Consider the following 539,348-nt stretch of genomic DNA (forward strand, 5'->3'; position numbering starts at 1 on the left):
GAACAAAAGTGCGGGGAGGCGGAAGCCTTTAAAAGCGCGGTGTTGCTGCTTGTGTCACTGATGTGTGGTTAAGATGTTAATTAGATAACAATTGTTTGTGAATCTTGGATGCTGGATACACTGGAGGGCGTTTGGGAGGCATCCCTCTGATTCGACGCCTTAATACAAACACTCTCTAGCGTCCTAGAAAAGTAGAACTATGTATGCGTAGCCATTAGCACGCTCGGCTGCGGAACGGAAAGATGGTGGTTCGAACCCCATCGTGAGAAAGATTTCTTTTCTGGTCTGACTAGAAGAGTGACACCTCTGCTGACAACCTTCTGTCGACAACCTTCTGCCCGCAACGATGAGGCATTAAATGCTTTCGCCTTAAAATGCGGACGACGCTGTGGGCTAAGCTAAGTTAAAGGACAGCTGATACGTCACTGAGCTCTTTAAATACCGTGCTCAATAGTGACGTGTAGCTACTGCGCCATTGCAGACGTAGGACGTCGATTAGCTGCAGTCCGCAGGCTAGATTGGCGCGCTCGTCAGAGCGAGCGGAAACGTCCGTAACGAGGAAATTCAGCGGCACTTCAGGCGTAACGCTCCGCCGACAGATCGAACATAGTTGCCAGGTGAACGCCGCATATGCCCGAGATTAGCGCAAGCGTACGAGGGAAGTATCCAGACTAGCTGCCTCCATGGCTATGCTGGGACCGTTGAGGGAGCCTGCCTTACGTGTGCTGACAGATCAATAACATGCTCGCAAAGTAGAACAGTAGCGAAAATGTCGCCGCTGGAACACCTTTTCTAATAATTATCCGTGTTAAGAAGTAGCATAGCCGTTGAAGCCTTTTAAATATGTTCGATGCTTTATCGTCAACTGCTTTAAATCAACTGGAGTGAGCCTACTGGAAGGCGAAACGAAAGCTTTCCAACAGTCAGTGACATTGAGCTTTCAATTTATCTCTCTTTTTCTACTTTTTCTTTGCTTGGTTTGGTTTATTGGTTTATTAGGGTTTTTACGTCACAAAGGACTCAGTCTATGAGGGGTGCTGTAGTCAAGGGTTCCGTAAATTTCGACCACCTGGGGTTCTTTAACGTGCACTGACATCGCACATTACACGAGCGCCTTTTGCATTTCGCCTCCACCGAAATGCGACCGCCGCGGCCGGGATCGAACCCGCGTCTTTCGGGCCAGCAGCCGAGCGCCGTAACCACTGAGCCACCGCGACGGGTTTTTTTTTTTCTGTGCAATCATTCAGTTGCCCAAGTCGATCTAAACGATTATGTTTCCACAGTGTGACACACCTCATTTCGCACGGAATGAACCTGTCGATTGCAAGGTGCGGGCGCTCTCTTTCTCTGCCTGCTGAGCAATCTCCGCGTGAAAAACGGGTGTCCCGTTATTGATTTAACCAGAAAGAGGCCAGCAAGCGCACAAACTTCTATGCCCTTCTCTCTATATTCTGCCTATACAGAAGCAGGACTTCTTCCACAGGGCGGCTTGGAACCAATGTGCGGGAAAGAATTTACCCAGTCTGGAAGCGAAAAATGTTGCTTCTTTCGCGGCCAGAGAATCGTCACAAAAAAAACAAATAGATACGTATGTTTTCCTGCTTTCATTTGGAGAAAAGCTAGATCACAGAGAATTCTATGAGTGAAGAAGTGCATTAAGAATGCGCCGCCCAAGGAAACGTTGGGAGAAAATTTCTTAAAGCGCTGAGAAAGAGTCTGAGGTAGGAACCTGAAAGTGACTCGAGGTGATATTGTTGCCTGTCTTCTGCAGTCGGCACAGAAATGGAATGCAGGAATCGATACTGAAGGCGCACGGGAAAATCGAGGATGCCACACGCGCGCGCGCACACACACACACACACACACACACGCACACACACGCACACGCACACGCACACGCACACGCACACACACGCACACGCGCGCACATACGCACACACACTTAAATGAAGTCGAGGTAAAAAAAAAGACGGCTCTAGAACATTATTTTGTATATTCCTTACATGCGTCTCTCTAGGCACACATATAGACACCAGGATGCAAGTTGATTGCGGTTTATCTTAAAACCAGCCAAAGGACGCAACACGGGAGTACAGTAAAATACGAGACGCATGTGCGCGCGCGTCTCCGAACGAGTCTTCTTTTGGTTGTGTCCCTCAATAAAATTTCAGTTGATAGCCCAGCGTTGCCTTCTCTTCTCTTCTCCGGTGTTGTTTCTTTTGGCTGCTTTTAAGATGGATCAGTACTAGGTCGCCCAGTCGGATCCTTGTTGATAGCGGTCTTACCTCTGCGGTGTAAGGCCGCTGACACTCCAGAGTGGGAGGCTCCAGGCTGAGTGCAACCACCTCGACTGGTTAACGCGCGCCGAAACCTTAGCACAGGTCTGGCACGTATGCAGAATTTTGGAGGGAGGCTACAAGGTAATTCCTCGCATCAAGCGGCAGGGGGAGTCGCATTGTGCATAGTGGCGCACGCCCAGTAAGACCACAGCTAAGATAAACGCGGTTCGTGGAGAGCGGAGTAATGCGCTTGATTTTTTTTTTTTTTGATGGATGTTCGGGGGGGTCTGGCTTTCTTGAGCCCACTGTTGGATATATGGTCAGCACAGGGGGGGCTTGTGTGTTTCGCCTCCATCAAAACTAGACTGACGCGGCCAAGACCGAACCCCTGCACAGATTTACGCTCAGCAGCCGTTAACTGCAGTAATAGCTGAGGCGCCATAGCATGTTACCTGCGTACAATTAGGGACACCTTCCGGCAAAGCGGTCTTCTGTGCCAGCGTCAATCGTGCGTTAATCGTGCGACATATGTCTCCCCGACCCGTGGAGCAGAGTCGCAGCCAGGGCAGCTTAGGACGAAAAAGTCAGAGACAGAAACAACTTTGTTTGCCACTTGAGGGTTGGGAGTTAGGGCGTGTGGCCCGTGTGTGGCCCCCCAGGTGGGGGCGAAGTCTTGAGCCGAGGAGACGGGTACCAGCAGTGTCTTCTTGTCTGGCCTTGCGAGAAGTTGGTTGCGAGAAGTTGCGCCCTGTCTGTGTGTGTCGTTTCTGCGTCCAGTATTGTTCGTTCGCTTGAGTGGCGCACTAATGAAGTCAGATATGAACCAACTAGGCACATTTGCAGCTTCACTCTGTACCAGCCCTACTTGCGGGAAGCTGGCAGTAATGTTTGTGGGGACAAGTTACCCTTGCATCCCCAGGGGATGTGCGCCTGAGTGGCGAACAGCCCATGGTAGCAGTTAAGACAGACGGGTCGTATTCCCCGGCAGTGATAAAGCATAGTCTAAAATGATTGAGAATAGCATTGGTCTGCAGCCTACGAAGAATGGTGGCTTGCGCACGGTCGAGGTCGGGGTGGGGAGGCGGGTACACGGTTCTGAGTGGCTCTAAACAAGCCATTCAAAATTTCTCGAAAAACTCAATTTGTATTCTCGCCGTACACATCCTCCGCAGCTGCACTAACAGCACTGTGAGCTTAGTGTGCACGTTCACCCACGGGGCGAACTCTGGGAACGTAGGGGCCGATCGTTTTGCCCGAGGCCTAACCAACCTTGCCGCTGGCCCCTCGAACCTGGATGCCGTCGCCGAGGCCCCCCAGTACAATGCAGAAGTCATCAAATTCTACAAGAAGACAAGTCAAAGGCTGAGCCCGTTCATAATCAGCCCGACTACGCCCACTGCAAGGCAAAGGACTCTCCCATATCCCAGCAAAGTTCTTAATATCATTCGTCCATCCAACTTTCTGCCACCCCCTGCTACGCTTGCCTTCTCTTGAAATCCACAGCGTTACCCTTATGTACCAGCAGTTATCTTGCCTTCGCGTTACATGCCCCGCCCAAGCCCATTTCTTCCTCTTGATACTAGGATGTCATTAACCCCTGTTTATTCCCTCACCCACCTGCCCTTTCCCGGTCTCTTAACGTTGCACCTATCATTTTCCTTTTCGTAGCTCGATCTGTTGTCCTTAACTTAAGCTGAACTCTTTTCGTTAGCCTCCATGTTTCTGCCACATAGGTGAGCCCCGGCAAGATACAGATGCTGTATACTTTTCTCTTGAGGGATATTGGTAAACTGCCATTCATGATGTGAGAGAACCTGCCATAAGCACTCCACCCATTCTTCTTCTTCTAGTTATTTCTTTCTCATGATCGGATCAGCGATCCCTACTTACCGTAAGTAGACGTATTCTTTTACCACCTCCAGTACCTCGCTGCCAGTTGTGAACTTCTGTTCCTTTACGAGATGTTGAACCTTCGTTTGGTTTTCTACATGTGAGTTTTTGGACCAACCGTTCTGCTTTGCCTTTCTAACTCATTGATCATGCTTTCCAGTTCATCTCCACAGTGACTCAGCAAGAAAATGTTATCTGCGAATCGCAGATTACTAAGGTATTCTCCATTCGCTGTTATCTCCAACTGTTCAAGCCTATGAACACCTCCTGTAAACAGGCGATGAAGAGCATTGGCGAGATTCTGTTTCCTACCTGACACCCTTCCTTATTGAAATTTTATTGTTGACTTTACTGAGGACTATGGTATCTGTAGATATCTTCCAATGTTTTCACAAAAGACTCTTCTAGGATGCCTGCGCTGCTGCAATTCCGCAATGCCTGCTGGGGTTTCCACTGAGTCAAATGCTTTCTGGTTTGTTTGCCCTTTATTTACCTGGCGCAAGGAAAGGCACTCGGCGGAAGAAGGTTCTATCCGATACAATAGTGGGTGGTCGAGAGGCTTACAGAGTCGTCGGCGTCGAATGACAGTCGTATCGGGTCTGGCCGGAAGAGTAACTTCTCGAGAACGTCCGAGCACGTCACAGCCGACAGAGAGCTTTCCAACCGCGAGCGCTTGTTTTTCTTCCTTCCGATATTGCACAATGAGGAGCAATTGGCTGCACTTTGAATGTACTGTTTACTTCAGAGTAGCCAACGCACTGCCGTGACGTCACGGTGATGTCTACGCAGCGGCGGATATGCGAGAGTGCCTACCTCATCCGCTTCTTAGTGGCAGGCGCATTTCGATGGAGGCGAAACGCAAAAGGTGTCCAGGTGGGCGAAATTGTCCCGTAGCCCCCTCTTTCTACTCCACCACCCTCCTCTCTTCTCTCACGGTGTGGTTGAGGTGTCTATGGACAAGTGAGACTGCTACTGCGCCTTTCATTCCATAAAAGCAATTTTCTTGACATCGGCGCCCTCACACTGGTTGGGGGAGGAGGCACGGTATGCGTGTGTCCAACACTGTACCGGATTTATCAGAATGTATTGCCAGCCGCAGGTCTTAACTAGAATGTGTAGGCGTATTATAGAACTCGAATACTAAAACCCTGTAATTTGAGTGCATGTAAAGGAGAGCAGTGTGGTCTATTTATCGAAAGATTCGGAGCGAGCCTTCACTTACGTTAACGATTATGGAATGGGAGACACAGAGGCAGAATTCACCACGCACATCAACACTCCTAGCCTCTATACACTTGAGCAAGGTGTGTTGCTGGGCGAGTTGGTTGAGGTACATCTTGAGAAAAAAAGCGCTTGCAGACAAAAGACCACAACGAGGAAACACAACTGCGCTGGAGCGCAGTTATGTGTCCTTCTCGTTCGGGTACAACAAGAGCAACAATAATCCCTATAGTTTTAGTCGGGCCATAGGGTGAAGAAGTGAAAACAGCAATGGCATCCAACTCACTACATCCCGCAAGGATTCTGGCCCATGCGGCCATAACCCATGCGGGATGTAGCGTGGTGGATGCCTTTTCTGTTGTCACTTCCTCACCCTATGGCAGGAACAAAAGTATAGGAGTTATTTTGTTCATGTACTGCTTCTGCCTTAGGGAAATCACTCTTTTTTCACACACCCCTATGGCGCAGACAACGGCACAGGTCTGCATTTTCGCATTCACTTCGTGTCGCACGATCGTCAAAATACAGGAATGACTGCACGGAGGCACAGGGAGTTGCGCGTTTGCCGTAACGCTTAATTTGGGGCTTTACGCGAATGGCAGCCGTGGCGGGCTTCCGTGCCGAACAGCAAACACGGCGCCGGGCGTCTTGACACCTCTTCTTTCTGTTCATTCACTCCCATGCACAAAGCTGCACGCCGTGCCCAGGAATCGACGGCGTAGCAAACGCATCCAGCTGAGCAGCTTGCGCCCGCGCCCGGCGAAAGCAAGATTGATGAAGGTCGTTAGAGGAAATTCAGGCAGCCGCGGCTCAAGAGCACTGGCGAACGCTAAGGGTTTGCTACGGCCTGCTAGTACCCTTGCATGCCACATCGACAGCGTTGAGCCTTGACGCGAGCCGCAGCTCAGATTGTATGGGGAGCCACCTATTTGCCCGTCCATGTTACTTTTGCGCGTGGGCGCCATTATATGGGGCTTTGCGCCCCAGCCGACGGTCCCCAACCTGCGGTGGATTTCTTTTCTCTTTTTTTTATGGCGAAAGCTTTTAATGCCTCATACTGTCGTGACCAAGACGTGTTAGCAAATGTGTCCGCGTTTCGGCGTCAGTACTTTAAAAAAAAAAAACTCTGCCGAGGCTGGAAATCGAACCAGGGCCTCTGGCATTCGAAGTGGAGACGCTAACACTCCGCCACGAAGGCACAGGGTTTGGGCCTGAATAAAGGCGCATCTAGTGAATGTATGGGTTTCATAAATAGAATAAAAAATAAAAATAAAGAAAACATACAAAAATAAATAAAGTAAAAGAAATAAAATATGACAAATAAAAAATAAAAAACAGTGCGCCAGGAAACACTTTCGCCTTGCAGCACTTGCCCCCTTGCCCTTGCCAAAGTGCCCCCTGAATTTTCTCGTACGCTCCCATGGGAGACCTTCAAGATCGAATGGAATTAATGAAAACTCTTAGGCGATCCTCGGCGGATCGCCTGAATGCGCCCGCATTTTCTGTTGCTGCTGATGCTGGTGTAGCTAATATCACCACCCTTATAATGACACAGCTATCCATTTCGCGCTTTTTTCTAACGAAGAGCGATCCCGTGTCCGAAACATCAATTCAGCTTTCTCTTCTCAAGTCTTAACCATTGTTCTTGTGTGTATGGCTAACCGAGCCCAAGCGAGGCTTTTCTATATATATCTATGACGCTTACGAAGGCGAAACCCTGGGCGAAACGCAGTTTGCGGCCCGGCACGCAGGTGTGTCGGCGGTAAACTGCGCCTCCCTGCCCTCTCTCGTTCCCCGTTTAGTGATGTCCGAATCACACCTTACACGTCGATGCATCACATATACACAGGCAACAAACAGTTCAAGCTCAATGAGACATCTCAGAAATCGAATTCATCTGGTTAGCATAACCACATTTAACTATGCACGCATCTGTACATATCCTTACATATCCTTGAGACACCGTAGCAAGCCAAAGACCACAACGCATTCACGAGGTCCACCTCTATCCCGCTTGAGCCCACGAGTGTTTGTAGCCTATGGGTAGCGCACCCGTCGTCACACAAAGCTGACCTAACCTCGCGGTACACGCACATAACCCTTTTCGGGTCTTTGTTTTCGGCAGCTATCGTTGTCAGCGTGGTTGTCAAGCGTAATGCTTTATTGCAGCTGCCTGCACAGCATCGGAAGAATCACGACCACGGGACTGTGGTGTTGAGAGGGGGCTAACATTGCTGCCCAGCCGTTTTGTGACCTCGCATGAACTGAACAGTTTCATTCAATTCAAGAAAGGGCTTTGTTCACTCGAACTTTGCGTTGCACAGCCGCCCGACACATTTTGCTAGCAACTTGAGCATTGAGCCACGAGGCCTTTGCGGACGCGGTTTTCTCTCTCGCGACCTAATTAAAGGCAATCGTACAGATCCAGTGAAGCCACTCCGGCTTGCTGTCCTGTGCATGATGTGCACAGGACAGCAAGCCGTCCTGTCAGCAAGCAAGTTAGACAGCAAGCAAGTTAATAAATAAGCGCAAGGTAGCCGACACAAGAAAGTTTAACATGGAGAAAATCGAGCATGCTATAAGGAACGGAGGTAGTCTAAAATCAGTGAGGAGAAAACTGGGCATAGGTAAAAAACAGACGTATGCGCTAAAAGACAAACAGGGCAATGTTATCAGCAATATGGATAAGATAGTTGAATTATCCGAAGAGTTCTACACAAACCTATGCAGTAGCGAATGTAATCATAAAGTTACTGAGGGAGGCAGTCGAGCACAGCAATGGGACATCCCGCCATTAACGAAGGAGGAAGTAAAGAAAGCCTTGGGAGCAATGCAAAGAGGGAAAGCAGCTGGTGAGGATCAGGTAACAGCAGATTTGTTGAAGGACGGAGGAGAGATTGTGCTACAAAAACTAGCCACCCTGTATACGCAATGCCTTGTGACCTCGAGAGTATCAGAAGCTTGGAAGAACGCTAACATTACCTTAATTCATAAGAAAGGAGACGTCAAGGACTTGAACAATTACAGACCAATCAGCTTATTGTCCGTTGCCTACAAGGCATTTACTAAGGTAATCGCTAATAGAGTCAGGACAACCTTGGACTTTAGTCAACTAAATGATCAGGCAGGCTTTCGTAAATAATACTCGACAATAGACCACATTCACACTATCAATCAGGTGATAGAGAAATGCGCAGAATATAACCACCGCCTATATATAGCATTCATTGATTAGGAGAAAGCATTTGACTCAGTGGAAACCTCAGCTGTCATGCAGGCATTGCGGAATCAGCGTGTGCAAGAGTGTTATGTGAAAATATTGGAAGATATTTATAACGATTGCACAGCTACTATAGTTCTCCATAAAGTCAGCAATAAAATTACAATACGGAAAGGTGTCAGGCTGGGAGACACGATCTCGCCAATGCTCTTCACTGCCTGCTTACAGGAGGTATTCCGGGGACTGGAATGGGAACAGTTGGGGATAAGAGTTAATGGAGAATACATGAGTAATTTGCGATTCGCTGATGATATTGCCTTGCTAAGCCACTCAGAACAAGAACTGCAAAGCATGATCAATCAGTTCGACAGGCAGAGCAGAACGGTGGGGCTAAGAATTAACATGCATAAAACCAAAGTAATGTTCAACAGCGTAGCAAGGGAACAGCAGTTCGCAACTGGCAGCGAGGTGCTGGAAGTAGTAAGAGAATATGTCTACTTAGGGCAGGTAGTGACCGCAGATCCGGATCATGAGAGGGAAATAACTAGAAGAATACGAATGGGGTGGAGCGCATATGGCAGGTTCTCTCAGATCATGAATGGCAGTTTACGATTATCCCTCAAGAGAAAAGTATACAACAGCTGTATCTTACCAGTACTCACTTATGGGGCAGAAACGTGCAGGATAACAAAGAGGGTTCGGGTTAAGTTAAGGACAACGCAGCGAGCTCTGGAAAGGGAAATGATAGGTGTAACGTTAAGAGATCGGAAGAGGGCGGAGTGGGTGAGGGAACAAACGCGTGTTAATGACATCTTAGTTGAAATCAAGAGGAAGAAATGGGCTTGGGCAGGACATGTAATGCGTAGGCAAGATAACCTCTGGTCCTTAAGGGTAACGGAGGGGATTCCAGGAGAAAGCAAACGTAGCAGGGGTCGGCAGAAAGTTAGATGGGCGGGTGAGATTAAGAAGTTTGCGGGGATACGGTGGCTGCAGCTCGCAACGGACAGTATTAATTGGAGAGACGTGGGAGAGGCCTTTGCCCTGAAGTGGCTGCAGTCAGGCTGATGATGATGATGATGATGATGATGATGATGATGCCCATCGTCTCGCTGTCGCCTGCTGCGACGGAGCGGCCTGTATCCTGTTCGCCGCATCCATCCGGGGCAGCCGTGGCAAGACCAGACACCAGCCACCTCCGGCTGCTGTTACCCTGGCGACTACCGCAGGATCCTGGCCTGTAGTTTCAATCGGCCTTCTCTTTGCAGGCCAGCGGACCAGTCCACGGGCCATGCGAGACCTTCACGCTGCCTTCGGAATACCGCGGAAGACTGCGTGTACGCCGCCGGCGTGCAGGCTGCAAGACCTGCCTCAAGTTCATGAGGACCAGGAGACGCCTCCATAGCATGTACCTGCGTTCTGCGTTCCTGTGCATTGTTCCGAACGGCGGCACTTGTTTTACAGCAATAATGGAAAAATTATAAATTGTGCATTATGAAGTTTAACGCACCGAAGAGTCCCATGGGCTAAGACGGACGCCCTAGTGGAAGCTACGTATCAGTTTAGACCACCTGGTGTTCTTGGACGTGCGCAGGCATATGAGAATATAGGCATGACGGTCCTGTTTAGTTTGCTCCACTCATGCTTACAAGTCAGTCTTTCATTACTGACTTTAAAAACTGTTTACGTTCCGTCTATTTGTGGCCGTTCTTTGTCGTCCCAGCTTGGTTTGTGCAACGCAAAAAAGCATTCCTTTCTTCTAGTTTTGAGAAGTGTCTTTTCATGGCTCCACTGAGGTGACGCACACACGTCCAGCTTTTCAGACTGCCAGTTTTTCGCCCAAGCGGGAACTATGCTTCGTGTGTACAAGCCTAAACTAGTTTGTCATGGACGAGAAATCGTGAGTTGTTTGCAGCACCTGCTGTGACGAACATAAAACAAGGGCAAGTTCAGAAGAGCAAGGCTCATGATGTTTTCGAGTGTGCGCCTCATTCTTTCTTTCTTTTTTTCTACCTGCTTCCTTCTGCGTTGAAAAGCGGGCCTGCTAATCAAGGCCCGTCACCTTGATTTACTATTTTTGTGACTTAACAGCCAAGTGAAAACATTACGGCTCTCAGCAGTCCGCCAGCCGAAGAAAAGTAGCTCCCTCTAAATAAAAAATGGTACAACTCCAGCAAGAAAAATCCGATCTGATGAGATCCACCCTTGTATTTTGTTTATCCTCCTTCGATACTACTGTTCATTAAACAACCTGAACTGGCTTGTTTGGATTTCTTGAACGCATTGGACAAATAAGGACGCAGCAGTGTTCATTAGTGAAGCGCTTGCAGGCGTCCTGAACGCGGACGCAATGCAACAAATAGCGTTGCTGCAAAAACCACAGCTTGTAATCTTCTCTCGACGTCTCGAAAAGGGAACGGGGCTTGGCGGCCAGGTAGGGTGCTCAGATCGAGAACTTCGTGTTTGCTTAAAACGTGAAATTTCTATTTCGTTGCTCTTTGTAAAAAGGTGGTTTGTTTTCCTTGCAGACCTAAAAAGCAAGAGAATCTTCCCATCCCTGCATTTCCAAGACAACGTTTTGAAGTTGTTCAAAAGCACAGACGTGAGTGAAGTACAATAAATTCTCCAATTTCAATTACAATTTCTCCGTTTTTTCTCAATATAACTGGTTTATGCCTAGGCCAAAAACCTCCTCTTGGTAACAGCCTGCATCAGGCTTGGTACCGCTAGCGCCATCACACTTTACAAAGACGTTTTGTAACTGTTCCTAAATGAATGGCATAGCAGCTTCCTTTTACAACTAGTTACCGTCGTCATCCTGTATATGGCAATGCGTTCCCTTCAAACTGGTTCTAGGTGCCTTCACGTGGTTCGAGAACTTTCTATGTTCCTGCTTACCTCTTCTTCGAACATCTGCCATCCACCTCTCTGTTGTAGCCTTTGTCTTTTCTTGGTCCATATTTGGGGCATGGTTCTTTTGTTTTCCGTATTCGTCCCATTTATCTCGAATTTTGGGCAAGGTCTCTTTTCTGGTATTGCTTTCCCGTGTGTCCTGGAAGCGTTTTGGCGGCTTGGTATAGCAGCTTTAATTTCCACGTCCCACCAGCATTCGGGACTCTCGCCTCTCCAACGGTTTTTATTAAGTACCAAAACTTTCTTTCTCTGGATTACCTTTAGGACTTCATCATACATGCTTCCATGATCTATTGGAGTCTTTTCAAATACACTTTTCTACCATTTGCGACATGGTCATCAAATGACAGTCATTCATACTGCCGCAAATCTTACTAGTGTTTGTTTCTTCTTCAAAGCTGCTGGCACGCCACTTTTCGCTTTGTTTGTCATGCAAGACGCGGTCCGATTTATCTCGATTAATCGCATCCAGACGGAGCCAATTCTACGTTGCTCCAGAATGTTCTAGTAACTTTGCAAGTTTTATCTCGAAAGTTGGCGATCAGCTTTAAATTGAGCACGGCCAAGAGCAGCGGGCATTCTCTTCAACGACCGCCGAGCACACTTGTTGCTACTCCACCGCCGAGTCATTCAATTCTTTGCGGACGTAAGTAACCCCGGACTGCAGTCACCACTAAGTGAAAAAAAAATCTGTTTCTCCCGTAACCGAGAGTAGAGTAAGCATGAAATGTTTACGGGCGTAATGTCATCTCGGTGGACACCCGAACCGCACCGTACAGGAAGGGAGGAGCGCCACCACCCATTCAGCGCGATGCCTTGCCATTTGAACGCAAGGTTTTTTGAGGAAAGGAAATGGCGCAGTAATTCTCTGCCATCTCGGTGGACACCCGAACCACACCGCAATGGAAGGGAGGAACGCCACCCCCCGTTCGGCGCGATGCCTTGCCCTTTGAACGCAGCGCTTCTCCCCCGGGCCCCTGTGCGCCTGCGCGGCTTTGCTTTGATGCGCGAAGCCTTTAAGAGATCACGTATGACAACGAAGTGTATCGTGGCATTTATGTGCTTTTTGCAGGCGTTATTAGAAATCGGAAATTATAATTCCGTGCATTATCAAACGCACAGCGCGACTGATATCTTGATAAACATTGAGAAGGACTGGCAGCAGTTATTTTTTGTGACTCCTTTGGAGACCAACCGGCGCTTGCATGCCGGTCGCGTAGGAGGGCTTAGAGAGTCTCGTTAAATCTCGTTGTCTCGTACGGTGCCCGGATGTTATCGTTTCAGAGCCCGGATGAGTGGATTTCAGTGCCCGGATGATGGCTCTCGGTCTCGGCGTGACGTCACCACACTGCCGACAACGGGGGCTAAAAGCATTTCATGCTTAATACACAGGATTCCGTGCTGCATGTTATGTTTTCACGGACCGGCTTCATCCTTTCCTCTATACGCGATCATTACGATTAGTCTCTTATGGTCGCTCCAAATACTTGTTTTTCCTTCCGCGTCTAGTTTGATTACATACAACCTTTTATATAAATCTCCCGTCACTACGCAGTAGTCAATGCTGGAGTTGGAAGCGCCCGATTCCCAAGTGATTATTTCATCACATTTCACTTCCCTATTTACTATAATTAGGTAACACTGCTCACACATCGTCAACATCATTTTTCCGGTACAGTCTACGCATCCATCCAGTTCTATGTGAGCTGTCATATCTCTATAATAACCTCTCCGTTTCGTTACTTAATTATCTTCTGATATACATTTGATCAAAGCTTTGTTACTCGTCTTGCGGTTGCATCCCGTTCGCAAGTACACTTTCTTAATAGCATTTCTTTGCCTGCGATACTACATTTAACCCATACATGCTCCTCGCATTGTTTATTTGCTCTTTGCCAAGCGAGTCCATGCCTGAGGAACATTCCTACTCCTCCCCCTTTTCGTTTTCTAGCGTGCACTTTTACAAGCTTCCAACTATATCCTCTACTAGGCGGAACTTCCTCACGCTCTCTAGGTGCGTATCCAGGAACCCAAAAATTGCTATACTCTCTGCTTCTATGTCTTTTTTTTTTATTTCAAACAACTTCGTTGGCGCTCTTCCTCTCTGCATATTTATGTAAGCAATACTGTTGACCTTATCGTTCTTCTTCTTCCTCTGTTTTTTTTTTATGCTTTTGTACATATTCCCTTCCATGTTCTGCCTCATTGCTGGTCTCTGGGTCTTCCAGCCCCCTTTTGTGCTCAGCACAGAGGCGTCCACTGCGTGCTATCGGTTTAGTCCCCGAAAGCTGTCCGTCTTCCATTACTCCTTGTAAGGGAGTGAGCTCTTTCTGAGCGCCTTTAGACCTCCTAAAAAAGCTACTGCTCTACTTACCTCTCGCCATCATACTGTTCCGCACATGTCTAAGTAAAAATGGATGCCATTCCGTTGGAAACCTTTCTTGCATCTCCCTACTAGCAGTTCCTTGATTTACATCAGCTCAAAATGCATTTCATGTAGCAGCTTCCTGATATCTCGGTTTTCAGCCGACAGTGCATCTTCCGCACGGATGCCCTGGTAGCTCCCTTCTGGAAGTGCGCACAACGCAATCCGCACATGCGGCATCATTCATCGCAGGTCTTCCATTGTCTTTGCTATAAGCTTTGCCAACGGACCTTCTTTTCCCTTAAGAACGCCGTTCAAGCCTCCAGCCATTGCGACAAGATTTCGCCCTTCCTTCCTTCTCCTGCACCTGATGCTTTGCATGTTCAACGACCGACTCCACGGTCCCTCCTGACAATGCCGCGACTAAGCTAAGAAAAAAAAAACAAAGAGAACTCATTCATTTGGTGCTGCGATGTTGCTCTCGGCATTCCGTGTCAGCGTTGAAAACGGAAAAACTTCAGGTCTCCGATAGCCGCTCCCGAAAACGTTCGCAGAGCACGAAAGCCAACTGCCATCTACTTAGCGCCCTCTAACTTTTAAATATTCCCAATCATATTAAAGGGCAAACGCACCACTTTTTGAGTATTCCGCGCTGTCCAAGTGTTCAACTCTCGCGGTGGCTCAGTGGTTATGGTGCTCGACTGCTGACCCAAAAGACGCGGGTTCGATACCCGGCCGCGGCGGCTAGAATTTCTTTGGAGGAGAAATTCTAGAGGCCCGTGTATACTGTGCGATGTCAGCGCACGTTGAAGAACCCCAGGCGGTCGAAATTTCCGGAGCCCTCCACTACGGCGTCTCTCATAGCCTTAGTGGCTTTGGGACGTTAAACCCCAATAAACCAACCAACCAACCTGTATAGACTTTTAGTAGAGCATGTCAAGTGTCTTTGCGCTAGCATTTAAAATAGTAACGTAATCAAAAATTAAATTTCAGGCTTCACCTCACAGCAACAGAGGAGTGCGAAGAAGCTTGTTGTGACGCCACGGAAGGTAAGATTTCACATTTCTGCAGCCGTCAACCACACCCTGCTGTGCCTCGTTGGAGGAGAGGGAAAGTAATTTAATGAAAAGTAGAGGTGAAGAGGTCAGCCCAGGGTAAGATGACCCACCTCCGGCCGACCTCCCCACCTTTCCGACTGCCACACAACGCTCGGGGGTTTTAGCCTTCGGCGGCGCTGGTTTGTTTCCTTGAAAGCAAGCATTAATGCGTTGTAAATGTACCATTACCTTCGATATCGTCATGATGATTCCCCCACTTGGAGCTGTATGCTGTGGACAAGCTTGAAGGCCGTCCTGATTTTAATCGGCGATTTCCTAACCGTTTCAAATGCTAGCCGGAAAGGACTTCGCGTGCTTTGCCTGTAAGTTTCACACATTCGACCACTTTAAGATCACCGATTTCAAAGCCCTATGCAGGTGCCCTTTAATGGATATTAAGCTGGCATTATCCATCACATGTCCCCTGCTACTTGATTCGAGGCTGACGAAGTCGTCCTTTCCTAAACACACGAAAAATATTGCGAAGTTGGACTTTGGAGCGAGAAAGCAGTAGAAAAGGCGCTTAATCCTTCGCGTCACATTTCTCTGGTCTGTGGAGCTCAACACATCAAGCGCCAAAGATTAACTTAATTTTTTATTTTTACAATATTTCATTAGTTTTGTCTCATGCAGGGTTTAAAACTGCAGCACACGTTCCTACAAGGGAATTATTTTTGGAGCAAGCTACACGTGAGCCAAACGCGGCAGTAATTTGCTTTTTGAAACACTAAGTACAATCAATATTTTATTGGTTTCCCCAAATGTTTGTCCTTGATATATGAATCTCTACGACGGCCTGAACATGCAAAAGGAAAACATTTATCGCCTAGCAGCGCGATGAAGATACGAAGACAGCATTAAAGTGCACCGAGCACCAATTAGTGCAGGTGCCATCAGACTTCTTGGTCTTTCTAAAGACGCCCACCACAGAAAAGTAAGCGATTTTAGAATCTTTGTTTAAAATCTAATCGATGCACTGTTTACCGCGAATAAGGACGACTGCTTGTGCAGTGATACTTATATTGGAGCAAGTTCTATTCGGTCAGACTTAGGGTCACCTTTAAAGCTCAGGTTAAGGCGCTGCGAACTGAATGAAATCGCGTGTCCGTTTGAGGGAGGAGGAGGAGCAGCAGCAGCAGCAGCAGTGGCGGCGGCCTGACTACGCCGTTTCAGGGGGATGAGGCGAAACGGTAACTACCGTGATATCGAAGCTGAAAAAGCTGCGAATAAGGCCGGAAATTTAAGAGTATTGCATAGCCATGCTACACACAAAGCTTGCAATGCGTAGACTGAAGCGAGATGTGCAAAATGGTGCAAAGTTCTGTCACTGTCTGTCATGCCAATGAGCCCAGAATAACTGCGATACCCATGGTTCCAAGTCCGGGCGCATACATTACAAGACTACGGAGTGTCTTTTTTCGAAAGGTTGCGCATTTTAGAAGGACATGCAATTTTTCCCCGTGCCCTTCCTTCTTTTTCCCAAAATAAGGGATCAAAATGCTATATTAAAAACTTTTCAGTACATTTTTAAGTTTTTCCGCTTAAGCACGGCGTTTCATATCTATGAGATGAATTTCAGGATGGTACCAAGTAATTGTGTTATATTTATTAATTAATATTTTATTTATTTACTAAAATACCCTAAAGATCCAAGCGGGCATTACGTAGCTGGAGGGGTTTAGAGGACAACAGAAAAAAAAAATTTAACCAACACAAAACTGCGTTATATACAAGGATCGTAGCTGTAGACACCTATTGTAAAGCAAGCACATAAAATACTCAAAAATATAAACCAGCCAGCTTTCATGTTCGTTAGAGCGCATCATTTCCACAGCAAACAGAGAAAAATGGAAGGATCATGTTCAGTACCCGAGGAAACGTTTCACACAGACTACAAATTTATCGTGATTGTTGGCAGATGCAATAGTACCAGGGAGCTGATTCCGTTGACAAATTGTGAGTAGGAGATGCGAGTGAAGAAAGAGATTCCTTCTAGCAAACGCGGGTTGGACTTTCAGTTGGTGATCATTGCGGAAAAAAGCGTGACGTACCGGTCTGATATGGCAAATAGAAAAGGAGTAATAGTTATGGCGTTTATAATGCGCACCAATAATTAAAAGCAGGTGATGATTTGCAAAACTATAGTGGGTTTTGCTCAACTTTTCCCTACCTCTCAATTTAAACTTCAATATAACTGAAGAAGCGTGCTACTTTCCACACGCCACCAGACACTGTTCACTTCAAATGAATTTCCCGTGGCAAAGCAAAAACAAAGAGCTGCAAAATCGCGCAAGCTAGGCCGGAAGCCATAACTTCGAGATGAAATGACTTCAAGCCTGCAGTGAGGGAGCAGCGCACGGATGCGCGAATGAATAGTAATTGCGACGCCCGACTCCGCGACAAAGTGCGTCGACAAACTGCGCACAGCCCAGAACGCGAGGAAATATTGAACAGGTACTCGCAGCGCACACCTGACCGAGGAAGCCCCGGTGGATCTTCAGAGACAGCGCAGTTCCCTACATGTCAGACTTGGCAAGTGCCTGCTTACGCATTCCGACGCGTAAATTATTCCCAGCGGCGTTAATCCCCCTTCGGGTGCCTCGTCTCTCATTAGCTGCGTGCAGTGTGTGTGAAGCCAGCAGCTAAGCTTGGGCTTCCATCACGAACTTGGAGCAACTCTAGGAGCTGTGGTATCAGTGCGCCCGTGGTTAAAGGTAGCGTTTGAGCATGCGTGGTGAGGTGTATGAGTATGCGTTCTCAAGAAGAAAAAACCATTGGTTTGATTTGGTTTGGTTTGGTTTGGTTTATAGGGCTTAACGCCCCAAAGCAACTCAGGCTATGAGGGACGCCGTAGTGACGGGCTCCGGACAATTTCCACCACCTGGGGTTCTTACGCGCACTGACATCGCAAAGTACACGGGCCTCTAGAATTTCGCCTCCATCGAAATTCGGCCGCCGCGGCCGGGATCGAGCCCGCGTCTTTCGGGTAAAAAAAAAACTGTTGTTAGTGCGCTTATATGTGTCTTTGTGTCTCTTCATTGTGGTTCGTCCCGTGTTTGCGCAACCTTCACCTTCCCAGCAAACATGTACCAACTAGGCCCAACCGAAGTTTTATTGAAACACCCCTGCCAGGCTTCTTGCTTCTGACTGTAGCCGCATTCGTTCGTCTAGTGCGACCAGAATAGCGTTTTATGCGAAGCATACTACTTTAGCTACCACTTCAGCCCTTCACCGTGGTTATGCGCCTCCAAATCACGTGATACATGACGTCACACAATGTGACACGATGACGTCACGACAGTGGAGAAACGGGGGCCCACCTCGCGCCGTCGCTGTATTTGTGCGCCTCCAAATCACGTGATACATGACGTCACACCACGTGACACGATGACGTCACGACAGTGGAGAAACGGGGGCCCACCTCGCGCCGTCGCTGTGGTTGTGCGCCTCCAAATCACGTGACACGATGATGCCACACCACGTGACACGATGACGTCACGGCAGTGGAGAAACGGGGGCCCACCTCGCGCCGTCGCTGTGGTTGTGCGCCTCCAAATTACGCGACACGATGATTCTTCGCATTCTCCAGGCTTAACCAAGTTAAGCCTCAGCCATTTTTTGAACACCGACCAGAGTAGCACATTGTTAGAGCATCAACCAGGATAACACATCTTCTGAACATCATTGCCCTTGTAGTCTCTAAGCTGAAAACGAATCACCAGCGTACATGGATAAGGAGTCGAGACTCAAGGTGTAGCCGACTTGTCCGTGGTGCGGTCAGTGGCGTACGAAATAAACATTTTCCTCTTCACTCGAGGTCACGCTTCAAGAGCCAACCATATATGTCAGAATACTGCTGAACCCATCTTCCTCTTCCGTCCTTGTTCCTCTGCTGCGTACAACCCGTATAAAAATGGTCTATAGACAGGCTATAGACTTCTTATTGACTTTATTTACTTCCTATAGATATTGCTTTCTGCCTATTCATAGTCTATAGACTTTCTATAGACAAAAGTATATTAAAAGTATAAGGCCATAAGTCTATAGATTGTCTATAGACTGTCTAAGGCATTTGTATTCTCTTTAGACTGTTCCCTAGAATCTGTCTATAGACAGTCTACAGACTTTATAGACAGAAGTCTATAGACACTCTATAGACTGCCTAAAACTTTTGGTAAGGGAATGCTTTCGAATTCGTAATACTGGCCTGCGCACAGGAGCTAAAGGTGCGCGTCTCCAAGCGTTCCCCTTCAGTAGTGGTGCACTGAATTAGGTAGCCCGAGTGTACACAACTGTCGCCGGTCCTTGGTTGCCGAAGCGAGTCTCGTCTCGACCGAGAAGAGGGGTTCTTTGCGGCCTATTCACACAGGCGAAGTTGCTGTCGGTACAGAATGCGCGCTCTTTCTCCCGACTTTCCGGATTCGGCAGAGGAGGCCTTAAAAACCGCCGAGCAAGGATTCGCGCCCTCCAGCGTGGGTAAATTAATTAGGCGAACTCGTGTCCGCCAGCGCACCACCCTTCTTTTCACCGAACTGCGTGCACAAGTGCTTGCACCGGTGTGTGAAGGCAGTGAAAGGCTCGCCTTTGTTCGCACCAAAGCACACCTTGTGCCGAGAATCGCTGCCGGCGAAACGTTAAACGCGTTGTCACGGGGGCTCTTGTGCGTTCCGGTATACTTGCGCATGAGTTGTCCACGACTTTTCCTGCATAGCAAATCTCATCGCTTGTACCCGTGCTTATTCGAAGGGAGTGGTATACGAAAGCAACGTATTTGCGTTTGTGCCAGCCGGTAAGTTTGACAAAGAACTTGAGTGCTATTGAAGTCTATTGAGCGAAATAAAGGTTTAGTAAGAGAAGAGGAGAGGGTCTTTGCGTCAGGGTATAGCATGGTGTGCTACGCTATGGTATAGTACGTTATTGTGTGTATGGTGCAGTGTGGTTTCGTGTGGTACGGTATGTTTGTTTGTTCGTTTATTGGGGTTTAGCGTCCCAAAGCAACGCAGGCTATGGGGACGCCGTAGTGAGAGGGTCCGGAAATTTCGACCGCCTGGGGTTCTTTGACGTGCCCTGACATCGCACTTCACACGGGCCTCCAGAATTTCGCCTTCATCGAAATTCGGTATCCGTGGCCGGGATCGAACCCGCTTCTTTCGGGTTAGCAGCCGAGCGCCATAACCACTGAGCCACCGCGGCGGTGCTGGTATGGTGTATGGTATGGTATGGTATGGTATGGTATATGGTATATGGTATATGGTATTGTATGGTATGGTATGGTATGGTATGGTATGGTATGGTATGGTATGGTATGGTATGGTATGGTCATGTACGGTGTAGTATGGTATACGAGGTTTCATGGCCCGACGCTCCCCATCGGCAATGAGACGGTGTAGTGGAGGGCTCCGGGTTAATTTAGATCATCTGGGTCGTGTAACGTACGCTGACATTACGCAACACATTGGGCTCTCGCATATCGCTTCAATAGAAATGCAGCACCGCGACTGGGATTCGATCCTGCATCCTTGTGTTCAGCAGCTGGGCATCGCCTGGTTAGCCTCCCTGCCTTTCCGTCCTTCTGTTTCCCTCTCTAATGCTGCAACCGCTAGACTAACGCGGCAAGTAAAAATGTAGAAATGGCGCAGCTCCTCAGGGATTTCTAAATAAAACCGCATTGTACTAAACATGCAAGTTGAATATTACCACCACTATTTTTATCGCTCCAATTAAAATAGTGTCCATACACAACCAATATTAGTATATCACACATTTCTTTAGTTTGTCAGGTTCATATTCTATTGCCGGTCGAGTGTTTACGGGCTTAAAATGCTTTTCTGCGGTACTCGATATCAATTAACACACCTTTGTTTCTTACTTGTCCGTAATTTATTCTTCTGTATGTTGTCGTTTTTTTGTTGTTTTTTTTCTGCTATGCATTCAGACAGTATTCTTCCCCGTCTTCTCACAGTCTCAAATTCCTGTAAGCCTCATCTCATGGCCTGCGTGTATTATTGAAACAAGGTCTGCAAAGTTCACTTATTCCTACAGCTATTTTGCAGATTCGCCAAGGTAGACTATTGCAGCTGCATGGCGGCATGGCAACGTATTTCTTGATGTGAATGGCATGTATGCACTGGGAAATAAAAACTGAATTGAATTATTCAGTATAAATATAAATTCAGGCGAGAAGAACGAAGAAGCGGGAACCCCGAGCGTGGTTGTGCCAGCAACATTTAGAGAAATGCAGCCTTCGCATCATCAAATCTGTGTTCCTATTATAACTTGTTAAATCTCAATTGGCAAAAGGGCCCTTTTACATGACGTTTTTGTATTTGTGTTTCCTTGCTATTTTTACATATCCACAATTAGCAGTGTATCAGTTGTGTTCGCTGTATGGCCATGTACAGGGGGGCTTGGGTGTCACTCAAGCAAGATAGTTCGCTTTTTGTCGGAGCCTGCCCACACTTTTATGGTGTAAATAAAATGAAATGAAAATGATATTCACAGACATGCCATCTATTCACTGTGCAAAATTCAAGCGCTAATGAACAAAGATCCAAGAAAGGGTGTGTGTAGGGGGGGGGGGGGGTGATATAGCGCTTTCTCGTAGCTAAAGATTTTTTATTAAGACTTCAATGTATACATAAGTACCAACAACAGCCCATAGTAACCACACGCTACGTGCTGAACTTTATGCGGGAAAACATTAACACGCAGGTCTCAATCGCCCCTCTAAAAAATTTGTCTACCTTCCAGATAGAATAACCGACGGATCACTTACGCACGAATGTCCGGTTTCCGCTATATGAAAAGCTCCCACCATCTCCCCCGTCCCCGCGTCCCGATGTTGAAATAAAACACGCGTTTTCGAGAAAGCGGAGAACACCCGTTCTTGCATTTTCTGCGGCTAAGACACTGAAGCAACAAATTGCTCAAAGTATAGCCGTTACAGATGCAGTTCGTATGCTCCATCAACCGCACATTCAAACAGCGTCCACTCTGGCCAACTTACACGGTACCACATGTCAAGGGTTCTTCGTGCACTATGCCGACCTTGCAAGCAACGAACGACGATACGTGCCTAACACCACAACCCCCCTCCTTTTTTTTTTTTTTGTTTGCCACGCTCTGACTTCCTTTCAAGGGGCATAACCTCGGCAGTTTTTCGGGGCTGAAAATATGACTCAAACGCCATATCTGCCAGCAACTTCCTTAATCCCGTCCGATAGTCGATGAACGCATATTCACGACGGGACTGCAGCGTTCGTCTGTCTTCCCGCTTTTGTCTTGGCACATAACCCACCGAACCTTCTCGTTTGCTCTGCTGATCCCGTGACATGGGTATCCGCTTTGCTTCAGTCGTTCCACCTGATACTAAACGCTTACTCTGATGTGATGGTGGCAAGACTTTGATACAGCAGACTTGAAGCGCGACACAGCGATACCATCCTGGATGTCTTTCGAGCGCGCTGACGCAAAATTAAATAACCTGTCGGAGACGAAAAGGGGGACAAGATGCGGCGCCATTCGACTCACGATTTCCTCGGTCAAGGACCCTTGCACATGTGTGTGCGCGCCTGTGTGTGCGTGTGTGAGTGTGTGCGCGCGAGCCGACCAGGCGGCAGGCGCCCGAAAGGGGGTCCAGTGGCCGTCCCCCCGCGACCGTCCCTGAACCGGGCGGCAGGCTTTGAGGTCGGGCAGCGCGGTTGCCCGTCGCCGTTTTCCGGGAACTCTTAAGAGAGTTTTAGCTGAGCGGGTTTGCGCGCTCGCTCCGCTCAGCGAGCTAGCGGGAGCGGTACTGCGCATGCGCGAAGCGCTCAGGCGGGAGCGCGCGAGCGGAACGGCTCCTCTGCCCCGCTCCCGAGCGAGCCAAGCGGAGTCCGGAGCGGCCCGACGAGCGGGCCTTGCGCAAAGCCTTCTGGGCTCGCGCTAGCCGAACAAAACGTAAACATTCAACATGGCGGCCGCCAGCGCGGGTCTTGCCGGATACTTTTTGGCATGGCGAACAGATTGCAGGCAGTGTCGGATAACTTGCGAACGTAACTCGATCACGATCGACGCTCGCACGCGTAGAGGATGAATGCACACGCTTGACAACGCTACAAATGCGTACACGCGCACGCTGCGAGGGGTGACTAGCGTGGTCTTGGCTTGGCTCTCGCAGTGGCAGACATTTACATTTTTTTTTTTGTAATACGAAAGCTTCACTGCTAAAACCAAATCACTGTTGTTACCAGAAAGCATACAGAAAACGGAAACAGCTATTATTTAATCACGCATATATCAGAGAGGCTTACTTATAACCATTTTCTGGCAAGTCGTTACCACCACTAGGAGGCGCAACGGGTCGCCTCGCTTGAGCGGACGAGGAAGACGCTGCGCTAAAATTCTACTTTTGCGCGACGCTGCGCTGTGGCACCGCTGGGAACTGCGAGCGGAGCGGACAGTAAACCCGCTCAGCTAAAACTCTCTAACTGTCCAAGGTCCGAGAGGCGGGAGTGGCGGCAGAAGAGGGAGAAAGGAGGACTCGGCCCCGGCATCGAAGGGACAGTGCTTTGTGAGACGCTGGACGGAAAGGCTGTGCTTCCAATCTCTCTGTAAAGTTTTCTTGTTTTACCATTCGGCCAATTAAACCAGTTGTTAAGTTTTACCGCAATTCCTTCATTGTGAACGAAACTAACGAACGCGTACGTAGAGGACGTACAGTCTCTCGTACAATACAAACATAACCCTTTTGCCGATCATGGACGGTAAACACAAAGAACATGGTCTGGGTTCTTTATCAACCTTGCATCCAAAAACCAATTCGCCTTCGTTTGAAACGTCTTGCGTGAACTTCAAGTCCAGTCCGCTATCCTTGAACGTACCATGTCAAGGAAGAACAGCGACTTCTGGTCGCCCAGGCGGTCGACATGCTCGGCCTGTAAATTATGGCCGAATGAAGGTCTTCTTTTTCTTTCTCCTCTCCTTTCTCTCTTTCTTTCTCTTTTTCTTCTTCTTTCTCTTCTTCTTTTTCTTCTTCTTTCTCTTCTTCTTTTTCTCCTTCTTTTTCTTCTTCTTTTTCTTCTTCTTTTTCTACTACTACTACTACTACTACTACCACCACCACCACCATGTCAATCACCCTATGTACAAAACTTTCAGACTTTGACAATGATTAAGGAGACAGGCCATCTCCTTTTACACTGAAATGATTGATTTGCTTTATGGGGGTTGTGGGGTTAAAATCGGGAAGATATAAACGTTCTCCCCGTTTAAGCGCGGCTGACAGTTCAAAACCGCGCGGACCCCACCCCGTGGTCGCGTACGCTACTGAGCGCAAGCCGACCACGGCGGGCCTTGCTCTGAGGGAACAAAGGAACGACACACGGGCTGACACAAACAAGGCATTTATTGCTATAACAACAATAACGCCAGCTAGCAACAAAATACACTGAGGAATCTAGGATGTCCGACTCACCAGCACGGCTACGAGCGAACGTCCGCCCACGGTAGGGCAAAGGGATAAACTCCGAGGTCGAGCGGGACGGGCTCGGCGGGAGTAAGTTCCGACCAAGAGGCGCCCGTCGACGAAGAGCGAAGCTGCGAGCGAAACGTCTGCTCGCTTCCCGATCCCAGAGAGAAGAGACCTAGCCTTCCCCCGCGCGCGAGCGGCCAAACACGCCATCCGTGGCGCTGCTGTCGCTGCGACGCGAGCGCCCTCCCCTGTTAGCTAGAGTAACCAAACTAAAGGGAGTGCTTTTCGGGGGCAGCTAACAACAGTGGGGTGCAGTGCGGGAAAGTGCACGCAGGGGACGAAGGCGTCGCCACATCCCCCCAACCTTAAATAGACCCACGCGCCTGCAAGTTACATGCTATGGAGGAGTCTCCTGGTCTTCATGCACTTGAGGCAGGTCGTGCAGCGGAGGTCACGCCGACAGAGTGCACACAGTCTTCCGCGGTATTCCGAAGGCGGCGTGAAGGTCTCCGCTGGGACGACTCGCATGGCCCGCGAAGAGGAGGGCCGGTTGACCACTGCAGGCCAAGATTCCGCAGTAGTCGCCAGCGGAACAGCAGCCAGAGGTGGCTGCTGTCTGGTCTCGCCACGGCTGCCCCGGATGGATGCGGCGAACAGGATACAAGCCGCTCCGTCGCAGCAGGCGGCAGCGAGACGATGTGCACGGGACAGCAAGCCGGAGTGGCTCCACTGGATCTGAAAGATTGTCAAAACACACTCCGCATGCCTTTAACGTAGGTCACGGGAGGGGAAACGGCGTACACAAGAGCCTCGTGGCTCAATGCTCAACTCGCTAGCAAAACGTGTCGGGCGGCTGTGCAACGCAAAGTTCGAGTGAACAAAGCCCTTTCTTGAGTTGAACGAGAATGCTCGGTTCATGCGAGGTTAAAAAAAACGGGTGGGCCAGCAAAGTGCGCCCCCTCTCAACACCACGGTCCGGTGGTCGTGTCACTTTTGACAAGGTGCAGGCAGCTATGAATAGCCTTAGGCCTTACTACCATAGTGGCGGTCGATGACCCCCAACAAAAGAAAGACCCGAAACGGGTTTCGTGCGCGCAGCCGCGAGGAGACATCAGCGTTGTGGGGTGGTCCTCCCCGCTCACTGCACGAAGCAGCTGCTGAGTGATCGGCGCCCACCATATCGGACGGTGTCGGAACGCCCGGTGCCGAGCCGCAATACCAGCGAGCTCGTAACGGCACCCGTGGGTTCAGGCCACCCGGCTCCCGGAGCCGCGACTCCCAGAGTCGAAAAAGAGACAGCGAGAAAATATATACAGAAAACTCGGACCACCCACGCGGCTTCCGTACTCACTCGCTTCGGGCTCGGCAACTACGCGGGCGCTAGGCCTCGCGCTCCCTCGATGCGGACCAAGTGGTTCTTGAAGAAACTCCAGGAAGAAAACTTCACAAAAAAACATGCTGCGCATGTCGAAAAGTTCAAACATGCTGCAGCGCAATACACCTCGCACTCAAGAAAGCATGCCGCAGGTCCTAGCGATCAACTTTCACACGAGGCCTACCACTTGTCAAGTCCGGACAAAGAGCGTTCCTCGAACCGAACCGACAGTCGTCCAATGTTCCAAGAGCAGGCCCCACGTTGGGCTGCCAGATGTGGGGTTAAAATCGGGGAGATATAAACGTTCTCCCCGTTTAAGCGCGGCTGACACAGTTCAAAACCGCGCGGACCCCACCCCGTGGTCGCGTACGCTACTGAGCGCAAGCCGACCACGGCGGGCCTTGCTCTGTGGGAACAAAGGAACGACACACTGGCTGACACAAACAAGGCATTTATTGCTATAACAACAATAACGCCAGCTAGCAACAAAATACACTGAGGAATCTAGGATGTCCGACTCACCAGCACGGCTACGAGCGAACGTCCGCCCACGGTAGGGCAAAGGGATAAACTCCGAGGTCGAGCGGGACGGGTTCGGCGGGAGTAAGTTCCGACCAAGAGGCGCCCGTCGACGAAGCGCGAAGCTGCGAGCGAAACGTCTGCTCGCTTCCCGATCCCAGAGAGAAGAGACCTAGCCTTCCCCCGCGCGCGAGCGGCCAAACACGCCATCCGTGGCGCTGCTGTCGCTGCGACGCGAGCGCCCTCCCCTGTTAGCTAGAGTAACCAAACTAAAGGGAGTGCTTTTCGGGGGCAGCTAACAACAGTGGGGTGCAGTGCGGGAAAGTGAACGCAGGGGACGAAGGCGTCCCCACAGGGTTCAATGTCCCAAAGCGACTCAGACTATCAGGGACGCCGTAGTGGAGGGCTCCAGAAATTTCGTCCAACTGGGGTTCATTAAAGTGCACTAACATCGCACAATACACGGGGCTCTAGAATTTCACCTCCATCGAAATTCGGCCGGTGCAGCCGGGATCGAACCCGCGTCTTTCGGGTCAGCAGCCGAGCGCCATAACCACTGAGCCACCACAACGACTACAGTGAAATGAAAGAATAGCAGACTGCATTACTGACTGATTAGTTGACTGCTTGATTGAAAGATTGATTAATTCATTTTACTCCTTTATTTCTTTAAACATTTGTTTATTCGTTTATTTCTGTTTTATTTATTTATTGGTCGATTCATTAATTTAGTCATCCGTTCATACGTTTAAAATTGTTCTCCAGTTTCTCGATATTTTAATTCAGTTATGGAAGTGATGTTATTATACCTGTTATCAGCTCTTCCCGTTAATTTGGCAACATGAAAAAATGAAGGTCAGTAGTATGCCGCAGAAATAGTCCTACTACGAAATGCACACAAGCATAAAAGCAACCTCATAAAGGCCGTTGTACGATCGTTTTTGGGCGGATCCGCCAGCGAGCGAACCGCTCGCGTTCGGCCTTCGCTCGGGCGTGGGGCGGAATGGGTGTTGTACGATCATTTTGGAGCTGGCGGACGAGGCGGGTGGTTTAAAGCGTTCCGATTGGCGCGCCCGGGATTGCCGTCTGTCCAATAGCATGCTCCTGTTGGCAACCTAGACGGCGCGAAAACGTGGTCTTTTTTTGCTCCTCGGCGACCGGCACCTAGGCTGAACTTCGGCATAGCCATGGCGTGCCGAAGTTCAGCCGGCAACAGGACGAAGAACTTTGCACACGCAAAGGTGACGCCACGCGGCGAACCACGGAGATGCGAACCGGTTTCAAAGTGAATCGTCTCGTGGGTTGATGCCTTGATTCCCCGCTGTGCCCGCGCATTGAGCCGCTGCGAAAGAGCTTCCGTACTACTGGGGCACGAGATGGAGGGCGAAGAAACGGGCGCATGTACAGTATGGTAGCACTATTAAGGCAGGCTGTGACCTGTACATATCCGCGTGAGCGAATTCGGAAGCACATATTTGCGGAATCTGTAACGCGTACCAATCCCACGGATGCCGGGATGGATGCGCGCAATGTGAAGACCGCATACTAGGGGTATTTAAAATGAAGGATGTCAAATTTTCAGAAAGGAATGCTGCGACGGTCATACAATGACAAAGGATAACAATTTAACTGACAAAAGAGATTATGAAGTCTGCATTTATTGGGAGAAGCCCAAAAAACAACTAAGACAGGTGGAAAATGACATTATGGAGGAACATGTACCAGTGAACAGCCTCAAGAGGGAACAGTTATTGATGGATGAACTGAGGGGGCCAATTAGAAGCACTGTCCCCATAATGGGACAGAGGTGTGAAAAGGCCCAGGGAAAGTACCTGAAGGCATTCCTGAGGTTATAATTGAAAAGCAGGATTAATGATAGCCATCATGGGTGAACTGCTGACACTTACTGGGAATTCTTGTATGCAGTGCTGTACAGTTGGATACTAATTACCGCACATGCATTTGAGCATTGATCTTGCATAGTGATGGAAATGGGGCAATAGCTGCTGGGTGGTAACTGGCAAAGGCCAGCATTCTGAAGTAAGAAACAGTACGTGCAGCATGCACTCCATACATGCGTATACACAGTGGTTCCTGCACTCTGTCGTTTGTTGCCACAAAATTGTTGCATAGGGTTCTCTGTGCTGCTGAATGATAGCAGTGATGTCGGGTGAATATGACTGTTATTATTTTCAACTGGTACCCGTCTGTGCAATCAAACACATGCTTTTAGTGAGTTTCCATTGTTTGCAGAAGAAAACCGACATCCTGAGTGGAGTACCTTAACACAGACGTTGGCTACCTACCTACAACATAACTGCAAGTAAAAAAATAATGGTGCATTTCATGACAATGGTTTGCTGGATTTGAGGATGGTGACCTTGTGGAAAACACATCAAACATCTGAGCAAGATGAAATTGCTGTGACTGAAATTTTATGATTCTGGTTCACATACCGCGTACCTCATGTATAGTAGGATAAAACTTAAAAGAAACAGCAGTTGTTAGCACTCGGTCATGGCCCGAGGCATCCTGTATTACTCCACTAACCAATAACAGTAAACAAAATTAGTTGTTCGATGCTTGACTTTATTAATCTATCCAGGTATCAGAATTCTAGAGCTCATCATTTTTTCTTGTAATAAGCTTCTTATGGTAGTATACAATAAAAGTTTTAACAGCGGACGACTTTTTTTGGCGCGGAAGAATTCTGTGCGGCGGTCCAGATGGCAGAGCTTCACTGCAGACTTAAATTGTATCTGACTATAGTGTTCGGTGATAACATGTTCTGACAGCCAAAAACCAAAACTGAACATTGGTTGTTGACTGAGCTTAGATGCCAATTCAATGCAAACAAAAATATTTGTTGTAGGAATAGATACGCATAGTTAACATGTAACAAAAAGAGACAACCCGCAACAAACACCTCACTGATACTGCCAACTGTCCAAAGCGATATCACGAACAGTGTATGCTGGACTGTACTACACAAGAGGTGACGTAGAGCAGATGCCTCTGTGTGCTCTTAGATAAAAGGGAATAGTACCGAGGCTTAGTCCATGCTACTGCTTCTGACGTCAAGGTGACCTTGACAAGATTGGTTGTTGCATTTGTAGAGAGGGCATCTGGTGCTGATGTGGACTGCTTGTTCACAGCCTTTAACAATGCTCTGTCATAGCACGTTAAAGAACCCCAGGTGGTCGAAATTTCCGGAGCCCTCCACTACGGCGTCTCTCATAGCCTTAGTCGCTTTGGGACGTTAAACCCCATAAACCAAACCAAACCAGATCATTTTTGCCCAGCTTGGTTCTTCAGCTGTGGGAAATCCAGCATCACCTGTATATCATTCTTCTTGTGTCCCTGTTCACTCCCGCCGCACTTCAACTCTATCCACATCATAGTATGTGTGGTCAAATGACATCAAACACGCCACTGTCTCTCATTAAAGAAAAGGTGTATGTGTATGTGTGTATTATGCATGCATGAAAAAATCAGCATATTTTAGCATGTTACCATCAGATATGAATGCATCTATACATGAGGAAATTACAATGTTCCCAACCTTTACTAATATGGAAGATCAGTGTTAACTGCAGGTGTTTACAATATCACAGAAAAATGACGACGCAATAATACTGATTTCTTTTCTGATTTTTTTTCGTCATGTTTTTCACACCATTACGAAAATCGAAATAGAAATACCGCTCAGTGGCTTCAAAGCGGATATGGTGCGCATCACTGTACTAAAGTGCACGCTTTTGTTCTGCAGTGACAGTGGGCAGGCCGCTTCCTTTTACCAGTGCTTCCTGAGGTGACATTGCAGTGAACATTGTGCAAACCAGTATGCAGCATAGTAAACAAGTGTGGAAAGTTCTGTTGAGAGCCAATCAATGTTGACATGCACAGAAACAAGGTGGCGTATTGTGCGTACGACCACAAAGCATTCATAACTGTCCCATGAATTTAAAACAAAGTGGTTGCTTCGTATTTCAGAAAAGTATACATGTGCCATCCTCATTAATCCATACATAATTAGATAAGGGAGTAAGTACACTGGCCTAGAGGTTAAGGAAATGCAAGAACCGATTTGGAAAGTTTACATAGCAAATATTGGCGGAGACTAGGATAGAATGCTTTGTATAGTCAAGGGAACGGGAACTGCTTCATATTTTGCAGTTACCTCAAACAAACACAATAAGAGCTATGATGTCTCAGGACAGAATGGATTGAAAAATAAGCCATTGAAGTATGTGTGGGCCATAGATGCTGAAGTTCTCCAGTAAAGCTCTACAGCAATCTTGAAGGTACGTCCTTTCTGATCAGTAAAAAATAATATGAGAAATTTTAAGGGCAACTCTGATTCCCAAAGCAGCAAGCAAAAGAGAGAATCTGTATTTGTTAATCGATATCCGCACCACTTGATATATATAGAATGATGTCGTACTAGTTACTAATTACCAATTTCTTAGCAAAATATCCTTATTCCACTGCCAGTCTGGGTTGCAAGGAAACGAATTAACTGAGCCATCAGTAGTCATAAGGAAGTTGGAAAAAAACCAAGTTGAAGTCAGGCCGAAGGATGACGAAGAAAAACAGAAAGGCAGTGATGACTTTTGTCTTTTATTGCTATCTCTTTGCTGCAATCTGATGATGAGAGCTTTTAAGCTGAACCAATTGCCCAGTTAATACTATCCTTAGTACATGTGACTATATACAAGTTACATGCATAAGCATACAGATGTAGAATTCTCACTGAGCCACATCATGAAGTCAGTGTGTTGCTCAGCTGAGCAGAACAGACAAGCACAAAGAGAAGCCTGGTCAACAACAGGTGGGTGCACTAATGCATGTTTAGCTTTGCAGTGAGCGAATGTAGGTAGCTAGAGCTAGCTTGCGCAAAGTTAGCCCAAATGCTACTATTGTGTAAATCTGCCCCGATATAGTTTGAGATAAATTATGAACAAAGTTCTCAATGAACACGTTATGCATAAGAGAGCATTGTACTGGTTTGCCGAGGTGACCGAGTGACTGAGCACTATATCAGATCTATTTGTTTTCATATTTATCACACCTCAATGGTCCTAAATGACGTTACTTTAGTAGCGAGCTTAAAAATGGTGTGCCAGGTAGGAGCTCAGTGAGTTCGTAATTTATAGCATGATTTCTGTAGTAACCACTTCGCAGGACAGTAAGATACACAGCCTTGTGGGATGCAAGACCGTTACAGCCTTCTGTGGCACGAACAAAAACGAATCTTAAAATTCAGTGGCATATGAGCTAAACGAGGCACAAGAGTGTTAGTGCACCTAGTGCACGAGAGACTACAAGTTGGGACTGATTAGTTGGGGACGTGTTGGTAAGGAGCAAAAAAAACCTGCATAAGATGAAGACATTCAAATATGCACTTTTGGTGCTGTCACACTGGACCTTCAAAAATGGCCTGAGAAAATAAAACAAGCGGCTCAGGACTGAACTAATACAAGGATTGTAGTTAAGTTAGATTTGTGCCATGTGCCATTAGAATACCCAAGTTGATGACACACAGGGGAATTGAATGCAAGTAACTTGGAAGACGGTGATACTAACAACACGTCATGGTGTAAATATCCTAGGTTGTGGGTGGGTGTATGAGGATTATTAGGTATTTGAACCAGTATACAGTGAATATACCTTTATCGGAAGGCCTTATAAGTTGGCAAAATGTAATGCTGACAATAAAAAACAATATTACTGCATTCTTAGTAACATTAGCAAACAGGACAATCCAGGGCATGCTAATTGTTGTTTTGAACAACTGAAATGCTGGTATTGATTGCAATATGGCACACACCATATGGCTGTCAGTGAAGGCATATGACAAAACACTGAAGGGACGGTAATAATGCAAGTAATGAAAAGCTGAGGCCCAAAGGAGTGCCTTGGCGGATGTCCGAGATTGCAGGAAAAGGCAAGATACATAAGAATTGGCAAGGGAAATCTGCCGAAGGCTGGCTGTTTAAGCTTGGATCCAGTTTAGAGCTATTGGATGCAAGTTAAAGCACGAGAAAACCAGCCTCACATAAATAGGGGAAATGCATGCTTTTTCAAAGCAAAGAACAAAAGCATCATAGGGGGATGTTGCAGTCACGGTGCATGTCGTGAAGAACAAGAAAAAGTTGGCTATTGCAGAAATGTCTTCTAAAAGCTTGCCGATTTGAATCAAACAACTTAATGGGCCAAAACAATCTAGCAGGGTCAAGAGTATGAAATGTGTTTGGTGATTTGCAGCACATGCCAATAACACAAATAGGGCCATAGGTGCTGGGTGATGAAGGATTATAAACAGAGGGGCCAGGCTATAATAAGGCAGGAAGCTATCTGTACAGCATCCACTAGATATGCCTATACAACCTACTTCCTCTCCCGTTGTTGCTTTCTGTAAATTTCACAGAACTTGATCATAGCGTACTGTGGGGTGCACCGGTGGCAAGTTGGCATGTCGAAACTGTGCTAAGGGACGACGACAGAGCAAGAATTGCTACCCTGTGCAGTGATGTTGTTACCATCGTCTTTGTTCCTAGCGTAGCTTTACCAGCTCCACAGGGCTTATTTTGCAGTCTGCAAGTAGTCATGTCTGTAGCAAGCAGTCACAGGCAAATGAAGGTGGTAGCAGACAGACATATGCAAGTGTATCGACGAGATCTTCTCAAAGCTTTGAGAATGGCTTGTTAAACAAAGTGCTGCGGCTGACCCAGGAAGCACCGCTGAACAACCACTTAACACCAATAAGGCCGATTTCGCAAGCAGCTCTGCAACAATAGCATTGCGAACACATCCAGTTTCGTACCACTGATCCCCGGATCGAAAAGGACCATGAGCAAAATCAACAACAGACACTGTCATTGCCTATGAGGTGCTTCAAGACCACTGTATTTTTCTGATTGCAGTGGAAACCAACATCCCACTTGAACTGAATACTGCCAAGCATTTGTCAATATTGACTTAACACTGCTATGCAAAAAGAGAAAAAAAGCAATGGCAAAGGTTTTCTCAATATTTTTTCTTTTTCATCAAGACTCGTTATGCTCAACTTGCTCTGTGGTCAGGTTTGATTGCATAAGCTGCTGCCACACTTTTTTTCTTCTGCGCTACATCAATTGAAATGCTCATGAAAAACAGACTTATGAGTTGGCACATATTAGAGATTTGTACACTGTCAATCAGTCGTGATTCAAAAGCGGCAATGATTCTTGTTTCCATGTTACAACCTAAACCGAAATGGCTAGCGGAAGTGTTCAGTCACCCATTGATCACGCCGATATGTTTATTGCAGGCAAATGTGCGCACAGCCGGCAGGAAATAAAAAGAAATGACGCTCCCGAAGATACATTTGCACTGCACCGATGTTTTAACACAGGTTACACAGTTTCTCCGGCGAGTCGTAACCCGAGCACCCATCATCACAAAACGTACTGAATGGAGCACCAAAGCGCAGAGGATGGCGACATCGCTGTTGTCACCGCAAAACAGTCCTACGGCCGTGCAGCCAAGCTCGCGTCGCGTCACGTCGCACACACGGCAATTCTCAAGCACAGTGCCAACACGAATCGCGAACAAAATGGTAACGAATGGGTAGCCAGCAACAACGTCGTGTGCACGCTTCGGTCGCGATCACTGCAACCATCGCAACGAATGCGACTAGCTGCACAACGCCACGTTCATTTCAGCATTCGGAAAGCACGGCGTGCGTAGTGAGCTCTCGAAGGTGCACATTTCACTGCCTTGACGTAAAAGCACTCGCTTCGATCGCAATCACTTTCACTACGCGGACACTAGTCACTGTGCTAGGCAGCTCATGCACGCACAGAAGTTCACCGTGAGCAGCTTTTGCTCGCCGCTGTGCGTGATGATCCTCGCAGGAATCAGGAACGCTTGCAGCAACCACAAACAGCTCCATATAAACACTTCGTGACAGCGCCAACACGTAGGTCTTGCGTCTGTTTGAAGAGGCGCTCTGTCAACTACATCAGCGTCGATTTCAACTCGGGAAACTGTCGCTGCTCGCCGCTGCTGCACGCGGAGAAGTTCGCAGTCGCTCTGAACACTCGTAATATCAACATGTGGTCAATATAGTATGCCTCGCGGCATAGGTGCCATCTCTACAGCCACGACCTATGCCTCGCTCCCCAGTTCAGTCGACGGACGGCCATCTTGCCCCGGCAGGAGCGGATGCCTACGTCACGTAAAAAGCAGCCAATCGCTGCAATTCGGTCGCCGGGCGGTTCGCTCGTCCGCCCCAAAGTTGAAATTCACCAACTTTCCTTTCGCCTGCCGAACGGGGCGAATGCCTATTGTCTGGTCGTTCGGTCCGCCAGTCCGCCTGCCTGGCGGATCCGCTTAAAAGCGATCGTACAACGGCCTTAACGCGTGCACAAATATGGGCTCCGAATGATTACTCCCGCAAGGTTTAGCCCGTTATTTATTATTTTTTTCTCTCCTTTTTCGTGCGGATAGATTCGAGAACTGCAAAAGCGCTGCATCTCCCGCTGCCCGCAGAGACCCACGCTTTTTTAATCGTTCTTTTCGCGCAAACTCCACTCCAAAGAAAGATCGATCTCCGTGCGCACCCTGATTAATAGGCTTGTCGCGGCTTTTGTGCGCGCCATCTCAAACAATCCCCAAAAAGAGCGTACTACAAACCGCAGCATGAACGCAGGAGCTCTCGCGAAGCACCCAACTCCAAAAGCGTCCGTCCACGCCAAGAACAATGCGTGCTCTGTCGTGCTGGATCTCTCCCGCCGCGGAACAGCGCTATTAATATGAAGCGTTATGACTGAACATTATGGGACGCGCCTGACACGCCGGACAGGTTAGAAGATGATGGACTGCGGCGCCTTGAATTATTGAAAGCCGCGCGGGGTCTCTACTGGCGCATTTTGTAAGAGAGGGAGAGAGTGAATATAAAGTAGAGTAATAGCGAATGAATAATAGAGCGCCTGAGCGGGACCGGCGGAAGCAATGTATTCGGGTCACCTCATACAAAATGCAGCAGTGACAACGATCGCGCCATCGTCTGCGTCGTCCCCGTCGTCTGCGCGGCAGACGACGTTTTCCTGCTAAGCCGTCGCGTTGCCGGCTTACGCGTAATACAGAAGACTGCACAGTAACTTTGTGAACGAGCCTGTAACGGTCTGCGTTTAGCTGCCGCCTCTGCGTCCCGTACTGTACCAGAGTCCGCTGGTATTTGTTCGCGTCCAGGAAGCCGGTGCCGGCTCAACGTGCATAAACGACTAACTAGACCAACCACTCCTGTTGTAGTCAAGAGTTCGACGAAACATCGTCTCGTCAGCTGGAGGCATAAACAAAAATATGGGGTCACTGACCAAGTCAAAGTTTGATTAAACGTACTTTTAGTACGTTTACTTTAAAAGTACATTTACTTTTACTTTAAACAAACTTTTAGTACGTTTAATTAAACTTTGACTTGGTCAGTGACCCCATATTTTTCTTTAGCACTCCTGTTGTGTCGTATCCGTCCTGAGAGTCTTCCTGCGCGCTATTTTTCTACGTACAATCTGGGACCAACTAGTCAGACATTATGCTGTCGGTTAATACCTAACCTTACCTGTGTACTTCGCATCGCAATTTGTTCGATCTTAAATAGTGGCTGCAGCTGCAATCCGCTCACCGGGGTCCTAATTCTCAAAGAACTTCGGCCGTTTGAACAGTGCGTGGATTATCTGCTTTTTCGTATCGAGCACTGGCCTACAACGATTTTCCGCTGGGACGGGCATTGAACCAACGTATGTACTGCCGTTCTTATGTGAAAGCTGCATTAATTGCCCGTGATTCGCTGAAGTGGCTTGAGTTTATTGATCAAAAACTGGTAGACGGAGCATGCAGCCACAAAAGGACCGAAAGCTCGGGAAGTTCATGTGCAGTCACGCCATTATAACTATTATTATTAAAATTTTACAACTTTAACAGAAGACATGTTCACCGTGCCGTCTAAAAAGAACCTGAAAGTACGGCGCACAATATGTAGCTTATTAATGCGAAAGCATTATAGCTCATAGGCGGAAATTCCGGCGTTGTCGTGGTTGTCCACGCACGACGGTCCGAAAACCCACGTGACCTCATGACATCATCGACAGTGCCTCCAGCATCGGGAAAGAAAGAAAAAGGAAATTTATCCCGAAGTAGGGTTCGAACCCAGGCCGGTGCGAACAGATCAGCTTCGCTGGCTGCTTCATTAAAACACTGCACCTCAATTTTTTTTTTCAAGGTAGTATTTATTGCAGTGATGTTATGTTTTATGAGGATGAACTATATGTACAGACATTAGGAAAACAGTGACAAATCAACACAATGCATAATACTGCACACCTAAGCAACCAAGCACGAGAAAACAGGCAATGCAGTGCACATAACTAAAGCACCATAATAAAACACACCTAAGCAACAAAGCACCAGAAAAAAAAAAGCAGTGAAGACCACAGCCCTAAGGGTGAGCGCCCCTAACCCAACGCCACGCGCGGTAAAGTGCCTGTCTCTCCTGTGGGTTTGGGTATTGTCGTCTTCATCAACTCTCATTCCTGCGGCGCGAAAAGATCATCCTCGCTGGCCACTGCTGGTTTGGTTGGCTTGGTTTATTGCGGTTTAACGTCCCAAAGCGACTCAGGCTATGAGGGACGCCGTAGTGGGGGGCTCCGGAAATTTCGACCACCTGGGGTTCTTTAACGTTCACTGACATAGCACAGTACACAGGCCTCTAGAATTTCGCCTCCATCAAAATTCGGCCGCCGCGGCCGGGATCGAACGTGCTGTTGTAACTCAAGGTAGCAGAATCCCACCGCTGCCACCAGTTATCGTGTCTCGGGTAGCGTGGCCAGTTGTTGCAACACCAAGGGGGCTCGTCCGGGATGAGGAACAGGTCTGAACTTCGAAGATTGGGGATATCAAAAACAAGCAGGTTTAATGGCAAGAAACTAAGACACTTATTTACACAAATTTACAAAAAGAAGAGCAAGGAATCAAAAATTAAGAGTTCATGACGTCGTGCGACTGGATGAGCCTTTTACCCAGGGCCCAGAGCGGTCTGGATGAACCTATTACCCAAGGTTCAGAGCGTTCGTGCTCACTTTGGTCGCAGGTTAAATAGCCCGAGGCTCCGTCCTTTCACCAGGCGGCAATTCATCGCGACACAAAAGATCGGCACTACACAGCACAGCCAACGAAGACACCTGTGGTAGAGCCCACCCGTGGGAACTGGCGAGGAGGAAGCGTAAGTTCGCATCCCTGTCGCACTGTGTTGGCAGCTCGCGTCCATCGAACACAGGTGTGGCATGCTGACGTCGCAGCCGCAGCTGCGCTGGCTTCCTCTGATTCGTTCCGGGTTTTTTTTTAGACGAGGGGCACCCTTTTTTCCCCGGTCGTCGGTCCTTCTAGAAGGTCGTTGGCACCGAGCCGTGGGGTCATCTTGGGGGTCAAACGACCCGTCGAAATTCCCGCTACTGTTGAATCCACCACCGTTTCATCGCGGGTCTCAAGATGGGTCGTAACAGTGCGTCTTTCGGGTCAGCAGCCGAGCACCATAACCACTGAGCCACCGCGGCGGACTCTCCATTAGAGTAGTACGCCACCGCCGCAGCCGAACACCCCACATGCATGCTTTCGCATTCACAGCACCTAAGTAGTCCTAATTAAATGCCCTGCGTAAATTTGTTTCACTCCTTTATAATATGTCCTGCTTGTTCTTTTTACCTCGTCAACTTTTGAGAATTTATGTCCTTTTCAATTCAGTGCTGCTAAACGTTTCTTCATGGCACACCTCTTATCTATTTGCAGCGACAAAGGAGGATGTCTGCATAAGGGTGCTGGCGGCCGTCCCCTCTCGACGGGGTGCCGGTGGAGCTCTATCCCAAAACGACATAAAGCCATAACCAAGACTAAAACAACGATCAATGGCCTTTGACGGATTGTACAGGGGAAATTCAGCGATCATGGCACCAACATGTCCATGCCTTGACATGCATCGTTGACGAGTGCTGTTTAAACAAAGAATGTTTTTGCGCCAGATTGAATACGCACTCTGTCAATGCGCTTTAATAGAGGGGTGTCAAAGCCTCAGGTAAGGCTTCCGGTGAAACAGTACAGGGAACAGGAATCCTGTCACTACCTGAGTCATCTGTCTCCTGTGGAGATTGCACAGGTAATCTAAAAAGTGCCCAGCAACATGCTGCGAATGACATGGTGTGATTAGGTGAGCCAAATGAGCACTAAAACGCCTACTCGGAGCAGCTACTGCGAAAACGTGGCTTCCAGATTTGAAGAACGTACAACGCGAAACAAGTTGATGTACGAACAAGTGAACGAGGCCTACTCCACCGGACTCTAAAGAAGAAACCAGTTGTCAGGACGCATAGGTCCTCATCTAGAGCGGCACAAGAAAACTGCGAATATTCTATTCAGCGCCTGCATTTTATTCGGTAACAATGCATAGCTTATAAGGTGTAGGCAGGTTTTGCAACGAAGACATTGTGTGCTCGAGCGAATATTGAGAGTTCCCGAACCATTTAAGCCTGTGTTTGTCACTACAGAGGCAAGTCTTGTGAACCCTAAGAGACCGCCCATTCCCAGCTTCTGCCATCCAAATAGCTCGGCTCTCTGCCAAAGTGGCTCAAATAAAATCCTTCGGATTTATCTTCATTGCGGGCCACGCCTGATGCCTCGAAAATCTGACGAAGTAGAACGTTTATCCGGGCTAGTTGGTTCATTGCAGTAAAGAGTAGTATTGCACGAATGGGACAGGACAGGAGAACGAGGAACACAGACGACAACACAGGCGCAGACTTCCAACTGTTTATTCGAGACCGAAAAGCAAACGCTATATATGGGGTGAACCTATGCGCATAAGCATCACTCTCATTTAAACAAGACCTGAAATAAATCTAGAGCACATTGATCAAAATTTGCGCTGCAGAAAGGCCGATAAACCAGAGAGTATGCAGTCAGCGTGTCCACAGAAACTCCGTGTCAAGAAAATGATTAAAAACTAGTAACGAACCTAACAATCAGCCTGAGTAAAGAGAATGAAAAATACTCGAAGTGACAATGCAGTTGTCTCTGCAGACAACAAGAGTAAAAAAGTATGAAAACGCGATAAAAAACATCGTGTGACATATGGAAAAACCGTCATGAGAGCATGGAAACAACAAACAACAAGAATAAAGGTGAAAATTAAAACCAGGTAAAACAATGGAGTATGGAAAAACAACCGTGACATGGAAGGCAACGCAGAACAAATGTAAAGGTGAACATTAAACCAGATAAAACTACATTTTCGGGCTTGAAGTACATCTTAGGGACACCAGTGAAACAATTATAGGTGGCCTTCTAAAAACGTGATTTCACTCAGTGAAAGCGAAATAGACGGAGTGCTGACAAATTTTTCACTATTCTTTACGATGTGAAAAGCTTCGATGACCTCCCTTTCCGTCATATCTCTTGACCTAAACTAAAAAGTAGTGTTGCGTAAAACTGGGGTGCAAGGCACTTTTTTCTTGCCCTTACCCTTCCCTTCACAGTTCTTACAATGACTAATGACAGTACTAATCTGACAGTACAATGACAGCACTAATCTTTTCTGCTCGAAAATTTGTTTAGCGAAATGTAAAGCTTCAGTACACCTCAACTGAGAAACCAAGGAAGAAAGCAAAAATAACTAGGGCGTCAATAATACTCAGGCGAAGGGGCGTAAAACTGAAGGTTAACAACACAAGCGATAATGGACATCCTTCGCGAGCCGATGATTTTAATGGTACAGGTTTTGTAACAGCTTCGTTAACGATCAGCCTTGTGTAGGGCTACTTGTAACTTATAAGTCATAACGCAGCATTATGCCCTTGTCTAAGACATCACCATTGTTTGCATGTTGCCCGTGCCTTTTTTTTTAATTGTGCGCCTGTCAAGCAGTCACGCAGTCAAAATCCTTAGTGTTACATTAGCGAGATATTTAATGGTGCCACACAAAATTATAACATCGTAAAATCAGTTTGATTGCACCACCTAATAGATGAACTTAAAACGTATTACACGCGCCGATCCCTCTTTGATTGTGAATCGGCGCAGAAGCCAACCTGGTAGAAATACAACGCAAAGGTGTTAGTTAAAGGGAGAAGGCTGTAACTTTGTATTGTATTCTACCTGCTCAGTGATTGATGTTTCGATAGTGGTGTCTTGTACTGCATCTTTCTAATTGTTTTGTAACTGTACAGTCATTGCTGCCTCATTATTATTTTTTGTTCTTGGCGCGACCGGCCACTTCTCTGTCCTGATGCAATATTCCGGAGACGAGGCCTCGTCAGGCGTGCATTAAAGCCCATTTGCCTCGTCAATTTTGGCAGTGTTTTATATCCATGTGTGATATTCAGTCCTGTATTGTACACCCATTTATGTCAAAATAAACTGAACAAACAAAAACAACGCAAAGGCGTTCGGTGGAGGGAGGAAGCTGTAACTTTTCAGCGGAAATACTCGACGAGCATGCGCAGGGCGTCGGCATTCCGCGGTGCCGATCAGTGCGCTGCAGGCGGATCGTATATATGCGGACTCTTCAACCGGGGGGCGTCTCAGCGCACGAAATGATCCTCGGCTGCTGCGCCGTCAGCTGCGGATCAAACGACGGCCAAGTAAAGCGGAATAAAGCCCGCAGGATGACGTGACGGGAACGCAGCCGAAACTAGCAGCCGGCAACAAAAACTTGCAGGCAGTGCTGCGAACGCGCTGCAAGCCGTGAACGAAAAAGGGGAAAAAGAGGAAAAGGGCACCGGCGCAGTGCAGGCAATGCACGCAACGCGCGAGCAAGGCTGCTCCCGGTGCCTCGCCGACAGACCCATCGGGAGCAGGTCACGTAATCCCATGGCCCTGAATCCAATTTCGCGCTATCGCGAGATGTGCCAGACACTTTCTCTCGGCCCGGACAGAGGGAGAGCTCTGGGGTCTGTACGCGGCTACGGGCCGATGATAACCCCCTCCCGGACCCAGTGGCGAAGCAGCGGTGGGAGTATGGGGATAAAAGGAAGGGGATAAAAATGCGCAGATTCTGTTTAAGAGACGGCAACGATATATCTTGGGGAGGCGAGAGGTTGCCCGAATGGAGCGGTCCTGTGAAGTGCGAACTGCGCTCAAAAGCGAAGTGGTGGAGTTATATATTGACGAGGCTAGAATGGGCACATAGGGAAGTGAGGTGCAGGCCTTCCGTCCCGCAGCTGCATCATCGAGCTCTATAGGTGTGCGGGAAGCGCCGAGCGAAACTTTCATGAATGTCGTGGAGCGCGGCTATGTTTGTTTCAGAGCGTACAAATCTGTTTCCTTCATTTCTTTTTATTTTAATTTCCGTGGCACCGGGGCCTCATACGCCGCATTTACAGCCGAACATTAAACTACCGAAGTGACACAAAGGAGCGCTATTCAAGGGAGACAGAATCCATGTGCGCTCTATTTTTGAATCTTCGACCCAAAGCCAGCGAGTAAGACGCAGCAAAACGACACTAAACCAGAATACTAGTGAAGTCTTATAGGAATCACTAGTTTTCCTGCGTGAAAACTTGTCGACGAGCGTTTGTGAAAACCGAGGAGGAAAGTCACGATGTCTTTCCTCATTTACACTCCTCCGCAGCGAGGGCGATCCAAGGAGAATTGTTTGAAACTGAAATCATCGAGCGGCAGACGAATTAGAAACAAAGAACAACCAAAATGAAACCGCTTGGCTGGCCTATCTGAGAATCCTTGTTTTGTAATATTTATCAACAGATTGGGCCACTTTACTGTTCACCATAAAATACCCCCCTGCCAACAGCAGTTTTTTGAGGCTCCACACTGAAAGAAGAGCCACAAACATCGTAAAAGTAGGCAAAAAAGTAGCCCACCTCTAGCCGTGATTGCAAAAGTAGCCAATAGCGGCACAAAGGCATCACAAAAACGTGACCAGAGGGGGAACTTTGGCCAAAAATTTGTAATTGCTGTAAGACGTAAGGTAACAGCGCCTGTAAGTAACTTGGAAGTGCAAGAGCATCACTGATGAGATACGAAGCTGTGAAGCGCACGAGGTATTTATGAAAGAGTTCAAACTTAACCAGAACAATTTATTTTGCCTTCCTAAGACATGGTCATAGTAATTTTAATTTCGACATGCAAAACGGATCGGGAAAGTAAAGATTTACTTCGCGGAAAATTCATGGAAAATTTTTACTTCGTGCACTTTAACTCACAAGTAATCACTTCACATTTGTTCATTTCGCCCATATTTTCCACTATTATACGAACAATTTTTTAGCTAGAGGATCAGCTTTTTGATGACGTGTTCGTAGAACTCTCTCATCTACCGTGTTCACTACGCCATGATGCTTGTGAATTCATTATCGGCGAATGGCTTTCTAGCGCCTGTTTTCTGTGCTTAATGTGAGCGCCAGAGGTATCATAAGCAAGAGAGATGAATTTGAGTTTTCTTCACACGCACAATCCAGACATTTCTGTCACCACTGATATTTGGCGTCAAGAAAGCATTCCTGATGACGTTATACTAAATTAGCATGAAATTATTCACCTTGACCGCTGTTCAATAGGAGGCGGTGTTGCAGTCGGAATAAAAAAAGGTTTAGACTTTTTTTATTGGGACTACTCTGCATTCGTCTACTAAACTAAAGATGCGGTCGTGTGTTCTGATATATTCCTGTTCTAAGGTTATTCAGCCAAATGAATTTTGGTAGTACAATACAGCCATAAAATATTTTGAAGCCATAGGTTGCTGGTAAAGAAGCATCTCGTTTCTGTGCTTCTACAGCACGTCGTAAACGCTGAGGCAATGTTTTTGCGGACACAAAATCGTCGACACAGCCAAGCAATGCTTTCGTATTAATAATCATCTTGGGCAATTTTTACTTTCCGGACGTCGACTGGGCTGCCATGCATCTGACAACAACGGTTTCAGAGGCACTCCTTGACCTAATGTTGAACTTCAGCGCTCACAAAAAAAAGGTTCATGCCCAACGCGTGTGCAAGGATTAATAAAAAACATCCTCGACCTGAAACTTCAAAGGGACAATTTTTCATTACACCAGGCTACTCTCGATGTCACTGACGGAATTTTTGACCACAGCAGACACGTATGCATGTGCTACTGCTCGACATTATACATCGACAAACTGAGCCTTCCAAACGACTAAGACTTATTTTAATAAAGCTGATGATAGTAGTACATTTTACTCAGCTGGAACACGAGTTCGAAGCACTCTCAGAAATAGTGGCCGATGCCGACATGGACGTCAATTCGCTTCCACTTAAGTGCAAGGAATTTTTTTGCATATTGTATAGCTAGATATGTCCCATTTAGAAACAAGAAACCGGAGACCAATAGTCCATGGACTACGTGAGAAGTAATTCATTGAAAACTTAAACAGGCTACGGCGTTCCACTAGGTCCAAAGGTGAAAATCGTAGTAGGAAAGCGCAATTAGCATGCGCCATCGCCAGTTTTAAGCGATCGCGTAAGAATAGGTTTAGGTTTTTTCTGGTTTATCTTCCCAAACCGACTCGGGCTATCTGGACGCCGTAGTGAAGGGCTCCGCAAATTTCGACCATCTGGGATTCATTAACGTTCACTCACATCGCACAGTACGCGCGCCTCCAGTATTTTGCCTCCGTCGAAATTTGACCGCCGCGGCCGGGATCGAACCCGCGTCATTCGGATCCTTAGCTGAGAGCCACTGCGCCACCGCGGCGGCAATTACGTGAGAATAGTCAATTTTACAACGAAAAGCTGTTATTCTCAGACAATCCACACTTCACAGGGCGCGGCGAAGTCTGGCCACAAAGGCCAAGAAGGCGTATCAATGCGCCAGTGTTAATATGGTAGTTGTTTTTGCCCTCCTATTCTGCAGAAAATCCGATGTCATCTTCACCGTCATCAGCGTTGTGAGCGAAAAATCCCCGGCGAAGCAACCTACGTGGGACACCTAGGTCACCTGACTTTGCAGCGTCACAACCTGTCCCCCTGATTGCGAGCAAACTAACCACCGCGGCAAACTAACTAACCACCGCGCAGAAGTTAAACTAATGACTGCTCACGAGAGATTGCTCGCCGAGAGCAAACTGGTTCGCACTAGTCCCATCGGTGGCGGGGAAGTGGTGCATAGTTTAATCGCTGAACCACTCCGGCAAGAGTCACAGGTGGAATCCCTGAGATCTCTCAATATAAAGTCGGGAACGAGTACTTCCTACTATACAGGCATTAACGCATTAACGGTATCCCATGATATCCTTAAGGCGGAGCCTAGGTGTCCTCTTCAGTTTTTTTTTTTTTGAAGGTTGCTTCCTTAGCTCGTTCCCTAATAATGTATTGATGCTACTGGCTTGGGGCGAAATTTAGCGGTATTTTGAGGCGAAAGCTTTATATGACCCAACGAAAACGAAGCACAGCGTCCAAGCCGGCGTCCAGAAAGCCCTGTTATGACGTCAGCAGCGAAGAAAAAATTTCTTCTGAAGGCGCGGGGAATTAAATTCTCACCGTCGGGGCACAAACGTGGAGGCTAAGGAAAAGGGTTAAGCTTAAGTTACGGACAGCGCAGCGAGCTATGTAAAGGAAAATGATAGGTGTCATATTGAGACACAGCGGTAGAGTGGGTGAGGGAACAAACGCGGGTTAATGACATCCTAGTAGAAATCAAGAGGAAGAAGTGGGCTTGGGCAGGGCACGTAAGGTTAACGGAGTGGATTCCACGAGAAGGCAAGCGTATCAGGGGACGGCAGAAAGTTAGGTGGGGGGATGAGATCAAGAAGTTTGCGGGGAAACAGTGGCCGCAACTGGCAAAGGGCAGTGTTAATTGGAGGGAGACATGGGAGAGGCATTTGCCCTGCCGTGGGCGTAGTCAGGCTGATGATGATGATGAAAGATTGAGAGGATAGCATCTAACCTATAGGCCGGAAAACCGCGTTCCTTCTTCAGGATTAAAGTGAACCTAGTGCATGGGTCGGCTTACGACTGCATGTTTCTGAGTAGATGTGTCATTAGAAAGGAAGGAAAGAATATAAATTAAAGAATGAATGCTTCCACCTTCCAAACACGCATGTTTTCCTAAGTGCCCTCCGTAATTTTCTGGAAACTGATTGCGTTTTTTGGCAGTGAGCCCTTAATTATGCTCTAGGATCATTGTAGGAAGTGAGAGCGAAGTGGTGGCGTTCTCGGCATGACAGATCCCCTCGAGATCGCGGTCTGACTGACGAATGTTTGCACGCAGTGAACTGCAGAGGAACAGAGATGCTCGAGTGCCTAAAGTGTCTCCGACGGAACGAGCCTCGTTAGCACCGTGTTCATTCCTTACAGCACGCACGGACCAATTTTGTCATCAATCAACGTGAAGGCAAAGGCGCGGCGCTCGATGGATGTGCCTCCGGTCGTCGAGCTTTCTTATGTGTCGTGTTTATTGCCGATAACTTTTCGTTAGTAATTAGCAGTAAACAAGTTTTCGAGTCGGAGGCTTGTTAAGTTCTCAGCCGAAAATACTCGACTACATGCAGCGAGAAGTGACAGCAAAATAAATCAGTATGAAAATGTGTGCATCGCATTTACGCAAAAATAATTACGTTTTCAGGGAGCTTCTTCCTTGTCCATGGATAGAGTGTTTTATTCACAGAGCGATTCCGCCGAAGTGCACTCAGGAAAAATTTTTGCGGGGTCGATCCTGTCAGTTGCCTCGCTCAGTGTCGTGAGTTAGCGCATCGTAACGCTAACGGCAAAGGGGGCACCCTTGAAAGGAAAGCTGAAAAAGCGTAGGTCAAACTGTCTGTACCGTGTGCATGTGTGCGTGCTTGATAACGCCAGCGTAATAGGTGATACTTGCCAAGAGTCCGCTTGCTGCTTTACCTCTTTTTGTATTTGTGTGCATCACACTTATAATCATTATCATCGCCCTGACTACACCCACTGGAGGGCAAAGGCCTCTTCTATATTTCTGAATTAACCCTTTCCTATGCCAGACGCGGCCAACTTAACAATTTCATCTCGCCAGGAAACTTTCTGCCGCCCCCTGCTACACTTGCCTTGTCTTGGTGTCCAACCCGTTGCCCTTAACGACCAGCGGTTACCTTGCCTTCGCATTGCAATTCCTTGCCCAAGCCAAGTTTTTGCTTCTTGATTTCGACTAGGATGTCGTTAACCTGTGTTTGTTCCCTCACCCACTCTGCCTTCTTCCTGTCTTTTACTGCATTAAACTGCGACTTTTGGTCAAATCGCCGAAACTTAATTGAGAATGTGTTATTATCTAAAGCTTTAGTCTTTATTTCATGGAGTCTTGCGTGGATGGTGTTATTTTGTAGGTTTCGTGCACGCGCGCTAGTTCCCGCCCGCACAGACGGGAGGCGTGCGTGACGTCACACGTCTCGGTGCGGCCTGCTCTCGTCGCACTGCTATGGCATCGGTGCAGCTGTCGCGCCTGGCAGCTCAGAGTTGGCGGTATGGAAACATGAAACAGATCGACACTTACAGCCTAGAAAGTGGCAGTAACCATTACCTCAATCATAGAGGGGAATGGCCTTGGGCTAGAGACACGGGTACGACCCGCCGCCTCATAAAGCGACGACGAGTAAAATAAGCCTGGCAGATGACATACCGCACAGGCGCGCGCCCCACAGTGGTAGCTGCGCATATTATAATCCAGTTTGATATGACCTAGACAAGTTTTCCTCAACTAGGTATTAAAAGATTTCCTTTGCGGAATAAAATCAAGGCATCACCTTCATTCACTGCTCCAGTCGCGCAGAAAGAGCAGCCACGGCGCTGGAAGGGGCGGTGAGGTGAGGGAGAGAGAGAGAGATTGGAAATAGGACTTATAGGACTCAAGCAGTGCGCCCCACGGAGTCAGTGCTCAACATATAAAAGCAGCCAAATTGATTGGAGTCTGTATCTGTTCTCGCTTCGGCGAGCGCGGCTTCGAGGCTTTTCAACTAGTGGAACGCCGCTCCCGCAAGCGGGACGCCGCCTCCAAGAAAGCGGACGCCACGTCGGCAGGCCGCTCAACACGACACGACGCTGCTGCGCGTGCTGCAGCGCTTCACGGAGGGGCCCAGTCTAAGACGGGACCCTCTTAGAAACCAAAGCCACTGCCGCGTCTTCATCCAGAAGACATCGTCATCATCCTGAAGCCCCGGGTGACCGTCGCTCTGAGGGATGTCTACCAACATGGCGAGCTGGGAGCAGCGTTCGCGGCCTACCTGGGCGCCAAGGCCGCAGCATCCCTCAGCCTGCTCCCCACATGGGAGCAAAACCTGATCGTCGCAGGCACCAGAGAGCCGCACGTCGCGGACAAGCTTCTGCGGGATTTTCAACTAACATCACCGAAGGGCCAGCTCTCCATGTACGGCCAGTTGAAACTCACTGGAGACGTGTGCCGCGGCGTCATCACCGTGGCCAAGCACGAGACCAGTGAGTCCCTCCAAAACAAGATCCAGTGGCGTGCTGGAGAGCTTGCCGATATCCGCAAGCTTGGCAAATCCGACGTCGCGTCGCTCACCTTCGTGGGAAAAGTGGTGCCGCGATATGTGCATTATAACTCTGAGGTGACCCTTGTGCGTGCGTACAAGAGAACCATTCCGGCCTGCGTGCGGTGCGGCACTGTGGGCCACCGAGCAGACACCTGCCCCTGCCCGGATGAAAAGTGCGGCCTGTTTGGCCAAACGGCGCCGACCGTCGACGGAGTCAAGGCGCCGCATGAATGTACTCTGTCCTGTGCAGTCTGTGGTCAAGCACACGCTACCAACTCCCGCGACTTCAACTCCCGCGACTACCAACTCCCGCGCCCTTCAAAATTCAACCGTTTGATTATTGATTCGGACAATGAGGGCAGCTGCCCCGTTCCTTCCGTCATCACCCCCTTGATGGCGCAAGCAGCTGGCTCTGAGGCAGCCAATCCGTCCTCCTCAGCTGTGCATGCCTTTGCGGTCCGCCTGTGTCCACAGTTGCAGTTACAGTTATAGTAACAATTCATAACTTGAAATATGTGCTCCATAAATGATAAAGCGTAGGCATCTGGGTAGTAAGCGGAGCGCATCCGTTCGGCATCGGGCTCGCCGCTACCGCTACCATGCAGCACTGACTACTTTTACTCGGATGATGTGGGTATTTTGGCTCACTTACACACCAGCCGGATTCTCACTTCAGAAACACTACAAAACACCACGCTGCCGGGCAGTGTTCACGAGCACAGCGTAGTAGCCGCGCTGCACCAACACCGTCCGCACAGCCCAAGATGGCGCCGAGAAGCGCCGGCGCTGGACTTTAGGCTTAGATGGGAAGTAAGGTGGTCGCGTCCAGGCATCGAAACTAAAATCGTGTATAAACTGTGGACGCGTAGCAAGGTGATTGCCCCTGAACGAATCTGCCTTTAATAGGAATTCCGGAGAAGCCTCGTGGAGCTTCCTTTTGAACGTTCAAAAATAGCGCGCTGACATCACCTGTGACGTAATAAAGGAAGAAAATGAGTGAGTGGCTTAGCGTCAAACGTAGTAGGCCCGCTAGACATAGCGGCACTGGCAGCGCGCTGTCACGAAGTCCTGCTAATGTTGCAGGTTCACGGGATGTTAAGGCCAGAAGCAGTGAAGTTAGTATGCGAGCAGTGCTCCTAGCGGTTAATGAGGAGATTATGAAGGAACTGAATAGAAAAATGTGCTTTCTTTTGTGCCCTTCACTTGTAATTTGTTTGTGGCATAAGTGCGGGCGTGTGACTGCCATTGTGAAGGGAGGCCAATAGGTGGATGCTTGTTTAGTCGTCGCCGATTGCCACAGCATATTCATCGGACCTTCCGAAACGCATTCCGGGTGTCTTGCTCAGCGCAGAGGAGCGACCTCCCCGTCCTCTGTTTTAAGGCGGAAGCCTTTAATGCCTCATCGTTGTAAGCAGGAGTTGTCGACAGAAATGTCACGCTTTTCAAATGGTCGTGACGTCCCAGTGCGCGAACTTCAAACGGGGCAAATTGTACTTTGGCTAGTAACCATAAAACCAATTAAAGGGATCATATAGTGCTGCTCCAATTGGGAATGAGCTTTGTTAATTGCTTAATTCATCAATTAGCCTAAATAAACTTTTTAGTGAGACCAGATAAATAAATAAAATCGAGTATGGAATTGATCGAGATAGGGAATCGAACCAGGGTCTCCGGAGTGCGAGAGGAGCACGCTAACCACTCCGCCATGCCATCTCGGTGGTTTGGAATGAACAAAGGCGCGTCTAGTGAGTACGGTCTTTTCGTTCACTCCCATCTTCCTCCCTTCCCGTTACGGCGAGATTCAGGCGTCCACCGAGGTATGAGAGACAGACACATTTGCTTTCCTCAAAAACCAATTTACCGACGAGCAAGGCGTAGAGCCGAACGGGCGATGGCGTTCTGTGGACTCCCTGGCAGCGTTGCAAGACCCTGTGGCGTTCCACTCTTAGAGGTGAAGCTTAACGTCTTTACCACACATCAGTGGCACAAGCACCAACACCGCGCTAAGGGCTTTTCGCCTCACCGCTCTTTAGGTCAACAAAGGGCCCCCCTGAATTTTCGGAAACTACCCAATCCATACGTGGTCAGGGTGATCACTGTAGGGAGTTTCGTGAGCTTTTTTGAGTTCAGCTCCAAAGAGGTCCTGCTCTCCCATGGGACAGAGGTTGCTGAGCTGCGGCCGCGACGGCATGAATCCAGTTCTCTTGAACGAAACTTTTAATGCAGAGGCGATTGTTTAACATTATAAAATACTTTTATGAAGATATTGATGGAAATGGTCTAATCTTCCGATGCGCAGCTTAATCATTGTTTTAAGGTTTATTCGGCGCCCGCGCCGCGTACTTAAGACTTCCATACAAATCTATTAGGGTGCACTTTTTACAATAAAAAGCAGTAAACTAATACCGTGCCGCGGAGGGATCTAAGGATATATTGATTGCTACGGCGCAATCTTAGAACATGCGAAAAGCGTTTATAAACAACATCACGCTGAAAAAAACGCATTTGTCGAAAATGTCTTGTTTGTCTCTTCGTAGTGATTGTTGGGGAAAGGCTTTAGTGTGTTGCTACCCGCGAGACCGCGGGTCAGAGTCTGCGTGCGACTACATAAGAGACGTCACGCGTTCTTGAAGCTTCAGTTTTAGTTGATTTTAGGTGCAGTCACGTACTTTTATGCACACTATACTCGGCAAAGCACGTGTAAGACCACAATGCGGATTGCGTTCCTACTTTATAACAGATATAAAACAAAACCACTGCATCCATAATGATATACAACGAATAAACGGGTTTTTCCATCAGGGCCGACAGATCAAGCGGCTCAATTTCCTCTTTATCCTTCGCATCTCCACATTCTCCAGGACGCCAAAGACTTTCCGAATAGGGGTGACATGCAAATGAGCTGTCGCACGTCACTCCCGTGCTTCCTACTTCCGGGACGCCACTTCCTGTTTCTGCCGCCAAGCGTTCTCAAGCTAGTGTGAGGTGCGCTGCGCCTCCTGATGATTTCCCTGAGTGGTGCTTCCGATGCGGAAATTAACGCAAGAACCTTTTGTCTTGAAAGTCTGTTCAGAAGCTAGAGGATGACGTTATTTGTCGGGTTTCTTCTTTCATTCCATGGAGATTTTTTTTTTTTCCCCTCCTATGTAGTCTCTGTTTTTCCCCTTCAGTTCCTCGCCCTCAGACAATACATTGATGGAATCTTTATAGTGCTCTATAGACCAGAATCCAGAGCCGCTCCCCGGCAGCATTTTCTGCCGACTGGCGCGCCGCGGAGCGGGCGTTTCTTTGGTGACTGCGTGGCTGCGGCTGCATAGAGCCGCGCTTCGGGCGCTAAAAAACATTGCCGAGCATACTTTCGCAGCGTGGCTGTGTTGCAGGACGTATTTACGTTATCAAAGGGAGAACACTGATGCGTTGTAATGACGTTAGCTTGACATTCACGTTAATTGTACCGGCGCTTAGCTCGCGCTCGTGCTTACATCGCTCCACCGCAAAGAGAACTTTTTGTTCAATATCAAGCATTAGGTGTGCGGCTAGCATGCAGTTCCAATTCCCAAGCACTCTTAATCCTTTCTGCCGGCCATAAAGCACACCTCACAAACCGGGCTTTCTTGTCTCGGGCGTGGTGCGCTAGTTTATCAACAAATTACCGCTGTGAGCTCAACTTAGTCGCAGCGCCAACAGAAAACAAATTTTGTCACGGTTTATGCAACCTGGTTCATAAAAACGTGCTTTCGCTTAACCACCAGCTTTCACGAATTCTGAGGTCCGAAGTCGCTTTTATTTCATTCGGGAGCTCTCGCCGCGCGTGAAAGCGTTGCGTAGCCGTTTGGCTAAGTGTCACAGAATGTAATAAAATCATGTATATTTTCCTATGCTTAAGGTAGATACAAACAGCAGAAAGATACTAGGATAAATCTTTTGCCCCCCGGTCCCTCTGACATACGTGGAAAAGAGCGACTGAAATTGGTAGCGGTCGTGCTTACAATCCTGTGCATGAAATGTGTTTAATAGGAACAAGAGCAAGCTCTGCTCTAGGATGCCGAAAACGTTCTGGTGATCGAAAACACGCGCTTCATATACCGACAACCTTCAGTCTGCAGCTCGCCTATCCAGTCACTACTCCACTGAATCAAATCAATAAATCCACATTCTTATGCATGAAATTATCATAGATGATAGCGCACGTAAAATACTTCAACAAACGACACGCCAGCGTAGAAATCTACTTATAAGTACCGGTTTCCAGTCCGTACCGTACCTAGCTGGTCGACTACCCTCGGATGTCACTTTAACGAGCAACTGCGCGCAAGATAACCGCAAAACTGCCTGGTAGAGGGAAAATGTGAGTAGTGAAGTAGAGAAGAGCAAGTTGCTGGGCGAGTTGGTACTGTTGCATCGTGGTGGAGCAGTTGCAGGCAGAATAAAGGAAAAATATTTGCCCACCCGGAAGGAGGATCACCGCAGAAATGTTGTAGTTGTGCCCTACCTGCACAATGTTAGCCACGGTCTAAAGAAAGTTGGGAAACGCGCAGTCGTCGACGTGGTTTTTTCTGCGCCCAACAAGCTCGCCTCTCTCAGCAGGAGAGTTAACAACCAGCAAGTTCGCCGTGGTTGTGGGCAAACGCACACTAATCCCCATGTTCCTTGTGCCTCCGGTGTTGTGTACTCTGTGCCCTTATCCTGCGGGAAGGAATACATTGGTCAAACGGGAAGATGCATCAATGTCAGACTTCAAGAACATAATAAGAATGTAGGTAATATAGCCATCACTGGAAATCTGGCCAAGCACTGTAAAAAATGTGAAAACAAAACTTGCGCCCCAATTTTTAACCAATGTGCAATCATTGGGAAAGGACGAGATCGTACGTCGAGAGAAAGAATTCAGCAAGAGTTCAGCGCTATATCGTCTTGCCTTTCTTTGTCCGTGTCTTAGGAGTGCGCTGTGTTTTTCCCCAAGAAAGAATTGAGGCTTGCAACATCCGTCGTGCGAAAGACCACTGTGTCAGTACACCATCCATTAGTTTATCACAGAAAGAATTGGATTTTCTGAGAACAGCAGGGCATGCGTTGTGACTCTGTGCGTTGTTTGATTTTATCCCATCCTGTTTTTATTGTTCATTCCGGGTTTGTGGTGTTTTAATTGTGACATAGGGTTAGCTTTTATTCGTCGCAGGCCTTTCCTCCTCCTTTTAGTTGTTTCGTGCTTTTAGCCTGCTTTTTTTTTTAGCCTCTTTAAAAATTCATCTTCTGTGAGGCCTTAATGTTTTTGTTTGCCTGCCCTTAACATCTCGCAGCCTACCAGTTATCAATGATTTTAAAGTGTTTTTTAATTATTCTTAACGAATTTATATGTTTTTAATGCCATCATTTCCGTTATTGATTGTCTATAGCTTTTAGCCCCTTTTGGGCGACCTCATCTTTCTTTACCGATCATCCGCCACTACATTTCCCAATATGTTTTATCTACTGACGAGACTGTCTTCTGGATTCCGGTGACCAAGAAGCCCTTTTATCTATGTTGAACCCCCTTATGATTGCTATATATTCTCTGTATTTCGAAATAAAAATTTCAGTTGATAGTCAGCGCCTGTGTACGTCCTTCCTTGTTTCCTGTGTCCCGTCCTTTGCGCTGCTCCACCACGATGCAATAGTGAAGTACAACACACACTCTCATACGTTAGGTAACCGAGCAAAACAGCTACCGAAGCGAACCCGTTAACACGCGTTCTACGCGCGGCGCCGGCGCGACCCGCAGTCCATCGGGCCGCGCGAGCCGATAGGTGGCGACTGGCGTCGAGAGTAGGAGCGCGCCTGCAGTCTGCGTGCGAGGGTAAAAGAATCTGGTCTATAGTGATAACCGCGATGATTTCTTTTTTTCTTTTACTCGTGATATAAGAGCTATGCCTAAAGAAACAAACACGGGCATCGTTAGGAGCATTTCTTTCTTTATTTCTGCTCATATGCTCTCACATGCTTTATTCTTTGTGAAAGAGATTAACGATGTTATGCTCGACCTGTAATATACGGATTCTGTTCCAAATTTATTCTTTACGAGCTCAAGATTACACGTTGTCTTACTTCGTTAAGTCAAAAATCCTTCGTTTAGAAGACATGATTTAATTTCGAATTTCCCTGCTTGTATAAACCTCTCCATGCATTATGACGATTCTGTTTTGAATTAATAAGGCAAGCGTAGCATAAGGCGGCATAGAGATGAGCGGAGGAGATGAAGTTTGTGGGGATACGGTGGCCGCCGCTGACAACGGACAGAGTTAATTGGAGAGACATGGGAGAGGTGTTTGTCCTACAGTGGACGTAGTAAGGCTAAAGTTGTTGTTGATGATGATGCCAGTGTCCATGTGAACGCAGTGCGCTTTGATTTGGTGGTGATCTGTTCTGAGCCTGCGTGTTGCCTCGCTGGTGGCGGACCCTCGCGCTGTAGGCACAAAACGGCTGTACGCCCTCTTCTTGCGAATCTTTCGCGTCCAAATATGCTGTACCCATCGATGTGTTATAGGGTGCAGCCGAGCCTTCAGAAATTCTCTAGGAAGCATATTTTACGGGTTTCTAACGCGACAGCAGGAGAAGACACAGGAGACTGTTGGATTCTACTCGTTCGTCGTCAGAAGGAATTTTGCGATCTATTGCAGCGAAAGCTCCACTCTCCTACCTGCAACTTTCAAGTCATGGACATTGCCGTTTAACCTTGAGCCAGGCTTCACCCGTGTGACGTCAAATCACGTGACTAGCAACAGCTGGAGCCCAGCTGCGCCGCAGCCGCGGCGAACCTCCGCCGAATGACGTACAGTTAGAAGAGCTCTTTTTTCGGCATAGCATTGTCAGCTGTCTAGTGCACCACATTACAGCTAAGACATGCTGACTCGCAGGCTGGTTAACTAATATTCAATAGTTGTGTTGGTCATTGTTGTGCTGGTCATATTCAACTGCGTTGGTCAAATGTTTAGGGGAATCCCCCAAAGTGGGGTAGATTAGTAATAAGGGAGTAATTACTCATTGACGTCCACCCAAGCGCAGCCGTATACAGCTGGAAAGGAAAGATATACAGCTTTCTCAGAAACTTCATAGTTAAAGAAAATTTATTCTGGTTTCTTTAACTGCGAAGTTTCTGAGAAAGCTGTTCAGCTTTCCTTTGTAGCCGTGTGTCTGCGCTCGGGTGGATGTCAATGAATCATTACTCCCTTTTTAGATTTTAACTATACCTGTTAAGCTCTTAATTACTGAGAAATGAGTAGCCCGCCTTAAGTGATATTTGTATGAGTTTTTCGAATTTCGAATACACGGTTACCCTCGGCGCTGTGGCCCAACAAATTTTGCCCATTTCGACGAGTAACGTGCACTGGAGCGGTTGCTTTGTGTCCAAGCTTCTCGAAAGCACGATGTAGCCAGAATTTGTGGGGCCGTAGAGCCAAGGGGAGCCGCGTTTTCGAAATTCGAAAAACTGATATAGACGGCTTGGTGCACGGATTGGTTTATTGGGGTTTAACGTCCCAAAGCGACTCAGGCTATGAGGGGCGCCGTAGTGGAGGGCTCCGGAAATTTCGACCGCCTGGGGTTCTTTAACGTGCACTGACACCGCGCAGTACACGGGCCTCTAGAATTTCGCCTCCATCGAAATTCCACCGCCACGGCCGGGATCGAACCCGCGTCTTTCGGGTCAGCAGCCGAGCACCATAACCACTGAGCCACCGCGGCGGCTGATGATATAGACGTTCATTACGGTGGGCTACACGCCTGTCAATAATGAATGAGCCTAACAGTAATAGTTAAAAAGTTAACGACTCATTATTAGTTACCCATCCTGCTAGTTAGCACGCCTTAGCTATATTTGGATGCGCTACATCGCTCACATTGGTATGCCGAAAGAGAGCTCTTCTAACCCAAAAAGCCTATGGCTAAATATTGTGTAAAATCCTAGGTAAAACATCCTGTGCACCCTTTGCTAAATTCCGAAAGCCGGCTTCCTCGCATAGCGAAAGAGCAGTTGGCACAGCTGCCCTTCACCTTGTCGTCACGGCCTTGCGCGGGTTACTCATTTTACAAGACATTTTACAAGACGGCAAGACTGTGCACGAGAGACACCAAGCATTATTCCGACTCCAGGTAGCTTCAGTGCTGCAACCGTGATTTCCGCCTCCAAAGGAAGAGGTTAAGCTGCCACGGTGGAGGAATTTTCTTCTGCGCAGGAAAAGAGGACTAACCTTCAAAGCACAGCTTGAGCACATCGGTTTGAGCCCCGAACACTAAACACCACGAGAATAATAGTGCAACTTGCGAACTCAGCCAAATTTGCCTCTCGGAAGATATGACGGTCTTCTCAATTTTTCGTGAGATGCGAGCTTTTTCTCTTCAGAAAGTCGAATTAACTGCTCTGTGCCCGGTGATACAAGTTTTTTTCAATGGAGTAAAACCTATACAAATGCGACGCAACATGGGAGGTAAACACGAACCAGCTAAACATTTCTCAAAGCCATTGGTTTACGCCGGCTTGCAGAATTTTTGTAGTACCGCAAGAAATTGGAAATGTATATCTATGAATTTTTTCAGATTTGTGTTTGGCCGGTTTAGGGAAGCTTGCAACTGTGCTCGTTGATGGCAAGAGCGGTGTCATGGGCTAGTGCGACACCTGCAATACCGCTGCTGTTTTCACCATTTAAGTGCGTCCAGAGGGACAGCCGAGCATATATATTATGAAAATAAGGTGTGAACGCCTTTGAAATGTTTTTACTGCCGTTTACTTGTGTTTGTGCTTCTTCGCTGCCGGTATGAATCAAGAATGTTGCCAACTTGCCCAAAAACTTGTTTTACTCATGTCTACTCATTGCCTTCGATGGCAAACATAGCGATACACCTGTCAAACACAGCAGTCCAATCGCTTGATATGGCCTCTTTTACGTCGTTATACGATCAATAAGAAAATTATAGTGATTTAACTCCGTTACACTGATATTCGAGCGATAGATTTTTATTCTTCTTTTACAATGATTTACTGTTTATTATCTCGCCTTGACTTGTTGTTTGCGGCTGCTATAGCACTCGGATAAACTACTCAGTTGCAAGTTTTAACAACTTAATCATCGTGTTGTCTATACTCAAATTCGCCTAGATATGGATTTTGGTCCAAATCCGAGAAGGTAAAATTGCCGGGGTGAGGGGTGGGCCAAATTCAGAAATGGTCAAGGCCAAATTTGGAGGTCAGCATCGTATTCGCTATAATCAAATTAGCCTAGACATCGATTTTCGTCCAAATTCGAGTAGGTAAAATTTCGGGTGGGGCGGACCAAATTTCGAGGTCATCATCGTATTCGCCATAGCAAAATTAGCCTGTATATACGATTTTAGTCCAAATTGATGGAGGTCAAATTTCAGGTGTTGGGTGGTCAGATTTTGGGAGTGGGATGGGCCAGTGCTAGTAGCGACCATGGCCAAACTCCGCAGCCAAAGATTCTTCGGCATCAGACTGAAGAAGAAGTTGAATGCCTACTTAATGTCATAGTAGAAAGCACTTGACTTCGTACATTTCTTGCTTTTTGAGTGCCAGTTTCTTACCTTTGCATCACGTTTTGTATCGCTGCATGTTTTTTTTCCGTTTTTTTCACGTATAATTCAGTGCCTGCAACCGTTTTCATGTCCACATTTTCCTTTTTTTTTTCCTTCACCGTATGCTGACGTACTGTGTGTATTGAGAGGCTGACACTCGTCAGGCATCCGTGCCTTTTTGTCAGCCTCTTAGACAGACCTGTACATTTGTATCACGTCTGCCTGAAATAAACTTTCAACTTTCAAGGCTGTTGCTATAAAACCGCTAAGTCTGAAGGTCATTTCAATGTCAGATGAACTAGCGAACTGAAGCTCGAGATTCGCAGTTAGTAGAGCTATCACTTAAAATTTTCGTGTCTGTGGTAATGTTTCATTAACCAGTGAAACCTTCCTTCACGAAGGGCACCAGACGTGAAATTCGGACGTCGTGGGTTACGATCCAACCGGCTGCATCTGGTAGTTTTTTCTTGTCCTTTGTTATCCATTAGCTTTAAGCCGTAAAATATCTACACTACCAATTTCTAGATATTCATCGGCCGAAATTTAAAGAAAACATGCGGTATGCTCCTTAGTTTCGGTGACTGTTGGCTTCCGTCATAGCAGGAGGCGTTGTTCGTACCCATAAATACCAAATACCTATCCCCTAGTACAAACCCTTCGCGGAGGGAATTCGCTATGACGAGTCCTTCACACGCCCTGCACGCTAAATGATTTTCATATCCTCGGAAGCTTACTCACTACATAAACGCTATTTTTTAGATCAAAGGCGCATTCGCGTCATTTTTTGTTGGTCAAGCAAGGAAATTAAAATTTTCTTTTCGACTCAGTTCGACCACAAACAGGCCGGACTACATACAGCCCAAGGGGTTGCTTCTACGCTATTTAGCCGCGCTTTCTAGAACATCTCGCAGTCGAAAGCGCGGGAAAATGTAGGACTCGGAACCATTCCTCTTTCGAGAGATTATGGTCGCTCAAGATGCATAACGAGGCACGCTGCAGGCCCCATAAACAAACCCAATGGACTATATACTTTTGGTGGCGGGTGTACGTTGTCTACAGTAAAATGTAACTCAAAGTCGTTCATTTCGTTCTTTTTTTCAGATTGAAGATAAATTATTTGTTTTCACTACGTGCCTTTCTTTTTCTTTTTCACACTACCGTGTATCACTTCGCTGTCAGTTTCATCGCTCGCAGCTTTGCCCCAAAGCCCCTCTGCCGGCCTTTGCCGGGCGCGTGTTTCCATCCCAACGGCGCTTCCCGAAGTAGAGCCAGCAGCTTCGACCTGCGTGCAGAGAATCCTCCTACGCCAACCACCAAACTCACGCCCAATGAATGGAGAGCACTGGACTGCGCCGAGCAGTGGGGGAAGTGGCGCGGGGAAGGAAGGGCGAGAGCATGTACTCCTATCTCGCTCTTGTCAGCGGTTAATTAGCCAGGCGCGCGGATTCGTTAGGCTAATTAATGAAGACGAGCCGAGAGCCGCGAACGCCGGCGGAGAGAGGCCGGGCCCAGACAATGGGGCCTCAGCGCACAACAGCCTTCCCTTGCGAGAACAACAACACGAAGCCGGCGGAGGGTATGGGAGCTGCTCTCTGAAAAGGAGTGAGTCCTAAACACGGCGGCGACGACGTGCGAGTCTCCTTTTGTCTCCCAGGTGGCCCGATGAGCCTCGGAGAGAATGGAGGTAGTTTTCTCGGGCCTCTTATCTGCTGGACCAGCGCTGAAGCAGTTGCGCCGAGACCCGGTTTATATCGCCCCCTGTCAGCGAGGGTGCGCGATAGGCATTCTTCGGTGAACGCCGAGAAAAAGCTGCCAGGCAAGAATAAAACCTGTTTAGAGGAAATGTAAAGTGGAGAAGATTGAAGGAACGATACAATGTATACTCCCTGACAGGCGTTCAGGATTTATGCGTTTTCGCTGGCCGATGTTGTCTAAACAGCCGAAAGCGACTGCGGGGAAGTTTTGTTTCATACGGCGCGCGCAAGTTGAAAACGGAAGCAAGCACTGAAAGTTCGAAGAGTGACATGGCAAGAACTCTTTTGCTTCATTTAGTCTCAATACCCGTTTTGGTGGCGCGATGCTGCTAACAGCAAGATAAGTTATTCTGCCATTACTCGTTTCTGTAGCTTTCAAGATTCTGATTTCGCACACATGCTATCGTTTAAACCAAAATGCCTTGCTTCACACTTCGTATGCTTGAGCAACAAACTGATGTTGACACCTAGAACACATGTGAGATCTGTTTCACGACAGAGTAGCCGCGAAAAAACTCTTAATAACGATTACAAGAACCAAGACGGCGTCCATTCACCTACTCACTCGTTCGGCCGTCCACCCACCATCCCTCCGCGCATCCTCTTGGCTGCGCCAGAGTGGCAGGGAACACGAAGACAATATGATCTGCTCCAACCTTAGTGTTTTCTCTTATAGGCGCCTACTGCCGGTAGGGCACAACATCCACTTACGTTTGCAACGCTGTCCAGAACAGGGTTCGGCATTTTGAGGTGGTGGCGAGATATGCGCCAGGAACTGCTTGTGCGTCATGGAAAATAAGCGGGCGCTGCTTTCGAAGGAAGTGAAGCGCGGCTCGCATGGAGCGCTTTTTCACGCGAAACCTCGCCTCTAATGATAGGCATGTAGCCGTGCCGCCGAACTTGCACCGTCACGCGCAGAAGAAGCGGTCGCTCTAGCGCCCATGCAAGAGTTGCTGGCGTTTATCTCCCAACCATCGCAAAACGCCGAACCCCGTTCGGGACAGCGTTGCAAAGATAAACGAATGTCGTTGCTTGACCTGTCGTCTGGGGAGCGATTACGAGTCGCTCGAAATCGTCTCAATCGGAAAGTGTCTCAAAAAGTGTCTCATTTGCCCCGTTCCTATTGGTCGGTCGTGACCAGCGGCCATATTGTTTTTTTTTTTTGAGTCACCGGCAGACGTCATAAAACGGGCAGAAGTGTTGACGTTGCTTACCTAATTATGCGAGCCGATTGAGACGATATTTTGCGACAGGAACGAGTGGTCTCAAACCGCTTGAGACAGAAAATGGCGGTTGTTTACATGGCCGGTGGCCGCGCGAGCAACGGTGTAAGAGGGTGAATGAAGACGGTTTTGACGTGCCGGACGAGTTGTTTCGACGGTTTGACATAGGAAGGAGCACAATGGCTGTGCAACGAACTCGCCGTTGAACTTGGAGGTGTGCGGGTGAGTGCGCGGTCAGTGGAGCGGCAAGTGCTGTGCGCGCCTTCGCCGCCGGTGGGTTTCAAGACACCGTCGGAAATGAAGTAAACGTCGGCGTAGCCCAACCGACTGTGAGCAAGTGTTTGCGGTGAGTTGCGGAGACCACTGTCAAAGTTAAGTCGCAGAAGGTGCGCGCTTTCCGGCGAGACCCCCAAGACAAGGCGGCGGCGAAGGAGGACTTCCTTCGCATAAACATTCGCCACCACAGTATCCTCGGCGGCGTCATCCGAGCATCATCGGAACGGAACGGCAACAACACCAACACGAATGTCAAGTGCTTAACCCGAAGCGGGCGGCATGAGTTGCTTACGAGGCGTCGTGAGTGATTGTTGGCGCAGTGACCGGGCGCGTGCCGGCTCTTAATTCCCGCAGTGAGATTGCAAGCTCCCAGCAGCTGCACCGGTCTGCTCCCGTGTGTCGGCAGTTGCTGCAGTGTGATTATTCATGGTCGCCTGGTATTTTCTGAACAAAAATAAATAGAACCACGCATCGCCCTTTGAGCACATTTGCCGTCGATAGCAGGCTAGGTGAGTTCACACTGGCGAGTCGCGGAGGTCGCGCGACAGGCTTAAATCGATTTATTACGCTCCCTCCCCGCTTTCCATGTACTTCGGAAACCGTAACTAATTGACCGAAATCGGTCGCCTAGAATACTAGCGCGACGTTTGCAACTCGCCAGTGTGAACTTGCCTTGAAGCTGCCTTCACCGGTTTTCGAGCCAAGCGCTCCTTGAAAATTGATCTCGGCAGGCTCGTAGCAATCACTGCCTTTAAACAGATTTTTCCGCGCACTTAAGACGTCTGCGCAGTACTTTGATTCTACGTAATGTGTAAAAAAAGAGGACAGCCGTCGAATCAGCTGATTTTTTTTCTGGCTGCCATGTTTACGATGGGTGAATATGTGGGTGGAGGGATAAGGCTGAATGTAGCTGAATCCTTTGAATCAGGCGGCAGCTCACGCCACCTAGCCGACGCTTTTCCAGCGTCAGTGCACCCTCGCGGCAGCAAGAGTGACTGAAGAGCAAACTTAATTGCAGAACTGAGGACGCTTCTTGTTTCGCTTAATGTTGTTAGGTTTGAAACATAGTTTGTTGGGAAAATAAAACATTGTTCATTTTGTTAACGGCTTGTTTACAGCAAAACGTTTGCATACGGTCCCCTATTGCGCAACTAAATGCTTCCTGGGTGGAGCCCTGCTACTAGCCGCTAAAGCCCCTAGCTAGGTACTTCACTGGCCACCGCTGATTGGTTGTCTTCGCGTTCGCATCTCGCGGTGTCGTCATTTTGACGTCAGAGTCTCAAAATTGGGACGAAAACTCGTAATCGCGCCCCTGGGAGCGCTGAAACTGCTTCCCTATCACGTAATTCTTTTTGTATTTCGCGGGCTCTTTTTTCAGGCAAATGAAACAACCTGTATCAGTGGTACTTGGTTGCAAACACGGCAACCGGTTATTTTTCTACGGGATCTACAACTCCTGCATTGACACTTTTTTCCTGAAGACAAGAGTAACAAAGTTAGCTAATTAGTCTCTGCTAATTAGTCACTTTGGCATAATAAAAATATTCCAGACTAAGACACGCGATTGGCAACAACCCTCAGTTTGCCTCGAATAACAAAGTTAGGTAATTAGTCTCTGCTAATTAGTTACCTTGGCATAATAAAAAAAAAATTACCGACGATTACGTTACTTCCTAATGCGAAATTTGAGCGCAGCAAATAAGCTGTTTCACCTTTTCGATAGTGAGTCAACCCCAGCTGCGGAGTTGGTTTCAGGGACAACGCCGCCGATGCCGACACAAACAATATGATACCCTCGCTTCCGCAGCGCTAAGAACCAGGTCTAGCCGTGGAAAGGTGGTCACGTATTCGTCGACGTGCCGGGGCCTACGTGAAATAACCGGCGCGTCGGCAACTGAAGAGCACCCTATCCGCCACACAAGAACAGGGGGGGGGGGGACCCTTTCCTCCTCTTTCTGCATGGCGGCGACGGTGTTCTATGCAGTCACGTTATCTTGACTCTCTAGCGGCGTCAGCGGCATCCAGCGGTATCAGTCGGTCGCTGCTAGCGCTGGGGGGATGAAAGGGGGGCGGAGCTGGTTACGAGGCCGACGACAACGCCGACGACGACGCTAAACCCAGGAACGGACGCCAAAAAGCTGCGCTCTAAAAATGGCTGAGGCTTATCTAAGGTTAAGCCTAGTCAGATTCGAAGCATATTGATGGCTAGGCTTGGTAATACATGGCTTTCCTTGGTTGAATACTTGGTCATTTTAATACAACCACTAGAAGTGTAGCAAGGATTGCTGTGGCAGCTATATACGGGATCATCGGTGAATTCAATGCAGAGTGTACAACCGCTGCCCCAGCACCGGCTACAACAGCTTCCGCTTCTCGTTCAAATCAGCCCTGCTTCTAGGCGGCATCCCAACACCTGGCCGCCTCGTAAGTGCCCGGAGAGCGAGGCAAGCTCAGCTTTATACCGCTGCTGTAGCGTCACGTGGTCAGCTGCAGCGCCTCTGATGTGGAGCCTCCACCGCCGCGGCCGACCGCGCGAGCCGGCAGCCCATCTCTCCTCTGCTGTGACGTCATGTTGTCACGTGGTCAGCCGCCGCGCCTCTGATGTGGAGCCATGGAGGAAGAAAAAACTAGGAGGGAGCATGACGTCACAGTCTTGAAGCCTAGTCATAAAAAATATAATGGAAAGAATCATGGGAAATAGGCCCTCACGTGACAAGGCAGCGGTAGCTCTTAGCCGGATTTCGGTTTCGGTTTCGCTCTCTCGCTCTACCAGCAACTGCGCGACCATCTGCTTGTGTTCACTGACGGCTCCGTGGTGAGCGCAAACTGCTCGCTCGCCGCAGCGGTCACCACCCCCGAGCGACGCGTGCGATGACTGCGACGCAGTGGAGACCACATGCTCCTTCGCTGTGCCGCTTCTGCAGTGCCGCGTCGCGAGATGCTCGCGGCCTACAGGGCGCTGGGAATCATACCGGACAGTCTCGAAGCGCTCCTGTGGCCGCACGTCAGTGCGCGCACCCATGACAGAACAATGGTGAGCCTCTATGCGTTCATCGAGCAGGCGGGCTTGACTTCCCGCTTGCTCTTCGCCAGGTAGTGCACGCGTGACACGAACGCTCCGTGGGTGCTACCTCGGACGGTATACGCGGCCGGGCGCCCCACCCCGGCCGCTAGTGCAGTGTACCGCGCGCGCGATTAGTCGAGACAGGACACTACATGCGCGCGGCTATGTAGTACAGTCTTTGTCAAAAGTTTAGAGCCCAGGGGGTTCACTTCTTAGCCTTGCAGTGGGACTCCTGAAGCATTCTGGGAAGTCCTACCCATTGAAGGAGGCAGAACCAGAAATCTTCTTACCCAGAGGAAATTTGGAGCGCTGGAGATGCATCACGAACCACACAGTGAGGCTCAGAAGCAAACCCCCTGGGCTCCAAACTTTTGACAAAGGCTGTACATACAGTTTACTTCTTTTTGTAAGTGATTGTGCGCAGTGGCCGGGAGACCCCGCGCAGGGGCAGACGTAAAGCCACCGGCACTCTCTCTCGACAGCGAGAGAGAGAAATGCTTCACTGCTGCATTTCACATCAAAACCGCGTATGTGCGCGAGCGTATTCGGCGCGACTTGTGCCTCGAGAACAGCGGAGAACGGCGGGCCCATGGGCGGGCCGAAGTCCGCCTGCCCGAGGAACAGAATCTTGCGCATCGCGCCGGAACGCTCGTTAAACACGTCCGTCCGCCGCGAGCGCTCTGGAAGCCATTGCGCCCTTTTTTAGAGGCTCGTTTTCTTCGCCTACTCTCGAGTTCTCCGCTTATAGCATGCGCTGAAATAAACGCTCCGTATGTGTGTATAACGACGAACGGAATTCCTCTCCATTCTCTTTATGAACCACAGTTGAACAGTGACGATCGAGGTCGCGGCCGCACCCTTTCATGAAAAGTTTACCTGCAGTTTTCTACAGTGCACCCAAAAACTCGAGTGTAATCAACAGAAGTGTTGAGACGCGGAGCCTTCAGACAGCCTCGAGCTCGGTACGCATTCCGCCACAGCTGCAACACAGGCGCTGCGCTCCTGCGCTACATCGGATCACGGACGTTCACTAAAGAACGCCGCTGGTTGGCAGTCTGGTAACTGTGGAGGGCCTATTTCCCAAGAGCCAGTGCGCAAAAGGGCCCTCGGCAGCGGCGTCAGAGGAGGATGGCTTGCAGAGGCTGAGCGCACTCTCTCCTAGTTTTTTTTTCCTCCATGTGTGGAGCCTCCACCGCCGCGGCCGACCGCGCGAGCCGGCAGCCCATCTCTCCTCTGCTGTGACGTCATGTTGTCACGTGGTGTCACGTGGTCACGCTAAAGGTCAATGGTAGCTCCACCGCCGCGCTCGACGGGCTGTAGTGTAGCTCTGGTAATATGCTTCGCATAAAAATATTCCGGACTAAGACACGCGATTGGCAACAACCCTCAGTTTGCCTCCCAAGAGAATTTTATTGGATCCCATTGTTACACGATAAGGGACCACAGTACCTCAAAAAATACAAGATTACAGTTCGCGACTAGTGTCGCTCGATTACGGAAAAGCGATCACTCAAGACACGACGGCGACTCCTGTCGCCCTGCAAACAAAAGTCATTCACTGCACGTAATAATGTACACAGTGTCCATAGTGTCCGGATGCCGCGGGGGAAGCACGCTCCCTAACTAAATAAGAAACGCGCAACAACACCGCGCACTGCACACACTCAATAAGGCAGGAGCCGTACGGTCACGCGGCCCATGTCGACGGCGATGAAGCGAGTGCTCCAACGCCGAAGGAACTCCTCCTCGGGGAGCATCACTCGGTCCAGGCACGCCTGTTGGAAGAGGCGCGCCCGAACCCGCTGGAGCAGGGGGAACATGGCTCGCTGCGGTCGGCCCTGTAGAGACGCGACGCCACGCTGGCGCCACAACACAAAAGCGCCCACACAAAGGAGCAGGCGCACAAAAAAGTCGCGCGGCCTAGTGCGCGCGTCGAGAGTTTGCCTCATTGGTCTAGGAAACTTCTTTTTTAAAACCTTGGTTACATTTAGCTGTTGTTGTTGTTGTTGTTGTGACTGAGAGAAGGATGAAGAGGAAATTGCACGGGCCTGCTACTGGCTCGAGCCAAGCCACCACCGCTGCCACGTGCAGATAGAGGAGAGTTAAAAGATCAGAGAAAAGAAGTAAAGGAGAGAAAAGACGCGCGTCGCAGCAACAACTGCGTCCGCCGGAGCGGTCGCTGCTCAAAAAGAAGCGGCCGAAGCCGCGCTCGCCGAAGCGAGAACAGATACTCCATCTCACATTTAGCTGGGAAACCCTGCATGCACGCCATCCGGGGCGAGTGGCGAGATTGGCACCACTTAATGTCGCCATTGGTGACCAAACTGTGGCCCACATGTTTGACGCATAGGGTTCGGAGTGGCAGCAAACGAGTCGGTACAATATGGCGCACAAAATTCCTAGCCGATTTGAAGCCTAGTTTGTATGAGGGAGTCGCACCGAAGACCTTTGGTCCTCGAAACCGTAATGGGGGTGACCTCCGGTGGGCCGTGGCGGGCGAACCAGTGGTCGCAGAGGGATGCGGGTGGTGTCAAGAGAGAGAGAGAAAAAAAACTTTATTGTACAAGGAATTCGGGGCACGTCCCAGGGTCCCCGCACGGCCCTACTGCACTCAAGTCTTTATGTTCCTAAGGTCCATAGCACTGGCAGCCCGGCCGGTGGCGATGGTCTGCACGGCCGGGTCCTCCGAGCGTAGCAGGGCCTCCCAGTCCTCCCAGGTCTTGAGGTTCTCTATGTTCCGCGGGGGAGGGTCCGCCGGGCAGAGGGAAAGGATGTGGAGGGAAGAGGCGAAGGGTTCTGGGCATAGAGTGCATGCCGGAGTGGGGAAGGAGGGATGATAGTGGGCTAGGGCAAGGGGTGAGGGGTGAGGGAAGAGAGTGTGTCTGTAGTCTGCGCCAGAGCGTTGCTTGTTTGTTATCTAGGGAGGGGTGAGGCGGGGGTAGAGCTGTCGTGAGGCTCTGTAGGCCTGCGTCAGCTCGCTGAATGAGTGCATGCGCTCCTTCGTGAATCCCCGATCCGAGGGCACCTGAGCCCGGTTTAAAGAATCTCAAACGAATCGTTGTTTCGTGATGTGCACATTGGTCCATTCCAATGGACCAATGAATTGATCCAACGGATTGGAATCCAATGGTCCAAATTTGGATCCATTGCTACCGCTCTTCAGTAGAACACCTGCAAAGGTGGTGAACTAATTTTTGAACACACTTGAGCCGCTCACAGCGGCACTACACTGAACCATTATGGTTCTACTAACAGAATACTTCTCTCTGACGCAACAGCAGCGTGGATGTGTTATCGTGCAGTGGAAATCCAAAGGCCTGTAAGGCCGTTTCTGTGATTTTCGACGGAGGATTCGTGTCGGCTGTGATAGATACGCAGGCCGAACACAACTGCCTCATTCTCAGCCTCAGAGTGGTCCCTACACACGGATGAAACCAGCAAACTCTTACAGAGCATACACCGTGACATTCACCCGTTCTCCGAGAGGTAGGACACAAGACTTACTACTACATTTGCCTGACGCTAAAGCTCAGAGGACGAGTGTCACTCGTCAGCGCCGGCTACATTCACTGCGAAAGGCACTGATCCCACCATTTGTCTCAGTGGTCATTTGCTCGAGACCTCTCATCGTTTTTAGCGATTTCAAGGTCAGTCACACTCACCGGTGATGTACTGCGATGACCAAACTAGAAAGTACCTGGAAGACACCGTTCACAGTCACAATCAACGCTTGATCTACTTATCTCCATGGCACAACCTGCAGCAGATGTTTCGGTCTGCCATTAATTTCTAGAAAACTCCTGTACTCTGTTAGCTGTTGCTATAATGTGGAGAGCTTGGAAGTGACCGCATTCCAACATGTGTGCGTGTCAGGTGGCTCGTCCCCTCCGTTTCGTCTCGTGTGGACTGGCTCCTCCTTAAGGCGTCCGTAGAGCAATCCTGTGCAGCCGTCACCGCCCCATCTAAGCCACAGGATGCGAGCACTTCCCCTGTACGCGACCACACGAGGTTTGTAAGTTTGCCTATACTGGGAGCTACAAGTACCAGTGCGTAGGGTTCGAGTGGCACCGGGCAGTTCAACGGCGTCTTAAAAGGAAGTACAAACAAAAGGAGTCTATCTCACGGCATCGCACTTTGTCGCGGGCGCGGTGTCAACGTGGAGAAAAACGACGATTGAAGAGCCACCTCGAGAAGTTATGAAGTCAGGGCTGAAGAAGGTTCTGTTCTTGTTTGCGTCCTCTAAAAAAGCTGACAAGTGTCACGAAGCCTGCGTTATACCTTGAATCAACCTATCGTCGACCGCCAGGAACTCCACAGAGACTGGACGGCGCCTTGAGAGCGATGTTGTCATTGCTTTTCAGCCCGAAGGGGTAGCGGAGAAATTAGATGCGCAACAGTTTTCTTGCGGTTGCAGCTAAATCTGCACTGTTAACAAAAAAACGCCCAAATTGGAGTAAACGGCTTGTCGTCTAGCACACACACAAAATGAGGTTTTATTTACTCCCTTATGCAAGGGAGGTATTTAGGCGTGCAAGGCAGTAATTTTTTTACTACACTGTTAAAAAGATATCGCTCAAATGGGAGTAAATGGCTTGTCCTCTAGCGCACACCCAAATGGAGGTTTTTGTTTACTCCATACGCGTGGTGTTTTTTATTTACTCCCTTATATAAAGGAGTTATTTCGGAGTATAAGGGAGTAAAACTTTTAATACCCACAGAAATGGAGCCCAAAAATGGCGCCATGTTTATATATCCTCATTCAGTCTCATTCTTACGGCAGTGCTGGCGGCGGAAGCAGACAGGTAGCTGCGGGGACCGCCGGCAACACAACTTGGGAAACTGCGCTGCCGTAAGGTGACCACGCGTCGCGTGTTCTTTTTGCCGTCTGCAAGCCCAGCGGCGGTATCGTTTGCTTGTCGTCTACTTTTGCTGTACGAGCTCGTTGGGCTGGCTATGTTCGTACAGAGAGAGAGAGACTCTTTAATGAAGAGCAGAAAATTTAGCCTGCGTTTAAAAATCGCTGGCATGCTGCTCTGCGTAGGGAGGGGAATTTGGGAGATGAAGACAGAGGGAGAGCAGTGTGGAAGAGGTAAAAAAAAAATGAAGATAAAATGCGGCCATGAAATGGGTACTAAGGATGCAATGGCGAGTACTGATGTGACCTATGGAATGATGGAATGCATAGTCCGACAAATGGGCTGACGAAGTTCACTGCATGAAGAATGCATGAAGGTAACGTGCAAGTGAATTTAAAGCTTATCGGGATGTCCAATGTCTTTTAAATATGTGAATAGAAAGTTCATTGCAAGGTAATGCACCACACTATATTTGACTAAAAACCAGAGCAGAATAAGTTGGAATTGAAAGCCCCTTTCGAGGTAGTTCTGTATGGAAGTGTTTCCTTTCATATTCACTTCTTTAAAGCTTGGCTTTTCAATAGGACTGAGGAGAAATCTACCCTTATCAGCTCAATTAAGAGCTCCGCGTTGAAACTACGCTCTATCAGAGTTCTGAAAGGACAGAAGTGAACCGTTCCAGGGACGATGGTAACCAAGAGGTCGTCACTCACCGTTATTATTAGACGACATTGCTTTTTTTTTACTCCATTGGGGACTTGGGGCCCATTGTGACGAAGAAACTCGATGTAAAAATGGGAGTTATAAAGAAGGCAATCCTCCTTTAATAGGTGATTTAGTAGATTTTCACAGCATATTGATCGAGCAAATGTTTCTGCATATCCAGTTTAAATTGTGATGCCAACCATTCAAACTCTCATTTGGGTTGATTGTTGTTTAGAGTTTAGACGGTGTCGGCTTGACCCACCCCTGCCCCCAAATGCATGACGTTTCGGTGACGTGAACGCAACTTTCCGCTTCAGAGGGGCGGAATTCTCCCTTATGTAAATGAGGCTTCCCGGCTGCGCAGAGCAGCGCTTGTTCCGTAGTGACGCTGTCTCTTCTTCTCTGCACTCTTTCTATGTTGTTCGAGTTCTCGACGAGCATACTGCGTCCGACAGATTTAGCGGGAGAAAATCGGACAGCTGGTTTAAAGGCACGACTCACTCGAGAATTTGCCGCCGATGTAAAACGCCATGCGGTTGTCAGAGAATCTGTGGCCCATGAATCAACCGCACATGGAGAGGATAGGATAAACTTTATTTGCTCTATTTGACAAGTTATTACGGTCGACAGAGGTCGGCGCCCCTATTCCAGGGCACCGCTGAGCTCGGCTGCTCGCTGGGCATGGATGACCAGTTCTCTCTGGAGAACCGGGTTGCCGCTGGAGAGCAAACTCTCCCACTGTTCCGCACTCGGATTTTGTATTCTATGGAAAGCCTCGTTTCTTTTGCGTTCCCACGTGATATGATATAGGGTGGGTTTGGCCCCGCACCATGGGCATATGTCCCTGTACTGATCCGGGTACATTTTGCTTAGTATATGTAAGTTCGCAAAGGTTCCCGTTTGCAGTTGCCGCCAGTATACTGCTTCTTGTTGATTTAAAAGTTCTTGGGGGGGGGGGGGGGGGGGGGATAATTTGCCCTCATTCCTCTGTAACAATTCAATATCTCCGAATTTTCCGGGACTACCCGCGAGAACTCCTCAGGGGCCGCGTGTTGAAGCGCTCGGTTCGTGTGCTCGCGAGCTACTTCGTCGGGCGTCTGGTTGCCCTCGATTCCAGTGTGTCCCGGTATCCAGAAAATGGTGTGTCTGACTGGTTCTTTGGGAAAGTCTGCGCGAAGGAGAATGCGAAGTGCTTTCCGACTGATTCTGCCGTTCATATAGTTACGGCATGCCTCTTTGGAGTCTGTGATGATTACGAGGGGTCAGTTTGCGCGATATCCCTCCACGGCATATGGAACTCTGCCTGCTGTTACTTTAGTACAGCTGAACACAAGAATGCATTAAAATCACCGCGCTGTGTCGGTAGTCACGCATCCATCCCGCTGGACTGCGGCACTGCGGCGAGGATAAAGCGATAAGGGAAAAAAAAAGATTCAAACCAATGTTCGTTTTCTTAAGTACACAAATAGTTTTTTTTTTCGCTTTTATTTATTCACTTTTCTCGACTCATAAATCAATTCCATCGTAACATTCGAGAGGAAAACAAAATGAAAAAATTACACACCGCTGAGAACAACAATACACCTCACACCGCGTAACAAGAGATACGGACAAGTACACACAGGCATGCAAGCGCGCACACATAACCACAATGAACGCAGGCGACGTCCCCAGCTCTGCGCGAAAACAGTTGATCACAAGCAATTTCTTGCTTTTTTTGTCCAAAAAAAGAAAAAGGGGTGCACGCCAAAGCACTAACGTGTCGGTGACGTCAATGTTCAGAAAGTCGGGAAAAATTTTTTCGAGAAATAAAATAGAACAAGCGCTCATATATAGATGAGGCATCACATAACATAGCTTAGCAATCAGCCCCGTGTAACCACGCAGAAGGAACAATTTCCAGAGAGGAGACTGAATGAGATTAGAAATGCGAAGCTTTCTAAAAACAAGGGGATCGCTTCAAGATAGTTTTAGAACATTTAAAATTTAAGTTGCTGCACAGCTAAGTCTTAGTTTAAGGTTTGAAATCCCGCAGGATTCTCGTCTATTGCAAGATGCAAATAATTAACGTTGAGAAAAGAATAACAGAGATGACAACAATGCCAACGAGTTCTCTCGTCTCTTCAAATTTCAAATTTCTTCTGTTTGGTTGCACGGAAAAACTGCTTTATTAACACTCGGCGAAACCAACGATGGAGCGCATGCGCCAATCTTGCCAAAGCAATAAAAGAAAAAAGGCTTAAGTAAGCCCAAGGGGCGTTGTCTTTGTCAGGCATAGAAAATCTACGGCCGATGACGCCCTGTACATACGGCAGTGCCCATATATACGCAAGGTCAGCATTCATGGCACATCATTCGAAACGCTGTCTATCTTCATTTGGTTGTACCCGACAAGAAAGAAAAATTCGGTTCGTAAACACTGCGGCAGTGTGAAGGCTTTCCCTGCCTAAGATAAGCGAGCAGCAGTCCCGAGCGTGACCTGGTAAACATTTAAGTCCGATGGCAGCTGAGGTTGTGTTCGTCCAACTTAAGTAGTGTTCTGTTGTGCTGAAGTAGTTTGCGGATAAGTATTTTTTTAGCTTAAACAAATGTCGTATGGACAAACTTAATGGAAACCTGATTTGAATAAATAGCACAAAACGGGTTGTTTTCACGCGCGATTTTTGAGATGGTTTTGAGGATTAAAAAACTTTATTACAATCGTAAAAGCCTTAAATGTTAACGCGATAAATTAACAAAGAACAATGGTCTTTTTCCAGCGGCTGTGAAGCTCGCACTCATATACAGCCACATATTTTTTTCAAACCTACCTCAGCAAGTGCAAAGTGTTCAGGCTATAAAAAAAAGCCAGAACATTCAAAACACGCCATCATAGAGACGTTCCAAAAGCTTAACTGCCAAGATGTTTATATGTTCGCATGAGGAGAACAAAATATTTGTGACATCGGACTACGTAGCCTGGTTACAGCTGCGGAAAAACTCACCATGTGAGTTTGCACAAAACTATGATTAACAGACGTCCTTGTAAAACCGTTGTCACTTTCAGCGAACCCTGAATGAGAGATTCATAGTCAGAGAGTGGCGGTGAAAGTAAGAAAAAAAATTGAAGTACGCGAGTATTCAGTACAGCGCATACAGGGCAGCTCTGACTCGTACATTCAAAATGTTCCCGGGTGGCGAAGAACACGTATAGACAAGGATTCATCGGAACCCAAAATGACTCGTCCGACGAATAAGCTCCTTGAAGGTGACGCCTCAACACTGTCTGCAAAGGTTGCGCGTTCTGCGCTTTCAGAATATTGGAGAATTAATCACGTAACCTATTTTCGCGTTTTAAAACTGAGTACATACATTTGACTAGCGACTGCGAGCGGAGCGTCGGTATTACCGTACAGGGACGCGGCGTAGACGGTGTTATCGGCATGAGCATTGCTTTCTGCGGTGCGTGATTTGGCTTCCACCCTCACAAAAAATTTTTAGACAGTCTATAGAGTGTCTATAGAGTTCTGTCCATAAAGTCTATAGACTGTCTATAGACAAGTTCTTGAGAACAGTCTATAGGCAATACAAATGCCATAGACAGTCTATTAAGCAAACAAGAAAAGGGGAATGAGGGGCTCGTTCTCTCATAGACAGTCTATAGACAATCAACAATTTATGGCCATACACTTTTAGTAGACTTTTGTCCATAGACAGTCTATAGACTATGAACAGAAAAAGCAATATCTATAGGAAGTCAATAGAGACAATAAGAAGTCTATAGACTGTCTATAGACCATTTCTATAAGGGCATGAACTAAAATTTTGTCCGCCCCCACCGGCCGATGAGCTAACTACAGCGCATGATGTTGCCTCATATCTCGAATGCCACTCTGCACTTTCCAGTTAGCCCTTGACTCAAGTTACAGAGTGAAGTAGGCGACGACACGAAAAAAATTGAGCAAGTGTTGTCAGAGCGCTACAATACAGCTCAATATCTTCTTTCCCTCCAGTTTGAATGCGATTTTAGATCAAGCATAACCTCAGTTTCATCGGACGAATAACTGTACTTAACCTGATACGGTTAACTCCACAATGGCCGCTAGGCAAGACCAATTGTACAGAGGGTAAAACGCTTGTCTAGAACAGGTTCTGTGCGTGCTTCGGGCTGAACACGCGATATCTATAGAAAACATTTGGATAAAAATGGTCTGGATGTAAGCATGTGCAGTTAAAACTTATAGGATTTCATTAACATTTTTTGACTTCCTGGTCGCAGCGGCTTTGGGAGCTGCGGAACAGAAAGTTCGCTTGTTATAGACATGCATTTTGCCCACTGTACATGTCTCATCTACAATGTCATTCGTTCTTCTAAGTGCTTAAAACATTATAGGTCCATATCAGCAATGACGACGCCGAAATTAGCCGCACGATAATTCTCACAGCCATCACGCCCATCTCATAGCCATCCGCCCAAAATGCCAGTGCGCGAGATTATTCCTTAAGCATGAAAAAAAAACGAGCGAAAATTCACGAGAATCCATTTACAGAAACTACACCACACACACTGCGAGTTAATCTCCTCTGCGTTCTTTGAACACACGTGGGCACGCACAAGAAGCTCGCGTAACCACTCTGTCTCTCGTATCCTGTCTGGCGCTACACCCAGCAGAACAGCTTACAGCTAGTATTTAATACCAGTACATTTACAAAAATGGAAATCGTTTTGCGCGTCAGCCAAGCGCTTGTCATCTTCACTGTGGTGACGACGAGAACACGGTAATGAGCTCTACTTGCCCTTTGCAAGTGGGGAGAAAGGAGGGACCCAGTGAACAGTAGTAAATATCGGCTTGACAGTTTTGATATGGTATATTACAACACCTCAGAGGACAGTACGTCGGCAACACCACTTGGGTAACGCAAGAAATGTGCGTCTTCTGCAATACTGTGTCTAGGAAAACTTCTCAAGCGTGCTTCATCGCTTTTATCCATGACACTTTTAGCTTGAACATTATCAATGTAGTCCAACGCATGCTGCAAAGCTTAGATTATATACACTATTAACGACTTTTCGTTCTCCGGAGAGCTAATGATGGTGGAAATAATGGCTCTGGTCAGCCAAGCCCTCAAAATTTGGTGGGCCAAAATGCTGTGCTTTGAACACAGTCTGTTCTTTCCCTCTCCATTCAGGGTATTGCGTCCGACACCAAATCATGCCAATCTTATCACTGACTGTGCAGATAAATGCCCACTGCTTGTGTTGCCCATGTGGTGCTAGATAAGCTCATTTTTCCAGATGCGTCGAGAATCCTGGTAATAAGTGAAGAACTGCAAGACAAATAATTGGGCAGCAGACCCCACATGACAATATCTCCATGACAACGTAAGCTCCTGACATCATGAAATAGATGGCTCTGCTGTTTCAGTAACGCTCGACGCATGAGGAAAACCAGTCCCAACCCGCAAGAAAAGCGTGTCAGGGTAGAGGTGACAAGCACTAGTATTCACGCACAAATCACTTGAAAACAGTTTGTCACTACAGCGCACACCAAAAGGGTAGCATTGTCTTTGATATGCAGGTGCATGCTGACCGCAGTGTTCAGCGGAACGCAACCTTTTCTCCGTGTTCACCGCCCCATCTAACAAGTCTGCAAGAAACACAGGATCCACAACAACACAAGCACAAGTCCATTTCTGTGTCCTCGGATTTTTCTGTCACGCCGTAGTGGTTCCGTGCACAAGCGCACAAAGTCAAAGGATGTGAATGACTCGCGTCGCCTGCCTCAGTTTTCTTCAATAAATATTTGCACACACATCAATGTCCTTTCCAAGATCAACAAGAGGATTGCCGCACACACACACGCACACACCAACATTTGGTCCACTGACAACGTTTTCGACAACGCAAACGACACTTCGCCGGTGATGGTGGTGACAAAACGCAGGTGGTATTCGAGGCCATTGGGAGCCTTTAAGCACATGCAGACCGCAACACCGCCACGTCAACGAATGGCCGCGCTACCGAACGAAGTCGTGACGGACTGCTTTCACAGTGCCTGCAGCGAAGTTCTTCGACAATTCCGAGTCAGCGGTCATGACGACTTCGTGGCCACGGCTGTCGCAGAATCGCAGGCAGCGAGAAGCGAAACGGTCGCCGGAAAGCGTCGCTCGGATCTAGACCAACGTCAAAGTTCAGTTTCAGTTATTTAAAAGTGTTCTACTCCCTCGCGCACAAACGCGTCCGAACCGTGCTGCGACGTTTCGGAGGACCAGACGCCCCGACCCCTGTCTTCTAACGCCAGGGTGGCTGAAGACTCCGTCCTCTCTTCGTCCATCAGCGAACTAGAAGACCTCTCCGAGTCCGACGGACTTTTGATGCCGGAGTAGGCGACCTGCTGCCTGAGGCACGAGTCCCCGATGATTGGCAGGTGACGAGCCCTAGGCGACGAAGTGAGGGCCGCCGTTAGAGACCCCAGGATGGTCCGGTCCGGAGCCGGAGCCACGACGTTGTTCAGCATGGCTGCTCGACCCAGGGACCGGTAGCTGCCCTGCTTGGAACCGTGGCGCCCCACTTGGTGCGGTTGCGTGCGCCAACCGTCACCCGACTGGGGATGGTTGTGCTGTTGGGCGGACGGCAGGGCCGCGGCGTCTTCGTCGATGGTCTCGTACACGTGGTCGTTGCGGGCGTAGGGGTCCGGGGGCTTCCAGGCCCCGTCGTCGCTGGCGTTGCTCCGAGCGTTGTAGTGGTTGGGGGGCCACTGGGCGGCCGTGTAAGGTAGGCAGTCCGGTGGGGGCCCCTGGCTCGCAGCCGGCGGGGGCCAGGCATTGCAGATCCAGCTTCGCAGAGGGTGCTCTTCACAGGGATAGTTGCTCGTCACCGTGGTTATAGATGGGAGACCTGTGCGGACAGAAAAATGGCGAAGAGGGTGAAGTGAGCTGATGGCAGCCTACTGTGAGGGATCGAAGACAGCTGTACAAATCGTGCCGAAACCAGCATCTGTAGAAGACACTGTTGAAGGTACCTCACCGCTATGGCAGTGTACCATAGACATTAAGGTGGCAGCTTGGGCTTGTTGGTAACACATGTCAACAAAAATAGCACAGGAACAAGGACAAGCAAGGACACAGTCGTGTGTGTCCTTGCTTGTCCTTGCCCTTGTTCCTGCGCTATTTTTGTTGACCATAGACATGACTAAAGAAAGTAGAAGCTAGTCTTAAAGAAGCCTTGGGGCCGAGCACCACCACTTAATGCGAAGGATTTTGTGCAATAATAAGCTAAAGAACAGACAGAGTCACCTGTCAAAGGAAAAATTACCCATGAACGGAAAGAATTAAGGACCGCATCCGAAATTACATTTGGCTACAGTGGTAAATCCTCTGAGCATCATTTTCGATGGCGCAGCATAATTTCGTGTCTAAATCCAAGTGACTGGAAGCCTGCACACTTGTGAGCAGCAGAACAGGACCGATAAAACGCAGTTCAAGCTGCACTTCTACTCACTCCACAATGATGTAGGCGCCATTAACTATTTAGATCGTAAGATACTTCGCAAGCGACATCTTGAACAATAAATGCCGCAACCAGCGATGTCAGGTGCAGCGTAGGTGAAAACAATAGAACACGGAGTGGAATCCAGTGCCCCTGTTGACGTGCGTTACGTGTGCACAAATGACGGTTCTCGAAGCGAAGATTGCAGAACGCTCACCTTGTGTGGCATGGTTCCTTGTGTCTTGTGTGACCTCGGAGGAATCGTGCTCCTTGAGATTCAGGGAGTTCCACGATTGCGGGGTAGACTGCACAGGGACGAGGGAAGGGGGGAGGAAGAAGAACAGAACCAGGAGCCGCGTTGAGTCAGAACCGTCTATGGATTAGGCACGTTCACTAAAAGCGCGAATGAAAAGTGAGTAGTAACCAGCACAGAAACTTCGAGAGTCGCCGAAGGACGCGAGCTTCAAATGCAAGCGCACATACTGACCCTACAACCGCAGTGCTGGCATTTAAATAGTACAAAGACTTGGAAATACTTTGCAGCATAGCAGAAAACACAAGCGAGCAAAAGCTGTCCGCAGTATTTGCTCAGCACAGAATATTGCTACACAGGGTATGTCACGTAACTTGAACCAAGGATTTAAACAAAAAAAAATTACCGACGATTACGTTACTTCCTAATGCGAAATTTGAGCGCAGCAAAAAGCTGTTTCACCTTTTCGATAGATTGAGGCAAAGAAATCGAGCAACACATGTATGCGCTATCACAGAGTTTTTTTTTATTTTTCACACGTATTCCTTTAACAAAGATTCCACTAACAGTTCTTGACAGTCATGAAGGAAGCTTTGTGGTCGGAGAAATAGACTGATATATGTTCGACTTGGTACACCAATGCTTGATTCTCAAAGACGAGATCTATACAAGTGCCTCGCGAGGTTGTCACAGCCGTGGGACGCGTTACGAGCGAGAGGAACGGGATGTTCTCCCGCATAAGTGTTAGGAAATTGCTGTTTGTCTTTATGTCAACATTAAAGTCCCCCACTACTAACATCGGTGTGGATCGATGGACGGTTAATGCGAGTTGCAGGAAGTGCACGACGTCTTTCGTGAGTGCGGTAGGGGCGAAGTAGGCAGCTACTACCAGCAAGCCGTTGGGCAACTTTGCGGCGCACAGTTCGCCAAGTTCATGTGACGTGCCAAACATTTCGACTGATATTGCAGAGAGACCTGTGCGCAAGTAGATAGCGACTCCCGCCGCTGTGTTGTGGTCTCTGCGAGCACCACAGCAGTATAGGAAATCTATGATTTCGAGAGGCTCTTCGGGATCCATCCAGGTTTCAGCAAAGCAAAGTACAGAGGAATGGCTCAGAATGTGATCGTGGTGTACGTCCTTGGCATGTGCGGCAAGGGAGCGTACGTTAAGAATGTGGTTGTGAATGATGAATCAAGTGCTGCCAGCGAATGACGCGTCCATTGGCTGTCTGCGTGTGTTACTGATGTGTGGTTAACATGTTAAGCTTCGCCTGTAAGAGTGGAACGCGACAGCGTCTTGCAACACTGCCAGGGAGTCCACAGAACGCCATCGCCAATTCGGCTGTACGCCTTGCTGGACGGTAAATTTACTTTTTGAGGAAAGGAAATGTATCGCTCTCGCATATCTGGGTGGACACCTGCACCTCGCCGTAAGGGGAAGGGGGAAGATGGGAGTGAACGAAGACGCCGTATTAGCTAGACGCGCCTTTGTTCATTCCAAACCATTCAGCTGGCATTACGGAGTGGCTAGCGTGCTCGTATCGCACTTCGGAGACCCTGGTTCGATTCCCCAACTCGACCAATTTCGTTCTCGGTTTTATAGATTTATGCGGTCTAACTAGAAAGGTTAATTAGGCTATTTCATATTTACATTATTGCATTTCTATCCATCGTGTTCTGTCATTAACCTGTCAATTGTTGGAACTGTCTAGGATGTCCGACACAATGTATATGAAACGAGCAACGTCTTACTGAGTGGGGAAGTGCGTGGTGGTGGAGGGAACGCGGCTTCGTACTTATCTGTTTTTTTTTTCAGCAGCGTCTCCTTCCGCGGACGCTGTTGTCGCTGCGGCGCGCGTCTTTCTTTTCTTTTCTTCTGACCTCTTCATTCTGCTCTATATTAATTAGGCTAATTGATTAATTAAGCAATTAACTAAACTCAGTCCAACTTAGTTGCAGCATCACTATACGATCCCTTTGATTGGTTGCATGGTTACTAGCCAAAGTACAATTGGCCCCATTTGAAATTCGCGCACTGTGACGTCACGAGCATTTCGACCAATTGAAAAGCATGACATTGGGGGCGGAGCTGGTTACGAGGCCGACGCCGACGCCGACGCCGACGCGAAACCCAGGAACGGACGCCAAAGAGCTGCGCTCTAAAACGGTAGACCGCAGCCCGCTGAAACCAACGATACATTGTTTGTTATCATGTGGCGCTCGTCAGAATATTTTTTATTGAGCTTAGTTAGTTCATTAACTAAGATTAGTATGCAAATTTTTAAATATTCATTTCAGTGTTAAGACCGGTACGTTAGGTTGTAGAGCAGGTTTATAAACAACCGAACCAGTTTATTGTAGCATCGTACGTCCTACGGGGTCCTTGTCTCCGCGGAAGAAAGCCCGCGAAATATGAAAAAAATGCCACGTGACTGCGCTCATGCGCCACCAAATTGCAGCGCTCTCAACGGTGTTTCGAGCAAACGGAGCGTGCCCGCTGACCGTGGCGAAGTGAGCGGCCGCCGAGCCGCTGTGGAAAGGGCTGACGCACTGTCTTAGCCGCTGCTGAGAGAGGCGGCAGTTCACTTGGCGAACAATGTATCGTTGGTTTTAGCGGGCTGCGGTTTACCGCTTTTTTTTAAATCCTTGGTTCAAGTTCCGTGAAACACCCTGTATAGGCCGTCTAGGTATGTCGTATAACGGGTTCGGCGCAGTGAAAGCGTAAACGGGACACAGAGAGACAGGCACTTGGCGCTCATCGACGTCAGCTTAATTGGGCGCCGCTCACTTGAATGCGGCCCAACAGTCCGCATGAACGCAGAGATTCCGCGACCCTTCTAAACGCTGTTGCACGCCGCGGCTTCAAATGGAGTGGACGTATGCGTGTGCCTCACATCCATCCCTGTTTACACGTTGGTTTACAAGGCTGAACCAGCGGTGGGCCTTGTGTGGCCCAGGTTACTCTTCCTGAACCACCACTCATTAATTTAACTGCCACCTCGCAAAGCGGGCAGCTTGCTCACTATCCTGTGGGGAGGTTGTGATGACGCCAAAAGGTCACGTGACCCATCTAGCTAGGTGGCCCATCTGCCTCCTAGGCTGCTCTCTGGGCACCACCTACCAGAGTCATACTCGTGATTGTTCGCTTACAACATTCCTGGCTCCCTACCGTTGCTACTGTAGCGTCAGTCCTGTCCGCGCCCATTCTTGGTGCCACTGTTTCTGACGTTCAAGTATGTCTGATCAATTGTACCTAAAGAAAACTTTCGTCACAATCATCATCGTCGTCAGCCCGACTAAGCCCACTGCAGGGCAAAGGCCTCTCCCGTGTCTCTCCAGTTAACCCTGTTCTTCGTCAGTTGCGGCCACCGTATCCCCACAAACTTGTTAATTTCATCTGCTCACCTAACTTTCTGCCGTCCCCTGCTACGCTTCCCTTCTCTTGGAATCCACTCTATTACCCTTAAGGACCAGCGGTTATCTTGCCTTCGCATTACATGCCCTGCTCAAGCCCATTTCTTTCTCTTCATTGCGTCTAGGATGTCATTAACCCGCGTTTGTTCCCTCACCCACTCTGCCCTCTTCCGATCTCTTAACGTTACCCCTATCATTTTTCTTTCCACGGCTCGCTGAGTTGTCCTTAACTTAAGCTGAACCCTCTTTGTTAGCCTCCACGTTCCTGCCACATAGGTCAGCACCGGTAAGATACAGCTGTTGTACACTTTTCTCTTGGGGGATATTGGTAGACTGCCATTCATGATCTGAGAGAGCCTGCCATATGCGCTCCACCCCATTCTTATCCTTCTAGTCATTACGCTCTCATGATCCGGATCATCTGTCAATATCTGCCCTAAATAGACATATTCTCTTACTACTTCCAGCACCTGGCTACCAACTGCGACGTCCCCTTGCTAGACGTATATTCTCTCATCTCACAGCCCTCTTCGAAACCGACCCCGCGCCAGCGCGCCAACGTCTGGCACCGTTGAGCGACGCGAGTGTCGGCCGACCGTCGACCCAGAGCCCGACGCAAGGCAGCTGAAAAGGCAGAAACAGCTTTGGAGCGGCCCGTCCAAGAGCCTCGAGTCGGGGCCCGTTTCGAAAGCGGCGTCCGAGTCCGTTTCGTCACGGCTACAAAAGGGCGCACGCGACTCACGTCTCCGTATACGAGGTGCGCATGTCGCAAGCGTAATCCAATTTTCGGACAAAGGCCGGCTCTCGGCGGGGTCTCCGCGGGGACGTACTACGGCCCTCCTCTATTTAGCTCAGACCGCACCCCCCCCCCCCCCCTTTCCCCAGCTTCCTTCACATAGGAGTTTCAGGCTTTCTGGACCGCAAGACCTCCCTGCACGAAAGTCGATCGGTGTCTCTGATGAGTTGCTTTGTTTCGTGCGTCGCAATTCGCATCTGCCTTTCTTCGTTTGCTATTTTCAGCCGGCGTCGCTCCCTACGCTGCCTCGCTCTGTCTTCAAAATGGGACAGATTCTCGAACACGAAGAACGGCTGGCCAACAATGGTGCTTGCGAAAGGGCCTCCTCATTCGAAGCCCAACATAAATCCCGACATGACCGCAACATCGGACCTGTCGATCCGGCGTGCTTTTGCAATGCCGGGGCCCAACAAGCGACGTGGAGACGCGCTGTACGGCGGAAAAGTTTTCCGAACAAAACCTCTGCTCGCATAAATGCGGTCTTAGCAGAGGAGGGCAAATTTCCCGCGACCTGCCCACAAAGAATGCAGCCGACGGGCTGAAACCTTGCGCAGCATCTCGTCGTAACAACGAGGTTCCTGAAACTCGAGGTTACTTTTTCACAGGACCGTTAAAGAAGTTTTTCACTCAGCACGTGCGCCTCCTCGGTAAACGCCAAGCGTCCGGAATGTTTCACGAGTAATCATTCTTGGGTACGCGGGAGATTAACGCGACAGTCATTTCTCAGCGACAACTACTGTATAAGGGATTTATTGCAAAAAACAAATGGTTTAAGCAGATCATTTACGACCTGGTTGAACCGAAAAGAGCTATTTTGTTGTGTTTTTAAGCATTTGCAACTAACAATGCCACGTTGTGGCTGTACTTTGCAGCTAGCGGCTGAGCTCTTGGTTTGAAGCAAAACAGGAAAGAGATTAGAACTGATTCACAGTGACCAGGAAACCGAATAGCGTAAGGCGTCCCCAAAAACTCCCTCGAAAAATGCTGCCTTCCAGTGGCCCTATCGAATACAGAAATGGTGTCATTACTAGCAAAGTGCCACTCGAACCTGCCTGAAATCTCAGCAGTATAAGATATTAAACAATACTGTTTATGAAAATATTGCGAAAAGGTAAAATGCCTCAAAAGCGAAAAAAGAAAGCGAATAACTGCAAGGTAGAATTAACCAGCTCGATCACTCGAGCGCCATTTTGGCTCAGAAAGTAAGAGCGGTTTTGACAAAAGTTAAAATAAACCATCTAGGGCAATGTTACAAAATAAAATGACGCCGTTAACACCACCCGATAGGCTGGCAAAATACACATACTACGGGGCAAACTAGTCGCCACGTGATGAAACAAACGCTACTCATAGAAGGTAGAGCCATTCTCCCCCATTTTCCCAACAAACAAAATGACAGCGCAACATCGCGAACTAAACAAATATCATCGGCTCCACTTTTACAGCATCGCCCACGCTTCTCCTCTCCCTTCCCTTCCACCCCCTCCCCCCTTTCTGTCTCCCCCACCCCCCTTGCATTTTGGGCCACCGCTGAATCTTGCAAATCGTATCGCCGCCATATGCAATGTCTCCCCTGCCGCCCGGGCTCGTAGTGAGTTCGCAATTTCGCAAGATAGCATGGGTAAAGAGGGGGGGAACACATCAGGAAGGAAAATATGGCGTGAAGCGAACTCGCTAACGCAATAGACCCGACTCTTCGCCGCGCAGTTATACGGTTTGAGTTCGGAGTTAAGGCCCAGAGAGGAGGGGGAAAAGAGGAGACCTCCTTAGAATCGCAGTTTTTATTTTTTTTTCTCGCTCGCTCTGCCTTATTTTACCCAGCGCCGGCAAGGAGCGGACGTCCTGAGAGCCATTTTCTCGCCCAAAGCCATTCCGCGGGAGAGCAGACGCTCCATATTTTACAGACGACCCTCGCGTGGCTCGCCGCCGGGCCCGAACGGTCGGCGCGTCGCCCGCAATCCGGGGTCCCGATTGGTCCCCGGGGGGCGCGGCCGGCGGTGAGAGCCCTTCTCCAAAGGCACAAAGGGCGTTCATTGGCGCAACCGGCGTTCGCAGCACCGCCTCTCGTGTGCGCGGTGCAAACCAAGTTATAGCAGACGCCACGGCGAAGCGGCGGCAGACGGAACATCTTGCACCCGGTGTAACTGCGCCACATTTCCGAGCCAGACTATTTCGTTCTGTTTTGTTGAGGCGAAATAACACTGCGGGTGTTTCGTATTGCCGGCTAGCGCTTGTTTCAGCGGGCGTGAAGTCCGCCGCCCGTCCGGACACGTCTGCTCGGAAGGAAGTGCGCTCACTCTCTGGCGGCTCTAATTGTTCTAGAGTCGGAGCCCGGACTCCGGCACAAGGCTGCTTGTGTGGCGCTGAAACTTTGAGCTCTAAAACTTTTGGCAACGCTCTGAAGCTCCAAGTTAGAACGATCGGCCCAAAACAGCTCCATTGGTTAACAGGAAAGCAACAAAACGTGTCCACAAGCGTCCCGACAACGCTGAACTTGAACTCGCCGTGTAGGTGTTGCTTATTGCCAATCTTTAGTGTTCGCCCGATGCAAGCATGGAATTCCTTGCACGAAAAGCGTGTACAAGTAAAACTCTAGTTTGGGCGAGTTGGTTGATATTGAGAGAAAAAACTGGTAATTATGCCAGAAATGAGATCACGGAAGGCACACAAAAGTCCTGTCCGGGCGTCAGTCCTGGCGTCAGCCCTGTTTTTTGTGTGCCTCCCGTTTCCTCGTTTCTTGTGCCATTACCAGTTTTTTTTTCTTTCAGGAAAGGCGTGCCCTAATCTACGACGGCTGGTAGATACTGATAACCACACAGGAGCCTAGGGGAGCTCCGCTTATCAGCCCCTTATCTTTTCTTCGCTTTTCTTCACAAGCAACAGCGCGCCTGGCTTTCTTTGCCGCTTTTTTAGTGTGGCGAAACGCACCACAACCGCTCTCTATGTGCCGAAAAAGAGGGGACGATGCGAGCGTGGGGAGATTCGCCGCGGCCGTACGCCGCTGTATCTCCTCCGCCGACCACCACTTCGAAGAACTCGTCACTGGCCGTGCTGGTTAATCCCACTGGCTACGCTAAACCGCCATTCACATTAGACCGGTGGCGACCCACACTTTTCACTAAGGACGTGCCGGGTTTGAACCCACTGGCGGAAACATTTTTGAAGGCCATTTTTTCCGCGACAAATGCATCTTTTGTTGCCCCACAAACGTCGACACGCTCAGAAAGGGCCAAAGAATCAATTTTAACTGAGGACAATAATTGAACGCAGATGTCTTATAACTTCGAAATTCCAAGGAATAAATGTCTCTTTTCATCATCATCATCAGCCTGATTACACCCACTTCAGGGCAAAGGCCTCTCGCATGTCCCCCCAATTAACCCTGTTCTTCGCCAGTTGCGGCCACCGTATTCCCGCAATTGTCTTAATCTCATCCGCCCACCTAACTTTCTGCCGTCCCCTGCTACGCTTGCCTTCCCTTGGAATGGACTCCGTTAACCTTAGGACCAGCGGTTATCTTGCCTTCGCATGTCTCTTTTTTCTGCCGCACAAACGCCAAAAGAGCGAAAAAGGGCCAAAATATGGACTTTACTACAGCAAACTCTCGTTCATTCCACCCTCGCTGATTCCGGAATCTGGTTAACTTGGACACCCCGCCCGGAAACGTCCATTGAATGCGCTATTTTATGGCTCGGAACTTTCGTTAATGCCGAGAAATTTCGCCACGCTTCGATTAATTCGGGGAGACCGTGGAGCTCTCATGCGGCCAGAACGAAGTAGATGGGGTGGTGTTAAGTGAGTGACTCACAAGTCTGGAATGAGTGGCGCTGGTATCTAACCGAAATGTAAGAGCTCCGTACTCCTCGCTGTTTTCATTAGTGGAGAAGGTATACAATGGGATGTTTTTTTTTTTTTTTATGCTGCGCTCCGCCATTTTGTTCTTTGCTTTCGTTGATTGGGCATAGCAGAGCGAGTCGTAAGCGTTGATTCCTGTAATTCAGGAGCTTGTAAGCATTTTAGATTGCGTCGTGCGTGTATACGCACACGGTGTGCTGTTTTTTTTTTTTTTTGCGGGTTATGCGTGTGCTGGCGGGAAGGCTGTTAATTCCCCGAGTGTCCTAGAGGACATACGTTCCGCTTCAAACGACAGTGTCCATGCATTGCGCAATCTCCTAAGCGAGAAAAAGTTATTTCCACGGAATTTTCTCGCACAAAGCAATGAACGCTTAAAGATATAAAGGCAGGCTGATGAGTGACTCATTGTTATTTTTTCTCATCGGTGCCTTCGACAATTCGGCTAAATCGGGCAATGTATCACCGATGCTTACAAATCTGAATTAAGGGGGTGTTACTACACACTGAGCTAAAACGCCAACACCCAGGCAAAAAGAGCGACACCAACTTGACGTCCTGCGATTGCAACCGAGTACTGCACACCCGGCCAAACCTTTAACTGGCGCGGCTGTTGCATCGCTAAATGCGCACCTACACCGCTGGCAGGTTCATGCTATAATGTGACGCGTGAGATGGCATTTCGCGGTTCCTTTTTGATCATACAATGTTTGAGTGGAGTACTTGCTTGTTTAGGTGGAAGTTGGCAGAAATATTCATCGCCTGCCACTACGAAGAGCCGAAACAAGCGGCATACGCAGCAATGGTTCTGGTCCATATGGCCTCCTCCTCTGGGTAAACTACCACTGCTTTCATGGTGGACAAGTCGTTTACCCAGAGTAAGCGCAAATGCGCCACCAGAACCATTGCTGCGTATTCCGCTTGTTTCGGCTATTCGTAGGGGCAGACGATGACTATTTCTCATAACTTTGATCTAAACACGCAAGTACTTCACTCAAACATTATATGAACAAAAAGGAGCCGCGAAATGCCATCTCACGCGTCAAATTCCAGCATGAATATCCAGCGGTGTAGCCGAAAAGAACCTTTTTACAAGGCGCATTTAGCAATGCAACACCCCAGCCAGTTAAAGATTTGGTCGGGTGTACACCGCCTCTCTTAATCTTCCCATCGACTCCCTCTCCCTTCTTCTGATTTCTTCCGGTGCAGCAGTAATATCAGATGGAGGCGCGACGAAGACCGGAAGTGATCAGAAGAGGGTCCCGACCGGAAACGGGAAACTAAGATGAGCAAGCGGACCTCTGGAATTGCCAGAAGGGCCACTATCTCTAACGACCTTTTTTCTTTCCGGCTCGCTTGCAAGCGCCAGTAATGAGAACAGCTGCCCAATTGTCAATATATATCCCCTTCGCCCAGCTCGACAGTAACAAGCGCGTCACACGTCGCCAATTGGAACGGGAAATTCGAAATAAAGCAAAAAAGCCACAGAAAAGCCGCTTGTCGTCTGGGCACCAACGAAATTTATACGCTCGTTTTCTTCCCATCGATACGCTCATTTTGTTCCCAGAGTAAAATGTATCGATTTCTCTAAAAAATAAATAAATAAACAGGGGGCACTAAAAGACGTTGCAGGCAATCATCCGACTTTTCTTTAGGAAGCTATGGGTAAATTGCGAACCCCAGGCTGTGATACATGTGCTCTGTCATATGGTTTCTGAAGGGTTTATGTTTCAAATTAAAGAATTATACAGCCGCCGCAGTGGCTCAGTGGTTATGGTGCTCGGCTGCTGACCCGAGAGACGCGGGTTCGATCCCGGCCACAGCAGTTGAGTTTCTATGGAGGCGAATTGCTAGAGGCCCGTGTACTGTGCGATGTCAGTGCACGGTAAAGGACCCCCAGGTGGTCGAAATCACCGGAGTCCTCCACTACGGCATCCCCATAACTTTAGTCGTTTTGAGACGTTAAACCCCATAAACAAAAAAAATTATATGTGCAACGCCCCTTTTCAGGACGCTCTTATCTTGCAGCATGATGGAGAGCTTTCCATCCAAAGGGGCTGTATCTTCAAGTTTTGCCTTAATGATGCTGGCAATAGTCAGCATATCTGGTTGTCCTGAACAGTTTGCAATTGCAACGTAATTGTAATAAATATTATTTTAAAATGCTCGTAAGTCCTCGCACCTCCTGGTCGCGCCATACTTATGCAGACGCGGTAATATGGTCGTATTTCCGTCATACAGTCGTTCCTACTTACGTCAGTATACCCAACAGCATTAATAACGATAATATGACTGCTAGCACACAGTTCCGCGGAAAATGCATAAATCCGCGATTTTTCATTCCTCTACCAATGGCAGTGCAACACTGTTGCATAATATCTCATGAAATAAAAAATTCTATTCAGAAACAGCAAGGTGCAAAAATCACAAAGTAAAGGACTAGCTAAATTGAATGCACAGATGTTTGCAACATTGTGAAACTACACTTTCCGCACTTAGGTTTCACCTCAAAGTGATGTTTTATCTCCTCTTGAGCAAAACTGTTAACAAATTTAAAACTAATACATCTCAGTAGAACTAGAATACAAATATCTTGTGCCAACTAGTAGACAAATACCATTGCATTTCATCTCCTATGAATAAGCACTTGTAATGATTACTGCAGATGTTTAAAGCAGTTGCAAAGGCCTGCAGTGCTGTAGAACTGAATACAGTAGATTGTGGCATACAGGCCATGGGCTTTACATGTTCAAAAGCTGAAACTTTGGCTCTTGGGGACTATCAAAAAATGTGGACTGTACAATACCAATAGCATGAAATGGCCAGCATGTTTGTAGGTACCGAATGCCGACAATTCTTTCAACAAAAAACAAACAAGCAAGTCAAACCAAGTTGATTCAGCACTCTAAAAAGCAGCAATCAGCAGCAACACAGCAGTAACATTGAGCCACAAAACAAAGAATGCACACAAAAAGCAATTAAAAAGAGAGTGAAGAGAAAGCAAAAGACAAGAAGCAAGGACAGGGGTGGTCAACATTTAGTGCTCACAGATAAATGCTAGCATATTCCTATAACATTTTCAATTTGAATGTAAGACACACGCATTATGTGTCCAACAAAAAACTGCATATTGATTTAGTTTGCTTAGATTTTTACTGTTACAAACAGCAAACAACTCAACAAGTTTCTTGCCAAGCAGGCTGCCCATCTGAAAGCTTTATAGGTGTGTTCAAGCAAATCTGTGCCCCCAGCTAACTAATTAGTAGTTGGGATGCTGTGCCAAAGACACAATCAAAATCCATCACCCACCAGTCATTGACTATACTTCAGTGCCATATACCTATCTGGCTGTGCAATACAATGAACTACTATTTGGATGCATATAACTTGAATGAACCATTGAGTTTCATGAACTTCTGTAAACTATCCCTCCAAAACCTGTTTGTGGTGCATGAAAAGTATTTCAGCAAAATTAATTTGAGCATTGTGCTACTTGCTGTTTAATAAACACTCTGGGAAGCAATAATGTTCTGCTGCTATGTTAACACTCACTGCAAACGTGCATGAATTTTCCTTCAGGACACGTCGGACATGGCAGTTCTGAAGCTGTAAAGTCAAACTTCACAGCACCATATTTTAACTTGCAAAACCTTGAGATTCTATATCTGCTTTAATTTGGTATGGCTGTGCAGCTGGCTTTCAGCTTAAAAGTAATGAAACATATTGGCTAATGTAATTGCCTTCCTTTGTCTTAGGAAGACATCAAAGAGAAAATTTTTTTCATGAGTGTCCAATAAACATTTCAGCAAGAATGCACTAATACACTGTAGAAGTTAAAAACATTCGCCGAGCGTCACTTTGCAATAAAAAAAGTGTATAAAGCACAGAATACTTTCACAGGTTGGAGTATAGGCAATGGTGAGCACAGAATTCAGGCTAACATTGGCGCATTTTATTAAAAGTGCGGGTATACTTGTGTGAAGTTTTCAGGAAAGTATTGTGAAATAAATGCATTTAGGAACCTTCAGACTGCTTAAAAATGCTTCGCTTCAATAAAAATAAAGCTTAGTTAAGTTCACCAAACTTACTGTTAAGTACTATAATAAGCCTCTTGTAAGGGTTGTCTGCAGCTAATTCAAGTCGTATTTTAATATAACTGGATCCATATATAACCAAGCCATCAGAATACATTTGACCATTGTACGGTAGAGGTGATTACTAAAACAAGGACACAAGCTCTCCAGTGAACGCAAGACTGGTTATGTCATACATCGATAAAGCTCTACCAATCAGGATGTGATGTAGGTTCTGGCCAAACGCTGTAGTGCAATTCAACATATGTGAGCTGAACATTCTCAAAACTGACAAACACGAAAGTTGCTAAAAAAAGCTTCTTGATAATAATTCCGAAATAAATGGCTTATGCTACATTGGAGCTTAGCAGGTTCACTTATTTCTACTGTTGTTTCTCAATTAAGCAGCCCCCTGCCACTAAACAATGAAGAGAATTCATCATTTTGCTCACCAACTCGCCCAAATTTCCGCCTTGCTGAATGAAGAGAAAACTGCTAGCTGCCTCATCTGCACCATCGCCATCTCAGTACCTTTCGGTTAAACAAGTTAGCATAGCTCTGTACCTTATGCATTTCAAAAATAACTACGCAATGTTTACTCTGGGCTGCCTAAATCACTAAGCTGAGCAAATGAAAAAACAGAGTGCACCTGGTATTGAAAATTCCTTATATCCATGTTATGGTGTCACCACTATGTCATTTCTTCACTGCTTCTCAATGGTAGAGAGTATGTATGGTTTAATGTCCCAAAGTGACACATGGGCTATGAAGGGAGGTGCGACAGTGGAGGTCTGCGGCTTAATCTGCACCACGTGCGGTTCCTAACGTGCGCTCGTTAATCGGCGCCCAGGTCTTATCTTTTAACATTTCGCTTCCGCCGAAATGGAGCCGGAATTCGATACCGCGACTTTCGGCTCAGCAGCAGAACGCCAAACCCAGTGAGCCATCGAAGCGGCACAGCGTACCGCGTTCCCGTTACCGGAGTACTGAAGCAAGCGCGCCGCCAGCGCGCATGCGCAGATCGCCCTGAGGCCGCCACGTGACGCCCGGCACCCGGTAACTGCGCGCGCGCCTGCCGCATCCGGACCAATCAGCACGTGCGCACTGGCGGTGGGCGGGCTCCCGGTACTCCGGCAGCGGTAATGCAACACGGTATGCTAAAGGTGTTTAATGGCTCCCGTAGCGTACGCGTCGTCCGTACACGCATGCATGCAAGCTAGTTCACGCCCCCCTTTAGAAGTTTAGAGGTCACTGTGTGGTGTAGTAACCAGTGACTGCACCACTGACACACAAGGCGCCAGGCACTCTTCGAACAATCGCCAACCCCTGACCGGCCGACACCTCCGCAAAAGAAGCGCTTCACTTCATCGCCTGTGCTAACCTAGTCCTCGCCCCGTCGATTTGGCTCCATCGGCACCCGCACTCCGACCCTCGCACTTCGCTCCCCACAGTGGCGGCGCCAAGAGCTTGACTCAGCAGCGCAGTTCGTGTTAGGCAAACGAGACAGCGCCGGCTGCGACACCTGGCTTCTCTGCGGAGTGCCTGCCGCAATGACCTTTCGCTCTAAAAACAAAAATTGATAAAAACTCATCGGACGATTACCACTGTGTAATCAGAGATTCAATGACAGCGGTTCAGTCACAACCTTTCCTCGGGCGGCGCATGTCGCAGCAGCTGCCGTAGCTGGACCATGCCACGTTCATTCCTCCATTCCCCTTCCGCGTTAACCACTCCGCGGACGGTTCTCATGACAGCCACCCTCACGTTGTACAGCCGCCCACAGACTTAACACGAATGACGGAATGCGTGGCCTGGACTGCAGTCAGCGCCATGAAGCGATAGTCATCGGGTGCGAGATAACGCTCTCGGAATGTTTGCGGTGTCTGACGATAGAAGGTGCGAATCGCGGCAGCTTAGCGGGCGCTTCCTGGCTGCCGCGATAAGAAAACTGCAAAGAGCGTTGCCGGGGCCGTGGAGGACGAAAAGGCGAGCAAAAAAATTGGCAGCGGCTTAGCTCTGGTTAAGCCTGGATATACAAGCGAAAAGCTGCAGTTATGCTTTGTTTGACGTCATGGCTGTCGCAGTTCGCGCACAATGCACTGGGAGCACCCCGATAGCGGTGTAGATTTTGAGCCAACTCCCTCGCTACCACTTCTGGGTCTTCTTTTCTTCCTCCCATGGCGAAAGTCTGCGCCTCTTTTACGGCCGCCGCCGCCACTCAAGCGTGCGTTCTCGCAACGCCTTGCGAAAGAACCTTCTCTTGGGACGGAGACCGCCGTCCCAACCGTCCCAAGCGGTTAACCGATGGCGAGGAGGAGAAGTAACAACGGAGCGCCGCGGCGCGCGGCCTCTTTTATGTCCGCCGCCGCCGCTCGGGCGTTATCGCAACGCCTTGCAATAACGCGATAAGAACGCGATAAGAACCGCTAGCAGCGGCGAAGGGTAAACAGGTGGCGAGGAGGAGAAGGGAGCGGGTGGCGAGGAGAAGGGCGCGCCGCGGTGGCGCCAAGGTGTGGCTCACGCGAAGCGCGGTGTTGACGAGCCTAGTGAAGCTGTTCGCTTCAAAAGCTCTGAACGCCCCCTTGACGAGCGCGCTGTCCACGCGGCGATCAGGCACAAGCGGAAACGCGGTGAAAGCGCGCACCAGCTATCGTGAGCCACCGCAAACATACCGAGAGCATTGTCTCGCACCAATGAATATCGCTTCGTGGCTCTGACGGCAGTCCAGGCCACGCTTTCCGTCATTCGTGTTAAGTCTGTGGGCGGCTGTACATTCCCCGCTCTAGCCCTACCCTCCTCCGTCCACGTAACCACACTACAGGCAGTCCCCGTGACCACCTCTCTCAGATCGCATATTCCTCCAATCTCACCATACCCTCCTCCCACGGTAACCATCCTCCCGACGGTTCCGGCGATAGCTACTACCCTTCAGACGGTCCTGGTGGTAATCACCATCCGATTGAGCATTCCTCCGCTCTCGTTAAACCCTCCTCTATCCGCGGTAACCCTCCTTTTTGGTCCAGAGTAACCGCCCTCCGAGCGGCTCCCGCGGCAACCACCCTCTGGCAATGCACTGCTACGCCTACTACTACCGAAACAACGACGCGACATCCAGGGAACGGGTTTTTAACAGCTGTCGCTGTAAAACTGAGTGATGGGGCATGATGGCCAAGCAAAGCATCCCCACTATCGAAGCTAACACTAAGACATCGCAGATACCAATCTTGTAGCTTTCTCCTCCTCATTTCGTGGTGGGCACAGGGGAGAAGTAGAAACAGGAGAGGGTAAATGAAAAGAAAAAGGCGGCCAGCAACTGAGGAGGCAGTGTAACAACCAAGGAACAAGCGTAATACCTTGCGACAAAGAAGTAGGAGTGGGGGAGTGGTTACGCACACTATAGGGCATCAGCATGCCGTTGGCGTGCATGCAGAGACCCGGGTGGGGCCCCCCCGCCGCGGCCGGGTCCTGGCCGCCCGGGCCGGGGCCTGCCCCGGCCGGGCCGGCCCCGCCCAGCCGAGAGCCCGGCAGCCGGCACCACGGCACCCGCCGGCCTAGGGCACGCTTCACCTGCGGACCCAGAAGAGAGGGGAAGAGGGAAACGGGGGAGCTATGAAACACTGGGGAGAGTGCAGTCACTGAACAAGCAGCCAGTAATAAAGGAGTAATTACTCACTTTGAGTACTTTGAGTAATTACTTCCTTACTACAAATCTACTCCACCTTGGAGGATCCCCCTAAACATTTGACCAACACTGTTCCCACTTCGAGTTATTGATCAATTCGCTCCTGCCCTACGATAAGCTTGCCGTCCCGGTTAGCTCAGTTGGTGGAGCGACTGCTCCGGTGAAGCGGTGGTCCCGGGTTCGAACCCCCGACCAGGACGAATTTTTCTTTAACTGCGAAGTTTCTAAGAAAGCTGTTTAGCTTTCCTTTGTAGCCGTATGGCTTCGCTTGGGTGGACGCCTTTGAGTAATTACTCCCTTATTACAAATCTACCCCACCTTGGGGGATTCCCCTAAACATTTCACCAACAAGCAGCCAGTGACATAATATTTGGTATTAACTTAATTCGATCTCAGAGGAAGTATATACTTTGACCAAGAATCACTGCACATGTATGTGGCTTGTACCAACATCACAGCAACGGCCACATTACTGGTCCTAGAACCGTTGTGAAAACTGTGCCCGTGTTTTATCTACTTATCATCACTTGCTAACATGAGCACTGGGGAAGCTACAGTGGCCCACCATAACAGCGGCCTTTATACTACACGCAACCAATCTATATGCAAAAATACGCCCCAGAGGTGCACAAAATGACGAGACTGTAAAGAAGACACTCCACAAGCCTGCGAACCTCAATGGCTAAAGCATCTAAAGACATTAGACACACATAAACGTAGGCCTTTCTGTACTCGAGCCTGGAAGTGATTAACATATGTAATGTCAGCTAAAAAAAGTTGCGTGAACACGTTGGCAAGTAAAATGTTGAGAGGCGAGAGCCGAGGACACTATGCCGTGACGACTTCCGGTGGATCTGACGTCACACCGTTCCCGTGGCTATATCGACGTCCGCGCTATTTCGACGCAATTTCGACATATTTGCCTACAATTAATAAATTAATTAATCTACAGTCATCAAACTTGGCTTCTAGGTTCATTTTTTTCCGCCTCTATCTGAAGCAATTATTGGTTTTCTTCTATCTTTTTTATTTCCGGAGTTAAACGCGTGTGACGCGCTTTGTTAACAGACGACAGTATGAGCCATTAAAGGCTTCCGCCTTAATAATCGACACAGTAATCTGGGCCGCATGTAGCTGTGCTCAGAGCCACTGAGAGATAGTGCAGCCGGAGAGCAACGCACCTTGTCGTTCCTGAGGCAGCAGAAGACGAGCACGGTGAGGCCCAGGAGGATGTTGAGGACGGAGAAGAGGCTTGTGTGCACCAGCGAGCCTCGCGACACGTGCAGCTGGGCGAACGAGCTGGCCAGGCACAGGGACACCAGCACGAGCAACGAGTGCGCGCTCAGGGACCTGCACAGAGGGACGCCACGAGCGCATGAAGTAGGGTTTTCATTGGCTGAAATTAAATTAAATTGCTTTTTTTTTTTTTAAAGAAATGGCGCAGTAGCTGTCTCACATATCTCAGCGGACAGCTCAACCGCGCCGTAAGGGAAGGGAGGAAGGTGGGAGTGAGAGAAGAAAGAGAGAAAGATGTGCTGTAGTGGAGAGCTCCGGAATCATTTCGACCCCCTGGGAATCCTTAACGTGCACTGAGATCGCACAGCTGCCCACTAGCGGCGCCTGTGGTAACTGATGACAAAGTCGACCATGTGACCAAAGTGTGGCCACTACAATAGCAGGACACTTCGAGAGAGCATCAGTGGAAAGCAGGCTCCTCTAGGAAAAGGAACAGAACCTCAAAATAACGACTGGCATTTTGTAGGGGTGTTATGGAATGCCCTATTAGCACCAAGCCTGAGGAGACCTGTCTAGTCGCAGAAGACTAAGAGTACTACTTGTGAAGACTAGGAAGGTATTTATGTCTATTTGGCACGGCGAACAGGAGAAATAATATGAACACATAATAAGGATCGGGATGATGCACAAGTTAAAAAGGCTTGCAAAAGGCTCGTTGAGAACAATAGGCAAAATACCGTATTTACTAGAACGTAATGCGTTTTTTTTTTTTTTTTTGCCGGGAATAGAAGTGAAAACGCCCCCTCGAGTTCCACTCACTATACGCGCTAAAATCGAATATTACGCGGAGACAAAAGAACCCCAGCCTCGGGAAACGAAGAAAAAAGAAGGCGGATTGCTGCAATGTTCGGCTAACGTAAACTCCGAGCCATAAATACCGAGCAGCGCTCGAGTAGTCAGAAACTCCTCGACGGAGACGGCGCACTCGCTTTGCTGATCCAAACATACCTCCTGTCCCTTCTAAATAAATGTTTTCTCCACCACCACTGAGAGCATCCGACGCACCGTCCCGAGGAAATGCGATTGAATACGCGCGAATTGAAGGCCTCGTAAAGGCCTTCGTTCTATTCGATAAAAATTCGGCAGGCTCCCTCGGCGTTCTCAGCGCCGCCGATGCCGCACTCTAATGGCAGTAATCCGCTTCGTGTGAACGGAAAGCTTGGAGTCGCAGCTGCACGCGAAAAGGCTCTCCCGCTGTTTGCCTCGTTATCGTTACCTGAAGCACTTTTCAGCGACATCGAGCCCGCAAAATTTTCCGACGGCCCCTCGCAAGACGACGAATCGTTTGAATGTTGCCGACAAGGATCACCGACGTTCGGGAGGCTTGACTCGCCGCTCCGTATAGCGACTGAGAACAAAGTTTCGGTTTTACGGCGAGGCGCGCGGTGGAAGCGGTGACCGAGCGGCGGGACTGCGTACTTCGTATCGGCCCTAACTGGTAACCGTACAACTCTCAGATAAAGTTCTTACGAATTGCGCATTCTATAAATGAACACCGCATGACTTATCTCCAGCATCGATAAAGTTGTCGCCGCGCGCTCTCGCTTTCTCCTCATACGCCGCTCGCCTCCTCACGACCGGCCACCTTAAAGTCCGTGCTTCCTCTCTCGCTAACTTGAGAAGTGATGACATGTCTTGCGCTGCAACACCAACTTCGATCCGCAGCCGCTGTATGCCTACAAGCTACCTCTAGTAAAGCTCCACAAAAGTTTCCATAAGTCCTTATATTTCCTTCTCAGATACTACACGATGCTGGGAAGAAAGCATAACGGCCAAACAATAGACTCAAAGTCGACTCACTACCATGTGACACACGTTAAGTCCAAAAACGAAACGAGCTGTGTTGCTTCGTCGCCATCGATGCTAAAGAGACCAAGATTTTGAAGCGAAAAGCTTCACTAGGCTTGTCAACACCACGCTTCGCCGGGGCCACCTCTGGGCACCGCCGCGGCGCGCCGTTCCTCCTCCTCGCCACCCCCTCCCTTCTCCTTCTCGCCACCTGTTTACCCTTCACCGCTGCTAGCAATTCTTATCGCGTTCTTATCGCGTTATCGCAAGGCGTTGCGATAACGCCCGAGCGGCGGCGGCGGACATAAAAGAGGCCGCGCGCCGCGGCGCGCGCACCATCGCCACTTCTCCTCCTCGCCACCGGTTTACCCCTTGCCGCTGCTGCGCGGTCTACGCCGCCGTCCCAATAGAAGGCTCTTTCGCAAAGCGTTGCGAGAACGCACGCGTGAGCGGCGGCCGTAGAAGAGACGCAGACATTCGCCATGGAAGGAAGAAAAGAAGACCCAGAAGTGGTAGCGAGGGAGTTGGCTCAAAATCTACACCGCTACCGTGGTGCTCCCAGTGCCTTGTGCGCGAACTGCGACAGCCATGACGTCAAACAAAGCATAAATGCAGCTTTTCGCTTGTATATCCAGGCTTAACCAGATCTAAACCACTGCCAATTTTTTGAAGCGAACCGCTTCACTAGGCTAGTCAACACCGGATCTAGCGTATGCTTCGTGATCAGAATTAGCCACAGCTGCGCGTGCGCAGCACCGAGTAACGTCAACGAAGAGGCGCAGGTGGTCGGACAACCGCCGCCGCGACTCCGCCGCCTGACCTTTCGGCTCAGCATGTGCGCCGCCTCCTCACCAGCGCTTCTACTGCGCGCTCGCCTCCTCGCCACCCTTGAACTTTTCGTTGCAGCCGCGTGTTTACCACAGTTACTACGCATGCGGAAGGAGGGCTGTATAACGCGCTTGCCTCCGCCGTTATCGTGGTGCTCCCAGCGCATTGTGCGCGAACTGCGACAGCCATGACGTCAAACAAAGCACAACTGCAGCTTTTCGCTTGTATATCCAGGCTTAACCAGAGCTAAGCCACTGCCAATTTTTTCAAGTCGTAAAGAAGCGGCTTTTCTTCTTGGCGGAAGAAAGAAAGAGAGGAAGAAAGAAAGAGAGAAAGAAAGAAAGAAAGAAAGAAAGAAAGAAAGAAAGAAAGAAAGAAAGAAAGAAAGAAAGAAAGAAAGAAAGAAAGAAACCACGCACCTCGTGTTGGCTATCCTCTCCTGCTCCTTGCTTTTGAGGGTTGCGTGAAGCTCGACGTGCCGGTGGGCCTTGCAGAACACCATCGCCAAGAAGATCAGGCACAGCTGCGGAGAAGGGGAATTGAGGTAAAGTCAATGCGTGCCTTCTGCTCTGTGGACACCCAGTCCCTCTTGCAAACTCCACACTGCACAGGACCGCAAAGCTCACTTGGAAACAGCGGTGGCACTACGATGAGCAAAATCCGTTCTCCATTTATGCAAAAGTTTGCTTAAGAAAACGTTGCAGACGACAAGACGCAGACACTCGACCGTGACAACGCATTGCCGGATGTCGTAGCTGCTCAACCAACGAGTATACAAACGTGCTCAAGAGATGGCGCGTAGTGCCTTTTTTTATTTGTTCCATCTATAATGGGGCGACAAGTGGCGCCAAAGCGCACGTGCGGTCGGCCGACGTACCAGCGCGCAGAAGGCGGCGGGGCCGACGAAAGTCCACAGCTGGTGTCCCTCCATGTCGATCCAGCACGCTTTGCGCGACAGCAGCGCCGCCGCGGAAGACGCTGCAGGAGCCAGCGGCGGCAGGGCCCCGTAGCTGGACGGGCTTATGCCGGCCGACACGCAGACGATCACCGCGGGCGCGCCATACGCCAGCAGGTAGTACCTGAAATGACAGAGTCAGACGACAGCATTAGCGCAAGTCGGCCCCTTCTCTCTGCGTTGCTGCATTTGTAGCGAATCACAGTGGTCTTTTAGTACACCAGGTTCTGCCCACGAGCTTTAAATACAACTCCGCGAGTAGACTGCAGTGGTAGGCTTCAGCAATAACCAAGAAAAAATAAGGAAGGGAAAAGGAGTCAAAGCAATGCTAAGGAAACGAAACTGACAATATTTGAGTTTATCACCATGCGGGTGCACAGACTGAATTTTATCAGCTATCATAGGCGCAATTCACCGTTCTACGTCAAATAAAGACGAAATAATGAAACAAAAAAGACAATGCTAGCAAGCCAGCGCCGCGCTTGAGTTGCAGGGCCACTGGCCAGTTGGTTAAACGGCCTCCTCATGAGAGGAATGTAAGTTCATTAGACACTGCAAAAGCAAGCCATGCGCATCATAACCAATACCCCTCGAATGTCACCCTCCCGCGTTTTGTTCATAGATTTAAACGTTCTACCTATCTCGGCCCTTTATTTTTACAACCTTGGTATCCTATTCTTTAAGATTCTTCATCATTATCTCCCGCTAAGCATATTTTCTCCCGGCACGATCATGAGCAACACCGTCACTCGTTTTGCGCTGCGTAATAACTTTTTACTACCTAAGGTCAGAACTAACTACGGGAAACAATGCCTTCATTTTTCATCCGTATCATTTTGGAATTCTTTGAACATAGACATCAAACAAACTAATACGCTTTCTTTATTCAAAGTCAAACTAAAGCTTTTCCTTCTTTATTTGTGATTTTTTTGTTATGTTATTGATTCTATGTATCGCGGCATCTGTGAGTGTTTTATTTTACATTATCGTGCATTACATTGTTTGTATTTAAATATTTCAGTAACTAATATTACACTATGTGCCTATATTTATTCTGTTTCGTCGCTAATTAATGTGTTGTGTATTTTATATTATGTTGCTTATTGAAATTTATTTTCATGGGAGGTCCCGCCCGCGGTCTTGTACCATGGGACCTCTCGCTGTATAGAATTGTAAATTTTATTGTATTACTCAATAAACTTTCAACTTCAACTTCAACAGCACTGATCGATTAACGGGCGATCGGTGGATGGATGAAATGCACTGGCATCCCCTTCGAATCAGGGCGATTGTGAGCGCCACCTAACCGCGTAGTTAAGTGGCGATCTTATTTATTTCGTAAGCTTTCAAACTTTCAGTCCTACGGTGTTTTCCCGTTCGAATCTGCTTTCTATGTTCTAAGGTAACTTATTCTGATTTCTCTGATGTCTCTATCAGCTTCTCTATTCCGCATTCACGCCACAAGGATTCTAGTCTTCCCCTACCCGCCTTCGTACAACCCGTATCTATAGGTTCGTACGGTCGAGCATAATCCGCGCCACCTGGCGACGAGCACTGACCATCGTAGCCTGGAGGACGGCGGCTCGGTGCCCAGCACGTCGAGCAGCACGGTGTACAGCTGGAAGCCCTCGAGCAGCGTCCAGAAGTAGGCGGCCAGCCAGAAGTAGTGCAGGAAGCCCGCCAGCACGCCGCACACGACGCGCTGCGGGTGGCCGCCCAGTCCGCTGGCCAGCAGCGCCTCGGTCAGCAGCAGGCACAGGCAGAGGTTCTTGTGGATGGTCACCCTCTCACCTTTCAGGGACCTGCACAGGGAAGAAGGGGAGCCTCAGACACGCCTTCCCTGCCTCGCACAGACGGAGCGGGCAAGTAGTTGTAGTAAAAACATTTATTTTTGCAAAAGGAAGAGTTAGGGAGTAGGGGGTTGGGGATAGATAGATGTGGAGCTTCAGTGGTCGGTCTTCCCTATTCCAGGATCCCGCTGGCCTCCGCCGCCGCTGCCTTGGCCCTCGTCACCAGCATAAGCTGTGTGCTCGGGTCGGAGTCAGTCAGGAGGGCCTCCCACTGCTCTAGGCTAGGGCTATTTATCTTTGGTAATAAAGGGCTTTTTTCACAGCCCCAGGTGGCGCAGTATGTTGAGGCGTAGCCCCCACACAACACGCACTCTTTCGCGGGCAAACGACTCTGCCCCGCCCCACTACCAGACATGTACAGGCAACTTCAACATGAAAGGGAACGCATTATCCTCACTTGACCAATCTTTAACCCGTACGTATCAGTCGAAAGAACACTTTATTCTTTTGTTTTAGGTAGTTTCCTTCATCATAGATAATGCCCATAATGCGTTTTATATTTCGCTGCAGAAGTAACAACAGCTGTCCTGTCTGCACTGAGCGTCCCCGTTCCTACTGGGGCTCCCTGTAAACGCACAAAATGGAAGACTGCTGGGAAGTTGGTGCATGTTCTAAACGTGCCTTTCACATCCAGAATGTCCGCATTCTTTAAGCAATGCACGAAAGTAAGAAACTATGGGGGCACTTTGGCAGCCTAAAGTGCGCTAGGCGAAAGCCTTTGCCGCGCTACTTCGACTGCCAATGACTGCCTATGTTTGTTACGGCTGCACCGCTTGGGAGCCATCCTCCTCCACTAGCTCCTGCACACCGAGTGACGACGCCGCCGCGCCGACAGCTCCACCTGTCGACGAAGATGACGTCACCTTTTGGCAGCTGCGCTCATCGATGAGTCACCCCAGGTGCTGGATGTAACGCCGGACGGACGGACGGGAAAATGAGCCATTAGGGGCTTTCGCCTTAATAGAGGCGCTACAAATCCGAAGAGTACGCTCAGAGCACTAACCTGAAGGCCTGCAGAGTGAGGCCGGCGGCGATGAGGAGGATCATGCAGGTTGCGAAGGAGGCGTAGACGAACAGCTGCAGCTTTTGCTCCGTGGATGTCAGCTGCAGGAAGATAAAAAAAAAAGAAAGGTCATGCAGTACCTCACGGCAGACCAACCGCATGTGCCGCCACCCCGCTTAATGCTAAGGCAGAGCTAGTGCAAGGGACAGCCTCGAGCGAGGCTGGGTAGGGAAAATACGTACTAGCGGAACACTTCGCCTTTAATTAGTCCGAGTTTCCACTCTGGAAGGGATGCCGGACTGAAATAGTCTCGCGAGCGGGGTCCCGTTGCTTTATGCAATCTGCGACGTGGCCAGCACCTTAGGCCCGCGTTCCAGCACGGTTCCCTCGCGATTACCTCTGGGGGAAAACTTTAGGCAGTTACATATCGTTGCTGTGGAGTCTTGAAAATGACGACAGTTGGAATGCTAAGATATTCCGTAGGAATATTCCGCTGCAGTTGCCGAGAACGAATTTGCGACATTCCCGTGCGATACGTGTTAGTATACACGCGTTCTATTCTACGTGCGTTATTACTGCAGTGATATAAACAGAACAGGATGATAATAAAAATTGGAGGAGGCACTTAGGCTCCGCCTTAAAGGGGCTCTGAAAGGGGCACTAATAATTTTGCGATATGCCTGCGATGTTAAACGATGCCGCTTCTCCGAATATCCTCGAGCAAAAATTTTTTTGGATGCGCTTTGTAGAAGCAAAGTTATGCGCGGTTAAAGTCTGAATTTCGACGTTTCCTCCCCTCTCCCTATCTAGTCACTTTTTGCACGCTGGAAAGTCGGCGCTCTTCCGCCGGCCCAACTTCCGGGGGCGGAGCTTCCTGACTCGCCGGAGCTAAGCCGCTTATTGGATGCGGCCATGGTAGCTGCCTGACGTCTGAAAGAACCTAACCAATAGCCACCTCTGAATTGGTATACGCAGGAGCGGCGCGACAGAGGAGGGTGCGAGCATGAAAAAGTCGCCGGGAACGGCTCGCCAACTTTCGCGCGTGATTGTGGGTTCTCTGCAGCGTAGAGGATAGCGGAGGGCTCCGCAATAATTTCGACCACCTGAGGGATCTTAAACGAGCACTGACATCGCACAGCACACGGGCGCCTCTTGCGTTTCGCCTCCACCGAAACGCGGCCCGTATCTGATCCGGAATCATCGCGCTCAATAGGCCAACGCCGTAACCATCGAGGCGGCTTACCGGGATAATGCAATCTCATTGCTTCAGCATTACGAAGAGCCCTGCCTAACTAACTAGCGACAGTTACTAAAGCAGTAACGGCTTAAAGCGAGGACGGACGGCGTGCAGATAGCTCAGACTGAGAGATAGTAGAAGCTCCGTGCTTTCGAACGCGTTGCCACGGGGCACCGACAACAAGCATGGCGCGAGTGCGCTCACCTCGGGCGCCCTGCGGTCCATGGCGAGCGCGAAGTTGGTGAGGTGGTTGCAGGCGCAGACGCTGTGCGTGTCGTTGGTCTCCTTGAGCCAGCAGCCCTCGGTGAGCCAGTCCCTGCGACAGAGGCAGCGAGACAGTCAGCCACGTCGGCTACGAAGAAAAGCACGAGCAGACAGACGCGCAAAGGTAGGGGCACTCACTCGTCGTCGAAGCTCCAGAACACGCATCTCGGGTTGGTGACGTTCTCCACCTGCGACACAAGTGGGGAGGAAACGATGTACGAGACCATATATGCGTTGCGTGGCCACCTGGCACGCAGAGTGCTTGGTTCGAACCCCAGTGCCAGCGAATTTCTTTTTTCGAGTGAGGTCACGTGAGAGGTACCACTTCCTGAGGACAAAATTTGCGGACACAGCTTGCGGATGGCTTCTGGTGACGGGGTGTCCTTCGCATGAGGCATATAATGCTTTCTCATTGAAACATTAATTTCCCGAAACTGGCCGAGCCGCGCTTCCTTCCAGACGCTATGCGCTGCTACCTCGTACTACCTATAACGACTGCCCAACTGCATTGCCTACACCAACTAAGCTCTGGAATGATCTTCCTGACCACATAATCTCTTTCACTGATCCTGGAGAGTTTAAAAACATCTATGTATACATTGATCGCCCTACTATTGTTCGAAATGTACTACAGTTTCTTTTGCTCTTAACGTTTTCTGATGTACCACTGCTTCTGTAACCCCTGGTTACCACTCTTTTTCTCATATTCATGTTTCGCTCTTTTTTATTTTCTATTTTCGCGTTTACTGTTAACTCCGTTTTGTATCATCTTCGTATTCCTTTCCTGTAGTTCCCTTGTACCGCGTTCGTTGAACCGTTCCTATGGTTTATTATTTCTTCATATTCCTTTTTTGATATGCCTCCCTCACCAAATGCTCTTCGGGACCTGTGAGGTACAAATAAATAAATAAACCCCTGCCGGCCTGACAGATGCTCTGCCCAATAGACTGGATAACAATGCAGCTCCCTTAATTGTCAAGAGCGAAGGCCAGGTTGAGACACCCACCTCTCGGTGCTGGAAGGTGATGAGCACCGGCTGGTGCAGCTTCATCAGGTGCCGGCTGTTCACCGAGGCGGCGATGACGCGCGAGTTGATGAGCCGCTCCGAGGAGGCCTCGCCGGACGCCGCCAGCTCGGGCCCCAGGAAGTCCTCGATGTTGCGGTACGCCATGAACACCAGCTTCACCACGCCTGCGAATGCACGGGGTGCCGTTCAGCGAACGAAGCAGTAGAAGCATGAAACATGCTGCGAGCAACACGTATTATGCGCGAGAGGTCGAATTAGATACACCCGGCCGAGTCTTTAACTGGTATGATTTTTGCATCCCTAATTGCACCTTGACAGAGGCTTCTCTCGGCTAAATCGTTGGCATATTCACGCCGTAATTTGATGCGTGTGGTGACATTTGGTGGTCCTTTTTTTTTTTCAAATTATGTTTGAGTGGACTACTTGCCTCATTGGATCAAAATTATCAGAAATCCGCATCGTCTGCGACTACGAAGAGCCAAACCAAGCGGCACACGAAGCAGTGGTCCTGGTTCCTGTCGCTTCCTCCTCTGGGTAAACTACCTCTCCGCGCATGTTAGACAAATAGTTTACCCAGAGTAACAGCGATTGCGACGCCAGGACCATTCCTACATATCCGCCCCCCCCCCCCCCCCTCCCGCCTACACCTTGTTTTGGTTCTTCGTAGCCGCAGACGATGAAGATTACTGACAATCTTGATTTAATCAGGCAATTACTCCACTCAAGCGTAATATGAAAAAAAAATGGGCCACCAAATGACTCCACACACGCCAAATCACGGCATGAGCATGTCAATGGTTAAGCCGAGAGAAGCCTTTTACGACGTGCAATTACGGATGCAAAAATCACGCCGGTTTAGAAGATTTGACCGCGTGTAGAATTCCAAGTAAAGCTATTTATTTGCGATCAGCAGCGGTTGTGGTAGTCGCTGCTGTTGACAGTACAGTAACAGGGAGGCGTACTAACCGTTTCGGGCGCTTCCAAGCAGCGCCTGGGGCGGGAACACGAGCGTGTCCTGCATGCGCATCCAGACCGTGCCGTGCACGTCCTCGTGCACGGGGAAGCGGATCTCGGAGGCCGCCCACGTCTCCACCAGGCGCACGGAAACCACTGCGCACGGGGTAAGGGAGAAGAACCCCGCCGTGAGCCAGAGACCCCCTCTTTAACCCGAGCTTGGGCTCACTAAGCTGATAGTCATTGGTGAGCGAAATGAAAAATATGCACACAGGATTCGCGCAGATAATCGCATATTGTATAGGTTGAGGCTTATGGAGAAGACCTCACTGCGAAGATAGAGCCTAGCGGAACTGACATTCGAGCGAGTTGGTACAGCATGTTTGGGAGCATGCTTTTCGGGAGTAACACCCATAGCAATCGCTGAACAATAAATCACCATGAAAGCATCGAGGGAGGGAGAGTGTATGTTTACAGTGTGGTGATGAGGATTTCGACGCAGGAATGGATGAGCCGGTAAAAAGTGGCGAACGTAAGATTAGCAGGGCTTCGGCAACAAGAGCACCGCGCATCATTAGCAGAGGACTCCTTAACGGAGCAGTGTAATTAGACTCCAAACAGATAATGAGTAAAAAGTGAGTAAAGTTGTCCTCTAGCACACTCCTTTTAAAGAAGGGGTGTGCGCTAGAGGACAACTTTACTGCCTTTTTACTCCCATATAGGTGCATTTGTGTTCAGAGTGCAGGGGACTGAATGGCAAGGCAACGTTGCGGGCTCCGAGGCTCCTTATAGCTTTTACGTGCCTAACTTAAAACGATTCCCGTCGCCATGGGCCTCAATGCGAGAGCCGATGCCAAAATAGCGATAGGGATCAGGGAAATGCTTATTTACATTACAGCACGGGAAAGACACAAGCGCATGAAGAAGGACGCAAACGAAATGAACAGAACTCTTCCACGGTCATCCCTATACCGCGTGATCGGTGTAAGACAGGCGCATACATTACGTCCATCGTAACGTTACGCAATGACCCAATCCCTTTAGCTTCTTCGCCAGAAGGAAGACGCGCTTCGAATGACACCAAACGAGCAGGGCCGATTCAACAGCACGAAGAGAGGTGTCAGACGCCTCTCTCGTGAGGGACGGGTGAGGGGGGGGGGGGGGGGGGGGTGAGGGCTCATTCCCGGCGGGCATTGAGGAACAAGCACACAAAAAGGGGGAGCCGCGGGAAAGGTTAGGGGCCTCATCCAGTGCCCAAATTACATCCGGGCACACGTTCACGGTCGGCAGTACGCGTTTGAACTTCGCAAGTTGGCCAGGAGGACGAGACAGCAACGCAGCAAAGGAAGAAGAAGAACAAGATGAGTGTGTTAGGGCAGAGGGAACGCAAAGCAAATGATGATGAAAGGAAAGGGGAAGAAAAAGAGGGAAACGAGCGGTGGTGCTGCCATGAGTACACCTACAGAGAAGACAGCGAAATAATCAGGAAAGAGTGAATCCGAGGCGGGGGTGGGGGGGGGGGGGGGTTGGGAAGGTGAGACGCGAAGGCCGAGATAGGACGACTGCCCCTCTTCCCCACACTTCCCTTTCCGGCCAGAAACGGGAGGATGCCCCCGAACCCTTTCCTGTCCGGAGGCCAAGCCGTAGTGCGAGGCGGCAGCGGACGCAGGGGATCCAATTTACGGAGAGCCGGAATTTTCATTAGCGCCCGGTAAGGGAGAGCCCATATAGCGGTCGGACGAGCCATACTTCCAACGTAAAGGTACTCCTTCTCTCTCTCTCTCATCTTCCGCTTTCCTTTTATTTCCTCATTTTGTAGATCTTTCATTTTTTTTGTTGTCCTTCCCCACCACCCTTCCAACCTTCTGCCTCGGAGGCCGTGTAGAGCCAGCGCAGTGCACTCACACTTGGACGCAGCGCAGGCAACGAAGAGTTGCGAGAAAACACGAGAATAGCAAACACGCGACGCCGTTGCATTTTAGGGAGGTATTTCCCATGTAAAGTACGCAACGTGCGCCGAGGTCAGCGTCCTTTCGCGAAGACGCCAGTGAAGATGCCCAGCGCTTGCACGGCCCTCGGGCTGAGAACGAGGTGAGACTGGTCGGTTCGCCGGTAGCTGGACGCACTGCCTCTCATACTTACTAGAGACTTTAAGAATAGGGGGATACTATCCTTTAAGGGAACAGGGGATGAGCGAGCCAAAAATGTGCAGGCGCAGGACAATAACGCGCCTTGGGTTATAATTCTACGCATGCGCAATGAGGCCTCACAGTTCCCCTCTCCCCCTAACCGATAAGGTCTCCCTATTCTAAGAGTCAGTACTGCCACAGAAGTGAATAACGCTGAAGCTCACGCTTGCGAATGGACGCTGTTCGCGCGTTCTGACGGTCCGTGAAAGGCCGGAGCGTTGGTCATCGCACACCGGGCTATCAGGACGAACCAAAGCGACGGGAGCCGGATCGGGCCGGTTTGTACAGGTAGTATAAGAAATACGGAAGGGAACTCCGACACAAGCCCAAGAACCAGAATCGATTTTACTTCAGCATCAGCCTTTACAAAGCCTCATGGGCAAAATGCATTGAAGGGGAAACCGGATAGAGGAAAGCAAATGGCATGCTCCTCACTCAAATAGGGGAAATGTTGACTCCGAGCAAATAAGCAGCTTCCTTTCATGTTTGTTGTGCCTGAATGTTCGAGGGGCTCCAAGGATTCTGCCATGAGTGTACTAACGCCAGCTGTAACGAATTCTGAATTAAAGTGTTGTTTCATCAGTAGAAGTCAGCAAAACAGCCCGAGCCATAGAGAACGCAATGGTGCTCTTATGATACGAATGGCAGTTTTAAGATGTGCTGGAAATGGCGTTAGGTGAGCTTCTGGTAAACACAACGAAGACATCAAAAGACAAAAGGCCGGATTCATCAGCGATGAAAGTAAGGCGCAGCTTTTCGCACGCGACACTGAGAGAGAGAGAGAGAGAGAGAGAGAGAGAGAAGTGTTTTCGAAAAGGTTTACAATGCGCACGAAACGAAGCGAGGAAGCGGAAAGGTGCGAGAAGCACTGAGCCATCGGCAAACAAACACGAGTGCAGGACACTGTTTCGCCCGCTCTTGCCTTCCGTCCTGTAAAAAAAAACACACGGTAACTGTCGAGAGCGCAGAATGGCGTCCAGAAACAAAAAAAAAATAAACCGCGAAGCAAGAGAAGAGCTCCCGGGAGAAAAAAAAGATAAGCAATACAAGCGCTCCGCCGGGTAAACTGTAGATGCGGCTGCAACGGAAAAGGGCACGAAAAGAAGACCCCAAAAGAAAGCCGCGCCAAAGGTAGCCAGCGGAAGCAAACAAAGCTAGCGACCCAACAGGCCAATCCGACGCTTCGTTTTTCCGACCGCGCTTCCGCCACCCACATCAAACAAAAAAAAAAAAAAAAGATGGCAGGAGAGACCATAACGCGAAGATGCGGAAACCAAGCCCCAGACGCGTCTTCAATTCCGGACCCTTTCATCTCCGATGGGCCGAAACACATCCAGCCGAAAAAATATTAAGAAAATACTACCCTGGGAGCGGAAGAAAACGCGAAAGCAGCAGCGACGGCAGCGAGGCCCGAGCGACGGAATTCTACCAAAGAGTGAAATGGCGAAGAACGGAAAATAACGTTTGCGCTCGCTCCGTGCGGAGGCGTCTCGAGCAAACACAAACGGCACGCTGAACAGGCGACCACCGCGGCGTCCTTAGGCGAATGCGCCAGAAGGTCTCGGCTCGCTCTGGCAGAGAGTTGTACGGCAGCTGGGCACGCGACCGCACGAACGCCTGTCTCAGCAAAACCGCTCATTGCAGTAAAAAAGAAAGGGCATTTAAAGGTTCGATCTCAAATGCAGTGGCAATGGTCCCGCTGATAAATAATTTGGTGAGCTTCAACCGCTCTAAACCTAGATATACAGAGGGAAAGCAACGCCGGTTAAGGCGGGGACACATGTGCGAAAAGTGCGTGCGATTCGCTGCGGCGCGTCGTTGCGACCGTCGTCGCAACGACCGAACGCAGCTCGTCGCATGCGTCCAACCTGCTGGATGCCAACGACGAGCCGCATGCGACAAACGCAACGACGGGAAGCAGGAGCCAATGCGAGCGCAGAGAGCGGCAGCGTCATGATGACGTAGAGCGCGATGCTCAGGGCGCTCGGGGCCGAGCCATCCCGTCTGCCGGTGTCATAAAAACGAGCTAAAGTGTGTTCTTGACTTAAATAATAAACCCTGGGATGAGAAATGTGAAAGAATATGTCATTTTTGAGGATCGCTGACCAATACTGAGCTGCTGCTAAAGGTAACGACTGCGATACAAGCAAACTTCTTTCCACAACCGCTTCGCAGCTGCCGCTGGCCGGCTCGCCTGGCGCCCGCTCGCTTCGCTGCCGAAGGCGTCGCGGAAATTGACCATATTATTACTTTATTGTGAGATCATGCTGTTGACAGTGGAGCGATGTGTGGAGTAGGCCTTTTATTATAGCTCAGGCGACTTCCGAAGCGCCGGTCGCTGCGGCTTCGATACGAAAGAGGCTATAGGCCTAGCGACGACCACGGCAGCCAGGCAGTAGCAGAGCTCGTCGCCCAGAGCGCCCGCGAGCGGTGCCGTTGCCGAAAGCTCGCAACATAAGCAGGCATGCTTTGTCGCTGCTCGAGCAGACTTTCTGATAACAAGGCAATCTTGTATTTTCTTGGGATATTTGTACACGATCACAAGCAGCGCTGAGGCACCGCTGCACGGCGGCGAAGTGTGAGGCGGGGACACATGTGCGAAAAGTGCGTGCGATTCGCTGCGGCGCGTCGTTGCGACCGTCGTCGCAACGACCGAACGCAGCTCGTCGCATGCGTCCAACCTGCTGGATGCGAACGACGAGCCGCATGCGACAAACGCAACGACGGGAAGCAGGAGCCAATGCGAGCGCAGAGAGCGGCAGCGTCATGATGACGTAGAGCGCGATGCTCAGGGCGCTCGGGGCCGAGCCATCCCGTCTGCCGGTGTCATAAAAACGAGCTAAAGTGTGTTCTTGACTTAAATAATAAACCCTGGGATGAGAAATGTGAAAGAATATGTCATTTTTGAGGATCGCTGACCAATACTGAGCTGCTGCTAAAGGTAACGACTGCGATACAAGCAAACTTCTTTCCTCAACCGCTTCGCAGCTGCCGCTGGCCGGCTCGCCTGGCGCCCGCTCGCTTCGCTGCCGAAGGCGTCGCGGAAATTGACCATATTATTACTTTATTGTGAGATCATGCTGTTGACAGTAGAGCGATGTCTGGAGTAGGCCTTTTATTATAGCTCAGGCGACTTCCGAAGCGCCGGCCGCTACGGCTTCGATACGAAAGAGGCTATAGGCCTAGCGACGACCACGGCAGCCAGGCAGTAGCAGAGCTCGTCGCCCAGAGCGCCCGCGAGCGGTGCCGTTGCCGAAAGCTCGCAACATAAGCAGGCATGCTTTGTCGCTGCTCGAGCAGACTTTCTGATAACAAGGCAATCTTGTATTTTCTTGGGATATTTGTACACGATCACAAGCAGCGCTGAGGCACCGCTGCACGGCGGCGGAGTGTGACAGCGGTTGTGGGCGGAGCTTGGGTAGAGCGGCGCAGCGATGCTCACCGCTCCGTGTGTCCCTGCTTGCAGTGGGATGGCAGATCGCACGCGACAATCGGTGCGGCGCGTCGGCGAAGTTGTCGCACATGTGTTCCCTGCTTGACAGCGGTTGAGGGCGGAGCTTGGGTAGAGCGGCGCAGCGATGCTCACCGCTCCGTGTGTCCCTGCTTGCAGTGGGATGGCAGATCGCACGCGACGATCGGTGCGGCGCGTCGGCGAAGTTGTCGCACATGTGTTCCCTGCTTTAGACTGAGATTTCGATGTCTCAGTCTCACGAACAGACGAAGCCGTCGTTGAAGACACAGCAGCGGCAGCGACATGTGCGAAAAGTGCGTGCGATTCGCTGCGGCGCGTCGTTGCGACCGTCGTCGCAACGACCGAACGCAGCTCGTCGCATGCGTCCAACCTGCTGGATGCCAACGACGAGCCGCATGCGACAAACGCAACGACGGGAAGCAGGAGCCAATGCGAGCGCAGAGAGCGGCAGCGTCATGATGACGTAGAGCGCGATGCTCAGGGCGCTCGGGGCCGAGCCATCCCGTCTGCCGGTGTCATAAAAACGAGCTAAAGTGTGTTCTTGACTTAAATAATAAACCCTGGGATGAGAAATGTGAAAGAATATGTCATTTTTGAGGATCGCTGACCAATACTGAGCTGCTGCTAAAGGTAACGACTGCGATACAAGCAAACTTCTTTCCACAACCGCTTCGCAGCTGCCGCTGGCCGGCTCGCCTGGCGCCCGCTCGCTTCGCTGCCGAAGGCGTCGCGGAAATTGACCATATTATTACTTTATTGTGAGATCATGCTGTTGACAGTGGAGCGATGTGTGGAGTAGGCCTTTTATTATAGCTCAGGCGACATCCGAAGCGCCGGCCGCTGCGGCTTCGATACGAAAGAGGCTATAGGCCTAGCGACGACCACGGCAGTCAGGCAGTAGCAGAGCTCGTCGCCCAGAGCGCCCGCGAGCGGTGCCGTTGCCGAAAGCTCGCAACATAAGCAGGCATGCTTTGTCGCTGCTCGAGCAGACTTTCTGATAACAAGGCAATCTTGTATTTTCTTGGGATATTTGTACACGATCACAAGCAGCGCTGAGGCACCGCTGCACGGCGGCGAAGTGTGACAGCGGTTGTGGGCGGAGCTTGGGTAGAGCGGCGCAGCGATGCTCACCGCTCCGTGTGTCCCTGCTTGCAGTGGGATGGCAGATCGCACGCGACGATCGGTGCGGCGCGTCGGCGAAGTAGTCGCACATGTGTTCCCCGCAGGTCTAGCCTCTGTTGCTCCTCCGTTTAGCTCGCATCCTGTGTAGTACCCGCTCCGTCGTCGCCACGGTGCGGCTCCTGCCGTATTGAGTGTGTGGTGCGCGTTCATCGTATTTAGTGAGCGTGCTTCCCCCCACGATGCTTGGACATTATGGACCCTTTGAACATTCTGTGCTGCGAATGGTTTTGTGTGAACGGCGACAGCAGTCGCCGTCGTGTACTTGTTTCATAGCTTGTTTGCACCGAGCGACACTAGTCGCTGCCTTGTTGTTTTTGTCTTTGTGAGGGACTGTGGTCTCTTTGTATGAATTATGGGTCCAATAAACTTCTCTTCAACACCTTCTCGGCAAGCTATACCGACAGGATGATCGGAAGCGGCTTGACGGTGCCGCCGGAGAGTTTACACATTCGGTCCGGCGAACGCCGGCGAAACTAGAGGAGGAACCAACGACGTAGCAGCCGTTACACCCTCTTCTGGTCACGTGGTACCACAACGGCGAACACAACGACGTGTGTGTGTGTGTGTGTGTGTGTGTGTGTGTGTGTGTGTGTGTGTGTGTGTGTGTGTGCGTGCGTGTGTGTGTGTGTGTGTGTGTGTGTGCGCGCGCGTGCGTGTGCGTGCGTGCGTGCGTGCGTGCGGTCATTCTCGTGGTCGGTGTGTGTTGTTCGCGCTTAAACTCCCTACAAGATCGATATGCACCAACTCGCCCAGAAATTAGTCCTAATGTTTCGACTCGTTTTCAGCTCCCCATCGCGTCCGCAGTTCCAGGCACTCAGGAGTCGGTCCTGCTGCTCCGCCTTTTCCCCAGCCTTCTTCCCCACTCAACGCGGTTACTGGGAACTGCGCAACCACCTAGAGCGCCCAGTACTGCGTCCCAGCCCGGACTTCCCCCCACTCGGCCACGAAACGCGTTCGTCTTCCCGCTGCTCCTACAGGAGGGCCCGGCGTTCCCTGGGGGACCCTGGCGGCCCTTATCGTTGGCGCCACGTCCCGGCTTCCCGCCGACAGGATGTTTGACCTGTCCACCGCACTGTTCCCCCCCCCCCCAGTCGGGCAAACTTCGAGGTACTCCTCCCTGTCCGCCCTGCGCCCGCAGAGCCCCACGACGCAGCGACCGGAACGCCTCGGGGCAGCGACTGGCGGGCGCCAAGCTTGACCCACGGGCAAACGATGCTCGCAGTCATCTCGGGGCAGGAACGGTGCGCGAGCAGCGGTCAGTTGTTTGCTGTGCCTCCCTCCGAGGGCTTCCGTTGCGTGCACTTACATTCCTTCAAGCTCTTGGCTATCCGTTGCTTTTTGCAACGGATAAAACTCATCTCATTGCCTCTCTTTTTCCTTTTTCCCCCTTTGTTCCCTTCCCCAAGTGTAGGGTAGCCAACTGGTCATCGCCTGGTTAACCTCCCTGCCTTTCCGTCCTTTTCTCTCTCTCTCTGTCTCTCTCTATTGCACAGCATGACGTACTGCGGTGAACACGTCGGAGGCGGAGCAGCACGCCGCAGCGTCAGCAATGAACATGCGCTGCTTTCCTCGTTCGATCACTGATATATTAATTTTCTGCACAACTGTGGGTGCGCTAGGGCCGTGTTTAAAACAGCCAATCGACAAACTTCATGGCGCCAATACAAACCGAAAAGGCATGTCTTAAGACTCTGACGCATTTCTATCGAGTGCGTGAGGGACAGTCTGTTGCGCGAGGCGCAGAGACATTGGAGAGTTTTAGCACGGCGCATATTGCCAGCGCTACTACTGCCTACTGTGAGCCGCCAACGGGGATACGCAGATGGCCCCAAGGCGCCAGGCGCAGACCAAACTAGGGAAGCATTTGACGCCTCGACATCTGAGCACACTCAATGCACCCCTTACAAATTTTTTAGACAGTCTATAGACTGCCCATAGACTTCTGTCTATCAAGTATATAGACTCTCTATAGATAAATTCAAGAGAACAGTCTATAGGTAATACAAATGTAATAGACAGTCTATGGATTTATGGGCATACACTTTTAGGCGACTTTTGTACTGTGCGATGTCAGTGCACGTCAAAGAACCCCAGGTGGTCGAAATTTCCGGAGCCCTCCACTACGGCGTCTCTCATAGCCTTAGTCGCTTTGGGACGTTAAACCCCTATAAAGGAATAAACCGATTTTAGCAGACTTTTGTCTACAAACTATAAACAGACAAAAAGAAATATCTACAGGGAGGCAATAGAGTCTATATGAAGTCTATAGGAAGTCTATAGAATGTCTATAGACCATTTTTATGAGGGTGGCGGCTCGCTGTACGCCCTCGCAAGCCGTTGCGATGCCGATATACGCCATGCTAAATCTCTCTAACTGAGGGCAAAGGGTGGATCCGATGCTGGGACTTGACAACTATCTTTTTCCGCTTCCCAATTAGCGAGTCATCATCTGAGCCACCATTCGTAAGAGGAGGAGGAGGTAGAAGAGGAAAAGCAAAGGGTTTAACTTGAAGAATAATCGGTTTGCTACCCTACAAGGGGCGAAAGGGGGCGAGGGTATAAAAAAAATGAAATAGAAAAGGAGAGTAGCAGAAAATTGAAGTCACGTGGAAAGTTAGTGTTCGTTAAGTCACAGTCTATCTTCGGAGAAATAGCGCAAACAGGACAAGGAACAAGAACGAGTAGACACACACAGCGTTATTGTGTCTGTGTGTGTCTACTCGTCCTTGGTCCCTTGTCCTGTTTGCCCTATTGCTCCGAAGTATGAACCAACAAGCCCGAATTTCAACGTTGTCACAGTCTATCATGCCGTCCAGAAGTTCGCAAGAAGCGGAGCAGTGCCTTGGAGGCCTTCACCGCCGACGATCGCCGTGGCCAGTGGCCGAGAAACTTCATCTCAGCCGCCATTCGCAAGCGTACAACAAGAGAAAGAAGAAGGCAGGGGTACTCACGGACGTTCCCGTGCGCCCTGGAGAAGCGGAAGGCGGCGTTCCTGGTGTCGGCCAGCAGCCAGGTGGAGTTGTCCAGCGCCTGGAGCAGGGCTCCGGCCACGTGACGCCGTTCTCCGGGGGGAAGCTCCAGCCACGAGTCGCGCTGGTAGTCCTCCAGCAGGTTGCTGCTGATCTCCACCGTGGACTGCGCAGAGAACAACGCGGATGCCCCACCCTGTTAGAGAACTATATTCTGCTTCGCGGCAACAGGCACGGCACGCCGAGAACACAGGAGGTGTAGGAATAAAGCATCTGTTGAGCCATTCGTGTGCTCTTAGACTGTTTTCCGCTGATGGTAGCGCCAGCGGATAAGATGGTAACGCCATTCAGGCTTCCCGCACACTGACGTATGTACAGCCATGGACAAAACCACCACGCGTTCACAGGAAGGAGCAGACAGGACAACGCTGTAATCACAACTGCAAAATAACACAACTTGATCGGGACGTAGTTTGTCACGTGCAAGATATCAGCACCTGAACTATCATTTTTTTCTTTCTAGGCGTTGTCGCTCCTTAAGCGCATGTGCGCACAAGAAAATTTTCATCAAGTAAGTTTAGTTGTTTTTTCAGCGTCGTCCTATGTACTTCTTGTGAACGCATCCTTCTCTCCTGGTTTCTTCAGTAACCGCGCGCCAAGTGGCCCAACAAGCTACGCTACTTCAATATCATCAACAAAAATTTGCGGGATGCGAATTTGCAGGGAATAAAATTATTTATGCGTTGCATGGTTGGCAGGTACGCTAAAATCGGTCCAGCGGACCGTGAAAGCATGCAAAATCGTTTTCTAGGTTTTTCAATCAATGACCTGCTTTATCCGATCACGCAGTAGCAGTTTTTTTTTTCTTCCGCCAACCCACATTCCGCAAAGTTTTGTCCATGACTGTATACGAACACCAACGCACCACCACATTTCGCCATCAGTCGCGACACAAAATTTGAAGACGATAAGGTTTCGGCATCGCCTGCCCCATGGGCCTCGTCGGTTGATACCAAGCTGCATGGCAAATGTTCCCGAAATCACGAGACTATTGAGTATGAGATTATAAGCTCAGAAGATTACAGGAGCTAGAAACCTGGGTGTAATTAAAGGACGGCAATATGCGGCATAGCCGCCTATAACAGCGATGAGCAAAGCGGCAATTAAGTAATGCCCCTCTGTAGCAAACATAATGCGCCTACAAAGCAAAAGGGCCTTTATGGAAACTTTCCTAGAGTCAAGTTCCTCGATGGACCTTCATATCATATATCAGCATGTGTTGTGCTTTGTACCGCAAAGGTACAAAGAGCTGAGGACTGAACTGAGGCCACCGATCTCACCGATCAGCACTAGACCCTGGAAACATCATCATCAGCAACCTGACTGCGCCTTCTGCAGGAGAAAGTCCTTCCCAATATCTCTCCAATTAACCCTGTCCTGTGCTAGCTGCAGTCACCTTCCTATCCCCGCAAACTTCCTAATCTCATCCGTCCACCTAACTTTCTGCCGTCCCCTGCTACGCTTGCGCTCTCTTGAAATTCAGTCCGTTGCCCTAAATGACCACCGAGCTTGCCTTCGCATTAAATGACTCGCCCAAGCCCACTTCTTTCTCTTGATTTCGACTAGTATGTCATTAACCTAAGTTTGTCCCTTACCCAGTCTCGAGATCAACGTGAGGCAGCAACAAGCGGGAGCCCTGGAGACGCGGCTTCGAATTAAACAAGCAGCAAACACTCGCGCAGAAAAAGGCACCTCGAAAAAGGGACAAAAAGGGAGGCAGAACTTAACCGATGTGCGAGAAAACCGTGAAGAGCGACAGCCGAGGCAGACTCATGCAAAAAGCTTTGTTTACACAGCGACCGCCGACACCGCCTCTCCTTCCGCGGGCGGGAGGGCGACGCCGCTTGTTAGGGAGGCAACGCCGAGCGCGCGAACGTGCGGGGGAAACAATTTGGAACTCGTCGCCGCTTCCCTACCGAGTCAACTGAACTCGCTCCTCGCACCTCTCTTCATTCCCCGGAGCGAGTTAGACCCCGTTTCCTCCGAGCGCCAACTTGGCGCACTCCCCAGGCAGCCGCCGGCGCCGCAGACGAAACGTTCCTCCATTGTCCTTCAACGGCCTAGAACTCCTAAGTGCGACCAGTGCGGAGTTCCGTGCAGCACTACCGAAGCTGACGGCATGCGCAGTGCTGAGGCGGAGCGCCAAGGTGGCCGGCCGCAGGGGTTTGTTTTGAGCATAGAGCAGCTCGCAAAGGTGACGCGGTGGTGGATTTGAAGAGTATCTCCCCCCTGCACCTCCACTCAGTTCTCTAAAACGATAAATCTGCTACGAAGAAAAACAAAAACAAAACACGCGAAACAACCATTTTTCGACGCAGAAAGTTCCGCGAATACATAGCGCAAATAGGTCCGCAACCCACTTCAAGAGTCATTTATATACCCTCCCCTTTCGGGACGCGTTCAATCCCTCGAACAACAGATGTATTAGTCGCATATTTATGGCTTTGATCTGCAGTGCACCCCGCTGTGAGATGACAGCGAGCCGTCTGCCAGGAAGGAAAGAGCGAAGAAGAAGAAAAAGAAGCGCCAGGTGAACTTTCCCCCGCTGCACGAATCTGCGAACGCACTGTCCAACTTTCGCTGCAAACAGTGGGTGGAAGTGGAAGGCAGGGGAGAGGCCCCGGTTCTCCCGCGAGGATGTCAATCTGCCCCGGAGGCGCTGGCACGTCTGGCCAGCCCCCTCCTCCGCTCGAAGAACGCTTCCCTGCGGGGCTCGCGCGGCAGAGCCCGAGACCCGACCTCGGGGCCACCGAGATCTGATTTGCGAAGCACCAGGCCCCTCGGCTCACAGCGCCGCCGCCGCCTTGTGTGCGCTCCTCCACAAGTAACCGCTTATTGGAACACGTCTGCGGGGCCCAGACGTGTGCGTTCGCTTTGCGTAGGCGGGAGGCTCTGGAGGCTTCGGAAATGTGCCCGCTTAGCAGTGCGGAGCCGCGTTCAATTCGTTCCTTCATGCATTTATTCATTCGCACCTTCATTCCGCTGCGCCTGAGCTCGATGGTTTATTTATTTCCCCCCAACCAAGCAGTCGTTCGTGCATTACTTCGGCCAGTGGTTCATTCGCTGACTGGCCTGGTCCCCTTCTCGACGGCTTATTAAATCACCCGCGCCTGCTTTAACCGTTCCTGCGTGCAGTCACCAACACCACACTTCGATCGGCCGCTTACTGACTCATCGACCGGGTTAGTTCATTCATTCATTCATTCATTCATTCATTCATTCATTCATTCATTCATTCATTCGTTCGTTCGTTCGTTCGTTCGTTCGTTCGTTCGTTCGTTCGTTCGTTCATTCATTCGCTGATTCACTGCAGTGTTATTGCTTTTTTTTTTGTTCAACGTGTCTCCTTGACTTAATAGCAGAACAATTATAGCTGCAATAGCATACAGAGATAACCTATGACGAGATCGATGACCAAACCATGACAGCCGCTCTATGGCGACAGCACACCTCATGCGCATACTTGAACACGTACAACATACATGAACAAACATTTCGAATAGTAGGAAACTGTAAGGTACTGATATGGAAATATTGAAGATAATGGTCCATTCTAGCGATATGTAGCAAATGTTTTTTATAGTCTCTCCATCGCTCGCATCACACAGTTAAGGCTTTAGCGATAGTAAAAACTTTCATAGCAAAGAAATTCAAGTCTGCCGACGGGACATCTCCGGATATATTGATTATTAAAATGAAATCTTACGATGCTTGCAAAAATTGCGTTCATAAGCTCTTGCTTAAGTGGGCCAAACGGGGCGGTGCGTTAATGACATCACGGCTGAGCACGCACGATCGCTAACAAATATATGGGGTGCACATCTTTCGCAGCACTGTGCACAATGCTTCACGTGTAATCGTGCGGCAAAACATGGGCCGGGGGTAAAAAAGATGCCAGCAATGCAAGAAGTGTGAGCCACTGCTTCGGGAGATAAAGATTCTGGGCAGGAGTGGAGATACGAAGGCGCGGAAGCTTTTGGAAGCCTTCCACATTAGGAAGAGGGGATTAGATTGCGTGAGTGATACCTCGGTCCGCCTTTTCAAGACTGAGATATCATATCTTGAACGGTTTTGTCGATGCCTTGTTGTACCGGTTTTTTGCGCATGCTTTGAATTTTCTCTATATTTGCTGGCTTTGCAGTGAATAAAATCAGATGGAGTTAGCGCATGTCCTGTGTCAGTCTTTCTTGTGAACGTCTTGCTGTAGCGCTATTACCATTTCTCTCTCAAATAAGCTCTTTGCTGTTCAAAAATACTTGTGTCCAGAATAGTTGGGTACGGATGAGGGAAGTTTGAAGCACAAGATTCAAAGCCCAAATCATCGCATGCACTACAAGACAACAGCGGTATCGCAATACAGCATACAAGCGAGCAACGATTCACTGCTCAGATTACTCCCTCAGTATTCTGTTCGTTAGTTGCTGGTGGTTCGGAGGACCAGTGGCCACAGCTCGTTCGCTTATTTAAACATAACGTCCTCCACTACGTTACTCCTCATTTGAATCGCTCCCCGATGCGCTCGCTTCGTTCCGCAGCCGCTGACTCACTTCATTCGCGTCTTTAGCCGCGCAGAACAGCATTCAGAATGGCTTCCAGCAACCTACTTGATACATATTCGCAACGTCCGTCCGCAGCCTCGATCGTGTTTCTCTGGCTTTAGAGAACGTGATGTCAGCGGAGTTTTCTTTTCCTACCAGTAAGCAAAGTGAGAATGAAAGAAAACTGGCGGCTGGGCAAGTCTGGAGCGGACATCAACCTTTTTTCCGAGAATCACAGGGGGTCCCGGAGCAACACGCGTACTCTGCAGCTGCTTTGCAGATGCTCGCTAAAATAATTTATTTATTTATTTATTTATTTATTTATTTATTTATTTATTTATTTATTTCAAGATACACCTAAAGGCCCTCTTCACGAGGGTATTACATAGGGGGTGGTAAAATTCGAACATGAATATACAAGAAGGAACATCTAAAATGAATAATAGAGGGAAAAAAACAACAAGAAAAGAGCAGTAACTGGTAGTCAGCAAGTATCCAAGTGCGGCGGAACAACAAAACAGCAAAATGAAAAAAATGAAAAAAAAAACAAAGAAAAACAAAGATAAAACAACGTAATAAACAGAACGAGAAAACAAACCTCAAACATATTACGGTGAGCAGAACAGAACTGGAACAAAACTACACATCGCTTTGATTTTTTAAAAGTTCATGAAATGATATCGCATTCGTTTCAGCTGCCATTGTGGAAGGCAGCCGATTCCAATCAATAATGACCCGCTGTGAAAAGCTGAGAAACCGAATCGAATAGCTGGGAGTTGAGAATGGCGACTTCCCATCTCTGACATTGCATGGACAAGCGGAAAGAGACTGAAAATTCATCAGGACAGAGCCGCCCCGGGTGGCTCAGTGGTTATGGCGCTCGGCTGCCGACCCGAAAGACGCGGGTGCGATCCCGGCAGAGGCGGCCGAATTTCCATGGAGGCGAAATTCTAGGGACCCGTGTACTGTGCGATGTCAGTGCGCGTTAAATGTCCTCAGATGGCTGAAGTTATCCGGAGCCCTTCACTACGGCGTCCCTCATAGCCTGAGTCACTTTGGGACGTTAAAACACCTGTAAACTTATAAACCAAGCCATCAGGAGGGAACGAGCTCTACAGAAAGGAACTAACTTACGTTAGATTTCAAGTAAACATAACGATGTAATAGATTCAGAAGTGCTTACAATAAAAATACGGGGTAACGTAACATTAATATTCAAATTTCCCACGCCAACACTCACCGCGTAATAGCGTACGCATGCGCAGTTTGTCAACAAATGTTAATGTCGCGAGTTTCAGTAATCGAAATTTAGCAGGAAACGAGCGTTTGGAAGATGACGACGGCCGAAGCGAGCCGATCGGCGCGCGAAAATCCGAGAAAAAGTGTTTCGCCGGTCAATTTTCACGGCAGGCGATGCGAACAGTTTTGGGCACGCTTCATCGAAGCCGGGCCGCGTCATCATCCGGGGCACAGCCAACCGCGGCGTCGACTCCTCCCGTAATGGGGCCCGCGGGCTACCTCTGCAGGCTCCATCAGAGAGAAGAGCAGTCGGGCCTAGTCCAGACTCTTCCGAGTGAGGGCCGAGAGCGGAACTACATGTGCACGCGCGAAGGACTCTAACCGCGTGTCGCGCGCCCTGGTGGAGAAAAAAGTAAATATGATACGGGAGTGTGGGAAGAAAAGGAAGGAGAAGCGTAACGCTCGAGCGGCCGCCGGGTCGCGGTACACTCGTGGAGAATTGCAAATGAGAACTGGGTTCACTGACTCGCGAGGTCAAAGTTGCGAGTGGCGCAGGGACGAGTTTGGCGCAGGTAAAGATCGATCTCGAGATTGGAGCTACACGGCGAGTGCTTTGCATAAGAAGGTGTGCACACGGCTCCTCGCAATGAGATGCAAAGTGCGTGGCAACGCGTTCAGTCGCGCCTTTCGTTCGGTGCGGAAAACATCTCGCTACGCGAGGAGAAAACTAGAGCGCGATGACACGCTAGAGGGCAGCACGCGGACGCGCTTCAGCGGCGTACCTTCGCTACTCTCAACTTCATTACTCTCCACGAGGATGCGTCTGTACTTGAACGTGACAGCGGCAGAGAGCCCCTCACAGACGGACGCGGGAAAACATAGCTGCGCTAAGGCGTGCAGGCCTGTTGCGAAAACACGAATCACGGTGCCTTCGGACCGACTGTTAGGGTTCGTCGGGAAGAGTACGAAGATGCATGGATAAAAACTGGAGAAAACATTTAAGCTCCGCCTTAAGGGCATACCGCGATAGCCTAGTAGATTAGGTCTTCCATTTTGAAAAGTTTTACATCTCAGAACGCGTTTTCATGTTTTTATATAGTTTCAATAAATTAATTGGTCACTTACGCACTCTAAATTTTCGGAACTAGCATCATCAAGCACAGGCTTTTCATTCTGAGCATTTTGACACCTCTGAACCCCCTTTTCCATTTTTTTTCCATATTTTTCATTTCTTTAATTAATGAATAAATTACAGTGATTTCACTAACATGCCATGAGCGAGGAACGACGGGTTCACAGGCGATTTTTAAGTTGGCAACATTGTAGTTGTGCACGACTTCTCAGGGTAGATCACTCCACAGTTTCGGTGTCTGTGCAAAAACGTCTGCCAACTTCACCGCTCGCCAAATGCGGTCGTCTACACGGAAACAAAGCGATGCTGGCACCGAGGGGCGGAGAGTGCGCGTCGGGCTCGAGAGTGAAAACACATGCGCAGTACTCAATTAAAATATTAAGCGATTAAGCACGTGCACTGCCACGCAAATAAACTCGTAACCCGGACTTGCTATAAACTGTTTATTAGGGTTTCACGTCCCAAAGCGACTCAGGCTATGATGGACACCGTAGCGAAGTGCTCCCTATAACTTCGACCGAGTTCTTGAATGTACACTGAGATCGCGCAGTACAGGGGCCTCTAGCATTTCGCCTCCACCGAAATGCGACCGCCGCGGCCGGGATCGAAACCGCGTCTTTCGCGTCAGCAGTCGAGCGGCATAACCCCTGAGCCACCGCGTGAAAGCTTGAAAGCGTGAACAGCTTAAAAGTCCTCCTCCAGCACATTTCTAGCCGAATGACGCAATACTGATTTTTTTTTTTTTACTCACATGCATTTACACTCGGTTTTAATGCGCACACTTTACCTGTCTCTATTACAACGTAAATATTTAAACGCGCCCAAAAACGCACCCGCACAAGAGAAGACAAAGGGCCAGAACACCCCCCCCCCCCCCCCCCCTCCGTCCCGTTTTCGCTCTGGGCGACAGAGGGCACTCTGCCTCGCTGGCTTCGCTTGTGTGGGTGTGTTTTTGGGCGCCTTTAAATATTTACAGTGAACAGCTACGAACTCGCGGGATAAGAAGTTCTCCCATAGATACTCCTCCCTAGTTGAAAGCGCCGTTGCTGTTCTCCTGACGCCTCATTTCCCTCGAGAGAAAAAAGGTTGCAACACAGCATCTGGCCTAGCGGTCTCCAACGCGCTGCGCGCGGGCCGCATGCAGGCCGTGCGGCTTTGGCGTGCAGCTCGCTGAGCCATTAAAGGCCAAAGCCTGTAATGGCTCATATTCGCGGCCATGACTCTATGAGTCCGTCCATTACATCTGATGTGAAAGTCATAACTAGTCATTACTAGTAACAAGTCATGACTAGTTAGTCATAGGTCCTGACTAATTAGCCATGACTAGCCAATCCAAGTCACAGTAGCAGCCAAAGTTGCGTGGAAAGGCCTTCGCCTCCCGCACTTTAGATCATCAAAGTGCCCCCTGAAATTTTTTACCTTTCATCAGGACGCAACGTGTGTCAGTCAGCGAAAGGTGTTTTTTTTTTTTTCTCATTCGTATCGCATCTCTTTGTTGCTGTTCAAGGTTCTACACCAACAAGCAGCGGCGCCGTGTTTCGCCTGTAAGTCAGCGCAGAGGCAATCCTGATTAGAACACGGCGTTATGTCTAGTACTAATCTCGCAGTTTACCTCCACTTCCGGCTGGTTCACCGCTGGAGCCTCCCCCCTTTCCCTTTATCATCTTTGCGGCTATGGTCCTAAGGAGACGGAACCTTATCAGCGCGGCCAGCCTGACGATATCAGTCCTGATCTAGGCTAAACAGGATTTAAGGAGCGCATTTTGAACTTGTGATTTGTGATAAACCTTGCACTCCCTCTATATTCACTTGGATTCACCGCGCGGCTGTGCACAGGACAATCTTTTGCTACACAACGTTCTCAACTTTACCTCTATTAGACTGACTTACAATAGCCGAGACGTATACCGGTTTACCGGGCGCCTCCTACACGCGCGCAGTGAGAAGGGCGGGCTAGGGGAGGCTACTGCGCATGCCCAACCAGCATCTCCGCTACACTAAATCACTCTATTAAAGGGCAGCTGCAGCACTTTTTTGAAAATCTCGCGATATTCAAGGATTCAAATCTATATAGGATGTAGGTAAAGCATGCCAAGTGTTTTTGCACTAGCATTTAAAATAGTGACGTAATCGACGATTGAAATTTGCGCTTCTCCTCAATGCCCCGGAAGACTGCAGAAAAACTCAGCGTGACGTCACGGAAGGTATGATTTCAAATTACCGCTGTCATCAGCCACACCCTGCCCTGACGCGTTAGACGCTGCCAAACAACTCTCGGCAGGGTTCGCCTTCTGTGGCGTTGGTTTTTTTCCTTCAAAGCAGCCGTTTCTGCGTTGGAAATGTACCGATACCTTCGATGACGTCATCATGCGCCCCCCACGTGCGTTGTGCACTGCGGAGAAGCTTGAAGGGCGTCCGGATTTTAATCGGCGATTACTTCACTATTTCAAGTGCTAGCCCAAAAAGACTTCGCATGCTTTACCTCCAAGTTTCACACATTCGACCCTCTTAAGCTCGTTGATTTCTAAAACCTATGCAGTTTCCCTTTAAGGTCACACTCACGTCTCGATTCATAAGCTTCCCAAGGATATCAATATGCAACTTCCCTTAGCAAGTACAGGTATACTTATGCAGCTATATTTAGCCATTATATGTCGTTGCGCCATGAAACCGCACACTTACAAAAATTCCAAAGGACAGTTTAGAGAATCCTGAAGGAATTGCTATCCGCTTTATTTATTTTGATTATTTACACTATAATAGTGTTTACGCTTTAAAATCTAGAGCCAACAAACCCAGCCTTGAAACGCGACGTAAAATTTCTCGATTGTGCCTCTTTCACATCTTTCATCATTCATCTTTAGCACAATCAGTCATATCACCTGCTTATCGCCCCTCAAGCCGGATTAATCACCATAAGGCCGCCTACGCCCCGACCGCGAGAACTACCGCTCATTCTCGATCTTTTTTCGGCACGTCATCCCGGGACTGGAATGGTCTACCACAGGACGCCGTGCATCACATCAACGCCATCCATTTTAATAACGCTATCAAGACCATTGTTGGTTAACTGCAATGCCCATCCCACATGTAATGCCCCATACCAGGAGCCTTTGAGGTATCAGATAAAATAAACTTTCTATAGACTCTCTATGGACTGCCCGTGGCCTGTATATATGGAGAAACTTTGTGGACGGGGTAACATCCAACGTCCCGGATAAGTAAGGTCATTCTCGGCGCCATACAGACGCGAAGAGAAGAACAGGCAGTCAGTCGGGAGCCTGGAATTTGGAGGAACAGCGGGTCTCCAGGTGGCGCAATACGAGACGGAAATGGTAGCGGCAGAAATACGACGAACGGCCGCCCACCTCGCGGCCAGCAGACGGCGCAGTCATCGTCAAATAAGAAAGCTAAGCGCAGCTCAATTAACGAAATGTGCCGGAAGAAGGGGAAAAAAAAGAGGGGAGGGGGTGGAGAGCGGGCAAGGTGACGGACCTCACCGGCGCGCAATTTCGGGCGGAATGAAATGGCGAATGGAAGTTTAAAAATAGAAAAGAATAACACAGTTACGCGCAAGCCCCTCTGGGCTGCGCAAGTCGACATGACGGATGACTGGAGCGCTAAATGGGAAGACCCCCTCCTTCCGTTCCGGCATGGATGTCGCGACGAAATTAGAGGCCCAGGAGCAACTGAATTAAACAAGTAACGGCCACGAGGCAGCAATCGCAGAAAGGTTCGAAATGAAGCCCCACCGACCAGTCTGCGCGGGGGGGGGGGATGATTACTTGGCCCCGAGAATGTGCAAAGATGAAAAGTCGCAGCTCCAAACAGCAAAATCAGCAAAATCGAGCAAAATCAGTAAGCTATACGCGAGCTCGTTTTTTTCTCGCTCTGTCTTTGCGACTGGCGACGAGTAATTTTCAGTTTCCGACTTGTATTACGAGAAGTTAATTGCTACTCGCATGAGCGGTGCAAAGAAAAGCCGGGAACCCGACTCACTGTCGCGCCGGCATGTTGTCGCGTTTTAAACGAGTCCGGAAACAATCAGGAACACCGTGGACTCCCGGTGCGAGCGTTGCGAGCAACGGCTGAAGATGAAGGACTTCATTCGCCTCTCAAAACCTTAACGGTCGCGAAAAGAAAGTCACGAAACCGGGCATGCGAGATTAGCGCACACAGTAAGTGCTATAAGGGCGAGTTAAGAGTATCCCTTGAAAACTTCGTTCCGATGACAAGTCATTAAGAGAGCTACGCACTGTTGCTGTTATACTAAACTGTCTTCTGCAATGGCCCCGAACCTCTGCCAAGTTACAAATGTCAACTTTTATTCCAGCGGACCGGACCATTAGCAATTTTGTGCTGTATTTACTCTGAAAAACAATATGATTGTAAAATTGTAAAACTTTTCATGTGATTTGATTTGATTTCATTTGATTTGATTAATTTTCCCCAGCAAAATCCATACTTGTCATCTGGTGCGCAACTATAGTCGGATATATGCCAAGAAAAAAGGCGACTTTTTCCCTTCAAAGGATCCCATTACAGCCAATGGCATCGGCCGACTCTCGCGAACCTGCTAGCCTCAGTAGCGTGACAATGTAAGCAAGGGACTCTCCCTTTTCATCGAGCAGGTTCATGGGAAATGCCGACGCCATCAGCTGGAAGGGGAAAAGCCGTTTTTTTCTTTACTTGAATCCGACTACAGTATGCCTGACGGCAGTATCAATGACTTCGCGTCGGCTGGACGAATAAGGAAAAAAGAAATAGATAAACGTGGAACATAAATGAAAGAGAGGTTTGGTTTATGGGGTTTAATGTCCCAAAGCGACTAAAGGCTATGAGAGACGCCGTAGTGGAGGGCTCCGGAAATTTCGACAACCTGGGGTTCTTTAACGTGCACTGACATCGCACAGTACACGGGCCTCTAGAATTTCTCCTCCAAAGAAATTCAACTGCCGCAGCCGGGATCGAACCCGCGTCTTTCGGGTCAGCAGTCGAGCACCATAACCACTAAGCCACCGCGGTGGCCAGATATTGAAAGAGAGCACTCCGTCATTATTCCGCCTTGCGGCACTGTGACTCCCGCCTGAGCTTGAGTCATAAAAAACAGCCTAGGACAGGACGAACAGTCTATATGATCAGGCGACGGCAAAATCTCTACATCCTGATCGACGGCAGTGGTTACGTTACATTTTTCTAAAGAATTGTAGCACTGCTGAAGTAATGTAGAAGAACTTCTTGCTGGGCGAGTTGGTGCATAGCTTTCTTGGGATGGCGTTGCGCACACGAACAAACATACACAGGAAAGAGCAGAAGACAGATCTGTCTTCTGCTCTTTCCTGTGTATGTTTTTTTTTTTTTCGTGTGCTTAACGCCATCCCAAGAAAACACTGCTGAAGTTGGTACCAGCGAATCGGAAGTCCCCAGGTAATCGGAAGTCGGAGTTCCGCAAGAAAGGCTCGTGATTGGCGGACGCCAGCGAGATGGCCAATCAAAGCCACCAAAACCTGGACAGCCGAGGCACCGACGGTCAATCACAGACCGCTGCAGCAAGCGCGGAGCGCTCCGCGAGTTCGCACCCTGATTGGCTGCTGATCGGCTCCAACTTTCGCAGTGCCGTAAGGTTTCAGGGAGACGCAGCGGAGCAACCCTCTTCCAAGCTACCCAGTTCAAGTAGTCTTCCGTGAGGGATACGAGCGAGCGGCAGATAGCGCGATACGCGATCAAATAAACATCGCGCCTGCTCGTGAAACGGCCAATCGCCTGACCGCCATCACCGCACGCGCATACCGCGACAAAACCGGCGCGCGTTTCGAAGGGAAGCACGGTTCAGCACCGACGGCCTGTTGTATATCATACGGAAGGTGCGCGCGCATTAATCATGTTTTACGGCGTCGGCAGCTTTTACAGCCGCCACATCGACAAAAGAACTCGTTCGAGACGAGATATACGCGCATATACCGCCACACGCACCTTCCTCCCCCCCCCCCCCCCCCCCCCCTACCTCCCCCCTCAAGCGGCGTGTATCTCGATTTGGACAGATGAAAACGAATAACAGGACGTTGGTGTTGCTGCGGTCGTCCCGTTTTCGAACACCTTCGAGAAGGAAGCAGAGATCTGAACTCCGCGCAGCGTTTCGAGAGAAGCGAGGGAGCCAATGCGATGGCGACGACATATACGGCACGGCGCACAAAAGACGAGTAGGGAAACTGTCGCCCCTCCCAGCGAAAGAAGTCTTTACCGCGTCAGGCCATCTCGCGCAACGATCGCAGTCACATAGATCCCTATATGATAACGGCGATTTTGTGGGCAGTAATCTGTTTCGACGCCCAGTGTCTTCTTCCATAAGAGCGGGTGTGAGGCAGGATAACGTAGATTCAAATCTGCGGAAAATCGCACTGACATGTTTTCTTATCTTTTTGCTTTCCTCTCCCTGCAAAGGGCATCACAGATTGAAACAAATTTGATCGCTCACTGAAGAACCACTTCTCCCGAAGTCGCGAACGCATTTTTCTTGTTTGGAATGAGTCGCCTACACACCGACGTGCCTAAGTGAATGAATATTTGCGGCACTTCAGAAGTGTGTTCTGAAAGCTCCGACGTGCATATAGCCGCCATTGGGTTCAAGAAAAGCGGCCCGTAGACTTTACTTTTTCGGTCCATTCTTTCTTCGACATTAGGTAAAATCCCATTGTGGCCAGACCGACGTCGCTGTCCTGGATTGCGGTCAATGCACGCTGGCAGGTCGACGCGAGAGGCATATGAAGGCGCTGGTCAACTAAAGCCGCCTTTCGCTCAGCTTGCACGCGGCTGATAATTCGGTTGTCGTTTGCGGCATATATACGGCTTTTATTTATGTTTCAATGAAGTGAACTGATGTTGAAATGAATCTCGCAAAGACGCTGGGAGACACCTGCAAAGAAAGGACGACAGCTGCGTATTAGTGCAGCGCAATGCGTTTCAAGACCAGAAGCATTTCCGCATAACTCTCGACTACTGAATGCAAAGGCATGGCTGAAAATTCCAAACCTGACACAAAATTCCGAACCTTCCTATTTCCGTGATCCGAAATTCCGAACCTGGCTGAAAATTCCGAACCTGGCTGAAAATTCCGAACCTTCCTATTTCCGTGATCCGATCGAAAACGAAATGACAGAAAAGAGCGACTTCTAGCACAAGCCTAACAATCAATACATTACAGCGCATGAAGATGAGGGCTCGCTACATGAGTACAAACACAATGTCGGGCCCTTTGTGACCGCGGAGCCCACGGGACCATTAAGCTGTTTTGGGAGTATGTCCGCATAAACAAAAAAAAAAGCAAATTCAGAACGAAACAAAAATGCGCAGGCAGCTATACAGTGTGGTGCGACAAATCTGCATAAGCAGAAATAATATTACATTTATTTCGCACAGATCGCCTTCAGACTGCGTGTTTGAATTCGACTTCCCCCAGGGCTTTTGGTGGCTGGAGGTTCTGGAGAGAGCAAGCCTTGAAAGCAGGAGATGCATTTTTACCGGTAGACGCTTATAAAACCGCTCTACAGACCGTCTATATCCTTCTTACAGACTCTATATTGCCTTCCTGAGCGCATTTTCCCGTAGTATCCAGCTGCAGTGTATACTTCGATACAGAAAGTCGGCGGTGGCTGCCGCTAGATGGGATGAGGTCCCCATTGGCGGCACACACTTCAACGAAGCAACAGCCCGTATGTACAAGAAGCGATGCCGTCCTTTCGTAAATGCTGTGTACTGCGCGTTTCCTGCTATTGCTCGTGGTAGCCTTCGTTCACCTAATAGCGTGTGCCCTGATTCACACAGTTGGGAAGAGTAGTGACCACTTACGCGCTCAACTATTTACTTCAACGACTTCCTCAAAGCATTGCCTTCGTTACACGTAGCTCATTTTCCTTCGCAGGTTTACGACTTGTCGTGAAGAAACCTCACAAACTTGCTGACTTCATTGTGTCCCCGATCCCGATTACGAGCCCCACAGCAACCACAGCACCGCAGTCGCTATGAGCTCTCATCGCTTTCAGAGCGACGACTGCTATGTTTCTTCATCCACAACGCATGCAGAACGAAGGAATGCAAAAGATGCGAGCGCAGTGCAGAAACGGAGCATCTCTCCTCCCCGCCAGGAAAACCGTCTCGCGGTGCAACCACAGTGGTACAGTGATCGCGGGGGAACAAACGTTGCTCCACAGCGGGCTGTTCCCGACGAAAACGTTTGCGCTCGGCGACGCTCATTAGAGCCTCCCCCCACCCTCCCCCCCCCTGGAGGGGAGGGGGGAGCGAGTCCTAACCGGCGGCCCCCAACGCGAGCGCGCAGTCATCAGCCGACAATATCTCACTCCCGCGAGGGAGGCCAGAATAGAAGCGGCGTCGAGGAGCGGCAGAGAGTTAAGTAGCCTGCCAGGCCCAATCCATCTAATGCGGAGACCAACGAGAGCACACGGGAGAGGAGGAAGGGGGACACATCGTTCATCTGGCCGGCGCAGTGGTGTACAGTTGCGATGGAGCGAGCGCGCGCACACGGGACGAGAACCATAAACGTCACCTCCCCCCCTCTTCCTTTCTTCTCCAAAGCTGCCGGCCGCCGCGTTGAGTGAGACGTCGCGGTGCGTCGTGCGTCTTGCGCGAAGCAAAGACGCCGCGCGTCGCTCGTCGACCCGACTGGATGCGAGCTCAACACTCGGCTCTTTCGCGAACAGAAGCGGCGGTGCGCCCCAGGCCACCTCCCAAGAGGTTTCGCGACGTTCAGTCACCCGTTTTTTTTTTTTTTTTTTACATGTGCGTCTGATCATTTTTCCAGTCGTGAGCTGTCACGGTGACCGTTAGTCAGCACATTTTAACTCGTTGTGAGAGCTCTAACTCATGCGTGAGTCTCGGAAGCTTCCCCTGACCGGCTTGTACGCTGATTGAGCGGGCGTCGATTGCGCTAATATACCACGCGGAAGATCCGCAGTGGGCGAAGTGCCCGATCAGAAACGGGATCCGGAGCATGTGTTGCGCCACGGTTTATTCGTTTAGTATGCGGACAGAAAGCAGTAGCTGAAAAAATGAGTTTAATAGCTGCGCACCCGACCAAAGAAGTTTCTCAGTTAGCCATAACAGCAGCAGCAGAATCAGTCAAACGGGTCGACATGCGCTGTCGCTGAGGGAAGGAGGGAAAAGTCAATAAGTGCGCTAAGTCATCGCTGGAAGAATTACGTGGAAGAATTACGGTGGAAGAACTGACATCTCAAAGCGGAGGAAAAATTAAGTAGTGCAGTATTCTTTGTGTAGTCGCACCAGACCGCATGTCACAAAAGCGGAGGAGGAGGAGGATTGTTTTCTTTTTGATCACTGACCCGCACTAACGATTGATTTGCATATCTCTTATAGTCGGATACGAGTCAAGCACGAAGGGACAAATGCCTCTCAAAGCAGCCCTTTCAGCCAATGGCATCGACAAATCATGACGCCGCGGTTAATCCGATTAAGCCGTGGTCATTCCCCTTTCATCTGCCATCCCCCACGATTTCACGCTAGCGGGTCCAAGGGGATTGGTTAGGGGGGAGGATAGGTCGACGCCATTGGCTGGAGGAGCTCCTTTGAGACACACCTGCCGCTTACTTCTTGATTTGTATGTGACTATAGCACGCATATCCCTTTTAACCGCCCCCGTTACCTGCTTTTGTGCATTGTTGTGTTAGACCTCTGACAAGTCTCTAGCCATGGGCCCAAAGAGCACCATAAAATTAGCGCAGCAGAATACGATAATACATGCGTAACAAGAGACAAGTCTGCATGCCTGGAGAGCAGGTAAACGTCGCCCGTAAAGCCCCCCTGAAACTTCTTCAGCCGCCCGCACACATTCATCCGATGGCCAAGATAAACCTCGAAGCACCCCCCCCCCCCCCCCCTCCACCCTTTCCCCGGTTCCAGGAAGTGCCCAGGAACACATAAGACGCCGCCGCCGCTCCGGCTCCGTCTCGGCTGCCGGCGCACTTTTGGAATGGAGCGCACTTGCAGCGCGCGCGACGGAGTCACGGGAGCGCCCGCGTCGAGCGAGTTTATAATTGGAGCCTCGACCCGCTCTCTCCCTCGTCGTCGCTGTCAAGAGACCCTGGGAGCTGACAGAGCGGGGCAGCGGGTTAGAGCCGTCGGCTGCTTCCTCGAGACGAGGACCCCGCGGGACGCCAACTCGTAGCCGCCGGAGCCGAGCGTGTTCGGCCGTAAATAAGAAGAACCCCGGCGCCGCAACTAGACGGCACCGATGCGACGCCTGCGGGTAACGACTCGGCTTGGACATCGAAACAGCCTGCCACACCGTATCTCTAGCCCCCCCCCCCCTCTTCTTCCCACCTCCCCACTCGTTCTCCCTTTGTCCCCCGCACCGTCACCATCTCTCCGCTCCTGCTCTGCGGTGCACGCGTGTGTTTCCAGAGAACGGCTGACGGGCCGACGAGGCAGGCGGAGATGATTAATCACCCGGCCCAAAAAAGCGGGGCACCCAGTATGTTCAGGCGCGGAACCTTTCGGATGGCTTCCCTCTTTCCCTGTCTGCATGCGGCAACGGTGCATTCTAGTCGAGTATTTACCTGGCGGGGAGCGCACTTCCCGACTCTCCGCGCCAGAGATAAAGGCTGAACCGCCTCGGCGCCGCAAGACCAGCAGGTACTGCGGGTCTAAGTTTAGATGGCGAGGAGGGTTCGTTTGGGTGGATCGCAGTGTATTCATTAAAGGGCCACTGACCAGGGTCCGGACATTTTTGAAAAACAAGCCCACTGCATAGATGAGGCATCGAAGATAACCTCTGCAAAATACTAGAGCCATGCGCGCCCCGAAAAGCTGCGAAAATTCAAATCAAAGCCCGCTCGTTCTTTCCTTCCTTCAAAAACGGGCCCGGCCCACTACTCTGCACCCCGCTGACGTCAAGGGGGGGCTACTTTCGCTAAAGGCACTCCATTGGTGCATCGTTCTGACTGACGGGAGAAGGTTGGGCGTAGCCTTGGCGTCGCGTCGTCTGCACAACGCTTTCCGCAGCGCCTTCTGTTCTGGCTCATGCCTACAAACCGGCATGAAGGAACAACAAAAAAAAAAAACTGCGGAGGGAGCGTGCGGCGACAGCCTTGAACCCTAGCCATAAAAAGTAAAAAAACAGTAAAACTGAGGGAGTTGGCTCGCCCCCCCCCCCTCCTCCCCCCCCCCCCCCGCCGTGATCCCGTCACGAGACGCTCTGCGTGCGCGCTCCCTTCTCAGTTTCTTTTCTTCTATGCGAGCCCCCCAAAACAAGGTTTTAATTAGTAGTGCAGCAGAGCCTTTCCCTCGCTCGCCCACTTTACCGCTCCGCACACATACCGCTTATCTTTCGTGCATCTTGCGTACGCCTTGACTCCAATGAATGACATATGCTTTGGAGCGGAGAAAAGACACAAACACACAGAACACAAACACGCATGGAGAAAAGCAAACGGGCGGTTGCCGTGTCCGCGCTTCGCCGTGTGTTTCGAACACAACCGACTTCCGCCCCTCCGCTCGTGAAACGGTGGGGAGGCCTAAAAGAAAATGAAAAGGTGGCTCGTTAACTGGGAATGACAAACAGATGTATGAAAGGATGCGCTCGCTAACAAGTCTAGGTGGTCGAGCCGATCGCGCCTCTCGATCGTTCAGTGTGCGGAGAAAATGCAAAAACCAAGAAAAGAATTCTATTGAAGGCGGGGCCATGACGTCGCCCTGTGACGCACTCCACAGACACCACGCCTCCGGCTTACACCGGAGAAGGAAGGGGTGATTTTGCCTTGCCGAGCCTACTCGACGAGGAGCGGGAGAGAAAAATTTCGAGGAGGGAATGGAAGGAGAGGAGGCTCGCTCAAAGTGAGGTAGAGAGTGTCTGCTGGCCGCGGGTGGGCAGGGGGTCTACTGCGAAATCAGCAGGTTTTTAAAGCACACCTTAAGTACACCTCGAAGGCGTACAGATACCTAACTTTTGGGTGCGTGTTCTCTACTTTGTAATGACGCGTAAGGCATTATTATACATGGATAACCACCTGGTATTGTCCCACGACCGCGAAATAATCTACAATCACATTTCTTTCTTTTGTTGTTCCCTTCCACCGTAACGCCTTCGGCGCATTCTAATGTGAATAAACGTGGTTTCAATCAATCTTGTGTTGTTTCGGTTTCGATTTCACCAGCCGAATGATGACTGTGACATCAAAGAGAGGCAATAGGTCACTTGAGGCATGAAAAAACTGGGATATATTCGCTGTGTCGCAGTTTTAATTCACTGAAATGCTAACGCCAGCCTGCCTCATGAGCCGGAATGACAACGAGTGCAGAAGCAGCGATTATAGTGCAGTTTTTTCATGCTGTGATATAAGATCACTTTGATGTCATAGTCATCGTCTGGCTGTTGAAACCGAAGCCGGAACAGCATGACAGAAAAATGTGGTTAGAAATTAATTCGCAATCGTAGGCAAATACCACGTTGTGATCTATGCAAAAAAAGTTGGTTGGTTGGTTTATGGGGTTTAACGTACCAAAGCGACTGAGGCTATGAGAGACGCCGTAGTGGAGGGCTCCGGAAATTTCGACCACCTGGGGTTCTTTAACGTGCACTGACATCGCACAGTACACGGGCCTCGAATTTCTCCTCCAAAGAAATTCAACCGCCGCGGCCGGGATCGAACCCGCGTCTTTCGGGCCAGCAGCCGAGCACCATAGCCACTGAGCCACCGCGGCGGCTATGCAAAAAAAGTGTATTTCGCATCATTGTAGAGAAGAAAAAATGGCACCAAAATTAGGCCTCTATAGACCTTTAAGCCAGCGCTGTTCGCAACACGACACGGGTGCAAATCTGTTGCCACCTCACACAAGTTCCTAATACCCAGCGGCCATTGGCGTGCTCGCCTTTCGAATAAAAGTGAAGTTAAGGCTGCGTTACTTCGCAGTGCAAATTTGTAGCAATTTATCAAGGACATGGAGCATCATACGTTTAAAATGTGTACTATGTATTTGCAAACAGAAATGAATTTAGGTTTCAACAATACTTTTCGCATGCCGTTTTGCGCAGTTCTACCGCAACCGACAAACTGAAAATTCCGTCTGCGTCTAATGGAACTCGTGCCATTCATCCGTGGTCTCGGTGTGATTCAGGATATAGGCAGTGCTTCACGCCGACATCGCTGAACAACAGCGATACATTCATCTCTACAACAGTTACGGGGCCAAGAGACTCCGAGAGACAGTGCCACGACATTTTACTTCCACCGAAGGGCAAGAGGGGACGCAAATATGCGTTAGTTAATGCCCAAGTTCTCGCACGTTGCGTTTGGAGACACTGAGGCGATTATGTAAACATCGCATGGCAGGCGGCTTTTTCGACGAAGTCTTTAGTGCTCCAAGGGTTTGTGCACACTGGGCCTTGGTTTCCCCTCACGGCCTCTCCGCCATCGCAACGCAGCCGTCGAAGTTTTGTCCGGCGCTTTCGTCCCCTCGTTCTCCACTGAGTCTTGCCTTTCTTTCTTTTTTTCTGTCCCTCTTTCCACACCGGGTCCGCGTTTTAAAATTCCGCACGACGCGACGTGCGGGTCAGCGCGGGATTCCTCCTTTTTTCTTTTTTTTCCCCCGTCTTTCCGCGCGGCGCAAGGGTTAGTGGGAACCACGTCCTGTTTGCCGAGCGCTCGAGTCAGCGAAAAATAAAAGAAGGCCAGAGCCGATGCGCTCCGAGCTAACAGTCTCGCCGAAGCAGCTCGCCAGGGTCGGACGAGCGTGGACACGGAAAGACGGATGACTTCTTGCTTTTATACTTCGCAAGCGCCGTACTTTTTTAATGCCGCTCACTCACCCTTCTCTTTCTCGAAGGCGCCCTTTTTTTTTTTTTTGTCTTTGCCTGCTTCCGGTGGAAGACAAATAGTGAGAACTTGGGCATTAGAAGGTATGTCGTGAAAGACAAAGCGAAGAAAAAAAAGGTAAACGCAGGAGCAGCGGTGGTCGTAAGCGCTAAAGCCCATAGGTGGGGGCTTAGAAAACGCCGTCGCAGCAACGAGCCCGCACGTGAATGGCCTGCAGCGCGGATACAGCCTGTCCTGCACTTCGCTCCCGAACAGCACACACGGAGAGGAGGCCTGTACGGCCCAGGAGCCTTTGGTCACTTGACGAAAGCCCAGAGTGTGCCCCTTGTTCCTCGCTTCACGTTTTTCTTTTGTTTGTTTTTTTACACTTTCTTTAAGGACCGGGTTTCGCGCTGACGTCGGGTTTTCGCGATTCCCCGCAAGCCTTTTTTACACGAAAGATGCGCTGCTCTCCAGTTTTGAAAGCCGCGCGAGCGGTGCTGTTTCCCGCAAGGCTTAGCGGTCGCTCACGAACGCCTGATCTCCAGGAAATAAAGTGGGGCTGTTTTTTTCCCCTTTCTGCGATTCCTTTCTTGCACTGATGCGAACACTGGTTTCTCGCATCGAATGAAAACCGATTCGTTGTACGGAAACGTCCATTTCTCATCCGCGGCTGCCGGAGTTTTGGGGACATATATTTACACCTCTGAAGTACACAAGAACCCAGTTTGATTAACTGGGTGCGGAGCAAGCAATCTTGAAATCCTTTTCTCATTCACTCTATTCTGTGCAATGAAAAATTTCTAAGGACGATTACGATACTCCTTGACGCAAAATTTAAGTGCAGCTCTGTATGTGTCCCAGGCTCGGTAGGCTGATTGTTATGCTTTTCTGGGTCGCGGGCTTCTCTGATAACGATATTGCCACGTATCATTGCAGTGTTTGTTCGTTCACGCTCAAGACAGCAGGAAAGGGTCGTTATCACTTTTGTTCGTGGCGCGAGAAGCGACCAGACTAATCTCAATTGTTCGCAGCCTTGAAAGGCTGCATCTAGGTTTTTCCAGATTACCGTAGATGATCTTGACCTGTTATCTGGAAGTTTCCTTGCCGGCTTTAAATTGAGCGATGCCGCGAGCGGCGGACATTCGTAGTTCGACGATTGACGAGCACGCTTGTTGCTTACGCCGCCACCGAGTGAGTCAGTTCTTTTGCGGGCGCAAGTCAGCCCAAATAAAGAGCTTCGTTTGCAAGTATTTCTGGTGTCTTCCTGACCGCTGGACTGCCGTCACTACAACGTGACATTTGGTGGAGGTGCTGGGTAGCCTTTCATGTTCCGGACACCCCCTACAAGCCGTGACGCCAGCCCTCTGAGTCATCAACCGCAGGACCTGAGTCCAGTCCACCGCGCTAGCCGACGCCTGCAAGGGGACGCACCAGAGTTCGGGAATCTGCCGGACCCTACCCGGAAGCGAAAGCCAGCAGCAACGACCACCATGAGCTTGCCCCAGACGACGACTCCAATCATTCTGCAGCAGCCCCGGGTGCCACCAACCTTCGACGCTTCGCCTGGCGCCGACCCCGAAGAATGGCTGGAGCAGTTCGACCGAGTGGCTGTCTTTAACAACTGGGACGATGCCATGAAATTTAGGTACGTCTTCTTTGCCCTGGAGGGACCAGCAAGAGTCTGGTTTGAGAATGAGGAAGCCAGCCTCGCGAATTGGGCAACCTTCAAAGAGCAGCTTCTCAAGACTTTCACAAACGTCGTGAGAAAGGAGAGAGCCCAGCAGCTGCTACAGTCTCGCATACAACACCCAAACAAGACCGTTGCAGTGTACACTGAGGAGATGAAGCGTCTCTTCCGGCGTGCCGACTCGAACATGAAGGAAGAAGAAAAGGTCAAGCTGCTTATGCGAGGAGTTAAAGAACAACTCTTTGCCGGCCTCGTACGGAACCCACCGAAAACCGTGGCGGAATTCATAGAAGAGGCCTCCACGATGGAAAAAACACTTGACGCCCGGGCCCGCCAATATGAGCGCCAGCAGCGCGTTTTTTCAGCAAACTGCCTGGACGCCGCTAACAACGATAACCTGCGGGAGGTTATACGCCAAGTAGTACGAGAAGAGCTCCGACGATTGCTGCCAAATGGAACGCAGCCGCAGGTTTCACCACTTACTGACGTAATCCGGGACGAAGTTCAACAGGCCTTGGGTGTGACGCCGACACCCACGCAGCCTCTGCAGCCCCCAGCCATGACTTACGCCGCAGCTGTGCGCCGTCCTGCACCTCGACGACGGGACCCAAGCCCCTATCGCCCTCAGCCAGCTGCGTTGGACCGCCGCCCACTCGCCCCAACCCGCCCATCCTACGAGCGACGCGCGCAGCCGAGGAAATGTGACGAGTGGAGAACTCCCGACCAGCGCCGCCCACTATGCTTCCACTGCGGCGAAGCCGGTCACGTCCTCCGGCACTGCCCATACAGGAGACTGGGCATCCGAGGGTTCTCTTACGACGCTCCACGACCCCGACCCGGCCAGCGACCAGCCGAAATCGAGGAGTTTTTGCGTCGGGAAGAATACTCATCGCCGAGCCGCCTATCACGTTCCCCGTCGCCATCGTCCCCGCGCTTTGTTTCTCCTAGCCGAGGCTACGCCGTGCGTGGACGCTCCCCCAGCCCCCGAAGGTTAAACTAAATAAAGCAGCCTCTGGAGGTGAGGTTGCTTCTAAGCGCAATGACAAAGATCCTCCATCGACGAGTACTCAAGACCATGCCGCCACTACGACGACAACACCAACGACGACAACACCGACGACGACGACACCGACGACGACGCGGCCAGACTTGAAGCTTTTACCGCTGCCCAGTGAAGTAACGTCGCAGTACGCCCACCGCAGCCTCACTACTCGACGAAGCCGAGATCGGACACCGAAGACAACGTACAATACCAGAACGCGAACAAGTGACCTTGAAGTTACGGTCGACGGTCACGCGGTTACTGCCTTGGTGGACACGGGAGCTGACTACTCGGTCATGAGTGGCCCACTCGCTGTCCGACTCAGGAAAGTAACAACAACCTGGGATGGCCCTTTGATCCGCACCGCAGGTGGCAACCTGATTACGCCGTCAGGACGCTGCACCGCAAGAGTTACTGTAAATGGGAGAACCTATGCGACAACCTTCCTGATCCTACAGCAATGCTCGAGAGATGTGCTTTTGGGAATGGACTTCCTGAACGAACATCGCGCGATCATCGACCTTCGATCTAAGTCGATCAAGCTTTCCACGGAAAAAGCCATACCTGCTGCGACGAGCGCGACTCATCACGTTGCCTTAAACGTCCTCGATGAAGCATTGAGCGTGCCGCCCCGATCAAGTGTTCTCGTCGGCATAGGTACTGGAGACATCGAAAATGCCGAAGGCGTTATCGAGGGGAACACCCAGTTACTCCTGGATCGAGGATTGGGCGTCGCGAGGGGAGTCGCCGAAATCCGAAATGGCCAAGCCCAGGTGTTGCTAACCAACTTCACGGAAGAATACCGGCATCTAAACAAAGGTACGACGATCGCTTTCCTCGACGAGCTGGCAGACATCAGAGGCGTATTTGCCCTACCCGACCAACCCGCAGAACCATCTCACCAAGGCCATCAACCCACGTTCGACATCAACCCGGCATTACCCCGAAGCAGACAAGACCAAATACGCAGTCTTCTTCAAAGGTACACCGATTGCTTCTCATCAGCATCGAATGTGCGACGAACCCGGCTTGCCAAGCACCGCATTGTCACAGACGAACACGCACGACCACTGCGACAGAGCCCTTACCGCGTATCGCCGCTAGAACGCCAAGCTATCCGCAAGCAAGTTGAGGAAATGCTTCGTGACGACGTCATACAGCCATCGAGGAGCCCCTGGGCAGCACCGGTCGTTCTAGTGAAAAAGAAAGACGGCACCCTTCGCTTTTGCGTCGATTACCGCCGCCTGAACAACATTACGAAGAAGGATGTCTACCCCCTCCCCCGCATCGACGATACACTGGACCGGCTGTGCCACGCTAAGTACTTCTCATCGATGGACCTGAAGAGCGGCTACTGGCAAATTGAAGTCGACGAAAGAGATCGCGAGAAGACTGCGTTCATCACGCCAGACGGACTCTTCGAGTTCAAGGTGATGCCATTCGGCCTCTGCTCTGCCCCAGCGACGTTCCAGCGAGTAATGGATACGGTGCTCGCAGGCTTGAAGTGGCAGATTTGCCTAGTCTACTTAGATGACGTTGTTGTCTTCTCCTCAAGCTTTGAAGACCACCTCAGAAGGCTTCGGATAGTGCTGGAAACTATCAAGTCTTCAGGCCTGACACTGAAACCAGAGAAGTGCCACTTCGCCTACGAGGAACTGCTGTTCCTTGGTCACGTCGTAAGCAAGGATGGAGTTCGCCCAGACCCCCAGAAGACGGCTGCGATCGCAGAGTTTCCACAGCCTAATGACAAGAAGGCTATACGCAGATTCCTTGGATTGTGCGCTTACTACCGACGATTCGTCAAGAACTTTTCGCGCATCGCTGAACCTTTGACTCAACTTACCAAGGCTGACGGGTCTTTTAAATGGGAAAGGCCACAAGAGGAAGCTTTCAACGAGCTGAAGCGCCGCTTACAGTCCCCTCCTGTGCTCGGGCACTTTGATGAAAACGCCGAAACCGAAGTTCATACCGATGCAAGCGGGGTGGGCTTAGGAGCGGTCCTCGTTCAGAAAAATGGCAGACAGGAGAAAGTTATCGCGTACGCTAGCCGTTCACTGTCGAGAGCCGAAGCCAACTATTCGACGACAGAGAAAGAATGTCTCGCCATTATTTGGGCCACGTCCAAATTTCGCCCCTACCTATACGGACGACCATTCAAGGTTGTGAGCGATCACCATGCTCTGTGCTGGCTGGCGAATTTGAAAGATCCCTCCGGCCGCCTTGCTCGTTGGAGCCTGCGTCTTCAAGAATTCGACATAACTGTAGTCTACAAATCTGGCCGCAAGCATTCCGATGCAGACTGCTTGTCACGAGCTCCTGTCGACGCAGCACCCGAAGAGGAAGACGACGACGCTTTCTTAGGACCGGTAAGCGCCAGCAGTTTCGCGCAGCAGCAGCACTCGGATCCTGACTTGCAAAGCCTAGTTGATTATCTGAAAGGCAAGACCGCATCGCCTCCCCGAGGGTTCAAGCGGCAACTGTCGTCCTTCGCCCTTCACAATAATGTCCTCCTGAAGAAGAACTTCGCGCCGAACAGGACAGTGCACCTTCTTGTCGTGCCCAAAAATCTCAGGCAAGAAATTATGCAGGCATGCCATGATGAGCCGACTGCAGGACATCTCGGGATTGCTCGCACGTTGCACCGCATCCAGGAGAAGTACTATTGGCCACGGCTAGCTACCGACGTTTCCCATTACGTGAAAACGTGCCGTGAGTGTCAGCGACGCAAAACGCCTCCGACTAGACCAGCCGGACTCCTGAACCCCATACCACCGCCAACTAAGCCCTTTCAGCAAATAGGGATGGACCTCCTCGGCCCCTTTCCGACCTCTTCATCAGGAAACAAGTGGATCATCGTGGCCACCGACTACATGACCCGCTACGCAGAAGCAAAAGCGTTGCCTAGTGGTACCGCAAGAGAAGTCGCAAAATTTTTTGTCGAACAAATTCTCCTGCGACACGGCGCCCCGGAAGTGCTCATCACAGAGAGAGGAACGGCGTTTACAGCGGAGCTGATGCAAGCCATTTTAAACTACAGCCAGACAAGCCATCGGAGAACCACTGCCTATCATCCACAAACCAACGGACTCACAGAGCGTCTGAACAAGACCATCGCAGACATGCTCTCCATGTACATCGACGCCGAACACAAGACGTGGGACTCCATTCTGCCCTACGTGATCTTCGCTTATAATACTGCCGTCCAGGAGACAACCAGGTTTACCCCATTCCAGCTGGTATACGGCAGGAAGCCCACGACAACACTCGACGCAATGCTCCCGCACGTTTCAGACGAAGACAACCTCGACGTCGCCGCCTACCTTCATCGCGCCGAGGAAGCCCGAAGACTTGCGCGGCTTCGCATTCAAGACCAGCAGCACACCGACGCCCGACGCTACAATCTGCGCCGACGAGACACGCATTACAAGCCAGGTGATCGGGTTTGGATATGGACGCCAGTTCGCCGCCGCGGATTGAGCGAAAAGTTGCTGCGACGCTACTTTGGCCCGTACAGGGTTCTCCGTCGCATCGGTGACCTCGACTATGAAGTCATCCCCGACGGCACGACAGCATCTTAGCGACGCCGCCCACGCCCGGAAGTCGTACATGTCGTACGCCTGAAGCCATATTATGAACGCTGAAGGACTCGAAGTTTCATTCTCCGTGTTTATTTTCATTTTAAAGCATCGAGACGATGCTTCTTTGGAAGGGGGGTAATGCCACGTATCATTGCAGTGTTTGTTCGTTCACGCTCAAGACAGCAGGAAAGGGTCGTTATCACTTTTGTTCGTGGCGCGAGAAGCGACCAGACTAATCTCAATTGTTCGCAGCCTTGAAAGGCTGCATCTAGGTTTTTCCAGATTACCGTAGATGATCTTGACCTGTTATCTGGAAGTTTCCTTGCCGGCTTTAAATTGAGCGATGCCGCGAGCGGCGGACATTCGTAGTTCGACGATTGACGAGCACGCTTGTTGCTTACGCCGCCACCGAGTGAGTCAGTTCTTTTGCGGGCGCAAGTCAGCCCAAATAAAGAGCTTCGTTTGCAAGTATTTCTGGTGTCTTCCTGACCGCTGGACTGCCGTCACTACAACGTGACAATATTAGTTGGATAGTAGTATTAGCTGATGAACACGACGATGTGCAATGCACAGCGCGCCGCGAATGCGTATATTAGTCCGATAGTACCATTAGTCGAAGAAGACGACGATCTGCAATGCACAGCGCGGCTTCATAAGTACGACTGCCTTGCTAAACCTTACAGTATTTTCTTTTCTATGCTTTACTATATTTCAAAATTAATCTCTTTTTTTCTCTTACTCTCTTTCTCTCCAATCCAAACTCATACGTTTTCCCACTGCCTGCCCTCCTTGTGGTAGACTCCCCGGTGTTGGTCTCAGGTGTGCTTTTTCTTTTGCCTTTGGTATGTACAGGTCAATAGCAACCTTTGCCTCCCGATTCTTGGCCGATCCCCCAGTGTGGGCATGTGCCGTTATTTCAAAGGCTAACAACATGTCGGGGGGACTGTGACAAGATGATTGCGTTTGTATCTGCGAGGGCAAGAGGAACTGCTCACGGGTTCCATTAACGCTGTTGCATCATACCCTCATAGGCGAAGCTTAAGAGTCCCCCAATTTTTTTTTTTTTTTTCAGTTGCTATGAATTCAAAGAACAGAAACACGTCGGGCAAACACGAAACTTCTGATTCCCGAGAAAGCGACTACGCCCGCTCGCCAGCGCCCGTCCCAAACATTCGAAGCGCTTCGCATGCTCCCAAGAGTGATGAAACGAAGGAACCAAAGAGACGTGCGCCCGCCCCGTCACCGGGATGAAGAGCTGGGAACAAGACTGGAGCGATGCCCAGAGCCCAACATGCAACACGCAGCGGAAACCGCGGGGCAGAAACTGACTCCCCCGCCTGTCGCCGCGCTTTCCGCGAAACAACTCCCGTTCGCGGCCGTGGAAAACCGACAGGACGCGTTTCTGCAGAGAGAGATCTAAATTTATAACCGCCGCTCGCAGCCTGCGCTGAAAGTTTCTCCGCGACGCACCGCGGCTCGCACGAGACTCTGAGCGGCGGCGTGAGTATCCCCGCACGCTTCCTCTTTCTAGCAGTCCCCGCCTCCGCAGGACGCGTGAGAACTGTTCGCTGGGCGCTCGCTTGCTAGGTGGGAGCGCAGCAGTAGACAAAGCAGGCCGCCCGCCTGAGCCCTAAGCACGCGTCCCTTGCCTTGCGTCTTCACGGCGTTGCTACTTACTGGCTGAGAACGCGCCCTCTCACGCGACCGTTATCCGATACGAGAGGAAGAGGTGCCGTAGTGGAGGACTCCGGAGTAATTTCCGCCTCCTGGGCATCTTTAACGAGCACTGACATCGCACACTACACGGGCGCCTTTTGCGTTCCGCCTCCATCGAAATGCGACCGCCGCGGGCGGGATCGAACCCGCGCATTTCGGGTAAGCAGCCGAGCACCATAATCGCTGAACCATCACGTCCTAGACAGGAAGCTGCGCATTGCGCACACTGCGTACAAATGATGATGCGTTGCCGAGGGAGGGAACCCTGCCTGTGCCGCCTGTTGCTTCTAGTGTTCTAGTGCCAGCCTCCGTGGTGGCTCAGTGTTTACGGCGCTCGTCTACTGAGCCGGAATACCCGCGTGCCGTGTTTTGATGGAGTCGAAACGCAGAAGGCGGCCGTGTGCCGTGCGATGCCAGTGCACGTTAAAGATCCCCCACGTGGTCGAACTTATCCCAGAGACCTCCATTACGGCACCTCTTTGTCTCTTTCATCTTTCACTACCACCTCCCTCCCTTCCCTTACGGCGCGGTTCTGGTGTCCATCGAGATATGTGGTACTGATGCTGCGTCATTTCCTGTCCTTAAAAACCGCTAATAACAGTCAGTGTACCGCTTCCGGTGCCCATGAACGCAGAATCTTTCCTATGTAGGTTTGCATCGTCATCACCTTAACTCTCTTCCAACGGTACTCTGTGCTGCCACAAAAGCGACAGACTGCTAGGTAATCGAGGGAATCAGGTCGATGTGGGTCAAGTGTTTCTATTCTTTGGGCTCGCTTCACGCACCGGTTATTCTCACAAGCCGAACTAGTTAGAGCACGCAGTCATAGTCATCTACCTCTGAGCGGTTGCTCCTCGTTCCTTCCCTCACAGGGACTCGAAACACGGCGCACGGGAGAAAGCCGCGAGCATGGTTCCCCTATGAGTCACGCGTTTCCCGATCAAGCGCACTCGGATCACACGCCATGCGAACCAAGAGCTCGCAAGGACGCTCGACAGCGCGCTAACTGTTTACTCGCTGCGTCGCCGTTCGGACTGCATAGGACAGCTCAGTTATCCCCGTGCTTTAGTAAGACAAAAAAAAAATCAAATGTGAAACGCGCTCGTGGGTAGAAAATCTAATTTAAGCCTATCCGAAAGTGGAGACTTCCCACGGGGGAAATGCAGGCCTTGGCGCAAGTCCCATCCCGGATGCATCGGGAGCTGCTGTTCGATCCGATACGCGGCAGTAGCAGGGCAAGAATCGATGCGGGTCAAAAGCAATCGCTCATTTTTTTTTTCGATATCAGAGATGAAAGCTGGCGCTCGATTTCAAAGAATTTCCTACGGACAAGCTGGGTTCTTAGAAGTCGTGCAGACAAGGAACGTGCACGGAGTGTCCAACACACGCAGCGCTGTGGCACCTATAGAACGGAGGCATTTGCGCTGACCAACAGAACAAACTTACCATCAGCAACATCACATGTCCAGTGCCGCAGCTACTAGTTCTGATAAATCCCAACTGTCACGCTCTCATTCATTGTCAGGCTATAGAGCGAGAGCGAGCGAGTACTTCGTTCTGTTTCTTGGAGGTAGACATCCATGCTTGCACTAAGGGAGTATTTGGCATCCACAAAAGCGCGACACGGCAACAAACGAAAGTTATAAACCTTTCAAAGAAGCTTCCCTTCTTCCGCTCTTTATTCATTGCTTTCCATTTAGATATAACGGATGATGACGATATAAAAGCTGCTAAAACGCAGCTTGAGGAGTTCTTGTCATGCTTTATGGGCAACAGCACGGGTAAGCATTGCACATAAAAGGCATCTGAATAGTTCCAAGTTGAAAGAAAATTTCCAGGTGGGATACCCTTACACATTGGACCAACAGCCATGCTCGTTTGAAGAGTCCAACCAAGACCAACGTGCTCAAGACAATGGCTGGGTTTGGAAGGTTCTTTTCCCGTTGCATTATTTTGCCCGCTTGCCTTTAGATGCAACTGCTGCTCACTGTACCGCTAGTTGGCAGCTAGAAAGCAATACGCTACGCCAGCTCTTCCGTCGAAGACGCCTGCTGAAATGCTGCTAAAATGCTAACTTGCGGTCCTGGTAAAATGCTGCTCAGTAGCAAACAGCAAGAAAAGTGCATAGAACAGATTAAGACAGAATATTGCCAGTGGTTTAATTCTGTCATACCTAGCGAGATGAGCGAAAGGCTAGGCGAGCAATGTCGCCCGGGTGGTCGGACGCAGCGTGGTTTCTGTGCTGAACCGTCCTCTTACTAGGCCTGGCCTCTACGGCGCAGCGGTGCGCGCCGGAGTGAGTACTGGAAGCGAGCGCATCTGCCGCGCTTGTATATTGCACGTCACGTGGTTAGGAGGGGACGAGCCCCGTGATCAGGCGATCGGCGCGACCCAGCGCGGCGGCGTTGCTGTGGCGAATCACGTGGCATGACGTCAGGCTACTCCTCCGGTTTAGAGGTCACGGCGCAACGTTCACGTCCTTCAAAGCTGCGGCTCGGAGAGCCAGAGCTTTCGCTCCTAAAACGCAGCAGAGCCGATAAGAAGGGGACGAAGGGAGGACGCACCTGCAGCAGCTCCTTGACCACCTGGAAGCGTCGGCGCTCGTCCGGGAAGTCGTCCAGGCGCCGCGTCATCCTCCCCAGCAGCCTCTGGATGACGGCCGCCGTCTGGGCGATGTCTCCGCCCAGCAGCGTCTTGGTGCGCGTGATCACCTCCAGCTCCACGGCCAGGCTCACCACCGAGTCGTCGTCCTCGGCCTGCGACCAGTCGGGGCGCCACTACCTCACTTTTTGCTCGCCTCGACACTCGCTTTGTTTGGAAGACGCGGGTAGTGCCGAACAAGCATTCATGCAGAGCGCAATCTCTACTAAGGCTTTAAGTCGGACACAACTTAAGTCTGCAGTGACGCTCCGCCCATATTCGGGACCGCAGCACAAAATTCCTCCGCGAACAAAAAATAGTCCGTTGTTAAAGCTTTTCTCTTTACTTAAACAAGAACTTAATCAAAAGGAAATCAAATTATAAGCTCTAGAATTTTGATACCTGGCTTGTTTAATAAAGTCACACGTGAAAAAACTGATTTCGTTTACTGTTGTGGTTGGGCAGCGGACTAATACAGGACGCCGCGGACCAAGGCCCAGTGTTAAAAACTGCTGTTTTTTTTAAGTTGTATCCTACTTTAGTTGCTTCCATTCAATGCTCGCGCAGATACAGCGGTGCCGAGCTCGCCACTGCGCCCGGTCGAAGACGCGGGCAGTGCACAACAAGCATTCATGCAGATCATGCAGACGGCAATCTCGACTAAGGCTGTATTAGCTGCTTTTATTCAGGGCTCGCGTAGATACAGCGGCGCTTGGCACAGGGACACATACTTGGCAACTAAAGTAGGTTGGCCGGTTCGCCGTAGATTCGATTAAATGACAGCCAAAGTAACAACGGCAGTGACTGCGCAGTGAACAAGTAGTTGTCAATTAATGCCTGCGTTGTGTGGTTGCTGTCCCTGTTCTTAAGCGCAGTATCCTAGCAACACCATGATCGAACTTCCGAAACCTGCTGCCTACTGCATTCGGTACAGGTTCTAGCACACATCTGCATGTCCCCGGCTAAAAAGCATTTAGAAAACGCACATAATCTTCAACTACTCTTTGCAGGTCTCTGTCAGAGCTGCAAGTCAAGCTAGGCTGAGTCGCGACGCGACGACTTAAGACGTCGACGGTGCCCCGAGCTTCGTTTCTCACACGAGCAGCTAAATGTCGCTCGGAGAGTGCCGGAAACGGTCCTATGGCAAGCGGCGGAGTGTTCGCCAACGACGAATTCGTCAAGGTGCGAAGTCATCTCCACGCACTCACCCTCGACTTGAGGTTCTCCATCCAGGCCGAGTAGCAGGCGCTCAGGTTGGGCGTGTCGTGCTCCCAGTACGGCGGATTGCCCGCCAGGCAGCGCCACCTGGCATGACCTGGAACATACGGTTCGTCCCTTGTTCACAACTGATGAAGAGACTCGTGTGCACGCATTAATCGCAACTGGGGCTGAACTAGGGGCAACTCCGACCACAGATGGATGCTTGGGCCAAATTTGGAATGTATACGTTAGCAAGAGCGCAAAAGAAGAGGACGTCTAGAAAGGCACGGAGGTAGGACGAAAAGCCACTATCCCATGTCTGTTTTGTGTATACCCCCCCAAGTGCATATTGGGAAATATGTGACAGCTGGAAAAAAAGGGCAAATAGAAGTCTACAGAGACTGCATTTGGTCACAAGTTGGCGAGAAGCGCTTCGAACGTCCCCATGTTTTCAACGAAGCCACAGACACCCTCGTAGGGTGGCTTCGCCGTGTTTCAGCACTGTTTCAAGAGTTTTGCACGCCTGCAGCAAAAGGTACGGCAAAACAACGCTGACGGACGGGACGGAAGAAGAAGAGACAGACATATGCGCGTCTTCTTCCGCCCCGTCCGTCAGCGCTGTTTTGGCGTACCTTTCAACATGAACCAACCAGCCCGACTCAGCCCTCGCCTGCCGTAAAAACTTCGCCACATAACTTAATTGCCTTCTGAGAGGTTTGCTTCACTGCTGTGCACTGGTGTAGTTAGGTGAACCAGTACGCCTGACTCACAACCACCGACACCACTACATGCTACATTTTAAGGTCTACACGACCCGGCAACCGAAAACTGCCCGTTCGCCAGCTGACCGACGTCCACGAGTAGTGAGGTCATGCCCGCTACAGGTGGTTATCGGAGTGGCTGTTCTTGCGGAGGGGATACGATACAGGAGTAGCCGCAACCTCGCCACGGGGGGATGACAAAAGTGCCACAGCTTCTTCTTTTCCGGTTTCTGAGCTGCCGTCAAAACGTCGACCCCGTGCGAGCGACAGACGAAGCGCTCCATCCAGCAAACAGAGGAAGCTCCTTCGACCAGAGGACGGGGCAGGTGTCCGCATGCAACTCGGGGCTTCCGTTCGCCATCGCGTGGAGCTCGAGCGCTGATGGTCAGATAGGGGCGGCAGGCGCAGGTGCGCAGACGATTCCCAATCGGGACGCATTAAGACAACGCCGGGAGCCGCCGTGTAAGTTTAGCGAAGCGTGAGGTAATTGGCCTCGGAGAACAGGAGTCCAGCGTCTCGAACGCCGACGAAAAAACAGACGATAAAGAGAAAGAGAGAGAGCGAGAGGTGGAGAAAGGGAAGCTGAGAGGCTGGAAGCCGCGCGGCGGCGCTTTAGGTGACAACAGAGATAAGCCGGACGGAATCTGGGCCACTAATTCCGCTCCTAAAGTGACGAAAACGGCGGCCCCGTATCGGGCGCCGCTCCCGTCAAATAGGCAGAGGTAGACGGCAAGCTTCGCAGTTCGGAGCCTTTAAGCTGCAGAACATAAGTAGAATGAAAACGCGAGAAAGAATGTACGAAGGAAACAGAGCAACCGCCGCGATGGGGCAGGGTATCAGACAGGGGGAGGGCAGTGCGCGGAGGAAAACCGACGAATAAGCGATAGCCAGGAGCCGAAGACGAAGCCAAGCCAGGCCGTAATGAGCGGAGCAGACGATGAAGAAACAAAAGACGCGAATCAGTTGGAAGGTAAAGACAGACATCTACACGCGCTGAGACCCCAAAGTATGATGCTGTTATCAGGGCGGATGAAAAGGTATAAGCTTCAAAGAAAACGTTCAGCTAAAGAAGACGAGTATGAAAGAAGGACGAACGAAACCGCGGCACTCAGGCGTACGAAAAGCCCCGGGCAGCCGCGCAGACGACGCAAAAGTAAAAGCAGCGGCCATTTTAAGACGGCGTTGAGGTCATCCGGACGCGACAGGTCAGTGCCGCGACGCGTAATCTGCGGCGCTTAGAGGAGCGTCGCGCTCTAATCTGGCGAGGACGTGACCTGCGGAGGCGCAGCCGTTTATCGGCGCTCCTCTTTTAAAAGCGGTCGCGTTATCTTAAAAGCTAATAAGCGGCCCGAATGAAGCGAACGAAGGGAAAAGCAGATCAGTTCTTCCACACGAGCGCCCCGTCCGATCGGATCGGCAGGTTCACCCGAAGAGCAGATCGTCTTTCCTGGGGTGCCTTCAATAACTGCCCCGACGTTTTATCTTGGATCACGGCGCGCTAATTACTGGCAGTATTTTCTTCTTTTGGAGCGAAATATTCCGAACTGTGACGACAGAGGCGCCCCCAACGCTTGGCGCTTAGCTGCTCGGGAGACGCTCAGAAGTTGTGTCGTTTATATTTTTTCCCCCTTAAAGATGGCGATTATGCAACGCAATAAGCGTGATTCGATGTTGTGATCCTCTCTCCTTCCTCTAACTGGAGCGTACAGAAGCTACAGGTTATCAAAGATCAGTCTTAACCACGCCCGTTCATACGTGCAAAATGAAACGCGAACGCAGATCCACGAAATGAAAACTAAAGGACGAGAAGCACAAGTGCGGTTTGTTGTGACTTTTGAACAGCGGTCGCTGCACTTTAGAAAGAATAATTAAGCCCCAAAGAATTTCCCTCTAAAACTAACTCTCCCATCTCGCTTTCTCGCTTTTACTTAATCGATCCAGCTTTAGAAAAGAAAGAACGATGGGACCCACGCACGCAACGCTTGTTCGGCACGGATAGCATAGCGCTGGCCCAAACATAAAACAACCCTCATTTGCATTCCTGCTGCAGTCACGGATTTTCGTCGTCTGTACAAATGAAAACGTACTGATAATCAGGGTCTAAGGGGAGAATCGTCATGTCATCGGCTAACGCAGCTGGCTTTTCCCTCTCTCTCTCTCTCAAACACACGCACACCTAAAACAGAACAAATGTAATAAAAGCGTGTGAGCTCTAGAAGGGTAGAAGGGGATGCTCGCGGTAAGCCGAGCCTGCGCGGACTTCTGCGTGTATCCAGAATGCTTTTTCGAGCTTTGGAGCAGCTGCTCTTCACTCGTCTTGCTGTCTTGTGTTCTGGTTTTCCCTTGTGCGGAAATTCGTTCGGTTAAAGTATGAATGACTGCAAGGGGTCTTTCAGCAAGCCCAGTATACGACAAGGAGAAAAAAAAAGAACAAAACAAGACTCGCGACCACAATAAACATGCACTCGTAATCCGACGAAGCTCTCACCTATGGCTCCACCGGGGCACCTCTGCACGGCCGTGTCTCCGGCCCTGGTCCAGTTCCAGAAGCTGCTCCTGGACTGCATGGGCGGGCAGAACCCCCGGTGCAGGTAGGACGGCACAACGGCGCCACCCGACGGCCTGTCCGGGTCCTGGAACCTCCCTGTTGAAAAAAAAAAAAAAACAGAATACCGGTGACCACCATCTCCGACACATTGCCGGCGAACCAGGAGCAAGACGTCCCCAACGGTCATCCGCGCTGCACGGCACAAGGCATATATGGGCTTCTGGTAGCAGTAGGAGCTTGAAGGACGATTTTAGTCGGACAGAACTCAAGAACGAAGCGGCAAGTGCCCCTCCAGCCAATGGCGTCGGCCGATTCTCCCCCCTGACCGATTAACCCCCTCTTTTCCTCGACCGATCCCTTTGGTCCCGCTAGCATGCAATCGCAGGCGGTGGCACCTGAAAGGGGAATACCGTCGGTTTGATCGGATTAACCGAGTTGTCATGAAAATCGGTCGACGCCATTGGCTGGAGAGCGTCCTTAGAGGGGCATCCGCCGCTTCAATCTTGAGTTCTATCCGACTATAGAGGTAGATTATATTCGCACCACTCATGCACCGGTTGACTCAGTCGTGAGTGAGGAGCAGTTCAGCGAAGCGCTTTCCTGTGTAGTCATATATCTACCCATGCTTAATCCACACAATTACAGGTTTGCTACCCCACATAAAAGTCGCGAGAAATGCCGTGCTGGCATTTTTCTCTGTAGGATGTGTAACAACATGGCAGAAACGAAGCTTCGAATGAGACTACGGAGGAAAGCGCTTCGCTGAATTGCTCCTCATTCCTGACCAGGCAGCGATAAAACAAGAATGTAACTGAGGTAGTATTCTATATCGTGTCCCGCTCACTGTAACAAGCAACGGAAGGTGCCACGCGCTTAGCTCTAGACAAATGCCACCGCGAAAAGCAAGGAATGCGAATGAACAGTGTTAATGGACACAGCTTTGCAACCGTATGCATGCCGTAGGCAATAGAGGAATCGGATGCACTTGTTCAAAGGCTGGCGCAGGGATTACCGCAATTACAGCATGCAACAAAGGCGTTCGACAGGTTCTTTCTCTAAAGGCGTTTCAGGGCCCCCCACTCGAGCACGCCACGACGCCACCTCGCGATACAAGTTGGCCGCGCCGGCCGGGTCCACTGTTCCTCTGCGAGGCAAAGCGCAGAGCGTGAGGCTGCAGCAGGGGTCAAGCAGCGGTGGAGATTTGTGCCTTCGCTTACTGGTTGACGCCCTCTCGCGGCGTAATTGCCGGCTCGGCAGCGACAATGCCCGGGGGAGATGCGAGGGCAATGGCGATACGGCCACTGTCGCCGGTCGGCGGGCTCATTTTCCTCGGAGCGCAATGGACGGGAACAGCGCGACCTCGTCGGCCATCTGCCCTTCCAGAAGCACCCTTTACTGCGCTGGGGGACGCCTGGGACACCCCTCTGGGAAAAGGCGCGCTTAGGTGACGGGACCGGTGAGCATGCGCACTTGGCCCTTGAGACTGAGCTGTCGGATAACACTCCGCAACAGCCTTGCCGAACAACACGCCCGCTCAGCATCACTGAGCTGGCTATCGCAACGATAAAGCACGTGATTCCACGAGTCACTGTCAACGGTCGCGCCTTTAGGGAAGACTCATCATCACCAACAGCCTGACTACGTCCACTGCGGGGCAAAGGCCCCTCCCATATCTCTCCAATTAACCCTGTCCTTTGCCAGTTGCGGGCACCGTATCCCCGCAAACTTCTTAATCTCATCCGCCCACCTAACTTTCTGCCGCCCCCTGCTACGCTTGCCTTTTCTTGCAATCCACTCCGTTACCCTTAGGGACCAGCGGTTATCTTGCCTTCGCATTACATGCCCTGCCCAAGCCTATTTCTTCCTCTTGATTTCAACAAGGATGTCATTAACACGTGTTTGTTATCTCACCCAATCCACCCGCTTCCGATCTCTTAATGTTATTCCTATCATTTTTCTTTCCATAGCTCGCTGCGTTATCCCTACCTAAAGCTGAACCCTCTTTGTTAGACTAGCCTCCACGTTTCTCCCTCAGAGGAAAACTATCCGCTTCTGGAGTCCAGTAAGTAGCTATTATGACCCCCTAAGATTACCAATCTACGAAAACTGAATACTCATTTTATAGAAGATAAAATGAAAAGTCTATAGTAGGATACACCTTTCAAAAACCAGCGTGCGGTAACAATGGACCATGATCCACAGCACCCTGTGTTACTCCGCCTAACCTGATTCCTACTGTGTCCGTACCCGGACGTATGAGTTGAGGAAAATATTTTATTTTTCAGGCCGTACTTAGTGGTACCGACAGTCAGAAGGAACATGCGACACACAACCTCCACTGCAACGCAGACAGCATGCGGCCATCGTAGCAGTTTTGTTGAAATGACGCAGAAACACTAAAGGAAACAGGAGACCTGCAACCGGACGGCTGACTCGGGCAAAGCGTGTGCACAAAGTGCCAGGGACAACTGCAAATCTCAACGAACCGGTCGTTTCCCCAGCCATAACAGCAGGTTCGCGACGCCCAAAACCCGCCTTCGGCGACGCTTTCTTTCGCTCGAGCGAGCGCGTCGCCCCGCGCGATAACGAGCCGCCCATATATTTACATTAAAGAATTATATACGAGCAATCGCGCATGCATTATAAGGGGAGGTCCGCGGAGAATAGTGCGTGCTGCATGATGTCTCGCGCGGGAATCACAACGTCCTCCCCCACCCACCCTACGAGCCTGAGCGTACGCATAAAGGTGGGAGGGGAGACCTTGCTCGCAGGTTAATAAACGACACGAGTCACGCGACCCGCGCGCTCAACTGCGCGCCACAGACGTCAACAACAGCCGCCCCCCCCCCGAAGTCCCGGGCGCACACCGCAAAGCGGCCGTTGTGAGGACGGCGTCGTTTATTTGCCTCCTCTTTTTTTGTTTTCGTTTTTTTACTTGCGTGCGCGGCTGCCGCTTCGTTTGGGCAGTGCGCGGGCGCGGCTCCGACGCCAGCTCGGCCGGGGATCACGCCACTGGGGCTCACAGCAGCTTGCGGGCAGTGGAAGCGGCGGCGACACACGCGGAGGGGCCGTTTGCGCGCGCGCACACAGATGACGCGCGGCGCGCTCTAATCGCCCGTCGTCGAGTGGACGACGGCGGTGGTCCAAGCTCATCAGCGCTGATCGCCAATTAAAGCCAATTACGAGGGGAAGGAGGCCTTTCCGGCGATGGGTGCCGGCGCGAGGAGGATACGGGGGGGGGGGGGAGAGAGAAGGGCGCCCGCGGAAACTGCGTTCGCGGGAGGCGCCTCTAGGGTGGATGCGGAGGAGGAGGGCACCCGTAGTCGCCAAACGCGGCCAAGCACGCAGCTGAACCGAGAGCGAAGGAGGGAGAGACATTCGTTAGTAAGGCAACCGGGCGGCCGGTGTACGTTCGCGTAAGCTGGAAGGGGAAGAGGGAATGACAGAGCGCACGCAACGGCTGAGGAGGCGAGGTCCAACTGGGGAAGAGTGTCGCCGGGGTTGGGGGCAGCGCTTTCGCTCGCGTCTCTGCCTTCGAGCGGCGCAAAAACAATGTGGGGAGAGGAGGGCAGCTCAGCGTGCCGATGGAATTTCGCGGCGGCGCCTACTGGCAGCGGCGGCAGCTGCTACGCTCTATTCGCCACGCGCTCGTATACGCGTTTTGGCTGCGCCTACGGCGGCGCGACCATTACGGGGAGAGGAAGTAGGGGAGGGGCGTCAGCAACGAGGCTTCGATAATGGTTTCATGGGAGACTCTTGGGAGAGGGAGAGGGCGACCGGAGAATGGCTGCCTAGGAGGACGGTGGAGAGGGACGCCATGGGTGCTGCGAGGAAAACAGCCCCGGGCGACGATGGAGCGGCCGGCCTGAGGGGCTCAGGTTCCAGGAGCATGGCAGTGACGAAACAGAAAGAAAACAAAGGGCATTAGAAGAGGGGGAGAGGGGGGAGGCGGTCGCCTCGAAGAGACGGCGAGCAGACGGCGAGGCAGTCGGGCGAGTCGGTGGCCAGCTGCGTCCTTATGGAAATGATCTCTCCCTGCCCCGCTGCCTGAATTATCGCGTTCGCCGCTACTGCGCTGTCCAGCTTCACCGCCCCCCCCCCCCCCCCCCCCCACCCTCCTCTCCTTCTCCTCCTCTCCCTGTGGAAGTATGCCCATCCCCCGCGCGGGAATATGTGCAAACTACGACGGAACTGCGAAGACGGCCGCCCGTCGTATTGCCAAATGAAATGCCGGAGGAGAAGCAGTATAAATGCCCTCGCGCAGTTCGTGGTATCCTTCCCTGGTCATCACGCGAATTACGCACACTTCGATGGGCTCAGTGAAAAGGGAACAACAAATAAATGTTAGCGAAACCGACGAGTGGAGAACTTATGCAAACCCATGACTCTTCACTCATTAAAACTGAAAATGTAGCAAGTAGAAAACGAAGGTTACGTCTGCTTATTTTAGCATGCGCGAATAGGGGAGGAAGCGTCGCTTCGGATGGTTTTTTTTTTTAATTCTTATACTGTGTATCTTGCTCGACAGGATGTGACAACGCGGACGACTGACAACGAAAAGGTGAAGCGGGAAAAAAAGAAAAAAAAAATCAAGCGGCGTGCGCCCTAGGGCACGGTCGCTGGGACAAGAATAAACAGCCATCAAGAGGGGAAAGGTGCGATACAGGAAGACGAAGACGGAATGGAACCTACAGAGAAGTAAGCACAGCTTCCGAAAACGCACAACTTCTCCCGCGCCTCGAAGTCAGAAAAAAGTTGACAAAACAAGACGTCGAAGGATGAGGGGGGAGAGCAGGCGAGTGTTTCAGACGGAGGTGTTTCTGAAAACGCCTACGGGAGCGTTACGGAGGAAAAAAAAAAAAGAACAATAAAAGAAGCCAACAAAAAAAAGGATCGGTAACGCATCCACGAATAACTGCTATGCCAGACCGTTGCGGACTTTGTACACGCAGATGCCTCAAAGAGGACGTCCATGAAGAAACAACCAGAGCGCAGGAAACGAAACAGACAGCTCGTTAACACTCGGCAGGACGCTTTTTTTTCCTTCTTTCATTCTTTCTTTTAGCGCAGGGGAGGTGCGACGCATGCGGAAAAAAAAAAGGCGGGCGTGGGAATGAAGGGATGCACACGCGACGCTGTCGCACTTCTCGCGTTACCCACCGCGTTGGGTGGGAGACCACACGCGCAACTTCTATACATCACATCCCGGAGACCTCTGATAGATGAGACACCCAAAGAAAAGCATCCGCAGGAGTCGTACCCGGAAGGTTGGAGATCTTTTTTGTTTGTTTTTATTTTTCGGAGTTTACCCCTTGCTGGCTCGCGATGCCGCTGCCGCTTCGTCTAATCTTAGCGTGTTTTGTTGCTTGCGATTGGTCACTGCAACCTACACGGCTGAGATAAATGACTCCTCGGTGTAAGAGCTGTGATAACGTTCGGCGAAAGTAATCCCGACCGTCCCACCGTTGTCGCCGCCTTCGAACGAGCTTCGACAAGCGGCTTGCGCCTGTGACACACTGTTTACGCTAGATGCACGTCATATGGCACCGCCCACAACTTCCTTCCCACAAGATTTGGTTACGACATATATCTCACTTGGCTTTCAAAGTGTTGATAGCTTTGCTTTAGATCAGTTCATCTCGGGGCAGGGGAGCAGCAAGATACACTGAACCAAATCGAGGCTCAGCTAGTTTGTACTGCATTAAACAAAACAGCTGGCACGGGCTGAAGCAAGGGCGACCTTTCCTTGATGTACACGACCGTTACAGCTATTGGCGACAGAGACATCGTCATCATCACCCCTCACGTTGATGCCCAATCCTCCACGTCCAGCGCTAACCCCAGCAGCCTTATCCCAGCCAAGTTCATAATCTCTCCTGTCCAGATGATTGAACATCAACGACGATCATAATCAGTGGCTCCCGTTTATTGTCTTCCTCAAGTACATACGACTTTCTGTCACTTCAGCTGCGTTGCCATTCCACTGGAATCCACATGGTGCTTCACTTACCAGTGTTCCGCACTGCATAGGCTGCTCTAGCCCATTTTCACCTCTTGGCCTCAGCAAGAGGATATCATTACTTGGTTTTCTTTCTCTCTCTAATCGACGAGGCTCTGTTTCCCCCGTCACTCTACTTTCCATGCATGTGGCAGGCTGCTCTGGACCTTGTATACGGGAACAGCAGCGCCATTTTCACCGAATACTCTCGCTAGCAGCGACCGGGAGAAAAATGAGGCGGCGCATATATACGCACTCTCGCATATATACTCGCATAGATACGCACCTCTGCCCAGGTGTGGAGAGTCGTAGGCGAAGCTCCGCTCGGTCGACGAACCCCAGCTGCCTCCCCAGATGTCGTAGCCCTCGGTGGGCCTCGGCGAAGGGGGCGCCCGGTGCAGCGTCCATTGAGTGGTCGTCGAGCGCGGCCCGCCGCTGCTGGTCGCACCTTCACCGCCGCCTGGGACCAGCAGGAGGAGGAACGTTGTTCCACACGCACACACACACTTCAGCGGCACAGCACCGAGGCTTCACTCGAAATGGGGGTGAATCGGAAGTCGGGAACCGTTGTTGTAAGCTTTACAGACAGTTTAGAGCACGAAAGACGGGCTCGGAGGATAATTTCTGCGCGCACCTTCCGACTTAAAGGGCAACTGCATAGGTTTTAGAAATCGACGAGCCTAAAATGGTCGAATGTTTGAAACTTGCAGGTAAAGCATGCGAAGTCTATTTGGGCTATAGCACTTGAAATAGTGACGCAATCATCGATTAAAATCGCGGCACCCTTCAAGCTTCTCTGCACTGCACAATGCCAAGTGGGGGCGCATGCATGATGCCGTCATCGAAGGTATCGGTACATTGCCAAAGCATAAACGCCAGCTTTGAAGGACAAAAACCAACGCCACCGAAGGCGAACCCTGCCGAGAGATGTTTGGCAGCGTCCAATGAGGCGCAGCAAGGTGTGGCTGACGGCAGCGGTAATTTGAAATCATAACTTCCGTGACGTGACACTGAAGTTCCCCGCACTCCTCTGGTGCACTGAGGAGGAGCGAGAAAGTCAATAGTCGATTGCGTTACTGTTTTAAATGTTAGTGCAAAAATACTTGGCGTGCTTTACCAACAGCCTATATAGATTTGAATCCTCGAATATCGCAAAATTCTCAAAAAGTGGTGCAGTTGCCCTTTAAGGATGCACACCACTAAACTCTCCTTAGGTCTGCAGACCTCGTAAGTTGTCATTTAGGAGGGGCTGATGTGGCTGGATGATGATAAGATCGAAACCGAAAACCATTCCTCGCATTGGGGCTACGTTACTAAGGTGGACTGGTGAGCTAGTTGGTTAATGATCGTATAACTGGGCACCAGAAAGGAAACAAGGGCGTCGAAGAAACATACAGACGAAGACGATGCTGCTACGTAGAAGCGATGGAGCTATACGTAACAGGCCTTCCCCATAGCCCGAGAAAATGCCCTCAACGTGCTTCACTCAACAGAAAAAGAACACTCAAGAACGTACCAGGAGCTCCCGGTCTTGCCGAAGGCCTTGCCCCGTTGGCCGCGTCCACTTCGCTCGGCGTTTCCGGCGTCGCAGACGAGGGGCGCAGGGGCGGCGCATTCGTCGACGAGGTTGCTGGCCTATGGTTGAAGGGCTCGGGCGTTGACGCCGGGTTCGGAACCGGTGGCGGCGGGTGTGACGCCGGCGTGGGCAGCAGCGGAGGCGGCGGAGGCCTCTGGAACTGCGTCGCCGGGATGATGATCAGCGGCCGAGGCGTCGTCGTGGTCGTCGAGGTCGTCGATGGAGTCGTGCTCGAGGGCGTCGTGGGGGATTCTGGGGGAGGAGCGCCGGTGGGTGTGTACGGTTGACGTGGTATCGCGGCGCCAGCCGGCGATGGAGGAAATAGAAAGGGGGAAGGGGAGGGGATTTGAGAAGAAGAATTTAGAGACATTCGAAGCATGGAACTCGTATTTCACAAAAAAGCATCCCGAACATGCACGCCCGTTTGGCTACAAACAGTAAGTAATCCGATTGTTCCGTGCAACTGGAGACTTAAAGGCGATATCAGGATCAAGGTAACATGCGTTCTACTGAAAAGTAAACACAACTTCTAGATTTTTTATTATTTCAGGAATCATGTTATTATGATTATAATGATTATAATTATACTATATCATTTCAAAATCTTTATTACTGGCGGTAGCTATTGTGTCCGCTACACCACATAAATGCTGAACAACGCTGAGATGCAAACCGCGAACGAAGTCGCACTTTGAACTATTCAAACAGTAGACTCTTCCTCATCCTAACGGCCTCCTACGTTACGCTGTCTCCAGTGTTTACGCAGAGCATTTGGAACTACTGATCAATAGTAGGCATGCGCAGCAAAAAAACAACACTTGAATAAAATGCGATGATGATGAGGATGAAGGTGTGTATGAAAGATAGAGCCATGCCGAAGAGGTGTTCATGCACGGGCTTGCCACAGCACTCAGTGCCACATCAAAACATGCTCATTCCTTTGGTTGATAAAAAAGGGATAAAAATGCGAAGACAGCGATCTTCACAGCCGGAACAAGATAAGCGCGTGTTTACCAGCGCCACATCGCATGCATCCGAGCATCAACATATGCGTCCGGCACCACGTCAACAAGCACACAAGGCCCAAGGAAGCCGAAATCATTCAACAGTGCACATTCTTCCTTCCGCAGAGAAAAAAAAAATGCTGCTAAAAAATCGCTCTTCCGCGAACTTCGAGTGGTTAGGATCCTGCTAAGCTGTCTATGTTCCACGCAGAAAACTGCTGAGCGCTTCGATTGACCCCGAGGATTCAGTGCTAGCGATGATCATTTCACATTTCGCACAGCAAAATGCATAACGTGCAGTAACTAAGGGCGGCTATATCGGATTTATAACACCAAAAACTCTAACTGACGGTGCAAAACGCAGTATGGAAAGTTCTAGCTCCGAAGATCTGCCTCTATGCTTCCTACCATCAAGCAAGCATGGCGCCCAAAGCAAACATAAGGGCGCAGTTTTCTCTCAAGACCTGAACAGCATCGAGCTGAATAAAGGGAAAGAGATCTACATTGAAACAAATAAACATTCACCCGCAGAGCGACCACGCATAAATCCTTCAGGCAGTATAGCAGCAGAGCAGAGTATGCCCCGAGAACTGAGCTTAGACGGATTCATAGAGCGTCTATCTCATTGCCTTCCACATGTGATATACTTACGCCACTCGAGCAATCATGTACCGCAGTTACTGTAAGATCACTTGCGATTAATTGAAATGTGTTTTTTTTTTCGTCTTAAATGAGACAAGGCTATGAGGAGAGATCGGCTACCGTTAATTGTCGCTGGCCGGATTTCCGGGGGTACCTCCATAACATACACACGCTTTGAAGCGACCTCAAATGCGCATGAATAAGTATTAGCGAGGGTCGAAAGAGCACGACGCTCCCAGGCTACCTCGTTTTGACCAGGCAGGCATTCACAGCCAAACGAGTGTCAATCTCGTGCACAAGAAAGAAAATCGAAGAAATAAACAAAGAACGCTTCGAGATTTGCAACAATGTCTCAAAAAAGGGGAAACCGAGTTTCATGCGCCAAGGTGCAGGGAAGTATTATGCAGGTCAAACCGGGGGGAGTGCCGCTGTATGCATACTGAATAATATGACAACAAGCCTTGCAGCCAACCAGTGACGTGAAAAAAGTTCCCAGACGTTGTGTCTCTTCCAGAAATAATCACTACCACACAAGATGCAGACGTCAACGTGCGACAGACAGGCAGAGTAGAATTCAAAGACGCAGTTTCGTCGCCCAGAAAAGTCCAAAGTCGAGCACCCATCGATCAGAGAAGCCTGCATTCCAACTGAACCAGAAAAAGCACAGCGTCGCCACAAACCGGATTTCATGGTTGTCAGCGAAGCAGTGATGGATTTTCTTCGATACGGGCCGAAATGAGAAGCCAAGTTGCATATTCCCCTTGCAGTTAGTCAGCTACTTCTATCTACTCTGTATGAAGAAAGTACCCTTGGTGCCTCTATCTCAGATAAGCGTTGAACTGATTGCATCTTATCACTTTTTTTTTCTTGAGTAATTAATGGCAAAGTCGTAGCCAGATTCTCGTAGGCCATAGTCAATTACAATTTCTTGCGCAACTCTGGGGGCTATATACGCTTGATAAAACCACTTTCAGCCCAAACAGAGATTGCAGACTATGCCTTTTCTCTCGCTCGTTTTCGTGTTTCAGCTCTGAAAGCTAACATCATCATCATTATAAGCCCGACTACGCCCACTGTAGGGAAGAGGCTTCTCCCACGTCTATCTAATTAACCCTGTCCTTGGCCAGTTGCGGCCACCGTATCCCCGCAAACTTCTTAATCTCATCCGCCCACCCAAGTTTCTGCGGCCTCCCGCTAGGCTTGCTTTTATCTTGCCTTCGCATTGCATGCCATGCCCAAGCATATTTCCCCTTCTGATTTCGACTAGAGCGGAAAGCTACAGTCGGAATGCAACTCAAGAACCAAGGGCCCGATGCCCCTGAAACGAGGCCCTCCTGCCGCAGACTGATTTTCATGACACTGCGGTCAATCCGATTAAGGCGTGATTAATACCATTTCATTATGCTACTGCGCCCTGCGATGTCACTATAGCAGGTCCAAGGTGATTGGTTAGCCACGCCGTAGTGAGTCTAGGTTGACGCCACTGGCTGGAAGGCTTCCTTGGAAGCTCATTTGCCTTCGTGCCTGAGACGTACCCAACTATAGTAAACGAGCCCTTTTTATTACCCACTGTCTTTGCATCTTTACTTTCTTTATATCGAGATCAGAGCCTGCTTCTCTCTCGCTTCCATTTGTCACGTGGCGTTTATGTCCAGCTTAGCCGTGCCCGTACCGTGCCCGCCAGCAATTCTTTCGAACGATGGAACTGGTTCAGTAGCATGGCTTTTTGGGCATGTTGGTACATAGTTCCAATACACTGTAGCGCAGCAAAAGACGAAAGTACCAGAGACGAGAGACGTGGTGTTCGTCTCTCGTCTCTGGTGCTTTCGTCTTTGGCTGAGCTATACAGTGTATTGGAACTGGTTCAGTCAGGAATGCAGACCGCTGTGAGTCGGAGTGAGAAGGAATTGTTGTTGGTAGAAGAAGGGGAAAGGTGGGCAAAGCGAGGGGTTTCCAAGTTGCACTGCAATCAATGGCAATCCCGGTAGTCGGGTCCTTTCATCCCCGATCTGCGCAGTAGTACCTGCGATGCACTGGTAGTGCGCTTCGAGGTACTTGAAGGTACCGGGGCAGGGGTCACCGAAGAGCTCGGTCGAAGCTGGAAGGCTGCACTTCCTCCTCATACCGCAGCTTGAGCCATCGACAGGGAAAGAGAGGAGAAAGAGGGAGAAGGAGGGAAACAACGTTCAAGCAACGCACACCCGCTTCCGATTTTTTCAATTTGTTTCAAACATTACCCGCGGCAACTGACACGACTTATGCCTAGGACAAGTGGCGAGGGGGTAACCGCCTACCAGACGCTTTTTTTCAACTACGCAAGAAGACGTGGCCCACTGTCCCCTTCGCATCAGCAAGTACTTCAAGTTAAGGAGCAAGTACTTAGCGGCCAAAGCACCACTGTTCTGCGAAGAAGAGCTGCACACAGGAAAGCGATGCGCCATGTTCTCCACTGGGACCAGTCATAAGGCTGTTTAACATTTGTCTCTGTACCGCTACCTACGCATGTTAATAGGGAGTTGTAGCACAGCGAGATTCGCTACCGCGAACAGTTTCCGCGAGGCGCCACTGCGCATGCGCGGAACGCCATGGGGGTCGCCAGATGGCGCCACGTTCCCGTCAGCTGCGTGCGCGCCTACCGCATGGGGACTAGTAGGTACCAATCAGCGCGTACACAGTGGTACCCAGCGGAAGCGGATCACGGTAGCGGATCGCGGATCATGCTATGTTATAAGTCTCTTATACCTCTTACAAATACAATGTTCGGAAAAGCCACTCGGTTGCGAATAAGTTTGCTGCTTTGATTCTGAAACGCATTTAGCGAGCAGCTCTCCCGCGTTTATCTTTAAGATCCCCTGGAAGTTTTACAGCCATAGTTTTTATTACAACTACCATGCAACCACCAACTTTTGAAAGCCATCTTCAGTCTTACCCCATCTTTAGCGCTTCAGGATCCCAAGTGGCTGGATCAGGCAACGTTCAACGTGGAATAAGAATGTGAAATATGGGGCTTTGTTTCTGCATACTTCATTACAGCCAGAAGTGCGTTTGTGTACTTAATGCGTCAAGAGGTAAATCAAATGGCAGCGGCAGTACGTTCGAGTGCCTCTCCTGGCTAAACCACGCTTGGAAAAAAACGACTCATCAGCTGTATATCCAAGCCGCCGGCGCCACCATTGTTCTATCTGAAAACAAAGGCCGCTTATGGACTTACAAAACGTATAAAGGAAGCGAGGAGCACTTCCTACTGCGTCGGCATTCATAGCGTAACTGCCAAGCCCTTTCTTAAAACTAGGCGACGAAGGCGCCATACGAGCTGTACAGTCATTGTCAAAAGTAACCAGGCTGTGTGTTTTGCTTCTAGCACGCACAGTGGAGCCCTTACAGCTTCCCTGAAGCTGAAATGGTCGTTAAAGGTAAGGACTGGGGGTTTTCTTCCAACACCTTTTGATCTTTAGGAAAGCCGTAAGGTCTCCACTATACAAGCTAGAAGCAAAACATGCAGCCTGGTAACTTTTGACAAAGACGGTGCCTCGCGTTTCTACTGCCTGCGGCCGACGAACACCAACAATGCCTGCTTCCCAACACCCGCCGCCAATTACGCAGCCTCTGTGCTACACGAGTGACTACAGAGGCGGAGATGGAGAGAAATAAACAGCACGCAGTTCGCGCACAGCTGCATGCCGCCCAGTTTGCGGCCTCTCTGGCGGAGTTAAGAACAAGAAGAAGAAGCGGGAGGACGACGCGAAAGAGCTCCACTTCGCAAAAAAGGGGAGAAGACCACCACCTCAAAGCCCGAGAAAACTCTACGGAATCCCACCACAAGAGGCCTCGTAGACAAAGGGGTGACGGCGGCGGGCACAAATCTAACGCGGCTTTAGGTGCACAAGACCACCAAAATCCCCCGCAAACCCTCAACTCTATCCCTCCGATCCAGTGCTTCAGCCCAACTGCACTCTCGGAATGCCTGAGTTCCGCCCACTTCCACTCAGACGGGCTTCCCCGCCTCAAGATCGGAGCCCCTTCCGGGTTCCCGAAATCCCCTCGGTTTTCCCGGCGCTCGCGCACGGCGGTTTCGCGGTGGGCCTCTCTCACAAGAGCGTACCGCGGGCGAGAGCACTGCACGGGACAATCCCGGGGCTCGCCAGCTCGCACGTTCCACCGCGCGTAAACACGCATAACACGCCTGGCCCCGAACAAACCGCACCGCTATCTGCGCTGGCGGAGCACGCCTGCGCGCGGGGAGACGCATTTCGCGGGGATCGCGGCTTCCACTAAATTAGTCCCGCGCCCGATCGGCGCCGAGGCAAATTAGCTTCCTCGGCACGTTCTCCCCGAACTCCTTCGGTCGGCCGCCGCTGCGCGACACTTCTCCGCCACTGATCTCTTATAGTCAGGCCAGTTTGGTGCAGCGGGACGAGGAAATCACGACTGATGACGCGGGAAGGGAGGCTGCGCTGGTGGCGTGGCATTTGGGAGGCCCAACGCGTTGCTGACTAGAGGAACTGCCACGCCCTCGGTGGAAGTTCGGTGATAGGAAGACGTGCTACGGCCGTCGCTCCTTGATGGGTTTAACCTCAACTGCACCTTCTTAACCGCAACGTGGAAACACGTCCCTTATCGACGCGCCTGCTTTTGTGGCCGCGGTGTTGAGAGTGTAAGCACGCTAAGGTGCGACGCAGCTACCTCCGACGTGCGCGGGGAAGAACTGGGAGGTACCTTCGAAACCACGTGGCGTAGTAGGAAGACTTCCTGTTGCTCATCTCTTAGAAAAATGGTCTATAGACAGTCTATAGATTTCTTATAGTACACTCCATTGTCTTCCTATGGGTATTTATTTTTGTCTACTCATCGTCTATAAATTGCCTATAGATAAAAGTCTACTAAAAGTGTATGGGCACAAACCTATAGATTGTCTGTAGACTGCATGATGGATTTGCATTGCCTATAGACTATTGTCTAGGATATGTCTATGGACAGTCTATAGACTGTCTAAAGAAATTTTTGTAAGGGATCCGCCCAATTCAAGCATCGTGCTTCGCTTTGAACCTCGTCACGTCAGTTACTACCTGCAAAAGCGTCTACGAGACGTAAAACTTACTCCAGTCTTGCAAGATAAAGCCATAGACAAACGTTGTAAACGCTTCCGTCGCACGGTGGGTTACTGCGCATCTTCAGAAGTCGCATTCACGTGGTGAAGCACTGTGACTCGCTGAACGCACCCAACGCTTCTACTTTCCCTGGGCACAGCGCTCACATAACCACCCACTCAGCTGGCGGTCTCAAGCATGACTCCTCAGCGAGAAGACCACATAAAATCATCGCTGCTTCCCCAGTCTCCTCGCGTCTCGCGCTTTGCAACGCTGCGGCCATTCGTGAGCGCCACTCAGCGAGCAATCCGAAGAATACACTCACTGCCACAGCTCACGCCTAGCACGCTGTACGATCGGCAGTCGTAAAAAGTCCAGCACTCTCGGTCCGCCTTTTCGCCGTTCGGCTGCAGCGCCTCCCAGACCCCTATAGCTCCCGTTTCCCTCTCCGCGTCCCTATATGCTCCCGCCCCTTCCCAGACATCCCGACGGCGCCTTCTCCCCTTTAACGGCTCATCGGCTCGCTAATCATGCTTCGCGCGGGAGCCAGCGGGATTCCGCCATCGGCGCGGGCCACGCTTTTCCCCAATTACCCGCCGGCGCCGCTCGCAATGGGCTTCGTTAGCAAGCGCCGCGCCCGATCCGGCGGCGCTGCAACGACTCGCCTCCCTATTATGGCCTGGTTAGCGGGATTAGGGAGACGCAGAACGCGATTAAAGGGAACGGCTGCGGGAGGTCGGGTTTAACTGTGCAGCGCAAGCTGCAAAATCCCGAAACACGAACGCGCACTGCGCGCTTCGGCTCCGAACGTATATTTATACTAGGGTACGTAAAGGGGGCGCTGATTGAAAATTAGGGATTCCTGGCGCCGCCGGGCTTCCTGGCTGCTGATCGCGACAGAGGCTGCGTTAATCTCGACGAACGCCCGAGGCATGTAATGTATGCGCTGTTCGTACTCGGCACCCAATCCTTTATCACGTGTTGGCCTGAACCTTTGAGCCCTGCCCTCATCAGCGATTAACTCGACGCGTGGGTCTCCTACCTGCAAGCATAGGTGAGAGTGCGGAAAAGACGAACGAGGCGAACTAATCTGCTCTGCAGGGGATCGCTAATCCAGCTACGCCATCTGGCGGAGAGGAAATTAGCGGAGGCGAACAGCGTTTCGCAGCCTGTCTACTCCAGTTTTGCTTTCGCGAAATGCCAGGTTAGTCTCTAGTTTTGAGACGGCTTCGAACACGCGCGGAAACTTGCACACCGACCGCGCTACAGGGAGAGATTAGGAAGCAGGAATCAGACCCGGGGCGGCGAGTGAGCCGCGCTGCGCGGGATTTAATGGACGCCTTTCCGAGGGGAAGCTGAACGAGCCGACAGAGATTCTGAACGGCTGGAAGTTTGCCCGAGGTACCAGATGGTGCGTTAAGCGTAGCGGGGCGCTTAGCACGCGGACTGCGCGTAGAGTCCAAGAGCCAGGAGCGAAAAGGACTGAGGCATCACCGATATAGACGCTACGCGAAGAGCCAAGATGGGGATTACGTTAAAGCTTGTGGCCAACTCGAGGGAATCCAGTACCTGCGTGCGTTGTGGTGGTGTATTGTACTGTATTGTATTGTATTTCCCCGTTTACCGTGAAGCTTTTTCACGGAAGTGAATGCGTAGCGCTGCACAGTTTTATGCTGTTGCAGGTAAGCGGTCGCTGCATATATTCCTCTGAGTCAACGCCACCTATGAGCACGCTACGGAGCAGGATGGTGAAAGCTGCATTCAGGTACATTTCTGTCTTTCTGCAATCTCAGGAATAACTCATTACACTGCATTCGCACAACACTCGCAAATATTGCAAAACTATACCGAAGCAAATGCCGAGCTTGACTATTAAACGCGTCGTGGTTTCAGTGGTAGTGCTCTGAATGTTCCCCAGTGCAGAAGAATGACGGTCACTAGAGAAAGAAGTACCACTGTCCCCGGTGGTAACTCGTTCTACTTGCTACACTGCACGAATATGGTCCTGAAGCTTCGAAAAAAATGGCAGTGGTTTAGCTCTGGATAAACCTGGTTGTGTCGCGAAAGCAATGGCTGCCTGGCTACGCTTAGGTAGGGATTCTCTCGTGGTTAGGCGTTTAGGCTAAGCTTTATTGTTGATACACGAACAGGACACACTGAGGCAAACCGTATATATACCCTCGAAACGACCCTCCCCCTCTACCCTCCCCCTCTACTACGCACAACTGGTGAAGCGAGCGCCGGCGACGGCGGCGCCATCTGGCGAAGCGCGGCGGCGGCAGCTGCTGCGGTTGCTAGGCGACGGCTCAAGGTCACTCGTGGAGTCGCCGCCACGTCGAAAGTGCGGCCACGCTGAAGAGGCGAAACAGTGGGTGTAGTGTTGCTTTCGCAACAAAAGAAGTTCCTTGCGTTTCTGGCTGACGAACTATTATAACATCGGCGCATGTGGTCGGCGCGTGAAAGAAAACGGTCGTGTTTCAAACCAATAGCATTAGGTTTTCGGACGCGCCGGCTGAAAATGTAGGATGCCGTAGTAGCATTCAGTAGTAGTCACGAGGAAGACTCGGAGCAGTAGTCAACCCGAGGCCAGATCGAATGACTGACGGCGTGAAAGTGGTTAGTATCCTTGCAGGACTGTGGCACCGAGGAGTAGTTAGGGTTAGTGCGAGATCGCCGTGTCCTGTCCACGAAACCCGGCAACGGCGTTCGGAGGCTGTCTGTGCACAGATGATGGCGATGATGGCGCGGCTGCAGAGTGGGTGAAGGGAACCAACCTCTTAGGCAGCGGTACTGCACTTCTAAGTACTTATAGGTGTCGGGACAGGGGTCACCGAAGGTCACGCTGTCTACTAGAACGTGGCAGCTGTTGTTCAGGTGACATCTGTGGAGCCAGAGGTCAGAGGTGTGACTCAGTATTGCGGTGCAACAAGTGGGAAACTACGACTCTGCGGCTCGTACGTCTAACTTAGCGACATTCACCATCCCCAGGAATGACGCTCCCTCGACGGTCCATTTCGAACGCCCCAGTTAACATCCGCGAACATCTCGCACAAAGAAAAAATCAAATGTGCTTTCAAGCTGATCACAGAATAATTACTAAGCAGTCCATCTCACATAACCCTGCTTAACTAGGCTAGTCCGTTTTTGCATTGAATTGTTCTTACAGGGCACCGAGACATAGACTGACGGGAAAAAACCAGTCTTTCGTCATCATCATCAGCCTGACTACGCCCACTGCAGGGCAAAAGGCCTCTCCCATGTCTCTCCAATTAACCCTGTCCTTCTCCAGTTGCGGCCACCGTATCCGCGCAAAGCAGCCTTTATAAGCGCTGTATTCGCCTCCGACTCCTCCGTCAGTCCATGCCTTGTTGCGCTGCAGGAAGTGTAATATTCAAACGAAAAGCTGTAAAGAAACACATCACATCATGCAGCGGCATATACTGCCTCTACTGTGTTTGCTACGCAGTCTATCGATTAACGACAGCTCAGCTCTTCGACTTGCGTCTGATACGATATCCGTATAGATAACGCCAGCTACAGTACTACCCCGGTGAATTGGCTAGGGAACTATGAAAATTCTCCACCGTCCAGGCGCCAATTGTTCTGCCCTGAGACTACGGACAAATGTGAGACACAAATCGCAGAAGCGATGAATAAGAAAACCTGAAACGACAAAAACAGAACATGAACAAATCGGGCAAGGACACAATCATAAACTCACCAGTCCGACAACACACACAGAAAATGCCAAAAAAAAAAAAAAACGTCCGCGGTTCGGACGCAGTTTCAGGTGCACGCCGCTAGCGGCAGCACCGTGGCTTCAGGATTTGCCTTTGCTGCCTGAAAAAGCCAACGGGGCGGGTGGCTGGCTGTCTTCATAAGCATTGGCGCTACATATTAATATCGCTCGTACATTGCTGCTGCTCCTTAAAGTGAGTGCGCAGTCAAGGTTCTACCACCTTGGACTGCAGGGTAACACTCCTAGACGGGCCCAATTTTCGCTGTTTCTTTCAAATGCCGACTGAAATCTCAGTAACTGCTAGAACTTCACATGTTTTGAAAAGGGAATTTGTTTCCCTAGACAACCACAACATTTACGCAGTTTTAGGAATGGAAATCTGCTCCTATTGTTTGGTAGAACACTCTGCCCCTAAAAGAAAGAGCGCTAGAGGAGAGCTTGCTCACTTTTTACTCAAAAGTTGGCTGATTCATCCTTAGAGTGTAACTACTTCTTTTCTTACCGAGTTCTACATCTGGAAACAATTTGTGCTCAACTACGGCATCCATACAAAACTCTCAGTCACAGAAAACTCGGTGCCGCATTTGGACGAGCTAAAACTGAACGCAGCGGCTGATGCGATTTCGATGCGGCGGAACTCGGGAGCCCAGGAGCCCCTGTCGGGCCTTGTTTTCGCTTTAGTCTTTGTTCGCGGGAAAGGAGAAAACCTTGACTCCGATCATCAAGTAATTAACTCTGGGAAGTCATTACGCCGCGGGATTCTGGTCCCTCATTAACGCGCCCGTTCATTAAGAAACAGTCCGCCGGAGAGTCATAAAGAGACAATCAATCACGTCTTGCGCAAGGGTGTGCACACCTGTTTTGTTCGTGACGTCACTCGGCGGCCTCGTTCCACAGCGCACGCTGCGTTGTTCCCAGCTCGTTATTCGGCGAGCTTAACGAGTTCGCCGTTACGGCAGGCGGACAACCACAGACAAATCCGAACATGATTAAAGCCGCTGATGCTCCGTGCTAGTTCCGAAGCACGCAAAACGACTCTTTGGTAATACAAAGAGACGCATTTTCCTTTCTCTGTGCTGCAATAATCTGCCGTCAATTCCGAAAGTAACCAGGCTTCCCTTAACTACTCTCTTGCTATCACGACGCTCGATAATCGATAATTCAGCGAAGGATAGCGGTGGCGCACGTTCCTGTCATGCATGTTATCATCGAAGCCAACGTCAGCATCAAATTCGCTGACGCGACTCGCTCACTCGCTCACTCACTCACTCACTCACTCACTCACTCACTCACTCACTCACTCGCTTGCTGTCTTGCTCAATTCATTCATTCATTCATTCATTCATTCATTCATTCATTCATTCATTCATTCATTCATTCATTCCTTTGTTCGTTCATTCTTTCATTTATGCGTCCATTCGTTCGAAGTTACGCGCCTGCAACGGATAGCACAGATGCGGTTTCCGGCATTGGAGGCCATTCACAACTTTCGGGCAAGCGACACAGGCGCTCTGCCTCTAACGCAATGCGTCTAATCGGCGCCTATGCTGCTCTGCTTTATACGAGCTCCGATCCTCGTCGGTGTTGCCTCTGTGAAGTCCACAAAATATTCCATGATCTGTTCAACCCACTCCGACATTCTTGATATAGCCGTATCACTTTCATCAACAGACTGCGATAAACGGGACCCACTGCAAAAAGTTGGACTGCAGGAACTGTTTGAACAAAAGTGGCGCAAGATGTCAACCACCTCGTTTCTTCGTGAATCCGACCTGCAGGTGCTACGCGACGCGCTCACTAACGAGTTTCCAGCTTTGGATATAGCATATCTTTTCCCTCAACCCGCAAGAAGCACGCGACACTATCACACTAGCATGATAGCACCTTTCTTTGTACACACAAATCTTTTCAAGTTATCTTTTTTTTACCCGCACAGTAGCGGACTGCAAGTCTCTGTCCCCCACGGACCAACACTGACTTGTTTGACACGAACCACGCTTTGTAACTGAATGCATTTGTGTTTTTTTCTCTGTTTTTGTGGACTGCAAGTTGCCTTGTGATTTTTCTGACTTACTCTTTCTGTACAGCACCCGTCCTGCTTAGACCTAACCATGGTCTGCAGTATGTACATAAATAAAATACATAAAATAAAAAAAATACGTGCGCTAGTCTCCATGGCTGTCCTTAAATAATGCATGCCGTGCAGAGACACGAAACACTTCACGTCTATAGGAAAAAGGAGGAGGAGGATAAGGAGGAGGAGGAGGAGGAGGTAGGAGAGGAAAGGCAGGGAGGTTAACCGGAAGAATAATCGGCTTGCTACCCTACACGGGGTACAATACAGACGATACAGGGCAGAAGAAGGAATAATTTCGCCTCCAGAACAGAGCAGACGATCGCACAAACGTAAAGAGCTGTCCGGATGTGTTGAGCAAATATTAGCGCAGAATTTGTTCTCGACGACCACTGCGTCGAAAGCGAGATGCGAGCCGCGCGTTTTGAAATCGCACCGTCCGGGGGCCGAGCGCTCCGTTTCCTCTGTCAGCAACATAAGGCTATCGAGCGGAGGTTTGCTGAAAACGGCAAGGAGAGAAAATAAATTTGGTTGGCAGGACTCGAAGCTCTAAAGTGGAAACAATACGGCGTGTCCACGACGAGTTTGCAGGAGCACAAACAGCGGGATTTTTTCTGATGTGGGGACAGAACCGGAGAACAAATAGAGGAAAACCAGTAGAACGTAGATTTCGTCCAGGCAAGGAAGACACGCGACAGACCCACGTCTTTACACACATACTATAAGGAGAAGCAAACCGAGCCAAATGGACGAAGACACGGAAGCAATCGCGTCTGTGTTTCCGCCCTCGTCACCTCTGTCGAGATGTGTCACTCGTCCAATAGAACCGGACAACAACGCACGCCGTTAGAAGGGGGAGGGGGGGGGGGGGTAGAGAAATTCGAAGCGTAACAGACGAGCTACCGATGTGCAGCGGCTCCAAACGGGACGGGCCGGAAATTTTTCTCCAGCGCGCCGCCCATCGAGGAGCGAGCGGCGGTTTGGCGGAAATTGAAGGGAATGTGTTCCGGAAATGGCGGCTGCGACCGAGACAGAATTGGCGGTGAAACAGAATGGCGCAGTTTTGCTCTCCATCCTCGCGCTGACAGTCGAGAACGGACGCTGTAGCGTTTCTTGGATGTATACTCTCATTCGAATCCGGATGGAGCTTCGCAGTGCTTTTTAAGCACTGCGCTGTAGGGAATAGCTGTATAGCGCTTTTTATGCTTTTAGTATAAAAAGCGCTATACAGCGATTCCCTTTTCATTTAATGTTGTTGGTCACACGTGGGCGCTTCGTATCCACCGTTATTTAGAGGAGTGATTGAAGCACGAGACAAATATAGCGTGTTGCGCGACTCTATCTGAGGAACGACCCTCAGTCAATGCTCAGTTTTGTACTGAGCCCCTCCCCTCACAGTACTATGAGCACCAACTTGAACGTGAGCAACTGTGGTACTTCGAGCTCCTGCAATAAGCCGCAACAAGAAACATGGCCACGATAACGGAGCGTCCGTCTAACAGGTGAGCCAGACTAGAGCAAAAATTGCGAGGACACTTTGGCAACTAAAGTGTTGAGAGGAGAAAGCCGAGGACACTATGCCGTGACGACTTCCGGTGGATGTGACGTCACACCGTTCCCGTGGCTACATCGATACCCAAACTATACTTCCTTCGGAGATCTTTGTTAATTACGCTTAATTACACGTTTTTCCATCTAATTTGACACAAATCCCAAGTTTTTCCGACCATTCTGCGATAATTGTCACTATGCCGTCATGACTTTCGGTGGATGTGACGTCACACCATTCTCGTGACTATATCGACGTCCGCGTTATTTCGACGCAATTACGACATTTTTGCCTATAACTAATTAACTAATTAATCAAACTTGCCTTCTAGGTTCATTTTTTCCTCCTCTATCTGAAGCAATTGTTCTTTTTCTCCGATATTTTTTAGTTCCCGAGTAAGCACGAGTTAAACGCTGCCAAAGGTATGACACCCTCTGCTAACGAACGACAGTATGACCCATTGAAGGCTTTCCCCTTAATAAGCCGCGACAAGAAAATAAATATGGCCACGACACCAGAGTATCTGTCTAACAACCAGACCAGACTACAGCAAAAAGAAAGGATTACGTCTCCGCCCGTAACTTCAGGCAGGCAGAAAGGGTATCCACGGCGTGTACTTCGACCTGAGAGCAGCCCTTTCGGCCCTACCGGCATCAGCATACGAGCGGAGCAAAGGCGGACTCGCGCAACTCCACCGCTCAGAGAAGCCGGCTGCCGAGCGCGACAGGCATTCCCTCCTGCGGGCCACCGCCCACGAGATCCAGGCGGACAGGCGAGGAGCTTCGGAGGCGGCGATCTGTTTGCCCAAGATTCTTATCGCCGGCGGCGCCCAGGTTGGAGGTGTGCGCGCCTTTTGAAAAATGGATCCCGTGCAAGCGGGTGTCAGTCGACCGGACCTACCGTCGTCCCCGCTCGACGGAGGGGGGGAGGGGCCCGGCACTATCTCTCGCCAGCTGCCGACTTCCGGAAGCCGAGACAAGGAGCAGACGAGCTTGGTTCCGAGTGTTCCGTAACGAAGGCCTCCGCTTTGGGACAAGCGTGAGGCAGCGCGCTCTATCGCCGACTTTTCAGCGAGCAAGCAGGATGCACTGATTCCGTAAACGAGTCTTCATTCTAATAAGAGCGGTATCTGGGAGACGCGGGTGCGTGACGCTGTACAAAGACCGTGGGTATGCTCTCACACGGCGCCTGACAAGGCATCGTCTGCGCAAGACGTTTTGAGCAACGAGAAGTACGATATATCATCCAGCTGCCTGCCCTTTTCCCAAACCAGAAGAAGAAGGGAAAAGATGTTGGCACTCGAAGGAGATTCCGTAAAAGGGAGGTCTCTTCCAATGGAGGACACTGTGCTTTTATCAGTGATTGATCATTTTAGGCCGGCAATGAGCTCCCCGTGGAATGCACTTGCGGAAACGCTGATTTAGTAAATTAATTTTTGTCACAGCGAAGAGGAGCGCTAGACGCAGATAAAGACGGAAAAACGAAGCCCCGCGGCTACGAGGTGACACCCGGTTTGGAAGCGTCCGATGAAGACGCGTGGGGAGGGAAGCAGACGACAGCCGCGCCGCCTACGTCGCGATTGAAAAATCGTCTCCCTCCCGACCGCAGGCGATTTTTCAAAACTGACACCGGTCCTTGAGAAGAAGAAGACTCCTGCAATTCGTTATGAAAGCACGAAACCAGAGGCACGGTGGGGAGAGAAGCGGCGGTGAAGCGGCGTAGCGCCCACTCTTCGCTCCTTACTACACGAGCCGTTCATTCGTGGAAAGAAAGGAAGACGGCGATTTCGTCCTCGTGTGCGAAGGATGAAATGCGAATGAACCAGATAGTGGCTTCTTCAGTCTCCATGTACGGGCTAAACCAGACCACGATGCTCAAACCTGTGGCTAAGAAATTCTAGAGGCCCGTGTACTGTGCGATATCAGTGCACGTTAAAGAACCCCAGGTGGTCGAAATTTCCGGAGCCCTCCACTACGGCCTCCCTCATAGCCTGAGTTGCTTCGGGACGTTAAAACCCCAATAAACCACCACCTAAGCGGCCAAAGACTCCCGGGAAAAGGTCAGAGAAAAAGTTGGCCTTTCTAGCGTTCGTCTGCAATGAAACTACGCGCATATTCATGACCATCATACTAAGATCCGCGATCCGCGACCCGCTTGCGCGAGGCGTGATTACGCATGCGTAGATCGCCGCCAGATGGCGCCACGTGCCCGGCCAGCTGAGCGTACACGTGCAGTGTCGAGACCAATCAGATCAGAGTGTGCTATAACTCTCTAATGTGTTCTTCCGCAATGAAGGAATAGTCCGTTGTCCTATAGCTTTCTCTTCTTACCTGAACGACAAACTAACCACGAGAGGAAGGTTTAGGCGCAAGTATTTTTATGCCTCTGATTTGCTTAATAGCGTGCAACCACATAATATTGATTTCGCTTACTTCTGTGAATGGGCTGCGGAAAACCCCGACGGCCACGGGTTGTTGCCAACTGAAGTTTCTTTTGCCTTTTTTTCCTTTTCTCTCTGCTCGGCTGCTGACCTGAAAGACGCGGGTTCGATCCTGGCGGGGGGGCTTAATTTCGATGAAGGCGAAATTCTATAGACCCGTGTACTGTGCGATGTCAGTGCACGTTAAAGAACCCCAAGTGGTCGAAGTTATTCCGGAGCCCTTCACTGCGGCGTCCCGCATAGCCTGAGTTGCTTTGGGACGTTAAACCCCTATAAACTAAACTAAACTAAACCTACTATAAGTCTAAGACACAGCGTTTGACATAGCGGAGGTTTTGCGACTTTGTCGATAGAATACGGAAGGCCACACGCACAGAGAAAGCAAGGAAAAAAGGTGGAAGGGGGGGGGGGGGGGGGACGCCATAACAGCCGGGACTGCACACACAGGAGGGTGCGCTTTCGCGCCCAGCGGAGACCACCGGGGCAGCGACAGAAACGAGCCACTCGCACGAAGCGCTTCTCCCTGTCCTGTTAGCGCCGCCAGAGATAAGCGAGGCAGTCTTCAGATACTCTCAAGACCAAGCCTCACAACGAAGCTCGAGACCACTCTTCGACCCCAATGCACGCACAAGGCTTTTACAAACAGTCGCGACTGTTCCCGCCGCACGTGCCAGGACTAAACTTTTGACTGGCCCCGCTAAATGCCTACAGGGGGCGCCACCTTCCGAGAGTGACGTCAGGCTGATCCAGTTCCTCTCCAAAGCGCGGTGAGCGTTAAAACGCGCGCGCTATCTGGCGGTAGTTTGAGAGAAAATGGATCCTCGCAATCTTTATGCGGCAGCGCAGCTGCTGAATCTCTCGCTTTTGGCGCCCGCAAAGTCACATAGGCCGAGGGGTTATCTGCCTCAGTCGCCACCGAGCGAAGTGGGGAGAAAAATTCCCCAGATGGCGAGGCGTCCGGGGCTCTGGTTTCAGCAGCAAATGCCAGCGTACTGGGGTGCGTTTCTTTCTCTAATCTTCCTTCTCTCATTTTCCTTTTTTTTACGTCCGCTTTTTTTGTCTCCTGTATGGTGGCGCGAAAAAAAGCGCTTTCCATAAATAATAATAAAAAAGAAATGGTCTCGGGATGTTGGAGAATATGCGCTGCAGATAGTAATAATTATAATAATAATAAATAGGAAGCGACTACGTAATTTCGAAGCAACATCTTGCCAGCAAGAAGCAAGCACAGAACTTAAACAGCCTACAGTCTAAAAACGAGGAATAAAGATAAGCGGTATTCGGCCGCGTAAAAAAAAAAAGATTTTTTACCGTTTTCATGCCGTCGGCATATATGGCGCCGTAGTACATTGTAAATATCGAATGTCGAATCGACAAATATGCTGCATGTCAGCCAATTCATTTGCTAGTAGTTAAACGCGTTTCTTTCTTTTTCTTTTTTTCTGTGCACAAGCTCGCTGCGGGCACAAGACAGTTGCGGGTTACGAATTTACTGCACTCCTCGTTCGTGACACAAGAATTTCCATCGCTTCATTCGTCCCACGATTTCTAGCCGACTTTTCGGCCAGTGCTTTTAAAGCAAATGCTTTACTCGCCTAGACAAGTCAAGCGAGTCGGTCGGAGGCGCCTACGTCGTCGGGACGATTTCGCTACACCACGCTTAGCTGAGCTAAAAACTGCGACCATTTTTTAGGCAGACCCCGATTCGCAATTTTCGAAGAAAAATCACCTCACGTGGCTGCCTGAAACAATATTGATGAAATGAGATTACGCCACGGAGTACAACCAATAGCATTTTGCTCGCTCGGTTCTTTTTTGTGTGAAATAGAGAATGAAAAAACAGGCATGCTTGAAGTCGCCGTAAAGGGAAAGGGACAGGGGAGGAAGGGGAGGGTGGTTTCTTATACACTGCGCAGCATCGATCCGTCGTCCTCAGGACGCGTATGAGGGCAATTTGAGACGCGACACCGCCTCCTCCCTCAAGTATAGGAGCTCCCCCTTCGGGAAGGGCTCGGTCCGAAACGATATACGTCAGACCAGGCTTTCAATTGGCTTTGAAAACGGAAAATAAAAAGGGGAAGGGGGAAACCGTTCCTCTCATTTCGTTACCCTGCTGAGACGGCAGAAAGATGAAATATAAAGGAGATCACAGGAGAGGGTAGACGCTGTACTGCTAACCCTGGAATTTCAATGACGTATACGATATTCCGAACGCCATCATATGCGGAGACCGAAGTAGAGCGAAAAATTATGAGCGATGCCCAGCGTGCCTCACGAGCAGCTAGAAATTGCGCGACACAGCGAAGTCTGTCAAGGCCCCGCAGTTCCCGCTATATAACAATGTTGCATTATACGAGGTTTCGTGCTACGTCCGAAACACCGGCTGCCTACATAGGGTATACCCTAAGCGCTACCGTTTACTGAACGTAAATCACTGCTAAGGCACGATGACAACCACCGGTAGTTGGAAGACTTTCGACATCAGAGTGGTTAGGGTAATAACGGTTTCGATCGCATGCACGCCTTGCTTGCCTCTACTCGACGCGCTCTAATACGGTTTACCTCATTTTATTTTTATTGCCGCCATAGTACGCTTGGATGTCACACTACGGCAAGGAAGGAGCGGCAACCAGTGATATTTGCTCCCTCTCTCTCTCTCTCTCTCTCTCTCTCTCTCACACACACACACACACACTCTCTCTCTCTCACACTCTCTCTCTCTCTCTCTCTCTCACTCTCTCTCTCTCTCTCTCTCTCTCTCCGAAAGGAAGTCGCAGTTCTGACGGCTCAATTTTGTGTGAAATATGTGTATCGCTGGCGTGGAATTTCAAAATGAAAACGCGGTCCGAGTGGTCCTCCGAGGGACACACTAACGGAGAGCGCCCGGCAGGCCAGACCGCAATTTTTCCGTTTCGCTGCCAGAGTCACCCAGGCTGCGCGCAGACGACTTGTTGCCGCTTGCAATGGAGAAGAAATAAAAATGATAGGCTATATATAATAATAAAATGTCCCGTGAGCGCACAAGATTGATTCCGGTAGTTTGTCCAACCGCTACCGGCCTCTTTATAAGAAAGTTCGGAGAGGATCGTCCGGTCTAGACCGACTATAAACTGGATTCGGAAGGTCTCTACACAAGCATCGAGCGGAGTTATCACCAGACATAAAGCCGCTTTTCCAGCGCCTAGAGATAACAAAGTGCCCGCGATAAAGTCTCCAAATTATGGGTCCAATGGCCGCGCTCTGCTGTCATTCGTTAATGCACTCTTTATTTAATCAACCACTTCATCATACGGTGTCTTAACGTTGACTAAATGGCTTTTTATTAGTCTATCCGCTCTTTTTCTGTTTCCCTAGCATGTTCAACCCTTCGCGAGCGCGTTAATTCGCACATTCGTTAATTCCTTTATATATTAATGCAACCACTTGCTCATTCCTTGGTTTCAAAAATTGTAACCAAGATCTTATTCATTCATTGGCTTCCTCGCTCGCTCGCTCGCTCACTCACTAACACTCTCACTCACTCACTCACTCACTCACTCACTCACTCACTCACTCACTCACTCACTCACTCACTCACTCACTCACTCACTCACTCACTCACTCACTCACTCACTCACTCACTCACAGAGCCCCAGGTGGTCGAAATTTCCGGAGCCCTTCACTACGGCATCCCTCATAGCCTGAGTCGCTTTGGGGCGTTAAACCCCATAAACCAAACCAAATCACTCACACACTCACTCGCCATCACTCACTCACTGTCACTCACTCACTCACTCACTCACTCACTCACTCACTCACTCACTCACTCACTCACTCACTCACTCACTCACTCACTCACTCACTCACTCACTCACTCACTCACTCAGTTAAAACCAACAAAAAGCGCTACTGCCCACTGCCGGTGAGCAGTGCTTTAGCAGCACTCACACCCTTATACGCGCTTGCGTCTCGGCTAAGTGGGCCGCCTCCAAATACAGAGCCTGCGTCTCCTATCTGCCAGGACTTCCCTCGTCCATGTTTGCCCACACTAGAACAGCCTGTTGTTCCGCAAGCTGATCAGCCCTCATCAATCAACTCTGTCAGCAACCACGGCGCCTTTGTTAACGTATAGGTGGTTCGTAGCCTCCTTCCGACATGCAGAAGTGCCGCATCATCCGGCACTCACTCGCGCTCACGCCCTGACGTGCCGCCTCCTCCTCCGCCTACCTCCGTAAACCTCCGCCTACTACGCGTTAATACGTTCCCTGGTTGTTCACTCTGTGAAGTGGTCTACGCGTCCGCCAGCAGGGCCCAATGCCTCGCCGCAGCATCACCGCCTCGTGGTACTCTTCTACCACCAGACCATGCTCCCCTTCCAGTGTTGTTTTATTGGTACTGTTATAAACTTTTTCACTACGTGGCCACCATTACTGCTACCGCCACGGCTCTAGTTTGAAGACAACTACCCGCATTTGTACGTGCTATCAGTCCGGGCAGCCGTCCGCAAAGATATCGATTCTAAAAGCCAATGCGGTAAGTGTGCACACCTCTGCTGCTTAAACATACATGCTGGCGCATGGCTACTCCCTACTCCCATATATTAGTCCATTGTTCATTTCGCAGCGCGACTTCTGGAATACAAACTAACTTGGCACATTAAAAATGAGAAGCGAAAGTTTCCTCAGAAACCAATTTTCTCTTCTGAAGGGACGCCATGACATCTTTTACTTTTATGGAGCAGAAAACAGAGCTACCTAATAAGGCATACGAAGCAAAGGCAACAATCAGTGCGTCTTGGCCAAGCAGGACAAAAAAAAAAAAATGAGGAGGGAGATTTATGTCATGTGGCCGACCTCCGCAAGCGAAGCCCTCTTAAAGCCATTCCCTTACCGCTTTCTATCTCCTAACTCGTCGAAGTCGGCCCCACGTGAGGGCCAAGACTCGGCCCTGGCCATGCCACGTCTGGGCAAAAATTCCGCGTTACATGTTTTTACGACCAGCGGCCAATACTGTCACGTGACGCTCCCTCTTCAGTTTTTCTTCCTGTTCCCAGGGCAACAACTCACTGCCGCAAACCGTGGTTCCGCAGACGACGAGTGCGCATGCGCATTAGCTACAAGGATGAGATGGGGAGGAGTACGTCACCTCTCTCTGATGACGTTGTAGGAGCGGTTGGACTTGCAGTCGACGCTCCAGTCGAGCGTGCCGTGCTCGTTGCAGATTGAGATGGAGAAGCGGCCGTAGTTTGCCCGGATGAGCGAGATGAGCTGGCCCTCGGGGCAGGAGAAGCCCAGCTGGCTGCCCTCGCAGGCGTACGCCGTCTTGTACAGGGGACCGCCGCCTGCGTGGCAGGGAGGGAACAACGTCAAGTGCGGTTTCGAGCAGTGTGAACTAACCTTCTCCTAACCGTAAACCGTGATCAAGACACCCAAACATGGCAGAAGTCAACAGTTACCAAAACCAAGGAGCATACGGGACGCTTTATTTTATTTGTGTTGTTGATTACATGGAAATGATAACAACAAAGAACATAACTAGCACATATGGGCTAGTTGGTATACATCAGACATAACTTCACTAGCCAAAGTACGAGACACCAGGAAAAGAAGAACACAGGACAACGCTGGACTAACAACGGACTAACGCTGGACTGTTAGTCCAGCGTTGTCCTTTGCTCTGCTTTTCCTGGTGTCTCGTACTTTCGCTGGTGAAGTTATGTCTAACAAAGAACATCCCCTATGCTCCTTGGCTTCGATGAATGTTGGCTTCAGTTATGAGTCATAAAAAAAAAATAACGAACATGTCTTTTCCCTTGCCATGTTTGTTCACTTTGTGATTGTTAAGAACCATCTGCCTGCCGTCTCGCTACAATGGACTCTAATCTTCTATTAGAACACTGTAAGGTCAGAGCGCTTGAAACAGGGATTAAACTGCTCCAGGAAAACGCAGCCATCAACAAAGATTCACCTCACGTGCCAGACCACCGAACCGTGGTCGAACTGCACTCTTTAATCAACAATGCAGTCAGTTGGTCGCCACGTATCAACCAGTGATAAACAAACAAGCTCAATGAGTAATTACTCCTTTATTAATAAAAAAACAAGCTCTGTGGAATAACAATGTTAGCGTGCATCGAGGCGCCATTTAGAAGTTTTCATGTAGTTTTCCGCCGTGCTTCCCGTAAAACATGCACAAAGCGTCGAAAAATTCTCGGCCCGAAGAAAACGCATCGAAAAGAGAAAGCTATCTCTTATTATACGAGAGAAAAGTATTTCTGCTTTATATTTTAAGGTCACAACCGAGCAGCGGCCGAAGTTATACGCAGCATCTGTCACAAGCCTTGTCCCGTCCTTCTCTGTTGCAACGGTCGGACGGGGCAGCCTGGCAGCGATACTGCAGCTGCATTTTCGCTGGGAAAGCGGAGATGACTAGTGGTTACTAAAGGACCCGTGGAACACACGCTTGCCAAGAGAAGGCAAGTATAGCAGGGGGCGGCAGAAAGTTAGGTGGGCGGATGAGATTAAGAAGTTTGCGGGGATACGGTGGCTGCAACTGGCAAAGGAGAGGGTTAATTGGAGAGAGACATGGGAGAAGCCCAGCTGTGGGCGTAGTCATGATGATGATGGAACAGACATTATCGTAACTGACCGTCCACTCTTCCTCCAGAACAAAACACCCAAAGTGTTATAATCACGGAAGGCAAATAGCACCGCGGTCTTGCCCTTCAAGGCGTGAATCAGCTAGTATGGCTTTTGCCAAACCTTCGCTATGCCCTTCCGTTGCTGTTTGTAGGCAAGTGCAGCCTACATGATACGCATACAAAGCCGGGCAACTACGCATGAGCCGCGAGGTTTGGGTTCGCGTCGAAGTGCATAATCTTGTCGGGAGCTGGCGTGCCGATGCATGAGCGTGGTGATGCATAGTCAACGGCTTTCATCTCACGCACATCCCTCTGCCCCCTTCCCAACTAGCCTTCGAAGAAAAAAAAGAAAACATATATTCACAGAAAGTAAATGTTAGAGTGGTTCCTACTGCGCAAACGACAACGCAACTTTCTCGCTGTAATAACGGTTAATGCGCATCAACTTTTGCGGAGCGCATTTCCAGCACGCGGTTTTGAAAAGCAAAAAAAAAAAAGAACACGTCGCCCTTCCCACAAGGCGCCCACTCCTGTTACCGTCGTATACCAATACTTCCTTCACACGTAGCTCGTCAACCGCGAGAAGAGCAAACTCGCGCGTGCTGACGAGATGCGCGCGCCAACGGCTGAAAAACATTCGCGAAGTTTCTGCCAGACTTTACACGGGTTTGCTCTCACGGCTCTCACGACGACACACCAACAAGGACGGCGAAATGCAAGCTTCATCGGTACAGAGCCGAGCTCCGCCGACGTTAGCCCGAACATGCTTCCGTGCGGTAGATGCGGCGAACCGCGAATCAAAGCGGAAATGCACTGCAGACTTTCCCCTACAGCCACTTTTTTTTTTTTTCGAAAACGTGGAGAAACATCGCACTTCTGCCATATAGCGCTGACGACGAAACCGACGAACCAATCGGTAATAGCGGTGCCGACAAACTGAACCACGCCAGGACGATAGCACAAATGTTCTTCTGCTAGACAGATACGAAGTTTCGAACTTAAGTCAGGGTAAAGCTAAGCTAAACTTCATGTTGTCTCGTAGCGTTCTTCACAGCCCAGAGCGTTGCTTTTTGCCCGTAGATACCCGTTCACCCATCAACGATGAAGTTGATGAACCCCGATCATGCGCGCACGCCACGCATCACTACTTTCCTGCTACTACTACTACTACTACTACTACTACTACTACTACTACTACTACTACTACTACTACTTTTCCTTTTCCGTATTTTTGTTTTGTACAAATTCTAGCTACACGTCTCTAAATTATCAAAATACTCCTTTCCTTGTAGATGAGTGCGTTTGTATCTGCTACGCACCCTGGCCAATCCCCCGCCGTGGGTATGTGCCATTAAGCCTGAGGACATCATCATCATCACCACGCATCATATCAATCGGCGAACTCGGCGAACAGACGAGACTGTTAAACACGTTCAGTAAAAAAGAAGGCCTCTTTATGGAGCCGAGCTGGATTCTTACTTTTATTACCACTCCTCTGTTGTTTGCTTCCCTCGATTCATCGCCACACACAGGCTGCCAAGCACACATGAAACACAACAGTGACTTGGGTGACATCCCCGAAGGGATTGAAAGGGAAGTGGGGGGGGATGCCGGGGGAGGAGGAGGGGGCAGGCAGGTGTCTGGCAGAGATAACAAAAGACGGCCGAGCCCGGATGCGACGCAATCCCCGGCCAGCCCCGCTCACATAACCGCCACTCGATTATTCCCCTGCATCCCGATCCCCCCCCTCCCTCCGATGCAAGGCGGGCAATCATTCGAAGGGGTTGCATCCCGCGAATCTCCGCCCGTGAGGCCCCGGCGAAGACAGCCCTGCCTCCACTGGAGGTTCGATCCGAAGGGAGTGTGAGCGCAGGCCAGCGATAAAGCGCCACTGGGTCTCTGTCTGGCTTCGCGATATTCATTTCTAGCCCGGCACACCTCGCAGAGAAGTGGCCCCCACCAACGTCTCCTTTCCCCCTCCCCAGCCCGGTCTGATGTGGAAGGCCAAATAAAGGCATCAGACAGTCAGTCATTCCTGGCCTGTGCACCAATCACGTTCGCAACGCAGGCTACAGAGCCTGGGAAGTGTTCTGGGCAATGTCTTGCGTCATGCCCTCGACGTGGCAGTGGTACACGTGGACCACGGTTGATGTTTACCTAGCCGTCGCTGTGGGGGCTCTCACAAGTGAGGAAGGGGGCTACTACAACTGGCATCCATTCGAAGCAAACTGCTAATTTGTCGTCACAACTGTGTACAGAAAGACATGCTGCATAACAGCCCCAACCCCGAACCGACCTCTGAGATCGCATCAAAGAGTCAGCCGTAACATAAAGGGTGATGAGTTTGCCAGCAAAGCGTTTCCAATATTTTTATATTTTTTTTCTCACATTCCTCGCGGTATAGAAGACGCTCAGGACGAACTGGCGGGCTAGTTGGTTACACATCTCAAAAATTTCCGAGCGCACGAGAATGAAACGAGGACTGATGACGGACGGCGCTTTGTGGTGTGTGTCCTTTCTATCAGTCCTCGTTTCATTCTCGTGCGCTCGGAATTTTTTTAGATTTATGTAAGACGCGGTGTAGTTGTTTTAAGTCTTCATGCGCATCTAATAACGCCACGACGGTATGAACAAAACTAAAAGGAAAGAAGAAAGCAATAAAAGAGGCAATACGAGTCCAACCACGAAGACATTTTATTTTCAAATTGCTGAGTTAGAACTGCCCACTTCACTTTGAGGCTCGGTTTCTACGCTGCCGCTCTCGCCAGAAAGATACCCAAAGTTAGACGCGTGACATTAGCATTGGCGCTCGCGGAGCTGCAGCTTCTTAAGCTATTACAGGTTATTACAAAAGGCATGATCGTTCTTCAACTACCAGTTACCAAACTTGGCAGGGACCTCAGGGAACTACACAGACCTCGTAGCATTGCACTTTGCCGGTGCAGAAAAGAAAATAAGATATGACAGAGACAGAAGCCGCCTACGGCGTAATTCAGCGGCGCCAAACGAAGCCGCATCATCGCCGGGCAGCTCGGAAGCGACCAGAGGCCAACAAGAAGAGAAGAGCTGGATTAGAGCCAATCCAGAAGCCATTCCGGGCCGGAAAAGGCAGCTCATCGGCTTTTCCTCCCGTGCGATGAGTCGGTGCCGTTTCCATCGTTCTGTGTTTCTTTTTTCTTCTTCCTTCTGCCGCTGCTCTTCGCTGGCTCATAGATGACTCCAAGACGCGCCGAGCAGAACGCATCCTTCCGCCGCAAACACACGCACGCACCGGCGGAGGCGTCCGGCAGTAGCGGCGAACAAACGAGGTAACGAGCGGGGGGGATCATGAGACGAGAGGCGCCGATGGGCGGAAGTAACTTCCGCTTCTCGGCATCCGGATGTGGTCGCGGAGCTCATCCGGCGGCGAAATGAAGGAAAGAGCAATGAAGGAGGAGCGGAAAGTGCGGGCGCAAGGAAGGCGCGGAGCGATTCGCGATCGCACCTCCATGATGAAGGGCCCTGGGTCGCGGACACGCGCTGGGCTGCGGTCGACGCTGCATGCGGATTGCGATGAAGATTAATTGTGAGCCGCTGAGTACCACAACTGGGAACAAGTGAAACCGGTTAAAACGACCGAGTACGAAACGTGGACGAACTTGGCACAAAACTCGAGCAGCTGAAGTTTAAGGAAGATGAAGACTGTCAAGCACATTTACGATGCGCACACACCACTATCGACATGTACAGTGGACACCATGCCTCGTTTATTCCCTTGCTTGGTCAAATATTCAGGGGAATCCCCCAAGGTGGAGTAGATTTGTAATAAGGGAGTAATTATTCACTGACATCCAACCAAGCGCCACCATTCGGCTACAAAGGAAAGTTATACAGCTTTCTCGGAAACTTCGTAGTTAAAGAAATATTCGTCCTGGTCCGGGGCTCGAACCCGAGACCACCGCTTCACCGGAGCAGTCGCTCTAGCAATTGAGCTAACCGGGACGGCAAGCTTATGGTAGGGCGAGAACGAATTGATCAATAACACGAAGTGGGAACTGAGCGACTGCTCCGGTGAAGCGGTGGTTCCGGGTTCGAACCCCGGACCAGGACGAATTTTTCTTTAACTACGAAGCTTCTGAGAAAGCTGTATTGCTTTCCTTTGTAGCCGTATGGCTGCGCTCGGGTGGATGTCAATGAGTAATTACTCCCTTATTATTCCCTTGCTTGCGTAGGTTTTACGCCCGGTGGAAACTGTAGCACGTTCGTTCACACAACATAACTTGACCTTGTAACGTCGATTTCGTCCAGCCAGGGAACAACGAGAGAGAAAAAAAGAAACGGATCAAGAAGCTGAACAGACGCGTGCCTCGGACACGCCGCGCTCTGCTCTCGACGTGGTCCGGAGAGGGCCCAGAAGTCTTCCAATGACAAATAAACGAAAACGCAAAAAGGGAGTCCAACGGAAACCGAGCAAATCAGGGCCGACAGGAGTGCCCACGAAGAGAGGGGAACTCAACCAAGGAGTCTGGCGAGGAACGTTCGAGAGGAGGAGGAGGATGACGAAGCAAAAAGTAAACCCAACTGCCGGACAGGCAACTCTCCTTGATCCATCAGGGGGAGAGCCAAGCCAAAGAGGCGGGAAAGCGAAGGACGCCCGCTGCAAAGCACAACAACGTCGAAAAGAAAGAGGGAGGAAAAAGCGGACCACGAGTAGAAGGCGGCAACGCCGACTTCCGCAGCAGCGCCCCAGCAAAGGGAGCAAGAAAACTCGCAACTGCGACGCGAGAAACAACAAGCCAGAAATGGACGACGAAACGGGAATAGAGAGGAAAGGAAAGAAAAAATACAAATACGAGCAGTGGGTGCCACAAAGGCAAAGAAGAAGAAAAAAACAGCGGCCGAGGCAAACAGCGGCAGCTCCCCAGTTCCGACCCTCGGAACCATTTGGATTTCGCGAGGAAGCGACCGTAATTTCTCACGCGCCAAACCATCCATGGTTCCCCGCCAGGGTCCACTAGCTGCCGCCCGCCCACAGGTCCAGTGGGGAGGGGGGGGGGGGGGGGAGGAGGAGAGAGGCGCAAACCGAAGGCACTTTCCCTCCTTGAAGAATACTCTCGGACAAGGGCCGAGAAAGCCCGGGCGAAGGAGATTGAACAAGACCGACGCTCCCCGAGCACTGGTCCTCCGAGTGACGCCCGGCAAAAGAAGCAAAAGACGAAGGCAATCGCAGACGGCGGCAGCAGACGACGACGCGGACAACGCCAGGCGAGGCGGACTGCCTCCCCCTAAAGACTCAAACTAACGGGCGCCGTTGGGGAAGAAGACTTCCCGCCATTGTCTTCCGGCCCCCCGGTTGTTGCTTGCTTTGAAGCCTTTTATTAGCTCACCCCCACAGAGTCCTACTTTTCTCGGCGCGAAGTTTTTGGCCAGGGACAAAGAGAAAAGTAGCGCCCTCAATCTCCGCTTAACTGGCCCCCATTCTCCGGCGCCTGCACCTTATTTACTTCCCCGAGTACGCGCATCCTTTTAGATGCGGCCGTGCAGGCCTCCCAGACGAGCCGTTTGTGCTTGCAGAGCTTCGTGCTGTCTCGGACTGCGAAAGTGGGCGTTCTTTTCGCGCTGGAGGGATTTACAGGCCGCGGAATACGTGAACGGGTTCAGCAAGCACAGCATGGCAACGACTCGGCTTGGATGTTTCGCCACCAATGACTTCTAGCTCAGAACAAACATACCTTGACAGCGGGTCAGTTGTTCACCACATAGCCGAGAGTGATTGAGGAAAAAAAAAAAGAGAAAGGAAAAGCGAAAGACGACTGCGAGTTCTCGTTAGCGACTCCGACTAAGCGTGCATCTAAAGAGCATAATCTAAACAGCATAATGATCATGCGCCCAGAGCAGGCTTCTCAGATACCTCTCCCATCCCTAATTTCCCAATTCTGGTGAGAAAAGCTAAGATTACCTAAGATCAGCGCCAGCAAAGCGACACGACTGGGAGGCTGGGATCATGCTACCAGATGCTCCCAGGAGAAACACGGTCACCGTCATGGCCTCCGGCAGAAGGCGTTCAGAAGCGTTCATGCTGAAGGCATATAAGATCCCGACAACTACTACGTTTCAAGGGGATTGACGACGAGGTTTCACAAACGAGGTATGTGAGCGCACGCCTGTTTAGTCCGCGGAATCCCGGAGGCCGGGGGAAAAGATGCGAATAAGTTACGCTGAGCAGGACGAGAAAATTATGGGTTACGGTCAGCACACGAGGGCGACAGACGAGGTCGGAAGAGAGGCCAGACACACGCAATGGAGACCACGTGCAGCCGAGAAAGCGTAACGCCAGGCACACGGTGTAACCGGGACAGCGTGTCATTTCAAAGCCAGCCACTTCCACAGTCGGACAAAGGGCAGCGGAGTAGGAGAGATTTCGAAGGAAAATGGTGGGGTACCCACAGCGTTACGCGTGCCTGCGCCTGTGGACGAACTGTAGGTTGGCAGAACCCGCTCGCCAGCTACTGCATGGTATGCAGTATGCAGTATGCTGGGGCAACTAACAAAAAAAGAGGAAAAAGAGCCGACCTAGAAAGCGCAGCATAGAGCAGATTGAGTTAGCTAGCAGGTATGATGAGAAGGCGCGCTCCACTAATGGACACACTGGCTCACGTTCCCTTCTCTGTCTCCCCCCCTTCCCAGCCTCGCCCCAGTCCGCGCATGCGCGTTGAATGGGTGCCCTTGTGTACACCTCGCGTGGGATCGCGGACGCAGTGGCGCGACGGTTGCCGGAGCAGCTAGCAGACGACGCACGGCGCAGTTAGCAGACGACGCACGCACGAAGAACCCGCGAGAAAGGAACGGAGAAGAGGCAGCAGACGAAAATGAGTGCGACGCGCGCAAGGGATCTGTCCCGCACAGGCTATTTCCTGTTCCTTATGACCGGAGACACGCGATGGTCCCACACACCGGACCGTTTCCCGGGAAGACGTGCGAGCGAGGGGCCAAGCAAAAGGAAGAAGGGAAGAAGCCAAGGAGAATCGAGAGCGAAAAGCAAAAGAGCGGAAGCAAAGAAAACGATCGCCCCTGCCAGGACAACCCTTGGAATGGCGACGGATGCGCGCCTGCGAGAACGACCGCATTCTCTGGGATCCGCAATGGATGTCGGCTGGCGTTCTCCGTGCCGGCCGTTCCAGCGGCGCTGCTCGTCCAGAAACTAGCATAAACTTGCGACAAGAATGCCGACTCGATGGCTACCGCAAAAGCAAGGACACAGCCCTAGCCACATTCCTTCCTGTTTTTCCTTCGCTGGTTTCGGGCCAGCGTACCAGTGTTCGTACACTTTTTCTGCTGCGTATTACTACGCGCTTTTTTTACTCCGGCGAAAACCTTCGTCTGTTCGTCTGCTCCGCGACCTGGAAGAGCTGGTGGCAGGTGGGCCACCTAGGTAACGTGACCAGGTGACGTCATCACGAGCTGCCCACCAGATTGTGAGCAAACTGCCCGCCGTGGCAGGTGCCAGTTAAATGAACGATTGCTCGCGAGAAGCCTCTCGAGATTGAGCAACGTGGGGTCTTAAGAGGCCGACTGCACCTGCCACCGCAGGACAGAGGCGTATCGCTTAAACGCTGCACCACTCCGCCAGGAGTGGTTTGAGCACTTCCAAGATTAAATGAATGTAGAGAATGACCATTCTTACCGTAGGACAAGTCGAAAATGATGCGATATCACGCAAACTTACAGCATATAATATATCAACCAAGGTAAACCCGTTCAAATCATGCAAAAACATAGCAAATCAAGACAAACCATTCAAAACTAGGGCTAAACATATTAGCGTACGATAATTCGTGATTAGCCCAAAGCTCAACTACAAATGATTTTTTTTTTTTCCAGTTCTCTGAAGCCAATGTACCTTTATATCCTGAATTCTACTTTGTATTCTCCCTTTCCAAGGCCGACAAACTGTGCTGCCCGTACTACATGATTCGCCCCTTCGCTGTATGTAACGCTCGAAGGGCCTCTGAGAGCATTCCAAGTAATGATAGCGAGGCACCAAAAAAAAAAAAAAATGACCTTGCTTTGGGACCATACCCCATCCCGGATATAAACGTCGAGCGGACACAAACAGTTTGGAAGACAGTCGAAATGCGATAGAAACGGGTTAACTCATTCGGGGTTACTAACTACAGATTCCGCATTAAAGTGAGGCTACTCTCCGCACGCACGGCTCATTCCAGACGCACTGAGAGACAGAGAGAGGACGAAAGGCGGGAATGTGAATAGAGAGACAGTGCCGGAGTGGGACTCAGCGCTAGGGGAACAGGGATGCGCGTTATATAAAGTGGAAGGAGAAAATTATTTTTATTTATTTATGAAAACTGTCAACCCTCATTCGAGGGTCATTACAGGGCGGAAAATGAAGAAAAGAATGCATATATAAACAAGAATGAACACGCCTCTTCGAGCATACAATACAAGAGAGCGTAAAAAACGGAACACAATTCACACCACTGCAGAGCCACCTGCTATACAAAATTATTTAGTGAGCTCCGTTACACTACTCCATACACCTATATAGACGGAATTCCCCACAGCCGATACAAACTGTTAAACTGTTCCTGCCGTTGACTGCATGAGATGCGACATCGAACGACAGCTGAGTGCTACGCTTCCACGACCACTCTCGTCATGCTCGGTCAGTAGGAACCGGAGCTTGAACTGTTCGCAAGCAGCCGGCCATCAGAAAGTCGCTGGCACGCCACCGACGCCGTACAGCGCCGAAAGAACAAAAACAGAGCATCTACTTCGTGCTATTTCCGAACCGGAGACACCGCGGGCAAAACAAAAAGAAGAGAAGACGCAATTGCGCGGGCGATAGTGTAAACCCTAAAAGCGCAACGTATAGGGCTCACCCGAGCACCTGCACGCACGCGACCACCGCCACCCAAGCGGCCCGAATCCCTCTTCGTCCCTCCTGCAATAAAAATGAAGGCACACCCAGTCCACCGCTCTTTTGCGAACTCGTTTGTGCTCCCGTTTGACTCCCACTGTTAATGACTGAGACACCCAACGCCACCGAGGCGAGCGAGCAGACGACCGGTGAGGTCCGTGTCGTCGTCTGCGTTCGCGCCATTGTTCGCGGTGTCGTCTGCCCCGCGGCCGAGGCGTAAGCGCTCCGTCACGCCTCGCTTTCTTTTTTTGTTTTGCATACGTTGTTCTCGCCGAGCCTCGTTTCGCTGTACAGCCTCGCGTGAGCGACGCTATTACGCAGTAATGAAAGCTCGCGCGCAGAGCGCATAGAACAAGAGAGCCGCAGGATAAGAGACTCGGAAAGAGAAACAAAAACCGGAGGAGAGGAAGCGTGCGTATAGCCATTCTATTAAGTCCTCCCACTGACAGATGCGAGTAGCTGATAGAAGACAAGCGGGTGGGGGGAGGGGGGGGGGGGAGGAGACCTGAAGACGGACGCCGCGAGACGGGCCGCGCGTTTCGGGATCCGAATCTCGGCGGGATCTGTCGAGAAATAAATGGTTGCGGAAACAGCGATAGCGAAACAGATACGGGTGCTGGGCTCATCCTCTTTTGCGTGAGGCCTCGCCCGTCTCCACGTTCTCCCCGCGAGCAGGTTTTCATCTCTTCTTCGTTTCGATCTTTCCGCGAGCCTGATTCATCCGGTGGCTGAGCGTTTTTCTTTACTAGAAAATGCTTATTAAACCGAGGCACCCTCTTGACCAAAAGTAACCGGGCACAAGTGGTTTGTATCCTAGCCGTGTAGCGAAGCACTTATCGCAGCCATTAAGCTCTGAATCAGTGTAGAGTAAGGTGAACTATTGTCCTTGCACCATTCGGACTTCAAGGGTGCCGTAAAGGCTCCATTAAACGGTTGAGAAGCAAGAACTTGTTGCTAGGGTTACTTTTGGTAAAGAGAGTACATGACCTGTTACAGATTTCATCATGTGCGCTAAGCATTTCTTATTCGCGAAATGCAGCTCCGGCCTCTGTATACCGCGCCTAATCGATTAGGACTGGAAAACCTTTACTGAGGCGGCATTTCATATCGGAGTGGCGAAAATGGTAGCTGCGCAGGCAGCAGCATTTCACCTCGTTCCTTACCATAGGCGAATAATGAATGGGCCTACATGGTTGCAGACTACACACGTTCCAACTTCGCCGAAGCGTCACATACGAGCGCCACCCCAAATTGTATACAACTACAAACCTTGTTCCTAAACGACCTGTTTTCAGCTGACATATACTGAAAAGATCTCCTATTTGATCGGCCACAGTGAGTTATTTTCGAAGAAAGCTATTAAAAGCTATTATTTTCGACCCAATGGCGCCACTGAAATGAGAAGCCTTGAAGATAAACTTGCAGCGGGAAAAACATTTTCGTCTGCAAGAGGAGTAAAAACCGACCGCTTCAGCAAAGTAGCATTAAAAATTCGACAGTTAAAGGCGACCCCTGTTTATTCATGTCGAACAATTTTGGACAAAAGTTTTGAGTACTGGAATATTGTAGGGTACTATTATGGAAACATGCAAGATAATGGTCACATATTTCGATGCGAAACAAAATATCTTTTAAAGTGTTTCCATCGCACCCATCGAGCCGTTAAGACTACCACAGAAAACCAATACGGGGAACGCTAATGACGATAGCAAACACTTTAACAGCAAAAAGGTGTAAGCCTGCTCACGGGAGATCTGAAGATATATTCATTGTTATTGCGAACTCTCACAATGTATGAAAACCTGCGCTCAACAACTTTTTCCCATTCAAAAATGCTTTCGTACAGAATTGTTGGGTAAGACCCGAGCAATCGACAACCTCCAGTCCTCGAAGCGAAAATTCTACCATAAGAGCGCGAATATTAGTTGCCAGGTGGGAAAGAGAAATTGCAAAAGATTATGATAACCGCCGGCAAGCACATCTGCAGTGTTTATTTTTTTAAAGAGAAAACTAATTGTTGGCCCTTTATCACTTCTCTAAACAACGCAAGTGCTTTAGGAGCTGCTGCACGATGTTAAGCGCAGGGTATTGCATAGGTGTTATTAACGGCACTCAGAGCAGACACGACGCGGCTCGACAGCAGTAAAGGCGGTTGAGCAATACCGAAACTGCCGCATAATAAATTCACTGCCGGGGACGACTAGCCGAGGGCAGTAATAAGCGGCCCCCGGTGCTAAATGACAAAAAATACACCGGTCTTTGCTTGATGAGAGGGTCTGCATTCTCCAGGTTATATGTGTAAGTGTGACGTAAGGCTGGCGCGACGGACTTGACATACGCCCCTTAGCGCAATCTTGGTCGCCATGAAATATACGCCAGTGAGGATGAAAATGGCCGCTACAGAGGAGAGCAAACTGGGTGGAATACGCAGTGCAGGTAGGGTGAAAGGTGCCCCAGGGCGCGTTGAGCCAGTGAGATTGGGGCGGATAGGAGGGGAAGAGGGGACGATAAGAAGGAAAGAAAGAAAGAAGGAAAAAAGAAAGAATGAAAGAGAGAGAGAGAGAAAGGAAGAAAAGGGAAAAGAAAAACAAAGAAAAGGAAAAGGAAAAAGAAAGAAAGAAAGAAAGAAAGAAAGAAAGAAAGAAAGAAAGAAAGAAAGAATGAATGAAGGAAGGAAGGAAGGAAGGAAGGAAGGAAGGAAGGGACGAAAGGAAGAAAGAAGGCAAGAAAGAGAGGAAGAAAGAAAGATAAAGAAATGAAGAAAAAGGGAACAGAAAAGGAAAAAGAAAGTAGGAAAGAAAAGAAAAAGAAAGAAAGAGAACGAGAGAGAAAGAGAAAAGGAAGAAAGAAAAGGAGAAAGAAAGAAGGAAGGAAGGAAGGAGAGAAGGAAGAAAGGAAGGAAAGAAGGAAGGAAGGAAGGAAGGAAAGAAACGGTGAACGAGGGAAGCAAATCAGAAGCAAGAGGATGGACTCTGGCTCTGAAAGCCAGAAATTCTGGACGACAGAATTTTTAAACGGGAAATAGTTTATGAACGCGATTTTTTCGAGCATCATAAGATTTCACTGTAACAGCGAACATATCCGCAGATCTTGCCTAGGCAGGCTTGCGTCGTTGTTGTTTTCTTTTTTGCTATTAACAGTTTTGTTGTCGTCAAAAGCGTTCCCAACTGGTTTTCTATCGCAGTCTGAACTGCTGGATGCGAGCGACGGAAAAACTTCAAAAGAAAGATTTTGCTACACGTCGCAAGGATGGACCATTTCCTTGAATATTGCCATAACAGTGTCTTACAATATTCCAATGTTCAAATTATTTGTCCAAAAATGCTGGACATGTCACAGATAAACGTATTGGTTTCAAGGCGAGAAGAAAATTAGGCAGCGGCTTAGCTCTGGTTAAGCCTGGATATACAAGCGAAAAGGTTCAGTTGTGCTTGGTTCGACGCCATGGCTGTCGCAGTTCCCACACAATGCACTGGGAGCACCACGATAACGGTTGAGCCGTTCGGCCGTCCACACAATGGCTGTGCGGAGGCGGAGGAGGAGACGGAAATCGGCGCGGTTAAAATTCAAGGGGCACTTTGGCTCTGTTAAAGGTGCACTGAAGAGGAATCTGAACTTGTCTTTTTGCCGCGGGAACTCGATCTACACGTTCCTAGCATTCTTAGAAACTGCGACTTATTGCCCTGTGTGGCCAATTTCCCTAAATAAATCGAATTAACGTCCGGCTCCCGCCCTTTTTTTTGAATTCTGCCTCGTACGGTGGGCGGAGTCGACCAACGCGTGGAGTGTCTTTCACCCAGTCCCGTGGCGGCTTGCCGCTCTGCCATCGGCGGAGTAATACGTAGTAGTCCGTAGTAGCAAATAGTCCGCGCGTATTTTTATTTCTGCGGGCTTATTTTGCGGCTATATTATCTGCGAATGAAACTATTTATTCATGGAAACCTAAAAAACAAAATAAAGCGAAAGCAAAGCCTCCACGGAGCTGGCTGAAAGGAACTTCACGCGTTGGTCGACTCCGCCCATCGTACGAGGCAGAATTCAAAAAAAAGGGCGGGAGCCGGACGTTAATTCGATTTAATTAGGGAAATCGGCCATACAGGGCAATAAGTTGCAGTTTCTAAGAATGCTAGGAACGTGTAGATCGAGTTCCCGCGGCAAAAAGACAAGTTCAGAATCCTCTTCAGTGCACCTTTAAGTGCTGCAAGGCGGAAGCGTTTCCTGGCGTATTTTTTTATATTTTTCATATTTTATTTCGCGCAGGATAAATGCGCGATGATCCCCGACTGTTTATCCTATTTTATACCCGGTTGTGCAATACCGTTTTCTAAATGTACATTTTTTGATAAATACGCACCCTTCGAACATTTTCACGACAACCGAAGCTCCAAACTATCACTGTTCAAAGGCCCCGATGTACGGGATCTGCGCGATATTTACGGAACGTGCGTTCCCATTGGTTCACGTTTGAAAAAAAGCAGCTGCAATGGACTGAATGCGCGTGCGTGCTCTCCATTTCACTGGAGCCGGTCGGAAAAGGAACGGTGCGAAAATTCCACGACAGGTGGCGGCACAGTCGGTTCCATCTGTCAAGCCCGGAGGGCCTCATGCTTAATCAGAACACGGTACGTCGCAGGCAGCAGTCGGCACGGCGCAGCATTTCTCTTCTCCTGCCCAAGCGAGGCCCGGAGGCTCCCTTCAACGCCGACGACCACCGGTGGTCGTCGGTACGAGTCGCTGCTAATGGATGACTCATGAGCTTTTCGACGGACAGGGGGGGGGGGGGGAACCAAATGAAGCGGCGGCGACGCGAGACGGGAGCGGGGAGAGTCCTCGCCAGCGCCCCGCGCAAGGGACGATACCGGCCGCCAGAAATGATCGTCACTGCGATGAATCCATCTGCAGAGAAAAAGCGAGACAGTAGTATAGAGGAGACGGATCAGCGATGAGGCGCGAAGCGGGTCCCGCAGCGACGCGCTCGAATCAGCTGAACGTTTGCCTTCTCGGAGAACTAATCGCACAGCACTCCCAACCTCGCTTATGTGAGCATTCTTCAGTAATAGGTGCCGCTCATCGTCGCAACTTTTCACCGACATGTCGCGGCCTATGAAATTCAGTCCGAAGATCGTCTCTTATAAAAATGTTCTATAGAGAGTCTATAGACTTCTTATTGACTCTATTGACTTCCTATAGATATTGCTTCTTGTCTATTCATAGTCTATAGACTGTCTATAGGCAAAAGTCTACTAAAATTGTATGGCTATAAATCTGTAGATTGTGTATAGACTGTATATGGCATTTGTATTGCCTATAGACCATTGTCTAGGAGTAGTCTATAGACAGGATATAGACTTTATAGACAGAAGTCTATAGACGCTCTATAGACTGTCTAAAAGTTTCCTATCGCGTGCCGTATTCTGTATCACATCTCCTAAGGTAGGTGCCACCATCAACAGCCGCGCATGCAACGTAGAAGCCGCCACACTCAACCAGCGCATCGACGTTTGTTGGTCGAGCTTTGTTATCTGTATCCTCAAAAAGCGCCTGTCTAAATCTACAGTTCTAAACTGTTCTTAGGTTCAGGCTCAAGTTTTGCAGCGCTGCATCATGGAAAGGCCCCCCTCCCCCCAAACACATTCCATATCGGGTGCACCTTTGTACAGTGTCGGTCGGCAGTATATGACGTCTGCCGTCGCGACCCTGACGTTGTTTTTGCTCGCCACTGCTTTGGTGCTGTCTTTGCACATCGCTTTTGTTGTGTTCTTGACGCCTACGTGACGCTATCCCGAAAATAAAGGACGGCTTCATCAGCTTTTGTTTACTTTCTACAAAGAGCTGCTTTGGAAATTCCTGTTGGTAAATTAAATCAATTTCTCCACGGCCTACCTGGCTCCATTTTGCTGATTTAATAAAGACGCCCATGCACAAAATTACCGTGATCACTGTCAAGTATTCTCAAGTACTTGATTTTTCTGTCTGTTAATTACAATGGCAGTATACCGAGCGCGCACTTCGAAAACTCTATTAAAGAAGGAATGCTAGCAGGATAAGGCTGGAAAAACAAGAAATATAAAATGGCGAGATTGGCGAAGAGAACAACGCAGACAAATTGAGAGCTAAATCCGTCTTTGAGGCAATTGATATAAACACAGGATACACCTACAATCATTTCCCTAGCAGGCTATCAGACACCTTTGACGGCGAAAGACACAAGCCCGACATTATCCTGAATTCTGTGTCGAAGGGTAATGGTTCGAACTAGTTCACAAAGTTTCTTCGCTGCCAGCTGAAGAACAAGAAAACTTGCGTCATCTGACGTATCGCTCATTTTTCTCTGACGTCACATAAATCCAAAAAGCACGGCGACATCAAACACGAGCACGATCTCCAGTGCGAGCCCACTTTCGCAAAATCGCATTTATCCGCGCGTTTCGGAAGAAATAGGGCGTACACTTTGCCACTCACTCGCCTAATACATAGGCCCAAATAAACCGCACCAAGGGGTCTAACCACGGCATTCCCATTTCCCGTACCTAATTCAGGATGAAAGCTACGCCGGCTCCGTGATTCGCTTTGCTTTTCTTTTTCCCTCTCTCCTCTGCCTCCGTCCCCTGAGAAATGTGAAAGCTCGCATCATTAATCACGGGGAGAACTGAAACCAAGACCGGACTGAGCAGTGTTTCGGGAATTCCGTATCGCTTTCGGAGATGGATTCCTCCAACTCTTTTCTTTCTTTCTTTGTTTTTTCTTCCTCTTCGCCTTTCTCTCCATCGGGGCTGCAAGCAGACGACAATCTGGCGCAAGAAAGGTAGTCGTCTGCGCTGCCCGCCTCACATACAGCGGCTGCTCGAGAACAACGTCGTCTGCTCGAACGCATTACAAATGAACTCTGTTCCGCGGCCGCTGATTTATTGCGTTGCGCCGGCGGCCAGAGCTAAAAAATGATGCCTCCGCCGCGGCCGAGCCGCTGGAATTCCTGCGTGACCTGTTAAGAGTGTGCCAAAAGGGCGTTGCCGTCCCTTTCTTTCGACTGAAGGTCACTCCGCTTCGTTAGCCTGCCTGTTCAGTATTCGTGAGGCGGCGCGCGACCTAGGCTACAAATTTAAAACCTCGCTTCCGAAATAAGGCGAAGAGACGCCGGCAACACGCTCATGCTTAGCGGCAGAATTTTCTTTGAAATTTAACGCAGCTGCGCTAAGCCTGTGCGCGAAAAGTACAGCCGACGGCGGACGTACTTTTCGTGTGGAGCAATCCGTGTGGGAAGGATATAAGTAGGCTCTGCACGCTCGGTCGAAGCACCGAAAATTAAAAACTAAGTCACTTCCTGCTCAGTCTAGGTTTGTTCACACTGTACCTTAAAAAAGGCACTCAGACAGCGTCGAGACATTGCAGCCAAAGAGGCAACCATGCGCTTACACAGAGGAGATAAATCGCATTAAGAAAACCATATCACACTAGTTAGTGGGCAAGCTGGAGAAGTTGACGTATGTGGCACTATACACTGCCGTTGCACTCACTATAATAAGCGATGTTAAGCGAATTTCGGATCGAGCAAATACTTAAAAAAAATAAGTTCGTATGATATTTTTTTTATACCACGTAGTCCCCATGCATATTCATCAAATAGGATTACTGTCAGGATAAGGAAGCGAACAGCTCGTAAAGGGAGGGGGGGGGGGGGGGGGGGGGGGCTATTCTGTTCAGCCGTACTAGGTGCGTGTTGCCCAGTGCGCGAAAGTACTTCTTCGTTATGTCTTCGGAATCTGCCACGAATTCTGCAGGCGTCTTGAGGTTGCCAATGTATTTAACGGAATCTCGGAAGGTCGAGTAAACTTGTTAAACAGGACGGACTGCTCACTAGCTTCCAGCCAAGTCCAATATCCCTTCGAATTGTTGATCACTTCGCTTCACCCTGCCAACTACTAGCCACCCTGGTTAGCTTATGGAGTATTCCCATCGGCGATCTTGTTGCCTTGTTCCGCGAACCGAAGACACTGCTTCAATGGGACGACTTGATTCAAATCCTGCGTTCTTATTGGGCGAGTCGGATTTGGAACTTCCTCGCGGATTCAGGGTTTTGCTCCGGATCGCCGACTGGAAGACGCCGGCAGTTGGAGCTAATACTGCCCCGAACAGACAGCGGCCCCGCGCGGGCGCTCCGCGCACCAAGGCCATCTTTTCTTCAAAAGCAAGGTTTCTTCGAAAGCCGTACAGCTATCCTTTGCATCCGTACGTCGGTGCTTGGGTGATGCTAACCAGTAATTATTTTATCATCACAAGTTCTGTGGCCCAGCAACCTGTCCAGTGAAACGTGCCACCGCAGAGGACTGAAAGCAAAGAGATTCGACTTCGAGATGGCAATCTACTGTATCTATTGATGCTCCCGCAGCAAGCAAGGTCTCCCATTATATTCCAAGTGCTGTGGGAAAGCCGCTTCTCGCGTGGCAGGAGCCACAGTGAATGCAGCTCGGAGGCACCCCTCCTCCTCCTGCTGGTGGCTATACAACACCCTCTCAGTCGGATAACGAAGTAGATTGGGCTCAAGATGGGAGCGGCCGACCCCTTCCGACTCATACGTTTGGAATGAGGTGAAATGAATTGGAACATTTGACGTCAGCGGGATCATGTGATCGACGCTCCGCGAATAGTGTAACGAGCGGCGCGGAGAAAACAGTCGCAAACTCTGCTCCCTGCTGAAGCTTATACAGGAACAGCAACTCGGCTGCACAGTCACCCGACAGCTCGCGCAGACTAGTAGTGGTTACACGAATGCGACAGAAGTCGACTGCAGCCCACTTTTTGAGGGAAAGGGCAAAAAGGTCGAGGAAGAGGGTAGAAGACCAGTCACGCCTTTCCTTCTCAAAACCTGCTCTTTCCCTCAAAAGGGGGACTAGGCTTGCGATAAGGCCATGCGAAAGCTCTGGTTATTGCGACGAAAACTTCATGATGCCACTGTGGGAGGTGAAACCAATAGCTGACAAGACCACAGTTCTTCCAGTGCTGACTTAGGCTAGTCACGTTTGGGAGCCGTGCACTCGACAAAACATTTCAAAATGTGAACGGATACAAAACAAAGCTCTAAGATTTATCTTCAACTCGTACTCCAGAACCCAACCAGTGTCTGAACTTAGAAACGGGACCGTGTTAACAGCTGTGATATAGAAAATGCAGTTAAACAGGCTCATGTTCTTTTTTAATTGCTGAGTGGTGACTATGAGGTCAATCTAGACCGATACATCGAACCACTGAATACCTCTGGCATTCGTGTAAACGCGGATACTGAAGCATTCCACGGCAATAACGAGCTGGTGAGCGGCGTCGGGCTGTTGTCTTCTGTGCCTGCTTCCTGGGTTTTCAGGTATCTCTCTCTCTCTCTCTCCTTTTTTCAGAGAGTAGCAGCAACGCCAACGCACGGCGACTTCCCGGAAGAACCCCGCCTCTAAGAAATGCACCCGGTGTGCGTCCGTCCGACAGAGCGCATGCACGCGCCAGGTCCCACCAGACACAGGCACAGGCGGTGGATTTGGCGCGGCCATAAATCGGCGTCGCGGACGCAGCGGGTCGCCACCGCAATTACCATGCCGGCCATGAATCTCGGCCGACGCGCAACTCCGTTTGTCCCCCTTTCCCCCTCTGCCACGGAGTGGAGGGAACGGCAGTCGGCGCTGAGCTCGACTTTCGCAGAAGAAGGCTGCGACGTGCATTATTGCTGCCTGACTGTCCGTGCTTTGTTCTCAGCAAAAGAGAAAAATAGAGCATAGCCAGAAAGCCTCACATGCGAAACTTTTAAGGCGAAAGCTTCGAATGCCTCATTGTTGTCGACAGAAGGTTGTCAGCAGAGGTGTCACGCTTTTCGGTTGGTCGAAATGGTTATGACGCCAGAGTGCGCGGATTCGGAGTAATGAGGTCACCCACGGATGCCTGACGCCCCCTTTTGGAGCAGACGACAAATAATAAAATAGTTGTCGTCCGCTCCGACAGGAGGCGTAAGGCGTCCGTGGGTGACCACATTACATACCTCATTAGTGCGAACAGAGCCATGGATACAACCGAACTCATCGAAGCAGAGAGAGAGTCGTGCTAACGAAGCAGTCAAAGGGTGTAGTTGTAATGTGTAGTCAAAGTGTGTAGTGAAACAAAGCACTAGTACAGCGCAAACAGTGTCGCAGTCAATGCCAAACAGTGCGCCAGGAAAGGCTTTCGCCTTGCAACACTTTAGGGAGCCAAAGTACCTCCTGAATTTTTTTCGTTACGCTTATGTTTGTCCAGCAGCAGAACACGTATGTATCGTTGAGGAAATTGAATTTATAAACTTAATATTTTATCCATGCTAAATAATTTACAATGGTGATGCCAACGATGTCATGGACTCCGTGATCACATGTTAGATGTGAACGGCACTGCAGCCTTAGCCTCAGTGATCCGCTCCCAGAAGAAAGTCTAGGCATCGTCATCACCCCCAGCCTGTCTGCGCCCACTGCAGGGCAAAGGCCTCTCCCATGTCTTTCCAATTAACCCAGTCCTTCGCCAGCTGCGGCCACCGAATCCCCGCAAACTACTTAATCTCATCTGGCCCCCCAACTTTCTGCCGCCCCCTGCTATACTTGCCTGCTCTTGCGATGTCAGTGCATGCTAAAGAACTCCGCATGATCCGAAATTTTCCGGAGCCCTACGCTGCGGTGTCCCACACAGCCCGAGTCCCTTTGCAACGTTGAACCGCATAACCCATCTTATTAAGGTACGAAATACCTTCCCTTCAAACTTCCACCTTATGCACAGTCAAGTGCAGAGTAGTCTCTCAACGTTGGTAGTGTTTCGTTCATGCTGACTTTTTATAAACTTGCTGCAACGTATTCTCGCATGTCAAGCGCGCAGCCATGATGACAGGCGCTCAGCACAATAAGCAGAAGAAAGAAAAATAGAAACTGCGCGCAGTGTTTTTTATGCGTTCGGGAAGAGGAAACAAACATGCTTGCAGCTGCTCGGTCGCACAAAATAGGATGCTACGAAGCGTAAGTAACAGGGAGGTTCTGAAGCGTGAAGAAAGAAGGGGGGGGGGGGGGGGGGGGGGAAGGAAAGAGAGGGTCGCGAAGAAGTTCCAAGAAGAAAGAAGTAAAGGAACGTGGAAGGCAGTCTGATCGCGACGGGCAAAGACAAAGCTTAATAGCCAAGAAACAAAAGCAGTTATTCACGCTCCACGAGTGATGTTTCCGGTACTCGACCGGAAGTCAAACTGTTTTTCAGTGTTCTCGCGGTCAAACTTTTTCGGGGAGTAGGAGTCTGGCCGAGAAAAGTTCTTTCTGCACTGGCTTACGCAAGCGCATCCTTGACAGCTCAGAGTACTCAAGAAGCGAGTTATTCAGGCCGTTATGGCGGTACTGTAGGAGCGAGCGAGTCTAACAGACGACCCAGCAAGGTCTTGCAGACGGCTTCGAGGAACTCGCTGAAGGAAGGGGGTGCAGAGGCAATAAAAGAGCGGCTGCTATGTGAAAGTTCGCGAGAAAGCTGGGAACGCGCATCACAGGAACAGCCAGATATCTCGGTTCAAAAACAAGACTTGGCGTGCGTCGAAAACAAACAAAAATAAGAATAAAAAAAATGAAAAAGCAAAACCTCTCGCAGGATGCCACTTTCAAAAACGCATGCACGGCCGCGCGAGAGCCCGTCAAGCAGAACTGATTTCAAGCCCAAAGAATGCGCAAGCACAAAAGGCACGCAGTCGGGCCACCGAAACAACTCTCCCCGGAGAGTGGCGAAAAACATGGCGGCACAACGAAGAGGAATAAGCGGAAGTGTCAGCAGTGAGAAGCAGAAAAGTAAGAACAGGCGGGTGGAAAGGAAAACAAAGAGACAAAAGCCCAAAGCCTCGCGCGAAGGGGAGGTCTGGGAGAAAAGCAGACGAAAGAGCGGCGCTAGCGCGCGCGTATCGTCTGCTGCGGAGTGGAAAGCCAGTCGACGCTCTTCCCGCCAGCCTGCAGCAGACGACGGCGGCGGCTCGAAACAAGTTTTCACGGCCCCGGCTTTTGGCAATCTAGCCAAGCCGGCAGAGCAGTGATGCGCCACTGAATTATGAGTCGCGTAAAGGACACCAGCAGCCGCTGCGCTCCGCCATTAACCCCGCAGAGTCGCCCCCCCCCCCCCCCCCTTCCCCCCCCCCCGGCGCACGGCAGCAGCAGCAGCCGACGCCGCGTTCTTTTCACGCCTGGAATTTCGGCCGACGTGCCTTTGTCACCGAGATCGACTTCCCCCGCTCACCATGCGTCCGGCGCGCGCATTGTTTTGCATACGAGACGAGGGACTAGAGCGCATGCGCGGACGCGTGAGGGAGCCGGGGCGATGGTTCAGAACTGGCTGGAGATAAAAAGCGCAGTCCGCGTGACGACGATGCAGGCCGGCGTCCGGAAAGCAGTCGGCTAGAAAGAAACAGGCTCGCAGCAGAGATGGAGTTCGGCACGAACTGAGGCTGAACCAAGAAACTTAACCGGGCTGAAGGCTGCACTGGGGATCCATCGTACGATCTTTAAAATCAACGTTGAGATGATGCCCAGCTGGGGAAGTTGCATTGTTTTAGCGACGCCGTGCAATGCTCACGCGCTCTTTGGAATCGTCTGATTGATGGTTAACAACTGAATTCAAAAGACGGTTTTCGATGCTAATAAGAGATATACTTACTAACATTGTAAATACGCCTAACACATTAAGAGAGGAATATACGAACACTGCTTTTAAAATTCAACTAAAAAATACAGATCGAAACAAAGCAGGGTATGAATACTGGGCATGCACTGCTCTGTTCCCACGTCTGGGATCATAATCTCTGTGCCGTTGGCTGACTGCATGCCACCATGCTCCCTTGAGAGGTCACAAGTTCGTCCGTGCGTACAAGGTAGGTCCCGGCAGCGTGCACGATGTTCTAGCATAACACCCCCCTCCCCCCCCCCCCCCCCCCCCCTTCCAAGGAAAAAGACACTTGTCATTTCCTTTCTTTTTGTTCCGATTTATACCTCGCCGTCAAATAAACCTTAGACTTCCGCGTACGAGCACTATGAAAAGTAGCCCCGACATACTGAACCCGGATATTTCGAATTATTGGCTATACCGAACACAAAGATTATCATCTAGGAAATATTTTATTAAACTATAAGAAAATCGCTGTGTATATCGGACTACAATTTCTCAGGTCGTTCGATATAATGAGCTGCGCGCAGCGCCCCTGCAAATGGCGCTTCTCCCAACGGCATCTTCGACCACTTTCTACGTGCGGCGACGGGTTGTCTGATCGCCTCTGCGTAGCTGCTGGCAGCGTTAGCACTGTGAAACCACTGACTATAAGTGAAGAAGGGGTGCGTTCGAGGGTAGCCTTCGGTCTCGCGTGATCATTTTGTACGCCGCACGGCTGTCATGCGGTGAAGCCAACCCCGCCATTTAAAAATTGGTTTCTTGGTAAACTGGTTTCTGAGGAAAGGAAATTGCGCAGTATCTGTCTCACATATCTCGGCGGACACCTGAACTGTGCCTTAAGGGAAGGGAGGAAGGTGGGACTGAGAGAAGAAAGGAAGAAAGAGGTGTCGTAGTGGAGGTCTCCGGAGTAATTTCGACCACCTGGGGTTCTTTAACGTGCACTGACATCGCACAGTACACGGGCCTCTAGAATTTCGCCTCCATCGAAATTCGGCCGCCGCGGCCGCGATCGGCCCCGCGTCTTTCGGGTCAGCAGCCGAGCAGCCACAACCACTGAGCCACCGCAGCGGCTCAGGAAGTTGGTGCGTGGGAATTTATGAAAAAGGAGGCGAATTGAAATCAAGACTTATAAAAGGTGGCAGAAAAGTTGTCAGCGGCTCCGGACCTGGCATCGGCCGGACAGGAGCCACCACTAATCAAAAGCGGCATCCACGATAAGCGGGCATAGCGGCAGGGAGTCGGCGGAATCTCGGGTTTCCTCCCGGGCAACGACACCCAAGCAGCGCTAACCTAATTGCCTTTCATTTAGCCGCGGCCTGGAGGGCATCGTCTGAGGGACGCAATTAAGCGGACACTCTGCTCATGCACAGGAGGGGGAGAGGAGGAGGAGGGCCAGAAGGGAGAGAGGAAAGGAAACGGCACATGAGCGACACAAAGGCAGGAAGGGAAAAAGAAAAAAAAGAAAGAAAAAAAGCATCCGAGGAAAACGAGAGCCTAAGCGTCGTCGCCAGGTTTTCTCGTGCACGACCATCAATTCCTGCTGGAAGCGAGCGCGGAAACGAAGCAAACGCGAACCAAGTGCCGAGCAGGATATTAACGAAAGGTAGGTAATAAACGCCGAGTGAGATATAAAGTAAATATATAGAAAAACGTGGCGAAACCCGCGCATTTCAGTTGGGGATGAGTTCGAGCAAAAAAAAAAAAACAAGAGAAGGCGAATAAAAAGAATAAAGATACAACGCTCAGAAGAGGCCACTTAATAGTAGCCTGTGCAAGCTTGCGTACGTAGCGCCTGCGTTAGCAGGTAAAAAAAAAAAAAGAACAGCCTATGACCCACAGGAAGCTGCAAGTCTAAATAAGGGCATACAAAAGGCTGAGCAATCAACTAGCGCTATAAGTAAGTTTCGAAAGGCACAATATCTGGTGCTTGCAGGCAGATGACTTCTTCTCGAAGAACGGGGGAAAAAGAAAAGAAAAACGCTGAGTGAAAAAGTGAAAAAGATAAATTTCCGGCAAACATGCAACGCAGCATAGAACTTATACAAAATTACGAGAAGGCTGTGCCAAAGGTGAATCCTTTTCTCCATTTTTTTTAGTATTTTTTTTTTCTTATTATACTATTATTGCTCCTCTGTCATTAAAGAAGCTACCCGCTCCGGCACGTACGTAATTAAGAACGACAGGAAAAAGAAAAAAGAAGAAAGAGGGGGCCCCGATGTAATGAACGAATAGGCGGCCATAAAAAATGAAGCAAGTGGGGAGCAGATAAAAGAAAGGGTCGGCGCCCAAGCCCCAGTCGGCGAGGCGCGGCGACGTATCTTAATTCATCCGGACGGCGTCCCTCCCCGCGCCGTGGAGGTGCGAGGGACTAAAGACCAGTGGAGCGAGGAAGTCCGATTAGAACGAAACGAAATGAGGGCTGCCGGCAAGAAGGCTAGGGCTGCGATGGGCAGCGCGGGCGAGCCGCGGTGATGTTTTACACACATTCGCACAGACGCGGTGGCAGCTCATGGGTCGGAAATAATCCGGTTCGCGTTTCAGTGATCAGTTCACTGAGGACGCCGTACGTTCCCGATAAACCTGCACCGGAATTAACACCTTAAAAGACACTTTATTTTTGTTTTGTTTTTTTTTCAGAAAATGGTACCAATATTGTCATTTATTTCCCGTCCTGCCGGTTTGTTTGCAAACAGAAAAAAAAATTACTTTGGACGAGCCCTACTCACCCGCCGCGGTGGCTCAGTGGTTAAGGCGCTCGGCTACCAAGCCGGAGTTCCCGGGTTCGAACCTGACCGCGGCGGCCGCGTTTCGATGGAGCCGAAACGCAAAAAGGCACCCGTGTGCTGTGCGATGTCAGAGCACGTTAAAGATCCCCAGGTGGTCGAAATTATTCCGGAGGCCTCCACTACGGCACCTCTTTCTGTCTTTCTTCTTTCACTCCCACCTTCCTCCCTTCCCTCACGGCGCGGTTCAGGTGTCCGCCGATATATGTGAGATAGATACTGCGCCATTTCCTTCCCCTAAAAACCCAATTTTCCAATTATCCCCACTGACCTTAAAGAGGACACAGAAGACGCGCGAAACGCTGTAATCGTCATGACCAAGAAATGACAGTCTGCTTATGACGAGCGTACAAGAGGAGAACCCGAACGTACGACACAAAGCGCTGTGTTAAGCTGCGCTGTTATTTCTAATTCAAAGATCGGACAACTTGCTCAGGTCTCTGCCTCTGAAGTCACTTACTCTGGGAAGAGCTTTCGCAGCGTATACATAAAGATAAACGGGGAACTGCGATGCATCAACATTTTGCCGTACTGGTGACCAGTTTCACTCCAACGGATTTCCTAAGCTAATTTTACGAAGGAGTACAGAAGACGGTAGCTCGGAGTTTGGCATTCGTGAACGCTACAGGCCACAACTGATTTGCGGAAAACGCAGCCGTGATAAATCTTTCACAGTCCTGCGTTCCCATTCCCATGCTGCCCGACGTAACCAGGAAAGTTTGGCTTAGTTTATTGGGGTTTTAACGTCCCAAAGCGACTCGGGCTATGAGGGACGCCGTAGTGGAGGGCTCCGGAAATTTCGACCACCTGGGGTTCTTTGACGTGCACTGACATCGCACAGTACACGGGCCTCTAGAATGTAACCAGGAAAGTGTCGATAGGTGAAACATCGACGCATTACGACTTCCAACTGGTTTCGCAGGCTCAACCTCCTCGTATAAAAGAGCGACAGGCTAAATACGACGATACATGCAACAGATTCCAATAAATAAACGGTGAAGGAATACTTGAAGGGGTGAGAAGGTGATTTAGTGGTGGTTTACATTCAAACTTAGCCGCATTAAAAGGGACAAGAAGCTCTTCCGTCTCGCGTTATTCTTTCTAGTAACGCCGCTTTCGTGAGCTCAACAGTTTCAAGATGCAATCCAACCAACTCGCCCGGCATTGAATTTTGTCTACTAATTTATTGGAGTCGACGTTTATCGGAGTGCCTGAAACCACTTAAGGGGCGATATCATCGTCCTCTTAGATTCAACTGCGCCGAAGATGTGAATGTCTCGTTGGTTTCGTCAGAACTGGACACTATAGTGGGTACGTTTACTGCAGCCACTTCGGAACTTGCGAAACCACTCGTAAAGATCAGGCCAGCTATATACGAACAGTCTTTGGAAAAAGATCAAACGCTGGTTCAACGCGCACAATCGGCAAGTTTGCCGGTTCAGTGATCTGGTTAGCTCCAAAAGAATGCAAAAAAAAAAAAAAATCAAGGCCTGGTCGACGACTGCGCTTACTCGGTGACCATTGTTACTTCGTAGCAATTCGATTTTTCGCCTGATTTCTTCGTTTTGCATGAGCTCTCTCTACAAGAGGCCTTAAGAGGGGCAGGAAACTAAGTAACGAATAGCAAGGCGCACTTCTCGACAAGTTTTTCGGCGATGCCCCGCTGAAAGAAACAAAAATTCCGGAGAAAAAGAAAAAATCGCGAACCACGGAAGAAAAAAAATTACCTGCAGGTTCTCCATCAAGATTCGGCGTTATCTATCTAAACACCCGACTCTCTACGAGGCGACACCGCCGCCATTAAAGAAAAAAAGTGATACGTTAAAAAGTCAAACGGAGGGGGGGGGGGGGGGGGGGGGGTAGGTAAGGAGCAAGACAGCGGTGCTGCTGGTCTGTACTGAGTGAAGAGGAAAAAAACTCAAGCACAGGTGTAGAGGGGGAAAAAAGAAAGAAACGCCAGCAGACGAAACCTTGACAAAAACAGACGACAAGAACGGATGGACGCTGCCACAAGACTTCACGGAACATCAAAAGCGAAAAAAAAAAAAACGAAATACGCGCCGAGTCCAGCCCCGCAGCTCCCGTCGCCATCGGAGGAGGCGACGGTCATCCCCGTCTGGAGAAAACGAATTCTCGCCGATTGGGGCGCCGATAGCGCGCGGTCCCAGAAGTGGATCGACGCAGAAGCGGGGGACGCTGCCGAAAGCTGGAGGCAAATAAAGGACGGTCCCCCGTAGCGCAGCAGCCATGGCGGGAGGGACGGTGGCAGTCGCCGGACGCGGAATCTCGATCGCTCCCCTCCGTCACCTTCCCGCCATGCGGTGTCGCTGAAAGGTGCAGCCACCTTATAAATATTCGGCTCTCTCTCTCTCTCTCTCTCTCTCTCTCTCTCTCTCTCTCTCTCTCTTCCCCCCCCCCCCTTTTTCTACCCGCGGACGCGTTGAGACGCAAGAGCAACAACAACAAAAAAAAAAATGCTATCGACGGAGGCGTGAGCAGCGGTGTCTCCGAGGTGGCCGAAAGCGCGCGCGCGAAAGGCGACCCCAGAAGGCGAGATTGAAGCGGAGTAGCAGACGACGCCCCCTTTAAAGTGGCCCCAAATGGTTTCCACGATGGCAGCGTCCGGACAGTCGCTGAAATCTCTACTGCAGCGAACGTCGCCGGCGGCGCGACCCGAAGGAGCCCGCGAAGATCCGGACCAAAGATGAACGAGAATGACGCCACCTTTCCCGAGACGCGCTCGGCTCTTAGCGGGTTCTTAATCCTCCGCGTCGCTTTGGCCACGGAGAGAGGGTTGGAGTGCTCCTCGACGAACTTCCCCCATCTCTTTCCTCGCCCTGTGACCTTTGTAATGCAAAGATGTGGCCCCGCGTCGCCGACGTGCCCGCCTCGCAAAGTGCGCGCACGCTCTATCCATACCTGCTCTGCACGTGGCTTGCGCGGACACGCGCGTATGCAACGTCTGCTGTTCGCGGGCTGTTTTGATATGAGAAGTTATGGAGATGGAGCAGCGCGGGAGCGAGTCCCAACTTTCTTCCGCTGCTCGGAGGTGGCGCAAGAAAGTTGGGAAGGCGTCCTGCGACAGCCACCACGGACGGCGCGGGAAAATTGCGAAATGTTGACACGCCGAGAAGAAAAACGATCCCTCGGCCGCGGTCTTTCTCGCTCGGTTCAGTCGGCTCCTAGCGAATGTTTGCACCTCCTCAGGGGACCATAACTCCCCGTCCGCCGAGACTAGAGCTTGTAGCGCACATTGCACCCGGGAAGGTGGTGGCCGTTCGTAGACGCATTCGAAAAATGTCACCACACCAAGCTTTCTTCAAAGTGCGCGAAAAAGACTGCCCGCACTGTGCAAGAGTTCGTCAAGTCAGCTCAAACTTCTTAAAAACCTAACAGCGGCGTTCCAGTCTCAATGGGACAGCGGGGAAAGCAGTGCGTGGGGAACTTTGTTTTTCCTACAGCCGCCGGGAGGCGGCGTGACAGTCGCCGTAACGAGCCATGAATGACATGCAGAAAAAGCGTTATACCTCGTGACTCCCATAATGAAGGCCTCTGCGTGTCGCCTGACGTGCACTCCGCGCCTAGTTAAAAGAATCAAACAAGCCTAACGAAGCACAACACGAGCGCACTGCAACAGGCCAAAGGAAAACACAAGTGAAAGGTTTGATACGCCCGCGCCACTTAATGTCATGTACCTTTCAAAGTAATAAATACTGTCTCGCTCTATATATTGATTTATTTTATTTTTAGTGGTGCTTAGACGGAATATCCAGCTGCATTCAAGCGGCCGGTACAAAGAGAAGAGAATAAAGCACACGATAGAGACACGACTCTCATGACTGTGCCAATGAGCCGTGTAAATCGAAGCCGGCCCGAGATCACGACGACTTCATATCCGACTCTGACAGCATTAATCGAGGAACCCGACAGCGATGAGCACGGTACACGCACGCAGCGACGGGACCGACAAACAGGCTCACGAGAACTTTCGCCGTCTCTGCATTTTTAAACGATCGAAGGCCGGCACAAGCTGGCTCGGGTAAAGCACGACCCCCCAATACACGCACGGAGTGACTCGTGACATTCGACTGACAGCGGACACGACGCGACGCGACAGAAGAGAGCACTGAAGAGAAATCTCTCCACTGCTACCGGTAGGGTGCGCGAGGACTGCTCTGCCGTCTGCTACTGGCGCCGTCGTCTGCTTCTGCGCGGATCGTCTGCTAGCGAGACGATATATATGAAAGACGCCGCGCTTCTTCGCCTGACGCCGCCGTGCCGTGTCTCACTCCGAGGTCCGCCAGTACAGCAAGCATTGAGCCCTTTCGCCACGACGAAATTGACACGCGGAGATGTTTTCGAAGCGAGGCGGAAAGTTTTACGAGCCGACGGTCTAGAGCGAGCGCCACCGTGACGCGCTCCAGCCCGCGCAAGGGGAGCGTGTATAGTCTGTCGGTGTCCTCGTCGTCAGTTCGGGTCGTCGCGTATTATTTGAAGCGTCACCTCTGGAGACGGAACACGCACATTTTGAACAACACCCGTTCCGTGAATGCATCCGTCTGAGGAAGTTGCAGAAAAGCCTCTCGCGCAAAACTGGACGCGCAAGGGATGTCAAATGCAGCGGGAGCCGGAGCAACAGAAAACTGCGTTGCAACGCCATCTACAGGCGGCGTCTGGGATCGAGACGGCCAATGCGTGAACTTTATTATCAGCAGGCATGTTGCTTGGCTCGTTGCAATGTTTCGTGCTTTAGCTTGCCAAAATGCCGCAGTTTTCTGTTGCTCCGGCTCCCGCCGCGTGGAGTATATCACTTTTGTCCCCTATAGTAACTACTGCGCCTGTAGAGAACGCGTGTTCAGGGAGCACTGGATTATCAAACTGGCCCAGTAACTAATATCAGCGGAAACGGGCTCAAACAATTATATCGGCTAACAGCCAAACGCGATAATTACCAATAAAGTTCTTAGCGGGTTCTTACATACGATAACTTGGCGCATTCTGCAGTGTTTTCTTGTGTTCCTTTTTTCAATCCAACTCTGGCACAGACGGCTTCACGGAAAACTATCTTGCATGAAAAAAAAAAAAGTGCAATGGCATGGTTCTGCAGAACATGGCTTCATTTCGGCTGCTCGAAGTCGAAAAGAAGAAAAAGGGAGAGAGAGAGAAAGCAATTTTTGGTTTATTGGTCTATTGGGGTTTAACGTCCCAAACTGACTCGGGCTATGAGAGACGCCGTAGTGAAGGGCTCCGGAAATTTCGACCACCTCGGGTTCTTTTACGTGCACTGACATCGCGCAGTACACCGGCCTCTAGAATTTCGCCTCCATCGAAATTCGACTGCCGCGGCCGGCATCGAACCCGCGTCTTTCGGGTCAGTAGCCGAGCCCTATAACCACTCAGCTACCGCGGTGGCATAGAAAGTAACTTAATGAGAGAAAAGGTGAAGAGGCGAAAAAAAAACTACATTTGACGCGTGACATGATTCTGGCAGGGCGAAACGCATTCAGAAAGATATTCCCAGTTGAAATTTACTTCCCTGGGATGACGTGCAGGTGCCAGAGAGAGGCTCGGCAGGTATTCCTAGCCGCCCTACATACACGGAACACGTCTCGACTGTCCCACAAATCTGTTTCTCACCGAGACTTCGCGAAGAAATTATGTTACGTCACAGCGTGAACGCCGCAAAAGCGAACTCGGGAGCTCTTTTAAAACAAAAATTGAAAGAAAAGCAAACGCCGAACTCTGCAATGTTTATGGCAGAGGGCGTCGTATTTCTTTCTTCCGACGAGACGGGAGAGCGCGCGACGTTTTTAAAGACGCGGGGGCCCGGGAGAAAATAAAAACACCAACATCGCAACTGGCATCGACGCAGCGGTAGCACACACGGCGCGACGATCCCCGGCAGCGGCTAAATAAAAAAAAAAAATAAACGTCCCGAAGAAAACACGAGGTAAATACCGAAACAATGAAGGCTAGACGACCTCTCAGCTTTCAGGGCCTGGTCGACAGATGGCAGGTATAAGACCGAACCAGCTCGGCAAAAAATATATGGCGGACCTCGCGCGCGCCTGCCAGCGCTGAGGTGACGCTGGGAAGTCTACGACGCCGCACTGGAGGAGGGGGGGGGGGGGGGGTTGGGGGGGGGGGGGGGGGGGCAGTAGCGAAAAGCAACCAGAAACACACCTGGCACGCCGAACGCGACAGAGATTAACGGAGGGCCAACAATAGGAGCGGCCGTGTCGAAGCGCGTAGCTCCCAAGAACAACCGACTGCTGCGAAATAAGGCAGCGCGCTAACGGCCCCCGGTTGCAAAGGAGACCGTGATTGAATTCGAGCCCGGGCGTGTGCTTGAGCATGTAAAGGCAGGTGCTAGCGAACAAGGCGTTCCGGGACAGAACAAGGAGGCGTGCGGAAATGATACGCTGAGCTTTCTTGGTCGCGTGCAACTGTATGCCTCGCACCTGCTTCGCGGCGGAATATATTTGCTGGCCGTCGGCTGAGATCGGTGGTGGACGTCCTTACTTTGGCCAAAGAAAGAAAGAAAGAAAGAAAGAAAGAAAGGAAGAAAGAAAGGAAGGAAGAAAGAAAGGAAGAAAGAAGGAAAGGAAGAAAGAAAGGAAGGAAGAAAGAAAGGAAGGAAGGAAGAAAGAGGGAAAGAAAGAAAGAAGGAACGAAGGAAAGGAAGAAAGAAAGAAAGGAAGAAAGAAAGAAAGAAAGAAGGAAAGAAACAAAGAAAGAAAGAAAGAAAGAAAGGAAGAAGGAACGAAGGAAAGAAAGAAAGAAAGGAAGGAAGAAAGAAGGAAAGGAAGAAAGAAAGGAAGGAAGTAAGAAAGAGAGGAAGGAAGGAAGAAAGAGGGAAAGAAAGAAAGAAAGAAAGAAAGAAAGAAAGAAAGAAAGAAAGGAAGAAAGAAAGAAAGAAAGAAAGAAAGAAAGAAAGAAAGAAAGAAAGAAAGAAAGAAAGAAAGAAAGAAAGAAAGAAAGGAAGAAAGAGTCGTATCGCGTTTCGCGCGCACAATGCCAAGAGGCGTCGACGCTGTATGCGTGACTCCCTTGCTTGCATTTATCGCTACGCGCAGCTATACGCGCTGCCACACGCAACAGCGCAAGCGAAGAAACGTAGACGCGATTTGCTCGAAATAACGGGCTTTGCTGACATCCGGCGGACGAAAACAAAAACGCGCGACCGTTACGCACCGGGAGTGACTAATACTACGGTGTGATTAGAAAAAAATAGAGTAAATTAAAGGGTCCCGGCCAGTGTCACTGAGTTCACTCTCTCAAACTTGCGGCCTTCAATGCAGAAAGAGTGAGGCTAAGATAGCAGTATCGAGCCTCCCCTGCGGCCAACGAGGCATGCTCAGGGCGTTTCCCTTTGTTTCAGGTATGGCGGCGCGGAACGATTAAGTGCTGCAAGCAACAGAGCCGACCGTTCCCGCCTCCCTCTACGCCGACGGCCCCCGTAAATGCCAGCATGAAAGGATAATGAAATGCTTTTCCATATGCTACCGTCAAAAAGGCACGTGCATATCTTCTTCTTTTCCTATGGTCATTATACCAACGTGGATCGGAATGCACGTTAATCAGCTATAGCTGCTCACCGGCGCGCCGCACCGCGGTCACATTAGCGACTAAAAGTCGCTAGAGTAAGCTCGTTCGTTAGTCTGATGCAGTCAGCGACGAGACGTACACACATGATCACGGCCGTAAAAAGGGAGAAACGAGCATGTTTCGCCCAAGTCCAGCCGATCCTTGCGCAGGCCGCATAAAAGCCACTCATTCTCCCCGATCGACGTCCTGGGCCGAAAAGCCATCGCCACTAAAGCGTACCGTGAGCTATCACACTAATGCACCGGCGGAGGGAAGCTACACGCTCCATCACTATATAGTATACCACTTGCTGCATTTCAGAGATGAACACGGGCCGGAAAGAAAAGGCCGCCAACGCGCACATAACTGGAAGGCGTGAGGGCGCCACGGTCCACTACGAAGAAAGAGAGGAAGGGAGGCGCGATGCGCCGAATCAAAGGCTATAAAAGGGCCCAGTCCGGCACTGAGTCGTGATCGCATTAGTGGCACTAATACGGGAGACCTCCCCTTCTCCCTGGAAGACGAAGGGGAGGAGGGTGGATGGGATAGGCAACGGCGTCCATCTCGACTATGCGGGTGGGATAAGCAGTAACAGAGCGGTGGTATATCGGTTTCAACATCCACGACACGCGGCGCGATGACTCGACGAAACGATGAGGCTATAAAAATCGAGGCCCGCGCAGTTGCGCCATTGTTGAAAGTTCCGTCTGCAACGAGCAGATAGTATGACTTGTTATACTAGCTAAAGTAGGCTTAACAAAGGCTGTTAATCGCGGGAGTGTCCTTGCCCAAAACCAAGTGTGTGTGACAAACTGCCTCTTCTTTAGTGCACGAGAGCAGATCACGTTCAGAACGCCACTCCGTGCGAGGACGCTTCCAAACGAAGCTTTCTATGGTTTGTGTGCTTCTCGTTTCACGTAGTTGGCTGGCAGTTTACGAGGGGCTTGGGGATGACTGGCTGGCCACAAGTGCTACGAAAGGATGATACATGCGAAGATAAGAGGCAATAACACCAAAGCGTAGACTACAAGAAATTAGATTCGGCGTCGACCTGCAAAGCAAGCAGGAACACAAGCCACCGCGCTCCGGCATTTCCTCTAGGGACATCCGATAGCTATACCTTTACGGACTCAAAAGTTTTCCTCAGATCATGTAAGAGAGGACGCTTCTAAAAGGAGCTTTCTATGGTTAGTGTGTTTCCCGTTTCACGTAGTTGACTGTCAGTTTACCAGGAGCTTGGAGATGACTGGGTGGCTACAAGTGTTACCAGAGGATGATACAGGCGAAGGTTAGAGGCAATGACACGAAAGCGTAGGCTATAGGAGATTAGATTCGACGCTGACAAGCAAAGCAAGCAGGAACACAAGCCACCGCGCTCTGGCATTTCCTCTAGGACAGCTATATTTACGGACTCCCAGTTTTCCTCAGTTCATGTAAGAGTTCGTGGCGTGGGAAAAAAGGCTGCCCGCTCCGTTGGCGGTGCACACGATGCGTGCTGCGACGCCGCATCCGAAAGCGACGAAAGGGGCGACAGAGAGAGATAGAGGGGAAAGAGGGAGGGAAAGAGACAGGAGGAGGGCGGGGGCCGTGAGCAATGCGGGGGCAGAGCGATCGCATTATTTTCTGTTTTCGCCGCCGCCGCAACGCAACTGGCCCCAGGTTTCCCCCGGAAAAGATGAGCCGCCGAGAGGCAAACGCCGCGTTTGTGCGCGTGTGCCGGAGCCAGTGCGGCGCCGTAATCGCGTTTGCAGCTTCATCGCCCGCCATTTTCGCCGAAGTGCTTTCCGGGAGCTCGGACCGTAGCCGCCGCTCAGCCGTGCCGAGTGCAGCTTGCCGGGCAATCGAGTTAGCGCGCTGCTCTTCCTGTCTTCTTTCTCTTCGGCCCGTCGGGAGCTCCTAGGGCCGACGCTCCCGGGAGGGCGTTACACCGGAGCGTAGCTGAGTGTATACACTGGCTGGCCATCCCGCAGTCGCGCGCCATGCGCTCAGTGGCCGCTAAGGCCCATCGTGTGAGTGGCGGAGCTGAGGCACGCGGTGGGCGCTTGCTTTGGAGTTATCGTTTTGCCGCAAATCGAAACTGCGCCAATCGCCGGGCGAGAAGATCAATTCGCGCTCGAATAGGCGCCGGTGTGCGCAAACAAGTAGGGTCTCGCCCCTTTTACAGCTTTTACCGCGTGAACTGCAAAAACCTCGTAGTGCTAAGACTGCGTCGTTCTGACGCAATGACGTCATCGTCGCGTGGACAGCGGCGGATCCCTCGAACTTGCTGCACCTTTGACGGTCACGCGAACAACTGGTCACATATGGTGTTCACGTGAATCGCTCTCAAATCCACTCTCCGACACACTAGTGGTCTTGCGATATTCCCTCTGCGACGACCCCCTAGCGTATATAAAGATTACGTCTAAACTCTCGCCACATCACGTCAACACTGGCCAACGCACTTCAGTTTACCTTACAGCAACAGCTATAGCCGCTTCATCATACACTTTTTAGTGGTAAAACAAATTTTAATCATTCACTGAAGCGTAAGACCAAAGCGCGCTAGTGCGTTGCAGCTTCGCTAACGAAGAACATGGGAGCAGACGTCGCAGAAGCGTATGTGAGAAATGAAAGACCGAGATACCACACTAAATAGCAGAGCGCGCAGACGCAAAACGACGGAAATCACAAAAATCCGAGCGCGTAACATCGCTCTCCTAATCGATCAATCGAGGGAGGCCTCAGGGTCCATCAGGTACACGCGTAGTAGCCTGGCCAGAGGCCGAGAAAGGCTGCCCATTGTCGGCGGACCGTTTGCTCGTCGCTGTCCATTGAGGCGCCGCCAAATCACTGAGGGCCGCACTCTACGTATACGCAGTGACCCGTTCCAACAGCGCCCCCCGCCGTCTGTTTCGGGCGGCTGCATCAGGCGGCACATATGGTGTGCTTTCAGCGGCGACCTCTATTGTGCGAGTCGAGAAGCCCGATGACGCTTCTGTCCTAAGTGGCCTCCGGGGGTGTGCGCGCGTGCAGGGCCGGAGCGCGCATTTGTGTGCGCCCGGAATGAGTGCGAAAAATACCCAGCGCACTACTGGCGCGCGGCAACGCACAGAAGGCGAAGCGGCGAGGTGAAAAAGAAAATATTAATGAAAGACGCTTCGCCGCCTGAGCGGAACTGATGGACGGTGGCTGCTGAGCGCAGCAGCAGCGCTCTCGTCTGCTGCCCCGCTCGACCAATAATGGAGTTTGCGCGCTCGCTGGGTATGGCGGGATTTGCGGCCCTAGCGTGCGTGATTGCGAAGCTTCAAAATTGATGGAATTCGGCGCCCACTTTTTTAATGCCTCGTCAGTGCATGCGCGCGATAATGGCTGTAAGAAGAATAAAAACAGCCGAGGGAAAAGTGAACATGGCAACTCACCTTCGATATTTTAAGAGAAAAGCGTTCATGGAGAGGAAAGAAAAAAAAAAACTTAAGCCCTTTAGACGACCATACTTGACTGCCATCTGCGCTCACGTTAAAATGTAAATTAGTTTGACGCTTGCCTAGTTATTATGGGTGTCCAAAAGAAAATTTAAGTGCTGGTCATAGATTGCAGTGTGGCTGAAATGCATAATTTAGCGCCCTAGGGAGACAGGTGTGCATGCGCCAATTAAGTTAGGGAAACGGACTAAATACCCGCAGCAGCGGTTTGATAGCCAGCGCTGAGATAAGCGAGACATCTAAGATTAGCACAAGCGCCGCAAACAGAAACGATATAATCAACTCTCCTGCGCATTCTGCGACGCCACCCAGATTGCGAAGCCGAACTGAACCGCGGTGGATGGGACCATTTTAATGATGATTTTAAAAGGATAATTTTTACAACGTACAAATGAAATTATCCAAGAAATTGAGTAATGAAAGGACTACGGCACGGTGCTAATGAGCACACAAGACTTGGCAGGCCTCATATCAGGCAGGCTAGACAAGTGTTCAGTTTACAATCCAACAGCGCAAAGACAAACACGGACAGGTAAGGAAACATCACAAAGCGCGGACTTCAACAAAACATTATTACTGCGCTGAGCGTATACACGTACCGTATCACGCGCATGCGCAGCAACGAACGGAAAATAGGGAAGATGTGGCAAGCTTTATCCGCCACCGGCATCACATTGCACCAGCTAGACCCACTCTCCCACGAACAGGCAAGCAAAGCAAGTTAAGCCGGTTAAGCAAGTGCAAAGCAAGTGTTCAGTACCGGTTAGGAAACTCTGCAGTAAATTTAAATGCAACTTTACGAGGTACTATACGACCAGTGAGAGCTACAGGTAGCCCACGATTGAAATTTGTTCGGACGACAGACTTCAGAGTCAAACGAGCAACAATGCATGCAGTTCTCCCTTTTATAAAAAAAGAGTGCGCTATAGAGGACAGCTCACTCCCCTTCTTACTCCCACATAGGCGCATAAGTGTTAAAGGGAAACTGCATGGATATTAGAAATCAACGAGCTTAAGATGGTCGAATGCGTGAAACATGCAGGTAAAGCATGCGAAGTCTTTTTGGGCTAGCACTTGAAATGGTGATGTAATCGCCGAATAAAATCCGGACGCCCTTCAAGCTTCTCCGCAGCGCACAATGCCAAGTAGGGGAGCATGATAACGTCATCGAAGGTATCGGTACATTTCCAACGCGCAGACGCCTGCTTTGAAGGGAAAAAAACCAGCGCCACCGAAGGCAAACCCTGCCGAGAGTTGTTTGGCAGCGTCTAACGAGTCAGGGCCGGGTGTGGCTGAAGACAGCGGTAATTTTAAATCATACCTTCGGTGACGTCACACTGAATTTTCCTGCGCTCCTCCGGTGCATTGAGGAGAAGCGCAAATTTCAATCGTCCATTACGTCCCTAGTTTAAATGCTAGTGCAAAACCACTTGGCATGCTTCACCTACATTCTATATAGATTTGAATCCTTGAATATCGCGAAATTCTAAAGAAAGTGCTGCAGTTGCCCTTTAAGAACGTAATAAACGTGCACGAACACTCTCAGAACGCCCGTAAAACTGCAAAACGGGCTCGAAAGAGCAGAGTATGAAATGGTGCCGTTCTTAATTCGGACCTCCACCGAAAATCAAGATAGTAAGAACGGAACTGAAATCACGTCTTGTTATGTGGACAGACGCGCAGCAGAATGGATTCAGCCAGGACAAGGAATGAAAGGGACAGCAACGCGCACGCTCTGATGCGGTGGAAGTTGATTGATTAAAATCTCGCGCGCGGCGAGAGAACGCGCATAAAAAAGAGAGAGAAATAAAATCGCAAAACTCTGTTCGTATATAGGTGCAGCAACCCTCGGCCATCCTCAGCTCGTATAGATCGAAACTTTCTTGCGATCATTTTAAGCGCGCACGCCAGCCAGCGCTCTGAACCTCGGCGCAATAATAGCGAAACGAGTTCGTTCGGGAACGCGGGGCATTATAATAAGCCCGAGATTTCCTTCCTTTTTTTATTCCTTTCCCGGGAATAAGAAAAAAAATCAGCGTCCGTATACCGCGCTCGCACCGTTCCATCCAGTGGCAACAAAGTCTTTCTATTTTTAACATTTTATACATCTTTATACTTGTTCGCTATGGAAATGAATATAAATGACCTCTTTATTAAAAACTGTGACGTCGGGAAAAAAGGAGCGGGGGGAAAGGGGAACGTAAGTGGGGCTATGCGCTTTCGGGAACGAAGCTCCCATTTTTGCGTGCACGCTCGAGGGAGGCACGAAAGACGGAATAAAGAAAAAAAGGGGGGGGGGGAGGGGGGGGGAGGGGGGGGGGGCGTCCTTGCACACGTTGCAGAGAAGCCGAAGCGGCACAAGTGGCGGGATAAGGGGAGATAAACGTTGCGGGAATTGGAGGCATGTCCGAATATGAAATTCTTGGGAGCCAGGCGCAAAACGGACGGCCGGGAATTTGAGGTACACGCGCGGGCGTTCCAGGAGCTACGGGGATTACCGCTCGACGGGCTCTCGGGAAAGCTTGAGGAAGAGCGGTGAATTGTCTCAGAAAAATGGGGACAAGAAAGGAATAAGAAAACAGGCACTGCGCACTGATGGCGGAATAGGATTTAAGACTCGTGAGTTTTTGATCTTTTATTGTGCCGAGTAGAGACATTAAACCCTGCCTTGTGCATCTCATCGGCTAAAACACTACTCCGGCGGAGAGACTAAAAAGATTAGCTTTGCGCAAGGAAAAGCAGTCTTAGTCTGGCAGTTCCCGCTTTGCTGTTGTTGAAACGACTTGCTGTTTTGGGATCGTGGTCTCATCTAATTGCGATCAGCTGCAAAACAAACACACATGCACACGCACACGCGCGCGCACGCACACACACACACACACACACACACACACACACACACACACACACACACACACACACAAACGCGCGCGCGCGCGCGCACGCATGCGCGCACAAAGTTCGCGTTTAGCGCGTGTTTCAGGATTCATCCTCCGAGCTGAGTAAGTAAAATTGCGCATATGACCGGTTGACCCGTTTTCAGCTCGGCATTGTCCTCAAAACGGCAAGGTCTCACACCGGCCACACTCACAGCGACGCGGTATTTGAAGCTACGAGGAATGTGAAGACCGGCTAGGAACATTCATAAGCCATCAGGCAGCCTTGATGACGTCGCAGACCCTCCCATTTTCGAGAGAGAGAGAAAAAAAGAAATAATAGTTACAGGGCATGTCAAAAGTCCCCAGGCCATCAGGTCTGCTTCCCAGCAGTGCAGTGACGCACTTGCGACGTCCGCCACACAATCTTTGTGGGAGGTAGGAAACAAAGAATATTCTCGCCTCTGAGAACTTAGGTATAGTTTCATAGGCGCTTTAAGTACCATAATATAGCGCTGAAAAGCCGACCCTGTGGCCAGGATAATTATGACACACCCTGTACATAAAAAGTAGACTTCCCTACACGACGTCAGTGCTACGAGTAGGCGGCATGGCCGTAGCCGCCTCAGTGGCTGGCTTCACTAAGCCCTGGGCTCAAGTGACCGGACAAAACACGCACCAACACTTCATCGCAGTGTCACACACCGGTTAAGAAGCGGTCGCCCATGGCGTATTCTACCGTTGACCAGTTAAAGCGCTTTAACGAGCGTGTTATATCTGACCGACTAGTAGTACAGACTTTGAGCTCCAGGCTCAGTTTACCCCGCCCCTCCAGCGAATGCACGTTATCGCAAATACGTATAGCGAACAAAATGCGCGCCCTGCAAGCCAGTGGCAGGGGGGGGGCTATATAGCAGAGCGAATCAGGGGCAGGGCGGTCTGAAAAATAGCCGCTTTCCACTGGGCTATTGAACGAATTTATATCGCCTGTCACCTCCTCCTCTTTTTATACGGCCGGTTATTTCTTCTCTTTTTCTGTTTCCCTTCGAAACAAGTGCTCTCGCCTCGTCTACCGTTATGTACGGGGTGCGGCGGGGAGCGCTCGGGCGGGGAGACCCGAGATACTGCGGTGAGAAGGCCATTTGCAATCGACCAATTCATTTGGCCCAGCCGCGAGCTTCCTATTTGTATCGATTTGGCGATGGGAGGGGAGAGACTTCGATTCCGAAGAACCTGCTCTTCTTTCTTTTTTATTTTTTTTTGTTTCGCTTTGTGCCACAAAAGATGGCGAGAGGAATATAACGCACTCGACAGTATAGAGTATGTTATATTTGCATGCATTTTACTTCACTTGGGGCCAATGAAAAAGCACCGACTTTCAATACAATGTCTACCAATAAACAAAATAAAAAGCTCCCATTTCCAGACAAGAGCCAATCAATAGGTTCCAACTATACCTTCGAATATACCACGTTACAGAAAACCCACTTGCATACGTAGACAACGAAGAAGGCACCGATATCCCGCCCAGCGTATTACTGTGTGTTCTCTCTGAATGAGGAACTCCTTGTGAACGCGAACGTTCCGCGACGTCATTGTGAGCGTTTGTCACTAAAAAAGTGTGACGAAAAAACTAACGCTAGGGAATGCATAGATACCGAGACTAGGAGTAGGTTTCGAGCGTGCTTCGAGCTGTACCTGCAGGAACATATAAGAAATTTTGCCTACTAATCTCCACTTGATACTGAGAGGACTGATATCAGATGATATGCACTGTCACAGGTAAGAAAAGAGATAAATCAAAGCAATGAATCAATACGGGATATTTAAAATTCCGCAAGTGCGCTTTCCCGCATAACATGTTACCCAAAACAAGATGGCTGACCATGCGTTTCCAGCTGAAACAAAGCAAGAAAGACTAGTTTTTTGTTTGATTCTTCCAGAATACGTTTCTTACATTCTATCCACACCTTTACCGCCTGCCCTGTAGCCCACGTAGTTTCTTTATACAGCGAAGTCGGCCATCTTTTTTTTGGCAACATAGTTATGTGGGAAAGCGCACTTGCGGAATTTTGAATATCCCCTATTGGCGGTATACTCTCGCGCCGTGAGTGAGTGAAGAAACTTTATTTCCGCCAGAAGAAGACCCGTGCCCCTCCGGGTCCGCACGCAGGCGTCCGGGGAGGGGCAGCGTCGCAGCTGGAAGACTAGCACGGTGCGAGTTCTCGCGCCGTGCGTTTTGCTCGGTTTATAGATGATGACGAAGAGACAGACGTGAGTGTCATTACAAAGAGGATGAAGAAGAAGAAGTTGATGAAGGTATTCGGTGGCAGCGACGAACGAGCAAAGACTCCTCCGTTACTCTGCGCTCCCCCTTCGTCAGCCACGCATGCGCAGTGTGGACGGAGGACGAGTTCAAGGGAGGCAATGCAGGGAAGACCCTCCGCCCACGCCTACGACGGCTGCTCAGACGCGTTTGTAAATGACGCACTCAGATGCTCACCGCGAGGCGATCGAGAACCACCGACTCTCTACACTCCCACGTCTGCCCGGCAGGCGAGGAGCTAGGGTCTAGCGGGCCTTTTCCCTGCCGGCCGTAATTGCAAAGACATACATTTCGCGTGGGTGCAGCGGCCAGGGGCCCCCTGTGCGCCGGCGGCGACCCCCCGCCGGTGAAGACAGAGCCGGGTATACACGAACGGCGAGCCATGCATATACGCGGGGCTCTCCAGACACGTGTAATTGGTTAGGCATCGAGTTGGAACTGCGGGAGGTTGCGAGGGGGGCAATGAAACGTCGAGCAGCGCATGCTTACAACGCGCGGGCCGATTCCAAGTTTACGGGGTCATTTGTCGACCGTGTAGCGCCCGCTTCTCTGTTCCGGTCTCCGACGAAGCCGCACGCGCGGCGCGGCGCTGCCGAAGAGAGCCCATTTATATCGGCCAGTCATCCGCTGGGCGAGTTAGAAGGAACTCAGCAGCGGAGGATCGAGCGCACGGTGGTACCCCACGCCCCGAGGTACCCAACGCAAGGAGGTACCCAACGCGCTGAGGCACCCAACGCATGAAGCGGCAACAGACTGAGCCTCGCCGCCGCATCTCGAGCTAACGGAGCCGACACCGCTTACAGCGGGGCCCGAACTGGAAGTGATGCACGAGGGAGCGGGCACAGTCTGCGCCACGCACGGGCGCCATCAACGGGTCGCCCGAGAAAGACCCCTGGCTGCGTTGCGGGGTGATCTGTATGCAGCCGCAAAAACCCCGGTCGTTAATATCGCCGGGATCACAATCGGCGTCTCGCCGCGAATTCGCGGAGTCTATGCGGAGCAGGTGTTGCAGACAAATGTCTCTGGAGAATCGCTTCCGACACGTAGCGCTTGGGCATTGAGAATAGGGTCGAATTGAATTAGAGAAGAGTATACGGATGCAACGAGTATACGGAAAGACCACACCGTGCCCAGGTTCCAGGCGCACTTGGACGGAATTATTTAAGGCGCGCTACAACAGACGCAGGCACACGGCTGCCCACTTGCGATTCCGAAACATTGAGCTGGAGCTAAAAAAATTCAGGGGGCACTTTGCTCTTCTAAAGTGCTGCTAGGCGAAAGCCTTTCCTTGCGCACTGTTTGTCATTGCCTGCGAGACTGTTTGTGCTGTACTAATGCTTTATTTGACTACACATTACAACTACACACTTTGACTGCCGACTGTGACTGCTTCTTTAGCAGGACTCTCCCTCTGCTTCGATGAGTTCTGTTGTATCCATGGCTCTGCTCGCAGTGATGAGGTATGTAATGTGGTCACCCACGGACGCCTTACGCCCCCTGCCGGAGCGGACGACAGCTATTTTTATTAGTTGTCGTCTGCCCCAAAAGGGGGCGTCAGGCATCCGTGGGCGGCCTCATTATTGCGAATCCGCGCACTCTGACGTCATAACCATTTCGACCACCCAAAAGCGTGGCACCTCTGCTGAGAAACCTTTGTCGACAGCTATGAGGGCATTAAAGACTTTCTTCTTAAAAATGAGAGCTCCGATTAATAAATTATAAAATGAGTACTATTCACAAGTCCTTAACTGGCCCGCATCATCCGCGCTTCTTGCAGACGACGGCGTGAAGGCGTGGCTTCGTGGCAGGCGGCAGACCAACGGTCTCGCGTTCGTCGCACCGTCTGCCGGAAGCTCCCGTCTTTAAAGAACCGTTGGCGGACCACTTCAAAGAGGTCAGTCACTGGGTGGTGAACGGAACGCTCGCAAATAAAAAACGCCTTTGAGAGTGACGGACGGAGATAAAGTCGCTCATTTCGGAACACGGTGGGAAGGGTCAAGCCCGCGGGCATTATAAAGAAGAGCGTGGGGCGATGGGGTCAAGGCGCTTCCGCACAATCGAGCGCGCTTTCTTTCGGAAGAATCCCCGCGGCACCACGCGTTCTGTTGGGGCATTCAAGAGACCACTACGCGGATCCGACTTGGCGCAGCCTCCTTCCTTCTCCCTCAGCGGCACTTTTTCTTCTTCTTTCTTTCATCCTGTCCGCCCTCTGAACTGTCTTGCGCATTTCGGCATTCACCGATGCCGGCCGGATCCTGGCTGAGCAGACTAAACGCTCAGACGTCATCTGTCACGCGTCCAACTGGCCCGGCCAGAGGTCTCAATCAGGGACGCCTGCTTCTGTACTGGAAGTTCAGGATAGAAAGAAGGGAGCCTTGCTGGGTCTCCACCGCCGTACGCGATGTGTCGGCCACCATCTTTTGTCGGTCAGGCAGCGGACGTTCCTTTCCCCTGCCTTCCTTCTCTGCCCAACTGGCTTCCAGTTCGCCCTCGGTACCCAGCCTCTTCTTCCATGCCTATCTGCGCGTATGTTTTTACTTTATTGCGGACTCCCCAGCCCCAACCCACAGAAGCGGGCACCGAATACACGCTCCGAGAACGGCGTTCCTTTCGAGCACGCCTGAAGCAACAGGAAAAACGAAACACAAACACTGCGCTGGGCGCCGGATTCAATAGCGCATGAGGGACGGGCCGCGCCAGACAGACCGAAACCACCAAAGCGGACCGCCTCTCACTCTGCTTCGCCCCCCCCCCCCCCCCCCCCCCCCCCCTGACCCCCGCTTTCCCGTCGAGCCCCGAGGACTTTTGAGTCTCCCCACCTCTCCTTTGTCCAGACTGAGCCGCACCGTTTTGTGCCTGTCACGCCGGGCTATGGACCGCTCTTTCCGGAGCAGGCGGCGGCCAAGAGCTATCTTGATTTTCCAGCCACCAACATATTTCTGTGCGGCGCTCTGCCGTGTCCAGAGCAGCGCGCCGCGGACGCGGCTTTGGATGTGTCACCCACTGTCACCGGTCTTCGGTCGCCTGCAACGCCCCCAGTCAGCGGAGGCTGTAGCGTCAGCACCGCTTGCAGCCCGAGGGCGCACGACCTGGCGACGAGGTGGCAGACGCCGAAGAACGACGCGCGCTTTTCAAAAAGGGGTCGCGAGCGAGGCGGAGGGCGACAAGGGCTTCGACGTCGGGTGCAGTTTGTTCCCTCGGCCGCTGGAGGCGCCTAAGCCGCGGCGGATTAGGGAGTCTCAAGGTGGGAACGGTGAAAGGCCTCTGCGGTCGACGAGGGTGTTACCTGAGGCGCTCCTCGGGAGTCGCGACAAAGGCGGGATTTCACGCAGCGAAATCGACTCGTAATAAGCGCTTTGCTCGGCTGCTGCTTTGTAAGAAAGGATCAGCGGGCGGTCCTAATCCACGTGGTAAAATCTGAAGCGGCTGCGGGGAAAGCCTCTTTAAGGCAGGATCCCGGGAAGAAAGTCGGAAAGTCGCTCTCATCACGGAAGTCCGCGCCGGCGGAGTTCTGAAAAGGTTCTTGCGCCAGATATCTACCAGTTCACTTAGCTTTCAATACGGGTATGAAGCAGCGCATTACGGTGCTTAAATTCTATCACGTAGAAGCGTGAGCCTTTACTTTTCAATCCGCGATTTCTTTTCAGTCCGTCGGTTCGGCTACAGGCATTTCCTTCGTCATTCAGTGAACTGGAACCGACAAGAAGCAGTTCAGTGGTTATGCCTCTCGGCTACTGAGCGCTGGAACGCGGAATGAAATGCAGGCCACGGTGGCCGCATATCGATGGAGGCGAAACAGAAAAAGCAAAAGAGCGTCCATGTGCTGCGCGATATCAGTGCTCGTTAAAGGGCAAAGTCGAGAAACACACAGACACAGCACTGTGCTGTGTCTGTGTCTGTGTGTTTCTCGCCTTTGTCCTGTCCCTGCGCACTGTTTTAAGTAGATACCATACCATACCATGCCATACGACACAATACCTGAAATACGATAAGAATACCTAAATATAGTACGATACAACTCACGAACGAAGCAGATTTTCCCCGACAAGGGACCCCCTTACAACGAATGGCATCGCCTGATTGTCTTGAACCTGCTAGCGTGGGTGGCATGACTATGCAGGGGGTGGCGTGACAGTGCAGAAGGAACTGCCCCAGACAATGCAGGGAGGGGAATAACCCCTTTCGTCTGCCACACTCTGCATCGTCACGTAAGCATGCTTACTCCATGCTTATAGTGATTCTTAATACATTGTTGCTAGAATCGAATTTTGTCTCCTGCATTGTGGTCCATGTGTGCGTGTGTTCTCAAGCCTTTCTTTTACCCAGTTACTTCCCCTGTTTATTGGAGCACGTTTTTTTATGCTTTTCAGATTTCAAATTTCACTTTGTTACGTACTATAATGACTTTATGCGTTTTTCAACCCCCCTATGCAATGCCCGTAAAGGGCCTTTAATGTACAGTCTTTGTCAAAAGTAACCAGGCTGCACGTTTTTCTTCTCAGTCATATATTAAAGCTATTATGCCAGCCTTCGAGCTCTAAATCCCTGTATGGTAAGAAGAACCCCTGTTCTCACCTTCAAAGAACTTATTGATCTTTAAGGAAGCCGTGAGGACTCTGTTATACGAATGAGAAGCACACCATGTAGCCTGGTTACTTTTGACAAAGGCTGTACATGAATAAAAAGCACGTTCATGAGAATCGACTGACGCCACTGGCGGGAAGGGGGTCCTTTGACGAAGAAGAGCCGCTCTTTTCTTTACCTGCATCCGACTATGCACCATTCCACTTCAGTGGACGTTGTGCCAGCGATAAGAAGAGCTCGAGGGAGCCCTCCTCACGAAAGCCCTTTGAAAGGCCTCGAAGAGCACTACACGACGAGTATAGGTAAGATCCATTATTTATATATTTTTCTTTCGCGCTGTCTCGATTTTTTTTTTCGGTTTCCAAAAATCCCAGCTCACTTTACTCGCGCCTCCTTATTAAGCGGAATGAAATACTCCTCGCCCTAAAATACTCCCGAGGGCCGCCAAGTCCGGCAGGGCAATCCTGCGCGCAGCAGTCATGTACGCACAGAATTTCCCGAAAACGGCTCGGGGACTCGCGCGCTGCATCGAAATAACCGAAATATGCAAATCGCGCACGGATCCAACGGCCTCCCCCTTTCCCGAGCGACCGTTGAGAAGCAAAAACAAAGCCCGGTGACGCGCCCGATCGCGCGTTAAGGAAAAAGGAGTATCACGGTAGCCGCGGCGGCGGCAGCAACAGCGGCGACGTGCCCGAACTTACGCCCGAGAATTCTCCGCGGCTGCAGAGAATCAGAAGCACGCACAAGTTCGAGAGAGAGAGAGAAAGAGAAACTCGAGAATGTTTCCCGCGTATTTTAATTCCTGCACTGGGCCTCGTCCCTGCTCCATTTCTTTGGGCCATATCGAATCTGCTCACGTACCGCTCTCCCTTATGCAAAGGACACCCCCTCCCCGAATTCCCTATTCGTAGTCCACTCCTAGGGACTCCCTTTCCTTTTCTGGGGCCCCGTCTTCCCTTCGGTTGGGCCACACAATAACACTCGGCGAGAGGAGGTGCCCGGGGTTGTCTTTTCCTTTTTACGACCCTCGCGCGTCGAGCGCGCTCCGCTCCATCCAGCGCCAACTCGATGAAGAAGGCGCGATGTCGACCCGCGCACCCCCTTTTTTTGCTCCCCATATTCGAGCCGCGCCGGCCCCCGGGATCCTGCTTTCGTATGAGAAGGCGGCGACGGTTCAATTTCGAGCACATTCGCGCCGATGCACCTTATTTTAGTCCCGTTTCAAAAAAAGGGAGAGCCATTCCGCCATTAGTTTTTTTTTTTTATTCTCGTTTCTTCTGTCTTCCTTCCCTACAGCTCCATGCATGTGTTCCACACGAGCAAGAGATGGCGTGACTGTGCACACACGAAAGAGTGTAACGCGAAGACGCGCTGCCAGTTTTGTCGCTGCTTATCGAGGCTGTCCCATGCGCCTCTGTTATCCCGGGAGTTTTCGCTGCGCTCACTTTTGCGTCTTGCCCCGGAAATCAGTGTACGGCTCTTGTTACTCGCGCCATCTACGAACAGGCTTTGATATTAGTGAAATGACTGTGACATGCGAGCGCATCCTGCACCGAGCTGAGGCGTTTCTCTGGAGTAGTACAGCCTTTGTCAAAAGTTTAGAGCCCAGGGGGTTTGCTTCTAAACACTATTGTGGCGCTCCTGCAGCACTTGTGGAAGTCCTACGCATCTGAGGGAGCAGTACCAAAAATCTTCTTACCTTCAGGAGATTTGGGATACTGAGCTCGCATTACAGGCAAAGCAATGCCGCCAAGAAGCAAACCCCCTGGGCTCTAAACTTTTGACAAAGACTGTACATGTAATTCCCGTGTCGCGAGGTTGCGCTACAGCTTCCTGCCGTTCCTCTTTTTTTTTTCTTTACCCTGTCTTTTAATTCGGCTGTGCCATATATGTCCGAGTTGCTGCGTGACAGCCTTTTTGTTTGTTTGTTTGTTTGCGGAAACCCCCCTTCGCCCTTGGAGCCCGGCAGTTGTGCGCCGGGGTCACTGAGCCACCGTGGCCGCTAGGGAAGGAACCGGAGGAAGCTGTTTTGTTTGGACTGCGCAGTATTAAGGTACCCAAGATGTAACAAAAGCAAGCCTTCCTAAGGCAACCACTAAGGATGACGGGTAATAGGGAATTCCTCTGCCCTGTGGCTTCCTCAATTAAAATGTGGTACCTTGTAGCTAAGCAAGCAGGCAGTTATTAATGAAAAGAAGCCCATTCAATATGTTTGTCACATGCAATGAGTTTCGTTTGCGGCCCCAGTCACACTGCAACCGTATTCGCCAAATGTTCCTGTTATTGAGAATTAGGAATGACAAAACCCATGCAGGTGCAGTGAGTGAAATAAACACCAGTGTTTTGGGCAGCCTAACAGGGATTCATAAAAACATAAAAACAAACTGGAACAGAACGGAGGAAAGGCAGCCTTGACAGAGCGGGAATGAAACAGCGCGCTAGCTCGACGGACGGTGTTATGCTGCTAAGCTTGAGGTCGCCGGTTCGTGTCCTGCAGCCACTCAGGTTACATTTCACACAGGAGACAAGCCCTGCGCACTTCAAACAGTGCCAGGTTGCAAGCATTCATCCGCAGCTCTTCAACAACGCGCGGCACACCTCGCGGCTTACAGTGCCGTGTTAATTGGCAAATAAGAAAAAAAAAATACATCGTTTAAAAACAGTGGGGTGCAGACGGATCAAGTCCGCATTATATAACGCTCTCATCGTCGGAGAGGCCTCACTATATATACACTGCACAAATCACGGAGGGTCGCGAACTGAGAACTTCCCGTCGTCACAAATGGCACGCTCGCCATGGAAGAAAGCCGCACCGCGATAAGCGGCTGCAGTGATCGATTATACAGGAAGAGCATCGAAAGTTTTACGAGCTCCGCGTAATCGGACAGAGTGCGCGAAAGAGGGGAACAGTGCCGGGAACGGGGAGCCAGCCAGGGAATCAAATAAATACCCGATAAGATAGCGCGGGTGCATTAAAGCACGCGCGTAAACGAAGTGTGGACTGCGAACGGGAGATGGGAGCGAAGCCCTGCTCTACTCTTTCACGCCGGTGGAGGCGTCCTTCTCTCGTTCCGCCGAAGCTCTTCAAGTACGTGAAGTAGAAATCAGCGCTGAAGAACGTCCCGCTCTATAAATGAAGCGAAATTAAACGAATGTAATCCGCGGCGAGAACGGCGCTCCCAAGTAAGAATGCAAAATATGACCCCGGACTGAAACGCTCCGCGCAGAATGCAGCTTTGAGAGAGAAAAGCGGCTGTTATCTTTTCCAGCCCCCCCCCCCCCCCCCCCCCTCCCATTTTACCTCCTCGTTCCTGCATTTTCTGTTGGGCTGGCAGGGCGTTATCGCTGCAGCTTTTGCTTCTCTAAGTGGGGCCGCCGAGCGCCCGGTTTGTTTTCGGCGTCCCTATCAGCTGTTGACGCCATTCATTCAATCACTGATTGCGGCGGGCAGAGCGGGCTCATTTTTGTGTGTGTGTGTTTTAACGCACGCTGCGAGCGCATTCCTTTCTCCCCTTTCGGCCAGTTTAGCTGATTCCTTCACGAGCTGCGTGACTGAGATGCCAAGCAGGAGACGAGAGGACCGCGGCCCCAGAGCAAGCCGAACCTGAAGGACCTCGCCACCGGACGTCGTCGCAGAACCGGAGCATTTGCAGAAAACGCAAAGAGCGATTTGCAGTTCGTTTCTTTTTTTTAACCACGATACAACCCAATGATACGTAACGTTTTTTCTGGTCCGGTTTCAGCTCCTTTAGCAGCAATCAGAGAAGTTCTTTTAGAGCTCTCGGAGAGCTCCACTCCTCGAGGTACAACTTCTGATTTTGATCGGGATGCGACGATGACCTTGAATGCCTTACAAGGTCAAACCTAACTTAAATGCGTGTTATGGTATGGCCAAAGATATATGGTAGTATGTTTTTATTTCATTTCGTTCTTGTATGATGTAGTATATAACTACTCCTATCCAGGCGCTATTTGGGCTGATAGGACCAATAAATAAATAAAATAAATTAATGACCACGTGATCATATGACTATGACCAATGAATACCTGGCCTCTACATCTGGTTCGAGACAGTGGAGAACATGCTTAACAGAGCTTTCGCGTTGCATAACTAGGTACGAGCCACGTTCAAACCCAGCCATTTTATTAATGAGCGGTTTGACAGAAACAGTGAAATAGATTCCATGACCTCTTAACTTGAGTCAACAACAAAAGAAGAGCAAGCACACAAAGCAGCCGCTGGTAATCGACGTGCGTCTTGTGTCACAAAGCAAGGACTGCTCAACACAGGTAAGTTACCACCTCGCCAGCGATGAATCAAGGACACAACGTACACGTGGAGCGTACTGAAATAGTACAGCGACGTTTTCTCATTGGACACCATTGAGTAGGGGGGGGGGGGGGGGGGGGGGTTATCTCGAGCTAAGCCCTCTAGTCGTTTGATCCTTTCAATAATGCTACACATTAGCGGCGAATATGCGAATATATGGAACGAAGTATTATAATAGCCTTTCTTTTTCACGCCTTCAATGTATGGTCTCCTGCTTACTTTATACCAGCCGACCTCTCCTCTCAGCCCATCCCCTTGCTGTAATGTCTGTCTGTCCGCCATGCAAGTGTATATATATATACGTATATGGGTTTAAAACAAAGATCTGGGAACCAGGTGACTCACTGTTCCGAATGAGTATCCTGCTTCTAAAATATGACGCCTGCATAGCGCAATTTTCAGCGCTGGAGCGACGACACGAGGGCAGTGGAGTGGCCCAGCATTTTTCGTGCCTTATCGCTTTGCACACCCTACCAATTCCACCACTGGTGACACTTGCTACTTCTTTTTTCTCCCTGTTCCTAATTCATATTTACTTTCGGGGGACACCCAGACCGTGACCCACAGGGTAGCAGCCCACTTCTTTCTTCGTTCATGTCTCCTTTAGAAATTACCCAAGCTTCTGTTTATCTACTTGCCCCCGAAAACGTACGTCGGACAAATCCACACTTCCCGAGCCCGCCCGTGTGTCCGTCCCCAGCCACACCGCGAAGGCATGTCGCCCCGCTTTCTTGTCTCCTCGATCGCTTTCTGCGCAGAGGCGTCGCAGACTTCCCCTCACAACGCACGTGCGCCTCCTCTCTTCTTTCTAGGCGTGCTTTATTTATCTCAGCCCCCAATGCCGGGCTGCGTGCCCGGCGAACCTCTTATCATACGTCGGCCCGCTCCCTTCCCTCCATTTGTCGCTTCTCTATAATCCGCCCCCACGCGCCCTCCGTATCCCCCCCTCCACCCCCCCCCCCCCTTCCTCCACCGGCATTCCAATCGCTGACCAACGCTCCCACCTCCCCACCGCCTGGAAGGCGCTTTCATTACGGCCTCGCTCAGCTGGGGCCGCGCTATTATTGTTATTAGCGCGCAGGCGGCGTCCCCGACTCATTCCAAGTGGGCGCCTCCCTATTCTCTCCCCGAGTCCTTGCGGCGGCTGAGCGTTAAAGCAAACTCGGTTAAAGTGGTTCCTCAGCCAAGGCGAGGCGGTATACGAAAGGGGGAGGGAGAACTATAAGGGAAGAGGGGAAGGGGGTGCTCAGGTGGGGAGCTCCTCAGGAAGGAGGCCGCGGGAGAGGGAGAGACAATGCGGGAAATGGGGAAGCCCCGAGTTTGGAATCGCCCGAGAAGGGGAGCAGACACCGGCGGATCAATCTATGGAAGGACGCGCGCACCTTAATTCGGAGCGGGAACGACGTTGCCACTGCAGCTGCGGCCGCTCACTGCTCGGGGCTCGGTTCAGAGAGCTGTCAATGCGACAGCGCTCTCCCGAATTGCTTTCTATTGCTCGGGCATCACCCCTCGCATCTTCGTCGACAATGCTACGCGCTCAGATTTCAATGGTCGCTCAGCGTCGCCTGTCTCTTTGTGGCATTTACAGCGTCGTCATGACAGCACGGGAGCCTCACATCGGCAGACGGAACACAATACACAATAACTTAAAAAGGGCCGAGTGGACACGTTGCTTAGAGGAAATGAGACGAGTTAGACACCGCAGCAAGTCTTTCGTTTGAGATAGTTGGTTGTAGTATGGCATAATTTGCGCAAAAGAAGCGAACCAGCGCGAAAAGACGGAGACAAGTCCCATCTTATGTGTGTTTGTCTGTGTCTTTTCGCGCAAGTATACTTCTTTTGCGCAAATAATGTACTATCAGCAAGAAATGAAAGGCGAACATGACACTCGAGCCACGAACAGCAAAATAGGAAGCTGTCAGCCAGAGAAGCTCAATACTAGCGGAGGGTAATTTAACTTTGAAAGCGCGAAGACTCTTTTTCAGAAGCGTTAATCATCCTCACTTGTATTTACTCTTTAGGAGCCAATATGCTGGTGTTTTTATGTTGCCCCTTCAGTTTTCTTCGCGTTTCATTATTTGCTGATAGCAAACAGCGCACTGTCCAGTGCGCGAGATCTACGACACCCCCGCTGTCTTTAGTTAGCCTACGACACAATGAGTGATTGCAGTTCAAATCTCGCTCCCCGCGCAGGCGACGGCTGCACTCCGGGCGTCGCGGGTGATCGGAGTTGTGCGGGACGCTGGTGCAGATGTTGCAACCGCCGCGGTGGCTCAGTGGGTTTGGCGTTCGGCTATTGAGCACAAGGTCCGGTGATCGTAGTCCGGCCGCGGGGGCCGCGTTTATATGGATGTGAAATGCAGAAGCTCCCGTGTGCTCGGCGAAGTCGGCGCAATTAAGGAACATAGGAGGCGGTTGCAATAAGACCGGATTCGCCCACTACGGCGATCCTCACAGCCTATGTGGCGCGTTCGGGGCGTTAAACCCGACATACTATAGACGTACGTGGGTTGGACTGACACACAGTGTCGTGAAAGTAACGAATCTTCGTTGTAACGCGTCAAGTTCACAAACAACAGCTCTCGAAATGCCATCTGTCTTCTTGTCTGCCAGCCTGAATAAGCCGCAGTAAATATCGTCTTGCGAGAGGAGGCACGGTAAGTTTGACATTCTGCACCGAGAGAAAAACTTACAAGACCGTACTCAACATGCATCACCAGAAGTCAAAGCAGTACACATGCAACTAAACAATACTCACACAGTGTGGCCTATTGACGTGGCTATAGAGAGCTCTACTTTTTGAATCTTCAATCACGAAAATAAACGGAAAGAAATCGAAGATAGGAAAAAAAAATGATCTCTTAGTAATCGCATCCCTGTCTTTATGCTTTTCAAACCTGTGTGGACTGTAACTAAGAAGCAAAATATCCATCCGGTATAGTTGCACTTCCTCGCTTTGCAATAACCTTTGCAACAACCCCATCTCTTTCCCTCTTTGGTCTCCGAAAGCTCGACGGCTGCAGGTGATGACGACTCTCGGGGCCGCCCAAATGCGAATTCAGCCCTCGCGTCCTTCCCGCAAAACCTCCGCTCTGATCATCTCGGCAGGACCCGACAACGCTCACCGCTGCCATTTCGTGTGCCTCATCGGAGGCTAGCCGCCCGTTCCAGCCAGTGCGGGTGTCGGGAGTGAGGCCAAATCACTACTGTCCTCCAGGGAAGACGCATCCCGCTCTCCCGCAGCATGTCTCGTATGCGGGGCACGGATGCTCGGCCAAGATGGCACCCAGCATCCATCGCGGCCCGGCGCGCCGCCACGTTGCGCTGATGAGCGCCTACGCTGCACACTGCACCCCGTAATGACGCAGCGCCTCACGAGGGAGGGAAGAGCGTTGCAGACGACGAAGAACGAAAGAAGGTGCCGACGACGCAGCACACGAGGGCCCGGTGCAGACGACGAGGGAAACGGGCCTAGCAGGAAAAGGAAGCAGACGACAAAAGAGCTCCCAAACAAACTCTGCAAAGGCCCGCAGACGCGCCGGGCAAGATGAAGGACCCTCTAGTTTGCGCAACAACTCGAGGACGTGATAGCCAGCCAGGATGGCCGTGTAGTCAGGTCGCCTGCCCCCGCGCTTGTACCCGCTTTAGTGCTACCAGTCGGCGCGTGCTTCCAGAATCCGAACGCCAGTCGTCTGCGTCTGCACATAAGACGCCGCAATATCCGAGATCCGGCCGCGGAGCACTCTCATCTCGGGCCTCCTCGATTCCTGGCCGCCTTTGGCTCAACCAGCGGCCCCCGTGCGTCATGTTACGCAAGCCGGTGGCCGTGAGCTATGTTCTCCGACGCTCATCTCGGAGGCCGAGGAAGCGAAAGCACGTGCGCTATGCACCGACAAGACGGCGTACACGCGTTCAGGCGCGCGTCAGCGCTACGTGACGCAATGCAAAGCCAGACGGTAACAGCAGCACCGGCGAACGAGCGACCTCTGCACGTGGGGCAGCATCGCGAAAACTGCACCGAGATTAGGCGCGCTTTTTGGAGCTTGCTTGCTTTCTTTCGATCGCCGCTTTCCAGCAGCTTCGAGCGTATATACCACTCCACTCGGGACGTGTTGCAACGATCGGCTGTCATAATGCGTTACCCGAAGCTTCCAACGTTCCCAATTTCTTTTTCTCGCCATCTGCTGAACGTGTGCGGGAACTGCAAATCACTTCAGCCCGTCCCAATCAATGAAGAGAGGTATGCATAAAACGCGAGATGCGATGCGACGCAACATACGTAGCTCCCCATACATGTCCGCGAGAGGGCGAGAGAACCCGCGAGGGAGCGCCGGTTACGAAACCAAAAAAGATCGAACGGCTGCGATGAGGCTAGAAGCAGTCCCGCGTGCGTGCAGCGGCACATTGCGTGCATATGCCCATCTCGAACCGCAGGAATGCATTCCAACCGCAGATCACCCGATCGTAGAATGTCGCCGATCAAACGATCAAACGCTTTGCGGGCTTTCCGTTACGTAATAAACCATCTTCCATGATGGCCGCTGTCCTCCGTGGCACGTGCCCGAAGAATGCCTCTCTCGTTCCAGCCCAAATCCGCTTCACTTACTAGGTCTGGGTGCAGTACGGTGGGCGCACGTTGGGCCTACGTTGGACCAATGTTCGGCACATTCGTGTAACGTCGTACACCTTTCGATCAGCTTCGCAGACATAACACTAAACCTGAAATGCCGGTACCGTGACAGCATGTAAAGAGACGGCGACTAAGGCAGGCAGCGTCACATGTAAGTCAGTAATGCTGACTCCCATGATGAAGAGTCAAGTATTTATTTGGCTTCGATGACTAATTTGGTCGGGTTTATTGGGGTTTAACGTCCCAAAGCGACTCAGGCTATGAGAGACGCCGTAGTGGAGGTCTTGGGAATAATTTCGACCACCTGGGGTTCTTTAACGGGCACTGACATCGCGCAGTATACGGGCCTCTAGAATTTCGCCTTCACCTAAATTCAGCCGCCGCAGCCGGGATCGAACCGGCGTCTTTCGGGCCAGCAGCCGAGCGCCGTAACCACTGAGCCACCGCGGCGGGGCTCGACGACTAATTACTCGGCAATACACGCTACGCAGACTGCGCGAAACTCCGTCAGGAAGTGTCGGTTCTCCTACTTGCCTCATCTAATCCTCTAAAATAAAGACGAGATACGTACACGCACCCTTTTCGTAAAGCGCAAAAAAACACGTAATTCATCGCCTGACGTCACAGCAGCGCTTGGACTCGCCGTCGCTACCCAAACAACTCGAGAAGTCGGCACGCGCAGGCCGCGCTCCAAAGGGGATCTAATGCCTCATCAAATCTCGTTCGCCTCTCTCGCAAAGCGACGCCGTCGTCGGATCGGCGGCGATCGTGCATCCGAAAAGGGCAGAGAGATCCTTCTTCGCTGTTATCCGCACAGCGGTGGCGCTAACAAGCACGCTCCCACACCAGCGCGCCTTTCATCCCCGGGGACGCCAAGTGCCCGACGTCGACAGGGGCTGGCTCGCTCGGATAAGCCTCCAATTTATTCGCCCAGGCGCCCTAAGGTATCGCTCTTCCAGCTCGCGCGGGCGTGCCACTTTTGATCGCGTCGTGAGCGTGTTTGCGACGTTCTTCGGTGCAACCTTTCCCGTGCTCGGAGAGATATCGCGCCGCCTCTCGCAACTATAGAGGCACGTATATACTCGTACACCTGCTTAAAGGCGTTGAAGCGAAGTAATAAAAATTGCTCCGAATGTGGACCCAAAGAAACCAAGAAAGAACTGACGCGATAGCGTGATATGGCTCGCGTTGCGCAGAAAATACGACGCCATCGGCGCCGTCGACGTTGTGAGAGCAAAGTAGGGTGGTGTAGGGTGGCTCACCCTCTAAACACGAATACACCTATATTGTTACGAAGACCAAGAAGAGGGCAGTGGCGCGGGACGGAGATCTCGCGCTAGGCCTGCAACCATTAAATCATATTGTCATCTGTCATCATGTCGTCCTTTTCCTAGGCTTGCCACCTCGTAAGAATATAGGGGTAAAAAATGAGTACGCTGTCCTCTAGCGCGCACACTTTTTTAAAGGGTGTGCTCTAGAGGACTGTACTCCCTTTTTACTCCTTTCTGTTTAAAGCGCAGGTAGTCCCCCCCCCCCTCCCCCCTAAACACCCAGGGAGGGGGAGAAGGGGGGGGGGGGGCACCTAGCTCACGTGACCATGTGGCATACTGACAATCTGTCCACCGGAAAGTGAGCAAACTGATCACCGTGGCGGATGGGAGTTAATTTAATCATTGATCGCGCGAGGTTGCTCGGGAAGAGCAACATGGATCTCACAAGCCACACCCGTGACAGCATCTTCCATCTCAGGGCAATGGAGCATCAATTAAAGGGCAGCCGCAGCACTTGTTTTAGGAATTACGCGATATTCAAGGATTCAAATCTATGTAGGCCGTAGGTAAAGCATGCCAAGTGTTCTTGCACTAGCATTTAAAATAATCCCGTAATCGACGGTCAAATTTGGCGCTTCCCCCCCAATGCACTGGAGGAGTGCAGGAAAAGCCAGCATGACGTCACGGAAGGTATGATTTCAAACTGCCGCTGTCGTCAGTTACACCCTGCCCTGACGCGTTAGACGCTGCCAAACAACTCTCATCAGGGTTCGCCTTTGGTGGCGTTGTTTTTTTTTTTTTGCCTTCAAAGCAGGCGTTTGTGCGTTGGAAATGTACCGATACCTCCGATGACGTCATCATGCGCCCCCACTTGGTGTTGTGCGCTGCGGAGAAGCTTGAAGGGCGTCCGGATTTTAATCGGCGATTACTTCACTGTTTCAAGTGCTAGCCCAAAAAGACTTCGCACGCTTTACCTCCAAGTTTCACACATTCGACCCTCTTAAGCTCGTTGATTTCTAAAACCTATGCAGTTTCCCTTTAACCACTCATCCCACGTTGCGCTCAGTGGTCGGTCACTTCAAGAGGTGCCGGCCGTGTGCTGACGTGTCAGCGTCGCGCACTACGCCGAAGTGCTCAAACATGCTCAAACAGCCCAGCTGTCGCGTGGCGATCGTTCGCGTCTACGCGCAGTCATTAAAGCTCTTCTTCTAAGCCGAAACCTTGTTAATGGGTCTCGTAGTCTCTTGTTAACCTCAGAAGAGCTATACGCGTCGGGTCACGGCTGTAATTAACAGTGTATACAATCTTTCTCTCACGCTGCAGCACTACCGCGAAGAACACAACGACCTCGTTAGTGAGACCTCATTAACAACGCGTTCCTAACCCTGTTCCACACCGAGGCTCAAACGACAGCAAACAAAGGCCGAGCGGCCGAAAAGGCGCCTCGGCTGCGAGAAATTACACGACGCCGACATGATACTGTTCTTCTCGCCCAAGATTCAATTCGGCGGCGCGGAGTTCGCGCCGATCGATTCCCGCTAAACGCAGTGCGCGTCGCCCGCGATCGCGCGGACGGCCTTGTCGCCGAGACAAAGGACATACGCATTCCCCGCTCGAGCCCATGCCCCCCCCCCCCCCCCCCCCTCCTTTCCGACGTGGTCGAAACGAGCAGGACGGCGCAGGAATCGCTTCTAGTCGACAGCAACCCTGAAGAAAGGGGGATTGTCTAAGTCCGGACGGTCATTAATAAGCGCGCCGCGCGCGCACAAAGGACTATAGCGCGGCCAGTGTGGAGAGGAGGAAAAAGGGGAAAGGGCGGCGTTACTGAGTGACGCGGAGCGCATTCTGCCGTCTTGAACGAAAGTCTGGCGCGGCGACGCTGAAAAGAACATGACGGCGGTGCCTGAAATGACTCCGGGTCATTGTGTGAGCACCGCGCAAAGGCGTCCTCGCCTTTCTCTCTTAGCGCCGCCTCGCATGGCTTCGACTTTGCTTCGCCGCGCTCTTTCCGCTAACGGGGCGTTTGATGAACTCGGCCGAATGCGCGCGCCCAGTAATGAGCAGCGCGAGATAATGAACCATACGCGTGAGAATCAAATTGGGTCGAGCGCCCCCCAACAAAAGGAGGCAGAAGCGGAGACGCCGCAGGGTCGAACCGCTGAAACGGGGCTTTTTTTTTTATTTCTTTGCTAGACGCGATGTTAGCGATGTTTGAGCGATGTTAGCGCGCGTTAAAGATCCCAAGGTGGTCGAAATTATTCCGGAGAGGTCCACTATACGGATCTCCTTTCTCTCTTCATTCATTCGCTCATTTTTTTTTTTTTCCTTTACGTGACGACGTGGTCGGTATATGTCTACTGTGAGGGAGGCAGTTAATGCGCATTTGCTTTCCTCGAAACCAATTATCTTATTTTATATATTCGTATGCTGCATTTACAGGAGATAAGCGTGGTGAAGCGTATACAACCACAAGAACAACAACCCTTGATAAATCAAAATAAGGTGCAAACTTTTCCGTCAGTGTCGTCCGAAACGTCGTTTTCGGCCAAGCAGGATCAAGCTTTCCCGCTGCTTTGTTACGGCTGCCTGGCATCTAAGTATCAAAAGCAAGCCCAAACTTCTCATAGCAGGGAGAAACTGAAGCGAAATCGCTCAAATGTGCAAAAGTTGCCTACAGAATATGTCTCTTATCCTCCGTCATAGTGGGGCCGCCCATCAGTCACACCGTCGAGCGGAAGTCCTCAGCACTCGGGGGCAACAATCGCGGGACCAGCAACACCGACAATTCGCGTACATCACGAAATTTTATCGTTCCCCGGAAGCGAGCAGACATGGTGGGCCACACTGGCATATGCTGTGCAGGCGATTAACTACGGCGCATATAGGAACAAGATGCCTTACGGGAAACAGCGTAGCAGACGAGCTGACAGCGTAACAGCGTCGTCTGTTACACTGTGAGCAGACGGTGTAATAGGATGACGGTGTAGCAGGTCGTCTGCTGTACGTAAGCAGAAGACTCTCTCGTCTGCTTCGCTCATCGTCGTCTGCGTTATTTCTCCTGCGGCAAGCGTGTCGAGCTGCATTCTCAGCGGACGAAAGCAAGAAATAAAAAGCGAAAGCGAACAGGCGGCTGAGAAATAACCGGCGTGAACGCTCGTAGCCTCGTACCGGGGCTGTTCCTCCAGAAGATACGCGTACAAAGAAACGATCCGACAAAAAAAAAATAGAAAAGCAGGAACGGCGTCTCGTTGTCAGCAGGTCCCTGCATTAGCTGCCGCGGCCGTAACGCAGCGAAGATCGTCCGCTCTGCAGATGACAGCGGCGCCCACAGCGCGAGAGGGTGGGCGGGGGGGACCCTAGCGGACGACACTAAAAACCAGCTAGGCCTCCTCGCTTTACCGATACGCGCACCGCGCCCGTAACAGCTTTGGAGCCGTAGCGTGGTGCGCCGGCGATGAATAATGGTCGTGAGAGCAGACAGAACAGGGCAACACTGATGCATCATCCGCAGCCAAAAAAAAAAAAAAGAAAAGTTCCCTTCTACCTGCCAGTTTAGCACCCCACTCACTTGGAGCGTTTCTGTGCCTCGCAAGAAAGCCTCCTGTAGTGAAGTTGGAAGGAAGGAAATAACTTGGCTGCAGTTAGTGTATCTTTTTCCCGGGAACTTGCTCGAAGAGCCGATCCCCCTCAGCCGATATCTGGTTTATGGACCTGTCTTTCTTGCTCTGTTCTCCTTTCATAGCAGCTGAATCGGAGGAATCGCTCAAATGCTGTCTGCAACACTCAACGCAGCTTCTATACTTCGCCTCGTTCACGTTCCAATACGAGTGTGAATTGCGTTGTCAGAAATTGTTTCTACCGCGTTTTCCTAGCGCCCAAATGAATACAGAAACTATCCCGGCGCGACGGGGCCGCGCATTAGACTGAAAAATTAAAGAATTCCGAGCCCAAAATGGACGCTGTCTAGAGCACCGAAGCCATTGAAATGCGCTGCGTCATCCTGTGCTCCTGCACCCCGCATGTTCCACAGTAAAAAAAACTCTTACTCAAAGAACGCTATACCACGCCCAACCTTTCGTAACAGGCAGCATCTTCAGTGCTAAACTCTAAATAGAAATGAAGCAAAAAGGCAGTACGCTAGAGGGCAACTTGTTCCCTTTTTACTCTTTTATGTTTAGAGTGTACGGAGCAGGTTTTCTTTTGCGTCAGCCTCTACACACTTAATTGCACTAGCGACGTTCAGCACGTATTATAGACATGCCGTTAACTCGCCTGTTCATCTCTTTTTTTATGGTTTATTTATTTACTTATTGGTACCTCAAAGGCCCACTAGGGGCATTACATGAGGCATTACACTGTATATCTCCTGACATAAGCTTGTTCAGGCTCGCTGCATATTTACATTTTGGAATGGCTTTGCCGCCAACTCGTACTCTGTAAAGCGCCTCTTATTCCTCCCCTGTTTCCGACCCCAAAAGCGATACGCCGCTGTCCAAAGAGTCCAGAACACGCTATTGGGACGTAAACTCGAACACGTTGGATTAGCGTCCCGATTGCTAACACGTATACGTAACCAGCTGCTCGAGGTGACTGCTCCCCCACGCCCAAACGCGAATCAAGCCGGTTGATCGCATGACTGAATGCACGAAAACGCAAGACGGGGCGTGTTTTGGTCCACACACGAATTTTTCGCGCGTCGCTCGGTGCTTGCAGTACGCTATGCCCGCCGCCAACGCAAGCACCAAAAGACACCGACGCAAAGAGCTGTGGTAGAGGAATTAGTCCGCTCAGCTGTGTAAGCTCGAGACAGGGCGCGGGGGTGTGGTGCATATGCGGTGAGCAGTCAGTTCGATTCAGGGATTCCCTGCAACGGAGCCGACTCAGCGAACGAAATGACAAAAAAATCAGAATGAGAGACCGGAACAGCAGGTACGCACTGTTGAGCACGCCACCTATAGGTTCCTAGGAATATGCGTCCTCTATACACCCCTTATACGAGCGGCAAACCGCAACTACACGGTTTCGTTCGAAGCGAAGCCCCTCCAACGCAGTTCACGGCGAAGGGCGCTCGGCTTATTGATTTAATTTGCTCCGCGCCCACTCTATGTCAGGCATAACAACGCGAGAGACGACGGCGAAGCCAGGGAGAAACAGACGAAGCACAGTGGGGCTGTCGAAGCGTTTTACACAACCAATTAAAGGCGAACGCGGACCACGGGAGATGAATCGGCCGGCACGTATAAACGTATGCGCGCAACCCGGCCTCAGAGCGGAAACGGCAAAACCGTGAGCGCCGGTAAGAAGGGAATAACGACTTTCCAACAGCGGCCGAAGACGGATTGGCCACGCTACGTGTACAGGCTTCGAGAAACGAAAACAAAAACCGAAGCCGCGCGTTGGTGCAGACGACGGACGCGTCTGTTTGCGCGGTCGCAGACGATCCTTTTCCTTTTCGTGCCGTCTGCGCGCGTGTGCATGAGATGCCCGCTGTGCGGCGCGCGCGCTTTCTTCCCAAAGCAGACGACACCGGGGCCGAAACGAAGATCATGGCGCGAGCAGAGCGAGGGTCATTCTTTAAACACTGCCACTCCTCTAATCTCCGGCGCTGCCTTTGCCACGGACATGCTTCTTCTATTCTATTTGTTCCCAGCGAACTAACGCTGGAGAAGCGAGGTTGTTCCGTTTTCCGCGCGGTCGACTCGTTTACCTTCCCGTGTCGTTGCGTAGTCGCCGGCATGAAAAAACTCGGCGGCCCGGGAAATACAGCGAGCGTTCCGTCTTCGGGTTTCTTCTTGCTTCTCGGCCGGTTGCCATTACGGGCGAGCGGATCGGCTCCCAAGATGAGAGATGGGCGAATGCGGAAAAGTTAATGAACTGTGGATAAGTGGCCTGTTCTCTGCATTTTCCCTTGCCTGATATTTTTTTTTTTTCGGCCCGGCTTTTTTGAAAACGAATACCACGAGAGGGTGCTTGCGAGATTACGCGCTGTTTGCACGGATCGTTAATATGCGCCAGCTATCCTCACTATACTCGCACGAGTGCGGTGAGAAGATAAACGCTGGCGCAAAACGGATCCCAATACTTTTTTTTTTTCCCCGTCAAATGCGGAACCCGGCGCTGAACCTTTAGAGAGCGAGTTCGTTGCACCGGGTCGGCTTCGCATTTTGTGGACGGCTCGGATCATCGGATAAATGCTTCGCCTAGAAAGTAAGAGCCGCAACGATAATGCGCAGCGCGTGTTAGGAATGGTAATCAAATTCCCCTGACGCATAGGCAGCCGTGAATTACGCAGACAGGGAAAGTTTGCAATGCATGTTTTACTATTAGTTACTCTACTGCTTTTCTCGTTTTTTTCTTTGCCTGCAGTCAATTTTCTCTTGTTCCTTCTGGCCTTTGAAGTGAACAGCACTTATCTGGGCACTGATTGTAAGGGAGTGATTTCGTAATGGAAAGTACAATAACCAGAAGGGCATTACTGTTCCGCGCATGCGCAACGCAACCTCCCTACTCCCCTCTCCTCCTAAGAGAAAGGGTCTCCCTATTCCAAAACTCTGTGCCATGTCAGTGCACGTTAAAGAACCCCAAGTGGTCTAAATTTCCGGACACCTTCACTACGGCGTCCCTCATAGCTTGAGTTGCTTTGGGACGTTAAACCCCAATAAACCAACCAATGCCTACTCTGGCACGAGAACCGCGAGCCGTTTCTCGAGATTCTCGACATCGCAGGCAGATTACAATGATTACGGAGTCCGCGCATTTAAACTTAATTTCCTCGCCAACCAATGAGCACACTTCATTGCCGAAGAAGTCTCAGCATAGTCAGAAGAGCTACTTAGTGGAATTTTACTAAGGTGCTCCTTCGATTTCAAATTCCGCGTTCCAGCAGGACAGGATGCAAGCGCTATACGGGCGATAAATACGCGAGGCCGCACTCTCGGCCGGAATGCTCGCTGCTCGGCCGGCTAAGAAAAAGGGCGAGTTGAAAAACGAACAGAGGAGGCGAGACAAAACGCTAAACGAAAGCGACGCCCGATGTGGCAAGGCAGACGTTCGCACGGCGGGACAGGGCTGGGGAGGTGCAGCGTCTTCTGCCTGTGTACTTCTCTTAATCCTTTTTGTTTTGTTTTTTTTTTAAGGAAGGGGGGGGGGGGGGGCGGTGTAGTGGTGTTTCGCAGCCAGTCGGCGCTGGCTTTGGCGCGGCGCCGGAAAACCACCCGCTGACACAGACTGGTCCGCCGGACCGATCCGAGGGGGCCGCGAACAACGACCAGCGAGCCTTCGTGCGTATACCTTGCTGGCGCGCAAGGCGGTACACGCGCGATAAGCTACTCGCCAGGCCCGCGTGTCCAGAAAGCGGCAAAAACGCTGGCCCATTTTTGCCGAGGTAACCGACTCGACGATGGTGCTTGAGAACCATGGAGAACCATGTTTATTTATTCAGTTACCCTTTAAAAGGCCCGTGTGGGCATTACATAGGGGGCGGGGGGGGGGGGGGGTACAATAAAAGTTTAGAATGCGGAGAAAGTACACAAACAGGCGAGTGCACACAAAATTCGAAGATGAAGCAAATACGTCATTGCAGGTAGATATATGCGGCTCATACAACATTCACAGCCGCAGGAAGCACTTCAGACTGTCGACAAATGTGACGTGGTCAGTGATGGACGCCACGTTTTCCGGGAGCTGATTCCAGTTGCGAATGGCAACAAGAAGCGGTGATTGAAAAAACAGTTTGTGCGGGCGAAAATGGGCTGTACTTTGTGTTGGTGATCCAGTCGCGGAAATACTTGGTTAGCTGGTACTACGTGTAGCGCAGAAAAGGGTGAATGACTATGGTAAAGTTTGTGAAAGAAGGACATGAGCTGAAGCAACCTGCGTTTTTCGAGCAGAGATAAGTTAAGAGACATTTTTATTTCAAATACGCTTTCTGTGCGTGAGTAGTTCTTGATGGAGATGGTGCTTGGGAGTTCGGAGACGCAGGAGAGTGATCGAGCGTAATCACCACACCTTGCAGCCTGGTATACGAAAGGGCAATGCTGCGGTATACCTGAAGCAGAGTTTTGCTACTGGAAAGGAGATGCCTGCGACGGCTCACAGACATACTGAGATCGTTTCAGACCGACACATGAAATACACAGAAATGTATAGACACATACAGCCCAAGCGATTTGCTAAACATATATGCTGCAAGAGCAGAGTGGCCCAGAATGGAAAGACCAATTACTCAGAATAATTAATAATTTCTCACCCCTGTACTAAAGGAATGGACCGTTACGAAGGTTAATGCGACACGGTTCACCAAACAGAGTAATAGGCGCCAGCGCAATGAGGCAGAAGGTGTTAAACAGCAATCACACCGCGCAAGCTTTCCTAGCCACTATAACCGGACTCGCGTAGCTGACAAAACCCTTCGACGGAACAAAGATCACGGGTTTTCCCAGCCTTAAAGGTGCCCTAAAGAGGAATCTGAACTCGTCTTTTTGCCGCGGGAGCTCAATCTACACGTTCTGAGCATTCTTAGAAACTTCGATTTATTGACCTGTGTGGCCGATTTCCCTAATTAAATCGAATTAATGTCAGGCTCCCGCCTTTTTTTTTTAATTCTCCCGCGTACGGTGGGCGGACGCGAACAGTCCAGAGACGCTGAGCGCTGTCTCACCGACGAGATAACGCACCAAAAAGTGGAACATTCGGTTCACGCAACACAGGTTCAGAGCAACAAGACTTCACGGCAAGGTATGCGTACTATTGCTGGTACCAAGCAGTAGCAGTAATTTGGGGTTTTGCGGTACACTAGACGCCAATATTTCATGCACGAGCCTAACTACTACAGCAGCCTAAGCCCGTATTAAGTAGGTAACGTATTGAAAAGAAGAAGAAGAAGAAGTGGGGTCTGAACTGAACGATGGTAAGGCAGAAATGAACTAGAACTCTAGGCTCAGCATGCTGCCCCGGCGTTGGGAGAGCGATTAGAGCGCCCCCATCCTTGATCCTCGACGGCGAAGCGAAACCGAGGGTTAAGTGAAATGCTTAAGGGCCGAGTAAGTAAGAGACAAAAGCGGAGCAATTAACGAAGGCCAGGGCGGGGTTCAGAGACCCCGGTGGCGGGGAGGAGAAGGAGAGAGGAGACAAGAAAGGCTGCGTCACGAGCAGCACGCAACGTGCCTTTTTATTTTATTTTTTTGTAAGGGTGAGACATTGAAAAATGGAACTCAAGCGAATCTTAAAGCGGCATTATAAAGGGGAAAAAGCGCCTTCGGTGCCGCAAAGCCTTATCAGTGGGTCACATACACACACACACACACACACACACACGCGGCGCACGCACGCACGCACGCACGCACTCCAAGAAAGAAAGAAACAAGCAAGGAAAGAGCAGTTCTGAGCTCTGACGAAGTGGCGAAGGAAGCCCAGTGCAATTCGCTGCAGCCACAACTCAGCGTAACGAGACGCCGGTCGACCCCGGTATTAAAACGAGCGCGCCTGTACACGACGGCATCGAATTGTGGCAGCCTCGAAATAGCCTCCCGACACGCCACTTGGAGAGGGGGGGGGGGGGGGGGGGGAGAGAATAAAAGGGAAACCCTTAAGCTTTCTCGCGATAGCGCCGTCACGGAGGTGGATGAAACAGATCCGACCGAGAAGCATCGAAATGGGCGAGACCAGAATGTGAAACGGCCGGCGGAGAGACACTGCGCACGCTAGCTTGGCGCGCGTATATGATATCGCAGCGGGGGCTTGGCCGAGGCGATCGCCCCGTGCCGGCAGGGGGTCGAACGCGGGACCACGTCGCCAGTCAGCTGCCAAGCTGAGCGGCAGCTGCGCCGGGGCGGACAGCGAGACTTCGTGGAAACGGTTCCGCGACGGGGCATCGAGCTGAAGAGCGGAGCTATAGCCAAGCTGCGGGCAGCGATGACTCGAACCCGGCTGCGAATGGCCACAACAGGGAGGGCTCCTTTGACTGGCGGCCGAAAGGCGGGAGAATCGGTGCAAGGGACTGTTGCGCGAATGCTCCGTCGGGAGTATACAGGCGGAGAACTTCATGGAGATTTAAAGTGTGACCTCAATATCAGCTGCGACCGAATAATAGACCCCTAGACTTGTGTATGAAGAGAAAAAATCAGGGGGCACTTTGACGATCTTAAGTGCACGAGGCGAAAGCCTTGCCACGCACCTTTGGCTGCTAACGAGACAACGGCCGTACGCACACACGAGGCAGTTATGGGGCGATTTGGATTGGCTAGTCATGCCTAATTAGCCATGACCCATGACTAACTAGTCCTGACTAACCAGTCATGACTGACTTACGACTAATTAGTTCATGACTGGTTGGAGTAGTTAGTCATGACTTGTGACTAGTAATGACTAGTTATGGCTTTCACTTCAGATGTAAGGGACGGACGGACAGAGAGTCATGGCCGCGAGTATGGGCCATTCTGAGGTTTATGAGGAAAATTGGTTTATGAGGAAAGGAAATGACGCACTAACTGTCTCACATACCTCGGTGGCCTCGGTCACCTAATAGCAATTCCATTGTAAAGCCTTCATGGGACGAGTTGCCTTTGCATTTGAATACTTTCCAGGTGTGCTGGTACATATAAAAGAAGAAATTTAGGAGGTCCGGTTAAACACGGTGTACTTCTTGCCTGTGGCGAATACACTGCTTGCCGACAGGCAGCTGACATCACAGGTTCAGGGACGTCACTGACATCAACGCTCTTCTTAGCACCGTGCCATGTGAGACACGACTGAAGAGCGAAGCACTAAAAGGAGCTGCACCATGTTATGCTACACACTTCATGAAGTTGCGCACACTAATATACTTGCGCATTACAATCCGATGACGCCGGTCCAGGCCAAACAAAGTACTAGTCGCTGAACACAACATGCACTGGTTCTTCCAGGAAGAACAGTGGGAAACATTCCCGCAATGAGCGCCCCGAATGTCGAGAGCCCAGTCGCCAGTGAAAAACGATAACGCGAGCGCGTAGCTTTTCGATTATTCTGCACCGCGGTGAAGCCTACGTGTTTCGGAAAACGTTTAAACACAACCAACCATGACTCACACCTCCGCAGGTGTTCTGCGAACAATGCAGGAACGCATACTGTTTGCAAAAGAGAAGAGCATGACGCAAGACGAGGACGTACTCAAGGTGTGAACAGGAAGGCTGCTCGCTACCTTTGTGTTCATAGCCAGCGGGTTATGCACTGACGTCCTAGGCTCAGTGCTTCACCGACAGCTTGAGAGCTTTTTTGACCGAGAAGCACCATCGTCATGTGTCACGAGCCGCTACATGCACCTCAGACCGCGAGCTCCGAGCACTGCGTCTCCGTATTTGCCGGACGTGCAGCCACCGAGAGCGAGCCGACAAAGAGAACGTCGGTGGCACCAGTTCTCCGAGAGCGCAACAATTCGGACACCTGAGTTGAGCTGCTGTAAGCTACAGGTGGGGTTAGCTTTGCGTTTCCTGCCAGCAATTGCTCCACCGTAGCGACACCTACAATCACGTAATCTTGCTTCGAAGTCCCAAACACAAATAGTTACTCCTGCTGTCACCATGTGGAGACTAGGTCCGTGTCCAGTAAGTATACTTTAAAAGAAGACGTGAAGCCTCGTTTCTAAAGAATTGGTTCCCGCGCGGGAAAGCACTTCTCCAACGTAGGGAGCGATGTGTCCGAGCCTGTTGGCTCCGTCAGCCTCGTCCAAAAATCTGAGCAGTCGGTGACGCGCACGGGCGTAATGAATAGATTCCCCCCAAGGTCAAAGAGGCCCGCTGACCGCGACCAGCGCGCATATCGGAGAAACGAGTAAGCAGAAATTACTGCGTGCCAGCTCCGAGAAGCGTTCCGAGAAAAGGGAGAGGAGGTGCGGGGTAACAGCGTGCACGCACGCAAACTCAGCGGCCCAGGGGCGCCGAGAAGGGACGGGGGCCGCAAGAAACAAAGAAGCCGCCTCCTCCCAACGTGTTTTCTTTTGTTGTTGTTGTTTTTCGGTTCTCGAAGAGCTTCGTTGAGCCGTCGGGCAGGGGGGAAGAGGAGATGTCGTCGGGGCGGAGGCAGTTCCGCGGCTAGGCGGTGTCGGACGCACAGAAATGAACGGTGGGAGGCGGGGAGAGAACGCGACACCACCATACCGCTCGGAACCAACCGAACCAATGTGCCGAGCCAGCATGCTCGTCGTGAATAACTCCGCCTTGCCAGCCGTCGAGCGCCGAAGGGCAGGGCTTGACGTCACCATCTATTAATGCGACGACGCATCGACGGTATAGCGAAGAAGAAAAAACGAGGTAGCAACACGACAGGTAAAAAAAAAATGCATTAATTGCGACACACGGCCCAGCGTTCGATCAAGCTTATTGCGAACCGGGACAGGTGTTGCAGCGAGGAGCTGACGGGAAGGAACGGAAGGCAGGTGACTAATGACTTCGCAGGAAGGCCCGTGGCATGCTTTGGCTCCGCTAGAATCTCAGATAAAGGAAAAAAAAAAACGAACCAAGAAGTATACGCCGCGTACGTTCGGCTGTGAACATCAGCGCACTCTGAGCCGCCAATGTCAAGAGCCAACTCACGTCAACGCAAATACAAAACGCCACACAAATCCACGTTTTCACTAGGCTGTTGTTGCAAATCGTTGCGCCAGTAAGCCTTCTGAAGTGCAGACCCTTATTGAACATGTTGCGGAGAGACGTGGTATCATTTGGAGTGGAAACATCTAGGCGCCGAAACTAAGCACAAAAAAGTGAAGGGGACACTTAAGGTCCGCCTTAATTAAAGGTATGACGCGATGCTGTAATTAATTCCCATAAATGCAGAAGGTCATTCGCTACTTTACATTCATAGATATCTGGGAGTCATCATGCCCCTCCTTGAGCGGTGGTGCAACGTTTAAGCGATGCGCCATTGTTTTCCCATGGCGGGTGCTCCTAGCGTTGGGCCTTGTGCGGCCCCGGTTGTGCTTCCCGAGCGACCAATCATTAATTGAACTGCCACCTGCCACAGTGGGCAGTTTGCCCACCATCCAATGGGGAGGTTGTGATGACGCTGCAAGGTCACGTGACCTATGTGGCCCACCTGCCTGCTAGGTTGCCCTCTGGTGACCACATGCCAGAGCCATGCTAGTGCTTTGTCACTCACAACACCGACGCCGACACCCACAACGCCGACAGCGGATTTTCCCGACACCGAAGCCTTTAACGCTGTGGTGTTAATGCGGATTTCATTTAAAGGTACCAAGAGGCAGAGTTGGGGCACCTACGGGGCAAATTCCTCTTTTCTAAACCGTTCCTTTTTCTAAACCGTTCCTCTTCCAGGCTGCTCCCAGCCGGGTGCACAAATGACGTGCCAGAGCCTGGCGCACTGTCGCGAGCACTCCAGCATATTCGGGCTACGGCGTCCGCACAAAGGTACCAATTCGGAGGAACGCCAAGGGCTGAGCTGCTCACAAAGGCGCGGCGTCGACGAGGGCCACAGCCAGGAGCGAGCGAGCATGAAACCACGGGCGGAGCACGAGAGATGCATTTCAACACGGACCCCGGGCCAGGCAGCTCCGACGCGATAACGGCCAGGACACGTGCACTTTGCAAAGAAATTGAAATCGGCACGTGGCACGTCACGAACTTCACCGGGGAATCCCCGCCGCCGTCTCCTCCATCCCAGCCCCGCCCGCCCGCTTCGGGACACGTGGCCCGGGGAAGGGAGGGAGGCGGGCTGGCGGACGAGAATTACGAGAGGACTCCATCTAGTGTATGACGTCACTGAGCGTCGGAAGCTGCGCGTGCGTACAGCACGCGCTGCGGGGCCAAATCCCGCGGCAGGCGATCGGCGCCTCATCCGAAACGCAGCATTAATATTGCTCCGCGACATTTATCTTGCTTTAGGAGCCGTCCGGCAACGAATGCTTTCGAACGGGGAGGAAGACGGCAGTGAACGTTACAATAGGGTGTAAAAGTCGCTTATCCGGCTTGTCTGGGATAGATGCGGCGATAATGCGATGCGACAGCCTGTTCCCTGACACCTTACAGCGAAAGCAGCACCGTTGTGCCCAGACGACGAATCAGTTATCGTCAACAGTCGGTCAGAACTGGCACCGGCTGAGCCGACGTAGAGGTGAGTAAAATTGCACCCGATGGAGAGTACCCTGTATGACTCGAAGGCACCAGGAACGCGCTATTCGCGTAACTTTGAGTCGCTCCCGTTCAAGTATAGAGTGGATAACGAGAAAATTGAAGGCGATTTAATAGAATGATCATCTCCAAACGGAATATTTATACGGAATTCGAGGGAAAATCTGCTCACAGTTACTTGACTATGTCGTTAAAGCAAGGCTAAGGGTAGCAGCTCCAGGCAGGGCACTGATTCAGGATGAGCACGCGCAACATACACACATACAAAAAAACACACTTAAATGGCTTAAACTTTAGCCAGCAAACAGAAATGCTGAGACAGCTTAGCCCAAAGCCGCGCGATGGCTTTTTTTTCGTTACCTATATCTGTAAGGAACCTGTTCGACTCCTGCATGTTCTCAGATGCCAAGTTGGACGCCTTGTTACATCAGGATTACCGATATGAAGGAAATGACGATTTTAGGGCAATCGTGAAAGAACGAAGATGAGCAACTTCCAGGCAACAACCAACTGCGACAAATGACGTCACATCCTGCAATGACGTCGTCTTACCGCGAAACGATGCGCCCAGACAGAAGGGCCATAAAAACTAAACGCGGGAGCGTTAACTTCCCAAGCACCCATTCCTTCAAAGCCAAGAAGAAGGTGATGAGAAACCCCACTCCGCGGGTGCCGACGCCGCCGGAAATCACAGCGCGCAAAGGTGCGCTTCGGCGAGCGCTCCCAGGCGCCGCCGTGGCACGCGCACCCTTCGCTCGAAGCGGCGGCGGCTTCTTTTTTCCCCGTAGTACCACCGGCGATGATCTTCGTGTGTGGTATGCCTAATCGGCGCCCTTAAACGCCGCTGTTTACAAAGGGGGTGTCACGCTAATTGGCATCCTAACGACGACTTCGTCCTTGGTGGGCCGCCGACACCCCGTGATCAGGGCGCGCGATTCGCCGAACAGCTAGACCATCATGGCCGCCGGAAAACGCGAAGGGGGAAAGAGTTGACCGCTGGCGCGCGCGCCCGCTCTCCGTCTGTTCTCCGCCGGCCGCGCCAGGTTCCCCGCTGTCTTCGTCGGCGCTGCGTTGGCGTGACTCACGGAACCGCCTTCGCTAAGTGATTACACCGCGCGTACTACACAACGCGAACCGGTGAGGAGCGCACATAACACCGGACGCGCGGCGCACGGCCTCCTCCCATCTCCTCGGGGGAAGACTGCTGTCATCTCTCTCCCTCGCCGCCTCCTTTCGCGAATATCGCAGTTCGCGCGCCAAAAAAACACGCAGCCTCTGAGCCGGCTTTTTTTCGCCCTCGCGCCGCGACGCCTTCCCGCACATTTCGTTGCCCCCAGACAGCCACGGTTCCTCCCTCTCCACCTCAGCAGCAGACGATATTCGCGCGCTGTCTCAGATGCACCCCGCTGCGAGCCTTGATGGCCCCGGGATAAATGGGCAAGGTTCGCGATTCGCCGTAGTGCGTACGTAGTACTGTGAGCGCCGAGCGATGGGTGCTGCGATGGGTGCCGCCGCAGCGGGTAGTTGTTCCTCGCATCCCCCATCCCCCCTCCCCCGGCGTCCTTGGGCCGCCGGACGGCCGAATGTCGACGCGGGAAAAGGCGCTAATAGCGGCTGCTGGATTCACGGTCGGCACGCCGTTGCATATCGATGCGTCCGCGGGCGATCGATGCTTCTTGTTGTGCCCTGCACGCGCCATGGATGGAGCCAGCGGGAGGTCCCGGTTAATGCCGCGTAACCATCGCCGCTTTTCGCTCACCGCCAGCGCCACCCGAGGCTACTCCCGTGGAGGCCGACGTTTTCATCTCGTAGCACACCTCGCGAGTTTTCCTATTACAGCATCGGACTCCCAAGGTGCGCCGCGAACTGGCTCGCAGGTGGTGCCGACGGTTGCGAAAGTGCCAAAGCGGGCGTCGGAGTGGAAACGTGTGAAGTATGGAGCGTTTGTTGCGAAACGGCGGCCGTAAAAATCAGACCTGCGCTGAATACAGCCGAGCGGGAGTGCTACGCGCCAAGCGGGAAACGAAACGGAGCCATTAAGAAAGCAGAAGTGTGATCAAAAACATTTATTTTATTGATGCAGCTGGAGTAGCTCATATTGCGGCAGTAGCTCGTATTACAGGCACGCTAGATCGCCGTTTTCTCTCACGCCAGATTTCTCTACTCCATTATAAACAAAGTTTAAAAAGAGCTTCTTTTTCGCTGAGAACTCTTTCTTTGTAATAAAAATGCAGTAATCCACATATGCAGGCCTACTGCAATATGATGATGATGACGATGATGATGATGAATTTTTATGGGGCAAGGGCATCTGTGGCCAAAGAGCGCCATGGTACATGTTTTTTTTTTTTCTTCTACTCAAGGTGTAGTCAAAGACCTATTTCCCGCACCCAGGCAGGGGAGAGCTTGTACCCACCTAATGCAATGTGTCCTCCGTTTCCTTTAAATTCGTCCTCTGGTTCCTTGTCGCGATCCGCAGCCTGCAACACACTGCCAACAGGCAGCCAGACACAGTAGTATTCTGCGCTGTTACCGAGCGTGAACTGCTCGCATATCCCACACGGCCGCCCGCTAGTGTAAGCACGGCCACTAGTGTCGCGAACGGCTTTCCCGCGGGTACAGCAGCGCCGTAGAGGCGTTAGTCACGGCAGAGCCTACACGACTGCGCTGCTGAGCATCACGTGATCACGTGCAACCCACGCCGGGCAGCTAATTAGATTCCGAACGCGACGTGGCTGCGACCCGGCCCTGCAGAGATACGCGCCGAGGAAAGAGTTACGGCCGGCAACAGAGCGGGAGAGAAAGTAATCCCGCCAAGCTCCGGTTACACGCCGACCAGGGTGTCACACCAACGATAAAACCGGACCAAAAGAAAAACAGCGAAAAACACGCAGCAGTAAAACCCGAGAACGACTGCAAAACGCTTTTAGAGATATACTCTCCAGCAGTCTCCGAACCGCGGTCACCACACGATACAAGCGCAGCGTGTACGCTGTTGGGCACAGCGCTACAGTTTTGGCAACACTGATGCTACGGGCGGATTCAAATCTCCGAATAAGCTAGGACACTATGATTCATCATACACCGCAAGAGCGCGCTAGTGTTTCAGAGCTGGAAGCCTGTAGACGACGCGAGGGAATAAAAAGTTAGGGACGCACGTTCAATGGCCCAGACGGACCCAAGCAAGCTTTAGTAACGTCGACACAGTCCCCACCTCGCCTGCCCTACTCCTACTGCCGGTTGGCTGCGCTTAAAGACCTCGGAACGAGCAAAAATACAGCGTACGCGCACCGAGCGTTCAAAAACCCAACAGGCGTTGAATCACCGCGCGACAGGCTTTTCCCTGTCCCCTGCAGCGGCGGCAGTGATATCGGCGTACGTCAGTTGCGGACGAATGACTGCCGTGACCGCGCCGGAAAATTTGGGCGGCGGGTGGGTAGCGCGTGTCCCGCACGGAGGTACGGCATTATACACCGCCTGTGGGTCTCGGCGGGTGGGTAGCCCGTCCACATGCGGACGGCGTGGGACGGCTCGGGAGGGCCAACGACATCTTTCCGTGCCATTACACGATTAGGGACGACGGAAGGCGGCCCGCGGAGCGCTCGGGGCGCCGTTGGCGCGTCGAGCGACCGCAGAAGCCGCGAGGAGGCGCCGCGGTCGACCTCACTAGCAAGGACCGCGTGAGCGTGTGAACGCGAGCGCGCCCATGCGGCGCTCGAGGGAACGTCTGGGTAGTGGTTGCGTGTTCGCAGAAGATATCGCGTCCTCCTCATGCGCTCTTGCGTACGTTGGCGCTCCTGTTGCGCTTACGACGCTGCAACGGTGGGTTCTGGTGGGCGCATTTAGCTATTACGATTACCCTCTCTTGTTTCTCTTGCTTTGTGCGTTTTCGTTCGACGCCATATAGAGGTTAAATATGAAGCACTACACTGTTAACCACTCGTTCTGTATTTCGATTGAGTGTGAGTTTTAAGCAATGAATGTCTTGTGCTCAACGATGGGTGCAAGAATGGTACAGACTCTTCGTCAGGCGTTTATCTGTCTTTTGATCTGCCCCTTAGACAACTGTAACTGCGTTGTCTAAATAAAACACTTTAACGCGCAACAATGTCGAACAGGCCGCGACGCATGCGGGCAACAGTTTTATTGTTTTCGCCAGGCATAGAAAAGAACAGGCGGAAGCAGAAAGATCGAAAAGATGCAGCGACGTCTGCACCGCGGGAGGAGCTGACTTCTTACCGGGTTACGTATATATTTCACTTCCCACGTTCACTGAACTGATTCATTTCATTGATTCCCAGCACGCTCCATGCTGGAGCCTGTGCTGATAACTTATGTGGGATCGAGCACTGCGGCTGTCAAATTTCACGCTCCGCTGAATCTACGTCAGCCGGTTTCATTCATGCTGTTCTCATTTGGCCGTTACGCCCTCCCACATGCTTGTCAGAGCAACCAGATGCCTTTATAATAGGGACACGGAAGTAGCAAAGTTGTGTGGTATCAAGGTGGGGGCACGTAGAGATTTTGCGTACGGGTTCAACTCCTTTAGGGGAAGGTCGCTCGTGCAGATCCAGGCGCAGGCCTCCGTCCCCCAAGGCCTCCAGAGCCACGGACGGAGCGCTCCGCGTCCGGTGACCTCCACGCCGATGGAGGCGTCTAGTGGCCGCGCCCTGGCCTTACGTGAGGCTGCGCGTACAGCATACCCGGCATAGTGAAACGTGCGATATGCACAGTCTGCCTCCACTGCGAACGGAGTTTTTCTCGAACGCTTGCTGAAAGGGAGTATCGTTGTCCAGAAATCCACCGTTCTTATAAAAATAAAAAAGTGCGAGTAAGGAATGAAACCCATTTGCGATAACTCCTTCCTGCAGCGTGGCATTTTGCTCGTGTGACTTACTTGATTCATTCTGTGAGCTCCAAGCGACAATATTTCGAACTGCAGGGCGGTGACATTACAGGACTGATCAAGGTAGGAGCATATACAAGCTGACATGTACAAGCGGCGTGTCTCTTACTGTCAGCCCGCACGGAGCAGGAAGTCGAACATAAAAAGTTCCAGGGGTGCACTCAGGTCTGCTTAGGTGCAGTACTACGAAAGCATTTCTCTTACTGCTGCCGATTATGCTCCCACATGTTCGCTTCTTTATGCCTTTGCAGTTTCTAGGTCGCGTTTCCGCTCTTAACTTCGGCTCTACCGTATCCGAAGACGTGGTTCCCGTTGCTCAAGCGTCTAGTGAGGGCACCAAAGTAATAAGTAATTAATTTAATTGATTATTTCTTCAATTCTATTATATTACCGAATAATTTTTGAGTTTTCATCGCGGCGCCGCTAACGCCAACACTGGCGCCGTCGAGCCGTCGCCTTTCGTTTCGCTTTCTGCTAAACGTTCCCAAGAACCGAGCCAGAGGCGGTCGCCGTTCGTCAACCCCGCATAGCGCGGACGCGAGATGCGAAGCAACGCCGTCGTACTCAGGGCCAGCACCGTCCCACAGCTAGACAACGCATCGACGCAAGGGCGAGTCGCAGCCACGCGACCGGGACACACGTCCGCAACGCTGCGCGGAACGGCAGAAGCGGCTTGGACACTGCCGAGCGCAGTGGCTCTTGTAATCGCTGACGCCGCAGCCTGGACAAAGACCTACGCTTTCACCCCGGCACCAATACAGAGGAAGCAAGGGCGGCCGACAATCTGCCCGAAGCAGGCGTAGCCTTCGGCATCCCCCCTCCCCTCCAGCCCGGCACCGTCCCCGCATCCCTCCGCTCCTCCCCATCGGCCTGTCCATCAGGACAGCTTTCCCCAATCGATGATGACCGGCGCACGTGCCACAACAGCGGTGCCAATGGGGGAGGAGATGCTGTGCGGCCGCAGACCGAATCCATTTGCACGCGGGAGACACGGCTTTCCTCCGCTGCCTCGTCATCCCAGTCGTTCTTCGGGAGGAAATTTTCCCCCGTCGCTCCTCTTTGTCTCTGCATCCCCGCAAAATGCTTTCCGCAGTCCCAAAGCACTTTTTATTCTGTGTTCCCTTCTAGAAATGGTCTAAAGACAGTCTATAGACCTCTTATAGACTCTATTGCCTTCCTATAGATATTTCCTTTTCTCTATTGACAGTGTTTAGAGTGTCTATAGACAAACGTCTACTTAGTGTTTGGCCATAAATCTATAGATTGTCTATAAACTGTCTACGGCATTTGTATCGCCTGTAGACTGCTCCCTAGGATTTGTCTATAGACTAACACTTTATAGACAGAAGACTATGGACTATAGAGTGTCTAAAACTTTTTTTGTAAGGATTGCTAAAATTTTTGGTACCTTTCAGGCACAATCGCGCAATGCATCGTCCCCCTGCAAAGCTTCCAGTCGTTACGTCCAAGGAGAGGATCCCCGTTTGGCTGATAAGGATACGGTTATTTATAGTTCGTCTGCGACTTGGCTATAGTCCTCACTGCAGACGCCAGTGGGAAAAGGGCTTGCGGCTCTCTAAACCATATGCGACCCAGCAGTCGCGGCTAGGTTTACAAAATTTCGTTTGCGACAGCAACCTCGCGAATCATTTCAGCACAAAAGTGTATAGGATTGATCTTTCGGGATGCCCAACAGCAAAAACCGGAAAGGCGCACTGAACAGTGCATAAAGAGAAACAAATAGGAGAGAAAGAAAGCAGCCGATACTGTCGCCGATTACGAACTGTTCGTCTTATCGCAGCACTGCAAATACGCACCACAAAAGAGGAAACACGACGCAAAGGGGAGCATACGGTTGAGAAAAATCGGAGAAAATACCAATGAAAGGAAGAACAACCATCGCAGAAAGGAAAGAAACCACGAAGGAGGGGTTTTGACGGAAAAAAAAAAAATCGCTCGATATGCAGTTAGGTGTTGCCGACACAGCCAGAATGGGCCGAATTATAGTGCATTACAGGAAGCAGTGACACCATGAGACTGAGTGACACAACTTAAATTCAAAACACCTTCAGTCCGAGATGCCGTCAAAACATGCCAGGCTGGACCATTCAAAAGAGATAACTCAAACTGCTAGGAGCTGCAATAGCGTTAATTGCTGCGTGAACTACTTGTTGCACGCGCGCTAATTTGGCTTGCGTCTACCAAATGAGGTCTCGGAGGACCCGGCCATGGAGACCATCGCCACCCGCCGGGCTACCAGCGTTACGTACCTTAGGAACTTAAACACTTGAGTGCAGTGAGGTCGTGCGGGGACCCAGGTCCGTGCCCCGAACTCCTAATAATAAAGTTTGTCTTTCACTCTATCAACTGAGGCCTTATCTTACAAGCAAAATCCTCAGCAACGCAGACATCCAGATGGTGGTACCGTTAGGGTCTTCCATACGCTCAGCCTAAATGTACGAGTGAAGACTCGCGTTAGGACGGGCAAGCGCGCGCGCGAGCGCCAAAAGCGCATAAACCTCACAGCACTACTTCGTTCCTTTCTGCGTACTTCATCACCGGTCCGCCCCCAAAATTTCTACGCGGCCTCCTTGCTATTTCGGCGCTCTAATTTTCTCTCGTTCCCACTTACCGCTCCCCGCGCAGTTATTCAGAGTGGAAATGCCGAAAATAACTTACCGAGAAAAAGCGACGAAAAACGAAACAAGACGAAGCTTTGGCCCGCACGTGCGCGCAACACCATCGAGAAATATGTCATTTGTGCTTTTTTCGTCCTTTTCTCTTAGGCAATCCTGGCGTACCTTCGCGTCTCCCATCTACTATACAGCGCCCACAGAACACCTCACCCTGCCGCACGTGCCTGCATACGCGGACAGCGAGCTCAATATCGCGGAACCGAGGCTCGTCATTTATGTTTTGTTTTTCTGCCGCTCTCCAACATTTTTTTTTTGTTTTCATTTCGTTCGCTACTAGCCCGGACCGCGCGCTCCCCTGCACACGTGTCCTTCCTCTCGCTGAGTCACGTGATTTAGAGGCGGCGAGGGAGCCCGGGACGCGAACCCCGCGTGGCGAGAGCCACGCCGGCTCATTGTTGCTCAACGACTCCCCACAGGTTCTGGCCTCCTCGGGCCGGGCTCGCCCCGACCAGCTGGGACCCGACCGGATTAGCGAAGGCGCAGGCATTCCGCGGAAGCCACACGACTAACGAACGCACGCCTGCGGTATCCGCCAACGGAGGGAAGCCGAACCCTTTCACGGCTGCACGGACAAAGCTGGCACGCTGGTTGAGAGCCAGCAGGCCCTAGAGCACGTAAATAGCGAGTAAACAGGGAGGAGCCGGTCCGCAACCGACGCTCGGTATCGCTGATCGAGCAATGGACAGCGGATGGGTACGCCACGGCTTACGAGCCCCACGTGGTCCCTAAGCGTCAGACTGACACCACTCATCGAAAAGTTGGAAGTTAGTGCCAGAGCCCCGTGGGAACCCACAAGTACCAGAGGTGGTCAAAGAGGCCTAGTCGGCCCACTGTCTCAACGAGGGAATGAGTCAGCAGCCAACGAGCGAGTCAGCCAGCAATTCGATCAGTGGGTAAGCGATCCCTGTGAGAAAGGCGGCTATTACCAAGGCGGCTGAAAAGCACTAACGCGAAGAACATAGCTGGCTGATAAAGGATGTTCTTGGAACACGCACCAGGCTTAAACTGATTCTGCAGTTATGATGTCATACTTAAGGGAATGCGCGCTAAAAGACCGTTGCGTCTGTGCCTTTCTCGCGTCTTTAACGGTTTGCGCTATAGACCTTTCCATCGGGCAAGGGAAATGCCGAAACGATTCTTTTTGGGATGTAGCAAACAGTTTCCGCCGCCGCTTCCAATGTGCTGACCAGGAAGCCCTTACTGGAAAAATCTATACAACCCGTTCGCCAGTAAGTAGAACTTACTGGCCCCAAGAATTTGCTTTGTTAGCCCATCGGTTTTGTAGCCTGAAACAAACACTTCAACAAACACTTCACGACAACTGAAGTCCGTGCCCGCCATCCCGATGCCTCCACCGACGAACAAGAACAGCTCCGTTCTCACAAGCTGCAGGGGAGCGTAATGCGTCCACCGAACGTTAGGCGAAGGCCCCCAAATGGCTGCATCGGGCCGAGACAAACTACGAGGTTGGCCGCGGAAACAAAGTGTCCGCGCTCCCGTCAGGCGCCGGCCATGAAGAAGGGACCTTTCAGATCGGTCTGTTCCCGGCGGACACGTTTTCAATCGACCCCTCACCACTTCGCAACAGCCGGCCTGTTAGGCCCGAAATGGGAAGCCCGGTTACCTCGCACTGACGTGGGGCGGCGCTGTGATCGAGGAGCTGCTGATGGCGATGGCGATCGGTTCGCGGGGCTGCACCGGGGGCGGCGTCAGCGCGGGGGGAGAGCCTCGGGATGAGACAATCGGGCTCGCAGCGCGCACTGCTGGGGTTTCGTCCAAAGCGGGAGCGGCGGGGACGTTCGAGGAATTGATACCGAAGCCCTGCCGAGACACGCGGCAATTCTGCCCGCAGGGCCGCGGGATTTATCTCGGCCGCTGCAAGAGCGAGCGGGATGGGTGTGATGTAAGTGATTCAGACGGCGCGCTCCTGCTGCCGCCAGAGTCGCCCGTTTGGTTTGGGTTTCCAAGTTAAATGGAGCGGTGTCTGGGGATCCCAGCCTGTGCCAGCAGATGGCCGTTGAATGGACGCTGTGATCTTCGCTCTCACCGAAGGTTTTGTGCGACTATTGATGGTTTTGCTTGTTCTCTGTTCCCAGTGTGGCGTCTCGTTTGCTGTCGTTGTGTCCCGTCGTGTTTGTTGATATCTGGCCGAGGAGAAATTGGTGCGGGTGGCGAGAACAGGCCATCGGGGAACCCTTACCGAGGCTTCGGGCGGCATCAATTACGCTTCGTTGTACTGTGATATCCAGTGCGCATGTGTTCGCCGATCGAAGCTTCGGGGAATCCCCGGCATCGTGCGACGCGCCCGCCGGTGAAAGAGCAACTATGAGAACACGCGCGACGCTTGGACACATTCGCTGACACTGAAACAAGGTCTCAGCGGGCCTCGTAAAGGGAGCGGCGATTCCGGTGGGGCGCAAGTTGCCCCGCTTTCAGTTTTTGTTTTTTATTTTCGTTCCCGAGAGGCAGCTTCTATCGGTGGCAGAAACAGCTCTGGAGGTGCAAGGCTTGCCGCTGAGAGATTCTGCAAGTACAGGTGCCGTCAGAAGCAAATGGAAGGCAATGTTAACGAAAAAATTTAATCATTGCCCCCCCGCCATTCATGCGTCCTTGAATACAAATGTGCAGCCTAATTGTCATTTTGCGAATTGCACTGAGCACAAACAAACATGGACCATTAGTAGTAGTAGTAGAAGACCTTTATTCGGCCATAATTTACAGGGCGATCATGTCGACCGCCTGGGCGACCAGAAGTCGCTGTTCTTCCTCCCCTTCAGCGCCTACTTTAGATTTAAAGAAATGAAATTTTTTTGACAAAGTCGCCTTCCATTTACTTTTAACGGCGAGTGTACATATCGAAACGTTTATCAGACTGCTCGGCAGGCTAAGAAAACCTTACTGTTTGCGTTTTTTTTTTTGCCTGTGTACTTATGTCTGATAACTGCCAGAAAAGCAGGACATACTTTCAGTATTCAAGAGAGAGAGAAAAAAAGAGGAAAACGAGAAAGTAGAGAATTATCGAAGCTTTTTCTGACACCAGATTCTCCTGTCACTACAGTTCCTTCCCGGGGCAACAAGTGATAAAACCTATCCAGTGTAGGAGAGAAACGCTCCCTTAAGAGTTTCTTTTCTGAACAGCGTCATTCATTGTAGCGCCTATCGCACTCTTAACATTCGAATAGCGGGAATAAGAAAAAAGGGGCCCCGCACCTACGCGCCCCCCCCCCCCCCCCCCCCCTTCCACTCAACCCATCATTTTGCTCGGTCGCCTCAATCGCGAAACGCAACACAGCGCCAGCAGTGCTCCCAGCACAGTGTCCGCCGTGTGTGTGTTTTGAGAGCGACAGAAAGGGAGAGAGAGAGAGATGAAAGAACGTTCTTTAAACACGTGTCAACGTCGCTCAGAGAGGAGCCGTCAAAACATTTTGCTTTCCCGCTCGCCCTTCTCTCTATTTTTTCCCCCCTTGGTTTCTCTTCTTCCAAGTTCCGAATGCGTCCGCCCCCTTCCGACACCCAAGAATGCGTCTCTGTTCCAACGACCCGCATCCCCCGTATCGCGTCTGCAGCTGTTTTTTCTTTCTCCCACCTTCCTATATATAGGCAGGAGGAGTGGAGATGGAGTGCAAGCCTCGGGTTCTCTGTCGAATCTCCGCCCAATTTTTTTTTCTCCTCTCTTCATTCTCTCGGCAGTGGGGAGAAGAGCATTGCGAAATCAGATTCCAGTTGATCGCTCCTTTTCCCCGCGACAGTCGGAGCGTACGTACTGTGTGCTTTGCGTCGCTTTGCCCCCCCCCCCCCCCCCCCCCCCCCCCGCGCGGCAGCGCCCTCTGCGGGAGAAGATGGAGACTCCCCGCCGCAGCCACGGCCGGTCTCGAGAGGGGCGCAGCATTTCTTCGCCGACATCGCGCGGGTCTCCAACTCGCGTCCTGCCTCGCATCTCGATGCGGACCGCATGTGGTCGGCGAGCTGGGAATACTCCCAAGATACCAAGCGCGCGCTCTTCAGGTTTCTCAGAAAGCGGTATAGATTGCTGGGGCGAAGTGCCGGTCTATTCCTAGGCTCGAACTTGAATGCGCTGTGAGCGAGGCGGTGGGATGAAATCGGGGCAACTGAGTGTGGGATCTGCGCCCTGGGTTCCCTGAGACGAATGGCGAGATCCACTTAGCTGGGCATGAATTCACTGAACCATGCGCAGAGATGTAGTGTGCCCCGCAGATTACAAGAATAAAACGCGAGCCATTCCAATCAAACCGTCTCCCCACCACTTCAAGAAGTGTAGCGAACATATCACGGGAGCGAATTCTGACCAACTTCGTCCGAGCACAGTATAACGCGATTTGGAGGTGATCACTTGAGGCTTAACTACTCGGATTAAATGTTCTAACAGTGTTTCCGCCATAACGTTGCGACGAATACGTGAGCTCGGCCAGCCGGAGGATTCCACTATCCTGTACCGTCGTGTGTTTGCGGACCAAGTGACCGTCACACCAGGAAAATATTCTTGGCCCGCTTTAGCCGGAATGAACGTGGTAGCCTTCAAATCGCGCTAGACTGTAGAAGGTAAATTCGGGACAGTTTGTTCGAAGGACGCTTGAGATATGCGTGAAATATGGTTATTTGAAAACGAACGGCATATAAACGGGCCCTCAATGACGCTGAACACGGCTCGAGACAGAAAACGCACCTATGTGACAATACGGGTGTTTCTTCAACGCTGCGAAGCAAACAGCTAAAATTACAAGAAGGCAAAAGGAAGCGCCCTTACGAATGTACACCGAACATCCAGTATACTGCAGATGCTTCGCTTTATTAATCTATCCTCGCAGAAGAGCCTGAGCAGACGAATATTTGCAGTACATGAACGCCATAACTGACATAGCGGATGCGATAACCGCTTATATTATTAGCTAGAAGGTGGCTGAGATTTCGCATTAATAACGCTGATAATATGTCTTTGTACTACTGCTATTTCTCAGAACGCCGGGCACATGTTGAGCGAGACAACGTCGTGAGGAGAGTAAAACAAAAGAAAAAACGACTAATAATAACGGTTAAGATGTTACTTAAGTGCACAATTGTTTGTGAATCTTAAATGCTGGAAACACTGGAGGGCGTTTGGGAGGTATATCCGTCTCTTTCGACGCTTTTCTGCAAACACTCTCCAGCGTCCTAGACGAGGAGAACTGCATATGCGTTGCAGAAAGTAGCGTGACCATTAGCCCCCTCAGTTGCGGAAGGGAACGATGGTGGTTCGAATCCCATCATGCACAGATTCTTTTTTACTGGTATAACTACAGAAAGCGTGACACCTCCGCTGACAACCGTCTGTCGACAACGATGAGGCATTACAGGCTTTCGCCTTAAAAACGATTAAGGCCCCGTTTATTTTGAGGCAGAGGACTACTGTCTACACGTACGCAGGCTACAGGCTCGCGACCCGCATCCTTGCTACGTTAGTAACCCCACGTCGACGCGGCACATTCGGCAGCGATACAGATGGCCGAAGTGTAAGATAAGAGCTCAGTGCATGCCATGGTTTGTTAAGTTATAGTTTCGAAATAACAATAGCCCAAGCGGACAACCGGGAGTGCGGGACGTCCAAAGAACCACGCCGGTCACGGCGCACACCTCCCACGGGGAAAAATCACGCGCGCAGCTTATTCACCGGGCCCCGCCCCGCTGTCAGCGTTCATTTGGGCCGCAACAATGGCGGCGGCGCCGTTCGCATAGGCACAGAAAAAGAAGGTGCCGCGGGGTCCGCGCGCGGCAGTCCCGCCATTGTGCGGCTCGGCCCTCCGGCGTTCATGAAGACGTCACACGTGAACTGCGCGCCAGTTCGTGTACGGCGCGCACGCATCGGACGCGTGAATGCATCGCCCTTCGATGCGGGGCCTTCCTACCGCACTTTATATTCGTTGCTCCCTATACCCGCGCTCCGGGGTCCTTTTGACAGGTGCGCACGCCGGCCCGAACACTGGGCCTATGCGCTCCTAGTGCCACCGCTGAGAAAGATGGGAGGAAAGTAAAATATGACAGCACGACTGTAGGCGAAGCTGCTCCCGTCTTTTTCAGGCGCAAAACTGCAGCTCAATCGAGTGGGTGAAGTGGATGCCGTCCCTCTTGACAGAGTGCCCAGACACGCCATAAGAATCGAGTCTCTAAACACTGCTTCCGTGGGCTGACGATAAAGGTACAGTCAAGACAACCACATCTAGTTTCTATTCCAGCTATAAAATTCGAGTGTTGGAAGTTTCCTATGGCTGACGAAGTTTGTTCGGTAGCCCGGCGCAATATGCTCAGTAAAAATCGTGACGTCGCCAATGACGTCGACTGTGAACGAGAGTGCATCACGAGACAGCACGAGGCGATCGGTGCGATCAGCCGGACGTGGGGTTAATTCATTTTTCGGCGTTTAGTCGGTCCTCATTTCGAACTGTTAGCGCCATCAACGTGCCCTGGCGGATGCGACATAAAACTTGCCCTGACATTCAGGCTCGGAATTCTTCCTTTTGTTCTTCACGACACTCTATGAGCCATTGCGTTCAAAATCAACCCTGAAGTCACAACACTTTAGGCGCATCAACAGCCTCTGGTGGCGATATCAGTTTTCGGTTTGCCGGTATTCGCTACCTTACAAAGAGCTCAGTTTCTACAAAAAACAAAAAAAAACAAAAAAATGTTTCCGATTCTTTCGGAATGCAGTTCCTAACTCGCTCCAAATGCCTAAGGGAGCGCCTCAGCGCGTGAACGAGGTCTATATTTCAGGGAAAATCTAAAAAAAAAAAAACGATTCACGAATTCATTGGCTTCCAAAAAGATCCGTTTTCAGTGAAAGTTGTGGCTTTTTGAATCTGTGGTAATGCCCTTTCCAATGAGCAACTTCAAATGCAGGCTTAATTCAACCTTGCCCGCAGCGTGTCTAAGATTGCGCCTCAGCCCGTAATCAAGGTTTCTAATTCATAAAAGCCAAAACCGCGCAAGTCGGAATTAAATCGCGGCAGGACAGCGCGGTGGCAAAACTGAACATATTTTCAAGTTGCCCGCGAGGACGTTACCTTAGACGGTAATAGCTACAGCTGCGGCCGCCGAGTCCTCGTAGGAAGCACTCACAACTGCGGCGACCCGAGATTGCAATCCGTCGTTTTTTTCGAGAACCCAGCGTAAACACGGCTCGCTCAGCGGCATCCCGACATAGCGACGCCGATGAGCCGTCGGCGCTAATAAGCAGCGGTGGTTGCCAAGAAAGCGGTAGGCATGCGAAGTGCACCCGACAAGGCCGCCGCCGCACACAATACCCCCCGCCGCGACTGCCGCCGCAGTCCCAACAGCGACGTCTCGAGCCATAAATTGCGTCCAAACGACCCAAAGAAAACCCGCGGCTCGGTATACCACTTGGAAATCGCAGCGGGAACGCGGTATACACCGCCCGTCTATACGCGAGCGTGCGGTGGAAAAATAATCGGGACGCAGCGGGGAGGCATCCAACCGCCCACTCGGTTCATCTCGCGCCGCGCAATACTCGCGGGTTTCGTAACTAAAGCAGCGAGTTCGCTCGGTCCCAGCCCAGTGAATAGTTACGTAGTTATATACAGGCGGCTTCTGCGACCACCAAAACGTGTGCACCGTGTACGCTTTCTCGTCGTATATCGCGGCGAGAACGACTGAAAAGCGCGCGTTTGGAAACAGCGCGCCATCGCTCCGCGGGCGGCCGCAAGTGCAAATTAAGGCCCATTTTCAAAGGCGACCAGCGCGCCGCTCTCACGGGAAGGAGATTCAATCAGGGCGAAGCATCGCCGTATATTCGTCGTCGTCCAACTGCCCGGCGGAGTGAAATAAAGAAATTCGAGCGAGCGTCGCGGTGCATTCTCTGCAAGTAGTTATCCCCGTGACACTGGCTGGACAGCTATGTAGGGCTCGCCATCTAGCTTCTTCATCTGGCCTTCTGTCGCCGTCCGAGTAATTGGATAAGCACCGTGCGGTCCAAGTTAAACAACACCTGCCAGGGTGCGCCCAAACAACCACAGGCACGGAAGTTGCCTTCGCGATATGGATAGAGTGCCATAAAATCGCGATTGTGGACACGTGAGTAGCCAAGGCACTGACCACTCCAGATATCGTCCTGCACAAGAAGCACTTTGTGAACGCGGCCTCTGATTTCACCCGGGCGCCGGTGGACTACCATCATTTACCATTAGGAGCTACGAAACGGTGTTTTCTCAAGGGCTTTACGTTATCAGGAGAGCGAACGTACAGGTAGCGGAAACATAAAAGGGAACAGGGGAGCGCGTGGCCTCCGCGCGTCGCGAACCGTTCCGCCGTTGTGTGCCGGCGTGAATCGGACACAAAGGCAGGCGGTTGCTTTTTCCGCGCATGCGCATCGTGCCGTCCGTTCCCGTCGGCTCTCGGCTACAGCGCTTGACTATTGCATTTCTAGGGACTACAGTTTCGCCACGAAAAAAATTTCGATTCTTAAAAATTCCCTTTTTGCCAAATTTTACTCCCAAAATTCCCCGTAAAGGGAAGAGAAATCCCTGAATGGAATACCACAGGGGGAGCTACGCTCGATCGGCACCTCAAGGTGCCGCATAAACAGCTCTCCCTGTGAGCAAGTAAACGCTGGCCCACGGATGCAATATGCTTTTCGTGCATGACGTCACACCGTGAGTCCAAACTGCGCCCGATCTGACCGAACACCGCACGGAGAAAACGCCTTACAAGAAATTCTGGCAACGACTAAATGCTGTACACTTTGCCACTTCTGAAATGGATGCATCAGGTATGTTGCCCTTCTTTTTTTCTCTCTCTCTTTCTCTACAATTACCGTCATCGCTCCCGTTATGCAGAAGGAGGAAGGCGTCTTGCGTAGAGAGACCCGCCCGGAATCCCAGCATCGATGGGTGGAAAAGGTTGTTTTCTTCTAAGTAGTTTTGGAGTCTTGTTTGCACTACTCGTTCGTACAGCTTGCCGAGGCACGATGTAAGCGAGATGGGTCGGAGGGCTTCAATTGTAGGTTGTTTCCCCGGTTTGGGGATTACGATCACCTCCGCATGTTTCCATTCATCCGGGATGACGTTCTTCTCCCAGAGCGAATCATTGATGTATTTTGTCAGGTCTCGAATTCTAGCGTTGCTGAGGTTCCGGATCATTGCGTTGTTGATCCGGTCCGCTCCCGCCGCTGTATTCCGAGTGCACGAACGGGCCGCAGCGTAGACTTCCGCCGTTGTGATGGGAGCGTCTAGGGCCGAATTGGGATTTCCTCGGTACTCGACCGTGCTCGGTGGTGTCGGCGTTGCGCCGACGTATCTGTTTTCCAAAGCTCGGAGCAGCGCTGCATCGTCTCCCGGAAACAGATGAGCAATGCGCTTTAACGTGCGAGTTGATTCAGTCTTGGACTTCGTGGGATCGATTAGGTTACGCAAAATCGTCCAAGTACGCGACGTTCCCAGCGTGCCTCTCAGCGACTCGCAGAACTGTTGCCAATTCCTTTGAGATAGCTGTAGGGCATACGTTTGGGCCTCCTCCGTGAGGGTTGCGATGCGTTTCTTTAGGGGACGATTCAGGCGTTGGCGCTTCCACCGTCGCACTAGTTTGGTTCGTTGCTGCCATAGCTTGAGCAGGTGCCGATCGATTTCCGGCGATTCCGGCGTACGCTGTACTATCTCGGTGGCGGAAGCGTGCGCCTGTCTTATGGCATCGCACCAATCCGAGAGCGACTCGATGGCGCCTTCTGAAATTTGTGACTCTCTGAATTTAGTCCAGTCGGTTAGCCGTGCCGGGCCAAGGTTTCTGCGAATTTTCGTCGATGTGAGCGAGGTGCTGAGGATGCAGTGATCACTTCCTAGTGTTTCTCCGAGATTCGTCCACGTAGCATGGGTGACATTTTTGACGAGGGTCAGGTCCGGACAAGTGTCTCTCGTGACGCTGTTTCCCTCTCTCGTCGGATAGTCTGGGTCGGTGAGGAGTTCGAGGCCGAGTATTGTTATCGCCCTAGCCACCGAGGCTCCTCTTGCCGAGTTGATGCGGTATCCCCAGTCTCTGTGCGGGGCGTTAAAATCGCCGACTACGACAAGTTGGTTGTTTTGCGCCTTTTGCACTGCCGCCGTTAAGAAATCTGTGAAGTCAGCTCTCGCTGGGGTCGGTGCTTTGTACATATTTACGACGAATGTGCTTTTTCGGCCACGCTTATTTGGCACGATTTCGACCGCTAAGTGCTCTACATCCGGCACAGATAACGTGTGTTCGACAACGGTCACATCCTTTGCAACCAGCGTTGCAACCGTCGGCATGAGGGGGTGAACGACCGTGTAGTATCCCGGCACGGAGGGGGCTCTGTCAGCCTTGACCTCTTGCAGGCATATCAAATCGGGTCTGATAGGAGCTTTAGCAATGAATTGCTTGAGGAGACCTAACTTTCGTCGGAACCCCCTGCAGTTCCATTGCCAAATTTCGATGTGTTCGGTGGGTGGCTGTCTAGGGTGTGGGGCCATATTGGTGGACCTGCGGGGCAATGAAAACGCCCGCCTCACTGCTGGTCGATTGTGCACGACTCCGATTTCGGGTGGGGCCCGAGTCGCTCGAGGCGGTACGCTTTCGCTGCGTAGACCGGAGGGACTGCATATCTACCGCGTTTTGCGTTTGTATCCTGAGAATGTGTTCAATCTGCGCTTCTATACGAGCAAGGCGCGGTTCGATTTTGGTCTCAAGGAGGTGCGTTAGCTGTGAGGTTACCTCGGTTTGAATTGTTTGGTCAAGACGCTCCGCAAATTGGGAGAGCTGCTCCTGTGTGACGTACGTCGGATTAGGGGCTGGGGATTCTTTCCGCGCAAGGAGGCGATCTAGTTTCGCGTTGATATCCATTATAAGTTTTTCATGTGTTGCTAGGCGGGTTTCCTGGGTCGCGATTTGGGCCTATAGTTTAGCAGTTCGGGAGTCAGTGAACGAGGGAGGAGGGGAGGCCGTAACCTTCTCTGCCCAGCTCACCTGTTTCGTCGTCGGCGGCGGTGACGGCTTCTTTTTCCTCGGCGCCGGCTTCGGTGGGGCCAGGGGCGGCACCGGGGTCTTTGATCGGGAACGGCTCCCAGACTGGCTCGCCCGCCTGCTGCCGTGGCTGGTCATGCTCTCGTCGTCTCAGGAGAACCAGCGGCCTTTGTGGATTCCCGGCACCCCGTCCTTGCGGGACTTCCGGCCCTGGCCTTGCGTGTCGACATGGGTGTCGACACGAGGTCCTTGTCGGCATCCCGAGAGAATCCGAACACGTCGTCATGGCTCTCGATCTCAAGGGAGCTTTCGACAACGTCTCGCATGACGCTATCCTGAACGAACTGAATAACCTCCACTGTGGTGAACGGGTATTCCAATACATTAAGAATTTCCTCTCGAACCGCACGGCCACCATTGGCATAGGCGAAACGCGCTCCGACATCAAGAGCATGCCCAACAAGGGCACGCCTCAGGGATCCATCATCTCCCCTCTCCTATTTAACATCGCCATGATTGGAGTGGCAAAGGCCCTGCAAGAAGTTCCCGACATTGGATTCACTCTGTACGCGGACGATATCACCATCTGGACCACCAAAGGCTCTTTGGCGGACAAGGAACAAGCGCTACAAGTGGCGGCGACATGCGTCGAAAGAGAAGCGATATGCCGCGGCCTGCGATGTGCCCCTGAAAAATCAGAAATAATCAGAGTCAAGGGGTTTGCGTACAAATCCCAAGACACCCTGATCAACGTCCTACTTCATGGTACCCAGGTTAAGGAAACTTCTCTAATCCGCATACTCGGTCTCTGGATACAAAGCGACCGCAAAGCCACACACACCTTCAAGCTACTGTCCCACGCCACCCAGCAAATCGCCCGAATGATACGCCGGGTGGCCAGGAACAGAAAAGGCATGCGAGAAGAAGACACAATAAGACTGGCGCAGGCGCTTGTCCTCAGCCGCATCTCTTACGGTCTTCCGTATCACGCTCTTCTCAGACAAGACTTCAAGAAGGCGGACGCGCTGATCCGCACGGCATACAAACACGCCCTCGGACTACCCCCGTATACGACCAACACCAAACTCGAAGCACTGGGACTTCACAACACCTTCGACGAAATCAGAGACTCTCTCCTCCTCGCACAGCGAGAGCGACTCCTTCGCACGGAAACCGGCAGGCAGATACTCATTAGAATCGGCTTCCCGGCCGATCTCCAAGTCATCGAGTCGACGGAAAACCTTTCACCCAGGTACCGCAATAGAGTCCACGTCAATCCACTACCCAAGAACATGTCACGCTCGCACAACGAGGGCCGACGCAACGCTCGGATCGACTACTTAAAGCGCACAGTCGCCCGCAGCTTCAATACTCTATACGTAGAAGCCGCCCTACACAGAGACGCCACGCGCGCCACGGCAGTGGTGGTGGACTCCACATTTCAAGAAGTGGCCAGCGTTTCCCTGAGGCACTGCACGGTCACCGAAGCTGAAACGGCCGCGATAGCGCTCGCCGTCCAGTACGGAGATACTCACGGCAAAGAAGTGAAGATTGTGTCGGACTCCCAGGCGGCATGTCGACTTCTTCTCGCAGGAAGAATCCCCAAAAAGTTGACCATATTTGCAACGACTTCCCCTGTACACAATTCCGAACTCCAACACGAAATCACATGGGCTCCGGGGCACTCGGGGCTCGAGGGAAACGAGGCCGCGGACCTGGCAGCTCGAGGGCACACCAACCGAGCGACAGACACCCCCGACCAGGACACCACCACCCCCGAAATCCCCACTGCCTACAGTGCACGGCTCCAATACTTCAGAACGCTTCGCCAGCAATACCCCCCACCGCATAAAAGGCTAAATGCTCAGGAGGCGCGCGAATGGAGGCAACTCCAGACCGACACCTTTCCTAATCCATATAAGTACCACATTATTTTCCCGGGCCGTTACGAAGGCTCCTGCCCGTGGTGCGAAGAACATCCCACAACATACCACATTACAAGTGGGTGCGTTGGGCCAAAACCATTGGAGCTAAAATTCCCTAGAACAATGGAGCAGTGGGAGGCCACTCTGCTCAGCTCGGACCTTGCCATTCAGCAACAGCTGATCAAACAAGCCCGGGCGGCAGCGATAGCCACTGGGGTCCTGAAATGAGGACACCACCCGTTCTGTAACCTTTCATTTTCTTACTTTCTTTTACTTTTCTCAATAAATGTTTTCAACAACAACAACGTCATCGCTCCCCAGTGCCTTCGTATCATAAGTTCGCCTTCTGCAGTGTAGCTCAATACGCAGCGACGCTGATATCGACGGTCACGCATCTCGCCGGACAATTAGAGCAAACTTGAGCACTCATAGCCGCGCTGCCGATGAATTCCTCGCCGATTAAGTTCGCCGCTCACTAATTGACTCCGCCTCGCTCGCAACTTACTCGCTCGGGAGGGGTGAGAAAAAAAGTAAAAACGACTGAAGGGGAAAAAACGGCCCGAGCACGTCTCCACTCCCCCTCAGTTCTACAATCGATGCCCCCCTCCCCGTCAGCGGAGGCCCGGAATCAACGAGCCATGGCACCTCACCCCTCCTTCGCGGTGGGCGAACGTAAAGTACGCCGGCACGCTGTGGGACAACTGCTTTCAAAACCGAGCGACTGGCGCAGCGAGATAGACGGCCCGATCGACAGAAAAGAAACGAAGAAGGCGAGAAAAGAAAAGAAAGCAACGGACGAGCGCTGCCCGGACAGAGAGTAAAAAGGAACTTGATGAAGCTTTCTTTACTCCCTCGATGCCGCCTGCACATGCCCGCTGCTCCCTTCCCATGCCGCTTCTATTCGTCCGCCATCTTGGCTTTCAAGCAACAACTCATTCTGACGGCACACCTCCATTACATGGGGCGCCTTTCATTTTTTTAGTTATCGGGGAGTTCGGGCGGCTTTGAACCTGTATTCCCCTGTCCCCGCCTGTGTATAACCGCCCACATACGCACGCACGTATGCATGTATGCATCTATGTGCTGAGGAGACCGCTTCCAACGGAAGTGAAAAAAGTGGATAGAAGTGCGTTCGAGTGTCCCTTTAGTCAGCTTCCGTGCTTCAACAAAAACGTAGAATTAGATATGAGTACCACTTCATGTGCGCGAAGCTGTTGAAAAACACCCAAGCAAGTTGGCATGAAAAACAAAAAAAAAGCCCAAAGCGCCGAAACTGCCATACTTTCGACTGTTTCTGGAAGTGACGTGGACTTGATTGCATCAGACGAGGCACCATGTCCTTCCCATCTGTGCCCAAAACGAGGACGCCGTGATGTGAAACACACGAGAGACATTACCAACGCCCCTGTGATGGAACTTCAAAGCAGTGGGCGAAATTGTCGCGACCTTCCTCCCTTATTTCCTGCCGAAAGCAGCCTCCCAGAGATATCCCTCAGCCGAAGAAACCCGCAGACGGAGTTCCGCGACAGTAGGAATGTTTTCCAGCTGAACACTCAATCTTTTCGCGACGTGCACACTACACAGTTCGCTCGCCCGCTTTCGACGACCGCCGCTCCCTCTGTCGGCAGTTTCTGCGGCGCGGGGCGAAGAACGTACGGTACACACTTTTTTCCCAAAGGCTGTCTCCACTCTAGCGTCTCGTGCCCGTCCACACACGCACACACACGCTCGGAAGCGGCGCCAGCGACCGAGTTTTCACCGCTCGTGAAAGGACGCGCCAGGGAAGGAAGCCATGCGCGCCGCCAGGCTTCGGATGTGGATACGTCTTCCTCTTGGCCCGCTTTCCTCGGCCGCCCGCTTATTCTCTTCTGCAGCGCGTATATATCGTCTGCTTCTCTCCCGTAGCCCCGAAATCGTTTTTCGTCTGCTCCCTCCCTGCCGTCTGCTTCTCCGGTGGCGGCGCCCAAACCCCGCGGAGCGGCCTTAAAGCAAGAAAGAAAAACGCTCCTCCAGAAAAGGAGAGGTGGGGGCCGAAACTCGTCTATCACGAGATTGAAAGGACGCCGCCGACACCCTTTTTGAAGACTTACTTTCGAGGGGACCACAAAAGCGACAGGCACTTTCAGGGAGGCGAAGGAATCAGAGGAGAAGGAAGAAAAGAGAACAGCTTGCTTTCCCTGCATGCGCCCGCCGAAGAAAACACCTGGCGCGAAGAGCGATGTAAGTGCCGGTCCGCGAGAACGCGTTTTCTCGACGGTTTTTCGGTCGGGAGGACGGGAGCAACTCTTTTGGTTCGCCCGCGCAGGAGACCCCGAACGTATCAGACAGCTGCCGTTTGATCTTCAGTGCTCAGCGCCTTCCTCGCCTGCCCTCCCACTCCGCGCTCTCTCCCTCTTTCAATTTGCTCGAGAGCTGTGCGCGCCCGTTTCGTAACATGAACGTTGCTCGAAGCGTTTTCGTCGCCACCCACCTCGCGTCCGATGCAGGCAGATTTCGGAGACGAGCTAGACCGTGGGTTTTTTGGGGATGCACAACCACCAGCATCTCTCAACAGCACTTGTACGGAAATACATTGACACGTGCTCTAACCTACTCACCTCAAGCGTCAAATGAAACACGAACAAAACAACTGCGACGCGACCACAAACAATAAAAAAAATGTAGTTTTAAAAAAGGGTGGTTTCAGAATAGGGGGACCCTATCTGTTAGAGCGATAGGGGAAAAACACGTCGTCAGTGCGCATGTACAGTCTTTGTCAAAAGTAACAAGGCTGCATGGTTTTGCTTCTCAGTTCTATATTTAAACTATTATGCCAGCCCTCAAGCTCTAAATATCTGTATGGTAAGGAGAGCCCCTGTCCTCACCTTCAAATAACTTTTCGCCCTTAGGGAAAGTCGTAAAGGCTCTATTATACAAATGAGAAGCAAACCACGCAGCCTGGTTACTTTTGACAAAGACTGTACATAATAGAGGGGCCCTAACCCGTAGTGTCGCCCTATTCTAAAGGTCTCTAATAACCCAGGGGAATAGCGGTGTGCCATTGCGCATGCTCAGAACAATAATGCTCCTCGGGTTATTGTTCTGTGCATGCGAACTGTCGCCTAGGTATTCCCCTATCCCCCTACCCAATCGACAGGGTTCCCCTTTTATATAACTCCCTAATATACACTCTACACAGGAAGGAGTAAAAAGGAGCAGGCTGTCCTTTAGCGTATTCCCTTTGATAAAATGGTGTGCACTAGAGGAGAGCTTATTCCCTTTTTACTCCCATATAGGGACACTTGTGTTTAGAGTGCATAAAGATCAACGTTGAGGAATCACCTCTTATAAAAATGGTCTATAGAAAGTCTATAGACTTCTTATAGACGTTTGCCTTCGTGTAGATATTTATTTTTGTCTATTCGTAGTCTATAGAGTGTCTATAGACAAAAGTCTATTAAAAGTGTACAGCCAGTAATATATAGATTGTCTATAGACTGTCTATGGCAGTTGTATTGCCTATAGACTGTTCTCTAGGATTTGTCTATAGAGAGTCTACAGAAGTCTATGAACAGTCTACAGACTGTTTAAAAATTTTTTGTAAGGGATAGCTATAAGAGGCAGCCATAACATGCTCGGCTCACTCCCACACCGTCATTTCCAGGAAATTGAATTAAAAAAAACAACAGTGGAAAGAAAATGGGGTGGGGACGTTGCACCGTGAGCCAGATATATAGAATGATGTTGAAATCGAGAATGAACGTGGCCCTCGAGCGGGGCGCGAGACTTCCTAATTCGCGCTTTGTCCACCGCTTCTCGCCTTTGCTCTCGTGGCTTTCTTTCTCGTCTCGTTCTCAGTGAGAAAGCGGACGGCGCGGTGGTGGAGAGACAATCGAGGGCTGTTAACGTGAAAGTGGCAGGAGCGGGCCGGAAACGAGTGAGACGGCATAAAAAGAGAGAAAGAAATTAAGCGCGCCACTCGGTAACAAGGCGAGCAGTCGCGGGGACTCTGTGATAAGAGGAAATCGAAATTGGGAGTCCACGTTTCGCGCTGCGCGCCGGTGTAGAGAGTGCCGGGCAAATAATATTGCGAGGACGACTGGAGAGAGGAGGCCGGAGAGGGAAAACTAACGCTGCGAGAAGAAAAGAGCGACGAGTGGTGAGGGGGCTTCATCAACGACCGAGCTATATGATGAAGGGAACAAGGGGAACGTGGGACTGATATTTAGTAATAATATTAATAAATTTTTATTTCCTCTTTCCAGTACAAATGCGGGCCTGTCAAAGCCTCAGAAGGCTTGAGTGGCAGTGCCCGGCAGCAGACGGCATATAAGTCATGCACCGAGCAGACAAGTTGCAAAAAAAAAAAAAAAAAAAGATGTAAGAAAAGACGGATTCGAAAAGAGCGAGCGCAATAATACACTTTCTTGGACTTTCAAGAAATGGACTTACTTGGGCTTAAAACTGCCTTCAGTTGAATGTAAGCACACACTGGAAGCTAGAATTCCGAAGAGAAACATGGAAAGAGGAAGATCAGATATTACACTTGGTCTCTTGCCCGCTTTTAAAGGCACGTTGAGGACAAATTGAACTATTGAATCGATAGACTGCCGAGGCGCGGATATGAGGGGTTCTATTTTAGATACAATTTTGACAGCATGAAGTTGTAAGATACTGCTTACGGAAATATTGAAGGTAATGGTCCATTCTTCTGGTATGTAGCAAAATCTTTCTTTCAAAGTGTTTCCATAGATCGCATTGAACAGTTCAGACTGCCATGTAAAACCAATGGGGAACGCTTTTGACGATAGCGAAAAGGTTAATTGAAAAAAATTGAAGACTTACGTCGGGTGTTCTACGGATATATTGATTGTTATAGCGAAATCTTGCATTAATATGAAAAAAATTGCGTTCACACAAGGTTTCCCGCTCAAAAATGCTTTTGTCCAGAATTGTTGGGTACGGTCAGTTAAAATTCCGTTGACTGATGAGTTTACGTTCTTGTACCCTAAATTCTGTACATAGTTGCGTATTGCGTCAATATCATTATTCTTTCCTTACTTTGTGAATGACTGACTGGTTCTCGTTCTTGTATTGACCTCCATTTATGTGCTATGTTATTTGTATCACCCCCCTCACCACCACCACTGTAATGCCAAATGGCGCTGTGGGTAGAAGATAAATAAATAAATAAATAAATAAATAAATAAATAAATAAATAAATAAATAAATAAGCGCGACTTCCACGCCACCTCAGCGCTGCTGGTTTGAGCAACAGAAAAAAGAAAGGCAGAACAGCCAACGGCACGAACACATAGCGCGAATGGGAATGCCGAGAAAGGAGCCGCACGAGAGGAATCAATCGCTCCGAAGGAACGCCAGGCGCGGGCGAGGCGGCGAAGGAGCGACCAGACAGATTAAACGCCGAGGCGACCAAGAGGAGACGTCGGTAGTCCGAACACCGGCGCCCGCCGTGTCGGGCGGGAATTAAAAGCGCTCGCGCGGGCACACAGGCAGCAGGAACATTCCCGGGAACGAGATCGAGCACATTGTTCGCTGTCACTCGATTCGTATAATCCCTGCTCCTGCGCTTATTCCGCTGAGCGGCCCCTTTCCCTTTCCGTACCCCGAGTTCGCTTTGCTCCTGGAACTCTCCACGTCTCCCCCTCCATTCGGCCTGTATTTGCAGAACAATAGACGAGGCTCGGATTCGCGGAATCGAAGAAGTAAGAAACAGCGCAGCGACGACGGACAAGACAGAAGAAAGGACAAGCGCTGGTCCTTCTTCTCTCCTTGATTCGCGGAATCAAGGAAAGAAGCATAGGCTCGAACGCGCACTTGAGCATTTTAACCGAGGAACATTTTTCACTACCTGGAACTTCCTCCACACGATTTCTTCCACACACAGTAAATTCAGCGATGCTGCCACCCCCTTTCCATCGGGCATCGTGATCCAATATCTACCGGTCAAGCCCCTTTTCTTGCTTTTTCCTATTTTCATGTGCACCCGATAGAGGGCATTCTCTGAAGCTCACACGTCATCAGGCGAAGGACTGCGTTCTCCGCGAAGCAAGCTGTAACGAAAGCGTAGACTTCAAATTCCAAGGGCCTATAATTTCCCACTTCTCACACCGCACATATGGCGGCAGGGACCGCATGAGCCACACAGGTGCTCATCACCGGGGCACATTCCTACAGAAGTGTACTAAACAATAAGTGCGTGGAACCAAAGGCAGTAGTAATAGTTAGTTGTACAATTCCTTGTGTACCACGTTTTGTTTTGTCGTCTCTTTTGTCGTGTACCGCATTTATTCCGTCAAAACAAGAACGTAACTAGAAGACAAATCCCTGAACCTAACATGTGTCACCCGTCCCTTCACTCTAGCTCCACCAACGTCCTTCTGGATGTCTTCAAGCACGTATATATGTAGTGCCGGAGGAGACTGGATGGTTTCGACAGTTGGCCGAAGGAAGGTGTGCGAAAATGAAGGCAACGGCAAGAGAAAAAAGAAATATGAGATCCGCGAGTACCTCTGCAATGGTGCGCTCTTTAAATTGCTCTATCCTGTTGAGCGAATATTCCTAGCCAATGAAACAGCCATTCTCGCTTTTAGAAGGACGCCATTAAGTGTCTGATGTCATTCGGCAAACATTCCAGAACAGGAAAAGAAATGACAACAGTGCTCGCCTCTGCGTCGCGACGCAGCAAAAGGCCAGTGTCGTAAATAGTTCACCAAACCTGTCGCGTCCCTTCCTCATATGCGTCATCGGTTTCTCGTCGACCCGCTACACAGCAGCGTTTGGCGCAGCCGCCGAAGGTCGAGCAGCGACACCTCCACGCAGGCACAAAGCGGCCAAAGAAGAGGGCCCGTGCAGAGTTTATGCAAATCAGCCGACGGTGTAAATACGGGCATCGGCCGCCCCCCTCCATCGCGCCCCACCGCGAACCACTTAACCCCCTTGGCGCCGCGCCAGTGCCCGTGGCATGTATCGGGCACGCGCACCACAAAGCCAAGTGGGCCCTCTCGCGGAGTGATTACCAACTTCGCCACCAGCAAAGACGGCCGGATGCGCCTCTCAAGGGCTCTCTCGGATCCTGAGTGCTGTACGAAGACACCACTCACAGAATGGTGACCTCTCGCGAACCAACGCCACACTGCAGGCCTCTCCGTCGACGTTGTTGTTTTCCGTTCGGTTTGGTGTGCCTGCTAACGGGGCTTTTATAGCCGCCATATCGGGACGCGGGACGACTCGATAGGAAAGAAACTGTCGCTGGGGCCCGCCATCGGAAAAGGAGATGCCGAAAGCGGCTTAACAAGAAGATTCTTGGTAGCTCATATCGCATTCACAGGTTTATTATTAGTTTATTATGGTTTAACGTCCCAAAGCGAATGAGGGACGCCGTAGTAATGGGCTCCGGAAATTTCCACCACCTGGGGTTCGTTAACGTGCACTGATATCGCAGAGTACGCGGGCCTCAAGAATTTCGCCTCCATCGAAATTCGACCGCCGCGGCCGGGATCGAACCCGCGTCTTTCCGGCCAGCACCGCGGCGGGCCTATATCGCGCTCAGTGCGTGCTTCAGAACTGATCCGTTTATCCAACTAAATGAGTTTTGGATTTCGTCTCCGATTGCCATTACCTGGAGATTAAGCAAATTACATGCTAAGACTACGCCCTCACACGTAGCTGACGAGATTTCTAGCACTAATGAGGAGAAAAATACTACTCCTTAGCGGTGATGGCATTAACGGCGCTAAGGCGACCAGACACGGTCGGGTTCGAATCCGGGAACTCCGGCTCAGTAGCCGAGCGTCCTAACCACTGAGCCACTGCGACGGTTCCGCCAGAGATGCGCAGGCCACGAGCTCCTCACAAAGTGTACAAAGTGCCACGAATCCTGGGCAAACATGCTGACTTATTCACGGCTGCAATACCTGCGGCGCGTATACAAGTGAACGCTAGACCGCTCAAAATTGCTGGCTGCTTGCTCTGGGTACACGGCAATCGCCATTTCTCGATAATCGGTCACCCCGTAATATTTTACCGCCGAGCGCACTTTCGCTTTGTCCGTGGCGAGGTGGGGGCCTCCGGCTTCGCCCGCTGAGTAGAGCAAAAAGATCGCGGACGCCCTCTAAAATGCGCGCCGACACGGTGCTGAGTCACGCGTCCCGCTCCCACAAAACCGGACGGCCGATACCTGGAACGCATAGCCGAAAACAGGTAGGCGGCGCTTCGTTGCCCGTGCCTTCTGGATATCGTTTTTTGCCGCGAAAGTCCGAGAACCACCGGCCTTCCCAGCTGCAACGAGTTGTCACGAGGCGTACAGAGGGCAAAGCGCTTCTCTAGAACACGTTCAGGGCGTGTTTTACGATAAGCACGCGACATCCAGCAGTAACATTTGGTTCAATGCGGTCTGGATGAAAGCATTTGCAGTTAAGCTCATAGGTTTTCATCGTCCCTTTTTTGACTTCCTGGTCATAGCGGCTTTAGGAGGTATGAAACAGACATTTCATTTCAGTCGTTCTAGGCATGTGTTTTGCCCTCTGTACGTACAGTCTTTGTCAAAAGTAACCAGGCTGCATGGTTTGCTTCTCATTCATATAACAGTGCCTTCAGGGCTTCCCTAAAGATCAAAAAGTTCTTTGAAGGTGAGAACAGGGGTTCTCCTTACGATACAGAGATTTAGAGCTTCAGGGCTGTCATAATAGCGTTAATATACGACGGAGAAGAAAAACGTGCAGCCTGATTACTTTTGACAAAGACTGTACGTGCTGTGGTTCCAGTCCAGTAAAGAAGCGCGTCCTTCCAACTTCCGTTTGCCACAACGGTGCCCCGTGACAACGGTCCGATTTCCGATTTTCCACGTCGCGCTTGTTGCAACGGACAGAGCCGGACTTCACGACTGTCCCCCCCCCCCCCCCCCCCCGTCCGAGAGGGACCCGGGACCGAATGAAGCCTCTCTCGAGAGAGACGCATTGAGCGGAACGCGGCCCCGACCGCAGCAGCGGTGGACGCTTCACTCGGCGCGAATGCATCTCGGGGCACCCGGCCGGGTGCGGGGCCCAGACGAAGCGTGTACAAATTAACATCTGGCTCGGCGGCCGAAGTTCGTCGAACTCCCCATCGGAGGCGGCGCATACCGTACTACTACACCGTGGCTGGATCAAATGCTCCGCCGATCGAACGACGGAGGAGAAAGAAAAAAAGCGAGGCAGACGTACGGAGAGAAAAGAAGCAGCCGTCCAGTCACGATCTGCCGATCGGGTCACCGGGAGAGGCAGGTGCAATATGCCTCGCACTACCGTTCTCCAGAGCTCGTCCCTCTGCGAGATTTTTCGCAGTGGGTAGCGCTTTGACGAAATGACTTGGGACGGGGACAGTGAGACCATCGTATTAAAAGCCAGCGCTTACGAACACAGACAGAGGAACGAGATGAGACAAACTCTGTCTATGTTCATAAGCGCTGATTTTTCATACGATGGATCAACGCCAACTAGCCCAATCCTCAGTCCTTCGACAGAGAGACGACGAGGAGAACGAGTGCTAAACTTTCAACAGCTTTATTATTCTGACGGGATAGACTTTAAAAGGAAAGGGGGATGGGTTTGTCACAAACAGCCATAATTGTTTTGATATCTGATAAGCGTATTCTTTTCTGGCGACTGTGTGTGACTGTGACAGCCTTTCATGACTGTCAGTGACAACCCCTCCTCTATTTCCTTTTAAAGCCTATCCCGTCTGAATATTAAAACGGTTGAAAGGTTAGCGCTCGTTCTGTTCGTCCTCTCCCTGTTCATGTTCAAAGTTGTTTCGTCTAAGTTAGCGCTACACACTGCAATAAATGTTATACGAACTAGCCCCAATCGTCGGTTTATACTGTCTCCTGCGAGCGTAGGCAACAGTAGGAAAAGCGTCCCCTAGTTAGATACGCGGACATCGCCGTCAGCTTCGGTTGGCTTAAGTCTATTCCACATGATGCGGCGCGTACGAAAAAAAAAACAAAAAAAAGTCCAGACGCATTGTCGTTTCGACGGCAGTCGCAGTCGCTATTTCACTTGCTAACAATTTCAGTCGGAGCGGCGTGAGCGGCTTTTCGTAGGCAAGAAAGGATTTCGCAAATGTAAATGTTAAACACCTTATTATGCGTTTATTTTGTAACCCTGACTAATTTTATTGAGCTGCCGTGCATACTCATGTTCGATAAACCATTTTAGCATTTTTTTTTTTTTTTGCGCTCGTCAGCAGACACGCAACTATGGGCAGCCTTCCTCCCTTGAAATCCTATTCGTTGACGGCTGGGCCGTTCGCAACGATCGTTCTGTCGCAAAACGACGGAAAAAGCGCAGGACTGCGGCTACAATCGCATCATGTGAAACTGACTTCAGACTTGTGCGTACCACTCGAGTCCAAGCAGCGTGGACCGCATGCTGCAGCTGCCGAATGATTTATTACGAGGAGCACTTTGCAGAATTCTGCACCAACGAAATAAACGTAGCATGCAAGCTGTGAGCCTGCTAGGCAGGTTCCGGAGCCAAATAACGGAGAGTGAAATAACGGACCAGGTGGCGCCGCCATGCGGCGGACGACGACTTTTGACAGCCCCGAGTGCTACCCGACGAACATCCTTACACCGAAGCTCGTCGAAAGTGTCGATTGCAAAGCAATAGCGCCTATCTGCGAGATGCAATTAATGAGAACATGTCCAACATTCTCGAACACTCGAACAAAATATTTTGAAAATTGGAGAATAGTAAGATATTGTTATGAAAATATTGAAGCTAATGGTCCATTCTTCTGATATCTACCAAAATATTTATTTCACAGTGTTTCCATCTATCGCATCGAAGTTAAGGCTGCCATAAAAAGCCAATGGGGAACGCTTTTGACGATAGCAAAAACGTTAACAGAAGAATAAATACAAGACTGCCGTCGGGTGATGTGCGGTTATATTGATTGCTATACAGAAATCTTACATTATATGAAAAAAAAAAAATGCACGAAAACCTCTTTCCCATTCAAAAATGCTTTGGTTCAGAATTGTTGGGTGTGAAAAGTGACGCCGAGAAAGCGTAACCAGGACAGTTCGCGAGGATTCATGAAAACAACGAAAACCGTTTCAACAGTCGGGATACAATTTTTGAATTTTGGAGGAGTCCGAGGGCTAAAATTTGGAGAAAACGTTTTTTGCAAAGTTTCAGGCAATTTTGAGAACCGAAATCACATCTCTCTTTTTTTTTTAAATTGACGGAGTTGTCCATCTCTTTATATAAAAAAATATGCCCGGAAAAAAGAATGTTTCGGTCTAATTGAGATAATTTTCGATTACGGTCTGAAACATATCACAGACGCTGGCGAGTACAGGGGACGCAGTATCGGCGCATTCTGACCGACGCTGCGCAGATTTCCGGCCCTGCACAACGTAGCCGATGTGTCTCCCGATAAAACAAGTCCTCCCCGCGGTCGCATTGTGGGCTTCCGCAAGCAGCCGACGCCGTGAAACACGCGGGTTCCCCTTCGCATTCTATACAGCCACAGAGGAGTGCACGAAAGCCCGCGCTGATATATCTATTCATGAAATCAGCCGGGAGCGTGTTAAGGAAGGGCTTCGACATCTCTGATTTCCGCGAGCAGATATACGTTATATCACCCAAAGCAGCAGCAGATTGCGTGAGTTACTTCTCCCATACGTTCAGCTGGCGCGATCGTGACACGATAACAGCCCTCGAATGGTAGACACATATTTTTCCTTTCTGTTTGCCACTCTTTCAGCCTGTTCCTGATTCACTTGACATGTCTTCCGTTGGCAGCGCCCGAGAGTGAATGTAAAGCAATTTTTATTGTTTTGTTTTACTGCTGGCCGCTCATCAATGCCCCATACACAATCAGAAAAAAAAAAGAAAAAATGAACCTAGGGGGACCCTGTCTCCGAGGTGAAAGGCAAGCAGATTTTGCTTTCCAGCGATTTTGACGAGATCAGAGGTCCCCGTAACGGTTTTGGCTCATACTTGTGGCATACCTGCTGGACGATAAACATCGCCCCCCCCCCCCCCCTGCCCCCTCTTTTATATTTCTATTTCTTTTATAGGCGCCACCAACATCTGTCACCCGCTGCGAGCGGAGGGGTGGAGAGGAGGCGGGGCTCCACATTTCACACAACGCTCTTGTTGTTGCGATACTCTCGAAACAGGCAAGCCGCTGAACTTAAAAATAAATAAAACAACTGCCAATCGTCGTCGGTATAAACGTCGCCCGCGCGGTGCGTTAATAAAGTTCGAACTCTGAAAAGTGAAGGAAACGCAAGGTTCGGCACCAGAGGGCAGAGTATATATGATGACTCCAAAGAACTCGGTTTTACCGAGCGGCGGTGGCTGCGTGACCTAATTTCACTCCCCCCACTGGTCGACGAATGTTCACCGAGGCGTCCGGCGGTTTGAGGTTTTATGGCGAAACGCGAAATCGAATTAAGCCGGGCGGCCCACATAATAATTCACTTATTCCTCGTCGGCCGCACGTCCGCGCTTGAATGTTTAACGAGCCGACCGGCACGTGCTGTATTAGCATGCGGGCCAACTCTAATGGAATAAAGAAAACAGCCTCCAATATGGAGCCCTACGCACGGACAGAGCCGTGAGGGGCGAAACCTGTTGGAGATAATAATTCGCTTAAAGGGCAGATGTGCTACATGTATCCGTTCCTCTCTCGGTCTTTTTATAGACGGCGGCTTGTGTATAACGTTGTAAGGCGCACAGCGCGCTACACTCTGGGCAGTTATGCGTGCACAAGTTTTTCGGAAAATTGCAGTATATACATAGCCCCAGCTACAAAAAAGATCGACACTACTCTTTATTTAAGACATTGTTAAACTACTAAACAAAGAAAAAACGCGTTACTAGTAAAAAGCATTCAGATACCGCAAAATGAATAATATAGGATCGGAAGGTGAGTTTCACCCTAGCATATGTGCGTGAGAACGTGTGAGAAAATATGCGCATACGGCTATGTTTTAGCCGAAAAATGTCCGTTGAGGGCAGAACAAGGCTGCAAATCGAGACAACCCACCGGCTGAGATATTTATGATTTCTCTCTGTCAAACTAGCAAAGTATAAGCGCTGATGCCACAGTTTTGATACTCCATAGTGAGAATGCTACAGATCACCCTTCAGCGTTACAATTCAACCCAAAGAGCGCCTGCTTAACGCAAGATTCCGGGTAAGACTAGCAGAACCTAGTTTCGCGGTGCAAGGGAAAACTTTCACGTGGCAAGAGTCGCACGGTTGATTTGATTTGATTCATGGGGGTTTAAGGTCCCAAAGCGACTCAGGCTATGAGGGACGCCGTAGTGAAGGGCTCCGGAAATTTCGACTACCTGGGGTTCTTTAACGTGCACTGACATCGCACAGTACACGGGCCTCTGGAATTTCGCCTTCATTGAAATTCAGCCGCCGCGGCTGGGATCCAACCCGCGTCTTTCGGGCCAGCAGTCGCACGATACGATTCGCAGCGGTCACTGATACCGAAGAAGCAAAGGTACTGTCCATTCCGCTCCAACGGAAAAATGCCACGTCTGCGAATGAAAAGAAAAAGTGAGAGACGAGAGAGAAAGGTGTGGAGAGGACGTTGTGTGCACAGTTTCGCTCTTCAAAATCAAAACTAAGAGACAGGCACGCGAAAATACACACAAAAAAGGGGCGGCTCGCGGAGTTTGCCTAAGAGGGTGAGTGCGTGCCAGTAGCGCGAGGGAGAAAGTTTTAGGGGAGGAGGGGAAGCGAGGAGAAAAAGGGCGAACCCGGAGCAAAAACAGAGCCGGATTATCAGGGAACCAATTAAGGCCCCGCCGAGTCCAACGGGGACAGCAATCTCGGATCCTCTCCATGGGACGCCGGGCAGCAGCTGAACGCACGCGTCGACAGCCAGCGACACGAACGGAGTTGGAGAAAGAGAGAAGGGAAAAGAACAAAAAATGGACGGCGAGAGAAAATTTCTCAAAACAGCGTGGCAGCACAGCGGGCTTAAACTGCTCGGGAAGGGAGCGGAGGCAAAAAGAAGAGTAATTAACCCGCGACACGAGGAATTACGCGAACAAAAAAAAAAAAGAAAGAAGGTAGGAAAGAAGGAAAAGGTCGCCCTGAGCGACCAATGACTCCACACGAAGCAGGGATCAAGAAGATAAAAGGCAAGTGCGATCACAGAGTGCACACAAACGGGGAAAAAAGTGAAGAGCGGCAACGGCTGGTCGAAGTTTCAAAGAAGGGGTTAAGGAACCCCGCGGGGCTGCCCGGACACCTCGGCACGTCAGGCTCCTAGGCCGGACTTAGGACGGTCGCCGGTGCGATCCGACACATAGCACAGGGGGTCTGTTGTGCCACCTAGTTGGGGGTCTGTTGTGCCAGGTAGCTAGGAGGTCTGTTGTGCCGGGGCGGTGACGTCAACGGGACGACGCGGGGGGACATGCAAAACATTTGCTCTACTGATACATGCCGACACCGACAAGTATTAGTTCTCTCTTCCTCTAAATCCACAAGCTGCAACCATTTGTACGTAAAGCTCTTCCTCTGTCCCCGCAACTTCACGCCTCCGTTTCCTCGGGCACGACACCAATACGAAGACGCCGACGTCGTCACTAACCCCGTCGCAATAGGCACAAGAGGCGACGATCAATTTTTGTTTGTATTTCGCAAGATATGCAATGAATAAATAAATAAATAATGAATGAATGAATGAATGAATGAATGAATGAATGAATGAATGAATGAATGAATGAATGAATGAATGAATGAATGAATGAATGAATGAATGAACTTGCACAAATAGCAGGGCTATAGTGCCGAGACGGCGCTGTCTATAGTGCCGCATGACATTTATGTTGTTGGCCACTGGAGGAATGGCACATATCCACAGTGGGGATTAGCCAGGGTGCATTGCACATTCAAACATTAGGAGCAATTAAGATTGACGGAGGCGAAATTTTGTTGTGATGGAAGAAAATTCAAATAATTAAAACAGACAAACGAATCTCCGAGACGCAATGATGTAATTATGAAGATAGTCGCACACTGGATTTAGGACATACCCCCTTGCGCCAAATGAGAGAAGAACCGAAATAGAAAGTGAAGCCCAAATCAAGCGAGGGGAACCTCCAGATGAACCCTACGTGAAGAAGCAAACCGCCGACAGGAGGGGACAAAGTGATGAACAACTATGTTGTTCTAATGCCCTCGGTCGACAGGTGCGTGCTATCATCCTCCCCTTTCTCGATCTCCATTCCTCACAGTAACAGTAAACAGGTCTGGCCGCAACTTGTAACCGCCTTATTGTAGACCGGCAAGAATTCATGAAGGCTTGAATGCACATGCATAGCGGACCACTGCAATGTCCATCACGCAGCAACCGCGCGGTATTACCGTCCAAAGTTCACTTTGGAACCTCAAGCACCCCAGGAAAAGGCGATCGATGTGCATTGTGATTCAGGAGATAATGGCGCCTTGCAGGTCAGCCCGACTCAGTCCTAGGAAGGAGATATCTGGCTAAATTGATTTGTAACCTTCCAATGCATTGGGGGTGCGACGGCACCGAGCTGCATAGTTTGAAAGGACCATTTGCGGGTTAAACAGCGGCAGTTACGAGCGCAACTGAAATGGCTGCTTATGAGACATCAGTGCAAGGTCAAGTGCAAGTGCAGTGAAGGGTGGAAATCTCAGTACTTGCCAAGCCCAACAAAGTATACACCTTTGTATGAGTGGTAGAACTCGGGGAAAGAGACTCGGATTTCGGAAGACGCACATCGCACATCTTTGAAGCAAAGGTGTTCAGTGGAAAATGAGTAGGCTTAGGAGCTGAGAGTTTCATTTTGAGCGAGTTTAAAAAAGAAAAACAAAACGACGGAGAGTACACTTGGCCTCGAGCTCCACGTCAGAGCAAACAGCGCGAGTTCATCGTGATTGAATCCCCAACTTTTTTTTTTTTTCTTTTACTTCACCAAACTTCGCTCGACCGTAGGTTCCCGCGACGCCCGCAGGCGGGGGAACAACGTCCCCAGCGGGCACTGACAGGCCATTTGTTTACGCGCGCTGTCTCCCGAGGGTTACCCGCACGACGCCCCTCTTTCTGGCGCTGTTGTTTGTTTTCGGCCGCGCTCGACGTGTTCGGTGCCCACCTTAAGCCCGCTGATTGTCTGCAGCCCAGGCGGCGCTGCGCACAGCCGCCGCAGGTTAACGACACCACCGGTGGTCACCGGGGGGCCCTGCGAGCGACGTGCAACAGCGGCTGGCACGCAAGTTTATTGCGGCCACGCAGCACCTCCAAAGGCTGCCCTCACCTGTCTCCCCTGGCCGCTTCATTCTTTGTCTCTTTTCTTTTTGTTCTTTTTAATCGCGCCAGACCACACTACAGGCAGGGTTGCACGGCTACATGAGCACGCACGGCGGGTCCCGCCGAAAGCTGTTGCAGACCAGGGTGCGCGACGTCAAGGCAGCTTCACCGAGCGCAGCCGCCGCTTGTGAATTTACAGTGCTACCTCGCTCGGGGAAAAGCGAAGTAACGAAAAATTGCGAGGACTCTTTAGCAACTAAAGTGTTGAGAGGCCAAAGCCGAGGACACTACGCAGTGATGACTTCACGTGGATGTGACGTCACACCGTTCCCGTGGCTACATCGATACCCAAGTTATACATCTTTCGGGGATCTTAAGTGTCAACTAAGCTTAATTACAGATTTTTCCTTGTAATTTGACACAACTCCGACGTTTTCCCGACCATTCTGCGACAATTTTCACTATGCAGCGACGACTTCCGATGGATGTGACGTCACGCTTCCAGTGGCTATAACAACGTCCGCGCTATTTCGACGAAATTTCGAGATTTTTGCCCATAACTAATTAACAAATTGCTCTACCGTCATCAAACCTGGCTTCTAGGTTCATTTTTTCTCCTCTATCTGCAGCAACCATTGATTTTCTTCTAACGTTTTTAGTTCCCGAGTTAAACTCGTGTGACACGTTTTGTTAACGGGCGGACGACAATATGAGCCATGAAAGGCTTTCCTTTCGCCTCAAAAGAAAAGGAGCGCCGAGAAATTTCGCTGCCACGACCGTCGAGCGGTGTCGCTGCTGTAGCAGGCGACGAGAGCGGCAAGCGTGAGGCATGTCTGCAGGCGACGAAAAGATGCCGCTGTAGGACTAACGACACTAAACAAAAAAAAAATCAAGAACAAAAAGCATGTAGGAGAGGACCAAATCCTGCGACGTGTGCAGATAAAAACAACTATTAAGTTGCGTCAGCGGATCGTGACATATATATGGCGCGCGGTGGAACCCGACGCAACAAAAACCAAAGAAGGTTGCGAATTTCAGGGAACTCTTGAACATTTAGAGAGTGAAAGTCAAAGCAGACAGCGCCCGCCGTTCCGGCATACTGGTGTCCCACCACGACAGGGACAGGGAAGCGTTGAACGTGGAAAGCAGACGATTAAACGGATAGTCTCAAGAAAGATGGCAGCCGGGTTAATGGCAAGCAGAAGGCGCCGAAAGCTCAGCAGACGGAAAGACCAAGCAGCCATACCGTCGAAAGCTGTGTCACACGGAGAAAGAAGACCCAAGGGAACAAACCGAGTTCTGTTCTAGTCCACATGGGTTCAGCTGCTTCGCATACAGCGCCTTCAGAAGTATCAAAATGGCAACCTGACGGGAATATATAAATCAACGTTGAAACTGCATGCGAGGAAAAAATGCAACCCACTCAAGCACGAAGGCCGGCGAAGGATATATACTTGAGAAAGAACAAAAGACTGATAAACTGATGTTATGGGCGGTTAATGACAAACGAAATGCCGCAGAGAAGAGCAGACGTAGCAGAAAGGGCAGCTCGCGTAACTAGCAAGCAGACGACACACAACGAGTAGAGGCCTCTTCCAACCAAACGTGATGCTACAAAAACTGTGGAGCTAAATAAATACGCAAGACCGGAATGTAAAACAATAACCTGTCCTGGTCTTTCCTTTCTTTTTTTTTTTTTTGGCGCCGGCTGTGTTCATTGTCTCGCGGGACGTGTGCCGAGCAGGCTATACGCAGGCGCTCGAGGCGCCGTGAGTCGTTCCAGGCTACGACTTTATAACGGAAACGCATGACCGAGCACAGAAACAGCGCGTTTAATGGCGTCGTTATGGCAACGAGGCACTGACCCCCTCCCTCCCAGCGGCTTCACTCTTTCCCTCGTCCTCTCTCACCCACTGCTCGCCGGGAGCTTCGAATGCTCGCCGCTGTGCACTGGAGGCAGCATCACTGAGGGCATGAGATTAGTATACGGGGGTTCGCAACAGAAACAGTGCGCGACCGATGTTTGTGCCGTTAATACACTTCTCGATCAGTTGCGTGTCATTTGCCACTTGTGAGAGGAAACGAACGACGAGAGGGGCTCCCCGATTAAGTGCAGTTAATCGACCGTGCAGCAAGCTGAACCCTGGCCACGTGACTGGTCACGAGACTGCCGAGATTGCTAGTGGAACAGGCAGACAATCCGCACCAATCAGGGCGGTAAAACAGAAGCTGTGTTCCCACACCTGGCCCCGCCATTACGTTTTGTTTCTCCCAGTAACTTAAGTGCGGTGTGTACATAGAGCCTACTACTCGATCTCTGATGCCAAGTTCAGAGCAACCCAAGCCAGCTATGCGCAACCGAACTTGTTATACCTCGTTAACCCAACAGACAAATTAGAGGCTAATTGAGCTGGCAGTTCGGCGTAGGCCATGACAGCCAGCATAGTACGGAGTACGGAGTTGACTATTGACTGTCACAGGTGATTGTTTGGTTTGGTTTGGTTTATGGTGGTTTAACGTCCCAAAGCGACTAAGGCTATGAGGGACGCCGCAGTGGAGGGCTCCGGAAATTTCGACCACCTGGGGTTCCTTAACGTGCACTGACATCGCACAGTACACGGGCCTCTAGATTCATAGGGGATTGCGTTTAGAGCATATGCAGATCAGTCAGGTCTCGGGTAGGTATCTGATTTGTGGACATTGATTAGCATTTAAGTGTCGCTAGGGTGGAGCAATTGCCGGAAGAATCCGCAAGGCTAACCCGACCAGTACTTGCAACAACCTCAAGCTTAAGTATACTTAGGATGGAATGCCGGTCGCGGAAAATTGCGTTAAAGACCCACTGAAGAGGCTTTACAATTCGACAAGCTTAAAGAGATCGAATGCGTGAAACCTGCTCGTATGTCAAGCCTTTTTGCCCTATGTCATGCGAGATGGTGACGTATTCGCCGAATAAAGACAAGACGGCTTTCATGCTTCTGCACAGCCCGTAGCGACATGTGGGAATCGCGTAATGCCGTTATCTATGGTGTCGGTACGTTTACAGCGGAGGAATGCTTGCTTTCGATGGAATAAAAGCAATGAAACCGAAAGCAAAGCCCGAGGATCGTTGCTTGGGGTCAGCCGACAAAAATGTCACCGTCCATGACGTCATCAGCAAGCTTCTCTGCACATCATCAACGCTGTGAGGTGAAGCATGAACTTTAATTGGCGATTACGTCGGCATTTCGAGTACTAGCGCTAAAAAAAGAAAACGTGGCATGGTTCACCCACAGGCTTCCAAACCTTGAATCTCCTGGAATGCTCTTTAGAAACCGGTTCGGCTTTCCTTTAAAACTGGAGTCACTCAATCGTAAGACTGGTGGTACGCAGAAAAAATATTCCACGTAACTGATTACCACAGGGAACGTAGTTACGATAGCATCGATTCAGACATATTAAAGCTATACGGTTCAAGAGAGCCCGCTTGGTCGCAGCGAGGCATATAATTCTGGCCTACACGGACGCTACGCCTTCCCTGCTCTGTTGATGTACTGTTTTGTTAAAGGGACTCTGAACACAGTTCCACCCAATTTTTCTCGTTAATAAAAATCGACTACGTGCATTCCTTCTAGCTACGCTGATGCTTGCCCGGCAGGAAAAGACGCTCATTTAGGGCTGACAACACTGTTGTTAAAAATAGAACCCCCCCCCCCCCCCCGTCACTCAGTTAACGCAACGTAAAGACTCCGTGTTCATGTACGGATTGGAAGTAAGTACATGACCGTGTAGCCTGTCCTCAGGGATCCATGACGGAAACTTTTTTGGTGCCGTCGCAGTTTGCCTGCCTGCGAACACTGCCTTCGAAGACCGCCGGCGGCGGCAACAGCTGCATTTCTTTTGTTTTTAATGCGAAACCGTTATTTGTCCCTTAAAAACAGAAAAGCCGCTGTCCGGTGTCTATGGCACGAAATTCGGAGGACTTCAGAACGCCGGTGCACGATGTCCCAACACACGTAAGCGAACATGTATTTTCACGAATGACAAGACGTAACGCGCTATCATCTGTGAAAGTCGTCACCGGTAGTCCCAATCATCACTCATAGTCATTCTGCAACGTATCATGACTCGGCACTTCATTGCTTTCGCGTTCTCACACGTAAGCGGTGTTAGTGTCTCTGCCGAACCATTCTTTTGCGTTTTCTATAACTAACAGAATCCCAGTTTTGAGTGCGTCTTTTAGTCGTTACAACGCAGTAATCTATCGATGCAAGCCAGCTTCATTATACCCTCGATATGCCCTTTTCGGGCAGCGCAAATTTAGCTCAGAGGCACGCCTCCAGCCCTCGCTCCGTTACTGCCCAAGCCTCCCCCTACAAAAAAAAAAAGTTTTAGACAGTCTATAGAGTGTCTACAGACTTCTGTCTATAAAGTCTATAGACTGTCTATAGACAAATCCAAGAGAACAGTCTATAGACAATACAAATGCCATAGACAGTCTATAGACAATATATAGATATATGGCCATACACTTTTAGTAGACTTTTTACTATAGACAGTCTGTCAGTCTGTATAGGCAGACTGTCTATAGACCATTTTTATAAGGGATCCACCGGGGCAGCGTACCCCTCTATTCGCGCCCTCAAAGGCCTCGTAGAAGACTGCTGGCTGTTAAGTGTCGCTCGCATGGCTGAGAACAATGCAGCCAACGGAGGAATAAGAGGCGTCACAAGTTCCCGCGGTGCTGCCTACCGGGGACTCGGCCCGAGGACGATTCTCAGCTCTCTCGTACACACTCCCGAACCTGAGAGGCCTGTTTCTCGAGACTAACCGCGAGCGTTATTATTGCGCGACTCGACAACGCCACCACCAAACAACCACAGGTCCCGAAAAGCGGGACGACAGTTTCTCCGCAATTTTCGCGCGCTTCCAGAGCGCGCAGGGCACCCCGAACTCGGGAGCGCGCGGCTGTCCCAGATTCCCGCTTCCCGGAGCCGCGGTCAACTATACGGGGCGCACCGCGCGGTCGCTACACAATCTCGGGAGTTATCATCAGCGCGAATAAAAATCTCGCGGGGGGGCACCCAGGCGGCTTCCTCCTTAATTATGATTGTTCTCCGCGGCCACCATTATCGCAAGGTTGCCGCGGCGCTACGGCACACAATGGCGGCGGCTGCGTTTTTCTCCGCGATACTTTGTCGGCGTCCTCCGCTGTGTACAGACGCGCGTAATGTAGGGGCGCTCGCGTCGCTTTCTGCGGCCAAAGCGTGTGATTTTCGCCGGCCGTTTATTTCCTCGCTGCCCCCCTACCGCCCCGCGCGGCTGGGCGGCACGGTTATTACTTAGCGTGCCGTAATGGCACGGTTTGATGCACAACTGGTTGTAATGCCCACCGCCGGAGAAGGGGTCGCGAGTCGTAACGGTCGATGCGGTCACGACGCAATCAGCCGGCGACCAAATTGCGCGCGGGGAAACACAAAACAGAGCTCTCTCGGACGCAGATTATACGACGCGCTGCGCGCCGCGCCATCTTTCCTCGACCCGAAGCATTAACCTCGGACGCGCTGCCGAGGATTTCCTTTTTGCCCGCTTTTGGAGCTCGAGCGCTGATCGGGATGTAGGCTGATTTATGCCAGCTCCCGTATCCATCATTTGGAGCGGCCGTTGCACTGAGTCGACGCCCGCTTCGAAAGGTATAGAGAGCCGCAGCTACCAAGTAGACGTAAATCGGTGGCTGGGAATATTCAATGACGGTGCTGTAACGACATCAAGTAGCGAGGAATAGCCTCGATCCGGCGCCAACCCCAACCTAACGCATGTAATCGCGAACCTAGCGTTTAGAGACATCACGTACAGGCGATTCCCAGGGGTGGAATGGCATCGTGCCCGATAATTCTTGGCTGTAAAGCTTTCGATTAGCAGAGAGAAACTACCTGCACGAAACAAATACACTAACCGCATGTTAGCTGCAACTTATAGCGTTGTCACACGGACAATCTCAGTGCCCAGTGAATAAATGACAATCGAAATTTTCGAGGGCCATCCAGATGCGCCGCTGCAACAAGGCGAACTTTCGATGATCATTGAGTAGTGAGCATGCAATCCGAGAGATGGAGCAAGGGGTAGCAAAAGTATTAAAAAAAAAAAGGCAGAATAAAACGAGCTTAGTGCTGGAGTGAGTGCTATTTTTAATTGACACGTAATTCGGAAAAAGCTATTCGAATGCTTCGCAGTTCGGCACAATCTAGAGAGAGCGTAAGCGGAATTACGATGGGCAACGATGAACAATGCGCAGTTCGTTTCAGAAGCATTCACTACTGGCCGGTGAAGTTGCCACAGTTCAATGGCCGTCTTTGTCGTGTCCACCGCCACTACCGTTGCAGCGTTTGTAGAGAACTTCTTGGTCTCAGTTGTCGCAAACCGCGCTGACAGGGAGATGCCGCAAAGGAACGGCGACGGTTTGTTTACTTCTGACCATACATCTGACCACCGGACATTCTGCGGAGCTGTCACTCTGGCTACCGAATAAGAAACAGTTTATGAACTGGCTAATGCGTCTAAAATTGTTTCATTACGTCAAACAGATGTTTATTGTTTATTATGTGTTTTTTATGTGCAATGTTCTCAACCTGTGGTGATTGCCAGGTTGTTCTCAATTGGGGCCTTGAGATTCTAATGGCCATTCGCGAAAACCTCCATTGAGTCGATGCCGATCGAGTTCAATGTTCATCGAAAACCACCGTACGGCACTGGCCAATCCCCATTGAAATTGGCCGTGTGACCGGAGCATTACATCCGCCTCACTTTTATTGAAGATCCTGGGGCGGACGCCTTCCGATATGCACATTAGCCTTCCTTCTTGCACATTCCTGACTCACTAGCTTTATAGTCACTACATTGAACCTCAACAGACAGAATTTACTGCCTACCAATCACAACTTCCCTCAACGGTGGTAGCAGTGAAATTTCAGCGCAAACCACTTAGTGCGCGGAGGTCGACAGATCACATACGTGAGAGTGACGTCACACACGCCACCAGACCGTCATTGGCTAATGCACGAGTCAAGGAGAGAACAAGACTAAACCCGTCAGCCTGGACAGCAATGTTTATTCCCAACGAAGGACGAAGAGAAAAAGCTCAGTAGTTATGGCACTCGGCTGCTGACCCGAAAGTCGCGGGTTCGATCCCGGCCGCGGCGGCTGAATTTCTTTGGAGGCGAAATCCTAGAGGCTGTGCGGTGTCAGTGCACGTTAAAGAACCCCAGGTGGTCGAAATTTTCGGAGCCCTTCACTGCGGTGGTCCCTCGTAGCCTTAGTTGCTTTGAGACGTTAAACCCCAAAAACCAAACAAAAAATACCGCTGACACCTACAACGAACTCAAGTATGGCACTGAGTCCAAGCATGAACTGTGTGAACACTATCAAAGCGCAACTTAGGTGGGCAAATACTGCTGCACGAAACGTGCGCTATGAAGCGGTTCTCCTACTTTAGTAACCACAGGTGACCAATCACAAACCGAACTCAGGTTTCATAACAGGGCTCGCAAGCGCCTGTCACGATTTTCGTTCGGATGGCAGGCTACCTCATGGTCACAACTGGTCACACATTACGATTTCTTGCCGCGGTAACTATTATAGGCGCGATCTGTTCAGTGCACCGCTGGCTCCTCCAGTGGTTCCCCTAGCGCCTTTCCACATACCCGCACCACGAAACCAGCATGCGCTCCCAAATCCAAGACTACACCCTGAACAACGCCGTTCTCCCATGCCTGGCGAACTTGGCGATTCTCACGCTTTCCGCGACGCTTCACGTACGCTCTCGTTCCGCGCAAGCACGGAAGGTGGGCGAGAGAGAGATAAAAAGAGAGAGAGACTGGCTCTCCCCGCAGGGAGGCGAGGGTGGCTAAGTGCTCGTATTTTTCTTTTCCTTCTTCCCTAAAAAAAGACGCCCAGGCGAAGGCGGTGAGGGTGCGTTTCCGTCATCATTACGCCCCGCTAGAGCGAATCGGTTAACGACGTCCTAATGACGACGCCTCCCCCCTCTCCACCAGGCCTCATCCGGCAGGCGGCGCCGCCTAGCGGTCACCGCAGCAGCAGGCGGCGGAGTAACGGTCGACAGCCGTCAACAATGCGGGTTCGCGAGCGGCTGCCGCGCACGGGTTTCGGGGCCGCCTCGGTGTACATAGTATGCGGGCACGGCCTAATTAAGAGCCGGCGGCCCCTCTTTTGGAAACCCCTTCAGCGACCGAGACGGACTGACGAGTGAAGGGGAGCCGGTTGCCTGAAAGCGTTACGCCCTTTGACGTCCTCTACGGCCTGTTGAGAGAAAGATGGAGGCCGGCGACAAACGGGCGGGGATAATACGCCGGTTCTGTTCCACGGTGATTCCTTTGTCAGCGGCTCGCGCCGTGGCAAGCTCCCGCTATTTCTGAGACGCGCCGGTAGCTAAGCCGTTCTATGAGGAGCACGAAGAGAACCGCTATATATATATATTACGCAGGCCCTGAAAACTATACAGATGACGGCAGAATGTTGTCTGAAGCTTAATTGATACGGTGCGAATTAATCTTAAGCACGTCGGCTTAATTAATGCGCCCGTATGAAACGGTTCTAGTCCAGTTTATCTTCTCAAGAACATCTAAGACTGCGTAGCTGACCTGTTGTTTTCTCGTATCGTGGCATTCACTACAGAGCAAGCGACCGTCGCATAAATAATAATTAATTCGAGCAGGGCAATACCTTTTGTACATAGTGTATATTGCCGCCCTGCCCCTATCTTTTCTTACTATCGCTTCCCCCTTTCTTTCTCTCTCCCTGTCCTTTTATTCCCGCTACCCGCACTCCGCAGCGCCTCCATGGGAGTCACTCAAGTGTACGTATGCAACCGCACTCACACGATCAGAAGAGGCCAAGGCTTACTAACATCCAAAGCGGGGAGGATGCGAAGAGCTCTTCACCGATCGAGTTGACATCAGAATAATCCTACGGCATAACAACCAGTAATGAACGAAGCAATGAGTAGGACAACTTAAACTCTGGCCTCGAGTGCACATTATGCTTGACTTATGACGCTCTCTACGTTGCACTCAAATCGGTCTGCGCACCTGATTTCTTTTTGTTTTCAGTCGCATTGTGACTTACAATGAGGTGCCTAGTAACACGGTCACAAGTGGAGCCGCAGACCTGCCTTCCAACTGAAGGTCGGCTGCACAACCTTTCCTCCAAAGCTGACCAGTAGCTCAAAGATAAAATGCGCAAATATAAGAGGAATCAGGAGTGAAAGTTCCGGAGAATAAAACAAAAATAGAAAGGAGGGTCAAGGAAAGATTAAAAAAAGTGCCCTGGAACTTTCAACATGCGTGCCCCGGGGCGGAAACAAACTTGCAGGCGCCGAAGAGTCGTCGCCTCGGTGTCACACCTCGACGCACGCGCTGGCCCCGAGACAGACAGGGTGAGAGAGAGAGAGATAGCAAGACCCTACCTACATATACCTATATAGGTACGTGTACCTTCTCCGCGTCGCCTCCTCCCCGGCATCCACACCCACACACGCGCCAAGTTGGGAACACCCGAAGCAAGCGGTCGCTGAAAAGCAAGGCCCGCGGGGGGAAGGCCGTGATTCAATAAGGACGCCCGCGGCGGCGTCGGAGAAGAAAACGAAAAAAATCTTCCAGCGGTGCTCCTCGATTCGAGAGATCAGCGGAGCTGCTCCTTTCCGCACAGCCGAGGAGAGAGAGAGGGGACCTAACAAACTTCCCAAAGTTCCCAGAACTCGAAAGGAGTTCAACCGGCAAGCAGGGAAGCGCAGAGAATAGGGAGGCGGAGCACTCCATATATGCACGATACGAAGAAGTTACGACCGGGCGCACACCTCTGCACGTGCGCGGCGCCTCTGCTATTCAAAGCTGCTGCTCGCGCTCTCCCTCGAGGGCGGCTTTGTTTCATTCCCAACGGCGGCAGCAAAAAAAAAAACAAAAAAAAGCGCGGGCTCGATCGCGCTGCAGCTGGCAAAGCTTTTTGCTCTTTTTTCCGATCTTCGTTTTTGTCGCTTTCCCGTCTCCACGTTTTTACCCCTTTCGCTGACTGGTATACAGCGGAGGAGCGATGCTGCAGTTGGCTTTCTTTCTTTCTTTCTTTCTTTCTTTCTTTCTTTCTTTCTTTCTTCCTTTCTTTCCGTCTTTCTTTCTTCCTTTCCTTCTTTCTTTCTTTTCTTCCTTTCTTTCTTTCTCCTTCTTTGCTTCCTTCCTTCCTTTCTTTGTTTCTTCCCTTCCTTTGTTTCTTTCTTCCTTCCGCTCTTTGTTTCTTTCTTTCTTGCTTGCTTGCTTCCTTCCTTCCTTCCTTCCTTCCTTTCTTTCTTTCTTTCTCGTTCTTTCCTTCCTTTCTATCTTTCTTACTTCCATCCTTCCTTCTTTACTTCCTTTCTCTTTCTTTCCTTCCTTCCTTCTCTCTGTTTCTCCCTTCTTTCTTCCTACCTTTATTTTCTTTTAATTATTTCTTTTTTGTTCTGTCGCCTGTCTTTTTTTCCCGTTCGCTGCCGAAGGTGTACGTCAGTGAGAAGGACGACCTTCTACTTCCGGCCGTCGTTCCCCACTTCCAGTTGCGAGCTTCAATCTCTGCCCGTTTCCTTTTTTCGCAGCCCGACACACAGGGTCGGGAAGAAACGCGTTGTTCTAGTCGACATCCCGCTCCCGTGTGCAGACTCGTTTCTTTGTCTCGCGCGCCCTCTTCTCTTTCCTTCTTTTCTCGTGAGGGCTCTCTTCAAGTAACATCCGCTCCTCTGCCTCGCTTCTATTCGTCTCCACTTCGTTTATTTTTCTCTCAGCCGCGCGCACTCTTCGCAACAGATATCGCCCAAGAAGATTTCGATATTGGATTTTGTCCAACTCGAGAGAGGGCGAGGGTTCCTTAGTAAAGGTATCCGTGCGGATCGTCTTCGAGCCCGGGAGAGGGAAAACAAGCGAAGAGAAAATGCAGCCAGACAGGCTTTTTTTCCCGGGGAACCCGCATAGTTTCGGGAACTGTAAATTGAAGCGGGTTGGCCCGGCCCTACACTTCCTTTTCTTACTCCCTCCTTTCTGTCACCAACTATATTCTTTCCTGCACGTATGCACACGATCGGTGCATAAAAAAAAAAGACAAGACGATCTTCTTTCTTGCCGTCTTGTCGAAGGAGCATAGGAAGCTGCAATCCCTGCCTTATATGCATACACTAAAACGAATGTAGCCTGTAGAGCACGCGTGTCTGTGTTTCGACGTTGAAACAAAACGACTTTTCCTTCTTGTTTGTTATGTGCCTTGTCAAACGCCTTTCCTCCTCAGCTTCGTGGCTGCTGCCTCGGATGAAGGTGAGGTTGCCTCAGCGCTTCTCAATGTTTACCAATGTCTTTATCGGCTCCAGTTCGATATGCGCTGGTCCCCACTATTTCGCGTTTCGTTATATCGCATTGTTCATTTTCCTTCATCTCAGAGGTTTACTGATTGGGCGTTTGAGCTGTCCGACTAGAAGTGCGACAATTACAGCGCCATTTCCATAACGAAAAAAAAAAAAATATCAAACATTGTTTCCGCACTCTCGCCAGGCTTGCACCTCAGCGGAGTTTCTCCTTCTCTCTCTCTCTTCCACGTTTCTCAAAACGACCGTTAATCCAGGCTTTTTCGTTCATCATCATCATCAGCCTGACTACGCCCACTGCAGGGCAAAGGCCTCTCCCATGTCTCTCCAATCAACCCTGTTCCTTGCCAATTGCGGCCACCGTATCCCCGCAAACTTCCTAATCTCATCCGCCCACCTAACTTTCTGCCGTCCCCTGCTACGTTTGCCTTCTCCTGGAGTCCACTCCGTTACCCTTGAGGACCAGCAGTTATCTTGCCTTCGCATTACATGCCCTGCCCAAGCCCGCACGTCTCCTGTTTGAGTGGCTTGCACGAGCGACTACGTGTCACGTGCTCATCTCTACGAGTTGGCCTTTGTCAGAACGTAAACGACTCTCGATCAGAACTGTCACTGCACCTGTGGAATCCAAAACGCGGCAAAAAATATACTTACTGCCTGTTGCTCATTATCTTTTACATTCAGCGGTATGCTTCGTCAAAGGATACACGTTCCGAACCTAATCTCTCAATGTCTGCTTGTTTCTTTCGTTCTTTTTTTTTTTTTTTTTGCGCGGAGGAATGCCAGTTCGAGCAACGATCACGTCTGCGTATGGAACGCAGGCGTCAGCAAATGCCCTTCCCTGAGCGACATGCTCATACAGCGCCTGTCTCGGCTGCTCTAAAGCCGCCCTAACGCTGTTTTCATAAACCCAAACCTGCCCTGAGTGACACTCGAGCGGATTCGGAACTCTGTTAGGCCACATCTGCACGCGCGTGATGCTAGTTTTTCAACTCCTCCTCGCTTATTTATTTTTTTCTCTGCGTCGAAACGCCACTGCACATAAGCGTGATGTACGTTCTATCCTTGCTTTGACGTCGCACCGTTGCTCACATCTGCCGGCCTCCCCATTATTATCGGTGGTTATGTTCACAACTTCTATACACAGCCGCGTCCCACACTATTTCAAACATGGTTGCTGTTTCTTTTACCTTCGCAAATTCGTTCTCGCAAAGACATCGCTAACAAAATGACATGCGGAGCGCTAAATCCAGTCGAAACCATCGCTTCGACTGACACGTACTTCACCAGCGAGTGGCATGCAGACAGCAGTACGACTATTGGGAGAAGCGGAGACGCATTAACCGTCGCGGAAGCCGGCTTGCCGGAAGCAGTCTATTTAAATTCCGCTCCCATTCTCTCTCTTTTTTCCATCGGGGGGCCGTTCCCGAAATTACGGCGAGAGCCAGTGACAGGTGCAGCGGCGGCGGCGGCAAATAGCGCGTCCGAGATAATGACGGCACCCAGAGCAGCACGGGGCGGCGGCGCTGTGATTGACGTCCGTGCCGCTCTTGACCGGCGCGCCGCACGGGAGCTCTGGAGCGACGTGTCAGAACCCGTTTGCTACACGCCCCGCCTCGTGTCTACCCTGTTTCGGCCGTGGCGCGCGCTTTTGCGAACCGACGTCTCGCGGGTTGCGGTAAGAGAATTGCGCGTCAGACCCCCGTGCATTAAGATGATTGCGGACGCCGCCGCTGCCCGCAAACCGGCTGCCGACCGCCGCCACCGTAGGCGAAGCGCGCGCACAACCAGTATATGGTCCCGCCGCGGTGGCTCAGTGGTTATGGTGTTCGGCTGCTGACCCGAAAGACGCGGGTTCGATCCCGGCCGCGGCGGCCGAATTTCGATGGAGGCGAAATTCTAGAGGCGCGTGTGCTGTGCGATGTCAGTGCACGTTAAAGAACCCAAGGTGGTCGAAGTTATTCCGGAGCCCTCCACTACGGCGTCCCTCACAGCCTCAGTCAATCCGGGACTTTAAACCCTCCAAAACCCAACCAAACCTAACTCCTCTCCTTACGGCTTTCTAATTAATCAATCAAATCAATCAACTGAGCAAGGGAAGCCTTACACACGCCATATGCATTTCACTGTCGTAGCAACGATACCGTGGTAGCGGACAACCGACACTATCGGACGTCACCGTGCTGATATAGCCGGCAGTTCACACCTTTCCCGGTTCGTTCTTATTCTTAAGCATGCCCCTGGCGTGTCTGGATGCTTCCGCGTCGCAACAGTAATCACGCGTGTCCCACGGGCGTTCCCGCGCTCAACAACCCGGGTGTTCGCGAGCTGCGATCGCTGCGCCCCCTATAACAGAGGGGGCACTCTCCAGCATTCCAGCAGCCGACTCGCGCATCTAAAACAAAAGGCAGGGCACGAACAGGCAAGCCCCCGGATGCGTGGACCCAACAGCGCCGCCCGTCTCGTCTACTTTTCACGGCGACAGTCGTCACGCGAGACGGTTTTCGAACGGCGAGGAAGTTGAGAGGGCAAAATAAAAGCGCACAAATAATAATAACAAAAAAAGTCCCGCCAAGAGTTCACATGAAGGCGCAGCTGCGCGTCGTCCGATTGGCCATGACGGCCGCGCGACGTCCCCGACAGCGAAACCTGATCGCGATGATCGACGTCGGCTTCGGCGGCGGGAAGCGGATCCCACGCTGTGGCCGATGCACGTCTCCCTCCCTCCTCCTCCTCCCCCTCTTCACTTCGGGGCTTCTGGTCTTGGCTTTCGTCGCTGCGCGGGTTTCGATGCGTCGCTGCGCCGCTTATCAAGCGCTTGTCTCGACTACAGCAACCAGCGACAACTGAACCATACCCTCGGTGCCCTGAACCGTTTTATATGTTGCCTGCCTCGTACTGCGTTGTCGTTGTGACTGATACTTATCAGCATAGCAATTAAAGCCCCATTCAATGCGGGCGTTCATCCCACTGCTGTGAAGGTGGGCTTCAGCTCTTCCTGCCATCCCAGCTAGTAAATTCACTTTTCAGTGACGCGAGGGAAAATTTTCAGAACAACCAACGAAGTTTTATATGCCATGACTACAGCGCAACGAACGGGACAAGGAGAAGGAAACAGGCAGAGACACAACACAGCGTTGACTTACAACTGAAATCTTTATTATCTGCCAGCCGGAATAAGTACCTAGCAGGCGGTGAAAAATGAAAAGTAATAGACACAAGTCATGCAGCGGAAACAAAAAATTCAAAAAATAAAAACAGAATAAAGCACACGCGTGTCAACATTCACATTCGCTTTTCGCTTTATTTCATCGGGCACAGTGGGTAGGTACAAGTGTTGCGCGGTGAAGGCCTCTTGACGCAAGCGACACAATCGCGGCCACAAACGCTGAACACACACGTGTTGAGCACAGCAGCAGTGCACGCTGAGTGGAGGCGAGAACACAGTTCCACTCTTTCGGTCAGCACACTCGGCTCAGATTCCACCGGAAACGGGGATAAAACTATACTATATAGGCGAATAATGACGAGCGCAACGCTTCGCCCTAGCCGAAGGCACCTCTCACAGAGGAATTCCACGTTGCCCCCCACCGAGAGCTGTCCCTGGAAAATATACGCATCGCGCAATAGAAACGTTTAGTTTTCCGAACCAGACGTCGACGTGCGCTGCTGCGCGCTGAACGTAAGGGTGGCCAGAGCAGGAAACGCACAAAGATTATTCGTGCGCTTCAACGCTACAGCGCGGCCACGCACAGAGCGACCGTGAACGGAACTGCGGGCCCGGTGCTCCAATCACGGCCCCTTTCAGCGCGGGCGACGGGCGCGTCCAAGCGTCCGCGCCAACGCTCGCCCCACTGCGATGCACTGATTGTTTTTGCGCACAGCGCCCGCGCGCACGGCTCAGTTTTCCCACGGCAACGCAGGCGCGAAAAAAACCCCAGAAAAGCCGCGCACTCGATGCCAAGATCTGTGGCGTTCACGACCAGAAACGGGAGAGGAGTAACCAAAAAAATAAAAAGACAAGAAACGCGAAAACGCAAGGTGGAAAAAAGAAGCGTCACGGCTTGGACCGCGGCTCCCCTCAGCGGTCGGTCCTCGGCCACCGTGTGTCCCACCGAAGCGGGAAGCGAAGGGAACCGAGATCTCGGGTTACGCGATCAAACGGCCCGGCTGCGTGGTCCACGGACTGACAGCCCGTCAAACAGCCCGCCAGAGTACCGCATCCCCTTCCCTTCCCCTCCTCTCCCGCCTGTCGCTCTTCCCGGTCAGCCCCGATATCCTCGCGCTCTGCACCCAGAACGCGGTAACTCGGGACGACGGCTCCCGACTCCAGGGAATAGGGTTACAATTGCGTTCGGCGTGGAACACCAGAACCAACGCCACACGGCGGGATGTGCTTTCACGGTCCTTTTCCGCTACCTTTCCTTTCCTCCCTCTCCCCCCCCCCCCACCCCCCCCCCCCTCCGCGTTCGCTCCACCTCTTCTGACGTGTTAGGGCCGTTTCACATGCATGCGATTCTCGCCTGCGACGCTGCGAATTCTGTCGGTCTGCGACTGGGGAAGGCTGTCGGTCTAGCCGCAGACGGCCTGCGACCAAGTTCCGTCCGGTTGGAATCCAGTCGCAGCGTCGGTGTGTTCGCTCTGCGACTGACCAATGGGCAGCGCCGGGACGGCACGTGATGTGACGTCACGCGGGAGCAGCTGCCGCGGCCACGACCGGTCGCCAGGCGCGCGAGCGAGAGCGCACGTGCGTCGAGACCAGTCGAGACCTGCCGCGGCAACAACTCGCATGTGACGTGACGTCACGCGCCGTCTCGGCGTGGGGTCACGTGGGAGCTGTTCCCGCGGCGTAAGCAAAACTGTTTATTCTAATCAAAACATACGAAATATTGCCTTGCATCTAAAAACACGCTGGTCATAACATCGTCAACACATTCCGTGCAGCGTTTCTGTCGCGTTTAATCGTGGGTTGCCTATGCGAACATCGAGCAACCTTGCGTGTCCCTCCGACCGAATTCGCTGGGTACGCGCTGCATGTGAAAGCACTGTGCGAAAATCGCACTGCGGCGTCACCGACTAGGCCGACTATTTTCGTTCTAGTCGCAGCATGTGAAACGGCCCTCAGCTGTCTGACCTTCGCGGCGAAGCGGACCGCCGGAGAAAAGAATCGGCAGTGCAGCACAAACTGCATCATTGAGAGTTAGGCTCACACAGCTCCGCAGCGCAACAGAATTCGTGGTATTCGCGCCTTTAAAAAAAGATAAAAAGCTTTATGACACATTGAGGACAATGTTGTCGAATTTTATTCTATGACAAAACTGGCTTTTTCATTGTTTATAGCTATTTAACGTTAATGGCTAATTGCTTGCCGAGAAATTATGAAACATTTTTCACTTCTGCCACACGATTGAAACTTTTTGGCACAAGACTCCGCACAAGGGCGGTAAAGCCTAGCGTCCGGAATCCGTGAAAAAAGGAAAAGAAAACATTGACGTCACCACAGTTTGCTTTCGAATACGGCTGAAGGAGTCGATGCCTGCATTTCATTTTTTTTTTGTCTTTTGATTTGATTTCATTTACTTCTAGAAACGCGGCTACACAAGGTTGTGGGGAAAAATTGGGAAAAAAGGTGATCAAAGGCAGTCTGACTGACCCCAAGTTCCGATAATGGCGAATTTTTACGGCGCAGGGCGTCCCTGGTCAAAGAGCACCATGGCGAAAGGTGTCTTCATCTACACAAGATCGAGTCAGAGACCCGTTTCCCAAGCACTTCAACACAAACACCCCAACCACCAGGCCAGGGGACAGGTTGCAGCCATTTGATCACCAGCGGGTACCCAACAGTCGTAAGGTCCGAACCCCGCAACTTCCGGATGCGAGGCGGATGCCCAGACCACCAGGAATATTGATCTATTGTGGAAGCTGCGTTTTCAGAAAACTAATCTCTTTTGCATTAGAACACGGTAATATGACGATATAGTCCAACTTCAATGTGCCCTGAATGTCCAGTTAAAGAGTATTCGTCAAATAAAGGCATTGCACAGAAAAGAGCACGGATTCAGATTCGTTCCACGGTCCATGGCGATTTCCACTTGTGCGAAAAAGAATGCGCGATCGCATAGCGCCGCATCCCGCCCGCACAGAGACGTTGCCTTGCGACGACATCTATATGGCGACGCACTCGGAGTCCGAGATTAGGGATGCAGCCGGCAAAAGGAACACATTTACCCCATTAAAGGGAAACTGCATAGGTTTTAGAAATCAACGAGGTTAAGAGGGTTTAATGTCTGAAGCTTGCAGGCAAAGCATGCGAAGTCTTTTTGGGCTAGCACTTGAAATAGTGATGCAATCGCCGATTAAAATCTGGACGCCTTTCAAGCTTCTCCGCAGCGCACAACGCCAAGTGGGGAGGGGGGGGGGAGGCATGATGACGTCATCGAAGGTATCGGTACATTTTCGACGCACAAACGCCTGTTTTGAAGGAAAAAAACCAACGCCACCGAAGGCAAACCCTGCCGAGAGTTGTTTGGCAGCGTCTAACGAGCCAGGGCAGCGTGTGGCTGACGATAGCGGTAATTTGAAATCATACCTTCCGTGACGTCACGCTGAGTTTCCCTGCACACCTCCCGTGCATTGAGGAGAAGCGCAAAATTCAATCGTCGATTACGTCACTATTTTAAATGCTAGTGCAAAAACACTTGGCATGCTTTACCTACGGCCTATATAGATTTAAATCCTTGAATATCGCGAAATTTTGAAAAACTGATGCAGTTGCCTTCTAAGGAGAGGTCCCGCTATGGTCTGCGTAGTTTAGCAGTGCCGCGAGTAAGAACGGACGGCACTGACTCACCCCCTCGTCTTGCGAAGGTCGGCGTCGAGAGGAGGAGGATGCAACCGAGGATGAGGGCCACCCTTCGCGGATGGTAGTCCGTCTTCGTCGCACTGTGACTGGGCACCGCCATGGCGCCTGCATGGAGAGGGAGAAAAAGCACAGCAGCTATGGTAAGACAACGCACAACGCAGTGCAGATAGCGAGAATAAAAACTCTTCAAAGTGTCACATTGTCGGGCGGATACTTTAGCGCTTTATTAATGAATCATTTTACTCTATGACGTAACCAGCAACTTATTTTAGAGGGGACTGTCATAGACGGTTCGCCTGGAAAATGAACTTGTCACTGACCGATCAGTTCAGTCAGGTTGCTGATCGGTGAATGACCTTGGCAAGTCTTTAGAAAAGTTATCCGGTCACGAACCTATCAAAACGTGATTTCATCATTCGCAAACACTGTACTAATTCACACAGGCAACCGTAATGAGCGGTGCGCGCGCAGCAATGGCGTCGGCACGAACAACTTTGTTCAATAATGTGTACGAGCCAAAACCAGACACGTTGAGGTTGTTTGTCGGCATACCCGACATGGAGCGAATCAAAGACGCGTTGGGTGGTGGTAGTCTCTGAGGAAAAGAAAGGCGCAGTAACTGTTTCACTCTCGATGCACAACAGCACCGCAGCGAGAACGAAAGGGGAGAACGGAGAAAAAAGAGAAGAAATAGTTGCAGCGCAGCCCTGAAGACTATCACTTCGACCACCTACGATAATCAGTGCATGCGCTATCACAGTGGGTCCGTCAAGGTAGTCCTTCTTCTCTGAACGAGTAGTCATACTTTCGAAAACCACATGGATGCTGGCAGCGGTTCTTTCGGCTCACAAGTGCTGCGGCGTTTGCACGTATCGCAGTTGACCCAAACAAGATGTTTGGCCACGCGCACCCAGTAATCACAACGCAAGAATGCACGGTATTTTGCGCTTGGTCGTTCCAAAATGTTTTCCATTCATAGCTTCGGTGTTCGTCCTGTACACTTCACAGCTGTTCTATAGAGACAGCTCCGCCATCTCGGTAAGGTGAGCAGCATAAAGCGCACTAGAATAAGGTTCCTTACAGGCTAAGCTTTCGGGCTAAAAAAAAAAAACAACAACACCATTTCAAGAACGCGAGGCAGCTTGGTGTGAACGCCTTATGAGTATTCGCAGCCAACAGTCAGATTTGTGAGCAGCCCATAAGCGGCCGCATTAATACGCAGCTGCCGTTCTCCAGCCAGTGTTCCCAGCCAGTGCTCGCACCCTTCCCCTCGAGGCTGATTGTGTTTAAAGCGAAAGCTCTACTCCCCCAATACAAATCATCAAGGCCATGTGGCTCCGAAGAATGACCTTCAAGCGGTGCAGCGGGGAGGTGTGGCTGTGACGTCATTCCATGTGACTCGCCGAGCCTCGGCGCAGCTGCGGTGAGCGGAGCCGGCGGCGTTCACTCGCCGTCGCAACTGCGTTGAACACTGTGATTCAACGTTAACCTCGCAGTTGCGCTAAACCACGTGACTCGCCGTTCATCTGATAAGATAATAAAAAGTACGAAGCGTTGTTTGACGTTCGCAGGTAGCCATGATAGAGTCACGCGCTGGAACCAGTGCTTCGGCTGTGTATCGTTAACGGCTGATTGAATCGGGTGATTCTTATGACCAAGAACGTCGAAAGGGTGCGTTGGCGAAGGATAGAGCGAGGAAACGTGCTGAGATTGAAGCAGGAACGGAAGAAGAACGAGAGGCTCATCTCGCTTCCGCTGTGTAAACCACGTTCAAGCCGGCTTGAACCCCAGCCAATTTTTTTCTCCGCTGAGTATGCCCTACCCACACTCAGCGCTTGCACACTGCCGAATACACCGTGTAAACAGTTCCTCTACACACGTATACAAAAAAAAATAAGACAAACCGCGATCCGAACGTGGCTGTCCCATAAATCGCTGCCATCCGGAGCCACAAGAGGGGTTCTTCTCGCGTACGGCGGAGAAGGGGAGAAAGAGAGAGAGAGGGGAGTTACGAAAGGTCACGTGAGGTCGGAGAAGGAATCCAGCTCGCATCCCCGGTGATAAATTGAAAAACAAGCCGGGCCGTTCATCATGCCGCTCGCAATGGCATACGTTATGCGCAGCGTGTATGCTGCCAGGGATGCCTGTGGGCGGAGTCCCGACAACCGCACGTGCTTACATGCGAAGCGGGAAAGAGAGGGACTGGGTATAAATTTGAGAATTCGCCTCTGGCGAAGTATTTACTTCTTTGCCCTGAAGATATTCGGGGAACATGTTGCTGTAGGCATAGGTTATGGGGAGCGGACAGGCTCGTCTCGGAGAGCGCTACGGGGCTTCCAGGAAACAGGGCGACGAGGAATGGGTGCACATATCCCAGTCTGCGCGAGCGTATGCTTGAGGCTGCTTTGTTTAAGTATAAACACTTGGCGTGCACCACGCTTTCAGCGCGACTTCCGAACATGCTGTCCAGTAGGAAACGTCACTCAGCGCGCGTGCCGAGGAACCCAGCCTTCGGGTAATGGGACGCCTTGTTTACAGCGAGCGAGCGATTGAGTGAGAGGGAAGGAGGGAGGGTAAATAACTCTCTGCTTTCAAGAGAGTGCAGTTCTTAGTCCAGTCTTCGTTGTGTGCATTCCATTTCTTGTCCTCCGTATTTTTCTTTACTACATGTCCAAAGTTCTTGGACAAAAATTTTGAATTTTGGAAAATCGTAAGGTACTGTTATGGAAATATTGAAGGATGTGGTCCGTTCTTCCGACGTGCAGCAAAATATTTCTTTTAAATTTTATCCATCACTCGCATGGAGCAGTTAAATCTGCCGTAGAAAACCAATAAGGAATGGTGTTGACAATCGCAAAAATAATAATAGCAAAAAAACAATGAAAAATACGAACATGTTGACGGCAGATCAGCGGATATATTGGCTGCTACAGCGAAATGATACACTATATAAAAAAATGGCGCTCATAGAATCTTTCCAGTTCAAAAATGCTTTTGCCCACAATTGTTGGGTATGTTCCACAAAAATATAAACCAATTGACCCAAATTTCTATTCTCCTACACTGAGTGAGGTTGAGTGAGTAATTAAGTGTGAGTGAGGGAGGTTGTAGATTATTGAATGGACACATGGGCGGGCGAATGTTAGGAGCGGATTTATTAAGGGCGGGGACAAGAGATTTCAGTTTGGGAAACCGTGAACCTCATCTTTACGACAGAACAAATTCGAGAAGCCTAAATCTGCCCCTGGCGACTGAGTGCACAAGGCGGCGCACGAATCAGTGGGGGAGTGAATTGACACGGTTATAGATGAACGAATGACGGGCTTAAAGGGCAACTGCATCACTTTTTGAGACTTTCGCAATATTCAAGGATTCAAGTCTATATAGGCTGTAAGTGAAGCATGCCAAGCGTTTTCGCCCTAGCATTTAGAATAGTGACGTAATCGACGATTGAATTTTGCGCTTCTCCTCGAAGCACCCGACGAGTGCGGGGAAGTTCAGCGTGACGTCACGGACGGTATGATTTCAAGCTGCCGCTGCCATCAGCCACACCTTGCCGAGCCTTGTTAGATGCTGCCAAACAACACTCGGCGGGCTTTGCCTCCTGTGGCGTTGGTTTTTTCCTTCAAAGCAGGCGTTTACGCTTTGGAAAGGTATCGATACATTCGATGACGTCATCATGCGAGCCCCTACTTGGCGTTGTGCGTCGCGGAGAAACTTGAAGGCCCTCGCGATTTTAATCGGCGATTTCGTCACCATTTCAAATGCTAGCCCAAAAAGAATTCGCATGCTTTACCAGCTTTACCAGGTGAGCTAAAAATTATCGAACGTGTGAGATTCGACATTTCATAGCTCATCGATTTCTAAAACTTATGCAGTTGCCTTAAAGAAGAAGAAAAAACTTCAGAAGAAAAAAATACTAAGACAGCGCACGGACGTGCTCAGTCAGGCGACATTACTTCTATATACCGCATACTTGGCAATTCATAAACTTTGGGAGCGCTGAGCCTTTCTGCCTTTGCGTCTAACCAGAAGCGGCGAGCGTTCTCCTATAGCCAAGCAATAGGCTTCAAATAGCCTCAGTCAGGTTGTTCTTTTTTGTTCCCCTCTTCGGGCGGAATAACGTTTTCATCGCTTCGGTTTCCTCCAGCTCTTGATCTACACCCGGACTGTCGCTTCATTCTGGGCGGGCCGGGGCCGAGCCTCGGGCGACCGCCGGGCGGCGACAGCGGAACGTGAGAGAGCGCAGCTGCGAAAACATGATCGGCCGAACGCGATCCTTGCTCCGGGGTCCCCGCGCTGTGGGCACCGAAAAAGAGGAGTGAGCCCGTGTGTTGCCATTTGTTTATATAGGGCACACCGAGCCACAACACTAAGAAGCAAAATTCCAATTCGACGTCTGGGACCACTGTCCATTTCTTCTTTATCCGATAGCGTTAGATTTGTCGTCATACGTAAACCCCACCGATGTACGAGACCAAATTCTCTTATTGGTCGAGACTGTGAAGACGTTACCGATGTCACGTGACCACCACGAACCAATCACAGCACTCCCCTCAATATGAAATTAAGCCGCGGCGGTGGTTGAATGGATATGGTGCTCGGCTGCTGACCCGAAATACGCGGGTTCGATCCCGGCCGCGCCGGTCGAATTTCGATGGAGGCGAAATTCTAGAGGCCCGTGTACTGTGCGATGTCAGTGCACGTTAAAAAACCCCAAGTGGTCGAAATTATTACGGAGCCCTTCACTGCGGCGTCCTGAGTCGCTTTGGAATGTTAAACTCCATAACCAAACCAAATTTCAAAATTAGCCATCAGCCGGGGGAGCTGGCAGTCTGTGACAGCTAGCATGGACATCGCTACAAGAGAGGCCAAGCGTAGCAGGGGGGCGTCATAGTGTCAGGTCGGCGGATGACGTAATTAATAAATAAATAAACCAGGTTACGGCAACAAGCGGGATTCGAACCCGCGGCGGCGCGAACAGATCAGCTTCGCTGGTTACTGTTTCAGATCACAGCGCCATCACCACATTTTTCTTCTTTATAGCCTGTTTCGACAGAGTACGACAGCCCAACATCCGTCGTACTTAACTGCCAGTCTCTCGCGCTGTGCTCCGCATCAGCTTCCTCATCATCTTTCTCATCAGCTTTCCCATCATCTTCCTCATCAGCTTCCTCATCATCTTTCTCATCAGCTTCCTCATCATCTTCCTCATCAGCTTTCCCATCAGCTTCCTCATCATCTTCCCCATCAGCTTCCCCATCAGCTTCCTCATCAGCTTCCTCATCAGCTTCCTCACCAGCTTCCATCCGTGCGCAAATCAGTCCAAAACCAAGAGCACGCGGGTGCCTGCACGAGCAATCCCAAATTCGAACGGGTGGCCTATCTGAACGGTACAGTAGCGAAGGGAAAATCAAGGCGTGCCGGCCTCCTTGTTACAGTCACTGGAAAAATTCGTCCAGAGGCTCTACCCCGCGTCAGATGGCAGCTGCTCCCCGTTGAGTGTGGACGGGCGTCCATAACGTCTCCTTCAGACCTCTACAAACAACTTCAACCTGAAGCAGAGGGTTGCAGGTCGCGTCAAGCGACAGGAATGCGGTATGAGCTAGCTCACACGTCTCGCTTCGCACTGCATATACACTAGGAAGTTCACGCTGAGCGGATGCACGTCGCGTGCCTTAATTAGACTACGTGCTACACTGCTGTGCCGGTTCCACCGAAAGCGACATCGCGACGCAGTGCCCCCCCGTCCTGATAAAGCTATATCAAGCAGCCTCACGGCCTGCCTGAAACAGACTGTAGCGCCACCTGTTTACGGGCGTCTGATTAAATCGCTGATGCTTCTGGATCGATTTACAGCTTGACAACGGTACCCTTGTGAGCGCAGAGGAATAAAACGGAATTCAGTGCCTTTCTACCTGTCCACAAATCAGCGCGACTAATAAACATGCCAGTCATACATCGAGACATCCGAAAATAAGCGCCAAGTTGAAAATCCACCGCATATTCTGCACATGTTACATGAACGAGAGGCCCCGATTTATACTTATCCGTGCAGCAGAAAGGCGTCCAGTGGATTCACTATTTCTTCTCCCAGATATAAAATAGAAGTCACGCATGTGAAACACGCCGAAGTTCATTAAAAGCAACAAAAAACTTGTCAGCTCACAGGCAGAAAAAATAAAAAAGAAAGAAAAATAGATGCTAAGTGCCGCTGTTATACTGGCCTCATTTGACGCTGGCTAATGGGCGCCTCCTGGCAAGATGCTTAGCCGAGAGCGGGAGACACGAAACACACTCCAGCCGTGGCCTCGACAAAGACGGCTACGTCGCCGGGATCAGCGGCGGCAAATCCGACGTAATCCCCGAGCCGCTCACCGGCTCCATTAGGCCGGATCAAGTGCGCAGCTGCGATGCCTCGACACCCACCCACCAGAGCTAGTCCCCAAACAGAACATACTTCACAAAACGAAACGGAGCCGAGCACACGCGACGCGCGGAAGTCACGCGGCCGAAAAACAAGCCCCCCAAATTAGGCTCCCCAACGCCGCCGCGCTTCCCTTAGCGGAACCATTCGCGAAGAAGTTCGACTTCGAGTGTCTGGAAGCCTCCAGAATGCGCCAATCGAGAATAAACATAACACGAGGTGGCTAATATGGCGGGCGAACGCGCGTTTTAGAGAAATTTGGTCAGGTTAGGCGAGCGAGAGTAACGTATGCCACAGCTACTGGAACCATCGCTGTTCCCGGTTGCCCCCAAGAGCTTCACAAAGTCGCCGTTACAACGCAATACTTCTGTGAACAGCGAAAATAAAAAAAGAAAGGCAGTGGTTTAGCTCTGTTTAAACCTGGAGGGTTGCGAAAGCAACGAGGAGAGAGAGAGAGAGAGGCGATTGAGAGCGCGCGGCAGCGGCGGCGGCCCCGGCACGCTAGCTATGCGCCGCTACTGCGCATGCACGACTGGCAGAGCGCGGCGGCGGCACCTCTGAGTCACCCGCGCAGCGAGGGCGGCGGCGCGCCAAATGTGCGCCGTGTGACGTCACTGCTCCTCGCGCATGCGCAGTATGTCCTCGCCTCAGCTCCGCGAAATGGCTCGGCGATTCGCGTAGTGTTGCTTTCGCAACAAAAAATTAAGAATGATGAAAATAAATACAAAGCCGCCACGAGTTGACACCCATAATTCCCAGCACGCGGGTCGCGAAACAAGTTGTGGTCTCGAACAAGAGGTAGGATGTAATCGCGGTGCATTAACCACAACTTGCAACAGAAACAAGGGCACCCCTTTCCCGGTAACCGCGGACCTGAGCGCCTTGTATCGTCTATGCAACGCCAAATGCAGGAATTACGAAGAAAAGCACAAACGAGAGAAAAAAAAAGAAGCAAAGAACAAGAAACGCAGGTCCATCTAGTCGTCTTGCGACTTGACAAGGCATCTAACGCGGGCCGAGGAACGACATGAAAACAACGCCCTTTTAGGCCGGTTCTGTGCACACGAGAGCTGGGCCCATTAGGCGGGGCGGTTGGCCGCAGGGAAGAAGGGGGCTCGATTTCTGCCCACCGAGCTGATCACGAGAGGCCGAACAAATGGAAAGCTATCATGCCGACAGAGGCGGACGTTGATACGAGCTGCTCGATTAACCTCGCTGCTGTGCAGAGGCTGGAAGGGAAATAAAAAGAAAGAAAAAAGCTGCGCGCCCAGACACGGGGTTTCCGCGTTTAATTTTGCCGTGCGCACTCACGCACTCCATCGCGTACTTCGGTCGTCGGAAGGACGCCCAAGAATAATCGATGTTGTATCCGGGGCAGAAGTGGGACGCACACGCACTGTTCTGTAAGCACCGCTGCGCCGAAAAAAAAAAAGCTCATGAAATGCGCGGTGTTGTTCGAAGTCATGACGCAATCTTAGTCAGCGACGTGGGGGACGCGTTAGCCAGCGAGCGAGTGCTGAACTTAAAAACGAAAGCAAATTCCGGAATGACATGATTGGTTTATTCTGGTTTAACGTCCCAAAGCGACTCAGGCTATGAGGGACGCCGTAGTGAAGAGCTCCGGAAATTTCCACCACCTGGGGTTCTTTAACCTGCACCGACATCGCACAGCACACGGGCCTCGAGAATTTCGCCTCCATCAATATGCAACCGCCACGGCCGGGATCGAACCCGCGTCTTTCGAGTCAGCAGCCGAGCACCGTAACTACTGAGCCACTGCGGCGGGGCAATCAAGACGTAACAACGAAAGCCGAATTCCGGAATGACATGAAGTGACAACTCTAACCACTTTTGTTCGCGAACACGATGACGCCAGGCAACAACTGTGCATGCGCTATGAGCATGCGCAACGATTGCACGTAACACTCCTCTGAGTAAACTACTGAATGAAAAACCAGCAGCTCATTTAGTTATAGCTGTTACTTCGACACATGTGGCTCGGAATGGTATGTGGCGTTTAACATCTTGAAAGTGCAGGTCGACTACGAGGGATCCCAGAGCCGATGGGGATTAACATTAGATTAACAACCGGATTAACGTTCGGATTCACATCCCCACCTGTAGCTCTTTGACGCACACTGAGGCTGCAGAGCACAAGGGAGTTTTGGCATTTGAAAACTGAAAACTGAAAATTGGCTTTCTGGGAAAGGAAATGGCGCAGTATCTGTCTCACATATATCGGCGGACACCTGAACTGCGCCGTAAGGGAAGGGACGAAGGTAGGAGTGAAAGAAGAAAGGAAGGAAGAGTTGCCGTAGTGGAGGGCTCCGGAATAATTTCAAACACCTGAAATTTGGCCTTCACCGAAATACGGTAGCCGGTGCCGGAGTCGAGGCCGCGACTAGCCGGGCAGTGTGACACCGCCATGGCCACAGCCATAGCCAATCAAGACTGGTCTATTCGTTGCGTTCATTATATCGTGTGAGGGCGTTTCGTTCCGCACGGAACGGGGAAGCAGTGCCTCTGTCACACCCCCGCCGCACTGACAATAGCCGCAGTGCGCCGAGAAAAGCCGAACCTGAGAGGAATTGTTCATTTACTCGGGCTTTCCCACCGCTGCCTCGCCCCTGCAGAACCGCTTCAACCGCGCCCAGCAGCAAGACGGCAGAAAAAGCGAGGCGGCGGCGTTGTCTTTCCGCTGATCAGGTCGGCCAGACACAAAGCCGAGAGCGATCGAGCGCCCCCCTTCCTTCTCAGCATTCGCGGCGGCCGAAATGAATCGGACACGCGCGGCCGCGAGGAACTCACGAAGGACATTCCGAAGCGGCAGCACCGCGTCCCCCTCCCTCCCTCAGGACCTGGAACACTTCGCGCCTCGTCCGGGCACCGCCTATGCAACCTGCCTTCCTCCGAGGTGCTCCTCGGAGGCTCAGCGAGCTCCTGGCTGAAGCTGAGCCCCCCGCGCCTTCGGGTGCAGCTCCTGACGACGTAACGCCTCCCAAAGTACAGCGCGACAGCGAAGACTTGGTCCAGGAAATGGTTTTTGGAACAATGCACCCAAGGGCAGCCACTTAATGAAAACTGTGCACCACTCGCTGAATACATGACTTTGTAAAGCAGACAAGGGAAGGAAAAGCGGGGGGGGGGGGGGGGGGGGGGGGGGGGGCTCATTATGGCACACATTCGAAGTTCGAAGGAAGCCAACAGCCAAGGTGCAGAGAGAAATTTTAAGGCGGAAGCCTTTAATGCCTCGTCGTTGTAAGCAGGAGTTGTCGACAGAAAATGTCACGCTTTTCAATTGGTCGAAATGCTCGTGACGTCACAGTGCGCGAATTTCAAATGGGGCCAATTGTACTTTGGCTAGTAACCATGCAACCAATCAAAGGGATCGTATAGTGATGCTCCAAGTAAGTGGGACTGAGTTTAGTTAATTGCTTAATTAATCAAGTAGCCTAATTAAGATAGAGGAGAATGAAGAGGTCAGAAGAAAGAGGAAAAGAAAAGAAGGACGCGCATCGCAGCGACAACAGCGTCCGCGGAAGGAGACGCTGCTGAAAAAACAGATAAGTACGAAGCCGCGTTCGCTCGACCACCACGCACTTCCCCACTCAGTTCGACGTTGCTCGTTTCATATACGTTGTGTCGAACATCCTAGACAGTTCCAACATTTGACAGGTGAATGACAGAACAAGATGGACAGAAATACAATAACATAAATATGAAATAGCCTAATTAACCTTTCTAGTTAGACCGCATAAATCAATAAAACCGAGAACGAAATTGGTCGAGTTGGGGAATCGAACCAGGGTCTCCGGAGTGCGATACGAGCACGCTAGCCACTCCGTAATGCCAGCTGAATGGTTTTGGAATGAACAAAGGCGCGTCTAGCTAATACGGCGTCTTCGTTCACTCCCATCTTCCCCCTTTCCCTTACGGCGAGGTGCAGGTGTCCACCCAGATATGCGAGAGACATTTCCTTTCCTCAAAAAATAAATTTACCGTCCAGCAAGGCGTTATGTGGACTCCCTGGCAGCGTTGCAAGACGCTGTCGCGTTCCACTCTTACAGGCGAAGCTTAACATGTTAACCACACATCAGTAACACACGCAGACAGCCAATGGACGCGTCATTCGCTGGCAGCACTTGAATCATCATTCACAACCACATTCGTGGCAGAATGCTGTACTCAGGCTTTCGCCTTGCACCACTTTAGTCGCCAAAGTGACTCCTAATTTTTTCATTACCATCACCACTTTGATAAATGGGAAATAATAGTGGAGTTATTTGTATAATCTTATAGTCAGCCGAAGTAACTGCGGCAAGCTTTATTATGTTTCTGTCTGGCACGTAGCTTTCTCATCGACGCCAGAACATGGCTCAGGCTAACAGTTTGTTTTCTACGCGAAGCAATTTTCGGACCGAAAGCTCGTTATACGCGACCCGGTCCCTATGTAAAGATCTTTATCAAGCGTCACACCTTCTCCGAGGTTCGGGATCATATTAAAGTGGGGTGGTCACCCCTTGTGTGCTGAATACATCTTCAAACAGAGTGCGTCCGAGATCGATGGCCAACCGATGGCTAACGCCTGCCGAGTGTAACTCCTCTATAGGCAGTGTACCTTTGCGACAATAAAGCTTTTCACTCACTCACCCACTCTTTCTATCGGCGTCGCCGAGTTTGGTTTGTTTCCCGTTCGGACGCAAGATAGCCTAACACAGAGTTGTTTCCAGTTTTAAGGCAGTCTGGCCACCTGGCCACCTATAGTCTTCGCCCGCACGCTTACCTGTCCCCACGGGTGCGCGACAATGAATTCACCTTTGAGCAGCGAGGGTTCACTCGAGTGGAAGCTGCTGACATTTCCTCACCCGACTGAACTCCACCCTATCTATGCAATGAATACCTCCACATCCATTCCAGAGAGAACTAGCCCGGCGCCCCTGACAGGCGTGAGAATGCGTGCTAATGACGAAGTTGCCTGAAATTCGCAACGCAGGCTCCGTCAGCGCTGCGGTGCGATGCAAGCTTGTGTCTTTCGCTCATCACAGTTGGGTCATATCAGAACCATAGCAGAAGACGCGCACTGCACGACAGTGCCAGTCACGCCGGTGAAAATACAGGGCGTTCTACACGAGCTATAGGAGAGCGACGTCGAGCGAGGCTCGCTTCACGGGGAACAGCTACGCCCGCAGTCGCCCCCACAGAACCTCCCGAGGAAGAAGAGGGCGAGGCGACGGCGAGAAACCAACGAGCAGACCACTAGGCCGACCTAAGTGGACCGACCGGCCTCGCGAGCAACGCGCGCTTGCAACAGCCGCTTCAGCGACAGGGCGACACGACGCGAACGCGTACACGTACACGAAAGCGTGCCCCGCGAGTTCGTCCCGGACCTGCGGAACCACGCGTTTCTTCTTTTCTTTTTATTTTTTATTCCCTCCTTGGCTAGCGGGTCATGGCGGCAGAGTGGCAGATTGGGAACAAGGAAGACGTCAGAGGAGCGCGTGCGGGCGTCGCGGCCGACGCCGCGCTGCAAGCGCCGGCGCACAGCAAGCCGACGTCGAGGCTGCCACGTACGGACGCCGGCAACGCCCGGCCGATCAGAAGCGCGCTTCGAAGGGCGCGATGGACCGGGGCTGCCCGAGGCGACGGATCACGCCGCGAGTCGGGTGCAGTGTGCTTCACGAAGCGTTGCTCGCCTCGGACTCGCTACGCGCGCGAAGTCTGCGCTCGGCGCGAGTGGAACATTCGCCAGAATTCCCGTAGAGAGTGGGCTCACAGTTCACTATACAGCTGTTTCTACTGTACGGGCACACTTGTCAGTCGCGTGCAGCGCCACGAAACAATGTGCGCCCGAAACTAGTCGCGCGCACTGAATGTTCAGACTGAGGATTATGTTGTTGGGGATAAGGCTCTGCCACCCACAGAGGGGAGACTGCTTTGAGCCTGGACTTCGCAAAGTGGAAATCGGAGTGCTCTGTATGCGCTGACAACCACTGCCCGCGTAGAAATCCCAAATGAAGTTAAAGAAAAAATAATTTTTCGGCAGCTTTAAAACACTATTTAATTTCCATGGAAATGTAGGAATGAATTGAACTGTGTGCGTTAATCTTGAAGTTTTTTATTTACACGGTCTGCAGTAATACTGTGCTTGTTTTGTATTTGGACCCCTCACTAGCCGTAAAAACTATGGTTCCAACGAACTGTTTGTGAAATGTTTCTTAGCATAAATAAACAAAAAAAATAAAAAAACACACCAGCCCACTCGCAGTACGTGCTCCACTTTAGCCGTGGTCTCCTTTGGTGCCAAATCTGCGCACGCACTATGGGCAGAGTCTGTCCGACCAGCACACGAAAGAGGTGGTGAATGCCGCGCGTCCCTATCAACAAGGCTAGCAACAAATCGCGGATTAAAAGGTGAAAAACTTATATATAAATGCGAAACGCTGCAATAATTTCAGCACGCCGGAACAACCCCTCAGATCAGGTGGAGGGCCTGCAACAATCGTGAATTCGCTTACGGCGCCCATTGAGCCTTTACCTATCTCGTGAGATCAGAAGGCAAGCCGCCCTCGCAGGATGGCGATTCAAGGCCTCCGGGAGTGCAGGGCCCGGGGAAGGCGCCCCCGCGAGCTCAGTGATGCACAGGGCCAACGGAGCGCTGCTGGTGCACCCAACTCTCGGAGAGGGCAGACCGAGAATCGAGGGCAGCTCATTCTGCCAGCGCGCGTGCCGCGGGAAGCGCAGAGCCGATCACCTTGCGTTCCGGCCGCCCAGGCTTCAATTCTATCGTCGAAAGAATTGGTTACGAAGAAAGGATAGACGTAGTAACTATACCACACTCTCGGTAGTCATCGCAACAGCGCCGCGAGCGATGTTAGGATACAGGAGAGAGTGACTGAAGGGGAGAGAAAGAGACGCGGTATACGATATGCGGTATGTAAGGTTTAACATCCCGAAGCGGCAGATTAATTTCGACCACCTGGGGATCTTTGACGTGCACTGACATCGCACAGCACACGGGCGCCTCTTGCGTTTCGCCTCCATCGGTCGGGTTCGAACCCCGGTACTCCGGCTCTGCAGCAATGGCTTAGCGGTATAGCATCCGCTTCGCGTGCAAGTGGACCATGGTTCCATATCTCGGTGCCAGGCAATTCTCTACCAGATCAAGAAAAAATATCGCCTGTCGATGGAACTGCACAACCAGGCCTAAGGTGCGGCCTGATTTCGGTGAAACAGAGCATGTCAAGCACCCCCTCACCAGAACAGGATCTGGCCACCCTGGCGTACTTCTTGGCCACAGCCTCCTGCCCACTATGAATACCCCCATTTATTTCACTATAACAATCAATATCACCGCAAATCACCGGACAACACTCTTGCATTTTTTTTCTATTAGTAACTTTCTTGGTACCGTCAAAAGCGTTTCCCAATGTTTTTCTAAGCCAGTCTTAAGTTACTTTTCCTAAGGGAGCGATGGAAACACTTTAGAAGAAAGGTTTTGCTACATACCAGAAGAATGTACCACTACCTTTAATATTTCACAAGAGAATCCAACAATTTTCCAAACTTCGAAATTTTTTCCCGACAACGTTGTTGGACATGAAGTAACAAAATTCTAAGAATCCAGCGGCGTTGGTTAAAATAGACACGCCACGGCGCACCCCACAGCCTGAAACAATTTGAAAATCACGCCAGGTCGTCCCTAATTTTCCCATCGCAGATAGAACGTGCAAGGACGTGCAAGGCTCAGGGAACAGCTCCCGAGCGTATGCGGCTCGTCGAAGTTCACTGCTCATACACCGCCCGGGAGCCCGCGCGGCTTCAACGTCCCAAAGTTGAGACGCCACTAAGTCTGAAGCCACGGCGACGTTTTCTTCTGTCTCTCCCTCTTGTTCTCTGCGCCGCACGCGACACACCTTCCCCCTCGCTGTGTCCTGGCGCACTAGATTCTCGTCGTCTGCGGCGTGTAATATACGCGTCTCGTCCGCTCGGCCGAGCCCGATCGGAGCCGACGTGCCCGCCTCGCCGCGGGAGCCGCCAGCTAAGCACTCTCGCGAGCGACGAGACCCATCGATAATCCTCGGCGCGGGGATTACCAGCTCAGCACAGCGGAGCCCGAGATCGCCCCCCGCCTGGAAGCGCACGCAACGACGCTTCGCGGCGCGGCGCTGCTCCTGACGGCTGGGCGGCACGAGGCACGCACGGAGCGGCCGTGCGTGGGCAACTGGGTGCGCCCGAAGCCGCGTTCGAACGGAGAAAGACCATGGCGACCGCGCGCAAGACTCCAAATGATCCATTGCGCCGCGCGAGACATGAAAGCGTGGTACGATGAGGCTCGAGCATACCGCGCGCGCTGCCCGCTGGCATACCTTGGTAAAACTCCTACACTCTGAACACAAATACGCCTGTATGGGAGTTATAAGGGAGTAAGCTGTACTCTATCGAACCCCCTTTTATAAAAGGAGCATAGCATGCGCCTTGAGGACAGCTTATTTCCTTTTATCTCCTTTTTGTTTAGCGAGTACGTCCTGCAAGTGAAAAGCCGAATCGATAGACTCTGCGGGCGCGACCTGTGTAATATGTACAGCGTCACTTTCGTCGCCACAATGCACTGCGGTGACGACACAGCGAAAGCAAAACCAGGCAAAACGCTCCTTCAGCAAGCGAAAAGGGGTTTCGCGCAAGGCAAGATCGGCGCATCAATGTAATTTCGCGTATATTTCTTGGCGCCCGATGGATGCGCACATCCGGAGTTATTTCATCCGCAGTGCAAACTTCTGCGGGAAGAAGGCGGACCTTTATCGTATGGTATGGGCGTGCCAACAAAATCAGGCGGTCACTGTCAATAACCAGCCAACGCAGGAGGGGCGGGAGACAGCTCTGACCAGATCGGACGAAACGACACAAAAATAAATCGAAAGAGCCCGGGCGCAGGTCCTATATATACGCCAATGGGGTTCTAGACTGAGAACTCTAACCGCCGCTCAACCTGCTACACAGTTTCAGTTAAATATTCTCACCACTACTTCACTACGATAAGAAGCAGTCCACGCCGGCTGCACTGAGACCACCCTGCTACGAACGGGCAGAGTTAAAGCGCGCCCAGGCAAAGGCAACGCGGGCACCGAGCCCAGAAGACGACGGCGCTCCGCACCGGCAGCGGCAGCGAGCAAATGGGCCGGATTAGCGCTGCTGCTGCTGCTTCTCGCTCTTGCTGGGCGCATCGCCGTTCTTCATCATCGCTGCCCAGAAGCCGCGTGTGCCGCGCTCGCTCGCAGCACCGCCTACAAGAAGAAAATTCGACAAGTTGTGCCGTTCGGTGCATGCTGCTGACACAGAGTGACGAGAATAGAGGCGGCGATCAGCATCCTATTAAATGTTACACGCTGCTAAGTGCTGACGTTAAGTTGCGTACATTCGGTCGTTAGTGAAGAGCTCCTCGCCAAGTTCCGGCAAAAAAAAAAAAAGTGATAGTATATAGAAAGCTCCGCAGTTCACGTTTCAGCCTAGAGCGCGCCTCTCCGTAAGAGCCTCGCGCCGTGCAGAGAAGCCTACCGACTCAAAAGGAGTTTTCGTTGATCTCGAAAAACGGATCTGTAGAGCTGGAGACTACAGCTGGCCACCTGAGTTAGTGTACGGCTGGAGCACCCGAGAAAACGTAGTATGACAATCCTGTCTGTTTGGTATGGTTTATTGGGGTTTAACGTCCCAAAGCGACTCAGGCTATGAGGGACGCCGTAGTGAAGGGCTCCGGAAATTTCGACCACCTGGGTTTCTTTAACGTGCACTGACATCGCACAGCACACGGGCCTCTAGCATATCTCCTCCATCGAAAGGCGGCCGCCGCAGCCGGGATCGAACCCGCGTCTTTCGGGTCAGCAGCCGAGCGCCGTAACCACTGAGCCACCGCGGCGGGCGATCCTGTCTGTGGCCATTGCTGTGAGCTTTTTTGCAGCTCCACTTCGGTGACAAGCGTCCACAGAGTCAGGGGGCCGCACTTATTACAATAAGCGCTACAGCTATAGCTATCGGTCAGTGCTATAGTGGTATTGATTAGTAGCTATAGCCACTGATCTCTACCCGACACCCTCTTTTCTCCCTGCGCCATAGCTCACTCGAGCAGGTAATTAAGACGGTGACTGAGATTGGTGGTGTACCCTCAGCACCGACGTCAGATGTCGTGTAGCGGACCAATGACAGCGGGTCAGAAGGATAAGTCCGGAGATGAATGGTTCTGCACAGACCTCAGAAGCGCAGCGGTACTGGGAGTGGAGCTCCCGTAGCCTGCACAATACCAGTCTCAACCTGCAGTGCATCCGCCCGTAACTCGAGCGAAACAGTATACATTCGAGGTGAAACCTCCGCGCTTTGTTTCTTAGCGGTTATCTCCATCTTTCAGCTCTTTCTCCATCGTTAAACGACACGCTCAGAATGTACACGCTACCCACTCTCGGCACATCTGACCAGGCCAGGAATAAGAACGTAAACCGTTTGAAAAATAGTTTCTCTACGCTGTTCTAAAAGGGGCTCAATCCGACTACCGAGCTCGGTCCGGAATAAAATTGACGGCCCCGCGGTCGACCATGCAAGACACCCCCTCGATTTATGTCCCGCGAAACACCCGGACGCGAACCGGCCCTTACGACTTTCAGTGCGCGGTCAGTTAGCAGAGTGACTATCTTGAAATAAGCGAGCGCGACAGCGGGGGGCCGGCGATATTAAGACGCCAGCCCTCAGTGGATTAAGAGAGCTCCCTGAGGAAAGGTTCCGGCCACTGCATAAGGTCGCCGCCGACCGTTCGGGTGTCGGGTCGGCTGATTTAGGGCCCTGATGGGCGCGGATAATGTTCGGAGGCAGCGCACTATTAGGGGTCGCCGAGATTTACGTCTCCAGCGCGCCACATTTCACGGCCGGCCTGACCGGCGCGCGCTAAAAGGGTTGCCGATGGGGCCGACACAGATGTCTCCGCAGATTACGCCGCAAAGTGGACAAGACTGAGTGCGCACCGCGGGAACCCGCGCTCGGATTTCGGTGGCGCCGCCGAAACGCGGTTTCGGTGGACTCTACCCTCTCACTGCTGGAGCCGCGCAGCACGGTTCCCGGCATTCCAATGGCTCCTCGTGCCGCTCAGCAGGTACGTATGCGGTGATTGAAATGGCCTCCCTCTGACCGTGCGGCACCCCAGCAGTACGCCTCAGTTGTCGTCGTGCTTATCGTCAATCACCCGCTTACGGTGTAATTAAATGCGTGCGGCGGACACTTGAACATTGCCACAGAGAACATTGCATTGCATCAGCCCACTTGCAATACCTTCAGCCCGGCCGCGGTGGCTCAGTGGTTATGGCGCTCGGCTGCTGACCCGAAAGACACGGCTTCGATCCCGGCCGCGGCGGTTGAATTTCTTTGAACGAGAAATTCTAGAGGCCCGTGTGTCGTGCGATGTCAGTGCACGTTAAAGGACCTCAGGCGGTCGAATATACCCGGATCCCTTCGCTACGGCGGCCCTCAGCGCTTTGGGACGTTAAACCCCAATAAACCAAAAAACCACCAATGCCTTCAAATCGGTCCTCCAGTGCACTCCACGAAGAACCACAGTGACAATCTGTATGCGATTTCTTCCGATGTTCCATAGTTAGCGTCTCTGTTCCCGCAGCTAGTAAGAGCCGCGGACTTCTTTCAGCTCCAAGACTCCCTGTCGCGTCGCCAAAACATGTCCCGAGCGACAAAGCAAGCCTTTGACGCTGCATGCAACTACATCAAACCCTGCACCGACTCCGCGCCCCGCTCGTGTGATTGCAGCTTTAGATGGCTGCAGCGATGGCCTAGTGGCTGTTGGTGCGGAGTTCTATCCCCAGTAGCACCCGGTACCCTCCGGTAATACTATGCGTACAAGGTTTTAGGGCTGAAATGTTTGGGAAATGGGCCCACCTTGAGTAAATGAAAACACTTTGCGCTATGGCACTCTTTGTCCACCGATGCCCTCGCGCCATAAAAATGCATCATCATTATCATCATGAATACAGAGAACGCAGATAGAGCGCCTATACGCCAAGAATTCAGTGCACGCGCGATAAAGTCCCAATCTGCATGCAAAGCGACACAGTATATTTTTAAAGACTGCTCAAAAGAACAAAACACGCCATTAACTTGCCATCGGAACAGATCATAACATGCGTGTGCGTCCATCTTGGTAAAAGCGCCAAGGAATGGCTTAACAGGCGACAAGTAATAGAAAGGAAAATTCACTGCACAAAGGCGGTTGTGACTGCCTTTGTACCTGTCCAGCCTTTATTTCGTCAACGCTGCCACCGAGGCATATTCTTTAAAACTCGCCGCGAAGTAGATTTTCTAATCATAATATTCGACCAACTGTAGACCCTCAGAGGCTGCTTGCTTAGCGAAGCTAGATCCAGTAAAAATGTGACAAGAAACGAAAATCACACCTCCGCCACCCGCATCTCACAGCCCCTCGCCTGCTCCCTTCCGTGCGAGAGCGCCCGTCAACAACAACAACAACAACAACAACAACATCAAAAACAACAAAAAAGCCACTCGAAACAAGCAGCAGCAAGCGATGCCTCACAGTCGCGTAGAAAGAGCTACACGAAAGGGAGCGGGCGCCTCTGAAGCAGCCACGGCCACGGTAGGCGCGGAGGACGACGAACAAGACAGTCCCACCATTTCCGAGGTGTCAGGGCGTCCCCAGGACGCACTTTACGCAAACCGAGGCGGACGAAGGATGGGAACGCGGGGCTCGGGTGACAGCTAGAAGCGCCAGGAACGAATGCGGACAGAACAGCCTCCGATGTCTCGCGGGGAAGACCACCGCACAGGGCGTCCTTGTTTTTGCACTTACCCCAGGTATCCCTTCGCTGTCGTCGCTGCCTCGCAACCTTTCCCGCTTGCATTCCGTTTTGGATCGTGTTTCACTCTCCCATTTCCAATTCGCTTCTCTCGCCGCTTCGGGAAGGACCAGCAATACTTTGATTTGAGCTAGTTGGTAGTAGCATGACATGGTTTACGCAAAGAGTGTACTGGCGCTAAAAGAAGGAGACAACACATATAGCACCGGACTGGAAGGACCTTTCTTTTTCTTGTTGTCTGCGTGCGCGTCTCTTCTAAGCGCCCTTTGCCGCAGTTTACATCTCATTCGATGTTTCGTTGCCTGCTGTGGAACCACACTTACTGCCTTCCTTTCTTTTTTCTTCCGTCCGTAACTTCGCAAACCACTTCAACGCTAGACTTCAATTTGCAACCTTCACGTGGCGGAATGTCCCCAAGAGGCCAAATGACGTCGACACTTACACGAAGCACCACTCGACAGTGGAATCCCCACCGCTGCCATGTTGCCTTCTTTGGTACGCTTTTCGCGGAGTTCTGAGAAAGAGGTCGTGCTTTTAAAATGTTCATATTATTTCATTTCTTTTTTTTAGTTTCACACATTTCGCCGTGGCTACGAGAAGGCGAGTTCGCTGTTTATTAATTAATACCTGGCGTGCTCTCCAAAAATCCATGTTGAACGTCAACGCTTGCGTCTCCCCGTGTACATGTTCTCTGCCCACGTCTTTTTCTGAGCTGTGATTTTGTCGACCACGAACACGCGACTCCGCGATTCCTTTCTGCTTTCCTGAGCTGCAAGCGATGCCTCGCCCTATCCTCCTCCTCACCAGCGGCGTCAGCGTCGCGGCGGCATGTTGGCCGAAATATCCGGCAGCACCGGCGGCGTCGCCAAGAGCTTCGGCTGCTGCGCGATGACGTCACACACGGGCAAAACCCGACACCGCAGCTCCAACCCCCTGCAGGTGCGAGGCGCAACAAGGCAGGCGAAGAGCAAGGTGCTCGCATCGATCCGCGCTCTCGCTCCGCATCGAGTCCAGCCCCGCAGGTGATCCTGATCGGCCTCCGGGGGCAGCCTGTGACGACCGACTGAGATTTGGAGTTGAACTTCCACCCTCCATGAGCACTCGTACGGCGGTTCTAACTCCGCTCTCGTTAATACTTTGGTCGGGCCCAGTTGTTTAAATCTCGAAAGTATGTACAGGCGCGGCCATAAGTAAACGGAGCACGCTATTGCGTTCTCGAAGTGCAATCACGCTTTCTCCATAGGTAATGAAGAAGCGTTGTTTCTGTACAAGAAAGCCCACCAACCTCCGCTACCAGCATGCGCGTACCACTGCTGGAAATTTCAATCAGGTGAAGCGTGAAAAATATTCGAAGACAGTCGCGTGCTCCGTTTACTTTTGTCCGCGCCTGTACAGGCGCAGTCAAAAGTAAATGGAAGGCAACTTTGTCAAAAAATTTTGATTTCTTTAAATCTACGGCATAGTGGTTCATGCTCGTTGGTGCACAGTGCAATTCGCAAAATCACAATCAGGCTGCACATGGTATGTATTCAGGGATGCATGAATTGGGGGGCCAATGATTAAATTTTTTCGTGCATATTGCCTTCCATTTACTTTTGACTGCACCTGCACAGTCGGGCTCAAAAGCCTCTGACCTCTTCTCAGAAAATTCCATCCACGCGTTACAGTACTTCGAGCAACGCGTCGCGCAGTTTCCAGCCACCGGATACACACGCACACACCTCGGAACAAGCTCCGACCGCACGTCGCGACGCGCGCTGGAAGACCAGGCGGTTTGTCGTCGTCGCGCGATGACAAACCGCCCTTTCGCAAACAGAAAACAATCCGCGCCGCGAGAAGCAGTCGCGGAGCCGGAGGCGCGCGATCGCCTCCACCCAGGGAGGTCAGGGCAGCACTGCCGGGGCTCTATCGGACGCGTTCTCGGGTTGCGTCGCGTCACCCCGGACCGCTCTGGCTAGTGTTAACGCTCAGGCCGCGAGGGGTACCAGGGCCGCTAAATCAACGCCCGCAATCTCTAGCGCGGGCTCGCGAAGTTTGCCTTTGGGCCCCGTCTTCTTCCCTCGCTGTCCGCGCTATAATTCGATTTGCGAGCGGAGCACGACGAGTCGTATACCGAGGCGGCGGATAAACAAGCGATGCTCGCCGACAGATACAAAGCGCGCGCAAAATAAAGCTGAGGGTAAAAAAAAAACGAAGAGAGCGAGCAGGAAACGATCCCGCCACGAAGCCGTCGCGCGCGATAATAGGACCGGGTGCGATGAGTGGCGATAATCCGCTCGGACGTAATCTGACGCGTCCGCCCGACCCCGGTTCTTCCTCGGCAGCATCGTCTCGGCATCGCCGGCTTATCGCGCCCGGAAAAAAAATTCCGCGCTCATTGAAGTGCGCCGCAAGCTCCGGTATGAAAAGGAAGCGGCGGGCTGACTCGCCGCGATCGCTCTGCAGACGAGGAACAAGGTTTCCGGAGCTCACCAACGCCTAGGCTTTGGCAGCGCTCCTTCGTTTAGCGCGCGGTTGCAGTTTAACTCTGCCGTTAACCGCTTATCCCGGAAGCTTAATTGAACGCGGTGTCCGTGCTGAAGGTTCAAGGTTTTTAGAAGCGTTCATTGCTCTGCCTGCCGCAATGGCTCAGCGGTCAGGGCGCTGGGCCGCTGAGCCTCTGTTCCCGGGTTCGAACCCGACCGCGGCGGCCGCGTTTCGATGAAGGCGAAATGTAAAAGTCGCCAGTGTGCCGTGCGATGTCAGTGCGCGCTAAAGATCCCCAGGTGGTAGAAATCATTCCGGAGCCCTCCACTAAGGCACCTCTTTCTCTCTTTATCCGTGCACTCCCTACCTTTATCCCTTCCCTTACGGCGGGGTTAAGGTGTCCACAGAGATACGTGTCACAGTTACTGTGATAATTCGTCTCCTCAAAAAAAAAAAAAAATGTTCAATTTCAGCGCTCGACCCGATCAGCCTTCCCTTAAGCTAAGTGATTGTGGCTTTAAATAAACGTTTTCATCATCATCATCACTGCTCTTATATCCACCTCAGTCGAAGGAGAACGCGGTGGACGCTGCTTTATAAGCGGCTGCGCCTTTTTTCGTCAGACACGCGCAACAAAAAGCCTGGGCGTTTATTGTTAATCCTTCTTAGAGGGCTATGCTGCGAGACGGGCTAAAAATACGTTGTTTTCTTCCCGAGACCGAAATATTTACTCACACCCACTGCGAAAGAGCGCTGAACTCTAGCCTTCTCTTGTGCGAGCTGCAAGTCAAAATAATCAAACCAACGAACGAAACGAATCACGCGCAGAGTGCCGAACAATGACGCGCGCTACGAATGCCTCGCTGTCACCGTCAGGTTCGAAAACTGATTCGTTAAATTACTCAATAAGACAGCCTCTGCTAACTCGACGCGACACTGAACAGCACACTACAGGAGTGCCTCAACGGGCCCGGTTATTTTTAACAAGCCAGTCGCGTTTAGGTGGCGCGCCCTGTACATTAGTGGCCTGCCCGAGCAGGGCGTATGCAACGATGCGCACACACCCGCCTCTTTATACCAGGCGGGCCGCTTGGGCGTAGTACACAGGCCGAAAGAGGCGAGCATCCGAAAAAGCCGTCGTTTATTTGGTGTTGTTTTTTCGTAGCCATTTAGAGGGAAAAGGAATAAACGGAGAACAATCTCCGCGTCACTCCACCTCGCCCAGGTTAAACCGTCACGCCAGTTCCCCCTTTTAAGGCGAAGGCCTTTAATGGCTCATATTGTCGTCCGTTAACAAAGCGTAGCACACGCGTTTAACTCGGGAACTAAAAAATATACAAGAAAACCAACGGTTGCTTCAGATAGGGGAGGAAAAAATGAACCCAGAAGCCAAGTCTTACGACTGTAGGTTCATTAGTTAATTAATTGAGAAAAAAACAGCGCAGGAACAGGGAAACAAGAAAAGAAGACGACGAGAAGATAGATTAACTAGGGAAATCAGCGAAGCATTTCATATTCATAAAAACCACGACACATGTGTAAGCACCCCACCCGTCCTCGTTCATGACCGTGAGATATCGTTTCTTGAAGATCATGGCTGATTGTAACATCTAATAGTGCTGTTGGCGTCGATCATGCGTGCTCCTGGTGGTTTGTAGAGTATATTTTTTCGTGTTCCGTGCAATAAACCTTCAGTTGCTAGTCAGCGCCTGTCCCGTCGTCTTCTTTTCTTGTGTCCCTGTTCCTGCGCTGTGTTTTTTCTCAAGATGTACCAACTCGCTCAACTCCCCATTTTACTGTAGTTAATTAATTACAGGCAAAAATGACGAAATTGCGTCGAAATAGCACGGACATCTACATAGCCACGGGAACGGTGCGGCGTCACATCCACCGGAAGTCGCCACAGTATAGTGAAAATTGTCACAGAATGGCCGGAAAAACGACGGATTTGTGTCAAATTAGACGGAGAAATGTGTAATTAAGCGTAATTAACACTTAAGATCGCCCAAAGATGTACAATTTGGGCATCGGTATAGCCACGGAAACGGTGCGACGTCACATCCGCCGGAAGTCGTCACGGCATAGTGTCCTCGGCTTTCGCCTCTCAACACTTTAGCTGCCAAAGTGTCCGCGCAATTTTTTATTACGTAGCTGTTGCCATGAGCGTCTGCCCGAAAGAACTCCAACGCAAGGCGACAGAAGGCAAGGATGACGAATAAAGAGACCGTCCTCGCAAAAACAGAACAAAACGCCCGTGTGAGTGAAAGGAAAAACGCGAAATGTTTCGTGCTGAGAGAGTGAGAAGAACGCGGCGGTCGAAAGCCAAGCACCGCTAAGCGCCGGCGCCAGTCCGACAAGGCTCGCTTGTGTCATCACCGCATTCGTCTGCGACGCGTGTGGCGGTGATTTACTTAAACAGGCGCAACCACAGCACCGGGCGAGAAAAAATAAAGAGTAAAACAACGCAATAATAAAGAGCGTGACTTAGCCGAGATACGCCGTCCTAAATGCTCTCTCGTTACGCAAAAGAGTCACGCTACGAATGTCGGAAGCGTCTTTTCGGACGAGAGATCTGTACTTGCTTTTGGTCTGTTTATTTATTCACTGTGCTGAATAAGCGACAACGCATGGTTCACCGCTGCATTTAGTCTGCCGCCTCTTACCACCTTTATAAAAATGGTCTATAGACAGTCTGTAGACTTCTTATTGACTCTATTCACTTAATATAGATATTGCTTTTTGTCTATCCGCAGTCTATAGACTGCCTATAGACAGAAGAGTACTAAAAGTGTATGGCGATAAATCTAGATTGTCTATAGACTGTCTATGACTTTGTATTGCCTATAGATTGTTCTCTAGGATTTGTGTATAGACTTTATACACAGAAGTCTATAGACTGTATATGGAAAATTCCGGGGACATACAATCTCCTCCTTGAGGGTAGCATGCGATGGCGTTAATAGGTTCTTTCGGTCGCGCGGGGTCCTCTTTGCTTATCACTTCGCAGACATGGGGACTGTTCTCTATGTTTCTCTTATATTCCTGTTGTTTCTCACTTTTTTATTATTTTCTTAGATTTCTATATCATTATTTGACTTCTTTAATTAATCAAGTCCATAAAACGTTAATCGGTGGCCTAAAAAAAACACACACATACAACACCCACTTAGAAAAGCCACTCACCGATGAACGAAGACTGCGGCCGGTTTAGAGAGCAACCTGGGCGACCATGTCGTGCTCTGCAAATTGCAAGAAATCGAAAGAAAAGGGGTTAGACATCGTTCATTTACTTGATTCCTTCAGTACCCGTACAGGTCCCCGTGACAGGGTGTTGTAGAAAAAAGAGTTTGGGGGGAGGGGGTGAAACAATACAAGAGACATACAGAGGAGAAAAACGAAGGAGAAAAAAAATTACTTTCGTTATTTCGGTACCAGAGGAGGTTAAAGGTGCAGTGAAGAGGAATCTGAACTCGTCTTTTTGCCGCGGGAACTCGATCTGCACGTTCCGAGCATTCTTAGAAACTTCGATTTATTGCCCTGTGTGGCCGATTTCCCTAATTAAATGGAATTAACGTCCGGCTCCCGCCTTTTTTTTTTAATTCTCCCTCGTACGGTGGGCGGAGTCGACCAACGCGGGGAGCGCCTTTCACCCAGTCCCGCGGCGGCTTTCCGCTCTGCCATCGGCGGAGTAATACGTAGTAGTCCGTAGAAGCAAATAGTCCGCGCGTATTTTTATTTCTGCGGGCTTATTTTGCGGCTGTATTATCTGCGAATGAAACTATTTATTCACGGAAACCTAAAAAACAAAATAAAGCGAAAGCAAAGCCTCCACGGAGCTGGCTGCAAGGCACTCCACGCGTTGGTCGACTCCGCCCACCGTACGAGGGAGAATTAAAAAAAAAAGGCGGGAGCCGGACGTTCATTCGATTTAATTAGGAAAATCAGCCACACAGGGCAATAAATCGAAGTTTCTAAGAATGCTCAGAACGTGTAGATCGAGTTCCCACGGCAAAAAGACGAGTTCAGATTCCTCTTCAGTGCACCTTTAACAACATTAGGACACAATAAAATGCACACAAAAAAAAGACTGTAAAACATAAAGCCATAAATATATGGCCATAATAACTCGGATCATCCGACGTCATTCAACAGCCAGGTCTACTTCACTGCAAGACAAAGACGTCTCCCATTGATCTCCAATTGGCCGCATCTCTCTCGCGAATGCCGAAATGACAAAACGCCAAACCTCAGCGCCTGAAAAACCACTGCCTCCGCGTGTCAACATTTTGGGTTCTACGCTGGCAAAACTGTACATTTTCTTCTGAATCGTATATACCTGCACGCCCAGGTGTTTCCTTCCCTGGTAAAACCGTGCGTTCGCGTCAAGAGCTTGGACGAATCATTCACCGATTTCGAAACGAGGTACATTGCGATTCAGAGACCACGCACGTCATGTTGCTGCAATGGCAGACTTTTCTAGCCTTTCCTTATTAATGCCGCAGGGGACCTTAACTGGCGAAAGCAATGTAAATCGTTACCGACAGGGCGGAATGAGAAGCTATGAACGCGCTGTCCACAACAAGCGATAGCAATGCCAAAATAAAGGTTAAATTGTAACCGGTCAACACAACTCATTTCGCAAAGTGCGCTGGAGTTCAGGTCATCCCGCGGTTCTTTTGTCACTGCACGGGCAGCTATCGCTATCGAATATGCCTTCGTGACAATAACAAGGAGCGGAGGTGAAAAGGGAAAAAATATATACAAAAGCAGTGGTAACAGCGTAAGCGGCATTTACTCCGCTACACATCTTTCGCATAACCGCCAGCCATAAACATCACGCCGAGACGAAGAAAGAATTCCCAATACAAAAGAAGGTGGGATCGGAACAGGCACCGCCCACCCAAGACACCGGAGGCGCAAGTACGCACGCGGAAACCTGAGCCGGGCGAAAAAGCAGGAAACGATCCCGATAAACAACAACAACAACAACCAGGGCAGAGGCACCACGGAGGGACAAGACAAGCAACACGCATGTCGCCCAGCGGCAAAGACACAACGCCAGGCCCCTGGGAGACGTCGATTTGTCAATCGCCCGCCTCAGGGATGCGCGGCAGTGCTTTGTTTGCCAGAAAGCCCGGGCTTCCCTTTCGGAAGCCCCGACAACAATGCCGCCGGCGTGGCTTCAGGTCCCGCGGCGACAGGCGGCGGCGCGGCTGATAGCGGGCCCCTTCCACCGACGCATGCACGATCCGACCAGGAGGAGCGGGAAACCCATGGTCTCCGTTCTCTTTTTACCTCACCGCCGTCCGTATTGTTACTGCACCGCCTCACATTTACTTTGCACGTAGAACGCGAGCCCCTTTGCAGCATCCTTCTCTCTTAATTCTTCTGTTCGTGTTTTCGGTCCTTCCCTGCCTCCAAGTTTTCCCTTCCTCGCCCCTTTCATTCACCCCTTTCTCTTTCCCGCGTCTTAGCCCCCCTCTCCTTCCCATTGATTGCCGTTATCGCCGCGGCGGTACCTGCTGTATACATCGGGCGCGGGTTCGTTATTGTCGCGCCTCCAAAGCCCTCGTATATATAGCCCCCAAGTTGCTTCTCGCAACTATGCGCGTGCCGCTACCTCGCCCGGCAGCGCCACATAACGGCGCACGGTGGAGACTGCAGGAAGAAGGGGGTGACCCGAGCGTCATTCCACCTCCGCTCGCGCCACAACAGCGCCACTCGCATTCTTGTCCCTCGAAGGGCGAAACACAAACGCCGTCCGATCCTTCCTCGCCGCCGAGAGAAACCGAAGCGACAGCTATACGGCGCGCGCCAACAATGGGGCGGCAGCCCAGAAGAGAGGACCGACAGTCGATATCGCGCGACATAAGGAACAAAGCCATCGGCTTCCACTGCGAGACACCCTTTTCTTTATTTCTCTCTCTCTCTTTTTCTTCTTCGCATCAACTCGTTTTTGTTTTATTTTCTTGTTCGGTGGTCTTTATACGGTTCCTCTCTCGGATACACAAAGCCGGCCCCGGGCCCCGCTATCACTTACGTGGGGTTATGTACTGCGCCGTGCCAGATACATAAGCCGGACTCTCTTATACAGCGACGAAAAGAAGGCAGCCGGCTCGAATTACAAGCCCGCTCTTCGCGTTGACTTTATAACGGCCAGGGAAAAGACTATAGACTGCGCGGCACACTGCCTTGAATAGGCCTTCCCTTTCGAGGCCACGCTTCCGGAATAGCCGCGGTTCGCTCTTATACCCTCTGCAGTTACTTTTTTTGTTTGTTTTTTGTTTCTTCGGTAATACGCCCTCCACGCTCATAGGTTTATTCTCATTTTCTTTGCGCGTAAATGGCGAAACGCTTTTAATAGCAAAGGTGAGCTTTTCCTTTTGCCCAGATGGAAGCGGCTTTATAGAATGTTCCAACAAAGGACAGCAATTTAGTTCGGGGACAGCTTTTTGCGGGAGTTCTTTGCATTAGAAGAAAAAAGCTTCAAACGAACCCTACTTCGGAACGGCATCAGAAATGCGCGAGGAAAACCTAAGAAAAATAGGAAGAATAGATACAACTACGATCGTACTAAACAAACGCATAACTTCGAATGCCCGTCTCAAAATCGTGGTATACTCCTTACAAAAAAGTTTTTTAGACAGTCTATAGGTTTTGGTTTATGGTTTATGGGGTTTAACGTCCCAAAGCAGCTAAGGCTACAGTCTATAGACTGTCCATAGCCTTCTGTCTATAAAGCCTATACACTCTCTATCAACAAATAATAGAGAACAGCCTATAGGCAATACAAATCCAATAGATAGTCTACAGACAATCTATTAATCTATGGCCATACACTTTTAGTAGACTTTGTCTACAGACAGCCTACAGGCTATGAATAGACAAAATAAATATCTATAGGAAGGCAATAGCGTCTATAGGAAGTCTATAGACTGTCGATAGACCATTTTTATAAGGGACCGCATGCCTTGAATAAGAACTAAATGCTCAACACTCCAGTCTACCGCATTCACGCAGACGACAATACAGTGCGCGCCGATGTGGTGAAATGCGTGCCAATTGCAAAACAAGATTTAAAGAGATTAAGAGTTGGTAAAACTGCATCCCGTTAACTATGCATGTCTCAAATGGATGATTTCAAGGTTTCTTCGCCACGCCGGTGCACGCATTTGCTAATTTCCGTCGTTAACAACTGCAGAACAATGGCCAGTTGGGCTACTTTTCCTATGTCCTTCGCCCATGTGCGCTGACTGTCCTTTTCAAGAACAACAACCTTGAGGAATACTGTCAGCGCTCAATAATTAGTTGCCGCATACGATATCTCAACCACTTAACACACGCCATCCTGGACTCGATGTGCTCCTGTTTTTCTATTTTTCGGCAAACTTACACGAGCGTCTTGCGTTGTGTACCCTGGACCTACGAACGTGTTACGCGTCTGTGTTCTAATTTAAGCTACACCATTGGTCAAATGAGTAAAAAAATAAAAGTAAATAAACGGAAGGGTTAAGATGTTATTATTACTTTTCTTTTTCAATCTGAAGAAGCGTACGCGGCAGTGATATATGCTCCTCTCTGTCAGCAAAAAGAGGTCGTCGAACATAGAGGGCATCGGACAGTCGCACAAGAAACAAGAAACTTGTTAAGGCGGAAACTTGTGCTAGGTGGAAAGCGTTTGAAATCATTTTTGCTATGAACACACGAGACAAAGAACACAAATACACCGGACAGACGCTAGTCTTGTGTCCTAGTCTTAGCTTCTGTCCTCTGCATTTCTGTTTTTTGTCTCGTGTGTTCACTAAGCGCTAGCAAAAATTATTAGAAACAAAAGAGTAAATCAGGTGCCGCTGTTTCCGTCAGCTGGTTACGCTTGGTCCCGGATAATTAGAACGCTGCATCAGCAACCTCCAGCATGAATGACCAGCGCTTGTGGATCTCAAGCTGCCTGTTGTCCTTTAAAATCACATAGCTTCGTTCCGCATAACTGCTTCATTGTCCCTCTCATTACAGGGAACACACAACGCGTACGGAACCATGATGATGCACTATATGTACGAAACTCCTGCGATGAATGATGGTTCCGTTCGCCGGTGCATATGCGCCCACGTACAGCAGCAAGCCTGCGATCGCAGCGAGACGAACTCTTTCGACAGAAAACGCGCTTCGATCGGCACGCAGCGAAAGAGCAAACAACGGCCCATTATACCGTAACCGATCGCGAGCAGGCCGATTTGGCATCTCAGTGCCCCCAGTATTTCGTTGCTTCATTCCCAAGATGAACGAAAAACGGGCACGGAATAATGGAGCAAACGGAGCAAACAGAAAAAAAAAAAAAAAACAGCCGCACATATCGCGGCCGGAACAAATCTCCGAGCTCGACGCTCAAGGACCATGCGTTCTCTCCCGGCGGGGGTCTTCGGCGGGAATTGTCATGAGCTGTCCGCTGCAACGCGGAAACGAATGCCGGCCCCCGTCACTACGGTTGGGAAAGAGCCGGGCGGACGGCCGCGTTTTGAAATTCAAAGCGCGTGCTCACGAACCCTGGATTCCGCATTTCGTGCGCTCGAAAAGTGAAACAACGGGGTCGCCGCGCTTTCGACGCGGGCCGAATGCACACACGCGACTCATCAGGGCGGCTCCGATGCGATATTGATCGCTCGCTGATGAAATGTCCGCTCGCGCCAAACGGCCCCCTTTATTGCGAGCGGGTGTACGACATTAGGGGCAAATCGAAGCCCATTGTGAAACGCAGGCCGGGCGCGCATTACGCGTCACGATCGTGAGAGCCGGTCGTCGTGCGCTAACGAAGGCTGCGCCCGAAAGTGAGGCGGACCGTATTTTGGGGGCGTTATGACCGAACGTCTTGCAGCGCATCTCTCGTGGCATATTTCATGCTTCCGACTTGCTTTCGATAGCCTTGGAAGCAGTGAGTACAGAAAAAAAAGTAAATGCTTCACCCTATTCCCGAATAAAAACAGTGGTGAGACTGCAGCTGCGGGGATGGCGCATTTCCTTTTCACATGGTGTGTGTGCGTGGGGGGGGGGGGGGGCGAAACGCAAAAAGCTGCCTGTGTCTGTGCACGTTAAAGATCCCCAGGTGGTCGAAATTATTTCGGAGCCCCCCACTATACGGCTCCTCTTTCCTTCCTTCTCTCTCTTTTCCTTTCTTCCTTCCTTTCCTTCTTTCTTTCTTTCTCTCTCTCTTTCTTTCTTTCTTTCTTTCTTTCCTTCCTTCTTTCTTTCTTTCTTTCACTGCCATCTTCCTCCCTTCCTTCTCGGCGCGGCAGAAGTGTCCACCGAGAAGTGAGGCACTTACCGCGCGTTTCGTTTCATGATAGCCAAGCATAAAGGAGGGAATGAAAGAAGAATAAGAAAGAGGAGCCATATGGTGGAGGTGGAGGTCTCCGGATAAATTTCGGCCACCTAGATATCTTTAACGTTCACTGATATCGCACAGCACACGGTAGCCTTTGCGTTTCCCTTCCATGGGAACGCGGCCGCCGCGGCCGGCGTTGGTCCCAGGTCTTACGAGTCGAGAGTGATCGCGCTAACCAGTGAGCCACCGCGGCGGGTAGGCTATCAAGGGACGCCCTCAGAGTATGACCGACTCAATGAAAAGGGGGGCTTCGAGAGAAAAATATGTCCCTGGCCTATCCAAATACACAGACTCATCACCAGAACGTGAAGCGCGGGAGAGCTCCGTGTCCGAGAGCTACAACGACCGTCCAATATCAGTCTCACAGCGTGCATATTACATACACGCTTCACACGACGCCGACGACAAACACGAACCTCTTTTTATTAGTTTTAAAGCCGTCTTTATTGCTTCGGGACATATAAAAATGGATGGCTACAGACAGAACCCTCCGGCACCACCAAGGAAAAAAAAAAGCTTAAAGAGAGCAGCGTAAATTGAATGTTTCAATGTGAATGACTCCAATACCTATAGCTACTAAAGTGCAAACTTTTAGCCAGTACTTTTTTCACATTCAGTTCAGAGCTAAAAAGGAACAAAAAAGGTCATGCAGACAACTGGAAATACAGTCAGTCCACTCCAGGGCAGCCTCTGAGTTTCGATTAAATGGACGAAACGGTCAACGACCCTTTTCTGCCAGAAAACTGCGTCCTAGGCGATGACCACATATCACGTTCATGGGAGGTAGGTAATGGGGACCAACCCCGCAAAAAGCAACGAGAAGATGGTAACCGGGCGAAACCAGAGGACGATTATGAAAAAAAAAGAAAACAAGAACTTCCAGCCGTTTGCAACGCTCGTTCGAAGCGTCCCTCCCGAAATACTTCCGCACGCTCTCGAACCCTTCCAGAGAGCGGCCACCCATCGCCATCGTCATCGCACATGCGGCCAAAGGCCGTGGCAGCCATTCCGCGAAAGACCGATCCCGTATATGGCCAGTCTTGTTTCTTCTGTTCCCGCGCTTATCGCACGTGCATCATAACGCCGCCGATGACGAGGCCCATGATGGACGAGGTCGCTGTCGGCGGCGTCCGAGGCAAAAAAGGGCGCGAACAGGGGGCAGACGACGCGCACAAGGTGGCGCAGGCATCGCCGGCTGGGACGAGTCTGCACCATCGCGTAGCAAGCAGACGAAATAAGCAGTCCGAAGACACTTCAACAACAACAAAAAAAGCAGTAAAACACCGCTTGTGCGTTTTAAACACAAGATGGCACATGCACGGCCTGAACGTGCAAAAACAGAGAAAAGGAGAGATGCCGAAAGGCAATGGGCGTAAGAAAGCGAAAGCAGACGACGTAGTACACCACAGCGCAGGAATAGACACAGAATAGACAAAAACAAAAAAAAGGGGGGAGGGGGGCACAAAGCACTGGAGTGATACGCAGCAAGCAGACGCAGACGACAGCGAAGGAAAGCGACAGGGAAAAAGAGTGAGAAGCAAAAACACTTCGCAGACGACGCGGCAAAACCGGAACAGGCGGTGTCCGGCGCTACGATATATAGAAAGCCGAAGGAGAAATTCATCCGTGCGCCGTCCAAGTGGCCATCATCGCGCGGCGTGCTACGTGCCAGGGACCCCGCGATACGCGCTGAAACAATGGAAACGAGCTTTTGATTGCGCGTCATCTCCGGGATGCGCGGCTGCGTCGAGGCGACGACGGGCTCTTTGATCGCAACCCGCTTCGCTCGGGCGTCGCCTTCCTCCTCTACCGGCTGTTTTTCTTTTTTATTTCTTCTCTCTTCTACACGTAATAATCCCCGCGCTCTCCAATCCTATATACGCATATATTTTGCCCCTTTCTATTCGAGCAGTGCGCCAGCTTGGGGCCGAGAAACACTGTTGCCGAGACAGGCGAGCTTCGTCGGTATCGAACCAGCCGTGCGTGGATAACAACGCGCAAGCAAGCTTTGCAGACGACGAGTTCTGCCGACAGACGACGAACGACAACGCGTGCGCCTCTGCCTGGCATCACTGCCGTGCCCGCCTCGTTCCTTCTTTCTTTCGATATCGCCCAACGAACATGACGAAACGGCGCCGAGAAGCGTAAGGAGTATACACGTCGGCAAGATTTCCACTCGCGCGGAAGTAACGAGCCAAATCCGAAGAGCGCGGCAGGGCCGGAACGGCGGCGTTACATGCAGGCAGGCGCAGAAACGAGATGCCTATCTTCTTTCTTCTTCCCTCCTTTTCTCGTAAGCAACGAACCCAAACCGGGGGAAACAATGCGTTTGCGCAACGACTCTGAATATCTTGCGCTCATCCCCCCGTTGAGATTGTGTACCGGCGCTTATAAGTTCGCCTGGGTGCGCGCTGTAGAAGCATCGCAGTTATGGGACAGTGCGCCAACAGGGAGCACAAGGGGCGTGTGGGTACGTAGCGTTCACATATTTATATTTTTACTTTAATACAGAAGGAGAGCCCAGCGGTGGTTGTGTACCAGGGTGTGCTCAATTCAGCCAAAAGGCTTTCGGCACGGAAAAGCGTCGGAAACAAGACGCATACAGTCCGGAATGTACACCAGGAAGCTTTAACGAACTGCATCACAATGGCTTTGACAAGCAAAAGCGCGAAAAAGCGGAACAAGGCAATTCACTTACACCGGTATCAGGCGCGGCCCCACAATGTGTGTGTGTGTGTGTGTGTGTGTGTGTGTGTGTGTGTGTGTGTGTGTGTGTGTGTGTGTGTGTGTGTGTGTGTGCGTGTGTGCGTGCGTGCGTGCGTGCGTGCGCGCGCGCAATGTGTGACAGAAGCCAACACCTACAACAGCAATCAAGGATAATAGGGGATCTTGTTCTGAATTATTGATGTTGATCAACGGAATTTATTAGTGAAACATTTTATGGCATAAAGACAATTCATTAGAAATGCAGAAGAGAAAAAAAAACACACATGCCGCCAGTAAGAACAGAACCCGGAACCTCCACCCCCCATATATATATATATATATATATATATATATATATATATATATATATATATATATATATATATATATATAAACGGAATTCGGTTGACACACGGTAGAAAAACAACAACTTTATTCTTACGTTTCGACCAGGGTCTGGCCTTGACTCTGACGAAGGCCAGACCCTGGTCGAAACGTTAGAATAAAGTTGTTTTTCTACCGTGTGTCAACCGAAATACGTTTATGTTCTACCGGATCCATCCGATCTTCACCCCTTGTTATATACACACACACACATACATATATATATATATATATATATATATATATATATATATATATATATATATATATATATATATATATATATATATATATATATATCATCCTCTGAATTTCTCCTTTTACTGTTTTTGTGTAGGCGCGAAAATGTACGGGACATTACTCTTCAAGCACCGAACTCAAAACAACAGACCAGCTCACTTTCAGACTTCGAGGCAGTACATCGGCACTCGCTGAATTTCAAGCTCCCAACTCTGGTCGTTAAAACCTCGCGAAGCCCACAAAGAATAAAAATAAACGCGACAACCTTGTATCAAAAAACAGAACCGCTCGCAGGGCGAGCCGCAACAGTCGGCCGCTGCACCCTTCCTGTCGCAGCGGCTGACTTCCTAACAGATAGCACACAAAACGCACGAAACAAGGGCCCAGCGTCGGGCGGGTTTTTGAGTAATGGTGGTCGGCCGGGTACACGGGAGGCGGCGGCCGTGTAGCCCAGTGCGGGCGCCCGTAACAAATGATCCCGGACGGTCGACAGTCTTTAATCAAAAGCCCGCCACTCGCTGCATCGCCGCCGCTCGGAGCGACGCGGATGACGGCGGCCCCGCTTTTGAAAACAAACACCGACCAGGTTGGCGATACTGCGAGGCTGTAGTTGCCAGAGATAACCGGGACCTGCCCCCAGCGCAAGACCCGGACAAACACGCACGCCAGCCGGCGAGACGCATGGTTAAAGTTGGACGGCCAGATATGAGGAACTTGTCCAAGAAAAAAAAGAATGAAACAACCTCTGCCTGGGTTCACAAACCAAGCTCCGCGAAGGAAAAACCAGCGAAGTACTATGACAAAAAAAAAAAAAGAACAGTTGCAGAGGTGGATATTCTGCCTTGAGGTATATTTTACATGGCGCCTTTCAGATCGCACCACGCTTAATAAGCTTAACTCGATTATAGTTCTCCGTCCTAAGTTCTCAGTGCGTCGTTAGAGGTGCCCACATACCATATATAATAAGGACGGAAACATTCTAAAGGAACACGCATACGTGACTCCCCTTTTAGAAAAGTGGTCTACAGACAGTCTAAAGACTTCTTACAGGCTCTATTGTCTTCCTATTGGTAATTTATTTTGTCTACTCACTGTCTATAGACTGTCTACAGACAAAAGTCTAGTAAAAGTGCATGGCCATAAATCTTCGGCTGCTGACTCGTGAAAGACGCGGGTGCGATCCCAGCAGAGGCGGCCGAATTTCCATGGAGGCGAAATTCTAGGGACCCGTGTACTGTGCGATGTCAGTGCACGTTAAAAGTCCTCAGATGGCCGAAGTTATCCGGAGCCCTTCACTACGGCGTCTCTCATAGCCTGAGTCGCTTTGCGACGTGAAACCCCAGTAAACCAAACCCAACCAAACCAAACCAAACTATAGATTGTCAATAGACTGTCTATAGGATTTTTATTGGATACCGACTATGCTCTAGGATTTCTTTACAGCTAGTCTAAAGCCTTTATAGACAAAAGTCGAAGGAGAGGCAAGGTTTATTGTTCAGTCAGGTGCATGGCTGAGGAGAAGGGAAAAAAAAGCCGCAACAGCGGCTTGACAAAGCTCCCAACCCCTACGTTGCTTCAGAAGCAGTTGGGTGGGAAAAAGAAAAGAAAAAAGCAGGAAAGGAAAGAAAGAAAAACGAGACATCTCGCAGGAAATACAATGGCCAGCACTTTTGGCTCCTTGCGAGCTTAGTCTTAGTCTATAGACTGTCTAGAGAAACTTTTGTAAAGGTCCCCGGGACAACTTGCTTCCACGCATCGGGTTACTCTGTCTACATTACTAAGAGCGATGAGGCTATTAAGTTAACCCTTACACGCAAAATTACACCGGAGCTACGAGGCGCGCATTAGAACCTCGTAGCTCCAGATTAGTTCCGAACACCTCGGGAGTATCAAAGCGCATCCGAAGTCCTGGCCCGCGCGAGTGCTCTCATTTCAGCTCGAACGATTAGTGGCCTACGTGGCTGGAAAGGAACGGCGAACTTGTATATAAAGCCCAACAAAATGAGCGCCGAGCAGCCCAGCCGGGCGAGGTAGCGCAGATTAATGCTGCTAGCACGCGGGTAATTTCGAGGGAGCTGAGAATAAGAAAGCAGCTTTATACGACGAGCAGGTGCAAGGAACGTGGTACGGAACTTGCATTTTAAATTTTTAACAATGTTTCACGAGGAGCGATAACTAGAAAAAGAAAAAAAATGACTCTCCTGCCTCGTGCATGGGAATAATGGTTGGTTCTAATAAGGTGTTCCATCTCACACTGCTTCTTCCAGCGCCCGGGAAACCGGGTACAAGGGCAATTGTTGAAAATGTTCCGCACCTACGTGCGCACCGCACAGTTGAGGTTAGAGCTAGTTATGGTTAGGTTAGGTTAGGTTAGCTTAGGTTTCATGGTGTTTAACATCCAAAAGCGAATCAGGCTATGAAGTACGCTATAGTGTAGTAATCCGGATAATTTCGGCCACCTGGGCGGTTTCAACGTACACTGACATCGCACAGTACACGGTCCTATATAGAATTTCGCCTCCATCGAAATGCGACCTCCGCTGCCGGGATCGAACCCGCGCCTTTCAGGTCAGCAGCCGAGCATCATATCCAACGAGCCACCGCGGGGCTGGTTAGCATTAGGCATCAACTTTACACTTTCGGAAGTGCTACGCACCTGTTTCGGGACCACCACACGCGTTGAGCGGTGCAAACGACTCATCGACGCATATTACTACGGGATATGCGGTTCACACGTCTACAGTGTTATCGAAGTACGATGCAGCTGGGCTGCCCAATGTGGGATCACGTGAGTCACTGCGAGTTGATAACGGCGCACAAGTCTTGATGGTCCGCTTCTTGTGTTTGATTACTTTCTTTTTCGATGCGCGCCACTGTGTATAGAAGTAAAAATTGGAATGATGCTGACAGCACTTCGGGAATTCACACAACACTACTGCCTCCGCCTCATTACCTCGTCCGAAGGGGGAAATTCCTCCGGCCTTAAAGAGGTGCTACGCGTCGATGACGCTGCAGTCTTCCTCGAGGAATGTTCGAGGTGAAAGCAGCCCTATGCAAACCAAGGAAGGCGAATAGCAGCCAATCGATCGACAGAAGAGCACGTACGCTGAAGAAACAGCGGCGCAGAGGTGTGCTGCATCACACTATAGCCGCCCGGAAGCGGTCCACCGCTCTAACCTAACCTAACTTTACCCCGAAGAGCACTTTTCCCCAGTTTCGCCGCCTAGTAGCCCCATCGACGCCGCCATTCCGGCTTCCTCACCGGAAAGAACACGCCACAGGAAAAAGGCGACGAATGAGGTGCCCTTTAAGCAGCGTCTTCCTTTGGATGCATTGTTCCGCACGCTGCGGGCTTCTGCGCATGCCCAGACACCTAAGACCGCGACGCGCCTAGCGTAACCTCAGGCGTGTGCGCGGCTCCGTGCACACACACACCAACAAGAGCGGAGCAGCAGCCGATTCGACGCGCTCAATTTCACCACCGCTCCTCCGGTCGACGCCAGCCAGCTCGAAAATCGTCGCGGGCGAAACCGAGGTCGAGGGTGATCTCACCGCCAGCCAGTCCAATGCCCGGTGCTATCCCGTAGCGAACAAAAAAGTAAAAATAAATAAATAAAATAACGCGGAGCATCGCGAAGGCGGTTCTCTCTCGGCGCTGTTCGCGCTGCCGATGGTACGCAACGAGAGGCTATAGTCTCTCGCTGACACGCTTCGTACCTCAAGTTAGCAGCAAATGCCTTAAAGGGCAAGCGCAACACGTTCAAATGTAAGCGCAAGGATTCAAATGTGTGTAGCCTGTAGCTAACGCATGCGACTTTTTTGTTTTTTTTTGTTTGGCCCTAGTATTTAAAATGGTGCTGTAATCGACGATCAAATTTAGAGCTTCTCCTTACAGGAACGCAGGAGTGCGGAGAAGCTCGATGTGACGTCAGTGACGCAAAATTTCAAATTCCCCCTGCCGTCAACCACACCCAGCCGTGCATAGCTGAATTCTGCCAAACAACTTTCAGAGTACTTTGCCTTAGGTTGCGTTTGTTTTCTTCCTTCAAACTAAGCATTTAAGAGTTGTAAATGCACCGCTGCCGTAGATGACGTCATCATGCGCTTCCCACTTTGCGCTGCAGAGTAGCCAAAAGGCCGTCGCTATTTTAATCGGCGATTACCTCATTGCTTCAAATGATAGCCCAAAAGGACTTTGCATGCCTTACCTGCAAGTTTCACACATTCTAACCACTTCAGTTCGCCGAATTTGAAAGCATCTGCAGATGGACTTTAACACAACCGCAAGTGCACAGCAAGGCGCTTCGTACAACCACTCATTCATTAGGATCAAAATGCCAAGATATAGTAGCCTTTGTGCTACTATAGCGCTTTGTGTCTCGTCCTTGTCTTTTCGTGGTCTGCATGCTCTGGCGCTATTTTCTTCAAATCAAGTATGCACCAACTCGCCCAAGAAGAAGTGTTAATATAGTAGCCCGCAAAGAAAGATCAGACAAGCTCAGTGCCTATTTACGCATTCGTTGTCTCGTTCGGCGCGTTCCTTTACGGCACGAACCCCACAGTGCTGCCACTTTTCTCAAGTATAAGCTGTCTCTCCGCAAGTCCAGTGGAAGATAAACCTCGTGGTCTTTCTCACACCTCGAGCACTAGCGTCCGCGAAATTTCATCACTCAATATAGCGCAAGTTCTGGAAGAAAATTTCAGGCTACTCCAGGCTGCATCTGACGTCAGCAAACCTGAAGCCAAATTCCCTGAGCTGTTCGCGTCCGATAACAGTCCCTGATTCCCCCGTAGCCATGCCAGTGCCATCCAATCAACAACCGCTTCTGGGAGCGATATGCTCCGATAATATCGATGGCCACCATCAGTTTCGATGCTCTCTAGCCAGTTCCCTTTTCGAGTCCTACCAAGGTGTCCACGAGCTCTTCTCAATCCCGGACCAGCATTGTGTTTTTCGATAAACGCCACAAAGCATATCAGCGGTGATCTCACCGCGCATGCTACAATCACAAGAGTCCCCACGAAGAGGCAGACACTCGTGGGACGCTCGGACTCAATTTGCCTGCACGCAATTTCCGGCTACAAATCAGCACCCCCCGCGTTCCCACTCACGACCTCTCTCGTTAATGCGCTATTCTTTCTCTCGCTCTCGCAAAGTGACTATTCCTAGGTCTTGCCCGTGTTTCCCAGCCGAGACAATTGTGTCCGCTCCCTGCGCGGCGATCCGACAGCCAACCGGAAGTCGGACAGCGGAAGGATTCACAGTTTCCGCGTAATCAAGCACGGGCGTCCAGTCTCCCTGCGCGGCTCTACCCCCGGGCTTCCAACAGCATTTCGTAAGTCCCTCTGAACGTGTGACACGAAGCCTATTTCCCTCGCTCCTGACACGTAGTGCGCGCAGAACTTTTAAATGGAACGCTCCATTTGCGAAAACCGCGTCGCTCCGCCACTCGTATAATGGAGGACGAAGTAAGGCTTTTAAACGAAGCGCTGCCGGAGCCCGCGGACCGAATCGAGCGATTATTCTAGGCCATTGGGCGCGGACAGCTCGAATTGACCATGACTACGGCTACGGCTACGGCTGCACACGGTCTGGAATGGGTCGGCGTGGAGCTCTGGGGACCAATGGCAAAGTCACGAAAGAGCAACAAAAAAAAATTGAATTTCAGGTATGTATTTCGAAACCCACACCCATCGCACACGAGAATTTAGACGCATGTTGTATTGTCTTCATCAGTCAGGCCTCTTTTAATATTTTTAGAAGCTGCGGATGAAGTCGAAGGTCTCGGGACAAAAAGAGTTACCGCTGTGAGGAACGAAAGGAATTTTGAGTGCGCTGCAGTTCTCGGCGAGCTGAAAGTATATCAGCCGGTTTTACCTGCAGGGAACGACCGTCTCAGGAAGCAGCCATGCGCGAAAAAAAAAATCCGAATGGCGCATCTTATACCTTGCATAGCAAGAAACGCTAAAACAGGCTAACCCTTACCCGCACGCTTACCAATGTAACCACACAGGGGACCCAGCGCGATAGCAGAAGCCGCCTAGAGCGTTTACTCGGCCCATAAACGTTTGTTCTCACCACTCTTATCCGCGAGCTCGAAAGACCGCCCATAGGCCAGCCCGCCTGCTGCGTCCGCCTAAAGGCCGTTGTACGATCGTTTTTGGGCGGATCCGCCAGCGAGCGAACCGCTCGCTTTCGGCCTTCGCTCGGGCGTGGGGCGGAATGGGTGTTGTACGATCATTTTGGAGCTGGCGGACGAGGCGGATGGTTTAAAGCGTTCCGATTGGCGCGCCCGGGATTGCCGTCTGTCCAATAGCATGCTCCTGTTGGCAACCTAGACGGCGCGAAAACGTGGTCTTTTTTTGCTCCTCGGCGACCGGCACCTAGGCTGAACTTCGGCATAGCCATGGCGTGCCGAAGTTCAGCCGGCAACAGGACGAAGAACTTTGCACACGCAAAGGTGACGCCACGCGGCGAACCACGGAGATGCGAACCGGTTTCAAAGTGAATCGTCTCGTGGGTTGATGCCTTGATTCCCCGCTGTGCCCGCGCATTGAGCCGCTGCGAAAGAGCTTCCGTACTACTGGGGCACGTGATGGAGGGCGAAGAAACGGGCGCATGTACAGTATGGTAGCACTCGAAATTAAGGCAGGCTGTGACCTGTACATATCCGCGTGACCGAATTCGGAAGCACATATTTGCGGAATCTGTAACGCGTACCAATCCCACGGATGCCGGGATGGATGCGCGCAATGTCAAGACCGCATACTAGGGGTATTTAAAATGAAGGATGTCAAATTTTCAGAAAGGAATGCTGCGACGGTCATACAATGACAAAGGATAACAATTTAACTGACAAAAGAGATTATGAAGTCTGCATTTATTGGGAGAAGCCCAAAAAACAACTAAGACAGGCGGAAAATGACATTATGGAGGAACATATGTACCAGTGAACAGCCTCAAGAGGGAACAGTTATTGATGGATGAACTGAGGGGGCTAATTAGAAGCACTGTCCCCATAATGGGACAGAGGTGTGAAAAGGCCCAGGGAAAGTACCTGAAGGCATTCCTGAGGTTATAATTGAAAAGCAGGATTAATGATAGCCATCATGGGTGAACTGCTGACACTTACTGGGAATTCTTGTATGCAGTGCTGTGCAGTTGGATACTAATTACCGCACATGCATTTGAGCATTGATCTTGCATAGTGATGGAAATGGGGCAATAGCTGCTGGGTGGTAACTGGCAAAGGCCAGCATTCTGAAGTAAGAAACAGTACGTGCAGCATGCACTCCATACATGCGTATACACAGTGGTTCCTGCACTCTGTCGTTTGTTGCCACAAAATTGTTGCATAGGGTTCTCTGTGCTGCTGAATGATAGCAGTGATGTCGGGTGAATATGACTGTTATTATTTTCAACTGGTAACCGTCTGTGAAATCAAACACATGCTTTTAGTGAGTTTCCATTGTTTGCAGAAGCAAACCGACATCCTGAGTGGAGTACCTTAACACAGACGTATACCTACCTACAACATAACTGCAAGTAAAAAAATAATGGTGCATTTCATGACAATGGTTTGCTGGATTTGAGGATGGTGACCTTGTGGAACCCACATCAAACATCTGAGCAAGATGAAATTGCTGTGACTGAAATTTTATGATTCTGGTTCACATACCGCGTACCTCATGTATAGTAGGATAAAACTTAAAAGAAACAGCAGTTGTTAGCACTCGGTCATGGCCCGAGGCATCCTGTATTACTCCACTAACCAATAACAGTAAACAAAATTAGTTGTTCGATGCTTGACTTTATTAATCTATCCAGGTATCAGAATTCTAGAAGTTATCATTTTTTCTTGTAATAAGCTTCTTATGGTAGTATACAATAAAAGTTTTAACACCGGACTACTTTTTTTGGCGCAGAAGAATTCTGTGCGGCGGTCCAGATGGCAGAGCTTCACTGCAGACTTAAATTGAATCTGACTATAGTGTTCGGTGATAACATGTTCTGACAGCCAAAAACCAAAACTGAACATTGGTTGTTGACTGAGCTTAGATGCCAATTCAATGCAAACAAAAATATTTGTTGTAGGAATAGATACGCATAGTTAACATGAAACAAAAAGAGACAACCCGCAACAAACACCTCACAGATACTGCCAACTGTCCAAAGCGATATCACGAACAGTGTATGCTGGACTGTCCTACACAAGAGGTGACGTAGAGCAGATGCCTCTGTGTGCTCTTAGATAAAAGGGAATAGTACCGAGGCTTAGTCCATGCTACTGCTTCTGACGTCAAGGTGACCTTGACAAAATTGGTTGTTGCATCTGTAGAGAGGGCATCTGCTGCTGCTGATGTGGACTGCTTGTTCACAGCCTTTAACAATGCTCTGTCATAGCACGTTAAAGAACCCCAGGTGGTCGAAATTTCCGGAGCCCTCCACTACGGCGTCTCTCATAGCCTTAGTCGCTTTGGGACGTTAAACCCCATAAACCAAACCAAACCAGATCATTTTTGCCCAGCTTGGTTCTTCAGCTGTGGGAAATCCAGCATCACCTGTATATCATTCTTCTTGTGTCCCTGTTCACTCCCGCCGCACTTCAACTCTATCCACATCATAGTATGTGTGGTCAAATGACATCAAACACGCCACTGTCTCTCATTAAAGAAAAGGTGTATGTGTGTATTATGCATGCATGAAAAAATCAGCATATTTTAGCATGTTACCATCAGATATGAATGCATCTATACATGAGGAAATTACAATGTTCCCAACCTTTACTAATATGGAAGATCAGTGTTAACTGCAGGTGTTTACAATATCACAGAAAAATGACGACGCAATAATACTGATTTCTTTTCTGATTTTTTTTCGTCATGTTTTTCACACCATTACGAAAATCGAAATAGAAATACCGCTCAGTGGCTTCAAAGCGGATGTGGTGCGCATCACTGTACTAAAGTGCACGCTTTTGTTCTGCAGTGACAGTGGGCAGGCCGCTTCCTTTTACCAGTGCTTCCTGAGGTGACATTGCAGTGAACATTGTGCAAACCAGTATGCAGCATAGTAAACAAGTGTGGAAAGTTCTGTTGAGAGCCAATCAATGTTGACATGCACAGAAACAAGGTGGCGTATTGTGCGTACGACCACAAAGCATTCATAACTGTCCCATGAATTTAAAACAAAGTGGTTGCTTCATATTTCAGAAAAGTATACATGTGCCATCCTCATTAATCCATACATAATTAGATAAGGGAGTAAGTACACTGGCCTAGAGGTTAAGGAAATGCAAGAACCGATTTGGAAAGTTTACATAGCAAATATTGGCGGAGACTAGGATAGAATGCTTTGTATAGTCTAGGGAACGGGAACTGCTTCATATTTTGCAGTTACCTCAAACAAACACAATCATATCAAGCAGAATGCGAAAAAGTTAATTTTCAGAAATAAGAGCTACGATGTCTCAGGACAGAATGAATTGAAAAATAAGCCATTGAAGTATGTGTGGGCCATAGATGCTTAAGTTCTCCAGTAAAGCTCTACAGCAATCTTGAAGGTACGTCCTTTCTGATCAGTAAAAAATAATATGAGAAATTTTAAGGGCAACTATGATTCCCAAAGCAGCAAGCAAAAGAGAGAATCTGTATTTGTTAATCGATATCCGCACCACTTGTTATATATAGAATGATGTCGTACTAGTTACTAATTACCAATTTCTTAGCAAAATATCCTTATTCCACTGCCAGTCTGGGTTGCAAGGAAACGAATTAACTGAGCCATCAGTAGTCATAAGGAAGTTGGAAAAAAACCAAGTTGAAGTCCGGCCGAAGGATGACGAAGAAAAACAGAAAGGCAGTGATGACTTTTGTCTTTTATTGCTATCTCTTTGCTGCAATCTGATGATGAGAGCTTTTAAGCTGAACCAATTGCCCAGTTAATACTATCCTTAGTACATGTGACTATATACAAGTTACATGCATAAGCATACAGATGTAGAATTCTCACTGAGCCACATCATGAAGTCAGTGTGTTGCTCAGCTGAGCAGAACAGACAAGCACAAAGAGAAGCCTGGTCAACAACAGGTGGGTGCACTAATGCATGTTTAGCTTTGCAGTGAGCGAATGTAGGTAGCTAGAGCTAGCTTGCGCAAAGTTAGCCCAAATGCTACTATTGTGTAAATCTGCCCCGATAGTTCTCAATGAACACGTTATGCATGAGAGAGCATTGTACTGGTTTGCCGAGGTGACCGAGTGACTGAGCACTATATCAGATCTATTTGTTTTCATATTTATCACACCTCAATGGTCCTAAATGACGTTACTTTAGTAGCGAGCTTTAAAATGGTGTGCCAGGTAGGAGCTCAGTGAGTTCGTAATTTATAGCATGATTTCTGTAGTAGCCACTTCGCAGGGCAGTAAGATACACAGCCTTGTGGGATGCAAGACCGTTACAGCCTTCTGTGGCACGAACAAAAACGAATCTTGAAATTCAGTGGCATATGAGCTAAACGAGGCACAAGAGTGTTAGTGCACCTAGTGCACGAGAGACTACAAGTTGGGACTGATTAGTTGGGGACGTGTTGGTAAGGAGCAAAAAAAACCTGCATAAGATGAAGACATTCAAATATGCACTTTTGGTGCTGTCACACTGGACCTTCAAAAATGGCCTGAGAAAATAAAACAAGCGGCTCAGGACTGAAGACTGAACTAATTCAAGGATTCTAGTTAAGTTAGATTTGTGCCATGTGCCATTAGAATACCCAAGTTGATGACACACAGGGGAATTGAATGCAAGTAACTTGGAAGACGGTGATACTAACAACACGTCATGGTGTAAATATCCTAGGTTGTGGGTGGGTGTATGAGGATTATTAGGTATTTGAACCAGTATACAGTGAACATACCTTTATCGGAAGGCCTTATAAGTTGGCAAAATGTAATGCTGACAATAAAAAACAATATTACTGCATTCTTAGTAACATTAGCAAACAGGACAATCCAGGGCATGCTAATTGTTGTTTTGAACAACTGAAATGCTGGTATTGATTGCAATATGGCACACACCATATGGCTGTCAGTGAAGGCATATGACAAAACACTGAAGGGACGGTAATAATGCAAGTAATGAAAAGCTGAGGCCCAAAGGAGTGCTTTGGCGGACGTCCGAGATTGCAGGAAAAGGCAAGATACATAAGAATTGGCAAGGGAAATTTGCCGAAGGCTGGCTGTTTAAGCTTGGATCCAGTTTAGAGCTATTGGATGCAAGTTAAAGCACGAGAAAACCAGCCTCACATAAATAGGGGAAATGCATGCTTTTTCAAAGCAAAGAACAAAAGCATCATAGGGGGATGTTGCAGTCATGGTGCATGTCGTGAAGAACAAGAAAAAGTTGGCTATTGCAGAAATGTCTTCTAAAAGCTTGCCGATTTGAATCAAACAACTTAATGGGCCAAAACAATCTAGCAGGGTCAAGAGTATGAAATATGTTTGGTGATTTGCAGCACATGCCAATAACACAAATAGGGCCATAGGTGCTGGGTGATGAAGGATTATAAACAGAGGGGCCAGGCTATAATAAGGCAGGAAGCTATCTGTACAGCATGCACTAGATATGCCTATACAACCTACTTCCTCTCCCGTTGTTGCTTTCTGTAAATTTCACAGAACTTGATCATAGCGTACTGTGGGGTGCACCGGTGGCAAGTTGGCATGTCGAAACTGTGCTAAGGGACGACGACAGAGCAAGAATTGCTACCCTGTGCAGTGATGTTGTTACCATCGTCTTTGTTCCTAGCGTAGCTTTACCAGCTCCACAGGGCTTATTTTGCAGTCTGCAAGTAGTCATGTCTGTAGCAAGCAGTCACAGGCAAATGAAGGTGGTAGCAGACAGACATATGCAAGTGCATCGACGAGATCTTCTCAAAGCTTTGAGAATGGCTTGTTAAACAAAGTGCTGCGGCTGACCCAGGAAGCACCGCTGAACAACCACTTAACACCAATAAGGCCGATTTCGCAAGCAGCTCTGCAACAATAGCATTGCGAACACATCCAGTTTCGTACCACTGATCCCCGGATCGAAAAGGACCATGAGCAAAATCAACAACAGACACTGTCATTGCCTATGAGGTGCTTCAAGACCACTGTATTTTTCTGATTGCAGTGGAAACCAACATCCCACTTGAACTGAATACTGCCAAGCATTTGTCAATATTGACTTAACACTGCTATGCAAAAAGAGAAAAAAAGCAATGGCAAAGGTTTTCTCAATATTTTTTCTTTTTCATCAAGACTCGTTATGCTCAACTTGCTCTGTGGTCAGTTTTGATTGCATAAGCTGCTGCCACACTTTTTTTTTTCTGCGCTACATCAATTGAAATGCTCATGAAAAACAGACTTATGAGTTGGCACATATTAGAGATTTGTACACTGTCAATCAGTCGTGATTCAAAAGCGGCAATGATTCTTGTTTCCATGTTGTTACAACCTAAACCGAAATGGCTAGCGGAAGTGTTCAGTCACCCATTCATCACGCCGATATGTTTATTGCAGGCAAATGTGCGCACAGCCGGCAGGAAATAAAAAGAAATGACGCTCCCGAAGATACATTTGCACTGCACCGATGTTTTAACACAGGTTACACAGTTTCTCCGGCGAGTCGTAACCCGAGCACCCATCATCACAAAACGTACTGAATGGAGCACCAAAGCGCAGAGGATGGCGACATCGCTGTTGTCGCCGCAAAACAGTCCTACGGCCGTGCAGCCAAGCTCGCGTCGCGTCACGTCGCACACACGGCAATTCTCAAGCACAGTGCCAACACGAATCGCGAACAAAATGGTAACGAATGCGTAGCCAGCAACAACGTCGTGTGCACGCTTCGGTCGCGATCACTGCAACCATCGCAACGAATGCGACTAGCTGCACAACGCCACGCTCGTTTCAGCATTCGGAAAGCACGGCGTGCGTAGTGAGCTCTCGAAGGCGCACATTTCACTGCCTTGACGTAAAAGCACTCGCTTCGATCGCAATCACTTTCACTACGCGGACACTAGCCACTGTGCTAGGCAGCTCATGCACGCACAGAAGTTCACCGTGAGCAGCTTTTGCTCGCCGCTGTGCGTGATGATCCTCGCAGGAATTAGGAACGCTTGCAGCAACCACAAACAGCTCCATATAAACACTTCGTGACACCGCCAACACGTAGGTCTTGCGTCTGTTTGAAGAGGCGCTCTGTCAACTACATCAGCGTCGATTTCAACTCGGGAAACTGTCGCTGCTCGCCGCTGCTGCACGCGGAGAAGTTCGCAGTCGCTCTGAACACTCGTAATATCAACATGTGGTCAATATAGTATGCCTCGCGGCATACGTGCCATCTCTACAGCCACGACCTATGCCTCGCTCCCCAGTTCAGTCGACGGACGGCCATCTTGCCCCGGCAGGAGCGGATGCCTACGTCACGTAAAAAGCAGCCAATCGCTGCAATTCGGTCGCCGGGCGGTTCGCTCGTCCGCCCCAAAGTTGAAATTCACCAACTTTCCTTTCGCCTGCCGAACGGGGCGAATGCCTATTGTCTGGTCGTTCGGTCCGCCAGTCCGCCTGCCTGGCGGATCCGCTTAAAAGCGATCGTACAACGGCCTTAAGCAGTGCGCGTCGTCTGCTGAATCACGGAGCAGACGGCATGCCGCGCACACTGTCGTCTGCGACGGAAAGACCCGCGGCAGACGACGCGCGGGCATAACAATGGCCGCCGCAGAAAGGCTTATCAGCGCCGGGGGTTTGGGCCCGCTGTTCGCGCGGCTGCAACGGCGAGGAAGTGGCGATGCGGAGTGCATCCACTTCCGGTCGGCGCCCGGGTGGGCCGACCGGAACTTCCGGCGCGAGCCTTTCCGGAGGGGGCAGGGAAAGACTGCCTGGTCCTGCAGCCCCTTTGGACCACCGAAAAGGGTTCCGCGTCTCTGCCTCTCTGCCCGGGGCGACGCGCGGAGGAACATTTCCGAGCTTTATCAGTTGGCGGGAACGGCGCCAACGGGCTACGGACAGCGTACGACTTTGTAGCGGACCCCAGCGGACGCAGCATTTCCATAGCTGCCCGAGATGCACATTCTCCCAGGAAACGTACACAAAAAGTGTGCAGTATACGACGGTAAAGTGAGGAAGAACGCCGGCAAGGAGTTGCGGCGGTGCGCCAGTTCGCACCAAGCAATCGCCAGTACAAGCCTGCTACCCCGAATCGTGACGTCACGGCCTGTCCGGTGACCGGAATACCAGGTGCCGCTCGTATTTTGAGATCAGGGCGGCGCCTAGGCGACAGCTAGCGGCTTAAAACGATGACGCAGTAGCCCCCAAAAAGCGTGAGCCCGCGCACCTGCAATAAACACCGCGAACAATGGGGGACGCGCGAATCACGAACTCCGGGAGCGCTGTTAGAAAGAGCGGGTTCCGTTTTAGGTCGCGCGCGCGGCGACGACGACTAGGGACGCGCGGATAGTCGAGTTCCTTTTTCCTTGTCGATTCCTTTTTTTCGCTTCTCTGTTTTTGATCGAGCACGGGCGGCGCGTGCGGCACGCCCTCGGAAACGCGGAGCGCCCCGCGCGCGGAATCTAAAATTAAGATCGACGCCTTTGTGTCCAGCTCGGCTTAGCCGCGCTGTCTTCGACGAGACGCGCGCGAGCCGCCTGACCAGGAATGAACGATAGCACCATGTTTAAAAATAGCATTCGAAACCTGGTGATCATTTTTCGCGCTGTCGCAGAGGCGCCCAGAAAATACAGGTACCATCCAGTTACAGGCACGATATATAACAAGTGGTTAACAGTTATCTCCGGGAACAGCTCGACATCGGAAGCCGTTTCGAGCGCGCAAGCGTGTAGTCGCAGTGTCCACGAAATTTCATTAGAGAGATTCAGCGTAGCGGAACCGTACACTAGCGTAGACGTAGTACACGGGCTTACCGGACGCTGGTATACGTTTACGCTGGTATGTCTTCGGTATTCTAAATCTCTCTCAGAAACCGGAAACTCATTTGCACGCGGGACGCTGTAATGCCCTCTCAGAGTTCACAACGAATATCGAGAGAGCAGCTTTAAGCGCAGCAAGCGGCAATCAGTGGATTTTGACGAGTGAAAAAAAAATGGCCTGGCTTAGCTTATGGTTAAGCCTAGGGTGCGAAGCATAGTTTTGCGGTCTGACGAGCCGCCCTCTCCCTGGCCGACATCTCGCTGCTCAACTGACTCAACGAGTGCGTCGCCTTTTGCGTGACGTCAGTATCTCCTAGCGGTAGGAGCGGGAGTTAGGCCGCCGGCGGAGGCTGCGCGTCCGCAAGCGAGCGCACGAGGCCCCAGCTTTCACAGCTGTTGTGACGTCATATCACGTGGTGCGCCGAAGAAGGTCAAGTGGTAGCTACGCGGCCGTGCGCGGCGCAGCAAGGAAGAGCTCGGTTGTGCGAGTAATATGCTTCGCATAAAAACAGCCCGTTTGGAGGAATGTGCCTCGGAATGTACAGTCGGGAGCAAAAGTCTCTGGACGCCGTGCTCCTTCAACGAAGCCGATAGCACTAGCAATAGGCGGCGGATGGAGACCACACTGGTGGAGGTGGAAGACGTAATCACTTTCTTTCGCCTCCGCAAGTGTGGTAATCAGCCAGCGGCTAATAACAGAGCTATCGGCTTCGTTGACGAAACACATGGTCCAGAAACTTTTGTCCCCGACTGTACGACTAAATAAGGGAGGCTAGAGCAGTATTGGTATCGCAAATTCCTCCGGGGCATTCATCCCTGCGGTAGCGGCAAGAATTAGCCACGGGACTTATACACGGAACGGGTGCTCCCCACGGGGCCACCACCTCTGGGCACGAAGCCCGTGACGCGATTCATCAGCCGACGAGAGACGGCGTTGCCGGAAACGGACTCGACCGCGCGAAAACGCGATCACTCTGCGCGGTGCTCCTGCTGAGTCTCGGCACTGCGGGATACGAGGAGGGGAAGGGAAGAGACCGTTCCTGGGCACGCTTCGGCATCGCCCAATCTGCCACAATGTGCTGTTCCGCTGCTGACCGATCGGGCTCGAGAAACGGCACTGGCGAGGAGAAGGCAATCCCCGTACACAGAGAACCACGCCCTTGCATTCATTTCCATGTGTTGCGGCGATTCGTAAATCCAGGCAGGATCACAGACAGGATCACAGAGACCGCCCCCAGTACCTACCTGACTTGCCTCGAGGAGGCAAATTCCCACGGCAACGAAACAGGAATTTAACGCAATGGACGTCTTCACGACGACAGACTGGCCAATCGACAGCCCAAGAACGCACGTTTCCCCCCTTTATTGTCTGCATCAAACGAAAAGAGCTGAGCGAGCCCGATCGCCCCATTCATTCACGCCGACCCCAGTGTACCGCTATTATCTAGCGCAAACCGGCCACCAGCATTTAAGGTCGTGGTCAGTGCGTGACGTGAGATTCCCCGACAGCATCCATTGTTTAGTAGTGGGCTGTGATATGCAGTACGGAGCACCTAAGAACGCCCAACTTTTCAGCTCCATTATTGAGTTGGAGGCGCGGCCTTGCAATGAAGCACCTGTAAAGCGGGCTTCAAACCACCAGACTGAAGCGCGTTCACACTTGGGAATTCGGTGGCGAGAGCGAGCGGCATCCCGTCCTAACCACCAGGTGGCGCCACTAGGCTAAACGTCGTCGCGCTTCTGCTTTAAAAGTGAGAATGCTAGAAATGGCTTAACGGCCGGCAAAATAGCTGCATTCAACGTACGTAAGCGTGCATACGGGTATGGCATATAGACAGCATCGATTAACCTCTTGCCATATCTCTGTACGCCGTGAGCAGACGACGAGCGGAGACGTGGTGGCCGGCAAGTGTGAACGAGGCAACATTTCGGCGGCGGCGGATTTCGCTGGCCGTCGCCGCCGGAATCCCCAAGTGTGAACGCGCCTTGATGAGTACAGCGATGCGCCACGCGGCATGACGTACACGATCCGTTGAAGTGCGCGGCAATAGGCTGCGGCAATAGGCTGCGGCAATAGGCTGCGGCAATAGGGGCACGGCTGCGAAACTTGGCACGAATGACCAATAAACTGCGAACTGAAAGCCTCGGTAAAGCTCGTGGGGGGTACAAAGAAACGCCGGAAGTGAGCTTAAAACACTGCTTGAGAAAGCATGGGCGCTGTGACAAGAGACCGAGTAATATACGTACAGCCGACCAAATATTTAGATGTCGTGCGTGACAGCCGCTTTTTCTGCGGTCCTACGCTTTACGACGAAGTAAACTTGCGGAAAGCTCAATATTAAAGGTGCACTGAAGAGGAATCTGAACTTGCCTTTTTGCCGCGGGAACTCAATCTACATGTTCCTAGCATTCTTAGAAACTGCAGCTTACTGCCCTGTATGGCCGATTTCCCAAATTAAATCGAATTAACGGCCGGCTCCCGCCCTTTTTTTTTAATTCTGCCTCGTACGGTGGGCGGAGTCGACCAACACGTGGAGTGCCTTTCACCCAGTCCCGCGGCGGCTTGCCGCTCTGCCATCGGCGGAGTAATACGTAGTAGTCCGTAGAAGCAAATAGTCCGCGCGTATTTTTATTTCTGCGGGCTTATTTTGCGGCTGTATTATCTGCGAATGAAACTATTTATTCATGGAAACCTAAAAAACAAAATAAAGCGAAAGCAAAGCCTCCACGGAGCTGGCTGAAAGGAACTTCACGCGTTGTTCGACTCCGCCCATCGTACGAGGCAGAATTTAAAAAAAAGGGCGGGAGCCGGACGTTAATTCGATTTAGTTAGGGAAATCGGCCATACAGGGCAATAAGTTGCAGTTTCTAAGAATGCTAGGAACGTGTAGATCGAGTTCCCACGGCAAAAAGACAAGTTCAGAATCCTCTTCAGTGCACCTTTAAGCACGGGCTTAGGGAGTCTCCCTTGCAAAAAAAGTTTTAGACAGACTGTAGAGTGTCTATAGACTTCTGTCTATAAAGTCTACAGACTGTCTACCGACCAATACTAGAGAACAGTCTATAGGCAATACAAGTGCCATAGACAGTCTATAGACAATCCATAGAATTATGTTCATACACTTTTAGCACAGTTTTGTCTATAGACGGTCTATAGACTATGAATAGACAAAAAGCAATATTTATAGGAAGTCAATGGAGTCAATAAGAAGTCTATAGACTGTCTATAGACCATATTTATAAGGACTGTGCTTAAATTCAACATGTTCGCAAGTTGGCTCCGTCATAAGCTGCAGCAGCACACAGAACGCGGCCGTCACGCATGCCAGCTAAAGAATTGACCGGCTGTACAAGTAAACGAGCAGACATATCTCGACGTCAGCAGCAAAGTCCAGTCGCGAAAGAAACGTCCATGCTCAGCAGAGAGCGCTGACCCCCAGATTTCTTGGTTCGTCCTCATGATTGCGAAGCCAAGATTGTCATCTCTGCGCGGCAGCGTTGCACAGTGATCTATCTTCCGCGATGCGCACTGCATTTTCGCGTTTCCCTTTTAACTTCTCGCTCACCGACATCCCAGCGGGCGCCGCTCGAGTCCAGGAAGGCGCCACACCTTAGCGCGGGTAATTATCAGCAGACGCCACGCCCAGATTTTAATGCCCTCTCGGAGTGAAAAGCGGACTGGAGCCATTCCGGAGCAGGTGGAAAGCGAACTGCTTTTACTATACAGGCTCAGCTGCGGAGGGAAAACACCACCACGAGGAAACAAGGACCGACTTGAGAAAGCAACCTGGCGGTGCCTGTCCACGTGACACAAAAAGAAAAGATAAATAATAGCTCCTGGCGTTGGGGAAAGAGAACAGAGGAAGGGGGCGCAAGTATTTCCTTATTTCTTATCCACGAGTTCGTCTTCACCTGCACCTCAGTCAGAAGGATCTGACAGGAAAACATCACGGTGCATGCCGCTGCGTGAAATCGCTTTTCTCTATTCATAGCACGCGCATCATTGAAGTGTAAAAAAAAAAAAAAAGAAACTGGTGCGGGCAGTCGAAGGCGTCGCCCCTCGGCACGGTGCAAGGTTTGTATATTCTGTTCTCCCACGCAACGTGACCGACATCGACCAAGATCGCTTATCGATAAGAAGTGGTGAAGGAACCCTGCCAGCCTGATTCAGTCAACCATGATGCGTGAAGGACAAACTGCAGTAAAGTCAGCACACGGAAGTGAGAACAGTACAAGAGGCAGCAACCTGTCAGCGTGTAGCCAATGAGTGTTTTTAAGAAAAACGTCAGAAGAAAGCTTTTTTTTTTCTTTCTCCTGCAAGTGATCATTTCAACTGCACTTAGCAAGCTCCACACGAAAATAAAATTAAACTTGACCCTTGAGTACAAACTGTGGCTTTCCCACTGAAACAGCTTGTTCCCGCATACCCACCAATTCTGGACAAAAGTAAAGCAGGAAGCCATTTAAGAACGAAATTTTTTCGTATAATGCAAGATTTCAATATAACAATCAATCTACCCGCAGATCACTCGACGGCAGTCTTACACTTTTTTTTCCGATTAACATTTCTGATATTGTGAAAAGTGTTCCCCGTCGGTTTTCCACGGCAGTCATATCTGTTCGATGCTAGCGATGGACACGCCATGAAAGAAAGATTTTGCTACACATCAGAAATATGGTACATGCAATTGAATTGTGGAATGACTTGCCAATGAGTGTTGTGGAACAGAATGAACTGCATGAATTCGAACGATATCTGGATCACCACCTGCTTGAAAGTGCCATTTGATGCTTGACTGAATAATGTACCGTTTCATGATGATGTATTCAATGCATGTGAATAGTGCTATTTTTCTATGAAATTTTTATACCCTCTTTGTAAGGACCCTCGCACGAGGGTTGACAGTATTGTTAAATAAATAAATAAATAACTTACCTTCAATATTTCCATACCAGTCAGTATCTTACAATTTCGCAATGTTCGAAACTTTTGTCCGAAAAACTTGGACATGAGCCAGATCGACGCATCAGAGCGAGCCGCCAAAATAAGAAAAACAAAAAAGAAGAGCGAAGAATACCCTCGCTCGGTTAGCATTCGCCGCATTCAGCCGGGAACTGCGGTGTGCAGTTCAAGCCAGCGCCGCTCAGTTGCAGCTGTCGCCCCTGGGGAGTGCGAAGGCATATGCTCCCCTCCACTGTCCTCGTTCGACAAAGCTCTCGCCTACGGCTGAGCCTAAGGGTACAGGCTAAACTGGGGCTTCAAAGCCCGCTGCATGGACAGACTCACACCGGCTCACCTACACGGCGAACTGGCCCGAAAGGTTCAGCGTCTGCTTGAAAGAGGCGAAAGTGCTCTTCGCCTGCTCTGTTCTGACTGTTCTGATGATTTGGCGAGGACCCCTCGTGAACCTTGCCGGATTCACGCGCGGATGTTGTAATTCTGTCCTTTCTAACTATCCCCTCACCTCTTTCCTTTCCCTTCTACAAACTGCCTGCTATTGAAATCATATTTGCTAGCGCTTTGTGAACACACAGGACAGACGTTAGTCTTCAACTGCCGTTTATTCGAAAAACAATCAATATATCGAACGGCACCCTGGCGACCGTGACCCTGTGTCTTGCAAACCAATCTTTTCAGAAACAATCATTCTAGGTACAATGGTTTGGTTTTTTGGTTTTTTTGGGGTTTAACGTCCCAAAGCGACTAAGGCTATGAGAGACGCCGTAGTGAAGGGCTCCGGAAATTTCGACCACCTGGGGTTCTTTAACGTGCACTGACATCGCACAGTACACGGGCCTCTAGAATTTCTCCTCCAAAGAAATTCTAGCCGCCGCGGCCGGGATCGAACCCGCGTGTTTTGGGTCAGCAGCCGAGCACCATAGCCACTGAGCCACCGCGGCGGCATTCTAGGTACAATGAAAACCCAATTGGAACGTGACATTTTTGAAGCTATGTCCATTGATAGTGAAGGTTCGAAATGCGTCAGCACCCGGTCTGTCAATCTATCAAAAAAAAAAAAAAAAAAAAAGAAATGTTGTTCTTGGAGCGTGGCCTTGCTACTGCGCGTGTGTGAGTTCGGCATTTTTTAGATGTCTTATATTGATTGTTTTTCGAATAAACGGCAGTTGAAGACTAGCGTCTGTCCTGTGTATTTGTGTTCTTGTCCCGTGTGTTCACAAAGCGCTAGCAAATATGATTCCAAACGCTTTCCAACTAGCCCAAGTTTCCGCCTTAATAAGTGCCTGCTATTCTTTATTTCCGCAGCCCCAGCTCAGGTGCTTTCAGCAGCGATAGCAGAAGCCTTTACATTTCTCGATCTCATCCGCAGCGACGTTGGCATTTCAAATGTGCTGTTGCTTGAAATGTATGTGATTGCGTCTGTCTCTCTTTATGGGCAATACGTACACGCTGTGTACGTTCATTTCTGTTATGCCTTATTGTCTTCTTAAACCTATTATTATATTGCTATCTATAAGCCTGTTTCTTTATCCTCTGGTGCTTAATTATTTTCCAATGTTATATTTAGCCTATTTATTGTTCATTTGCTTCTTAGTAATGTTTCTGTTACAGGTGACCCCCCCCTATGTAATACCCTCGAATGAGGGCCTTTAGGGGTATGTTGAATAAATAAATAAACGCAGGAGAGGCGCTATTGCAGTTTCGTTATAGCCTGTATATACGACGCGGGCCGCCGACACAACGCTGGGGCACCGAGCTCCTCTGTTATGCCCCCCCCCCCCCCCCCCCCCACCCCCATCTCTCCCCCTCGCTCCGCCCATTGCGTCATGAGCGGCGCCCCTGCGCGCGGCCGCGCCAGACTCGTACATCATCGGGTTCGAGCCGAGCCGGGCCCGAAGCGGATGTCCCGCTGTGAGCGATGAGAAATGGCGGGATTTGCGCGAATCGCGCGCTTCACAACGCGCGGCTCTCGCCAAAGCGTGCGCAGCAGCGGACGACGCGTCGAGAGACTGCGTGGTGGCCGCTTAGCGCTTTGGCGGGCCGCTATAGCGAGGGATGCCCGAGAGATGCTCGCTCACCAGTGGATTCGCCGGGTATTGTATGCGCCCGCCGCGGAAGTGACGCTTGGTGTTCGCGCCTCGTTCCCGGAACGAAGGTCTTTTATAATGCAATATAACAATATTTGTTTCCCACAAATGACGTAAAGTAAATTATGGTAGGGTTTGAGAAAGAAAGCTGCGTAGAGCAGCTTGAGTGGTCCTTAAAACCCGCTCATGGCAGCAGCATGGGCGCGGACAATAGGACTTGGGAAGAACAAAGCAGAAGCAAAACAAAAGCCAAGGCAAAGCAACAGGAAGAAAGCAAAGCAAAAACAGAAAAAAAAAACAAGAAGTCGCAAGAACTGATGAAAATGACAGTTCTTAGCTCTGGACGCCCACAAAGCGTACTACGGCGAGGCGCTGCTGTATGCTCGGTGACTGACAGGCGATATAAGCTTATATAGTATATAGTATAGTATATAGTATAGTATATAGTATAGTATATAGTATAGTATATAGTATAGTATATAGTACAGTATATAGTATAGTATATAGTATAATATATAGTATAGTATATAGTATAGTATATAGTATAGTATATAGTAGAGTATATAGTATGTAGGGATTCGCTGTTCTCCCTTACCGTCATTCTATGCAGTGGTGATGACCCTCACTATGTACGCATGGGCGCCATTCTTAAGGGCCGCTCGAGACACGACTGCCCGGTCGGCGCTGAATTTCGCTAAGGGAATGAATGCCTAAAATTACGAATACTGAAATGACGATTTATTTCGTAAGTGGCCCGCACGTGACGGGATCACGTGATCCACGGGGAGAACGGAGTTTCGAGCAGCTTGCCGTGTAACCGCCGTCGACTGTCGTGGAGCTAAACCGGTGTCGAAACTGCCCGCGTAGCAGTGGCAGCCTGACTGCAGCGCTGTTCAGGGCCCCGGAGAGTCTTTTACTCAAGTCCTGCCGATTAGGTGCGCCGTTGTTAACGTTGCAGTGGTAGTGGTTTTTATTAAACATGATAACTAGAAGGAAAAAGATTACAAAAAAGGGTTTATACAGTCTATAGAGTGCCTATAGACTTCTCTCTCTCAAGTCTATAGACTCTCTATAGACAAATCGTAGAGAACCGTCTATAGGCAATACAAATGCCATAGACAGTCTATAGACCATCTATAGATTTATGGCCTTACACTCTTAGTAGACTTTTTCGGTATACAGTCTATAGACTAGAATAGGCAGAATGCAATATCTATAGGAAGGTTTATTGGGGTTTATTGGGGAAATGTCGACCACTTCAGGTTCTTTAACGTGCACTGACATCGCACAGTAGACGGGCCTCTAGAATTTCGCCTTCACCGAAATTCGACCGCCGCGGCCGGGATGGAACCCGCGTCTTTCGGGTCAGCAGCCGAACGCCGTAACCACTGAGCCACCGCGGCGGCCGTTTCGCGATACTGCGTCCACGGCGGCGAGTGTGAAGCGTTCCTTCCACTAAAGCTGCATAGCCGTGCTTTCCTAGCACCCTGTCGGCCATCTGGAACGCCGCCGTCGTCGCCTTGACCGCAACAGAAGCGCGAAACAGCGAGGGAGGAGAGAGAGAGAGGGAAGGGGAGCAGCCACGAGCAGCAAGGCGATCAACCTCTTGCGCACAAAGCGGCCAGGACCGCGCCGAATGCAGACGAGAATGCCGCCGCTGCCCCGTGAGCGTGCCGCTTCCATCGCTCTTCGTTACACGACCCGCGTTACAGGCAAATCAGGTTTTCCCCTCGCCTATCTTATCTCTCTCCTCCGCGGAGGGGGGGGGGGGGGGGGGGGGGCGGGGCAGGAAGGAAACAAAGCTGGCCGACGGCCGCGGTCGCCATTATTTCCGCTGTGAGCGATCGGCGGGAGGAGAGCAGTTTTCGAGATGCGAAACGTCACTGACGCCGCGCTGGCGACCGCCGTACCAGAGGCGCCAGGGGCAGCGGCGGCCCGGCACAATGGAAGTCAATGGGATGTCGAGAGTGAGAGAGGCGTGGAAAATGGAAGCACGGAAGAAGATTACACGACCTCCGCTTGAGGCGCATCCGCGTGGATCATCCTGCGTGTCTGAAAATGGAAAGTGCGACGACTAGAGTTTCTTAGCAGGCAGCATAAAGGGGACACTGGAAGAAGCGGTCACACCACAGCCTGCGGTGGAATACATTTTAAAACCAGATTGCACTTTAACTTCAGGCGTAACGAGTACCCATTTTTGATCACCCTCACTTGGTGCTGGGGTTCTTCCTAATAAGCACTGTTCCAGAGGCACGTCTTGCTCGTCCAAATGCTTAAAGGGCAACTGATGAGGCTTTCGAGCTGGACGACCTTAAAGGGGTCGAATGAGAGAAACCTGAAAGTAAAACCCACAGGCGAAGTATTTTACTACGAGAGGGGTAGCAGGTGCACTTTCCGAAAATCGCAGGGTCGGTTGTGTGAAGCCTGAGTGAGTGAAGACTCCGCCCACTGGAAGCCCGCGCGGCAACCTAGCGAAAAAGTGACGCCGCAGTCGAATTTTTAGCCGCAGTGGGAAAGGGCAACTGCCCCACTTTTTTTAGAATTCCGCGCTATTTAAGATTTAAGGATTCAAACTATACAGCATGCAGGTAAAGCATGCGAAGTGTTTTGGGGCTAGCATTTAAAATAGATAGTGACTTAGTAGACGATTAAATTTGAGGCTTCTCCTCACAGCACTGGAGGAGTGCGGAGAAGCTCGGTGTGACGTCACGGAAGGTACGATTTCAAATTTCCGCTGCCGCTAACCACACCTTGCCGTGCCTAGTTGAATGCTGCCAAACGACGTTTGCAGGTCTTTGCCTTCGGCGGCGTTGTTTATTTTTCTTGACAACAAGCGTTTATGCACTACACATGTACTGGTACCTTCGATTTACTGGTACCTGTACAAGTAATTGTACTGGTACCTATCGCGCTAAGAATTCCTACGCGCGAGCGACTTTTCGACAGAGCTCTCCTGCTAATGTATCTGTGGCAGCAATCTCCACGCATTTGATTTCCGAGCCTTGTCTATCTCTGGCAGCTTGACCAGAACCACGCAGACTGAGCTTATACCGCGAGCGGCCGTAGCGCGTTACAGGGCCGCAAAACAACCCAACCGACAAAATACAGCGCCAATTGGCACCCACCTCCGTATAGTGTCGGAACTTTTTATCAGCCTATAGACAACATCCACAAAAACACTCCGGCGCTTCAAGGCGCCAGCCGCGCGTGGCTTCGAGTCCCTGCTTATAGCTGCCAGAGGACGTCGTCAGGCGCAGGCCTTGGCAGCTGGCCTCCGGGGCGATAGATAAAGTTCGCACCTTTGCCTGTCTCATTAGAACGTGGCTACCGTCGGCGCCGGGGACTTCGCGCCGCCGTCACGCCCGCGTTTGTCCCCGTGCGCACCGTCCGTTCCCTCGCCCTATAGCGTGCACGAGGCAGGCAGGCAGCCGTTGGCGCCGGGGATTGCTCACGTATCGCCGCGCTCCGGCGCAGTGACAAATCGGGCGGCCCACGAGGAGAGACAGCGCCCGAGATAGATGCAGCACGCCGGTGCGAAAGAGAGACACGGGCTCGGCTACATTCGCGCGGGGCGTGGTCGGGGCAGTGGACCGGCGATGATTGCCCGCGCCGTTCGGCAGTGACTGAACGAGCTCCGCCGCCGCGACGCGCGACGGTCGACGGCGCATCGGCTCATTGAAGCGCTTATAATAATAATAATAATAATAATAATAATAATAATAATAATAATAATAATAATAATAATAATAATAATAATAATAATAATCAAGGGCGTCCGCAGAACTTTTTCCAGGGGGGTGCGCCCGATTTTTGGGGATGGGGGAGGCGGTAGGTTTGTAGTTGTTTTCTACTAGGGCGCAAATAATATCCGTAATTCCAAGGGGGGGGCAACCGCCCCCCCTTGCCCCCCCTTCCGGACGCCCATGATAATAATGCCTCTATTTTTCATCACAAGGATGAGGGAGGCAGAGAGAAAAAGCTAAGATAGTACTTCCACATCACTGCAGCGTAAAGAAGACGAGCACAAAGGAAGAAAACACTTACGACACGGACAAACGCTGCACTCACAACTGATTTTATTTCGCCAGCAATGGGAAATATAAAGATTCCGCTGCTAATGCGCGCGCAGGAAAGTACACATGCCATGAATAACAAAGATACATGATACATCAGATACATCTTATCGTGTGGCAGAGAAAAGATCACATTCCGCCTTGTACAAATGAATAGAGGTATCGCTTACACAAAATTCACCCTTTTTCTTTATATGGTACGCTTCTAGTAGTTCACGTGCAGTTTGATCTTTGCTTTTTCCTAGAATCTTTGCACCGTCAAAATGAGGCGAACAATCCTGGCAAGACCTGCAATGTTTTACTAAGTTAACATCTTCATCGTTCTTAAAAGTCCTTTCATGCTCCCTCAATCGATCATTGACACATCTGCCAGACTGGCCGACATAGGCTTTCCCGCATGACAGTGGAATTTCATACACCACTCCTGACTGGCACTGTACATGGGGAGTGGTATGCTTTTTCCCGCATCCAGATTTTGTAGCCTCCTTACCGGAGATACGAGGGCACAGTTGGCCAAGCTTTTTCGGAGCCGAAAAAACGAGTGGCACCCCAAACCTATTCGCTACTTTTTTCAAGTTATGCGAGACTGCGTGCAGGTAGGGGGCAACTTCCGGACGCACAGTGCGCTCAACTTCCCTCGTCTTCGTGGACGTCGTGCTCTTCTTTACCTTTTTCAGGAGGGTTTCGGCAACAGCCGTCACGATCGACTGAGGGTAGCCCGAGTCCAATATTCGTGCCAATTGGCCGTCAAAGCTGGTCTGCATTTCATGTTCGCACGATTTATCTAGTGCAGATTCTAGGCATAAGTTCACAATGCTTCTCTTTATTATTTTAGAGTGTGCAGAATCATATGGTAAAAGTCGTTTTTGCACACGTGGAGAGTACCGCCAACACACGTGATCCCCACCGAACTTGGCAGGTGCTTGTTAGCCGGTTCCTGCAGAGATCTTTGCGAGTGCTCACCATTAATGACCCTTTTCTTATAAAGAATTCTAGAGAAGTTGTTGATTTTCTAAAAACCAACCGCAGCATTGGCTTTGCATTCTCTGTGGATGTGGAAGATTTGTTTTATTCGATACCCCACCGGGATTTGTTCGCGTCACTGAAACAGTGCATTGACAAGAGTGGCGTCGTCCCTTTCCAGAATTCAGCTGGTATGTCGGTTGACAATTTTCTAACACTTTTAGAATTTTACCTTCAAGATACTTTTATCGCTTTTAACAACAAGCACTACTTACAAACCAAAGGTATATGCATTGGGTCTTGCGTAGCACCCATTTTAAGTGATATTTTTTTAGCCAGTATTGACGAGATTTTAGCAACTGTTTTTAAACCGGACGAGGTCACAAAAGTGTACCGTTATGTTGACGATTTTTTGATCTTATTGGACAAGCAGAGCCCTTTACACTACTGCGCTATTGCTGACAAGATTTTAGACGCTTTTAAACAGCATGGAAAGGGATTGACTTTCACTTGCGAAGTTCCAAAAACAGAGAAATGTCTACAGTTTTTAGATATTCGTTTAAAGTTCGGTGGGGATCACGTGTGTTGGCGGTACTCTCCACGTGTGCAAAAACGACTTTTACCATATGATTCTGCACACTCTAAAATAATAAAGAGAAGCATTGTGAACTTATGCCTAGAATCTGCACTAGATAAATCGTGCGAACATGAAATGCAGACCAGCTTTGACGGCCAATTGGCACGAATATTGGACTCGGGCTACCCTCAGTCGATCGTGACGGCTGTTGCCGAAACCCTCCTGAAAAAGGTAAAGAAGAGCACGACGTCCGAGGGAAGTTGAGCGCACTGTGCGTCCGGAAGTTGCCCCCTACCTGCACGCAGTCTCGCATAACTTGAAAAAAGTAGCGAATAGGTTTGGGGTGCCACTCGTTTTTTCGGCTCCGAAAAAGCTTGGCCAACTGTGCCCTCGTATCTCCGGTAAGGAGGCTACAAAATCTGGATGCGGGAAAAAGCATACCACTCCCCATGTACAGTGCCAGTCAGGAGTGGTGTATGAAATTCCACTGTCATGCGGGAAAGCCTATGTCGGCCAGTCTGGCAGATGTGTCAATGATCGATTGAGGGAGCATGAAAGGACTTTTAAGAACGATGAAGATGTTAACTTAGTAAAACATTGCAGGTCTTGCCAGGATTGTTCGCCTCATTTTGACGGTGCAAAGATTCTAGGAAAAAGCAAAGATCAAACTGCACGTGAACTACTAGAAGCGTACCATATAAAGAAAAAGGGTGAATTTTGTGTAAGCGATACCTCTATTCATTTGTACAAGGCGGAATGTGATCTTTTCTCTGCCACACGATAAGATGTATCTGATGTATCATGTATCTTTGTTATTCATGGCATGTGTACTTTCCTGCGCGCGCATTAGCAGCGGAATCTTTATATTTCCCATTGCTGGCGAAATAAAATCAGTTGTGAGTGCAGCGTTTGTCCGTGTCGTAAGTGTTTTCTTCCTTTGTGCTCGTCTTCTTTACGCTGCAGTGATGTGGAAGCAAAGTAACCAACTTGCCCAGAAGCTCGTTTTACTAAGATAGTACCTTGACGGGCTCTCGCCTCCCCGACAAAAGATACATAATTTGCAAAAGAAAAAAAAGGCACACAGTATCAGCATGTATGCACATAAGAAGGAGCAACGGCAAGACAACGAAAGGAATATAGTAATGCATGAACGAAAATCCAATATTAACACAAATGCAACACTTCGTCACACATAAGAATAAACAAAAAACATAAAAACTTATACCCCGTTACATATAACTGAGGCAAAATGTCGCAGCTCTTTTTGTTGTAGGCGCTGAACAAAAATATTGTGGCTTTGGTTATGGTTTTGAATACAAGTCTCAATTCAGACAACTCTGCGGCTTGGTGGTGGTGGTAGTGGTTTCATTCAAATGTTTCAATAACAACGGGGGTCGACCGCCAGCTGCCGTCTGCCATCTTAAGCACCAGGGACCGAATTCTCGCGTGGTTGGCTACCCAACCAGCTGACTTCGACTCGCGCGATTGGCCGTCACAACGCCTCTATGACGACTGCCGATGCGCCGGCCAATCGTGAATTCGGTTCGCGAGATTGGCTGGCGCATCGGACCTATGACGACAGCCGATGTGCCGGCCAAAACTGCGCGAGTTGAATTCAACTTGGTGGGAAACACAATTACGCGAGAATCTGGTCCCTGAGCTGTGGCCGGCGGAAATAAGAGGAGACAGGGGAACTGGAGCCGGAACACAAATACGAGGGATAGCGAGAACGGATGTAAGGCATAGTGTGTACGTATACACAACTATGCACAAAGTCGCATTCGCAAACTGAAGGTTTGCCTGTATAACGTTCACAGACAGTCGCGTAGGTGGCGCTCAGACGCAAGGAGAATAGGAAAGCAGAGGCACTTATGAAATGCTTACTATCGTCAAAACGGGACTCACAAGCAACCTATCGCTACAGTATGCCGGTTACGACCGGGATATAATAAAACGATGCCTCTGATATTCTAGTTAGATTGGTTTCCCATTACTGACTCCCCTTGTCTCCTTGACACATCACCGGGCCCTCTCCATTTCCAGCGATCATTTTCCTGCATTAGAGAGAGAGAGAGATTACTGCACGCGCCGCACCCCCCGCCCCCTCCTCTCCTTTTCTGATCAAGAACCTCAGAACACCAACAACACTTCCAAGCAGACTCCCCTCTGCAACCCTTCCTTGCATGAATTCCGCCGCAACAATGGCAGAATATCCCACAGTAGACACAGTGTCCTCTGCTGGCGCAATCATGAGAATCGCTGCTGACCCGAAACGCTCCCCCTCTCCTTTCTACTATCCCCTCCCCTCTTTCTCTTCACTTCTACCCACTGCCTGCTATCCTTTATTTCCGCTGCCCCAGCTCAGGTGCTTCCAGCAGCGATAGCAGATGCAGGGGTAGAAAAAATTCTTTTACCTTCCATATTAAATACAAAATAAAAACCTCTACTACTCCTACTACCCGAAAGACGCGGGTTCGATCCCGGCCGCAGCGGTTGAATTTCTTTGGGGGAGAAATTCTAGAGGCCCGTGCACTGTGCGATGTCAGTGCACGTTAAAGAACCCGGGGTGGTCGAAATTATCCGGAGACCTTCACTACGGCGTCTCTCATAGCCTGAGTCGCTTTGGGACGTTCAACCCCATAAACCAACCCAAATCAAACCAGAATCGCACAACGGGGAGAATGAATCCGGTAGCACGACATTTACGCCGTGCCGGTTTGCACAAAACTTCGGCTCGCAGTTGTTTACGAAGTGGCGAGGCGGGATAACGCGCGGCCAATCAGCGCGATTGCTCGACGCTGCGTCGCACTGGGGCCTAGTTCACGTCCAGCTCGCAAACGGTGGCCTAACTCCGCCGTCAATCTGCGAAACTTTGCCTGCCTCGACAGGGAAGAAAAAAAGACGCACGCGCCCCAAGCGGGCGTGCCCGCTCACATTCCAGGGTCGACAGTCGCCGGAGGCTCAGTGCAGGGCCCCATTTTCGGCGCTCCTTCCCTCTTCCCTTTCATTACTTCATCGGTGCCCCCCCCCCCCCCCCCCCAACTCGACCCAACCCTGACGGCGCTGTCACGACGCCGCAACGCGAGCGACATCGGGCTGTCTAATTAAACGGCCCCCGTTGGCGAACAAAGGCCTAACAAAACGGTCAAAACCCGAAGGCCTCCCCTCCTTGGCTGCCCCGAGGCCATCGAGGCCCAAAGATCCCCCTCCCCTTTCACTCCTCGTCGCTTTCTCTCCTCGTCGTCTCGGAGAGACCCCGAAAGAAGCAAAACAAAACACAGAACCCACTCGCAAGCAAGTGAGCGCCATAGAAAAAGGGGGCCTACAGGAGCGTCCTTGGTTAGGCCAGAGTGTTCGATCGGACCGCTCTCGCCGATGGCTGCACGCGAAACGCCCCTCTAATGGTTTTCAAAGTCCGGCATGCGCCGCGCGGCCCTTGTGATTCGGGAGAGGGCGTCGGAGAGAAGCGGGCCGCCAGGGCGCCGCAGAACGAAAGTGGAGGAGGCAGAGATAACGCCACGGCCAGAGCGTTGAGATTATCCCACGCTCGAGGCGCTGCCCGGGATCGCCTGCGGCGTAAGCCCGGTCGGCGAAGCGGCGAGGATCGCTGTCGCATTTCAATAATGCGGTCGTTTGTATACTCGCTCAGTTCGCCACCTAACCCTGCGAGGTAAGAGCGATAAAGGGCCTGAAGAGGCTGCCGGACGCTGCTGCTCCGGTGTGGCGGTGGTTCACCTTCGGCGTGAGATATGTGACTCAGTGTATCCTAGAACGAAGCTAGAGTGCTCCGGCGAGCGCGAAAGTGAATGCCTCGCACGGAGGTGTCTAGGAAACGAGACTACGGGTGAGTTAAGAGTGATAAGCAGATGGTTTAAATTCCTCACCACACGCACATGTAGCTACTTGGCCACAACGCTGATAGCAAAGGGTAAAAATGGGAGGGAGCGGCTTTAAGCACTACCTAAGTGAGATTCAAGTAAGAATGCACTGTAACTTGAAAATGCCGCGATTTCTTTCGCGAATTAAGGGCTTTGCAAATTACACTTATTTTAGCTGTTTGTTTCCATGCAGTGTGACTTAGCCCTGTATGCTATGCTGTCTTAATATGTTCCTTTTATGGTGGTGATTACTGATCGAAACTTTATCCAATGACCTGACTGTAACTCCTGTTGAGTGATGTGTTTGGGAAGGGGGCCGACGCTGAGTCAGACATTAATTTGCATTTATGTCTGCCTCCTAGGCACCTATTACTGCTGCCTGAATAAAATGACCTTGACATAGCGCGCCCTTCTTTCAGTAGCAAACTCCATGGAAAGCGTCGACTCGCCCGTCACCACAACAGAACAGCTTACCTGAGCCCGATTCGTGGCTTGCGAAGCGAACGATTAAATGTGAGCGTGGACTCTGCACAAATCATGCGTGCCTCTACATTCATCACTTTTGCTACGCCAGCTTTCCGTCGGCAGTACTCAACAGAAACGAATGTGAGCTCACGGAGAGAGCACTCAGAACGCAGGCACTGTTCGCGTCTCTCGTACAACGCATCCAGTTCCATGATTTCCCCTTTCAAGCGGCATGTGTAACAAGTGGAGCACGTTCACAAGCCTAACAGCTGGAATCAGCGTCAAGGCAAACACTGGAAGGTTAGAGGAACTACACACACAACCCATAGCCGCTGTTTATAGGCGCTACCATCGTTCTCAGCACTCAGCCCAGTGTAAAAAACACGGATGCAGTGCGACAGCTGCGAAGACAGGCAAAAAAAAAAAAAAAGCGAAGGCGACAGGTGCCGGCACGCTGTGCATTTAAAGCAGCCGCAACGACAGAGACGGAGGATTTTTCCCGGCGTTTCGCCACCGCTTCCGAAACATACACGCACACACTCTAGGGAAGGAAGCTGTCGGGGTCGTTAAACGACAATCAATCAATATCGCGGCGAGCGCGAACGCGACAGTTATCGCCGCCTCGATGCCCCTTTTCTCTCTCTCTCCGCCTCCTCGAGAGCTCGTGTTGCCGGCGTCGTTAGAGGAGCGGAACAGGGACTTCCGAGCCGAACATCCCGTTCTGCACACGCTTCTACTCCCTCCACCCACGGCCCCGCCAAGAGTTCAGACAGCACCACCCTCGGCTTCCGCACTTGCCGCATACGATGGCACACAACGAGGCTTAGCGACGTGTACGTATAGGCTACACTGTTTTCATCGGCATGCCTGACACGCGTTGTTGTTTGAAAGCACGAACTGACGGGCGAGTTGGTTATGCATGATATAATTGAAACAGCGCAAGGCCTAAGAAGAGAGCAGAGGAAAGGAGGAAACATCAGCGCTGTGTTGTTCTTTTTCCTCCTTTCCTCTGCTATATCATGCGTTGTTGTTGTTAGTGGTTATTTATTAATAAAATATAGCAATGGAAGGAAAAGGTGTTCGATCAGCGGCATCTTTTATCAAACCTCAAGCGCTTGAGCTGCGGCGGGAATAAAAGGACCGGGAGAGGGAAAAGGGGGGGGGGGGGGGCGATAGGAACCCTGCGCTAGTCAGAACATCGCGCGGGGCGATTGTATGAGGCATTTTGAGTCTCTCATTGACTTCCTAAACTTTCCTTTTGCGCATCAGGCCTCCGACAAGAGTGAATTCTCTTCTTCAGTGACACTTTTCGCTCTACGTAGACTAATAACTTTCACTTCGTACTAAAATTACACCCCAGTAGTACCGCTTGTCTTTGGCTTTCTTCTTTTAGCCAACCCCTCCCACTCACATTAGGGAGACAATGCGGAGCCGCCCGCTTTTTCTTTTTTTCCCAGCCTCGACGCCGGGTCCTAGATCGTCGTTCCACTCTCCGCACAGGCCGACGTAAGCGAAATATTAGACGCGAGCGCCCCCTTCTTAATGTCTCGTAATCTCGCGCATCCGCCGTCTGCCGAGACTTCGCGTCGTTCCCTCGTTCTGATTCTCTCTTCGCTCCCACCTTCGCTTTTAGCTCAGATATACCTCCTCCACTTTCCCGCGTCTTCTTCTTCAGCCCAGATTGTTTAGCGTGCCTCACATGCTCGGCCGTCGTTACTGGCCCGCAGTATATATCTCCGCATTTTCTTCTCATTTACCTCTTCTCTTTCTTTCTTTCAGAGTACGTTCTTTCTTTCGCCTTTCATTCGCTTCTGCCGGGGACTTCTTTTCCCGGCGCGGCTCCACTACTGGTCTTTTCGCCGCCGCTGTCAGCGGGCACAGTGAGCGCGACGTTTCCGGCCAGCAAGAGAAGAAACAAGAGCGGCTCATTCTGCGCGCGCCAGTCGTTAGCTTATCGCGGCTGGAAATCGGCCACCCGGGCGTTTTCCCTCCCCCTCGCTTTTTTTTTCTTTTATTATTCGCTCCAAACTCTCACTCCCAGCTTCGCTTTCGACCCCTCGTTGGGTGGCGTATAAACTGCGAGCGCTACCGAGTCTCCCGAGCAGCGGCCGGCGTGCTCTACCGGCTACGGCATCATCGAGCCTAACTTCGTTCCCGCTGTCTTTTTACGTGAGCCTGTCTCCGCGAACGTCACCGGAGGTGGAGGGGGGGGGGGGGGGGGGGGGGGTTGCAGCTGCCAGGGGTAGTTCGATCCTCGCCCATAGGGCGCCTTTCTTTGCCGTATTTCCGTAGAGAAAATTCGTTTTCTTGGAAACCCGGCGAGTCCTAACATCTTGGAGCTCGCTGGCGCGCGGTTAGGACAACGAGGCGCCTTTGCTTGCTTTTGTTCGACGAACGACTTTGCGTGGCTTGTTTACGGGGCCGACCGGCGTAGATATCGGGCCCCGCCATCTCGGTGAACAAAGCCACTTTTTGTGCGCCCGTCCCGCGCTGCGGAAGAGCACGCCGCCGAGAAAGCTGCCATTCCTTCACCGCTTTATCCCTCTCCACCACCCTGCCAGCTTTTCACCAAGCTTTCCATATCCTTTCACTGCCCTCCGCTTGGCGTTCGTCAGCCGCGTCACTAAAACCCCTGCCCTTCATCGCCTCGGCCTTAATTAACGAGAAGCAATGACCGGCAACCTGTGAAGAGTTCTATGCATCGCGCTGTTTAATGGCGTTATCAACGTTTGCTTTCTTCTCTCCATATCAGGCACCGGAAACAAAAAAGCCACCCGGAAAGTGGGGAAGCACGCAACATCTGCATGCAAGCCATATTTTTTTTTAATTCCAGCGTTCCTGGACAAAAATTTCGACCATTGGGATATTGGAAGGTACTCTTATGGAAATATTGAAGGTAATGGCTCATTCTTTCTTTTGAAGTGCTTCTATTGCTTTCATCGAGTTGGTAAGACTGCCATAGAAAACCAATGGCGAACGTTTTTGACGATAGGAAAACCCTTAATAGCAAGAAAATACAAGCCTGCCGTTGGGAGATCTTCCAAATAATGAAGAAAAGGCGTTCATAAACTCCTTGCCGTTGAAAAATGCTTTTCTCCAGAACTGTTGAGTACGAGTCCCCTTCCAACGACGCTGAATGGTTGCCTCCTTTCGTACTGGAGAGACCTGTACGTTTAAGCTTTTAGCTCATGGAGGAAGGAAATATTTAGGAGAGGTCCTTTCGTCGGTCTTTTTATTGAGATATCTAGTGAAGCAGCGCGACGGCACAAGGCCAAGGGAAGAAAAGGACAAACACAACGCTGTTTTTGTTTTTTCCTTCCCTTGGCCCTGTGCCGTTGCGCTACTTCACCAGATATGTCAGACCAACTCACCCACCAGTTCATGTTGTACATTTTTATTCAGGGCTGCGCCAAGTCAGGTCAGTTACTGCCCGCCATTCAGTCAGTGTCAGATAGCCTTGTCAGTGAAATAAAGAGCAACTGAACAGCCATAACACATATGGGGCAAGTGAATACTTGTCGGGAATTTCAGCTGTGCTGCCTTCTCTACTTTGTTCAGTTCACAAGCAACAAAAAGAAGTATAGAAAACAAATGCCCTGAACTAGTGTAAAGTTTTGAAAGTCCCGCAGCCATTGCATCTTGCTATCTCAAAGTGCGGAACGCCACTCTGCGCCACTAAACGAAACATGTATTCGCGAGCGAAGTAAGCAAGGAATTCCTTGTCTACTTTGTGGCGCTACTCCTGAAGAGCCTCAGCAACCTCTCGCGTAACGATTTTTTTCTCCACTCACTTCTAGCGCTGACAGGCAGCCTAAACGTCACAGCCACGCCCGGCCCGGAGCAATCCACCCAAGTGGCGGTACATGCCGGAGGGCCGAGTATCCGTCCATTAGGCAAACTTCTATATCGGGCGTCGAGCGATGAGCAAATAACGTTTGCCCAGGCCTGGACGCCCTTATTCAATCTGCCCGTCCGCGCCGACACGCACTCAGCCTGCTGGCAACGGGGAGGTCACGGGAAGGCCATTAGCGCGGCACGTGCGCACTACCGGGTTACGCTGGGGAGAAAGAGAGAGGGGAAAGGGAACAGGAAGAAGGAGAAGAAAATAGGGAAACAGCTCGCCTAAGCCGAGGGACCTCTCGGGAAAGCCGAAGGAAGGTATAGTGGGCCAAAAGCTAACGGGGAGACGGGATCAGGGAGAACGGAGTCTGAGTACGCGCTCGCCAGGTAAGATCAATACCGAGACCGTCTAGGCGAACGGCAAGACAAAGATGCGGCGCTGCGATGGAGCAGGTCGCGTGGGCAGGACGCGAGCGAGGGTACGCAGCGTTTAGCGAAACAAGAATTGACGTGGTTTGAGAACGGGCTAAAGAAGCCAACGCTGCGAAAGCAGGGGGCGTAGAACGTGAAAGAAACGACGAAAGAAAAGCGCAGTTCCGTGTACCGGGGAGCTAAAATTAAAAAAATAATAAATAAAGACCACCAGAGCGCCGAGAAAGGCGGCTTCCACAAGGCAGCCCCACTGAAGTGACCCCGGCTGCAGAGGAACGTGACGTGCGCAGCAAGGGGAAAAAAGACATATTTTTGATGGCGATATTGAATCAGCGTAAAGGAAGGAGCACCTATCCTGGCCTCATCGCCGAAGTCGAGGGAACCTGATGCGGCCTCCATCCAGGATAAGTGACGTTATAGCAAAAGGAGACACAGGATCAAAGCAAAACTGCGTATGGGAGACCGGCGGTGGACTCGAGTAAAGTGCTAGCAACTCGAGATACCATCAGTTCCCTAGGGGAGGAAAAATAAGGGCAAGGCATTCCTCCAGGCGTTGGATCCATAGCATTAGGGAAGATTCCCAGGAAAAAGCAGCTAGGAGAAGGAACCAAGGGAGCTGTTTCTCTTCAGGTAATAACGAAAAACAGGGAAGGGGAAACGAGCCCGACATCCAGTGCGAGTGGTTGAGTGGTGCAGGAATGAACGCTGACATAGTGCAAGGCGAATTTTGATTCCGAGCCCCACCCGTGACATGTGAAAAAAAGATTCACCGATCAGCGCGTGCCGTGTTTTGGTCACGTCTTGTCTTATGGGCTAACGACCAGTCAGCGGTTCGTCTGTTCGGTCACTGAAACCGAAGGCGCCCGTGTGCTGTGCGATGTCAGTGCTCGTTAAAGATCCCCAGGTGGCCGATATTATGCCGGAGACTTTCACTAACGCACCTCTTTCTACCTTCTTTCACTCAATCCCTCCTTTATCCCATCCCTTATGGAGCGGCTCGGGTGTCCATCGAGATATGCGAGAGAGTTACTGCGTAATTTCCATTCCCAAAAACCAATCTTCAACTTTCAATCTGTTAGCGGCTCTCCGAACAGTGGAGCTACGCGTTTGGCGTTTCCATGGACTGCGTTCTCGAGCGTAGCAGCATGCAAGCCACACACGACAGGCGTGCCAGCAAGTATACGGTTGGAAGTCAAGGCAGCGTAACCATAAGAAACGCTTCGTGGTTTTGTTTGTTTGTTTGTTTGTTTATGGGGGTTTAACGTCCAATAGTGACTCAGGCTATCAGGGACGCCGTAGTGAAGGGCTCCGGGAATTTCGACCACCTGGGGTTCTCTAACGTGCACTGACATCGCACAGCACACGGGCCTCTAGAATTTCGCCTCCATGCAAACGACTATCGGTGCAGTTGTCTTCTGCCTGCCGTGAGGCTGAAGTGCAGCTTGTGGAACGATCGCACCACATATAAACGTCCACCTGATACTGTTAGCGTTTCTCGCGTAGTTCCTGCTCCACAAGGTTGTATTTCACCGTTCGCAAAAGCCTCGCCGAAATCGTTCCTCGAAACAGGTTTGGCCACTGTCTAACGCCTTGATGAGAGGCGACCCTAGCAGGTCACGGCTGCCACCGCTAGACAGTCTATAGAATGTCTATAGACTTCTGTCTATAAAGTCTATAGACAAATCCTAGAGAACAGTCTATAGGCAATACAAATGCCATATACAGTCTATAGACAATCTATAGATTTATGGTCATACACTCTTAGCAAACCTGTCTACAGACAGTCTATGGACTATGAATAGGCAGAAAGCAATATCTATAGGAAGTCAATAGAGTCAATAAGAAGTCTATACGCTGTCTATAGACAAAGGTCTGCTAAGAGTGTATGGCCATAATGACAGTCTATAGACTATGAATAGGTAGAAAGTAATATCTATAGGAAGTCAATAGGGAGTCTATAGACTGTCTACAGACCATTTTTATAAGGGGGAAGCCCCCTGGACCAGATCCGCCACGTGTCCGAGCGCACGCGTGCCGGCACAGCGGCGCGTGGGCGGGCGGCCCCCTAAATGCGGAGCTCGATTTCGGCGTTCGGGGCCGCGAGAGACGAGCGGTCCACCGAGTTACCGCGGGCACCCTCGCAACCTAGCAGCTTCCGGAGCCGAGTCGCCTCGCGAGGGGCAGCGCCGGCAGGTTCGTAGTGGTAGCAGAACAGCCTTCATCGGGCCTTCTTCTCCCGTGGCTGCAGCCAGAACCTGTTTTTCCCGTCGGCGCCGCTGTCGCCGCACTCGATGGAGGCCACGCGCCCAGAGACGGCTCCGCACTTGGTCAGTCGACAAGGGTGGGGGACAACGCCTTCGGGAGCTTCCAGAAGCCGGCCGCCGCGATTCACGCGCGCCGTGGTACGGCAGAACGGAGGGGGGGGGGGGGGGGGGGAAGCAACGAGAAGAAGATACGCAAGAAATAACCTCTCCTCCGCCGGGTAGAAGAACGCGCGGGGCCAACGCCGCGCCCCGCCCCGGCACGAGAGCAGCAGGTCCACGCGCCTCTCACCACCCCTCCTTCCCTCCGACGGAGGCACAACAGCGCTTTTGCATCTTCTGGGGCTGCTCGGGAGGCCAGCCGCGTTCCTGGCGGTGCCCGGCGGCTTCCCAGCCTCGCCGACGCCCGCCACTCCCTGGGCCGTCTAATCTTCGGCTTCCTACTCAGAAGCGTTTGCGGGACGGCAGGCTGGAAACGCTGATTGGTCGATGGGATGCGCTTCTCCGTGACGTTTTTTGACTTCGCCCTCGTTCTCAACCGGACGTGGCGTCAGCGCGCCTTTCTCGACCTCTCCCTAGAGCGCCTGGGGAATCGCTAGGTGCACCCGCCGCGCCGCGCGTGCGTGGTGAGCGGGCATGCCGCATTCGTTTCGTGATCCTCGGCGCGCTCGTTTCGAGGCGTGTGCAGCTATGGCGTTCGTGCGTGGTGCGCTCGGCGGCGACAGCCAGCTGAAATTTCTGTGCAGTTTTTGCTTGCGGCTTTCGCCGTTTCCCCAAGAGCACGTGGCTAGTGTCGTGCTCGTATTTAAAGTTTTTGCCGCGGCACTACAAGGATCCGCATCAGGCGCGCTTTGAGGACCGCCGTTTGACAGCTACGCTGACGCGCTTGTCGGGGGTGCGCATTCTCAACCCTGAGGTAAGGACTGAACTACATTGTCTCAAGTTTTCTCGTGCATTGAGGACTCACCAAATTGCGGTGCTTGTAACGAAACTTTTTTTTTTTTTTTTGCAGCGTCGTTCCCTGGATATGCTTCTCGGAAGCCGATGTCATTGTTCGCCGCGGACGCTGGGCCTACTGCTCGCCGCCACGCCGCTGTAGGTTGACGTTGAAGAGCTGCTCCAAACGGCCCTTTTCAGGGCCGCTTCATTGCTTCCTGGAAGATTGCGGGCATCAATCTCGCGGCCGTGTTCCCTCTCTTTGTCGAAATCGGCGCCAGACATCAGAACCCGCGCTAGGCCTCGTTGCAGGGTTAAACGAGTGCAGTGTGGCTTTAGAGAAGTTATGACTTGCGCTTAGTCTATCTATATCATTCATTCAGTGCAGTGTGCCTTTGCTTCTTTAGCGACTTCTCACGCCTTGTCGAAATCGGATTTAAAGCTCACGCCACGCCTCGTTGAATGGGTTAACCGAGTGCAGCGCCTAGCTTTGTTTTTGTGTTCTAACCTGTAAGCAGTGCACCTTTCTTCGCTCCTTACTTTTGTTCTTTTCAGTCGTTTCCTGAATCCGTCGAAAGAGCCAGGCTTGCCGGATGGTTGTTCGCCGTGAATGGAACCACGAGGCGATCGCATCTGCATACACAGCACGACTTTGTTCCCTCGTGTTTTTTTTTTACCAAGGATTGCTTCGACAGCTCGTGCAAAACGAGGACTGCGCACGCCGTGTCGTCGCTGCTTAGTGAAGAGGCACAAAACGGATGTCGTCCTTACTAAAGGCCCTTCCTGGGGCCACCTCAGTGTTTCCTGGCAGACCACGCGCTTTCCGCCCTGTGCACATGTTCCCCTCATTTCCAATCATTTGTAAGTTGCATATCAATGAATTAATAAATCAGTCAATGCACTTTATTTACCAGAAAAATCTGGCTGGTCACCCTGGGCTAAAAGCTGTGCACACAGCTTGACAAGGCCCAGGGGACCATTAGATGACAGTTTTGAACGTAGGAAAAACAAGTTGGTACTTTAAAAGAACATGGAAAGTACACCAAACAATATAAGAGATAAACATTACAATCGCGCATTACAGTAAAGAAAAAGAAAACACTTTGACAGCAGACATACAGTATTAATTTACACTATAATACATACAAAAATCACGACATTCAGCATTATGGCACGAAATATAAGAACAGCACATAAAGCAAAAAAGAGAGTGCAAGTTACAATAGTACAGATAGATTAGCTGTTTACATTTGCATATGCATAAAATTAGTCCTCGTCTCCTTGGGCCTCCTTCAAATCCTGCAGAAGGCTTGAATTTGCAACTGCTAATATCAAAGAAGATTTAGAAGAACTTCAGTTTGGGATACACGGTGCATAGTACTTGAGAAAACAAACAATAGCGCCTACAATGACACACACAGAAGAATAACTATGCAGCACAAGCGCTATCCTGCGCTCTACAGTATGGAACTGTGACTGAAAAATGAACCTTCACGTCAGTGAAATATGAGCCTTTAGGCTGTCTACAAATTGTTATTACAGAAAGAAAGAAATATTAGTGAATGTTGTGTGAGAGGCTTGCATATTACTCTGTTTGTTTATTTATTTATTTACCCCTCAAGGCCAGTGGCATTACACAGATGTTAGGGTGGGCTAGTCTAAAAGGAAAGTAAAATAATAGAGCCCGGCCCGCACCGCTTAGAGCACAACGGGCTAGTGGCATTACACAGGGGGAATGGTAAATATACTAAAACTGAGAGAAAAATACAGTTGATTACATGAACATTAAACAGCGCCTGAATATACAATGTTAGCTAGAGCTACGCGGAACTGCTCGTAATTTTCAGTGCCGGCAACTTCTGCGGTAAGGTGGTTCCAGTCGCATGAGGTTCGCGGCAGGAATGACTGCGAGCAGCATTTTCTGTTGCATGACATACTTCCAACTTTGTGATCATGATCAATGCGGCGGGATACAGAAATTGTACGGGGGATGAGGTGATCACGAAGAGCGGGATGATGGTACAGCTTGTGGAACAGGGTGATACGAAACACTTTTCTACGCGATGTCAGTTATGGGAGGCAGATATTAGACTTCATAGCTGTGCGGTTGTAGTTAACAAGGATTAAACGCACAGAGTTATTTTGCACCAGCTCAAGATCATTAATGAAGTCATGAGCAGGGTGCCATACACGTGTTGCATGCTCGAGTTTTTATCGTATTAGTGTTTGATAAAGCAGTAGTTTCAAATTGGAAGGAACGTTAAAGAAGTTGCGACGTAAGTAGCAAAACATGCGATTAGCATTTTCAATTATGTTCTCGGTATGAAGAGACCAGTTAAGATAATAAGTAATGTGGACGCCGATGCACTTATATGATGAGGCTGATTCCAACGAAATGTTATCGATGTAGTAGTGAGGTGGGACGGAAGTTTTTCTAGATACACGCATGACTTTGCATTTGTTCATATATAGCTGCATTCACCATTCTTCGCACTGAAGTCAGTGGCGGTCTCGTCAAGTAGTCCCCTGCTTTGTACGTTCACCTTGTTAGCGGCTGTCTTATTTCACACAATTCCACGTTCTACACGTTGATAGGTATCGTGTTCCTGCCTTGGTGGTAGTGGTTTATTAAAAAAAAAAAGGAAGCAAAAGAGTGTTGCCGGCTGCGGCAATTGCTATCTAATATCTTAAGCACCCGAGCTGCAGCCGGCGGAAACGACAGGGAAAGGGAGAGGATAGTAAGGAGAAGTATAGAGGGGAGCGACAGCAAGAAAGGACAGGGGAGAGCTTTGTACACTATTTACAAAATACAAAAGTAATCAAGTTCCCGCCACCGTTGTCTTGCCATGGCGCGGCGGCGACGGCGGTGCCATTTACCTGCGGTTGCGGTGGCCAAAAACCTCGTCGGCGGGAGGGGGGGGGGGGGGGAGCCACCCATTCATGTCTTTATCCCACCAGGGACACAGCGACGCAAGCGAGGGGACCATCCCTTTCTGGCTTGACAAGGAGCGCCGACCAGCCGCCTTGGGGACTGAGGGCAGAACAAATTAAGCCACTTCCCAGAACTGATAAATGAAGGCCGCTAACCCCACTGGTGAAATGTCCGGGCAGGTGCTTTGACCTTAGTGGACATGTCGTGGCAATTATCTCAGACGTCGACTCGTTTCCCCTGGTATCGAAATGAATATTGCTCGCGTAAACGTTAACATTCAAAGATTGAGTAATGGTATAACGTCTATACCTTTCGCCATTTATTTTTCAATAACAAAGCGCAAAAAAAATTTTGTGCAAATAAAATGAAAAATCGTTGTTTCTATTTTTTCTTTTTTTATATACAGCAGTCTGTCCGCTCCCCCTAAAACCACTCTCTGTGACCGCCACTGACTGAAGTAATGTAAGGTTGTTAGTGTTGGTTATTTCTCTAAAAATGACGCAAACATCAGCGAATAGGTGAATATGAGAATCCATAAGAGAGCGGGGATCATTAATGTTAGATCAGGAACAGTAGCTAGGGTCCAAGAACTGAACCTTGTGGAACTCCGGAAGACACCTCTGTAAAACAGGTGTTATAACCGTAAGCAATAACTAATTGTGAGCGATTAAGTAGACATTCAATCCATTTCAATAAGTTACAGTCAATATTAAGATGTTTTAGTTTGTGAGCCAAAAGGTTGTGACATACACCGTCGAAAGCCTTTGAAAAATTCAGAAATATACAGCCAGTTAGTGATGATAGGTCTAGAATACAGTGCAATGCATGTGTAAACTATATTAACTGTGTTTCGCAAGAGTAAAGTTTTCGAAAACAATGTTGCGCTGACATAAAAAGTTGTTCAATGAAAGGAAGTTAACAAGGTTGGTGAATATTATATGTTTGAACATTTTGGGTCAAGTATTGGTAAGGGATATGGGACGATAATTAATAGGGGATGCTTTGCTGCCGGATTTGTAGACTGTAACCACCTTTCCGATCTTCCACTCAGTAGCAGCGTTGACTGGTCAATGCTGGAAAAGTTTGGTTAGTATAATGGGCGAATAAGCTGCAGTGCTTTTTAAGTAACGCAGTCATAACCCGGAGCGGAATGAACACTGAGTCCATCAATAAGCTTATTCACACCAGTAGGAGCAACAGTTATAGGTGGCATGAAAACATAGTTGAAGTGGTGAGTTGTAGGCATATGTATACATCAGATATGGGTGTAAAGTTGTCAGTGATTACGCGGTTAAGAATCGTGACGCGAACGTCGGAAGGGATGAGGTCGCCTAACGGGTCAGATAACGCAAAACTATCGTCGGTGGAAGGATTAATGACCCGCCAGAATTTTTGACATTGGTGGTTACATGTGAGTGGAAGTGCTTTTAGCGCTTTTGAGCGCCTGAACATACATGTTGGAAGCCGCTGAATACGAAGTCCGATCGCTCACTAGTTGGCGAGAACTTTGCGATGCGGTAGAGGCTTTCTTTTTGTTAGATAAACGTTTAATGTGATTATTACACTAGGGAGCTATTGAGTGGGTGGTAGCAGTGCGTTCAGGAGTGTATTGTTCTGTGAGTTGGGTGATTATAGCTGTGAACATGCTCCAGTTGGTTTGAATGCTGCGGACACCAAAGCTATGGGAAAGCATCGATAAAAAAAAATAGTTCATTATTTATCGCCTGAAAATTTGCTCCATTGTAGTCTCGTATTATTATTTTTTTTCTTTTTGTTAGTGTTCGGAGTGGCTAGATTAATGTCATAGTGCATTAGCAAGTGGTCGCTGATGCCTGGCAGGTATGTAATAGGTGAGACTATGTCAGATCGATTTGTCAGGATTAAATCTAGCGTATTAGCCGCGTTGGCTGTTATAGTCCCTTGTGAGCACAAATGCACTAACAAGAATACTGAGCGCACATCTAAAAATTCGCGACTTCGAGACGAGAACGGGGACATTAAAGGGGAGTTGGTATCCCATGTTATCTTCGAAAAAATTAGATCGGCAAATAAAACAATACTGAAATAGATCATGGTGCTTTGTTTTTAAGTGTTTCCATAAAAAAGTATGGCAACAGATAAGGAAAGGCTTAGGTGATCGTGATCGAGGAGGTTAGACTGAATTATAGTGCAACAGCTTGAAACAGGTCTTCACATCATTCATATATACTAGAACATTGCAGGAGCCCGGACAAAGCAAAATTACACAAATTACGTTTGAATAGAGATTATGGCAGGAAAGTGGATGAAATATAGCTAAAAGAAGAATTGTGAACCGAAGCAAAGTATGTAATGAGCCAGAAATATGCATATCAAAGAAGACACTGCACTGAGAAAATGGACAGCATGAAATAAATGAGCAGCACAAGTGCAGCGTACAGGCCTTTATCAAAGAATTTATTTTTTGTTTATTTACCACGTCCTGGTAGTGTTAGCTCCATAAAGCATTATCAAAATTATCACAATTTTCAGTTTTATTTGCTTAGGAGAACGTTAGAGCATTAAGAACTTGGCTCATAAATGCACCTCAAATATTGCCATAAATCATCGTACTCTTCGTCCTGGGCCACAAGAGCTGGGGCTTCATGAGATAATTATTACGGTGCATTAACGAAAATTTCAACATGCCGTCAGCATGCAAAGATTTTATACTGGCGCTGAAAAAACCGCATTTTTTTAATTTTCGCTGGCAGGAGGGAGTAACTTTCTTGACTGCGCTGCTTTCTTCCTAAGCAAATGAAAGACGTGTATGCCGAGCAAAAACAATTCGAAAATATGTAGCGTAAGATATAACACTAATGCACTGTGAAGCTTGATGCCTTATTGGTCCAGTAGAGTGGAGAGCTGGGCGAGTTAATTGGTTCACGATTGTAGAAAGAAAACCAGCGCAAAAGACGGGGACACAGAACTCGGAACACAGAATACAGGAACACAGAACACAGCGTCGTCCTGTGTTCCTGTTGTGCGTCTCCGTCCTTTGCCCTTGTTTTTTTTTTTCCTTAATTGGCCATGCACTTGTGGCAATTTAAGTGCACTTCCTGTGAATTTTGCACAAAAGTAGTGTATTTTTGCATTCACCTTTTTTACACGCTGAGTTGTTTTATCTTTTGGTCACTTCAGAAGGGAGGAGTTAGTATAGAAGTAATTTACTTGGAGAATACAAGGAAATATATCTTGCGATGAATTTTCTCATATTTTAATTCTGCCTGATGGGAATGCATTACGCGCCATACGGTGTTACTCACAACCAAACGCCCAAGGCTCTAAGTTGGGCGAATATGGCTGTGGTGCGCTGGGCGTCTTGCATGCACAGCAGGAAGTGATTTGTGTCTAGACCATCCAGGAGGGCATGTACAAGGACGGGAGGATAGTACAAACGCTAAAAAAAAAAAGCTAGCTGGGGCTAGAAACGCATTTTTCGTTCTAGCAAGTACCAACGTTGGGGCAAAGCAACCAGTTTTGGGCGCCTTGTAAGAAGAAAGGATGGTTCTGGGAAGCGGAGGCAGGGCTGCGTACGGCGCACGCGAGGTCGCGGGGTCACGGAGTAGCGCTGCAGCAGCACATCGGGAAAAGGTTAAATTCTTCCACTCGCCACTCGCAGCGCACCGCAGAGCCGGCAGCCTTCTCTCTTGTCCGCCTACCCGGCAGGTTCCGGCCGGGGAGACGGACAATAGTCGCGGGCGAGAGCGAAGGAGGGGGGGGGGGGGGGGGGGCACCACATGAAAGGCATTAGAAGAATGTCACTGGCGCCTCCACTACGGCTCAGCTTGTACTATTCTGGCGCAGTGCTGCGTTTCGCCGTAATCGCTTGTCAGCAAAGTGAACACAGCACCGTGCCTTCCCGTGAATAGTACAAGCAGGGACGTCGCGGCCACATCGGCATTCGCAGTATAGCGCCGCCCTGTCGCTTATTTGCTCGCTTATCCTCTAACAAGTCAAAAAGTCTTCCTGTTGTGGCACGCCATCCATGGCTTACGACACCACGTCTGTCATTCCCCTTCATACTTCAAGCGTTTCTCTTGCTATGGAAGTATTAGCCGTTGCGGCCACCAATTCAAGCAGCGAGAAAAATTTCAGCGCCGCAGGATTCGTAATGAAAGAGCGCCGCTCTTGTTTCGATCAAGCCATCATCAATGAACAACTTGCATATTTAGAGTGATAAATCTATACCTTTATGCGTTGTGTCTTGTGTATAATCCCAAACTGTGATCTGGAATGCGAGGTCAAAATTTGAATGTCATTGAAATAAACTCATTTTCCTGAAATTCTCTTTTTGTGTCGTCGCCGCTTTGCAGGTCGGGCCGAGCACGAGCGTGCTCAGGGTCCTTCAGTGTCGGGCCGGGCTTCCTGTCGGTAGGTTAAGTCCCGGGCCGGGCGCGGGTTCGAAATCGCGGCCCGTGCACAGCTCTATTCAGAAACCTAATCACATTTCCTTTTGTGAAAAAAGAGCTATGTGCAGAGTTTAAATGGTGCAAGTATGAAGCTACAATGAAGTCAATTACCAAACACATCGAAACATCAGTTGTGATGCCTGAAAAAAGATGTACTGCAACATATAAATACTTAAGTCTCGATAAGCAGGAATACTGAAGGGGAATAAAAACAGTTTTCTTTTGTTCGGGCTCACGCACCTGCTACAAACATATTCTTTATACATAGCAATAAAACTTGAAATAACTGTTTAAGAAGCCTTTTGGTCAAAGTATAGCTAAGTATGACTGAAACGAGTCCGCAAGAAATGCACGGAAGCAGGCATGCAGTGTGACAGCGCAGCGCGACAGGTGCGCTTTTTAATCTCGCGCGCGCACTGAAGAACATGGGTTTATGGTTTATTGGGGTTTTAACGTCGCAAAACGAGTCAGGCTATGAGGGACGCCGTAGTGAAAGGGGTTCGGAAATTTCGACCACCTGGGGTTCTTTAACGTGCACTGACATCGCACAGTACACGGGCCTCTAGAATTTAGCCTCCATCGAAATTCGACCACCCCGACCGGGATCGAACCCGCGTCTTTCGGATCAGCGGCCGAGCGCCATAGCCACTGAGCCACCGCGGCGGGTCGAAAGACATGACGGGGACACGCCGAGGAGGCAACGCTGCAGTGCACGCTGCCTCCTCGCCTCTCGGCTCCTCGCGAGCAGCCCCGTCCGCTGACGAGCGGTGGCGGGGGAAAATCTAGGGAAAACATGCCTGTCCCCAACCGGACATGACGTCATTAAATATCACGTGACCTATGACGTCACGCGTATGACGTCATATTTTTTTGACCAATCAGCGTTTCCAGCCTGCCGTCCCGCAAACGCTTGTTCCTACTCGGGCCTCTGCTGCGGTTGTTTTGCTTCCCTCGGTTCCGTTCCCCCGCTTATCTCTCGCAGCGCTCAACATTCGCCGCCCCATCACCGACAGTGGCTGACCGTGGCCCAGTCTTGTCTTCGCTTGACGGACTCCGCTTTACTCCTGTTCTCTTTTCGGTTCACCCGTCGTCTCTTTCTCTCCGTCTCTCAACTTCGGGCTGTTTCTCGTTATTACAGAAACCGATGCTGCTGGCTCACTTCATTTTCCAGCTTAAGTCCTGCATCAGGACGAGGGAAACACGGGGAGTGGCGGGCCGCGACCTCTTGCACCGCTCTAAAGTGAACCCGACACCACCTGCCCTCTTCCCCGCTTCACTCGAGCCTCCTGCCTACTCCTCCTCCCCCCCGTCTACTAGTCTCCACTGCTGACCACCACCACCCCGCCGCGTTCGGCCCTCGCGTCGTCTCCTGCAGCGCCCACGTGGAGCGTGCCACGCTGCGGACCACCGCGGGCAGGGACTGTTCGCGCCCGAACCGCAGACACCGGCAGGCGGCACGCGAGGCGCGTACGTCCGGTAGCGAACGCCGGAGAGGAGGAATGTTCTGCAGCGACAGCTGTTAAATGCGTGTTTTCTAGTTCTGCGGCGTCGGCATCTGCGCAACGGGCAGCGTTGATGTGAGAACGTGCCGTGACGTCACGTGTGACACCACTGCAGTGCACCACGCTGTAGAGAAACCTGGGAAGCCCTGCTGCGGAGTAGGGCCCCTGCTCCACCGCAACAAGCCATCCGCCTGGCGGAAGAAGCCGCGAGGAATCAAGACCTCTTCGCCTGCTTCTAATCGCGGAGGTCCCGACCCCCGTCACCCAGGCTTGCGTGCCGGGGACGGGGTGTAAAGGGCCTCCTTATCTGGTGGAAAATAAAGTCGGTACCATCATCATCATCATCCGAGGTGAGCGGTCCGAACACGCTGACGTCACGATAGTGATGTCACGTGCACGTCACCACACAAGAATGATGGTAATGAACAAAAGATACTGTATTCACCCCCACACACAACAGTCGTTCCATCTGGCATTGCACTGTGGCAAGTATCCTGTAATCTTTTGTTTCGTTTTCTTTTTTCGTCGCTCTGCTTTGGCTAGCCCATTTGCTGCTGCGTTGACTGGGAGACAAAAGGAATTGTGCGCGAAGCTACCATATATCAAATCCTCGTCGCGAGAGATATGAATCCAAGGGGCAGGTCAGCAGTACATGGAAAGAACACGGCCTCAAGAATGCGGGTTTCGTCACAAAGTCATAAAATGTCGCGTTTCGCCTCGTCGCCGAAGGCACCTACCTAGTAATTAGGGCGCTGTACAGTGTTGACGTCGTGCGGTATTGTGACGGTCGCAGTATGTAGTGCGTCGCATTGCGTCTCTGATGCAGTCCCGCCACGTTCCTTTCGTTCATCCGTTATATTCCTCGAGGTGCTGCCCTCACCGGCGCCAAAGCGTTTCGCGCACTCTGCAGCAGGGACGCGAAAAGAGGGAACTCTTCATGGAAAGGCCCCACAAGCCTGGCTCGGTGATCACCGCATTCCCGAGTCTCGCACTGCTTTGCGCAGCGACGGTTAATACGTGAAGGGGGAGGGGGTGGGGGGGGGGGGGGGTGGAGAGAAGAGAAGAAGAATCCCACCACTATACAACCGGCAACTTGCACATAACTGGGAACAACACAAAGAAAGAACCGCGTGGGACACGGCGCTGGTTGGCACAAAAAAGCGCGGCTTGATGAGGAATTCCCGGAGTGAGGACGACACGAAGTCGCCGGATGGTTGTGTTTTTATTGTCCGCCGGCTGCCGCCAGCGAGTGCGTTCCGCGTTGTCGCCCAGAGTTCCCGAGTTCCGGCATTCGACCGCCATAGCTGGATGAGCGATCCAACAGTGGCTCCCTATTGCATGCTGTTTTTGATGATGTCACAGGGACGCAAAAACTGCAGAGAGCATGCCGGCGCAAGAAATATGCCATCTAAGCCGACGAGTATCAGTGGTCTTGTTTAAGGAGGAGAAGTGGACGTTTTTCATTTGTTTTTTGGAGCTTTATGGACGCGCACACTTCAAGACGCCTGACGATTTGATGAATAGCGGGCATTCCTCCAGCGAGGACAGCACGCTCAAGGCATAGGAGAAGAAAACCTCTCGTCATATACGCCTCACTACGCGAGGTGTCTGGAATGAGGACATCGAGAAACGGGGAATCTATACAACCCTACAGGGAAGCAAGGAGGTTGGGGTGTTCGGCTTCTTAAATATCTCGCGTGCCTTGTTGTTGCCGCATACCTGCCACGGGTAATAAACCAAAACGGAGCGGACAACACAAGCTGGGAACAGGTGTCATCCCAGCTATGCACGCGTGCTCGGCGCGGGAAAAGTTTCGCCCTCGCACCTAACACTTGCCTTGCCGCCTGGGAACACTGTGTCGCGCATTCCGCTGTGCCGTTCAAACTTCTTTCCTCGCTGTCTCCCATGCAGCATATGCATATACGCACACTTGTGTCGTCTACGCCGTCTAGAGCCGCGCATACCTCAACTCGCCACGCAGCGCGCGAGGACCATTACAGCGCGACTCGACGAGGCGCATTCCCGCGCAGGCAAGCGCAAAGCTGCGGTCGCGCGCGCACGCAACGGGGAACTGCGCGTACGCTCGACGCCGCAGCGCACACGCATTCCCCAAACTCCCGACGAGGCTCGGGAACTCGCGGCGTCATCCCAAAAGCAACTCGCGGACATCCTGCGCTCGGCGCGGCCAAAATGCGCAACAACATAACGCCGCGAACGCTGGCATCTCGACGCGCCGGCCCCTGCGAGGCGATTGCACCACTGTGCTGTCGCGTAGCTCGTTCGTTCGTTCGAACACTCACCCCCCCCCCCCCCCCCCCCTTTCGCCACATGCGACCACGCTCCCCACCGTCGGCATTCGTCGACGTTGTTTGTCGCCGTGCGTCTGTGAGGGACAGCGTTGCGCTAAGGCGGACCCCTCTGCGGCCGCCGTTAGGCGTCGAGAGCAGCATCCTCCCGCTGTATGGCATCCCGGGGCCGGTAAATTGCGTTTGCACCCTAACAGCACAACGCGCGACCCTCAACACGACTCTATGTGTCGCTGTTTAGGCGAAGCGAAACAACAAACAACGGGTGCGCGAGTTATAACAACCTCCTCTGCACCGTTAAATGATCCCCACGTTTTTGGGGATGTTTCTATTGTAGGCCATCGAAAAACACGAAAGATACGTCAAATCTTCGAGGTGTACCAGATAGCGAAACATGGCGGTGTTTGTGTCAGTTCCCCATGTCTAATAATAATAATAATAATAATAATAATAATAATAATAATAATAATAATAATAATAATAATAATTAAGAACGCGAGGAGGGAGGATGGCCAACGCCAACATTGGACAGAAGGAAGAGGGAAGTGCAAAGGGACGCCGCTTCCTTCCTTCCTTCCTTCCTTCCTTCCTTCCTTCCTTCCTTCCTTCCTTCCTTCCTTCCTTCCTTCCTTCCTTCGGCCTTTCTGCATGTGCGGTCCGTACAAATGAACCGACTAGTAGCAGTAGAGTGCTAGGCTCATTTGCACCCGTACGAACTGATTCAACAGTAAGGCTGGAATGCCGATGAGAGCGGGAACATTACGAAGGCTGTGACCGAATAGAGGACTGTCAACCGGGACCTGAACAACATACGTCAGCCTTGTCTAACGAAAACATAAAAGAGCCAGAGCGGTAGACATCGCGCACGAGACACCAATCGGCATCGACAGCTGCAGAAGGGAAACTTCAGAGTGGATGACGCGGGAGAACTATGTCATTCCTGCGACTGCTGGTAACGCTACTAAAAAATGAACAGGACGACAGCGGCGGCCCCCGCTCCAGCTCATGCATATCTGAGAGCCGACGGACGACTTTCAACGCTTGAGAAAGAAAAAAAGAGAATCGACACGCGGCTAGGAATCACTGACTCCCCCCACCACATCCCGCCCCCCTTAAAATAAAAAAATAAATAAAAACAACTGCGTTGTAGGAACCGAAACGGGGAGAGCAGTTTTCGTGAAATTCAGGTGAAAAGTTCAAAAACAGAAGAAAAGTTGAACAAGAGAAAAGTAGAAGGAAATGGAGTAGAGTACCCTTGCGGATCAATGTCGCTTACAGCTACCCGCAGCGTACACGACATATTACTTTGGCCAGACCCGCTCCAAGACTTTGTCGTGTTTTGTTTCTCTCAAAGATAGGAGATGGGGGGAGGGGGGGGGGGGGGAGAGAACGGGACCGCCAGACATCCGACAGACAGCTGAGGCAAACAGGTCTCCCGAGACTGCGCTGCACCCCGGGGCCTCCCCACTCTCGCTTGTCCTCTGTGCCATCGTTGCATTTTCTTTATATTCCACACCGCAACTTCCACGGGAGCGGCCCATTTCCCCACCCGAACGCTTTTCCACTCAAAAGGCAGTAAAAGACGGCACGCCAACCAAGGTGCATGCACGGATGCAAAAAAAAAAAAATATATATATAGACAGAGAGATCGAGAAACGCCGCGTGCAGCCTTTAAGAAGGCAAGGGCATGTGTACCAAGACGAAGGGGAGCTGGGGGGGGGGGCACAACACCATGATGCGTCACTGAGAGCTCGGCTAAGGGCCGCGGAAAACCGCACGAGTCAACTTCAGGGGGAAACTCACTCGCCCTCTTTCAAACAGCTGCCGACAGACGGGAAGAGCTAGAGACCCTCTCTCATCGCTCACTCGCTCCTCCGCTGAAGAAGCCAGGGGCAGTAAAAACAAAAAACGAAAAAAAAAAGAACCGCCCTCCCCTCAACTCCCACACTACACCAGCTCCACGGTCACCTCCATCCATCCTGGTGGATTTGTTTACGGCGAGCCGCATTCTGCCATCGCCGGAAAGGAACGACGAAATTTGAAAGCCCCGCTTCCCCTCCTGTTTGTTCAATGTTCTTTTTTTAAGGCGAAAGCCTTTAATGGCTCATACTTGCGGCCACGACTCTGTCTGTCCGTCCGTTACATCTGAAGTGAAAGTCGTAACTAGTCATCACTAGTCACAAGTCATGGCTAAACAGTCATCAACTAATTAGTCATGACTAACCAGTCGTTCAGCAATCATCAAGAAATCAATCATGACTAGTTATTCATTAACCAATCATGACTAGTTATTAACCATTCATGACTAGGGTGAACCAAGGAATGAAGAACGAATACAAGCCAAGGAACTTCTGCATTCTGAGCCCGCAAGGAAGGTTGCTTAGTCCCGCAAAACTCCGGGGAATGGAAGGCATCATAGGGTGCATGGCGCCTGTGCGTAAACACGGCCAAGGCAAGCGCCACAGAAGGGAACCGTTCAAACGAGGGCGGGGCCAGACAAACGCCGTCGATGTCACACGGGAGGGACTGCTGGTGCACTCTCCATCTGAAGACGCATCACAAGAAGCGAGGGGATGGGAGGAGGGAAAAAAATAAAAAAAAGATGGCGGAAAAGAAAAAGAAGGGCAAGCAATCTGGCGGAAGACGATAAGAAGATTCTTCTGAAGAGGATACGCAGAGGAGATAAAATTCCACCGGATGTCCAAAAAGCGTATTTTACTTTATTCCCGGCATATCTATTCGTTTATTTTCTTTAAAAATGTCAACAATTCATATATTTTCTAATTTCAGTCACTCTACTATCTTACTTAGTTGTTTTTTTTTCTCCCGCACATATACTTCGTTGGCATCCTCCACCATACCTTGGCCAATCCCCCCGCGTGAGTATGTGCCATGTTTACTGAGGAGAACAAGAAGAAGAAGACGAAGCTGGAGAGCATGCAGGCATCAAAAGATCCCGCGCCTCGGAGAAACTTCCTCGCAGACTGCGCGTAAACACAGGCAGGCAAGCACGTTTGCGCTCAAGCCCCCCCTTGGTCAGCAGCTGGAAGGGCACATGGATACGGAACCGCCATGGCTCGCGACTGCGAGCGAGCAGAGCTAGACACGCGGGCAAATATTTGGGCTTTCCTTCCACATACACAAAGGGAGAGGCAGCGAGAGATTCACCCCGCTTCTTCGAGGCGACGCCGCGAGGAGGTGCTGGGGCGGCGCCCGGATGACATCTGCTGGTGCTACGCAAGACAGAGAAACAATATAGCATATTCTTATCCAGTGTAGGTCCTACACTGAAGCCCTCAGTGCACGAGGCCAGCAGAGACGTACGAAATGCACTGGAGTAATATGAGTTTGTAAGTTAATATCGGCATACTCCCTTTTTTTCTTTTCTAACGCCTTGCGCCTTTGCGTCAATCTTCGAAACGCTTTATTTGGTCTTATCTGCAGATTCTTCGCCTGGCAGAAAGAGTACAACTGACTCCAGTTCCCAAAGAGAACTTGATATGCGAACGCTCAAGGCGCCACGGACCGCCTGCAAACGGTCTGCAAACGGCTGCAAACGGTCTCGGCAGCCTTGCCGAACTACAGGAACCTAGTCCGGTGGCATACTGCTTTTCAACTGTGCACACAACTGCAAGATTGTGACTACCTGCGGATGCAGTGGGTTCAGTACGTCAATGGAAGGTTAATGCTTAATACACACAATGGAATGGTTAATAAACACATCTGTCATCTGTCTGTCGCCGCAGAGACAGCTAATGACCCGTATACATACGTATATCGGGAGATGCGATAAACTGCGCACGCTAGGGCACACCGGCGCTTTGGTCACACGCATGCGCAAGAAGCCGGGCATGGGTTCCCTGGCGGCCGCAGGGTGGTTCGTTGAACCCGAGCACAGCAGCAAACCGGCGCTTGCCAAAAGGGAACGCCAGCGCGGGACCGGCAAAGCGCGCCACGCAAAGCCCAACCCGCCGCTTTCCAGCCAAACCGCAATCGGCGCACATCGCGGCGCTGTCTCCTCCCGGCGATGGCCGCGCAGGACATGCCGCGCATAGCTGGGACACCGGCAGCGCGGTTGCCTCCCAGGAACCTTCGAGCGGGTCCCTCCCGCGGAGCTTCTGTGCACCGCGAACCGCTTTCTGGGCTGCCCGTGCACGATGACCGCGCACGCCTTTCTACTTGTGCGCGAGAGAGACGCCGTAGTGGAGGGCTCCGGAAATTTCGACCATCTGGGGCTCTTTAACGTGCACTGACAGCGCACAGCACACGGGGCTCTAGAATTTCGCCTCCATGGAAATTCAACTGCAGCGGCCGGGATCGAGCCCGCGTCTTTCGGGTCAGCAGCCGAGCACCACAGCCACTGAGCCACCGCGGCGGCCTAGTTGTCTTTTAACTAAGGTGCACGCAGTGTTTGCAGTATGCGCCGATAGCATTAGAGTTGTCGCCACACCGAAACCCCACCAATGACCGCGACGAAATTCACCGATTGGTCGCGAGAGGTCACGTGACCTTGTGACGTCATCACAGCCTGCCCACCGGATTGTGAGCAGCCTAGTTTCTATACAGCAACCTAGATAGAAGTAAAAAAAAAAAATCGGGAAAAAACGTGATATATCCGAATGCGGGCACCGTCACGGCATTGCGGATCCCTGACATATACGGCAACTATCAGTCCGAACATGGCGGTTGATGGACTGATATTTAATGCTATCGTCCCCTCAGCTTTTGAAGACGTTCGCCCTGCTCTCTTTCTGAGCCTCTTTCGTTCAGTAAGCCAGTCCGCCGCATACTGGACACAGCCGTGCGTTTGTGTGTCAGGGGCAGATGTCCCAGCGGAGAAGAAGATTGTGTGTACGAGTCGCTGTTATAGTTACCCTGACACGACGCTAAGTGCCACCGACCCTATTTTACCTGCACTGACTGCCAGCAAACCACACGTAACATAGCTCCTTCGTAGCCAGACCGGTGTTCACCGCAACTACTAAGTCATCCGTCCTATGCACAAAGAACACATTTGGCATGATACTGGAAACGCTCGAAATCAGCGCGACCTTTTCCGTTCTTAGAAAATGTGGCAGATATACCCTTCACTTGGCCCACCAATCAGAAAGAGAAGCCGAAACCAACCGGGGACAGAAGAGACTCCGAATGCACCGGCACACCGACACATCCTTCCAGATATCACGCGTCACTCCTACATGAGCGCCGCTGGGAGTTGTTTAGGGGCGGCAACACGAGAAACAGCAGAGCGCTCCAAGCAAGGAATGCAACGCAGAGAAGTTCGTGCTCGCTCAGTTTGCTCCGTCAGCCTGATATGTTTCTTGCAATCTGGGCCCCTCGACTCGCCGTCGGGGGCATACACGGGACGGAGCAAACCGCGCGCAGCATTCCTCGGCGGCAGTCTCGTGTCCTCGCGCGGCGGACTGTTTGCGCTCCGGCGGGGAGACCATCTGCGCTCGGAGGTGCACTATATATACGCGCGGCACCCAAGCATCCGAAACTGCTTCCCTGCGACTCTGCGCATCGGCGTGCGCTACACTCGCGCGTAGTGCGCTCCGAGTGCGGTATTGCTTCCACTCCGACGGGAGTGGCTGCCAAACATTCCGAGACCCTCGGACGCCGACTGTTCGCAGACCCGCCGGCGACGACAGCGAAAGGGATCCTCAGGCTGGGGGGGGGGGGGCACTCGTGCCGTCGGTGATGCACAGCGTAGTTTGTGCTTCCGATCATTCCGCCCAGGAACACGTGCGCTACGCGGCGGGCTATGTTTGGAAACGGAACGTTGCACGCCAGTTATCGCCGCTATTTTTATTTATGTCTTGTTTTAATTTATCTAGAAGAGCGTGGGGGGGAGGGGGGATTGTTTGCTAACAGACGAATCTTTCGAAAATTCGGCCCTGCAAAACCGCGAACGCCTCGCTGGAGAACGCTTACAAGGTTTGGTTTCGTTTCTTGGGGTTTAACGTCCCAAAGGGACTCAGCCTATGAGGGACGCCGTAGTGAAGGGCTCCGGAAATTTCGACCACCTGGGGTTCTTTAACGTGCACTGACACTGCACAGCACACGGGCCTCTAGAAATTTCTCCTCCAAAGAAATTCAACCGCCGCGGCCGGGATCGAACCCGCGTCTTTCGGGTCAGCATCCGAGCACCATAAGCACTGAGCCACCGCGGGGGCCGGATGACACTTACCACCAGCACATAGCCAGGATCATTTTTTTTTTTTTTTTCAGCGGAGAGGCCTTAGATAATGCTTCGTGCGTGTGAATGTGGGTATATGTGTGCAGGAGGGGTGGGGAGGGGTGGTTGTAATGTCCCGCAAAAAAGTCAACAGTCGACTCGTTCCAATCACCTGTCTGGAGCACGCGATGGCGGACATTCCGCGACGCAACCATAGGCGACGTCGGGACTCGGGAGTACGCACTATGCCGGAAATTTGTACCGTACTTCACGGTTTACAGCAAGTCCTGACGGTGAAATCTTTCCTGCCATTCCGAGTCACTAACTGGGATCCAAGACCAGCGAATGGGCACCTGTCAGTGGCGCACACCCATCCCTGACACAGTGGCGTTTTGGTATAAGCAAAAGAAGGCAGCCTCTACTTGCACCACACATGTATTGCAGGTAGCTCAGGCCAGCGCCAGACGAATAACCTACGACGTGAAAAGCTGTCGAATAACGAGAAAAGTAGACTATTGAAATGAAAGAGCACCAAAAACCATCGCGCGACGCTTGTAACAGCCTCCGCTCCAAGGGCACTTTTAAACACCGCCCCACGGTATCGCGGTAAAAAGCGGCCCCCGCCTTGTTCCGGTGTCCACTTGACGGCGAGCGCCGAGACGCTGTCCTCCCGAATGCCCTGCCAAGAAGTCAGCGCGACTTGAGCCCGCGCCAAGTGGCCGTTACACGCCCTGCACGGACTCCGCCGAGGCATAAGTGTCGGGCCGCTTCGGAGCCAGCGCGCAGCGACGCGTAAATTTTCCCGCCGCGCCGGACACGAAGCGAGCGCGCACGAGAGGCGCGAGGTGGCCGTTTAACGATCACCCGCGGACAAGGGAACGGGACTGCCGCCTCTCCGGGACCCAGTCGTAAACGCCGGGTGACAAACAAGCTCGAAAGCGCGGAAAGAAGCAACGAAAAGCACCGGGTCAATTAAATCTAAAACGAAAGGCAGACACTCGGAGAGCGGAAGCAGTATGCGCATAGACGCGGACGCAGTGCGAATGACTAAGCTATACGACGCCAAGAGCGGAATGGAGAGGGAACAGCGACCAAAAAGGTCGCATATATACCTTTCTCCTTTTTTAGATTTCTTCTTGACTCCGAGAAAAGTATAATGAGGGATTTGATAGCGCCGTTATCCGGCGTCTCGTTCACTACTCTCGAAACGGTAAAACGGTAAACGATGGACACGCCCCCGGGAACCACGCAGTTATCTGTCTCGCGAAACAAGCATCGGCAGAGGAGCCTGTTTCGGCAAACGACAACAAAACACATGCGACGAGACAAGACGAAACACTCGTGCGAGCTATAGCACCAGCGCTTTCTGCAGTGATTCGGTGCACTTGGTAACAGCCCGCCGCATGCAGGAACGGCGCTTTTAGAATGAAAGAGCGAACAGCAACGCTGAATGTTTACCGCTCTGAAACAAACTCAGCATATTAACACACTCCGTCTGTGGCATTGAGATGCTGAGGGGCATGAGGTCGCCTATACACAGAAACATTTAAGCACTGGCGAACGGAGAAAGCGTTTTGGGGTGAGGGCGGCCAACGATGACGGGTCTTGGTGCTACCTCGCGTGTCTGAAGGAAGACAGGACGCAGGAACTAAGAATGGCGCGTTAATAACACACACACACACACACACACACACACACACACACACACACACACACACACACACACACACACACACACACACGCACACACACACACACACACACACACACACACACACACACACACACACACACACACACACACACACACACACACACACACACACACACACACACACACACACAAATAGGAGGTAGGCAGTCCGACCAGCGCTTCTCAAAGGCCACTGTCACGCGAAACAAAGCAAAAGCCGGTAAAATAAAAGAAACGACGTGGCTGCAGCGTAGCACTCTTTGGAAGCTTTCAGCAAATTGCGGCAAATCTTCCAGCGCGTAACAAAGGTTTGCACTGCTCGGAAGTCTCCGCGCTATCTTGTGAGAGCGAAGAAAGTCGCCACGGGTGTGGATATTTTTTTTTCTAATTCCAAATGAGTGATTCTGGCAAGTGAATGCTTCACGGATCGAACTCTACTTTTCCTACGAGAGTCCACATTCCTTTTCCTCATCCGCCACATAATGGTGGTGCTGCCTCGGTCAGCGTAGCGCCCGCCGGTCGCAGCCCAGGGCGGCAGAAGCGAGGTGCGCGCAGGTATGGGACATTTCCTCCCCACCGGTGGAATGGAAGAACTGCTGCGTAAAGATACGTACACACACGGACACACAAACAGAGCTGCCAGTGCAAGCGGATGCGGCGCGCGCGAAACTGCCGGAGCGTCCGCCCACGGAAGAGGGGGACCTTAACGGTCGCCGCGACACGGGCGTAAATCTCGGCCCGACGTCTTCCTCGCCTTGCGAGGGCGTGTCTACACGTACGCACAGTTTCCCTCTCCTGCTCTAGCACGCGCAGGCGACGGAAATTTTCTGGCTCGCTTGCAAGTCCGTTTACAAATTTTGGCTACATCGCGCCACATACGCTTTCCAGAAGCTTGCAGGCAAAGCAACCTCTCCAGTGCACTTAACTCGTCGAAACAGCCAAAATTTGTTGGTACACAGCGCCGAGGGTAACCGCGTTTTCGAAATTCGAAAATTGATATGGAAATTAACTAGGCTGGCCTACACGCCAATCAATAACTATGGATCGAGCCTAACAGTAATGGTCAACCAGCCTGCAGTTAGCACGTCTTAGCTGTATTCTGCTGCACTACACGGCTGTCAGTGCTGTGACCGAAAAAAGCGCTATTCTAGCTCGAAAAGCCAACTTTTTAAAAACTGTGGTAACTCTTACGTGAAACACCCTGTATGCGCCCTGCGACCCACATATCGTCAAGTTTAGATCACCCCTTTCGAGGCACGACAAATACACACCTCTCCTGCTTTCTATCTCGAAGCAGTACAGTTAACTTGAGAGGTCGCCTGCATAGAAGAGCACCCGTCATTTGTGATTGGTAGAGTGATTTCTTTCTCTTATGCTACGTATATAGTCCTATGCACCCCCAGGTAGGTAATGGCGTACGTTTTCACTTTTGAGGTCAAAAATGTTAGCATTGCGCTGTTTAATATTTTCGCAATTGTTTTCGCAATTGGCCGCAACTGGCGCAGGACAGGGTTAATTGGAGAGACATTGGAGAGGCCTTTGCCCTGCAGTGGGCGTAGTCAGGCTGATGATGATGATGAACGCTCTGCCCTTAGGACTTTTGCCCAAGACTGTACGTGTTTTCCACTTCCCGCGCCAACAAGTGCGCATTTTAAGGCGGAAGCCTTTAATGCCTCATCGTTGTAAGCAGGGGTTGTCGACAGAAATGTCACGCTTTTCAATTAGTCGAAACGGTCGTGACGTCACAGTGCGGGAATTTCAAACGGGGTCAATTGTACTTTGGCTAGTAACCATGCAACCAACTAAAGGGATGGTATAGTGATGCTTCAGGTAAGTGGAGAATGAGTTTAGTTAATTAACCTTTCTAATCAGGCCAGATAAATAAATAAAACTGAGTAGCAAATCGGTCGAGTTCGGGAATCGAACCCCGGTCTCCGGAGTGCGAGACACGCATGCTAACCACTCCGCCATGCCAGCTGGATGGTTTCGAATGAACAGAGGCGCGTCTAGTGAATACAGTGTCTTCGTTCACTCCCATTTTTCTCCCTTCCCGTTACGGCGAGGTTCAGGTGTCCACCGAGGTAAGCGAAACAGACAAAAACCAATTTACCGACGAGCAAGGCGTAGAGCCGAAGGGGCGATGGCGTTCTGTGGACTCCCTGGCAGCGTTGCAAGACGCTGTCGCGTTTCACTCTTAGAGGCGAAGGTTAGCATCGTAACAACGCATCAGTGCCACAAGCAGCAACACCGCGCTTAAGGCTTTCGCCTCACCGCACTTTAGGTCAACAAAGTGCCCCCTGAATTTTCGCTCAGCGACGAAAGCTTTCTCTTCACGGTGCGTTGACTGAACCCCTCTTCTCACACTGAACAAGTTGCGAACGAGCGGGCGGCACTGAGAGCAGCCACCGCGGAGTCCAAGCAAGGCGGAGGGTAAACCGATGTGAGCGCAGCTGAGCCAACCGGAAGCACGCTGGCACCGGACTGGCATTTCGCCTCGGACGAGGTGCGGCAGTCTCCGCGCTAAATAAATGAGAGCCAGGCAGAAGAAACACACGGAGAGAAGCGCACGGCGAGCGGAGGACACTGACGCAGCCGGCTGGGGACGATGGCCGAGAGCGCCGGACGACGCGCTACCGCGAGCGCGGCATTAAAAATGAACCAGCGGCGCGTCGACGCCCGCCTGGCGCGGACAGCGGCCCCCGGTGTGTGTGCGAAAGAGGGAAACTGCCTCGGCGTCCGGCGCAAAGCGTAGTTGCATGCAGCGGACAGGTGCTTCAAGACCTCGTTCACTGGTGGTGCCGGTGATGCGATAGCTGCGACGCCCAAACTTCGCGAGTGGAAATGTAAAGCAATGTGAAGTTGCACTCTTCTATGGGCGGGGTTCGACCGTTGCTCTACACCTGACGACACTGAAGAGGACGCGAGAGAAAGAGGGACGGGTGTCCCCCTGAGGCGGATGAAAACGGTCTCGGGGCCCTGCATCGTGCCCCAAGCCGAGGCTCACTCAATGGATCGAGTAGACACGCATCTTGCACGCAGTCGGAAGACACATTGTCCCGTGTTTTCTTCTCGCATGAAGGGAAGTACCGAAGGCCGCATGGCCATGGCTCTTTTCAAGACTGTAAACACTCTCGTCACCCGCCGCGTGTTTCGATGCAGGCGAAACGCAAACGAAGACCTTGCCGTTTATGGTTCATGGGAGTCTAACGTCCCAAAGCGACTCAGGCTATGAGAGACCCCGTAGTGAAGGGCTCCGGAAATTTCTACCGCCTGGGGTTCTTTAGCCTGCACTGACATCGCGGTGTTGTGCGACGTCAGTGCACGTTAAAGATCCCCAGGTGGTCGAAATTATTCCGGAGACCTCCACTACGGCACCTCTTTCTCCCTTTCTTCTTTCACTCCCACCTTCCTCCTTTCCCTGACGGAGGTGTCTACTGAGAAGTGAGACAATCACTGCGCCTCACATTTTTCCGATAACCGATCATTCACACTGAAAATCCTAGACGTAGGCAGGTGGGTCTTCTCATCAGTAAGCGCCACTGGCGCGAAAGCGCTATAAGAGGCTATCCGAACGTCGAAGAGCGGGCACCACGAAAAACCAACAGGGCGGCGCGGTGCAGAGCTCGTCGCTGCTCCAACGAGCACCGCACGCAACTGCACTGGCACGAGCAGCGCGCTCGGTTGATAGTTTGGGATATATATACATATAAAAAAGAACGGAACAGAGGAACGATAGACCCTAGTCAGTGCTCTCCCCCTTTGGGCCGTCGCCACTACATCGTCGGTGCAAGGAAGGCGAGTCGGCCATGACGGGAAGACTGCACGGCGACCAGGCAGGCGGGGGGTGTCTTCTACGCCGCTTCCCGCGTGATTCACTGCTGACCATTCGGTGGTGGCGGCAGTTACGCGGGCGCCGTTAGCGACGCGCTGGGTGGTAGAGCGCGCAGAGAAGGGACCGCCTCGACGACTGCAGATCCGGCGCCTGTGTTCACGATGGTGACATGGGCGCCGCTTCTGCGACGTTATCGCGGAAGGCACCGTTTCCTGATTCAGTACACCGCACGCATACGAGTCTTACTTTTAGACACCTCTTTGTTCGCAAAACCAGCCGCATGCAGTACCGGCCGGCCCTCCTTTCTCTGGCTCTGCCCGAATTCCTGCGATGATCACATAATTTACAATTCCGAGGGATGAAAATCTGCTGTATCCGAACGAATGAACGGGCACTGCGCCAGTGAGCGATATAAAACCCTCAACAGCAAAACATCTGTCATCTGTCTGATACACATGAACATGCACACGCGTTATTAAAGTTATCCACGCACAGGTACGGATAACTGTGCTATTTACAGAATTGCCCCACGCCTGATTTTCCATCGTAGCTTAGTACTGCGTTTTAAATTAACGCGACAGCGTGAAGTGTCGCAGAGAAGCCGGTGTCGTCGTCGGCGGAGTTGGCCGTGAGCGAAAAATCCCAGAAGCAGTAATAAAAAATTACGAGGAACTTTAGCGGCTAAAGTGGTGAAAGGCGAAAGCCTGAGTGCTTCATTCTGCTGCGCGATTGTTCACTTAACATTCTGTTGGTGCATTAATCAACTGCTAATTAATGACGCTTAAGCTTCGCCTTTAGGAGTGGAACGCGACAGCGCGTTGTAGCGCTGCCAGGGAGTCCACGGAACGCCACCACCCGTTCGGCGCAATGCGTTGCCCTTTGAACACAACGCTTTTTGAGGAAAGGAAATGGCGCAGTAGTTCTCTGTCATCTGGGTGGACACCTGAACCGCACCGTACAGGAAGGGAGGAAGTGGGGGGAAAGAAGAAAGAGAAAGAGGGGCCGTAATGAAGGAAATGAAAATTGTATTTCAGGAAAGGAAATACGCAGTAACTGTCTCACATATTTCGGTGGACACCCGTCAAAATTCGCGCGCAGTGACGTCACGACCATTTCGACCAATCTGAAACGCGGACAAATTTGCTAACACGTCTTGGTCACGACAGTATGAGCCATTAAAGGCTTTCGCCTTAATAGAAATCTTACAGGTCGTAGCTTCGAGTAGTCTACAAGGTTTTAGCTGATATAGTGTATTGACTACCAGGACGTCCTGTCGTACAGAAAATTCAGGGGGCACTTTGTTAACCTAAAGTGCGGTGTTGCTGCTTGTGTCACCGACGCGTTGTTAAGATGTTAGGCTTCGCCTCTAAGAGCGGAACTCGACAGCGTCTTGCAACGCTGCCAGGGAGTCCATAAAACGCCATCGCCCGCTCGGTTCTACGCCTTGCTCGTCGGTAAATTGATTTTTGAGGAAAGGAAATGTATCTGTCTCTCATGTCTCGGTGGACACCTAAACCTCGCCGTAACGGGAAGGGAGGAAGATGGGAGTGAACGAAAACACTATATTTACCAGACGCGCGTTTGTTAATTCCAAACCATCGAGCTGGAGTGGCGGAGTGGCATGCTCGTCTCGCACTCCGGAGACCGGGGTTCGATTCCCGAACTTGACCAATTTCTTACCTGGTTTCATTTATTTATCTGGCCTGACTAGAAAAGTTAATTAGGCTGATTGGGTAATTGAGCAGCTAACTAAACTCAGTCCCACTAACTTTGGGGCATCACTATAGGATCCCTTTGATTGGTTGCATGGTGACTAGCCAAAGTGCAATTGGCCCCGTTTGAAATTCGCGCACTGTGACTTCACGACCGTTTCGACCAATTGAAAAGCGTGACATTTCTGCCGACAACTTCTGCTTACAACGATGAGGCATTAAAGGCTTCCGCCTTAAAACCTGTCGTACAGGCTTTCGTCGGTACAGAAACGAGGATACCGCGTTCGCCGGGTGCCTCTGCAAGCTTCTAAGCATACACACTCTGAGAGAAAAAAAAAAGCAAGCGCACGACTGTACAATCCACACTGCTGCTTCTGCCAGAGCTTTCACACGCTCGCGCCCCTGCGCCATGATGTAAAGCACGCGTGAGTGCCCCGGCCATGTTTTAATGTCTACTTCCTTTGCTCATCTGCATCCTTGCGACCGAAGGCTAGCACTCCACTGTCGCGTGTGGTGCCTCACAACCCGCGTATCTCTTACTCTGGTGTTAAGGTTAACAAAAACAACAAATGACATGACGGTCACCACGTGTCAACGCAATGTTCAGCGACAGCTGTTAATGCGATATGTTGTGGTTGAAACTAAGAGCGCCACTTCCTATCTGTGTAGTTCTGTGGCGCTCTTCACAGTAACCCACACACAGCCGTTTACGGACCAGCGTATACAGGTAGTTCGGTCGAAAAGCCGTCGCCGTCGTAGTTGTAGTTGCCGGCACCGCTCGTCGATAAGAAACCGTATCATGCCAGCCATTTGCCGCAGAATGTTCCAGATGGTGTAATACCATTAAGCCTTTCGAGCAGCATAACAGCTTGCGGCAAGAATTCGAACCCGCGACCTACAGTGTATAATCGGGGCTGCGGGTGTCCACCGGGATGTGTGAGACATTACTGCAACTTCCTTTCCTGAAATCCAATTTTCGTTTACCGCCTACCGAGCCGGACTACCCGAGATCGAACCCGACCATGGAGGCTGCGTTTCGTTGGAGGCGGAACGCAAAAGGCGCCTGTGTGCTGTGCGATGTCAGTGCACGTAAGAGATCCCCAGGTGGTCGAAATTATTCCGGAGACCTCTACTACGGCACCTCTTTCTCTCTTTATTCTTTCACTCCCACCTTCCTCCCTTCCCTTACGGCGTGGTTCAGGTGTCCACCGAGTCAAGTGAGATAGATACTGCTCCATTTCCTTTCCTCAAAAACCATTATATTTAATATTTCGTTTCCTTCATTACGGCACCTCTTTCTCTCTCTCTCTTCTTTCACTCCCACCTACCTCATTTATTACTGAGTTTCATCTCCTCAGAAATGCGTTGCGTTTAAACGGTGAACGATGAATGGTCGATGGCGTTCCGTGGACTCCCTGCAACACGCTGTCACGTTCCACTCCTAAAGGCGAAGCTTAAGACTCTTCCAATTTTCGTTCAACAATCTTGTCTTCCATAGTCTGTCTTCCATAACAATCTGTCTTGCCATAAGCTGACAGTATGAATAAATAAATACGAATGAGCTATAGTTCCTCTGTGCTATCCGCATCGTTCAGCCTTCCCGGCGTGAGTGCACTGTAGAGCTCACTGTGCACTTCACCGGCGTGTGATGCTCTGGTAACTGCGCTATGACAGAGAGATTTGACCACGGAATCAGACACCGAATTTTGCGGTGCGGGGATTTCAGCGTGCCCGTCTTTCTTTCGAATCCAACTATGAAGTACCCATACACGTTGAGCGTATTTTTCCCTCTATGCCGGCTGGTGTCTCTTTGATGCACGAATTAATAGCCTCACCAGAGCCGCTACTACACCAAACGTGACGTCACCGGAGCGAAACTGCCACGGCCGGGGCCTCTGCGAACAGCGCGGAAACAAAGCCCATATATTACAGGCCGACATTTGCGCGAAAGTCGAGCGTCTATGACACAAAACAACAGCAAACAAAAGCAAGTCGCGCAGGCAGTGCAAAGGCGGGGCCCGGTTTACCGAAAACGGTTCCGCGAGCATTCTCCCCAGACTGATGCGCACGCATTCACCCGCAATGACCCGCGAGCGAGCGCGCGCCGCACTCGTACTCGTGGATGCCCCGTCCGACCCCGCGCGACGGCGAACAGCGCGTTGAAGCCTCTCCGAAGAGACGGCCGTTCTAGCGCGCCATAGCAATAAATTCCGGGCACCATTGCAACGTGCGCATACGCTTCAGCCCGGGCGCACGTCTCCTTTTTTCTTCTTTTTTTCTTTCCGAAACGCAGCGAGCCCGCAAGGGCGCTTTTAAAACCCCGCAGACGTGACAGCCACACGTCTTCGTGCTTACGCCGAGCGCTGCGACCCAGCCCTAATACAGGCGTGGCACGGTGCGCGAGGACTGCTACCAGCTGTAGCGCGTCTCTATCTCATTACGGGACTATTTCCCGGGCTGCAACCATTCGGCGAAAGCGCGACACGCAGCGCGAAGCACTTCGGGAGCGATGGGGTCGTTCCGCGAAAGTGGATTTTGCACGGAAACGAACAGCGCGGGCATGGTGGAACTGTCGCCGTTCCACGCGCAGGAAACGGCGCTGCGTGCAGCCGCAATGAGCAAAGAGAAACGCGCAACGAGCAATTCAGCATGCACGCAAGAGCTGGAAACAGCGCTTCACACAGAGTGGAAACACCTCAGAACTGTTCGAGGTTCTGCCATATCGCAACCACTGGAATGCGAGGAAAGGGCACCGCCAAACATCCGCAATGCCGAGACCTCAGTCCTCGAGCAGCTGTACGGTGGTTACGTTGGTCGGTTTCCTCTGAGGGGAAAAGCACTCAGCTACTGAGCCGGAGTTCCCGAGTTCGAACCCGGCTGCGGCGGCCGCATTTCGATGACGGCGAAATGCAAAGGCTCCAGTGCGATGTAAAGATACTGTGCTGGCGTGTTGTGCGACGTCAGTGCAAGACAAGGATCCTCAGATGGTCGAAATCGTTCCGGAGCCCTCCACTACGGCACCTCTTTCAAACTTCCTTCTCTCACTCCCACCTTCCTGCCTTCGTTTACGGCGCGGTTCGGGCGTCCACCGAGATATGGGACACAATAACTGCGCCATTTCTTTTCGTCAAAAAGCTGTTCTGTTTTCCAAAGTTTTACAGGTTCCAACTGCTGACGAAGCTGTTGGTAACCCGTATCAGTACCGTAGCGTGTCTTAGCCGACCATTCATCTGACCTTGCATCGCCACGGATGTTAATGGAAATGAAGACGCCCTAAATGCTTTATGGGCACTTGGGTTAACCACTCGAGTAATTCCAGCTCTGAGACGGCTTGTTTGTAACGATGGAGAACTGGACCACTTGGCATCCATAACAATAGCTGCCAAGTGCGAGAACCTAAACTTCAGACCTAACCGACCCGCCGCGGTGACTCAGTGTTTACGGCGCTCGGCTGATGGCCCCAAAGATGTGGTTCGATCCCAGCTGCGGTGGCTGAATTTCGATGGAAGCGAAATTCTAGAGGCCCGTGTACAGTGCGACGTCAGTGCACGTCAAAGAACCCCAGGTGGTCGAAATTTCCGCAGCCCTTCACTACGGCGTCCCTCATAGCCTGAGTCGCTTTGGGACGCTAAACCCCAGTAAACCAAATAAGACATAACCAACCACAGACGAAAAGAAGCAGTCTAAAGCACCCTGACTCCACTATTTTTTTATGCATAGTTTCATTTTCTTGTTTTTAACTGCCAATATGAAATGAATTCGCGCGCAATAGAAATCACTTAGTTCGCACTGTCTGTCTGTCTGCGAGGATTTGCTTTACAAAACTCGGGAATGGTCGAAACGATATGACGTCATTAAAGGGGAAAAAGACCAAAATGTCAACCGGTATAATATTAGTACACACTTGCAACAACTCCAAAGGGATAGAAAAGGATTAGAGAACTGGAATACAATTGGAATTGGTCTGGAATACAGTTGGAGTTGAATTACTCACTCGTAAGTTCCTGAAGCTTCCACAGTATTTTTTTTTTTCCCGCCTTTGTTTCGTATCCAGTGTACCGACTAAGCAAGTCAAGCGCGAAAAGTGGTTCGAAGAAAGAGTGCAAGACGTTAACTTGCCCTGAACAGCTAGCTACAAGGTACACATATTAATTAAGGCAATGACTAGCCGTAACACGGATAAAGCGGCGAACGCCATGCGGCCTACTCGCTCCACGACCGCAGTCCTCGGTGTCGACGTACGCGACACTCCAGGCGTTCGTGTCAGCGTATATGCATATATATCTGCAACAGGCTACCAGCGAACGCAGCCTGCCTTCGCTACACCCCGCGAGAGCGGAGCGGTCGCTTCCGGTCCCGCAGACCCCTGTGCGCACCCCGGGAGGGGCCGACTGATCGGCCCGCCGGTCACGCCCGTTCGAGCGTCGCCCACCGGGCCGCATCAGGCGCGACGACACCCCGGGGCCGACGCCAATCTGTCCCAGGTGGGATTTCGGAGGAGTCCCTCCCACTGAGCGATCCCCTTTCGCGTCACAGGCCAACGCCCGAAGGCGCCGATACCCTCGGCCACAGCCCCCGGATTCCCCAAGAAGTGTCACGCAACCAACGCGCCTCACTCGGGGTTGACAGCCGCCTGACAGATGACGGCGCGTTTGGCGCCCGAGTGACAGTGAGCGAGGCCACGGGGGATTAGCCCGCCTCTGCGACTCCCGTTCGCTCGAGGTCGGTTTCGATCAATCGGGTTCGGAACGCGCAGTTGGCGACACGCGCCATAGCGCTGAAAAAGAAAAAACAGAAAAGTTCGCGTTTGCAGTCAGCGCGCCAAAGGGTTTGGTTTATGGGGTTTAGCTATTTAAACCCTTACTGCACACGGGGGATTCCCTTGAACACATTTGAAGAGCTAAATACATTTTACGACTGCCGCCCGACTACCGACCTAAGCTCCTGTCGACGAAATGCTTCCGCTGGGTTTGGAGGCGACGGACGTAGCAAGAACGACACGGCGACGAATCAGAAGCACAATCGAAACAGAGCTGTGTTCCACTTCATGCCCTTTCGTGGAGTCCGTTTTCTTGATCGCCAGTTCAAATAAGACACGGCAAATTAATCACTGCAGATGTCGCTATTGTGCAGTACTTTCCAGTCAGAATATCACCGCGACAAGTCATAATATATCCAGTGGACTCATCACCTGCATAGCCAAAATCTGCCAGATTTCCTCCGGGATACTTCGATTCAGATGCTTCTCGAAATCATGTTTCCCTGGCGCCTGAAGGAAAGTACTATTCACAGGCGATTACGACAGTCGGCAACGCGAAATTTGAGCGCAGATCTTCCCACGGCACCTGCCGCCTATATAGCAGGTGGCGTGTTATGCTGTTAGCCACCCTTCGAGATCTTCCCGTGGCAGTCACGTGCCCATTCCTCTGTTCTCGCCTTGGCAGGAGACGTTTCACTCTGGTACTACCTGCCACTGTTGTCAGGTGGTGTGTTACGCCGACTACAATGCGGAAGCCATGAACGGACGCGCTCTAAAACAGAACCACATTCCATTGGAGTAACCTTACCTTGGCACGACGATATGCCACGATGACACGACGCTACAGTCCGGCAGCACTAATCCGCGCTTCACAAGGGTCCCTGGGACCGTCACTCGAGGAGCGTCCTCAGTAAAGTGGTCAGGGCGAGTCTCCACCGTCGGACGACGTGTCCGCACAAGTCGCGCACCCCAGCTCAACAACTGCGCACCGACGCTTCGGTGGGCGAGTAGGAAGAGTTTGCACAAGAGGTGTTTGCGGTTTGGTGCGAAAACCGCAGTGGCAGGAACAGGACTGAGAAAGGGCGAAGGGCACGAAGGACTGAAGCTGGCCCGCTGCTAATGGCGGAGGAGAGAGAGAGGGGAGGAAATGGACGACGACGGGAACGGGGAGAAACGGGAAGCCCCGCGCCACCGATCTACTGTCCAACCTCGTCAACCTCCCGGCGCAGAGCGCGACACTGCCCTAGTGGTAAACACAAACAAAAAGTGCGGCAAGCGCGGCAAAAATGCGGGACACGTGAGGGTTGCACGAATGCGGGAAAGCATGGCGACCACTTCTCGGCTGGGTGCCAACAAATGGTGTGACACGCAGGTGGCTGAGAGTGCGGTCCCCGGAGAGAGAGAGAGACAGAGCGTGTTTGCGCGGATGTTTCCGAACGGCAGCCGGTTCAGCCGAGCACATCGACGGGGGCAAGGGTGCTGGGTCCACTCATCATTAAAATATAAAAAGAAAACCAGCACGCAAGAAGCTCCACAGCGGGGGAGGTGCGTGACGAAGCAGTGGGGTGCGGAAAATGCGAAGATGAGGTGCAAGATAGACTTGTCTTGGAGTGCGAAACCGCACTGGGTCAAATAGAAATTCGCGCACATAGGGGCGTCCTAATCACTCCGCTCGTTCCCGACCGCCCGGGAGCAGCATCAGCGGTGGCAGGGTCACGTGTGCGGCGGGTGGGCTCTTTAACAAGCATGGTCCCCCCCCCCCCCCTTTCAACAAGTCCATGAAAAAGGGGTGAGAGCGGAAGATGCGCGGGCGGGCGCCTAACGAGCGCGGTCGTCGAGCCAAGTCGACGTCCATTTGCGCTCTCCCCTGCGCGCCGCAGAGATGGGATTATAAAAGAGCCCAGCGAACAGCAGGTGCTCGCGCTTTTAGGAAGCGCTCGGGAAAAATGCGCCGCGCTCGGATGGACGAGGATAGAAAGGCCCCGGATTAACTTTCAGCAACGTCCTCCACATCCTTCGTCGTCAACGCTGGTCCGCGGGGGCGGAGCGCTTCGCAGAACCAATCTGGCCCCGCTGGCAAACTATTAAGACTTCGAATGTACTAACGAGCTGAACTGAAACGCGAACACGCATGTGCCCCACTTTCCTAGTCTCCGGCGAGGTAATCCTTTCAAACCTGTTTATGAGTAACGACATGCTAGACCCTTCACCACGAAACTTACAAATCACGCTGGTTTTATGCTGTACCCGGAAGCACAGATGTAATGTAGTTTATTTTATTCTTAGGCGCTGCGCACATTTCATCCATATTCCTGCCAGAGAGTACGTTATTATAGCGCCAAATATCGCCATCATACTAGTGTTCACGAGTGACTGCAAATGAACGCTCTGGTTGCACATCACCGAACATGAGGAGGACCGATGACTGGAGGGGGGCGCACTCCATCGACTGGCAGCTCACTGCGTTATTTTGTGGGGTAAGCTCTAATACTCGCATTACAAAGGGCAGCGTTAGCATGAAACAGAGGGTCATTCAAGTACAGTGTTAAATGTAGAGACATGGGAGAGGCCCTGCAGTGGGCGTTGTCAGGCTGCGATGGTGATGATGATGACGACTTGCGCAGCGTTTCATGGAAGAACTGAACAAGAATACAAGCCGTACGCTCCACGGAAAGTGTGTCTTAAGAGCATGGTCGCCTCACACACCGTGCTGAAAATGAACACGGGCGATAGCAGCGCCGTGTCTTTTCCCAACGTCCTCCGTGTTTTCACCAGCGCGACAGCGCTCCACCGAGCACGTTATTAAGCGATCCATCCATCAGGCATCGAGGTCGCACGCATGCCTCGCGGCGCGTACACCCCTCTACCCGGCCTCGCCCACAATCGACGACGCTCATCCACGACGGCGGAGGCTGCCCTGCGGCGACCGACGACTACGCTCGCGAATAGGCGACACAGAACAGAGGCACGTCGAAGTGGGCGCCAGCGAAAGCGTCTGCCGCCGGAAAAAAAGTAGGAGCGGAAACAAATGGCTGGCCAAGAGTGGTCTGGTGGAAAGCGTGCGCTGACCTTGTTCCCAGGAACGGGTCCCATCGACACGCTGTTTATGTGCGTACGCCACACGGGAGTCGCGGACGAAACGTTTTACATAAGTGAGCCAGCCGAGAGAGTAAAGCGTGAACTTGAGGCACGCGATGAGCTCCCGCTTCTGCGCGTGTTCACAAATGAGTAGACGATATTTGCGGGCAGGTAGCCCGCGATAAGATCACTAGCTGTAGGAACGGTTCATGGCGTACGCATTGGTCATCTGCTTCTTTATAACCGGTATAAAAATGGCCTATAGACGGTCTATACACTTCTTATAGACTCTATTGCCTTCCTATAGATATTTATTTCTGTCTATTCGTAGTCTATAGATTGTCTACAGATAAACTTCAACCGAAATGTATGGCCACAAATCTATACATTGTCACAGACTGTCTATAGCATTTGTATTGCCTCTATACTGTTCTCTAGGATTTGTCATAGAGAGTCAATAGACTTTATAGACAGAAGTCTATGAACAGACTGTAAAAAAAAATTTTTTTTTGGAAGGGAACAGCGCCGAAACAAGGCGACAGCAGCGGCAAGGGCCATAAAATGCTAAGCTGCGTGCTGCGCAACAGGGAGTCCATGCGCGAAGAAAGCCAGTTCGCCTTCTTAACGATCTTGAGCACAAACACAAGCGATATTCTGTCCAAATCCAGAGCCAAATAACCATGAAATTTCTAAGATAGAGGCTTAATACTACAAGTACGAAAACATCCTGCAAATGTGACTCCATCTTAGACCCCTGAAACACTCGTCTCCTGACGCGTCGCGTCAGCAAAGGCGGCGACCAGAGGACCGAATGCATACCCAAACGTAACGATAGATATATGAGCTCCAAATACTGAGTTTCTATGAGCAGCCATTTACCGCAACGCAGCGCGTATCAAACCGAACCGAGTAGATGACATGACACTAACAAACCAAAGCCGAATTCTGATCCAGTTTTGTACGCCGTTAACAGGCGACGCGGACTGTTTTGCATGTGTACAGTCTTTGTCAAAAGTAACCAGGCTGCACGTTTTTCTTCCCTGTCGCATATAAAAGCTATTGTGACAGCCCTCAAGCTCTAAATCTCTGTATGGTAAGGAGAACCCCGGTTCTCACCTTCGAAGAACTTTTTGATCCTTAGGGAAGCCGTGAGGGCTCTGTTATACGAATGAGAAGCAAACCATGGAGCCTGGTTACTTTTGACGAAGACTGTACCTTCTGTCGATTTTTGGCACAGTTTGACAGTACAAGGACCCCATCCGTCACTGCCGTCGCCTCTGTACTTTATATTTATTTATTTATTTACTTATTTATACCTCAAAGGTCCCATGTAGGACGTTACAAGAGGGGTGGGCTGGTGTACGGCGATAACTTGTGACAGGCTTATGGTATAGATGGTTATGATGTAACAGCTTCTTCGAGGACGCCAACGCAGACTTCCAGATCTCTTTCGAACTACGGTGTTTTCTTTTATAACATTGGAAATGAACGAACAAGAAAATACGATATAGGGAATTATACAGCGAACGGACGCCGCACAGAACGGTGACCACCGCACTTTCGCGGAATCTAAACAGTTACATCAGAGGGTGCGTGACGAAGAAAGGAGACTCATTCGGGAACTCACAGTGCTGCAGCCTCGGGTAATCCCTGGACGAGAACTCTCCGCTGCGCCTGGCAATCCGTACAAATCCTCGAACTGCGAGAAAAAGAGGCGGGGGAATTTCAGTTCCCGAAGACCCAGCATCCGCACAGCAATTCACACTTCCGCCCCTAAATGTAATTCAGAATCACGTTCTGTCCACTGGGCACGTATCACATTTGCGACAGCAGTTTGCAATAGAAAACAAAAATCACACAAGTTCTGTCCTAACAAAAAATAAAGAAAAGCAGTAGTAAAAAATGGCTGTGGCTTAGCTTGGTTAAGCCCGGTAATTGCAAAAGCAATATCCGTAGCTACGCCATGGTTCAGCTGGTAGTGTAGCTTGTGGTGGTGCTTGTGGTTAGACTTGTGGTGGTGCATCGGTTGTACAATCAAATCCAGTCCAATCCAATCCAATATGCTAATATGGTAGCTACTGGCCTCGCTACGCGACAGGCTGAAAGTGCAACTAGTATTGTTTTCGCAATAAAAAAAAAAGTAACCGAGTCAGTTGCCAATGTTTCCGCGCTCGCGGGACGTATCGAGCAATTAGTGTACTTGCCGCAGAGATGAATCTTAATCACATGCGTCGAAACGCAATTACGTTCGCCGCAGCGTTCACGCGACCGTGAGACAAACGACCTCCATAAAACCACACTCGATCGTATTTCTAAAGGACCGCGCCGCACGCCACGTGTTTTAATTCGTACGTTTAAATGGGCGTTTCCGACTTTCCACTGTCTGCAGCGCGTGCATTCAAAAACAGTTTGGAAAGATGACATTTCTTGCCAGCTCACGTTATTGGATAAGTGTTGTCTCTAGTACACGAAAAGTAGCAAAAATTGGCAGTGGATTGCGAAAGCAGCGAGGAAAGAGAGAGAGAGGGGCGATGGAGAGCGCGCGGCAGCGGCGGAGGCCCCGGCACGCTAGCTATGCGCCGCTACTGCTCATGCGCAACTGGCGAGCGCCGCGGAGGCACCCCTGAGTCACCCGCGCAGCGACGGCGGCGGCGCGCCAGCTGTGCGCGGTGTGACGTCACTGCTCCTCGCGCATGCGCAGTATGGCCTTTCATAGGCTCCGCGAAATGGCTCGGCGACTCACGTAGTGTCGCTTTCGCAACAAACTCGTTCATAGATCGTTCAGCGCAAATTTAATAAAAAGCAAACCGAAATGACTCCTTTGTCATCCTGCCGGTGGCGAAATTTTATACTATACTTAAAGCTGCATGCTTTCCTTTCCCTTTGAAACACACTTTCGGAATACGTTTCACGGTTTGTTGCAACTGCCAGCGATCACTGTATGTAATCGCTGTGTCAACTTTTTTATTATTTTGTGCAAAATGACATTAATTTTCTACTCAAGCCTGGAATCGGCCACTAAAATGAGATAGCCGAATTCGCAAAAAAGTAAGAAATAAAAAACGTTGAAAGGGACAGTCTGGGACAAAAGTCTCTGACCACGTGTTTCTCAAACGAAGTATATAGCTCTACTATTAGCTGGAGGATGGGTACCACAATTTTCGAGATGAAAGAACAAAAATTTTGACTTTCATCTCCAGAAGTGCGGTGTCAAGCCTGCGGCTAATAGCAGAGCTATCGTATTCGTTTGAAGAACCCGTGGTCGAGAGACTTTTGTCCCCGACTGGACATTTCTTTTTATGGTTTAGGTTTATGGAGATATAACGCCCCAAAACGACTCAGGTTATTTATATATTCTTGAAAGCCTGAAAATAGTAGCTTCGCATAACAACTCTACAACAAAAGCCGGAGAACGAAAGGGAAGTCCAGAAGCCCAGCGTCTCGCGCGGACACATTTCACCCCGCAAGAAGATATACGGTTTCGACAAGATTTTCCGCCTCGGATCGGCGTCGCTTTGCGAGAGACAAACGGCCCGAGATCCGACGATGACCGCGTCCCCCGAAAGCCCCGGCGAAAGGAAAACCGGATTGGCGCGAAACAATGCATTGCGCCGACGGGAGTCCACCGCTATCGAGAAGAGTGGACAACGTTCCGGCTGCCACTCGCGCACTCTCCGGGGGAAAAAACAAAAACAAAAAAAACGAACAAAAAAGCATAAAGCACAAAGCACAACACAGCGGGAGACGATGGAGGAACCAACTCGCTCAACTCTTTCGGAAAGAAGTGCCCAGCGAAGCCGAAACGGAATTGTCCTTCGCTAAATCAGCCGCGTTTCTCGACGCTCTTGTGTACAGGCTTTTGTTTTTAAGCGGAATCCGATTTATTTATTTATTTATTTTCCAAGCGGCAGGAGCATTACGGAGCTGCAGCTTCTCTGTGACGTTTTCTCGCCCCTCATTGGATCCACGTCATCGCCGTCGCCGCGGAAACAGCCACATACAACGCAGAATGCCGCGAAAGAAACCTATACACCGCTCGTTACTGCGACCCTGCTACAGCCGTACTTGGGCTTTAAAGACGCGCATTTGGCCGGGTCTCCCGAGAGGGGAAGAACGAAGAGAGAGGAAAAGGGGGGGTGGGGGGGGGGGAGAGAGAAATGTTGCCAGACGAGATTTGAGAGCCAGAGGATTTGCGGCAACCCAGGAAGAAACAAAAAATGAGCCCGCAAAAGGACCGAAGGAAACAAAGATGCCAATGCGGGAGACTCGGACCCCTTCCGGCGAGCGGCATACGACGCGAACGGAAAGAGAAATGACAAGGGCTCGAGCTAAGCCTCGAGACAAAGATGTGTAGCTCTCGACGGAGAAGCAACGAAACAAACCCCAGCGCGTTCGGCTCGAAGCAATGCTGCTCGGGGAAAGTAGGGGGCTGGCGTCTTGCGCTAACTGACCCCATTTTCGGCGATCCTCGCGGGAAATCAGCGGAAACCGACCGCGAAAGAAGTTCCGATTTCGTCGTCACCCCCTCCTCCTGCGGCCGCGCAGGGAAGGCCGTTCGAGCGCGATGCGTCCGATAGCTTTTGTTCGTCCGGCTGGCCGCGTTGCACCTCCGCCCGCGTTTCTCGTACACGCCTCCAACGAGGTCCATCATCCCCACTGCGTTGCGGGCGACATCACGGCCCTCGCTCCCTCTCCGGTAACGCGTCATCGCCGCTGCGTTCGGCTCTTTCTGCCTGTTTTAACACGAACCCTTATAAAAATGGCCTATAGACGGTCTATAGACTTTTTATTGACTCTATTGACTTCCTATAGATATAGCTTTTCTCTATTCATACTCTATAGACTGTCTATAGAAAAAAGACTACTAAAAGTGTATGGCCACAAATTTGTAGATGGTCTAAAACTGTCTATGGCATTTCTATTGCCTCTAGACTGTTCTCTACGATTTGTCTATAGATAATCCATAGCCTTTATAGACAGAAGTCTATAGACACTCTATAGACTGTTTAAAACTTTTTTGTAAGGGAAAGCCTTTAATGTCGTCCGTTAACAAAGCGTGTCACGCGCGTTTAACTCGGGAACTAAAAAAGATGGAAGAAAACCAATGGTTGCTTCAGCTAGAGGAGGAAAAAATGAACCTACAAGCCAAGTTCGTCAACTGTAGATTAATAATAGGCAAAAATTATAAGCAAAAGTGTCGATATTGCGTCGAAATAGTGCGGACGTCGATATAGCCACGGGAGCGGTGTGACGTCACATCCACCGGAAGTCGGCACGACATAGTGAAAATTGTCACAGAACGGTCGGAAAAACGCCGGATTTGTGTCAAATTAGATGGAAAAATGTGCAGTTAAGTGCAATCAACACTTAAGATCCCCGAAATATGTATAATTTTGGTATCGATATAGCCACAGGGAAGGTGTGACGTCACATCCACCGGAAGTCATCACAGCATAGTGTCTTTGGCTTTTGTTCGCCTCTCAAAGTGCCCTCGCAATTTTTTAGAGCGTTAGCTCTATGGCGGCGTTTCGAGCTTCCGAGTTTTGCTTATTGCACGGATAGAATCCAAGATGGCGGCCCCCATAGCAAAGACATTGTATTAGAGCGTTAAGCTCTACTCCCCTTTCGGGTCTCAGCGTTATACGTTATAACGCAAATCGTAGACCACTGGTTGCCATAGTAACTGAGGTGGCTACATAATGGATTCAACAAAGGTAGGTATTGGGACAGTTGGCCCGACATACTTGTAGGGAAAAAAACCGCGACTTTAACAGGACGAACACAAGAACTGCACTCTTGTACTAAGCAGGTAAAAGAAGAGCTGTTTCAGATCACAAATGAGTATCAACCATGCGCGCTGTCGTTTCACATGCCTTATTACTACATAGGTCATTGCTATTTACGCGCTCCTTGTGATCGCTTGGGAAACGGCAGGCAAGCTTGAAGTCCTATACAGATCCTTCGCGAGCACCCAGTGGATGATCCGATTACGCAATGTTCACTGATTTGCGGGCAGGTGAACCTTTTTCCAACGCAGCTTTTCATTAATGACCGTCAGCTTAAGGACAGTCTAGATTGGCCACCAGTTATGCGGTGCCGAGGCGACTTTCAACAAATTCCCATAAAAGGAGGGGAAGAGGGCATAAACTACCGAACGATTATCCCCCTGCGTGGACAGACGTCACAAGGGGGTGCACGAAGAGAGTGTGGATGTACCAGAAAGAGCGACTTGTAATGGACTCGAGCGAGGCGCTTAATAATTCAAGTAGCCAGACCACGACAGCGACACTTCCTTTCCCATTACAGCGCAGGGATGCAGGGCGAATTCGGTTAGCACGTGGATATCACGGCTCCTTTCGTCCAGGGGTATAAAGATTAATGGACCCCCGGTGTCTCTCGGCCGCCGCAAACTGCTGCACCTGCCAGGTCCGCGCACAGGGCACCCCCCGGGGGCCGCCGAGTAATTAACGCGCCGGACTACGAAACGCGAAAAGAGAGGGCGCTTTATAAATCGACGCTCCTCGGCCCGGTGGGGATCGCCATATCACGAGTCTAGGCCTAACTACATGGCGTCCCGCGGCTTGAACGAAGCGGTGAACCGATGGGGCCAAGACGCAAGCACTCTACCGAATGACGACGCAGCGGGGGACTCCGAGATCGGGTACCGATACGTGTTTCATATGAGAGCGATTTGAAGCAGGTGTTCACGAGTGAACACAGTGGGAAGCTTCCTCAAAAGAAAAAGACAGTAGAGAGAGAGAGAGAGAGAGGAAGAGAGAAGTGGACGGAAAGGCAGGGAGGTTAACCAGGCGATGCCCAGTAGGCTACTTGGGGAGGGGAACAAAGGGGGAAACAAGAAGACGAGCGGCAATGAAATGAATTTCTCAAGTGTCCATCGACTATGTCAAGGGGACAGAGGGTGGGCACTAAAAACTTCAAGTTTATAGACGGTAAATTAGCAGTAAGTAATGAACAAGCCCGACAACGACCCCCAAATTCTCACGACACATCCAAGCACTGAGAGACTAAAGATCGAAAAAGAGACGCGTATAGGAACGGAACGTATGGTTACCAGAGTAATCGCCGCGTGGAAACATTCACAGAGCGAAATACCGCGCGATACGGCGTGTAACCAATCGAGACAGTCAATCTCGCAGCGGGAGAGACCGAGAACGACCAAGATCTGCATGGCTGGCTAGGGCTGGTTACGAGCCATAAATTTCCGCGCTAGTAACCACTCGCGGCGAGTGAAAAGGGTCGCTACAAGCAACCGCGGACGGCGCGCACAAAACCGCGAGCAGACGAATCGAACAGCCGCTTCGCGAGCCGGGCGTTGTTGTCGTCTGCGAGCGAACCCTACCGGTAGCGTCTCTCGGTCACCACCGCGGGGTGGCGATCGCGTTGGCGACTAATGCGCGAGCCCATCAATAACCGCGCGTTCCCACCGCAGCCGAAGAAGCGTCGCTCGACGGGTCAAGCGGCGATCCCGCGGTGGGGCGGTCGACTAAGCGCGCGCAGGAGCGACCGAACGAGCTCGCGGTTTCCTCGTTAACGCCCGGGCGCCCCGCCGCGCGCGGTTCTTGCCGCGACCGAGTGGGAGGTCGCTCGAAGGGGGCCTCGTATCGCGTTTCATCGGCGACGGCGGCGACGATGACGAAGAAGGGCCCGCATGCGTAGAGGAGAGACGAGAGCGGGACACCGAAGGGGAGAGTGGAGGAAGGGCCGTCGGTTGCTGCGGCGACAGTTCTTGCGCCCTGTCAGAGCGAACTGCGCGGGAAGGGGCGAGATTGGTTGGTTTGGTTTATTGGGGTTTAACGTCCCAAAGCGGCTCAGGCTATGAGAGACGCCGTAGTGGTGGGCTCCGGAAATTTCGACCACCTGGGGTTCTGCAACGTGCACTGACATCGCACAGTACACGGGCCTCTAGAACTTCGCCTCCATCGAAATTCAGCCGCCGCGGCCGGGATCGAACCCGCGTCTTTCGGGCCAGCACCCGAGTGCCGTAACCACTGAGCCACCGCGGCAGGGCAAGATTCACTCGCATCAGGGCTTCCCCCGTGACTCGTTCAATCCAGCAGATGCGAAGGCACCGGTGCTCGAGAGTGAGATAACAAGCTTAGAGAGCGGGAGAAAAACTCTGCGCAAGCAGGCGAGGAGAGGCATTCTCTGAACTCGACAGTCCACTCTGTCCTGTCTCGCATTGTGTGGTGGCCAGAAGGAATCGTCCTTCATTTCGGCGGGGGGTTTTGCCGCCGCCTCGCGGTCACTCGGCGGTTTTCGCTGCGTGGAATTCTTTTGTGGGTGCGCGACGTGAGAGGCTGCCCCGACCGCAGCGAAAACGCATTTGCAAGGGCCATTTTTCATGGCACCCGGGGACTCACACCTCGGTAGAAGGAGCCAGGGCGCCTCTGCAGCGGGTGAAAGGATTCCTCCACTCCATAAATCATTCATTAGCCGGGCATATGAGCGAAAGGCGAGGGCGATATTCGCGCGCTATCCGGACGGTTTCAGCTGCAGGCGTGAGAAAACCGCAAGGTAGCCAGTCGTCACTTCCGCTCTCTCTCTCGCCACTCCAGAGAGAGGAGGAAATGAAATGCGAGGAATTTGATTCGGTCTAAACGCGTGTTTAACAAGCCCGTTGCTGGTACGTGCTATTCGCAACGAATGAAACGCGAACAATAGAAATGAAATCCTTAGATGCTAAGGATCCCTGAGCTTTTGAAACCAAATCCGCTGGCGCCGGAAGGTGTATCAGCAATGTGTCGTTGTCCGGGAAAAAAGACGATCTGCTCTTAAGCTATCGCGATCAGCGTGTTTTGTAGTGCGGATCTGTTTACGATTGCTGATATCAGTATGTTCTTTCGTTTCTTTATGTGCCACTGATGACACTCACCAAAAGCTCATTCGGTGCTGATGTATACACTGTTTATTGGTTTATTGGGGTTTAACGTCCCAAAGCAACTCAGGCTATGAGGGACGCCGTAGTGAAGGGCTCCGGACAATTTCGACCACCTGGGTTCTTTAACGTGCACTGACATCGCACAGTACACGGGCCTCTAGAATTTCGCCTTCATCAAAATTCGGCCGTCTCGGCCGGGATCGAACCCGCGTCTTTCGGGTCAGCAGCCGAGCGCCGTAACCACTGAGCCACCGCGCATGTCCTCTGTTGGCTCTCTAATGGTTGCTATGACAGCTGTGTTGATGTCGTGATTGAAGTTTTAGGACCGTTGCGTCTAGACAACAAGGTTGTTTCGTGGCCGGTAAGCCACATAACGTTTTCGCATTGAAACGGCAGCTCCGGCAAAACACTTTCTAACAGCACCAGTGCCTCGCGACTCTGGAACGCTCAGAACGAGACGACCGAGCGTTTCGCCTCGGGCCAAATGCGCGCGGCCGGGCCCCGCAACTTAATCGGCAGTTTCAAACGGAGAAAAAAAAAATCGAAGCCAAGCGAGAAGTTTATTATAAACTCCGGCGAACGGTCGTTAATCTGGCTCGCCTTAACCCCGCGTCGGCCAGTAATTAACGAGCCGAACCCGCGCGCACCATCTTTTTCGCGGCTCCGGCGGCTTATCGGCGCGTCGACTGCGCGCCGCATAAGAGCGAGGCAACAAAAAGCCGAATTAGTTTCCCCGGAGGACTTCCTGGAGAGGCCTCGGTTAAGCGCGCAACCCCAAACCAGTCCGCAGAGCGGCCGGGGCGCGGCTGGCGAGAGAGCGCGCCGGTCAGCTGAGATAACCAGATTAACCGCCTTGTCTCGGAAAGCGATCGCCGGCCGGACGCCGGAAAACGGGGCCTCTCCGACGCCCCATGCATCAACGCGCGCGCACCTCGACGCCGAAAAGAGGAGCGTTTAGTGCAGAACGGACGACGCGGAGCGACGCCATCTGCGTGGAGTTCACGCTACACTGCAAACGCAGATACGCCTATATGGGAGTAGAAAGGGAGTAAGCTGGTCATCTACACTCTAAGCAGAAAGGAGTAAAAAGGGGGTGAAGTTGTCATCTAGCGCACACCTTTTTAAAAAAGGAGTGCTCTAGAGGAGTTTACTCCCTTTTTACACCCATATAGGCGTATTCGTGTTCAGAGTGTGGCGCACTCCATTCTACAAAAGAGATAGTGCACTAGAGGAGTTTACTCCCTCTTTACTCCCATATAAAAGCATTCGTGTTTAGAGTGTAGCGCACTCCCTTCTACAAAAGATATAGTGTACTAGGGGAGTTTACACACTCCTTACTCTCATATAGGAGTATTTGTGTTTAGAGTGTGGCGCACTCTTTTCTAGAAAAGAGATAGTGTATTAGAGGAGTTTACTCCCGTTTTACTCCCATATAGGACTATTTGTGTTTAGAGTGTAGCGCACCCCTTTCTACAAAATAGTGTACTAGGGGAGTTTACTCCCCTTTTTCTCCCATATAGCAGTATTTGTGTTTAGAGTGTGGCGCACTACCCTTTTATAAAAGAGAGTGCGCTAGAGGAGAGTTTACTCCCTTTCCACACCTTCCTGTTTAGAGTGCAGATGAGGACCGCGCGCGATATCATAACAGCTGAGCAGACAGAGATTTGCCAAACTGACACTGGTTACGGAGCCTCACTTCGAGATCCGGTCGTCCTGCTGAGGCGGTTTTTCGAGTGTAATCGGGTTTAATTAGCCTTCTGTACGCAACAAGCGGATCACGCTTATAACTGGTGTCAGGCACTTGCCGTGACTCGTCGTATTGGGAACACATCGAAATCACTTCGGCAAAATTTCATGTTTCTGTCGACTGCTGGCGCCACAATACGACGCCTAAGGCAAGTACTAAATTTATTCGAGTTAATTCGAGTTAAACCAACTAGCTCGTGATGTGTTTTTGGTGACTTACCAACACTGTAAGAGAAGTAAGCAGCAGGTTTTAATTACTGCTTAGACCTCTCCAGAAGCCCTGGAGGTCTTGAGTACAGCCCGCGACGCGTGAGGGCTGACAAGCCTTCGACCGATGCAAAATTTGGGATGCCTTAGAACTGCAGTCCAGGCGGTAAGGTATAACTTAAGCCCTCCGGCCTGCTCACGTCAAATGCTCTCAAAAACATCCCGACAACAACAGCGGCAAAAACGAATCGCCCCGGAGAACTCGTCGCGCCCCATTTAAACGGCGAGGATGGGATGAGAAAGGTTACGACCTTTCAACACTGCTCTCTTGATCCCATTCGAACGGCCCAACAGATAACGATGTCGAGTACGGGACAAACGGATTAAAAGCGCCCACTTATATCGCGGCGGCGCTGATCGAAAGGGACCGCCCCCCCCCTCCGCGCCCCAACCGAAATTCGTGTCACTCGATGGGCGCGCTGACTGCCTTTTGTCTTCCTCATGAATAAAACCCATCGATTACGAAGAGCGGCACGCACTCAACTTAGCGGCGGCCATCATCAAACGCGGACGCTGTCCCTGCGCAGAACGGCAGCAGACGACGACGCGTCGGCACTCGCAGACGAATTAAATCGCAGCAGAAGGCCTCGCACGAATGCAGACGATATGTGCGCATCTAGATGGACACGCGGCTCGCCTTTGTAATGAGAGGGAGGCCTTCTGACCCCCTTCCCTCTCGCCTCCTGCTTCTGGACGGAGCTTCCCTCCTCCATTTGCTGCTATATAGGCGAGGCCCCTGGACGTACCGAAGCAGAAGCAGTACGGGCAGCGCCGTCTGGGGGCGGAGGTTCAGCCGCGGTAAGGTCTCCTTCATTTCGGCCATATATACATTCATTCCAGAAGAAGCGCAGACGATAAGAGCCAGAGAAGAGCAGACGCGCAGGGTGCCTCCTCCTCTCCTCCCCCCCCCCCCCCTCCCCCCATCGCCTGCTCTCTTTCCGCGGCGGCCGCATTGCATGACATGCATGCGATGCGCTCGAGCGCCGAACGCCGGCAGCGGGTGGGCTGACTTGCAAATCAGTGACAATTTGCATCTCAAACTGCGCCTTCTCCGCGTCATGGGCGCTCTTCCCGGCTCTCTCCTCTTTCATGACATCCTCCTTTTTCTGTTTTTCCTTCTCTTCATTGTTCCTTTTCGCTTGTTTGTTCGTTTCCCGCATCTCTTTCACCCCGTCCTTTGGCCTTCTTTGCTTTCAGCAGCCTCGATTGTTTACTTTGAAGCCACCGCCCAGCGCATAGCGGACGCGCATGCAGTTCTGCTCAAAGTTGAACTTCGTCGTGCTTTGTTTGAGTTTCGGCGCCCGGCCGCCCCTCGACTATAAAGTAAGGGCGGAAAAAGTAAACTCCAAGCGGGGCTGCTACGTATGTACACACGGCATTTATATGCCGGTGCGCCCGTGGATTTTCCTACGTTGTACCACGAGCGACCGCAGGCAGAGCTTGAGGAGGGTTCCGGGACGAGCGCAGTGGCTGTTGCATTCCCATGGCGCTTAGTGCATGGAGGAACGCATAGTGGGCAATATGGGTTGAGGCGGGACGGCACACAGCGACCTCTAGAGGCCATCGTAGCTAGGCACGCCGCCTCTTTAATTCCAATGCACGAGGACGGCCCGCGGGTTTTTGCGGAGAAATGGGGGAAGGGAGGGGCAATTTACGTACACTATATACTATTCCTGAATGCATATAGTAATACTCGCGGGTGCATGAACAGCAAGGTCACAGTCGGCCGCGTAGCAGCGTCGCGGTAAACAGGCGTATGCATGCAGTGCGTAATATACAAAGGCATTCCTCGGCGGCTGGCTTTTGTGCAGGGACGGAAAAAGCCAGTTCTGGCTTATCGCTTCTTTCCGCTTGGGCCGCATTTCGCTCGATCCAACTTCAACTCCCGCTATTTCTTTTTTCGCTGCGCCAGGTTCCAGGAGTCGGTGGCCTTTACACCATGCACGACAATCTCCGTCTTCGGATTTTAAGGCGAAAGCCTTTAATGGCTCATACTGTCCTCCGTTAACAAAGCGTGTCGCACGCGTTTGACTCGGGAACTAAGGAAACCAATGGTTGCTTCAGATAGAGGAGGAAAAAATGAACCTAGAAGCCACGTTGGATCACTGCAGATCAGTTAGTTAATTAATTATAGGTAAAAATGTCGAAATTGCGTTGAAACAGCGCGGACGTCGATATAGCCAAGGGAACGGTGTGACGTCACATCCACCGGAAATCGCCACGGCATAGTGAAAATTGTCACAGAATGATCGTAAAAGCGTCGGGTTTGTGTCAAATTAGACGGAGAAATGTTTAATTAAGAGTAATTAACACTTAAGGTCCCCGAAAGATGTATAATTTGGGTATCGGTATAGCCACGGGAAAGGTGTGACGTCACATCCACCGGAAGTCGTCACGGCATAGTGAAAATTGTCACAGAATGGTCGTAAAAGCGTCGTGTTTGTGTCAAATTAGACGGAGAAATGTGTAATTAAGAGTAATTAACACTTAAGGTCCCCGAAAGATGTATAATTTGGGTATCGGTATAGCCACGGGAAAGGTGTGACGTCACATCCACCGGAAGTCGTCACGGCATAGTGAAAATTGTCACAGAATGGTCGTAAAAGCGTCGGGTTTGTGTCAAATTAGACGGAGAAATGTGTAATTAAGAGTAATTAACACTTAAGGTCCCCGAAAGATGTATAATTTGGGTATCGGTATAGCCACGGGAAAGGTGTGACGTCACATCCACCGGAAGTCGTCACGGCATAGCGTCCTCGGCTTTCGCCTCTCAAAACTTTACTTGCCAAAGTGTCCTCGCAATTTTTCGAGGATCGCCTCGCGGAGGACGTCGGAGATCGGTTTTCAGAAATGGAGGCTCGATATACAGTATTCACTACCTGGTCTCCCAACGTAGATATATGCATTCAGCGGCAACCACGAGCGGCGGGTAAGGCCTGAAACCGCGTAGAGCCGAACATCTAGGCGGTTCGTTATGAATCGGGAGGGCCCGCGGGGGTCAATCGCAGGGCGCGACCTCGAAGCTGAAGTGGTGGGGCCTGCATAGCAAAAAGCCGTTTGGCCTCGATAGAGCAGAACGGCGCGGATCGATGTGGCGAACGATATTCGGGGAGCACGCATGGTCTGCAAGGCCAAGCCCGTCTGGCGCAACACGTCTCGGCTTTGCTACGCAATGATAGTTAACGGTGCGCGGATGGTATAGCTTTACTGCCAGGACGTGTCCTGGTTCACAAAACCGCCGCGTGGTGCGCTGTATACACTTTGTTACGGAACATGTCCTGTTCGGTAAGTGGAACGTTTCGCCATGAAGAGATTGCAATAGAGGGCTAGTTACAGTACATCAAAAAAGTACATTTGATACCCATACCCGATACCTTCAGAAATGTCTTTCCGATACAAGATACACAACCGGAATTGATTTCCGATGCGCCTACTGTATTGCCGGTACTTTGATACATCACTGATATTGGCAGTATTCATGAAGTTTGCTAATATGGTTAGCTAAGTTAAAAAAATTATCTAGAACCTAGCGCTGCCCAGTCTCAGTCTGCATTCCGAAAAGAAAAACTACAAACACTACTCGTACGCCAGTTGGACCGAATCAAACAAGGCGGAAAGCGAGTGGCTGAAGATCGCAGAGTGGCAAACTCGGCCGGAAAGAGAGCTGGGCATGAGAGAAAACCTTTACCGCTGCTGTTTACTTCAGGTGCTCTCAGACTCGTTCGAGTCGGAATGTCAGACACACTGGAACTTCGACCGAAAAAGGTGGCAGTACAGGCGCGTATGGAAAGGGCACCACACTGGTTGATCACGTGAGAGCAGGAACGCAGTTTCCGGCAAGAAACTACAAGGTACGCAACATGCGTCTATAATTACGAAGCTCGGTCACCTCCCACCAGCGTTTCACCTAATCTGGGAGTATAAAAAGGCCAACACGGCGACGAAAAATCTAGGCCCAGGCACGGGAAAATGAACGCACACACGAAACTTAACTTTTAAAGGACGCTTACAGTGGGGAGAGACAAACCTATACGCTCACGCGGAAAAAAAAAAGACAGTAAATGAGGTCGGAGCAAAGCACGGCAACTGCAATAACGATGGCTTCGGCGAAGGCATAATGAGCGGTTCTGCGCGAAGCGAGCAAGGCAACCAATGAAGAAGACAAGGAAAAGAGAGAAATGAAAAGAAAAAAAAAGAAAACAATGCGGTGGCAGGCGGCAGAGCCGCCCACGTGCACAGCCGGCGCCATGCCAAACAAGCATCGGCGCCCAAGCTGGCTGCAGTTTCGATTTCGAGCCGCGCTCACGCCCATTGGGGGCGGGGGTGGCGGCATCTGACGCCACACAGGGAGCAAGCGCGTGCCGGCCGTCTCCGAGAGCACAAGGGGGCGCCCGAAGAAGTGGGGGAGGATGAAAAGCAGGGGCTCAGTTGTGCGCCAGATGGCGTGGTCCGGGCTCCAGGAGTTTAGGATGGGGTGCCTTGATGCGCATGCCTCCGCACTCTGCCATCGAGGCACCTTTCTCTATAGGAAGAAAAGACAGAAGGGAGAGTTTTTGTCTCAACCTTAATCGCGGCTCCCTACCCCACCCTTTTACCCTCTTCCCCTGAAGCTTTCTTCCCTTAAGTGCGCCCGTTCTGTCCGTAACTGTCCGAAGTCGAGTCTTTTTTTTTTTTTTCTGGGGGGTTGGCTATCGCATGAACCCATAGGAAAGTCCAGTATGAGAAGGAACAGTCAGTTTGCTCACACGTACGAATCTTGCAGATACTCCCCAGGATGGAACTGAATACTTCTCCCGGACAATGTTCACCCAGAGAAAAAAAAAATGTTTACAACAAATCAAAAAGTGTTTTCCCTCATCGTTACGGAGTAATGATTGGTCAATTGAGGATATAATGTGACCCCTTTCAATTTCATACTGGAGATATCTGTAGTCTTTCTTTTCTTTTTCTACCGAACAACCCAGAGAAATGAAGCACGCTTTTGACTTATGGAAGGGTCCTGCCCCATAGTGACGCAAGAACGAAACAATCAGAAGAGCTCAAAGCGTTACGTCATCTAAATCACTCGGCATCTCGCGTTTTATGGGTGCTACCTTTCAGCAGAGATGCGCTGTGATTATGTGCCTCGTAAAATACTACCGGGGGCAGGTTCGCAAGCGCTAGCAATGCGAGAACGTTGGAATTCCATTCTGATTCTATTTCAGTGTTATTGTAATTCTATTTCAATATTATCCCGTTTCCATTCTAATTCTATTACTATTCCAATTCTATTCCTTTATAGTTAGTGCAGTTGTATGTACTAGTACTGATTATTACTGATTAATATTTCGTATTTTCCCTACTTTGGTGACGTCACACCGTTCCGACCAATTTAATGCGAGTGTTGTTGCGCCACTTTGTGGGTGAGAACGGGTTTTCGTGTGGATGAGCAATCTAATGCTACAGAATCAATAAAGCCGTGTAATGAGCAACCAGTGCTTGGAAAGCACGCACTTCGCTCAGCTCTAACACAGCCACCGAGGAGAGAAAGTGTTGTGCACAGCGGGCACAACTGGCAGCATTGCCGCGCAGAAGCCCAAGTGTGTCATATAGTTTTCTTCAGCTGAGGTATTAATGTAATCCGCATGCCCGCACTCATATACACAAAAACGCAAAACGGCAAAGAGACAACAGTGCTCCCTTTCTAAGCCTGATGACGCTTAGAACACACGGGAGACGCTCTACCGGGAGATACAGAAAAGAAATACTGTTCTGTTTGTCTACCGTGCGGTCGCTTCTTGTTGCGCTAAAACTGTAATGGCCAGGATGAACATTCCGGAAACAATAAACATACTCTGACCGATATCTCAAAATAAACCGAGACCGTTAGTGAAGAAGTGCCAGTTAAAGGGCAACTCCATAGGTTTTAGAAATCAATGAGCTTAAGATTGTCGAATGTGTGAAACAAGCAGATAAAGCATGCGAATTTCTTTTGGGCTAGCATGTGAAAGGGTGACGTAATCGCCGATTAAAATCGCGAAGGCCTTCAAGTTTCTCCGCAGCGCACAACGCCAAGTAGGGGGTCATATGATGACGTCCTCGAAGGCATCGATACATTTCCAAAGCGTAAACGCCTGCTTTGAAGGAAAAAAACCAACGCCACAGGAGGCAAAGCCCGCCGAGTGTTGTTTGGCAGCATCTAACAAGGCTCGGCAAGGTGTGGCTGATGGCAGTTTGAAATCATACCTTCCGTGACGTCACACTGAACTTCCCCGCACTCCTCTGGTGCTTCGAGGAGAAGCGCAAAATTCAATCGTCGATTACGTCACTATTCTAAATGCTAGGGCGAAAACGCTTGGCATGCTTCACTTACAGCCTATATAGACTTAGAACAGAACTGAATCCTTGAATATCGCGAAATTCTCAAAAAGTGATGCAGTTGCCCTTTAAGCTGGAGGTGAGGTTTGCCGTACACTTGTGTAACATACCGAAGCAGCAGAGTTTCGGAATACCGTGCCACTTTCTTGCAGTCGCTTTACCGTATACTAGCCGGGAGCACATGACAAAAAAAAAAAAAAAGAGGCCTGCACACCGCTCGTACCGCCAGGAGATATGAAGTCGCAACAAGGCGCTCAAGTATCGCTATCGGCTCGTTTCGGGCCCAGACCCAGCAGCAAACGTAACCCGCGGCTCCCCTGACGCTGCCGTAAGTACATCTCACTTCAGGCCCCGGCGGCAGGCAGTCGAAGCGGCTTCCTCCGATCCACAGCGAGGGAGGGAGCACCCATCAAAAGCCCCGTGACCCCTTCTCGCGGACGTAGCCATTACTCCGTCCGGGCGTCGGCGATGTTCCCTCGCGGAGGCTAATAAATTCATGAACCCATAAGTCCGGTCGACGAGGGAGGACAGATGGGCAATTTATTCCGCGAGACACTGGCGTATCGCCGCGGCATCAAGATTGTATACTTACTTCCCCAGCAGCCGGCGCTTCTGTTTCGGGACGGCGGCAGTTTTCTTCGCCTGCTGCGCCGCCCTTTCGTCTGCTTTGTGTTCTTCGGGTGTCGTCTGCTGCTTCCGAAACGACTCGACTCGTATTTAGCGCTCCCTCCTCCCACCGCTCCTCCTCTCCCCTGTCTTTTGTTGTTCGTAATGGCCGTGTTTTGCGATCGGCCCCCGAACGCCACCGTTCGCTCTCCGGGGGCCAACTCGGGGAGGGGGCACGGCTACTTGCATGCCCCGGGAAAAATAGTATATTAGATGCCGGCTCCGCGTCCAAGCAGAGGGACGGGAAAGGGAGCAGGTCGAAGACGCAACGCCACTCCCAGGTCCGGGTGCGCAAGCTAAAAAGCCACCTCTCTCAACCTCCTCTCCCGCAAGAACCCTGCTGTCCCCCCAGCGGCGTTTTCTCTGCCGCCGCTCGGTTCGATACACGAGAGATCGGTCCGGAGGAGAGGCTCAGAAAATACACATAAATAACTAAAGCGCGGTAGCGATAAAGAAACAAAACATAATTACCGGAGCGCCGGACGAAGAGTGGAAACGACGAAGCGCCACCACTCCACCCCGAACGAAAGGGAACCAAAATGCATCAAAAAGGAAGCGGCAAGCTGCCGCATGCAGGCACGCACAGACAAGCAGACAACCGCGTGAAAAGGAGCAGACGACGCGGCGACCAGCCTTGGAAGCAGAGCGACGGCTCAAGCAAAAAGAGCCACGAAACACGCGGACGAGGGTCGAAGCTTCAGAAAGCAAAGCAGCACAAGCAGCAGCAGCGGCCGGCCGAAGTGACCGGGCGAATAGCTAGGCTACCGAGTTGAGGACCGGGCTCAGGGAGGGGTAATTTGCAGGTTGAAGGGCCAGCGAGGCGCCTCCTCCCCTGCGCGCGGGGCATCCTGCGAGCGCTGCAGGCCCGTCGCACCCTCGCCGTCTCGCAATCCACCTGCTGTTCGGAAGCGTGTCGAACACGCTCGAGTTATGAAGCCGGCTCGAGGGCGCCACGCAACAAAAGAAAACAAAAAGAAGAGAAAAGCCTAAGCGAAACAGAGAGGGAGAGAGAGCGTGGACGCAACGCGGCGGAGTTGGGAAGCGCCCAAGGCGGGAAGGCGCCAATTGAACCTGCGTGCTGCGGCGGCACCAGCGCCCAGGAAGCCGGACGGACAATCTGTCTCTCCTTTGTGCACCCCTGACGTTGACTGCAGATGGAGCGCTCGCGTGCGGCGGACGCAACCCGGCCGACGCAGCAACAGACGGCAGATCTACTCTAACCACTGACTGTTCCGAAGCACAGGCACGAAAAGTGGCCGCGAGCAGGCCGTTCTTCGATCTCCCGGGGCCGCCGACGGAATGACAGCGGTCTCCTCTTCATGGCGGCGTAATATTCGCCCGCGAGCCGCGCGAAGACGGCTGCTGGCAAGCGTCGGAAAATCGGGTCACACCCGTCTCGGCCCACGCCGCCACGTCCCGTATGTCAGGAAGCGAGCCAGAAACCGTGTCATCCACACCTCTACAAGACGCTGCTCGGTGCTGCGCACGTCGAATCCGCTACCAAAATAAGCAAGATGTAGAACGGTAGAATCTGCGCGCCGGGCAGAAGGATTTAGTAGGAACAAGCTATGGAAGGGCGAAGGCGAAAGATGTCCACAAATCTCAGAGTAAAGCACGCTGCCGTGAATGGGCCGTCAGCCGCAAGCTGGAAGTCAAAAGCATCGACAAACACGATCAGTTGTGGTGTTAATTTTTTGAGGTATCGAATAGTTAGTCAAAGAAACTCATGCTCCTTGTTAAACGGCCATGACTTGCTGACGCTACGGTAGATATAACTTTGGAGGTTGTCATCTCAATGACGGCAACGCATTTTCTTTTTTTCGGTCCCTTGGAACAAAATGGCCGTGTACAGAAGAAAATGTACCCTTCCTAAGCTTGGCAAACAGAAAACTCCTATGAACTTCAAGTGCGCCTTTAGCTAACCGTGCGCATGTGATCCAGCAGTTGAAGCACGAGAGCCACGCACATTGATAAGGTATCGTATACAGTACGCGGGCCTGAAGTCATCCCGGCTGGTGATAGGCATCTAACAGACTGCTTCCAATAGAGTGTAACTTTTTCGATGACCTGACCGATGGCTGTGTTTCCCCTACTGAAGAGGCGTGACTGTTGTAAGGCTCAATAGCCTCGGTTACATGAATGCGACAGAAGTCAACTCCAGTAAACTTTTTGAGGGAAAGAGCAGGTTTTGGGAAGAAAGGCGTGACTCATTATCTACCATCTTCCTCGACGTGTTTGCAGATTCCCCCCAAAAGTGGACCGGAGTCGACTCCTGTCGCATTCATGTAAACGCGCTAATGAAGTAACCAAGGAGACAGGTACAAGGGCGAAAGAAGACAGCGCCGCGTTTCCACATTCTTTACTAGCCATTCAAGAACGACGACAAAGCGCACATGCGCTGCGCTAGACCAGTCGCGGAGCCCTCTTGCAGCCGGAGAGGGCCCCGAGGGGTATCCTCCGGTAGAGGTGGAAAGCCCAGGCGACCAGGAAGAACACGCTTCCGACGCCCAGCACGGCCAGCACCGGGTCCAGGCCCCCCTGCGCGTCAAGGGCCGCCGGCGGTCCTCGGACCTGGTCAGACCCGTGCAGCTCGTCGTCGGCCCTGCCACGCTCCACGTGGGCGCCCACCGTCTTGCTCTCGAGCACGGCGCAGACCACGGGGCAATGCTGACAGCCGGCCGCCACCGTGAGGCAGTAGCGGCGCTCCGGGTTCAGGCCGTGCACGTGGAAGACGCTGTTGCGCGCAACCTGGGACCGCGCGTGTCGCGATGTGACTCGCCAGAGAGCGGGGAACGAAAACCACGAGCCTAAGTTATTGGCTCGAGAAGGCAAGTTGGGCGAAGTCGCGTGAAACGCGCACCGCAAGCGCTGTGGCGCCTGTTCTCTGGTTTCTGTTGAGCCTGTAGCTTGCGCTGTTCCTAAAAACTATGCTGCCAAGTCACTGCCACTTGAAGCAGATTAGAAGCCGTCGCCAGCACTACATATGAAGCTGCGAACTTTTGGAAAATTTCCTCGTATCTTGTTGCATATTCCCTTTATCAAAGCGGTAATCGGAGGACACCAAAAGCCCATGGGGTTACCAAAGCAGCGGTGCCTTGCTCCGGTGCCTGATTCATGCAGATATAGGCGAACAAATTCAGCAGCACAAAACCGGGCGAGGAGAGGGGAGGCGACAAGCCAGGGGTAATAAAGCATCTTATGAAAAAACGTCCCCCCCCCCCCCCCCCTCCCTCTCCAAGCTTTGGATCCCAACACAACGGCGGGTTGCGGTACTGAGCATTCGGGCCGAGTGTGGCATGCGCGGGGAAATAATTAACGGGCACAGTCGTCGGCTCCCGTACCTGGTGGCGGGCGACAAGTGGCGGTCCCTTTCCCAGGTCCTGGCAGCCGCCTTCGTAGAGGCTCGCCATGAACGACTGGCACGGCAGCTCCGAGCTGTTCACGCTCATAGAGGCGCTCAGTGTGCCGCCGTCCTGCGCCATGCTCCAGAGGAGGCGCTGACCCGGCGCATGCTCGCAGCACCGGTCTCTGGGTCCCTGGCCTTCGCAACGCGCACGGAGTAGATCAGTTCGGGGGTCAGTTTTGTCGCTTCCGTGCACGACACCGAAACGATAACGCGAGAGGCGACGATGAAGGCAGTGAAGTCAGGATGCGTTGCAAAACAGTCCGTGAACCCGAATGCCCCAGCCGTGACATTACAGCCGCTCTTTCCTCAGGGAGTGTGGTCATTTTTGCGCGATGGACCGCTTTCCTCGTCATAATACATGATAGTTACGATACAGATTCGTGCGCACCTTCTACATTTGTGTCCCCTGAAATCGCGGATCTCCCAAGAGCCTACAAGCGTAATGCTGCCAGCCTCTCAATGCTATAACGAATAGAACGCCACCTTTGAAATGTCATGTCCCGGCTAGGTATATACGTACGCGGTAGATGAGAGCGCGGCGAATCGCCTGGCTAACGAAAACATACAAAAAATTGAGAAAGAATACGAAGAAAATCATGCTTGTTCCTGTTAGCAAACAATCCGAGTCACACGTCTTCATTGCCGGGGATGAGGGAGGTGGTTAATCTGGTTTCCCAGCTTTTTTTCCACCTTGCATGATCGACTGGATGAAAAACATATTATTATTATTATTATTATTATTATTATTATTATTATTATTATTATTATTATTATTATTATAGGGTATTTTGATAGGCGGAAATCGTAAATTCTGGTCTTCTCAAGTGACTCGCAAGAACCCTCCCCCATCTGTTTCTTAGCCCCCTCAGCAGTTCCTGCATCTGACGGATTCTTCATCATCATCAACCTAACTACGCCCAGCATTTTTCAGGAGTGCAGCGGATTAACTGCAGCGCCGTCCGAGGTTCGCAGGTGGTTGCCTACACGGAATGTTCCCCTAGCGTGGTATACCTGTGAGCACCGCGACGGGCGATCGGACGGCGCCCTCGCGCTCTCCCCTCGGCGCCACAGAGAAGCAGTAGAAGCCCTGCGGCAGGCGCCCGAAGCGCACGGGGACGTCGTGGTCATGTCGCGTCGGGGCCAGGCTGCGGTTGGCCACCGCCACCCGGCGGCCGACGGCACACGAGCGCGAGTAGCGCCGCAGGCGCCACAGCACCAGCTCCAGTTGGTGGCCCTCCGTGAAGTTGCCGTCCACCCGAAGGAGCTCCACGTGACCCGACCAGCTCTCCAGCTGGACCAGGACGACGACCACGGCCAGGGCACTCATTGTCGAGTGCCAGGACAGTCCTCACGGCGTCGAGGCGAACAGAACACGTCTTCTTCCTCTTTCTTCGCTCTTCGCGTGGCGCTTCACTTTGTTCACCACAACATCGACAGCAGAGGTGGGCTTTAAGGCCTTGGCCACGAACCTGCCAAAAAGGACCACCTCACAACCTGCCGCGGTGGCTCAGCGGTAAGGCGCTCGTTTACCGAGCCGGAGTATCCGGGTTCGAGCCCGACCGCGGCGGCCGCGTTTCGATGGAGGCGAAACGCAAGAGGCGCCCGCGGTGCTTAAACATTTCAATACATCCTTTGATGGCGCGTGCCAGTTCTGTGGGGAGGTGGCTGACACCTTCCACATGGTTTGGGCGTGTCAGTCAAACCCATCTATCCCCCTCAACCCCAACCCCACCAGAGAGGACTGGGAGGCGGCCCTGCTCGGCTGTCAGGACCTAAAGACCCAAAAGGCCTTGGTTCACCGGACGCGGGCGGCGTTGCTTGCCAATGGGGCCCCGGAATAGGGGCTCCACCTAGTATTGTTAGGCGAAAGGGCCAATAGGGCCTACCCCAATCACCTCTCTGTAAATATTTATTGCATTATAAATGTTTTTCACCACCACCACCCGTGGGCTGTGGGATGTCAGTGCACGTTAAAGATCCCCAGGTGGTCGAAATTATTGCGGAGACCTCCACTACGGCACCCCTTTCTCTCTTTCTTCTCTCAGTCCTGCCCTGCTGAAAAAAAAGTTCTATGATGCAACAACCTCATAGATCATTCATCATAAAATATCATACAATCTGTATGATATATCATACAGATTGTATGACACGTCATACAGATTGTGTGATATTCTATGATGAATGATCTATGAGGTTATTGCATCATAGAACTTTTTTTTCAGCAGGGTGCCTTCCTCTCTTCCCTTACGGCGCGGTTCAGGTGTCCGCCGAGATATGTGAGACAGATACTGCGCCATTTCCTTTCCTCAAAAACCAATTTACCAATTATCCCGTCTTCGGTCTCCCAGCTAACAGGTCCACTGTCGTTGCGTCGTCCAATCTGTCAGCATGTACCCTATTACTAATCTTTTCCTCCTCGATAAACGCTCCTCTTTCCAGCAGTTAACCGCCTGTGTCTTAGCCACTCCCCAGTAGTGGGTACGTGCCATTTTATTTGAGGCCAACCAACAAACCACTTTGTTTACCACAACATCGACAGCAGACGTGGTCTGTAAAGCCTTGGCCGCGAATCTGCCAAAAAGGACCACTTCACTTCGCTTTTATTTCCGCAGAAGACGACCTTTTGAGGAGTATTGCGAAAGTACGGTATTAACACGAGTGACTAAACATCTTTCTCGTGATGAAGATAACGATGCCACTATCTTGGAAGACTGACGAGCAACGTGGAACCTCCGCTATTCTGTCCCTCTTTGTAGCCACGGTCTTCATCATCACACTGCGCTACCCTGTTACTGCCGAGCTTACTCGCAGCAAAGGACGCATGCTGCGACAGCACGTAAAAAGGAGTGAGGTGGATAGCGACGTCTTCTGCTGTACTGATATGCTCTCTGCCTCAACCTAACTACCACCCGATTCTTGGCCGATCCCCCAGCGTGGGTATGTGCCATACTTTCAAAGGCTATAACAACAACATATGCTCTCTCCGTTTCTGGTGTAAGGCGAACCCATACTTCACCTAGCATCTAGAGGTATTAGAAAACAGAGTTGCGAGAGCTTCTGACGGCCGCTGAGAGCAGCTTTACTGATTATATCAGTATTAAGAGCAAAGCTGCGACAGTGCGGTGGCTCTGTGATGATGTTTATTTGTTGAGAAAACTGGAAACGTACCGACTCATCAACGCCCGCCTGCCCGTCAATACAATTACGAAATTCGAAACGACGTTGTTAGACCCGGTAATCCTGTACCATAGGCTTTCAAAGATTCATGAATTCAATGGAAGGAGCGCCGACCAAAAGTTTGTTGTTTAATATGAAGACGAAGACGTTTCGGCTTCCGTATGGAGAGTGATCACTCCTTGAGAATGATCAAGGCTTCCGTATGGAGAGTGATCAAGGCTTCCGGATGGAAGCCGAAACGTCTTCGTCTTCATATTAAACAATAACCTCTTGGTCGGCGTTCCTTCCATTGAATTCATGAATCTTCTACCCGACCAGACGTGTTTTCATTGAACGTAAGATTTCAGGCTTCCAAAGGCGTTTAAAAGGCACAGCGTTCGAGCATAAGAGGCTACGGTTCGAGGCAGGCTGCGCTCTTCACACTGAACACCCTTAGCGAGCAGGAGTCAACAGGAGAGAAGGAAAGGCACCGGCAGGAAGCGCCCCGTAGGAGCGAACAAAAAAAAGCGACAACCTCCGAGGGACCGCTGGCCGCATCCGCAATGCATGGGAGACCAGAAGCAGCCGCTCTCGGGTGCGCGAGCGACGAAATCGCCGGAAGTGGAGTTGCCGCGCGAGGGCAGTGCCTGGCAGAGGAGAAGCGCGGGCCAGGGCGAGGGGGGCCCCGGATCCCTCGAGGCGTGACGGCGCGGCGTTGATCGCCGCCCTTTTAGCGCGCCGGCGCGTTGTCCTCCGTTTGCGAAGCGAACAACGGCGACTCGCATCTGCACCCACGTCCACGCTCGTCCGCACGCCGCCTCCCCCTCTCTCTGTACTACGGCCGGCGCAACGCGGCGGGGCCCACGCAAGAGAGACGGCGTAAGCTAGGGCCTTTATTTCGCTCAAAATTCGCCCCAAGTGTCGCGGGACACCGCAGCGACAACTACCTTCCCATGGACATCTTTCGGACGAGGTTAAACATCCCAAAGCGACTCAGGCTATGAGGGACGTCGTAGCGAAGGGCTCCGGAAATTTCCGCCACCTGGGGATCCTTAACGTGCACTGACATCGCACAGTACACGGGCCTCTAGAATTTCGCCTCCATAGACATTCAGAGGACCCAACCCGCGTCTTTAGTTCCAGCAGCCGCGCGCTGTAACCACTGAGTCACCGCGGCGGGCAACCTTCCCGAGGATAGCACATGACGACGCCGTAGGTCTCCAAATCCCTCGGTCACAATGAAGTTACTACCCTGACGAGACACGCCACCCGAAGGTAAAAGGAACGCTGAGAGTGAAAGTTCGCATGTTTCACCTCGCACACTGCAACCTCTTCTATAACGCCAGTGCCTCACTACTAAGCCAACCTCAAAGCAACCACACCCGCATGCGCAACATACACATCGCTAAGCCGCTGACCTCGCTGCACGGTGACCTCGCTAGGAGGTCACTTATTGAACTGCCTTAGCGTAGGCCATGCTGGCACTCAACGTGAGGCTGAAACCGGCTGAGGGTGTAGGGTATTTGAGTTCGGAAAAAGACAGGCGATGATGATTGAATAAATAAATGGGCCCAAACGCAGAACCTTCCTCTGACCACGCCTGCTGTTCCTTGTTCATGGTCACTTCTGATTCTTCCGAGAAATCCACATCAGCGACAAGGGTACCCCCTCATAATTTTATTCTTTTTTTTTTTTGCCCCTTCGAGTACTGACCGAGCTAAAGACTCCCTCTTAGTAACTTTCTGGAGTAGTTTTTACGCGCACAGGACGCTGTCGTCGCATGTTTCACTACTGGGCTCAGGAATTCTTCCGAGGCTGCTCATACCAGCATTATTAATGATGGTTCAACAGCGCAAACAGACACATACCAAGAAGGAGACAAGACACACACACTAGCGCTGGTATGTGTGTTTGCGCTGTTGCGCCATCATTATGAACCAACACAAAATACCCTCCGCGTTGGCTCAGTGGTTACGGCGCTCGGCTGCTGACCCGAAAGACGCGGGCGCGATCCCGGCCGCGGCGCCCGAATTTCAATGAAGGCGAAATTCTAGAGGCCCGTGTGCACTGTGCGATGTCAGTGCACGTTAAAGAACCCCAGGTGGTCGAAATTTCCGGAGCTCTTCACTACGGCGTCCCTCATAGCCTGAGTTGCTTCGGGACGTTAAAACCCAATCTACTAAATCTACTCCACCTTGGGGGATTCCCCTAAATATTTGACCAACCCGAATAAACCAACCAAACCAAACAAACTAGCCCAATCTGCAGTTCTTCTACAGCATTATTAGTTTAATGACTATACCAACTCACGCGAGGCCCATACTTCGTAGGGCAAGAAAGACGGCCCTTGACCTCCGCGTGCTTCTGTCTCGCACATCTATGAAACCGCCCAGTGCAGAAAAAAGCGCGGCAAACTGACTGACGCTGCTCGAGAACAAACGCTCGGCAGCAACAAAAGGCGCGTGGCCCTAAGCGTCGACAAAGAGAGAGAGGCGGTGGCGAGCGCACTTAGAAAGGAAAGCGCCCTTGCCAAAAGCGGGCCCTCGGATAGGGCGCATCGGGATCGTGCTCGGGCGGCCCCGCTTCTCCGGGAGCGGAGAACAAACAGGTCCAGAAAGAAAGGGCGCCACTTTTGAAGTGAGCAGGGCGCGGAACCCCGGAGCAACCTTGCTCCAAGCGTGCACGCAGACGAGAAAGAAGAGGCAACGGGACCACCAAGAGAAGACCTCCATTTCTGAGCGGAGGGGCAGGTCCGCGCGGCGTTCCTTGTAAAGCGGGAGGAGGGACGAAAAGAGCAAACAAGCGATCTCGGGAGTGTTGTCCGCCATCTCGAGCATGCAGCGGCAAACACAAAGAACAATGGCGGGCCACAGCCCTTGAAAAGGACGGACTGCAGTGTCCGGCCGCCTCTAAAGAGACAAAAGGGGAAAAAAAGGAGCCGCGAAACATCCAGCTCATAGGGTACGAAAAAGGTTTTGGTTTGGTTTATGGGTGTTTAACGTCCCGAAGCAACTCAGGCTATGAGGGACGCCGTAGTGAAGGGCTTCCGGAAATTTTGACCACTTTTTTAACGTGTCCCGACATCGCACAGTACACGAGGCTCTACAATTTGGCCTCCATCGAAATTCGGCCGCCGTGGCTGGGACCGAACCGGCGTGTTTAGGGTCAGCAGCCGAGCGCCGTAATCACTGAGCCACTGAAGAAAATAAAAAATGGCTAGGGTTCAACCAGGCTTGAACGTGGTTTACAGAGCGGAAGCTAGATGAGCCTCTTGTTTTTCTCCACTTTGTGCTTCAGTCTTTGCCTGTTTCCACGCTCTATCCTTCGTCAACGCACCTTGTCGACGTTCTTGATCATAAGAAACGGCGATCATGACCTTTCATATTTACACCACATGGTTTGCCCCCCCGAACTCAGTTACGATGCAGCGGCCGCAAATGATCCCACATCGGTCAGTAACATTTAGACTAATTTCGGGTGGCAGCACTTACGTGCATCCGTAGTGCCGCGCGGCGTCACCCGCAAAAATGCATTCACGCTCGCGCAGTCGTACAGAGCAGTCGCAGCGCTAAAAAAAAAATAGGGCGACCACACAGCAAATGCAATCGCGGGCCTTGAAATCAGAGACCGTTAGAGAGAGAGAGCGAATACGAGGAAAGAGCGGGGCGGCCGTCGTCAGCGCAGCTCAACAGGTCGCGAGCGCGCGGCCGGAAGCGGCCGAAGAAGGGAAGCCAGGAAGTTGAGATGTCTTCCTCGGGGATGCGGGTCTCTTCTATATGGATCCGTGCGCGAGCATGTGTACGCGGACTCTGCTGGCGAAGGACGCGGTGGAAGTAAAAAAAAAAAGAAAAAAAAAAGAACGCACCCTACACGGCCTCGCATAACCCGGGCAACCCGACGCGCTTTTCCTCGCAACTCTCTTAGTTTGTTTCTTTTTTCCGCCTTTCCACTGCGCTCATTTCTTCTTCCAAGGCCGTGAAAGTGAAGACAAACAAAAAAGGAAACAAATAAAGCGCATAAACCAAGACAGGGGAGAGACGGCGCCCGGCGCGTTTCCCTTCGATTCCGCATTCTATGGCCCACCCACGCGTTTCGGCGCGTTCTGCTTTTCAGCGCTCGTTCGCGCGCAAATTTGCATTCGGGGCCGGCAGGATTGCGCGATACGGCGTCTCGAATTCGAATGCGAGTGCCCGCACCGCTCGCACATCCACACGTGCAGGCCGCATACGCGCCGCCTGCGAATCGACTCTTTTGCGCCGTCTCATTCTTTCGCTTCGTCCCCGGACGCAATCCCGCGCATGCTTTTGCCGCCAGCGCCCACCTTTCTTTTAAGGACCCCGTCAGGAGTCGTGCACGAAGCTTCGTTCGAAGCGGGCTTTGGTAACGCCGTATGCGTCGAGTAAGTTGAAACTGTAGCCGGAGGGGACAGGTGCATGATGTCGCAACCACATGGCAACGGCTCGAAGGACGTTGGTTTTATTTTGCCAAGCCGATTGATATCGATTCCCACGCTCTCTGGACGGCTTTTTGTTAGCCATGAATCTTCACCCGGACCAGCACAGGCGTGAGCAACGATTAGGGCAGCAGCAAGTCGCTGTCCTAGCTGCAGTAGTCGCCGTTCAGTTGTGGGTGAAAAACATATACACAATATTCCGCATGGACAACATTGAGTATCTCTGATAACGTGATAACGTGCCGATATGGCGGTTCTGTGTACCGTGTTCCTGCCACGTGCCCACAAGATCCCCGGGAGTGTTATCGTGTGTGATCATGTGACGTTCGACGCCTTTTCCCACTCGACTATATATGTGCCCTGTTCTTGTAGGCTTTTTTCAATAAACGTTTGCCTCCGGCCGTGATGTGTACTATGCGAACATTACAGTATGATACATCGATGAGTGATCCGACAGTTGAACCCCAATGCATGGCACCCGATAGTGTGCTAAAGCACCTCCCCCCCCCCCCCCCCCCCCCTCCCTCCGCACCCGCTCCTCCAACGTACCATCACCGATGACCGCAACTAAGCAGAATGAGCAGAAACAGGAAAGCTGCTAAAGAAACTAATCAAAACTACGAGCAGCCTCTAGGAGACGTTGGAGGAGAGAACTGCTACCTGAAATGCGCCGCTGGTTCCTTTCGCTCTCTTGTCATTTTCCTTCCCACGTGGGCACAAGAGCCAGTGTGACTTAACAACTTCCGCGCAACTCATCAGAGGAGTTCGCGCGTCTAATTAGCACGCAGCGTCTGACCAACCTGCCGGACTACTCCCCAGCCGGCCGTCAGCTCCCCAGTCCGAATCGGCGGCTCCCACACGTCGAGTCCGACGAAGCGGAAGAGACAGCGCGAGGAGGAGACCGGCTCGAGTGGCCTTTCATCCCTGAGATATATATACGGCGCTCGCACACGACACGCCGAGAGAGGACCCAGATCGAGGGGACGGGAAGACATCTGGGTCATGCCCGAGCAGGCGACGCCGCTGTCCGCGCCAGAGCGGCCGCCGTCTTATGACGCGCCGCAGAGCCCGGCTTCGTCTGGGGCCCCTCAGCCCCGTCGCAGATCCCAAACACGCACGTACTCGGCGGACGACTGCCGTAGTACGTACTACGCCCGCCTCGTCAGCCCGCTTCCCCCGGCTGGCTTCAAAGAGCACCGCCGCAGAAGCGCGCGCCCCGCGGCTCCCGTCCGCCTCACTCCCGGATATCGCCCATTGGCTGCCGCTGTGTTTGCAGACGACGCGCGGACACCCGTCGTCTGCTTCGATGCGGTTCGCGCTGCATTCCCCACTCTTTTCCTCATTTGCCATCGCTCGTCGTCTAGGTGTAGTGTAATTTGCCTTAGAAGTGTAGTGCGCGTAATTTTTTCTTTTTTTGTTTATTTCTGGATATTGCGCAAGCAACGGTGTTTACTACGTCCCTCTGTCCCTGACTTGGCCGCGACTACCTGCCGTCCGAGACCCGGATTAGTCATCGATTGTGACTGGGGCAACATGTCACGCCTTGAACGGAATTTAGAATGCCGTTGTAGCGCCAGAGACCTAACAGCTATTCCCAGCTGCAGACAGACAAGCCCGACCTGACCATGGCGACTGAAATCTTGGTGCCCGCACCACACCCAGAAATCCCGAGCCCCCAGTTGCGCTCTACCGCCACCATGTGCCGCTTTGAGGCAGCCGCTAATGCTGGCCTATATTTCATGGTGAGACGTGTACAATCTTACCACGGATACGCCTATATGGGAGTAAAAAATTGAGTAAACTGCCCTCCAGCATACTCGCCTTTATAATGGGAGTGCACTGCAGGAGTTTACTCCCTTTCTATTCCCATATAGGGTGCGCTAGAAGACCGTTTACTCCCCTTTTACTCCTTTCTGTTTGGAGTGCTATAGAAATTAATTGACGGCGCATCGTGGTTTTGTGGCGTTGCTCCGTCCACCGCACAGAAAGAAGACTTTCGCTGCTTCGTGTGGGTTCGAGAGAGGCTTACACACGCGCGCATCGCTGTAATGCGCAATTTACTTCCCTTCAAATTACGAACTTAATTTTGAGTGGGCCAGTTTCAACACTGGGACACAAACGCAAGAAGAAACAGGAAACATCGCTCACTTTCACCTTTGAGAAAGACAGTGGTGACGGGAGTCTATGCGCATGACAAATACTGTACGAGAAACGAGCGACAATGAATAAGCACGGAATCAGACCAACTATAGCCCGGAAACATGCCATCCTACTCACTACAGCACTTGCTAGCGGTGCAGTGAGGGTCATCTCGGCCGCCGGCTACCCGTGGCGGCCTGCAGCAACACTGCCTACTCCGTGGCCTTGTTTAAAGCATCGCTTAGGACTTCATCTGAACGTCCAGTGTTGTATCAGTCGGAGTGTCGTATTTCTGACCGCGCGCCCCGTAGGCAGTAAGTAGTTCCGTAACACGGCCGGATAGAGGAGCTGCTGCTGCGGGGTGCGGCCGTCCGTCCCGGCCACCGGCGTCCGCGGCGTCGGCCCGAATCGCATCGTTCATCGCAACGGGCCGCCGCCCAGTCCAACGAGAGCGGCCCAAGGGCGCCGCGGTACGCCGAGGAGATATCGCGGCCTGTTAAAGCCTCGCTGCTGGGGTTAGCCGCTCGGACGACGGCTCCTTTAACCGGCTGGTCAACAACGGAGAGGACACGCCCAACATGCGCACGGGCGTCGTTCCTATACACGCCAGGCGAAGATGAGCCGGGGAGGGAGGGCTTCCGCCGACCACTTCCTGTCCTCTGCTCTGGGCACACGCCTCGCTCGCGGAGAAGCCGTAGATCCGCAATTACGATCTCTCAAGATTGCGCCCACGACTCTCGCGCCGTTTCCGATCCGGAAAGAAACGGTAGGGGGAGACAAAAAAATAAACTTCAACTTTTCACTCTCTAAACTTTCCAAATATGTCCCATGGGCGAATTATACAGTATAAAACCTAGACTGCTGCCTCCCACCCCTGTTGACCCTAAGAAAGTTAAAGCAGCAGGTTGTGTATCGGCCGATTCTTGACCGTCAATCTAACCCCGAGGAAAGCGCTCCCTTACAGACGCCAACCGTTTGGGTGTCCTTTGGAAGACATCTCACACATTCGGCACATTTAAGAGCGCGACTGGGTCTCGTCTCGGCAGCTCCAGCGTATACAGCATTTGTCGAAGATATGCAGCGCACGAGGTTTGCTTTTTGGCCAGGTAACAGAGCTGCTCTTGTATCGCCAAAGTTCAATGACGAACTCCTGCCCTCGGCCTTCCATGCTTAGGGCCTCTAGGGCGTCTAGCGAACCGCCTGTTATGCTTTTAATTCGATACCATTGCAAGCCCCAATGGGGCCCAAAATGCGTCGTCGGTCATAAAATTCGCCCATTGGCTAGAGGGATGTGACGTCACCGAAGGGAGCATTCCCTTTGGCTGGAGGAAGTGAAGTGACCAGTAGGAAAGGGACGTCATTAGACCAGAGGGGGCCACCACTTTCGGTAAAGGCGTAAAGAGCTGCTATTGCTATCACTTTGGCGACACATGACGGCATTGGGTGTTCCAGATAATTTTTTTGTGGCCAAGAAGGAAGCACTTCGAACATGCATATTTTCGACAAAAGTACGCAAAGTACGAGTATCCCGTGCAAGGGAAGACTTCGTCCGCGCTGAAGAACTGTTAAATTTTTGTAACGTAAACAAGAAATCCAATTAAAAAAAAACAAATAATAAGCCACGCTCCTCCCTCCTAGTTGGAAAGTGATCGTCGAGTCCATGCAGTACAGCGTTCAGCTCGATACCGTTGGGACCTGAGCCAAGCCAGGACACCATCAGCGATAAAGTTTGTTCATATTTCACGGCGATGTGACAATGCCGAGCGGCAAATCTGCGCGTTCTTCACTCTCTGATTCAACTCTGAAACGCCTGTGCCGTTACTAGGAACGGGGAGCAGAACACGCAGAATCGAGAAGGTCGGCGCGCAGCGAAGCCTCCAAGTTACGCCCCTACTCCGCAACTGTTCCCAGCGCTCCCTGATCAACGACCACGAGTCCGGCAGCTACAGGAGAGGAGACGGCCACGATTGGCTCTTAATGACGCGCTCGGGAGATGGCACCCCACAATATCCCGAGCGTCGGACCCTACTCACGCCTCCTTCAACTCCCTCCCCGCTTACGCCGAATTCAGGGGGTATCGAGGCGTCGAGCGCATTCTCGGCAATAAAAAGGTCACTTTTAATAGCGATGCAATCCCGTGCAACTGAGAGCTGACACCCCGGCCGCCCAGCGGATGTCGTATTTTCCGGTGTATAGCATGCTATCTGACAAGACCATACATATATGCTGCGAGAGCATGAAACACGACTGCTTAAAAGAGTATATAGCGAAGTATACGCTTCTTTAAAGGAAACATTTTTATTTGACTAACGTTTCGATCGGAGGACCGATCTTCCGTTAACGAAGCGTATGCTTAGCTGTGTGTGCGTGTGTGTGCTGCAAGACCACGACGTGCTCGACTGCTTAAGAAAAGTATATAGCGGGGTGTAGCTTCGTTAACAGAAGCACTTCTATTTGACTCGACGTTTCGACCGGAGGACGGATATATATATATATATATATGAATGAATGACGATACCCCTTGGAAGATTGGTGAACACGAGGTATAACGAGCTACGGCTGTTACGAAGTAATCACCGCAGCCGTTCAACTTCGTTATAACGAGATCCAACTATATATATATATATATATATATATATATATATATATATATATATATATATATATATATATATATATATATATAAAACAAGCGTTGCGCACCAACTCTCCCACAAAAGCGCAGTGTGCACACAGTCCAGTGACTTGAACTAAAGCCCCTCAATGAAACAAAAGTAGCGAAAAGCTTTGAACTTTCCGACACTCCTCCTCTCCTGGCGCGCCGCAGGAGAATCGAGCCTCCCATTGGCCGAGGCGCCGTAGTCACGTGTTAGCGCGCGCTTTTTGGCTCCGCAGCAGACGCTGGCGCCATTGCCGGGGCTGGGAGTCGCGCTTCGTTCTCTGGGGTCGTTTTTCAGTTGTCAGTCGTGTTTTTTTTTTTTCAGATTATTTGGTGTAAAGCGCCAGCGGCTGCAGTCTTTCTTCGCACAAAATGCCGTTTGGCATGATTTTAAACAGGCTCGTTCGCTAGCGGGTACGAAAGCCGTGCTGAAGTGCAGGTTTAATGTTGCTCGCATTGCGCGGCGTGTTGGCTTGATTACAGTTGGGCTCGTTCGCAGGCTCGTTCGCATGTTGTTTGAGCCCCGCCGTTTACGTTGCTCGCTATGCAGGTCTAGGCTTGATGTTGCGCGCATTGCTTGCCGTATTTGTGTTGCTGCAGCTGGACTCCTGGGCTCACGAACTCGATACTAAAGTGGCGGTACTCGCTGTTTAAGCCTACGCTACTCATGCTGCTCGCGGTGCAGGTTTAGCTTTCATGTTGAACGCATCGCTAGACGTATTTGTTTTGTTACAGTTGCACTCCTTCGCTCACGAACTCGACACCAAAGGTGTTATACTTGCTGTTGAAGCTCCTGCTACTCATGCTGCTTGCGATTAAGGTCTAGCTTTCATGTTGCACGCAGTGCTGAACGTATTTTTCAAGCAGGGTCCTAAACCGAAATCGGGCGTTACTGTGCCTAGGCACATTAACGCACCTGTCGCTTGAATACTCGATATCTGCATGGATAATACTTGAGAATGCAAGAAAGGACCTCTGTAAAACATAGTTTCAGACATTTTGGGTTTAGGCCGTCGTCGCTGCCGCGAATTCCTGCGTAAATCACGCTGCGTGGAGCTATGTAACGTGGATAGGTGGTCTCAAATGAATCACTAACGCAGGGGCGCGCGCAATGATCCAGACCATTTCCAAAGTTCGACATTGGAAAAGCTCCTCATGGCCTTTAATGCGGAGTGGTGACGTGTTAACACTTGTGTATTCTTTTTTCAGTTATGAAAGGTCACGCTCTATATTTTTTTTCGTGCCTTGTATCTCCCACGCCACAATCTCAGTGCGGCCGAATCTGAGGCTGAAAATTCAACAAAAATAATGCGGGCGCGCGGTCCGCTGCGCGCCAAAGCGCGAGCGATGAGAAAGCCACTCGTCGAGCGATGGTAGTCACTCCAGTGCCACGAACCCTCTCGCGCGCGCCACTTCCAACGTGTGCTCCGCAGTCAACGCGATCGAAGAACAAAAAGTTTCTATAAAGCAGTGCAACGTTGGTCTGGGCAGTTATTACAGTAACTGATTTTTCAATCTCTCATTTCATGATGTCATTTTGACCGAAGCCAAGGCAGAAAACGCAACACAAAGTTCATTTGGGCGCGCGGTCTGCCGGGCGCCAAAAGGCGACGGTTGGGAGCGTCTGCTAGCTGCTCCCGGCCTAGGTGCCGCCACCGTCGGCGCCCGGGAGAAGCCGAGAGAAGGAGCGCCGGCATAGGAGGAGGAGGGAGGAGATGTCGCTACTTTTAGTTTATTTAGGGGCTTTAACTTGAACAAGGCAGCCGCCTACGGACCGGAAAACACGGTACAGCTCCATGCAGCGCAACGGACACTGCAGTACCGAAACAAAGCCCGAACAGGAGAGCGCGGGCGAGAGTGAAACGAGGGGGCGAGGAGGAAGAGAGAGGCGCGCGCATTCCTCGCTCGCAGCGGCGAGTTTTCGGTGGCGGGAGCTAGCCGGTGCCTCGGGGGGCTGTATAAACGCCACGCCCGGCAATCGGCCCTGGCCACTTCCAGGCTTTGTCTTGCCCCCCTCCCCCCCCCCCCCCTCTCTCCCCCTCAGCCTGCATATCTCATTTTCGCCCTTTGTCGCGTGCCTGTTGGGAGGCCGACAACGATGCACAGCGGACGATACAATGCTGCAGGGCTGATCGGCGGGAGTCGTAAACGGCACCGGACGATAGGGAGAAGCGATACGAGGAAATGATTCGAGCCCGCCACGCCAGCTGACGCCGCGTCCGAGCTTGAGCGGAGGACCTTCGCGACGTGCACTGTATATATGGCGTTAATATGCGTTATCTCGCAAGATAGAGATAATGCGGGCGGTTATTGCTGTTATAGATATATTTATTTTAATCCTCACGAGATCAAGCAGGTGCGGAGATATGCATTACAACTAGGGGTTTGGCTTTTCGGTTCCAACCGAAGAACGCCCGCACAAATAAAAATTGGTATATTGGTTTTCAGGAAACGAAGTGACGCAGTATCTGTCTCACATATCTCGGCGGACACCTGAACCGCGCCGTAAGGAAATGAATAAAGGTAGGGAGTGAAAGAAGAAAGGAAGAAAGAGGTGCCGTAGTGGAGGTCTCCGGAATAATTTCGGTCCCCTGGGGATCTTTAACGTGCACTGACATCGCAGAGCACATGGGCGCCATTTGCGTTTCGTCTCCATCGAAACGCGCGGCTGCCGCGGTCGGCTTCGAACCCGAGTACTCCGGCTCAGTAGCCGAGCGCCTTAACCTGATACAAATGCGCCAAAATCATTTTCTGCAACTCAGTTTTAGCCCAATAAGCGTCACTAGCTCGCTATTCAGTATACGTTACAGAGGCCGCACGAGAAAATTAAGGAAGTGCTAGACCAAGGGACACGGTAATACAACGATGCATTTGGAATATGGTGCCGTGGCTGTGGTTGGGCAGAGCGTGTAATGGAAGGGCAGGATACGGAGTGGATTCAAAGACAAGCCAAGTCGTAGCAGGGGCGCAGCAAGCAATATAACACAAAACGGAAACGACAAGCACCAGCAATGAAATACAAAAAAAAAAGAAATTTGTGTGGTTCTACCCGGCTGAAACCAGTAAGACAAGCGAAAGCTCTGTTAAGGTAAACACACTAAGGTGAGCACACGTCTCCGCGTACGCAGCTAGCAGCTACGGTGAGGCGCAGAGAGTCACGCGATTCGGTAGTCACGAGGCGAGCGAGAGCCGTCGGCTCAACGTGCGCAGCTCTGGCATGACGTCCGAGCCAAGCCTCCGCTCCCCCTGGTTTGAAGGTCAAATTTCATAGCCACATGACCTTGAGCTTTGTACGGAAGAAGTACAGCTTTCGCTGAAAAACAAGGGAATGGTGGAGATGAATAGTTGTAGTGCACAGACACGGAATCGCGGTCACGAGCACGGATGCTCGCCGTGCAACGCCACCATTCGTCATTTTGCGACACCCGAAGCGTGCCAAGTGCTGTCATTCGGAGCAGCAGGTGACGCGGAGAACAATGGCCTAACACCGCAGAGAACGTTAAAGCGCGAGCAGACGACAACGCCGCTCTTCACTCCTGTCTCACCTCCATCATCTTCGTGTCGTTCTCGCTCCTTCCGTGAGCAGACGTACAGTTTTTGTCAAAAGTAACCAGGCTGCATGGTTTGCTTCTCATTTGTATAGTAGAGCCTTTACGGCTTTTCCTAAGGTCGAAAAGTTCTTCGAAAGTGAGGACAGGGGTTCTCCTTACCATACAGAGATTTAGAACTTGAGGGCTGGCATAATAGTTTAAATATACGACTGAGAAGCAAAATTCCGCAGCCTGGTTACTTTTGACAAAAACTGTACGTCAGAAACAACAGGCGCAACTGGTCGAGAGCAGACGACAACGAAAAGCGAATGCAGACAGCGGCACGCTTCAAAACACAACCGCCACCAGGAGGAAAAAAAAGCATCGCATATTAAGTCGAAGGAGAGCCGAAAAATCAGGAACAGCCAGTGAAGTTTACGGCCAGGAACGCAGCAGACGGACACGGGGGGAAGTCTAGGCCTTCTCAGAGCAGCACAACGCGGACAGCCTCGCATAACACCGAGGCGGAAGGCGTCTTCTTCCTCGGGGCCGAAAGGGACGGGGACTCGGGCCACGCTCGGGTTGCTCCGAAGGACGCCCATAAAAATTTGATGGCTCGATCAGGGCGCCGGAGATGGGGGCTCTTGCGGCCAGACGAGAGTCGTCTGCCCTTCTTCTCCTTGCGGGTCCCAAGCCAGGCCAAGCCTCTCCTGCAGCTCGGTTTCTCGGCAGCGCACCCGCGTGGCCTGATGGGAACTGCGGACGCCTTTTACTTATCGCACTTTCTTCTAACCCAGCACGGGCCCGAAAACTAGGAAGCAGGCGGCGAGGAATATTTTGCAGCGGCCTCGGAGCAGTTGATGGTCGGAAAGAAGTCTCGTCTGGTCGGGAGGAAAGATCACGTTGAAAGGAAGCCCGCCAGAGAAGGTGGGGATAAAACTTTGAAGAGCTGAGGCGTCGTATTTGAAAGCATTCCGCAGCGGAGACCCAGATGCCTCCTTTTAAACGTGGTGGTCGGCGTACCGTCATTGCTTCCATCGGAAGCACGCCGCGGTCAATGCAATCGAAATCAGGTGATCCCACATCTTTCCGGCGCAAAACACCAAAACGCAGCCGCGCTTGAAACGATGCCCCACACGAAAAAACCAACAAAAAGGAGGAAAGCGAAACAAGCACGAATCTCAGGTGGTCCAGGCTCAGACAAAATGTGGACGGGTGTGGCCACAGAAAGAAAAGGCAGCTTCTACCTAACCTTATCAGCGTACCGGGCGTTGGTCCAGGGCCAGAGCGCCAGGTCCAGGGCGAACGTTGGTTCGTGCTGCTGAAAGTGCAGACAGAACCTTATACAAAACACTCGGCGCGCCACAACCGCGCTCGGCTGCTGACCCGAAAGACGCGGGTTCGATCCCGGCCGCGGCGGTCGAATTTCGATGGAGGCGAAATTCTAGAGGCCCGTGTGCTGTGCGATGTCAGTGCACGTTAGAGAACGCCAGGTGGTCGAAATTTCCGCAGCCCTTCACTACGGCGTCCCTCATTGCCTCAGTCGCTTCGGGACGTTAAAACCCAAAAAACCAATAAACGAAACAACGCGACTTGCATATATGTTATAATATTAATATGTAAATAGATTTATTGTCAGTGTACTCCTCCCCCTGTCCTGTCTAACTATCCCCTCACCTCTTTCCTTTCCCTTCTACACACTGCCTGCTATATTTCATTTCCGCTGCCCCAGATCAGGTGCTTCCAGCAGCGATGGCAGATGCCGCCCTTATAAAGATGGTCTATACACAGTCTATAGACTTCTTATTGCATCTATTGACTTCCTATAGATATTGCTTTTTGTCTATTCATAGTCTATAGACAGACTATAGATAAAAGTCTACTAAAAGCGTAAGTCCATAAATCTGTAGATGGTCTGTAGACTGTCTATGGCATTTGTATTGCCTATAGACTGTTCTCTACTATTTGTCTACAGAGAGTGTATAGAATTTATAGACAGAAGGCTATGGACAGTCTATAGACTGTATAAAACTTTTTTTGTAAGCGCGGGGTTAGCAACAATCTTTTTCCTTCCAGTTATCATGTTTAATAAAACCACTTACAACAAACAACCGCACAGAGATCGTTCCCACAACCGCATGACCTCAGATTCCCCTATATACGAGGATCAGAAGAATGATCCTGCGGGAAGTGAAAGACGCCGCGCTTCGGATCGCGTCGTTCCATCGACAGGCGATCAGCAGCGCGCAATCTGATTACGTCACACGGCTCCTCCAGTCGGTCGTGCATCCAGTCACCCGTCTGCGCGCAGAAACTTGCACGCGCCCGAACAGATCGCCGCGGCCGGAGAATACGCAGCCGCCGGGGTCGGACGCGTCGATCGAAGGAGACGCGGCGAGTGCGAAGCCACTTGGGGTGATGAAGTACGTCCGCTTCCTTCGCGGGCTCCTCTCGCCAGAGACTCGGACACGCACGCGGCAGCAAGAATGCCGGCCGGAGTCGGATCTCCCCTCCGCGCATATCGTGGCAGCACGCGTTTCCGTTCGTCCTGCCTCGTTACTTATTCACATCCCAAGTGCACGCCCGCCGCCAGTCAAAGCGGACACAAAAAATCCTCTGCGACTGCGTTGCTCGAGCAACACAGCCGATACAGGCCCGTTTCCAGAGCCATGCAGTTTTTGCTGGGTGCAAGTTCTCTCCAAGCGGGAAGCAAGATGAGCGCGAGCAAAGACTGTTGCCAAGCTCCGAGAGTACTACGCCAGTTCGGGCCGTGGCTGCTAGACATGAAATTTTCGCTTGCACGTTTTCTTCTTTCAAATTATGCGTTAGATGTTGGTATACTTGTTTCAACCACCCCGTGGTATTCGTATACGACTGCTAAATAATTTATAATTGAATTTCTTCCTGACGGTGCTTCGGTTACATCAACCAAACGATGGCTGTTACGTGTAGTTGGTGTTGAGATTACGTGGGGCATAAAAAAAAAAACGGCAATATAAGTGTTGATGCGTCGTCTTTTGCAGGCAGGCTTAATTGTTGCAGTGAGTTAAAACTACGTATTAGCGAATATACTGCAGCTTTCTTGTATGCCCCATGTGCCCTAAACACAGAATGCATGTCACAGAAATCGTTCGGTTGAAAACGAAACAGCGCCAAGAAATATTTCAATTATAAATTATCTAGCGGCCGCAGGCGAATATGATGCGGTGATGCATGCATTATAATGTCTAACTCATTACTAGAAAGACGAAAACACACAACAGTAAATAGGTGTCTATGGCCATTTAATGCTCTTTTTTTTTTCTTCCATTTTTTTTTTCTTTCAGGCTACACACAACGCCGCATCATATATCGGACAAGGCCTAGCGTGGGCAGACAGAGAACGAGTGTGTCTCGTCTTTCAAACAGCACTTTGTCCATTATTTGGCTTCACATTCTGGTGTTATACCAGTGCCACACGCGCACCCCTTATAAAAATGCTTCTTGAGACAGTGTTGAAGTTCTCATGAGCAGACTCAACACGCCATGTTGAATTTTTGTTGCGACCAGGATGGGCTAGTGTTGGTGAATTATTGAGGCCGAGTTGAAACTCATTGGAAAAGTGGCCACTTTGCTAAAGTTGAGCATTCTCAATGAAATTTCTGCTATGCGTTCATGTTGAATTCATGTTGGAATTACGGGAGTGAATCAACACGCCATTCTGAATCGTGGCTGGGGTAAAAAAGCAAAAAAAATCCTGGGAATACATTCGTATTGCAGCAGATGCACCGAATACCAATGCAATTTTCGGCGGTATATTCAGACTTATTGCTGCAATTTCTCGTTAATGTGAAGCCGTCATCCCCTGTGACGTAGTGCTCCACACATACGCACAAACACGTATGTATGTAAATATATATACATACATACACTCTAGCTACACATCCATCAGATAAAGAGCATGGGGCAGTACTGCACACGGGTCTATAGAATGAACTGACTAAGAGTTCATCGTACGATCTTAAGTGCAACCTCGGCTTCGCCCTTATATAGTCCTACTCAGGGGTGTCCGGACATGCGCAGGTTGTGGCTGGCCGATCAGCAAAGTTATGTCAGTTATTACTTTTAATATTTATTTCTTTTAGGTGCAGTAGAAGTAATCAAGTTCATATGCAACGGTCTATTATTTGACGATCTTGATTCATTCATAAACAACATAAATAAAGCACTATTTGAGCGCCCTTTTTTATGAGAGCACATACGAATCCTTCAAAGTAGGTATGCCTGAATGAGCATATTGCACTACTAGCACTTTTTTCTATGCAAGAAAATGACTTTGAGTGGTTTATGAGAGTTTTAACGGGTGCTGCATGTGTTCTTAATATGTGTAATGTGATCAGGTTCTGTTTACACGATGCATGTCGAAATGATTTCATTTAGTTAGGCTTAGAAACGGCTGCCTTAAGATGATTCAACTTAAATTCAACAGAAATTGCTCAATAGTAAATCTCTTGACTACGCTCAACAAAAATTCCGTGTAGCAGGTGTTGAGTAGGCTCAACATACATTGAGTTCATGTTGGTTTCCAGTTGATTCAACAGGAGCTCAACAAGGCGTCAACTGAAGCTCAAGAGTCATTTTTGTAAGGGACCAGAAATTCAACTGAACTGTTGTCCTGGGAACTGCTGCGAAAAATAAACTAATTCAAGTGAATTTAACTGACTTCATTTATTTTTCACAGCAGTTACAAAGAGAACTCTGAATAAATGCCTTAAATGCCAGTAAATTCTGATAAGGTTGGTTGGTTTATGGGGTTTAACGTCCCACAGCAACTAAGGCTATGAGAGACGCCGTAGTGGAGGGCTCCGGAAATTTCGACCACCTGGGGATCTTTAACGTGCACTGACATCGCACAGAAATTCTGATAAGGTGCCTGAAATCTGTTCGTACCATTATTTTCGGAGTCCGTGCTATGCGCCCAGATTTAGTGTCATTACACGCACGTCGTGATGAGATAACGCCTGCAAGCCAGTCAAAAGTTTGACAACATTATAAGCAGTTCTAATAAGCTCAAAATTAGTATCTCACGTCTTTTTGTTTGATTGTCTGCCATTTCTTTTCTGAATATCTTGCATTTGGACATTTCACTAGACGAGCTTGCTAAGCGTCCAATCAAGTTTTGATGTATTGGTTTCACAAAATAAAATGATGATGATGATAAAAAAAATGGCTGAGGCTTAACTTGGTTAAGCCTGGAGAATGAGAAGCATCATCGTGTCGCGTAATTTGGAGGCGCACAACCACAGCGACGGCGCGAGGTGGGCCCCCGTTTCTGCACTGTCGTGACGTCATCAAGTCACGTGGTGTGACGTCATGTATCACGTGATTTGGAGGCGCACAACCCAACACCCTCTCAATATACTAAGGCCTCTCCACGAGCCGCGTGACGTCACGCCAAGGGACCGTGCCGGCGCTGCGCTCCGCGATTTCAGCGGGGCCGCGCGCCGCGCCCACCTGCACTATTTGGGTACTGCCGCACGTAACTGCTAAGAAGTTCCTAGCTGTTTTATAAGTGATTCCTTCATTGTTATTTTTTTCGTTGCTGCAGGAAAGAAATGCGCGAGTTTGTGCGCGCCTTAGAATATCATTTGATCAGTTCGTGAACGTTAAAAAAAACCGTCTACTGCGCATTGTGATAGTTTTATTATTTATTATGTTTTGCTTAAAACTTTCACATACAGGTATAATGACGCTCACAATAAAGTTGCCCTGTTGAAGAGTATTTGTACAGCTAGTCTCACGCCTACAATAACAAACAACGAGACAGCAGCAATGAAGTGTTCGCAAAGCATTTTTATTGCTTTGGGAATAAAACTTACTTCTTCTTAAGCGTTGCTGCTTTCCGGGCGGCAGCCTTCTGCTGCGCATTGTCTTGTATGGCGTCATTTCTCAGTTTGCAAAAGTTGTTTAAAACAACGTTGGTTGCAACGCGAACCACCAAGCGCACGAGAGTTTGTACAGTGTGGCCATTTTCACATGTCTCAATGTCATGTTCTTCCAGGAGGGAAATCGTGTGTGAAATCACGACACCGCGTTGATTCCTACAGGAGAGAAAATCTTCCGCGTTTGCTCCCAAAGACAACTTCTCTGCAACTAGTTTTGTCATCAGTACCATGTGAACTGTGCATGGCTGGGGAAACTTCAGCCCTCCTCTTGACAGGTTAGCGATCATGGCAGTGTTTTCCGCTTCGATCTCTCGATTTTCAATCACCAATGTGCTGAAGCAAGCAGAACATGAAAGCTTCTTTAAAGCAGCATGAGCAGCATATCCTGCAATATAAACAATAGCATCCATGTCACAGTGGGCGCGTGTAATATCGTCGTCGCTGACAGCCACAGAAAAGTTCCACGCCACAGGATCCTCATTTACGTCTTCAGATTCTGTTTCCTCGCATGGAAATGTCAGAAGTTTTTGAAGACGAAGCTTCTTTTCACATTCGTAGAGCTGACGCACGGAAATGTGGTACTGTGCTCCTGCCAGCTGGCGGTAGCGGCCGAACCGGTCTTCTAGCGGATCCGTCTGAAATTTGCCCAGCAGCACGTACTTGAAGTGAAGCTCTTCTAAGCAGTATCGCGAGAGTTCTACCAGGGAATAGCATGTCAATCGCAAAGCACTGTGTGTCTCTTTCGTCAATGAGCCACTGGTGATGTTGATTCTCGCCCAAGCGTCCAACCAGTCGACAATGCCACTCAGGAAAGCCAACTGTGTGTCATCAACAGATCTTACAGGGTCTTGCATGCTGTCCCTTAGCCTCTGGCCTTTGCAAGGGGTCTTAACATTGACTATTTGCCACCATCTGAGTATGATGTCAATGAAGAGAGCGGTCGACTCAGCTTGAGGAATGTTGAACGCGGAACCATGTGTTCTGAGGGCATTTGACACGAATTGGTTAATGACGTCGAGAACGAGCTTTACATTTTGCCGCTCCATTGAGGTTGGATTCACGGCTTTTGCGTTCAGTCTGTAAGCAGCCTTCACAAGCGACGTCTTCTCTGAAGAATAAAGCTGCCGCACACCTGCGAAAGAAGCAGCTTTCATACGAGGAGGCCCTTCAGGCATTGCTCCACTCAAGTCCATTTCAGTGCACAGCTTTTACACATTTGCCACACAAACAAGAAAAAATCGCAGCGCGGAGGCCAATACAGGAAAACTTATACCAAGCAGGACAAACATCAAGTTATACGAGCTAAAACATGAGAATGACGTTCGTCTAAGCTACGGCAGCGAAAATATTCACATCCCTGACCAAATGCATCGCAAGCCTTATGGACATCCACAGAAATAAATGCTTCCTCGACAATTAATACATAAGTTAAAGTGCTATCATTGCCTATAAAGCCAGCATGCCTTTCCCGGAGTCACAGTCTTTAACAATCGCGAAAGCTCACAACTAAGATAATTACCAGCGCCTACTAAGCAATATTTCAGAGTCTTACCCTCGAATGCACTGTAGGTGTGAAATCCTTCCGTGGAATGGCTCGCAACCAAGCTTTTCTTCGTGCTTCGTCTCTTGGAAAGCAATAAACACGTACTTTTGGGCCATTCTGGTAGTTTCCGCGGCACCCGGGAACACAGCACCGGCCCATGTTTCACGAAGTTGTACTCACAACACGGCAGGCATTCAGCGATTAACTCCAGGCGAGAGCTAGCACTGGTACGCACGCCACACAAGGAACGGCCACACGGAACCGATACAGTCGTGCGAGGACCGAAAACAAATGAAATCAACGCCAGACTGAAAGACTCTGGCAGCAGCTAGACGCTCACTGCAAGACCGCGTTCGTGTCTGTGCTTGCCCGGGCAAGCGTGAGCACATCGAGGGAGACAACCGAGCGGAGCGGCGGAGCCGCGCTCGGCGAGCAGCCGGACACTTGGCGTGACGTAGCACGTGTGGAAAGGAGGGCCTGGAGAGGCCTTAAGAGTTTTTAGAGGGTGTTGCACAACCACAGCGAGGGCGCGAGGTGGGCCCGGTTTCTCCACTGTCGTGACGTCATCGTGCTACGTGGTGTGACGTCATGTATCACGTGATTTGGAGGCGCACAACCACAGCGACGGCGCGAGGTGGGCCCCCGTTTCTCCACTGCCGTAACGTCATCGTGTCACGTGGTGTGGCATGATCGTGTCACGTGATTTGGAGGCGCACAACCACAGCGACTACAGAGCCTCTGTACAGCGACGGCGCGAGGTGGGCCCCCGTTTCTCCACTGTCGTGACGTCATCGTGTCACGTGGTGTGACGTCATGTATAACGTGATTTGGAGGCACACAACCACAGCGACGGCGCGAGGTGGGCCCCCGTTTCTCCACTGTCGTGACGTCATCGTGTCACGTGGTGTGACGTCATGTACCACGTGATTTGGAGGCGCATAACCACGGTGAAGGGCTGAAGTGGTAGCTAAAGTAGTACGCTTCGCATAAAAATTTGCCCGTGCGGCACGGACATTACATGCTGTTTAAGTAACAACAGCATGCTCGAAAGAAACCAAAACAGTGGCTGGCAGCGACGAAGTCGACCGCAGGCGTCGCCATCTGCTGCCGCGAGGGCTCAGTCAGCGAAGTTCGTTAGCTGCGCCGTTTTTCGGGGGACCATATGGCGTTTTCGATTTGCAAGGCCAAGGTCGGGCCGCGGTTCACCAGCGCCGTCTTCCCCGGCAGACGAGAAAAGGAACATGCCGAGAGCGGAAAGGAAAGCTAAGCGAGTTATTTCCGCTCGCGAGTCAAAACAAGCCGGCGGAAAGTCAAAAAAACCGGGACGACCTCCTTTGCAGCGGGCCAAACACGAGAGCGCGCGGGAGGGGGTCAGGCAGAAAACGGAGCCTGCAAACGGGGACCGCTGCGCGCAGCAGATGTCAGCCACGCAGGAAACGACGGGGGGAGTGGAATGGAGATTCCCTCGCAGAAGCGAAACAAAAACTATAGGCGCCCCAATCGAGAACGCGGCAAGCAGGACCCCGCGCCCCTCGCTGTCAAAGTGCATAAACAGATACCGCCCAGCGTTCGGGATGTATACACATACGGCCCGCGGTCTGGGTGCTGCACCATCGCGAGGCAAAAATCTGCGGCACGGCTGCTCCGTTACGGTACCAGACGTATACTCGCAACCCCGGCAAAGACGAGCGCCTTCCATGAGCCTTTGGTGCACGGAGTTTCTCGCGTCGTCTGCTTCGTTTCAATATCGTCTGCTCGGCGGCGAAAAGCGCGGGAAAAGGAGCGCCGCACAGTCGAGCACTACCGCCGTCTCCATCGAGATTTTTTTTTTATATTATTATTATTATTCATCGTGTATAGCAGAACCATGACACGATTCTGACGGGCTTTGACTGATAACCGTCCGCTCGCTTTGCACGAAGAGGCAGCACGGTGGTCTGGAACGCGTAACCTCCACGTCAGTTATGCGAAGCGGTCTCGGCGTTGAAGTCTTGTTTACTCGGCGGCAAACACAGTTTCGAGAAGTGTAAACATACACTTGCTCGCACTGTTTTGAGTTATCTTTGCTCCGTCAGTAGAGTGCTTCTTGGTCGAAGTCACTTGCATTTACGCGCTGAGAGAACTTAGCAAATCAGGAGCATAGGGTTCGTAACCGTCAGCGACCTCATCCACCGAATATGCGCTCAGAGGGAGTCGATGATGGAAGACCTGCCCTGGCAAGTGTAACGTGGCTTCCTTCGCATCGCGTCATAGCTGGCTTCCTGGTAGGTTAGGACCTGACGTTCCTAGTCGCAGTTAAAACGATTCAGCGCTGATTATCGATATATTACTCTCAGTCTGTACGCCCTGTATGTCGCATGCCGAATCGATTTATCGGTAAAAACAAGGTAATTCGCATCCTTCGCGAATGGAGTGATACTATTTGGACACCATTCTACAGCACTTACTGTCTCCGCAAGCGCTGCCTGAACAGTCGATGCTTCACGTTGTCTTCAGCACCACGTGAGACCTTCGTGTACCATACTACTGCGCATCGCCGATGAATCCCGAGGAGTGTACGGACGGACCGAATTGAGAAGCCAGTGCTCCTATACGCGCCGCTTCCTGGATACCTAGCGAGACTACGACGATTCAGCAATCCGGGAAAATACACAGCTCGCGCGACAGCTTTCGTGCCAGCGTCAATGAACTAGTTTCTCGCCGCCAGAAGCCGAGGGCACGAATCTGAAAGATGTCGCTGTGCCCGTCCGTCGTTTTTGAGTTTCGACTCCGAACCGAAACCGAGCGCCCTCCGTATCGTGCCACCGAGGCATGAGCAGATTGCTCAGCAGACGGGCAACCCGGTGCGGCTCTGATATCAAGTGCCCATTAACCACGGGAAAAGAAAAAAAATTACAGCGAGAGACACACCCACACGGATACGGCCGCATAGCTCCGCTCTGTTGCCCTCCTGTGTGATTGGGGCTTTCGCACAGAAAAATTCCTTCCACGGTTGCTCGATAAACACCGAGACAAAGCGGAGCAACTTCGCTTCCTACACTATGCGACCCCGTCCGCATTTGTAGCCGCACCGCAACTACAGCGCGTCTCTCCGAAGGGTCGTCTGCTTCCCTCTCAGCGGTGCAGGCAACTACAGTGAGCCCCGAGTCGCGCGCCACTGGTTCTCGTCTCGGCGTCTCGTTGCCGCCGCCCGCAGATGGCGGAGTCAAGGAGCCGAGGAAAGGCCCCGGGAGAGAGGGAGACGGAGGATAAGCAGGCTGGCGGCGGCACGTGCAGGCCTAAAGAGAGGGGGAGGGGGGGGAGTATAACAAGGCGACCAGGCTAAACACGGACCCCACGGGGCGGAGTCGCGGCACTCGGGCGTCGCTAGACGAGCGGGGAGTTATTGGGGCCCGTCCCGCAGCTGCGCAGCCGAAATAGACATCACCGCTATCGGGAGACGCATGGCAGATCGTAACGGCCTTGTCGCGCGCGCCATCCGCGAACGAAAATACGCCAGACCGCCTGCGAGCCACTACTCGGTGCCGGGTTATCCGTTTCGAATAACGGTTGCCAACTTGTCACGCTAGAACTGGCACAGCGAACTTGTCGCGCAAGGGTTGTCACATCCCTCATCGTCATGATCATCACCCTAACTATACGTTTACCGCCATCATTAACAGCCTGACTATACGCTCACTGAACGGCGAATTCCCTCCTTAAATGCCTCCAATTAACCAGTTAACCACGTCCTCCTCCGCTAGGTGCGTCCAACGTAACCCCGCAGACTTCCTGATCTCACTCGCTCACCACCTGACTCTCTGTCGCCCACTGCATCGCATGCATAAATGCCCACGAACCTGGCGACAAAAAGCTCTTTACCTGACTCTATAGTGGGTGCATGGTGCGATGCGTCCACTTTCTCCTTCGATGGTCCGCCGAAAACGAGTTACGTGCGTAGCGCTCCTAATGCCCAACGGTGCTAGAAATGGCGACGTTCTCTACTTTTTGAATAATTCAAAGTAAAACAGCGCGGCGATTCGAATCGATGTCCTAGGCCTCGCATAACGCCACCCTTGAACGCGGCGCGGCAACCGACGCCGTGGCAGCATCGTATGGCGCGCGGTAAGTGCAAACGCTTTCTCAGCTGTGAGGGCGCAAGTTAAGCATGTCAGTTAGAGCAACAAATTGTCCTCGTTACCCAGCCAAAGCTTACTGCGCTTCCCTAGCCTCCTTCGTTTTTGCCTTCCACTGCGGTTCGAACAAACACCGACGCCGCATCCCGCCACATCGTGCCAGCCGGCGCCGTGACTTGGAGCGCCTACACATGGCCACAAGCAAAGAGACAACGCGTAGAACTAGCAGGCGTCACGCGAACGTTTTCACACGCTGCGTTTGGAAGTGGTTTCGGCTAACGCACCGATAAACGCTGGACACTTTACGAGTTCCTAACAAAGCGACCCACGGGGAAGAAAAAGAAAAAAGCGGCTGGGAGAGACGTCGGGAAGGACGATACAAGGGGAGGCAGATATCGGGCTATATAGTGTGGGAAATCGTCATCTTCGGCCCCGTGAGCGAGGATGGTCTTGCCAAAGCACGCCATGACACAACGCGAGACCAAGCGGGCAAACGAGCGTTTATCAAAAAAACGTTTGCTTCGCCAATTTCTGCGCCCGGGCCGGCAAACTCGGCGGTCCCAGACCTGACCACCCGGACTCTGATCGTGAATGCGGTTATAAAGCGTTAGGCTTCGATACACGCACACTGGTTCGTCTCCCACACAGCTAGCTCCTCGCGTGACGCACTCTCAAGTTATATGAGCGACCACTTTCTCTCACTTTTTTCGTAACCAGTCTCCGAGAGTGTCTCGTGATGCCCTCCTCCTCCGGTCTTTCTTTCTCCGCCGCTCCTCGCCCAAATAAAGAGGAGACGACGACGAGCTCCGCTCTAAAATGCACCGCATCAGTTCCGGAGCACCTTATAAACGAGCCGCCTCCTATATGCGCACGCATCGCCCCCTCTCCCCTCGCGCCCCTTCCTAAAAGCCAGCCATCCAGGCAGCCGTGTGTGCGCCGACGAGCGAAGCGCGGGCTCTCGGCTCTAAGGGATCGCTTCTGGAATAAAAATAACAATAAAAAAAAAGAGCGCCGCGCAACGCCTGAGGGGGGTACAGGCACGCGAGGCAGGGCCCCGGATCCTGGCATAAACATTCGGGACCGACCCGTGACAGGTAATTAGGCGAGATGAATGCCCAGATTTTCGCCCAGCCTGCCGCACCACCGGGGCGTCGCTGATGCCTGCCTCAGCGCTAACCGCGGCCGCGACAGTGGCTGCTACCGGTGACGCGCGGCATCCAAACAACGGAGAAAAAACGCTCGGGGAGACGCTTTTTTCTTCGCTTTCCCGAGTAGTTGTTGAGAGTGCAGTTTTACTTTTCGGGATACGTCGTGGTTTGCGTGTGCCCTCGACTCGTTCGCCCTAGTTCGTGTCTACCGGATCGGATCTCTCGGCTCTGCAGGAGGTCGCACATCCGGACCTGTGCAGGTGCGGACGTAAGTAAACGCAGCACGCGATTCCGTTCCAAGTGGAATCACGCCTTCCCTATCGGAACTAAAGGAGCATCGTTTATTCATGAGAAAGAAAGCGCACTGGTGTCCCCTCCCAGAGTTCACCCAGCAGGCAGCTTCAATCAGGCAATCCGTGAAATTTGTTAGGAAGGCAATTGCGTATTGCGTTTACTAACCTCCGTACCTGTATACGCGCTCGTTCGCTGCATGCGAATTGCTCGACACTGAGGTTCCCGGGGAGTGAGCGGCGGTGATAGACGAATGAAGTGCAGAAAGCGAACAGACTGAGGGGTTTTTCGGCTCATACAGGGTAAGTAATACCCGCGTAGTTTGCTTTCACACCCGCAATACGGCAGAAGGAAATCTCAATCCAAAGGTTCGTCTGGCATTACTGGTTAGATCACTGCGCTCTCAGATGCTGTTTTTTGTGTTTTTCTCTCATAATTTTGAATGAAGTGGCTACTTGCTGTGTTCTTGTTGTCTTTCCTTCTTTATCTACTTTTTTTCCGGGGAGTGTATAAATGCTTCGGATGTTGCGGCCTTTGTCAGGCAAGAAATATTGCCTCTTGCCGCAGCACCTGAGAATACTGTATGTCTCAAAGAAGTAATAAAAATTCAGCGGGGCACTTTGTAGACCTAAAGTGCGGTGAGGCGGAAGCCTTTTGCGCGGTGTTGCTGCTTGTGTCCCTGATGTGTGGTTAAGATGCTAATTAAGTACACAATTGTTTGTGAATCTTAAATGCTGGAGACACTGGAGGGCGTTTGGGAGGCATCCGTCCGATTCGACGCCTTTCTGCAAACACTCTTCAGCGTCCTAGAAAAGGAGAAATACATATGCACTGGCAGGAAGTAGCGTAGCCGTTAGCACGCTCGGCTGCGGAATAGAAGGATGGTGGTTCGAATCCAATCGTGCGCAAAGATTTTCTTTCTGGTCTGACTAGAAAAAGCGTGACACCTCTGCTGACAACCTTCTGTCGACAACGATGAGGCATTAGGCAGTTTTAGCTGAGCGTTTTTACGGCCAGCGGGGCGGAGCGGGCGAGCGGATACATCAGCGGAAAGGCTCGCGACAAAACAGTTTTAGCCGGGCGGATCGCCCGTCTTCTCGAGCGGAATAGAGTCGTTTGCTCAGCTGCTCCATCTATCGGTCACAATACGAGTTAGAGAGAAAATAATGACAATTAAGCCTGCTAATAATGCACTGAAACTGTTTAGTGAAGGTACATTATCTTTTTTTAGTTAATTATTTGGTAAGTGTTGCGTTTTATATGGACAAAAGAGGCTGCCATCTTGAATACCCATACACGCCCGCGCGCTCTTACGCACGCTCGCGCGCTGCCTATCACTCCACTGGAGAGGGCTTCACAGCTGAAACTGCTTATTAAAGGCTTTCGCCTTAAAATTAAAATATCTGCAGAAACCTAACAGGGTATAGGTAACTCATAAGCAGTCTATAGACCGGTCTTGTACGGCACGGCCTTACCTCAGCTCGCACGCACACAGATGCATGCTTACTCGTAGCCGGCGCTAATCTCCGCGAGACAAGCGCGCTTCGCGCCTACCGCACGGTCGCGCACGTCTACTGCTGCTGCTGCTGCTTCCCGGCGCTGTTTACCGTCGCCCGTTACACGGCGCGCGCGTGTTGTTAGGCGCCCCGAGCAGGCAAGCGCCAAAGCTCGTTATCGTTGGCGCGGGCTTACGCTACGGCGCGCACAGCGCCGGCTCAAACTGGAACGCTGCTGCAAAAAGGGGTAGCACGTACAAAAATAGCAAGAAAAAAATACAGGTGGGGAGATGAATGCGAAAACCCAGAACTGCAGCGAGGCCTACAGGCGCGGGAGAAAGTTTGAAGCCACGCGCTCGGGCCCCTGCTATGCGGGTCTAGACGAAGCACCAAGCGCAGAGGGGCGGATTAACGAGTTTGCGCGGGAGCTCGGCAGGGCGCTGACGAAGAAAAGATCGATTTTTTTTTTCTTTTGCGCCTATTTCCGTTCGTTAGAGCGGCCCGCGTGAGCTGGTGCTGAACGCACGCGCGTTGAGTTGCACGAGAAACAAACCTGCCGCTGGTGAGATCAGCAAACACCCGGAAGTTTTTCGCACGGACAGCGAACCGAAACGTACTGCAGGTAGGTAGGTAACAACTTTAATGATTCAGGAAAGAACCAAGTGCGGGTGGGAGGGAAGTCCTCTTTTCCTTTATCTGCACATCATTGTTGTGAAAAACGAAGTAATAAGAGGCGAAAAATTTTTTGCCTCTCTCTTTTACCTATCTCAAAGAATGTAAACCAACTATCCCAGCACCAGGTTTTACTAAACAGGCGATAAATTCGCGTGCGATATATATGGTTGGCTTCGGGAGCGACCAGCTGTGTACACATACTTGTATGTACTGCAGCTTCCTCCTTCATGTTGGAACGGTGACACCTGTGCCCACCGTCTTATAACTCGCACGTCTCATTTTATTTTTTTTCAGTTCATTATGCCAGCTTCTCAGAAAAACGCCCGTGTTGCGTACGATGTTGGTATCCGATAAAGAAACATATAGGCGCAATTAATACAGAGACCTCCTCTACGGCCATTCTCATAGCTTATATGCAGCTTTGGAAGAATGAAACGGATATACCATACCATACCGTACACCGTGCCATACCGTGCTCATCTACTGCCTCCCGTGTCCACGTCAATTGTGCAAAGTCCGTTTACTCATTTTTCCCGAACCGATAACCGACTCCCCACCCCTTTCTAAACCCCGAAACACCTGAAATCGTAACGGCTATTGCTTAATTTACTGGCGGTAGAAATGAAGGCAGAAATTTCACACATAATAAATTTATAGGAATATAGAAAAAAATGTAGAAATTTTGCACGATACCGCGATTCACTTCGATAGAAAGGAAGAGCGCAGCATCGAACTCTGGTAAAACCTAGTGATTGATCACGGCATTGGCCCCTTTTGTGGTCGTAAGATTCTTTCATTTTCGGTTTCGCTGTGGCGCTAGCGCGTAGGAATCCTCCGCTTCTCCGGTAATCGTCAACGACTTCTCATCCGCGGACGGAATAAAGGATTAAGGAAGCCAGCAGACAGGCACCACGTGTTGCGTGATGGCCAACAGGCGGCGACTACTTCCTCGAGAAGATAGCAGGTAAGAGCAAAATACGAAGAAAAGAAAGAGAGAGAGAGGAGAAATACGAAAGCCCGAGCGCCGGCAAAGCATACACAGAAGAGAGAGAGGAGGAGAGAAACGGAAGGAAGCGGCAGCGAGCCCTGAAGGGCCTCGGCTGCCGGCGCAAAGATGGCGAACACCGGGGCGTCGGGCGCTACAGCGGCGGCGACCGAAAGGCGCTAAAGTTAACTCGACCGAGACGGGCGCTCACAAGCAGGCGATGACCCGCGCGTTCGGAGTCGGGCCGGCCATGTTTGCCGCACCGGCCTGCCTGTTCTCCCCTCGCTCTTTTATTCTTCTTTCTGGGGTGTTTGCACTGCTACCTTTGCCTTTCAAGGGGGGGGGGGGGGGGGGGGTGCCGAACAAGCGTTCTCGGGGGAAGCTGAGAGGAGAGAGAGAAAAAAAGCGAAAGACCGGTAGCGGGTCAGCGGATCGCAATCAGTGGCGAAGGCTGGCTCGGAGGCGCCGGTGGCCGCCATCTTTGCGAACGAAGCAAAGTTTGCTCAGGGGGTCCCAGCGTGAGCGGCGGCAGGAAATGGGCATAGGAAAGGAGGATGCGGAGTCACGAAACAAATACTACTCGACTAGCGATAAATGCAGGGCGCTCACTAGCAAGCGGCCACTAAGAGAGAGATAAAAAAAAAAATATATCTGGAACGTGAAATGTCTGCCCTTCACCTTAGCAGGGGCGCACAGTTTTCTTGTCAACCAGAGCCCATCCATTCAAGGGTGAAAGGGAGTTTCTGAAGAAAAGCGCCGATTCTGCCTCGAAACTTCTTTCAAACGGGCTGAGAAGAAGAGACGCGAAGGAAAGCGGAGTCGTTTATTTCTCCCTAGGGCCTCGTTTAACGCGTCGCACCTTGGGCAAAACCACACTGCCTTGCGCACAGAGCCCGTATAGAAGCGCACTTTTGGGCGCGCCGCCAATTTCATTACTTTGACCCCGTATTATCGTGCTGGCGTTTTCATCGCTGTCTCTCAAAATAAATCTGTTCCGGAAAGCGCATCTTCAGCAATGCTGGCAGTTACCATATAACGCCGAACACGCTAATACGGCATTAAGTGCGTACAGCACGGACTAGTGAGCGAAAGTTACACCGTTCTCACGAAAGAGTCTGGAAAACGGTCCGCATCGGTCGCAACCACGGCTCATGTTTGGGACAACATTTGTAGCAGGTCACCTTGTCCAACGTCTACAAAAGGGAGCATGCACGCATTGTTTTCTGCTCAACGCGTAGCCTGGAATCAAGCAGCAGTGTGCTTCCTTCGCAGAATGCGCCTCGACTGCTATCCCAGAATCCCCACACGGGGCTTCACACTATGTGGGAACATGCACGATCACATAGCAGACTTCCCGTCCTAGAAGCGACAAGGTTGCTGGCCAGCCACGTTCAGAACACATTCGGAGAGCTTCTGTGGCAGTTTTCACGACTGGTGGCGACGCTAGGGGAATCTTCCTGGCCACAGTGGCGCCATCACGTGTCATTTATCGCCTAGAGCGGCTAAATTTCGTGTTGGAATTCTGAAAGTGCTGCCTCCGGACCCCGTTCCCCTGGAATTCCCCCCATCTTAGAGCAACCTCAGGCCAAGTGTTATTCCTTTGTAGGTGGTGCAGTTGTAAGTACCAGTACTATCACTCTCTCTGATTTCACTGTGATTTCAAATTTTGCCGCCTTTGATGACGTCACGCCGTTTCGACCAATCGCGAGTTTGGCAACGCCTCCACTTTTCGTGTCGACGAGCCCTCTAAAGCTTTCGAATGAATAACCGTGTTTGGTTTCTGACCAAAGATCAACATAACCAGAAAGAGTCCCAGAATCGAATTTTGCTAACAACAAATATCGGCTGCATCAGTCCTGTAAGTGTCCCATTAAGCAGACGACCGCACAGATCCGCACTCTAACCACTAATACCCTTGTATGGGAGTAGGAAGGGAGTAATTATCCTGTGCGCAAGAGGACAGATAATACCCTCTTTTTATTCCTTTCTGTCTAGAGTGGTTGGCAAAGAGTCGCCGCATCGCAACGCGCTTGTCACCCCAGCACTGTGCCCCATTCCCGGGGTTCCCCAGCGGTGACCACGCGAGGCTACGGCGTACGCGAGAAGGTGTCGTCTGCTGCGAGGTGACTTACCCCGGGCAGCGTTGCCGTCTCTCCGGAGAAAGAGAACGGGGGGACGCTTCGACAGCGCGTTGCGCCACCTCCCGATCATTTCTCACCGACAACCGCGTCATTTTTCACCACAACCGATGGCCCGCTCGCATGGCACGCGGTTACCCAACACCCCAATGACAGTTCCTGCGAGGAGGGCTACCCACGGCGTGGCGGAGGAGAGAGCGCGCGCTCGTTCGGCCCGACGCGCCGCTCACCGAGGGACCCTGGAACCGCCACATCTGTGACGCATGGAGAGTCACCGCAAAACACTCGGCGAAATGGGGAACCGCAATCATATGTACCACCGCGCTGACGTGTCTAACTCATTAGTGTAGCACTCGCGTCTCTATCTGACAGCAACCCTATACAGAAGCAAGACAGAAGGCGCAGCAAACAAAAACGCATCGAATACGCTCTCAACTGTCCACATACGGTCCCCGGCCCTTTACTAGAGTTCCTGCAGCGACTCGATCATTGCCCTCGCGACTAGGCGTAATGGCGATTGTCGTATGTGCGCGTCGGCAAACACCCGGCAACGTCCTGGAAGACATGCGATCGTCTCCTGACGTCAAACACCGCTCGGAACAGTCGGCTTTTAACAGCGATGCTGTTTAAGCCGGACGCTGTTCCGTTAGTCGTGCGCAGCGGCGGCCGTGTTCGCAGGAATGAGGTCGCCCACGGACGCCTGACGCCCCCTGTAGGAGCGGACGACAACTATTGTATTAGTTGTCGTCTGCTCCGACAGAGGGCGTAAACTTAGTCGAACCAAACTCAAACAGCATCGCTGTGTCATCAGTCTTACACGAGAGTGTAATTTGTCCTACGATTTTTTCAACGACGAAACGCAACGAGACGTCACCGTCATGAGGAAAGTTTGAGCCACGTTATGAAACGGGAGCTTCCAGCCATGACGCACATTCGTGGCGCCATTTCATCGACCGGCGGAAGGAAGCCAATAGCGGCGAATCCGAAGTCCAAGGGGCACCGCCAACTTCGGCGGCTCTGCTCGAAGGACACGAAGCTACCTCTCCGTGCTTGCCGCAAGGCCATCGGCGGGGCGGCTGAAAGTAAAGCCAACAAGGGCCAAAAGGGCGGGCGAGTGGCAGAAGGGGAGGCACTTCGCGCTCGTCATGTATCTCTGTCGCCCCCGCTGTGCGGAACGGTCGCCCAGAGCCGCTGGCGCGCGAACTCGAAGACGCGCGCCAGCCGGGTAGCACGGAGCGGCAAACAGCCGACCTCCGGGAGGTTCGCGCACCTCTGATACACGGAGCGGAGGTACCGCGCAAAGGAAGCGAACCGACAGAAACCCCCAAAATTGTCGCTTTCACAGCGCATGAGCGCGGTGTTCCTGACTGCGACGCACAATGGCGCCGCCACTGACCCATCGCGGAGGCTTAGTGAGAATGGCATTCGGTTGTGAGCCCAGGTCTCAGGATCGAAGCTTTTCCTAGGAGCCGGCTTTCAATGGAAGTCACCGTCCATGCATTATGCGATGGTGAAATTATTCCCCAGCCACTCATTAAACCCCACTCTGCAATTCTACCTCATGGCACACACGCACGCACACACACACACACACGCACACACACACACACACACACACACACACACACGCACGCACGCACGCACGCACACACAATAGAAAGGACAACCATGTACTATCAGCGTCAAATGAAATGCGAACAAAACACCTGAAACGCGGGCGCAAAAAATCAAGCTTATTAGAGGCTGGGGATGAAATACAGGCGCGATCTATTAGCACTTCATAAGAGCGATCTTTTCGGCTTCGATGGGAAAATCACCTGTTCATGTATTTTGCCTCCCTAGTATATTATCTGCCAGTTTTGCTGTTCGCGTTTCAATTGACGCTGATAGTACATGTAACACACGCTTGAGACAAGATCGTAATAGGTGTGCTGCGGTTCATGCAGCAAATGCCGCACCGTTTACAACCGGTACACCAAAAGAACTACCGTGCTATTTCTACCTCTTCAATTCAACCCGAATTGCGCTTTCCCCATCGCTTCCTTGGGCCTCTTTCCCGCGGTTTGTAGAAGGGCCATCTTAACTGTCACGTTCCTATTAAACCAGGTTCCATCAAAAGGAACGCACGAACGTGTTGTGCAAAGCGACGGCGACAACGAACCAGGAGACAAGCTCATTTCGCGATCGCGCTCACAGAGGGAGCCGGCACACTGGGAGCGAGTAGAGCCAGTGGATATGTTTTCAAAGAGCGACAGGGAGGAGGACCTCCTCTCTTCCTTCCCCCAAGTCGCAGCGGGACAGCTGAAAAGAACCCGGATTCCACTTGTCACCGAGGAGGGCGAAAGGGAAAAAGAAAGTATGTCTTTTGCGCGCAAGGCACGCAAAACAAAATATAAAGAAAAAAGAAACCCACGAAGCCGGCGCCATGCCGCCCCGCAAGATAAAGAAAGCGTACACCATCCACACCCAGGCTCTGCGTTCAAGGGGCGTGCTTTCGGTCGCTGTGAGAGTTGCTCACGGAGGGGGGGGGGGGGGGGGGGGGAGGGGGGGGGGGGTGCGCAGTTGAAATAAGATTAAAAGGCAAGCGGACACTCCCCACAGAGTCGGCTTGAGACGAGGGGGAGGGAAGAGCGGTCAAAGGCTCCGTCTTCCAGAAGCGGGAAGGCCTTCGCACAGATACCACGCTGCGCGCGGGCAGGCCGAAAATGGAAAGGAGAAAAACACGACAAAGAAAGTGAATAGCCGCGAACTAGGCGGACGGTTTGTTGGAGAAACAGTGCTTCTGTATTTCTTTTTTATCCTGAAACCTCTCGCCCTGTTCCGCAGAAGAGCCCCTTCCAGGGCTTGCCGGCTCGTAGCCGGAGCTGCCAACGGCCTCGGCGACCATGGTTTCCGGCATGTGCCACGGGTCGCGCACGCTTCGATGGCGGCCACAACTCGCGTACAAGGTGCACAGCAGTCAGGTAAGAACAGATTGGTGCCAACCATCTTTGAACCCTGAGCACGGTGGAAGAATACTTCGCAACCCTGAGGCATCCGTTAGGCCCACTACTGCTGTAAGCAGCAGATGCGCTTTATTGGCCTGAGTATAAGGGCGACACATGTTCCAATCGGGCCCAAGCCTACAAAGGCAGTCAATCTGCAAGCATCAAATAGGTCTAGAACTATACACAGGCAATGAGGAACTATATTAGGATACAACTGAAAAAGAAACAAAAAAAAACAGCAGTCGCTAACACTGGGCCTAAGTCCGCGGCGTCGTGTATTACTGCTCTGGCCAATCGCAGCAGTAAACGAAATCACCTTTTTAATGTTGGACTATATCAAACAATGCACGTATCAAAATTATAGAGCTCTTATGATAACCTTCTTGTTTAGGGAACAAGAAACGTTTAAGCAGCGGACTACTTCTCGTCGCGGAGGAATTCTGTGCGCGGAGGCTGAATGTGGGCGGAGCTTCACTGCTGACCTAAGTTGTATCTGACTATAGCTAAGCTGGTGGGCCCGAGCTCTGCAACAGAAATATACCTGCGCCGCCTAAACATTCCTGTCCCAGTCACTCTGGCAATTGGAAGACACCAAGATTGTTCACAAGGCCGGATTGCAGTCGCTTGCGAAGGGAACATATACTACAAGAGAAAGCCTACAAACGAAACAACACGCGGCCATCGAATGCTCTCACTGCAAAATCGTCAAAGCGGCGACGCTCGCGTCATCCCAAACCCTCGACCCCATTTCCCCTACAACGAACCCATGAGCGTGTTGAGGGCGTCTCTTACTGCCATTTGGCGCACGAATCACGATGTGGACACACGCAAGTCCCTCGTAATTGTTTAGTATAGCTCTCGAGCAACAATAGGCATAGCAGGCGCGCGATTAGCATCGTCATCATGCAAGCACGCGACGGCGAGGCAAAGAACGCAGACCGAAATTACGATTCACAACAATCGCCGCATCTGCGTTTCATCGCTCGTTTCGATCAAAGTCTGCATCGGGGATCGTTTAAGCCGTACTCTCCAGCAATCCAATCTCAGCAAGCTGCCATCAGGCAAACGATCAGGCGGGGCCACCCGTGTCGCTGTCGACGCAAAGGTCGCAAGAAGAAAGCCTGCGCGACCACGCATGTCTTCAGGATATCGCGCGGATCGCCCCGCCCTCCAGAAACCTTGACGCAGTCGGCATGTGGTGGGTCTTGAGGACATCTTTGGTGTCGTATTTATTAAGGCGAAAGCATTTAATGGCTCATACCGTCGTCTGTTAGCAATGCGTGTCACACGCGTTTGACTCGGGAACTAAAGAAAGATAGAAGAAGACCAATGGTTGCATCACAGAGAGGAGGAAAAAATGAACCCAGAAGCCAAGTTTGATGACAGTAGATTTATTAGTTAATTTAAATGCAAAAATGTCGAAATTGAGTCGAAATAGCTCGGACGTCGATATAGTCACGGGAACGGTGTGACGTCACATCCACCGGAAGTCATCACAGCATAGTGAAAATTATCACAGAATGGTCGGAAAAACGTCGGATTTGTGTCAGATTAGATGGGAAGATGTGTAGTTAAGCGTAATTAGCACATAAGATCCCCGAAAGATGTGTAATTTGGGTATCGATATAGCCACGAGAACGGTGTGTCGTCACATCCACCGGAAGTCGTCATGGCATAGTGTCCTGGGCTTTCGCCTCTCAACACTTTAGTTGGCAAAGTGTCCTCGCAATTTTTTTCGCTTCGCAGCACTTTGTTTAGGTGCTCATGTGCGGAGTCGCATTTTGAACGACTATAATCTCTGTTAGCACGTCCATGGGAGCTTAATCTCTCGCGCACCCCGTTTTATCTCGCGTTCCGCTTTCCTCCGCGCGTGAACCGTGCCATGCGACGTGCCAGGCCGTCGATCGCACATCTTCTCTGCCCCGGTGACCAGACCGACCCGAGCTGTCGTAACTCACCCGATTCGCAAGGTCGGCGCGCACAGCGAAACCGCGTGACACGGCAGCGGAGTCGGTTGCATCGAGCTTCCTCGTATCGTATATGCCCGCATCCTTCGGCGCGTATGCAGGCCATCGAGACTGACGCACGCATCCGGGGATAGCGTCTCGGGGCGTCCCGACGGCGTCCGTGACCTCCCGGCAGGCTGGTATCGACGTCGAATCGACGCCGGAGGGACGACGCGAGCAGTCCAGGAATAAAAGAAGAGAACAGAAGCACCGTTTCTGCTGCTCGATCGACACTGACCCACTAAGCGCGCGGTCGTCATGCATCGACGTCTCTGTTGGTCACGATTCCTCCCGATCCTGTCTTTCCTACGGAGGATGAGCAGACGACGTTCCAATGCAGACGATGAGCTTCACGAGTGCCACTGTCCGTGAAGCGCGTGTTCATGTCGCTGTAGTCTGCGGACATGCGTGCAAGTGCGATTATCGGTCAGGCTCTCAAGGAACGCCGCGTGTCGATCGATCGCCCGTCGCTGGACGTCTTTTGTACAGCGCGGCCTCGCTGCCTGCGACTGGCCAGGGACACGAGAAGCGACGCGCTTCAACCGTTGCGCAGGCGGATTCGGCGCAGGCTAGTCACTGCATAAACGCTATAGGAGCGGAATAAGAACCACACACTGCTCGAGTGCCTTGTAAGAGATCTTGCGACGCATTTGCATCAGCAACGGACGTAACCTCTGCAGCGAAGAACACGTCCCCGTGACGTCACCGCACACGTTGGGATGATGTCTCTCGCGATTGGGACGAAATTCTTGATGCTCTGTCGGCACACTCATGGGAACAGGTCTGCGTTGTGGCGCCTGAATGCGTACAGCCTTTGTCAAAAGTAACCAGGCTGCATGGTTTCCTTCTCATTGGTATAGTATAGCCTTTACGGCTTTCCCTAAGGTCGAAAAGTTTTCATGGTGAGGACAGGTGTTCTCCTAACCATAAAGAGATTTAGAGCTTGAGAGCTAGCATAATAGTTTAAATATACGACTGAGAAGCAAAACCATGCAGCCTGGTTACTTCTGCCAAAGACTGTAGCATGGCGCGCCGTACTTAATGCGACGCCACTTCATTTCGCCCTCATTGTGAACAAGGCTGCCGCTCGGAAGCCTGAACGTCATTCTATTTTCTTATTGGTCGCCGCCGTTTTAATTATTCGTCGCATACGTCCCAACAAGATGAGCTTCCGTAAAACCCTTCACCTAAAGCCTCAACATGTTATTGAGAACTCCTCATGTTTTTCTTTCGACAAACGCCTGTGGCCACCACCTGCGCGTCTGTGTTCCCCCTGTCCTGCGCCCCACTGTGACCGCCGCACACTTTTTAAGAAAGTCACTAGGATGCCTGCCGTTGATGTCCGCCGGGTAACTACTAGAAGGATCACTGAGCACACACACAAAAAAAATGCCACCGCTGATGACGGATGGTGCCTGCGGTGGTTTGTGACAGCTTCTAAGCTTGCTGTCTCCTCTACTAACCCCACAGCACGGAGAAATATTTCTTCACCACAGGTTCACGTTCGATTTGTGCACCTCGAGCAATAGGAGGGCACAGTAGCGGGAACTGATTTCGTGCGTTCGGGTACCATTAACCCGCGAATAGATTTCAGCACACGACCTCTCTCCCGTTTCGCCCTCACCAAAAAAGCGGCCTCCAATCGAACTGGACACCTCGTTATCAGCAGCACAACGTCACAACTTCCGGACTGAGCCGGTGGAACAGGCGACAAACCCCCTTCCAGGCAGAGGCAAAAAGGTGCTGCATTTCCAAAAGCGCCGTCGTCACCGCGACCGACAGGGTACAACCCTTTAGGGACCGATCATTCAGCGCGATTCCTCTTTTTTCTTCTTCCCCTGCAGCCGCGACGAGTGGGCGTGCTCGACGAGATCGGACGTGGCGAAGGCGGGGGCGCGAAAGCAAAACACTCCCTCGTTCCATCGACGGCACCGGGTCTTTGTCCGGCGGCTGCGCCAAAGCGTGACAAATGAAATCAATCAACGCACCGAGACACTTCATTCGCCCCTCTCCCCCTCCCTCTCTCTCCCCCAAGCTGGAGCAGCATCGACCGGCGCGCACGTATCGACGAGGCGACATGCTCGGCACTTACATCGCACGGTACTGCTGTTGTTGCGGGGGTCACGCGTCTCTCTCGGAAAAGCCCGTTAGCGCTTTTTATTTTTCTTTCCCCTATGTACTCAGCGGGAGAGAGAAGGGTGAGGTGACGCTCAGTGCCCTGCTTTCCCGTTCACTCCACTCGACAGTCCGCCGTCGCTGCATCGACTGATTTCACTTCCCGCATTTTCGTTTACGCTTGTGCACTATCTCTCTCTCGCGTCCGGATTCACGTCCGAAAGCCGTTTTATCCGCGCCGATCGGTGGGCAAAACAATGGACTAACGCCATGATCGTAACCGTAGTGATTATCCTGCTTGTTATTATTGTCCCTCATAACCATTTTTTTTAGACAGCGTGTAGACTTGTGTCTATAAAGTCGACAGACTTTCATAGACAAATCTTATAGATTAGTCTATAGGCAATACAAATGCTATAGACAGTCTGTACAGATCCATAGATTTATGGCCATATACTTATAGTAGCCTTCTGTCTATAGAAAGTCTATATACTATAAATAGACAAAAATATCTATAAGAAGGCAATACATTCTATAAGAAGTCTTTAGACCATTTTATAAGGGATTATTATAGACTTATAGACTTCTGTCTATAAAGTCGATAGACTCTCCATAGACAAATCTTACAGAGTAGTCTATAGGCAATACAAATGCTGTAGACAGTCTATAGAGATCCATAGATTTATGGCCATACATTTTTAGTAGACTTTTGTCTATAGACTATAAATAGAGGAAAAAATATCTACAGGAAGGCAATAGAGTCTATACTATGTCTATCGACTGTCTGTATGCCATTTCTATAAAGGATCATTATTACCATTGCTATTACTGCTGTTCCCAGATTCGCGTGAGCCTCAGAGGATGCCCCTTCGGCGGTCTCCAGTTCCCGGCGGAAATAACAGCGGAACTGAACCTCTCGGACGCGCACGGAAGTGCATGCGGAAACAAAAGTGGCTCCATTAACCGCTGCTCCTTCATACCCCTCCGCCCTTTCATGCGTTTACGGCTATCGAGACGCTCTCGTGTTTCTCGGGCGTGAGACGATGCTCGCGACGAGCGGTCGCCACAAGAGCGAGCCACCGCACGTAGAGCTCGGGTTTCGTCCCCATTCAATCACCGCGCCGGCTTCCGTGCGTCCATTGGGGAGGGCTGATCACACGGCTCAAGACCTCGGGTAGGGTGGCTACCTCGGGTGTCGGAACAGAAACAGCGGCGGCCAATAGGCACCGCTCTCTGCGTTGTGCAGACGGACAAGAAACCGACACCAGGCGCTACTTGCGCAACAAGCAGACGACAGGATCGGCGTGTTCGTATGCAAGCTGTCGTCTGCGCGTGCTGTTCTGTGTATGGCTTCCTCTCTCTTTGCTCGTGCGCGTTGTAACCCCGTCAAAGGATACGCGATACTACTGCGGGGACAACGTCTCCGCGGATTCCTGATTCACTCGCCTTATTGAGGCTTCTGCGAATGCGCGATGACACAACAATACCCGGCAATTATGGACAAAAGCATTTTTCATCGGGAAACTGTTTGTGAATCATTACCTTCAATATTTCAATAACGGTTTCTTACAATTTACAAGAAAACTGAGAAAAGTTATTACACTTTCATAGCGAATATTTCTTGCGGTCGCTCTCCAGCGGAAATAATCAATCCCTGTAATAGAGGCCAGCTGAGTTCTGAAGCCCGCGATAAAATCAACCACAAATTTCTCTCAGCTAACGTGGGATTAAAAAGAAACGTTGGTTACAAAGTGACCGGTGCCTAAACATGGCTTCTATTATCAGATTATATCAGTGATCAATGCATACCAGAGATAACAGGGCCAAATATTCCTCATGCTTTCTTGAAAACTACGCAAAAGATTTGGAATTATGTAAATCGTTATAGCATAAACACCGCATAAGAAACAAGACACAGGCGTTTCTTGTTTCTTCGGCACTGCTTACCCATTGCCGTTTCGACACTACAACTGGCCCAAGTAGACATGATAGTGAAAAGCGCTGTCCATCGGGCAAGTTTATTCAGAAACAGAATAAACAGTGCCGAAAAAACAATAACCTCATACGTCTTGTTTCGGGTAAAGTTTATTCAGAAACAGAATAAACACCGCCGCGGTGGCTCAGTGGTTACGGCGCTCAGCTGCTGGCCCGAAAGACGCGGGTTCGATCCCGGCCGCGGCGGTCGAATTTCGATGGAGGTGAAATTCTAGAGGCCCGTGTACTGTGCGACGTCAGTGCACGTGAAAGAACCCCAGGAGGCGGAAATTTCCGGAGCCCTCCACTACGGCGTCCCTCATAGCCTGAGTAGCTTTGGGAGGTTAAACCACCATAAATCAAACCAAAAAACAGAATAAAATGACATCGAAGAAGAATGGATAACTGGGCGAGTTATTACTGATACATCGTGGGAGGGAACAGCGCTCGTCTTTGTGTCCTCTTGCTTTGTCTGTCGTTTTGTTTCGCGCTGTTCCCTCCCACGATGTATAAAATGACATATAAGAAAAAAATTATCCGAAACGCTTCTCACACAAATTATTTAAAGAGCCGAGTACTACCAAACAACAAATACAAGCAGGATACTACCACTCCTAGGTTAAATATGTTGCTAGGTTAGCTGCCATGGAAGGCTATAGTTTTTGGTGCTTCATTATTCACCTTGCCAGACATCCGATGAAATTATGGTGCCGCCTGCGGAAAGCGCGCATGCTATCACCGCTTGGTTAAATGAGTTGCTAGGCTAGCTGCTAGGAGGCTAGTTTTTGGTGCTGCTTTATTCTCCTACAGCTGAAAAGCGCGCAGGCCGACTTTACTTCCTTCCCTTCCTTTAATTCAAGTGATCACGCTCGGACGAACTTCCCGACTGATTCCGCGAGCGCGCACTGTCGTGGCACCCTAACTAAAAGGGGAAACCATGGTTGCGCACTTATCCCGATGGCCCGAGAGAGGCTGGCGCAGATAACGGAATAATTGAAGATCTCGGAAGGCGGAGGCAGCTCGCGGAAGCCGCGCCAGACGTGTCGGATGTTCAATCACGGTAAAAGCCCGGCGGCCGAGGTGAGAGAGCCGATGGACGGATCGCGGCCCGCTCTCGAAAGGAAGGAACGTGCGCCTTTCAGCGGGTTCTCGGAGAAAGAAAAGATCGTCCCGAGGAAAGTAGCGCCGAAGAAACGCGGGAGTCTGGGACGCGAAGCCTGGCGGTGAAGTTAAGAAGCGGTTGGAGCTTCGAGGTATCGCGGCCTCTTTTCTAGCCCTCTCTAACTCCGTTTCATACATAGCGTGCAACGCTGCCAAAGCTGTAGCGTTGTTCTTTGACTCCCACCTAACTCCCTTCTTTTACGGCGCGGTTGAGGTGTCCAGCGAGAAGTGAGGGAGTGTTTGTCAGAAGTATTGATTAATGCCAGAGCATCATATGATTCTGACGCGTCAGCAAAAAGTGTCCGCAACTTTGCTCGCACAATTACGTCGTTCTCTGAAGATAAATCTGCGCAAGTGTGATTGCGACAGATAGTTTGTGATAAAATGGTGCCGTGGGAAAAATTTGGTTCATGAAGTGTAATTAGGTAATTCATTAAACACGAAAAATACACTTCTACGTCAAAATAACCATGGACGCCGATATAGTACATGGACGTCAGAACAGCCACGGACGTCGATATAGTATGTGGATGCTTTGCATTCGCATTGCGCCAGTGCCGGTCGGAGCTTTGAGGTATCGTGGCCTCTTTTTTTTTTCTAGCGTTCACTATACTCCGTTTCATGCATAGCGTGCAACGTTGCCAAAGCTATAAGCGCGTTGTTCTTTGACTCCCACCTTACTACCTTCTTTTACGGCGCGGTTGAAGTGTCCACCGAGAACTGAGGCAGTGTGTGCGAGAAGTATTTATTAATGCGAGGGCATTGTATGGCTCTGTCGCGTCAGTAGAAAGTATCCGCAAATTCTGCCCGCACGATTACGTCCTTCTCTGAACACAAATCTGCGAAAGTGCGATTGCAACTGATAGTGTGTGATAAAATGCTGCCGTGGGAAAAATTTGGTTGCTGAGGCGTAATTAGTTAACTGATTAAACACGAAAAATACACTTAGGCGTCTAAATAGCCATGGACGTCGATACAGTACATGGAAGTCAGAACAGCCTCGGACGTCGATATAGCATGTGGAGGTTGTGCTTTCGCATTGCTCCAGTGCGGGTCGCCGCGGTTATCTCAAAGTTCTTTTACTTAAGGGAAGGGGGTATATGTTGCGGAACTGGTAGAGGGGCCCTCAGTCCAGGGCCACAACAGCCCTCGACGCTGCCACAGCCCGACGAACGAGCAGGCCGGGTGCGCTAAGAACTGTCAGCTTCAGCTGACACTGCTAGAATATAGCGCGTCAGTCCCAGACTCCGCAGTGGTCTCTTCATGCGGAATTCGCTAATTTAACGAGTGAATGAAACGCTCGCTGTACTTGCGAAACACCAATCTGAACTATCTCTTCAATCATTGCAATAAATGCTTGAAAATTAGTCACGACACTGCACAAATATCTCAGGGGCTGTTTGTCGCCTTCCTTGGCCCTAATTGGACGAGAGAGCTCCATCTTTTAGAACGCTGCAAACAGCTTGTGAGATGCAGTTTAAAGACTCACGGAGTGGACATTCAGGGCGTTATAGGGCTGGCTGAATACGGCGGAGGTGAGACAGGCACGGGAAAGTCTGAGTCTGGAGCATTCGGATTGAGACCGCCTCGGCCCGTGAGAAGCGTCGCTGTATAACTCGTATCGACGCGCTAAGCAGTGCCACGCACGAAAGGCAGGGGCTATGCGCTGTAACATTTTTAATTTTAGACGTCCAAATGGGATGTGCGAAGCGTCGACTCGCCTAACGCTATTCTAACATGTGCAAGATGATCCCATATGAACACTGTTCCCCAGGTATGACTTACAGCGAGTGTCGAACTCAATACCGGAGAGTTGGTTCCCGTACGCCATGCAAAAGCGCCAGCGAGTGACAAGATCCGCTGGCTGCATGGCTGTGGTTAGAGCAAATATTTTCCCCGTATTCCCACTAAAAAATGAGTGCACAGGTATACCTTCACACGCACCATTAGACAGCTGGGAAATCGCCAGTGCAAACAGTCCATTAAGCAGAACCACACAGCATGCGCGAGGAAAAGGGTCGCCGCCGTCAATTTTCGACACGCTCCCGCTGGTGGCGAAATCGAAGACAAGCGGACGGCGCAGTCGAGCACGGGTTCCATTAGCGGCCGCATTTGGACGGAGGCGAAAAGCAACACACGTCTGCTGATCGACGCTCCCAAGCGCCGCAGGAAAGAAACCCGACCCGGTCGAAACTAAAGTCCCTTTATGAGCTTTTCTAAAAAAAGCAAAGCTGATCTAGGGACTTTAGTCGAAACTAATGCGCAAACCGCAATGTACTACGACGTGTCTGGGTACCGCATTGTTCTGGTGCGGTACACTCCTCCACTGTGGCGTACTTTTCAAAGGTACCCAGGTGACGGCAGTTCACTTGGCTCAAATCCATGAGCCAGGTTTATATTTACTTACCGACAAGAAGCAATATACGGCAACCTGACACGTTCCCCTTGAACGCCGATGCAAACGAATATAACAATCGATCGACATTGATGAAAATTAGGGTTTCTTCACACACATTCGCCTTTTACGCTCTCTTGAAGAAATACTGACCCGCCGCAGTGCCTCAGAAAACAATAGTTCGCGCCAAGTGCGACAAAAAGCTAAGCTTATCTCCGTAGTGGTCCGCATGTCGAGCGCGGATGCAAGTCTCGAGCTCGCTAACTAAACCTTCTAATGGTTTTATACAAACCAGCGCTTGAAGGTCAAGGACAGAGAGGCACACACATACTGCGCTGAACTGACAAACGAATTTTAATCATGAAGCGATGATAAACATTAACCGGGCAGACAAATCAGTCGACAATCAGTCCCCTCACATGTCGCTGAGTGGCCTCAACTTCCACCATCCAAAAACGCCCTTTCCTTCGCTAGCACCGAAGCAACATGCAACGGGACTGACTGTCCACTGATTTATCTGCACCCTAAATGTTTCTAATCGGTTCATGAATAAAATTAAGTTGCGAGTTCAGAGAACTGTGTCTGCTTTTCTGTCCGTGTCCTTCAAGCGCTGGTTTGTATAAATGCCTAACAAACTAGCCCAAGAAGGACTCTAATATTGCACTTTGTTTCCCTTCCTCGTTTTTATATTTACTGTTTTTGTCACATGAGTGAAATCCCACGCCCCGACCGCCATATATTATTTGGCTTATATGAAAACTGTATGTATACAAAAAGGATAGCCTAAGTGACTCGCTGTATGTGGCAGCTCACGACCCAAGAAGCAGTCAAGTTTCCGCCGATTAAATTTTATAATTGCGGTGAGGCAAACTAGTTTCATGGCAAAATATAACTTGGTTCTCCCGGATGCCGACAGAAGAAACAGAGACTGCTTTATTTATATGATAATTACGTGTCACTTCATGGGCTCCTAATATCCCCATACGCAGCGTCGCTTTCACCGCGCATTTATTTCCGCAGGATGAGTACTGAGGGGCACATTGGCAGGCTTCATGAGAAAACCTTGTGGATTAAAGACCACCTGATAAAGGACTGCACTTAATCCGCTCAACTACTTTCTCTCGTCTCTATGGCGGCCCTGTTGTGTGCTCCGAACTGATTCATAAAACAAGCACTCCTTCGATTGTGCTCCTTTGGTGTTGTGCTTGACTGCCGTGACCCATACAATATGTCCACAAACGTCGGAACCAATTCACTTTCCGCTCTTTCATCTTCCAGGTGCACGCTTGATCTAGAGCTGTAATAAGTGTCTGAAAGTGACGTCGGGTCCGTGCTGGAAGATTGGAGATGCGCTTGTGCGTAGTTTGTTTCAGGAAGGGTTTAACAGAGATAAAACAAAAAAAAAACAGAAAAAAGATACATGTAGAGAACACACGGCAAAAGCCGCTAAGAGTGCAAACTATGCGTGGATATGTTAAAAGTATGCAGAGAACCGGTTGCGAGTAGATGAATTACAAATTACTATGAAAACTAAGTCGCACGGAGCTGTATATAAGTACCTCAGCTTTAAACGATCGCAGATCCTACTGCAGTCAGAAAAATACCGGAAAAAGGCTTTCGATTACTTTCTTAGATCAAACGGCTTAGACAACCAACGAAGCGGTAACTGTATAGAAACAAGGAAACGCCGACTCGAAGCGTAAATTTCCTTTTCACCCGTATGTTCTTCGACGCTGACGCCAGAGAAGCGCGTGCCACTCGAGCTGACTACCAATACTGCCAATAATCGGAGCGGGCTGCTACGGCATAAGCTTCATCATAACTCAAGCAGCGGTCGAATTAGGATCGAACAGAAAATATCCCGATCTCAACAGCGGAATCATCGATATTAAGATAAATCCATTATAGTAGGAACTAAGAGAAAAAGGAACGTCATTTATTACAGTACTTTTTCTACAAGGATGCAGAGTAATAGCCGAGCGGCCAAAGATTCCGTCGCCCGAATACAGAGGCAATCGAAGACACGACCCCGTTCCCAAAACAAATTTAAAACACCCGCCGCAGGGGCTCGAAAAACGGCGCGCTTTGTGGATGGCTATCGGTTCCCACTGCTTCTGACATGTGCGGCGCGCAAAGAAACGTGACGACCGGGATTCCGCTGAACGGCGAACAGAAGCAAAGCAAGCGACCGAATGTATCCCGACGACGCGCTCTCAAAAGCGATGCCGCGACAGCCGCAATAAAGGGGGGCTTTCAGTTGAATTGGTCCATTCAAAGGGTAGCAGACGACTCCAGAAAGGAAAGGCGATGGCGGAACAGACGACATCCGAGCCGAAACGAGTTGAAGACACGGACGTGTACGAGATGAAAGGAATTTAAGGAAGGAGTTCCATACCTGTTCTGAAACAGAAATTGAAGCCGCCAGATGACGGTGGATGCTAGGATTCGCGTTTTCTTTTCTTGCCGAAGAGTAGCGCGGAGGTTGCGGAGGTTGCGCTCACGTTCGGGGATACGAAAGGTTGTTCTTGCGAGCCCCAAAGCGCGAGAATTTTTTTTCTTTAGATGCTACTCACCATGAGACGAAAGGTCCCTTGATGAAGGAATACGCGTAGCCCAAGGCGTCGTCATCGGCAGGAAATCCAAATGCTGCTTAGGTCCACACGACACAGGTCGATGATCTTCGCCGAGCACACTCGGGGCTTTTGAATTTTCAACCTCCCCGCAAAAACACTGGAAGCGGTCACTCGCGGGGGCGTAATCCTGCGAATACACGCACTGTGCACGCTGCAGTGGAATATCGAGAAGTTTCACGAGTTGCTTAACGACTACGGTTGTAGACAGACGAACAACATTCGCTGACAAACTCCGGCCCGCAGGGGTGGAAACACACACACACAGACGAGTTACACAACTATAGCGTGCGGGAAAACAATGCTGCAGGAGGAACCACACGCGAATCTTTTTGAGTTGCCGGCAGAACGGCGGGGTCTGCACCACCAACAACCAGTTGCGCGCGTACACACTGACAGCGTCGGCACGGGAAGCGGGGCCGCCGCCGCGAAGGCGTCAGCGATGAATCCAAGAACACCAGAGTTGGATGTCACATCCCGGGCTGCGCGAGGAAGATCTTTTAGAGCCGGATCGCGAGCACGCCCTCCTCAGCGGGTCGTTGACGGGCGGCGACCGAGCGAGGCGTCGGTGCGCCACCTCTTCCACAAACACAAACACCGGCCTCGTACGCCGGCCCGCGCGCGAGCCGATCACGTGCGCGGCCGAGCCAGAGCCAAGCCGGAACGCTTGTGCCTCCACGGGCCGGGCCACATTCCTGAGCGTCTGCGAGGGGAAGAAGCGCGCGGGACGCCAACGCCGCCGGCGTCCATTGGCCGAGAGCGCGGCCGGTTTTCGCCCTCGCCCGAAGGCCGCGCGGCAGAGCTTGGCGCCATCTGTGGAATGCACCGCCAACCTCTCCTGGAGCCAATAACGTCGCTGAAGGGACCGGCGTTCGTACCAAATGCACATATTGAGCCTGAAAATGTAACAGTTATTAATGCCAGAGCAACACTATATAGTAGGATACAACTTCAAAAAACAGCAGTTGCTAACACTGGGCCGCTGTCCGCGGCGTCTTGTATTATTCCGGTGACCAATTGCAACAGTAAAGCAAATCAGTTTTTTAATGTTTGACTGTATGAAATAATCCACGCATCAAAATTCTAGAGCTGATAATTTTTTTCTTGTGACAAACTTCTTTAGGTAACAAGAAACGTTTAAGCAGCGGACTACTTTTTCGTCGTGGAGGAATTCTGTGCGCGGAGGCCGAATGTGGGTGGAGCTTCACTGCAGACATAAGTTCCGGCAGTGTGTGTGTGCGTATGCAATGCCCCCTGGTGTATGTATACTCTCAGATGGCACAACGCCACAGATAATACCAGCGGTGGCAAGAAAAAATACTGTGACGTCATCAAGCGGCCGTATGACGCTCAAAGCAAGCCGAGCACCGCCACTTCAGACAATCATATACATGATGTTTGTCTATAATATATACCCGCCACTAGCTGACATCCATGTGGCGCGAGTTTTCCCTGCATTCGTCTACCAAAATTTTCCCGCAACGGTTTGTCGTACAGTGTTCCAGGTGGTGTCCTAAAGAACGAAGCAGCTTTTCCCGACAGAGGGCGCCCTTCCAGCCAATGGCGTTGGCTGATTCTCATGAACCTGCTAGGGTGACAATGCAGGGAGGACGTTACAATGGAGGAAGGGAACTACCTCCAATGAAGGAGAGGAACATCCCCCTTCATCTGTCACTCCTTGCATTGCCACGCTAGGCGGCTCATAAGAATCGCCCAACACAATTGGCTGGAGTGGGATCTTTTCACGGGAAAGAGTCGTTGCGCTCTTGAGTTGTATTCGGCTAGTCAAGATGAAGGCTATTTTGCTACAGGGATCTGAGCCGGCGACATATGTACAGTCTTTGTCAAAAGTGACCAGGCTGCACGTTTTTTCTTCTCAGCCCTTCATTAAAGCTATTATGCCGGCCCTCAAGCTCTAAATCTCTGTACGGTAAGAAGAACCCCTGTTCTCACCTTCAAAAAACTTTTTGATCTTTATTGAAACCGCGAGGGCTCTGTTATACGAATGAAAAGCAAACCATGGAGCCTGGTTACTTTTGAAAAAGGCTACACCTTCAATTGTATGCCTTTCCAGACTTGCTAACAAACTTGTTGCGCAACCGTAGGTCGTACAACGTACCGGTGTGTGTGTGTGGGTGGTGTCATACATCGTCGTTGGATTTCAATGCGGCCTGTAGTGTGCGTGCTCGTGCAATGAACAGTGAGCCATCAACGACTACAGCTTCCACAACGGTACCCCTCAAAGCGAAACGTGGTCGTCAGCCCAAACACGGAAACGCCGAAGAAACAGAACAGCATTTGTAATGCTTTCCGACTGCCACACGTAAGCAGTCTTAAATGAACCTGTCGAGTTTTTCGTAGCCGGTAGCGGCAAGCGTTGCCGCGTCGCTTTCGAACTATATGTTGCGAATGTCTAGACCGACGTAATTCACCCTCGGCATACAACCAGCAGTTTGACCGTGACACCGGCAGCCCCACACGATCTCTGACATTCGCCTTGTTCCGTACTTGTGCCACGCCATCTACCGTACCACTCACTTGCCGATGCGGTCGTACCTCGTTAATAGGGACAGTTTGGTTCCCTAGGAAAAGTGTCCGTAAAGCCGGTCGTCCATAATAACGAGTCATATAGAAAAACAAAAAGAAATACAGAAAAAAAGCCTGTATGATTACGGGTTGCTTCTGTACATTGCGGCGGGCAGTGAATTTAAAAGTGGGCAATCTTGGAAGCTCCAGGTGTACTGTTAAGGCGAAAGCCTTTAATGGCTCATACTATTGTCCGTTAACAACGCATGTCACACGCGTTTAACTCGGGAACTAAAAAAGATAGAAGGAAAACAATGATTGCTTCAGATAGAGGAGGCGAAAATGAACCTAGAAGCCAAGTTTTATGACAGTAGTATAATTAGTTAATTAATTATAGGCAACAATGTCGAAATTGCGTCGAAATAGCGCGGACGTCGATATAGCCACAAGAGCGGTGTGAAGTCACATCCACCAGAAGTCGACACGGCATAGTGAAAATTGCCACAGAATGGTCGGAAAAAGGTCGGAATTCTGTCAAATTAGGTGGGAAAATGTGTAATGAAGCATAATTAACGCTTCAGAACCCCGAAAAATGTATAATTTGAGTATCGCTAGAGCCACGGGAACGGTGTGACATTACATCCACCGCGGAAGTCTTCACTGCATTGTGTCCTCGGCTTTCGCTTCTCAACACTTTAGTTGCCAAAATCTCCTCGTAGTTTTTCTGATCGCCATCTTCTTTAAAATTGTGCGGCGCAGGTTTGAAGCACGTTTTGAATCTCCTAGCGGCCCACGAGACGCGTGATGATGATGATGATGATGATGTCCTCGGGCTGAATGGCGCCTCTTAGTGTGATGTAGTGTCTTCTTCTACGACTGTTCGCGTCTCAAGAACGCTATACTCACTGAGTTGACAGCTGTTGAATGTCGTTTTCAACCTAGCACGCGGAAAGAATTTTGTTTGCAGTCATTTATGAGAGAGAGAGAAAGGAATTTTAATGAGGGAAAGGCAATGAAGGAAATGGTAAGGTACGTTGACCGGGCACCTTTCCACAGTAAAACATGGAACCACACACATACAAAAAGGCCATTATGCGAGGGAATTTGCCCCTTCGCACTGCCTTTTGCTGGTGTTCGGCACTCAAACTGCAAGGGTTGGAAAATGTGGTAGAGGTCCTCCGATTTTGCTCTCATCGCGGTCCATATTAACTGGACAAAAACACATGGGTCGCAAAGGCTCCGCGCATTATCGCCCTCTCCGTTGTCCGGACAGCGAGCTACCATATTAAAGAGGCGTAAATATTTGGTCCCCCGGAAAACTGTCCACAATTCGAGTCGTCCATATTAACGGGCTTCGTATTAACGGGACGTGACTGTATCCGGTGTATTCGGGGAGCCCTGTAGCCCGTCTAGAGCCTCGCGAGCCGCGCCCAGGACAGGCTCCGGGTCTACGTCAAAGTCGGAGCTGGTGCGCTAATTTAGGGCTTCCATTTTGCTATGGGAAAACTGCGCAGACCATCGTCAATTTCGAAATGTCTCAGAGTCAACGAACGACAGTGCAAAACTATATAAAGCTTCGCTGTGTTGAAACCACACCTACAAAGCTGGGAACCTATAATCATGTTCGAAGGCGAGCAAACTGGATGAAAGCATTAGTATCGTGTTTCAAATGTCAGGTAAAGGTAGTTAAGAAACACATCAAGTTATGTTCACTTTAAAGAGACATATGGCGAAATCTGCCATGCCGAAGTAATTACGGCGCGTCCTCCATAATCGAAATATCTCACATAGAAGAAGTATCAAATTCATAGACCCCAATGTCAAGGAGCGATTGTGTTCTGCGTCATTGCAAGAGAGGAATGATAGTGACGCAATATGCTAATGCGAAGAAAATCTCGACAGTCAGAATGCGTTCTTGGTGTTGTCACAGCGCGGCAAGTGTAAAGCAGTGCAAATGAACTAGCCATGCTTGCCTTGCTATAGTAATTAGGACCTCACTCTCGTAGCATGTTTCGATTTCAGAATACGCACGCTTTATTGGGGTCAGTAAGCTTACGCGTAAAGGATCGGATGTACTCTTCATATTTGCACTGTTTCATGTAACTTGTTTTTATCAGTTCCCTAACTTCCAGCGCGCTCCACTCCCTCGGAACGTGTAGATCGAGTTTCCACGGTAAAAAAGACGAGTTCATAATCCTCTTTAGTGCATTTTTAAGAAAGTCGCTGAAACCTTGAATTTCTCACTGTGCGCTTTTCTTCAGATTACCTGTGCAGCCTCTCCAGAAGGCGGATGGCACAGATGCTTGAGTAATTGTTTCCTAAACCGTTGTACCGGCAGCCTTACCTGGAGCTTCTTGACAGCAGTGTTTTAAAACGCGTTAGCCGAATGTGCATTTCATCTCCTGCACAAACATTCATCTTAAAAACTGCACGCATCGACGCTGCCGGTCCAGGCGTGCCTTCATGCTAAAGGGATGTTTGTGCCATGGACGGTGTATTGCCGCCTGTGCAATGAGCCAGAGAACAGTGACCATTTTTTTATTCTGTGCAGTGATGCTGTCTTATTTTTAGACATACTACAGCGAACGCTTAATAAGGTCCCATTGAAACTACACTTCACAGTATCCGATTTTTTTCCTGTTGTGAACAGTATCCGTTTTTTTCTTGTTGTGAAAAACTGTGTTTTGTCTTGTGATATCTTTATATTGATGGAACTATTTAGTCTGCGGAAGAGCCGTATGGTGGGCCGCCACGTCGAATAACTGCGGTCACAGAAGTCTTCGTTCCGTGAGCTGTGCGGTTTGGTGCGGGAAGTGTATGCTGGTCTGGAAAAGCAGCCTATAGACCTTTTTCAGTTTTAGCCTCGCTCCCAGCGCGCCGAACACCGCCATGTTGCTTTCCTCCTCTCTGGCTGGTTCGGAAAGGCGGTGTCCGTGCGTCCCGTGCGTTCTCTGCGGTTCTCCGTGTTTACTGTATGCGGTTGCCTAGCTGTATTAGCCCGATTTGGGTGTATGTGCGATTAAAGCTGCAACGACGTCTTCGGGAAACCACTGCGCAGTCGTCTGCTGTTCAGACAACTACAGGAAGCGAAGGCGGCTTGAAGCGGAGCAGTGTGAAGAACACAGAGAGCCACGGCGGCAGTGCGGTTGCGAGCTTTTTCAGCTACACATACCTTACACGCGAGCACCTACTGCTGATGTCGCTAAGATATGTGTTGTCTGTGACCCTTGCAAAATCAAAACATAAGTAATAACTTGCGTAAATGATGCAGCAGCACGGCGGGTTACGTGAAACATTTCTGTTATAACTGCCGATACTGGCGACTGATTACATAAAGACAACGGCACTGTAAACATAGCTATTTGACAGTACTTGAAAGCCATGATGCATTGCGCAAATGCCACAGCTGTTTGCTTGCAGTAAATATCCGATAAACCAGCAGGACTTAAAAAACTGAAGGCCGCAGATTTGGCGTGTCCACCTTGCATCGTGACACCTCATGCTTCGACCAAATTCTTTTTTCAACTGACGCCATAATGCAAAGTCCCGATTGTTTAAAAAAAATGTGTCTATTAGGGACGTGCAATCAGCAGGCACGCAGTGCCCACCCGACCACACGCACGCGCTTTCTCGCTCTTTCGGCATTAATCAGCGGCCGCACCCGAGACTGACCAAGCAGATATACTCCTCAATAACTGTCACAGCAGGTGCACCAGTTTCAAGTGTATAAATTACATCGCGTTCAAAGGCCACGACTCTCTACTACTTCTTTTTCTGAGTTTAGCGAAATGTCAGACGACGCGAAGCTCCAAATCCAGTTTCCTCTGTTCCTGCGACACTTTGCTTCGACGCACGCCGCCGACGGATGCACTGGTGCTCCGAAGAGCGCTGCCACACACTCGCATGTCCACGCTAAGAGTGGACCACCTTACATGTGCACGCTTCACCAGTTATTTTACCGTTAGTACGAAGTAATCAAGGAATTTATGCAAAGCCAAAAGCCGGAACAGAATTCTGTGCGCTTATGCGCTTCAGCGCTGCCTTCTCCATGTAGCACTACAGAAAGTACCGTTTTTTAGGACAGTGCGGAGGGAAAATGTAGTGAAAGACGCGGTCGAGCGCAGTTTCAATCAGTTCGTGTCACCGGCGCAACGCAGATCAGACCGCTTGAGCGTTTGACAGCAACACTGCTGTTAGCTCGGAAAGGAGCAGTTTTTCTTTTATAATTATAACTACAACATAGAAGCGCTCAGCAAGCTCCGTGCTCGCATTAATAAATGTCTCCATTATAGATACCAGAAAGCCGTTAAAGAAATTGCGCACACTTGCGTAGAAGCGCACCTCCAATGCCGATTTTCGGCACAACTTGCAGGGAAACATCCGCGTCGCCGCTCGCCGAAACACGGGCCATTTTGTTCACAGTTGCTCAGTGCATACAGTGCAACACTTTGCAGGTCAAAATCATGCAAAAATCAACACTCGGATAAGGCTGAACAGCGCGGCGAGTACTCGCTGCCTGTATCGCAGCGGCGGCCGCCCAAGCCAACATGGCGGAGAAATCGGCCAGACGCAAGACGGCGCTGCTGTCGAAAGATGGCCGCGCGCATCTGAAAAAGGTCTATAGCTGACTCTCCTGTCTAGATGCATGTGTGTGTCTCCCAGAATTTTCATGTTTGGGAACGTGGGGACGTGCGGGGGTACGGCGGGCTCGTATTATGCAGCACGGCTTATTGTGGCATGGACAGATTGAGATTTTTCTTTTCGGCAGTTTTTCTATGCGCTAAAGCAAACGTATAAAAACAATTCAGGGGGGCGCTTTGTTGACCTAAACTGCGGTGAGGCCTTAAGCGCAGTGTTGCTGCTTGTGTCACTGATGTGTGGTTAAGACGTTAAGCTTCGCCTCCTAGAGTGGAACGCAACAGCGTCTTGCAACGCTGCCAGGGAGCCCACAGAACGCCATCGCCCGTTTGGCTCTATGCCTTGCTCGTCGGTAAATTGGTTTTTGAGGACAGGAAATCTATATGCATATCTCGGTGGACACCTGAACCTCGCCGTAACGGGAAGGGAGGAGGATGGGAGTGAACGAAGACACCGCATTTTGACGCGCCTTTGTTCATTCCAACCAATCGCTCACTATTAGTGATTTGCTCTGCATTGCCCCTTTTCTAGTGCATGGTCTTTTGAATATGTATTGTTTACCACTGTTTTCATAATGGCGTGTATGTAGTTCATGTACATAGAACATTACATCACTGTAATAAATACCATGCTGAAGAAAAAAAAAAAGCTGGCATGGCGGAGTGGTTAGCGTGCTCGTCTCGCACTCCGGAGACCCTGGTTCGATTCCCCAACTCGAGCAATTTTCTACTCGGTTTTCTTTATTTATCTCGTAGTACTAGAAAGGTTAATTAGGCTACTTGGTCAATTAAACAATTAACTAACATCAGTCCCCCTAACTTGGAGCGTCACTACACCATCCCTTTAAATGGTTGCATGGTTACTAGGAGGAGGAGGTAAACTTTATTAAAGAAGAGATCTTAGGCGCGGATTGAGGTGATGTTCCCCTCCCCGCGGTGGGCTCCTCTTCTAGGCCGGACGCCAGGTGGCCGACCGACGATGTCGTTCGGCGACCTCTTCGGCTCGCTTTGTGACTCGAAGTTGAACCTCCGGGTCCGAGCTGAGCAGCGCGGCCTCCCACTGAGATGGGTGCGATGGGTTGTCTTGAGTACATGAGTATAGGATGTGCGGTGTGTGTGCCTTTTGGTGCCCACAGAGAGAGGCTGTACTGCTCCGGGAACCATATGGAGTACATGTACGGATTAAAGAAAGTGTCTTTTTGGAGCTGCCGCCAACTGACTTGTTGTGTTTTACTGAGGGATTTATGCGGTTCTGGGAAGATCTGTCTTTCTTTCTTGAAGTGGGTAGTAATTTCTTTGTAGGTTGTCATTCGCTCCTTGGCCGACCTGAGCTCGGGGTAGCGCACCTCCCGGTTAACCACGAATCCTCGGGCAAATTGGTGCGCCGCCTCGTTTCCAGGATGGTCCGAATGGGCGGGGACCCAGATATATGTTATCTGGCGGGTATTGGAGATTTTTTGTAAGATTTTGATGGCTGCTGAGTGGCGCACGTGGACGTGGCAGAACATGCGGACAGAGACGCCTTTTCTCTGGCAGTTGTCGATCATCGAGGTTCTCCCCTTGCATCGGCGACAATAGATAAAACAAAATTTCCGGAGGAGGCCGAAGAAGCTGCCATAGCTTTAGCCATTACCTCCACCACTGCCAAATACATCATAAATGACTCCAAAACAGCAATTCGAAATTTTGTAAAAGGAAGGGCCCACTCAGCATGGTTACTAGCCAAAGTAAAATTGGCCCCGTTTGAAATTCGCGCACTGTGACGTCAAGACCATTTCGACCAACTGAAAAGCGTGACATTTCTGTCGACAACTCTTACTTGCAACGATGAGGCATTAAAGGCTTCCGCCTCAAAATGCGGCGATAGCCTAGCGCTCTAAAGAACAGCGGCCAGCAAAGCTGATCTGATCTCGCCGCCGAGAGTTAGAAACTGAGGCGCGGGGCAGTCACGGCTATATTTAATTTCTTTCTGCTTCAGACACTCAGGCAGCGGATTTTTTCGAGATTGGAAGCCTTGGTACTAGAGCACTAACAATACCGCACGAGCGATAAATTTTATCCGCGTATGAATGCACATATCCCCGCGAGATGACCAAAGGGAGACTGCTTGAAAATGTACCAGCTTCTATTGATTTTGGAACGCGCAGAGTGTCTTTCATTGTGTTACACCCTCTGATGCATTCGAGCACAGGCTCGTAGCTTCTCTCACATGCACGTAGTGTCCGCGTTTCTCTCTTCGAATTTGTTTTAAGGCGAAAGCCTTTAATGTCTCATCGTTGTAAGCAGCAGTTGTCGACAGAGAATGTCACGCTTTTCAGTTGGTCGAAACGGTCGTGACGTCACAGTGCGCCAAATTCAAACGGGGCCAATTGTACTTTGGCTAGTAACCATGCAACCAATTGAAGGGACCATATAGTGATGCTCCAAGCAAGTGGGACTGAGGTTAGTTAATTGTTTAATTATCCAATTATCCTAATTAACTTCTCTAGTCAGGCCATATAAATAAATAAAACCTAGTAAGAAATTGGTCGAGCTCGGGAATCGAACCCCGGTTTTCGGAGTGCGAGACGAGCATGCTATCCACTCCGCCATGCCACCTCGATGGTTTGGAATGAACAAAGGCACGTCTAGTGAATACGGTGTCTTCGCTCACTGCCATCCTGCTCCCTTCCCTTCCGGCGAGGTTTAGGTGTCCACCGAGATATGATAGAGAAATACATTTCCTTTCCTCAAAATCCAATTTACCGACGAGCGAGGCGTAGAACCGAATGGCCGATGGCGTTCTCCCTGGTAGCGTTGCAAGACGCTCTCGCGTTCCACTCTTAGAGGCGAAGCTTAACATCTTAACCACACATCAGTGACCACACTTTAGGTCAAAAAAGTGCACCCCCCCCCCCCCCCCTGAATTTTGACGGGTGTCCACCGAGATATGTGAGACAGTTACTTCGTAATTTTCTTTCCTCAAATACAATTTTCATTTTCTTCATTACGGGGCATCTTCGTCTTTCTTCTTTCACTCCCACTTCCTCCGTTCCTCTACGGTGCGGTTCAGGTGTCCACCGAGATGACAGAGATTTACTGCGCCATTTCCTTTCCTCAAAAACCGTTGCGTTGAAATGGCAAGGCATCGCGCCGAACGGGTGGTGGCGTTCCGTGGACTCCCTGGCAGCGCTACAACACGCTGTCGCGTTCCACTCCTAAAGGCGAAGCTTAAGCTTAAGCTTAATTAGCAGTTAATTAGTATTCAGGCATTAAACAGTAATTAACCATTAATTAGTGATTTGTCATCACTTAGTACTTAGTACTCAATTACATGTGACGCCACCAGTGCCACAGAAGCACTGAAAGTGGGGCGGAAAACGCTTTCGCCTCTACGCACTTTAGAGAGTCAAAGTGCCCGCTGAATTTTTTACGCACCTGGTTGGTTCATCGCGTGCATAAAATGACTAGAGATATACTTGTGCCAAGCTAACGTATTTGTTACCAGGCCGACCTCATCTCGAGCGCGTGACGCTATTGGAAAGTAAATATGGTTTGGTTTGGATTATAGGGTTTAACGTCCCAAAGCGACTCAGGCTATTAGCGACGCCGTAGTGAAGGGCTCCAGAAATTTCGACCTCCTGGGGTTCTTTCATGTGCACTGACATCGCACAGTACACGGGCCTCTAGAATTTCGCCTCCATCGAAATTCGGCCGCGGCGGCAGGGATCGAACCCGCGTCTTTCGGGTCGCTACCCGAGCCCCACAACCACTGAACCACCGCGGCGGCGGAAAGTAAATGAAATTAAAAGCAAATGCTTGCGGTGAGGCAGCGATAACCAAGTAGACATGTTTTACATGTTACGTCATCGCTGGCTGCTAACAAGTGGCGCAACGAAACAAGTGCATAATAGTTTCTTCAGTGACAAGCTGTCTTGTGTTATTCCTTGTCTATGCATGAGATGAAAACATTGAACAGCTTGCATGCTTTCGTGCAATAGGGTAATCTTGGCATGTACAGCACGGATTCGCAAGGTAATTTTTACATTTTGCCTCCGTGTATGCACTTCTGGCGGCAGTTCTTTTCTGTTTATTTTCCTGCTCTTTCCCCGTTAATCAACTCGCTTGCTACTTCGTTTATTTGCTTATTCGCTCTCTGCTAGCTTGTATTGCTTCCATGGTCCTTCTCACGCTGCCACCGCTGAATATCTAAAACCGCAAGCGTCTCGGGAAAAAGGCTGTGGTCGAAACGTACAGCGCGATATACGGCGGCGTGCATTACTTACGCTAAACATTCGCGCACGCATGCGGTATACAGAACTTCATTACAAACCGCAGATGTGTGCCGCGACACAACCAGATTTGTTCAAGAATCGCGACGTGGCTAAGTTTTCGGTGTCTGCTGGAGGTGGATGAGCGGATAGATTTAATAGTCTGCGCACTGACCAGAGGGTGTTTTGGCGGCAATGTTACACTAAATGTTGCACAACGTTGCACTAGCATATCTAACTTAAAGTTTCAACTTTAACTTACTTCTCTCGCTTGCCGTCACCGAATTTCGTGTCTCTGCTTTTATCAAAAGTTTTGCCATTGTTCACCCCGTGACAGCCAGCTCACTCAACCAGTACGTCGAAAACCTCGCACAGGCCATGCTAACAGCGTCATCCCGCGTCATTGGTGGGGAATCTGATGCTTATGCGACTTTAGGCTCTCTGACTCGTCATCTGCTTTCCATTCTGACCAGTTTGACACCTTTGAACGCATTTTTAATTCCTTTTTCAATTGTGTCAATTGATTAATTATTCAATTACACACTCTAAATTTTCATAATTACCATAATCAAGCACCACTGGCTTCTCATTCTGGGTATTTTGACACCTTTGAAGCCCCCCCCCCCCCCCTTTTTTTTCAATTTTTCATTTCTCAACTCTCGGGGGAGTGTTGAGCCGGCTGTTGACGTGATCACCATCATCATCAGTCTTGACTACGCCCCCTGCAGGGCAAAGGCCTCTCCCATGTTTCTGCAATTAACCCTGTCCTTCGGCAGTTGCGGCCACCGTATTCCCGCAAAGAGCAGGATTTGGCCACCCTGGTGCTGTGCTTGGCCGCAGCCTTCCATGAACAAACCAATTAACCCTCGGCTGTTAATATAACCGGGAGTATATAGTTCAGCGCCAGTGGCGAAGAGATCGTAACAGTGCCACCATTCACACAATGCAAACCCCCCATTAACTCCTGTTTCTGACAGTTGGCACGAGCTAGCCAAGGTTCGTCGAGCGACTGTCATTCGGGAACAGCAGGAGGAAATCTCGATAAAAGCTTTCGTGGATGGCGTGAAACTGGGCGCTAAGATAATAATAGTTACAGCATAGCGTGATCCGCCTCCTTGGGCAACACTGACACCGTGATGCATCACCACTGAGTACGCGTTGGTCTGTCTCGATGCGGCAGGCGTGCACGCAGCTGACCGGGTACGTGGCGCCATCTGGCGGCGTCGCCCGCCACGCGGCAGAGTTTGCTGTGTAGCTCATTTGCACCCCAAACCTCAAAGAGGGAGGTTACAGCGTCGCCACTGTCGTTGCCAGACTTGAAACCGGCATTGGAAGAATGCGTGGGTGTAAGCGCGTGAGGAATGGCTGACGGAGAATAGTACAACACATAGTTGCAGTATAGACCCGGAGATCCGGATCAAGGCAGCAAACCGCGAGGTTCAAGACAGCGCTGTTTGGGAAGTGCAAAGTCAAGGTGCATGACCAGAGCCAACTTTGCACTGGGCAGTCACAGTGAGCATGATGCGTGGGGCTCTCGGGAAAAGCAACCTGGGTTGCACAAGGCCCACCGGCGGCAGCACCTGTCATCCCAGGGCTGTGGCGCACTGCTTTAACCGCTGCACCACCGCGCCAGGAGGGGTATGAGGAATCCCAGGGATCAATGAATGCAGTCGAGAGTGAACAGTTATTATTTATGACATTAATCTATTAACACCATCTTATCATAAACCTAAAGGGAAGCTGAAGAGTTTTTCGAATTCATTAAAATGCTCACGTGTGGATATGGGAACTTTATAAATCATGCGGGTGAAATTTTTTTACAGATTCATAACTTAGGAGCGACGTAATCGCCTTTTAAAATTACGCGGTAGCTCCGCCCCCCGCGGTCCGCCGAGCGCTGCTAATGACCCTGACGATGCGAGCCAAAACCGGAAACCGCGGAGTGGTGACGTAAACACCGGTGATCCGTCGGTTCACAGCCTCCGCGGCCGTGCTTGTTTCTGCGTGCGTGCCATCATAAGCTGCTTCGAGCTGCCGTGTGTTTCTGTATTTGTGCGTTTTTATGTTTCTGGTGAGGTGAGGTACAGAAAGGTGTGCAGCATCGAATGAAGCGGTGGACCCATCATGCCGACGTTCTGCGCAGCCCTCGGCTGCACGAACATCCGCGGCCGCGACGATGTGGTCTTTCATTATTTCCCTCAAAAAAAGAAGCTCTCCGCGAAGTGAGTCGCTGCTGTTAAGCGAAGGGATTTCAAGCCGTCAAAGGCAACAGTGCTACGCTCTGGCCCCTTTCGTGATTATAACTATCACCAGAGCCTGTCGACAATGCATTCACTGGGCCTGTCAACAGTCAGCTCGACTGAAACCCTGTGCAATACCGTCTGTTTTCTGATCATTAATTTCTTGGCAGCACCAGCAGTCTTCTTCATTCGCCTCTGTAATGCAGCGGACGCAGGAACACCTTTTTTTGAAGTAGAGTGTATGCGAGGTCTGTTAGAAAAGTATCCGACTTTATTTTTTTTTTGCGAACACCTGATGGATATGAAACAATTGCGCTTGCATCAGCTGACCTTGAACCTTCGTGCGCATGCACGAATTTTTTCCCGCCTGCCGAAAGCGTCATTCGCTGGGACGCAGCGTTTGAGTGAGGCAGTGCGCAGTGCTCTTGTCGATTTTTTATTGCAAGGAAAATAGCGGAGAGACAGGAGCAGCGCTGCTGCATCAAATTTTGCCAGAAACTGAGCGATAGCCAAGTGGAAACCATTCGGAATATTCAGATGGCTTTCGGTGACGACGCTATGAGCAGCACACAGATTAAATTGTGGTACAACTGGTTTAAAGACGGCCGCACATCGATGGAGAGAGCCACGCTCCGGTTGGCCATCAACATGCCGAAATGACCAGGTCATTGCCGAAGTTAACGCTGTGGTGATGCTGGACCCTCGTGTGACTATCCGAGAAATTGCGGAAGAGGTGAACATCAGCAATTTTTCTGCACATTCCATTATCACCGAAGATTTGGCCATGGAGAGAGTTGCGGAGAAATTTGTGCCGAAGCTGCTCACGGTGGAGCAAAAGCAGCTTCGTGTTGAAGTCTCAGTAGACATGCTGGATTCCACAAACAGTGACCCCGACTTAATCAACACCATGATCACTGGTGAGGACTCTTGGGTGTACGGGTACGACCCGGAAACCACTTCCCAGTTGCCACAGTGGAAGCATTGTACGTCACCAAGACCAAAGAAGGCCTGCCTAATGCGCAGCATTGTCAAAGTGAGGCTGACTGCTTTCTATGACTCCCTCTGTGTGGCACACCACGAGTACGCACCCCAAAGAGTCCAATAATGACCAAAAGAGTACTACAGGGTGGTCCTCCGTGGCCTACGTGATGCTGTGCGGAGCGAGAGAGCGGAGTTGAGGTCAATAGGAAATTTGCGCATTCATCACGGCAATGCCCCTGCACATTCCTCGCACTTGATTCAGACTTTTTTGGCGAAAAACCAGGCTCCTGTAGTTCAGCAGACTCCTTACTCTCCTGATATGGCCCCCTGCGACTTATGGCTGTTTCCCAAAATCAAGAGACCATTGAAAGGGGCACGGTTTCAGACAAGGGAGGACATTATGGCTGCAAAGACAGCTGAGCTTAACTCCATTCCGAATGGGGCCTTTTCGGAATACTTCCAACAATGACAGCACCGCTGGGAGAAGTGTGTACAGTCCCAAGGAGGCTACTTTGAAGGTGATTAGGTTTCCAACGCTCCAGTTACGCCAGTTTTTTTTCTTCGGCCAAAGCTCGGATACTTTTCTAACAGACCTCGTACAATGACATCACTCAACTGCCAGGTATACGTTTCTAATAACGCATGTAGTCGTAAAAAATTGCCGACTGCCGCATGGCTTCATGCATTAATAACAATATTATATAATTGTGCGCAACGTGTGCTACAGCCAGCCTTGCGATTCGTCCTGCTCGGTTGCAGCACGAGTCCATCTAGTTAGTGAAAAAATCACTTGCCGCTAGATCTGAGAACAAGCACGATAAACGCGGCGCAAACAGACGAAAGTATTCTTACAAGGACTTGTAGCATGAACCAACTCGCCTAAACAAGTATTTTAATTTACTGCTAGCTCCCATCTTGGCACGCAAACCGGAAGGCGCACGTTTGTCACCTAGACGAGTTTTGTCGCAAAGCGCTGCGAACTTGTATGTTATGAATCGAGCCGGCATGCAGCTACTATGAAGTGGTGCAAGCATAGAATTTGCGTGCAAAAAGATCGTGATAACTTCTTTCGCATGCCAAAGATCTTTGTGGATTACAAGCAGATTTGCGGCAGCACTGACAAGCGGCAAGACAAAAATGCCGACGATCGCATCCCGCTTACATTGTATTAGAAAAATTATGTCGGGCAGTGCTATACTGCATTTGCTCGCCTCAAAATTCATCCATTGTATCTCTGAATGTAGTTTAGCAAGAAAAGTATGCTTACCAAAGTAATTTCCAACACGTGAAGGGGCTGACACTTCGCTTTCGTTAGAGTCAAAATCACGGCTTGCGCCAGCATCGTTTCTTTCTTGGAGAGGTTTGCTCTTTGCAATCGGTTCTAACATGTAGGGGATGACGCCAAGATACTCCGGGTAATCTTCGATGTGTTCCATCGTCGTATAAGAAGCAATGTAACTCGAAGCGCCGAGCGCCGCGGTTCATTTGCAGCGGCGGCGGCCGAGCCGACCGAGCCAGCGCCATTGTTGACGTCACGAGGCGCCCAACCAATCACAGGCGGCAACGAGACGCTCGAGCTCGCCCGAGGCTGCTGCTGCACTTCTCGCCAAAATAAAATAGGTTTGCGCTTTTTTTGCCTAATTTCGGCGAGAAATTCGAATTCCGAGGGTGGAAAACTGTAAAGTGCATCTCCCCACTCAATTTTTCTGGGAAACCTTTCAGCATCCCTTTAAGGCGGAACTTAAGTGTACAGTCGGGGACAAAAGTCTCTGGACCGCGTGATCCGCAGACGAAGGGAATAGCTTTATTATTAGCCGCCGGCTGAAGTCCACACTCGTGGAGATGAAAGAAGACAATTTTGACTTTCGCTTCCACGAGTTTGGTCTCAAACCGGCGGGGAATAATAGAGCTACCGGCTTCATTTGTGGATCACGCGCTCCAGAGACTTTTGTCCCAGACTATACGCTGCAATCTTTTTCAAGAATGTTGTATTTTTCGTCGTTCGCATGTGGTCGTAATATTCTTTAATGCGAAAATAATATCCTTTAATGCGAATGTCCCATTAGAACAAAGTGCGGCGTCCGTGGCCATCCTTGGCAAGAAAACCTTCAGTGGCGTCAGCATGCCCTCGCACGACGTCAGTAGTAGAAAACAATAAGATAGTGACGTCGACAGGAAAGAAGAAAAAATAAAATTTCTCCACAGGGTGCGGAGTGTTGAACCAAGGATGTTCAGATTGCGAGATCAGCACGCAAGCCATATGCCAGAACATCCCGCTACATCAATTCTTTTAATTTTTAAATTTTTCTCGGACATAATTATACAATATGAAATATGTCCGTGAGGTAAGACAAAAGGAGGCTCTTATGTCTCCTGACGAGGCCTTCACCCTGGACGTACAAGTCTGACAGCCGACACAAAATTACTATAAGCATGTGAGACACAGTGATAATTACAATGCTAATTACATGGGTACGCACACAAGAACGAGCATACATAGCAATGCTGGAACACAATTATTTTTGAAAACGTTTTCTGGCGAGTAGAGGCGAACCTAGTGAATGCGTTCCATTACCAACGCGTTCCCTATGCGAATGAATAGGGAGAAAGGAAGGAATCTTTAATGAACCTCGACACAGAGTTCACGATGAGACAATGCTCATGCTATAGTCATGCCTCGTAGTCATAATGATGGCCCATATAATTCAGCAGCGTAGCCTGACTCAGCCCTTTAATGCTTTCAAGCCGTCGCGGTGGCTCAGTGGTTATGGTGCTCGGCTGCTGACCCGAAAGACGCGGGTTCGATTCGGCCTCGGCGGTCGGATTCCGATCGAGGCGAAATTCTATAGGCCGGTGTAATGTGCGATGTCAGTGCACTTTATTGAACCCCACGTGGTCGAAATTTCCGGAGCCCTCACTACGGGCATCCCTCATAGCCTGAATCTCTTTGGGACGTTAAATCGCCACAAACCAAACCATTCTCACACATGCCAGCATTGATTGTCTGCGCCGAATTTAGTTTCTAATTTCCATACCCACGATGCGCTTCTGGATATCTCCGGTGGAGTTGTGATCTCGTGCGAGCGATAGCTTCATAAATCTGCCTAACTCTTCAACCATAAATAGTTTTTCGCCTGACTGTCTCTTTCTTTCCGTGGTACTCACTTTCAATCAGGGGTGACGAACCAGAACTGAACCTGAACCCGAAGATGCAAACGAACCCATGTTTTCGCCCGGAACCGTAACCAAACCGAACCGATATTTGTTTCGCCATCATGGAACTGAAACCGAACCGAAACGATTCAAAGGAACCGTTGTGAACTGGCTCGGGACTCGGTTCAGCCCCACATTTTGTGCAACCTGGCGTACTTCTTTTTTTTCAGTTATGAGACGCGTTAGCGCGTAGACTTACCCACCGAAAGCTGTCTGCGCATCACTATGCGAAAATGTCACTCAGTCTATGCGACAACAAAACTAAAGGAAGTCTGGTGCCTAGGAACAAACCTAATTGAGGCTTCGGTAATCTGCTGTCGGGAATTATACGATATTGTAGGTCAGATTTGTGCGAAATCGAGTTTATTAGTGTCCACTCTTTACATGTTTGCTTGTGGTATTAATTAAATTTTTGGCACTGCTCAAACCACCGGGAGAGAATACCTTCCCTTTATTTGTGTCATGTACCATACATATGTGAAGCAGAGGCGCAACGACCCCACTACATTGTGGTGGTGGTTTTTGAGGAAAGGAAATGGCGCGGTAACTGCCTCATCTCGATGGACACCTCAACCGCGCCGTAATGAGAGGGAGGAACTTGAGATTGAAATAAGAGAGAGGCGCCGCATAGTGGAGGGCTCCGCAGTTATTTCGGCCGCGTGGAGATCTTTAACGTGCACTGACATCGCACAGCAAACGGGCGCCTTTTCCGTTTCGCCTCCATCGAAACGCGGCCGCCGCGGTCGGGTTCGAACCCGGATACTCCGTATCAACAGCCGAGCGCTCTAGCCCCTGAGCCACCGCGGCGGGTAGTGCAACATTTACTTTTGGAGGCATTCTTTATCTCAGACAGCGGGTACTAAATAAAACCCCCCGCGATGGCTCAGAGGGTGAATAAAAGAAAAAAAATGGCCCGGTCGCGGGTTGGAAAGGTCGCGGGTTCGACCCCGGCCGCGAGGGCCGCATTGTGATGGCGGCCAAATGCAAAAACGCGCGTGCGCTTTCACACGTTAAAAAACCCAAGCGGGTCTGCGTCAGTCTGGAGTCCCCCACTACATCGTCCACCCTATGGCCCCGGTGTCTACTCGGTACGTTAGGCCCAAGATATTACTGCTATTATTACAAAATAAAGGACGTATAAACTGCTGCAGTTTTTCAGAAGCCGCATGTTCTTTGTTGCAGGCGACGGAAATAAGGTAGGAAGGGCGGGCATGTGGCAACGGTAGGCAGGAGTGTAGGCACCTAATTTTGGTGGCATGTTTTATTCTCTACAGTGATGTGGAAGACACTACTATGCATGAATCACTACATGATATTCGCCTAAGACCGCTAAATAATATAAAAATGAATATTTCTGTCATGATGCTTCAGTTTCATCAGCCGAACGATGGCTGTGTCGTCAAATATTGGTTGTATGCTGTGTTGTAGGCGTTACCGAAAAAAAGTAACTAAATACGTTACTCGTTACGCTAAGAAAAAAAGAACGCGTTACCGCCCTACGTTACCAACAAAAAAAGGTAATGCGTTACCGTTACCGTTACCGAAAAAAAGTATCGCACGTTACTTTGCCGTTACTCCATGGCCATAAATTTTAATCGGTGCGTCTTCGCTGTAACTGTAACTGGTAACTCGTCTTCTCTGCAAGGCTTGTTTTCCAACCAAAAGATCTCAAACCCGGACGACGCGCTCATATTCTTCAAGCGAATGGAAACTCCGGATGATCGCACTCTGCTTGCAACAGAGTCTAGGCAGGAAAAGGAGGGAGGCCGTCCTTAGTCATAGTGCTGTGGGCAGTGCGTTGTTCCTTGTTCTGGCTAGGGGAGAAAAGGGGGGGGGGGGGGGGGGGGGGGTATGGCTATGACGGGAGAAAGTTGGAGCGACATTGTTGTTGAGCAGAAAATTTTTAGAAAGTTTAGCGTGAGGTAGCTCACTACTGCCGGCACAGGAATTAACAAAGGCCCGTTTCCTTTTTTCCTCTACTTCGGTGCTACAGCCAGTTGACTGCAATCCCCTTTTCTGTGCTGTACCATGGTACTCGTTCGACGGCTTTCTTGGGGCCATCTTGAAGTAAAGTGGCGACATTCCTGAGTTTACTCAGAAGAGGGAACTGCTTCCACAAAGAATGCGAGAGTGTCGCCTGGGAACGAGACCTTTTGGTTGGAAAACAAGCTTACGCAGAAATTGACTTACAGATTTCTGCAAATGGTCCATTGGTGGCTCGGCATATGCGTCCACTCTTTAGAGAGTTGTGTGTGTGAGTGGTTTGGGGGTGAAGACAAGTGTGTGAATGCGTGTTCGTGATTTTTTTTTTTTAGTTTTGTGCGTCGTCAAGGACAGGTGTTATTTGGCATGCATGCGAGCCGCAACGAGGGTCGTCGAGAACAACTGTAGATTTTGTTTATTTGCGACATCATTTTCGGCGTTTTTTTTTCTGAAAAAGAGGCGGAGGGGGACAATTGCAATAAAAAGTAACTACTAACGTGACACCTCACGTTATCGAAAAATGTTAACGTAAGTACGTTACCCGTTACAGTTCCGAAATGGTAACGAGTACGTTACTAAGTTACCGAAAAAAGTAACGCGTTACCGGTAACGCCGTTACTTGTAACGCGTTACCGACAACACTGGTTGTATGTCACATGAGGCAATGAAAAACGTCGATATAGTCGCGGCTTAATCATTTTAATTCCCTACAGTGCTGAAGCCAGCCTTCCTAGATTGGGGCGAGTTTAACGCGAGGTGTGATCGGCTGCGGTTTTAGCCTAATGCTCTCGTGCCGTGGCCTGCGAAACTAATCTGCTCACGGTACCGTGGGTTCGAATCGCAGTTGCAGCATTTTTTAATTATTTATGGGTGGGTTCGGTTACACCGATGGCGGTGGCGTGGCTCAACCCACGAAACGGGCGCTTACGAGCTCTGCTCTAAAAGAAAGCTCACTTCGAATGAGGCAACAGGACCGCACAGACGGCCGCAAGGAGATGAAAAGCTCGGGAAAGAGGTCACCGGTTATCCCATTGACCATTGACGAAACAGAGAAACTTCGCTGTGATGTTGATCACAGTCCTCGGTACCCGGGACGTCACGTGTGGACACTGCAAGCCTCTCTCGACCATCGTTCAATTCAGTTCGCCTGGGACGTTCAATTACGGCGCACTGTTTACTGCGGAGGACGAGAAAAGAGCGAAGCGGCCAACGCAGACATCAAGCCCCGGTGGTTCCGCATGTTTGAACAGTTTAATGAGCCATTTCCTCGCGCCTGATTGATCGGGTCCCGCGTAACGACTCGCGCAGCGGCGCTTGCTTCTCGTCTTCGTCCGGCCTGGCTCGCTCGTTTTTCGCAGTGTCCGCCGCGCCCCCTGCCATAGTCCCGCAGCGGAAGAAAAGCACTACATAGAATCTTTGGCTGCATGATAGCCCGGTAACTGCATTTATGCCTTTATTGCAACTATTATGTTAAAAAGAAAGAAACAAAAAACTCAGCACTGGCTACTACGGCAAAGGCAAGAAAATGAACAAAAAAGAATAGCTGAAGCCGTTATTCAAGACAAACGCCACAGCAACTAGTATACTAAAATACCCACAGCCTGGAAGCAGCGGCAAAGGGCAGTACAAACACAGTCATTTCTAGCCTAGTTTGGCGCTCAGAGATGACAATGCAGTACTGGCGAATGTCCATCTTTTTTAATGCCCATGTGCTATAAAACCCAACACAACACAGCCGTTTTGTAACAGCTAATAAGCTAACAAAATTCACTAGAAAAAGACTAATATTGTGAACAAACAAAAAATTGGAGGGACACTTCAGCTCCATTTTAAAGCGTCCATGGTTGGGTGGTCGCTCAGTTGGTTCTAGACAGTCACAAAGTGAAACAAGGAAGGGAAAAACCTTAGGGTGCTTGCTTCATCTTAAGGGTATGACGTGATAGCGTAATGGGTTCATTCGCATATATCCAGAAGGTAATTCTTTGCTTTAGGTTCATAGAACCCTGGGAGTGCTCATACCACTCCTGGTGCAGTGGTCCTGCTGTTAAGCTGTGCTCCACTGTCCTGCGATGGCAGGTGCTCCCAGCTGTGGGCCTTGTGCGGTCTAGGTTGCTATTCCTGAGCCACCATTCATCACCTGCTACCGGCTACAGTGGGTAGTTTGCTTACATTCAGGTGGGCAGGTTGTGATGACGCCGCAGGGTAACGTCACCTAGGTGACCCACCTTCGACCTAGGTTGCTCTCTGGGCAGCACCTGCCAGAGCCATACGCGCGATTTTTCGCTCACAACGCCAATGATGACAGCACTGACAACGCCGACAACGTCGTCACCGGGCTCTTTGGTGAACGAGGCCTTTAACTCTATCGCGTTAAAAACGCCAAACGATTATAGCGTTTAGGCCAACTGCGAAGTAGATGCGCTAGCACTTTGGCTGTCACTTCTGTTTCGGTTCGAGGCTCGGTTTTCAACCTCAAGAAGCTTCAGGCGAAGATCGGCGAAGTCGGCCTTAAGCTCCGCCTTCAGGTTATGACGCGTTAGCTTTAATGGTTTAGTGCCCATATATGCCGAATTGGTCATTCTCTACTTTACATTCGCAGATCTCTGCGAGTCCTCATACTACTGCTGCGCCACTTGCCTGTGATGACATGTGCTGCCACCGGTGGGGCTTGTGTGACCCAGGGTACTCTTCCCAAGCAAGCTCTGGTTGTTTTTGAACAGGCCAAACACACGATAGTTTGGGTGCCGCGACACACCGACATTACGGGAAATCAGGAGGCGGATAGGATAGCTCGAGGGTACGCAACCAACCGAGCATCCAACATACCCGACCCCGCTGAGGAACCCGAGCCGGTAGCCCAAAGCTATACAGACGTTCTTAACTACTACAGAGGGATCAGACGAAAATACCCGCCCCCACACAAACAACTCAATAGAGAAGACGCCGTAGCATGGCGACAGTTACAAACGGGAACATTCCCGTGCCTAAACATCCTAAGTAAAATCTACCCCACACAGTACAAGAGCGAGTGCCCATTGTGTGGAGACAAACCAACCCTATACCATACCCCATGGGCTTGCCAGAAAACAGACGAGCTACCCATAATAGAAAACCGGAGTGCGGAACAGTGGGAGGGGATGCTATCCTGCGACATCCTGAAAGTCCAACAAGGACTAGTAAGGCGTGCACGCAGGGCAGCTACCCTCAGCGGAGCCCTCGACTAGGGGAGCCGACCCTGAAGAGAAGATGGAAGACTCCATCTGAAGCCGCAAAAAATACTGTAAACTAGAGCAAATAAACGTCTTCCACCACCACCACCACAACCGAGCAAGCTCTAGCGACCACTCGTTAATGAACTGCCACCTGCTACGGTGGGCACTGTAGGCACCTGCCACGGTGTGACCGAACAAAACATCGGCGAAATCGCTTAGTGGGGCTTTAGTTGTAACGCACTAAAAGTGTCCTGTGCGCCGGCTTGTGCTGCAAAATTTTCCTGTGCGCTACCAATTTTTTTTTTTTTAAATGCGAGGGCATTAGGAGTGCCATGGCGGTGACAACTGCTCAATGTCGGCGTCCGGCGCCTCTGTGAAGCCTCCATCTTCCTACCGGGGTCGATGGTGTCTAGGCAGATTTCCCTCTCTCCAGCTGCCACCTTCCAACTTTAACCCTCTCCACTTGTAGGGAAGAAGAGGGAGACACAACTGGGATGACTGGGCAACAATTAAAAAGACTAGGAAGAACACGACTCAGACAACAGCAGGCCTGCGCGAAAAAGACTGCCTCCCGATCAACTTTTTGTGCAATAATGAGGCTTATGGAAGCTGTTCCTATGCCGCATCACTTGGGAAGCGCAACCTGGGTTTCACAAGCCCCACTGATGATGATGGTGACGATGACGATGACGATATGGCTTTCTCTTTTGCAGCAGGTGGGCGCGAATTTTGCGCCCCAGCCGTTATTTAAATAAAAAAGAAGAGACAAGTGACTTTGTTTGAAACCGCCACCTGTCGGGGCAGTGGCGCATCGCTTAACCTTTGCACTTTGCCCCGGTAGTGGTATGAGGAATCGCCGAGATCTATCGGCGCGACACGTGTTGCGTAGTTACGACAGCCGGAGTTAAGAAGCAGAGATGACAAAATGTTGAGTGTGAAAAGGAACCTCTAGAAGAAAATTTCTCAGACAGCAGCACGTCTGTGTGCAACATGTTATCGTGCAACAAGCTATCGCCCTTAAATTTCCTGGATCACCAAGCGTGGCAGGTGGAGTTTTGGGGTAGGTCCCTCTCTATACCTGCCGTCTGCTATAACACCGGCTAGAACGAACGCCGGCTACAATGAAACACTGGCAATAATGAAAAATCGGCTTTAATGACACACCAGTGGTAGCAAGTAGTAGCGATGCTTCGTTGACAGGAGGCAGTGATGGGTTCTATTGATGATAGTGGCTTGGTAAATGTACAAGTACTCAGCAGTAGTTGTCGCAATGGTGCTTTCGTGCTCCAGCTGCACTGAAGAACCTTTGCACAAAAAAAAAAGGGAAGGTAGAGAAGAATGCTTTCGCATTTCCTCTTCGTAAATCTAATTGAGCCCCCCCCCCCCCCCCCCTCCCACTTTCAACTTTTATATTTAACAGTGCGCTACCAAAGCGATTGCTGTTTATCATACTCTGCTCTCGCTGCCGTTGATAGTAATACTGTCACTACACTCTCATCCAAGTAACGTATGAAGCTATTTCGAAAAAAGATACAAGCTGCAATCACTTATAAAATAGAGGTCACAGCAAGAGTCGTTTCATGCTTTGGTTATTCTTGGCTGAGGTAGTTACAACTCCTGAAGACAGGTGGTTTATGCTCTATTTCAGAAGTATTGGCTTAGAAACTATGCAAAAAATCGGTTTCCGCAACTCTGTAACAACCGAACGGAGACGTTCCCTTTACGGTAACTTATAAAGTGCTCGGCCCATATCGCCAAGGAAAAAAGAAGAAAAAGCTTTTTTCTTCTAAGGCCACCGGCGCCCAACTGGCAACCGAGGAGACGGGATGTGACGAGCGTGATGTGCTAAAAGGTTACAATTGCCAGCGGGAAACTAAGATCATTATTTTACTATGCAGTACACTTACGATGCAATACACCAAGCTAATCCATGCTCTCTCTGTTGCCGAGTTTTACGACCTAGAGGGGGTGCCTCAATGGATCCAATATGGCGGCGCTATGGAGGGCTGCTGCCGTGGTCATTCTTGTCAGAATTGCGTTTTTAACGCGATATCGTTAAAGATCCCGCGTCGCAGAATATCTGGCATCGTCGTCCGTTGTGTGCGTCGGTGCCGTTAATCGTGACCAAAGAACTATAAAAATCCTTGAAAGGCAACCTAGATAGGCCGCATAGGTCACGTAACAATGTGGCGTCATCAACACCTGCCCACCGGACTCTAAGCAAACTGCCCACAGTGACAGGTGGCAGTTAAGTTAATGATTGGTCGCGACAGGTTGCTGAAGAAGAGCAATCTGGGCCGTACAAACCACCAGCGGAGGCAGCACCTGCAATCGACCTGCCGCGATGGCTCAGTGGTTACGGCGCTCGGCTGCTGACCCGAAAGACGCGGGTTCGATCCCGGCCGCAACGCCCGAATTTCGGTGGAGGCGAAATTCTGGAGGCAGGTGTACTGTGCGATGTCAGTGCGCGTTAAAAGAACCCCAGGTGGTCGACATTTCCGGAGCCCTTCACTACGGCGTCCCTCATAGCTTTAGTCGCTTTGGGACGTTAAATCCCAATAAACCAAACTAAACCAAAACCTGCAATCGCAGGGCTGTGGCTCGTTGCTTAACCGCTGCACCCCTGCACCGAAGTGGTACGACGACTCTTAATCATCTAATATATAAAACAGAGAGAGACGAGTTCCTCCTATATGGGCATTAACCTCCGCATTAAGCGTATGACGTGAACGCATTAATTGGTTTAGTGTCCCCACCTCCCTCCCCCAATAAAAAAAAAATATGACTATAAACTCACGCTTGTTGGTCGATATGGTCAGGCTCGTGGGAGCCAGTCATTTTTCACGAGGGACGAGGGAAAAATGGCTCTATCGTTCGAAAACGCCTTTTGTTAGAGCGAAGTGGTAGGCTGTTGACGCGTACTTTGCACATAATTTAAAATTCATCACGCTGGCGATGAGAACTCTTGTACAACCGGTGGATGGCAGGCCAAGCGAGTGTTACTTTTTAATGCTGCTTCGCTGAAACTAAGCTAGAAAAACTTGGCCGCCACTGTCGCTTGAGTTTCGGCGAAGCTTTATAAAGCTTTGCCACTCTGTCCTGTTTCGTGTTCATAAATCTTATTAACGGGTGGCTAATTTCAGTATTAATATAGACTTGTAATCGTATACATTGTGTTGGAAAGCGAGAAGAATGAGGCTGCTTTTGTTGCGCGCTGTCTTCACGGAGAAATTAACTGATCTTTGACTTCCCAGTTTGTTTGCAAGCTGTGGACGGAAGGCAAGCAGTGCATTCAATGCTGCAGTGTATTTGAGGCATGCAGTGTATTTAATGTAAAGTCTAGAATGACCAGTTCCTCAAATATGGGCATTACTTTTTGAGATATAGGAAAATTTAGGCCTGCGATAAGAACAAGACAATTATATGAACTGTCTAAATGGGTCTCCACAGACGCTCATGCGTTTTATTCGACACTGCTGTTACTGCAAAAAATTACTGTCCATAGACTTCTGTCTATAAAGTCTATAGAATCTCTATTGACAAATCCTAGAGAACAGTCTAAAGGGAATATAACTGCTACAGACAGTCTATGAAAATCTATAGGTTTATGGCCGTACAGTTTTAATAGACTTTTATCTTTAGACACTCTGTAGAGTGTGAATAGACAGAAATATCTATACGAGAGCGATAGAGTCTATAAGAGGTCTATAGACTGTCTGTAGACCATTTTTATAAGCGTTGTACGCAGCAATCAAAACTGTGCCCGTAGAACTGACGACCAACCGTGCAAACTCTTTTTCGCATGCAAAAAAAAAGTAAGCCTTGCTATCAAAGAAGCAGAAAAAAAATGCTTATTTGAATGATTTTATAGCACTGCCTACTTTGCGCTGCCTTTCCTGAAGCGTCATATTAGCGTCTTTTTTTCTTGTCGCTTCTTAACCACAGTATGCTTATTGAGTTGCGCTGCGCTCTAGTCCGCGCACTTAGAGAACAGAACAAATGGAAACAGTGTTCACGGTTCCCTTACTTGCCAACCAAATTTTTGACAATTTTTAATTGCAGACCTTAACATCCACATGCGACTGCCGCAGTCTTGAAATCTGCATTGATTAGAGACTAATGCTGTTTACTCTATATCTTAGGCAGGTATTGTGACTGGATTAGCGACTACAATGATCAAACTCCAATGAAGGCACTAGTGTGACGGGTAACATTGATTAAAAACTGACGCATTTTTGCTCATAGGTAAGAAAACCGTGAGCACGATCACCTTATTTTATAATCGCTGACCCTAACGTAAACCCTGAGGTGCCAGAAGTTACTGCGCATCCAAAGCAGCGAAAGTTCCTCTAGTCGGCCGCCTGCTGAAGCCAAAAGCAGTGGTAACGAAACCAGCGCGGTCGTCTATCCGCCCCGCGAGCGGTGGAGACCCGCCACGGCGGTCAGGAATCACAGCTGCAGCAGCGAATACTTGGCCTCAGCGTTGTAGCCATGCGAGGTGGACGATAACAGTATGGAGGGTGCAACGTAACCTGTACATTGCGGATCGCCGCCGCGGTGGCTTAGTGGTTACGGTGTTCGGCTGCTGACCCAGAAGACGCGGGTTCGATCCCGGCCGCGGCGGTGCCGAATTTCTACGGAAGAGAAATTCTAGAGGCCCGTGTACTGCGCGATGTCAGTGCACGTTAGAGAACCCCAGGTGGTCGAAATTTCCGGAGCCCTTCGCTACGGCGTCCCTCATAGCCTGAGTCGCTTTGGGACGCTAAACCCGATAAACCAACCAACCTACACTGCGCATCCTAGAAGCCACTGTTTAAGGTCAACTGACAGCCATGCGTGAGTGCACTGTAATCCTTTGAACAATTTGAACAATTTACAGGTTTGGCTGTAACCTACGTTTTTACCACCGCGTCGGCTGGGTAACAGCCAAGGTTACAGCCAAACCTGCAAATTGTTCAAAAGCGCGGCTTTTTGGGCTTCTTGTGTAAATTATTCACTGCCGACGGTAAAAATGAAGACTACAGCTAACCCGTAATGGATAAGCAGTATATTGTTCATCCAAAAAATAGCAGTGCGTAAAAATTTGAAAATGCGCACGTCTACTAAGGGTTACTAGGATTAGAGTGTATTGAAGTTCGGCTCTCAGCTGACCTCAGAGAGTGGCTTCTGGGCTGCGCAGAAAAGAACTGATGATGAAGATAATACTTTTTTTTTCGCAAGAACATCTCCGGACAAAGAATGTCAAATGTACTTGGATCCGAAAGAAAGAATGTAAGAATGTACTTGGACCCGAACTAGCCGTTGGCTATGGGTCCAAAAAGTGTTCTGTATTTTTCTGTAAAAGAAATTCGAAATAAATTGAATTGAATTGAAATACACGCTTGCTTGTTGACTCAATTCCGTACGGACATAAAAACTGCAGCGAGAAAAGAGAATCGAGCAACACACGAATCTGCGGCGAATGAGGCTAAGAGGTATACAAACAGAATAAGAGAAGACCTCGCACTGCAGACTCTCTCGCGCCGTCTCCCATCGGGAACTGCGGCAGGAGGGACGCGGGTACGGACCGGGGAGTTGAGTGCCGGCCGGGGTGGCGACGCCGGGTGCGGCGCCTGGGCGCGCTCCCTGATAAATGGCCGGCCGGCAGTGGGAAGGATCGCTGCGGACCACTTCGGGCAGCCATCGGCTCCGTCCTCGACGGGCGAACGCCGGTGCAATTACGACGCGCGCACCACCAGTCATGCCGCACGCCGCCGAATCAGTTGTGTGCGCCGGTGCAGAAGTCGACATCGGCGGGGCTGAGCGGCGCACCTTCTCCCCTTAGTGAGTGCTTCGCTGGGGTCTGTACAGCAGCAGCAATAAAGCTGCGCAGCTTACTAAGACGCGGATGATAAACGCGGAGGATGTCAAAACAAACTGAAATGACTACAAGACGGAAGGTACGAGGGAAAGTTCCAAAGCCAGTGGTTTTAGCCGAAACTTTTTACGGGCCGAAGAACTACGATACTCTTTCGGTTGTGCGCACTGTCGAGCTCTAGAAACGAACGCTACATGCAGCGGCGGTGGAGGTACTGCACTCTCAAAGCGCTTTACGCTCCTCGACGACTGTAGCGCAATGACAGGTTCAGGTTTACTGGGGTTTAACGTCCCAAAGCGACTCAGGCTATGAGAGACGCCGTAGTGAAGGGCTCCGGAAATTTCGACCACCTGGGGTTCTTTAACGTGCACTGGCATCGTTAAAGAACCCCAGGTGGTCGAAATTTCCGCAGCTCTTCACTACTGCGTCCCTCATACTGCAGGGCTCCGGAAAAAGCGCCATGACAATACATAGTGAGACCTTCGTTAAATTCTCCGATCTCGGCGTTTATTTGAAACGTCTTTTAATGAGGACCCTCTCAGCAGGCGTCACACATCGCAAGGTGCATGCTTTCTCAAAAGTTTAGAGCTGAACAAGGTTGTTTTTAAACTGCGTAGTGGAACTTTCGTAGCGTATTCGTGGAAACGTTAACGTTCACAGGAGTGAGGCAAAGGGTTCCTCTCAGCTTCAAGAAATTTCGAACGCTGGCCAAGCATAACGACCCACACACAGCGTGGCTCAGAAGCAAGCCTCCTGGGCTCTATAGAAGGCTTGCAACGACGCAGCACTGGACTTTAGAAGCACCCGAAAGCCTATTCATCCGTCTAATCTGGTGGTCGCCACATGCCCCGTGGAAGCCTAGTAGAAGCTGTACGTGGCCCACCATCATGGCGCCGCGGACGTGCAAGCCATCTCTACTTTCGACATAGGCTGTCAAAAATTTACGGATCCGAAGGTTTCGGAGAACGGAGATGTACCTTGAAATGAAAACCAGCAGCCTGCGCTTTAGGGTGGGAGCTCTGCAGAACCCCTATAATTATCAGAGTATCTGCCCAGGCTTCAGGGAAATAGCGTTTCGGCGACACGTGTGGCCTGCTAAATTTTGACGCCGGCTGTACATTTAGCAAAGGCCGCGTCCAGTTGTCAGAGCACCGTGCGTTATTCTGCGTGGCAGTATTGGCGGGTGCTGCACGTAAGCAGCGAGCGGCGTCTGTCAGCGCTTCGATCTTGGTCCCGCAAACCGGCAGCTTAGGATTGTGCTGCCAGAGCTTACCTGCAGTCGCGCCCCATATACACGCTTTGCCTGATCGCTGCTTCGTTCGCGTTGCGCCTGTGTTTGTGTATGTGTACCGTGGACGCTTTGCGCTTATTGGCATCTACGCCGCAAGCTCTCTGCTTCCTGGAAGCATTGTTTACGCCGCCTGCCGCGATAAGGTTGTGGGTTGCAGAAAAGATGGTTCCTAAGACTGTGATTTCAGCTTTGAGATTATTTTCTACACATTGTTGCTGGTGATAGAAAACCGTTTTTCTCAACTCATGCTTTGTAATGTCACAAAACCCTCTAATTACTATCAAGTGAAAGGCAGAAATCTGACCTGGGTGGTGCATGCTTTGGTGGTACAGAGGAAGTCGGTGGTACAGACGAAGTGGTACAGAGGAACTGAGCATAGAAACAAAAAATTGGAGTGGGACACTTAAGCGTTTATGGGTTAATTAATCCCCATATATGATAGAAATTAACATTCTCGACTCTACATTCATTAGGGGTGTGCGAATATCAAATTTTTCGAATACGAATCGAATACGAATACTTGGTTCCGAATATCGAATCGAATATCGAATAATCAAGGACAGACGCATTCAACCACTAGAAAACATTTATTTGAGCAGCCAAGAACACCACAGTTCAACTATCAGTGATGAAATGAGCACAAAAGGTGTGTGTGTCTGCTCAAAAAGTGTCAGTCTCGAACATTGTTCTTAGAAGAGTGGAAATATCAGAAGATGGCTAGTACACAGCATTGATCAAGGCTAGCTTGCCATAATCACAAAAGCGCGTTGCTGGGATGAACATAAAAGGTTGTCGTGAAGGAAAACCGGCTGCTCCACATGGTCAAGCAGAAGTAGTAGTTCCCTTCTAGCTGAAACGACTTCTCCAGCCACAGATAATGCCCTCTCAATTGGCACTGAACTGGCTCGTATTGTGAGGTATTTCGTGCACAGCTCTGACCATACCAGCTTCGCACAAAGAAGCTCACCAGTGCAGTCAGCTACTGCATGGCCCAACGTTACGCATTGCTCAGGGCGCCGCCATGTTCTGTCTCTGTCGATAGGACTTGCGGACCGAAATGAACGCCGGTGCTCGCAATAGAATATTCGGCTAGATACAAATATTCGCGTCGTATCGAATATTCGAAACAACACGAATACTTGGATTTCGAATCGAATACGAATACTGAAAATACAATATTCGAATTATATTCGAAAATTTCGAATATTCACACACCCCTAACATTCATAGACCCTGGGGGTGACCCTTTCACTACTAGCGCAGTGGCGCAGCGGTTAAGCGATGCTCCACTGCCATGCGATGGAAAGTGCTGCTGGGGGCTGTGCGACCCAAGTTGCTCTTCGCGAGTGACCAATCCTTAATTTAGCTGCCACCTGCCACTACATGTGGTTAGTTTGCTCACAATGCGGACCCCACAATGTCACGTCACCTAGGTGGTCCGCCTGCTTGCTTCTCCGGGAAACTTTTCGCTCACAACGCCGCCAACGACGACATCGGATTCTCTTAACAACGGGAGCTTTAACGCAATCGCGTTAAAAGCGAAACACAGAGGGTTAGTCTAACAACTTTGCTTTACTGAAGTGCTTTAAATTGAACAACCGACTATTTAGCAGTGTCAATATTCTGGAGCAGAGAAGAACGTGAACTCCTAAAATCCTTTACATCAAGCTGAGTGTCGGCCTTTCCGTCCGCTTGCCGTCGGTGAGAAAAACGGCAGCCCTGTCAGAAAAAGAATTTGTTTCCCAAGACGACAGGAGATTCACTCCAAGATTTTATTTCCTCATTGGTCTTTGGTTTACCTGGTTGCTCTGCCAATGATCTGATTGTTTCGCTGGGTGGGGTACCTCTTCCATAATATACAGTTACAAGTTCAGTCTCATCCTGTGGCCTTTTTTTATTGTTGTTCTTGCGTTAATTGTGCAAGATTGTGCGTATCGGTCGATGTTGGCGCTCGAAGATAGATGGTGTTGGTCTTTATGTTTCCTGATGTTTCGCCGATTTTGCGACATGCTGCAGAACAGGCCGGACAACGTCTTCGGGACACTATGTGCACTTTATTACACGGGTCTGACGAAACAGTTACATTAGACTAGAGGGGTGCTCGCGCCCCTGTCAAAACGCTGGCTCGCTCGTCAAACTCACGACTATGAGCTCCGTGGGTCCCTCCGCGTCACTCCTCCAAGGCTCATCTGCCCTGGTTCGATCAGCCCTCCAATCCCTCTCGATTTTGCCTGCTCTCCCCACTTCTCGCCAAAAAGCTACCCTTAAATCCCTTTGCCCAGCATTCTGGGGACCCTTTTTGTTACCAATAGGAAATTCGCTTGTGAGAGAAAGTCTGAACAATTTTGTTAAAACTGAAGAAGCTAACTGCATACCGGTGCTTGGGGGGTTGTTGACTCGTGAGCACCGCGTGAATTCAGCGAAGACGTTGCGCATTTGCCGCTGCAGTTACAGCACACAGGCACAAACACACAAACACGACAGCGAAAACACAGGCCAGGCGAACAAACAGTGCGAACCCCGCTCACTGCCTCAGCAGCAGGGTTAGCTCAGCAGCAGGCGCGACAGGCCGCAGTCGGAAGGCACATCAAACCGAGTCACACCAAGCACTAGCTGCAACGTCCTCCTCGTCGGCAAATGCCCAGCGTCAAAACAACTTCGTCTTCGCCTTGCGACTATGCACCGTAACACTACCCCCCCCCAACACACACACACACACACACACACACACACACACACACACACACACACACACACACACACACACACACACACACACACACACACACACACACACACACACACACACACACACACACACACACACACACACACACACACACACACGCCCGCGCGCGCGCACACGCACACGCACACGCACACGCACACACACACACACACACACGCACACGCGCGCACACGCGCGCACACACACACACACACACACACACACACACACGCGCGCGCGCGCGCGCACAGCAGGGTCCCTGGGCGTCCTAAGGTGGTGGGTTTAAATGTTAGGCCTTAATACGGGCGACGTGCACGAGCTGTTCAGAGGGGGCCGCGGGAGGAGTCCGGGGGGGGAGGGGTGCGGGGGCCGTGATCCCTAAGCAGTTGACGAGGAGCGCCATGAAGTAGGACGACTTCATGGAGAAGAAAGTCGGCGACATCGGAGCCACAGCTGGTAGGGGTAGCGCGCGTGTTAGCGTACCGGGTAGTGTAACCGGTCGCAACGGCAATCCACTTGTTCCCGGAAGTTGATGTGGGGAAAGGATCAAGCAGGTCGAGACCGACACGGAAAAATGGGTCCGCCGGGATGTCGATGGGCTGAAGGTGGCCACTAGGCGGAAGTGGGGGCGTTTATCCGGCTCTGACATTGAACGCAAGCAGCCACGTACCCGAAGACAGGGCGGTAAAGGCCAGGCCAGAAGAACCGCCTGCGCACGCTGTCGTACGTGTGTGACACGATGAGGTGCCCTGCAGTAGGAGCTTCATGAAGTTGGGCAAGGACTGTGGAGCGGAGATGATCAGGGCGACGACCAAGAGGTCGGCGCCATCTGGGTGCATATTGCGTCGGTACAGAGTATCGTGATGCAGCACGAACAAGCGCAGAGCAGGATCGGAAGGGTCGCTGCGGAGGCGGTCGACTATGAGGCGGAGAGATGGATCACGGCGCTGCACGTCACCGATGTGTAGAAAGTTCGATACGGACAAAATACAATCGCCGATATTTCGGGTGTGGGAATCAGGAGGACCGACAGGATGGCGGGACAAGCAGTCAGCGTCTTGGTGTAGCTGGCCGGACTTGTAGACAACAGTAAATGTGTATTCCTGCAAGCGCAAGGCCCAGCGACCCAGACGGCCTGTAGGGTCTTTACGAGAGGACAGCCAACACAAGGCATGGTGGTCCGTAACTACGCAGAAGGGTTTCCCAAACAAATAAAGGCGGAATTTCGTTAACGCCTCAAACAAGTGCAAGGCACTCCCGCTCCGTAATGGAATAGTTGCGTTCGGAAGGAGAGAGCAAGAGATGGCGTTGGCAATCACACGAAAGTGCTCGTGTTGGAGCTGCGCAAGATGGCGCCCATACCATGGCCACTGGCGTCTGTGCGAAGTTCCGTAGGCGCACATGGGTTGAAATGGGCCAGCACAGGTGGAGCAGTGAGGGCCGCAACAAGTGCCGTGAAGGAGCGAGCTTGGTCAAGGCCCCAGGAGAAAGGGACACCCTTCTTCAGGAGGGTGGTAAGGGGACGGGCCGTGTCGGCGAAGATTGGGATAAAAAGGCGGAAATAGGAGCAGAGCCCGAGGAAACTTCGCACATTGCTTGAGGAACGGGGGTGGGGAACTCACAAACGGCACGAACTTTGTCAGGGTCAGGATTGACACCAGAAGCATCAGCCAAGTGGACGAGGACCTTAGTTTGGTGCTGGTCGGAGCTGCACTTCTTGGAGCTCAGTTGGAAACCAGCGACGTAAGAGAGCAAGGATGGTAGCAAGACGGCTAGGTGGCCTTCGCACGTGGGGGAGAAAACGGCAACGTCATCTAGGTAGCACAAGAACATTGTCCATTTGAAGCGACGCAGGAGCGAGTCCATCATGCGCTCGAAAGTAGCAGGAGCGTTGCGGAGGCCGAAAGGCATGACTTTGAATTGGTGCAGGCTAACGGGGGTGACAAAGCCAGTCTTCTCACGATCCTGGTCGTCAAAAGCAATTTGCCAGTAGCCTGAAAGGGGATCAATAGAAGTAAAATTAAAAAAAAAAACCAATATGATTTTCCTTGTGTATCGCACTGAGCTGTCATCACTCTATCCCCTCATGGATAGATTGCTACTCGGCGTCTACACTCCGGACTTGATTTACGGTGCACTACATACGATTTTTCGAATGTTCGGTGATAGAAGGGCAAAAGTAAATGAAAACAGAAGCTGGCGTTGGCTTCATGCATACATAGTATGGCCCACGCTTGAAGAATGCCGAAATGGTCTGAGGTGGATACGTTCAGTTCTCAGTAGAAACAGTGTGGGCTATCTAACAAAGAATGCAGATGCCAAGAGTAGGGAGAAAAAAAGAAAGACGGCACTAAATGTTTCTCAAGAACGCCAAGTTGAAATATGTGAACGGTGCGTTGCACCAGCGCAATGTGCATGCGGAAATGTTCCAACCTTTGACAGTATTTTTACGACTTCTCTGAGGCCGCACCTGCAAGCACTTCCTTTCGTAGGGGCTTGTAGCTCGTTTAACGCTGCTGTTCTTCACCTCGCTCCTGAGATTTCATCAGCTCTATCTTTTGTGGATTTATGAGGGTCCACACATTCCACAAGTGACACCGCTCGACTGTTGAAAACTCGCCACGCGTTGGCTACCGCACTACAAGAAAGAAGCTCTCTGCTACTGCCGCGGAGGGGTGACACTGGCCGCTTTAACGCGGTCTGCTGCGTCGGAGTGTTGGCTCGCGTCTGAGCAGGGCCAGGTTTGTCCGCAGGCCACGCCTGGGTGCCAACGCCTCCCTGTCGCGCGAATCCGGGAGCGCATCACATCCACAGCGCCAGTCGTCGTCCGGCAGATGGCGCCCTTCATAATAGGACGAAGAAGGGGCTGTTAGCAGACGACGCAGGATCAAAAGCAGCGCTGTGAGAGAACCGATGCAGACGACGAACGCCGTCGCGCACGAGTTCAGCGGAGCGTCGCCAGAGCGCGTCCGGGTTTTCATTCTCGGCGCCGGACCGTGAAAAAGCCGGCCATGCTCCGTGCGCGCATTGTGGCTCTTTCCCGCTCACTCGCCGCTGCCTCCTCCTCGGCGCAACAGCGCTAGTGTAAGTTTTATGCGGGAAGACTAGAGAGGGGAGTGCAGTGTTTAGAAGACGCCAGAAGACAGGCCGGCCCCCGATTGTGCACTTTAAAGTACTTTAGCGCAAGTCACGAAGAACCAAAAAAGGACTTAGCGCCGACATGCAGTTCACTCGCGGCGTATATTCTGTTCACTACGAGGTGCTGTGCTATTCAAGATAACATTCTGTGTAATTCATTATGAGCCTATGCGTGAAGCGACAAGTTCTTAAGAAACATAAATGGCGACCAGGTACTACGTTTGAACACGAGAGGCGGATGCTTTGAGGCTGTGGCATTCCGCTACTCGGTCCAACGTTGCAGGTTCGACTCCAGTTCCAGTAGTAGCACCATTGTGAAGAAGAAGAGGATATAAGAAATGAAAGGGACGGCCATATGAGGTGATGCAATCGGAGCGCTCGAGTGCGGCTTGCTAGGCGCTCAGGTCTTGGCGATTTTCAGAACCTAGAGGGGCGCCTCTAGTAATCCAGTAGGCGGTGTTACGGAGGTCTTTTTGTGTTTGTAGTCTGAGTAGAATCGCGTTCCTTTTAAAATTTCACATTAAACGCGCGCTTGTTTAGCAAAGGTGGCAACCACATGCGAGCATTTCTTTCATTACTTGAGGGTTTAAAGGAATAAACGAGCAGACAAGGAAGAATCCGTTTCCTCGCGTTTGAATGCCGTCGGTGTATAAGCGGATTGGGAGGCGTTTGACGTGCACTTTGGAGAGAATTCAATGTAAGTGAAACTGACGGTAAAAACTCCGGCACAGCCTGTGAATGACACAACTGGGAACGCAGTTTTCTGCACTTAGTACGATGGGCAAGCAAAACCCATCGATTGTCATGCTGCTTGCGCGGAAACGCACCTAAAAGTTTGGCAGTTACTGAGGTTGAGAAAAGTGTGCGCTTTTGAGTTTCGAAAACTTTTTGAACGACGTGCTGCTCTAAATGTTAATATATATTGTTGCGGAAGCAACTCTACGCTAGGTGCGAGCGATTTCACGGAGCCCCGGAAAGCCCCTACTGCGCATGCGTGAACAGCGAGTGACGTCAGAGAAGCGCGGAGCCGCCGCCGACTCCTCTGCTGCGCGGGTGACTCAGAGGTGCCGTCGCCGCGGCGCCAGAAGTGCATTCTCCAGGAGGAGTGACGTCACACGGCGCGCACAAGTCTAACCACAAACACCACCACCAGCTACACTACCAGCTGTACCATGGCGTAGGTACGGATGTATCTTTCGCAATTATTGGGCTTAACCAAGCTAAGCCACAGCGAATTTTTTGTTCTAATCGTGCGTACAGGTGAAAAGCGAGAACAAGGAGGCACTGTTTCCTCAGAAGAGACAACCGCGCGTTGTGCTCTCAGTTTGATGGAAAGCAGAGAATGGAAGGCATGTAATAAATGTAAGGCCGGTATCGCAGCGCTATTTTTGTTCGATTCTTATCATTCGCCCACCTAACTGATTCCGGACAAAGCGAGCGCATAGGCCAGTAACGGCGTGGTTAAAGACCGCAAAGGAATGGAATCTGCATAAAATCGCATCACCCGTCAACCGTCCCTCTGACAGCCGATAACAAAGCGCCATCTCACGACACACGGACGCCGTAATAAGCCCTATCATTACAGAGACAGTCATAGTCTAGACTGTTTTTGCTAGAAATGTGCCCGTTTGTCCCGTGTGCTCAGGGATGTTAACAAATAGAGTCTCGCATTTACTCCGGCCCTTCTGGTCGAGGAATACATTCTATTTAGAAATATAGGCTCGTGCGTGATAAGAACTGCACTGTGATGGTCCTACAAGCGTTTCGCTTCTGTGGGAAAATTTCTACTGCCGTGGTCTCTATGTATTGCTGGCATCAGAAGAATCAGGCAATGCCACCTAGCAGCTCATATTTCGTTATCGTGCCAATATCCATGTAACAGCGCTTATAAGGTTCGATCCCGGCCGCGGCGGTCGAATTTAGATGGAGGCGAAATTCTCGAGGCCCGTGTACTGTGAGATGTCAGTGCACGTTAAAGAACCCCAGGTGGTCGAAGTTTCTGGAGCCCTCTACTACGGCGTCCCTCATAGCCTGAGTCGCTTTGGGACGTCAAACCTCCCTAAACCTATATTTTTATACGGAAACTGTCACAAGTGTAACCTCTGAATGTAATGGCGTAGCAGCCGCAACGGAGCAAACGACGTGGTTTCGCGCACGCCGATCGTTCTTCATATAGTTCGCGGTGCCGCCGCAGCGTGGTGTCGGTTCACTGACGGCATTCAGACTCGAGGCGATTGCTGTTTCGTGGCTTGTATAGCTGCGTGAAAAATATGTGAAGGGCCACAGTGCGCCTCCCACACCCCCTTTCCCCCCACGCCAAAATTTATTTCTTGCGTTAAAGCCAAGGAATACGTCGAAATCGCTGTTAAGCGCTATGGGTGTTGCTACGCCGACTATACACCATTTTACGAGGAGCGGGCAGGAGAGGGAGAAATACTCTCAAACACGTGCGCTGCGCGACACCCCACTGTTGCCGTCCTCCCCTGGGCTGATAATCCGGCGCGCGGAGCAACGTCCGCGGCTGCTTAGCTACCGGTCAAGCGCGTGTTTGCGTCCGTACAACAAAAGCAGTAATGTTGTACGGAACACCAACGTCTTCTAGACATCATTGTTTTATTGTCGGTTGCGGAAATAGTCGACGAAAGTAGAAAAAAACAAACGACGCCAGTATGTACGCGCACCATATTATGCGAAGGTCTCAGCACGTCTGCGGTGTCCATTTCTTCACCGCTTTTCCGCCGGTCCCGAGTTGCATTGGCAGTGGACGTAGTTGGTGAACAAAAAATACTTGCGCCAACAAAAAGCTTAAACGTTAGCGCAGTTTGTGAACGAAATGCAGACAGGAACAAACCCACTGCCTGTGCCTAATATCGGGCGCGGAACGAAGCGCAGCGCCTGGGTTACCAAACTATAATTTGTGCATAATTTCAAGAGATCAAGTATTTGGACGGCCTTGGCAGAGCTCTTTTAATTCAGCAGTACACTATGTGAGGACTTCACAAATTTGGCCACAACTTCTTTTCGCCGCCCCACATGATCGTCAATATCGGGAGGGTGTGGGGATCGCCACCTGAAAAAAATAAACATGTCGTTAGTCCAAAAATACTAATTTAATTTGCACAGCATGGCATGAATAGAAGCGGCGACACGAACTTTTACCCAACTGCAAAGTGAGAAAAAAATGCATCCATGGCAACGTAAGATGAAAAAAAACACAGACAGCATGCACAGGACCGTAAACTCTGCCATGCATTGTAATAAATTATTCGACTGAAATCGCATCGAATACACTGTAAAAAATAAATCCACACTATGCGTAACCGTGCCAGAGATACAACAAACGCAGCGACTTGAGCAGTGCCCCGACCCGATTGAGATTGGAATTCTCAACACAGGTGCGGCGATTCTGCCTGTCAGTAAGTGGTAATAGCGTTCCATTAGCGTACCAGCCTATTAGATCGTGTAATTGCACAATTTCTGGTATTTGTGCACCAGTAAGTGCTGGCGGGAGCGGAGAAGGCGAGAATGCGAATTGCTTTCAGTCAACTGGCTTGTATCGCTCGTAGTACGAACAGCCCGACGCAAGCGGCAGGAGGGGCCGAATTTCAATTTCATAGCGCGTATCTCCGCAAACAAGCATTCTAATCATCAGAAGTGGATTCGTTTCGGTCATGTACTCGCTGTTTCCAAAATGTTCAGTTTGTAAACGGGATACTCTGTCGCAAGCTCAGCATCTAAACTGTCACACTCGCCATGTCTAAGCAGGCAGCGAAAGCGTTCATGAAAAACTGCGCTCCACGAGAACCTAAATAATCATTGCTCTCCGCGATCTTGTGTTTCAACACATTTTGCTTTCGTTTTTCTAATATGCAACACCGTGACGCATTTGCCCTACAGGCAACCAGCGACAAAAAAGCACGCGTGAACTGCGAACATGGCACTCACCGATGCTGATCGTTCGCTGCGTCGAGGAATGGTCGCTTGCTCCCAGTTGGTTATTGCAGGAGCTAATGGCATAGCACACACGTGGATGGACACAAGGCGAACGCCCACCCAAAATTTCTAGGCTTGGCAGGAATAAAACGGGCAAATGACACTTTCAGAGCTCGCACGCTGCTTCGGCTGCAGCCCACGGGCTACAAATTATCAGTCCAAGATGGCGTCGGCGGTAGGCGGCGCTCGAGTAAAACAAACATGGCGGCGCCCAGGTATCGAAACTAAAATCATGTATAGTTGGAACGCAGTCATCCATGAACAGGAAAGCCAGACAGACGCCAGAGTTAATGCAGCCGTTATTTTCTTCCGCTTGCTTTGGGAGCGTGCTTAGGCAGGGCTCGGTGCGAGCAAAATAGGCAGAAACGGGTCTTTCAATTCAGATACTTGCCCTTTGCTCGCCTAAAATATCTAATAGAAAGTGTAATATTAAAACCCTTCTGTGAAGATTACACTTCGAGAATAACCGGTGTAGTTGGTCGTCTCCGATATATGCTTTCTACTAAAACAAAAACATTGGTCTATAATTCTCTTTTCTGTTCACACGTCAAGTACTGCCAGCTTGTGTGGGGCACAACTACATTCTCTAACACACAAAAAAAAATATTCCATATGCAAAAACGGTATCTACGGCACGTGTACAATGCTGGCTGCAATGCAACCACTTCAGACTTTTTTCACAGTGCTCATGTTATCACCGCCCACAAGCTATACCGTTACCGTTTGAGTGCTCGGTTTAAATATGAAGTGAAAAAAAAATATTCATAGCCTGGATGCCTTGGCACATTTAGAAGGAAATGCTAAATGTTACCAGACTAGACATGGAGAAAACTGGAAGGTTGCTGTACCACGCTTGAATTCTGGTATGGAGCGACTGTGTTATTCTCTGCCATCTCTGTTAAACTACTATCAGTCACTGAATTTTGATTTATTTAGTTGTTCCACTGTTAAACTTAGAGACATGTTTGCCGATTGACTAACCTGATTTCATCTATTCTGATGTTTGTTTTACCTAGCTCAGGACTTTTTTCCTTTGTTGTGCACTGATGAAGTGTCTTGATTTGTTTATTGTTTTTTCATTATCTGGTGCTGTCTACAAGCTGCCTTATATATGGGGCTGCGGACTCGTCAAGTTGCCAAGTGGCAGCTTTTTTTCCGTAGCCCTTCATCTGTAGCACCGATGGAAATAAAGATTTGATTTGATTTGATATGGAGAGTTGAAAACTGGCTACAGAGCAAGAAAGGGCATAAAAGCAACGCCAGCGCGAGGTGCTGCGGCAATTAAATCCGACAGCATTGACGTAACGTAACGTAACATAACATAATATACCGCAACAAAACATAACATAACATAGCATAACATAACATAACACAACATAACGTAACGTAACGTAACATAACGACTTGACATAAGGGGGCCCACAAAGAAGGAACTATGATGGTGTTTTACGGGCGCGTGACTTGTTAGTGAAATGGAAACGTGAGGTTTACCGACTTCACATTGTGTTCTTTTGTATGACACTGGCTTATGTTGCATTGTGGACTCCACCGTGCCGGGTCGTTTGCCAAGGCTTAACAGTAAGCCGAAGGCATTGCCAACCAATGAAGCATTTGTGCGTACTTTTGCAAAACGGGTGGGCACGCATGCATATATTGGCCGCGATATTTGAGAAAGAAAGCACAGAGAAACATTACGTATTCTTCGAATCCGCTTATTGCTACCTGCTCCAGTCTGCACTGTGGAAGCTATGTGCCGCGCTAAACCACAAAGTCCATCACGTGGCTTGCATTATCTATTGTATTAGTCGAATTGTTATGGTATCGCGTCTTCGCTGCACTCATCGTCACAGGGGAGCATAACATTTTTAAGAGCTCTAAACAGAGTTCCAGGGAGAGGGGGGGGGGGGGAGAGCTTCCGTGTATTGGGCAGGCGTCAGACCATCATTAGCGAGTCCGGCATCCCTCCTCGAGAGGTCGCACACAGAGAGGGAAAACGCAACGGTAGCCGGCAATGGAAAACCATGCGAAACTGATTCGAAAGAATGCACGGCCACGGGTTGGCGGTGCAGTCGGCGGAGGGGGGTAGGCAGCGTCAGGTCTGAGGCGAGTGAGTGACCCGGCGAGCGGAACGGCGGCGCCTCTTTCTGCGAGCACCGCTCAAATCCGGTTTCGCGGGAAACGAGCTGCTCTGCGCGGCGACAGTAATGAGCGGTTCGGACGCCAGAGGGCAGGTGTGAATGCCTAATGAGGGAGCCTGTCGCAGCGCCGCGTAGCGGATGCCACCGCTGCCGGAAGCCCGACACCCACGGCAGCCGACTGCTGGATTCTTTTGGCGGGCCTTTCAATTTTGGCTCGCTCAGCTGTCAGATTTTTTCTTTATTTCCGCTTGTTTTTTCTTTACGCAATCTTCGTCATTTTTTTCTGCGTCCGCTTTATGGTCTTCTCCTTCTTCGCAGTGACTTCTTGGTTTGAGCTGCGCGCATTTTTAGTTCAGTGCCTAAAACTGCGTCGCCCCTTTTGCAGAATTCCTCCGTGGTACTTGCCTCTCACTCATGCTTCTCTGGCCGAATATTTTCTTTCGGCGACAATGTTAATTTCGCTCTGCCGTTGCTGATATTTTCTTCGAGAACATTTTTTACCAACCTCTACTGACGTTGGCTTCTTTTTCTCGTTGCATTAATTGCTTGTAGTTTTTTTTTCAGGGACGTTCTGTTGTTAATCAAAAACATTTTTGTGCATTCCGTTTCTCTTTAACGCCCCACATTGAGCATTGCGTCTCTGGGCGAGTATTTTCTTCCGGCAACAATGTTAATTTTACTCTGTTGTACCGTTACTAATATTTTATTCGAGGGCATTTCTCACCAGCCTATATTGACGTTGCCTTCTTTTTCTCGCTACATTTATCGCTTGTAGTTTTCATCGGGGACGTTCTGTTGATCGAAAGCATTTTCGTGCATTCCATTTTTCTTTAAACATCGGGCATAGCTTCTTCGTCAGCCACATCTAGTATTATCATTGCCACCTTTGAATTGAAAGGGGTACGTGCTTGCGCGAAAGACGGGACGAAAACAAGGAAGCACAAACGACATGTACAATGCGCAACTTCCAACAAGGTTATATTTCATAAACTTCATAACCTTTTATATTTCATATTTCATTTCATATTTAATAATATGTTATTTCATAACATATTTTATAACCTTTGATTGTGCACGTGTTTACATTTGTGTATTTTCTCTACTTGCTCGCTTTGGGCGCAATACAAACATCCTCCTCGATCCATCTGCTGCCCATCTCTCTCGTCACTCCATCACTGATCTTTCGACTCTCAACCGATTTCGTTGAACCCCGAAGTAACCTCGGCCTTCTGCTCAGTCCTTCTGCTTCCGCTCCTTCTACTCAGGCCTTCTGCTTGACCGCTGGCATCCCGCATGCTCGATTTCATTTACCTTTTCATTGTTTGTCGCGCTAATGAAACCGTACACCTTTGACTCACCCCCTCTCTACCACCTGAGTCACAGTCCTACTCTTTCCCGTGGTGAGCAGAAGCGGCTCTCCCCTCTTCTCCCCTTCCCCAGCAGGCATCCCGCTCGCCGCCTCGGGCAACGTTTCGATGAATGCGCGCGTGATTAATAGCGGGGACGAGGCCCTTTCTCCTCTAATTTGGGGTCCGGTGCCTTCCGCGGCCCAGGTAGGCTCCTGCTAAAGTGGGCGGGGCCCCCGCGCCCAGTGTCGCAGCTGCGCAACTCGTCGGGAGTGGCTCCATAGCTGGTTGCGCTCGGTTGAGTTTGAATACGCGTCCTTAGCGCGCTGACCGCCCCCCCTCTCCGGATCCCACCTCTGCCGCTGCTGCTCCGTACTTTTAAACTCCTCGCAAGGAGCTTCCTTTTTTCGTTCGTTATCTAATCACCGCATGGAAGAAGGAGGATCGGCAGCGAACCGACGGAAAACAAATTGGTTACGACCACGTGTGATTAATACCACGCGTGACGCACCAGTCGCGGAAACATAAATCGTACGTCTAATGCACGAAATAAATGATACGCGCACGCAGCCCGCTGGCTTATCTCCCCGTTTTGCTGTAAAGCGAACGACTGAATAAAGAAAAATGTGAACTGCGCTGAACTTACAAGACGCGACAGCCGAAAAAATACCGAACAAAAACAAAGAGTTTCTAGATCGCCGCGGGGCTATCTCGCGCCGCTGAATTTCAGTTAGGGTTACAAGCGCACACACCCCGGAAACAGTGTCTACAGAAATGAGTTATTACATTGCTGGAAAACAGCTTCAGGAGGTAATGACCTGTTGGCGAAATGAACTTCACCGCAGCACTCGCAGAAGCGCGAAAACTAACTTGACTTCGGGAGCTAATGGGCAAAAAAAAAAAAAAAAAAAGGGACTCATGATACGCGCCGAAGGCTAACGCAGAATGGTAGCGCAAGATTTGCAGAAGAAAGATGTAAAAAGAAGAGTGTTTACCGGCAAACGGTCCTCAGGTTAACGAACGAAACATATAGAAATGATAAAAGGGCTTCAGTGTGGATTTGCAGCACGATGCGCATTTCCCTCGCTACTGGCGTAGGTATTGCGCACAAGCCCCTTCATGCTATGTGACAGTGATTTTAACAGGTTTGTTCGTTTCCCATGCTTCTATGTAATCTGCCGTTAACCACATTTCTTGCGGCTTCAAAATTTGCTCCTACACCAGCAGCTTACTTTCGTCCCGCAACCATACCCACGTCTTCCGTTCGAAGCAATGTCCCTCCTACACCCAGGGAAGTTTCGGCCCTCGCTAAGGCTCTGCCCTTTCTCCATTCCTCTTTAATCGGGCTATGCTGCCCACGCCTACTCCTCTTCGTTCCATTTCTTTCCTCAGTTTCTTTCATTACGCCGATGATATTATCATCTGGGTGGCCGCAGGCTTTGATGGTCACATCGAAGATACCCTCCAAACAGCTACAAACATGCTAGTAGAGCATGCTGCCGCCATGAACCTACTCTGTGCCGCTACCAACTCTGAATACCTGCTCCTTCAAAAGGTCTCTCAAATTCGGGAACTTGGCCTTTTCATTCAGGCCAACCGACTGAACAAACATACTCAAGCACTCTAGCACGGAGGTCTCCGTGAGTCGGAATTTCTTCGTCTTGTCCAAGCCTTTGTCCTTAGCAGACTTATATGTACTCACTACCGTACCTTCAGCTCTCCCGTGCGGAAATCTACGCTGCGGACGTCCTTCTCCGTATTCTCGATAAATACGGTTCTGGTATTCCCTGTAATGCATCCACCTAACGTCTTCTTCAAACCGGCATTCTCAACACCCTACGTGAGATAGTAGAGGCTCATCTCAACTCACAGTATGTCCATCCTCCCCTTACCACCACTGGTCACATATACTTCAAACCTCAACCGTCGACTTTCCCTTGATTACTTAGTCCAAGTACACTATGCCTACCATATTCATCAAATATGCCCCCCTTTACCCAAGAACATGCACCCTGTTCACCATCCACAATGACGACAAAGACGGACGGAACCACTTCAAAAACTCTTTACCAATGCCAAAGACACGCTCTATGTCGATCCGGCCTAATATCCCTCCGGCCTCTCCTATGCCTTTCAGGCGTAGATTCCAAGGGCCGCCCTAAAACGGCTGTCGTCTGTTAAGAACGGGTAACGTCAGCATGCGACGAATTTTCCAGCGACTGGGCGTTGTCAATCGACAGGCGCTGCAAGGAAGCTTCAGCGTGGCTCCGGTGCCACGAATGCAGGTGGCGGCGTCAACGAGGGATCCGCCTGTTGTTTTACAGGTGTTGAGATGGACATCCGCTCCCTGGGAAAATTCTTCGGGATCGTTCCCATTAGTTCAAGGCGCTGGACCTACCCAGGACGCAACTGCGTGGTGTCGGCGGCGACGGCGGGCAGCGGCGCTCGGAGTGATTCACGGCGAACGCAGCTGGGTTTAAGGCGAGTAACGAGGCCGGCATGGTCGCGCTTCGGAAGAGACTTCTCGTCTTTCCCTGAGTGAAACCTTCGGCATCGGCCTTTCGTTCCCATGGAGTGCTGTGCAGTGCAGGTGTCTGACCTCTGACATTCGACGCCGATTGGGCCTCCGTGCGGGCTTGGTATCACTGCTGCAGGGACAGGGCGGACCGCAATTTGCCGGAAGGTATTGTCGACAGTGTGTCGGGACGTCCCGGTGGGCGGTTCCCAAATACTGGACACGTGACAGTAATCACAGTATTGGACGCATTTAAATGACCCAAATTACCCAACTATAGGGACCTAGGGACTGGGGACACTCTTTAAGCAGGCATTTAGCATGGGTGCGGCAACCTTCCGATTCACGGTTGTCTCTCAACCTTGTCTACCGTACTTGTCTTATGAAGGCTGTAAATATATAAATAAACCCTTTCAGTCTCTCCTTCACCTCGAAACCCATCTCTTCTTATCGTCGCTCCGTAACAGCAGCCTTCCAAGCCAGGACGTGTGGACCTCGGGCAGGCGAGAGAGCCCAGGTGAACCAGGGGTCCACCTCTAACACAACGCAAACACCTCCTCTTCGGAGAAGGTGGCCCTCACTCTTTTTACACCTGTGACTTGTCTAATATGGTCAATCATTCAAAAGTTAATCTCGTTTATGGTTGTGACTAGTCGGTGATGTAATAGAGGACGCCGCGGGCCATGAGCCATTGTTACTAACTGCTGTATTTTAAAGTTGTATCCTACAAGAGACGGACGAACTGCACCGATTGTGCTTGCCGCAGTCCTTTCGATCAGGACTATTGAAAGCAGGTTCGACGCGAACTAAGGCTTCATTTCGTCCCGATGCAATGTATCAGTATACGATCATGGTGAGTTTGTCTGGGATAGACGCTTGCATGCCTAAATAACTTCAGGACCATATATTACTTTCTTGAGGCAGTGCTATGGTGTAAAATGCTCTCCAAACATTTGTTATCACCAAGAACTTTGGTGGGGGGCGGGGGGGGGGGGGGGGGTGGCATAGGAGGATTATCATATCCAATAAACTGTATCAGGGCACAGAACGAACATATTCATCCCCACTTTAGATGTACTGCGACCATGCGTTTTCGTTGATCTGCTTGCAGATGAGGGCCAAATGAGGTTTCGCGCTTCTTTGCGCGAGTCGCAACGGCAATTGCAGCGCGCAACAAAACAAGCCCCTTCGTCTCTCCGACATTCTCTTGAGTCCACATTCCACCACGGCACGACAGTAAAGCAACGCTACTTGGCAGAAACCAGCGCATAAAGCGAGGAATAGAGGCACATGTCGCGCGTGCTCTCTCCGCTCTACACGCGTTGCGGAAGCCCTTATTGCGAGCGCCCTCTATGCTTTTCATCGCCTTGGCGGCCATCTTGCTTCCTTGCTTTCAATACGCAAAGTTATCGTAAACGCCCTTGGTTATAGCGTACTGCGCTATGGTATCACGATTTATGGTCACTGGGCAGTTCACTGGAAGTGCAGGATTAATTCTCTCCTACGATCTTTGTTAAAAAATATCGGCTATGATTTAGGCCTTCCCTCCAATTCTGATCTCTTTAAGGTATTTTCTCTACCTGATTTTGATCGCCTTTTGATGGAAACGATCGTCCTGAAACATTTTTGGTTTAGTGACTATAAGATTCCGTATGTTCCCACACAGTCTCTTCGACCGAAGGAACCTTTTTGTATTCCCCGACGGTCTACAAGATATGTAAGGCGTGTAAGAGATTATTATGTTCCCTTTCACTTTAACAGATTACCTCTAAGTGTTCGCCGTGCAAAAACTAAATATAAAATAAAAAAGATGCTGCCATACATTAATTAGTGGGTTTACGACGTCATACGCATGTGCTTTACCACCTGTCAAGTAAATCCTGTGATTTCATTGTTTACTGCTGTATTTATTGAATTGATCTGAGGTATTGTCATGCCACTTTGGTTTTTCTTCTTCGCAATTTAATCTGATAAGGTTTTTTTTTCTAGATGTAACATGAGTCTCGTGTCTATTTTGTTTTCACCACCATACTAATTTGATGTCCGTTATTTTGAATGTGCTTTTTTTGCCTGTGTGTATATGTCTGCGCGGTTCCGCTGCCTATCGGGCTCTGCCACTCAAGCACTATGAGGCTTTGGCAGGCCGGATTTCTGTACATTTTTTTTTAAATATTTGGCGCAATAATGTATTATTGCTATTATTATTGTTCCGCGCCGTCTGCATCACACCTACCAGCAGTATTGCAGCGCAGTATAGCAGGGGGGTGTTCAGAAGAGTGCGGTGTGCTTTCCTGGGTTGGAGTCTATTGCCCACACTCACGATGAATCGAGAAGCTGGCGAGCTTACCGGAGTGTGTAGGTATTCTGATCAGGCGTCACCATCGACACTCCGTTCAAAAAAGCAACCGTTTGTTTTTGTACTTTCGAAGCAACGTACCGCCGCATCACTTGTGGCATCAAAGCAAAAGACAGGAACAACATGGAGGAGGCGATTACCCGCTCCAGCATGAATGAACGTTCCATGTAAAGTTGATAAAATATAATCGTAGTAATAGACAATATTTCGCTCCAGTGAACGGTGCGCATCATTAACGCGAGGAATATCAGCGGCCGCTGGTCATGCTGAAAGTATATTAATCATGTTGATGACAGCACAGTTAAGATTCGAACAAGCAATACATCTTCCCTAAGTTACCTATAAAAGTGAAGTTATAACTTCCTTGAAGTCATCTGCAATAATAATGTAGATGTGGATTCTTAAAAGCCAGATATGTTTCTATCCTTTCGTTATCCTCGTTTCGTTAGCCTCGTTTCGTTTCGAGATAATATGGTTCTATTGAATTATAGGAAATTTTTGACGCACAATGTTTTGCAGCCAATTAAAATGGAAAATACACGTGGATTCAATTCTGTTTTGAAAATCGGAATTTATAACACATTGTTGAGGTGCTTTGCCAATTCGTGCCGCCCCTATCTAAAATAAAAATTCAAATTGAGTTTATTTCCGTTCAAAACAACGGAGGGGGCTCGAACAAGAAGTGAAGCAGGTCCACTTGATTACGTTCGAGCCCCCTTTTCATGGCATTTGGTGACGACAAAATTCTAGTATAACAACAGATACATTTACAGATTGCAGAATAGAACAAAAATGTTAGTTATGCACAAAAAATCTTGCCTAACCTTGGGGCTGCCTGACCGAATTTAACCTCAAAAATACATTTCTAATCTGGGAAAAGATCACAGGTATCATCGCTAAGGGAACATCCAGTGCGTGCACTATATACCTCTTTCTGGATGGCAGCAAACTTGAAACTTAAAATTGCCACCGCGACACCTTTTTTTTCCCCTTACTATATCATTTTCAATAACAGAAGTAGAGATATGTCAGGGCCAGTTGTTTACGGCGCGATATTGCAGGTTTGAACAGAGCAAAAGACGGGGAACTTAAGCTTTATTGGAACGGGCAGATATCAAATAGCTACGCCCAGCAACAGCGTGAGCATTAAAGAAGCTCAGGGAGACGAAAGTGACGACGTGGGCAACGGTTGGATGTGAACAGAAGGCTGTTGTGCATTTCAGTGCGATTGCACGAGAAGTACTCGAGAAGGCAAATTTAAGCCAGCTGAAGTTAGCGTTTCACTACATTTCATGAAGTTAGCGTTTACGCAGAGAATGGCCAATTCTGCATATTTGGGCATTTATCAGTTAACGGTATCGCATACCTAAATTAGCGCAAAGAATGATGAGAAGAAAAGAGACGCCGGGAACGGTCATATTTCGTCCCCTTCTTTGCGCTTATTTAGTTGCGTAAAGCCAACTAGCCCATCTTCATGAGCTATCTGTGATGCCCTTGAGACAGAGCCTAAGCGTCCCCTCCAGTTTTCTTCTGCTATTAGATGTTTCTTCTGTCTTTCGGTAGGATGTTCACAGTTGCGCATAAATCATTGTATCCAGGCGGCAACTTTGACCGGTTTAGACTAGGAGCTCTCGCATTACAAAAGAATTAAAATGAATATTGCCTTTTCAGGGAAAAAAATCTCGCTGTAAGTGTGTCACATATCTCGGCGCACACCCAAAAATGTAAATGGATATTGGCTTTCGAGGAAAGAAAATGACGCAATAAGTGCCTCGCATATCTCGGCGGACACCCGAACAGCGCTTCTAAGACGGGCTGCCGCCGATCCAACTCGCAAAAACGCAATCTGGGCTTTCTGGCCACTAGGGTCTACGAGGCAATGAGGTCGCTGATGCGGCCGCCCGAGCGCGCACACACCGGACTCCTCATCCTAGCTCTCCTGGCTCAGAAACTCATCAACCGCTTCTGAGGTTCCGCGAAATCTTAATTCATTACTACGACAGCCACAGCCTCCGCCCGGCACCTGTCAAAGGGCTGAGTAAGCCGGAGGAGCGAACTCTGCGGCGCCTGCAGACAGGAACTATTCTCTGTCCTGCCATAGCAAAACACTTTGGTCCGAACATAGATGGGCGCTGCCCGCACTGTGGAGAGATCTGCGACATCTTTCACATGGTGTGGGCATGTACTCAGAATACTCACCTTCCCCCACCCCCACCCGAGAGCCATGGGAGACTGCCCTCCTCAACCGCTCCACACCGGATTCCCAAAGAGCTCTAGTAAAGGGGGCGCGAAACGGGACCTCGTCGTGCGGTGTCCTGGGTTAAGGATACCGACGATGTAGCGGGGTCTTCTGACCCCCAAACTCTCTTTTGAGTTTGAAGTTTTCCGCCACCACAAACACCGAACAGGGAAGGGATAAAGGAGGGAGTGAAAGAAGAAAGTAGTGCCGTAGTGGAGGTCTCCGGCACAATTTCGACCACCCGCAGATCTTTAACCTGCACTGACATGTCACAGCACATGGGCGCCTTTTGTGTTTCGCTTCCATCGAAACGCAGCCGCTGCGGTTGGGTTCGAACCCGGGTGCTACGGCTCAGTAGCGGAGCGTCTTAATCACTGATCCACCACAGCATTTAAAAGACAAAACATATTCTCTCCTATCTGTGTCGTAATTTGAACATGAACTGGCTTCCTCTCTTCATCTGCAGTTATGTCTTCAAAGAAAATTCCTTGCCTCCATATCGTTGCTGGCCTGAGCACATCAGGGGAAACGGCGCAGGTAAGGATGTCAGACGAGTTTTCTGTTTCTGAACAGTAGCTCCAGATGTCCGGATCAGTCAGCTGTTGTATTTCCAGCATGTGGTTAATGATGAAATGTTCCCACTAGTTATTGAGCAGAATTACCCATCCTCCTGTGTAGTTCGATCGTGGAATCTGTCCACAGAAAGCACTTTTCACTTTGGACTGAGCGATAGAGTTGGGTAGTCTTTTTGCACGGCGCCTGTTAGTATTCCCATGAATACGTCTTGGGAGGGACCACTCCGATTTGGAAGGTCCTATTTCAGTGGGGCCCTCTCGATTTGCACATGATCAAAATTACTTCCGGGTTGCCTTCACGACATGCACAAAAGTATGCAACCGTTTCGTACGAACTGGGGCCTGCAGCTGTGAAGATAAAAATCTGCACTTCATCAACAGCGACATTGAGGCACCATCTTGGAACAGTTTTCTATGCTAAGTTGTGCAGCGCTGTGTGCCACTGTGTCCATGCTGTTTCCACCGCTTCAGGCAGCGCTCAGCCAAGCCAATATCCAGTTTCCTGAGCGCATGGAAGATCAACTTAGCTCTCATAATGACTGGAGAGATCAGGCCGAGGGGATCATGCCGAGTGTTTCAGTAAACACTGTCAAAAAAAAGAAAAGAAATTTGGGGTCGAGGTGGTTGATTTGGTTTGGTTTGGTTTGGTTTACGGCGTTCAGCGTCCTAAAGCGACTCAGGCTGTGAGGGAAGCCATAGTGAAGGGCTGGTGTTCTTTAGCATGCACTGACATCGCAAAATATAGAGAATCATGTCGTCACACCTAAGTGGAGGCACAATCGCTGTCACGTGCAGACAAATCACAACCCGCGACGGAAAGGTACAAAGAACCAACAAAGACAGAGAGAAGTCGGAAGCACGCATGATCTTCCTATGATATCATGACTGGTTGACCTAAATGTGGTGGCAGTAATCCCGTGTGCATTCACCAAAATTCCGAGCAATCGTTTGCCATACAGTATTTCGGGTTGTGTCATAGCATCTCTTTTTGCATATAGCGTGCATGTTTTAGTTAAGTTGAGGCTGGCTTTCGACAGGGGTTGAGATCAATGGCATATACATCTTCAATTGCATGCTTCCTGAGGCTACATTTTCGCGCTGTTAAGGTGTCCACCGAGACGTCGAGATCTGAAGTTGGAAGCTAGCTTGCGAGAGAGGTTCGGACCGATGACATACGCACCTGCAGTTGCATGCTTTAAGGGGCGCTCGAGGTGTCCACCGAGATGTCAAGATTTGAGCTACTGCGCCCTTTCCTTTCGTAGAAATCCCAACCTTTCCTCCAAACACAGGCTTTCAGATTCCTCCACGTAAGAGAGAGAGAGAGAGGAAACTTTTATTTAAAATGAGGAAGGTTGCTCGAGAAACTTGGGTGGCACCCCTAGTCCAAGGCGCCACTGGCTTTCGCTGACTGACGGACTTGCTGAACCAACTTAAGTTGCTGATCCAGGGTCTCGCTGGTCAGGGCCACCTCCCACTGCTCATATGTCGGGTTGGATACAGTTAAGTGTTTTGGTTTCGTTGTGCATTCCCACGATATGTGGTAGAGCGTAGGGCAAGCTCCACACCAAGGGCATGTATTCTGATATTGAGTGGGGCTAATCTTGTGTAGGATGAACAAGTTAGGGAAAGTGTTGGTCTGAATTTTCCTCCAGTCTATGGCTGCGGAGGAGTCTAGTTTTATGTGAGGGGGTGGGTATTTTCTGCGCTCCAGCCGAATATGTTCTAATCTGTCACCATAGGTGCTAGTCATGGGCGTGGGGTAGGGATGAGGATCCGCCCGGTGGGTTAAATCTCGGGCTAGATCGTCGGCTACCTCATTTCCAGCTAGTCCTTCGTGACCAGGTGTCCATGTTAGTCTGTGTGTTTGGCTGAGATTGCCAAGTAGCTGTGTTGCTCTTGAGGGAAGCCTGCCATTAAGAAAGTCTCAGACTCCCAAAAAGCCTGCCTCCACGTAAGGACACTTAAGTGGCCTCGGAATGTTTTTGTTTCCTTCCATTCAAGCAGGATTAACGCAAACGAAAGAGTGGAAGCTGCCAGCTAACTCCGTTTACTAAGCTCGTAATTACGGTTTGGGAGAGAAGTGGACCCCGGAAGTGATGTTAAATTTTAATTAGACTTTGCAGAGAGGGTTGGGGTTCAGACCTTAAGTGTCTGACCCTTGCAAATTCAAGGGGGAGGGGGGTCCCTGATCCGGGACTTCCGTCAATTCCGCGCCGGCCCGGGCTACAGCCACGAAGGCTTGTTGGGCCTGGAGGTCGGAGCAACCAAGCAAGGAAACCTCCCAGTCCTCTCGGGTAGGGTGCAAAATGGGGTGGGAAGGAATGTTTGGTTTTATTGCGGAAGCAATACTACTCGCACTTTCGAGCCTTCGCGTGACCCGGCCACAGTTACGTTTGACCTTTAGCAGAGTGAATATGGGCGACCAACTCGCTCCTTCAGACATCCCGGCTGCAGTTACGCCGAACCGCGCACCTGTCGTGCTACTGCCGCTGTGACGTCATACCAGCGGTAGGCGACCAACTCGCTCCTTCAGAGAGCCCGGCTGCAGTTACGGTGTGTGTTTGCCGCGCTCCGCACCTGTGGCGCTACTGCCGCTGTGACGTCATGCCAGCTGTAGATTATGTTTTCTTTCTCTTAGTCGCAACAACATCCGAAACAAAATATAAAAAATTGCGCCTCTCCCGTAACCGAGAGTAGAGTAAGCATGAAATGTTTACGGGCTAACACAGGCTCCATTGCTCGGCTTAAGCAGTTGTGACGGTGGCGGCATTGAAATCCAGTACGATGCAGAAGCGTACGCGGACACGACGAGACGCAGACCTGACAAGAATGTATATGCAGCGCGTTCGAATACTCCGCGAGCGTGTATACATCGGCCTGCCAGAGGGGGAAAGGGCATGAAGACCCTGCGGCCGCTCTTTTACATGCATGAGTGTAGGACCGCAGCGCCATCCTTGGGGAGCGCGCGAAAGCAGTTTTTCAGCCGAAAGCCCTTCTCGCCCTGGAGCTCCCCTCTTTCTCTAAGCGGCCTTCTCTCAAAGCCCCTAACAGATCACGTATGCCAACGAAGTGTATTGTGGCACCTATGTGCTTTTTGCACGCGTTATTAGAAATCTGAAATTATAATTCCGTGCATTATCAGATGCATAGCTCGACTGATATCTTGATAAACATTGAGAAGACACTGGCAGCAGTTATTTTTTGTGACTCGTTTGGAGAGCAACCGGCGCTTGTTTGCCGGTCCCGTAGGAGGACTTAGAGAGTCTCGTTGAATCTCGTTAAGTCTCGTACGGTGCCCGGATGTTCTCGTTTCAGAGGTTTGTGATATGTACGGTGTGTTAAAATAAGGTCATGGTGTTTCTGGGTGGCCACCCACTTTGTATGCATTTCTTTTGCCTTCAGTCATGAGTGTGTTTCCAATGTTTTGTTTGTTTGCACTGTTGAATAAACTTCCCTTTTATTCAGATGTTTGTTTGTTTTTGTAGAGGGACCGATGCCCCTTTTTGGTCCTGAGTTCAATAAACTTCTTTTAAAGCCCGGATGAGTGGATTTCAGTGCCCGGATGATGGCTCTCGGTCTCGGCGTGACGTCACCACACTGCCGACAACGGGAGCTAAAGAGAGAGAGAAAACTTTATTTACAGAGGAATTCGGGCCACGCCCCAGGGTCCCCGCACGACCCCACTGCACTCAAGTGTTTATGTTCCGAAGGTCCATAACACTGGCAGCACGGCCGGTGGCGATGGTCTGCACGGCCGGGTCCTCCGAGCGCAGCAGGGTCTCCCAGTCCTCCCAGGTCTTGAGGTTCTCTAGGTCCCGCGGAGGAGGGTCCGCCGGGCAGAGGGAAATGATGTGGAGGGAAGAGGCGACGGGTTCTGGGCATAGAGTGCATGCCGGAGTGGGGAAGGAGGGATGATAATGGGCTAGGGTAAGGGGTGAAGGGAGTGTGTGTGTCTGTAGTCTGCGCCAGAGTTTTGCGTGTTTGTTATCTAGGGAGGGGTGGGGCGGGGGGTAGAGCTGGCGTAAGGCTCTGTGCGCCTGGGTCAGCTCACTGAATGAGTGCATGCGCTCCTTCGTGAATCCCCGATCAGAGGCCACCTGAGCCCGGTTTAAAGAACCTCGGGCTAAAAGGTTGGCGGCCTCGTTTCCGGGATTCCCGGAGTGCGCGGGCACCCATATCAGCTCCACTTGGCGGGGCGGGGGGGCATCGGGCGAGTCCAGTATGCCAAAAGCAGGGACATGGACTCGGCCTCGAGCAAAATTTAGAATCGCAGTTTTAGAATCGCTTAAAATGTACCGGGCTTCAGTGCGGGTTATAGCAAGGGCAATGGCGGCTTCCTCTGCAGCCTCTGGGGACGTGTCTGGAGGGAGAGGTAGTGTGAGGAGGGCGGATAAAGAGGAGTCCACCACAGCTGCTGTCGCTTCATCACCCGTGCAGGCAGCGTCCACCCACACGGGAGCTAAAAGCATTTCATGCTTAAAAGTTCAAAATTAGGATTTCTTGGGGAAAAATTTGGCTCTTGCAGCACAGTATTACCAGTGTGGGCGGACATAAGCAAACTGATGAACCGTCTTAACTAGTAAGCTGATTAACTAATTGTTACTAATTAACTTTTTAACTAGTAGAGTTAGGGGCCTAGTAGCAATTATAGATTTGTAGCCGATCTTTAGTAATAGCCATATCAGTTATTTAGAATTTCGAAAACGCGATTACCCTTGGCGCCATGGCTCGACAAATTTTGTCTTTTTTGACTATAGTTATGTGCACTGGTGTGTTCGCTTTGCCTGCATGCTTTCGAAAGCGCATCAGCTTTCGCACGACGCGGCCAAATTTCGTCGAGCCACAACGGCGAGGGTAGTCGTGTTTTCTAAATTCTAAAAACTGACATGGCTATTGCTAACGACCGGCTACAAGTCTCTAGTTTCAACCAGTTGCCCATCTGTGATAGTTAAAAAATTCAGGGGGCACTTTGACTGTCTAAAGTGTGTAGAGGCGAAAGCGTTTTCCGCACCACTTTCTCTACTTCTGTGGCACTGGTGCCGTGACATATAATTTAGTACTAATTACTAAGTGATGACAAATCAATAATTAATGCTTAATTATTTAATGCCTGAATCCTGATTAACTGCTTATTAATGACGCTTAAGTTTCGCCTTTAGGAGTGGAACGCGACAGCGTGTTGTAGCGCTGCCAGAGAGTCCACGGAACGCCACCACCCGTTCGGCGCGATGCCTTGCCCTTTGAACGCAACGCGTTTTGAGGAAAGGAAATGGCGCAGTAATTCTCTGTCATCTCGGTGGACACCTCAACCGCACCGCAGAGGAAGGGAGGAAGTGGGAGTGAAAGAAGACAAAGAGGGCCGGTAATGAAGAAAGTGAAAATTGTATTTCAGGAAAGGAAATTATGCAGTAACTGTCTCGCATATCTCGATGGACAACCGTCAAAATTTAGGGGGGGGGGGGGGGGGCACTTTTTTGACCTAAAGTGTGGTCGCTCATGTGTGGTTAAGATGTTAAGCTTCGCCTCTAAGAGTGGAACACCCTAACAGCGTCTTGCAACGCTGCCAGGGAGTCCATAGAATGCCATCGGCCATTTGGTTCTACACCTCGCTCGTCGGTAATTTGGTTTATGAGGAAAGGAAATGTGTCTCTCATACCTCGGTGGACACCTTAACCTCGCCGGGAGGAAAGGGAGGAGGATGGGAGTGAGCGAAGACACCGTATTCACTAGACGCGCCTTTGTTCATCCCAAAACATTGAGCTGGCATGGCGGAGTGGATAGCATGCTCGTCTCGCACGCCGAAGACCGGGGTTCGATTCCCG

General features: G+C 50.8%; 3 protein-coding genes and 1 long non-coding RNA gene across 10 annotated transcripts; all 4 read right to left on the reverse strand.

Moving 5' to 3' along the window:
* Positions 1–70,728: 70,728 nt before the first annotated feature.
* LOC149367237 (latrophilin Cirl-like) lies at positions 70,729–482,990 on the reverse strand. Of its 7 annotated transcripts, XM_089554696.1 has the most exons (24): positions 482,252–482,990; positions 413,029–413,146; positions 330,064–330,119; positions 305,116–305,232; positions 179,034–179,229; positions 166,882–166,988; positions 157,315–157,626; positions 156,085–156,258; positions 149,741–149,896; positions 146,500–146,606; positions 145,216–145,407; positions 113,819–114,002; positions 104,037–104,180; positions 103,050–103,234; positions 102,182–102,231; positions 101,984–102,095; positions 100,543–100,643; positions 99,249–99,491; positions 97,612–97,813; positions 97,154–97,257; positions 94,004–94,172; positions 92,534–92,707; positions 76,970–77,057; positions 70,729–76,161 (listed from the first exon to the last, which is right to left on the reverse strand). In XM_089554696.1, the coding sequence occupies exons 1-24, from the start codon at positions 482,304–482,306 to the stop codon at positions 75,470–75,472; spliced, it is 4,038 nt and encodes a 1,345-aa protein (XP_089410822.1). In that variant the 5' UTR covers positions 482,307–482,990; the 3' UTR covers positions 70,729–75,469. The 7 variants fall into 7 exon arrangements, with proteins under 7 accessions (XP_089410822.1, XP_089410794.1, XP_089410781.1 ...); XM_089554668.1 differs by lacking the exons at positions 166,882–166,988; positions 413,029–413,146 and adding an exon at positions 161,044–161,150; XM_089554655.1 differs by lacking the exons at positions 166,882–166,988; positions 330,064–330,119 and adding an exon at positions 161,044–161,150 and having other exon boundaries at positions 413,075–413,146.
* LOC149367238 (uncharacterized) lies at positions 431,710–434,390 on the reverse strand. The gene is made up of 3 exons (XM_089566851.1): positions 433,800–434,390; positions 432,724–432,923; positions 431,710–432,130 (listed from the first exon to the last, which is right to left on the reverse strand). The coding sequence occupies exons 1-3, from the start codon at positions 434,113–434,115 to the stop codon at positions 431,786–431,788; spliced, it is 861 nt and encodes a 286-aa protein (XP_089422977.1). The 5' UTR covers positions 434,116–434,390; the 3' UTR covers positions 431,710–431,785.
* On the reverse strand, positions 454,580–455,814 carry LOC149367239 (uncharacterized). The gene has a single exon (XM_089571551.1). The coding sequence runs from the start codon at positions 455,801–455,803 to the stop codon at positions 454,580–454,582; it is 1,224 nt and encodes a 407-aa protein (XP_089427677.1). The 5' UTR covers positions 455,804–455,814.
* A 38,324-nt stretch (positions 482,991–521,314) lies between the features above and the next one.
* On the reverse strand, positions 521,315–522,468 carry LOC149367240 (uncharacterized). Its single transcript, XR_016286994.1, has 2 exons — positions 522,310–522,468; positions 521,315–521,434 (listed from the first exon to the last, which is right to left on the reverse strand). It is a non-coding gene; the product is annotated as an uncharacterized LOC149367240 (long non-coding RNA).
* Positions 522,469–539,348: the final 16,880 nt, after the last annotated feature.

Source organism: Amblyomma mixtum, chromosome 1 (genome assembly GCF_055824585.1).
Source record: "Amblyomma mixtum isolate Tamu chromosome 1, ASM5582458v1, whole genome shotgun sequence".
Lineage (NCBI taxonomy): Eukaryota > Metazoa > Arthropoda > Arachnida > Ixodida > Ixodidae > Amblyomma > Amblyomma mixtum.

Coding starts and splice junctions, on each gene's coding strand:
- LOC149367238 (XM_089566851.1), bottom strand. CDS start 434,115: ATGAGTGCCCTGGCCGTGGTCGTCGTCCTGGTCCAGCTGGAGAGCTGG. Junction 432,924..433,799: donor GCCCGTCGCGGTGCTCACAG/GTATACCACGCT, acceptor CGCGTTGCGAAG/GCCAGGGACCCAGAGACCGG. Junction 432,131..432,723: donor CACTTGTCGCCCGCCACCAG/GTACGGGAGCCG, acceptor GCGCGGTCCCAG/GTTGCGCGCAACAGCGTCTT.
- LOC149367239 (XM_089571551.1), bottom strand. CDS start 455,803: ATGAAAGCTGCTTCTTTCGCAGGTGTGCGGCAGCTTTATTCTTCAGAG.
- LOC149367237 (XM_089554696.1), bottom strand. CDS start 482,306: ATGACGACGCCTTGGGCTACGCGTATTCCTTCATCAAGGGACCTTTCG. Junction 149,897..156,084: donor CTCTCCACACCTGGGCAGAG/GTGCGTATCTAT, acceptor TTTTTTCAACAG/GGAGGTTCCAGGACCCGGAC. Junction 77,058..92,533: donor GCATGCTGATGCCCTATAGT/GTGCGTAACCAC, acceptor GTCCCTGTGCAG/TCTACCCCGCAATCGTGGAA.